This window comes from Astatotilapia calliptera, chromosome 2 (assembly GCF_964374335.1).
Source record: "Astatotilapia calliptera chromosome 2, fAstCal68.1, whole genome shotgun sequence".
Classification (NCBI taxonomy): domain Eukaryota; kingdom Metazoa; phylum Chordata; class Actinopteri; order Cichliformes; family Cichlidae; genus Astatotilapia; species Astatotilapia calliptera.
The window spans coordinates 5,174,102-5,750,817 of record NC_137423.1 but is presented as its reverse complement, the minus strand read 5'-3'; the positions used below and the strand labels follow the sequence as shown (position 1 = coordinate 5,750,817).

Genomic DNA, 576,716 nt, shown 5'->3' with positions numbered 1-576,716 from the left:
ATCTGTATTTGGAATCAGAGCCATAGACCAAAGAATTTATCTTTAAATTGCCAATACTGAACTGAATTGAGCTGTATGTTTATCTATTTCTATACTGAATGCTTTTCTCTTACAGCAAAAATCCCATCAGACCATTCGAGGTTTTACCCAGATTTTCTTGCGTTGCTGCAAGCTTCTTAAAGGGTTGCTTAGAGGTTATGTTTGCCAAGTAAATTGTAAGTTTATTTTTTGGGAATTCAAGGCAGATGTTGTGTTTAGATAATCATTGCTTAGTAGCTGCAATGCTCTTAGTTTTTACATTACAGTGATCACTGGGAGTTCTCTGTTACTTGGATTTTTCTGATTTAAGATAAGATTAAAGTAATGGGACAAGGGAGGAAGATGTGTGAAGACAAACTCATTGAGTGTCTGACTTTGGCTGCTCTCCAAGTTGCAACCTAAGCTTTCCTGACATTCCAGAACATACTTGTGTGGTCCCAGAACAATTTAGAAATCATTAGTTGAAAACATTATTGACCTCCTGTAAGCCCTGCATTGTTGATTTGAATGTTTCTATCTCAGGGGAGAGCTCCAGGGAGCTCCAAGGTGGGTTATGGTCAGGTCTCAAATCTCTCAGCTATGTTCATTGCAAAATCTGGATCTTTGATCAGTCTTAATAGCAGTGTCTGGATCTGGTAAAGCAAAGCTGTCTTCCAATCTGGCTCGTCACAGATCAAACTGTAATTTTCTCCAAATATCCAGCTGTCCAGCACACAGATGTGACTACAAAGCAGCCTGAAGCTGCCATCCACAGCTGTGAAACAAAGTTTAAAAAAGACCTAATTCATCTGTCATTGCCTTTTTTTCTTCTTCTTCTTTAGCCAGAAGGGGACGGTACTTCTGTCTCCTAGTGTTTCACATTGCACAGCTCTGCTTTGTTTTCTTTCTTTTTTCAACTATCAGTCCATCCTCTTTACAATAATTAGCTTTGATATTAATTATGTGCGTGACAGCTAACAAGGAAATTCAGGTTGATGAGGGGCATCGTTGTATAATGCAGCACATGACAGCAATTTTAAGACAGAGAGAAGCTTGTACACTGTTGTAACTTGTGCAAAACTAGAATGATTTAGAAATTGTCTGTTTGAATTAGGCAACAGTGAGTAACTACAGACTTCATAAATGATAAAGAACAATAATGAGGTTGAGTGAATTTATTCTTCACTTAATGGCTGATTTTTATGCTGATATCATGTCTAAATCCAGGCTCAGACACAGAATTCCAGAGGGTCAGAAACACTGACACTCAATCTTTCTTTTTCTAAATGCCAAACACAAGTGCGTGCACTAATTAGAGGCTCCAAGAAATCATTGAGGGGTGTGGAAGCATTGTAATCTGAGGAGAGGCCGTTGTGTGGTGGCTAGTGCTAGATGGGACCAAAGCCTGAGGGGTTGAAAGACTTCAGTTTAGGTTTGGTGTGTCTGCCAGTGGTGTGCAGTCATAACATGAGCTTGCACACTCCTGTGCATTCACTGTCATTAACAGCCTGCAGCTGTGGCTTTGGAAAAACTTATCACGATTTGTAATCATTTCTCAGATAACACTGTGCATTGCGCTAAGGATATCTTTCACAGCCATCGGTGGCTTGAGGACTTAATAATATAACTTTAGTGTTTTTTAGCATAGGCTATTTTTATGCATTCTGAGAGATACTACTTTGTATAATAATTGTTATCTACCAACTATAGTCTCACAGTAATGCTAATTTTAACTCTTAAAGTTGATGTGTTTTACTTTTCCAGAAAATCAGAACTGTGAATTTTCCTTTTCATCTTAATGAAAAAAATCGAGGCGATCGTGGCTCAAGAGTTGGCAGTTCGTCTTGTAATCGGAAGGTTGCCGGTTCTAGCCCCCAGCTCTGACAGTCTCGGTCGTGTGTCCTTGGGCAAGACACTTCCCCTGTTGCCTACTGGTGGCGCCAGTGTCCGGCAGCCTCGCCTCTGTGGCTACAATGTAGCTTGCCATCACCAGTGTGTGAATGTGTGGATGACTGAATGTAGTGTAAAGCGCTTTGGGGTCCACAGGGACTAAGTAAAGCGCTATATATATATATACACAAATACAGGCCATTTACCATTTACTACCGTAAAGCTTACATTTTAATTGTTCATTTTTGCAGTGCACTGCTTTTAGCAAATCATATACCAGTAATTTATAGCAACACATGCTTTGTATCATTTACTTAAAATAATACAAGGAAAACAACATGAACCAAATTTTACTTTTAATTGTAGTAAATGAAAATTTAAATATCCTTTCTATTTAGGGTTTTAGGTAGACACAGACCTGGTATGAAATGGGCCATCTGATATAATCTTTAAATGTTCTACAGCAGGTGTGAGCAGATGTTGTTCATCTCCTCTTAGTCAAGTTGATCTTGTGGCTAAAGGAGGACCACCATTCATTCAAATCTAGAAGGTAAATGCTCTGAGGTCATCAACCATGACTTTTCTGACTTCCATGTAGGTAGTTTCATGAAAAAGGAACGTTTCAATGCAGGGGATCAACAGTATCACATTAATACATTAACGCTCAAGAAAACCATGTGGTTCAGGCCTTTAGTGCAAGGACTGATTCCATATCTTTTGACCTATAACTCCCTCACTTAAAATGTTTTTACAGGTAGTAGTTTTCCCCTAATGATAGAACTGGATGCTTAAAAGGTTTGAAAAGTGAAACGGACGCGAGCATATGTTTGGCAAATCCTTTCCTCCCTTTGTTGGTGTAAAAACATTGAAAGGAAAAAGATTTTCTGAGTAGCATGTTATAAGTTTCCCAAATTAATCATTGCAAGTCCAATAAACTGTCTTATCCTCTTGTGTCCTTTGGGATCAGCGTGTAAATTACACCTGGAATCACACAGACTGCCCTTTTCAGCATACTAACCCATAGTCTTTTGTACGTTTCTAGGTAGATCCAAAGGGGATTTTGTTTTGTCTTTTTTCTCAGATATTATTAAAAAATGATAAAAATTATCAATTAAGTATCTGCAGTGGGATCTATTCTAAGGACTTATAGATGTGCTTATTCAGTCTAGTTAGGCTGTCAGTCAAACTTGCATTAACTTGACATCCATGTCAGCTAAAAATATAAATAACATCAATGATATTTATAGATGATATCTACAATTGTATATATCAAACAATGATAAGCTGAGTAAATGCAAAATGCAGTTTTAAAATGATTTTAAAATGATCCAAACCTACTTGGCCCCATTTGAAAAAGTAATTGCCCCCCAAACCAAATAACTAGTTGTACCAAGCTCGGCAGCAAGTTCTTGGATTTCTTGAGATGTTGTTTTGATTCTTTTGTTACCTCGTGGATGAGTCGTTGATGAACTCCTCGAGTAATTTGGGTGGGCTGGCCACTATTTGGCCACTATTACACTGAGTTTTCTCAATTTGTAGATGATGACTCTCACTGTGGTCCCAAAGCCTTAAAAATGTCTTTGTACACCTTTCCAGACTGACATCTTTTCTCAAGTTTCTTTAAATTGTGGGATTATGATTTTTTGGGGGGTTTTTTGTGAAATTGAACTCAGATTTGCAAAAAATGTGGTTAGTCACAGATAATTCATGATTTGAAAGGCAGGGGGCAAATACTTTTTTACACAGGAGCAGAAACTTTAAATTAGCTTTTTTCCCTTAATTAATGAAATCTGTTTTTGTTTTGTTTGTTTTTCTTTTTGGTTTCTTTTATGTTTTACACTTATATAAATTGTTGAGGTGACTTTTAATAACACATTTAAAACTTTGTATGATATATGATGACATATCCAAAAGATCAAAGGTCAGAGTTATTGTGACTTCAATTCAATTCAATTCAATTCAATTTTATTTATATAACATCACAACAAAAGTCGCCTCAAGGCGCTTCATATGCATCCTACTCTTGTAAACATGACATACCTGGAAGATATTTCCCTATATTGAGCCACAGCCAGCTTCTTGGGAGAAACCTGTCCGAGTATATCAGGGGTCAAAATGTCATATAAAAAAAGAAAGCTTTCACTTGACACATTATCTCATATCTTTGTGGAGAAATTTGGGCCCACTCTTCTTTATAATGTTGCTTTACTTCAGTGAGGTTTTCGTCTAAGCAAAGTTCCCTTAAGTTCCCAAATCTTGAAGCGATTCTGTTTCTATTAGTGAAAAAAAAAACAAGTCTAAATGATCACCCCTGCACCATTGTGCTTTACAGTTGGGATCAGGTGTTTATGTAAAAATGTTGTGTGAATGCTCCAAATCAGCAAACTACTAAAAACTCTGAATTTATAGAGGTGGTCATACTTACTGATGATCAGTTAATCACGTGCATTTGATCAGCAGCACATTTATGCTACTTACCCTCTTAATTCACATCAAATACCTGTGAGCGATACTTTTTGATTTGCAAAGTAATGCATTGAACCCTGTGCAAAACTGCCCTTTTCACAAAACTAAAATGTTATTTTATCTGAAGAACAAAAATGGGAATCCAAACATGCTTCATATTTAGCAGAACACTAGATAATGACACAAATCTTAAAGCTGTTCAAACTTTTTAGATCACGTTTCAGCTTCCAGGTTTTAGAAATTGTTGCTTTTGTTAATTCTAGATTTACAAATGTGGTTTTAAAAATGTTTTGTTTTTACACAAAAGGTGCAACTGCAAGTTTCTTCAACTTTTGCGGTATTCTTTTCAAACCTGCTATGCTTCCTCTTCTGCCCAACATGCAGAAGCTATGTCTGGCAGATTAAAGGGTTCCGCAGAGCCAAATTATTTTTTAATGGTATGAAAGTTTCTCGTGGCATGTTTCAGCTCCTTTTTTCTGGCTGGCTGACTGTAAACCCAAATGCAATAAATATCTTAAGCAGGTCGGGAATTTACTGCACCTGTAGTAACCACTGCACTAATTTAATAAGCAACAGATGTTGGACTGATTGCACTGAAGCTGGAACACATGCAGTAAAAGAAGGGAATTCTTTGTTAGGTACAGTTTCATCAAAAATGCTGCAGCTCTGTTGCACAGAGGCTCCTCATTCATTTTGATCAATAAGTAACAGAGCTGAAATTTGGATTTAGTATCATAGTGACTCAGCTGTCGATTACCAGGCAGGAAATAGCTGTTGTGAGTGGTTATCTGTGATCTATGCGAGGCTGAGAAAGTATTGGGCCAATCTTTTACCAGCTTTGGTCAAAATTATAAAATCATTTAATTAAGGTGCTGAAAATACATTCATACTGATTTATTGTGAATTTATTCAGTTAATTTATCAACTGTTAAAACAGCAAAAAAAACCACAGTATTTCCTTTAAAACTGTTTATGTAAAACCCCACATGAGAAACACATGTATTGCTTTCTCAGGTTTGAATAGCGGCTTGCTAGGCCAAAATTATGTCTGCTACTGTACTATAAGCAATACTACTGCCAGATAAACTCCTAAGCTAAGGATTAATTTAATGAGATACAGTAATTTTAGAATGTGAAGAAAGATGAATTTAGTGAACCTAACAAAAGCCAGGATGAATGATTTTCATTCTTCCATCTGGTTGTTTATGAGAAACATGCAGCAGCTTGGACAAAGGAGCCATTATCATTAGTTAATCTTAGCTTAAAGCTATATTTCATTTAATAAAGCATCTGGGTTTAAATGCAAGTGTGTGCTTGTATATGGGTGCATATGTGTGTGCATGGAGCTTTTGAGCACTTTTACTGTATAACTGTTACGGCCCCATTATTTGTTAAGATGTGTGTTATAAATCCTGTTATAAGAGTAGTATATATCTCACTATTTTCATATTTCTTTCCTTGTGTCTACTAATCTAAGTGTTCACACAATCATCGTTTTCTGTATGGGCATTTTAGTTTTCCTTTGGCAGGGGAAAGGTTAATGTTTAGCAGCATGAATGGTTCACCCACTAATGTGTGAACAAAGCACAATGGCTGCAGTGTATAGGCTCCTATTTATTCAGAGTCACTTCCTCCCTTAATAGTTGACTCTACTTTACTCACAGAGAAAAAAGTAGGTCAAGGAAAAGTCATGTTTGAGGTAATTCACTCTAGGGGACCACATCTCTGATCATTAGATGACATTGGTTAACCCTGAGTGTGAGGTCATTTTCAAGTCAAAGTTACACCCAGAACATGGCCTGAGTGTTAGCGTGTCTGTGCATATTACAGTGCACTGAGGATAAATTACAGAGGGAGGCTATCAATGAGAAGGCTGAAAAGGAAAAAGCATGAAAAGACAGTGTTTATATGAAAGAAGGAGGTTGTTTTTTTACCATGTGGATTCGACTTTAATCAGATGTTGGTTCTCAGGTGATGTACTCTCACTTTTAAGGACTCTCTGCTTTGATGCAAGTGCATAAAAGATCCACAAAGAAGAATCACTCTGATAATTCATTCTTCAGCTTCACGGTAAAATACCTGAACCAAAGAGGAATGCGAACACATTGTTCATCCACCTTCTGCAGTTACTTGTGATGGGTGTATAGGGATGAGAGAGGATGTTTGCAGACGTTCTGGATTAACTATGATTTCATCCATGAAGATGTCTGGAATACCTATGATAACATATTTCATCATTTTTAGGAAAGAGTACCTAGAAAAATTATTTTCTCTGTTAACAATTTTTCAATTTTTTGCATTTTTGCACTTAAATTACCAGATCATCAAATTTTAACGTTAGACAAGTGGGGCCTGTTAGTGTGTAGATGTTGTTTTGGCTTCTTTTGTGGCCTCCTGGATAAGTTGTTGATGTGCTCTTGGTTTAATTTAGCCACACTAACCACAATAGGGATGGGAATCTCAATAGTTCAGTAGTTCAGTCCCTTGGAACTGTTAGTCAGCTTGGTTCCACTTGCACTTATGCTACAATCAACTGATTTCAGTTCATTTGTTGGAGGAGGAAAATAAACGCTGTCTACAGCGTGGATATGGACATTACTTTTGTTTTTATTGCACAAAAGGAGAAGAGCAAAATGGTAAATTGGAAACAGATCTGGACAGAAGCAATTACATTATGTCAACTCTTTGCAAACAGTTGCATAGATAGCATGCTAACACTAAGCTAGCCCCAGCCCAACAGCCAGACCCTAAACTTCAACAGGTAACAAACAGAGCGGTCAGGCTGCAGCCTTTGTTTCTACTTGTTCATGTTTCTAAAGTAAAATCACAGGGCTGATTGCTTTTAAAGTCCCTTTGTGCTGGTTTTCATCTTTTCTTTGTATTGTCGAGTTTGTGTTTATACTTGCATACTTAGATAAAGATCATATTTGTCTTCATTAGGACAGGGATTTGTGTTGGTGTGTGGGACGATAGCCTATAGGTTCATATCATTAAATGGTAATCATGAGACAATGCGTTTCAGGTCTTTTTACAGAGAAATGTGAGGAATGTAACGAGTAGTGTAACAAATTAATTTCTCCTGGGAGTAATTAAGTAACGTGCTTCATTTAAGAAATCTTTTCTGTGTAATGTGTAATACATTACTTTTTTGAGTCATGACCACAACATTGATCACAACAAAGAGGGGAAACACCTCCAAAATATATAAACATTTGACCACGCAATTTATTTGCATGACTGTAATGTCTTTGGTATGCTGCTTTGGCGATGGTGGTGATTCAAAGTGAAGCCAATGATACCCACTGAGAATTGATATTGATCGATTTGAAATGATAAATAATATCAATAATAGAAACAGAATCACTAAATCGCTTATCCATTCCCCTCGCTATTTACCACTATTCCAATTTGTGGGTAATGGCTTCCACTCTGCTTCACTGGAGTCTTCCTTGTAATGCTTTCCAGACTAATGTCAATGATTGTTTCTCAGCTGTTTTCTTAGATTATAGCATTTATGTTGCTTTTTGAGATCGTTTAGCCTACTTCACTTTATAAGACAGGTTCCATTTAAGTATTTTCTTGATTCAGCATGTCTGGCAATAATCCGATTTGGGTGTGGCAAGTGAAATTGAACTCAACTATCCAAATGTGCTGCTTAATCACAGTTAATTTTATGATTTCACAAGGAGAAGCAATTACTTTTTTAGTCAGGGCCAGATAGAGTTGGGTTGTTTTTCGTCTATAATACATAAAATTAATAATTAAAAATACCAAATGGACAAAATGAACCTCACTGTAATGGGGATGTAATTAAAAGATGTCATTATGATGGCAAACAAAGCTTTAATAGCATGAAAGCTATCTCCTTATTTCCTCTTGACTCAGCAAGTGGATAGAAAAAGAATCAATCTCACACAATGTGATAAATAAACCATAGTCTAAAAATTAAAGATTGAATTATTTATTTTGAAGCTTGTTGTTAATAAACATGTGTAGTCCTGATGCAGGAGATAAGACTTTTATTTCAATAATGCTTGTTGAAATGCCTGCTTTTGCAAGAACTGCATGTGCAGTTTTGCAAGGAGTAGGATCAACCCTGAAAGTTGGCCCTGGTTGGATGAGACAATTTGTACTTGAGGGTATACTCTTCACATAGTTATGAAAGAGCCTGTTCATTGAGAATTCATGCCTGGGCTTTGTTTTTCTTTGCATCTGGCATATAGTCATTCAGTTTTTCCCACCTGGCACACAATCAAACCGAAATGAAGACATCAAAGTGGTAATTGCAATGTGAAGTAATTTTTTTTTCCCTAAAAGTGTCTTTTTTTTCTTTTCTAATATGCATATTCTGTCTGATAAATGGAATCAGAGCAGATGCAAGTGGAGAAGAACAAAATGTAATCAAGTTATACCTAATAAATAGATAAATACATTCAGGACTGTGTGCCTTTCTTCACCAATCAGAACCCTTTTCTTTTGTAATGCCCATGTTGCTTTATAAACGTGAGCCAAGCAAGCTATAATACATGACAAAGATGCACACATCTAGTATATACAAATCAAGTCCGAGTCAGTGAGTGTCTCTAAACTTTATGTGTACTGTATGTTAAAACAGCCAATTCAGCTAGCAGACTAGCTTCTAAACTTCTCATTGTAAATCACGTATAAAACTTGACATGAAGAGCAACAAGGGCGTGAACACTATGTTTGCTTAAAGTTACTGACTTTAAATTTTCAAAATTGAAACTGCTTGTTAAGAAGTCACAGCTGAATTTGGTTTCTCTTACCTACTTTCAGTGACCACTCCTTCAAAGAGATTTATTATCCTTGGAACCATTCAGAGAAACTCAGTTGCTGTGGAGCTGTTTTTTGACATTATACAGGGTGTTACACCCCGGCCTAGGCAACCGGAGTGCAACACGAAAAAAGTAAAAATAAAGAAAGAAAAACACACAAAAAAACCCCCACTAAAGCTCACCACCAAAATCCCAAAACGAAAGTATCGACAAATCTATTTACAGCTATTTACAACAGACTATTTATTTACAACAAAACACCAAACTATTTACAACACGGGGGAGATCGCGACCATGACACACTGAAACACAGGGTTTAAATACCTAGAGGGAGCAATCAGGAAAATGGACAACAAGAGGGAAACACAGCTGGGGCAACTCAGAACTGACGAGACAGGGAAACGTAAACTAAAAAGACTAAGATAACACAGACTTTCAAAGTAACACAGGAAACACATAACAGTCACGCCAAAAACAACACACTGACAACACCGAAACGTAACAGTTCCCCCCACCCAAAAATCAAACATTTAACACCAAGTGAAAAGTTTGATCCAGACAGACGAAGCCGACGAAGGCTGGAGCGGTCCCACGGACCCTCCAGCGAAGGCGGATGAAGGCTGGAGCGGTCCCACGGACCCTCCAGCGACGACAAAGGCTGGGGCGGTCCCACGGACCCTCCCCTCAGCGAAGGCAGACGAAGCTGATGAAGGCTGGAGCGGTCCCACTGACCCTCCAGCAGACGACGAAGGCTGGAGCGGTCCCTCGGACCCTCCAGCGAAGGCGGATGAAGGCTGGAGCGGTCCCACGGACCCTCCAGCGACGACAAAGGCTGGGGCGGTCCCCAGACCCCCCAGCGAAGGCAATCCCGGACGAGCCCCCATATGTTACACCCCGGCCTAGGCAACCGGAGTGCAACACGAAAAAAGTAAAAATAAAGAAAGAAAAACACACAAAAAAACCCCCACTAAAGCTCACCACCAAAATCCCAAAACGAAAGTATCGACAAATCTATTTACAGCTATTTACAACAGACTATTTATTTACAACAAAACACCAAACTATTTACAACACGGGGGAGATCGCGACCATGACACACTGAAACACAGGGTTTAAATACCTAGAGGGAGCAATCAGGAAAATGGACAACAAGAGGGAAACACAGCTGGGGCAACTCAGAACTGACGAGACAGGGAAACGTAAACTAAAAAGACTAAGATAACACAGACTTTCAAAGTAACACAGGAAACACATAACAGTCACGCCAAAAACAACACACTGACAACACCGAAACGTAACAAGGGTGAAAACATGGCATAAACCTAGCCTGTCTATGTTTTTGTAATGCAAATAACCTCACAATGAATCAGGCAACTGAGTATGAATCACATCCTTAGTCAAATTTATGGCAAAATAAAGAGTAGTCAAGCTTTAAACATAAAATTGTTCGTATTGCACGGGGGAAATGGTTACTCATCCATTTAATGGACTACCAAGCATCCAGCAGCACACTCCTTCTCCTGAACACATTACGCCCCTGCTGCTTCATCTGATGGTTAAATGCATTGGATTGTTTTATGAATACTGAATGTTCATCAGTGGTACAAAAATAAATACCATGCTGGGGATGGTATCAATTTATCATTGTAAACTTTGACAGAAAGTCATCAAAATTTCAGCACAGCACGTTAATGCTAATTGGAATACACCGAGTGAGTGTTTATTTTAGTAAATTGTTCTGCTGACAATTTATGTAATGCAAAACAAAATATTTCAGTGTTGACACAAGCTTAAACCTTTATCATAGAAAATGGGGCTTTGCTTAAAGGAACCTTTTTCCTGAAGCCAGATTATATGTTGTTCACTTAAATATAGCTACAGCATTACAGTGTTTTGTGCCAATTTCAATAGCGTCTCTGCATTCAATGAATGCGCCTGGGGAAAACAGCTAAAAAGTGCATTTCCCTCAGAGAGAAGCAGACTAAAAGATTGTGTATGTGTGATTTTACAGCAAAGACAAAACAATCATCCTCTTTTAATACCTTTGACATACTTTAACATTGGTTAAAGTTGTTGTTTTTCAGTTATAATTAATACTTAGGTATTTTAGTAAGTGTAATGAGTAATAAACAGTATAAATAAGCATATAAATTATATACAGATATAATTATTAATACTACACTAGTAGACATATATAATGTAAAATATATATATTATATTAATTTTAATGTGTTTAATTGTGCAGATGGCTTCTCGTGTATTTATGTTATTTATATTTAATTATATTTTACTAAATGGCTTTAAAATGGCCCTGCAGTCAGCATGGTTTCAGGGTGTTGTCTTGCAATGATTGTGAGGCTCAGGTGGAAGCATCTTGGCAATTTTTCATGTCAAGGTGACAGGATCTGTGCAGTCTGGGTCTGAGTGACAAGCATAGTCATTGTGTTGTCATTGTCATTAAAACCCTGTAGCCACTAGTTCCAGTTGGATTATTGGGTTTGGTCAAAACAGTTTCTTGAATTCTACAAAGAATCATAACAATACAATTAAATCCAATTACATGCACTCACAAATGATAATAAAAAATAAAAGAGTATGATTGTATGATTGATTGAATTTTTCTTTGGAGACTGCTTTTGTGTTTACTCCAGTATCAGATAAATCTGTCAGTTAAATTTTTAACTTCTTTGATTGGTTACCTTCATGTTATCTCATTTCCTACTTTTTTTTTTAAAATCTCAAACTCAATATTTAATCCATGCAACCAGGTAACTTGGTCTGGGTTGCAGAGGGCAGGGCTGGCTCTACACAACTTAATCAGCTCTTCCACAGGAACACTTTGGGAATGCCTGTTCCCAAGCCAGCTGAGAGATGTGATCTCTTCAGTATGTCCTGGGTCTTTCACAGGGGCGCCTTCCAGGGGAACATCCAAATCACCTTAAATATCAGGAGTTCATGAGGCATCAGTTAGATGCCTAACCACCTCAACTGGTTCCTTTCAATGTGGAGGACTAGTGGCTCCCAAATGACCAATTTCCTCTGCCTATCTCTAAGGCTGAGCCCAGACACTCTTTGGAGGAAATGTTCATTTCCACTGCTTGTATTTGCAGTCTCACTGTTTCAGTCACTAACTAAAGTTCATTACCAGGTGAGGGTAGGAACACCAAGAGACCAGTTTACCCTGGGGTGGGTGCTTGAGGGCCCACCAACCGTAGGAGGACAATCACATAATGATTTGCCTGACGAAACAGTGAGCGCTTATTTTGTCTCACTTCTTGTGGTAAACACCTCACTATTTTAAACTACATAATAATCTTTAATTGTGGCAGACATGTTCATGTTTTAGTTTATAACCTTAAGTCTTTTTCAAACCAAGCTCTTGTCAATTAAAATGCAATAAAATGAGTATCCCTATTGGTAGTCAAGGACCAGTTAGGCATTATAATCTGATTTACATATTAAGCTATTACATGGTCTGTGCATTCTTTTTTCTGTTTTAGGAGTGCAAGATTCTAACCAGGAGAAAGTTATAACAGTGTCTGGAGAGGGAATGATCCACAGCCCAGACTTCCCGCACACTTATCCGAGGAATACAGTGTTAGTCTGGAGACTAGTCGCCAGCAGCAACATGAGGATCCAGCTTACCTTTGATGAGAGATTTGGGCTAGAGGACCCTGAAGATGGAATATGCAAGTAAGGCCATGCATTTGAAAAAAATATACATATTAAAAAAATTAATGCAACATAAAATTATTTTGTTTCGTTGTGTTTTCTGACCTCACTTTATTTAACAAAGGGGCCATCCTCACAGAAAGTATTTTAATATTACTTCAATGAAATTTAATTACATAACAATTTTTTTTTCAAATAAGATATTGTATTATATTAGTCTTATAGAAAAATATAACCATCATCAGCACTTCTGAAGCCTCTGCATCAGAAGTAATATACATTGTCCTCTATAGAGCACTTTCTCTGCTTGCTTGTCTTAATGAGATCATATAGGAGCTTTCCCAGTTGACATGCTAGATACATGTTGGTCTGAAGTAAAGACATGTCCCATCTGTGTTTTAATCCATATTTGAAAATCAGTCAGAGTGTGGCCATTTGTAAAACTGCCTTTAGTCTGCCAGAGTGTGAATATTGAAAACCCAGTTATTTGTTACACCCAGGAAAGGCATGGATTAGCATTGCTTTTTAGTACATATATATTTGATGCGTGGATCAGCTCATAGAACAGCTTGAAAGATACATGCCACACCCTCTGCATAGCAGCACAGACACAAAAACACATGCAGTACATTCTATAATTTATTGAGCATTCGGCTTTCAATTACTACTTTGATTTTCCCGTGTTGCCATTCATTTTAAAATAGGATCCTAAGCCCCACCGATCGATTTACCCATTTACGCATTGCACTTTATGCTCAGTACCTTTCTGCCAATATATCACAACTGGCTGGTTAGCATGATGGAGCTCAATCTGGGGAAGATTCTGGGGGAGGGTAACTTCACTAGTCATTCCTGGAGAGCCCCCTAATGGATAAAAATGTGAATGACCGCTGTACTTCTCTACAGAGCTGACAAGGTGTAGATAGCATTGCGTAGCTGAAAAAGCAGGCTGTGGACATGAATGAGTAAACCCTGTTCCATGAACAGTTCCTTGAAATTCAACTCCATCAATTAATGAGGTGTTTGTGATGTTGGCTCTGATGTTGGTCTAGTGTTTATATATGTTGTTTCTAGCTAATTTAATTGTCTTAAGTGCTGTATAGTTTTGCCAGCCAGCATTTATGCTTCTGGTGCAAATAAAAAAATCTGTCTTTATGGGCAGCTGATTGAAAAACTAAAAATTCTGTGTGTGACTGGAGGTAATTTGAGCGCCTTAGCTCACCTGCCATGGACCAGGTGCCTGTTGACGAATGAGGTTAATGTTGCTGTCAAAACTCTGCGAGGGAAAGTTGCACAGTAGGGCAGGGTGCCGACTGACAACTTTTGTGCTGTACTGCCCTTACAAGACTGCACTAGTCAGCACCCTCAAAGAAAGGGGCAAAGACGATAAAAACATCCTTTTCCAGGGTCATGCAAGTCATTTTCACATCCACTGCTCCAGCTCTAGCATTTTTGTATCTTTGTCCAACCCTTCTCAAGCCCCCAACAAAGCCCAACAGGTTTTGCTCAGATCCCAAGATACATACTTTTGCCAGGGTTGGCAGACAGATGAGTGGTGCATGCAATCACACGCAGAATCCCAAACCTGCCTGCTTTTCTCTTACACTCACTCTCTTTTTTCCCCTCTATCAAACACAAACACTTTGTTCCCCCCACACACATACACACTCACACACACAAGCCTCTGGCCTAGTCTGCTACTTTATCTTTTATGTGTGTTTAAAAATTAATTCCCCAAAACTTCCTCTTAGACCTCCATTTCTCTGGTTGTTATAACAAAGAAAATCACATGCAATGCTGCCGATACTCTGTTATGTCACTGTGTAATGTGACGCAGATTAACAAGAGTCTAATCTCCTGTCCACTAATTCACATCAATGTGGCTAAAACAAACAACAGTGGGAGATGTGTTTGGCTCTGGTAACAACCCTGGAGTGAGAACTCTTTGCTATGATGAGAGGGAATAGCCGGGATGCTCATCTGTTATTCTGTTTTTTCTGTGGCACGATGAAAAGCATTCTTACCAAATCCACTGGAGGAGAGGCATATTGGAGAGGGATTGGTCTTGCTGCTGGTTGGCATGGCAGCAGATTCGTGCTTGACGACTCCCAGACAGGAGTGTTCTGAGAAAGGCATTTATGCTCTCTGTCTCCAGTCTGAAAAGAGCGGACTAAAAAGACAGTGTTTGTGTTGCTAATCTGCGTCATCTCTGTGGCAGATATTGTATCTATTAATAATGTACAAGAAGGAAAACTATGTAGCAAGAAAGCTTTGTGAATATTAAACACAGTTTCTTTGCTGGGTACTGAAAGGTTCTCCTTTCTCCACTGCAACATGTAAAAGGTCGCTTTTTTATTTTCATCCTGCTCACTGTGAGTATGTCGCCTTATTTGTAAATCTGAGAAACCACTGTTGAACATGGTGATTCTGAACACATGTCGACGTGTAATGATCAGGGTATTCTGCATTATTGATGAGCCATCTGTCAAAGCCCTGCAGCAGTCTATAAGATGACTTTTAGAGAAGAAAGCTTCTCGATTCACTGACCTCCAACGAGGACAACAGGGATGAGCTAAAGTGATGTTTTGTCCTTTTCCAAAATGATTTTTTGCTGTTACAAATTATCAAACATTAATGCATTTAAACTGGAAATATACAGTTTTGCCCTTCTCAATAAGTTCATTTTTGCAGATAACAAACTTCCTGTATACATTTCCACATCAAAGGTAACAGAGTTGGTAAATGTATTGACACTCCCACCCCTTTAGTTTATTTAACATCACAGAAAATCCATTTTTAGCATTGCCCATGTCACTCCATGTTGTTTTATTGAAACCAGCTTGAACTGAATCTGTCAAGCCTGTGCAAATGTAAACAATGTCCTTGAAATCCAAATATCCGAATTGGCAGCACTGAATGAGAGGTTAGCGTGCCTGTTGACGCAAATGGCAAAGTGATTAATCCCAGACTGTGAAGAGTCAGTGAAACAAGGCTTTATTCAATGCAGTGCAGCCACTAGTTAAACACAGGTATAAATAATAAAGGCTGAACTCCTGAACTACATGTCTTAAGTGCTGACATTGGTCAATATTTTCACTGGCACACCAAAGGAGTTTGGAGCATGGCCATATGTCTCTGCACTTCATAATGTTTACTGGTATTATGGATTGGCAGGGCGGTCAGAGGAGACAGACAGTCGTGTAATTACAGACAGACTCACAAGCCTGACAAGTCCACAAACGACATGATGCTTTTAGTCTTGTTTTTTCTCTCACACTAAAATTTATAGTTTATGTTGACTGTAGTTTTTTTCATTTTAAAATCCAGTAATATATATATTATAATATATTATAGTGTAATATATGTTATATTATACTATATTAATATATTACTGAAAATGTTCATTACTGACCATAATGGAAGTCAAAAATAAAAAATATAGATTTTTAAGAAACCAATATATATTTGTACTTTTCATTAAAAAATACTTAAAATCTTCAATCTGATGGAATGCACCACTAAAGACAACAATCCCAGAACTAGAGTATAAAACTGCATATAAAAGATGGATGTAGTCATCATGACATCACCCAAAGATCAGTTAAGACCTATCACGAGGGTACAAGTTGGATATTTGCAGTGTTGCACTCTAAGATATTTGTAATCAGAGATTGGCTGAATGTGTCAAATCTGACCAAGAAACCGAGGGACACTGTTCAACCATTTGCTAATCAGTTGTCAAGTCATAATTTTTAAGCTGGTATCCCTGTTTATCTGCCTTTATAACTCTATGAACATCATGACACATTAAAGGTGATTTTAAAATATCTAAAGAACTAATCATATTAATATGATGATCAGAAACTTAGTAAAGTCACACAACATGGGAGCAGAAGGACATTTTGCAGGGTTTTTTTGCAACTACAGGAGTCACTCAGCTTAAAGACCCGAAGTGCCATTTGAGGAGTGATTGGGATACTGAAACAGTACTTGTGTGCTTACCAATCATTTTGTAACTGATAAGTCAAAAATCTAAAAGTCATTCTTAGGTTGTACTAAGTAAATCTATAAGCAATATGCCACAAGACTTCTGTGAGATCTCTCTACAAAGAAAACTCAAATGACGACAAGGAAACAGTGCTTTTGATCAAGTGATACATTCTTTAGTCACACATACATTCAAAGAGAAAAAAACAGATAACATCAGGTAGGATATGCATGTCAATAAAGCAAAATGTTACAGTTACAGATTACAAGAGGTGATAAAAGTGGTTTAATGTTAGATTTGAAAGAAATATAATGGCAAGCAGGGAAGTAATAGACAGACAGACAGACAGCGGACATACTAGGATAGGTGGATAATTCAGAAAGCTATGAGAAGCATATGTCTGTGGTGCCTTTGCTAACTATAGCTAGCAAGAAGCAGCATTGTCTTTCTAGTGACTTAACAGGTGTGGAGTGTAAAACAATCCTTTGACAAAGTGGAAATCTAATATTTAATAAAGCTAAGGGCCTTATATCAGAATTTAACCCCAGGTTGTATTTTTTAGGGCTGACAGTTTTTTCCTCTGCTTGGCAAGGTTGTGGTTTTCTCCACAAGATGCTATCTCCAATACAACAAAACAATGTGAAAGTAAAGTTTTTACTTTGCTACTGGAAATTTGTTTTGGAGTACAATTAAAGAGGCCTGGGTCTCTTGTGCAGTCAACAATGTTTAATTAAAAACTATATTTCAATGACATGTGGTGTAATAGGCCTGTCAAAAGACCGCATCATTGGTCATTAATCGCCAAAAGTAACAGCTGCTTATGCTGCACTATCCTTAGATTCTTCAACTTGAGATTTGACCGCAATGCACTAGTGATTTCCAGTTTATTTTTATCCATTTAACTCGGGCTGTAAATAATAGAGATCTCATCTCATGCAGCTACCCTGCTGTTACAGATATTTATTTTTGTATTCTTTTTTTAAATGAGGTTAAATCTTTATTGCCCTTGCAGCTTTATTAACAATCTCACCTTCAGAACGACCGTGCCAATGGGAGTCTTAAAGGAGCTGACAGACTAATAATGAGGCAAGAACACAATTAAAGATAACAGGCTCAACTCTAAGTTCAGATTTCCAGCTACAGCACCAGCAATAGCTGGATTGGTTCTATTAACAAATCATATCTAAGACACCAAAAACATGTCCTGCCCTTTCTCTGTTCACTGTGCCAGGTACGACTTTGTGGAAATAGAAGATCCGACTGAGAAGACAATCCTGGGTCGCTGGTGTGGGTCACAATCACTCCCAGGTGGTCACATTTCCAAGGGAAGCCAGATCACTATTCGCTTCATCTCCGATGAGTATTTTCCCTCTGAGCCGGGATTCTGCATCCGCTACTCCCTGCTGCCTGTGGTACGTGCATGATTAACTGCTAAAATAAAATGTGCATTGTGAGTAGGTAAACACTTAGCTGTCAGCGTTTCTTTCCTGCCATCTTCATCTTGGGAATTTACATGGCAGTGAGCAGTGCCTCTCCATGTAAGCACAATTAAAATAATTTGCTTGTTACATAACACGGGGTCTTAATTTGCAATCATCCATTCCTGCTTATGTGTACCCAAGGTTTTAAGCATCACTGGGGAGAAATTATGCTTAGGCACACTGGAACATCTGGCACCTGTACTGTCATTTATTTTAGTTATGAAGATACACTGAAGACAGAATAGCACATACACTTTTACAAAAGCAAAAACAATGTATAGCTGCAATGTATAGCTGCAAAGGCGTAAGTCCAGTGAAGTTCATTCATGAATACCAAAACCACTAAAATATCTTAATTTACATTAACAAAAAAAGGATAAATCTTATATCATGGATCCTGAAATACTGAAGTATGCAATGCCAAAATAGAAATAATTGAACTTCAATTTTATTTTATGTTTTTTACTCTTCCATACGAAGCCAAATGTGTTCTAAACCCGTGATATATCCATGTAGTCACTTCAGTCTGACATAGGAGGTGTTGCAGTGTCACTAAAGATTGCATTCAAAATTTGTCCACTGACCCTTTTTGGGGGGAATTGGATATTCTGAGTATTTCTGAATTTTCCAACTGTGTTTCTGTTTATATTGTTACATCATGTATTATTCAAATGAAGTGTTTCTTTATTGGTTTGTACAAATACAGTACTGTGCCTTTGCACAGTTTTAGGCAGGTGAGGAAAAAGTGACGTAAGCAAAGAATGCTTTAAAAAATGTTCGTCTTTTTTTTCACTAATCAACAAAATGCAGTGAATAAACAAAAGAGAAATCTAAATCAAATCAGTGTTTGGTGTGACCACCCTTTGGCTTTAAAACAGTATCAATTCTTCAAGGTTGCACTTGCACACAGTTTCTGAAGGAACTCGGCTGGTTGGTTGTTTCAAACATCTTGGAGAACTAACCACAGATCTTCTGTGGATGTAGGCTTCCTCACATCCTTCTGTCTCTTCATGTAATCCCAGACACACTCAATGATGTTAAGATCAGGGCTCTGTGGGGGCCGCACCATCACTTCCTGTACTTCTTGCTCTTCTTTACACTGAAAATAGTTCTTAATGACTTTGGCTGCATGATTGGGGTCATTGTCCTGCTGCAGAATACATTTGGGGCCAATAAACAATCATTTATATTTCTGAAAGCATTCTTTGCTTACAGCATTTTTTCCACACCTGCCTAAAACTTTTGCACAGTACTGTATATATACCAGAAATATGTATTTGATTCAAAGATACCCAAACACTGTTTTGTTCTGCTGTTTTCTATTGTTCCTCTTGCCTGTAACAGATACTATAATCACTAGTTCCAGTCTTACCTAATCTTTGTTTCCATTCACCTTTTAAACTTCTGGCAGACATTTATCCACTGTAATTTACAGTGTGTGCATAAGCCAGAACTCATAATGAATAAGGGCTCCAGCAACAGTACCCATGAGGTTTGCATGTGATCATGTATAAAAACACACTGTGGAAAAGATACAGTACAAGCTAAATATCAATCAGTCGAATGGTAGGATAATTCTAGTTTGCTGTCCATGAGTTTTTCTGTCTTGGCTCTATGGCGATGATTCAAGGGAAATTTCTACAGCGTGGGTGGAATGGTCATAAATTCAGTGTTGCGATTGTTTAAATGCCATTTACCCAAAAGAAAACTACAAGAATCTGGTTGAAAGAAGTAACTAAGCCAAGTTTTTTGGGGGTTCCGGTCCACCCCAACCATCTCTCTACATTAGCTCTATAGTCTCAGGTTGGTGTTCCCATCATAACTGCTCACCTACTAAAGGCTGATTAAGGAATGAAACAGAAAGGGCTATAATAAACTTCTGACCTTGTGTAGCTCATGTGGTGTGATTAAATTTAAATTTAAGTAATTAAGTGACCGTTTTAATTCTTTAAAATGATGAGCAATGTAATGCAGAAGTTTAAAAACCAGCAAGATTAGCCAGTTATATTCTTGCCAGAAGGTCACTGGCCACTAGAGCATTTCTGATATCAATAATATCTGAAAAATTATTAGTACATACTTTTGTGTCTCTGTATAGCTACTCTTCTATGTCTTCGTCTGTCCTCTTCCCATTAGACATTCTCTTGCTCCTTCTTTTTTTTTGGTCTTGACATGTAGACCACACACAAACACAGAAAATCCATTTGTCCCAGATCCCACACTGACAAAAGCCTCAAGATAAACTAAAGAGATGACTGCCATGTTTTAACCTGTCATGTTTTAGTTCTGTTCAAGCTAGTTTAAGTCAAAAGTTTTACTCTTCATTAATCCCTGATGGCCTGTAGCACAAATATGCGACGGAGGTTTCTGAAATGGCTTTATATTCACTGTTTTAATTTCTTTGTGCTTCAGAGTTGTTGGTCTTTTGGTCTTAATTCACAATATTATTGCATTCTTTCATCACCATTAAAGCCCAGAATAGCATTGCTGATAGCAGCATGAACCACCAAATGATTTACCGTCACTCTGAACACATGCAGAGTGTCATGCAAACCTCAAAGCTGTATCACAAAAACAGTTAAACAGATAAGTTAGAAGATGAAAGGTATTCATTACTTATATATTATCTTCCAGTGTTAGAGTCAGTAAATCAAATTACTGTTTTTGTATCAGTAGACTGCAGCAGGGCCACAAGCAAGGTCAGGCTTTAACCGATATGAACCCAATGAGATGCTATTATAAGGAAAGATTTAATGAAAAAATGTTTGCAGCAGAAGGAAGTATGAAGTAAATGTGTTTTGTATTACTTTCTTATTTGAACAAGAGAATGAGTACTGTGAGGTTTTTTTTGTTTTTGTTTTGTTTGTTTTTGTTTTGTTTGGGGGGTTTTTTGGGGGGGGGGGGGTATTGAACTATATCTCTTTATGAATAATCTGTGAATATCTATATGCAAGGAATGAGATTTTTGTTACTAGAAGCTTTTCAGTTTTTGCTTCCAAGTTCCCATGCTGTATTTCAAGAAGTACTGATGAATCACATGCAAGTAGGCTTTGGCTGCATGCAGTTAAACAGTACTGTATGTGTGGATTGCAGAAATGAAATGTTGAACTATTACATGTCGTCAATTCAATGCTTTATTGTCTTTTTACAATTGCATTTGTTATTTTTAGTCAGACAAAAAAGTTGACTGATACACAGGCTAGGACGCTTTGCAAAGATATCCATTAGCCTGATAGCCAAATGCTAAAAGCCACAAAATATTGGAAACTGAGTCATTAGATGCTGAGCGATGTAGTCCAAGAATAGAGTCTCTAATGTCTGTTTGAGCTCATAATTACAAATTGTAGTATAACACACGGTCTATGCAGGCACACACAATATTTCAAATAGTGTCTGACAATAAAGTAGAAACCACCAAGAAGTGAAACAGGGAAGGTATTTAACTTGCAGGAGAAACTGGCAAATAAAGCTTCCTTTGCCTGCATCCTTATTTGAAAGGGGTTACCACAACGGAGACACATGTTTGATTTGGCATAGCTTTTTATGCTGGATGCCCTTCTTGACACAAACCTCCCAGGGATTTGTGTCTCCTCCTAGTCTTATGCTGGGGATCCTCCACGTGTTAGGCAAATGTGTTAAATACTACACTATGGAGTCAATCAGAGTATTATAATCAAACATTATACTGTTAAATAAACAAATTACACATATTTACAAAGTATATGCACCTAGAAAGAGGTAGGGCAAGTTCCAGAAAATAACAAAATATTATCATTAATTTTTAATTTTTAAATAAAACTAATAAACAGTAAATTTTGATATTACAGCTGGTGTTGCAGGTGGACTGGTTCTCTACATGACTGATTGTCTTGTCTAAAAATATTCAAAACAATGCAGCTGAGGTGTAGCTGTTATATGAAGCATCTAATCCCTCTGTTTTTTTATTTCTCCATGAATTCTGTCGATATATTATAACCTTGGCTTTTAGACGAAAATAAATCATTGAAGTGTATCAATGTTAATGGGAATTATTATTAAAATAATGCTTTATTTGAATCTTTAAGAAGTTATCCTTGCCATCTGTAATAAACCCTTTAGAGCACATTGCATTTGGCATCTATCAAAAAGAGGATTTTTTTGTACTGTAGTGTACTCTAGTTAATACAACAACAACATAATCATGAGCAGAATCCTTGCCATGCAGGCTGAACATCTGAACCAAAAAAGAACAGTCATTATCATTATCACAGAAGCTTAACTTACTATGAAGCACAGTCACTGTATCCTGCTGGTTTCAATGTTCTTCCTTGATTACCCCTGACCCTTTCCTCTTGTTCTCATTCCTCTTGTACTCCACATTAACAAGGATACAACAGAAATTCCCAAAGACCTGCTGTTTCGCAGTGTAACCACTCAGAGAGATTTAGATTTATCTCTCCAAACAATTTTACCTTTCAACAAGTGGAAGGCCAAAAGTAATGGTGGACATACATCAGTGGAATTTAAAGGCTTGGTGCTTTGATTCATCTGAGTTCATCTATAATTCTCGTAAAAAATTGTATCATGTTCAGATGTTGACTTTTGCCTTTCTTTATCATCCATCATTTCCTCTCTGTTTTTACATAAAACTTGCTCAACATCTTTCATTACATCTTTCATTCAAGTGTTAAGGAAGGTTTTCACCGATTTAAGCAAAGCACTCTCTGATTTATGGGTCAGTCATAGCAGAATGTCACAGTTTTGCAGCGACAGTGTTAAAGTTGCTATTTTCAGACACATTTTTACATTGTGGCACCTAAACTGGATCTCCTTCATCAGCCATGTTGAAGCCATACCTATTTTAGCATTAGATTTATTTACCTATTTGTTTTCTCTAATATTATTAACATGCATTTATGCATCTATACACAGAAGTTAAAAGTGAAGAATGAGCAGTTCATAGTTGAGATAACCATCCTAAATAAAGCATAAATAACAGTTAAGAGCAACACAACGCCTAAATATATGTGACATTTCATAAAACATTTTAATTGGAAAAGAAAGAGTACTTCACGAAACAGCAGGTATTTGAGAAGTTTGAACTTAAACTTAATCCCTTAATAGCAGATTGACATTATTCTCCGGTGTTCAGTTCCTTTCCATAAACTGTTTGATGAAACAGAGACCAAGTTTTTCCTTCATGTTCCAACTCTAGAAGGTGCGGAAACCATGATGGGGAAAAGGAAGTTTGGCCTCCGCACGTTCGGTCTGCCTTCCCTTTGAACCTTCCTCTGACAGAGGAGGAGCACACAAGAACAGCAGCACTCTGTTTCCTCTGTGGTCAACCAGCAGCTACTGGAACCTCATGCCATGCAGGGGCCAGTACTTTAGTATATATTTAAACAAGCAATAATTCCTCCCCACCACTTCCATGGAATGAAAGGGGGAAAAAATAAGACCCAGCCTGTAATTCACAGGAAGAAATTTTAGAAAAAGCAAAAAGGCTGAGGCAAAGAGGTTGTTAAAACACAGAAGGAGAAGGAGGCTGTTGAATAGGGCATAAGCGGTGTTGAGTGGTGTGCACTGCGGGTTACAGGGACAAACAAAACATACATCATTGTGTCTGTGAGGTCTCAGTCCCCAATTAAACTGCACTGTTACTTTGAAAGGAAACATCATCCTACCACCTTTGTTTATTTAAATGGATTGAAAAGAGTTTTACACACTCAGGATCTATGTGCCTTATGCTTGTCTGAATAGCAGCAAACTACACTAATCATATAAAACTGTCTAATTGTAAACATGAAGACTTGAATAGAAGCTAATGGAGCAGGTAAAGAATGCAAGTCTTTCCTAAAGAGAATGAAAATGACTGGCAAAGTCATACAGGAGCTTTACCGTTGGCATGATGAAACTAAGGTTTGTTTTTACGGCAACCTCAATTGCAGTGTGTGGCATATAGTGCGAGCAAAAAACACTTTTTTCACGCACAACAAACCAAGTTGCTTACTCAAAGTCCTCTTGTGCAAGGAAGTGGTTTTCAAATCCATGTGAATGAGAAGATATTGTTTTTCAGAGCTATTTCAAAAAGCTATTTCAGAATTGTCATCTCAACATAGTTAGTTGAACCTGTCATTTTAGATACCAGAAATAAGAACGTGTGGTTGTGCTTTATGAGAACAAAGAGACTCCGAAACGAGGAAATCACTGCTTGAGAACAAAGTTCTTCTTCGGGGTAAGGGGGTTTAGAGGCTTTGGTAGTGATAAGAAGCACTTTAAAATCTTCTGAATAAACAGTTTCAGCCTTTCAAAAGCAAGTGATATTTTTTGAAACATGCACTCAGCTCACTGCCCAAGTGGCCTTGACTGCAAGTTGGGCAGTACCATTTTAGGATGCTGTCTCTGTGTGCTTCAACTTATATAAGATTCGAAATTGCATGTACTTCAGTTTGGTTTGAGGACAGAAGACTCCACAATGTCTGTGCTTAATATGCAGAATTGTCTAGTGTGCCTTGGGCTGCTGGCTCAGCATTTATTATTTATTTATTTCATAAAAGATATAAATGGAAGATAATAAGAGTTGCTAAGGTAGACAAAACAAAATCATAGATACCAGTCTGGTCTATTAAAAACACTTAATAAAAGTTAAAAATTGTGATTTTAGCCAAATGTTTAGTCATTCTGTCGTGTCACCGCAAAGTGTCTTACAGTTTAATATTTATGTCTTGTGCTTTCTATTACTAAGTCAGTCAATTCAGTTTTGTCTATATAGCCCTAATTCATAATAACAGGCCATCAAGGGCCTTTATATTGTAAAGTAAACACAGGGACAAAAGTTTAAAAAATAGCAAATCCTAACATTCAGACTGTCCCCTGTGAATAAGCGCTTGGTGACACTGAGAAGGAGGAACTTCCTCTTAACAGGAAGGCTCATAGAGGGGCAGCCATCTGCTGTGACCAGTTGATAGGGTGAGGGCAAAGACAAGAGTCTAGACAAGGACAAGACACAATCTATTAAAGACATTCAGTAGTGGCATAAAAATGCTTGGAGTATGAAAAGAGTTGAGTGGAGAAGAATGCACAGTACATCGTGGGAAGTCCCCCAGCAGCCTGTCTACATAACCAACAGATGATTCACACTGAGCCCTAACTATAAACTTTATGAAAAGGAAGGTTTTGGAAAGAGGGAAAAAACGAGCTCAAAGCCTTTGCTGAATACTGCTTTACTCACTTTGTTTTAGCCATTTGTGTTTTAGATGTTCATTTATCACAAAATGACAACTAATGAAGACCTTGTGAAGCAACTGGTTATTTTTTTTACACAGAAAGTTAAAACTCTTACATGATAAATCTTAATTATACATTAGCTACAACTACTAAAACGCCCTTGAGGAACTTCATCTAATATGGAACATGTGTGCATTGTTTCTATAGTTAATTAGTTTATTTGACCCTGAAAAAGCGTTACAGAATATATCATAACTGTTCATACATCTATGTCTTACACCTGACACACAGACACTGCTCTGAATTCAGTTTTGGTGGTCCATGTAAGGACTTTGTTCCTGAATTCCCTTAAATTGGCTCCCTCATCTGCTACTTATAGCTTTATTCACACCATCTTGATGTGTCTCTGAAGGATTGCTTGGCTTCTCTATCTGACGCTGAGCTTGCAGAGTGTTGCTAATTGGGGGAGTGTTGCACCATCGACATTCACAAGCTGTTAATGGCTTCCAGTCCATACAGTTAGCCACTGCCAAGGCTCAACTAATAAGAATCACAGATTCTCTCTGTTGTCTGGAAATACAGCTGCATCACTCATACGTATGGTGCTATATGACCATTTTTTTTCCTATAAATAATTCTTTCACATTTGTGATTGTGTATCTCAGTTGGTGCCAAATAAACCAAAGATATGCTCAGTGGTTATAAAGGAAACCTCATTAGCATGAGTCATATCTGTGGCGTGAACACAGCTGTGCATCAGCTGTATTTTTCCAGCCTGTGGTGCAGCCATGTCAAACCACTGGCATCTCATTTTAAAGTCATTGCCAGGGGGCTTGGATTTTGAGCACACTTACGATGCCAATAAATCTTATTAGTGTTGTTGGCGTTCTACCTTTTCATTCACTATGAAGATCTTTCTATATTTTTTTAAACTTTTAATTACCTTTGTGTCTAGTCCAATTTACAGAAGTATGCATCTTAATCCTGCTGTCTTCGTATGCTTCAGCAGTCAGCTGACGCGCATTATAGTTACTCTACATACATGTATTCATATTATCAGCTAGGTAAAACATTTATTTTACAATGTTTATCTTTACAATGTTAGTACCAATGAGAAAAACTGCCACTCTTCATTCAGTCCTCTCATTTATTCCCTTAAAACACAGCTGCCAAAAGGCAACATTTTTAGTGTTTTCAAGCTTTTTTTATGTTGCTGTTGTTGTGTCACAATGTTTCCTTCTACCTGTCAGTCACGTAAGATTAGAGAGACCAGTGAGCTGACATGTTGCACCATCACAAGACTAAAAGGTCTAACAGATTAGCTCCTTCTCTCGTGGGAAGAGTAACACACCAGGTATCAATCTTCTCTGTGACTGCTTGCTGTATCTCACTAGAGAGTTCAGAGCTTGAAACAAATAATACTGTTGCCAACCAAATCTACAGAGATAAATGTTGGAATGGAAAGTGATCAAAGGAGGTGGCAAAGATGCGATCTCATTTGGCAGCTTAAAAAATGTCTCTCATTAATTCCGATTTGTTTGTTTTTTTGCATCGGCGAGGGGGACTAATATAAAAAAATGTGTATTATTTTTAAATAATTAAATTATAATTATACTATTGCATTACTCATTGCATGGTCAGTTTTTTAAATGTTGAATTTGTTATCACGTTTGTCATGTATGACAAATTCTCATTTTCATTTTTATTTACAGACTGAAATTTCAGTCTTCAGTATGTTTCTGTCAAATGTAAGCGAATGCCTTCCAGTTTGGCCCAGTGTGGAAATCCCTGCATGTGTCTGTGATCCTCAGAGACTGTAGTCACTGCTAATCGAAATATTAGTTTGAGCCCCTGCTACAGTACGATGTTATGATTTTCAGCTTAACTCAAGTCCAGTTCACCATATCGTTTAATGACCTGTAACTCAAATTAAACTTTATATTTTATCATGATGTAAAATGTACAATAGCAGAGTAAGGTCATTTTTAACATCCTGTCACCAATGACAAAATTCCTCCTTCACTATAATTATCCTGTTTTAATATTTATAACCTAAAGTACACTTCCAACTTTTAAATGTCACACAAAGTGGCTGAGGTTTAAGTATCCTTGAGGCAGTTTATGTAATGAGGTAATTATTTGACCTTATTATGTATGGCACATTTCATCTTATTGAGAGAGTTGTGTATTTATTATGAAAGCTTGTTTAAAGACTTTTTCCATCAAAACCCAAAGCTATGCAAGTTGGACTCTTTACATTAAAAAAAACACTTTTTTTCAGTTAGTATGCAAATGACCCATCTGTTCCATCTCTCTTCATTTGATTTGTTGGTTTTCCCACAGAGTGTACCAGAGCCCAACGCCCATGCAGTTCTCCCTCCATCCCTGCAGGATATTGAGGAGCTGTCAGAGGCTGTGACGGAGCTGAGCACTGTAGAGGAGGTCATGAAGTACCTGGAACCAGAACGATGGCAGATGGATATGGAAGAGTTGTACAAACCTACATGGCATGTGCTGGGGAAATCATTCATCCACAGTAAGAAGGCCCGAGGTAGGACATTATTAACATGTTTGTTTTCATGAATTAAATGTAAATTTAGTCCAAGAGCCACTACTGAAATGATTAATATTAAAAGAATATGTTTTGGTGAAATGTTGTGTTGAAATAATCACATCTGATGCATTTGAGGTGGAGCTGATCTTAATCTTCTGAGGGAAGAAGTTCAACTCTACAGCTGCACGCCACGTAATTTCTCGGTATCCCTGCGTGAAGAGCTGAAAAGGACAGATGTCATTTTCTGGCCCAGCTGCCTCCTGGTGAAGCGCTGTGGTGGAAACTGTTCCTGCTGCTCTCACCGCTGCTACGACTGTCAGTGTATTCCTGCCAGAGTCACAAAGAAATATCATGAGGTAAATATCAATTTGATCATGGCATGATGAAATCCATTTGATGTTTATTTTGTTAGTTTTTATCTGAACACATAATAATATGAAAAACACCTGCAATATGAGGTAGAAAAAAATAGTTTTAATTATGGAATACATGAATATTACTGCAGTTTTATTCAGATTTATATTGATTTTTTTAAACCTGGTTTTGTGCTATTCTGTTTTCTAAAGTTATTTTGGTCATCATCTTGGTAGAATCCTTTGTTATTTGCCTTTTACTTATCATTTTGATACAAATATGGATTCTACTTTCTCTCCTAATAGCGTGTGGAAGTAATATAGGTTGTTTAGAAAAACCACCACATTGTTTATGGATCTTGTAGTGAAACAGTGCAAAGACAGTTAAAATCAGATTGCCATTTCTTATTTTGTGAATTTTAACATTCTAATTTTTTTTAACCTTCCAAAATTTGCTACTTGCATACCATGTTACTTAAAAAGTGTTTGCATTTCAATCAAAAATGGAGGATTTTTTGAAACCCAAACCTGATTTATGTACATTTTAACATGCATTTTTCAAAACAAAACAAAACAAAATGAACAATGAACATAGAATTTTAACACATCTGGGGTTTGTTTTTTTTTTACCATTACATGCAACATGTCTTACACATGTCAAAGCAAAATATTATTGGTTGGACTGGTTTGATATTTACAATGTACTTCACAAAGATTTTTTTTGTTATACCAAAATCACACAAACATTTCCACCCATCATCCGTGGTTCCACTTTGCAAAGCAGCAGTTAAAGGTCTAAATAACCTATCCACTCAACATGCTTTAAAAACACTGCTTCTGGCCTCTTTTGTAAACAGGTTCTACTGTTGAAACATCGAAGTGGTGTACGAGGTCTCCAGAAGTCCATGACAGATGTGCCCTTGGAACACCATGAAGAGTGTGCCTGCGTGTGTAAAGATGATTCTGACTGACCTCAGACATGTGTAACAGCTGCCAACGGAAGCATGCGGATGTTAGAAATGAACCTCTGCCGCTGTTCCTATCTCATCCACTACCACTGGAAGCTAACAAGATTCTCCTTTTATCCTGATGTCCTTTTACTAATTGGATGAAGCAGAACGGACTGGAATCTAATAAATCTTCCAAATGGATTTGACTGCTGTGGAATACCAATAGAGTGCTCTGAGTCCATTTTAGAAAGGCCAAAAAAAAAATCACTGGAGCAGATCTGGACCATTACCTATGAGCTCTGAAGACTATTTTCTTCCATTCTTCTGAGATAAGAACACTGAGGCATTTGCGCCATTTCTTCCTGAGGTCTTTTTTAAAGTTCAGTCAGTGTGGGCTGATACTGTCATGAAAAATGGGAGCTTCTTTGTTCAAGTACTTTTTTATATCTATAAGTGAGCTGGCTCCAGCTGCCTTGCCTTGCTCCCTTGGCTCCTCTATTATTACCATCAAGGCAAAGAAAGGTGGTTTTTAGCCGTTTCCTTTTGCTCCCCTCTTGTTTTACCACAGTTTGTCTGTGGCAGTGTACAAACACAGTATAGTTGAAATGTAACACTAATGAGACTGCATTACGTGTAAATATTTTGTTTACATTTCTTTTCTTTATTAGTGTGCATTTTCTGCCAAAGTTTTTCAAAGATAAGATCAAAGTTGCACATTCAGAATCAGTTAGAACTCCTTTTTTAAGTCTTCATTTGATCCATCTCAGCAATATTAAATCTGCTTGCTCAAGACATGCCTGGCGTCAAACCATTTTTTTTTTCAACATTTGAGATTGTTCACAATAAGTATTTATTTGTTTAAGGAAAGGGAATTTAGGTCCAAGATGACTTGTGTGCTACATATTTCCTGTTTACTAGCCTCCTCTCTGTTTGTAATTTTTACATTTTGATTTTCTTGTGGATGTTTTTTTTTTTTTCATTTTTCTGTATGCCAATATTATTTATCTCTACTTTTGCTACAACTGTTTGTGTATTTTATAGTATTGGAAAGCAAAAATAAATTCTTCCATTTCTAACAGAATATGTAGTACTTGGGATTGGAAACTTTGATCCAACCACTGATATGAATATAGTACAAAACTCCGAAAAACAAAGGCACACATACTTATGAAAATCATCATCCACTGATATTATTGTAACCATGAAAGTAAATGTTTAGTTTCTAAAATGTTTTCACAAAAAATAAAAAATGAACAATTTTGCCCCACTAAAGTGGGGATGGGTTAATTGGAAACTCTAAAGTGCCCATAGGTGTGAATATGAGTGCGAATGGTTGTCTGTATATATGTGTTAGCCCTGCAACAGACTGACGACCTGTCTAGTGTGTACCCTGACTCTGGCCCTAAGACATCTGGGATAGCCTCCAGCGCCCCCTGCAACCCTGAAAAGGATAAGCGGAAGTGAATGGATGGATGAACAATTTTGCCACATAATGTAAACAGCGAGTCCCATTTATGAAATAGAAAAGTGTGACGTATTATATTATTCAGTGAATTTTTCTCAGCACAAACTTTGGTTTACTTCTGATGCACATCAAGGTTAATAATAATGCCAGGCAATCCACTAAATGTTTTGGTAACCCAATATGAAGCATTATATTTATTCACGTCCAAATTTCAGTTAACATTCCACTAAATTTAGGGTCAGATATACATGTTGTGCCAGTTCAAACTGGGTTTGAAGTACTCTTGGTATTTACAATGAGAGCACAGTGACAGTATTGCACGTAACAGGTGGGAACTCAGACATGTTTGCGATTGGCCCAGGTGCATATGTGTTTCTGGGAGTTCTTTTCTCAAGTCAAAAAAGATAGAGAGAGGAAAATATTAAAACTAAGTGTGATTTACTAATGCTTGTAACACGCAATTTACTGCTAACTGTGCCAGGAAAAAAAAGCATGTCTCATTTTTTGTGCCAGATACTGAATTGAATTGCCTGTGTTTAAAAAACATTACATGTAAAACGAACCACACCTATGCGGGGATCGTGTGCACATGCTATTTTGTCCTATTTAGTAAATCTGGCCTTTACCCATCGATGGATAAGTGTAAAGAATATCCCAAAGCCTATTTAGAAAACCAGTTCCTGTTGAAATCTTATAATGGAATATAAACTGATGCATTTAAACCCTGAATTTATTAAATAATAATTTATATGGAAGTCTAGATAAAGTCTGCTAAATCAAACACTTTACCGTGGTTTACTATAATATCTTGTGACTATTGGCAATAGTCGTGCAAATATTGTATACAAATGAGTAAATAGTAGGTTGGAATTACACTGTAGAGAATGATTTAGAGAACATGATTTGCCAAATTTCTCACTAATCATGATTGTGTATGAGTATACTTTTTAATCCAATAACACAAAGTTGGCAGGATGAATGTATGTTTTCCTGAAGAAGTGTGTTTTTCACTCCACAAGCTCTTTATCACACTATGAGCAGTATTGTTCATTCTCCCCTTGGCCATCAGGTCACCCAGGAGGAGGTTCTCATTTGTCCATCTCACACTGCTGTCCTGGCCAATTACTCTGATCTAATGTGCACCCTGGCAGGCATCTGCGGTGACGCCAGATGCTACTGCACAAACCCGCCAGCTCCCAGTGTGGCTTTTATAATATTAAACAGATTGTCTTTCTTTGTTGATGCAGTGCTTCTTTGCAAAGGAAACCTCATTGCACTGGCACGAGATCTGATATAGTACGAGGAGTAGGTTTGTTGTGTTTATATGAGTGAGTGGATGTGTACAGTTTAAATCTAGCACTTCCGCCCTTCACCTACGTGCCTTTCTGCCTTTTGCCATATTTTTATGAAATCAAAGCAGCCTGAGTCAGGCTAGACCTCATCATCATAGCATAATATTTTTTGGGCAGTTAACCAATTGTAAAACAAACGCTTATTCTGTGTTCCAATTTAGGACTTTTTAAATATTCTGTAGCTTAAAAAGTAAAAACCTTGGAAAGTATTGTGCTGTAACTGCAGACACTCTGCGGTCCACAGAAAATTCAACATCAGTGATTCATGGCAATAAAGGTGATAATAGTATATGATTCTGCAGAAGCTTTTGGAATTACTCAGACCAAAGGTTGAAGCACAAGGACATTCTCTTTCTGCCTGTAAATGAATGCTCTTTGCAACACAAGACATTCAGCTCAAATATTTCAAAGACGTATTTGAAAAATCCTGTTAACCTCTAATAAACTGCAGTTTTGACCTTGCCTATGCATGCCTCAATAGATGAAAAGATTAAACCTCGTACACATTCCTCCAAATAAGCACAGGAACATAATAAACTATCCCTCAATTAATTTCTTCACAGATGTCCCTAATAATTGTGTGAAGAGTTTCTATAACCCATCAGGTTCTACTGCTCACATCATCAATCATGTTTTGGTTGGAGACATAAAACATATATATTCATCCATCCAATCATTTTCTTCCACGTATCAAATTCTGTGCCCCAGTACGGCTGGAGCCTATCCCAGCTGTCACAGGGCGAGAGGCAGAATACACCCTGTGCAAGATGTCATTCTATCATAGGACTAACACAGAGACAGACAAACATTCACACTTACATTCACAATTAAAGCAAATTTAGAATCAGCAACTAACCAAAGATGCGTGTCTTTGAATTGTGGGAGGAGTCTGGAGTCCTGGAAAAGACCCCATGCAGACATGGGGGCTATGGCGGTAGGGAAATCTGGCCAGGATCCTTCTTGGACACCTCCTACAGTAGGTGAGGTGTTTCACGAGATTTCAGGACAGACCAAGGATAGAAAGAAGATTGTGTTTCTGGGCTGGCTAGTTATTTATTTCAGTTATTTTATATTGGGGTCAAAATTACACTAATTAGTTTTGTCATATAAACACAATATAAATCATGTTTACTTGAAATGACTGAAAACTAAGGGATTAAGAGTTAAAAGATGGTCGATTAGCTATTAAGTAAAAGTGGATTGTTTTTTTGGATAAAAACTACAAGTTGCATTAAAGAAAAAAAGCATTTTTGTAACTTGCCGAATTAATAATAATAATCTATTTTTTGTCCTTACATGACAGATATTATATAACTAATGGTGCTGCAAGAAAAAAAAAGGTTTTACTATTTTCCTTTTACAATAAACTGTTTTTGGGGTCCTCAGCGACGCTATGTTAAATATGGTGGTAGAATGAAGGTATAATAAAAGAACTCAAACAAGCAGCGGCTGGTGTAATCTTTAAAGTTATTCATGTAGAAAAAAGCGCATTAGTTGGAAAACAACTGCAGCAATGTGTGCGGTCCAGCAACCAAGCAAAACTAAGTGTTCAGTAACTGAGCTCCAAGAATGAACTTAGTTCTATGACCTAAACCAAACTTCTCAGGCGTTGCAAGTGTGCCTGCTGCACGTCCCAGCTCCAGTCCAATCTGTAAAGAAGGCAGCCACACAAATAGGTAGACACAGAAGCTGGGTGGCTTTGCACAAAGAATGAAAATGCTGCAAATACAACTAGTATTGTATCTTTATAGTTTACTAATTAAACTAATTGACATTGAAAAACTAGTTCATGCATTTATTACTTCTAGGCTGGACTGGCTCCCTTCAGTGGCTTCCTGTTAAATCCAGAATTCAAAATCCTGCTCCTCACATAAAAGTCTTAAATAATCAGGCCCCATCTTATCTTAATGACCTTGTAGTACCATATCAGCCTATTAGAGCACTTCGCTCTTGCACGGCAGGCTTACTTGTTGTTCCTAGAGTATTTAAAAGTAGAATGAGAGGCAGAGCCTTCAGTTTTCAGGCCCCTCTTCTGTGGAACCAGCTTCCAGTTTGGATTCGGGAGACAGACACTATCTCTACTTTTAAGATTAGGCTTAAAACTTTCCTTTTTGCTAAAGCATATAGTTAGGGCTGGACCAGGTGACCCTGAATCCTCCCTTAGTTATGCTGCAATAGGCATAGCCTGCTGGGGGATTCCCATGATGGGTTGAGTTTTTCCTTTTCAGTCACTTTTTTCACTCATTATGTGTTAATAGACCTCTCTGCATTGAATTGTACTTGTTATTAATCTCTGTCTCTCTTCCACAGCATGTCTTTTATCCTGTTTTCCTTCTCTCACCCCAACCGGTCACAGCAGATGGCCCCGCCCCTCCCTGAGCCTGGTTCTGCTGGAGGGTTCTTCCTGTTAAAAGGCAGTTTTTCCTTCCCACTCTCACCAAAGTGCTTGCTCATAGGGGGTCATATGATTGTTGGGTTTTTCTCTGTATCAATTATTGTACGATCTACTGTACAATATAAAGCGAAGCACCTTGAGGCGACTGTTGTTGTGATTTGGCGCGTGTGTAAAGATGATTCTAATATATTATATATAAATAAATATTTATATAAACAAAAATTAAATAAACTGAATTGAATTGAATTAAATGCATTCTGGGCTTTACTGCATCGATGACAAGTTACTGAACTGATTTCTAATGGATGCAAGCACAGCAAAATGCCTTTAGGTTTAGGTTTCCGTGTTTTCTCATTTAATTTCTTTCTGCTCATTTTGAATACTTTGGTTTTTTTTAAACTGTCACCCCCTGCCTGTACCCAAAAGCTTGAAAATCCTCTGGCATTGTCTCAGATATCAACCACCAGCACTTTAGCCAATGGCAACCACAGCAGAGGTCTGGCGCTGTCATTTTCCATCACTCCTGACTAAATTATACTGTCCAAAAGTTTGACATCAACCCAACAAACAACAAAGGGCTGTTACAGCATTTTTTGGAATATAAATTTATTTATCTGCTCTTCTTGATTCCCGTAGTGATTTGCAGGTCTTGTTATCATGTCCTCCAATGAACCTTTGGTTACATCTTCTCCGAGACCAAACACGAGCTCAGCAAGTACTTTTAGGAGCAATTAAAATGGTATGCATACAATTTTCTTTTCAAAAACCTGACAGATGTCTTGTGAAAACAGAATCTGCTGTACATTCCAAATGTATTTTAAGTATCGTTGCAGTGCTGTTGCACACAAAATATGAGTTGCCATTCTGCTGAACTACTTTATGTTTTTATCAAGTTCTCCTATTTTATTTCCAAAATAATTCACTACAGCTTTCAGAGCGTTAACATTAATAAACATCCATCTCCTGTAACTGGCAGCTGACTCTAGATTTCAACATGCAGTCTGTGAATTGATCTTAGCTTGAGGTTGTTTATAACTGTGTTGGAGCACTGCCTGATAGAGGAAATTTGGCAGCCCGTTCAGATGATATCTCCAGCATCCCTAATTGGTTCACAGTACATGGATGGAAAGGCCAAATTGACGGGTGCATGTTACGTTTCTGATAATTATAGGGTGTTTCAGTGGTGGTTTTCAGAGAACAAGCTGTTGTTTCTGGGAATGTAAGGTCCTTGAATTTAGGTAGAATTAATCATGGGTCAAAGCATCATTTACAAAGCAACCCAACAGAGGAGAGCTCTGTGTTGAACATACTTTAGGTTAAGTCATTTGACAGATGTCTCCCTTTTCAGCTTTCATCTCCTCATTACATCCAACATTTAACCACTCCACCTTACCACACCAAGATGAAAGGTTATTACATTTACCCTGTACTCTATAATACACTATACATTAAACATCCTGCTGTAAATCAAATATATAGGCCTATGAAACCCTAGTCACCAAATGTAAATTGTATCCAAGTTGTCATAACTTCTAATATATGGTGTGCTTTTAAAATAACATAGCAAATGGATATTGAATAAGTGCTTTGCATCACCCTCAGCTAGTTCTGTGTGAACTACATAAAGGTTGTATGTGCCCTGTAATATATGCAGGATGTGCTGGCGGTGATGCAGGCATTTTGCTGGGGTGGGACTGATTAATTCTGACAAGAGAGCTCCCACTATTATTTATTAACCTTAAACACAGATGGCCATAAGGGAGCTGCATCCTTACTAGCAAGTCAAAGGTCACCGATTCTTAACAGGCAGTGATTTGCTAACCCTGGAAGTCCACCTTCTTGGTTTCTAATGATCATTCAAGCTTTGGAAAATCAGATTTGGGGTGTGGTGTCGGGGGGTAGGACTTTATTTTCCTATTTTAATATTCAAAAGTGCAAAGGTTAAAGTATTAAAGACGTGTCAAGAGAAATGAAGAGTCTTCTTTATTTTCTTTTAAAAAGGTTAAAAAAGCAGATACTTGGCAGAAATATTTCACTTTAAGGAAACCATGTTACACAGACCTTTTGTTTTGAGAAGTGTGTGAAAAGAAATATTACCAGTAGTTGCAGCCACTGTGAAGTGGATGATGACAGTGGTGATTAAGTTATTGTATAAAGCTATAAAAAAAAAAGATATGGTAGTATCGGTGTAACAGTTATCCAAATGCTATGCCTTCTGTTTGCTTCCCTTTAGTAAAGAGAATAAATGGGCAGCTTATGCCGTGTTACAGTGATATCTGTCTCCAGCTAAAATTTACTAGTATGTGAGTCAGGCTAGAGTAAAACACTGCAGTGTTTTTAACTTTTAAATAGCACTAAATTAAATATTAAGTCTTAACTTAATTTATATTTACATTAGGTGTAAAGTCAGAAAAAAAGACCTATGCTTTTCAATGCTGTGTCTCATTCAAGTGACAAAATGTAACTTTGAAAGCCCAAAGTGGTAAAGTTTGATGTTAAATTAGGCCAGGTCATGTGATGTATGCTGTCTCATTACTGGGACACATAAGTGCAACAGAGTGAATGCTAATATTACACCCGTGAATTTTCCACCCATGGAAAAGGCTTATTGCAGGGTTTCCTATAGCCATAATTCTGACTATGAATCACAGAAATAAATAACATATCAGATTCAAGATGGCAGGTGAGTGATGTGCTGTGGCTACATATCAAGGTGACAGATGTGTGCTCCATATGGCCCTAGAACACAAAGGTCATATAATCCCCAAGGAGAGTTAGATTACCACTAGGAGTGTCGTGTGACTGCCAGGACCTAGATCTTCATACCCCTCTTAGAGAGCTAATGTGTCGCAAAGACTGATTTTCTTTTAAAAAATCCAAAACATAAAGCCACTAGTTAGAGGTTATATTTTTTTATATGTATGTCGTAAAATCTACAGCGTGAATGTGATTGTACATATTTTATTGGAAGTATATAACTGACTTTTACAATAACACATGCTCTTCTTTTTGCTGAAATTATTTGATTTCATTTAGGACAATTAGGTTTAAGTTCAAGAAAGACACTTCAAAGAATAGACGCTTTGCTTTTGTATGACTTTATGTTTTGAGAGGCTTGAGTAAGGGGGGCAAACTAACCTACAACTAAATTGTTATCATCACCTTAATTCTAGATTAATCATAGAGCAGAAAACTGATCTTCACAATTTTACCTAGGCTTTCACTTTAAATTCATATTTAGAAACTCCAGCAACAAAGCAGAAAATTTTGCTGTTACCTGTTTTCATCCCTTACAAATTTAATTGTGTGGAGCAAATGTCACATATACCAGATGTATCCCAACCTTTAAAGTCATCAGAGTCTCCTGACTTAGCCTTTGGGGGCAGCATTTGAATATTGCTTCAAAGCTAAAACTGTCATGAAACCAAGCTAGACTAAAGGAAGACACATCACTTTTATTTCCTACTCTGTTGGATTTTTTTTTGTTTATCAGATGTGATATATAAATAAAAGTGACTTGATATGTTAAATCAAGGATAACCGTCTCTAATTCAGTTGCACAGTTGTAGTGTTAACACCAAAAAAAGGAAAATCAATTCTACCAAAAAATGCAATACTCAAAAACCTTGTTCTCTTTTAAATGGTGGTTTCATAGCAAGAAGGGGAAATGACTAAAGGGAAGCGTGTAAGCCAGGGGTAGAAAGTTTGTTTTACAGCTTTAAAGCGCTGCACATTAGATCATAGACTGAACACAGCAGGCACAAGAGTCTTTGACCATCAATGAATTATTTTCTTTTCTACAAGCCCGGACTTGCCCCAGCGCTTCACTTTGAGTCACACGCACAAATGGGCCAAGTCAAATGGTTTATGCATCCTGTTTCCTTTTTTCAACAGTGTTTGAAAGGAGGGGTCACAGACCACATGTGAGGCACAACACAGGTCCCAGTCAGCAGTCCACTAAATGTCCCATTCATGTCGAGGCGCTGCTGAGCCAGGGCTTAAAATCTACTTGACTGATGTGGTCACTGGGAAAAAAAACTGTAATGCATGGGGTCGGTTTACCCTGAAGCAACGCAAGGGCACAAATTTAGGAAACTGGCCAAGTCACATGGAGCATTTTCTTTTCCAATCATTCAGTTTCTGGATATTGTTCTTAATTATCTAAGGCACTGATATCAGTGCATTCAGCACAACTTCAAGCTCAACTTAAAAAGCCTGATTCAGTTGATGAGGAGCACACTGAAGCAGAGCTCCAAGGAAGTTAACATTTCTAACTTTCCCCCCTGTTATCAATGTAGACATGTATTCCAAATTAAGTCCTGAGTTTTAAACTAAAATAAACTCATCATGTGACCTTATAAACAAAGTCCAGCCAGTGTCCTTTTAAGGAAGAAGAACAATGTTTGAACATACCACAATTTCTGAGCCATAATGGTGGGAACCATGTACTTTGAAGAGAGACCAAAGACAACACCAGATATCATGTATCTGCCTGTGCTGCCACAGACACTGAATCTTAGTGTATTTTGATTTTATTTTAGTTCAGTTGACATTATTTTATCTCAGTACTTCTACTGCATTTTTCTTGCTTGGTCACATTTTCCCTTTTCAGTTTATGCTCTCTGGTAGCACTTTTCCCCACCAGTGCCCAGTTTGGTCTCTAGGGGACCATTTGACTGTAATCACCAGCTGTGTACCTCTTAGAAGTTGTTGGGGGAGAAACTGCAGGTGTTGGTACGTTCTGTTGAGATGATCTCACATTTGTGAGTGTCTGGGTTAAACTCATTTACCTCCCATTTTTCATACGTTTTTTTTTCCCTGATAGATTAAACTGTGAAAATCTTTGAATAATAAATATTATATAAATGCTAACAGAGTGTCCAAAAAATGTTTTTGTGCTGTCAGTGAAGTTCATTTTGAGACCAGTGTAAAGCACAAAGACCTTCCTTAACTTGCACCCCCTCATTAGAAAAGGTGTTCTGATCTCTAGTAGTTAAATTAAAGAAATAAATTAAGAAATAAGGTCCTTTTTTGTGAATTAGAGTGGGGGTTTTTTTTTAGACATAAGGGCTATGATGTCAATCAACCACACACAAAAAAAAATCCTTCTTATATGTTTAATTCTACTGTATCAGTAAGTCACCCCAAGCCATCAACTCTGTTTTAAGACCAAAATTCTTGGATTTATGTGACCTTACTTAAAAATGAGCTGATATATCAAGATGGTACATAGTAAACAATTACTTTAAATTTCTCAATCACCATTTAGAACTTTGTTTTATTAGCTGTGTGCTCCAAATTAATGCAAAAACAGACTGCATCGAACAGGACAGACCATTCTGAGTTGTCAAGACCTATTTGGTCTAGAAATGAAGACTTTGGGAAGGCAAATCCCTGAACGGGGACACTGCTGTTGTCTAAGTGCTCATTTTTTCCATCAGATATACACTTGAGAGCATGTTCTACTTAAAATCTCCAAACGCACCCTGATCCAGCAGAAAATATCTTTGGGGCCAACTTGCTTTTAACCTGCTAATTAAATATTAATTTAGAGTCTTTTCTTGTCATCTCATATTTCTCTGGAAACTGTTTTTTAGGGTCCTACAATATAAATTGAATGAAAGTGAAATTTACACACATTTACAGCAATTCATGCTGCAATTACTGCAAGACTTGCATCATGGTTTTGTCAGTAATGCAGTAGATGAGCATTTCAGCAAATTAAAGTAACCCTTTGTTGCGGGTTGATTTCTCATTGTCCAGTGAAAGAATTTGTCACAATCATTTACAAGATTTGCATTCAAGATGTGATGTAATACAATAACCTTTGATCACATAACAAAAAAACTATCTAAAACTTTGCCTTCGGTTTTCAGCTCCTACTTGCTCTGAGACTGTATGGCAGTTAGTGTGTAGCATGGCTTTTCATATAACACTAACTGCTAAAGTTTTTCTGACGAAAATGTCTTTGAAGTTGCCCTCTGATAAGATCAAACACTAATATAAATCTGTTACAGAATTATTAAATACAGAAAGTACACAACAAGCAAAAAAAAATAAAAAAATCCACTTGCTTTGCTCTCTGACAAGGCATCAAAGCCTTCTCAATCCCCCAGGTATTGGCTTGAATAGGTTAAAGCAGCACGACAGGACTTGTAGATCAACGATGGGCCATTGCTCTTTGATAAATACTACGTACTGCCAACAAGTAAGCACTTTGCAACTGAGCTTTTTTAGTGATAGCAGTACAATTTTGAAATTACTAACTACTTTAAAGAGCGTTTGTTAACAGAGATCACAAAAACAAAATGACAACCCAGTGAAAGAAAAATAAAGCCACTTTTTTTTCCTTTAATTTATTGAAAAAAAACATCATTTCTCATGCACTGAGACATCAGTCACAGGTACATTCATCAAGAAGTCAACAAGGTCATCAAGCTCTGGTTTTGGTGGCATGGAAAATAAAAGACTTTTCTTGCATCATACCCTTTATGGCCTTTTAAAAGTGAGTTAACTGTGAAATAGATTCTTAGAGAGATAAGTGGTTTGGCGCTAGCTCACTGTAATTCTTTAAGCTGTGTTTAGGCCTGCAGTAATTTATGCTGGCTGCTCAAAGAACAAGTACTGACTTAACTGTACATCTAACTACGTTTTTTGCCCAGCTTGCACACTGTACATTCACAGCAGTACATGAAGTTGACAGGGCGTAGAGACTGTTTTCATCTGAAAGCACACTGTGCCAAGTAACTGCGCCTTAAATGAGGCTGTTTTTATTGGCTCCTTAGCGCTTGGCTCATGGTGAGTATAGCTTGAGCAGGCACAGCCTGTAGTGTTAATAGCTTGTAAGGTCCTGACTATGCTTTCAACTTCAGCGGTGAGTGAGGCAGTTTGTAATTATTTTACCCACAAACAATTATGCATATTTCATCTAACTGATAAAAGTTTCACCTCCACATGTGTTCGCTTTCTTTACAACATGCCATTATGCATGACGTACTAGTAGCTCATACCTATGAACTCCAGTATTAGAGCTCCTTGATATTACTGTGGAAAATGTAATGGGCATTTTCCCATTACATTACCTAATTTACAACTTGGTGCATGTTAGTCTGGATTTATTAAGGAAATAACTCCACGGTAGGGAAAGTCAGGTCCTGTTGTTTTACAAGCAAATGAAGCAAACAGTGCATTTAACCATTCAGCCTCAAAGGAGAGCTCTCGAAAACATTTCTGACACCTTCCCATCTTTTAAAGTACATTTGATGATTATTAAGATTACATTTTGACAAGGTCTGAGAAATACAGTACAGTCTTTTCCTAAAGTGTAGTTTTAGTCTTTTATGAAATGCACTGTGTTGTCATGAAATGTAAACTTCAAAATGACAAAATAACCATGTTGAAATAAAATTGAATGCTGCTGTATGAAGCAAGAAAAAGTTGAAATACAGAATTATTATTATTTTATTTGTTTGTTTATTTATTTATTGGAAGAAGAAGGCATATTATATAACAGAAAGCAAAATGTGCTGTATGGACAAGAAAGCAAGAAGCAAAACTTAGCATGTGAATAAAAATATCCAGGAAATGATGAGGGAAAACATATGAGTGCATCTCAAAAAATTGCTAATAATTTCCCCACAAAAACAAATAAATCTATTTTAAAACGTGTCTGTTCAATCTAGTGGAGAGACAGTCAAACTGCATGTAGGAACATCAGCAGAGGGCAATGCCAGACAGGCCACAGTTAATTGCCAGGTGACTGAGCGTTACTTGGGTCAAAAGTGCACCAGGGAGATCTATGTGGAGCTAAGTATCATACACTTAAATATAAATGTTTACTTTATTTGTGGTTACCAGTTGGAGCTACTCCCAGATTTATCCACAAATGTGACTGTGAAATGATTAAAAACCTTGCTTACTGTATGAGTCTAAGGTGAAAGTCGCTCTGATTATCAGCTACTAGGATCAAAGCGATGCTGCAGTTTCCCCTAAATATATCTACTGCTGGGTTGTTTGGTTTATTACTTAAACATTTCAAAAGAGAATCCCGTATGTGGTGAAAAGAAAGATTGATGATAGAGGAGAGTTGATATAAAAATGAACTCTGTGGGAGGAAGTACGCATGCATTGGTGGTCTGCCACTGCTGGCACCAACTGTGAGTGTTTCCGCTGGAGATGCCAAATGGCTCCAGGTTGTGCCAAGAGAGAGATGGATCAAGGCGACGGGCCGAGCCGTGGTATTCCCATGTCTCTGATCACAGAAGGTAGACTCTACAGGAAAACCTGGGAAAATCTGGAGGTGGGAAAAGGTTCTGATTTGCTCTCTGAGTAGAGCTCTGACTCGCCTGTGCTGCAAACCTCTGTGGTGAGTTTTCATTTAGATCAAAGGGCCCAACCCCATTTCCAAGCATGCAAACAGAGAGAAACATCTGCAGCAGAATCCATGATATTTCCCGTGAGGGTTTTCAGAGAGGGCTTACTAAAACAAACTCCTCCATGCTGTTGACCACACCCCTGACCACTGGAGCTCTGACCACTCCATGTCTACATCTGTGCTGGTATGAAAGGAAAATGACCAAGAATGGTCTTGCTAATCGTTAGAAAATTAATACAGTACTCTGTAGTTTGTTTGTTTGTTTGTTGATTTAATTCAAATTTGAAATGTAGTTTATTGTATATTTACTGAAATGGCATGATGAGAAAAGCCATTTCTTCCATTGAACTTTAAAACACTTGATTCTCATGATCAAGTGAGTTTTTCCACAAAGTTCAGGGATGATCTATACTATGAGGGTATGTGACAAAATGTGAAACAGACTTGAAAAACGCTTAAGCTATATACAAAACATCTGTAATGGTCTCATCTTTGGGGCACATTTCATTGTATGCTGAAGGAAAATGAAAACTTAATTTGAGACCATTTTGTAGCAAGATTACACCACTCCAACAATGCGTTCTAGGACCCAACCTATTTTGTGTTTATTCACCAAATGATGATAGCTTATTTGGCTAACTACCAATACATTACAGAATGTGGGAAGAATGTGGACTGAGGGTATAGGGTGGTAGAAGGGCACTTGGGCCCCCTAATTTCAACATTCTTTACTCATTACTCATTGATCAGAGCAGATCTATGAAATGTAACTTTCATTTATTTAAAAGTGAGACTATGAAAGAGACAATGTACTCAAAGAGAGTACTGAACATGAATCTGTGGGAGAATTCATTATCACCAAAGACTATCACACAAAGAGCCAGTTAACAGTGGGGCCGGCAGGGGAACATTGGAGCCAGATCTTGTTCCACTGATATAAGACATTTGAAGTTCAGAGCATTTGAAGCTACTAAATCCACTAATTTTATATTAAATATTTAGCAAAGTGATTTTATAAGCATTTGGCCCCACTCACCCCACACACCCCATTTTTCAAGTAACCCATATTTGACAGGAGCATAATAAAAATGGAAATTCTGTTTTTGGTGTGCCACTCCAATATTTATAATGGCCACCCTATTGAAAATAATCTGGAGGCACCCCTGTCTGGATTATACCACAAATACCTGTATCTCTGTCATGGTCCTGGATTACTTGACCTAGTGTTTTTGAGTTGTGGACTTTTTAGTTCCCTTTTTTTATTTATTGTCTGCTAATTTTTGCTTACTGAAATAATGGTTCATTATTTGTTTATTAACTAATTCTCAATAGTCTGCATTTGGGTAATTAATCCCTTATGACAAACCTATGGGGAAAAAAGAATAATAATAAGACTTAAATTCAACAACACTTTCAGATCGTTTTTAGCTCATTTGACTGATTTTTATGTTCTGCTGTCTGTCTATTCCGATAGGAGCTTGTTCCTGTAGTCCAAATGCAATAACTTGCCAAGGTAGCTGTCAAGCAAAAACACCTTCCAGAAACACATTTGCTCATCTACACACTTCTGAGGTTTTGTGTCTTGCATGTATACAACACTACAGCCATGACAAAATCTGTCCACAAACATATAAAAAACATTTAGTTTTCTTTTTTCTTTTTCTATTTATTTATTTATATTCCTATTTTTTGCTTTGTATAACCCACCATCTCACTTGAACTCACCAATTCACTTTCAAAGGAAGAATCTCACACCTGTAATTTTCATAGCAAATGAGCACTCCACATACTCAGTACAACCCCAGAGACATTACGCTCTGGTGTAAATATCATATAGCACTGTGCCTTGCTTAAGTGCATTTATGATCAATAAAGAGACTTTTCTTTTTGTCATTGATCAGGCACATCTGCAAACGAATGGCAAAACAACCTCCTTCTCTGTTCAAAGCACCACTCCAGCTTGGTTGGGGATTGCGTTACTATGGTAATAAGCATCCTGGCTAGTACACAAGGGAGACGACCCCTAAAAGAACAGTTACCCTATGCAGCACATAAATGAGAGGGAAAAGCTGTCTGAGGGAGCCTGGTTGAAAAGGCATCATACTGCTTTCATACATGGTAGGATTAACTTGCGAGTGGTAGATGGCATTAATAAATAGGAGCCTACTTCATATCTCACATTCACACGCCCACAGACACATGCAAATGAAGCAGAGCTTCAAGTTTGCCTAGCTCCTTCTTTAAATGTTTCACAGAGTCTTGTCATGTTGAGGCAGTATCATGAAGCACTTTGAATAAATAAAGACTCAGATTTTATTTTTCATAAGCCTTGCCTTTCAGTGCCCCTACCGACAATATAAATGTCTTGTATGTATGAGGACAACAAAAACCAAACACACTGATAATGGAGAAAGCATTACTTGAAGACAATGTAGTGTGGTAACTAAAATACATTGTTTGAACATCTATGAATAGTCAAAACTATGTTGTATGAAAACCTTGAGATTTTTATACAAATGCCAACAGGAAGAGATTGGATGACAGTGACTACATCAGGGTCTACACCTTAATAACCATGTGACTATTTTTTGGAGTTCTGTGCTCAAAATGTTAAAAGTGATTGCAATGTAAAAAATGCATTATTTTATTATTAAGCAATCCCTTCAGGATTTAAGCCACATTCTGAGCAAATGCAGGTGTTATCACGTTGCTTAAATGGAACTGAAGGTGATTATAATCCTTTCTGAACTCTGGTTGAGAAAGCTTAAAGCTAACTGTCACACACAGTGATATTTTATGCAAAAAGGAAAATTAATGAATGCTTTGACATATAAATTGTGCATGAAATGGGAAAACATTACATTTGTGTACAGGAGTACATGATGTTATTCAGTTGTGATATAACAAATCAGTCTCAGAGAGGGGAGACACAATATGCATGCATAATATAGCTAAACAGCACCAAAAGCACATGAATGAGTATTTAAGGAAGGAAAAAGGTTAGATGCCAAATGTAGTGTAAAACGAGCATAAAGGGGTTACTGTTGCCGAGTAAAGTGCCAATTAATGTTCGCCATTTTTTTACAGTTTGATTGTAACTCATAAGATATGAATGTTGCATGCTCCATTTTTCCATGTAAGCTCCATGGGATCACGTAGAATGACAACGTATACATCTTCAGGGACATTTGAATGCAGTTTGGCAGAGAGGAACTCCCAGCTTGGTATTTTAAAAAAGAGTGGGCTTATATTTTTGAGCTTGCAGCTTGCAGACTGTATGAATGGTTACCAGGCAACAGCACCGAGAGCTGCTGGAATTGAAGTGTCTTCAACTAAAACTTCCTGCAAAGCAAATTTCAAATGGAAGCCATCCAAACACAGTCAGACACTCAATTTAAACAACTCAAATGAACATGGTGTTAGCAGACACACAAATACACATTCAGCAATTCAAATGTTGCTACTACATTATCTTTGACATAAACAGCACATATGATTTTGCATGTTATCCTTCTTACAAATAAATGTGTTGACTCAATCAGGGTAATAGGGACAATGCACAATATTAAGGATCTAAAGAATCAATCAATTCTCAGCCTTTCTTCTCCTCCTCCTCTTCCTTTCTCTCTGAGAAACATTATTTGAAGGCACTTGCACAGCATAGTTCATGTATGTGTGGTGCTGCACTAACTTGAACATGCAAAGCTGAAACACAGACATGGAAGACAGTCTATTAAATGAACTGTTGAATTCTTTGATTAGATTAAATAAATCTATCTGAGGCAATAAAAACCAACAACAAGCATGCAGGTGCATTAAGGGTGGCTTGGTACCAGCAAGATGTATAAAACCATATTTTTATATGTTTTTTAATAGTAATAATATCAAACATTAATCTTTCTGGCTGGTTCAAGTCAGGAGGTATTTGTGGAACAAATAATGTATCTGCTGTGCATTTCTGCTGCATGTCAGATTTCACAAAACAGTCCACTTTACTGCCCCAGTTCATTTGCTCCATGTCTCTGACCTCCAGTTTCCCCTTAATTTATCAAAGGACCTTTTCTGCTGTTGCTGATATAAGGCGTGCTCAGCTATACTGACATTATATGGCATTTTTCATTGTCGTTGTTAGTTTTTATTTCTCCTGCATTTGGCTCCAACAATATGCACTGTTGTGAGTGAGTGTGGGTGACTGCTGAGATTTGGAAGATCTACTCATTAAAATTCCCGAAGACGTTTCTGGCCTCGTTAAAGACTGGCTGTCTGGTCAGGAGATAAATTCCACCCACACCTTTTTTCTTGCCTCTGTTTTTCTCTTCTGCTCTTTGTAATCATGCTCTCTCAAAGGCTTCAATATGAAAGGGAATTGATGGCTCAAAGGGCCCCAGGATGCTGCATAATGTTTCAGTGACTCCTTGTAAGCAGACTTTAGTCATCCAAGAAGCTTGCAGCAGTTTGCATCCCTTTTCCTTGTCTTTTTTAAAGAAAACTTAATTTAAGAGTAGACAACATTTTAACTCTAATCTATATTGAACCAAAGCCCAAAGCATATGTGTTACCAAAAATAAGGTAAAAGCTAAGATAGTGTTAACGTAAATGTGGAAGCTACTATAGAATGTGATTTTGACAATAACTTCATCAATAAAAGTAGATATGTAACATGTAATACTGGGAAAAATGCACAGGTATAAAAAGAATAATTAATTAATTTAAAAAATGCTTTTCAAGCAGTTAGCTAACATGAAATCTGATCACAAATGTCATGTAAATACAGTGTAGGACTAAAGCAGGAACTTAATTTCTCTAAACAACAGTGTGTTCCCCTGTTTTTCTCTGCATTTCTTTCTCAACAACAGATGAAGGAACTAACATACAAGGTAAAGGTGGTGAGGAACCAAACACATAAAGAGCTTTCATGTTCATTTCTGTACCATCAAACACATTTTCTGGATAGATATTTTAAGATCACAATGACTAATGTGTCATTTGCATTTACTGTATTGTATTATTAAAATGCTGTTGCCAGAAAGGGAGTGTTTCCTCTATTGTGGGCATTTTGTGTCATTTCAGAATCTGTCAAATTGAAGCTTTTCTCTAATGTTTGTATTAACGAGTCAAATTTCGACTGTTATTATCGAGGTGAGCCTGTGCAAAATGTAGCCTCAGTTTCCTGCTCTGAGCTGTCTTTCACTGTTGTAGCCCATTAGCTTCACGGTTCAACATATTGTGCTTTCAGCGATGCTCTTTTGCATATCTTGGTTGAGAGGAGTGGTTATTTTAGTTACCCTGCTTTCCTATCAACTCTGAGCAGTCTTGCCATCTCCTCTGGATATTTTTACTCACTGAACTGCCTCTCACTGGATATCATATACCTTTTTTTAGATGGTTCACTGAGACAATCCCATTTGGTACCAACAACCACACCTCATTGAAAGTCCATTTTATCACCTTTCTTTCTGCCATTAAATTGCTGCCATGTGACTGGCTGATTGGATATTTGCAATAACACGCAGCTGGAACACCTAAAAAATTGGGCAGTATATACTCTTGTGTGATGAAAAATTGTAGATATGTGACTAATACTGTATAGGAATAAATCATTTGAATGAAGAGATGGGAAAGAGAGGAAGTAATAATGCTATAGATGTAAAAAGACAATTGCAAAATGGTGTGGAACCGCACTGCTGCATTCCAGCAATAAAAAGAACAAAAACCAAATGACTGTGGAAGGAAGATTATGATGAAGTTCCTCCATCTGTGTTGGTGGCTTAAGTCGCACTGGGAAAGCACCTGTGTGAGACAGAGCCCATTACAGAGCCGTTACAAGGCCATCTCCACAGAGGACAGACCACAAGTGGCCAATTAAATAATTAGAGCATCCCTTTTCTCCATGTTCTCCCTCTGCTTCTCCTTTATCTCTAGCTCAGAACTGAAATTCTAAGCTCAAGCATAAAAAACACGTAACCCTCACTCCTGTAGGCCCAGCTGATACACGAAGGGGAAATATCACCATTAAAGGAAGGAGAGAGAATATGTCATTCGTCTTTGTCGCCACACAACAGGACTTGCTTACTCTATTTACCCAAGTCATTACTACTGCAGACTGTGGAAAATAATTATGTCTAAAAGCATCTGAATTGAAGCATGGACTCGTTTCTTTAACATTGTCTTTCTGGCTTATTTCTGTTTTTGTAGAACTTCTTAGTGTATTTACAGTATGTTTAGATGCACAAACAAACCTGGATTTAGTATGATTTTGGTGTGGAGAACAGGCTTTGGTTAAACAGCGTTTAAGGTTCATGAGCATCTTTTGTTAGTGTGGGAAGAAGCTGAAGAGACACACCACAGACATGCGAAAAACCAGGTACTATCTTCATAAAGTGTGACTTTACTGTTAGAAACTTGCATGTTTATTTATTATTAATTCTATAAAAAACAAAGCATAAAAGCAAAAACGTGTTGTTTTACTGCTTCTTGTCAGTGAACAGTTGCCAGGCAACCAACAAGAGAAGGCACTGTCCCCAGCCAAGAAATAGTCACATAATCCACTGTAAAGTGCATTGTTGCTTTAAAACTTTACGGGGGGATAAATCCAACATAATGTGTTAATTTGTTAAGTTTTAGTGGTGGTGGGAGGCAAATTTTGTTATTATTGGGCAGAGCCAAGATTGCTCTGCAAGATGTTTGCCCTAGTTTCAGTTTTTCCTATATCAAACAGCTGACTGGAGCCTCATGTTTAGTAGACAGATGCAGCATGTTAGTGTTTTAAATGTTGTCAAATAGTATGCCACACAACTGTATTTCAATGAATTATTAAGAACTGGGTGACACACAAAAACAAAATTCACACACAAACGTGATTCACTCTGTAAGACACTAATAATTGTGGGTCTTAGGAACTTAGGAAAGCCATAATAACAGTGGAGCAGGCTAAATGGCAACAGTGGGACAAATTAATTATCCATTCAGTCAACTGTCTTTGGAGGAACTCTTGTTCAGTTTGTCTCAGGACTATTGTATTGCATCCATTTACTGTATGTATTTCAGGTAATACACTGTATCACACAATAATAACACCTTAAAGACTATATTAACTGTATTGCTGAAACATGAAAGCATCACTCAGACCTTTTTTATCCTTAAATTTCAGGCACAGTGAGATCAAAACAATCGATGATCGCACATAAAATACTGCCAAAGCAATAACCCTTACTGAAACAGACCAATTAAAATGTACACTAAGCACACTAATACTTCTTCCTGGGTTCTTTTTTGTTTGTTTGTTTGTTTGTTTTTTATTGTTTTTTTTGAGGAAGTGTACCAAGAAGAAGACAAACCTTGTTTTCACTCGTCTACCCTTCCCTGCATGACACTTGGTGATAAATAATAGAACTCAAATGCAGCCTTGGGATGCTGAGAACAGAGCAGCTCCCTAAAAATCAAGGCTCGAGATCAAAGGATTAGCTGTGCACCAGACAAAATAATGGCCGTGCATTTTTGGTGTATGCATGTGTAGGTGTGTGATTATCCCAGTAAAGTTAGAGTTAAAGAGACAGATCGTATTACAACATGGCAGGTGTACCTGTCACACCAATTGGTTGTATTGTATCTTAGCTTTCAGCATATAATCATATAATATTCATGCTAATAATATATATTGCATGACAATTCTGTACATACTAGGATGTAGTTTGTCTGTATTGGTAATGGGGTAGACATACTGTAAAAGAATACGGCTCTCTCTCACAGTATCTCTTCTGTCCTGTCTCCCTCTCCTCACAGCCAAGCGGTCATGGCAGATGGCTACACCTCCCTTTGCCAGGTTCTGCTAAAGGGTTCTTCCTGTTAAAAGGGTTTTTTTCCTTCCCACTGTTGCCAACTGCTCCCACATAGCAGATTTGGAGTTTCTAACATACAATTACATTCAATTTAGAATCACGGAATCAAATAATCATAAAATGTTCTCGCTAAGGTCTCTCATCTCTTAGTAAAAAGAGATTCCAAAAGATCGAAAATCACTGGTCATGAACATCTGTGGGTACTGTTGTGCAAAGTTATTTTAGTAAATAGAAACAAAAATGCATAATTAAAGTATATTTTTTGGATTGTTTTATGTAATGCATAAGCTTTACTGCTCATGATTGACAATAGCTGTACAAATTTTATAATTACAGACAGTATAAAAATTACCAAGTGCTGTTCACAAGAGCGATATAGTCAGTGGGTAGTCAGACATCAGGACATACTTGTTAAATTCAATATGCATTTATTAAAGATACATTAGTGTTTCAAGCATGTTGGGCCAATATGAAGTAAAAACAAAATAAACATTTTTGCTGTATCAACATCAATTTGATTCCCTTGTTTCCAAACCAAAAATAGTCTAAATATTCTCTTGGTGTTGATTGGTGAACATATCTGTTTATCACTTGGGTTCAAAATCTCTCAAAATGAGTTGAGATATAATGACTGTAAAGGTCAGATCAAACAATTTACATCATTTTCACATTTATCAAACCATTTTTCAATCCTGTGATTTCATGGATGGCGGACTGTCACCCCTTTGACCAGAATAGACACGTCATCATATAGAATAAATGTGAACAGCTTTGCATTACTCTGGCAAAGTAGTGAACTAGTTGGTCTCACAGCACAAGCAAAAAACATCTGGGTATAAATCTGCAGGTCAGCTGTCGCCTTCCATGTTCCCATTATCTTCCTTCTAAGGGAACACCTGGGTCCAAACCATGCCAGCCAAATGCCTCATGCAGCAAATAAACATTTTCCTGCTTGAAAAACTCTAAAGAGCACTGGAATCATAAATGAGGCATTTCATTACAAGCTTAAATGTGGTCTGAGGACCGACAGTTAATTTGTCACTTTGTTCTATCAGTCTATAGAAGAAGTTAAGTGTTTCAGGTTTTCCGTTTTGTCACCCTTACTTTAGGTTAGAAAGAAAAACAAGACAAAAACACAATTAGCAGGGCTGTGTTTACCAGCACCCCGTGATTTTCCCTGAATAATGCAGTATGGTATTTCAGTGTCAACTCAAGTGGAAGTTTTTCTGTTTTTCTTTTTTTTTCCTTTTGTTTTTTTACTTAGGAGGTTTCAAGACTTGCAGATACAATGAAAATTAAAAAAAAGGTATAACCAGTCTAAGAGTTTCAGCTGTAAGTAGTTTCCTGTGAGCTGTGGTGGCAAAACTGAACTGAAGTCTAACAGGCAGCTATTCGGCTTGACCTGCTGAAACAGCTACGGTTTGCAGGCAGGTTTGAGTTATATCATGAAGAGGAGAAAAAGTCAGATTCAGAATTAATGTCAGCCACACTTGAAATATGAACTAAACTCATCTGAACATTTCTTTTGTACTATCTGCTTCAAAAGACATATTTCAAAGAATACGTGGGCACCACATATTCCATTAATTAAAGATGCATTGCACAATTCATCACTGCTAACCTTGGAAAACATCAAATATGCACATATAATCAAATCTGTATTAAGTACTAAGAAAAAAACATTTTATTGATAGTTGGGCAAAAACAGCTCATATTTTCTGATGGAATATTATTATATATACTATAATAAAACAACTGGCCTAAGCTAGGCCATCATTCATTTATTTATTTATTATCCATTTCACCCTGTTCCTAGCATTCTCCTTGTCACACCAACCCTCTCCGTCTCCTATTTTACTACAGCCACGACTCTTCTCTGTGGTCTTCTTCTTTTCCTCTTGTCTGGCAGCTCTATCGTCAAGATCCTCTGTACATCTCAATTTGGTCTCTCTAACTTTCCCTCCAAAACGCTCAACCTCAGCTGTCTCTCTGATGTACTCATTTCTAATCTTGTCAATCCTGGTCACTCCAAATGAAAAATTAACATCTTCAACTCTGCAACCTCCAGCTCAGTCTCCAGTATTTTTTGTCATTTTGCCACCATCTCCAAACCATACATCATAGCAGATCTCACTACCATCTTGTAAACCTTCCCTTTCAGTCTTCTGGTGATCCTTCAGTCACAAAACACACTGACACTCGTCTCCACCCACTCCACCTTGCCCACACTCTGTTCTTCATTTCTCTTATCCACTGTCTGTTGTTTTGGATCATTGACACCAGGTATTAAAACTCATAACACTTGAAAATCTGTATTAGTTATTTATGGACATTTGGTAATTTAAAGCCTGAGTCACACTATTTCTGTATGCTAGTACATGTAAATAAGTAGCTTTTGTGTTTTATGTATATCTGCAAATACAGAAGCTGCAGTTCTGATGTACACTGGAAACACATAGAACAAACAGAGATTTAAGGGTTAAAAATGTTGCCAGCTTAAGACATATTTTAAGCTGTAAACACTGCATTTTGCTACATTGCCTCGATACTTCTCCACACATACAAAAGATAGCTATTTGACTGTATGCAATAATACTGTTAGAAAGCAATTAGGATATATTTAGTGAAATTACACTGATGTAAAACCAGCTGTTTCTTAGACGAGACAGACACATGGATTGGGATGTGTAATAATGATGTTAGGGATTAGAAACAGATTTTAAAAACTGCTTTACACTGGTAGATTTTTTTTTATGTCAGTGTATAATGATCACTGATCTGTCCCGTGGATTAAAATTGATTTTTTTCTTTCTTTCTTTTTCTGTTCTTTTTTTATTTATTAAACAAGGACCTCCATGAAATTATCTGCAACAAAAAACATGTTTTGTTTTGTTTTCCCTAGTTCTAAAGAACATGTTGGGAATTGAGTTAAAGTCAAAATGAGTGTGCTGTATTCTGTTTTGACTATTTTAAGCTTGATTTTAGGCATATTTTATGATTTTTTGTAACCGCTATGCAAGGAGATATAATCTTTGTACTTTCTATACTTGTCTTTCTTTTATTTATTCATCTTATTTTGATTGTGCACTGTGCTAATAAACCTATTACAGAATCTTCTTTTCGTAAACTTATTTCCTTAAATAGTGCATTAAATAAAAACACTTAGAGCTCTCTTTATGACAATGGCAGGGGATAAAGAGAGATATCACAGAGACCATTCACTTGCTGAATCCTTACAGCCCATAGACCACTTACTAACCCAAATTCTTAAGGAAAATTAAAACCTCATTTGGCATCACGTAGTGAAGTCAGAGAGGCCACAATGTCTGTGTATATGTCTGGGTCATCCTTACATCATTGTGGAACTGGGAGTCAGATTTTAGAGTATAAATTGTCTCTCAAAGCTTCTTCACAGGTCACCAGTCAGAGACAGCCACAGAACAAAACCTCCTGGTTTTTATTTTGCTTAGGAGCACATCATCTGTGAGGTTTAGAACCCTAAAGTTGATCTGTAAACATATTTGTAGTCGTGTTTTCTGTCATCAGGGGTCATCATTTACATTTAATTAAAAATGCCATTTTCAAATTAGTGCAACAATTGGCTATGCTTTATACAGGGGTAATGGAGATTACAGTAGTGATGTCAACTGGCAATTAAGTTTCCCTTCTTATACAGCAGCAGTGACATTTTCATTTAAACTAATGCAGTTATAGTCCATTAGTTATCCAGCGACAATTAATAGGTGATTCCAGGGATGGAGATGAGAAGTGTGGGTATATCCAGTTTCTCCCAGCTTGTCCTTCTGGTTAAGAAGGAAGCACTGCCACCTAGAGGAGGAATGCATCATTATGGGGCTGTACTTGTTTTTTTCTTGCAGCCATTTTGTTGTGAATAAAACACCTTTCAAAAGTCCCACCTAACTCGGCCTTTGTGTCTTCTATTGACATCACATCAGGGTGTCTCTAGCTGCTGATTTAGTCACCACTTTACTTTTTCCTGAGTGTTTCTGTGCTGGGTTTGTTTTTTGTTTTGGGTTTTTTGTTTTTTTTGTTTTTTTTTTTGGGGGGGGGGGTTGTTGTTTTTTGCCGGATAACAGGTTTTCTTTTTCCTGATGTTGTCGGACCCCCCTTTTTTTTAGTCCAATCCCAGTCCATAGCTGGCTCAGTGCATGACTTCACAGGCTTGGCCTGCTTTCTCAGCAGACCTCTCTATCACCCAGTAGGTCTCCAACACTGAAAGATGGCATGTGTGAATGAAATACTAGGTTGCAGTTTTTGGGTTCTGTAGGAAGCATCTCACTCCAAAATACATCCCTTTTATGTTAAAAATAATTTTACATGAATTTATACTATCAAGACATTCACAGCAAAGTCAATGCTGCATGGCACACATTAAAACTAGACAGGTTATTTCTTGCCTCTCAAGTTCATTTGCTTGATATTGAACAAACACAATAAATCTAAGACTAAGTTTGAGACATTTTTTTTAATGCAGAGAGAAGATTAATATTTGTCATGAATGAAAGGCAGCTATCCAGGATGGTTCCAGTTGTGAGCACCAAACAAAAAGGACTTTGTTCCAAAGGCATCAGGGGAACATATGTGTGTGGATGTGTTTAAAGAGAACTGGTGGAGAGTCACAGCAGATTTTTCCCTTCTTAGTGTATGCCACTTTAAAAAAAAAAAAAAAACCTTTGCCAGTAAAAAGAGACAGAACAACAGTAAAAATATTTCGGGAACGATGACACATTGAATAAATTATTACATTAATGCACTATATAGATTAAGGAGTATGGCCTATATATACGTATTTGACAAATAAAAATAGAAGAAAATATTTCGGCACTTTGTAAAACGATTTTTAATAATAACAGAATGTCATGATTTTTTTGTAGTTTCCATCACATTCTATGATTGATTCTATTATATACTTTATCTGGTAACAGCATTTAATTATCCTTTAAATCTCAGATTGTCCATATTAGATGCACATACACTGCATTATACACTGTGATAATGCATTACTGAGAAGTGACAAAGGTGATCTAAAACAGAAGAAGCAATATTTCCTGTATAATATATGAAAAAAAAAAAACATTGTTACCACAGCATATTGCTATAAATTCAAATTTGGATGATTTCAAGTCAGACGCTTTCAAAATAGCATTATTAGCAGTCCTCGGTTCCTGCCAGGCAGGAGGAGACAGACACTGAAATGTGACCCTGGTGCTGCAAGTACAGTTGCATAGCAACCCATCTCCATCTGCAGTTAAGCTTCTCTCCGCCAAAGAAACAACTGTCATTTTTGCTTCACATGCAGTTTCATACAATGAAACTTTTTAAAGAAAAAATATAAACACCACTGAGTCTTAAGAGCCTATTTTCTCCATTCTTTACTCTGACATAATACATACACATACTTCTCTGTAGCTACAGGTAGGTCCATAACTTGTTGGACAAAGACACCGTTTTTGTAGTTTTTCACCATTTAGTTGTACACCACCTCAGTCGATTTTAAATCAATCAAGATGTGATTGGATTTCGGCTTTAATCCAAGGGGTTTTACAAAAGATTTGTATTGGCTGTTTAGCAATCAATTTTTAGACGTGGTCCCTATTTTTAGAATTTCATCATTAATTGGGAAATTGACTGGAAATGTAATTTCATGTTCAGGTGAGACCTATTTCCTTCTTATTTCTTGACAAATGAAGCAGGTTTGGGCCTTGTAGCTTTTCAATGTAAATCTAAAACGAAGCCCACAGAGATGTCAGTGCAAGTGAGGGAGGCCATCGTTCAGCTGAAAAAATGAATCTGTCAGAGAGAGCGGTTGCCAAAGAGAAAAGCATTGACAAGGAGAGAAACACCTCAAAGCATACCATATTATCTGTCAAGGTGGAGACAATATTGTAGCATGGGCACGTATGGCTGCCAGTTTATTGAGGTTGTGACTGCAACAGGACAAATTCTGAGGTGCACAGGTGTAGGGATGGGTATCGTTTAGGTTTTATCCGATACCGGTGCCAAATCGGTACTTTTGAAACGGTGCCGGTGCTTAAACGGTGCTCAAACCGGTGCTTAAAGAATGGAGAACACAAACTTTGTCCAAAAACCTCTCATGTTCAGCTGTTGTTTTTTTTTTGTAAAAAGATAACAATGTTAGCCTTTTCTGCAGCTATGGGGCATATATGGTATCACTCTTGGCTGGAAGCAGTGCTTAAACAATGGAAAAAACACAAACTTTGTCCAAAAACCTCTCGTGTTTAGCTGTTTCCCACTTTTTCTTTGGTCATTTTAGCCTTTTTGTCCAGGGTGAAGGGAGTATCTGCCATCAAACAAGAGGACAGCCGCATGTAGCTATGATGGTGTTTGCTAGTTCACCTTACATGCATTAATGTAATAACGTGGTTAGCCTACTCAACGTAAATTACACACGGACAACATTAAGCGACTCACGCAGAGAAGAACGGCTGCTGCTGCATCATCATCATCATCATTTCTGCTACACTGGCAGGGCTAGGGGCCAGGACTCTATTCTTCGGGTTTTTGGGGGATGTTGCTCCGGTCCGATAACTGGCAACCCACCCAACGTGCTCGGTGTGAGGTCTCGCAGCAAGCTATCAAATACGGCGCATTTCTCGGCTTTTAAAAAAAACGCTATGCGTCGCCAGGTGTTTCATCGGATTTGAGGTGTTACCTCCTTTGACAGTATCACAGTATCAGCTTAAAGCACTTGTTGCTGCTGAGTTTGCATCTTTTACTGTGAAGTACAGCCAGACTTTTGACCGCTTCGCCTTGGACATTTTTAATCGGTAGCTCTGCTCTAACTGAACGTACGTACCTGGCCCCGCCTACTATCCTGGGAAACGTAAAATGATTGGCTAGAAGTGTATCACAGCTCAGGGGGGAAAAAAGCACCGAAATAAAGCACCGAAATGTGCGCTGCTTTTCGGTCTGGTTACTACCGTTTATGTCAGAACCGGTGCCATCATGGCACCGGACACCGGTACCCATCCCTACACAGGTGTGTATTCTCTGCTCAGCTTGAGCCAAATTCTACAAAACAGATCAGACAGTGTTTCATAGTGCAAAAAAAAAAAGCATATCGCACAAGTGATCATAGAGCTTCTAAAGGTAAAGAAATGAAAAATGTTTCATTTGCCAAGTCAGTACCCTGATCTCAACCCAACAGAGCTTGTTTTTCAGTTATTAATCACAAACTGAATGCAGAAAGACTCATAAGAAAACAGCAGCAGAAGGTGGCTGCAATAAAGGCATGCATCTCAAGGGAAAAATGATGTCCAATTAATTCTGAGATTTAGAGAATGGGGGGAATATGTAATAAAATGGCTATACATGGCAAAATAAATCCTTTGAATTAAAGCTGAGAATCTGCACTTCAATCTGCACTTCACACCACTACAGAAAAAACACATGTCTTTGTCCAAACAACTTATGGACCAAACTTTATCTTTCAAACAGAAACAGATGTTTTTCAGTGAGGCTGTATTAACTAGATGGCAGATTTGCACTTTGAAATAATATTTATTTTCTTTAAGTAAACAGTCTTTAAAATGTCAAAAGCTCAAAATAAAGTAAGTATTTCTTCAGTGCACACCTGTAAGTACATAGTTTATTTAACATGTTGAACACGTTGGACTGCAGCTCAGTAGACAGGTCATTTTTATAAAACTTTATCATTCATTTTTCACTAGTTAAATGGGTTCTGGATTCTACTTTTATGAAGTGAAACTTGTTTCAGCTTAGACCTTGTTGCCATCTAGAAACACAAGCAGGTAGGTTGATATTTGTTTCAACATCCTTAATAAATCCCAGGTATATGCACAAACAGCTTATGAATGCAAGCAGACATAGGAAATATATATTCAAGCAAATCTATGAGAAAGTAAAAAACGTGTGCACAGACTGACACATAAAATGGCACACACATACACATTATGAGCACATTATAAAGAGAAGAGCAGCTGCACAGTAAACACAATCCACAAATTTTGTTTAAAAATCAGGAGACTCATTAAGGCCATTAAGAAGAGACTATTAAGGGTATGAGATGATTTTTGCATGCCACAATATAATTTGCTTCTTCCATTAGGAGCATTATACTGGTTTAATGAAGTTTGGAATGCTGAGCAAGCATGTCATGGTTGCACTGATTTCATCTTACACCTGTGCATACAAGTAATCCTCTAAAACAAACAAAAGACATCAGAGTTATAGTTTTTGGACAAGAAATATCATGTGGTCTTCATCTCCAGGCTATGTGGAATTATTCCAAAATCAGATTTTCTGAGAGCACTTCAATATTTTACCTAAAAATTAAGTTAAATGGGAAAGTAACTCAAGAGCACTGTTTCTGTTTGCACATACAAGCAATTATTTGTTGGACCTCAGTTAAGTGATCCTGTGGAGCCTATAAAATGATGTGCTGGCATATCACTTCATGTTTACGGTGATGTACATTTGTGACAGACATTGTAGAGAACTAATGATATAAAATGTGACAAAATAAGTTAAATGATGTGTCTCTCTATATTAGTATAAAGATATAACATAAGAGAGCTGGCCCAAAGTACCAGGTGTGGAATTCTGTACTCATCCATCAGCACACATGCAAGGACACACAAAAATGTGCACATATGTGCACACTTGTTCAAATACACACCTGTGTTGCACACACATAACGCAAAGTTTTGTGAAGCTCTCCTTTGGTTCAGAGCCTGACGCATTTATCTTGGCACACCTTGACATTTTTGCAACGGTGGTAATCAGATTTGTGGCCATGCTCCCGTTATCATCTAGGTCCTGGAATATTGTACTTCTGTTGATGTATGTTGCTGTACTAAGGGGCTACAGTGTTTGTTTATTTTCTTGTTGTTTTTCTTTTTCTCATTGTAGTCAGAGCAGATGTTACTCACTTGATGTCATGAAAGAAAAAAAAGAAAAATGTAATTGCCTTGACATGTTTCAAAGGTCATCGCTTTGACAGACAGTTAGGCAAAAGAAACGGCACAAAGGGAAAGAGAACAATATAAATGTAAAAGGACAATTCAGTATTCGTGCATTGGTGACAACTGGAAGTATAACAGACAGTGTAGATGCCTTTCAAATATATGTCGGTTGCAGATAATATGATAACTATGATAACTGTTTTGTTTTTGTTTGTTTGTCTTTTTATGATGTAGTTAAAGGCAGTGAGTGAAAAATAATACAATTATTTACTGTCTGACTTGGATGGCAATATAATCCATCCATCCATCCATCCATCCATCCATCTTCATCCGCTTTGTCCGGGGCCGGTTCGCGGGGGCAGCAGCCTAAGCAAAGAGGCCCAGACCTCCCTCTCCCCAGCCACCTCCTCCAGCTTGTCCGGGGGAATACCAAGGCGTTCCCAGGCCAGCCGAGAGATATAATCTCTCCAGCGTGTCCTGGGTCTGCCCCGGGGCCTCCTCCCGGTGGGACATGCCTGGAACACCTCACCCAGGAGGCACCCAGGGGGCATCCTTGTCAGATGCCCGAACCACCTCAGCTGGCTCCTTTCGATGTGGAACTGCTAATTTATATTGGATGGCAATATAAATTAGCAGTAAATTATTTAAGTTATGTCACTAGAGATGGAAAAACAGTATTACTTTAAAGGTGTAAAATTACAGTTACAAAACAAGATGGTGTCTGTTCATCGAGATGATTTGTTGAAGTTCAAACCAGCATCAGAAAGGGGGAAAAAGGGAGATATAAGTGGCCAAGCTGACTGGCCACATTCAAAATGTGAGTATTTCACAAACTGCTGATCTACTATGATTTTCCCACACAACCGTCTCTACCAAGTCTGAAAGGAAGGCAAAATATCCAGCGAGCTACATCTTTCTGGGCATAAACACCTCATTTATGCCAGAGATCAGGTGAGAATGGCCAAACTGCCTCAAGCTGATAGGAAGGCAACAGCAACTCAAACATGAAGCTGATGGTCTAATGCAGCAGAAGAACGAACCAGGTGCCAAACCTGTTAGCTAATCTCAGGAAAGTAGGGATAGATTTCATAAAGGGTCACCAAAATTTAGATGGTAGGGTCATAGTTCGGTCTAAACAACTTGATGGAGTGGATTCATTCTGTTATCTTTAATAGTTCAGGCTGAAGAAGTGGTTTAACTGTCTGGTTGATATTTTCTTACCACACTTTGATCTCCTTATTATGAAATGGGCATCACTGAAACGCCACAGCCCACCTGAGTATTGTTGTTAACCATGTCCATCCCTTTATGATCACAGTGTATCCATTTTCTCATAACTCCTTTTCCAGCAGATAATACACCAGTTTCTGGTTTCTTGAACACGACATTGAGTTCACTGTGATCAAATGGCCTCTACAGTCACCAGATCTCTATCCAGCAGAGCATCTTTGGGATTCACCGGAATATTCATCAAAAGATTCAGTGATGTGAGCCAACAAACCTGCAGCCCAGTTCCAAAGGTAGAAGGGCCCAAACCAGTACTATCAGCTTTAACTTTCAACATAAATTTTTATATAATGTAATAAAAAATCTAAATCTGGACAATAACTCGGTAAAAAAGATAATATTAACTTGTTGCTCTGTAATCTTTAATATATTTCACTCTGTGGGAGCACAAATCTCTGCAGATACATGTTGCTTTTATAGATCCTGAGGAAAGAGAGAGGATAAGAGGCTGAGAGCTTCACATACTCTGCATCCCTTGGAGCCAATGTGCAAGAACAGCTACAGATTTTAATACACATTATTGCTGAGTGCTGCTTTTTTTAAAGGACGGCATGTCTGTACACTTGGCTGGAGAGCGTGGAGTCTATCTATTTTTATCTGGGCCCACAGAAGGGTTTCTGGGTGGTAAAACTGCCGCGCAAACAAGTTGGTGCAATTATGAAAGCAAGCCATGCAGAAAATCGTTTGACAATATTGGAAATTGTTGTTGAAATTCAGCCAGATCAGACACCTTCGATGAACAGAGTAAAGCTGCAGGTAAGCCACTTAACCCACAAATGGCAGTGAGATTTAACCTGGGCAGAGAGTACAGCATCATGCATGTGCAAGGAGACAAGCAATTTAATGCAAAATTTGTCAAATTATAATATAGTATTCTTTTTCTCCTATTTGCAACAGATTTTTTATTATTATTCAACTTTACAACAAACAGGCTGAATGAAAATTCAAACAATGAAAATTTCTCTGGATCAATTAAATTCAGCTGAACAATTAGTATCTTTTAGCGTATCTCAGTAAACGTTAAATTAAAGCCTGCAGCCCAGAAACATGTCCTTGTGTTTGTGCAGGCGCAACAACGGTACGCTGCCGCCCTCAAGTGAAAAATAAAAGAAATCGCTCTTTCTATGAATGTGCAATACATATAGTGCACTGCCAGAAACACGTTACTGTTTGTGTTCCGTGTCCTTTTTTAATTTATGCACGACGATTTATTACGTTTGAAATTGTCCCATAGGAGAATATGAGACTTTAAAAATCTCCTAATCTCTTCTGCAGTTTCACCACAATTTCTTGTTTACAATAGCAATGTTTTTATATTTATATATTCATTTATTCATTTTTAGAAAAAAGAATCAGTATATTATTACCGTTTATGCGAAGTATTTGAAATATTATAAGGTAGGGAACAGGTGCAGAAGCTGTATAACTGATAGTCCACAAGTTATATAATAAGAATTTTAAAAAGTACCTAAAAAGTACCAAAAGTAGCCATAATTATTATTTAGAAGAGCCATATACAGATAAATTTGGATGGTAATTATTGATACACTGATGTGCATGCATCTCGTTAACGTTTTAGCTGTTTCTGATTTTAATAAGCCTGCTTACTGCATATATTTCTGGGTACCAATGAATGCACAGCTACTCCACAGAGTGTTTCTTTACTTTATCTACTCATGTTTGGTTTATTTATTTGTTTCTATTCTTATTCACGCCCTTTAATATATGCATAGACATCGCAGGGCTGGGAGGAAGAGCATATTAAGAATTTATTCACTAAAAGGAAAAAAATAGCAAACCTCTTCAAGGGATGACGATAGAGTGGGAAGGAATTAATTATAAAGCAAATACATACTTACATAATCCCCTAATATATATTCATGTCTATGTACATGTTTTCATAAAGAAGGACACTGCTATGAAAAATAGGTTAATGTACCTTTAATGCATCAAGTTCCGGGTACAAGCCGTGCCGCACATGCGCAAAATTGAATGTTGTGGCGGGGAACGATCACGACAGCAAAACTTTTGGACTGTTGACGCACAGTTTGACTTTATATCTTGAAATAGAAAATGGTTGAAGGGCCGGGATGCACATTAAACGGAGAGAAAATCCGCTTAAAAGTCCAGAAAGGACAGAAAGTAAAAGCGATCAGAGGCAGTCTGACAACATCAGCCGTAAGTAACCTTGTGAGACTGTATGTCACGGTGGAACAAGTTATGTAGTAAATTTGGCGTGTAGGCTAGCCACCTAGCTGTTATTAAAGAAGATCAGACAGCCTTCGTCTGTGCTTTTTTTCTGCTAACTGGCTTATATCCCTGTACAGAAAAACAGCTCCGAGACAAACGCCTTCCCCTGTTTTTATGGTTGTCAGTACAGCGGAGTGGAAACCCTGGGAAAGGAGCTCTTCATGTACTTTGGTCTACGTGCTTTAAGGTAAGCGAACAACTTTTCTTTTCTTTTCTTTTCTTCTGCTTTCTGTTTGTATAAATGTCTAGACATTTTCTGTCATTATCAACCGACTGTATGTGCACCGGAGTCTGGAGGGATGTCACCAATGAATGCTGCATTCAGTGTTTTTGAAAACTGTGACATCTGGGATTTTCTTTTCAAAGTGAAGCACATTTTTCTGAATAAGCCGATTAGCTTGCTGCTCTTTGATTCAATATTTGAGTCATCCCACTGTAAGCAAAATGTGTATAATTTGCAATATGAATCTATTTATATGATCATGCACTACTCTCATAAACAGTTTAAAAGATGGACATAGCTACTGTGCTGTCACCTAAGGTTTCTGAAGATCGTATCAAGATGAGTGTTTGTGCTGTCACGATCTTGGTGTTTTGAAACCCAATATGATGCGTGAGTGGGGCGGGTCTGATTGTGAAACCCCACGTTCACTGGCTAACAACTTGTCAATCATAAATCGTTAGCCAAAATACACATAGTGTGACCAAAAGTTACAAAGTAGGCTTATTATTAATTAATTAATTTATTTGTTTTAATTTAATATGATCCAAACAGAGCGACTGAGCCTGTGAACTAAGCAGGAAAGTGTTTACAGTGGTCATATTCTAGATGTCAATAGGACTGGAGTTATTTTTGCAACTACCAGAGCCACCCCCAGGTGGCTATTAAAAAAAACAAAAAACAAGTGCAGGTTTAAGGCACTCCAGCAATGGTTTCATTTTTTTCAAACCCAGAAGCTATGTCCATCTTTTCCTATCTGAGTTTCTAAAAAGAGCAGTCATAAAGTCTACAATTCTAATCAGTTCGTAGGAGGCTCGGGTTAACTTACAGCTTTTATAAGTACTACAAAAATGTATTTTTTTTTGTGGCAGTAAAAGCTAAGCTATTTGTTCCCTTGTATTAAAGCCAGTTATTGGTTGGTTTATGTGTTTTGTGTTTGTACACAGCACAGTGTTCAAATCTTCAGTTGTGTTTTTACCTTTTGCCAATAATGGTGATAAGGAGAAATAGTCAATATGGATAATTTTGTTAAGTATGTTTGTATGTATTTATTTATTTAATCAAAAAAAAAACTAGAACCAAGTGGTTTTTGGTTATTTAGTGAATAGAATAGAATAGAATAGAAAAACATCCAGATTTTCAATCAGACCAATGCAAAAAACGACAGTGGTTGCAGTAGTGTAATTTGGAGAGATAGCAACTACAACAGATATTACTGCATCTACAGGAACATATTCATTCATATAATGCCACCCTAACTGTGCTCATATTATTTTTTTTTTAATGAAAATGTTATTTTGAATAATCATCATTGGACAGATAGATTCATATCTATGTAAATGAACTAGTGAGCTTTGTTGTGCAAGGCAATGACACCTTGCACGATAAGTTTCCAAGGGTAGAGTTTCCATCCACAAGACCATGATCCTGTGATCGAGTGTCGAGTGTAAAATGAATCGAGACATGCTGTCTTTAAATGAAGTTTGCCTTTTTTTTTTCTTTGTCTTCCTTGCTTTCATCCTCTAGAGTTCACTTTGGTATGAATGGATCAATGCGTATAAACCCTGCTGAGAGGAGGGATAGGAAGGACTCCACTCCTGTGCTGGAAATACACCTTACTGACGACACTGTGTGCTTCTTTGACAGCACAGTGGAAATAAGGTAACAGGGACACCAGCCCAGCCTAGATAGATTGAGGTGACAGGAGTTCACCTTGGGCTATGAGTCTCATTGAGTGAGTATGTCCTACATTAGGCTGTGTCTGAAGACAGTGGCCGTTGTTGCATGAAAAACGCAGCCTTTTTGGCTCAGCATTTGTCCCGACCATTGTCTGTAAGGTCCTGTTGTAATGCTCAGCAGTCAGACCCACATTTTTTTTTGTTCTGTGTGAAGGTTTCACCTATGTTACTCCATCCCATAACAAACACACCTTACAGAATATATGAAAGAAACAATTTTGAAAAGTGTAACCTTGAGAGCGCCAGTTGACCCCGTGGCACACTTCCAATAACTGTCGCTATATATTTTCTGCCTTTTTCCATTACTACAACTGTGTATTTGCAGGTTAACAGAAGACTGTGAGCAGAGGGTTAGGGCCATGGAGAGTCTGGATGTATGCTCCTCCAAGTTCAGCTTCTCCCACTCAGAGGAAGCAGTGAGGAGCCAGAGTAGCAGGATGCTTTGCGACGTTCTCCTTGACCAAGCCGTCATGCCGGGAGTCGGCAACATCATTAAAAACGAAGCCCTGTTTGACTCTGGCCTCCACCCAGCCGTGAAGGTATGGAAAAGATGATGGATTGTGTTCAGCAGAGGAATACAAAACTCTCACAGAAAAAGTTTAAGCCCTTGTATTATTGAGTGATGTATTGCAATGAGGTGGGTAAAATAGGGAAAAGACAAACAAGCACATTGCAGCACAGATATGCCTTTCCCTCTGTGCCTTTTGAAAATGGAAATATTTTTTACTTTCATGAATGTACATGGTCCTTATTGCAACCCGAGCCGGCTTTTCTCGATGATTTATAGCATATATTTATCCTAAAACATGAATAAAATATTTTCTAATCCTGATCTGGAAATGATATCACATGAACTGTGAAGGATTCAATACGTCACATGGCTCTTTGGGAATATTTTTTTGGTAGGCAAACTATACAAGAAAGGTGTAATTTTTGAGTGGCCTATTTATTGCAGGTAAAAGAACTTCATAGGATGAATACTTCTATTACTCAAACATTACTAGGGGCTCCAATCTGAAATGAATTTTTGCCCTCCTTAGAAAGTTTTAGATAGGATATGAGAATATAGCACACTGAAGCAAAACATTAATCTAGGACTTTTGGCCCCTTCTTCTTCTGGGACCACTGAATCTTTATGAGCTTCTCCTCTATTACCAAGCCCCTAGGAGTCCTGAAAGATCAACAAGTACTGTTTTTATACACTGTCTGAGCCAGAGACAGCTTCTTGGTGGCTGGCTATTTTTCCCATTACATCAATTTAAAACAGTCTTTCTCATTCCCATCTGGTGCTTTATTGTTTATGTGCTTGTAGTATTGATTTTGATTGTGAAGTGCTATTTGTCTCTGTTTTAAAATGAAAGGCTACACAAATAAGGTTTTGTCTCCTTTTTGTGAACTGTAACTAAATGTGCTCTGTCATTTTTAGGTTCAGCAGCTGACAGATGAACAGATTCACCATTTGGTGAAAATGACTCGTGATTTTACTCTTCTGTTTTACAAGGTTAGGCATAAATCACAAGTTGGTCTTTTGGATCTGAATGGGATCTGTATGGGTTTATGTTGATCTGCGCACATTTAAATTGGGTATTTAGCTGCTACCTCATTTAGAGTCACTTGCGAGAATAGATTAACTAAAAATCCTGTTTTGCCAGGAAAGGAGAGCAAAAGCCAAAGCCCCACTACCTAGAGAACAGAAAAAACAAATATTGCTTTCTATACATAACAGAGAAGTGAGGAAGGGTAATCTTTTTCTGTTTTCTTTATCCTCATACTTTTATTTCTTCTTGTGTGCCCTCCTCATCTCTGTCAGTGTCGCAAATCTGGCTCTCCCCTCTACAAACATTACAAAGTCTACAAGCGTTCCCAGTGCGGCCAGTGTTTTCATGTCATCACAGTCTGTCGGCTTGGAGATAACGGAAGGATGACTTACTTCTGCGAGCATTGTCAAGAAGGAGATCCCAGCAGAGTGAACATAAGGTACAAACCCTTGTAGACCTTTATGACTGAGCAGGTATTATTCTTCTACAGGCTGCTCCTTTGAAGGCTGTAAAAATATCCGCCACCAATTATGTTTTAACTAAGATGGAGATTAAAAATGTACCTTGTTTTTTCTCAACAATGCAGTGCATCCTTCTTATCAGTGATATCCATACAGGGATTAGTACCCATTTACACAAGGGATCACCACAGTGGATTATCTGCCTCCATCTCACCCTGTCCCTAGCATCCTCCTCTGTCACCCCAAACCTCTTTATGTCTTCCTTCACTACATCCCTGAATCTTATAAGTTGTCTTCCTGTTTCCATCCTGTCTGGCAGCTCCATATTCAATATCCTTTAACAAATATTTTCACTGTCCCTCCTTTACACATGTTCAAACCATCTCAGCCTTGCCTTTCTGGTTTGGTCACCAGTACACTCAACCTGAGCTTTTTCTAAACCTGTCCAGTCGGGCTGTGCGATATGACCAAAATCTCATATCCCGATATATGAATTCTATCGTCCGATAACGATATAAATCACAAAAATGTAACATTTTCTGTAAATTCTGTGAATCTCGGGCAGCTCGTCTTGCGGGAAGTGTTTCCAGCTGGGCGTCATGTAGCTGGAGTCGAGTGTTTTAACAGATGCATGAAATGATACATTTTTAGACATAAGTTGTAACAGCCGCCGTTTTCTTTGTGAGTATTTATTACACGGCGTGCTGCGGGGAAAAGCCTGTTCTAACGTTTGAGTCTAAGGTTTATTTTTTAGCACCTGGCGGCTCTTTGTTAATTCTCATCCGTAAATAATCTGCTCTTTCACGTGATTCAGTTTATTTTGGAAAGTCTCAACAGGATCTTGAGCTTTATTGTGAAAGGTTTATGTGGAACATAAACAAGCAGACACGCGATGCTGTTACCGTTGTTGTTGCTAACGACAACGCATAAAAACAGGTGCTTGTCCGTTCGTAGTGTGGTTATATAAAATATAAGAGAAAGAGAGAACTTTAAGAAATTAATATAGCCACTTCAGTGACCATCAAAATGATGAAAAAATATTGCTGTAAACAGTTTATTTTGCGACACCACGAAACAAACAATAGTGTAAAATGAAACGATAGACGTTTTTATATCGTCATCCGATATATATCGTTATATCAAACAGCCCTACTGTCCAGTCTGGTCATCCCCAGTGAAGATCTTCAGTGTTTTTGTTACCACCTCTCTCCAAATCAGACATAATAGCAAAGCATAGCTTTTTAAATTCTGTTACACATCACTGATTTGCCACTAAAACTCATCTGCATCCACCTGCACTCTCTTCTTCACCTCCATTGTTTTGCACGGTTGACCTCATATATTTAAACTCATTCACCTTCACAATTTCATCTCATTACACATGCATCCTGTCTTGCTTCAAATGACATTCATTTCTCTTCTCTCTAGAGCATACCTCCACCTCTGCAGGTTCTTTTCCACCTGCTTTTTACTCTCGCTACAGATCACAATGTCATCTACGAACATCATAGTCCACAGAGACTCCTGCCTAGCCTCATATGTCAACCTTTCCATCACTATTACAAACAAGAAGGGACTTGGAGATGATCCCTGATGTATTCCCACCCCCACCTTAAGCCCATCTGTCACTCCCACGGCACACCACACAACTGTCTATCTGCCCTCATACATGTTTGTCACCACCCTCAGATGCTTATCTGCTACTCCCGACTACCTCCCTGCACTACCACAGTCCCTCTCTTGACACCCTATGGAATGCTTTAATTCCACAAAGACATCGTGCAACTCTGACCTTCTCTTCACTTCAATGGCATCAACACTCTCAAAGCAAACATTACACCTGTTGTTGTCTTTCTTAGCATGAAGCCTTACTGCTGCTCATTGATTATCACCTTTTACTAACCTAGCTTGAACAAATTATTTTCATATCTTTGTAGAATGGCCTGTCAACTTTATTCCTCTGTAGTTACTACAGCTCTGCACAGCATACTACCTTCATTAAGCTGCACATTTCCATCATCTTTACTTACATATAAGATGAACTTAATTCTATTCTCTGTTCTGTGAGGCTCACCACAACAGTCCCAGTTTTTCTTGCCCACTCCTGCAAAAAGACTTCTAGTCTTATAGAATTCTCTGGGAAAACCTAATTTTAGGACATACTGGGGAAAAGAAATCAATAAAAATCTTTTGTATAAATGTTGGTTATATTATGTTTGAAAATGTAGGACTATCTGTCTTTCGAAAGAGCATCCTCATCGCCTTTTGGAATAACGATCGAAAAACATGGTGTGGCCACTAAACACTAAATAGCCGCTGAATAGATTTACAACAAAAAGCGCTGGACTAATGAATGGAATAATAAGCAAACAGTGAAATATACTGAACTACATAAAAAGTTCACAGATAAATGGCTGTTTAAACACATTCGACTACAGGTGGTTTTGATGAATGGGATACTTGAGTCCGTTGGATAGGTTTTTGGTGGTGCATCGGATGAAAAAGGTTTGGAACTTGGGAGTCTAAGAACTATGAGTGGAAATATTCCAGTGATAGAATAAAGCGACAATTCCTCTTCTGTTACAAAATATGTACCTTTTGTATTTAAAATGCTAACACACTAACTTATTAAACATATATGGGCAGTAAAGAAACCAACATAGTAAAGCTAGGTGTCATTTTTCAGTCTTTTCATAAAGTTCCAAAGCTCTTTAGATAATATGTTCAAATTTAGAGAGGCCATCTTTGCAGGCAGATGGGCTTGGCAGGGAGTGGGAAGTGTTATGAGGGAAATTAATGCGCATATAAGGCTGTGTTTGCCAGACAGGGCACAGGCTCAACACCTCCTGGGCTGTGTTTGAGCAAAGCTTTGCGAGGGGTTAGAGTCTAAAGCCCTTACAACGCATTACACAGCTGATGAAGCAATCTGTGAGAAGTTTCCTGAAAGCCGCCGCTACTTTGCTCCTCCATGACTGTTGGCGCTGCAGATTTACCCTCTTGTCAAACATAGTCTAGCTTCATGTCAGAGCACTATCATGTACGCTTGGAGCAATTATATAAAACACATTTCATTCTTGCCTGTTTTCTCCTCTGCTTGAACTGTAATTATTTGCCTAGGTAAAAGTTTCATAGGTGTCTACATGGTTTATATCTTAATATATTACAACTGCTGTTGTAATTGGGTGACTACATTTCTGAACAGAATTGATCAGAATCGTGTTTATTTGTGCAGACAATCCCAAAAAATATGATAATTTAGGAATTATTTTACTGCTGAAAAGTTACATATATCTAAATAAAGTGACACTTACTTTTGAAAGTATAATATAGCTACGCTGGCATTTTATGGCCAATTATACATGAAATCATAATGCACCTTCATATCAAGTGTTAGTCATTTCCATCCCACAAAGTTAAAGGGGAAAAAAAGACTGTCACATATTTATCCAAGAACCTTTTCAAAAAAGTCAAACAAAAACCAGGAAACTAGGTACATAAGTATATCATTATCATCATCATTAACATCATTATCTCCCACTCATGACTGATACAGGGGTCTCTTTTGACCTCCCATTATTTCTTAAATAAGAAGCTAATTGAAATTGCTCTTTCAAGCAACCATTTTAGATTGTTATTGTCTCAATAATGTTCATTATGTCATTAAACAAAAGATGCTAGAGTCTCCAGGATACAGGACAATAAGGAAACAAAATGGGCTGATTCTGAATTCCACCTTAAATCTTATAATGACTGAAGGTGACTTTCTGCTTTAAAAAAACAAACTAAAAAAAACGTTCCCCCATGAGCCATTGTGATAACACATAATGGCTATCATTTGATCCAAAAATCTTTTCTTTATTAAATTAAATGAGCTACCCAGTCTAAAACCTTTCTGAAACTCATGAAGAACTCATCTTCATACTCATTTCACATTTAACTTCATAATGTACAGTGCTTAACAAATGTATTAATAAACCCTTCATAATAACCCACATTTAAGAAATCGATCATGTCAAAATCTCTGAGAAGTCAGAAATTAATCAAGAATAACATTCAACCATTAAAACTATTTTTTCTGTTCAGGGATGCAATTAAATAATTGTAATCTAAACTATAATAATTTTCCCCCACTTTTTAGTAAAACAGTAAATTTGACAATTCATGGATAATAAATTTTTTTTATTTGAAATAAAAATTTATTTTCATTAAAAATGTTGCACATACATGGCCTAACCATTACAGAAGCATTAAAAAAAGGGGGGGATTACCAATACTGCTAATTTAAAGTAGCTGTAGCATAAATCTTACACTGGGTGGTGATCTAATAAATGTCATAAGCAAATGGTAAATGGTAAATGGCCTGCATTTGTATAGCGCTTTTCTAGTCCATAGGACCCCAAAGCGCTTTACACTACATTCAGTCATCCACCCATTCACACACACATTCACACACTGGCGATAGCAAGCTACATTGTAGCCACAGTTGCCCTGGGGCGCACTGACAGAGGCGAGGCTGCCGGACACAGGCGCCACCGGGCCCTCTGACCACCACCACAAGCACAACGTATATAGACTATAAAATAGAAACTAACAGAACAGTAGGATATTATCACAATGCTGATACAGTATAATTGCTATTCTTAACATTTTGGAATATAATGAATGTTGCAATGAATTTTTTAACTGCTAATTGTGTCCCCAAAGTTAAACTGTCAGTATCTGTTTTGGGGTTAACTTGGCATTTACGTATTTCTGATAATATAGCAATTAACAAGGACAAATCATTGAAAATTAAACATCAAGCAACTGTTGCTGTCTACATAAAAGAAATTCCCATTTAACAGAAATTTACATTTAACCATTACATTTGCATTCAACAACCCTGCTGTTTTTAACTGAATAATAGCTTAAACAGTAATATCTTCACCAATCTGTCTAAGAGTGATTGCAGTCAGTCCAAGTCAGACTGTGACAGGTTTGTTTTTGTTTTTTTACATTTTTTTGTAGATACAAGGAGGTTATTTTCCTGTTTTTATTGGTGCGACTGGTCCATTATTTTGCTCTGAATTAGGAGGTAGCTTTGTCAAACTAAGTGTGTCCAGTGTTAATGTTTTTTTTCAGTTATACAATATATGGCAATGCTATGCTGCATCTATCCCACCCCTATTCTAAACTATATACAACACAATATATTTACTTATTAATTTTTAACCACTTTAGAGAGCTAATAATTCCAATTATTCTCAACATGTGGAACAGTAACATTAATAATACAAATGTGACTCACATTTAGTAATGTAGTAAATGTATGTCTGTGGAAACGCCACATTTTTGCACAATAAAATTCGCAGCAGCAGAAGTACATTATAATCATCACCGTTGCCCTGCTTTGTTTATTTAGTAAGCTTCCAGTCCGAAACAGCCTGATTGGTTGGGCCTGCAACAGAACCAGTGATAATGTGGCTAAGAAAGAGGAAGAGGACTGGGCCTGTCAGCTCTGCACACTCATCAACCAGCCAGCAGCAACAGCGTGTGATGCCTGCCTCACTCCAAGACCCAAGGGTAAGTGAAATGTTCTGTCTTCATAGTCACTCAATTGGAGCGAATAAAATGTCTTTGCTAACAAGAGATAAAACAGTAGCTATAGTTTTGCTGTTTAGCTGAATGATATCTTGTACAGTTAGACAGCGATGCTTAAGCACTTTTCAGAAAAAGATGGAAAATGGCAGAGTGACACTGCAGCGAGGCGACGCAGCTTCTCTGTGTGTGTTTGTATGTTGCAGTACGGATAATGAGCATGTCTGTCAGTTGGCCATTTAGTGTCTGCAAGAAATGTCCTTGTAGTGTCACTGTTGCTGCATAAAGCTACAGTTGAAGGGTTTAAGGGTTAGTTTGTATTTTGTATACAGTCCAGTTTTCTTAATTAATAGCTGATTGAACAACTGAATAGCTGTTAACCCGAGGTTGTGCTGAGCTTCAAGGACATGGACACGTTGCTATGATGGCTTCACTGTGTACCCTTAAATTGTTTTCCTTTTTTGTAATATTTTATTTGAATTAAGACTACCGAGTCTTTTTATGTTAATCATTACCAGAACAAACCCCTTTAGTCCAGTGGTATTAGATAGTAAAATATTTCCCATTTTGGGAGGATGGGAGTGGGATTTGAATCCTTAAGTCCAATATAATCATCTGAGTTTTAACAAGGTTTAAAGGCTACGTCACATATGTCAGCGTCCATCTGGACTGTTTAAAAGATGCGTGTGAGTAAGTGAGAATAGTGGTGACATTTTGAGGTTGATTTAAATGAATAACAGACACTTATTTCTCCATGGAAAGCTGACTGAGCACACTCGCTCTTTCAGTAATACCCTGATTTGCATATGTACAGTTATACATTTGCAACGGACCCCTGTGCATATCCTCTGAATCAGTTGGGGGTTAAGGGCTTTGCTCATGGCCACTTTAATGGTAGCTTTTGAGGGACTGGAGAGTGATATTTATTCACAGTTCCTTGTTAATGACTGTTATGTCAGGCTCCATAGTCCATTACTGAAAACATTTTTAAAGCTTTTGATACGGTGGTTCATTTTGCATGAGGGCATTTTCAGCACCACATATTGTGTGACATTTCATTTGACTACACAGCACGGCAATATACTGCCCACTGATAAATGATACGGCAAGCTAACCACTTAAAACTAACAACAACCTGCATTTTATGGGTGCAGTCGGTGCATCAGAATGAGCTGCAGCTGCTGAACATGAATTGAGTTTCTCTCTGTGGCTCCATCTCCCCAGTCCACACAGATGACATTAGCGTTGAAGCATCACCCTTCACTGCTGATTTGATTAAATACCCCTGCACTGCCTTCAAGAAACCACAAGAGGAGCTCAAAGTCAACTGGAGGTCTGCATTTGGGACTTCCACCCTTGTTTTCTCTGACTTAAGCAAGAAGGCAAAGCCTGCAAAAGTCCCGCTTGCCCAAGCCGGGAGTCATTTGAATTCCTTGGCGGCAGAAGGAGGTTTATATAAATACAGTGTTTGCCAAGGGACAACAAGCCCCAATTATGCCTCTGGTGGCTGGCAGAAGCAAAGAGCCGAGCTGTCCGATGGGGAATCACTGGCCTCCTACAGTCACACATCCAAGAAAATGAGAATTGATCACAGCCCCTTTCCCAGTAACAGTGCTCAAAATGGAACCTCAAACTCAAGGTGAGTGAATCTCTTACTTGGATATTCATGGGTAAGTTTTTAATAAGAGAAGGTTTTGCAACTTCAGGGAAATGAGTGAGATTTAAGAAGGGAACCCCCAAAATTTAGTATTTTAATACAAAACACACACACAGTCATGGTATGATACTAAACATACTTTTTTTTTTTCCAAAAACACACATCAAGACAAAATGGTTAGTTTGCTAATTAGTGTTCATGTGACAGCTTTGGCTGTGTTATATTTTCAGTGCATTTCAAACTGATGACACTATCTCTATACTCCTGTCAGTACCCACAAAATGGAAGCGACAAGCCGTGCAACCTCCATTCCTCTCAGTCGCAGTGCCCCTCGCTGTGCATCCCATCGTCGCCCAGCTGTCCTCAGAGTGGTCCACAAGGAGGGGGAGAATAAGGGACGACAGTTCTACTCCTGCTCGCTACCCAGAGACACCAAGTGTAACTTCTTTGAGGTGAAAGTGGAAGGCAGCTTATCTGTTTTCGATTTGCTTCTCTTGTTTTCTAGCCTTTGCACAGTCTGTTAGCAGTCTGTTCACTAAACACTTAAATAACTGAAATAAAAGTTTACAACTGTACGTCCAAGCTAACCAAACTTTATTTTCACTGTTGCAGTGGGCAGACTTGCACTTTCCTTCTTGTCACCACGGGAAGCGCTGTTTAATGAGGACTGTTCTGAAACTAGGACCCAACAACGGCAGGAATTTTTACACCTGCGGCTTTCAAAAGGGGAAACAGTGTGACTTTTTCCAGTGGGCCGAGAATGGACCAGGGGTTTCCATCCTACCTGGTTGCTAATGTCATATATTGCTCCCAAGTGAAACCCTGAATCCTCAATGTTTATAAAAACAACTTGATATAGAAATGGGGTGGATGACTGGATGACAAGTATCAAATATATCAAATATACCCTTGCTCTATATTCCCGTCCATTTAAGCTTCTGACCTTCAAATCATGGCCAACTTTGTTCGTACCAGCTGTAATAAATCTCTAATAAAGTCTGTTTCAAATTATTTGGTATTATGAGTTTACCTTTAATTAAGACATGTAGATAAATCCAAAAATGCAAAACCATCAACAGTTAAAACAGATTTTATTTAGCAAATAAATGATCATAAAATTTGCATGTATAGTATTAATTCTAAAGATATCCATACAGTTATAAATGATTTAAAAGCAATCAACAGATTTTAGGACTGGTGCGTTTGTCTCGGAGTTTGCTACCATGAAGTGGAACTTGTCTAAGCCGGGGACTTTGTTACAAGCTGCACCTGCAGAGATGAAGAGGAAATTGAAGTACTGCAGGAACACAAACCTTTATAACCCTCTCTCATTAAGACCCCATTTAGTTGTGACATGAAATTCGACTTTTAAATGCATATGCTGTTTGACAATGAGAATTCTTATAACCTGTTAACATCTGTTTATCCAGGTGTCTCATTCAGACCTCATTTTCTCTGGTGCCAAAGTAAGAAGCAGGTGGTAACGAAAACATTGTGGATGTAGGGTAAATGGATACATTACTTAAAGATGAAAAGGTTGTCTTATTTGAACAAGAAGAGATGAAGGGTGTGCCGCTTTGGCTGACACTCTAATTTCAGACTTTGTGGTGGTTGACCTGAGAACAAAATAACTTCTAGGGTAGAACAAATTTTGTTGGAGCTGATGAGTAAAGGTAAAAGAAACAGAAGTGAAGACAGCTTCATTTAACTTTAATGTTGCTGTGATCTAGTTAAACCCTTGTACAAAAGATTGCTACAGCAATGCCTGAACTTCATTAAGGCTGCTATTTCTCAGTCCCAGAAAGCATTTGCTTGAAAAGTATGTATGCATCAAGTATGCTTTTCAGCATACTTAATGTTACTGTTTGTTAATGATATTATAGCAGTAAAATATTGTTTTAAAGCCACTGGATTATGGTTACATTTTTAATCTTTAAATTTTGAATTGTATCTGTTCAGTTCAGGTCTAATTTACAAAGGACTGCCTTGTTATCATCTCCCTCTCAAACATGTTTATGATAAAATTTTAAGTGAGTATTACTTTAAAGAAATATGTATACATTTGTCAGTTTTTGTGCCAGTACTCTGGGCAAGGAACTGTACGATTTGTAAACTCCAACACTCACCATAATGCCCTGTTGTGTTAGCACATATGATAGCTCCAAAGAACTCAGAGTAATGCCTCTTGATTCTGGAAATGGCCGACTTGCAGGCTGCTGAGGGATCCACCCCGGCCCTCATCAACTCCACGGCCAAGTAGCTGTTGGCAGGATTACACGGAGCACACATGAGGCAAACTAACAAGTGCTGTCAGGGCCTCCAACCAGGATCATGACAGTGATGCGCTTGAAGTCATAACATGGGATAAAATAACGCAACAACCTGAATAATTACTTAATGGGGAAAAAGAAGGATTCCTGCCTCACTCTATGGTATACAAGAACATAATGCACAAAGTGTACAAAAATTAACATGAGGAGCATTTGTATTAATGTACCATTACTTTTAAATTATTTGCTCCATCCAGACACTGCTGGTGTCATTAACTCCATTAGCCTTAGGTCAATTGTACAAAACAATGAGTGACACACTGCAAATTTTCTATAATTGACCTCGGTGAAAGTATGGGGGGGTTTTAAATGGAAAATTTCCAAGAGCCTTGTTCCTCAGTGAATTATTCTGACAGGACAAGTACAATCCTGCATGCTGTTTTCCAGACTGCATTGCAAGAAAATTAGTTTGTGTTAACACATAAATATATATATATAGTGCATCCAACATAGGAAATCATCTCATAGTCACTTAAACATTTAGAATTCATGGATAAGCAGTTTAAGAATGATTCCAACACAGAAGGCAACCGTTTCTAAAATGGCCTGGTGCTGCTGCAATTTGACAGCATAGTCCTTGGGCAGAGTTGTAATCAGACATACCAGGTATAGAAACCTGGGCTTTGAAAAGGGCTTTCTTTCACTAGTAACACGGTTCTCTAACCACCCAGCAGTTCCTGGAAGTGAATAATAATCTGATTGAAAATGGGGACCCTTCAGGTTGTGTTGTGCATGCGTGTAGCTGAATGTTAAGCTGGATTCAGCTCAGTATGTGTGCACGCTAAACTATCCTAGATAAATAAAGCTTAAAAAAAAATAACCCTTCTGAGACAAATATATTCTCACAGCCTGGAAACAAACAGTCGCTTTAGTGAAATCTCACTTCAGCTGTGGAATGTACAAATGACAGTTTTGGGGCAACATAGTCACACCTCCACTCTTTATAATACTATTTTTGCACTTGCAGCTTGGGGCTCAAGCCCAAAGTTGGCTGTTTAAAATCAACACACGTCCCATATGTCGATATTCTCTTTGAAAAAATAAATAAATAAATCTGTCAAGGAAAAAGCCACCCAACAGTCCTTTTATTTAAACGGTAGCTGGGAAAAAAGTCACAAAGAAGTTTCAAACCACACGAGATGTCCTAAAGAATTATAAGTACAACAACAGAGTAACTTCACATTGTTTTCTGGAATAAATATAACACCTATTTTGATTTACTGAAATAATCTATAGAGTGAAAGTAAATCTCTTCCCACCCCCTTAGTTACACTTAAGAATAAACCCCTCTAACATGAGTTATGTTGCTAAGTAGATTATTTTTTTCCTGACACAAAAGACAAAAAGTGTATTTATTATTTATTTAATAATAAAATGGTTGAGGTACCTTGGTAGAAAGCGCATCATGACATCTCCATCTCCAGTGGCAGCAGCACCACCAGCTAAGCTGTCTACGTAGGCACCTGCACCCACTATAGGAGAGTCCCCGACACGACTGCAGGACAGGAAACATGAGCATGTAAACACAGTAGAGTGCCTCATAAAAAGTACACAAAAAAATATGCATCTGGAGCTAACCCTGAGCTACAACCCTGTATGTAATCTTATATATGGATAAAAAAAAACATTATAATGTACATACCCTGGAACCTTGTGAGTTAATCCATTGGTTGATGTACCAGCAGCCGCATGGCCATCACGATCAAGAGCGATCATCCCTGGTGCAAAAAATAATTGATTCTGAAACACCAGCCACCTCTTCATAGGTTTAAAAAAAAAAAAAAAAAGGGGGGGGGGGGGGCTAGACAAAGTAATTACAAGCTCCCGTGTGAGCTAGTGTCGACACTGATTAAATTTTTCGAACACACCATGAAATATCCCAGTAGTTCCAAGCACACTGATCAGTAATATATAACTCTAGCTCCAACCCATTAAACTGGGAATTCATGTAGAAGCAATAAGGAATATTTATTTTTGAGTAGTATTTTTGGACAGAAATACAAATTCAAACTCTAGAAACTCTACAGAAAGCCTTCTTTATGTGGCCCATTATACAACTAAACATATTTTCATACCTGTCTGGTTTCAATGAGGTAGTTAAATACTAAATTATAACATGCCTAAGGAAAGCCGACTCTGTGTCAGCTGGTAAAAACCTACCTATGGTGTCATGGGCATGGATATTAGCATGCCGTGCCCTCTTGCTCTGTTTCCACGTTGCCTTCGGCCTGTATGGTCCACAGGATTTGGAAGGCTCTGGACTGACATTCTTTCAACAGAAGACAAAACTGCATCACTGTTTGCATAATGCTATTATCCCGAGACTCAATTACTGTAATGGCACACAAGCTAGACATGCTGATCTGCGAGCACTCTGATTTGCCATGATTTAATTACATAAAACCATCAGCGCTATTGTCACCAAGTGGTTTGGTATTTAATAACATACAGTAGGGAGTCTTCCCTGTCTTTCAGTAGTCAAACATGTCATGGTGAGACACAGACAACCTTTTGGACCACCTCAATCTTCTGGATAGTGTGTCAGCACAGAGAACAAGATGTGGATATCTGTCAGAGCATGGGGGTAGTTTAAGAAAGGGCTCCCTGCCTCTAACTCAAGGAGTCTTGTCTGCTGATATGAGTGAGTCAACTGACTGCATAGAGTGGTGTGAAAAGTTCAGTGTGCTCCTTTGAAGTTACAGGTAAGTGGAATCCCTTTGAGTTGGGTGAACAGCTGTAAAACCTGTGACTTTTGAAAACCCCTAACAACATTTGTGCTTTGGGTGCAGGTTAAATTTAACACGTGGACTAAAAAGGTCTTTTAATACAGAATGTTTAACAGAAGCAACTTTACTTCTTTACACTTTGTTCATCATGCCAAAGCTCGAATGTGTTCTCAAATTGCCTGTGCATTAGTAACAAAGCAAAGTGCTATATTCTATTCCAATAAGGTGAATTTAAAACCCTTTAAAACATCCAAGGACCCTTTAGGGTAAGAGCAAGTGATCAGTGTTATCTATTCCTCCACTACTGTGAAGATGAACTTTGAACAGGCACTTCTTGTACTGGGCTGTATAGCTAGTTTAAATTTAATCAGTTGAGCACTGGATACTCTGTAGACAGATAACAGCTGATTTAGTTTGGAAATTTGGGGAAGTTATTGGCGAAATTAACAGGAGCATTCTATAGAAAAGCAACAACCCACTGCTGTAGGGCATCACCTCTACCACAAAAGCTGGCTCTTTTATGAACTACTTTAGTATGCTTGTCAATTGTCCTGTTTAATATCAATCTTTTAGAAGCAGCACGCCTGTAGCCAACACAAGTGAGAAAAACACACAGCCTAAAACACACACACACACACACACACACACACACACGCACCTTTCGATAATTAGGTTGGCAGCTGCCCTTCAGCCACTCTGAGAAAATATTCACAGATTTGTTGGTAGTCAAGTCTTCTGCAATGAAGCCCATGTTTTCAGCAAACACTGAAGCTATAAAAAGAGAAGTAATACTTTCAGGTCAAGTTAGACATTCTGGACCACTCTGACCTTGGGTTATAACAAAAAACAAAGGGTCACAAACAAAGGAGGGACTTGAGGCAATTCCATCTCATTTAAACTTGTCGCCTTGGTTTTTGAAGGTGGACAAGAGGCCAATGTTCTGAATGCAAGTGACCTTACTACTTCCTGAAGAATAAAGGTTCAATAAGGATTCGCTGGATTGTTAGGATTTCTCGACATATGAGCTATGTTATTTGATTTACAAATACTTTACATTGGGGAAGAAAAAAGATTCAACACTGGCCTCCAGATTCCTTTAAATGACTTGCATACCAGTGTGCAGTTCTCACAATGTGCTAATTTAGTGGAAAAGGAAAAATAAAAACTCTTGTGGTTTGGAATTCTCTTTATGCTCAAGACTTTTTACTGCAGGTCACGAGGTCTACAGATTAAAGATTAAACAGTGTCTGAAATTCTTTGGCTCTAATAAAACTGTATGATATTGAACAAATAACAAGAATGTGAAAACAATTCCTGCCGACGTAAACCATAATAATACCTGATTCTCCCACTAGCAATGTGTGTTCAGTGTGCTCCATCACAGCTCTTGCAACTCCAATGGCATTCTTGATTCTTCTCAGGTCTGCAACTGCTCCCACCTCCATTGTATCACTGCTCACAGAGAATCCGCAGAAAATAAACATCATTTCTGGTTTACTGGGCACAAACAGTATCTGCAAGTCATATATATCAGTCATAAACTAGTGTTAGGAATGAGTGCACGCTCCAACAATAGGTGCATGCATCACACACTGCCCTCACACTGCTAACCCCCTGTACCCCTCATAAATAGTTGCCCAGAGATGAACACAATGTTTTTCAGCAGTAAGGGAGTGTATGCACTGACACACCTGGCTTACTTAGCGGTGACTGTAACACACCATTCTTCAGCTAAATCCAAATAGAGAAATGCCTGGAATTTTCTCTGAGAGTGTGAGTGAATGGAAGCTAATTTTTAAGGGCTGCCCTTTGCGGTGGTAGTGTAATAGGCTACATTATACTGAAATGTGTTTCTAATATTTATCAAAAGAAACTAAAGCCTCTAGAATTTCCACAGAGCTAACTCCTCCCTGACACAGTATCAGAAATTCAACAATTTTGCAGAGCTGATATTTATTGCCAGACTGGTCTGCTGGATTACATTAAATTTTATGGTTTAGATTCCAGCACTCAGAGGCTACAATACATCTGCTGGTGATACCTACTGGATTTCTTATGCAGCTATATTGGATTGTGTGGAGGAGACTATCCTATCCTCGCAATGTATTCATGACTTTGTAGCCAAAAAATGTCAATTTCCCTGCAAAATAAAAGAAGCACTGTTCCACAGAGAAATAACAAACAGCTTGCCGCTTGGTTTTGTTGCAAGATTACATTTACTTCCCATAAAAACTTCTGAGTGGGTAAATGTAATATTTTAGGACATAATAATTGTTAAATGTTCAGATCCTACTGAGACTGTTTTATTGAAGAACAAGTTACAGGAAAGAACCAGTTAAGGCTCGTAAAAGCCTTAACTAAACTGTAGGAGCTTAATTAGCATGGTCAAGATCTAAGAAACTCTCTTTTAAATATATGTAATTTCCAGTTTTAAAAAATGCAATCAATCCTATACTCATTTAGGCTCAGGCATTCATTACATACTATTAAATCATAAGATTTGGGGGGAAAGCTAGACAAATAGGAGCTAGAGAAAAACGTAACAGTTTTTAACTGCATTATCAATCTTTATTGCTTAACTGTGCTGTTATAGAAGTGGCTTTTTTTTTTTTTTACCCCATGTTAGATTTTTACTAATAATAAAAGCACAGGACATGTCCACGGTTTACCCATTCATGATCAATGCATCCAGCGTGGTCTCCCCAGACTCATCTGGGCTCCCGCCATAGCCTACACTGCCATCACACTGCTCCATTTCACAGCGGGCACAGCCTCTCTCCACTGCATCCAACACTGAGCCACCAGACTGCAGGGCACTCCATGCTGCAGACACAATGAATCAATCAGCATGCAATATACTGTACAATGAAACAAATGCTGTCCCCATGACAGGAAGCCTCTGCCAGTCACATTTTGCAAGGGTAGGATGGAATCCCTCTGTCTAGCAAATCTGTTTGACAGAATTTTGACAAAGACACTGCTGACAAAGCCTTGAGAGATATCTTGTACATTTGGTAGTCAACCAGTGTAGCATTTGGCTGCAAAATTTTACAGAAACACTTGTCAAACGAGTGTTTTGTTTGGTTATCTTTTGTTGTAGGGTATAGAACTGAATTGATGGCATCTGCTTGTCAAATTTAAAAATCTATGAGCTAAAGTTTGTCTTAGATGACCAGTACAAAACAGAGGTATTAAACAGAAAACACACTAGCATTTGGTCACTGATCCCCCAAGTGCCCATGGGGGATCAAAATACCAACTGGTAGCCTGCCACCAGCTTGCTTCTAAATTCATTGTGTTCAGCACCACACATATTCTCCCTCTTATCATTTATGACTTATCTCTCTTGAAATTCTATTCTCAAGTTAGTGCTCTTGTCTTGAGATATAATTCTTTTTTTCTTCATATCAAACTCTGCATTACATCCTTTTCTTTTAGAAAATGCTGCTGAATGGAAGAGATTAGCCTGCTATTGTCATCTGCTTCTGTAAGCCCCCAAAGGAAAGGAGGCCTGCATGGGCGGATCAATAGCCGTGGCTCACAGACTACACCTTTAAATATCTCGCCGCAAAACAGATAGCTGGGTACATTTTTCATTTTCATATCCTCCTTGGGGAAAAGAGGTGATATGCATCTGATAAATGAAAGGGCATCCATCTATCAAATAGTGAGATTTTTAGTTAACTTTAATCATCTACAGGTCTGAGCTGTTGCTCAAAATATGTTGAATACCATTTCTATCATTTTTCATTTTGAGCTGTGCACCTGGTGAAAATCCACTTGACGGATAAGTCCCAAGCAATGCTGAAATATTTTCAGTTTCAATTTGAACATGTCCAATGTATCATCCAGAAGGAAATCAAATTGAGTATGGGCAGACGTGGCAATGGCAGCTAAGAAGCCTAGCAGGTTCTGTCCATTTCGCAGTCCCATCTAAGCCGCTAATGGCCTTACATACTGTATGGATAAGCTCCATGTGAGCCACATGAATACAGCAAACAAACAAAAAAAACAGTTCTCCTCTTGGAGAATTTTGTATGCATTTTCTTGCATTATAATGCAACAAAATCATAATGAACACAATGATTCTTGCAAGTGATGACTAATATGTACCCATAGAAAAGCCTACAGTCCTACAGAGCAACAGCAACCAGCAAACCTTTGCATTTGAGAACCAATGGCTGTGATTGTCACCAAGTACCACGATGCCTGCTAATTAATACAACATGACTCTACTGACTTTAACAATAAATTCTGCAGCTAAATAGAATTATAGACAGTTATTTTTATTTATAATTTATGTGTCATTTCTGAAAACCAAACTAATACTCTGAGAAAACTGTCATATTAGACTCAACAGGAGTGCAGCTGCTAAATCCAATTTGTCCTTCTATTCTGAAGATCATGAATTACCTTATGTTTTGTTTGTTTATTTTTATTTTTTTGTCTGCAAACCTACATAGCTGTAACTTTAGTGAAATATTGCACTAAAACCCACAAACTCTCTCTCCCTCTTTCTGTCTGTTTGCTCACAAACTTCTCCTTTAAGTGATCAGGAGTTGAGCAACCAAAACTGGTGCACAAGTACATCTTGTATCCCTGAAGGTTCCAATCGATAATAGATATTATGCATCATGTCGCTTTGCAACCGTACTAATAGGCTATTTTATATTATTTAAATTTCAGGACAAGATCTGATTTACTAAATATTGAATATTTCCAAAGAGTGATGTTTACACTATCAATATAGCATTACATCATTTGACACATTAACTTATGAAGTTAAGTTTACTGTATTAAGGAACTTGCAAGTATGCCATTATGAACTGAATGGGGTTGGCAGCTGGCTAATGAGTGTAGTAGTAGGCTTATTTTTATCTAATTTTTTTTTTTTAAATAATTAGACAGTTGACGTGGCCCCTTAATCATACATATGAACACATTTCGCCGTAGATGAATATTTAATAGCTCATATTTATCATCTGTTATTCATATAAACACCATCTACCCACCTTACCTTTTCTTACTTTTCTCAACATGATTAAGTATATCAGTTTGCCAACAGTATAACAGACCAAACAATACAACAGCATGGATATACACTAGTATGTAAATTATACGTTAGGACACTTACAAGTTGGATCTCAATTTGAAAGCGGAAGTATAAAACAGAGCGCAACAGTGGTATAAATTCAGTGGGCTGCAAAACCCCTCGTGACAAATCGCCCACTGATTGTTAAAGCTCAGCCAGAAAACAATCGATCAGTACATATAGATTTATTTTTTTTATTTTGGTGTGTGTGGATTCTGTTTAACTGCAATTTTAGACCACAGTGTCACGTGACTGGGCTCCAGCCTGAATGAATCTTTCTTTTTTTTTGTCTAACACAATTCATAGTCGTGTAAAAGATTGGCCTACCTGCAGCCGCTGCATTCTTGAATGGCCAAGTATTGATCACAAGAGGTAGCGATGCATGTCCAAGAGTTAAAAGCGACGTTAAAGTGCAAATCAGTAGAAATGTAAACATTTTGTCCTGTCGATGCATGGATATTACTACAACACTTTTATCACTTCATTGCTATATTCGCGCGGTTACCATTTACAGCCCCATAAGACGTTAGAAAAACAAACACACAAGAGCTGCTTGAAAAACACAACTCGTGTGTTTAATTAATCTCGCATTTAAACTTCCTTGTTGGGTCACATGCTGAGTGGGTGGGTTTTTTCCATTAAAGGAACAGTCATGAAAAGCTCACGTGAACTGTGTTATCTTATGAATAATTTTATTTTTTGTCTTTTTTTATTTAAATACTTCGAAGGGGGACAAATATTAACTATAGAAGTAATATTGGCTTCAAACATGAAAGAGAACTTGTAAACCTCTTTTGCGACAGCTTTCACTTGTTAGAAAAACCAGCATATAGGAAATAGTTTGGAAAGTACTGTTGTAAATTTACAGTTTTCTAATATTTAACAAGCTAATGTGCTGCTTACTAGCACAATATTGATTCAGACTGATTAACTTTGTATGCGAGGAAAGCTAACGCCTGCTATCGTGCTAATTTGCTAGACTAATAACATCCAGTTGTATTCTTGCAGCCACCTGACCTTTTTATTGGCTCTACTCATTACTTGCACCAGTGCGTTCAGACTTGACCGCTTGAAGAGTGTGTCTAAGTATTTGCTGCTTGTGCTTTCAGCCATTGTTGTTGTTTGTGTTAGAAGGTTTAATCTCAGGACAGTCTGTTTGTGCTTGGCAAATTTCAGCAAGTTGACAAAGCTGCCCCATAGAGCTCCCCTTGTTGCTGGCTATTTTCTCAGGCTATTTTCAGCTTTGCCTGCTGTGTTGCTGCAGTTATCTTGACACATATTCAGTTTGTTAGACGTAGGGTATACAATATACATTTGTTGCAGGACTTCTATGGTTGTCTCTCAGTTTGCTCATTGTTGGTGTTAGATAGCCTTCTGTTATCTTTATCAAGCTGCTGCATCTGCCCATGTACAGTTTTTTCCACACATGCAGAAAAGGTGTCTCTTGGGGTTCAATTTGATGCTTGTTGCCATCATACTATTGATCTCTGTATTATACCCTAAAAAACTAACAAGATTGTGTGGCTGAAGATATGCACTCTGGTGACACTTTCATTGCAGGCTCTGCTCTCATTACACCTCTCCTGTCAGGAGAGGAAATAACTGAAGTTATACAAAATAAGAAGCTGTACACACTAAGTATTACAAGATAAAATGCCAACGACATCAAGTCAGCTCAACTACAAGACTAATAAAAATGTCCAGAAAGTGTCCAGACCTTTTTTTTTTTTTACAGTCCTGCTATTGTTGTAGACCTGTAATTACAAATAGATAAAAACGAGAGAAGTGAGAACCTCCAGGAACATCAGCCATATCAACAGCACACTATCAAGAACTTTTTTTCATGGGGCTGAAGCTTATCTCAGCTGTCATCTGTCCTAGGGTGAGAAGCGGGGTACATCCTGAAAGGGTTGCAAATTGCAGAGCTGACACAGAGAGACAGACAAGCATTCATGCTCACATTCTGACCTACTGCCAATTTTGAATCACTAATTAACCTAAAATGCTTGTCTTTGCACTGTTGGAGGAAGTGGGAGTACCTGGAGAGAACACACATAAACTGGGGAGAAAGCTGAGAGCTGGCTGGTGAATTCGAATCTAGGACGTTCTTGCTTTGAGGCATATCATTATGGTGTTACAAAGTTAATCATATATGTACTTGACTCACCCTGTGGGCAGTCTTTGTTTGTCCTTCAAGCTCAGGAACTTGAGGGTCCTATGCAGCAACGTATCTGTTTCTAGAACTGCCCTCATCTGGACAGAGATCAAAGATGTCATTTCTGAAATCTGCTGGAGCCATTGGTCCAGTTTGGGGGTCACATACCCAAATGTTACAGTTACTACAGGGACCACTGTTGCCTTTACCTTCCACATCTTCTGTTGCTCTTCTCTCAGTCCTTGGTATTTCTCAAGCTTTCATCCTGATGTTGTTGTTATCACTTGATGTACCTACATCTACCACTATGACCTTTTTTCTCTGCTTGTCCACCATTAACGGGGCGATCGTGGCTCAAGAATTGGCAGTCCATCTTGTAATCGGAAGGTTGCCGGTTCGAGCCCCGGCTCGGACAGTCTCGGTCGTTGTGTCCTTGGGCAAGACACTTCACCTGCTGCCTACTGGTGTTGGCCAGAGGGGCCAATGGGGTGATATGGCAGTCTGCCCAAGGGCAGCTGTGGCTACAACTGTAGCTTGCCTCCACCAGTGTGTGAATGTGAGAGTGAATAAATAGTGGAATTGTAAAGTGCTTTGAGAGTCTCAAAAAGCGCTATATAAATGCAATCCATTAGTATTATCATTATTATTAGTAGTAGTATATAGTTGGTTAGCGATCACAAATTTATCCACCTTTATCTGGAAGTGCCGCAGGATTTTAGCTTCATCATTCATGATTGTATCCCATTTTGACCTTGGGTCTCCAGGCCATACTTGGCAGAGATGCTCCTGTTTACTATGCCAGACATTATGGCATCCCATGTATGGCTTGCCTGGTACCATCAGGTACCTCAGGCACATCTCTAAACAGCCTGCATATGGGGTCTTGAATGGTGTGATGGACCTCAACCTATGTTGATCTTGTACTTGTTCCTGTGCTGCCTTGATTAGTGCCTCTGTGCTTTATTTCAGCCTAGTTATATATTCTCTAGTGCAGACACATAAAAAAGAGGTGATTTCCTTTATTAGTTATAAGAACTTTGAAAAGTTCCTGCTGTCTGAATATAAAGTGACTACACGGGAACTACTCTATGGGTATATTGGATTCGGGAACTCGGAGCTTGCCAAACAACATTTTAAGGAGCATGTACAAAAATGAGGATGACAAAAGATAATATGGTTAAAAAGTCCAGCAACATCCTCCAGCAATAGGCACTGCTCATCAGCTGAATAATAATACTATCGTGAAACATGGTGGTGACAGCCTAATTCAATGGAGCTGATTCAGTGGAGACAGGGAGACTCATCAGAACAGATGGAGGGATTCAGAAAAAGACCTTTAGTGGCCGAGTACTCCCAGACTCATATCATATAGAATATTCTGTCGGGAGTCCCAGGGATGCCAGTTCATGGATGTATCCTGTCCACTCTGACAGAGCTTGAAAGGATCAGCCTGAAAGAATAGATAAACTTCCCAAATCCAGGTGTGGAAAGACTTTCCAAAGGATACTCAAACCTTATCCTTCCAAAAGGGGTGCTGACAAAGTACTGAACTTTGAAACGAAAAAATAAATAGATTAAAAAAGAATAATAATTTTCAAAATAATTTAAAATACACACAAAAAACTGCAATGGGTTACTGCAATGGTTTATATCCATTTGTCACTTTAAAGTGAAGAGTCACTGAATTTTAAAGCGAAGGTTTTCTTTTTTTTTTTTCTTTTTTTTTTTTTTGTGTCCCGTTTGGATCTTTAGCCATCAGAATTGTTGTCTTAAGGCCAAGAAAGATGCCAGGCGGATTTATTTTACCAAGTGGATCATCATGGCCTTGCCATATTGGTCCATTTGATTGACCTTTATTATAATTATGAATTTATTTTATTTTCAGTTGCTACAAACGGGACAGACATGACTGGGGGATAGGACAGGGAGAAAGAATGAAAGAAAGAGAGGGAGAGAAAGAAAACCAAAGGGGAGAAGAGACGGTGAGAAGGGGGGAAGAAAGAAAAAAAAACAAAAAAACACCTGGATCACCTGTATGGAGAAAAAAATACAGAAGAGAAAGCAAACAACAAAGAGCAACATAATAAAAAAAACGGCACCATCACAATAAACTAGCTAGCAGTAAATATCAGTAGATACTAAGTAATAAACAATATTGTGCAGCACGCAAGATAGACAGCGTACAATGTGCTTTGAGGCAGCAGCCAAGAAAGCTGTAGTCCGCGTCTGTGAATACCCGTGTGTACACCTGTGAGCATACCTGTGTGGATCAGCATGCTTGCATTCCAAAGGTTTCTCCATGTAACGATCTGCTAGGGAGTGTGGGGAGCCACAGCCCCGTCCTCCAGGGTATGAAGCAGGTATGGAGGAGATCAAAACTCCAGACATCCAGAGGCCCCCAGAACACAAGAGACCAAGGAAGACCAACAGAGGGGCAGCCGCGCCACTGTCCCAGTAAGAGCTGAGGAGAGTCCCAGATGAGGGCTCACTCAGCAGCCACGGAGCAGAAGCCAGGGGGAGTTGCAGTGACGCGCCCGTGAGCTCGTCCGGCTGTGCCTGAGTGACCGAGCCCCAGGCCGAGAGGCCGGGGGCACCCCACCTCCGAAGTGGCCCGAGCGAGCCCCAGGCTCCAGGCCCCGATAAGTGGCCGCCAAGGAGTGAGCCGGTGTGTACCCGGACACCCACCCCCAGACACAAAGAACCACCAACGCACCGACACCTGAGGGAGTCCGCCACTGGCAGGGGAAGTGGTGGTGGGTGGAGATAGGCCTCCAAACCTTGGAGGGCCTGAGATGTCCCCAGAGAGGTGGCGTCTGATACCCAACCTGACATATAGACAAAGACATAGAGGCACACACAGACACAAACATCCATTCCCACCCTCGTGCTCTCATATGCACTTAAAAAGCAAAGGTTTTCTGAGTGATCACTTTTATCATATGATAAAGCATTATCATTTTAATGTGACCCCTGTCTAAGTGTCCTAGGGAACTGGGGATACTGAATGATTCAATGACTATGCAAATCATATGAATTACATGTTGTGGACTTTATGGTGAGAGCTTTGGAGTTCTGGACATTTTTAGAATCAGTGCTAGCATTTATAACAGCTCTACTGGTAGCATCTAATCACCCAAAACTTAAAACAAACAACAGAATTAGAATGAAAACAACAGAATTTGAATGAAAACAACGGAATTAGAATGTATAGAACAGAGTTTGAATGAAGGAAACAGAATTCTAAAACAAACAATAGAATTTGAATAAAAAGAGTGGAATTAGAATGAAAACAACAGCAATTCAATGAAAACAACAGAATCTCAATGAAATGAACAGAATTAGAATGAAATGACTAGAATTTGAATGAAAACAACTGAATTGGAATGAACAGACCAGAATTTGAATGAAAACAATGGAAACAGAATGAAAAGAACAGAATTTGAATGAAAACAATGGAAGTTTAAAACAAACAACAGAATTTGAACGAAAACAACGGAATTAGAATGAAAACAACGGAATTTGAAAACAAACAACGGAATTTGAATGAAAACAACGGAATTAGAGTGTACAGAACAGAGTTTGAATGAAAGCAACAGAATTCTAAAACAAACAATAGATTTTTTTTCAAAAAGAGTAGAATTAGAATGAAAACAACAGCATTTGAATGAAAACAACAGAATCTCAAAGAAATGAACGGAATTACAATGAAATGACTAGAATTTGAATGAAAACAACAGAATTGGAATGAACAGACCAGAATTTGAATGAAAACAACGGAATTAGAATGAAAACAACGGAATTTGAAAACAAACAACGGAATTTGAATGAAAACAACGGAATTAGAGTGTACAGAACAGGGCCCTGTTTCAGGAAGCCGGTTTGGAAAACTCAGAGTGAAAAACGACACTCACGGTTGAGTAACCCCGAACTGTCCAACTCGGAATATTCGGTTTCAGAAAGGCTGATAACAATTAGTTCAGTCAACGCGGAGTTGCTTTAACCCCAAGTGAAGCGCGCGGACGAGGATACATAAAGCCCTGATAAGCGGAGCACAGATTAAGCGAGTCACCATGGAGACGGAGGGAAAGAAGGCGCGGTCAATGTATTTTACAGCGCTTGAGGCCGAAATTCTGATGGCAGCATATGCCGATAACATGCAAATTCCGCGGAAAAAAGTAACACAGCCACAGCTGCAAAAGAAAGGGAGCATGCATGGCAAAACATAGCCGACAGAGTCAATGCGTGAGTGTTAATTTAAACATTGATCTAGGGATTTCCACCCATTTAACACGTTATTTTATCATATGTTATTTTATTTGTTATTTTATACATTTTATTTTTTGATGTGACGTGAGCGCAGGTGCAACCCAACAGGCCCCAAACGTTCCTGGCAGCAAGTAAAAATGAAATATAAAAATATAGTCCAAACAGGTAAGGTGTAATTGTATTATGAGCCATAGTGCTTGGTCTGTTTGTCCCATGTAAATCAATTGCAGTTAGAGGCTACATTAATTTTCTTTCTGTAAGCACTTATTGAAATTATCTGAGCACATTACAAGTACATATTTGCTTACTCTGTATGCTCAAATGTGGCCCGTTATAGCCAACAGAAAAAAAGCGGAGGCCCGAAAAACAGGTGGGGGTCCTCCACCACCACCACCACTCACAGAGGCTGAGCAGTTGGCCCTCAGCCAAAACAGTGGGCGCCCTGTGGCCGAAGGCATCTCTGCGGGGACATCCTCTGAGTCAATAACCCCGCAAGACACAAGTGCCTACATAAGGGGTAAATCCAAAATAATAAATGATGTGCATACATCCTTTCTCCACAGTCACCTTTGCAGTGCTACTCATTCATTTGATAAACTCTTTACCATAATGAATTATTTTGTAGTGAAGTTATTTTCCTACTGATTTTGCCTTCCCTCAGCCTTGGTTGTCTTTGAGAGCATAATGACAATGAAGTGTAAGGTGATTGGTATGTTTGTTAATTGCCATTTGGTCCCTTGTAAGTTATAAGTGACCTGTATGAACCTCATATTCTATCAGTTGATGGTGGTGGTGTACTGCATCTGGTGCAGCCTCCTGTTGAGCCAGACCAACATGCAGTTGTGAGTAATACTCCACAGATTATATGAGTTTACAGTAGAACAGCAATGTTGTTTATTTCTTTACTACAGGAAAATAATGAAGAAACATTGACAGCTGTTACAGAGGAGGAAGCAACAGAGACACTTTATGAGGTTTACATCTTTTAATACTTTGTGTACAGGAAACACAGGCGACCAATGAAGCCAGTTGAACAAAAAATCTGTTTATTCCTCTTTCAACATGTTGAGGTGATGGGTCAAAAGAAATGATTGTGACATATGGTGTCTCTGACTGCGCTTCCATCTTGTATGTCCGTGGGAGGGTCAGGATGTTCATGGTTTGGATCACTGCTGATGTTTGGTTCAGAAGGACAGTGTTCTCCTCTAATTGTGGCAATGTTGTGAAGAATCACACATGCCACAATAATGTCACATGCCCTTTCTGGGGTGACCCTGAGTCTTTGCAGGCACTGGAACCGGGCCTTAAGCATTCCGATAGTCATTTCAATTCTGGCTCTTGTCCTGCAATTAGCCAGATTATATCGCTGCTGTGGGCCCGGTTCAGGGTCAGGGTAAGGGGTAAGCAAATAGGGTAAACATGGATACCCCCTATCACCAAGCAAGTAGCCAGTGAACTCTCCTAAGACAGAAGGATACACTTCAGTTCAAATGTCCCTGAAGCAATTGGTCTTTATATATTTTAAAGTATTCTCAACTCACCATGTCCAAATTTTGTGCTCAGTGTACATTCACGGAATATTTGTGAGTCATGGACAGAGCCTGGCCACTTGGCTTCCACATTTGTGATAATGTTGGCAGCATCACATATGATCTTCACAGTGCAGAGAACACAAATTAGCATCCATTACTATAATGAAATAATTTGTTAGTTTGACATGCTACAGGGAACTATGTACCTGTACTTTAATGCTGTGGAAAGACTTCCTGTTCACATAGTCTCCTTCATTTACTGAAGGAGCAATGATTGGAATGTGGGTGCCATCTGTACAGCCAATCACGCCTGGGAACCGTGAGAATAAATGTGAAATTTAAGTAGTAGTTCAAGTATCACCACATCATAAATTAAGTTTTGGTCATCCTGATACCTGCAATTTTGTGGCATCCCTCTTTGATAAATCTTGTGGGTCTATGACCGGGGAACACCACAGACGAGTACAGGAGACGTTTCAGTGCAACTGTAACAACCTGACTGCCCGACAGACAGTAGCCTTGGAAACGTGCTCAGCGTCACCAATATTATACAGAAAGCTCCCGTTTGCAAGAAACCGAAGTGCGATACAAATAATATGCAATGAACTGAGAGCATGTCCGCGATGTGTCACATGCGTAATATATGGCCTGAGGATGTTATCCAAATAAATTATAGATTGTGCTGAGAAACAGTAACGTTCACACAGAAAATCATCAGGAAATGATAAAATGTCCAAACGCGCTCTGATCACTCTCTCCCGGCGGAGAGCTCTGCGGAGAATTTGGGCTTCACGATCTACTGGCTCTTCAAGGAAGGGGCACGCCATGTCCGACACTTCCTACTGTCAGGTTTCCGACAAAGGGGCGGAGACAGTCAGGGTTAGTTGTAGTAAACCTGCTAGGGGGCAGGTTAGCTTCACGGAGTGTGTCGTCATAGTGACTCACTCAGGCTGCAGCTGAACTCGCTTTGTGAAACCGAAAACCCAGAGTTTTCGTTAACTCAGGGTATACTTACTCAGTTTTTCCACTAAACCGGCTTCCTGAAACAGGGCCCAGAGTTTGAATGAAAGCAACAGAATTCTAAAACAAACAATAGAATTTTTTTTCAAAAAGAGTAGAATTAGAATGAAAACAACAGAATCTCAAAGAAATGAATGGAATTACAATGAAATGACTAGAATTTGAATGAAAACAACAGAATTGGAATGAAAACAACGAAATTAGAATGAAAACAACGGAATTTGAAAACAAACAACGGAATTTAAATGAAAACAACGGAATTAGAATGTACAGAACAGAGTTTGAATGAAAGCAACAGAATTCTAAAACAAACAATAGAATTTAAAAAAAAGAGTAGAATTAGAATGAAAACAACAGCATTTGAATGAAAACAACAGAATCTCAATGAAATGAACGAAATTAGAATGAAATGACTAGAATTTGAATGAAAGCAACGGAATTAGAATGAACAGACCAGAATTTGAATGAAAACGATGGAAATAGAACGAAAAGAACAGAATTTGAATGAAAACAACAGAATTTGAATGAAAACAACAGAATTTGAACGAAAACAACAGAATTTGAACGAAAACAACAGAATTAGAAATAAAACAACGGAATTAGAATGAAAACAACGGAATTAGAATGTACAGAACAGAGTTTGAATGAAAGCAACAGAATTCTAAAACAAACAATAGATTTTTTTTTAAAAAGAGTAGAATTAGAATGAAAACAACAGCATTTGAATGAAAACAACAGAATCTCAAAGAAATGAACAGAATTAGAATGAAATGACTAGAATTTGAATGAAACCAACATAATTTGAATGAAAACAACGAAATTAGAATGAAAACAACGGAATTTGAAAACAAACAACGGAATTTAAATGAAAACAACGGAATTAGAATGTACAGAACAGAGTTTGAATGAAAGCAACAGAATTCTAAAACAAACAATAGAATTTAAAAAAAGAGTAGAATTAGAATGAAAACAATACCATTTGAATGAAAAACACAGAATCTCAATGAAATGAACAGAATTAGAATGAAATGACTAGAATTTGAATGAAAGCAACGGAATTACAATGAACAGACCAGAATTTGAATGAAAACGATGGAAATAGAATGAAAAGAACAGAATTTGAATGAAAACAACAGAATTTGAATGAAAAAAACGGAATTAGAATGTACAGAACAGAGTTTGAATGAAAGCAACAGAATTCTAAAACAAACAATAGAATTTTTTTTAAAAAGAGTAGAATTAGAATGAAAACAACAGCATTTGAATGAAAACAACAGAATCTCAATGAAATGAACGGAATTAGAATGAAATGAATAGAATTTCAATGAAAACAATGGAATTGGAATGAACAGACCAGAATTTGAATCAAAACAATGGAATTAGAATGAAAAGAACAGAATTTGAATGAAAACAGAATTTGAATGAAAACAACAGAATTTGATCAAAAACAACGGAATTTGAATGAAAACAATGGAAGTTTAAAACAAACAACAGAATTAGAATGAAAAACACAGAATTAAAATGAAAAGAACAGAATTTGAATGAAAACAACAGAATTTGAACAAAAACAACGGAATTAGAATGTATAGAACAGAGTTTGAATGAAAGCAACAGAATTCTAAAACAAACAATAGAATTTGAAGAAAAAGAGTAGAATTAGAATGAAAACAACAGCATTTGAATGAAAACAACGGAATTACAATGAAGAGAACAAAATTTGAATCAAAACAATGAAATTTGAATGAAAACAACAGAATTTGAATGAAAACAGTGGAAGTTTAACTAAGGCACCTAGCATAACCTAGTTTCTTTCAATTTGCCAACCTTGTTTGTATTTTCACTTTGATGTATGTATGTTTGATTTAAGTATGGACTGATGGGAAAATAGGCATTCTATGAATGTAAAATTAAATCAAGGCCAAAACAGTGGGCATAAAACATCAACGTGTGAATACTTCAGAATCCACTGTAGCTGTTTTGCGGTTCAGTGGCTGGATGCTTCAAAGCATGCACTCGGTCTTTCAGACATGAAATACACTCTAAGCCTGCACTTTTTTTAAACTTTTTTTTCCCAAAACAAAATAATAATAATAATGAATTGGATTTATATAGCGCTTTTCAAAGCACCCAAAGCGCTTTACAATACCACTATTCATTCACACACTGGTGGAGGCAGCTACAGTTGTAGCCACAGCTGCCCTGGGGCAGACTGACAGAAGCGAGGCTGCCATATCGCACCATCGGCCCCTCTGACCAACACCAGTAGGAGGTAGGGTAAAGTGTCTTGCCCAAGGACACAATGACCAGGACATTCACCCAATCCCTAAAAAAATGAACAAATATGTAATTGTTGAGAAAAACATTTACTGTTCTTCCACAATCAATGTCATGCCTCGCTGTTAGTGTTTTTGATTTTGCCTAAGACAGACATAAATCATCTTGCTAGAACATAAACATATTTTTCTGAAAGTACTGAAACACACATTTTTTGTATTACAGAAAAAAAAATCTCATGTAAGATTGTAAAATCCTTGTAATCCCTGGACGATACTGTTCATAAAAATCAATGAAAAGATTGTTTCACACAGCTCACTCATGCCTGCTGCTCAATGGAGACATTATTGGCCTATTGCAGAAAAACCAAATGATGAATGTAAACCTTTGGATTTTCATTACAAGTCACTCATCAAACTAAAATTCCCTTGGAGAATACGCTTGGCATTAAGTCATCAGATGAGTATTATCTTCAGTCATTTTAGCATATAAATCTATCTTAGTGTTCCATTAGTTTTTTCCTCTTCTTCATCAATTTACCTCCTGGTAAGAAGCATTTGATTGTGACAGAGTGAAGGAAACTGTCTGTGGTGAGAAGTTTTGGCATACTCTTCAAGTCATACCATATGGTACTACTTTGACACTACGTGCCTCATGCTGGGATTTTCTTTGAAGTTCCTTGAATAACATATCCCTGCAGAGGAGGCAAAGTGTCCCTCAAAACAGCAAACTTGATAGAATTGGATCCTCTCATTTTGAATCAAACAAGAACAAAGCATGGGCCAGGCGAAGAAACTAACAATGTAGTCTAACCTTGAGACGTGGACGCCAACAGCATGCCCTCTTTTACATTATTCATATGAAAAATACAATTTCCACTTATATTTTATTCATTGGTTTTCCTTAAACAATCAGAAGTCCTAGTGTGATTTGACAGGAATCTTATGGAGAGAAAATGGATAAGAGAGAAAGAGTATTATTACTTCCACCTGTGTTATTGATCCAAATTAAACAACAGTACCTATAAGAATCTCTTTTGACTAATAACTTCATCAATCACCTATGTCTTTTCAACTTGTTGCTTAATGTTCTTTATAACAGTCTCAGAGGGCATAAACTATGTCAGAATAGGTAAGTGCAATCTTAAAAGCTGCATATATGTATAACCAAGACACTGCAGTGTTGTAACGCATGACGAACCACATCTGCTATAACCGACAGTTGCTGACAGTCTTTAGTAGTGATATGCAGAAGGTGTTTTAGAATAGAGCGCAGGTGATACTGATTTGAAGGCAATATCAAATACAGTACACTTTGCTATAAATTTTACTTTCATGAAACACCTTTCAGTTTTTGACAGGGATAAAATGGTGATGATTCCACTTCATTATCTAAGAATTTAGTGCATGGTTGCTGTTTATAGGACTGTATTGAATTGAAAAATGTTCCTAATATTTTACAAAACTCCACTTTCTCTTTCATAAACAGTTTTCTGGTCGGCAAGACATGTAAAAGAAATAGTTAATTATTGAACATAAACATTAAAAAAACATAAATTTTGAATCTCTGTGCTGCAGCGTCTCGTGAAATAGCAAAAAACAGAGATTCCTTTAGGCTGTATTTTAATAATGGATTGGAATTATATAGCGCTTTTCAAGGCACCCAAAGTGCTTTACAATGCCATTATTCATTCACTCTCACATTCACACACTGGTGGAGGCAGCTACAGTTGTAGCCACAGCTGCCCTGGGGCAGACTGACAGAAGCGAGGCTGCCATATTCCACCATCGGCAGCTCTGGCCAACACCAGTAGGCGGCAGGGTAAGGTGTCTTGCCCAAGGACACAACGACCAGGACAGAGAGCCCGGGGATCGAACCGGTGACCTTCCGGTTACAGATACGCTTCCCAACCCCCCTGAGCCACGGTCGCTCAAGGGGTTGCAACCGTCATCTCTAAGACCAGAGATGAAGCAGACTGGTTAGATTATCAAAAATTGGTATCTGTAAATCAAAGATAGCAAAGTGCTATCTGTAATAAAGTGGTGCCCTTTAAATGTGCATATCCTAATTGGATATGTTGATTCTGAAGAATGCCCAGTAACCATGTTCACTTGAGGGATTATCATCCTGGTTAAATTATTCTTGTCAGATTTTCTAGAAAAACAAGAATAAACAATTTTTTTTCATCCTGTAACTCATACAATGCCAAACAAAAGAAGCCGACTGAAATAAAGGTTGTTTGTTTTTCTTCGTCGTGAATGACAGCTTAGGTTACAAGTTCTTTTTTAGGGTGTCCTGAACAAACGCTTTGAAGATTTGTCCAAAACCCTGCCTTTGTAACACAGTTGCCAATGGAAAAGTTCTGATCGTAGAATTGCCAGTTTTGTTAAAAGATAAGTTGTCTTTCAAAGGGCTAAAATGGGGTAAAATGCCAGTAAGGTAAGCTGCGATACCAGCTGCCAAACACAAAAACAAATATATATATATATATATTCCACGGCTGGCACAGGACGCAGGATGGGCTATTCCTTTGAACAGATCTGTCTTCAGAGAAAACACAACCTAAGTCTCTCATCCAACATCAGTTAAAATACTTCTGCCATAAAAGTTTTTTTTTCATTAAGTTACAAAAAAAGTTAGGAGGTTTATCCAGCTTTTGCACCTTAAAGCATAGCCAAGAAATTCCAATTACCCAGCTAAGCTAGCTGCAAATTTATTTGACACATACCCTCTTTGTTAAGTTTGGTGACCACCTGCTATGCTTTGAACAACTGTTGGGATTACTGCTACTTATAACCTCTGAATGAAATGTGGACAAAAAATAAATAAATAATGATAACAATAATAATAAAGCGTATAAATTCATAATTAAAATGTTTAATTAAATCATTAATATACAGTATTTTAGTTGCATATGGCATATACTACATACATTTTATATACTATTGTAAACACGCATAATTTTTACATTTTCTTTTTAATTTTTTGTCATAAAAAATAACATTTATTAAAAATAAAGCTGAACCTACATGACTACATAAATGCAAATTTCAAACAAAGAAAGAAATTTAGCCAAAACAGCTACTGAAAATCAACGATTTTTAATTCTCAGAGTACAAAAGTCAATGTCCGAAACCATATTTTACCATATCTCTGAACTGAAATGTGCAACGAAAGAGCCCCCCACCCCCCAGCTCTTACTTTGTCATTCCTCCCATGTTTTCATGCAGCTTTAAAAAATAAATAATACAAACATTTACATTGCGCTTTACTGTACGTCAATTCCCTCATGTCAATGCACTATAGAGGTTTAAATATTATGCACATATGTTAAGAAAAGCCAATGTCATTCAATAACAAGCCCTCATTTGCATAATTTTTTTATTTTATTTTATTTTTTTACTTTGAGTCATGTCAGCTCTTCAGATCATGTTAGCAAATCTGCATAGTCAGTCAGCCATCTACAGAAGCTTCAGGAGCTTAGATACAGCTGTATTATTTGTGATTGAATGTTTGAATCTTGTGCAAACTAGGATCTGAGGCCATTCAATGTTTGCTTTTTCATTCAGCTGAAGCTTGCTGAACAGACTGTCAGACATGCCAGATTAAAGATACCGTAAATCCATGCATGCACTTCTAACTAACAGATGGAAGCAGGAAGACAGTGCCCAGTTAGGTGTCATGTATACTGTCCTGTTTCTCCAGTGGGAATATAAGGAAGCTTCATTGTGAAGAATCCAATGTGGACCGCTTATATTATTCCAGTTTTTCCTCAGCTCAAGACATCGCTTCTCTTCCCTGCATTTTAGACATAATTTTGTTAACATTTAGTCCTCAAAAAATAGTCCAGCCTTACTTTTTCTCCTAAATCTATTCATGGACAAATGACTAATTGATGTTTTATTTTCTATCGATGTCTCAAGGCAATATAAAAAAAAAAAAAGTATTTTCCAGAAGTTCCACCTGGTCAGTATGTATAAGCATCTTGCAGTGCAGTCTAGTATATGTAATAAAGCATAACATACTCCCTTTGGTGTGCTGCAGTTTTATGATAAATGATACAATAAGTTGCAGTTTGTTTGCTGAATTTATGAGAGATAGCAACAGGAAGTTAAGCATTACTCTCATTTATTTCTCATTTTGCTTAAAGGACATTCATCTCTCAGGAGTCCATTTGAGTAAAGTTGAACAAGGATGCCCCCCAAGTACATCAATGTAAAAAATTGAACTCTGGGATAAAGTTAGAAAAAATACATTAAAAGTAGCTTGCAATGTTACATCTGGGACAAGGCTCCTTAATTTTGTTACGTAGATTTCTGTGCTGCTATTTCCATTTATTGAAATCACTCTTCACTTCTTCTTTTGTAGTCAACAGTGATATATTCTTAAACACCTGAGTAATGGTTTTAGATTCATTGCACATACTGCACATTTGTTAAAGTCACTCTGCTGGGAAAGGAAATTGCTGTTTAGACAAAGGAAAGTGGCAGAGCAGTGCTCATCAGTAGCTTTAGTGATCCAGCTAAGTCAATCACAATGTAATTGTGCCTGTGATCCAGTGGATGGGGCTGAAGCATTAACCACACAGTGCAATTCTGCTATTCTGTTTATGACACAGTATGTGTAATAATAAAGCTTCAGTGTTGCACTCGCATGATGAGGCCGAAAACCACTTTAAATCTGATTCACAAGTGGCTAAGGTCTAGTTGACAGCCCACTGATGTGTCTGAATTGTTTGAATGAAACTAAAACATCTGTAAATACATATTACAAAAAGAAAATGAGGTGGATGTGGGACTGTTCCCCTGAAAATAGTGTTGCCACATAGAAAATCCTGAGGTTTTTCCAGTACATTGGATCCAAATGCTGCATAAACCTGATCCCTAAACATCTTCCAAAGTTGTTTTAAAGAGGGTTTGTGATGTCTTTAGTGGAAAAATGTCTCGGTAAATGTATCACAAAACCACAGGTATTACTCTGGAGATTTAAATTCCTGTTCACGCATAAGAGAGCAAGAAGAGGCACTTTTTCCAGCACTGGAAGGGGCTCATCTATGTTTTCTTCCCCTCTCTCTCTCTGTCTCTCTATTCCCTGCTGCCTGAAACATCCTGATAAGACACACTAGTATCTGGGGAGGAGTAACCTTATCACACTGAGGTGGGATTCAAATTGTTTGATCGAATGACTGATTTACGTTTTTATTTTTATTTATCTATTTTACTTTTTAGCTTCCTGATGTTGCCATGGGTCACCCAGTCTTCAAAGTGGTGAAGTTGCTGCAGTTACACATTTTCTGCCAGGGTACTGGGGAAATGATTGAAGTACAACAGTTCATAATAAAATAAGAGAACCTAAACTGTTGCCAGCAACCAGTGTAAATGCCACACATATTCATAAATTAGACTCATTTGCATTGTTGTTGTTGTTATTGGTGTATTTTGAAAGGAAAATTCTTTTTTTTATATATTTATTAGTACCTCAAAGAGTAGTAACTTGAGTGACCTGCTGTGTGTGTGTTAGGTTCTCAGGGGATATTCTATATTATTCTATTACTGTCACTGGGGAGAAATAACATAAACCTTTTAACACATTTTTAATTGAAATGATCTGAGATGGAACTACTCCTATGAAATTGTCCCCAGCAAAGCAACATCCATTATTTGACAAACAGACAGTACACTTTACATTTTTTACAAAGCAGCTAAACTTTGTGGTTTTAGTCAGGGACTATTTTAAGTAACACTTCTGATTAGCTTAATGAAAGTAAACAAAATACACTGCAAAGGGAACACATGGCTTTACAGATGCTAGCTTTATTTATAGCACATTAGAGAAACTTTCTGTGGCCTGTTAGTTTTGCTTTGCATAATACAGAATACGGATGGAATACTTTCACCTGAGATAGTATTACAAGAATTTCAAGTGTGTAATCTTCACATGCTTGAGTTAAAGGGAAGGGTGAATGCTTATTCACCAGTGGGATATTACCATTTCCCGGCCTCGCATTCTGACAATAAACTCTTGCAGTCTGCTTGCAGTCTTTTAAATAACCCTTTTTGATGGAGAAACTCGAAAAGAGCAATGTATCCATTATTTTCTTTATGTTTGATGAGTTTGGGGTCAAGGGCCTTTGTCAGTCACTTTCTATCTGTGTTGTTCTGAACTAAAGAAGTAACACTTGGAAGCCCTCAGTCACTGGCTCACACAGGGAATACAACCTCCCGCCAGGGATTGAGCAGACTACCTTATTAATTAGCCTTTGCAGCTTTAGGCCAACCTGCTAACCCATTTAATGAGTAAATAATTGCTTCTTAGGTCTTATGTCATCATGTCTTTTATTAATATGGGAAGTTATCTCAAAATTACTCTTGAACCCTCGGAGTGCCAAAACAAATTTGGAGCAGAGGAGAATTTGGCCCAAAGATCCATCTTTAGGCTATAAATCTTGGAGGATTTGTCCCAAAATAAGATAAATTCCTATTTGATTCCTTAAGGATTTTAGGAATTGTCTAAAGACTTCTTGACAGGGGATTGTTATCAAATAATTGGAAAAGTACATCCAATTTAAATATCTTTCTAGAACTTGTACAAACAGACAAATGAAACTTTGGGTTCCCTTACACTAGTTCACTGTTATTCCTTTTGCCTTACCATGTTTTGCATTATCTGTGTAGAAGGCTTAGCGGTATTTTGCTAAGCTATTCCTGTGTGATTTGCAAATCAATAACTTGTCTTGGCCTCTTGGTCTACAGCTGACTTGTCATTGATATGTTGTGAATCATTTAAGATTTTTACGATGTCGACATCTTTAGAAGTCTTTCGTCTAACGTGTGCTTGTTTATGTCTCCCCACCAGTTCATCCTGGAGTCTATGAGCTGTCCTTCAGTGTCAATATATCAATATATCAGGACAGTGTAGTTTTTACTTCTAAGAAAATATAAAATCAATTTTGTTCAGAATGACTAAAATGAGTAACTACCAACAGCTTTCCTATAGTATGAGCAGTACGATTAAAATTACTGCGTAACAAGGGGTAGTAACACATATTATGAGTCTTACTAATTGTGCACAATAAGCAAACAAATATAGTAAACACCAGTTAATCCGCAGATAAAAATAGAAATTGGACTTTGCTTCTACTCTGCTGCTCTGATTACGTGACCTCTTTGCTCTAAATAAAAAATGGGTAAAAGGCCTGGGCATCAATCAGTTTCAGTCTCTTCCTGCTGTATAAAATCTTTACTTCATTTAGCTGGTAAAGTAATGACCGTCAGTGGGTTTGTAAATAACCTACTTAGAGAAAATTATACTAGAAAATGAGCTAATTAGCAAGAACAATGCTTGCACTGGCAGTTTAAAACCATCTAATCCTTGTCCTCTATAGCTTTAATGTCCGTCTTTTAGTACTTCAGGGTGCAGTTTCTAACACTGTAAAGGTTAAGGAATCATTCTTTCGCTGTTTGTGCTTGACTAGGGATGCAAAAACGTATGCGTATGTTCATCGCACACAGCTGTTTACATTTACTAACAATGCTAGATAAAAAAAAGCAAACAATTCTGTGCATGTCACACATGAGCAGACAATAGGCAACATCATCTGCTCGTGTTATTTAGTTTGATGAGTTTCAGATGTTTCTAGTGATTAACAAAGAAAGCTTCCTACCAGTAGAAGAATCTTGTAATATGTAAAAGATAATAAATCTTATACATAGATTTATTGTAATAAATAAGCACTGAGTGTTTTAGATTTTGGAATTTTGTCAAAACATCTGGCAAAATATTGATGTCCCTAGTCAAATGCATTTGCTGATTGTTGCATGGTAAAGTGACAGTGCCTTTTTATAGCTTGTTGTCATTTTGGACTAAAAGAAAGCACTTTATGCATAACAGCAATTTAGGTGAAGAAGTTTTTTTTCCAGTGCACAAAAATGTACTTTTTATGCAGTTCTATATTTTGATCTCCATAGAGATTGCACAAGTAGCAACGGCAATTCAATATGAAGGCTTTCCTTAAGCTGCAGTGTGTGTAGAAACATTTTTTTACTACTATTCACACTGATGGCTAACAGGGATGACAACAGCTCCTTTTTAACTGGCTGGTTATGAAGCACTTTGTCAAGACTGTTGACAACTTAGACTAGAAATTGTGCAACAGAGGAATGCAAGTGTCAATCTAGCTGCTGGAATGTAGACAAGCAGCACTGAGTCAAGATGTGCTCCTAAAGAGTGAATATCTGACCTGTCCCAACAAGTGTGCGTACAAAATAGTATGTGTGTTTTCCATTTTCTGCACATATTTACAACTGTCTTGATGCTTATGTAATTAATTTTATGCATTAATTTATGTTTTTTTATCAAGCACCTCTAATCCAGTCCTCACCTGACTGTTTCTCTGTTGTCAAGCATATTTATCCCATTTTATCACTGATTATTGCTTTCATCATTATTATTATTATTATTATTATTATTATTATTATTATTATTATTATTATTATTATTATTATTATTATTAATTAACATAATCAGTTGAATGTTGCTACTTCTTTATATAAAGTCAGTGTCATTTATCAATGTTGATAAATGTATAAAGATATATAGGAAAATTCAGTCAAGTAGAGGGACCAGTAATATGAAAATAGCATACCTGGTTCTACTCAACAGTGACAAAATCAACACAGGCAAACTTTTAAATGTCCCCAACAAATACATGTATACATTTTCTTTTGTGACATGAGCGTGACTTCTCACTTCATAAAAATATATATACTGGGATGGGGGTTTTTTTGTTAACAAATTATGCTCTAGAATAAAATGAATGAAACATTATCCATCATTTGCGGTCCTTGTATGTACTTTATATATAGTACCTGGAGGTGAATTATCAAGGTCAGTTATTGTGTAATTCTCCTCTTTTAGTTCCAGAAGTGGTTACTTTAAATAAACACTTAACTGAAAATTATTCAAATCAACAACCTTCAGCTTAAAATGCTCCACATTAAGTATAACGTCACTATGACAATTCCCTGAGGTCAGAAAGTAGAGAAAACTGCCCTTTGCTGTAGTGAGTTCAGCCTTTTGGACATTTTGCTGAGCAGATTATGTTATCTTCTTAGGTAACATAATGGCTCAAATGTTGTGTTTCTGGGTATTTTGCACTTCATGGTGTTTTTTAATACACTTGAGATGTAAAATTATTTAGGGCCAAGTAATCAAATCAGTCTTCTGACCACTCACCACTGTTTCCGCTGGTTCCTAAGAGCACATTTCAATTGAACTTAATTAGAATGAATGTAGTAGGAATTATTTGGACAATTGAAACAAATAACCAATCCTGGCACCACAATTGAATTGTTTTGTTGGCAATAGAGCTTCCAATCAGGGTTGAACACCTCTCCTCTCCCTGCTGACTTCAGATACCAAAAGACAATGTTCACTCATTTACTTAGTAAAGATTTTTTTTTTTTAGCCATGCTGATTTCCAAATTCAATTTAAGGGCAATTTCTTGCCAAGCAAAAGAAAAGGTCCTCTGGAGTACTGAAAGTATTGTAGTCCCCCATTTTGATCATTGTTTTCTTTCGGCTTGGAGAGAGAATTATTGATTTGGATTCAAATGAAGCTGTTGTGAAGGTGAGAGGTCCATTTGTCGAAACTCGCTGGTGTGCGTCTCTGCAAATAATGAGGAAGCATAATGAAGCATGTTAACTCTGTGTTCTGTCGTCATCAAAATTGTCAGCGGCAGCACTTTGATTGGCACCTGTCGCAGAATCAATGGAATTGACTAACATTTATGCCGCGCCATCTGTTTCATTGTCGTGCAGTATGGGTTTTTGAATCAGTGGGAACAAGCAATGATAATTCCTTTCCTCTGACAGTTTCATGGCATATTTTGCAATGGAGGGTTGTGCCCTTTTCAGATCCACACAGAGGAAATAATGCATAATGTCACGTTGTTGAGATCGCAGGAAATCACATGGGTATTTCATATCTTCTTGTGTGCTGTATTCACACACTCAGCAGGCGTGCTCTCCCATCCACATGCCAAATGTAGAATCTGTGGTTAAATCACAATGAATTTAGTTAGGCTAATGAGCCTTGGCTTACTGTATAGGTATAACAGGAGGTATAAATGAGAAAGATGTGGTATACGAATGAAATAGCCGAGTTTTTCCTCCCATGTGGGCACGTCCCTTAGATCTTTAATTAGGGCAAGTAAAGACAGAAAAATGTAATCAATCCTCTCACCTCTGGGGTTTCCGTAGTGGGATTATCCAATAATGTATATCCACAAGGGACAGTATTTTCATCAATATTCTATTTAACAAAGACATGTTTTATCAAAGACACGAATAAAGGTCTAAATAAATAACAGTTCTAGACAACATCAGAACTAAAAGTTTGTAAAATGTAATCACAATGCTAACATATTTAATGGCTGTGGAAAAGATTCTTTTATTACATGATATGGATCAACCGAAGTTAATTTGGATTTGTGATTTTTGGGAAGCAACGCTGAAATTGTTAGAAAACCACTTGCTGTGTATAAGGATACAGCAAGGTTGTGTTATAGTCCTAATTAATGCGTGCAGAGGTTTGAAGCTTCAATTTATGCCACAAGACATTTGGGATAACTTTAATTTATGGAGTACAGAGAGAACTTGTGCTCTGACACAAGCAGCAGGGGGTCTTTGAAAGCAGGCGGCATTTTGCTGTGAAAGGGCTTTGAACATCACTCCCTAAAGCAGGACAGGAATCAAAAGCAAAGGCTAATCTGCACCACAGTGTTCCAGATCCAAAATTGTCTCAAACTCTTCATTATTTAATACAAATCCTTGTTGGGTTAGGTGCATGTCTGACATATTAACAGACAGCTTGTCAGGGTTTTCCAGTCCTCTCGATTTGCACGACTTTGGCGGCAAACCTAAATTTAGCTGTTACGCTGGAATGTGTTGCTGTTGTGCTGTTTATAGCTCGGTGCTGTTTGACCCTCTGCTACCCCCTGCAGAGCAACAAAGATGTTGTTGTTCTTGTCAGATGCGCACAGCAGCTAATTAGAGAGATACTAAGTTTGGAGAGAACCAATACCACTGCCATAGGTAGTTTAATGGGGGGAAAATGTGTTCGCTTTCACTAGACATCTAAGCAATATGCACTTCATAGAATTTTCACAAATGTAAACCAAAGAAACTGATATGTGAGTCAAAGCATGTGTGACAGAACTCCCCGTGAAGTTAAAGTAACTTCACTGAGATCAAGCATGTGATGCTGAGCTATTGATGTCAATGCTAATGAGAGCTCCCATCGTAGGAGAAACATCTCAAAGGAAGAACATTTGGTTTACACATGTAAATGCTTGCTTAACTCAACAGTTAGACTACATCTCCAGTGATTGTATGGAAACAAGATGTCACATAGCACACATACATTACATGTGGATGTTTAATTTTGACACCACAGGGATTTCGCAGTGTTATTGATGTTGGCGAATCCTGATCAGATGCCTAGGAACCTATTATTTAGATGGAATAACAAGATCTCATGATACAAAGCCCCAGTCTTTTTTTTTTAATCTCTTGATCCTGCTCCGCCATTTTGCAAACTGCTGTGTAGGATGTTCTACTTCTTTTGGTATTAAGGTGAAGTGGTCATCTAACCCTCCAAACAGAGTGTAGAAGGGCTTTTAGAGGGCTAGTTCACTCAACATTCTCCAAGAACAGGATGTCCTACCATAGTGTAGAAAACCCAGGAGCAGGGCAGATTACAGGGCCAAGGGGCAGAATTAGGTCAAAGACACAGTTTGACAGTGAAAAAGAAAACTTCTGATGGCATCTACTATTATCCCCCTGGTTTGTAATGGGGAGAAACAAAGTCAATAGCAGTGGAAATAAAACTGCAGGAAAAACCTATGATCTGTGAAATTCCAAATGTAGCCTTCTGAGGTGCAGATGGTAACTGTTTTTATCTTGATGAGCCTGAGGAGTTAAATAACCTTCAGTAAGCCTTTTTCACATCTACCAGAGCTGAATACAACTCAAAGTTACTCACACTGCACTTTCTCCCGCAATAAAATCAGTTCCTTACCTAAAAGAAAACATCCTGTAGTTCGTATTAGTGCATTTCAGTTCTGTCTGGATGGGTTGAAAATACATTTGGATGAAATTAGTATAAAATTGGCCACCTCCAGTGTCTGGCAACCCTGTCTTTAGTGTTCATTGTCTTTTGATTTGTATTGTTTGACGAAAACAAAGAAACCGCACACGTATAGTCTGCAGTCTAATGTATGCATATGAAGTCATTTAAGGTCTAAGTATTATTATTAATCAGACCAGATTATTATTCAAATTCTTGAACTTAAATAGCAATTTAATCATATGTATCATTTATAGGACACTGGTGAGCAGGTAATTTTGCCACTAAGTTACTTAATGTGTTCTTTTTTTTGTTCTTGCTAATAGTAGATTCATATCGTATTTTACAATTTAAATGTTTTTCTACACAAATTAGAGAGTTATACTGGTTAATCTTTCACTGAAATTAAATGCTAAGAGCTGGCACATTTGCATGCAAAATGTGGGCTGGTAATTATATAGTAACACCAGGAACTACAGCCTTATTCCTTGACATCTAAAACACAGAGTGTTTAAGTGTTAAGAAAGAATAAACTTAACCAAGATAATCTGCGTTGGTGTAAAGTAAAAAGTGACATTTCAAGGTAAAATGCAAATGTTTTCCCTATGAATCATTTATGTGTACTGCTTTTAATGAATGTATTATAATTTATTTTAATAATATAGGATAAATAACTTGCAATTGTTTTATTTCTTGTAGTTTTTAAACCAGCAGGATCCTTCTAAATTTTGGAAGAATGTAACACAAACTATATTCACACTATATTTCATATGAAGGTAGCATATCTCCGGTTTTCTATTTCTTTTCTGCCCACAGTCAAAAAAGGTGGTTCCTAGTTAGTTATCCTGGAGAATGGAAGGAACCTTCAAAATGACATAATGCACTGGTGTCTGCCTTTCGGCTAAAGTATTTCATGTTGACAGAAATAACTTCAGCTCTTTTTTGCTGTAGAAGTAATGTGCATATATAAATCAAGCACAGGTTCCTTATCAAGAAAAAAAAATTCTACAATTATACAAGTTTCACATCGTAACATATAAGATAGACACCACACCCCTCCAGCTTCTATGAGGACTTTGAGTGTTTTTATCTGAATGCAGCTCTCGGGGGGTGAGAGAGAGAGAGAGAGACTGTCGAACGCCCACGCAGCCTTGCTGACAGCCTTCAAACTAAGCAGCAGCACTAAAGCCAAGGCGCACTACCACTGTTTATGTCATTGCAACATGCCTACTTTGACGGTCTTATGGCAAATGGATCTCCAACGCACGCATACAGATACAAGCAGCACACACAGGCTGCACGGCATCAAATTCTGATGGTGTGCATGCAACCAAAAACTGCTGAAAAGTGACCCTGGATGTGCCCTTGTCACCAACTCAGGGTAACAAGTGAATGGAAATTGGTTTTACCTGAGTCAGGTAATCATTACTAAATGAATTTGCTCCTGAGCCAAGGGTATAAGTGGGATAAATATATATCTCTGAGATGAATACAAATTTCACTTATGTAATGAAAGACAGGCCGGTTATTGATTTTGGAGGTTACACTCTGCATGCCTTTCAACACTGGCTGTTCTACATTAGAATGATGGGTTTTCAATTTGGCAGGTGTTTACATGGAACTGTCAACAATTACAGCTACAGTAAGTTTAATGTTTTGTTATTTTTTTCTCCGGACCTGCAGGTCCTTCCGTCCAGTGCCAATATGCAAATCATTTTCATTTCATGCATGCATAATGAACATAAATGTGAGTGTTGATTTTTCCAAACCGTGCTTTTGTGCACCATCATCATCATCATCGTAGCAGGCACACATCACCTTCATTATCACCCTCATCTCCACTGTCATCATCTGCATTCTAATCATCATTCTAATCACAAATATTATAATTATTACTATTGCAACTATACGGATGGCACAATGATTGCTAATGTCGTTCCCTAATAAAGTGGCAGTGATTCATTTCTCCATGGCTATGACTGCGTTCATTACGCCTCAATAACAGATGGATCCTGTTAACTGCACACGTCTGACGACTGCCGAAGTGTCGGCTTCAGCACATGGAGCAGCTGGGAGGACATGGCCTGTGTTTCTGAGCTGGTCCATGCTCTTCAATAATTCAACCCTTCCAGCTGTCTCATATCAGGCCCAAAGCTCCATGGCCTCCAAGCTCACATCAGAGCTACACCAAGGCACTGTTGTGTACAGCTATAAATGGGCCCTTGCATCATTGTTGTTACCTAAGAAAATCAATGTCTCTCACTAAAAAGGGTGCTATATGAAGTCTCATGCAGAAAAGATGTGACCTTTCATTTAATTTTTCAAAGAAATATATCACAGGACACTATTCAGTTTAACTAATTTTCTTTAAGAATTAAAGATATTAGCCATTTTAGATTTTTTTTCTCCCACTCAATGCAGGCTTTTTTGTGAGAAAAGATATATTCAATTATTGATTCGTGCCCTGAAGGATAATAGTTAAAGACTTGAATGTATTTCTTTCTCCTATAGGCTTCCTGGAAGAGAATGGATCTATGGATGTGGCATCCTGGTGAGATGAAAGTCTAATTATCTCTCAAGAAAACGAGTGGAAAGGCTTTTTAATTAGGACCCAACCGAATCTGTGCACTGAGAATTTTGTACATTGTGATGGATGGTGTGTGCATCTCCTTAGTGACTGCAGACAGAATAATAATCTGGTGAAGGGGAGTGGACTGTGCAAAGCAGGGTGGCCAGTGAATAAGAAACCAAGGGGAGGAAAGTGTTCAGTGGAGCAGGTGGGGTTGCGAATGAAATTGGAGGGGTGTGCTCGATAGTATAGAGGTTAGAGTGAGACTAAAAGAGGTGAGCGACGCCCAATCACATGATTCAGGAGGCAGACAACAGCGAAAAAGAACAGGGTGAGAAGTGGAGTGAAAGATCATTTAGGAAGAGAAAAGTAAATAAGATCGAGATGTAAGAAAAAAGGGAGAATTACAGATAAAGAGGGAGCAACAGAGCCCCAAGCAGTTGCCATGATTGGTCCTGTTCCCAGCACACAGCCGATTGGTTAGACTTCTCCACACTCCCCTCTCCTTGGCTCTTACCTCCCCTCTCATCTCAGCAGGGGGTACCACAGTCGCCAAGCCCCTTAATGCTCCCCTCCACTCTTCACTCTTATGCTGCGTGGCTGGCATGTAGAATGTATAATCACTATATAATCATGATCAATGTCTGTGCATGTGTAGGAGTATAATAGTGGCAAGATTGAAACAGTTCTCATGTTTTTTTTTTCTTTCTTTAACATATTTCAGTAAGCAACAAAATTGGCATACTGTACAGTATATGAAACACACCTATCCTAAAAACAGCCTTGCATGTAAATTTACCAGGAAAAATGAACACATGATAACGTGATTAGGTCTGCGCTAACTTGATTATAGGCCTGAAAGAGTGAATGTGAGCTGTTGGTACATTAGTGTGCCTCAGAATGAGAATGCTTTGGGAAGATAGCATCCTGTTTATGTATTCAGAACAGCAAAGAAAAAGAATTGATATTCATCTATTCAAAAATAAACATGCAGGTTCTCTGTTAAAAACCAGCATCTTACTGATTTTGCTTCTGTAGGTTCAGAAACTCTCAAAAATGGTCTCTTCTTTATCCTCCTGATCTCTCTCATATGTAAGTTTGTCATCATGATTGACTGACAATTGTGAAACTTGAATTAACAGATAAAACAAACTGGTACTTAAGGACTGCACTTAAACGAGCTAGACCGGGCAGTCGATTGACACAAATGGTTATTTTGACATCATCTTGATTTACCGTTGCAGGTGGGAAAGCAAACAGACGCCAACGATTTTGGAAAAAAAGTCAGGAATTAACTTCCACATAATACCAGGCAGCAGGTTTAGGGCTGAAACCTCAAAAGAATGGGAGGTTGCTTGGTCCTTGGGGTCTAAATATGATAAGTAGAACATAAAACCTTGTGTAATCTAATCGAGACATTTTTTTGCATCTAATTGTTCAGCTGATTCACATTTTTAGGTTGAACTAATGAACGTTGTTCAGCCTCTGGGCTTCCTTTGATAAGTAATTAAAACAGCCTGAAACTGATTAAAAAAAGACCTTATGTTACAGTGTAAGGATATATCTATGGCATATTTCTTCAGTCTAAACCTAAAAGAAACGGGAGTCTCACAGGCTAACTATCAAGTAACCTGGAAGGAAAGGCAACAATAGAAACACGAGTTCCTTTACATCCTAATATTCACAGCACATTCACTCTGCTTTAAATCCCGGGTGAGGACACAGTGACCTCCATATAGCTGTACAACTCGTCTGAACTGTTGTGAAGATGGATTAGTAGGATTTGGTCTGTTAGGGCTTTCTTTTGATGAGCAGTAACAAGATGGTCTTGCCTCAGTGTCTGTTGACTGAAACAGACTACTATGCTGTCTCTATTCAGACATTGCACGGTATTGGTTAATAAATGGGCAATTTATCACTAGTATTTTTTTCCCTTTTCAAGGCTTTATTAACTCTGATGTCTCAAGAGTGCGTCCTTGAACAAAACATTTGACCTCACAGCTGCTCAGTGTGACTGTGCAGTAATTAAGAAGTAGCACCTCATGAATGTGTTTTAATGATGCTTTTCTTAGTTTTGTTTTGCTCAGAAAACCAGTTACACAAATGTCTCTGAAGCCTGTTTTTCTCTGTTTGTGCCATTGCAATTGAGTGGCATTGCAGCCATCAGGTACACTATGCCTTGCTGATTGTTCTGAATTTATGCTACTCCCTTCTACAGAAAGCTAAATGTCAGAGACTTTTTTGTACAGTTTTAACACATCAGCGCCTTACTGAGAACAATATTCTTTAATGCTACAAAACTTCCAAAGACTCTTCAGTACTTTTACATCACATCTTCATGCACTAGTTGCAAAGTTGCAGAGTATGCAAACGGGAGTGCGAGATAAACTTCTACTGTATGAGTGAGAGTTTATTTTTTAAGTCTTTAATTGATTGCGATTGTGATCAATATCCAAGTAAAATGCACAGCTATAGTACATTGGCTGACCAATCACATGGTTCACTGCCGTTCAAAAGTGAAATTCTGTTAACAGTGTGGTCAGAAGGTTTTCACTTCATCTGCTCTTAAAGGCTTGGAAACCAGTGTCTGTTATCTGGCCAAGACATTCCTCTCAGAGGCTATTCCATATTCGGACAGCAGTTTGGATTAAAGCTTTGTCCAAGGAGTGTGCTCATGGGTGGAAGAAGAGATACGCTGCTATGGTATGGTGAATGGTGAAATACCTGACATATGGAGGAGGGAGCAGAGGGCAGTTGTAGGTGGGCAGTTAGAGGTGTCCAGCTTGTACAAGACAGCAGCAACCTGATGTCTGATGCTGAGGACAGTTACTGCTAATTAACAACCGGCAGGACACCTCATCCACTCCAATTAAAGCCTCTATCTGGCCAAGATGGGTCGGGTGAGCACTCATCCATCTAAGTGAAGCTTACTGTATGACACCGATGACCTGTGCTTCACGGTCAGCGTGACTCTTTTTCTTCAGCTTAGAACTCAAAGCTGTAGTTGAAAGAAGCCAACAGTATCTAAAAAAACATACCGGCTATGACTTAAAATATCTAAGTTCAAGTGAAGACCATATTCATACAAGACCCAATTTTTCTCTTCTTCAAATTTACGGCACATGGTGAATTGCATGGTATGCACTACACTCTTCTGGTTGCCAAGCAACTAAATTGGGGGAAATGTTGAAAATAAAAATAGGAAAAAGAAAGTATAGTTCTTTGCTTGCACTTTAATCAGAGAGTGAAGTCGTGATTTAATACAGTGTTAGTATTAGTCAGAAGGTGATGTTACCCATCAGCAGTTATATTCCTCCGGCTCATTTTATTGCCACCCAGGTGAAGACAAGTACATTGACAGAAATATCTGCTAATTAAAACTAAAAGCATTAAGCTTAATTAATGAGATCATTGGCATAACAGGTCGTTTTCAGCCACATTACCATAACTACCCACAGTTAATGTATCATGGTGATTAATGCAGTACTTAATGAAGCGCTTTTTGCTTCCCTTGGAATGTCTGACACATAGTTCAGTGACCAGTGCTGAGAAAAATAAAGCGTTAATTGTTTGTCTTATAGAAACACATTTTATCATTTTCATCATTTTTTAAAAGGTTAAGCATCTTCGTTAAAGTGTGATGAGAGCTGCACAAGACATCTGCTGACCAACCTCTGCAATGCATCAGTGTTCTCGTGTATTTGGCTGCAACTGTTCAGGTTGTCAGTCTAACTAGCAAAGCGTGCAAAATACATATGTTACATGTTTTTAGGGATCCAGTTTAAAAAAACAAAACAAAAAAAAACATGTATATATATTTTTTCTTGTGCTTTAGTGTAGTATGAAGACCTCAAAGTACCATGAGTACATTTACCTGTGCTTCATAGCGTTTCCAAAAGTAGAACAGCTGCTGGAGCCTTCAGCTATCCGACCTCCCTCCTATGAAACCAACTCCCATGTTGGGTTGAGGAGATGGTTAAGCTTTAAAGTTTCCATTTTGATTAGTTAAAGTTGAATCAGGTGACCTTCATCCATCCATGCTATGATAGACTCGGGCTGTTTGTGGCCCTCCCATGATGCAACAAACACTTCTTCTCCTCCACTCCATTCTTTGTCATTGCAGATGCATTTATATTCCATTACTGCATGACATATGTTTTGGTTTCTTTCTCCCATTGATTATATTTCCTCTTTGTTGTTGTTTGTATTACTGTGCTTTCTTTTGTGCTTTTCCCCAACATCCCAAAGTGCTTTGTCACTGGTGATTGTTGAATAAAGGGTGTTCTTAATCCAGTATTTTGGGGTCTTTACCATAAAATATAATGCTCCATGAGATAATTCTTGCTAGGAACTTTCTAGATCTAGTTAATCTATGTGATTGAATCTTAACTGAATTATGTACATAAGTAGAAATGTACAGAAAATATGGAATAATCAGCAACAAAAATACAACACATCTTATCAAAGCATATTAAACAGGTTGGTTGATGACTGTTCAATGACAAAATATGATGCTTTCTAAAATAATAGAAAGGAAATCCCTTTGCCTTAACTCTGAATACCATCTGCCAGCTCCATGTCAAACAAACATTGTTTGTTTTCCTCTGAATGCTTAGCACAGTTCTTGAGCAAATGCACCTTCTTCTATTCTTAACATGGCTGTGAAATATTCTAGGATTTAGCAAAAACTGGCCCCCAAGCAAGAACATTTCCTTCCCTGCTGCCACAAACACACACGCAAGCACATACAAATCCAAAATGACCATTCAGAGGAAGTTTACACTGACTTTAGCTGGAAATAGCTTTAAACAAACTTGAATTCCCCCAGTCTAAGACATGGCTAGGTAAGCATGGCTTATCTCTGGTATAATGTACACCCAGTCCAAAAGAGTCATCCATTTCACGGCCTATTTCTTACTCTCTGCAAAGTGAAATGGTCACATTCTGCTTCGTCATTGTGCAACAACTCATAGCTCAGTAGGCCTCCAGACAAATTAACCCGCGCCCCAAGAGTCACTCAGCCTTGTCACTACCATGAATTTATCATGAGAAATGTCAGTCAGTCGAGCAACAAACTCAGCAATATAGCTTCCACTTTCTTCCTACTGTTTACCTTCTCCTTGGAGCACAAAAACTTTTGCATCTAACATCACACAACAAGTACAACTTTGAGACAGCTGCAGATCTTCTCTGACTAATCATCTGTGTCTGTGCACAACAGAAAAAAGCATCGCTGGTTTTCATTTTCAAATTAACTTCCAATAATTGATGTTTTCGTCCTCTCAAAGGCATTAAACAACCTTTAAATATCTTATAAAGTTCGAATGGTAAATCTAATAGTAAGCTATTGCTCATTTTCACATCAACCAGGCACTGAACAACATTTGAATTAATTTGGAGTTGTGCTTGTGTCAACCTGACAAAATTCAATATTCCCTCTCCTTTTAGCTCAGCTTATCTTACTACAACTCCTGAAAGAAAATATCTGACTCATAATGCATAATCCACCATGTTTTTCTTTAACTAGCAGCAAACTTCTGCGGTCTGTTTACCAGTGGCGTAGTGCAAGAAAAACAGAGAAAGCTTTTACAGCTTTTCTTGGGCAATAATTGTATGTGTCTGCTAGAAACAACAGCAAAGCAGGAGGGAATTTAAACAGTATTGTTGCTGGTCATTAAACCAAAAGCAACAAAGTGAAAAATTACAAAGTGTTCCAAAGCACATGAAAATCACAGAGTGCATACAAAAATATGTGGGTTTTATAACCTACTTGCTTTACTTTTCAATTGTATTTATTTACTAACATAAAGGGGAAAAGTCATAATAAACAGTGTGGAAATATTTATATGACTTTAGCTACTTTAAAGAAGACAACGAGGAATTTGCAATTTGCCATTGTTTAGAAACATGCTGCCTATCAGTAACTACACTTGCTAGCTCTAACTGATAACTTCGACCTCTTGTCCGAGGTATCAAAAGACCTCTCGTATGTATAAAAGAAGAGAAAAAACAAAATTCTAAAACCGAGAGTTAAAAATGGGTCTTCTCAAGCCACTGGCACAGTGAATGTTTCCATCTCTATATATGTCTACAGCTGGAGTTGACTTTAAAAAATTTAGTATGAGATTAATGAGTTTAACTGAAGGAGTTTTACCAAAACAAGTTGGCATTAAGTGGTTAGGACTTATAGCTATTTCTATACAGAGGCTCAATGTTAATTGGACAAACTAACCTAACTTTAAATATAAAGATTATTTTTAACAGTTCTGCAAATCCTTTGCAGACAATAACTGTCTGAAGTCTTGAACCCATGGACATTACCAAATGCTGTGTTTCCTCCCTTGAGATGCTCTGCCAGCCCTGTACCACCCAAGCTGCTGCGTGTTAGTGTGTCTTTCTGCATTCACTTTTCTATTTAATAACAGAAAAGGATGCTCTGTCGGGCTGAAATCAGATGACTGACTTGGCAATTGAGGAATACCCTATCTCTTTGCCTTTAGAAATTCTTGGGTTGTTTTTGCAGTATCCTCTGGGTCATTATTCATTTGCACTGTGAAACTGTGCTGGATCAGTTTTGCCAAATTTGGCTGAATCTGAGGAGGGAGTAGCCATGTACACTTCAGAATTTCTAAATCCATGAGCAGTTATTAGCTTTAAAAAACACTAATGGCCTGGGTCCACTCGTAGCCATACATGCCTTAATTATAATCCTGCCTTCACTATGTTTGAAAGACAATGAGATATAAATTCTTGGTTTCATCTGTCCAAAGTTAGTTTTTTCCCAGAACTGTGCAGACTCTAATGTGGTGTTCTTGTTTTTGAGTGTAACCAAACCTCGAGTTAAACCCTCTGTATTTCCAATCATGAAGGCATTTCTTGATCGGAGACCTTAACAATGGCACATGTTCTGCCTGAGGAGTGTTCTTGACTTGGTTAGATGTTGTGAAGTTGCTTTTCCTCAACAATGAAAACAATTTTGTCAACATGGTCTTTAGATGGCCTCTGTGTTCTTTCAGGCTTTTTAGACAGTGCATTCCTTTTTCTTAAAAGAATGCACCACATTAATGTTTCAGCTACACTTTTATCATCTCTCTGATTAGGTTTACACATGATGTGGAGAAAAGCACAGGCGACTCCTGTTTGCGTCCGTGGGGTCTATGTCACGACAGTTGAGGGTCACAAATGCCTCGCTGTTCATGTTGACTATAAAAAGCCAAAGCCATGCCTTTTTTTCTGAGCAGACTGAGGTCCTTTAACATCTGCTGGATGATGCTCAGGGTGTTTTATGAGTCTGTGGTGACCAGTGCCGTCCTCTATGCTGTGGTATGCTGGGGCAGCATACAGAGGGTAGCGGATAACAACAGATTCAATAAACTGATCCGCAAGGCCAGTAATATTGTGGGTGTGGAGCTTGACTCTCTGAGAGATTTTTCAGAAAGGAGCACGCTGTCCAAGTTACAGTCAATATTGGACAAGGTGTCACACCCTCTCCATCTCGTGTTAGACAGCCACAGCAAATGACTCCTTTAACCATAGTGCACCACAGAACTCCTCGGGAAAGCTTTCCTGCCTGTGCCCATAAAACTTTATAACTTCTCAATGTGACACTTGGAATATTTTCACTTGTAATATATTGTCCATACAGTACACAGTACTGTTTTAACTTTTGAATGTTTAATCAGAATGCTGATTCTGATTATTTTGTTTTTTCAGGCTAATGATGGGCACTTGCACTAACTTCCTGTTTAAAATTATAGTGAAAATCTATAAAATACAAATTCAACATTTGGAATCAATTTCGGATACTCTATCTGCTTCATTTGCCATGAAGCAACAAGGGAACAGGCATCACCAGACCATGAAACTCCTTGTCAGTCAATTGTCCAATTAAATTTTATCCTCTAAAAATGGTGGACCGTGTATAAAAATGATTATAATTTCTAAACAGGTCATGAAAAATTATAGTTAAATCCCTTGAATTATAGCTGAAAGTCTGCACTTCCAACACGTATTGATTGCTTGATTTAAAGTCCACTGTGGTGGTGTGCAGAGGCAAAATTACAGGATTTTTCTCTAACAAGCTATGGCTTTCATTGTATATAATAATAATATAATATTGTGCATCTGTCATTCCACTTTATCTTTTGATGCATTTGCTTATAAAGGCAGAAATTAATGTGATATTCACCAAAAGTATATATCAGAAATTAGTTTCTGTTAAAAACACTAAAAAAAAAAAGACTCTAAAGCATTTAATCAGTCTTAGAGGTATATTATATTGAAATAAAATCTGCTTGCTGCTGCATTACTTTCTCCTGAAACCAACCTTATAATAGCTGGAGTTAAACTGGCTAAAATGTTTCCAATGGATTATGAGTTCCCTGCAACCGCATTGTTATTCTTATGTAAGATTCCAGGTCACAATAACATACCACAAACTACAATAACACAGCAAGGTGTCTTGATATGGACAGAATTTTGAATCATGTATTTACATAATCATGACATCACCGAGTGACTCCCAGAATGCAGTGATCATAAGAAGCTCATAATGATGATGTGACATTGCTATAGAAGCTGGCTTATTAATCCTTTGAAGCCCGATTATGAAATTTACCACGGTGACGATGGCTTTATTTTAGTCGGACAGTACTGTCATTCAAGATAACCTCAGTACAATGACTGAAAATAGCTTGTAGCCTTGGAATTTGTTCACGTTTTAACTGTATTGGAAACACTTCTGTCAAAATCCTTTCAGTCTTGATGATTACTGAGCCAAACAACATGCCAGGACATTTGATTTTGAAAAGCGGTTGAGGAGCTTATCTCAGGGTTTTAACGGTTCCATTTGTCGGTCAAACCTATGCTTTTACTTTAATACAAAACAGAAAGAGATCGGGACCTTTATTTAGAAAGCTCATCTCCTCTCTCCTTTTAAAATCCTCTGTATCTTTGGAGACACCAGTGGAACCCCTGCAGGCTTCACTTTCTGCTCTCCCACATGCAAATATTGATCCAAAAGAGATGCATGAGAAATTGATTATTCTATTCAAACACTGGTTCAGATCAGGAAATATAAGCAAGTTTGTTTTTCTGCTGCACATAAGAACATTAGGCTTGCATCGGTGTAACACACAGACTGATTTACAACACCGTAAACAGAACTGCATATATCGTATACCTTTCCGTACATGTCTAAAATAGCATCCATTCATTTTTTTCTTCTCTAAATTCATACAAACTAAATGTGAGACCTAAATTCAAAGAGTTCAATTTTTAAATGTTACACAAAAAAGTTGTTGACATGGCTCTATCAGATAATTTTCAAAGCATTAGTGTCTGTCCTGTGTCTAGCCGATAAACCATCTCGTTATCCCTTAAGGCAAGAATTATGTCTTCTATCAAAGACTTGATGGTAGGCAACCTAATAGATGGGCCTCTTTTCAACCTCTTTTCAAGAGAAGGAATGAGAGAGATGATCGCCCAATCACTGCAGAGCATTAGATTGAACAAAGTATCATTGCCATGGGAGACCAATTTCAGCTCAATTATATCCACTCCCTGCTGCTTGTGCCCTCTGTAGTGCTCAGCCAAGCTGCTGTGAAAGTTCTTCTCATCTTGGAAAGATGTTGAGATAATTATTTTTCTTAATCGCAAACTTAAGTTCCTGTTGCTCTGCGATTTTTTTAATGGCAACGCTGACGCATCAGCTGCTCTGAAATGGCTCCTGTGCTGTCCACCATTTCCCAAAACTTGTCCATCATCACTGAATCTGATCCTGGCTTTCTATTCCTGAGAAATTTCTATTGACAGTTTGTCTTGGGATTTGGAGAGAGAAATCAATGGCATGTCTGTCAAGTGCTGATGTGGATGCTTGAGCCTTAGGGAAAGATACTACATACATGCACTCACTCACAGCTGAATACTAAGTCACTGAAAGCAGAAAGATGTGGAAAGTCATAAGGCTTCTGTTGGGGTTAGGAATAGTTAACTACTACTGTATGGTTTGAATTTCAGGAGTTTGGTTAATTTATACTTCTGCGGTGTAAATTCAAATAAAAATCCTGGTGTTACGGAAGATGTCTAGAGCAAAATCCAAACTGTTTGAAGGAGATGAACCTAAAGCTCTAACAGTAATTTAACTCGAATTCTTCCTGTTATTCTGTGTTTCAAATTATCTTACTTGAAGAGATGCTGCACTTGAACTTCAACCGAACAACAAAATAGGAGCAGGCAGGAGCAAAAAAAAAGCTAGCTGTGTGTGGAGTTTTATTTTGAGGTCCCGCATGACATCCTTACACGAGTGGAGTGTTTTCTCTGCACAATAATGCTTCAGCAACTATTTTGACAACAATGAAAACAACCCCTTTTTCCTGGTTGATACTTCAGTGTTATTCACTTCCAGCTTTTCACTTTTAAAATATGTGTCATTTTTTCTTTATGGTCTTACGTGAAAATTAGAGCTTTGTACTGATGGCTGAATAAAACAAGACATATGAATATACTGACCTTCGTTAACCTGCCATCCTTTCATATATTTTGTCATTATTAATTTTCTGTAATTAATATTTAAATGTAGTTTTGTAAAACTGTAATATAAGATCATATCGACATAATGCGATTCCAAGAGCTAATACAGAAATATTACCCACCCCCGTCCTTGTTAGTGCCACGCTATAGAGTTGACCTTTTGTTGCTGTGAAAACAGAATTGTTTTCCACCTCTTGTGTCTTACCCACAAAGACAAATGTCAGCCTGTGAATAGGTATGAAAAAGATGCAGCTACTATACAAACTACTCTCTTTGACCAGCCATGCAATTATGAAAACTCATAAAAAAAACAAAAACATTTGAGATAAGGAAAGCATTCACATCTTGCAGTGGCTCAGTTAATCTCAAATTAATCTAAGCATCTCAGTTAGATTTCCCATTATGACAAGGTGGATGTAACCAGGTTATTCTGCTACAGTGAAATGAAATATTTTGGGGGTTTTGCGGCATTTCTGATTTTAGTGTTTTATCATTATGGATTTTGTTCATATAGGGAAAATAAAAGGTAAAACAGCAGTGGTGTTCGGTTTATTTGATGTCCAGTCTCTTGCAGTCCTGGAAAACCATTTGAATGAAAGCGCGTGTTATCGTCAGCCTGACATACTGCAGGATAGAAGAGCAGATGAGTGCAGTGCTGTTCTGAGCAGAAGTGAATGCTACATTTTGGAAAATTCACAGATCTTGGATACCGCCTCTGTGAATGGAGCTGTTATTTTTGTCAAGGTGTGCTTATGCAGTCTGCAGTGATATGCAACATATATGGGCGATGAAATTAATCGTGAATGGCTGCGTCTGTAATTGAATCACAGCACTCTTCTCACACTGCGATCGTTCCTCAATAATGACAAATAATTGTCAAAGAGGAACTATGTCATTAATGACTGAAGGGGGGGAAAAGGAGGCGAGAAATGTGATAATGATGAATCTCAATGTGTTCCAGAGAGCCAGGAAGCAGCAGCCTCTTTTTTTCCCCTCTGGTTCAGAAACAGTGCCAGAGCTAAACTGTAATGGCCTCCTGTTTGTCTGTCACTAGAGGGGAGAGAGGAAGTTGAATGAGTGGAATTAGATTGCATTTCCCATCCCCTTCATTGTTATTTTTGGTCAAATAACACATTGCTCTTCCACTCACAAGCAGGAGCAAAATGTAGTTGGTTTGTAATCAATCCTTTTTGAAGGGAACCGACGAGGAGCGGGGTGCTCGCTCCTTTGCCTGCCGCTGTGCACAAAATGGAATAAATGTGACATTAGGGGTGCGGGTATCATTACCTTGATGAATTACGAAAGGTATAACGATTATGGAAATTGTCATCGACTGATCATTCATCTCAATTTATTGCTGCTCTGTGCCACTGCGACCCAGCAGACAGAAATGTTATCATGTCAATACTTCTAAGGGCTGTTATCAATGCTTGCTTTGCTCTTACAATGGCGAAGCGCTGTAGGTCTGTCGTACGCCATCCATCGCAATCCAGAGCTCAGCAGCAGACCCCCTTGATAGTTTATAAGGTGAAACGGGAAGCTAATTGAAAAATTGACCGGACGCAGTCCTGGAATGGTCATGGACTGGGAGAAAGATGTAAAGCCATTAATGAAGAGGTCCGTGTTGCTTTTTCTTTTTTTTGTAAAGGAATAGTCTTATTCTTACTGCTGTCAATGATGAATTAAAACAGCACTAATATCTATCTGATAGTGATAAAACTATCCGGACAAAACAGCGCAGTGCCGCTTTGTTTTCTTTTGTTTCCAAAAGTGGTATTTCTGATGGCATTTCCCTGTTTGACAGTTTGTAATCGCAACTGTTCATCCTGCATCGAAAAAAATAAATGAAAAATCAATCACAGTGTCAATACCAAGCAACAAATTACACACACAACATTAACAATAGTGTTAGTGTAATTATGTCTTTGAAGACAGTCGTAATATAGCTGCATGCCGCAACACACTGAAGACAGTCCCAAAGTGATTCGTAGAAAGATATTGCTCTGTGCTCACCGTCAACAATATCAGGTCACCTCAGGGAGCTTGTTAGAGCTCTGTATGTTTGCAAGTATTATCATAACACACCTACCATAAACGAAAGAGACATTTAGCCTCTTTTACTCACATGACACATCATATTCCCCTTGTTGAGAATATATATGAATATGATTAAACCCTTGACATTCATAATTTGCAGTGCACTGGTGAAATTGGTAAGCCTCTGAGAAAATAAATCATGGTTATGTCAAATGTGCTCATTAGACTTCAATTTATGAAAATTGTGCAGGATATGAAGATTTGCAAAGGTCCGGACTCAATGAAAGCCTGTGATAGAGCCCCTCTGGAGAGTTTTCTAATCGCTGCAGCAGGAATATCGCTGCGTAATGGAGGACATATCTCTTCATTAGCCCTGTGTTGGAGTACAGTAGCGTTCACTCAGGCTTTGATAAACGCAGTGCATTTTTCCTACCCTGGCACTTTTAGCACACAAAAGTTGCCTACATTTAACCAACCCTCTTGGAGAAAATGTTATTGCTTCCTGCATAAAGGCAATAACTAGCTCGGGAGAGCATAATGGTGTACTTAGCTAACATTAGCTCACAATCACTTTTACTAGGACAGCACAAAGAATTTAGCAGTGCAGCTGCTGGTGGGGTAAAGAAAGGCTTTATTGGAACTTGTTCTTGTGCATATTTGAACTTGAATTTGTGTTGTCTTAAAATCAGCTTCACTTCTCTGCTGAATTCCAAATCGTTTCAAGGATTTACTAGAACGTGGTCTATTTCTGGGAGGACAGGGCGAAGGTCTTTAGTGACTGCATGTTTTCTAGGGGGAAGTGTGCCATTTGTCACTATATTGTTGACCTTAGAAAAGAATTTGCTGCTGCTGCTGCCTTCTGGGTCTTACAGTCCAGTTAAAATGTTGGATTTGGACTGCTCTTCAGAACCACAGCTAAGAATTTGCATACTTTTTATGGGCATTTTTAAAATTTTAGAATAGAATAGAATAGAATAGAATAGAATAGAATAGCCCTTTATTGTCATTGTACATGTGCAATGAAATTGTGGATGCTAAACAAAAAACTGTGCTGGAATAAAATATAAATAGTAGACAGATAAGTATATTTGGATTTATTTTTGATTAATACATTATTAATTATTACTAAGCTACAACCCTCATTTCAAGCCATCACCTACAACAAAATAACTTGGACACCAGTAAATAACCATAATAATCATATTTTAAGTAAACTCATAAAGTAGAAAAATAACCATTGTGGAAGCAAAGAGGTTCTTTAATTGTCAATTTTTCTTTAAAGAACTAGAGGGATCCATTTAATAATGCGATTTTTTTTCTGAGGGCACGTCTCTCGTTAGCAAGAGGATTTTCAAGTGTATTATTTAGTTTTTCAGCTTCCTTCATAAAGTGTGAATGTGTGATGCCTTGACATCAATACACATACACACACACACACACACACACACACACACACACACACACACACATACATATATATATATATATATATATATATATATATATATATATATATATATATATATATATAGAGAGAGAGAGAGAGAGAGAGAGAGAGAGAGAGAGAGAGAGAGACCAGCAAGGTAAGACACTATTCTACAACAGTCTGACAAACATCAGCTGCTAAAAACACTGCAGTACTAATTATGCCTCCCCTGCAGTGTTCAAATCAGCTGGTCATGTTATTATATGTAAGCAGGAGTGATAGGAATTTATTATTTCTTTTACATTAAGGTGGTTTCACAGAGGAGTGCAAAAGTGTGTTTGTAAAGGGTGTCAGAAAAAAATATTTTAACCTCATCAAATATTGTATCCAACAGATAAATAGCTGCAGCAGCACATAGGAAGCTAGTTAAGATAGTTGAAATCAAATTAATCTCATGCATGTTTTTAAACCCCCATCTCTGTGGTTGATGTGGTGATATCAGACTGTGTCAATCAGCAATCAGCAATAGCAATCAGAAATTAGGAGACAAAACTAGAAACTGGCAAGGAAATATCACGGGTGGAGGAGAGCCATGTGTTGTGAAAGGAGAAACATAAAGCTGTAACGTGTTACTGAATCCCCAGTCTTCTATGGTATCATTACCATAGCAAACCTGACAGATGCGAGTTGTTGCTACACAGATGAAAAACAAACCAGGGTTTTCTTTTGTGGGAAAGTGTGTCTTCAAACTTAGAACCAATTAAAAGGTGGCCTCTGGTTCCATGAGGTCTTGTTAGCCGATATTTTTGATAAGATTTTCCACACGCTCGAGACGGAGGTGTGACTATTGTGCGATTATTTAGAGAGCATCCTGCTTCCTTGTTGTGAGATATCTCTTGTTGGAATCAGGGGTGTGTCTGGATCTCTTTGAATTGGAGGTATTGAGCACAGACTCAAGGGAGAAGCAAACAAACATAAAAGAAACAAACAGCAGTGTTACGTAAGTAGTAAGCCTCACGCTGTTATGGCTGGGAGAGTTATAGGAAAAATACCTTTCTGCGGGAGACTGGCTTGCATGTTGGTGTATCACTGGGGAAACTTTGAAAAGCAAATCTCAAAGTAGTTAAAATGATTCATTTGACCATTAGTTAGAAAAACATACTGGATAGAAATGGAAGAAAACAGCCAAGCGCAAATATTTGGGCTGAGCTTTAATATCAAGATGCAGTACTAAAAAAATACCCTGTAGTGTCTTTTCCAAAAATGTAATAAGTGAAGTAGCAACATTTATTTCTTCCCAAATAAATAAGCTTAATAATCCAGTCTGGAAAAAACATTTCCAATGACCAATGATCTGAAAATTAATACTATTTTTTTTTTAATTGATTCAACCACAACTCACTTCTGCAACTTTTAATAATTTTGTTCTTTTTTGTTCTTATTTGTCATTAACATAAAACCATTTTGAACAGATAGAAAAAGCTATTTTGCTATTTTGTAGCAGCAGTAAATGTCACTCTGAAGAGAAAGAGAAAAAGACTATAGTGGTGATGATAGTCTGATGAGTGGACCAGTAATCATAATGCCAGACAAAAGCATTTGTGTAATGTCTTGTAAATGTCTGTACTTTACAAACTGACAGCTGGAGGATATGTATTCTTAGTCCTTAAACATTATCCTTCCCTGTTTTATATATTTTTCATATGCGTGCCATTTTAACATTTTAACCTTCTTATTTTTTCCACAACAACCTTCACTACAGTAGCAGATTTGCTTTTATTGCAGGAAAGGCTGAGTAGGACTTTGTAAACACAACTCTTAAGACATAAAAAATCATGTTCAGACTACTGTTACATAACTATTGGGTTGTTTTAAACAAAGATAATTTTAACTTTTCATGCACACAAAAGTGATCAATCTTTATCAAAAAATTGTATTTCAGAGTGCAAGGTACATTTGTTGCCTTTTTTCCATCAGTGAGTTATTAGTGTAGAAAGATGAGTTCTGCATTTAGCTCATCTTTACAGGGCTATACTGAAGATAAGAAAATGTCATTTTCAAGTCAATCGTGGAATAATTTAGAAATTTTATTCCAGTGGTAGACTACTTTTTATTCTTTTATAAGCCCTGATATTTCTGTGCACGTTTTCCTGGGTTGTACTGTGTAGACCATCTACCAATTGTAAGCCGAAAAACTAAATAAAAATATGAAACTGTGATGGAGACGAAGTTCAATGCAGCGTCCTGATGAGTAACCAGAATGTTTTCAGCCTGTCTTTTTTTTAGGTTACACAGATATGTATTCATATGATACTCAAAGAAAATATAACAGCCTCATGTCTATTCTTCAAATGTCTGCCTCCTACCCAGAAAAAAAAGGTGTCTTTTATCCTTTTATCTCTCGAGGCTGCCCTCCTTGCTTACCAGTTAATCTTTTTAAATTAAATGAATGCAGCCCACAAGGTCTTCCACCAGCAGCTTTGAGTTGCCACAGGTCTATTGCCTTTGAGGTTGTCCATCCATCTAAAAAATTCTGAATGACACTGAGCCTGTCTGATATTTCAAAAGGTGTTCTTTTTTACTGTATGTCCATTTTCAGCCAAACTGAACTTCTGTTTACTCAAAATTTAAGTAGTTGGTGGATTTAATTAAAAATTGATTAAAATTTATAAATTGATTTGTTTTTTCCTTCTGTGATATTTTTTTAACCCCAAAGTCCAAAAGCTGATTATTAAAGACAACATAAACAAAAACAAACCCAGACGTGTTTAACATAATTAACCTTGAGCTAAGGTTTATATTATGTTGTCTCATAAGGTAAGGCAAGGAAAAGCTGTGATTTTTTTTTTATATTTATGTCTTTTATTTCACTAATTTTCTTCTGACTGTGTGGCATTTTCCTAACATGACTTGGTGATACTGAAGGGACCCACCATAATCAATAGACGTGCTCAGAGAATAGCCTCAGAAGAACACCAAAGCCCTCCCAAACACTCCCACTCTAGGTGACTGAGAGATGTCACACCTCTGAATAAATATTAGATTCATTTGCACAGCCTGACACTTCCTTTTGATTTTAACACTATATTGAAAAACAACATTGATATTATGTGACATAAATTTGTGTTTGTGTATTAAAATCCTTCTTTTTTTCATTTTCCTTCTCCTCAGATAGAAAAAGGTGCTTCCCCAAAGTCCTCATGGTATAACCAAGGGTGAAAGCTGTTTTGTCCCTTTGGAAGTGATTCATTTCCACATGAAAAGAGAAGTTCTGTCCAATCCCTTTATACATGTCCGTTTAGTTTGTGGAACACAATACTGGACTAACAAAAGGCAATAGCCTTTACAGTGTGAATATAATGTACCGCGCACATATAGGGAACACATCCATTGTTACTTTTGCTTTTTAAAACACATTGGACAAGACAAGACACAGTTTCTAACACATCAGCTTCACTGTCTAACCCCTTGGGGACAAATTCCTGCATACATAGGATGGGTAAGGGAGTGTATGCATAATTTGTCAATGTTGCTTTTTATTATGTCCACAAGTCTCTCTGTCCCCGTGGTGTGGCCCATCTGTTTTCTCTGCTGATTCTGTACATATGTAAAACATACAGGGCTCAAGAAAGATATGGTGTTTTATTCTTTAATGTATGCTGTGCTCTTGGGCTTCAATAGTGATGTTTCTGGTTCATGTTTTGTATATTCCGGCACACATCCTGCAAGCCTTACGTAGCCTCGGAAGCAAATGCAGCAAATAACAATGCTGCACGTGTCTACTACATTCCTGCAATTTGTGGACTAATATTGACTTTTATCTATCATTCTAAAAAAGACACTGGCACTTCATGTTCATACTGATAAAACGGTATCCTATTTAGAAGCTACTGATCTATAACATGTGTGCATGTAATTTATTTGTTTGCTATCAAGCACTTTCTTTGATTGAGTTTTTCATCCTATTCAAGTGCTGTTCCAGATTTGATTAATGCTCTTTTCATCATGTAAAACGCTTGTGCATTTGTGTTTGGATTTGGATGTTGAAAGTGACTGGCCTCCAATAGAGGGCACAGTTGACTGCACTGACACGCACTGTGTGTGACTAGGAGAAAATAAAGCTTTGTCTAAGGTATGGGAAATCTCAGTTAAGGATGTAAAGTTGATTCAAGTCGTAGTAAAAGAACATTTTTGTGAAACTGAATGAGCTATTTTCTTTGGTTCAAAAAACCAAAGGACTTTTAATCTATCATTAACCTTCTGGTGTACTGAACTTAAGAGAACCTTCATGTTGATGAAATGTGTGAATATGTTGCTTAGTAACTAACTTCCACGTACAGTTTCTCTGAAAAGCCCCCAAGAATATTACAGAAGCGGGAAAAAAGTAGTTTGACTTGAAGCAGGGAAAAGAAGGAGGGGTACTGGCTTCAGCAGCCCTTACAAGAATTCCTCTCCTTTTTTGTGTCCTTTCTTTCCTCTTTTTTTTTTGTGCATGCCCTTGACTGAAGATAGAATGGCAGAGTGGGAGATAGATTGTTGGGCAGTTGCCTTTCATGCAGATAATGCCATTTGATGGAGGCAAGTTTTTGATGTGCTCCCGGGTATAATAGAAGAATCAAGCATCGAAGGCTAGAGCTGATTTTGCTTGGAGAAAAGCTGTCCTCAGTGATAACTTCATCACTGCATGTGGTCAGACGTGGGGTAAATTCAGGAAGGGGATTAAAAAAAATGCCCAGTCAGAGCTGCAGTAGTGGGCCCCCTATTGAGCTGTGGGGCCTGCAGACCATAGTTTGAAGGTCTGTGATCTACCATTGGTATTGTTTGTCTTTCTCTCTTCTCTCTCCCTCAGAACCAAAACGACTCAGCCTCAAAATGCCTTTCTAGTGGGATTAGTGGGCATTGCTTTTGTAATTAATGAAACTCTGCTTTCCGTGGTATATCCTCTAAATGCTACCATTTGAAGGCTATCAGATAGCGTCTTATATGTTTTCATACATCACAAAGCTAATTCAAAGTAAATGTGGTTTTGGTTTTAGCAGGATGGAGAATGGCTGGGAGGCAAGTGTACTTATCTCTGTAATTGGAGCTCATCAAGATGAAGTTTTCACACTTACAAAGCAGTGAAGGACTTCAATTCTTTCTATAAGATCCGCAACTGACGCTCTATCTAAGCATGCACAAAGCATGCTCGTATTTTATTGAAGGTTCATATGAAAGATGGGGAGACAAAATTCATTAGAATAACCTTTCTTAGTGTTGGTTTAGGTTGACTGAACTCAAATTGTGCATATTTATTGCATATCTCTGCAGCAGTTGATCAATTCCACCACAGATGGTGGATGGAGCAAAACAATATGAATCAATCTTTATTCGACAGCCAGACTAACAGCAACATTTTAATTTCAACACCAAGCGTCGTCGTTGTGGCCTTCTTGTTTACCCAACAGTTTAACAGCTTGAATAACCCTTAGCTGCTAGTCTTCTGTGAGAAATATCGCATTTATTTACATCACTCTGCCTTTCCCTTTGTCAGTCACACTGAAGGTGAGAAATTGAGATTTGTGAGTTAGCCAATTATGTGGCAGCGCGCGTGCGGCCATAGGTAAGCTTAATGAACAGCTTCTCAATACAAAAGAGAAGAGAGGAGCGAGCAGGCTGAAGGAAAACAGGCAGGTGGGCTGACTGGAAGCTGTGGCTCTGAGTAAATCCGCCTCTGCGCTTTCACAATCAAATTGAGGAATATATATAATTCTAGCTTGCATGCAAACTGGAACTTATTTAAGTGGCAGCAACAAACGCGTAGCAGTGTATCAAAGGTAGTTTTGGTTATTACAGTGTCGTTGGAGGTAAACGCGCTCTTTGTCTAATAATGGGACTCGTTTTCTTCACAGGTGCAGCTGTGTGCTTGTTGCTGCTCACCCGTGTGGTTGACCCCTACGGCCTAACCCGTTCCTGATAGGCAGACCAGAGGCGAGGCTGAGGGAAGCGACGGGATGCGCAGTTTATCAGCTGACAAGTGCATATCGGACAACGGAGTAGCAGAGCGGCTGGCGAGACTCCGCATCCTCACCGAGTGAGTTTTCTGCTTTTAAACATCCAGCGCAAGTGCTTGGCGACTGGAAAAAATATATATAACGGTGTTACCTCAGAGAGGGGACAACTGCATTGTCGGAAGTATTGCTTGAGCTCAGCCACCGGGACTACTGGGAAGATTTCTACGCTGAAACACGTTTCTCGCGCGGAGCTGCCAGCTGAAGCTCCTTGCTCCGTCACCAAGCAGCAGCACAACGTTCACGCACAAGTCGGCTGTTCCGAGCTTCAGCCTCTAATCAAGCCGAGAGATTTCCGGGGAGTAGTGAAAGAGGTCTCTCTGAAGAATCCACACTGTGCTGAATTGCAAACGCGGTCATTGTAAGAAACGTATCGCGTCGCGCTCAGCTCCCCGCTTCCTGCAAGTTTGGACTAAAGCGCACCGTTGGAAGTTTATGTGCCGCTGCTTCGGACAGGCTCGAAGACGCTTCATGCAGGTCAGTGTGTAGTTAGATTTCCCCCATTTGCATTGACTCTAAATAGACTCCATCCGCGTAATTTAAATAAGCCACAGGATCGTTATCCCCTGGTCAGTAATGGTGTCTAATTTGGTCTGCATGCTGTATTGAGTCTTTTGATAAGATGCGAACCCGAAACCCACCTGGCGCCCAGCCCCTCTTCTCCACTACCTTGAAACAAATGAGTTGGGTAATATTTGGATTATGCGTTATAGCCTATATGTTTAACAAATGCATTGCTGCAGTGGGCAGGCTACAGATGCAAGATGTATCAATTTCTTGATATTCCGTTCAGAGTGGTGGGGGGTTATTGTATTCCAGTTTTAAGTGATGAAAAAGATGAGTTTCCAAAACTCACCTGATGTCCTTTAACGAGTGCTATATATCGTGCTATATATATATATATATATATATATATATATATATATATATATATATATATATATATATATATATATATATATATATATATGTATGTGTGTGAGTGTGTGTTTATAAGGATTTTGCTGTCATAGATCTTTGAGAATTCTAGGAAAAATATATAAAAAGTATTTTATTTATTCTTTTGACATTATTAAACTCTTATTTTTCAGTAATGATAACAGTAATAACATAATTATCTCCAATCTAATCACAGTCACATCTAAACTTACACTCCATAAGGGGTCTTGAGGGATGGTCTGGATACAAAAAAATAATTTTTCTAAAAATATATTGCTACAAAAACACCCAGGAGCCTAATATAAGCGGTATGCCAACCACAGAAATGGTCTGCTTAATCTAATAATAATGTTAAAGGTTTTGAAATACATTAACTTGTACCACATTTGTGGTTTAAGCTTCAGGAGCAGAAGATGGAGAAAGTTCATCAGAAGAACCTTTTGTTTGCCTCAAAACAGGCCTCTAGAAAGGTCGGGTATTACGCAGTTGTTCAGAACCTCCAAGCATGTTGGTACAGACAAATGCCAGCAGAAATCACAACCTTCTACATGCGTTTTGGGGGTTAGGAGGAAGGGGCTGTTGCCTGGCAAAAATCATATGGAACGTGCAATTTGTAAATTGATTTTGGTTTTCAGGATTAGCAGGATTTCAAAACCGGCAAGAAGTTATTTTAATTAAATACAACAGTTTAGACATCAGATGGTTTAATTTCAACTTTCCATGTGGCTCAGCAATGTGGAATTATGACTTGTCTTAGCACTTAGCATGAGGCAGAGAGAAACGTTGATCTGATTTCGCTCTGGCAGGGATCAGACTAAACGCAATCTGCAAAAACATGCATCTGGGTCCATATGATAGCCCAGAAGGACAAGAATATCTGTCCAGCTAAAGTGATTTATTGCTATTGTCCTGAGTGCTATTGAGGAACTGCAGCAGTTGAGGCCATTTGCTGTCAAGGACTGGAACAGTAAAGCAGTGTAGATCTTCACCACTTCAGGCCTGAGTGGTGAACTGTTCCCGCTGTTCTTGTAAATCATAAGAAATACTTCTATGAAAATTTAAATAATATGAAACAGAAATAAAACAGCAAGATTAGATATTAGATAGGTAGTCAGAGGCGTATTACTTAAAAATATGTATATAAGCGATCAATATATTTCTAATCTTTAGCTTTTGGCTTTGCATCGGGTCACATAGCAACAAAGAAAGGCTTCAAACAGCAGAGACACAGTCTGTGTTTCTTGTGTAAGCCTGTAAATGCATTACAGTGACACTTATTGGGTGATATTGAACATGTGTTTTTGTAGCAGGGCCCCAGAACATGAGTGCAGCTTGTATTATCTTTTTTCAAGGCACTGGTAATAATTGAAATTGACTTTTCTGAATAAGACATAACAATCTATATGACTAATGTTCTGGTGACTGCAGCAGCATCCTGATAAATGAAGTGTGTTGTGTTTACAGTCTTCAGAAACACACCTGGAGTCAGAACAGACCTGGTGAATATTAGGCTGTCGACATATTTTACACAGCTCTGCAGAGAAAAGCAATAACCCACTGTAGTTGTCTAGTACACGCTTTGCCATAATGTGGCAGGTGATTACGCATCTGGAACTGGGATATTTAGGCTTTTCTGCTGTGACCCCTCTTATTCAGGCTTTAGCCAAATACCTCAGCTTTAAACTTCATTGCTGCTTCAAGCCCAGTAATCAAAGCAGGTGACTACAGTTTCTGATGCGGCAGAGTCCTTGAAATTCTGATTTTATTTATTTATTTATTTTCTTTTCTACGCTTGGAGCTCAAAATGATCTAATTAATTCAGAAATATTAGAAGAACTGTGTACATAACACTGCCACTCTGTGTTCCTATCCTTAAGTAATTTCCCCTTTCATTATTCCTGTGGAGAATTTAATATTCTGTGTGATGAGAACTGCCTCCTTTAGGGATAATGCCGCTTGAATACTGCCCCTAAACAGTTTTATAGATTGTTAAGGGGCAATCGAAATGACTGCTCTCCATCTGTAAAAATTACTCCTCTAAGATATGAGAGATATGGAAGGAGAGTCGATGCACAGGCCTGCGCTTATAATATTTCATCATATTACTTGTAGATGCTGACAGTGGCTCGGAAGATGACCTTAGGAATTATAACATTTGATATGGCAAACAGCATGGCCGAGTCGCCTGTTTCAACACATCAGAGCAAACACGTGAAGGTTAATGCAGCCTGACAAACTACCCACAGTTCCCTGGGCTCAACGGATCGGTTCCATGTCATATTTACTTTACATAATTGCTGCCCTCTAATCTGTTACTATTAACACACAGCCTGTCTGGCTATTGTCTGCTGTAGTCTCTTTCACCTGTTTTCTCTCTGAGTACATTTTCCCTTTCCTCCCATGAGAATAGCCAGACATCATGATGAATAGTTGGCGTGAAAGTAAAGCATGCCACGGTGCATTCTTCAGGCCTTTAGAAAGTTAAAGAAACCAAGCGTCGCGATGGCAAAACCTCCATTGACGGACCGATTTGCATATGTGCTTTAATGACCTCACCTCAGAGGATTACTGTCAGGGATGTGACTCCTGCAGCAAAGTTTACCATTTAAAGAAAAGTTGTTTGTGGTCTGCGCAAGTTGCCAAATTATTGCTGAAAGTCACCCTAGCATTTGGGAGGGAAGAGATTGCACGCTCTTGAAATGTGCTTAGAGTAGGGATATTTAGTGACAGCACTTGATGCATTACCACTGTGGTCCTTAACTACATTGTATGCTGCGTGAGAGAGGGGGTTGGGGGGGAAACATGGCATAAATGTAAGCTGTTTCAGGGGTATACGGTATATGCTTTTTTTTCTTTATATAACACCATTTTATTCTACAATTCATAACCAAGTTTTATTAAATTAAAATATGGATATCGGGAAGGGCTTGAAACAGTCGGGAATATAAATGGCATTTTATATCAGCACTAAAGATGGATTTAATTAGTATTTTTCATCTTGAATATCTGCTTAGTATAATGTGAATCCTGCCATTGCATTCTGATTGGAGAGGAGAGAGGAATGTTCTCAAAGGAACAGTTATTTTACCCAGCTCATGGCTATTGTAGGCTGACTGCATGACCTAATGTGTTGTGCGTAACACAAACTGAATTCTGGATCTCATTGCACACATGCATGCAAATACATTGGTGGTGATGTTGTGCGTAGGCGTTCAGACAAAGCAGCCAAGCTGGTAATTGTTTGTGATGAAGTGAAAGCCGTTCCCTTGGCTTTGTATGGATTACTTAAAATCAAGAAAAAGGACTATTCAAGCATGACACCTCTTGGTTTTGTTTTGAGGTTTTTGGCCGAAACAGGCTGAGATGAAAGCCACCTGCGATTAGCCACAGGATGCTGTCCTGCTGGTCCAGCTCTGGGGGCAGCACCACTTCACACTGTTGTAACCTACAGATTAACATTTATGGCTCAGCATGCTCCGTTGGACTTTCTGGGTCAAGACCAAGTGGCAAGATTGAGGAGTGGGCTTGACTTTGTAACAGTGCAACTCTCGCTGCATGCTCCAGGCTGAGGCTGGTGGGGAGAGCCAAACAGAAATGTGCTTAGTTGTGTCACAGGGAGAATAAAATAGAAATGCATTGTGCTCTCTGCTTGTGAAAATTGCTCTGAGCGAATACCTCTGCGGTGTCTAGGTTCGGCTTTCATGAACTACAGACATTATATTCGAAGGATCTGAATACGATGTCAGGAATTGTTACATTTTTAAAGGATGTTATAGCTTATTAGAGTCATACTTGTGTATTGTCCAGCTCACATTAAAATATTGATGAAACCGATTCATTATTTAAATTGAAGAATTTTTTATCTTCCCCTCGCAGTGGTCCATGTTGCCAAAATTCTAAAGAAAAACGACTTTTGCTGTTTTGCTATACTTGCATTAAGAAATACCGATCCTGGAAAAGGTTTCCCAGAATAGCTTCCATCTGCCAAGGGCCTTAGGTCTGGTCTTTTGTGGCCCCTGGACAGCCCAGTGGGAAGTTGGGCGTCAGCTACGGTTGTCGATGGAGCCGGTTGATGGCCTCAATAATTCAGTTGACGTGACCTCTCTGATGCTGAAAGCCTCAGGTCTGGTGGGTGACGAAGAGCGATGATTGGGACAAGGCAAAGGTGCTAGTTCATGTGGGAAGCCAGTCAGTAACACATTTCTGTCTCCTTATTGTCAGCAGGGTGAAGGAGAAAATATTGAATATCAGAGCATTGAAGAGTGTAAAACTGGTGCATCTGATTTGGTGTAATGGTATACAGGTCAGCAATCTTTGACTTCCAGCGGAGAGCAGTGTGCATTCAGAATTCAGGCTTGGCCGATCATTACAGGCCAGATTCTACAAGTTTCACCCCTGGAAGTAGAAAAACCAGTGTGATGTGGTGAATTTTCAGATTGATGTTTCTTTTATAAGGCCTGCAGTCTCTCAGTAGTCTGATCGTGTGCCATCATGACCTACATACGCCTTAAAAAGCTGACAACAAGAGAATAAAACCCTCCAGTTTCTTTATGTATTGTAGGGTTTATGTGGCACAACTGGTCTAAAGAAGAAACGCTCTCTACCTATTATTCTCTGTAAATTGTTTTCATTGTGTGCTTTAAAATTTCTTCTAATTCGGTAGTATTGGCGTAGGTACATTGATTTATTTTGTAACGCCTATGAAGACTAACCGCTACTGCACTATGTCTGTGTTTGGTCAGATTTGATGTTTTCCAGCAGTTGCAGCAGCTCTTGAGTATTGCGCTCCCATTGCAGTATTCTCCATTGAAGCTTTCCCTTATACTCTTCGGTTGTCTAGCGCTGTTATGTGACTGCTGCGTATATTCCATCTCCTCCTGCACATCCTAAAAGAGGGAGGTTTAGTTTGTGGTACAATCGTGTGAGATGCATTTGAATGACACCCAATGTCAGCACTTTAGAATATCTCTGCGCATTTGAATTTTTATCTGGTTGCCAGGTTTGTATGCTTGCAGAATTTAAAATATAGTTTGAGTAATGATTTTCATCCACTCTCTGAGTGCTTGTTGATTGGCTACAGTAGTTCTACAGATGTCCAGATTAGACTGTCAGGCAAGACTGATGTTGGATTTATAATCTGTAATTAAACAATGCACTCCAGTCTAAATAAATAAGATGTCTACAATGAAGTTTTTATTCTTGTCAGCGTCATTTTTGTTGTTACCCATTATGTTTTGTTTACAAGTTTACTGTTGTGGACAGATACGGCTTCTTTCAGCCCTCCTCAATTGTTTTTTGATTTCTCTGTTGCATCGTTACTCTGCAGCTGCATCGCTACAATTTAATTTTATTTCCGTAACAGCGGCTCGATCATGGATTTCTCTTTAAATTGCTGCAGGACGGTAGAAGTCTGTCAGCAATGGAGTCAATTCATTTTGTGCGAGTATTAGATGATAATTGTTGACAGTGTCTTGCAAGATTCTCAATTAAGTGAATGACCATGGACATCATTACTTCTTTAGATCCGCCATTTGAAATAACACTGCAGTGATACCAATTTGAGAGAAAAGCAAACTGTGGCTCATTGAATTAAGACTGTCTCGTGTAATTGGGTGTGTGATATGGAAGGGAGCACCTATTTTGATAAGAACTGGCTTCAATAATTGTAGCCTTGGATACAGATAAATGCTGTAGCCTGTGTGTGCGAATTCACTGAATAACCCGTTATTACCATTTGAGATACAAGGAGATAGTGCAAAAAAACATTATAAAGCTCTGGGTTTTTATATTCCAATTGTCCACACCTAGCAATTACATTTTAAAAAATGAATCTGGCTGTGCTTGCAATTTCCCCACTAAAGATTCAATGAATATATAACTCACATGAGTCACAGGTGAAGGATTATTTGAGGGATTTGTAAACATCCACGCTCAGCTTATTGTGTTGTATCCTGGGACTGGCACATGCTTTTTTTATTATTTAATTCACACACACACACACACACACACACACACACACACACACACACACACACACACACACACACACACACACATATAACACACAAAAGGCGAACAATAAAATGGTTAAGATTAGACGTTGACCGCTGTGATTTAGAGACAGGCAGGAAAAATAAGAAAACAAAACGCTTTGAGTTCAGCTCAGCTTTTTTTGATTTATTTTTCATAGTCACAGTACCTCTGTTTGTCTTTTAAATGCGCTGCAACTATGAGGGATGAAGCTTAAAGCTCCATGTGCCTGGAATAATGTGAAGTGACTGTACCAGAGATTTGCATCACTTTACTCTACTTGTGAATATGCATCATACACCGAGACGAGAGACCTAGCATGGAGTAGGATTTTATCGTGTTTCCTAAGAGTCGCACCGAGGGTGGTAAGCTCATCCGTCACCATGTATACTAAGGATATAGCTGCAGCTAAAATTTAATTGCTGGTAAATGCTGTCATGATTTTGTTTGCTGTCTTTTCTCCACTTCCTAACTGCCTTTCTCTCTCTGAAGCTGTACATTTATAAAGACTGAATTATACCAAAATGTCGTTGTGGCATATCAGCACTATTTGGTCAGATTCCCCACGATTCACGTCAGCACTTAAAGAAAAAAAAAAAATCACAATTTTGATGCTGATCTGGGTATTTTTAGGTAATAGTTCTACAGTTCTTGTTGCAGTGAGGAATTTAGGCATTGAGCCTCAATAAAAAACGAACACAATCTGGTTCAGATGGCATCCAGAATTCAGAGTTTGGGCATCACGCTGCAGACAAACACTTCTGTGTCTCCAAAATCACTAGTGTCAGGGGGAAACAGGCAGCATCTGATGGAACACTGCCCTGGTTCTCCCTCGCCCCTTCTCCAAGCGCTGGGAGGCACAAAAAAGCAGAAGAACTGAAGAGAAACTGAAAGAGGAGAGGCAGAGAGGAGCGTCGAAGAGGAAAGAGAGAGAGACTCGACAAGATGAATTATGCAAAGCTGTCAGAGGCGGCTATTGTTGGAGGTGCTGGCTGTGTTGAAGAGAGCCAGCCCTGATCTCCACAAGCTCCATCTACTGCTCTCACCACTCCCCGTGGCTGAGAGCCGTCTGATCTGTGCTCCGGCAAACGGCCAACAACAAGATGAGGGGGTTTGGGGGGAGTTGAGGGGCCAGCCAGGCCACTTGGTGACAGGTGAATTGTCTTGGAGGGACACACTAGGAACGACAAGTACGCTCTTTATTATCATTATTTACAGAGGTCACCAACAGGGAGATCTGAGCTGATACGTACAGCCGCCCTGCGGAAATATAATTACCGGACAAAGGCTTGGTGAATAGTTGCCACTTCAGCACTCTGGTCAGCAGTGGCTACTCTTGTTTTGCTTTGTGTGCTGAAGTAACCAGTGTCTGCCAGCTCAATTTAAGCTGGTGTAGGTGTTCATTAATCTAATTTTGCATGCTTATCAGTTCTGAGATATCTTAGAAAAGGAGCGCACTTTCGTCTTCTTAATATTTCTGTCTATTCCTGCTAAAGTTGGAACAGCTTTAGTTATTTCACCTGAGATTTATTTATTTACCGGAGTTATTTATTTATTTTATTTCGTTTTTATTTTATCTTTTGCATTTGCCTTGGCTTTGTTGGCACTCACATGCAATAATCAGAATTTAGTAACATTTGGATTGAAATGCGGTGACAGATGTTGGTTGGTCAGGTCGCTGTCAATCAAAACACACAGTCAGATGCAGATTAAAAGGAGGATGATTCTGCATTCTGCTAGAACCAAAGATTAAATCAAATCGGTTTTTGAAGAAAGAAAAAAAATACTGGTTATTTTTTGTCATTTCAATAATTAGTTATGTAATATTTGAGATCAGTGATTCAGTGGCGTCTAGAAAGTCACTGATCCACCTTAGCAATCCTTGTTTGAAGTATCAGAAAGTATCCTTTTATGTTTTTGATGATTAATGTACCGATAACATTTTTCTCATTCATTTAATTCATTATAAACCATCTTATTTAACCAATCTTAAAAGGTTTCTCTCCTCTTTGGTCATCTCTTCTGAATCCCAGCCCTGATCTGTTGGTAACATAAGACATCCCCTCTGTCATCTTTGATGAATAAAGTACTAAACGGGAGACGTGGAAAAAGTAAATCTCAATTAGAAACCTCTTCAACTGCCCTGAAGAACCAGTTGACTTGGACACGTGTCTTCACACCTTATTATACAGATGGTTTATGGTTTATGCTTCAAAAAAGTGCAGAGGTGTAGGACAGTACTAGGCGTCGGGGGGACCGTACTCAACTGGCACGGGAGTCGTTCGGACGTGTGTGGAGCTGAGCTGCGTACATCATGAACTATCTTTTTCCGTGCCTCACTGGCTTGCAAGAGGACCTCTGTGTGACACTAATTTTGCAGTGTCGACTGTTCCACCGAGTGGTCATGGGTGACTAACTGTCCTGATTCAACTGCATGATCAAAGGTAAAAGGGAATGTAGAAGTGAATGATACAGAAAAGTTTTTTTTTTTTAGGGCGGGGAATGTACCGAGGATTTTTGATTCATAATGAACCCTAAAGGTTCTCCTCATTTAATCAAACAGAGCTGGTGTACACTAGTATGTACTCTCAGTAGGGTAGCCAGAGGCAGATTTTATGTAGTAAATGCATACTACATAGTCTAGTTTATACTGCACTATACTTAAAACCTCTGAAACTTAAAGTGTGTAAGAAAAACAGAATTCTCTTAAGAGCCTCTGTGACTTCTTGTACATATTTTAAACTGTAACGAATGAACCGTTAGTGTCCCCGTGTGCTGTGAGGAAACAAAGCGAAGCAGGACACTAGGATGAGCTGTGAAGAAGATGGCATCTTTGAGTCCTCAGAGTAATAGAGGAATGTTTATGGGGACATGCCTGGTCACTTAAGGGCTTGTAGGCTGATTAGGACACAAATCTAATTCCTCCTATAGTGGTCGCTTGTGGCTCAGTGGGTAAGACTTGTGGCATTAGCTGTTTTTCAGATACCGAATCTTCTTACAAGTCCATAAAGAAGGGGGAGTTTGCAATCAAGGAGGCTTCTGGGCGTGTCCGCTTGGACGCATCCTGTGCATTAATCTGCCAATCTGGACGGGTGTGTACAATTTCCTGAAAGTGATGAGATGTGATTGAGATGGCCTGTGGCATCGTAAAACAAGTGCGTGGGGGGGAGTGTTGAGTGTTGAGTGTCAGCCTTACAAGAGAGTGTGTCACTGATTGCATCTCAGCCCATCGGGGGAACAGAGCGATATGAAGCAACTCAGGGAGAAGGGGGGAAAAATAAGTTTAAGAGGCCTAGAACAGCTCACAGTTTTCATTATCCCTGCATCCTGTACTCCACCCGCAACTGCTTCAGTTTTTGGAACGTCTCTCTGGGGCTGGTGCTATCTCGCCGTGCGACGGTACGCTATCCTGGCTTCATTGGAAGGTTTTGATGCTTGATGTGAAACGAAGTAGATCTCATTTGGGGAAAGAAGGAGTCTGATACTCAAGTCTTACAGCTCAGCCAAGAGAGAAATGAAATTGTGGTGTGTGGCATGTGTGACTCTGCGCCGTGTGTGTGTCTCAGGAAGCAGTGGAAAATGGCTGGTAATAAACACTTCTGACACACCACGGCTCCCATCCACATTCCACTCAAGGGTTTTTTGTGGATTAGTCACATTCTCATCCCCCTTGTCCACATTTAGAGCAGAGTGAGAGTGTCTTCTCTGAATTTCTAACAAGTTAGGATTTTTAACACCAATTTATCTAATGTTTCTGTGGCCAGAGACAAACTGCATGTATAGCTAGTGCAGTGTTTGTAGTTGTCAAATATTACAGTGAGAGTTTGGGAAACAAAGCTGGTTCAAAGTCTTTGTATGAAATTAGAGTCTTTTACTGTCTGCCCTGGATGGTAAATAGAGAAAGGTAGTCTTTTTGCTATTTTAGGCATGAAATTAAACACTGGTTTAAAATATGCAAATGAATATCTGTCAAATATAAAGACTTGATCACCTTGCAGTCTCTTGACACTGTGTCTGGATTTTTTTTTAAATCTCTGAGATCAAAAACAAAACAAAGAAAAAAAAACGCTTTCATTTTTGGAAGAGCTTTCATTGCTGCTAATTTAAACCGATTAAATGGTTCTTGTGATAGCTGCTTCTTGCCCACTTGTGGACTATTCAAAGTAACAAAGGCACTGTTCTGGGAAAAAAAAGATTTCTGTTATGATTTTTTTAGTACCTCAAATGAAGTTCAGTTTACCTTCACTTTATTGTTGTGGGTGCAGAAATTATGTGGAGCTTAAGAAATGGTAAATTGAAATGATCTGTGTGTATGTGGAAATACAGTATAAAAGTATAAAACGTCAACATTGATAAAAAAGCACAGTTTTATTTTCCTCTCTCTCTCTATATATATATATATATGCTATCCAGCATATATATATCTATATATATGAATTTTGATAGAAATATTTAATCTTGTCATTGTTCTTCTGTGCATTTATAGTAACACTTATTGAATGTTCATATAAAGGCTTGGCATTCTAATTTTATCAATTAAATAAAAGTCTTTTTAAAGTGATAATGAAAGTAAAAGCTTTCCTAGTCATGTCAACCTGTTGATTTATCCTTCATTTAAGCAGAATTTTGCATTCGGAGAATGTGAACTTTGGAGCATTGTCAGTGGAAAATTGCAAAGTTTTAAACTTTCAAGTTAAAAAAAGAAGAAACTGTTTTTTTAATCTTTTTTTTTTTACAGAGTGCTTACTGAAATTACTGGAATTGAACGTTTTTGAAGGACAATATTTAGAGTTAACACACTGAAGATAAACATGACTGCAAATGCAACACAGAGGTGATCTTTTAAGAGGCGAAGTCAACTTAAGGAGGTATATATCAGTTCACGGGTGAGGTTTCAGGGGTGTGGGGGTAGAGTCGGGGGTGGGGCCATGAGAAGGGGATAAGTGTGTGCTTTAGAAGATGAAGCAGATGGATTAGTGTTATCTGAGCTCCTTACTTCCTTTCCTCATCTCTCTTTTCCAGGTAGAGTGGCTGGAAGGCTGAATGGACTGAAGAAGTGGGCGACAGAGGTTCAGAAGTGGGGAGGAGGGTTTGGGGGGAAATCGGTTACAGGACGAGAATCAAAGCCACAGGAGGAAGAGGAGAGGGGGTAAAGCAGTGAAATAATCCAGTGGTGAGTGTCTCAGGAGAGTGCCGGTGGTGAAGGGGAGCGGAGTTGGATACCCAGCATGCAGGCAGCATGGAAAGGGTGAGGGAGCAGCGGCCTTTCTGCTCGCTGTCCAAGAGCCAGAGAGACCGAGAGAGACACTGTGAGAGAGACAAGGATCGAGAGCGCCGTTACACCGCCTCCTCATCAGACCGGGACGAGGGAGCCTGCCGCGTGCCCACTCAGAAATCCTACAGCTCCAGTGAGACGCTCCAGGCCTTTGACCATGACCCTTCACGAATGCTCTTTGGAGGAAGAGTCAAGGAGATGGTCCATAAGGAAACTGCAGAGTACACAAGGCCAGGTTAGCAAGAACAAATGTTGTCCTTCTGTGGGATTTTTCAGGATTTGTTAGATGAATGTACAAAATGTAAGCTCAGAGAGGTGCGGATTGCCTGTCATTTTTTAACGTCATGGCCAGTGTCATCAGAGTTTATCATTTAAAAGGCACCGGGTACAAAAAAATGATTGTAGCAAAAAGTCTTCCATCTTATAGTGGCATTTTTCTAAATCGAACAAGAAGCTCTTAGATTTCAGTTGTTGTTAGACTTTAGTAAATACCACAAAGAACAAAATCCTTATATCCATGTTCATTTGCTGATGTCTAACAGTGTGAAACCTCATTAGTAAATGAATGCTCATGCAAGGATTTTTTTGCTTGTTTGTTTAATAAATGTTATCCCACAGTTTTATCTCCCACTTTATCTCTGCAAGCTTGACAAGAAATAACAATATGGCGCCAGTATGCTAGACAGTAGTAAACACAATTAAAGGATGTCAAACAAAAGCATAAATTAGATTTATATTTCTAAACTTTTACAGAGAATTCCTATTGAGTGTGATGTAGTGGCCTACTCTGACCTCATAAAATGCTCATGCCCTGCAGGACTATGTTAAAATAATAAGATAAAATGTACAATAAGTAACCCTCTTCTTTAATTGGCTGTTAGAAACTGCTGTAATTTCTGTAATTAAAAACTTTGGGCAGTTTATTCTATTTTATGGCACTCCTTTGGCTCGTAAGATTGCAATCACAAAAACTATCCATTACACTTTTACATTTTCATGGTGCTAATTGGTGTCCATTTTAGAATAAATGGATTTATGATGAAGTTGTGGGAAGAAGAGTAGTTTCCTTTATTTCTTTTTAAAATCCAGGCATTTAGCCTTAACGAGTGTTTCTTACATCATCACAGTAAAAGTCAGATTTAATGTTGATGATGGAAAAAGAACATGTTCTTGTTAATTAGTTGCTCTTTATGTGTTGTGCGTATAGCACAATAGCATAAGAATCCTGGTACATTTTAAAATGGCTTATATGACAAAAATCGAGCTGTGTGAATTTCACTAAAATTTTAAAAAACATTTTAAATACATCAGAGGCTGATGAAAATGTCTCATTTTGAAATGGTAAAATATACTGGAGATAAAATACATTATAGCTATGATGATTTCTACATTAAATATTAATAATGAGCTATAGCAGTTTCTGGATGAACACACATATATATTTGAGCCTGACTACAAGCATCTACTAAGCAAATACAGCTCATTTCATGGTTAAAATCAAATATGCAATGAATGAAACTGAAATATGAACTTTTTAATTCAAGGACTTTGAGGTGAACTAAGATGTTTTTGTGTTTTTTTGGCAGCATGCCTGCATCATTTAAAACCAATTGAAAACATGCTGCAGACTCTTTTAAAGGCATTGCAGGTTAATTTTTATTTTCAGAAATAAGCAAACCCTTAAGCAATGTGAAATGGAGACAAAACTAATTTAGAGCATTGCTGTGATTTATTGTTAAACAGTCTCTTAAACAGTTTCGAAAAAACTATCATAATAATTAGGTGATTAGCATCTTTACTTTTTTTTTTATCTGTAATTTAATCCAAGGATATTGATTTCAGACTATTTGTCTAATGGAACTTGGTAATCTTAAACATAGCAATTATTATAATTTTAATTAGACTATTTGTGTGATTTGAGTCAAAGAAATGCAGTTGTAGATCTTGATAAGTTGATGAGTGTTAAGTAGCTTTGGAGGAACTTGTTAAGGCTTTAATTTAGCAATTACCCCCTGCCTTGTCGCCATGCTCTTAGATTAACAGTTTTGTTGTTGTTTTTTTTCTCTTTAAATAGCCCTGCTCATGGCTATTAAATACGGTGTTGCTTGGTTTGTTAACTTTACTACTTCTGTCATTGACAGGGCAGACATTTTCGCTAAGGCAACTCGGGATTTGTGAGCCACCGGCTCGCAGAGGCTTGGCTCTCTGCCCCGAGACTGGCCTCTCCCACCCACTCAGCAGCTATTCCAGAGGACCCGTCGTTACCGAAAACCATGAACCTGTATCACCAGAACGTACCATTACTCTTTGGGGGACAGGGGCAAAATCGGGGCAGAATTCATGCCTTTCCAGCCGCTCTAACTCGGCGCTCACACTCACTGACACCGAAATGGACAATAAATCGGACAATGAGATGGGTGAGTGAGGCACACGTTTCATTATTTTACCTTAAAATGCTTATTTGTTTGTAGCCCATACCCTCATTGCTTTTCAAAGGGGGAGAAATCACTCTGTATAAAGAGCAGCAGTAGGTTGGATTATGGTGGGTGCTGGAGACAAGGCTCTGATTGGTGGAACAATGTGAAAACGCGATTGGTGGGGCTGGTATCTTGAGAGGCATTTGCAGCTGTCTTTGTTTGGATCAAAGGCGTGATTCCTTGCCGCATGCGGAAAGGAATCGGGCCTTCAGATTGAGTAGTTGCTAGTCACCTGGTCCTGCTCCACAGGAAGCAAAGGAGTTTGATAAAGTTTCCCCATGGGCTAGCGTTAAATCAAAGATAGCTTTGTGTGCCTCAGTCTGAGATTTTGCTTAGAAATTCTGCAGTGGTTGACTGGGCATGCATAATGGCTGATTAAATGGGCACAATGGTTTGAAGTGCAAATTTGATCATGCTGGAAACCTGAGATGGAGGATTGAGGTTCTGTGTTTGAAGAGGGCAAATCTTTGTTGCGTCAAATGGAGGCAATACATGTAAGATGGCTATATTGCTGTGTTGTTGTTAAACTCATTTATGTCGATCCACTCTTTTCAAATTTTACTGTTGTTATGCTTGTTTTTTATTATTGCTCACTGAAAGGTTAGTTTGCACTTCGGAACATCATTTTGATCAAATCTGTTGCAAAATGACATCCAGTGCTTTTTTCACCAGTTTTTCTTCTTCCGTCATCCATCATTTTCTTTTATTGAAATGCATTGCGTCTCTTCTGTCTACGCTCAAAGTCAGCCTGTCATTAACTTTATCATCTCAGCAGCATATGTTTTGGTGTAGAGCTTCAAAATTTTCCTTCTGAAGTTGATGACTGAAAGTGCTCATGACATTGCACATCATTCATCACCATTAAAGTGTGAGCCATCGCCATTATAACACATGCAATGTAAAACTCTAATTATTTTAAGAAACCAGTGGTCTCAAAGAGTGGCAGGCAGTTTAAATAATTAGAGTTGATTACACTTTACTGGCAAGAACATTAAAGAGAGGGTAGAAAGGAAAATGTCTTGTGTTCATGTGCTATCAATTTTTATCTAAAAACATTGGCTACAGTCTGACATTTGAGACAAGTCATTTTCTTAATGGCAGTATTCATCATAGAAAGCTTGTCTCCGGGGGAGGGGGCTGAGTAAGTATTTTACCTTTTCAAAATACCATCAGAATTCAAGTCCGTGTGTTTGTTCCTGAATCTGGCCTTTACTTTGGCCCAATACGCTGCATGCATTTATGAGTCACTAAAAGCTCCGCTCTAACCACAGAGGTGCCTGTAAACATGGCCTTCACCTCCTTAGTGCTCGATTCCAGTCATATTTGATGGTGAATACGCCAAGAGTGAAACTATATCAACAGTCATTTCTTCAATATGCTCTCTGTCTAGCTTTGATTGCACCTGGCCTCCACCATTTTAACTGTGCGAACACACACACACACACACACTTATACAAACGCCGCGGTACGCCCCTTTGGCATACCTCCTCTGGAGTTTCTTTTGGAAACTCCTCAAGAAGCTGCTGCTGATTGGCTCTAGCACAACACCCCACTGAGACTTAAACTCACTATTGTCTCAATTAGTTTCGCAGGGAAAATAAACACTTTATCTCTTTATCTGCTTTGCCATACATTTTTTCAAAAAATGTTACAAAACTCAAAATCACCTAAGAACATAATTTAATGGTATTATTGAAAAATCTACCCCCTGTTTGTTCAAATAAGCTACACACACATGCACACACACATGCACACACACACACACACACACACACACACACACACACACGCACACACACACACACACACACACACACACTCACTATCATTATCTAGGGTTTGAACCAGAGCAAAGGAAAACCTGGCCAGTGTTCCATCTCTGTAGATCTTGGTCCTTTTTTCGTCAGGAGCATTGCACTTTTGACTTTCACTATTTAATGAAGCAGCTAAGAGAAATGACCCATCCAAAGGTTTCCATCAACTGAATATGCATGCTGAAGCTCCGACAAGGGGCCGTTCAGCCCCACTTATTCATAAATGAACTCAATATTTCATTCTAATTCGCTCTGTTCTATAGAGTGTTCGACACAGACAAGTACCGAGCCCTCAGCACATTCACAGAGAGCGTCATCTGCAAATGTTAACCTCTACGAGAAAGAGCTCCACCTTTCAAAGATGGACCAAAAGTGGTCATAAGTGGACAGTGTACAGCTTTCGATGGTCAACTGGAGACCACAGACTGAATAAGAGCAGTTGTTTTGTGAAGTGATGCATTTGCATTTTTGCAAATAAAAATGACCTTTGCTGAACTTTATTTTTCAAAAGAGACGACTGAGACTGTGAATCATCTGAGTTCAAGTCTGTTGACATTATGCTCATGATTATCCATTTTTATAATCATCTCCTTTTAATAATATCAACGTACAGCTTTTATTACATTTTCTTGTCTAATTCTTTCATGCGAAGCCCCTAATTGTATTATAACTGTTCATTGGTGGAATTTTATTGAAAAGAAAGAGGGGGAAAGAGGGGAAAACTGTTAAATAGCTTGCATTGATTTTACACTTAAGATAATCCAGAGCAACTGATAGAATCCCTGGAAAACAAAACTGATTGATTAAAGTGTTTGTCTTATTGGTCTTGTAGCTGTATGAATAGCCATGTGATAATGAGCCATCCTTACATTTCCTAATGGATTGCACCATTGTTTTGTCCTCTATATGAATGGTATGCGCCATATCATGCTTTTTACACATAACATGGCATTGGAAAAAATGTAATTAAAATAAAAGCAACAATAATCAATAACACTTTGGCTTTTTAAATATTTGCAAGCCTACAGTGATACTCTCTAAATATATGCTCCCTCTCATCATGCAGAAATTATTTACTATCATCCCCTATATGTGACAGTGATAAGTTTGCTATGGATAAATACACATCATATATTTGCACACACATATAAACACGCAGACACACACTTACTTAGTTGCTCACTTACTGTCTCATGTAACATTAGTGCTGTGACATCTACCAGCCATGAAGAGTTAGGAATCCATGTCTGTGGGGAGTGTACCGGCGCTCCGAGTGGCAAATGGATATTAAAAGAAATGTTTGAAAGAATTCTGATTTTATTTATTTATCTATTTATTTTTAGTTTCTACAAATAGGAGATTACAGTCAAATTTTCTACAGCAACAATGCTGCATGGAAATAAAAAATAATTTCTCTTGAATAATGTCAAATGCATTCAGAGACAGAACAATTATTGGAATAAAGTGAGAAGAGTTGCGTTAAATTTTTATATAATTTAACTCAGATTAATAGTCAGGTATAATGACGCTGTATTTTCTAAGCTTCTTTTTCAAACACTAAATGCACATGAAAAAATATCAGAAAGATTGTTTTATTTGGTGTCGTCTTTATATGCTAAGGTGCCACCTTTCCTGGAATGTATTCATTTATAGGATATAGAAACTCTGTTTGCATGGCCCAGAATGTGGGTCACTTCATATCCTGGGGTTTTTCAATCCCACTCAAGCACTTTTCACTGAAGTGGGAGGAATTTGTTTAAATAACTTTAAGAAATGAAAATAGATATTTGGACTAACTATGCATTTTTTTCTGTTAATGTCAGGTTTTCTTTACAGAATTAAAAAAAAAAATGAATGTAATTTTATAAGCCATTAAGCTTTGAGATTAATTAAATTTCACACCTCAAAAATGAACAAGCAGCCATTTTTGCTCCACTGCTTTCCTGCCAGTTTTAGTAACACACATTTAGAACAACACATATTATTAAAAAATATACAGAAAATATTCCCATTTCAATAAATGAACAAATTTGTAAACAAAGCTGAAGTTTTCTTCAAAGCTGACTAGACACTGTTCTTATTGGGGCACTTGCTACTACTTTACGGTAATGCATTTTTTATGTTTAATATGAAATTGTAATAGTATAGTTTAACTGCTGCTGTGATGTAAATAGTTAAATTTATTTAGGACCATTACATCAATATACAGCTACTGAGTAAAAAATGAAAACAACCATGGAGAGTGTTTTTTTTTCACCTTAATGTTGAAGTGCAGGCTTCAAAATCAATATTGTACCCCTCATAAAACATGAATGACTGCCTGAAACAGAAACGGCATGGCCCAGTTGAGTTGTATTCCTAATAGGGTGTGAAAAAGCTCGCACTTACTTGTTAGGTACTGCAGCTACAGAACTGCAGTACCTCATGACAGCTCTCCTGGCTGTATAAACTCTTACACATAGGGTTTATTGTTAAGTAGGAGGGGCTTAATGCCTGCTGACCCCTGCTTAGGAAAAAGCAACTTCCACTGTGATGCCTGTCACTGCTGGTTAAAGGAGCATCTTTTGCTCTGACCTCAACCTTCTGTCCAGAGTAGTTTTCATGGAAAAGTGTTTTGCTTTGATGCTTTCATGGAGGATGGACACTGTGAATGTTCCATTCCCTTGTATGTCTTTTCAGACATCTGTTATCAAGGACTGTTTACTAGTGGATGTAGCAGAAAAGAATTTCAATTTGTCCAAGTCACAGGTCCACATTGCAGTCATACACATTTTACAGTTGAATGTAGCTCACAAATTTATTGTGTGAACAGTGCCAGCAAAAGGTTAATTAAATCAGTAGAGGAGTCACTGCAAAGTGTGCTGTAGCACAGCAAGCACCAAAGGCTTTTTGGGTGGGAGTATGAAAGCGTATCAGACATCCTCTAACATGCTTCCCTGTGTGCATGTATTCATGTTCTCTCACTCTGCGCCTCTTCCTCTCCTGTCTCGTGCACGCGCGTGCACGCACGCACACTCGAATATCTCACTTTGTTTCTCACACTTTATCTCTAAGATTAGAAAAATCAAGCAAGAGTGCAGACATTTGCACACACACGCACACAAACCTGCATGCACGCAGGGCGTCACGCTGACGAAGGTGACACGCCATCTGTCAAACTCCTGTCTCAGATATGCGCCTTGTATTGTGACAGCAGAATCAGCCTATTGATCGTAGCATGAAGAAAACCTCCCTCACCACTTTCATAATTCAGTGTGGCACAAGCCGAATACAAAAAGAATAAATAACATCAGAGTTTGTTTTGGGTTTCTTTCTCTCATTTTGGGGGGGGCGAGTGGTGGGGAGTGGGCGGGTCAAAAGGCCTGGCCATCTGTGATAGTTTTGAAAAACACTCCAAAGCTGGCAGAGAAAACAGTTTCATCACTTGTTAATGGGGCTAGGAAGGTGTCTGAGCTTTATCTCGTGCCTCGTCAAAGGAGGAGACATGCTTTGATTGCCATCATTTATTGTCATCACTTCCGTGCTCGCCGGCACTGTCACCAGTTAAGTGCTCACATTGTTAGTGCTTGGGGTGACAGGGGAAGTGGGATTCAGTGATGACACGCCAAGGTGTCATAGCAGGGGTTGTGCTCATCAGTCATGTGAAAAGATTCTAGATTCTATTTTTGAGAAGATTGGAAAGTCTAGGAGAGGTCACTGCTGCGGCGCAGAGGTCATCGCCATTTGAACCTTTGTCCGAGCGAACGACAAACTGACTGCAAATAATTTCAATTTAGTCTTCAACACCACGGCTCAATCTCGAGCTCCGCACTAAGTCCTAATCACTAAACCCTCAAAGACTTCATTTACGTCACAGTTTTATGACTTAAAGCCAACATGTTTGACGGTTGCTGCTGTAAGACTTCTTTTTTTTTTATGTCTGTTGGTTGCTCCTTGTTTGTGACATTACAGTGTATATACATTTAAAAAAATCATAAAACCCATAAACCTTTTGCTATATCTATTGCCTGCAATCGTGCATTAAATAACCACAACAAGAAGTCACCAGCTGCTGTCACAGATAAACCTTCCAGCACATTTCAACCTATCACGGCTATTACAATACCTAAGAGTCCGTGATAGGTAAACATCACTGATATCTCGGTGGGGTTCAAATATAGACTTTAAAAAAGGGCACATAATGCTGTCAAACAGTGGGCACAAGAGCCTTTATGCATGTGAAGATTTGGCAGTGGAACATCCACAAGCTCTCCTTCACGTAGTGGAAGCGTCTGTGAGTCCGTCCATGAGTGTGGAGACTGGAATCGGTCCCATGCCTCAACACCACGATACGCCGTGTGTGAGACTGTCCTTTTGTCGTGTCAGTGTAGTTTTGTGTGAAGACACTTTCTGGTGAACACATTAATACAACAGCAACACATGGTGAAAAAAAACTTGTATTCACACCCCAACATCCCCCCACAGAGAAGATGATCTGATTAGACTTTGGAGTGCCTTGTTGTATAAATTTGCATATTAATAAGGAAAAGCAGATTTTCTTGAAACCACTCTCTCCCTATAATACTTCAAAGATATTTTCCACCAACATCATCGATACGAAGACGAATGTATTATTTATATTACTTAAAAATAACCATTCCTAAAAATGTGAACAATGGTTTGGCAAAAGGGATTTTTTATTTTCTTTAGTTACTTTGGTTACTGTGTGATGTCAATGTGACAAAATGTACAAAAAGTCTCTCTTCAAAGTCCAGAATTATGATTTAATAGTTAATTTATGTAACAAAATCAAAAAAGTGTGATTTTTTTTTCAAATATTTTATCCAAATAACAGTCAGATACAGATTTATTTATTTTTTTCACAGACTTAAAAAACAAGCTCAAATGCTGGACGTAACTATGCCAACTCCGACTGTGGATTTTTTTGGGAGCAACTGTACACTTTGCTTTTATTCTCATTGTTGATGTCAGAGTTAGCCACTATTTCACCACTAAGACATTTTAGATTTTCGAGTGGAGCTCTTATCTGCAAAATTGTTAGGCAGACAGTATTTGGCTTGATCTTTGATCACACTATAGCATTACATGGCCTGTGAAGATGTGTTTGCAACTTAAAAAGCTATTTACTTGGTCCAACATCTATTTTCTGTCACACAGTCTCCGAATAACAGCACTTGCTTCTTTGACTTCCGTCTCCTCAATTTAGCCGAGCATCACAGACGACACTGTTTTAACCCATGCTTGCCTCGATCTAATTACTTGCATGTGTTAGACTACAGGACATATTATTAAGATTAGGAATTACTCCGCAGTTGTCAATTACAAGGACCACTATTTACTGTCCTCGAGAGAAAACGGCTCATTTCATTTCATCACACAACCTAATTGAGTGATTGCATTACAGTGTAATACGGAAATAGCCAGGAAACCAATTTAGACTCTGTGAATATCACTGTAAGAAACTGGGATTAGTGCGTTGATCCATTTGTCTTGTTTTGTAGCTTCATGTATGTTTGGTATGTCTCCTGCAATTGGAGACCATCAATGTGTTTTTGTGTGAATCCATCGATCTATCTTTGCTCTCCTAAGAAGTGAAGAAAATAGACCTATAGGTAAACACTTGCTACTGATTGTTTGTAAAGTATGTAATCAAGAAGAATGTTATTTTCCAATTTGTTGCTGGCAAATTAAAGCCACCACAATGTAAAGATGTACAAAAGAAAGAAAAATAACTTCAAAAGCAAACCTTGAGGACAGTCAGGTCTCTGGGTTTATTTTTTTTCTTCATATGGGCTAAAATGGATTTTCTTCCTTCTCCTGGATCAACACAGGGTGTTCAAAAGTTGTCCCTTGGCTAGATCAACCTGCCAATTTATTTGGTCTCATGTCTTCCTTATTTTATGATCTCCTTTTTCTCCCCTATCTTGGGACACAGGAATATTTGTTATATTTATTGTCATGGTGCAGTGGTTTTATGTCCTTTATCATCCAATACTGAGGCGCACAGTCAAAAAGTTGAAAGTCTTATTATTCTCCTGTTGTAGTTGTTTTACTGGAATATAAAAATGCCTCTGCTTTGCAGGTGTCACGCTGAATATATATATATTTCTAATTGCTTAGAACATATCCTCCAAGCACATAACCTGCTGTTATGGAGCATTTCTTTAGGCTAAAGGCTGCAGTGGTGTTAATAATCTCAGGAGTGTAGCAAAATTAAAAGGGAAACCACGCTTATCTAGTCCAATTAAGTGACCAAGTAACAAAAAAATGCAGAAATGTTTTGTGCTAATTGTGTTGGGCGGCACTAATTTTATTTTTGACACATGCAATTAAAAGCACATTTTTACTCCAAATTATACCGCTGGATCTTTTCATTGGTTGTGGAAATGTGTTTGAGTCTATTATACACATGAATAAATGTTTCATTAAAAGACTTTGACTTCAGTCAGGATTTCAGGGAGTTTTCATCATGTGAGTGTTTCATCTAGCTCAAACAATGCGCAAATCAAAGGGTTTCAATCTCAATTTACCTTTACTATATCAAACAGTCTGTAATATTTGCCTGAGTTAATAATCTAAATTTTTTGATGGAAACTTGTACACAGACCATAGCCTGCTGTGCGCTGTTTCTTGTGCACAGAAGAATTTTAAATATATAAATATAGAGGGTTTCCAGGCAGGGGGCGAATGTTACAAACCTTATTCTTTGTGGTCTTTTGTGTTATTAAAACTGCTTTGCACACTGTCCTCTTGTGGTCCAACCACATTTTTAAAAAAGAAATGAGCTGATAAAAATGTTGATATGCTTGTCTGAGTTGCCTTAAATTATTGCTGTGCGCTCACAAATATTTTATGCCCTGGGTTTTGCCACTTAGGCTATATACTAGCCCTGCGCACCCTCAGAGAAATACCTGTAGTAGTACTCGGTGCTGAGACGAAAAAAATAATAAATAAAACCGAGACAAAACTTTTATATTATAGAACTTTTTAGTACTTTTTAGTTTATTATACGCTTCCTTAATTTTTATGGGGCCCAATTTGCAAAAATATGCCTCTGAATTTTGTTTTTTCCTTATTATTTATTTACAGTTAAATGTACAAATCTTGTAAAATGATTCCAGAAAAAATACCAGTAGCAGTATGAAATGTTCGCATTTTACAATCTGAATCTAAAACCTTTTCTTGACGGTTTACTCACATCAGTTACTGTATAACATTTTCCCAATTGAAGCAGTGTATTGATTAGGTTTTTTATGCTGTCTTAAAGACATTAAAGACACTGTGTACATCTGTGGTGCAGATAAAATGACAATTAAAAGTGGCATAAAAACGGCTATAAAATCTGGTCTAGACCCCTTATTGCTGACAAGGGACATTTGTGGCTAAAGCATAATGAGACGCGTTTGATAGTTATTATTTAATCTTGATGATTTATATAAGCGGATATGCAGCACATACAGAATTAGAAACACAAGTGCAGAATATATAGAAAGTAAAGTACTAATGAAATGTCCTGATGGCTAATCTGGGAGATGAGGGCAGAAGGCAGGGTCACCTATCTCTCCATGTTCACAGCTCTCTCCACACATCATTCCCTTTTCTGTCACTTGTTATGAGAACTGAGCCATTAGAGAATCGGCCTAAAATAATCTCAGTCGTTGATATTTGCATAAAACGTTGGCAGTTGTGCTTACTGGAGTAACAGCATCAATCACCTTGTAAGCTGTTCAGGTGGTAGGATTTTTAATATATAAGCCTGATGTCACTTCCCTAACATTTCCAAGTGTGTTATCCCTGCCCAAAATAGTTCTGATGACAGCATTAACGAGACCAGCATTCTCTCAGTAGTGCATTTTTTTCAGGGCATGTTTGCTTTTTGCGGGAAAAAGGACTCTCTGCTAAAGGACATTCTAATGGATATGTAGGACTTAAAGGGCTGATTGGAAAGAAGGTGATGGCACACTCAAACCGAGAGCAACACACACATGCACGCTATAACACATTCACACACTTGCTTTCCTTAAGGTAGAAAGGTCAGTATCCAGAGGAGGAAATGGTGAGCCATTGTTATGATTGATCACACGGCAAGGTCCAAAGAGGACACAGTGTCACTTTCATTGTCAAACTCATTATACCACAGAGGAAGATTCCCCACCCCGGCTCTCAGAAATCCTTCCACTGCACGCAGAGATGAGGATAGGTATGTCGGCTTGGAGAGCTGAGTGAAATGTGCTGAACAGACAATAGTTTCACACCATACTATAGTGGGAAAAAGTATAATTTTGCAACTGGACGAAAAGGAGAGAAAAATAGGAAATATTCAAATGAGTAGTGCGATAGTTCTCACTTGGAATATTAGCAATAGTAACAGTCAACTTACACTATAAACAATAAGGAGGACTGCCAAATCAATTAAAACATAACAAAATTGAAGTCGCGCAGCCAAAGGCAGCTTGCAGAGGTTTGGAAGGATATTCTGGTCCTGATTAAAAATGAATGGTATCAGAATACATAAAGCTTTCTGGCCAAGCGCCCAGAGCAAAGCATCCTGAAACTGTGGTCACTTCAGAGGCAGGGAAAAGGCATTAGGTATCCGAGCTATGAAGGATACTCAAGTAACAGACTGTTCTCGGTTCAATTCATCTAATCACCAATGCAAACCTAAGCACTTTGCAGATATAGATTTGAGGCCAACGATTGATACTGTATACCATGTAAACTGATTCATGCTCAAAGAAAGAAAACATATTCTCATGTAAAAGGCTCTCTTCTTCATATCTTGCCTTGAACATCCAAGCTGGGCCTTTTATCTAGGTTAAACACAACCCAACACCAACAAACAGAACATGAAACAGAATCCTTAATTTAGCCGACGAAATCTCATTTCCCCTCAAAATGAACTTCACAATATACCAATCCTGGCCCTGAACTAGGTGTGATTGATATTTGTATAATTAAATTAGTCGTGATTCAATATAAAGCTAGCTTTTTTGTGTGTTGATCTTGTTTTACATTAGCCATTTGAATTTGAGAACACATTATTGAATTAGGGCAGACTTTTAGGTGAAATACAACTCCATCATGGCATTATTTACATTGTTTCAAGGACTTTTCTTTAGATATTGGAGTTGTTGTTGGTTTTGTTATCACCACAAAAGAGATACGGCAAGGTAGAAAGAGACTGATAATACAGAGAAATGATCAAATGCTAGTCTTTGATCTTAAGCACATAATCCAGGTTCATAAAAAGCCAATGAGCTGTTGAGTCCCAACTTCTAGACGCTCATTGTTTTGGATTGTTTTGCGTCTGTGCTATTGATCCTGCTGAAGGCTTCCAAAAGAGGTGAGGCCCGTCTCTGCCAAGAGTAGAGGTCACTCAGATAAATTGGCCAGGTTGGCTTTTAGCAGCTTCAGGGTCAAAGCCCATTCATCTTATTAGACCGATGTATCCTTTTAGAGGCTTCAGCAGAAGGATTAGACAATAGAACAGCACCAGGGCATTAGATGACAGACCATTTGGCAAATAGGTTAGAGCATTTTCCACCTATTGTCTTTTTCTATATTACCTGAAGGAGCTGTCTGGAGAGTTTTGCATGGCAGCTCTAAAGGAAAATCATTGCAGATAGGAACAGTCTGGGTGATTGTTTAAAGAGTGATTTTTACAAAGGAAATATGTCAAAATATATTGCAACATGCTCAGTCCTGATTGTTGCCAAAGCTGATATACTGCTGTGTATTCAGTCATTCAGGTCTCGTTTAACTTTTTTATTTATTTAATATGCTTACATTTAAGTAAATTAACCCATGCTAGGCTTTTTGTGTTTGTTTTTATACATTACTACATTTTTCCTATTTTTTAAACTACAGATGTGAGCCTTAGATATAACAAATACATAAAAAATATAAAAATTCTGGAAACTAAATCCTAAATTAACACAGTTAGTCACATAAAACGGTGCACATCAGTGAAAGCATAACATAAAGCCTACCATCACCTCCAATAAAAATTAAGCAACCCTAATCTACACCCAAAGGCACTGATATTATCAGAAGTAACTTTATTAAATTAACAAATTTTGATCCATGTCAGAACATTTTGTCAGACGCTATCCCACCATAGAGGCGACAACTGGATTTTCTTTTGCCACAAAATGTACTACCCACTAGTACATTTTCACTGGTACATTTTCAACAATAAACCGAGTTTATATCCAGAGCAGGCTTGACCGTGCTAAGGGTGGGTGACCTGGCCAAAAGAATGTCAAAATCTTTTTAGATCAAATCACTGTGACTCATGGCTAAAACCTCACTTAAAAACTATGTTTCAGAACATCCTGTTTTCACTGCAAGGCCATAATTACAAATGTCACCAGAATAATAGTTATGACATTTGATACTAAAATTCGATGCGATTGTTCTTTGATTTTTTTGTTTTGTTTTGTTTTTTTGTTACTATCATAACCAGTACTGTGCCTACCAGTATTCTCCTCTATCCTTACATGCTGAAAAGAAGGGTGCCCTAAAGCATACCAAATGGAAAGTACATAGAAAATGCTGACTAGTGCAGTTATTGTCTAAGTGTGTGTCACTTTATTGATAAGAATGACAGTAGGAGTCGGGTATGGGAGTATACCCCCTCACCCCCAGCCAGTTGCAGAAGATGGCCGTCCCTCCCTGAGCCTGGTTCTGAAAGGAAGTTTTTCTTCCCACTGTCACCAAAGCGCTTGCTCAGATGAGGTCATCTGATTGTTGTTGTTTTCTCAGTTTTCCTGTGTTATTGTAGGGTCTTTACCTTACACTATAAAGCACCTTGAGGCAACTGTTATTGTGATTTGGAGCTATATATAAAGTACACTGAATTGAATTGATAAGTAATCTGCAAAGGCAATGTGCCAATGATGTCCTCGTGCTTTCAGACCAAGGGAGGAAATACTTTCAATTTAGCAAAAACCCTAAAAGATTGGTGCTGTGATCTGTTCAAAAAGTTTAAGATGAGTGAATTTAACTTCATACTAACTGTGAAGTTAGTTAATTATGCTATATATATACTATTATATATGCTGTTTATGTATACTGACCCAAACACAATGCAACTAACACTATAGGAATCATCTAGAAATATTGTTTAAATAGAGCTGTTATGTATATCCATCCATCCATCCATTCTCTTCCACTTATCCAATTTAGGGTTACAGGGGGGTGGAGCCTATCCCAGATGTCTTAGGGCAAGAACCAGCGAACACCCTGTACATGTCGCCAGTCTCTCGCAGGACTAAATCATTGAGACAGACAACCATTCGCACTCACATTCACACCTATGGACAATTTAGAATCATCAGTTAACCAAAACCCTCTAATTGCATGTCTTTGGATCGTGGGAGGAGGCTAGAGAGAACCCATGCTAACACGGGGAGAACATGCAAACTCCACAGAGACCCTGGCCTGATGGTGGGATTGGACTCAGGACCTTCTAGGTCTGAGGACAGTGCTTTGACTGCATCTGTCAATAGCGGCCCTAGCATGCAATGGCATGAGCCATTGTCTGAAACACTGAGCTTGGAGGTTCTCCATGGGCTGAGAGCCTCATTGGAAAAACAGTTGAATGACATCAGGACAAACATTTTGAAAACATTTACCTAAACACTATATAGCACCTTTTAATGATATAATCGATATGATTTCTCTGAAAAAGCGATTGCATGCCAAATTGAGATTACCCATGATCTAAAATTGTCACATCGCCCACACTTTTGGTAGACGGGCCAAACTGGCAAACTTGAGTTTACTGTTTACAATTCATTTACATGATTTTTGTGTCCAGTTTGCAGTAATTGCCATTCGGAGCTGCCAACATGCAAAGTTGCCCAGTGCAGATTAAACAAGTCGAACTGATACTGCCACTTGTTTTTTATCAACTTTTTTTTCAACTCATAGAAGAAAGCACCTTGAAATATTGAAGAAACACTTCAGCCGAAAAATGCTTAGTCAAGTGGAATAGCATCTTAACATAGATGAAACATCCTTTCACATTAGTGTGTTGTTTCAGCTTAATTTTAAACTGCACAGTACAAACAGTGACTAAATGCAGGATGACATAAGTTGTCAAAATAAACAGTGACACCGTATTAGTTTGTTTATGCGAAAATGCTCAGTCTTTCAATCATTACTGCAGCGTAGCCTTTATGTCTGGTACATTTAATACATTGGCGAAGAAACCGAAGCGTGGTGTCAAAATGACACACACAGTATTCCAGTAATTGGCTGTCCACCCTCCTCTTCTCCTCCGTATTGTTGAGAAAAAATGTGTTGGTTCTAATTCAAACTCGGCTTCTGACGCGCTTCCCTTCCACTTACCAAAATCACTAAATTACACTGACATTTTTCTCTCTAATGTTACGCTGAAATCCCTTGTTCTTGTAGTCTTTTTGTAAAGATGTAGCAGTAATGGGTAATTTCAAATGAATCATAAAATGGTGATTATTAAAGTAATTTTTGGCACAGGATTGGCAAAACCGTTCTATCATTTAACTAGTTTTGTATGATGAAAGAGATTTGTAGACATCCCTAATCACAGCACGCTGCCGCCTCCACAATTCATACAATGTCTTCAGTCATAAAGGTTGTAATAGTCCAAACCACCAGTTTACTGCCCATCTCTTACTCTTTTCTGTGGAGCAGTTGTTGTTTTTTTGTTTTTTCTTGTACTTCTTAGACTGCCTTTCACAATAGTGACTTGTTTTCAAATCACTCGAAAATGCACTGAGGGACAGTCAGGCTTCAAGAGGAGTTTCTTGGAGTTTGCTCTTGAAAGAAGTATGAGGATGACATTTGGGACTTCATTAAAACAGCTTGAGAGCGAATTTTTCTTCCACCCTCTGCTGCATGACACAATATATTTACCATGGCAAAAGAATATTACTCACAAATAATCCAGTGCCACAGTGTGCCTCATGCAGAAGCCATTTTGCATCTTAGATAAAGTGGTGGCTGTGTGACTGATGACTCGCTGTGTAACATTAAATCATCATGTCATTCTGTCTGGGTCTATCACATTTCCACAGAACGCAACAGTTTTTTATCATTTATGTCCTAAGTAATGTTATGTGGTTAGATTACACGGAAAATGCTTTGATAATTGCTTTGAGGAATTTGATAAGGGCTTCTGTGGTCAGGACTAGAGATAAAGAAAAAAATGTACATAGGAGTTCAAACAAATGATAACTCATTTCCTCCTTTAATATTTCATACCACAGTTTATTTTGGGTGGTGACTCAGTTCCAAGGCTGTTACAGCATTCGCTGGAGATGAAGCGCTATCTCCATTGCGTGTGGTGCCTGCCTACAGTTCTTGAGGGTAGCTTTTCCACAGACCCTGTGCTTAATTTTGCCCATCCATGCAAGTCTCAGAGGTAGCTAAGTGCCAAATGAAAGTATAGTATTAGCTACAAAATTGAACATTATGCTAATATGTCCTGGGCGACAACTTCAGTTGTGCGGGTGAAGAGCCCTTAGATTATCTAGTAGCAGTACTTTTACTCTCCATTATACTTCATGAACAACATTCATTTCACCACTGGCTGCCTACCAGGGTGGGCTATATTCTTTCCATCATTTAGTTTGTAGATGTTAGTGTTATATGCACCAGGTGTGGGCTGACAACTACATGAATAATGTGTCTAGTAGAGGGGAAACTCAGTCAGGGGAAGCCCATTCCCTGGACTCTCCATTAATATCACAGTCCACTCTTTCAGGGGATACTGCTGACATTTTGCTCTCTGTGTAATAGAGACCTAACCTTTAAGCATTGTAAGGAAGAAGCCATTTTTCATAATCCACTGTTCATTTTAGAGAATTCCCCTACTACTGCCTTCTATGCATCTGTCCTCATTTTCCTCCCATTGTCTTATACTTTTTTTTTCCTGTTAGGGATATGCAGCAGTCATCATTTGTTTTCAGGCTACAATGTTTAAAATAAAACTCCCTCAACTGAATCTGCAGCACTGTTACACTTTCCCCAAAAATACAGTATCTGTTGAATTTTGTGTAATTCATGAGGCAGATTTTGCAGTGGGAGCCAGGCCATAGTTGATGACTTGGTTGGATGATCAGAGTGCACATTTTGTTGTGTCCAAGTCTGCCCTAATTCCTTAAATCCCAACTTAAGTGTTAAGCCACCATAAGAAAAACTGGCAGGTCCCTTGTGCCCTTCTTGAAGCTGAGTGGGCTGAAGGAAAGTCATTGTTTCAGCAGTCGGTAATGATGATTAGCCACAATCTGGAGGATCGACTGCACATCGGTCAAATGCGTCGACATCCTCAAAGGGAGAGATGGCCTGCTGTCCTAGCCTCGCATACTGAGCAGATTGATTGTATTTCCTGCAGAGATTTAGGGGAAATCTTTGATGTGTGCATGGTAATAATGTGGACGGCCTCTGAATTAAAGGGCCGAAGCTTTTTTAACATATTCTGATAAAATCTTAATATAAAGGATAATTTAGCTTTTTGATACAATGCAAGAATAAAATACACAAACCGTGTGCCATTTCATCTCTGCTTACTAGAATATCTCAGTATCAAAATGCTCCTTTAAAAGTTCTTGACCCATTTTATAATATGACAAGTGTTAATTTGAATGAATATTTCCTGTCACCCAGTAGTTTACTGATAACACTGTCTGCATTGTGCCTTTTCAGTCTGCGTCCCTTGCTGTCTAACAATGCAAAAATAGCTGACAGCATTGTGTAAGCAGGCTCAGAAACAGTCGCAAACTTAAAGTAATAAAGAATTCATAAACAAAAAAGTTTGGGAGCTTGAATTCTCCACTCAATACTGGTGAGCTGCTAGTGTTTAACTTTGTCGGTGCATGTTTTTTTTTAACAGCGGCTGCATGTGATCATAATGTGGTAATTGGATACCTCATTTATTTCACTTAGGTCTAACTGGAGGTCTCCATGCTGAAATTAATTTTGCATGGTAACCTACCTTGACATGATTGATGATTCACACAAATGTTTCAGGTTTTGCTGTGTATATTAGGGCAAGTGCATTCCCCATTTCAATGCAAAAGATCTTTCGTTTTTGTAATGGTATAACACTGGGCATGATTTGTGTAATTAAAGCCAATTCTGAAAGGTCCCAGTGACTAGAAGCACCCACTGGCACCATGCTTGGAAATATTGTGCTCATTTGTTCTGACTTTACTGGAAATAGCCTTTATTATAGAAACAATGATAGAATCCAGTAAATCAGGGAAAAGTATATGGTGTAGTGTTGCCATCAATAATAGATTGGAAACAAGTCGGCACTGATGGAACCTGAGGCCTTTCCTTTGTGGAGGTCTTAGTGCCGTAGCAATGCATGTGAATAATGCATGGTCCCAGATAGACTCCAGCTCCCTCTCTAGCCCTTCCACTCACTGGCTTCCTAGCTTGAAGGCTGGTGCGGCACTTTTCCCCAGCAGTGATTGGCTGTGCCTTGAGGGCAGTGGAGGAGATGGGAAATCACCTGCCCCATTTAGCCATGCTGTGCTAGCTGCCTTGGCGCCCCACTGTTCAGACCTTTGTGTCTGCTGCTGGCACTCGACATTAGGACCTCTGGTTAACTTTAGTTGGGATGCGGTGGCACAGAGCTGTCATTTGGATACTTATTATCGCCCCAGACTTTTTTGAAAGGTAAATCTACTGCACTGCACTCCCAAGGTTCTTCTTCTATTTTTTCCCCACCCCTTTTTTCTCCTCGCAGAGCAGGCATTGTGATTGGCAGTAATGCAGTGTCGCAGTTCTGCCACAATAACAGTTGTTGCTTCTGCTTCTTCCTCGATGTTTCTCACTCCAGTCACCCTCCCCCATCATTCTCCCCGCCATCTTCCTTTTCACTGTCATTTTTTTCCTTCTTTTTCCTTCTTTTTCTTTTCTTTTCTTTTTTTTCGAGTTTTCTGTCACACTGACGTATGGTGCTGGTGTGGGAAGCAACCGCCACGTTCTCAACGATCCAGCCTTGAGAACCGAGAGGGCTTTCAGCGTCCTCTCACCCAGGGGTCTCGGTGGGGAGTCCGCTGAAGCTGGGCACCCTGTCCAGCCCCCCATGGAGCGAGAGCCAGGCCACGGCACCACATAATCCATATTCTAAAGGCCAGCTGGACTGAAACCATAGTGCTCTAGGAGAGCAAAGAGATCTACCACCCCCGCCCACATCCCACTCCCCAGTAACTGAGTACCTCAGACAGCTTTAGCATGTCAAAATTGAAACTGGGCTGAATAGCTGCCATTTAGCACCAGCTCTTTAGTAGAAATAAGAGTCCGTTTTCCCCCTTAAGCTGCAGAATTAAGCATATTATGTGAAGAAAATCCTGGCCCGTTTCCCATATTGTTTACTTGGGTAAAATTTACTGCAGCATCTTTGTGTGACTGCTTTTTCGCCCCTGCTTCTCCTGCCCCCTTTTGTTTGCACATGGTGCTGTAGTGGAAATGAGCTGCTTGGCTGGAGATGGTTTGGTATCAAGGGGGCTTTTAGGGTCAACTTGCTTTGACAGCAGGAGGATACATTTTGATGGCTGAGTGTCAAAAAAGGTAGGTATTCGAACAGACTGATATTTATTTCTTGTCCAAATGAACCCTCGTGTTCTTTTGGCCATTACCAGCAACACGGTAAAACAAATATTACACAATGTATTGGTTGTATTGTGGGCTATCTTTAAAAATAGACTTTCAATCTGATAATTGAACATTTTTCTTGCAATGGGATAAGGCTTTAACTCACCCACGTGACTGTGTCTAGTTTTAATTCTACCCTCCGCCTAAGACATATCCTGTGGGAATTATAATGAGGTTTGTTATTCCCCAAAGAATGGAAATTGACATCATATCCAAGGTATTCTAAAGTGACTAATGTAAAAATGTTTCCTTCCTAAAATAGTCTGTCCTACACTAGGTCTCAAATACCTTTTCTTCAGGATGAAGGATGAATATAATATGGGCCACTCAATATGAATTTCACTCAAGCCGTACTGAACTGGGGCACTCGTTGATTACTAGAGCTGGAGACCAAACTCCAAACAGATTTCCCTACTTGAGCCCACAGGCGTGACCAAATTCTTTGAGTCAATGTGTGGTTGCAGTGGGAAAATGTCAAATAAGCTCTCCCTTGTTCTCAACCCCAGAGGCATCACTTTTGATGTCCACCTTCAAAGAAGTCTTATCAGTTCTTTGCTGTTTTAGTTGTTGATCATAAAGTGGATTATTACAGACGGCTGCGTCCACATGATAATTTAAAAAAACATGAAATGCCAAATTGATTGTGCAAGAAGATATGATGCACTTCAGCACTGTGTGACCTATTAGACTCCTATCAGAAGAAGTAGTTTTCTAAGTAGAAAAGGCAACAGCATTTTTTACAAATGCATTGCACATTATTTAGTTAAACAAGTATGTTTTATAGAGATTTAAAACAGAGGCTTTGGTATTAAAAACAGATACATATACAGGAGGGAGGGCAAGTAGAATTAGAAAGACCACAGACCCTTTTACAAAAGGTAAATGGCTTTTTGATCTGAATGCGAGTCCAAGTGCTTTAAAGATGCATTCTTCTCACTGTTCAACAGGGGGCAACTTATCTGCTTGCAAAAAAGTCTAATTGCAAAGAAGTCTTTGGACAAAAAAACCCACTGCTTAATTTATCTATAACCACTTTTCTGATAAGTTTATGTTTTTAATCAGTCGTTTAAATTGCTACGTAATGCAACATGATTTTCATTTTGTAATTTATGTCCCCATGCAGAGAGAAACATGGTGTGATTTTGGGTGGGATGCGTTGTAACCACGTGAGCGGTGTCTTTTGTTTCATCCAAAAATGTAAAAAACTAAGTTGGAGACATCCAAAAGCTCAGATGAGCCATCAAATGGAACTTCATAAACCAGCAGCTGCATCCATCTCATACAGGCTATGATTAAAAAAAACAAAAAAACTGTAGGTACATGGAGGCAGGGGAAGGTTGAAAAATAATCTCATGGTTTTATATCTAGCATAATCTCTTGCATATGTGATGAGAATTGAACCTTTATGTAAATATGATGACTATAGTTTCTATTTCAGACACTGTTTTGCAAGCAGTGCCTATATATTAAAGTGGACACTAATACTGTTTAGTGAAAAAAATGTAATAACCCAAAAAAGGAAACAGCTGATTCCACCGTGTGTTTTACTGCAACCACATGCTGAATAAGGTGATCTCTGGATTGCATTCACCAGCAAGCCCACACCTTTAAGCCTAAAACACATGACTTTATATAAAATCTTCACATTTTCATAGTATCTGAACACATAATAATGAATTTGACAATTTACTGGCATTTTACTTTAGCTTTAAAGGTCACTATTTTCTGATGCTTCAAATGAAAGAAAGGTTGTTGTTTTTTTTGTTTTTTTGCAGATTGTGTTAAGGGTATCTTCAAAGCCAATACTGTATTAAACCATTTATTGATCCACATACACTGTAATTACATGGGCACTCACAGATTTTATCTATAGCTCTCAAAGATCTTTCCAGTGTTTTAAGAAATAACCCTAATGATGGCAGGCAGGCTGTTCTACTGTGGGCTTTAGAGCAAACACAAAGCCTGTTATGAGCTGAAGATGTGAAGTTTCTGAAGCTAACAAGACACCTTCTATTATTGGAAAGAGAGGTTTTTAGAACTTGAGACATACAATTGACTACGACTGATATTGTCTTGGCCTTTGCACACGTTGGCATTCTTTTTTTCAGCTCGTCTTCCTCTTGTTGCCTCAACAACTTTGAAGTGTAACACTGAATAGCTGTAATACCTGACTAGGTATTGTTATCACCAGGAAGCAAAGTCAAGTAAAGCTGACCATAGAATTCATTCTTATCCTGTCTGTTGATATTATTTCTGGACTTTTAAACTGAACTTAGCGTCTATAGCATCTCTCTTCTAGATGTTAGTTGGCTTTGGATAAAATTTAAAACTGAGAAATGTGTTAGGCTTTAGATAAACGATGTCTAGACAATTTCCTAAATTCCTAATAGGGGGCAGAGTTTGACGAAATATGCACGGTGGAAATATGAGTAATAAAAAAGCCACATTCTTGGGTGATATTATATAAATCACTATAGATTTGTGTCATTTGCCGGAGCAAATCAAATCAAAACCAGGATGCTAATCAACTCAAGTGCAAAAACAGAAAATCGTATAAAATTAGAAGTACAACATAACGACAATAAATATAGCAGCGTCTATCAAATGAACATAGTGATGTGTTTACTTGGGTTTACAGTTCGCTTTGTTAGATTACATTTGAAGAAAACAACTTAAGAAAGCTAATTAGAACAAAGCCATTTCCAGTTCACAGTGGACTATGGAAATAAACTGTTTTCTTTTGATAAGTACAGTTTTTGAAAGTATGTCTTATATCAGAACAAACACAGATTTCTTTTTCAACAGGCTGTCAAAAGTAAACGAACAACCCTGGTAACATAATGAATAGGAATGGGTCAAAACAAGACAGCTTCTCATCCCATTGTTGACAGATCGTATAAAAGTGTGGCATTAATGAATTCTTTTTGATTGTCAGTGTTGTAAACTACAAATTTCAGAGCACATAATATGAACATTTCCAATGGCAAATGCGGCTGTTGCTCCTGTCTGCAGCTGTAAGGATCACATTTATACCACTGTATATGCTATAATTAAGCATAAGATATCATAAAAGAATAAATTAATATGCCAGACAAAGGGTATCCAATATGTAGGTCAGCAAAGCGAAGATGAATCATAGCTCGTGTTAGAATGTGATAACCAAATGATGTCAAAGTGAAAGAGAGCCATTTAAAAGTGGCACTTTAAGGTCTGCATGCCGTACCTCAGCGGCACTCTCCCTCATGAATTCACATCCAGGTTTTCTGTCAAAGCCTGTCACTTAGCTCGATAATCTTTTCTGGAAACCGCTCCATTTTTTTTTCTTTCTTTTTTTTTTGTTTTAGGGTGGTATCCCACCTCTCCCTCCCGCTTCTCTTATGCCGCTGTTTTTTCGGAGGGGTAAACACACACGCAAAGCTCCTCAGCCTATCGTCTGTGACCGCCGCTACAGCCAGACAGCGTAACACGATCCATGATAGAGTGGTGCAAATCGCCCAGCGCTCTCGTCTACCATCTCGCATAAGGAGGGGGAGAAGCCCATGAGATAGGTTGAGTTTTAAAAAAAAAAAAAAAAAGGAAAAGAGAAGGGGGAGGTGGTGAAGAGCTGCTGGAGAGTGCGGCAGCGGTGGCTGGCAACTAGAACGATGCTGGTGTGACTTTCCGGTCCACTAGGTTTTAACCCTTTTGACATCGCTTGAGTGCCATCCATGTGTCAGTGTGATAGTGTTCTCGTGCAGTGTGTGGCTCGCTTAGCAGCAGTGGGAAGAGGAGAGATCCAGAGCGTTTGTAAATCCAATACAAGCAGCATCATCGCATCCTGAGAAGTGGACCTTGATACAGTAAAGCCTCAGTGGGAAATTGCTACAGAGATTCTTCAAGGTAACACAGCAAGTTCTTTTTATTGGAATAAACATATTCAAATAATCCAAAATCGAATCTGTTCTGCATTTCTGTTTCTTTTTACTGTATTTCATTATTGCTGTTTGTTCCTGGACATCTGTGCTGACAAATCTAGAGTTGAACATGAATTCCATCTGTCAACAACTTGGATGTGGCAAAATAATGTTTAATGCATTGCAAGGGCTGTGCAGAAGCAGATCTTTTCTTTGGATGGGCCTTATTGTTACTGTAGGAATCTACAGCCTATTGTATTCTTCTTTTTTTTCCCCAATCCCCTCATAGATCTTTTTCATGTGGGGGTGGCGTGTGTTTAAAATGGTACTGCATCCTAACACGTGTAAATTGATGATAGCACTCTGGTAAAAATCATGTCCACAGGCTTGGAAATATTTGCACTATAGAATAAGATAAGGCGCATTCAGCAGGTTCAGGTTGCTTCTTGGTAACCTGGAAGCATTTTTGTGGTGCATTGCTCTTTCGCATAAGCACATATGGTAAAGGGATTATTGTTTCTCTCAAGTCATTAGTACTAGCACTTTATTATGTGCAAGAAATGGGGGAAATGGAACCTTAATATTGTATGAAATGCAATATGAGAAAATATCGCCCTGAGCTTTATAAACAGTGTAAGAACAATTAGATATCATATGCTTTAAAAGAAACTGCTGGTCTCGTAATTCGTTTCCCATTCCGTATTCACATGATACCCATGAAGTATTATGGGTAATGTACGCAAACAGGGGACATAGGTGTTGCTTTTTGGGTGTTGACTTGCCTTTGATTAATCATTTCGGGTTGACGTCATGGCCTCGGAGACAGAGATGGATTGAAGTGCTTAGCAGACCAATAGCTACAAAGACAAAGAGTAATTGGTGTGTAGCGAGTGGTAGCCAATGTAAGCAGAGCAGATGCATCAACAGAGGAATAAGTCTGAGTACTGCAAAGGGTCATACAGTGGCAGTCCCACATACATTTACAGGTGACAGGGAAATGTGAGCAGGTAAATGCAATGAGGCTTTCCTCTGCAGGCAATGCATCTTATGAGGCATCACTACGAATTATTCTCTGGGCCATGAGGTGAGTTCTGGAGGAAGGTGAATACATATATATTGTTTAGCTGCTGGAATGAGTGAAAAATAATTGCTTGCATCCTTTTTTTTTTTGTGCTTATCTTAACATTCATTAGGTTTGTAATTTCGAAGCAGCAGTCTCTTGGTGATATTGTTTTTGCTATAGCTGGATTTCGGTCCTATTTGCCTGTGCAGCTGTGTGTTGGAGTAATTGAGGGGGTGGACATGGTGCTGAGGAGGTTGGTATATTGTGATACAGCCATCTTAATATATGTCAGTGGTAATTACATTGAAAGAGTGGAGAAGTGTCTCTGGAGAAGATGGAAAATTTACCTCTGCACACGCTGAGTCGGAAATGCTAAAAAAGGGGTAAAGTTTGAACGGCAGCATGCATGTGCTTTCAGAATATGAACGATAACTTTAGTATCAAATAATAGAGCACGGATGGACTATCAGTACTTCCTGCAGGCTTGCTTTTGATTCATGGTTGTTCTCAGTGGATGACAGCTGCTCGGCACTTGCATCAACAGTGAGGTCTGAGCAATTTTGTTTTAATTTTCTTATCTCATGTTTCACCAGTCAGCTCTGCCAGTCTCACTCTCCTCTTAGTCTTACTGGCAAACACACGTCAGGACGCTCAGGGCCAGTGAGAGCCTTAGCCAACAAAGGCTGTTGTGCATTATGGCGTGGTTTCTAGATGAACTGTTCTATAATTTATGCAATGAAAGGATGAACTGTTGTTTAATTTATGCAATATCTGAATGAGGACTTTGTTCTTGGACAGCGCACAATTTCTCCATGCCTATCTCTGAATTTATGTGTGGTTCACCTTAAAACCAGGGTGAAAACAGCATCACTTGCCTTAAACGTTAAACTAAGAATCGCTAAAAAATGTAACTTTTTATTTACTTACATTTGCTAAAGTCTTAATTTAGTCAGTGAATTATAGTGAGTTTATCAGAATCAGAATCAGAATCAGAATACTTTATTGATCCCTGGGGGAAATTATTTTTTGTTACAGTGCTCCATTTTAAACCAACATTAAGACAAGACACACAATACGCTAACTAAGAATAGTACAATATATACATATATATACATACATACATACATAAGTCACTTATAAATAAATATTTGGAAAAGAAACATGTGTAGCTGTAGCAGCAAACAGTGTGTTAAGTGGATGCGTTGTACAAGTTTACCTTTTTTACCTAAAACTAAAATAAACCTGACTTGTGTATTTAATCAAAATGATGCAAAAACTTATATTCCAGAGCATTTCTCTGGAATAAAGTAAAGTATGCATATTCCAATGGATATATGCTATATAAAGTACAGCTGTCCACTCTGCATATACATAGATTCGTTAGATTGTGAGGTAGGTTAATCAATTAAAAATTAGAACAGCACCTGGACCTGATTCCTCAAGAGACAAAGCTTTTTTGTCCCGTGCATTATCTTCATTTCCACATCTAAAATGATCTTAATAAGGTTTTTGGAAAGCATGTGAGTGTGAAATTGTTCAGAGTGGTGTCATGTGGGAGAGAGTGAACCCTTGTTTTTAATTAAAACTCAGTCAAATAATGTGGATGAGAAATCAGCACACCTGAAAGCTTTAGCCAGTGTCTGTTGGGAAATTTTAATTAAATTTTTAAATTTAATTGCAGTAACCTAAATGTTAAATTTAATATAGCATTTACAATAATAAGAAAATAAAGAGTCACTACTGAGTCTAATAATTTGAACACTGTCGTATTAACAGCGCTGAAATGTGCTGGTGAAAAACTAAACTTTGGATTAGATGATTGTTGTTCACTGTGTCAAACAGCCAGGCTGAACTCACACCGCCGCTCACATTCGATGACTGAAAAATGAAGTGAAAATAAATGTTCTGGCAGATGGAATTGCATTCATGGATCATACGGATTTGAAAATTAACATGCAGTAGGTGTTTAAATGCCAGTGTCAATAACAGAAACACAATAGACAACTTTAAGTTACAGACTTGAAATTTGGATCAAACACTGAATTCTGTTGTTAAGAAAGCTGCAGTATTTTCATGTGTGATATTATCTAAAAATGAACGTGTTCTTTTTTCAGTTTAATGCAGAAACTGTGTAATTAAAACTATATAACTAATATTAAAATGATCAAACGACATTATAAGTTTTGACGTGGCTGTTTTTAGTAAGTACAAATGAGGTTTTAACTATATGGAGTGCAACGAATAAAATGTGCATGTTCGCTGTTAAACAATGAAATGAATATTAAATTTAAGCTTCTGGTCTTGAGTCATGCTAAGAGTACCATAGTTGTAGCAGTCTGAGAAGTACAGTATAAAATGTCATAATATGGATACTCCGGTAAAGTAAGAAAGTAAGGAATTTGTGCAGTGCAAACTCTACAGTGTCAAGAAAATATGTCATGGTGGCAAAAAAAAGGCAGATAGTTCTCCCCCGTGTGTAAATTGTAGAGTTGAACTGACAGGTGGGCAAAACTACAGGGTTCTGACTGCCTGTGAAAGTGTTGTTTGTGTTTGGTATTCTTTATCTTCATATTTGACCTTTTTAAATTCTGTGAGTTTGCTCCAGTCTTATACACTTGGCAGGGTGCAGCCAACTTTCCTGGATAATAAAAGTTCAGCATGTTACGCTGTTATTGAATTTTACCACCATCTAGTCTGTGCTAATGAGTTGTTCATAACACCTATAAGCACATTTGTGGCTGTCTTGCTGTAGTGACCAGAATTCATAGGATAATGATGGTCCTTGCCTCATGTAATGGCGATGGGAAAAGTCTGGAGCCACAGTTCGTCAGCTGTTTACTGTGGACATTTACGGGTATCATTATCCACATGGTGATACCAGTGGGTGGCTACCAGAGCTGGAGGTGAAATAAGCTATTTAGCAGCTTTATGAGCGCATCCCTAGCCCGCGATGTTTTCACATCCAGGGTCAAAACTTGGCAGCCATCTAATCTCTCTCAGTCTCAGAGCTTTCATTAGCATGTCACTTGATCAATCAAGGCTGCTGCAAGTGCCAAAGTCAGACACATTTTTAGATAAAAGGAGCATAATCATAATACCTATTTAGATCATCACTATTCACTGTCATAGCCAATTTAAGTGTTAATTTTCATAATGATGCCTTGGGATATTGGGATATTTTGAGTGCCAATATATTTTGCCACTCGAACTAAATTTTTCTGACTTTTGTGCCAACGCACTTCCAATGGGAGTGAGAACGAGTAGTGAAAATATTGATTACAACAAGTGGTTGTTGTGTTTAATATTGATTTTGTGAGGATTCCTCAGGCTAGATATGATGTTATACAGAAACACTGATATTTTCTAGAATTCCTGCAACGGAATCGTCTCCTTTTAAGTGAAGATGACAGATAAAGGTTAGGTTGTCTCACCTGCCAAATGCCAGGCTGTTGTCACATCTGGATACAATAGGACATGTCAGAAATCCGTGGCCCCTCCTATTATCCGCCTTTACTTCTTTCTTAATCAGGGGCAGTGGATGGGAACAGAGGCAAAGAGTAGCTTTTTATCCCTTAATAAAAGGCCACTTAGGCAGATATTTCTCCCCAGACTCATCAGCTTTGGTCTCTTTTTTTTTCCTGGCACCACATGAAGGAGTTTGTGGAAGAGGGCAAACATTACATCTAATTAAGGATACTTTTCATATAAGCTCACCTCTCTCCCCAGTAATTTCTCTTTTCACCCGTTTCTCCTACCTCTCCCCGCCCTGCATCTCTCCTCTCTTCTCTGTCTTTTCTCTTTCTTATCATCCATCATAGGAAGCCCAAAGGTGCCCTTCACAGTTACTGTACCTTTCTGGTTAGCTCTTGATGCCTTTTGAAATCATTGGCTTACCCATGCTTTGATGTTGCCTTCAAATGGAGACTAAGCAAAACTTTGAAGTCACGACCTAGATGTGGCCAAGAATGTCGAATCACTGCAACAAAAGTTCACAAAATTTGTTGTTTGCGAATGTGCTGCGCATCATTAACATGCTGTACGTTTTGAGTGGTAGCATCTTGAAGGGGTTTTTCAGGAATCAGCAGTATTTGTTTTGAAAAGTGAAAGGGAGGGAATGAGTGCTCTGTCTGACTTTGTTCTATTTCTGGGAATGGCTGCTGGAGGATTACTGCAAGTGGCAGAGTGTTCATTATTTAGATGGCAGTAGTGGAGTTGGGAAAGGGTGGTTTTATAAACCACTTGACTATGACATGTGTGCTGCTATACTAGACGCAAAGTTTCACCTCCTTATTTTTTTCTTTTAGCCGGGGCACTTGTGGCAGCTCTCTGCCAGAGACAGTCGACACTAACTGGAATTGATGGAGCAAACTCAGATTGATGGAGTTAATGGATGAAATCGTTGCGAGTTCTCCAGGATTGCTCTCCATATAGGCTTTGAAAGTCATGAAGCGTTCATCCAGCTGTTTCATGGTGCATGTCAGATGTGGTATTATAGTTTTAAAATACAGCATCTTTCCTGCTTGTTATTACATTCAGTATGACTGAGCTGAATATCTACAGCAGGAAATCATTGTTGAGCCTGGCTGATTATGAAATGATGACCGTTTTGTCTCCCTGCCCGGCTCTGTATTTCTTCAAAAAGATGAGTGGCGATAGCAGAAGCGACATTTTGAGATGGCCTAAGAGAAAAATGTGAATCTGAAATGAGAAAGCTGTGACAGTTATGTGTTGCAAAGCAAAAGATGGCGTTCTCTGCCAATGTGTTGGGACACCAGCAAGGAATATTCTCCCAGTGTTACACTACCGTCTCTATTGGTTGAAGTGTTTACCCTGACAGTTTTCAGCTTGGACACAGAGAGGGTCCCGCCGCTGTGATTAATGCACTGCCATGCCGCCATGGTACAGGATGTCTCTCGGCGGTCTCCTTCCCCTGTCCAGTACTCCTCCCTGATATTTCACTAATGTGACTTGACAATAAAGAGATTGATAGTGATCATTATGCTGCTCTCAAAGAGTAATGTCACTTCCCAGCATGATCCAGCCAGTTTCTAATTCAACTACTGCTGTGGGTAGCATCTGAGCAGTGGTGTTGCATATATTTACTGTACATATACATAGCAACAACCGAGTTATGTTAAACCAGAAGCAGTGACATTTAAGAATTACCTCCCGCTGCTGTTATTTCAAAGTACTGAAGCACTGTTTGCATGTTTAGCTGTGAATACAGTGCCTCAGGATGGCTCTATCCAACTGAGGAACTTGACACTGCAAGTATCACCACAACACTTTGCGGGCTATATCACCATTTCCCCAGTAGTCTGTCTACAAATAAAGGTGTGAGGGTCATTCATTTGTTTCCCTTGCTGTAAGTCTTTATAGCTAAGTTGATTTGTTTATCTGTATGTGTTTAGCCCCTGGCCCCAATCTTCTGAGAGAGAAAGAGGTTTAGCATTTAAATTGGTTGATCCACCGCACGTTTGCTAAACCTGTTTTTAAAGCATTACATTGATGAAAAGCAGACACTAATCCCTGCGGGTGTGCGACCTTATCTGACTAAACACCTGACAATGAGATTCTATTGTCACTCCGGGAACACAAAGACTCTGGGTAAATGTGCCTTGCCATAGTTATTGACCTCTGAGGGCTACTGTAGCCGCAGGTGAACTCACTACAAGTATGATTTACAGCATGAAGTTTTGAGAGCAGAGGCTGTTGTTTTTGACGCTAGGCATTGCTGGAAAGCTTCTGATTCTTTCTAATTCATGCAGTAATAGTAGTTTGTCCGCTGTTATTATCTTCTCTGCCTAAACATTTGCTACAGTAAATCCTCAGTGTCCAGACCTGACTGAAGAGATTGGGATAGCATATTAGCTTTGAGAGGTAATCCCAGAATCTCCTGTATGCATTTCTCTTGTGCTTATATTCACACAAACTGATCCTCTAGTATCACACTTCCCATTGTGTATTTAGCCAGACAAGACATTTAGTCAATATTGCTGCTATGAATATGTAGGAGGAAAAAGGCCTTCACCTGAATGTGGCAGATTTGATTTTGAACTAAATCATAGGGATTACATTATTGACAGTGCCTTGAATAAACATCAGGATGAGGTCAAAATTCATTGTCTGACATTATTTGTGCATATCTGGAACACGTTGAGGTTTTAAATCAAGCAGAGATTGGATCTGATTTTTTTTTTTCCTCATTTATTGAATTGAAAATTTACTCTGTGTGATAAATTATCATAATGTGATGTTAAACGCCCCATCTTGACATGATTTTTGCACAGACAGTGAGAAAGGATCGTCTTGTGGGATTAAATGTGTTATCAGATGATGTCCAGCGTTACGGATTGGCAGTGAAGTGTATCTCTGGACTATGAGCGCTGCATGTTGAGTTGCTGCCTATGTTGTTGAACCTTTTCAAACTGCAGTATGCTTCTTGAACAAGAATTTTTCTTTCCATTAGAATGGATTCTACTGTCATGATATAGCATCATAATATGCTGCAGAGATCAAACAAGTTGAATAGAAAGGAAACAAATGGCAATTTGCAGCAGTCCATTGTGGATTATGGTTGAAACTTGATATATAAAACAAGTGAGTCCAGACTGTGGTGTAAACGATGCGCTTTCTAGTGTATCAATACACTACAGTACACTTCAGTCTGAACAAGAGTAAAGCACATACAGTATTATCATACAATATTATTTCTTGCAAGAATATTAACTAGCTGCTATATTTTTAATAGATTGACAACTTATGGTCATACTAAAGCATATGTTGCTGCTACTGCCGTTTCTCTGAGATTTCACTTCTCAGTTTCCATTGTCAGTCTTGTCTTGGCTTTTATGATCTTTATTCTGATGGATGTATTCCAGTGTGAAATGATTCAGCCGGGTGTGAATGTGGACCATCCTTTGCCTCCTACTGCTGCCATTTGGTGAGCGGGAGGAAAAGCACAGGGACCGTTGGAGGAGGCATGAGAAAGCTCGTGTGTTGATGGCGCACCTCCCTTATCTAATTGAGGCAAAGCAAACATGATTAAGCCTAATCTGAAGGACGATCTGTGTCTTCCACCACAGAGACGTTCCACAGTCATGCACGCTCTGGTGGATGAGCTGTTGCGAGGCAGGCCGGTGCAGTTTAAAGCTGATGTTTCAACAGAAACAATGGACTGCAGAGAGAAATTTATTTTTCCATCAACACCAATTCCAAAACTGTCTTTTACCTGAGCTACTGCATAGATTCAATTTAATCAATTTTACAGCATCACAACTGTTTTCAGATCTTTAGGCACTATATGATAGGGATATGGTTAAAGATAAGAAATTTATAGAAAGACCTTAATCTGTAAATGTGGTTTATTAAAGATGAGACATATAACTTTGATGAGTGCTACCATCTTGTGCATCCAAATATCAACTCAGATCTCCTTACAGCTTCCCACTTTGACACTTTTGGTTACTAGCTACTAAAACATACTCTGCGGTAAAATTTGACAAACCTAAAAAAAAATCACTATTGCTCAGTTTTCCCTGTCTATCAATAGGCTTGATCTTTTGAAGCCTTTGGAGGTATCTGATTTCAGCAAATTTTATTTTCCTTTTCAAAAGAGTTTTAACAACAGCAACAATTCGAGGATAATTATTGAATTTCAGTGCTGTGACAACTGTCCAAGAAAGGTTTGCTTTACTTGCCGTGCAATTTAAAAGAAATCCAGGTGCATCCCACACAAACTGTATTTTATTTCCTTACAATCATTTTGTTTCTTTTTTTCCCCACGCATAATTCAGCAATAGTGATGAATACCTTTTCAGTCTGCAATCATGAAGCACAATATCTGCTATTCAGTCTTGATTTAAAAGCCCAAGGTGAGCAATAAGCGAGCTCCCCAGTGTTGAACATTTCCTCCCTTTCAGTTGAGTCATGACAAATTCACATCATGTTCCAAGCAGCACACAACCAAATTTGATGCAGTTCAGATGGAGAGGCGTGAGAGAAGTGCTAATTGATGCCTGCTGTGGCATGAAACGCAAATTGCATAGTTTACAAGTACAGGAACCAAATTGAAGACATGCACAGCTCTGCGGAGTCGTTATGAAGGGGCTAAATAGAGAGTGTGCACAGGGAAGCATGGATGCTGTCGACACACCACTGCTACCTGCTCAGTGTTGCTCCGTTGCTCTCACCGTGTTAACATCATTTGCCCACTCACACACATTGTCACATTGAGAAACACAGATCACACATATGTGTCTGCGTGAACTTGTCTAAATATATCACAGCTATTATCGTTTAGGAAAAGATCCTTAAGCTGCAGATGCGGTTTCATTTTTGCAGTCAAAAGTTTTATCATTAGGTTTAGGGGTGTTCTATGCATACACTCATCAAAGCCGTTAAAGGGCAATGATTGCATTTGCCACCATTAGTCTAAATGATATGTTTTCCACTTATGCTGTTTGCTGCAGTAAAGTATACATTTTTCATATCAAACATTTAGTTGATGTTCTTCCAGAGTGAGTCACAATAAGGAGGCATAAAACAATTCAGCAACTTGCACAGCGAAAAGATTTAGCTGCTGCAGAAACTGAACTTCTGACCTTTTTGGAGAAGATTTCTAATATATAAATCAGTCAGCTGTAAGAAACATTTATCAGTCTGCTGTGCATCTGAATGAAGACGTTGTTCTTCCTGGTCTCTTTCATTTTCATAAATATTCAGAATATTTATCACATGCTTTTAAAAACAGAGCAGCTTTATGATGCATGCTGTTAGAGAGATTTAAGCAGGCTGAGAGATTCACAGCCAAACCTTAGTCGTGCCCTTTTAGAGAAAGACACTCTTACACTGTGTCATGATGGGGACTTCTGCTATACTACATCAAAATGTACATGAATGAACCTGGAAAGAAAAGAAGAATGGATTTTTGGGATTATTAAATCAGATTTACATCTTACTTCTTATTTATCTTTAGTGCAGAAGCAGTAGGTTTTTTTTTACTGGTAATAGACGTCATTTTTAACGCATACTCTGTTCCATAAATGTGAACCTTTTTACTAGGATGGTGACGCTTTTTCTGCAAAATAGTCATGCTTACATTGGTGTCTACTAGTCCAGTGCTTTCCAGAAACTGTTGAACAACATTTATATAATCATTTTTGATCCTAGGGGATGGCAACATGACTGTGGTGGCCTTGTCTTTTCTCATTTAATACCACAAAGGTTTTGACATTAATAGTTTTTGGTTTCACCCAAAACCTGCAACCAAGGCTGTCTCAACAACTAATAGATTCATTGTTTTATATTTCATTTGCCTTATAATATTTTTATTTTTTGTTTTTGCTCTCAAATTTAAAACACATGCCATTTTTATATTTTCGTGATAACATGCTAACCTAAGCTATGAACTTGTAAACATGGTAAATATTAAAATGGCCTAAAATTGCCCAAATAATGTCTAACTGCAATCAAATAAATATTCATATATTCATAATATTCAGAAAGCGCATAAACAGTATGAACGATTGACTTGTATTCTAATGGACTCAAACAAGCAGTGTATGTGCGTTCTAATTATTTTTAAGCATCAAAACAGCTAAATACTAACATATTATCATTGCCCCAGAATGCTAGCATGCTAAAATTAACCCAACATTCAATGTAAATACTTATAGACAGCCTCATCAGAGGTGTGTCATTCGCAAACATGTCACTTGCAGGAAATATACCCTCGCGTTTGTTTGTTAGAATGCCTCTTTAGATATGCATCTTTGAAGCTGCTTTCTTGTCAGTTGTACCCAGTGAGAGCCAGAAATGCATGCAAGAGGAGTGGCTAGAAAATAACTGTGAGTAAACTTATGCACCTCCAAGCAAACAAGTGTTTAATGAGACATGAAGGAGCTGATAGAGTGGTCAACCTTGTAAGTGAGTGGGTGAAATTTCCAGAGCTGACATGTAAGTTTTAGTTTGTGTATTATTTCCTCTGCATTTTTTGAAGCAGGGATGATGATTAAAAGTTGTAGACTTTGGTGAAATTCTCAGTAAATCTGGGCTATCTTAATTACTTTTGCTGTTTGTATTATTAATAAACTGCAGAAGGATGTTACCTTTAAGCTTGCTTCATAGATCATTTCTTATTGGTGCCAAATAATTCCTAAACGAAATATACTGTTGCTCTTTTAAAGCAGCTATTTGTTATAAGATTTTGACACTTAATGAATATAAAGTGTTGCTCAACTAGGCTGCAAATGTGTGTATTTGTGTGTGCGTGTAGAAAGTGGGATGGAGGCTGTGGTGAGATGGCAGTTGATAAATGGTGGTTATCTTGCTATCGTGGAAAACAATATTAACATGGATGGGGGACTGGTTACATCGACTGAAGTAGGTTCAAGGCATTTTAGTGACCAAATGTTTTGACTACTTCTGTTTTATGGTTGGGTTGTTTTTTTTTTGGCTGAATGAGTTGGCATGGAGAGCACGTAAAAAACCACAATGGGGCTGCACTTGTACATCTGATGTGCTTTGATACACATCAACAATCATTTTGGAACTCTATGTGTATTTGTAATATATACTTCAGTCTGGATTACTTGCTGCCAAGCCTATTACAGTACACGAACAACAAAAATAGGCTCTGAGAAATGCTGCTTTGATAAGCCTCGGCTTATCACCCACACATTTCATCCCTTCTAGTGTCCTTATTCAAGAAATTTGGCAATATTTTAGGCTACCTTGTAGTCATTTCCGTGAGCTTTCCTTTGTGTGTGTGTGTGTGCTCCTGCAGTTCCTTCTAAAGCAGCCTCTGGAGAGACAGCAGAGGAGGTATGTATGAGTTGGATGCCTCCTTGACAACACCTTGGAGGTAAAAATCAATGTCTGCCAAACAAAGTGAAATGTTAGGCTGCAGCCAATACATGACAGATGAGGCTTAGGGTGGTATTTTCTAAGGTGAATGAAGACTGGAACGCAGACAGCCCTGTCTGCTGATGTCAAGCAAAGGAGCATTAGAGAGATTTTGAAGGACAGTACATCTGACTTCCCTGATTACTTTTATTATTGATTAACAGGATGTGGACATGTGTGAGAGCCACTCTGAAATGGAAAGGGGATGAGGTTGAAAATTAAGAACGACCGCACGCCAGATTAAACTTTAAAGGCCAGTTTCACTAATGAATTGTGATGCTGGGCCACTCAAGAGACTTTGCCTCCAACTGGGGTTGTACCAAAGTAGCCGTCTTGATTAGATTGGATTAGTCCTCAGATCAGAGCAGCGTTCTGCTTCATAGGATGACCAAAATTGTTTGATAAGTCACATTATTTCACAGCCGAATGACTTGTGTTTTGTGTCTAACAAAAAACAAAACAAAAAAACTTGCACTTTCCATGTCAGTGCTCAGCACAAAGAGTTTTAGGAGGATCCCAGATTCCTCACGGTGGAGCTCAGACTATGCAGCTGAATTGGAGCTGTAGAAGCTGCATGTCTAGCCTGGCACATTAGTGGAGAAAACACTGTGTTGCTACCTTATGCATGATCAGTCTTCTCAACTCCAGCAGTGACCTCAGCGCAGAGCCGTGGGCCATATCATGTTGCTGATTGAGCATGCACCAAGTCTCAGAGGGTAAGCGGGTTACATCTTAGTTCCTCTTGCAGAGAGAAGCAGAGGGTGTTCTGAAGTAAAATTCCAAAACATCAGTAGTGCTAGAAGGCTTTTCTCAGTGGGCTTTAAAGTGTGTCTGCATGCCTGTGTGCGCACATGTGTATAGACTGTACTGCCTAACACATGCTAGCACACATAAAGTTTATCACCTATGCCCATGGAGGATATTGACATCTGTAACACGACCCTCCCCACCACTAGAAGGCACAAGTCTGTGAATACTATAAGAATAAACCACTGATTTGTCCTATTATTATTCTTGTCCCGCGCTCTGCTCTGTGGCCAAGAGTAATGCAACAGTGGGGTATCAATTCATAGCCTTGGCCTCAGGAAAGCTCTTTGGAAAGCAGAGGGATTTTCAGCCTTTCTGCTGTAGCTCCAGCTCTCAAGCCAGACACTGCAAGAAATGTTGGCCTAGTGAATTATATGTGGGATAGTTGGAAGGTGACAGGTAAGGGGGAGATATAAAAGCAAACATGTACTGTTTGTTCATTGTAGTGCATTTGATAAAGAGACTTGGTTGGCTCAAACATGCAGTTTGCTCTATTCCTAACCAGAAGGAACAGTTTCATCTTTATTTTATGCGGCCTCTTTTACATTTCATTGTATTCCACTGTTACAGTGTCATTTATAACACTTTATTCTTGTCTGGGCCTCCCCTGAATGCATATAGTTACTATCTTAATGGTAATGGTGTAAAATACCAAAATATTACAGAGCCCTGCTTGAAATTTTTGCTCACTATAAAATATCAACATCTAGAAAAGATCATCCTATTTGTTTATTCATTGTGGTGTGAAAGATACACATTATAAATCTCCTTCTTCTCAAATTTCCTCACAATGAAGATGAAAATTAGTCATCTCTTGCAAGTGGAGTGCATCCAATTGAGAACAATATGCCAACAATTAATCAGGAAAAGATAGGCTTTCTCATTTTTAGATGAATACTCTGTCCTTTGTCTTATTTCCCCACAAACTGAGCGATTTGCACAGGAAATGCAATTATAGCAACCATTGGAAATGACTGTGCCACTACAACCAAGAGTGGTTTGTTTTTTTTCCTGCAACCATTTTCTCAAGTGATTGGAGAAGCGAGCTGTAAATGAATGAGGAGGCACATGAATAGTTCTCAGAATACACGTCATATTTTATGACCCGTAAGATCATGCAGACAACTTTTTTTTCTGTAATTACTCATTCAGATCTATATTGCTTCATTCAGGGAAGTGAGTCACATTTCAGCAGAAATGGATAACATTGTTTTGTTGCTAATGCTGAGAAGCTTGGTGCAGTCGAAAAAAATATGTTGCTTAATGTTCTCCAGCAATCTTCTGAATGTTCAAAAGCTTTTCTGCGGTGCCTAGGACCACCCCAGCTAAAGTTTCATGTTGGCTCCGTCAGGCAGTCATTGCTGCCTCTTACTGAAGGCTCAAGCCATTCAACCCACCATGGTAATTTAGATAGAGTGAATCACTACTCTCAAGGCCAAACACTTATAGGGGAAACTCAGAAACTGGCAACTTCTTTTCAAAATAATTCCACAAGAACCTTTGAAAAAAGAGATTTCCAGCAAAAGCACTGGACTTAAACACATTCTGAGAAAAGCAAGTCTCTCCAGAGTCCTGATGTCTTACAAGCTGGTGATTTGTTTATATTGTACAGCTTGTTATATTGTAGTTAACTGTGCTCCCACTCTTCTTTCAAAATCAAACAGGAAGATGCAGTGATAGGAAATGACAGACTGCTGCAGTTACTGTCAATAGCATGTTAAAGATGTAAACAAACAGATCAAGAATTTGCGGCTATCGTGAGGGTTGCAAATTTATGCTGTATATTCGAGACTGGGAAATATGATCTTTAATGTCTGAATGTTTCGAGAAATCTAACTGACTGACTGATACTCTTAAAGCAAATGAATTGTTTTATATCAATAAATTAGATGATCATTTCTTGTGATTAATCCACAGAGAATTGCCGACTAGTAAACTTCAGACATTTTAAAGCATTCTAAAAATGGTTGTGAGATATGTGTAGACTTCCATCATCTCAGCTGATGACTCACTGCTTTATTTTGTCATGATGCTGCTACTAAAATTTGAATCCTAGTAACACTGATCATGTAATGTGTTACATTATATGTGTTTACATATAATCCCTTGTATCGATAGCTAGTTACCAAATAGTGCAGCTCCACTTTGGTTGATTATTAAAAGATTTATTTCTTCTTGTTTCAATTTCGAGTGCTTCTTTAGATCAAGTATAAATGTTAGAAAAGTGAGAACTGGCACACTTCCCTGTTGACTGTTCCTGGTTTCTTTAGGTGCAAGAAAACACAGTGGTGCGTGCAATGTCAGTGCTTAAAACTGTGCTGCCTGCGCTGAACTTAGAAACTGTAGCATTTTATCTAGGTGCGAACACGATCTCTCTGGACAAACAAGGAAGCCGAAGCTGTCCACACATGAATAAATACAACCAAGTGTTTTGTCAGCAGGCTAATTGTCAAAGCAGCTTTTGAGAAGGAGTGTAATTACTATGTAATCGGAGAGCTGTCAGAAAGAACTGCTAAGCAGTCATCATCTGTATGATGATCTGCCATCTGTAGCAATGTCTGCAGGAGAGAGAGGGAGAGAGAAGAGGAAAGATGGAAAAACAGTAATGTGAAGCTGCTCGCATTCACTGCTCTCCGATGGAATCAACTTTCTAAGTGTATTTACAAATCATACGTTAGAAATAAATGGCAGAGATTTTAAGCACAATGTGAGCTGATGAATGCCTATATGGCTGTGTAGGAGCACATTATGTGTGGGTAAATGGAATGTCTGTTTCTATAATGCAATAATTATGTAATCCCTGAAATATTGGTTACATCCCGATTCCCCTGCTAAGAAATGGCTTAAAAGAAATTTCTGTCTTTGATCAGACAGAAAGTCAGGAGAAGAGTGGGCAAGGCTGCAAAAGCACTGAAGGTACTCTGGCAGGAAATATGATGGAATTCACACAGCTGCTGCTGCTTCTTCTTCTTCTTCTTCTTCTTCTTCTTTTTTTTCCTCAAAACCCCCAGTCCCTGAAAATTGCCAACTCTCTTTGCAGAGTAAATCCCCAAAACTCACCTAGGGCAAGGTTGTTCTAATGGTTCCAAATTCCACTGGGTACTGCCCCCCAACCCCCCAGCCCCTCCCCATTACGAAACACCACCCTCACTCCACCTTCAGGGCTTCTCAGTGAAAAGCTGCTGTCTTTTTTCACTACTAAAGAATACTGCTGTCTTCAACAGCTGAGGTGAAAAGAAATGTAGCCATTGATGAGAAAGAATGTATTGATTTTGAACATCCTACCTAGTCTAGATGGCTTGTTTTATCATAGAGTCCATTTATTATTCATTTCACATAAAAGTCAATCTGGGATTTTTTTTAAGTGATCTCCCATTTTTAACAGTATGTTTTCTGAATTTCAATCAAGCAGAGTGAAGGTTCTGCATTTTATTTTCATGTCTCTCTTTTTTTCACTGTTTCTTTTTGCATTTTTTCTGTAATTGTAAATATTCCTCTGTGCGTATATAAAAAGTAAGCAGAATACCTTAAGCAGTAATAGGAAAGCTACGGCCTCCATAAGTTATCTGTGATCTGTTTTGATGGAATTCTTGTGATGCACACATACTGCAATTTTCCTATTGGAGAAGGGCGAGCCAGTCAAAGCAAATGCCCTTTCAATTCCATTAGCAGTTGCATCAGTCTCTTAATGGAGAGTAAAATGGCACAAGACCTTTTGCAGTACTTATACAATGAATATGAAAAGGCTTTCACTAAGGCTGCCAAGCTTAGTGGGTGCAAAACGGCTTTTAATTGTGTCCCAACTCAGTGTTGGAACATTATGCGCTGTATTCCAGGCTTGTCAATGCTTTAATCAAAAAAAAATATTTTCAAAGGATGAACATCATAGAAACCTAATTGGTCTAAATGCCCCAGTATCAAGAAGGAGTATGAAACAGATTCTAGAAAATGTAGTGATAGCTTAACTCAGCTTACTGACAGTGATAGCCTCTGTTACAGTTATTCAGAATGGACCAAATCTGTGAACAGACACATCTAAGCTGTTTTAGGTTGTCTGCTTACCGAGCAAAAAAGGTCTTCTATAAAAACTGTGTAGGGGTGTCGTCCTAGACTTTTCTGGTTCCCTAATACCACTCAGTGCACTTTTCTCTTGTAAACACATTGCAGTAGGAAAGTCTTCAGATCACAAACTTCTAAAAACAGAGTATTAAAAGAAATTAAAAACAAAGATCCACCCTCGTTGGTGTTTATGCAAATATGCAGGGGCTTCATAAATCTACATTTGATACCGCAAGCGTCATTAAGATGAGAATGAGTCTGTCATTTCAGCACTTGCATGCAGTATTAATCACAAAGGTCCTTTTAAACCATGTTGCTGATGGAGATGATGACAAGCTGAAGTTGAGGAATTATGCAAAGGAGGCATCCGTCTTGATCTGATTTCAAAGCAAAGCCCCATAAACCACACAGCTGTTTCATCTGCCTTTCTAGTCACTAAGTCTTCACATTAAAGGGCATCTTAATTCCCTCTGTGTCTTGATGGAAGACAATGCCAGGTTTCTTAAAGGGTCATTGTTTTAGTTTGCTTCTTCTTTTTTTTTTTAAACACACAGTCCAACATCTGCTAGGCCGTGGATAATGTAAATGAAATTGCTATGGCACCATAAGCCCATAATTTAGCATGGTTTGCTTTTCAAGCCTTCAAATCTGACAGTGAAGTTCACAGAGAATGTGCAGTGGACTGCTACTCTCCTGCTACCACTTTTTCCTCATTGGTTAACATGGAATCAGAAGGAGAGAGGGTGTCTCAGACCATGTCCTGAGTGAAATTGGATTCAAACTCACATCTCAAATTAGAGACCAGAAACCATTGCACCTCATACTACTCCGATATAAGAACACCTACTGTGTGCAGCGAAATTGATCACGTGAAAAAAAAAGTATGTGTTGTTATGACCTATACATACAGCCTAGGATTTCAGAATGTTCTGACTTGAAAGGCTCGATATATGAAATGTAGCATGCTATTAAAATGTTGATTCTTATAATAAAATACAGACAAGTCTCACTTAGAAGCTCACCATTTGATCTTAACCAGACAAAGATTAAGGGGATGACATATGTTGCATAATTAAAGTCCACACATAGTTGTGTTTCAGATATAAACACTTAAAAGAGGATAACGCTGTGATATATCTCAGTGCAATTCTTCAAAGAGTTAGGTGGTCAATAGGGTTACTCCCTAGATTTATACTGTGTATGTGCTGATATAGAGAGACGCCATTTCATCAAGCTTCCCAAGGCTGTCGCTTCTCCCTCGGTGTGACATCGAGAATCTGGTATATTTACCACATTTTGAGACAGTTTTTGGCACTTTCTGTTTAGGTAAACCATTGTTTTTTGTTCAGTGCCTGCTACATCTGTCTTTGTAACAGGCACCTCAGTGGATTGTGGCACAGCAGCCTTGTAGCAGTTTGTAAAGCACTGCATAGGATGCAGCTTAATGTAGTTCATGGGGTTTTATGTTCTCTTAGTTCATTGTGGGATTATACATTCAAATGCTGCATGACAAATCCTACTCCTTTGAAGGTTTGGGGAATTTTGTGTTTACTGAGCACTTTGCTTAGCATGTGCTCTGAGATTTAAAAATAAAAATGAAACAGCTTATTTTCATGTTATAGTTCAGGCATGCCTTTAACATGTTGAATCATCAGAAATTGATTCAGGAGTAATCAAACTGATGACAGAGGAAGTGTTCAGGCTCATCTTTTTGCTTACTGTGGTGGCACTGCTCCCAAAAACCATAATCCACCTGCGCTGCGTACCACATTTTTATGGGTTTGAAGTAAGTTCCATTTTCAAACTCTCAGGGTAAGTTGCAAAATAAACAAGAGTAATTAAGGCATTAAAATAAAGATTTGTTCAGATCTCCCATGTGCAGTATTTATGATGTGTAACGGTAGGACAGATTGTTTTTACGGACTGATTTTAGTGAAATATTTCATTTGATTGGTTGGAGATTATATTCAGCTTCGTTAAAATCCTTTTGTAGTCCCTATAAAGTAATGTGCCTACGTTTTGCTTTTTAAAATAATACTTTCTTGCTGTAAACATTTCACTTGCTTCCACGTTAGATACTTCCTTGTGTTATCGTCTTGATTGTCCCCTCAGCTGCATTCTCCTTTCCTGCTCATTGACATTTCACTGGTACACTGGTGCATGCTGATTACATGAAAGTGCTTCTGCTGGAAAGTGGAGCTCACGGGTGCTGCAGGCTCATACAGTGGAATTAGACCCAAAGGTGAAGTAAAACCAGCCAGTGTTGATAGATAATCCACATTTCTATTAGCCTACTTAGCACTTTTCTAATAGGGCCCATAGTCTAGCCTGGGAGATGAGTGGGCTGCTGTGTTTTTCGTTATTACTAAGTCATGTCAACCATATATTTTTTTAAATACTCATACTGTAGCTGATCTTAGGCAATTAGCGTTCAGAACTGACTTTGAATGTGGTGATGTCAGGTGATGAGAGGCTTGTGTTTGATTGGATTTGATAAAACTCTAATCATGGGCCACAAAAAGGAGAAAAAAACCAACCTTCATCTGCGTCTGATGATTTGCTTTTATGGACTTTACAGCCACATGCTGATGCTATGTAATTGCAGTCAGGAATTAATTAAATTTTGATTGGCCTTCTGAACCAGCATTGTGGACTCTTGTCACTACTGATTCTGCTCTGTCACGTCCATCTGTGTAACTTTGTGTCTAGCTGTCTATGTGAAGACCTATCTCCTCGTTTGTGTGTCTAAAGATGAAAGTGATGTTCTTGGAAATTATAATATTAAAAAGCCATGTGTATGTGTGTATGTAGGTGCACGTTGCTACTGCATGTAAAAAAAGCCCAACGTTTTTTTTTCCCTTTTTTTACTTACTTGAAGATTTTTCCTTGCTGTGAATGGCTTTCATGTTTCCTCTGAGCTATATGGAACTAAATGGCTCATTTGCCAGAACTGAATAGGTTGTTTTATGCATAGGGTTGCACACTGAAAAGTGAAAGCACATAGACAAGGATGCAAATTGCTTGGTCATTAAAGGATCCTTTCAAAATGATGACTTGAGTCCTTTCAATGAAGCTGTTCCTTGCAGCCAACAGCGCAGATTTTGATCCTTGTGTACATTGTTGAGTAAGCAAAGGTTAAATCATACACTGAAAATCAGTGTTCATGTGCTGTAAATTTAAACTCATAGGCTTCTAGGCTTCATAAAAAATCATGCTGTCAGTGCAAAAACAACAGGAGCTCCTAAAAAAAAACAAAAAACACAACTCCCGACTTTTTCAATATTCTTCAGGCTCTCTGTAAGGCAAGAAAGACGATACCCATTTGGGGCTCATTGGAGCAAATCAGAATTGTCAGCACTGTGGGTTTTTACCTTTTAAACAGGGAAGATGGATAGATAATCACCACATGCCATTCTGGGGGCCAATTACACAGCTTTGTGTGAAATTGGAAAACCTGTTCTCTCAGAGCTCTAATGGATGTTCTGGTCATTAGTTATTTGAGAGTCTTCTCTGGCTGTAATCAAACATGAAACATTGCGTTAAGCGCCCATAAAAGAACAGCTGCCTCTCTAAGTGACCTTCTGTTTAAGAGAACCCAACTGTCAGCCATGTGGCGTTTTGTGACAATTATTATGTGTATCGCCATAAAAGCACTTCTTATTTCCTGTTTTTTTGCAGTGGTTGCATCTCATTTTAATGTCTTGCTCTCGGTTGTATTTACCTTTCTGGGTCTGTTAAGTGGCACTGTGCTGTCATAGCTCGCATATAAGGCAAATGCATAATCTTACCCATCTGCTCTCTCTTCGCAGTCGCGTCGCTTCAGTCTGGGTGTAATTTTAATCAGCAAAATTAATTATTTATTATTTCGATTTTCCCACTATTAGGGATTCTTAAACTCCTATGCTGATGCCTGTTTTTCTCTCTCCTCCTCTCCAGGTGACCATCTGTCAAGTCAGCAAGCTCCACCTCCTCTGCCACCAGCTCCACCCCCACACAGGCAACACCCCTCCATCACTTCCCTGAGCCGCAGCTCACTGGCCAATCAAAGGAGCCCAAGTCCACCACCCACAGCCGGCCTGGCGGCTGACTTGCAGAGTACGGCGGAATGCGTCCAGCTGCAGGACAGCTGGGTCCTGGGCAGCAATGTGGCCCTGGAGAGCAGGTGAGTGAACCATGGTGACCTACAACAGAACTGAAAGATTCAGGTCCAGATGTTATACTTGATGTATTTTCACCACTTTACATGCTGCATTTTTCATTTGAAAAGTGAGGGAGGTGGAAGTTGGCATATCTGTGTGCTGCGTGTTGAATTTTAATGCCTTTTTTTTTGGTCACGTGTTTCATGTGTTCTAAATCTGGTGACCTGTCTCATTAATCCACTGGCCTGTTTGATGTGCTTTTAAGACATCAGCCCATATTTCTAAAACTTACAGTCAGAGTTACCAGTCACTCAGTCTGTCATTAATGAACCAGCAGTTTGTTTTTTGTTGCCAAAAATGAGCTTTATATTTGTGTTTTTATGCTTTCTGCACATCTTTGTGATCATTTTAATGATCTGCACGGACCCATATACAGGATCAGCGGTGGAAGAAGGCACTGAATACATGGCAGTCTTAGTAGATGATAGTCGTAGCTTGCAACTTCCCCAAGACAACAGCGGGGGACTCCAACAGCCAAGGCCGTGGAACACACTGAAAATTTCACAACACAGATTTTTAATAGCTGATGATTTTATCAATGTTTTGGTGCCATTCCTACAAACATGAGATGGTCACTCTATAATTTAAGGATTTCTCGACCAATTTTTAAAGTGATATTACACTGACACATGTTCATGACATAATATAGTTCCCTATATACCAGTTCATCACATTTCTACACTTTGTATGAATCTAAAGGGGTGATTGCTAAGTCGGAGAGACACAATGGGAAGGAAAATACATGATTAGGGAGAAGTATGTGAATATCTCTGAACTTGACAGTTATAATCAGAGAGGCCATAACTTAACAAGAAACTTGGTAAGCAGAGAGTGTGTTATACCAAAATCTGCTGCGCAAGACACTACTTTGTCATAAGAGCCACTGCCAAGTTTTCCCCCTGAAACATTAGTTACATCTTTCTTAATCAGTGAGCTCAAAATATCCTGGCTAATGAAGTGTGGTACATTGCGCTGTGACTCAGAAATGGCCTAGAGTAGATGATTGCATTCTAGCCTGATATTTCACTGGCACAGCGTCCCCTTTCTGAGGCTCAGATGAATGTAAACTTTGAATTTTGCGTGTGGCAGCATGGGGTAACAATCTCCTATGATCTGACTGAATCAATTGGGATACGTGGTGACAGTCTCACTTTCTTGGGAAGATGTGGTGATTGAATACTAACCGCTCAATGACCTTGAGCTGTCCTAGCTATATCGACAAAACAATATGTGCACACCTATCATCAGCTGAGGCATAAATCACTATCACCACAGTGGACTCTAAATCAAGTGCTTGTCAGTGGGTGGGAACAGGGGGTTGCCGAGAACCAACTGGGCCAAAAGGGAAGACCCGGTTCAGCACATAATTATAGATGTCAAGAAAACCACCAGGTTGGGAAATGTAAACAGAAGCTCAAGAAAGTATTCATTAGGCAGCCTTCAGGGGGTTTTGGGGCTGCAAAGTCCTGGCACAGCACATAAGAAGGTGGCCCAGAGTACCACAGGGATATGAATCTCTTTTGATTCCTCAACAGTGACTTGAATTTTATTTCCGATGGAGCGTAGTAGACGTGGCCATATGCGCAGACAATAAATAATTCTGTACAAGGCAGTTGATTAAAAAAGTGTCAAGTATAAATCATAATGTTATGATCTTGTTTAATATATTTCCTGTGACATCAAGACCTCCTTGAAAATAAAGCACTCATTTGACAGCATTAGCTACTTTTACAGCAATTAGCCATAATGAATTTTGTGTGTGTAACCTCCCATAAAAGTGTTGGGCTTCAAAGCACGAGTGCACTAATTTGACTCAATACCAACTAGCTTTCACAATGAATAGCTTTCAGTGTTCTTTAAAATGAGTGAAGTGCTGCACTCAGTAACTACTGCTGTAACTCCTGCTCATTATTATATGGTGAGCGAATATCACTGATCCCACTGTGATTATGCTGCCACAGCTGTGTTAAAAATCAGAGTTTGATTTTGCCTCATTTACTCCAGCAGTTTAAACATATGAAACATATACATTAAGCAGATAAAGAAAAATTAAAATGAAACAGTCATCAAATGTTTTACAACTTGAACCCAGCTATAATTTGTAAAGGAAAAATATTATCATATCCTTTTCAAATAACTGTATAAATGTATTCGAGGTGAACTTTTGTGCTAGGATCGTGTAATGTAAAGTGCTCAATTAGCTGACAAGTGCATGTTCAGCTTTATATTCGCTGTTATTCTGAAGAGCTAAGGAGACATTCAGATCCTTAAAAAAAGTGTGGAGTAGTTTTAATAAGCCCCCAGGTTTTCCTCTTACTCATGACTTGGCTTCACTTTTCTGTGTGATATTTTCAATTAGAAATATTCAATTGAATTTCATTGTAAAATGAACTGTCATGTCTCTTAAGAGACTGGTGTACATCTGGAGTAATTATTCTTGAGCAGTGCTTAATCATTTGGGTGATATGGTATCAGTAATGTTGATGCCTTTATGGTGTAAGCTATAAGCTCTGTGTGTGTTCCACTGTAGAAAAGACATGAAGGTGTCTGCTTTCCTAAATGGAAAGAGGAAGTTTCAACATTTTTAGCACTCCATTTCAATGAGATTCAAGTAGAAAAGTCGTTATGACATTTGAGGATGATTCCTTTGAAGGCCAGCATAGCCACACGTTGCAGTTATAAATGTACTGTCAATCCTCATTGGATTCATGCATCATGGGAGTCCTTTGGTGAAATGAAATTATGTCTCTGCTCTAAAATCATCATGTGTCCCTCAGATACTGCATTTTCCTCATGGAAAATGTACTAGAATTGTTCTCGGGGGTGAAAAAGAACTGCAGAAGTAATCCAAGAGGATTTGGTTTATGCGTGTGCGTGCAGAGTTGTTTGTGTGGGACGTACATGTAAATCATGACTCAGACGGTCATGCTTCAGATAACAAAGGAGAAAGGGAACTTTTCTTTGTTCTTGTACAACAGCCACTGTGTCATGATTGCACCAGAACTGATTAGTCATGTGTAAGACACCAGCCAACTAGCCTTTTGGAAGAGAAAGGAGCATGCAGCGATGGCTGGTTACCTGCCAAAATGGATGGTGGTGTAGACAAAGTGGTAATCCTCAAGACATTTTTTTCTTTTTCTGCATGTTTTGCTTTTTATTTATTTTGCCAACATCGTTGGTGCCAAGCACATTTCTGTGGTGTTTCCAGGTTTCTGCATTATTTCCCTCTAGCCTTTATTTTAGACTAGTCTATAAACAACTGCTGCTGGTGCTGCTGGTGGTTGTGCTGCTACTGTTGCTGGCAAAATGTAGTGCATCTTTTTTAAACATGAACAGTGTTACATTATAAGGAAAACTAGATTCATCTAAAAGACACATTATAAATGTAACCTTATTGGAAGGAACCACAAATATATCTCAAAACTGGGTTTCATGCAGACTGTCTCAGACATGCTGTTATGCTATAAAAAAAACACATCATTGTATACATAAACACTAAGCTATCAAACCTATTCAGATTCACTAAATACGATAAAATCCATGTGCATGTCTGGTGGAGTGACTCAAGATGGAACCATGCTGATCAATGGCACTAAAAGTGTGGTGACGCAAAAATACATTCACAGTGCAGAGCTAGCTCTAACAGATTAGCACTTGCTTGAACACCCACTGTTGAGAGGGCAGGTGCTAATCTGGAGGAGAGACCATAACTGCAGCAAGTGTGAAAACAAGTCACCGCAATGCCAACTCACATCTGTAGTCTTTTTTTGGCCGTATTTAAAGCAGCCTGATTATTCCAGCTCTCACCTTGAAATGCTAATGCTAATACTGAAAGCGGCTAATGGCCAGATTACATATTCGCAGGGCTTCGATTTACATTGTTTCTAGTGTGCTCTCTCACCCCGACAGCTGGAGGTTAGCCGTAGACAAATCCACCCACTCACTGTTTAGTCTTTTGTCCTCTATGAGGATTTTTTCAAATGTCATCATGATGACAAGCAATGTTGTGAGAGCAGAGGAGACCAGGCTGGCTGCTGCTTTTGTGTTTTCGGGCATCTCAATGGGACAGACAGGCGTGCACACAAACACACTGCGATCACACTGACACACAGCCATTCACTCGCTCTCTATCCCTTTCAGTCTCACACTCTCTTGATTGTCTCTTTTCCCTCTCGCTCACTCACAACACACCACACTGCTATCACTGGGGCTGGCTGGATTAGCATAGTAATGTGCCTTGTTGCATCACACTGGCTGTAATCAATTACAGCCGGTCATCCAGTGTCTATAGCTGCAGACATTTACACTAGTCTGCTGTTTGTTAATCATGTCCAACAGCATTTCATCTTTAGACCCCTTCAGTCTGCTCTTTAGAGAAAAGTGCGGGCAAACATGAAAACCATCAGCACTAGAATTACTGAAAACGCCAAGTTCAATAAACATCCCATATAAGAATTAGTCTTGGTAAGGCTGGTGCACACACTTTCAGACTGACCCTGCATTCTCAAGTACGAAGCAAAGAGGGATTTAACTGATGCAAGTATACCTGATTTTACAGTTTTAAACCACTAATGAATGTGCCGTATGTTCTTGGTAATTATACACTGATTAGCCTCAACACTAAAACCACTGACAGGTGAAGTGAATAACACTGATTATCTCCTTACAATGACATCTGTCAGGGGCTGGATATATTGGGCAGCGCGCGTACAGTTCGTCAAGCCGATGTGTTGGAAGGAGGAAAATGGGGCAAGTCTGAAGATCTCTGAATTTTGACAAGGGCTAATTTGTGATGCCAAGAAAACTGAGTCAGAGCATCTCAAAAACAGCAAGTCTTGTTAGGATTTCTGGCATGTAGTGGTTAGTAACTACCAAAGGTTGTCTATGGAGGCACACGTGGTGAAACTGCTCCAGGGAGCCCATAGTGATCGCACAAAAAAAAAGCTATTGTAGTACAAACTGCAGAAAATTGTAATGATGGCTATGATAGAAAGTTGTCAAAACACACAGTGTGTGTCTACTGTTGAAAGTACCTGCAGTTGGCACCGTGGAGTGTGCATGCCTGTTTTTTGCCTAGAGGAGAGATGGCCGCAAGGTTTGTACTGTGGAAAGAAGAGCCAGTGCTAGTATTCGTGTGGATGTTACTTGGACATTAAAAATGGATCTAAACATTGGTGCAGATGACATATATCCCTTCTTGGCAACAGTATTTACTGATGGCAGTGGCCATTATCAGCAGGATAATGCACTCTGTGACACGGTAAAAAATGTTCAGAAGCAGTTTGAGGAACATGACAGAGATTTTGAACTGTCATGTCGGCTCACATCGACTTGACCCGACCTTCAAATTCCCAAGATCTCAATCCGATCAGGCATCTGTGGGTTTTGTTGGAAAAACAAGTCAGATCTATGGAAGCCCCAACTTGCGACTTATAGGACTTAAAGGATCTGCAGCTAAGGTCTTGGTTCCAGTTACCACAAGACATCTTAAGAGGTCTTTTGGAGTCAATGCCTTGACGGATCAGCGGTGTTTTGGCAGCACTAAGGGGGCTTGCATACTGTTAGGCTGCTGGTTTTACTGGTGTAGCAGATCTGTGAAGGTAGATTTGCATTATTCAGTCAGTTAATCAACTAAACATTGTAAATATCTATACCATTTTGTTGGATTTGTCTAGTAGTTGCTAAAAATGATACTTTGTGTATTTGTTTTTAGTGTCTAGTAGTAGTAGTCTCTTTCCTGAGAATGAAAATATAATGTATTCATAGCATTGCCCAAATAAAGGACACACAGATTTACTGCATTTATTTAGAGGCAAAACTGTCTCCAGATCATCTGCCTAACTTGCATTCGGTGTTCACCTTCCTCAGATAGAGTACATAACCCTTTCAGCACACACATACACGTCCATGTCTCTTTCTGTCTACCTCATCAGATTGCATCCACTTACACTTAACTCCCCCGATAGCCGTGTCTGTTTGCCTGCGTGTCTGACTACACGTCTGCCGCCTCCAACGTTGTGCAATTTTTGACCTCAATTCATACCCAACTGCATATTATAGAGTCTGCCGCAGCTACAGTACAGATTGTTCCAGACTGAGTGGTCTGAACTTCTCTTGGTTGCAGATGCCCGGTGCATTGTCATTCCAACAGTGAAACCTCATAACCTTTAAATGGAATCCCTGTCTGATCACAATGGCACGTGTCAATTGAAGCATTGAGGAGCCAGACGATACAAATCTGACATTTGTTCTTTTAGTCAAGAATTGATCAGTGGAGGTTTTACCTCAGAGATATGCTCACAGGAGAAACAAGAAACCTGAAATATCAGCGGCACCGCTGAAATACAAGAACTGCATTGTGGTGATGATGATGTGTCCTCCTGTCACATGTGTAAAATCTGTACGCCACTAATCAACTTTACTTAGAGACTAATATTCAGTCTGGAAAAAGAAGAATGCAGCAAAAGATGAAAGAATAATTTTTAGGGGCATTCAGAGCTTCCCTGAACTATGTAGTCATGTGTTCATATTATATAATCAGCCAAAGTCTGATTATTATTAGTAAGTGTTACGACATGGATTTTCAGTCTTTAACTGCTCGACTTCAGATTTTTCGCTCAATTAGCCATTCTCAAGCTCTTTAGTACAGAATCACAGTCAGGATTAAAACAGCCTTTACAAAACTTACATTTGAGACTTCACAGATGCTGCACAAATAATTGATGAGCAAACACGGGTTTATCGGTTTACTGGTGTGTTTAAATTAGTGGTTACCGTGGCAACCAACTCCTCCAGGAGAATCTACATAACACATTAAACACGACTTGTGGAAAACATTGTGTAGGACTTTTAGCAGAATGTGAGAATAAGAAAGCAAATCGGTGCATTCTCTTGCCCTTGGTCTGTGAAATTTGACTAATTTAGCACATTTGTTCAAAGTGGTATTTAACTAACTTTTTTTTTGTCTTATGTAAGTCGTCGTTTGCCTGGGAGCCTGCATTTTATTACTATATCAGTTTAGATGTTTGTATTTAATGTATTGTTTTAGTGTTGTCCTCACCTTTTATGCAGTTTGTTTTTTTCTCATAATCTTACAGCACTTAAGCACAAGATGGCCGAGTTCCAGTTGATATTAGGTGGTACAATATGGCTATTTTCAGGTGTAATTTTGTGTGTTACAGGTGTGGGTGACTCATTCATGTATGAGTGAGTCAAGTGTTCATAAAGAGAAAAATCATAAATGAAGCTGTTAAGTATTTTCTGGAGTGCTAAACTACTTGGGGTGCCTTACATCTAGAGTTTACAATACTGGTGTGAAAAAAACATGTTATCAATTTTCTGACTGTATTCTTCTTTATTTTAACAAAAAACGGGCATTGCAATAAGATTATACAGTTGAGGATTGGAAGAACATTTTCAATGCATGGTCAATCTGTCCAATTTCCCTGGCTGTCCACATAAGCCTGAAGGCATTTAGGTATTAATCTCTAAGTAGTGGCAAGAGTGGCAACAAGGCTTAATTCATTTACTTAAGAGCTTTTCACGTGGGGTTTAAAAGTTAATAGGACGATCACTCCGTAGTGCATTTGATTAAACCCTCTTAATTACCCCAGGTATAATGGGCTATTAGCAAAGGCCCAGTTGTAAAAGGGCAAGTGGGAGATGATTGTTTTTATGAGGTACTTCTTGTTCACCTTTTCCAATGTCAGGATTATACAGGATAGTAGATTATAACCCAGTTCCTCCTGTGGTGTGAGCCATGGGGAGTTGTAGCATTGCTGGGTATATTGAATTTTGATGATTCTTTATGCGTTTAACTATGTAAGTTTAATTTTGGAACTGTATATGACTATTGGAGGCACACTGGACACAAAACCAGTAGCAATCTGGGGCCATTTTGTCAAAGATAACCACATGATAACTGTGTGAGGTAGAACCACTGACTTAATAATGCTTTTTTTTGTTTTTGTTTTTCTACAGGCACTTTCTTTTTAAAACGGGCACAGGGACGACACCTTTCTTTGGCGCAGCAGCCCCTGGGTACACCATGGCAACGGGGACTGTTTACTCCACACCTGCGCGTCCTTTGCCCAGAAACAGCCTGTCCAGGGGGGCTTTCAAGTTTAAGAAGTCCCCTAAACATTGCTCCTGGAAATGCACCGCCCTGATTGCTGTAGGCATAGCTGTGGTTCTGTCCATCATTCTCTGCTACTGCATAGGTAAGGCTAAGATAAACATAAATTGCAATGTAAAATCAGAAACAGTTTTTCATGATTAATCTCCAAATGCACAGCTCTGTTCACAACTTAATTAGCTTCTTTTTTTTTTGGTTTGTTAGGGTTTTTTTTGTCAAGAATGTACCTTTTTTCAACAAAAGTTATATATTGCTGTTTAGGTTGAGAATAGAGAGTATAAAAGAAGAAAGAATGAAGGGAAATATACAATTTTAACCCCAGACATGATGCCTTGATCACGATTCTTATATTTTTCCAGTTCAGCCTTAGCTTTAAAAATGCATCATGACTATGTGGCTAATTAAAATTTTAGTAAGGGATTATTACATATGTACCTTACCAAATCTATTTTACAATTTAAATGCATGCTTCTTAAAATATGTGTTAAACAGAATATAACTAAACTCTGCTCCTGTCTCTTCACAGACAGACCTTTAAATTGAACTATTTTGTTGTCTGTGTTTAATGTCTGAATTTTGACAGCATCTTTTCAGTGCCCTATTATGTCTCAATTAGTAATGTAATGATAGCTGATAGCTAGTCAGGTGGGAAGACAAAAATAGGAATATGGAACCGGGGCAGGAGATCGTGCACATTTGTATCACAGCTTTTGGTCTCATTTTCAGGAACCTTATTTAAAACTAATTGAAATTTTAAAAGCTAAAAGAGCCACATGGTATTGGTTTCAAGGAATTTAGTTCTGATGCCTGAACACCTGAACCCAGTTTAAGTGTTTCTTTATGTCACAATCATAGACACACCTCGTCTTAATTTCACAATGTATGTTCCCTATAAAATCTGCACGTCTTATCAGTTCAATACTTCTGCTATAGCAGCTTTTTAAATTCGCTTCTCTTCCAAACGTATCCTCCACACACTCGAGTACTCACAATGTTTTGCTGCTGATCCGTTTGGAAAGAGTTCAGCAGGTGAAAATGTAATCTTTAAATTGCTCATATTACCCACTACTCTTGGCTGAACATCTTCACTGAGGTCTAAAAACAAGATTTCCCCCTTGATTCTCTGAAATAGCAATTAAGAGCAGATTCAGCCTGAAAATCCTAGCATCCACTGACAATATTTTTTTGGAACCATATATTGTTTATCGTGCACATATTTACACTGTTAGATGCCAACTGTTCTCATATTTGTAAATTTAAAATTAACCAACCATCTAGCCAGACAAAATGAAGTTTACCCCAAGCTTTGGTTAAAAATATTGCCACTGCATAGTTTTTGTTATTGCCTGACATTGCATGTCACCTGATTACATGAAAAGCAATTGTTTTTGTGCCAAGAGCAATGTATGTCTTTCTATTGTAAGGAGAAAAAATATGACTCTGTCATCTTCATTGACATTTGACAACCTTCAGACAAGCCATTTGGTCAAATGGAACAAATGAGAGGCAAGCTGGCTAGTGTGAATGGAGATGGCATGCCTCTTAATCTCAATGAAGTTTGATCTCTGCCAGGAATATTGCTATTTCACTGCCTTCTCCTTTTTGCAGCAATTGCAGACGTCGCGATATGATTCAGTATCTGACTAAGCTCTCAGTCAGATATGCAGACATGCCATCAGTACACTTTCCAGCAAGACATTCATACTTGTTTCCCTTTGACAGGGGGGTGTGCATCACCCTCATGCTTCTGATCCCCATCTCACAGGCCGACAGGCCTTTCATATCTTTGGGGGTTTCTGTTAAAACGCAGGCATGGAGGGAGGTTCAAATGGCACAGATGGCAACGTCAGAATGGAACAAGTTTGGGAGCTAAACTCTTTTAACAAAGGAAGCAGTTCTAAACTCTTGAAATTTAACCTTGGTCCACAAAGCCTTTGTTGCACTACAACTAAAACTCGTTTATACTGTCAAACAGGAAATGCTTTTATCTCGGTCAGGAAGATAAACTAATGCTCATCTTTTAACCCTCCTTTGGGCAATATTTCCTTCAAGAAGGCTTTTGAATGCTCTGTTGTTGATGTTGTTGCTTTTTTTATTTATTTATTTTTTACAGCGTGTCAGAGCTGACTTCTAGCTAACCTTTATAATCTTGACCACAGCAATAAAGCCGTTACAGATTCATCTCTCCTCCTGCCCTCCCTTGTCATCCAAGCCCTTAATCTTTACACTGTGCCTTTCTCCCAGAGCGGATATATAAGTATTCATCCAGCTTGGAGGCAGGGGAAATGTGACACAGTTGTATAAGGAGAAATATGGCGATGTTGGGAAGATCCTATAACTAGTGTTTTATTGCTAAATAGAGAGGGAAGTGCTCTAGGAGGAGAGGTCATAAATGTGCTATATCAATATCAATATTCATAATCCCTTTATTGACTTAACTGTTTAGTTACTTGGTTGTGGTTCGTGATCTTGTATCATAAAATTAAAATGAATGTCTACATAAATATTTTACCTTTGCTCCTCCGTGGAAAGGAATCAGTTGCTATTTTTGTTTGTCTGTTTTAAGCTTGTGCTCATAACAGATCTGCAGAGTTTACTCAGGAAGAATGTGCAGAAACTGCCATTTGTTCAGCTGTTGTTACTAACAGTTCTAGCAGATTGGATTCATTTACAACATTTTCATCCCAACAATCACCAACTCGTTTAATTGTAGACCTGTCGAATGCTTGGTAATTGTATTTTTGGCCCGACTCCAGAGTGTGCGCCTCATCTCGCTCGGTGCAGAAATGCGAGCGAGCGAGGTGTGCACGCATGCGAGGGAGCGTGAGTTAAACAGATGCAGCCCTCTGCCACTTGCCTCAGGTGTCTCAGAGTGTTTCCACCACTTCCTCTCTCTTTCATCCACCGCCAATTTACCTGCCAGGTGCAATGACTCAAATAGCGACAATGTGCACTCATACTTTAATACTTTTCCGCTGTCAGTTCACACAGTCCCATTGGTACAAAGACAAGCTCAAAGACAAATGCAAGCACACCTTCATCTGCAGCATGTGAAATAGACCGTGTTTCCTGCACCATATTATTCAATGTCTTTTTTGTTCTGAAACCGAGGTTAAGATTTTATTAGCAATGATTTTTTTGGAAACAAGTATAGTTTAGATAAATTGTTTGGGTTATTTTTTTTTTTATTGAATACATTTGAAGACTTAAATCCTCACCAGCAGAACAGTAACAAAAATCAGACCCTGGCTGACCGACAACAGCAGCTCCTGCAATTCAAATGAGGCAAACCTGCTGAGGTGAAGCTTTCGTGTTCCAGCTCTGCAAACTGGCCTGATTGGAAGAATTTCAGCGATTGTTCAGATATAGGGAGGCCAATCAGGACCGAGTACAGGTTTAATGCTCTGATTGAATGCAGAGGGAGAAAACCGTGTGGATTTTAGGAATGGACTTAAAACTCAACTGCATAAACAAAGCATGTCCTCACTGATTATACTGTTGAAAGTAAATGAAGATAAAAGACTTCCCTTATTTTGCATTTGTGTTTCAATGTCAGAAAACTGTAGAAAATATATTAATAATGTCTAAAAACAAACCATCCACTGTTTTGTGGACCTTTTTGCCCCGTGAAAGTGCATCTTATAGATTTCTCATTTGGGATGAAAGTCATTCACTGAAACATTGTGCCACAAAAAAAGAAAAAATAATCAATTTTGCACTATTCATTTTATTTACTCAAAGGTTGCCTCATTAAGGTGCTGGCTATCACAACAATATACACATAGCAGGAACCTTTGGTTTTAACAAGGCTATAAAATCTACCAGGGCAGGTTCCTCCACCCATGCAAAAAGCTGAGTACTGTGTTGGAGAAACTTGATGTGCCAATCAAGTGCAGAAACTTCCCAAGACACTGAGCTTTCTTAAATTGCTACTGGACCAAAAAAGCAAACCTTGTGTTGGTTGATGTTGTGGTGGAGAAAATTGTTAAGCCATGTGAGTGTGATGGAGACACTATACCAGAGAACAGGAACATCTTAGGTGTACTCTAAGCTGTAGAGCTTATTTCACAGAATCCCCTGGGGAGATTTCTAGAAAGATGGTATGAAGCAGGTTCAACCATCAAACAGCTGTAACTCAATAATTTTGAGGCTGTTGAGTTACAAGTTGTTGCCGGGATTCTGTCACTCCAGATAAGCTCTCTTTCTCTCAGGTAAACTCACTAAAGATTTTTGGGGATATTAGGCATTAGAAAAGCTTCACCTGTTCTGACTGCTTTGTGAATCCTGTAAAACAGTAGTTTGCCTATTTTATTTATTTACCTATAAATCAGAAACATATTTCATTTGGCACTCTGTTTGTCTAGTAACAACACTAACAAGAATCGTGTGAACAAGGTGTGGGAATTTGCTCTGAGAGTAGCCAGGGGAGTATTGGATGTGTATATCAGAGCTCAAACAAACGTGTTGCCAACTCACAAATTCAGCCTCTTATTCATCGTCCATGTAGATGTTCCACAGGCCAAATTTTGACATCAGCGATTAAAGGCTAGCTTTTCCAGCTTCTTTCTCAGGAAGAGAATTTCTCATGGTTCCATAAATATTAATTGAATGGACCTAGGCTGCAGGAATAACTTATGCAAATTCATAAATTGAGGGCTATTCACCTCAAAGCAATTTGTTGATGAGGTAAGTAGGGATTCAGGCCCCAGTGCGCTAAGAGCAGAAACGAGGGAAGGGCTCTCTGTGATTCTGTGGTGCCTCGGACACACAAGTGCATACCGCCACACACAGTTTCCTTTCTGGTGGATGGCTGGTGATTCTGGACACAGGATTGCAGAGCAGATAGACTCTGCATCTACAATTAGGAGCCAACTGAGTCACACAGTTTTTTTTACAGAGGGAGAGATTTGTATAAAGATTTGCTTATTTGTTGTTTTTTCGGTAAGTGGGATTTTTGTTTGTGGCATGTCAGTTACTCTGTAGGGTCACCACTTTGCCCCAAACTACTGAATGGATTGTCTTGAAATTTGAAAGAGAAATGAATCATCCTCACAGGATTAATGGCTTTGGCAGACTTACGAGTGTTTGTATTTGTGGTTCTGAGTGAACCACATGCAATCGAATTTGCTGCATATATTCAGGATCCCTGAAGGACTTTGAATTCCACGGCTATTAATTGGACACTATTGCTAATGTTTCATTATGCTGATCCTTTTTATTTTCAAATCAACCATTTCTAACATTTTTTTAATCAGCCACTGTTGGTCCATAATGCAAAATAAATAAACAAGGTTTAGAAATTGTAATGGATTGTGTACCCAAAAATTTGTAACTGGTAGTTTAATAGGGACTGTATCTACACTGTATTTGTTAGTGCACACATGCCATTCAGTGTCTCGTTTGATGAAGCAAACAATCTTCTACCAGAGTAAGATTTCTTATTTTTTTCTTCTTGCAAATACAGCTTTAGAAAAAATATTAAAAGTTATGCAAACTTTTATTTTACCTGCTTTATTTTTGATGCAGCTAATCATTTTTCTAAGCTTATGTCCCACAATATTTGTTTCCTTTTTCTCTTTTTTTTCTAGGCGGAGGGTTTTTCATTTTAGGTTAATGCACCGTGTCCCCAGCTGAGCCTTGCAATTTGGGGCCCAGCTTAACAGACCGTGTTTCTTTTGGATTCTCCTCAGTAAAAGCCACCAATATGTTGTCCTAAAAACTGAAAATATGACCATGGAAGACTATACTGTGTTTGTATTTAACTTTGAGGATACATAAGACTGTTGTAGGGTGTTCAAAATATGTTACGTACATCCTATCTGATTGTTATATTTGAACTGAGACTTACTAGGATTCTAACACTGCCAAATATTCAGAAAAAGTTGAAATATTATATGTGGGAATCGGTAGAGAAAAAAGAAAGAATGAAAAAAAGAACAGGTGTGCTCAGATCGTACAGGATTTCACATCGGGAGGTGCTCCCTGTGAAAAGTCAGACTTGTCAAAATTATTGATGAACCAGTCAGAAACCATTTCTACAGGTGATGCTGCTGATTTGTTTCAGCAGCACCTGCAAGAAAAAAAGATTCTGACACTCAGCATGGTGTTACCTGAATGTGCTGGTAAACATTATCACTCAGTGCTATCCCCATTATTTCACTGAAATTCAAGCCACCAGTGCACCTGTTCATACGATCTACCAAGGACGAGTCCTGTGTGACTCAATTGATGCCAAGCATTTCCAACAGTAGCCTTTAAAAAACACACACACTCAATTGATTTCTTAACAAAGTATCTATTAATACATTGCACATACAGTTTTCCGTCTCTTCTTGGTCTCCTTCACATTTGATAGTCTCTCTGGCCCCACATCCACCTCTCAAGTTATTTGCTGCAGTCGACATCCATCTTCCCAGCAAGCGATGGGTGTTGGAGAAAAGTTCCTCCCGCAGATCAAATGGTCGGAAATCAAGATGCTTCCTCAGCATGTTTCCTGGCTGGTGACTTTGAAGGAGATTGGCCCTCTCGCTGTGCTCACAGAAGTACCTCAGTTTCCCAAAACAACAAGAAGAACAGTTTGATTGCACCCAATACTGCGACAATAAAGCAGGTTGTCTGAATGAAAGCCAGTCACAGTTTAGTTATGTAAGAGAACTAGAGTGTTGCAGCATCTTACCCTCTCACTTCCCTCTCCTGCTGTGAGTGTCTGTCTCAATACATGGTCTTACACTTTCATCAAACTCTCTGTGTGTCTCTCTCTTCCTCCATCTTCTTCTAACACATAAAGCTGCATCTGTGTCCTTCCTGCTTTGTATTAGTGTTGGAGAAGTTACGACTTTTCCAGTGTATCTTGTGTGCTTGTCTGAAGTGGAAGCTTTTCGCCAAAATAGAAATCCTGCCTGCTGCTTTCTTAAATACAGTAACGGTTTGTGTCCAGGCACTTTGGAGCATTAATGAACCGCGCTCCCCAAGGAAACATGCCACAGCAACGGGGTTGCTAACTATTGATTGAAATGACTCTGTCTGGCCTGTATCGGTGCTGTGTTTACATAAAAACCACCCATGGCAGCGTAGTCACTGAAAACAAAATTTAAACTGAAATATTGGAAGTTAAACTGTTGTTGTTTTCACCCTGCATCGGATTCAACTATTGTGCACTCCCACTGGTCTTTTGTGCTTAAGTGGCTTGATTGTTTCTGTGCCACTATTTGGTTATTTGTTTATCTATTTCTACAAGCCCACGCAGTTATTTTTTTTTTTGTGTATTTCACAGCAATGCACCTTTTCGGCCTCAATTGGCAGCTCCAAGAGTTGGACAACCAGCCGGCTTTTGAAAATGGAGGAGTTGGGAAAACAGGGCCCACTCAGTCGAGTGTAGGGACAGCTCTCTCTGCTGATGGTGAGGAAATAAGAATGACATGTAATGCACAATATTAATATTATTTATTCTTTTGTTGGCTTCACTGGATTTTAGTTTGGATTGTATATAAAATATATTGTGTGGGTTTTAAATATTCTGAATACTAAACAGTTTAAAGGAAAGGGGAGGTGTTGATTAGTTATTGGCCAATGAATGAAAAACTTTCATCTAAAATCAAGGGTTTCTTTAGTTGATGCATTTGAAATTTAATGTCAGAACAAAAAGCAGAGTGAGTTTTAACGACACACAAATTAATTAAATCAAGCAAAGGTCTAAATAGCAATAAAGACAAATTCCGGCTGCAAAACATTTGGCTTCCACATTCAGCTCAATGCCCAGACTTTCAAATTTATTGAGATCTTTCACCTTCTGAATATTAATTAACTGATTCCAGACAGCTTTCTACTCTCTAATCATAATCTCGGACCATTGTGTATTCATCAACAAGCAGGCGGGCCATTGCAGCTCACCTTTACAGCAAAAGCCACCAAATTAATCTCTAAGCGCACACATTATTTAGAATGCATAGCCATGAAAACAATAATTGAGTTGAGTAGGCCAGGCAAAAGCTCAGTTGTTTAAACTCAACTAGATTTAAATCCTCATAAGTACTGCTAATTAAGATAGCATGAGACAGGTTTTGGACTGTTTAAAGGCAATCAATAGTCAGCTATTATTCTCCCTGGAGGTAAACTTGGCTTCCAGTCTTCACTTTGACTGAAGCTAAAGTGACAGGCAATGGCCTCATTACACGCACAACACTGAGGCATGCAAATAACTGGGGTCTGCCACAAACAGATATAGCCACAGCTACAGTATATCTATGTCCACACTCTATAATGCGTAAGAACAGAAGAAGCAGTAAAGGTATGCAAGTGTATCATCCAGCTGCATTCCTTCCTCAGCAGAGCCTTAGATGGTAGGGGTTTAAAAATGCTTTACAGCTTTTTCTTCTTAACAATAAAATGCATTCTTATAATAGCACCTCGCAAGCTACAGTTTTTTAATTGAGTATGAGTTATATTTAAACCCACCATTTCTCCATCTTTGCCACTCGGAGGGCACAGTTTAAAGACATCGTTCTCCAAATTGTTTTGATTTGCTGTTATTGGTCTGGCAAGGTAGTGCTCAGTATATGTGACAGATTCCATTTAGACCTTATCTGATATGAAGGCTTAGTCTATGAGTCACCGGGACCAAAGTAAAAATGGAAGACTTGGCCTCTTAGTCTTATAAAAGGGCAATTATATCTGGTCATTTTGTTGTTGAGCAGTGCATCATGGACTACAGGGAACCATTACTTTTAATACTCCCTTGCTCAGTCACAATTCATTTGGAAAAGATATGACTATTATGCCCCTGTGCATGAATAAAACAATTCAATGCTGCAAAGCAAAAGATATATGAAAAATGAGAGGATAGCAAGATTCTGCGATGACTTATTTGCACTGTTGGTCAAATGGTTTAAAAAAAAAAAGTGTTTTTTCCAGTTGTTGTTGGAACTTGCACAATGTAACTTCTCAGTGTGTCCAGCCAATGCCAAACCAGCTCAATGGGGTTTAAATATGGGGACTCTGCTGCCCTTCCATCATTGTCCACTTTTCTTCTTCTGATATTTTGGCTCATTATCGTGCTCTAGGATGACCAACCAGTCGGTCTTCCTTTTTTCCACCATTTTGATAGCATTATGCTGTACTAGTTCCTGCAGTAGAGTGTAATAATCAGAAGGTGTAGTAACAAAGTCGGTTCTGATACGGGCTTTGCACAGAGACGAAGGCTGTGTGAGCGATCATTAAAAGTTGAGGCACCTATAGGAACTGTTTGCATTAACTTTCAGTACTTATTTCCATTGTTGTGAGAAAGCTGTTAATCCTTTTTCTTAATCCTTCAATATGTCTGCTTTTATTCATTTATTTATTTATATATTCATTCTTTGGGTAGTTTAGTTACTAGTTTTTGTATGATTTATTTGCTGGAATTCATACTTATTTTTGGAGTTCTTCTAAAACTTTTGGATGGTTGTGTTCAGTCAATATCACCTTAACTCTATGGTTTCGGGTTTGTTTCTCTCTTATAGGAAGGACTAGCGTGCTTCATCCGGAAAACAACTCCATCGATACTGGGCAGGTGGACATAGGGAAGCGAGTGGGTCAGAGCATTCCACCGGGTGTGTTCTGGCACTCTCAAATAAACATGGAGGAACCAGGCTTTCTTAAGTTCAACATTTCAGTACAGAAAAATGCACTGATTGGAGTCTATGGACGAAAGGGCCTCGCACCATCTCACACTCAGGTAAAGGCTTTGATGTAACTTCTTTAAAATTAGGATAGTGTGAAACTGAGTCAAGAAAACCAAAACACATCGTCTTATATTTGAAAAGTCCGATTGATAAGCGGTGAAAGCATATTGCTAGAGAATGTGCTTACTGGGGATAACTTGGATGGTTCTTTCTTTGTCACTAGTGTAACTAGATTTAGGACCCCAATATCTGGTCTCACCCTTGCTGCTCTGTTCAACTCTCAACAGATTTAATTACATTTAACGTCCTTCAATGGTGGATATGAACATAAAGTCAAAACAGTGAAGATATCCTGACGTTTCTGGAAATCCTTCCTTTTGCACTGCCTTTTTCTGTTGTTCTCAGTTTGTTTGCACATATAATACCCTGTATGTTTAATGTTTTGCATCAACAAAAATTATTGTACATCCAATTAAGGATGTAAAGATTTATTTTTTTAACCTTTTATCATTTATTTATTTGCACCTTTAGGGCACAACACAGTACTGACATATTAATCACCTTGTAAAGGCTTTTTAGCTGCTCAGTGCTCCATTATCAGGTTGTGTGCATTGGTTAATAGAGGCTTTTCACTAATGGGTGCCTGCTGTGTCTGGAAAAAAGGCAAACGGTGACACTGAACCAAAAACCGTAAAGTTTTACGAGCTACTGAAATCTCTCACCGAACACTTTTCTTAAGAATAATTACAGTAATTATCTGTGAGTTTATCACTACGAACAAGCCTTTTTTGCTTATATCTACTGAAGAGAGTTGTGGTGGCAGGATTTAGAAATTTGATTGCATTTTCTATTATCTGTGGAAGCCATTTCACTGTGTCCTAAAGAAGATGTGGGTGAAACTGACAGATTAAATTCAGATTACATAAGGGTTGTTTTTTTTTCCTTTGCTTTACTTCTATATGAATATGGGGGCTTTTGCAAATTAGAACTCGGTGTAGTTCAATTTTCTGCTCTCAGGTTTGATTTGCCCATGTGTGTGGGCATGCACAGCTTTCACTTCCACTAAATGGCTGCCATTTGCAAATTGAAGTGTTTCCAAAATGTCTGATGTGTCACTTGAATGGCATTTCTGGGTATCTGAATGTCCAGTGTCTAGTGATGGTGATGGAAGCACTCAGACAATGGCTATTTTCCACCACACTTGACAGCAAAAGCTCTTAGCTTCACCTTCTCGACATTCTCTCTTAGTAAAGATGGGCTTCACTCAAGTGAAGACAGTTAGGGCCACTCTTGATGGAAGAGAGTCCAATGCAAGTGACAATAGGTGAGCTGGATTGCACTTTCAAGGTGAAAAAAAGGTAGCCCAACAAAATCAAAGACCAAAGGGTACTAATTAACAAGACACTACTTTTATGTCTCGAGCAATTGTTGCACTGACACTCAAGCTTGTCAATGGTGGGCACTGTGTCCATTGTTCCAAATTACATTCTATTCAGGTACTGGGGGCACAAATCAATGCATTTACTTAACTGAGCATGAAAGACCCCAATGAGAGATATTGACTGTTCGTCGTATTCACAGCTTGGAAGACAAGACTGCATTTAAGTGCAACAGCCTTTCCACCTTTCTCAAATATAGAGTTCCTCCATCTGCTATTGAGTGTCTCTCTGTGCTGATACAAACCAGAAGTTGGGAGGAACAAACTTTCCTTTTTTCTTTTTTTCTTCTTAGCAATTTGTACTCTGTTGTACGACTACGGCTTGTCCACTCAATCTAAAGGCATTCACCGCCTCTGAGCATTCCTCCTCTGTCCATGGGGCATCCAGCAGTCTCTTCACGCTTGGTCTCTTGACTGTTACTCACCCGTATTGTTGGATTGAGATGAGTTGGGGAGGGGGCCTTTCACACAAGCTAATCGAGATGTATGCACTTGGCCGGGGAGTTTAGGGTTTCTGGGGTGAACTGTTTTATTACTTCTCCCTCAAGTCAACAACACAAAGAAGTCAACTTCCGCCAGGTTAATATCCCTACCCTGCCCCCCTGCTCTGCTCAGAACGCTTTAAATCACAGCATTGACTCTTCCTGCCCCTCGCTTAATGCTCTCTTCTCAGTCGTTTGCAAGTCAACTAAAAGGTCGCCTGGGCCTTTGAGTTTGTCACATTCCTGAGCACTAAATCCTGTTTTAATTCACCTTTTGTCCCCATTCTTAATCCATTTGGACATTTGTTGTGTTTCCGTGAGACAGAATATTCCATAGGTCCTCGATTATAAGTGTCTTTTTTTATCGCCCTTAATGTGGATTACAAAAGAATGTTAAAATTATTTGTAAATTCAGTTATTACTGAAATCAAATGATGAAGTGTTGACTTCCAGCTGAAATAAACGGAACATTTGTGGTCAAATTTTATAAACGTATGTGTCTGAATTTTCCCTTTAAAAGTGCTTCAGCTGTGGTGTCAGTCAGAAATCAATGGCTTAAACAGTTCATCAAAGCCCTCTGCAAACAGCCTCATCGCTGGATTTGAATTGGAGCTCTTTAAAAACAGCTACTGTGCCAATCTGTATGCATCCCACTCCTAAGAAATCCACAGACTCTGTTCCAGCCTGAGCCTTTCACTATAGGCTCAGTGCATCTGTGTCGCTAACAACTGCGTTAGCCAGGGGATCTGCTGTCTTCATCAGATGTACTCCTCTGCAGCCTGTAGCATGTTTGGGGATTTTTGTGTTACACTGTTTTCTGCTGCAGAGCTCTGTGTACCTTGCAGCTTCAGTCAAAATGAGGCTCAGGTGTCGAGCAGGTGCAGTGAGACCAGATGTACCAATTTACTCATTGGCAGGAATAACTCGTTACTCCTTGTTTACCCTTTAAATCAGTGTTTGTTTGGAGCTAATATATCGATATGCTGCTAAATTCCTCACATATAACAATAAAAAAGAAAACGCCTGAGGTCACCGTGTCTTTAAGTTGCATTTGTTCTCATTCACTAGCACAGTGCCTGTTCAGGGAGAGCCCAGGGCATTTTCTGTCCCTAAAATGTACACATTTTTCCTAAATGGCTGTTCGGGCAGTCTGCTGTTGTGAAAGCTAACAGATACATGTATCATGTTAAAAAAGGGAAGGAAAAAAGTTACTAAACACAGCACAAGAACATAAAATGAGATTAATGCCAATTAATGCACTTGCTAAATAATCAAACACAGACTCACCTTGCAAGAAAAAGCTACGTCAAATCAAATTATATGTGGTCATAAATGTTCATATTATAATCTCTTGCAGTCAGCGTTGGTTCTTTAGACATCTCACAGTAAAGTACTGTGTAACAAATATTTTAATCAAACTAATCACTCATCCAAATGATACCAAACTTGACAGTGCACAAGCATTGCAAAACGAATCATTGATTAGACTGATTCTTTTAATGATTTGCATCTACATTCTACTGTTTATGATATCCAATGCTGATTTGCATTCAGTACAGTGGATGGTTATTTCATGGGAATAATCTTGGAATCCATATGGTTATTTCTTAGCAATCTACAGATATCAAAAGAAAATTAGCAGGACCATTATCATCAATGATGTCGGTTTTCACTGCCTGCCAATCGAGTCTACTGACTTAAATTTGAAGAAACTGTGTAAAATGTGTATAGACGTGATTGAGAAACGTGGCATTTATTTATATTCTGGACAGGTGCTCCTGAACTGAATAAATGAGAATTTTTACTATCACCATTATTACATTATCAATGTTAATTTAGCAGATTGTAATAAACACATTGCCAGCCTGTCTGTAAATTCACTCCCACCCGACGTAACAATATATTTTTGGAACATTTCTGAGCATTTGCCCTAGAGCCATATCAGCTCTATCAGTATACAAACACCTCTCCAAACCACATCTATCAACTCCAAATAGCTTTCACTGAAAAATCAACATTTATTATACTCTGAATATTTGCTGTGTACACGAACCTGTTATGGCTGTCTTGCTTTACAACTAACTTTGAGTCCCTGTCAGACTGTGCATGCAAAGCATTCAATATTTAAAAAGATCAAAACTTTTTGAAAACTCTCTCTCTCTCCTTTACTGTCTGATTTAATTAGGCTGACATTAAAGGTCCATCTTTTGCATCTGCTGGAATCTGTTCTGGCTTTTGTTTTGCAGTATGACTTTGTCGAGCTACTGGACGGCAGTCGGCTTATCGCCAAAGAGCATCGGGCTCTGAGTGAACCGGACACAAGGGCCCGCTCAGACCCAGTTGCCGTCCACCAAGCCGGATTCATCCAGTACCTGGACTCAGGAGTGTGGCACTTTGCGTTTTATAATGACGGACGGAACGTGGAGACCGTGTCCTATAACACCATCATCCAAGGTATGAGGACACACATCTGCTATGAGAATGAGTGCAGTTGAAATAGTGCGTAATAACATGTTCAGAAGACTTTAATTTAGCTGTGCCTGCATGAACAAACACTTAGATATTTGGAAAATCTGGCTGCCACACAAACATGCTGAGCTTTTTAAACTTTGAGAAAGCAAGGAGGCAGATCTGGGCTTCCGTTGGAGGGTAGTGGATTATTGTGCTCAACACTATAATGCAAGACCATACACAGCATTGATCCTTCCCTCCTAACAACCTCTTCAGTGTTCTGAAGTCTGTGAAATTTCCTTGTGGGTTTTGCGGTAGGAAAAACACTGAGGTTGAGTTAACGTTTTTTTCTTTTTCTATTTCCTTCGGGGGTTCCATTGATCTGGCCCTACAAATATAAAGGTATTGACGTGTGAGGTCAAAATTGCCTGGGTCCGACGCTAGCTCAATGAACATCCAATACAAGCTAGAGTAATAACAAAAAAGTTTGCCCCCTTAACGCAGATCAAAATGAGGGTCCCAGTCTTTTGGGGGTGCCTTTTATGAGCGATGGTCTGTTGAATGAACACAAGATCTGTCTGTAGGATATGTCAGATTAACTTCAACTCGGAGAGGATTTGAGTTGTAAACACTCAGGAGATTGCATTGCTTGTGTGGGCATGATCAGTCATTCAAGGGTTTGGGGTGGTGGTGAAGCGTTAGAGGAAATAAGAAAAAGGAAATTGTGTCAAGGAAATACATTTGTTGTAATTTGAAATGCCTTTGTGGCTTTTACTTAACATGGCTTACATGGGAACAATTGGTCTGCAGAATAGTGTTATGGAGGCTTAGACCTTATTCAGACATGGACAAATAGCTGTAAATGTATGCCATGACTGATACAAGCACTGCAGATAAGAGATGCTTAGAAATTCTAAATTAATGCAGGGGGGATAAAAGAAAAATTGCTGGCTTGGCTGGCTTGCAGTATTTCACACATTTTTACAGTTGTCAAATGTTGTATTAAAGAGGAAATTTAGATTTGTTGTAATGTGACAATCTGATGAGTTATTAATTGTTGGAATTACATGCTGCTGTACCCACAGAATCGGTGACAGAGTGCACACACAACTGCTATGGGAACGGGGAGTGTATGGCAGGATCGTGTCACTGTTTCCCAGGATTCATAGGACCATATTGTTCCAGAGGTAATTGCTCAGCGTCTTTATTCATCTTAAAGGGTCAGTTCAGCTAAATTAAAAACAAACAAAGACAACTATATATATGTGTGCTTTAGAAAATTGGATTGCCATAATATAACTGAAGTAAATACACTTTTGTTTTTATAATGGTATGTTTGTCAGTTGGTAGGTTTCCAGCAGTCTCAAACTAGAAATACAGAATTTGCTGTTTAGACAGTTTAAAGAGACTCCAGTGGATATATTCATGCATTGCTTGTCCACCAGAAAGAACAGCTCAAATATAATATTTGCTTATGTATTGTACAGGCCTTTTCTGTGTGTAGGTCTATCTATCTAGCTATCTGTGACCTGCTCCTGTAAGACTGAGGTGCTTCCTGTTCTGATTCTTGATACGATTTGTGTTCTGGCTTTTGGTCATCACAGGCTATAACTGTACTTGCACTTAATTGTTGCAGTTTCACATTATTGACAACTAACTCCAGCATCTTCATGACTTTCCATTTGGAACCATGCAGATGTTCCTGCTTCCCAGATCAATTTGCTTAAAAAAAAAAAAAGTGATATATAGTTACGGACAGAAGGTCCTGAGTTCAATTCCACCACCTGCTTTCTGTGTGGATAGTGCTCTCCAGGTACTCCAGCTTCCCCCCACTGTCTAAAGTGCAAACAGCTGTCTGTCTCTAAAGATAAGAGGAAGAGACTGGATGGAGAAATAGATACATTTTTAACTATAAGTTCAGTTTAAAACAAGTGCACAATCGATACGTGAATACGAAGTTGTATCTGGGAACATAATTTGCCTACCAACCACTCTAAAGACTCGAGGAAGTTTTCATTCTCTTGGCTGTTTTTTTGGCAAGCTAAGCCTGCGGGCTTGCTTGCTTTACTTTTAAATTATAGACAAAAAAGGGTATCAGATTTCTCATGTAACTGCAAATCTACAGTATTTCTGATGTTTTTCCCATCTACATTAGATGAAAAACAAAAAGCAATACAGAATGATAAAAATGTACCTGATGTCTTTCTTCAGCCGCCTGTCCAGTGTTGTGCAGCGGTAACGGCCAGTACACCAGGGGGCGCTGTCAGTGCTACAGCGGCTGGAAAGGCACCGAGTGTGACGTTCCTGCGTCCCAGTGTATTGATCCTCAGTGCGGGGGACATGGGCTCTGTGTTGCTGGAAACTGTGCGTGCAACACAGGACACAAAGGAACCAACTGTGAACAAGGTAACCTGAAAATAAGAATTCATCCCTCCGGATTCAAAGCAGCAAGATGCAACATATTCCTGTGTGAAGCTCGGGGGGAATCGACACAGTCCATTGGTGAAACAATTGGTGTTTTCGACTCCACCAAGCAGATAATGCTTTGGATGTCGTTATTGATACGGGTTGTATGAATTAACTCCCTCTTAGTGTTTCGAACACATCAGGGTACAAGCTGGAACAGATTGAGCAGAGTCTATTGATGCAGTCACCTATTGGAAGGCTCCACAGATGAAGACACTTGTTAAAATCAATCAGTCAATGGCATCTGTTCCTCTGCTTACTAAGGAAGTGCTCCTTCTTCTCTCTTGTCAAGCTCTTTCACCTCCCCCGTTCACTTCAGTACTTCAGTGCATTCAACTTTATTGATCTCCATGCAGACAAAAAGCAATTATAAGCTCAGATTTACAGCTTACAGGAGCTTTTGACCTTACATGTAAAATGCTATTAAGTTCTTTAATGAATATACTGTGGTTTTCTTTGAAGTGAAACAATATGGGAAGGAAACATTTATGGGAGGAAGCTGCTTTTGTAGCTCCAAGTAAGGGCTCCAGTTTGACAAATTGGCAAATAATCATTATCAGCGTCCGAGTAGATATAGAAATGCACGGCGCAATCAGAAAAACGTTGCAGGAAATTATCCCTTGTTAGTAATGGGTTGATTATGTTGGTCATAATTGCCAATTATTAACCTAGATCAGCAAGTTGGTCTGCAAATTGTTAATAGTAATTGATTGTATCTGTCTAGACACTAATTGTGCTGCTTTTCCTATCGCCTGTAATGGAGCATAATTATGCTGCCAGTATGTTGGAAGCACCCTATAATATACCGTAGAGGAGCTGGTTGAACATAGGGTGGAAAATTACTACTGGCCACCACCAAACCCTGCAAAAAATTTCAGCTGCGCCTCACCAGCCATCATCTGGCACTCAAGTATTTCCACTCTAAAATGATTTTTGGCTGGTAGCAGACTCAAAGTGGCCAGGGTAAATAAGTAGGGTTATATCCAATCTAAAAGTGGTAAACTGACATTGCTGTCACACTTGCTGTGTGTCCTCAGTGGACTGTGTGGACCCGACGTGCTCTGGTCACGGAGCCTGTCATCATGGCGAGTGCCACTGTAACCCAGGCTGGGGAGGGATCAGTTGTGAGATCCTGAAGAGCACTTGTCCAGAGCAGTGCTCCAGTCACGGCACCTTCAACACCGACTCGGGAACCTGCATCTGCGAGGCGAACTGGACAGGTGCCGACTGCTCCATAGGTCAGAACGCTTTTTCGCTTTCTTTCCACCTCCTAAAGCTATCGTGTGTGGGGTTTATGATTTTAGGTTATGTAATAATTATTATTTTCAAAGTCATTAAAGAATAATTCTATTTAATAATTCATTTTAATTAATAGTTTGCTCAGTGAAACCTTAATGTGATGAAAAACGGTGACACACACATACCTTAAGGTCAAGAAGAAATCTGTGAATTGGAGCTAAATATGAAATGAATAAAAACGTATCACACTGGATCTCAGCAAGACCATTTACCTTGAAAGGTGACACACTATTTAATACCGTTCTATTTCGTTCCTTTGCTTTCCTGTCAACCGACTAATTGAGCTTCAGCTTTAACTTGATTTTCATTAATATAATGACAGAAGTTTGCCTAGTTTGTGTCGCAGCTCTGCTTTTGGTCTTTTTCATATTTTAGGCACCTTTTCAAATTCTACACATTTGCCAAAATAGAATTAAAGCAAGTTGGTGTTAAATCTGTAGTCTTTTATTGTATTTGTCTGTCGCATTGCTGATTAGTGCAGGGTTAGATCCACAAACAAGTCAATGCAGACAGTGCAGCGAGATCTATAGTATTTTTTTTTTCACTTTTTTGTGGAAGAAGTTTCTCTAACGAGTAATTGGTACCACATTTCTCTGCGTGTATTCCAAATAAACTCCCCCTCTTGCTGTGCACAGACACCGGGTATCGTAAACAGCAGATGTATAAGCCTTTATTACCGGTTTTAAGTTGAAATAAAAGCTGTCTCACACAGTGCGGTGCATCTACTTCTGGTTATCTTATTAAGAAACCTAAGCAACAATTATTTAAATTTTGAATAGAAATTAAAAAAAGGAATTAGAAGAGAAATTTGTGTGATTTATGATTTGATCTTTAATAATTTACAAAAAAAAAAAAAAAAACGACACAATTTGAGGTAATTTATCACTGATGTTTTTGAAATATCATTAAAAGAACATTGAAGAACAATTTGTTTTCCTAAATGAATATGCCACGTTTTGGAATGAACATTTTAAATCAGTCATAAATCAGTGTTTCTCAGCTTTCTCACACATAAAGCACAAAGGAAACAAAATTATTCATTTGTTGAGTTCCACTGAATCATAGCCTGGGACTGCACCAACAGATAATGATGAATAGGAGTTTGGCTGACTGACATTTCTCATCTGAAGAGCCATGAATACATGTTGCTTTGGTGTTTTATGAGCACTGCTGTTGGTTACACCTTTTTTATACCACCCCGTTTCTTGTTTATTTTCACAATACAACATTTTCAACTAAAGACAGTATGTTTTATGATGAGGAAGCGTTCCCAAATGGGCAAATGGGAATAACAATACCAAATGTCTGTTTACATGACACAAGCACTCTAAAATATCTGAAAAAAAACCCCCAAATCTCAGCTGTTTACCAAGTGAAAGTAAGAAAGTAATTTCACCTGACTCCAGGAAACAAACTCGACACAAAGGCTTTGTTGGATATAAGGAGACAAATAATGACATGAGTCACTCATGTTTGGACATAAGTCTAGACTGAAATCTGTCCTAGTTCTGCTAAGTTCATGCTTTGCTTTTCTTCCTAAACTTTCTTTGTTAAAAAACCTACAAAACCAGCATATGACTTTGCTTAAATTGGATTACCAGATCTGATGTTATGGGTTTTGATTTGCTTACCAGTTTGAACCTAAATGATTTTTTTTTTTTTTTTAAAAGGAAAAAAAGGCAACTGCCTCATTTTGTCACAGGCTGAATAACTCAAACTGCCGATGTGATCACGCCGTCAAAGTTGTGTAGTGAACACTTGTAGCATGTGCAGATTATAAACGCAGCATATGTTCAGAACAAAAGCGTCGACTCCACGCTACTTTTCCTTGACCTGGCATATGTTCTTCTTGAAGAACAACACAAATGTATTTTTAACATCATAAATGCAATGTAGTTTTGCTGCAGCTTTAGGTTTATTTTCGAGGAGATGAGAACAATTAGTATTCCCAGCTGCTCACAGCACACCCTTTTCATTTGTTACCAGGTTTGCATTCAGGCGGTTTATCTCTCGACACAGGTAGGTGACATGATAGTTCAAAGGCTGGCCCCTCCCATCTGTTATCTGTGCGTGAGATGTAGATGATTTATTTGCAGTTCCCTACACTATTTCTCTGTGCGTTAAAACCAGAGAAAAACACATGCTGAGTCAAACAATTAAAACCAGAAAGTTGGAGTTTGTTTCAGTCAGTATAAAAGGCTGTTGAATATATTACTTTTGGCTGAACTTCAAGCAGAAATGAAAGCATAAGAAGGCTGGATGGTACGTTTGAGATGCCTGTGCAGGCTTTTTGAAGCAGCATGTTGCCAGTTTGGTTGGCACTCAAGAAAAAAAAAAAAAGGAATTTTGTTGGTGAAGAAAATTTCTTCTTTTCTTTTGTGTCTCACTTTATTTTTTGTTTTTTGAAAGAGAAGTCATTTGTTATTCTATTAAACCTTTTGACATTTCAAACACAATCCTCTCACTCAGCAAGATATCTCAGGCTTGTCAATAGTGAGGGAGGCCTCAGTGCGGTCCACAACTTAGGGAGTTTACTCACCTGGGTGGGTGGAGAATTCCTTCGTAATTAATGCTGCGGTTCTTCTTTAATTAAATAAACTTTAATTAACAAGCGCATAGCATGAATCGACCGCCCACAACCTCTCAGTCAGGGGCATGTTAAAGGCAGATAAACACTTTTGGACTAATGAAAAATTGATTGCATAGATTCTATGGGAAGGAGGTATTCCTTTGGAATTGAATGACTCCTCTCCAGAGGCACACTTAATATTCTACAGTGTCGGCTCAGCTTAATCAGAACCATCCAAGGTCCGTCAATCGAAGAAAAACTCTATTCAGAATGCTGGAACAGAGAGTTAAAAGAGCCTCAGTAAAGGGGATGAACATAGGAAAAGCAGCAGGGGTGGATTGGTTTTAAAAACAAAAAAAACCATGAACATCTAAGACTTGTTACATTTTGGGCAGCAGAATGAAGCTGGCTAATTTGCTTTCACTGACAGCTATACCAAGTTTTAAAAAAGCACCTAACTTTTTCGTCATGCGGCTCTAAATTTTCTATAGCATTTATAGTCACTTAGAATTTGAGGACATACTTGAGCTTCTTTCGTCTCGCACACTGACGGCTATTGTCACAGCAGAAAGCTTTATGGCTCTTCTGTTCGAAAGCTTTGATAGAAGCTCTTAGTTCCAGGAAATCAACATTTCTTATTCCCAGACAAGAGCAGCCACAGATTGTTGAGCATTAGCTTTAGCCTCGTACAGACTGATTTACTTACCACCCATGGATTCAATCATTTGAATTTTGTAAAGATAACACAGATTTATAACAGCTGCTCAGTTTTTTTTCAGAACTCCATACTTGAAGACATGCTGATCTAACATTTTATAAGAACCCACTTAAATCCATAACCCTCGCCTCAGTCTGCCAAGACGCCATGCAAATGAGTGTTCGTAATATGTAAAACCTTAAAAGTGGTTGTTTTGGAAGTTTTTGGATACACAGTAATTGCAGTGTTTCATTGTTCAATGCTTTTATGGTGATGACAGGCTTTGTTTCATTTGATGGTAACCACACTTGTAAAAAAAAAACAGTTTGTGAAATAATTAGAATTTTAAAAAAATAGTTACAGGAGCTACAGCAAAAGCAAGAAATTAACTGTTGATTGTGCGCGTGCTGGAAAGAAATGTCCTTTTATTACGATACTGTCATGAACATTAGTTTTACTGAAAATGACCCTTCTGTTTTTCTTTTCCGTCCTCTTTCTTTCTCCCTTTCCTATCCCTCACTCGTGTCTGTTCCGTCTGTAACAACTGAAAATAAAATAAAATAAATAATAAGAACAAAGGTCGATCAAATGGACCAATACGGCAATGCCACGATGATCCATTTGGCAAAGTAAATCCATTGGGTATCCTTGTTGGTCTTCAGACAACAATTCTGATGGCTAAAGAACCAAATGGGACAGGCAAAAAAAATAAATAAATAAAGTTTTACTGAAAATGGGAGAAAGATGTTATTGAGAAATAAATTTCCTATCAGCTAGATGTCGAATGAGTCATACGTTATTAATAAGAAGACCAAGTGCTTATTTTTATATACCTATAAAGAGTCTATAAGTGATTATTTTATACACTTTGCTATCTAAAGAAGTAGCACAAGCAACTTCTCGGGTTAAGGGGAAGAAAAGAGAAAAGTCCAAGGTGCCCATTTCTTCCAAATGCAACTTGTTTTGGGCTCGGAAAGCAGATAAACCTTCATAGACTTCCGTGTTAAAAGGCCAAACTTGAGAGAAGAAGAAAAGCAGGTTTACAGCCTGGTACAAAAGAAAGAAGTTTATTTTATGGGATTATTTTTCTATGTATTATCCGCTGGTTAAGTCTGACGTCATTTCCAGGTCCAAAGACTCCTTTGGTTCCCAAAATCAAACACTCAGGGGCGGGTAAAAGTTAAAAACAGTCTGAATTCTTTCAGCTCCAACAAAATAATCAGTGTGGCTGTTCTCCCAGGTTTTTCAATAAAGTTTAACATCCAAGAAGCTATGAAAACAGGATTTACAAAGTTTAGTGGAGTTGGAACTTTGCAAGAAGTTAGCTCTTTAGTTTCCCGCTAAAGATGATAGAATATTTTCTGATTGAAGTATTTCGGGGAAAAAACAACAACAAAAATGGCTTTTCTATCATTATGGACATAAACAGAAATGCAAAAATAAATAACAACGACATTTGAAGAGTTAGTAAAGGTGGGTTACCTGACTTAGAATCAAATGATAAATAATATATAATAAATTTTTTCCCTTAGTAAAAGGTTTTGTTGAGGGTAAACGGGCAAAGCCAAACATGAAGCAAGAAAAATGCTGAAAACAGAGAAAAAACCTCAAAAAACCGTTAATAGAACGTCTAAGATCACATCCACAACACGAGGATGGTTTTGAATATATTGATGTGTTGTTTGAATTACTGTGGAAAAAGTCATGATCCAAAGCTTAATATCAACGGTGAAGCGCAGGATAGTCGAAGAGCACCTGCTATGGTTGACTTTTGACAGCAGTACAGTATGTCAAACATTCACACAACCAATAGAAACACAGAATGACCAGAGCAGGCTCTGTAATAGACAGAAATTCCATATTACAGGCATAGCGCAGCAGCCAGTGCAACCATAATTTCCGACTTGGTCAACCTAGCGGTCGGCGCACAGCATGTCGCTTTTTGTGTGAAACGGCCCTGATTTTTTTCTGAAGCATCCACATAGTCATAGAAAATGATTCTTTCTATTAAATAAAACAGCATTACGACACGTTAAAAAGACTGCAGCCTCTGTGGATGCAGCAGGATCTTGGACCACGAAACATGATTGATACAGCACTGCTTAACAAGCGAGAGGGGCTTCTCTGAAAGACAGGTGGTGGTTTGACAGACTGCTAATTTGAGTCACTGAACTGGAGCTATCCTCCATGTTTGTAGTGTTTGATCCTTTTAGCACATTTTAAATTTAATTATGTTACAAATTTTACGTTTTTTGTGGACAGTTATTTAAGATCGTGCTAGAGCTCTCGCTGTTTTTTTTCTCTTCGTATTTCTTTGTTTTTTTTGTCAATCAGTGAATTTCTAGCATTATTTATCCATCCATCCACTTGCTTCCACTCGCCCTTACGACAGATGGCATGTTATTATTTATGTTGGTGCTAATTAGCAGGTACTTATCTGTGAGATGCATCCATATAGTGTATGAATGCACCCTGCTAGCCTTAGCTGATAACTTGGCACTCTACCCTTTCGTCTGGCTCCAGACTACAACATGGCAACTCCCCAAATACCGAACTCAGAGATTCAAAATGGTGCAAACAAATGGCTGAATCTTATGTTTTCAGAGCTTTTTCTTTGTTTCTTTGTTTCTTTGTTTGTCTGCACCTTGCTGAGAGGCGAAAGGAATGTGGGAGGTGTGGCCAACACGAGTGCTCCAATGGGACATACAGAATATTTGAATGTTATAACCTTTAATTTTTCATTTCTTCAGTGTGCATTTGAACTAGTTTCAGTACACCCCGTGCATATTGCAGTGTCGTTTAAAGGCTACATGGGAAACATAGGATTTTCACCTGGATCCATAAAAGTGATCATGTCATATGTCAAGATTAATATGATAAATTGTAGATGAAGAAATATTATTTTTTCTTACCACTCAGTCTGCATTTTGGTAAAGTAGCAGCAGGATAAAACTTAAAAGGACATTTTTTCTATGCAAATTATTCTTTTTTTTATGTCTGTCGTGCATTCCAGTCTACACTCTTTTTAAAAAGAATTGTTTCCACAACAAGTCCACTGAGATCCATATCGCACAAGAAAGCAGCAAAGGCCTGACATTTCCCGTGTATAACGATGCGTCTTAAACATTCTTTTAACAGATAGCAGTAATTTTGACTCTTTAGATGAAATAGTGTCAGACATTGAAGTAGTTGCCTTGCAGTGTCGGGATTTTTCTTGCATGGTTTTTATGTCTTGTTTACAGTTAAACTTATTGGCCCACTTTAACTGAGGAAGCTCACACTTAGCAAACATCAGAGCGTTTTTTTTCTGCGTTGGCAGATGCATCTATTCAGCATACAAAAATACACGAGTCTAGAAGGGAGGGGGAAAAAGGACTTTTCAAGGAACAGAAGCTACATGTCTCCATGGCTCTTTGTTTTGCGACAGAGGTGTGTGTGGTGGACTGTGGCCCCCACGGCTCCTGCATAAGTGGTGTGTGTCACTGCGAGGAAGGCTGGACAGGACCAGAATGTGAGCAGAGGGACTGTCACCCACGCTGCATCGACCACGGAGTCTGCCGAGAGGGCAAGTGTGACTGCCACCAGGGCTGGACGGGTGAACACTGCACCATCGGTGAGCCATGGTGACACATACAGTAACGTACACCTACACACCCTTGACAGAAGGGCACAAACTGCAGAGGAAATTCATTTATGGGCAGATTTAAAAGGGCAGCTCTGGAGTGTGAATGTCAGTATTTTCAGCGCAGCTTCAAGCATCAGGCACAGATTGTGGTACTGCTGTCGCTGCTTACCTTTTCAATACAACTACCTTAGCATGGCAAGTGATGAGTAGTTTTTGATGATATTCACAGAGCTTAGAGGTAAACAACTGCGTCTTGCAATCCAATTTTCAGAGATCACTGAACCAAACACTGTATCCATGATCTTTATCCTTATCTTCCTTTTGTTTTAATGTTTATTTATATATTTATATATCTTCTAAACATTTCTGTGTCTTATAACATTTCTTCTAAATGTCTGTCAGACACAGTCAGCGTTGGAGGGTAACTCAAAAAGATTTACTCTGCTACATGTTTATTACGGATTTTTAACATCAGTTTATCAAACCTGTCGCATTTTTGAAACTATATAAGACCTTTTTGTCTCAATAACTAACCAGATGCAATAACAAAGCACTTCTCGTGTAAATATTTAGGTGCTGGAGAATAATCCAAATTTTATGGTATAAACACTTTTACAATAATTACTGAGCATTTTAGTGTCAGATTTTCCTTCAGAGTGACTCTATTTACACGGTCTTGCTGCTTTTTCAGTAAAAGCTTTGAGTGCTTCCACCCCCACTAGCTTCGGTGACTATACTGAACATAATAGCACCATTTTTCAATGTATTCATTCCGTTCATTGTTATTAATTTGATGAATTTTATTATTTATTTTAAAAAAAAATTTGTTGGCTGCTGATCCTTTTGGCCACCAGCTTCTGTTCAACAAATCTATTTGTCTTTTACCTGCTGTCAAATATTGTGGTGAGTATAAATGTACTGGAGGTGGATTAAAACTAGAATTAAACCTTGGAAACAGAGAGAAACTTGACAAAATGAATTTCTGTTACAAGGTTGCCAGTTTTGCTTTTAAATCAAGATGTAACGAAACATTTTCCAAGTTTAAAAAAAGAAGCGCCGGGATCTTACGCACAGATGTTATCTCGTCTCTTTAGAGAGAAGAAAAAAAATCTTCTTGCGACGCCGTATTACAATTAACTTTGTAATTTAGAGCATCGGTTTAGATATTCAACCTTTCGCCTGCTGAAGTGATGCCTCTTTTAGTGAGTCAAGGGCAGGTATTTAGGGAGCCAAAAAGCCACGGGTAGGCCTCTTTGGAATATCATTTTCCTGAAATGGCAGTGCTTCACCTGGCATTAATGAGGATAATGAGTTCTGAGATGTCACTTCCTATTGACCTTTAACTCAAGCTTCCTTCACACCTTACCCTTTGTCAAAGGTCCTGTAGTTAAACCTTGACCCGCCGCTTCAAGCAGCATTCCCCCAAGTGTAATTTCCAACCTCTCAATGCCGACACATTCTCTCTGAAACAAAGATCTAGCACTCCAAACTCTTGAACCCTAATTATGTATTTACAAGTTCTCTCATCAGCAATCCCGCTGTCCACAGCGCATATCCATCTCCAAGGGGAGACGAGATTGCAGTGAGGGAGTTGTTGGAGGGGTCACATTCCTGATCTTATTAATCTTTCCCTCCTAAGCGCCGACTGTGCATCATCCATTTTCGCTTTCTTTCCTTCCTTCTGTTTAAGGTTCCCAGCAGGAAAGTAACTCCTTGCTTTGGATGCAGGGTCAATGAATAGGCAGTGCGTTACCTTTTCTTGGACGACTGGGAGCCTATTTTGTCTTTCAAACCCTGAATAACTGCCATTTGCACAAAGCGTCTTTTAATCACATTACATGGTCAGAGTCTGAATAGAGGACTTCCTTGGCCATTGTATTGTCACATGGATCTAGATCCTGTTTCATATGCAAGGCTTAACCCATTGTCGCTGCTTTCTCAGTACTGCAGTTTTCCGCTAAGGTGTTTTTGATTTGTCTTTGTGTGCTGCTGGTTCGTTGGCACGCTGTTGTTAAAATCGCTGAAGGAGAGATGATGGGGGAAAAAAAGTATAGTATTCTGCTTCATGATGCATTCATATTGGAATGAGGCCGAGCCTATACTCCTGACAAGCAGACAGTAAAATGTTTTGAAGCAGACCCAGATGAAACTGGCTCATACACTCTGACAACAAAGAGTGTTATAACACACAGATATAAAGAGAAACAGTGCGCTCGCCGTTATTTTAGACCATCTTTCTATGGCAAAGTAAATCAGCTGGAGAGTTTTAAAGTGAATATTTCACTGGGAACATATTGCCGAATTCTTTTATGTTGCTTCCTGTAGACAGAATACAAATCATTATCGGCATCTATAATTCTGATTAATCACTTAGTGCTTTAATTAACATCTACACTCACTTTTTAAATGCTAGATGTTTCCTCTTGATGTAGCAAAACTGTGGATCCATCCCTCTAAATATGCTGCTTCTCTTTCTTCTTCTTCTCTTACATAAATGTCCTACTTGTCAGTTTTCCCCCCTATTTACATATCTTTAACTAACTTTTTCTTATGTCCATTCTCTTTTCTATTTTATGTTTGTGTGCCTGCCTGTCTGTCTCTTTGCAACTCCGTCTTGGCTTACATGTATTAGCCCTGGATTCAAGAGTATCAGGTAACAAAACAAAAAAAAAACACTTTACACTTGAAAATGATACACTTCACTCTAGACATTTTTTTCTGAGCCAGCTGAACACCTTTATTTTGCTTAAAAATGTGAACTGTGTTAGCAATGGGTGAGCTCACTGCTTCCCTCTCTTTCAGTAATATCAATAACATCCTGTCACTCATGCTTAATATTAGCTATTCGGCTCAATCACCATAACCACTGTGATACATTCAGAGGAGAGAGATTGAAATTAGAGCAGCAGCTAACACGTGGGGAGGACAGCAATAATCTTCGGGAAAACTACCTGCAAAGCTTCTTTTCCAAATATTTAAACCAAGTTGGCAGGTACATCAGCTTTATGCCAACCACGGTTTCCACTTTTTGTACTCCCTGTAAGTTACAATAAGTAAATGTGTTTGTCAGTCTTAGCTCTCTGCCACCACAGCGATAAGTAATTTTCTTTTCCAAATGTTTCCCTTTCCTCGGTTGTGTAATAGGAGCAGTCAAGATAGGATATAAAGGTAAATTGAACCACTACCCCCCCAAGGGAGATTGTCACGAACAATCCCTCCCTGCTCTTTGTCTTTCCTAGCACGGCGTATATACACCTGTTTTATGTCCAAGTCGATCATAATGTTTCTGCTGTGATCCTGCTCCCCTCGATATGTCCCCTCATTTCCTGTCCGTCCTTACCAGTCTCACACCAGACTCCACGGTCCCTTCTCCTCCCTGTCTTAATTCCCTGTGTCTGCCAGATTAAACGCCCTGAACTGGTGTGGTTTAGTCATGTTTGGGCTCCCTGTCTTCACCCTCCACTAAAAGGAATGCGATCTGGCAGCAAGTGCACTGTTTTCTGTAAATGTGGAGACTCTAGACCCTCCCTCCTCTTCTCACTCTTCTCCCTGCTATTTACATACACTTCCTCTTCCCTTTGATGTTGCTGTTACTTCACATGAGTGCTTCAAACATCTGCAATGTACTACTCCTGCTTTAATTATATTCAGGCAAAAAAAAAAGAAAAAGCAATGAACTTCCAAGACAGTGTTTCGAGCTTCTTAAATGGGATTTGTGCAACTTTTAACTAAAATAAAAGAAGAAGAAGAGCAAGATCCTTGAAATTCTGATTCACATATAAACAAGAAAATTGTTGGGGAATTGACATTAAGAGACTGCAGTTCATTTAAAAATCACAGTGTGAGGATCCATGTAACCTTAAAAGATGCTACTTCAAAAAGAGCCATCCAGACTTTGATTTAAACACAAAATCACTGCTGTGAGCATTTGACTCAACAAGCATTCGCAGCATCTCCCACTGGCTTTTCAACAGTAAGTAAACAACTGAGATGGTTTGTTGTCCTTTTATCCCATGCATTTCCCTTTACGCTGTGGTTGCACATTATAGTAAAACTCATGTGAAACGACCGTAACGCCTCACAACTCCCCACCTCCCCTGCCCCCCATCCCCAGTCCTGTTGGAGGTGTATTGTACCGTACGTTCACTTATTACTGTCTTTTTTCTTCTTTTTTTTAATCATTTTTGTCCCTCCTTCTCCTCCGTCCACTCTAAAAGCCCCTTTCGCTCTTGTCTTCTCACCCCTTCCTCGCCTTCTCATCCTAATTTCCTCGTCCTGATGCGTTTGGCTGTTTGACATATACGTGATGTGTTGACAGACGGCTGCCCCGGGCTGTGCAACAACAATGGGAGGTGCGTCCTGGATCAAAACGTCTGGCACTGCATCTGCCAGTCAGGATGGAGAGGGCTGGGATGCGATGTAGCGACCGAAACGCTCTGTTCAGATGGCAAGGATAACGAGGGAGGTAGGAAGAAGTAAAAGCTTCATACAAATTGTCTTTTTAGCCTTGGAAAAAAAAACTGGTGCGTATCTCTTATTGCACCAGACAGAAAACTGGCTTTGATGTGGCTCCTCGGTGACATTGCAAACAAACAAAACAAATCAATCATACATAAAACATCACTGGAAAGAATATGCTAATGTAGAGGCAGAGCAGATTGTTAAACAGCATGCTTTAAAATATACAGTAGATCAATTATAAAGACTTGTTGGCACTATATATTAAAACTCTGCAAGCTGGATTTCTAATGAACTTCTCCTTGGCCTAATCAACACCCCAGAACTTTTGAGGTTCGCGTGTGGCGACAGACACTTCACACTCTGTGTCAGTGCAGGATCTCTGTCGGTGCTTTAATGAACTTAAGTTCATGTAAGAAGTCATCTTTGTGTATCAGAGGTGAACACAGTAATAGAGATGCTTATGTTTTCCTTCGTCAAACCCAAACATATCCAGGTCAACCGAGCTTTTCCTCCCTGTCTTGATCGCCCCTCCTGTTTTCCAGACGGGCTCATCGACTGCATGGATCCAGACTGCTGCACTCAGATTGCCTGCCAGGGTCAGACCTACTGTCGTGGCTCACCTGACCCAGCTGCCATCGCAAGCCAGAGCCAGAGTTCAGTCGCCCAGTCTTCTTCTAAGAGCTTTTATGAACGCGTCAGTTTTTTGATCGGCCCCAGTGGCAGTCACGTGATACCCAGGGATAACCCTTTCAACAGCAGGTAAGCAGCTTAATGAGTTACTGACAGCTTTTTAATTATTTGGATCCAGTTAGCTGTTTGCTGTCTCATTACCGGTAGAGAGGCACACCTGTGCAGCCCCTCGAAAATGTCGTAGGATCTCACATCTTTGTCTTTGCAGTCAAAGTGACAAGCCTGTTTACAGTCGCTTGGTTGCCACACGGTTTTATTTATTTATTCTACAAGTTGGGATTAAGTGGTTCAGGAATAAGCTTGCTCCCTGTTAAAATCAGCCCTTATGACTATAAAAACATAAGGATTAGACTGCTTAAACCCAGATAACAGGACCATGTGATTTTCCAAATTGAAAAAGGAAAGTACAGCATAATTTAATTTTTGCATCAGTGAGCTGCCCGTCACACACAGTTTGTATAACAGAGACCTGATAGAACGCTTTCTCATTTAAATCTGTTCTTCCATCAAAAAACATCAAACACGGATAATTTTGTCAAGTTATTACTGACTGAAAAAATTAGAAAAATCCTGTTGTTGCAATGTTGTACATGATGACCACTTTGATGACAATGAGTCACTTCTTTAGCTCATAACTCATAAAGGTGACATTTCTGTTTTATAAGAAGGTACAGGATTGCAGAAAGTTTCCTGTAATTATTAGCCACGGTGAAAGGCAGATTTGTCAGTTGTTTGGCTGCTCACTGCTACCAACTATGATACACTGTCATGAAATTCTGTGCAGGCAGTCATTTTAACCTGGAGAATGTAAAATGGACATCACTTTGACCCTGAAAAACAGCATCACAGTTATACCCGTTTTCTACATTCTCCTCTGCTTATCCACTTCATGGTCATGGGGGCGGGGCTAGAGCCTAGCCCATCTGTCATACGGTGAGAGGCATGGTACTCCCTGGACAGACAATCAGTGTGTTAATTGGGTAATCACCAATTAACCAAACACTGCTCAGGTCTCTGGACGCACAGAAACAAAAACTGCACACAGAAATGTTTAGTGTAACCTCGCAAAGCTGCTCAAAAACTATTCTTTTGTTTTATTATTATTTTTTTTTTTTCCTCACATTCCTCAATAAGTTTAGTCTTTTGGATTTCGACTCTTTGACATGCACCACTAGATATATTTACCCCACATTCTACCCACACAGATTTATTGTGCTTCTGAGACATTTTGACACTGATGGGCATAAAAGCTGAAACTTTTTGTGTTTCTCAGGACTCCTTTTATTCATTGTGACACCTTGCACTATGCCTACGTCTTTTTCTTGAGCTCGTTGCATGAATTTGATTTTTAGTGGTTTTTGTATGACTGAAAAGTTTGATGTAAAGAGCAACAAGACCTTACCTCATGATTAAAGTACTGTACAATATCTCTGTGCAAACTGAAGAGACTGTTATATTTTTCATGTAAACTTCGGTGCATTCCCACATCTGTTCAGAATCACAAGAAGAGTTTGTTTTGTGACTGATGGAGAGGAAAATGATTGCCAAACTGTGTGCAGAAGGCTTTGGGAATATTTCCGCCAATAGTTTAAAGTAATCCTTATGTAAATAGCATGCTTTACTGAAAATATAGAATGAGGCAATTCCCCACAGCCGGGTTCTCAGTAATCCTCATCCTCATTGTCTTCAGCTTAATGTCGATTTCATGTCTGGCAGTGGCATTAGCTCTCTTGCTCAAAATATTCATTTGCCTTTTTATCTCCTCATAGAAGTTAGTTTTATAGTCAAAAACAGTGTTTTAGGAGCTCTGCAAACATGCGTAGTCCTAAATTTTACAAAATTAATTACCTTTTTTTAAATCTTATCGCTACATGGCAAATACTGCATACATGAAGTACATTTTGAAAGAGTCATATAATGAAGTAGAATTTAGTAGTGACAGGGTTTGTTTGGAGACCCCTTTTTGTTTTTTAATTCATTTGAGGTTATAGCGTGAATAATTTATCCACTGCCTTTGCAGAGTATACATTATGAGAGTCTCTGAAGCACTGGAACAATGCCAGAAGAGAAGACTTTCAGCGACGGTAGTGACTGTTATGCCAAGCCGTAGAGTATCTGATGTTTAAAGGTAGAGAAATGAGACACAGCTAGAGGTCATTCATGTCCTTCTATTTTTAAGAAGCCATTGTGTTAGCCCAGAGAAAGGCAGCCGATTTCAGTGTGTGGTCAGGTTTCAGAACTCAGCAGTAAAGTTGTCCCTCGTATAGCACAGAGAATAAAACATGTGTTGTGGTGTAGTGCCCCCCCCCATCCCCCCAACCCTCTCCCCTGCACAATAGTTCCCCAGCCATATCACATGTCCCCACACAAGTCTCCCGCTGGGTTTTGAGACGTTGTTTTTCTACCGCCAGTCTGGCACAATGACAGATAAGAATGCATGAATTATATGATTCATTTCTGGGGTTTCAGCAGGTGGTGCGACTTTGCGTTTGTTTGGTGGTTCAGTTCTTGTATCATCCGTCTGCCTCTCAAAAGATTAATAGAGTCACAGGGAAGGAAGAGGGAACCTTCGCTGTGGCTCTTAAGTGGCCTTGTTCTTTGAGCCAGTAAATAAACGATGGGAGATGGTTGTACCAGACATGAAGCGAGAGGGAAATGAGAGGCTAAAGCTGTTGATCATCTTTCTTTCTCGCTCTCTCTCGCACACACGCTCTCACTCTCATATACGTAATGACCCGGAGATAAAGTGGCAAAATAGAACATTTTTTGCCCACCGGTGAAAAATGCAGAGGGAACGCTTTTAAAATTCTGCTCCACGGCTGAGAAATTGGAACAGCTAAATGTTGATGGAGAAATATAGTTTTGTCTTTCCCTTTAACTGTACCTTCAAACAGAGGACTACCTTAACAAATCGCTTCGCACTTAAGAATATAAAAATAAAGATTAGTGTTTGACAAGTTCTACCTGCAGGCCCAGCAGTCGTGATGAATAATGGCAGAGGATGAGGATATCTGATGCTTTAAATTATGTATGAATATTCCGTGTTTGTGATTTACAAAGCAGAAATGCGCAAGAAAATGCCTTTTTTTTAGGGGAAAACAGGGAATGAACTGCTAGAGGTGCTGAACCTATTGACCAGAAGCAAATCCATTTACCAGCAGGGAAAATCTGAGTTGGGGAAACTAAATGAGTAATGCTCCCCCATGCCAGACTAACTACCACAGAGGTACCCTAAAGTGAAGCATTTAACCCCCCATCCCCACCCAACACTATAACCACCACTGCCGCTGCCATTTGCTCCAGTAACATTACAGTTTGACCAGCGGTAGAGGGTGAACTACATAAATTATAAATCTGCCACCATATGTGAACATCTGGTGACAGATTTATGTTTCCAACACATTGTTGTGTTGGAAACATAGACATAGTGTGTTCAAAAATTCTCTTTTCTTCTTTTTGAACCAAACGTATACACACATTGTTGCCCACAGACTTTAAATGAGCAAAAGCCTCCGCTTTTGACTCGTCACTGCCTAACACTGTATGTGTTCTGTATTCCAACTGCATTTTTCCTTTCACATCTAGAGTACTTATGGCTTCACCTTATAAAAAATCGCTGTGGCGATTCTGTTGTGTTGTAGAACTGCTTTTCTTTTTCAAAACCCTTCATTTTTTTCCATTTGTGACAGTTTGCCTCGAGCATTGAATTTTGTTGTTCTGAATTCCTATAAAGTGCCTTTTGACACGTCACTTGCCTGGCTTTGCAACTTCTCACATCAAGAGGATGTCTGTAACTGAGCTGAAGAGCTCATTCCAACACAATTCTTGTTGATATATTATCTTTCATCACAAGTATTACTACAGACATTTATCACGCTAGCGAACGCAAGACTTCAGTATGACACTGACAAAAGGCTCTTTTTCAGAAGCAACAGCACTTGCTGGAATAATCACACTTGGATCACACCCTCTTCAAATACAATTTAGGGGAAATTCCAAATTCAGCAAGGTCAGATAACAATACTGTGAATATTTCACTCGTGAATCTCATTTGATAGCCTCACTGCTGGGTGTATTGTACACTTCATTTACCGAGTTGACTTTACTGAGGAGACTGATAATTTAACTGTGAATGTTGTTGGCTAGAGAAGATGCTGTGTGTTTACACTTTATTCCCACAGTTTTCTGCAATGGCCTCACAAATTGAAATGCCCTTACAGCTATACGTAGTGTGTTCAGTTGTGTCTTGTCATAACAGCACCTATTTTTATATTGCGCATTAAATGCATGAAAAAAATCTATATTTGCATTCTTGTGGAATATAAATGCTGCAATACGAGTGCAAGACGCTGCAAAATCTTAACAAGAAGCCCTCAACCGACTGATTTATGGGTCCTTAAAAGCAGTAAACAGACACAGAGAGTGGCTCTGTTAGGTGCCGTTTTCATGAGTAACGACCACTGACGTGTGTGTGTTCTTAACAATCAGTAAGTCATACCTCTTAGCTCATGCCTCGGGCAAGGGGATGACAGTTGTGAGCAGTGCTGATGCGGTGGATGCTTGTTGACACCGGCTGGCATTGTTTGTTTACTCAGCTCTTTCTGTGTTTGTTTGCCCTCACAGCCTGGCATCAGTCATCCGGGGTCAGGTCCTAACGGGAGATGGGACACCGCTGATTGGAGTCAACGTGTCTTTTCTGCACTACTCAGAGTACGGCTATACTATCACACGGCAAGATGGCATGTAAGTTAGTTTCCCCTGCTCACGTGCATCATTAGGGGCATACAACGGAAAACACAGTCATCTTTACACAACGATCAACAAGTGTACAAGCAGACACCCAGCCAGCTCAGTCTTGGGTTTTAACCTTTGCCCTGGCGAAAATATATTTGTAGCATGTCCTGCTGTCCCCAGACTCGTGTGGAAAAATCCAAGAAAAAAAGGCTGTCCAGCAGAGGAGGAATTGTCCTGGCAGTTATCCAAAATGTGCTCAAAACAAATCGAAACAGCAGCACATTGTGCCCTAGAACAATTCCTCATGCAAATGTCACAGTGGTGGAGGCCATTTTGAACCAGGCTGTTTAAAATGCATTGAATCAGCAAGGGTAGAATCAATCTGCCCGCAGTGTAGTAAAACATGGGATTACTGCCTGACCTTCTCGTGCTATTACCACAGACTGGCTATTAATAATGGGAGTGCAAATACATACAAGACAAACGTATGTCACACATTTTACAGCGAGCGTTCAGCTCAGGTAGGAGCTTCATTTCGCACATGGTCGTCAGAGATTATGAACCGAGCCTTCGTTCGAATTCAACAGATAGAAACCATATTTATGTGCTGCCAATGTGGAATAAAAGGCTTATTGAGTGGCAGAGAATTGTACAGCTGTTGTTATGAATCACAATCCTTGGGTCCCCAGATAGCCGAGGATTAGCTGATTTCTTCAGATATTCCGCCCTGTAACTCTTCTGACAAGGAGCGTGATAAATGGTCGGGGATAATCACACTTGGTTAGCCAACAGATCCGCTCAGTGTGTTAAGAAGGGGGGGGGGGGGCAGCATCAAAGCCCGGCCTCTTGCAGCTGTGAGCTCCCCACTGCCCAAAGTGGAAAGAGCTTGAGAAGGAAGCTGTTTTAGGTCAGCTGCACAGCTTGGTTGTCGCTGCGTGTGCGTGTGCACGGGTCCGGGTGCGTACATGAGATGTGCGAGTATTCAAATCTCCGTGTGTGTGTGTGTGTGTGCCTTTGTGGATGTGGATACATACAATGTCACTACGCAGATGCTTTACCCCCTGGGTAGTGGAGCACGCTGAATATATAGAGCAGCACTTCAAAGACTCGCCCTTCATTTCCAAACCAGTAACTTTTCCCTGAGTAATGTTGTACTAATTAAACCAGTTCACCAGTGAAAACTCCCAGAACTCTGAACCAAATTCAACCATAAAGTGTCTTCTAACACCACGCTGAGTGAACAGAAGTCATAAATTAGATTCAGTGAATAATAATATTATATGGAGACTGAACAGAGGGATCACTTTGATAGGGAAAACTGCCTTTGAAAAAGGGATTATCAGCCTTAACATAAATATTTACTTTGCTACTTTGAACTTGAGGAGACATTTCAAAATTATATCAGTCTAAGTTTTCGCCATCATTAGTCATTAATAAAAAACAAATCCAAGGCGATGGTGGTGATTAAATCTGGAAATGTGCTAATGCTGCTAATGAAAGGTCAGTTACTTAGTCTCGATTCCTTTGGTAAAATAACTGATTATTGCAAATATTCTTTTGGCTTTACATAAAAAATAAAGGTGTTTGGATGTTATGATGAAGTATTTGACTTGTTTTCAACGTATCATGTTTAATGGTTGTCTTTTTGACAGCTAAGAAACATGTATAGTATATAGTTCTATTGTAACGAATGGAAATGAGAGTCAAAATAATGAAAATTAAGTTCAAAGATGTAAAAGAAACCTCTAAAGATTTTACTGCAGAAGATGATTTCAGTATTTTTACATAATAAGTGCAGGTTATTCAGTTGCTGTTTCTATTTAAGCATTAAAATTCGTACGCTTCTATTTCCTTCCAACATTCGAAGGTTTGACCTCTTGGCCAACGGTGGAGCATCACTGACGCTGAGCTACGAACGAGCTCCCTTCCCCACATTGCACCGAACAGTGTGGCTGCCCTGGAACGTCTTTCATGTGATGGACACGGTGGTGATGAAGCGGGAAGAGAACGACATCCCCAGCTGTTACCTGACGGGCCTAGTCAGGCCCAACCCCATCATCCTGGCCACACCCCTTTCCACTCTTTACAAGACCTCCCCAGAGGACAGTCCTATCATCCCAGAAACCCAGGTGAGATCCATGTCATAGAGGGGCATTGGATGGTGGTCAGTCCTAGATTTATTGGTATGACGCATTGTTTTGAATGACCTGTGTTTGAGTCCAGTATTACAGACAGCAATGCTGAAAATACACAAGCACAGAGTAACAATAATGCTGTTATCTTCCTTTCACCATGGCTTTCTTCTCTTTTTTAAACTGCGTTTTTTAAACTCTTTTTTTAAAACAGATTTGCCTTACACGATGCCTTTGGGCTTTGATTGAACCGAGGCATCTCCACTAAGCCATAAATTGTCTCATAGCAACACTGATAAATTCTAAGGGTACATTGCATGGAGGTTACATGCCTCAGGATTTGGTTTGTTTCCATTTGGCCCAAATCTATGTTGTAAATCCCTAAATTTAGAAGTTGACTTTGCAGCTTTTGCTGTTTTTACTGTTTGGAACAAATTCTGTCTGTGTTACATCAGAGGGATGAAATCAAAATCATTGGACATGCTTCAACATAAGTATAGTGTCGGTATGTGAGGCAACCAGGACGAAAACGAAAAAAATAAGAATGACTTCTGTCAATTATTAGTTGAGATGTTCAAATATTTTTTTTTCCCTGAGACTTTTAATAATGAAGAATTCATTTACTGCCTGTGGAGCTCAATTTGCATTTAGAAGATTGCAGTTTGTGGCTGGCATAAGTAAAAACTCTTCTTTAAATAGTTTGGCTTCCTAAAAAGTTCATAATGTTTGACTGCTTAGAATAAAATGTATGTATTTCTAGCAACAAACAAGGTTTTTCTGAGATGAAATTCGTTTTAATGTGACCTGGATAATAAATTGTATGTATGTTATCCTGCATTTGAACTTATTGTCATTAAATACATACGTTTGTTGCTCCTATTAACTCTGTTACTTAAGTCTACTCCATGCTGTGGCTTTGGCACTGGTCTGACTGCTAATTAAATCTTAGGTCCTTCATGAGCAAGTGGCCATACCAGGCAGTGACCTCAACCTGGTCTACCTGAGCTCCAGGGCAGCTGGCTACAAGCCCATCCTCAAGGTGCTCCTGACCCAGGACCGTCTCCCCTTTGGCCTGATGAAAGTCCACCTGATGGTGGCCATCATGGGCCGTCAGTTCCAGAAGTCTTTTCCTGCCTTCCCCGACCTTTCTTACACTTTCATCTGGGATAAAACAGACGCCTACAATCAGAAGGTCTTTGGCCTGGCGGAGGCTGTGGGTGAGTTCCTGCTGTGAAGCTGCCTACTGAAGATGTTGTGTAAGCATAAGTTCACCGCCAGATACTTGTGCTACCTTCAGGCAGTGAACCTTAGTTGAACTTTTAAAGATTGATTTTACTTTTTTTAAATTGAGGGTTATTTAGCTGGGGACTGCTTTTGTTATCATGTGCAATAAAGATTTAGCAGGTGGTGTGAAATCCTGAAATCCCCCTGTGCTGCATTTTTGAAGGCCATTGCTCTTTTGCTGACTTCTTTGTTTTGCATGTATGATATTTCAGCAGCTGTGCACTTACTGAAATATTGCCTCTGAGGCAGAGGCCTGGAAAAAAAGGGGGAAAAACAGCCAAGGGTCAATAGTCAGAAATACTGATGAAAAAATAAAGTGACAGAATCTTTTCATGCAGAATATTTTGATTATTTTATATTATAACTGGTTAACTGAACATACTTATTTATATACTGGTGGGGTACAGACTTACATCTAGTAGCACTTGCATCATCGCAGTTTACTGATAAAATTTTCAAAGCTCAACATGAACTGAGAGTTCAGAGAATTTTGCAGCATTTGTGATTTTTCCTAAAATGTGCTCCATCTGAACTTTGATCATTTCAATATTTCTTGCCACCTTATATTTTGATTATTTGGAATTGTGGTTTATTTGCATTTACACAAGATAAAACAGACAAATGAGAGGAGAATACATAAACTCCAAACAGTGCAGGCAAGACACAGAAACCCCATGGGCCTTCTAAACTCATCCCAGCTGGAGAAAATTAAACAGCCAAAGAGAAGGCAGAACCAGGAAATACAAGAAATGGCGACGACATGTACTGAATGTCTTATAAGCTACAAGCCTCATTGCTGCTATAAGTATCTTATAAGGAGGTTGTAACCTTGCTCACCACAGGCGTCTGCTGTCATTACTTTCAGTGTCAGTGGGATATGAATACGAGTCCTGTCTTGATGTGGTGCTCTGGGAAAAGAGGACAGCGGTGTTACAAGGCTATGAACTGGATGCCTCCAACATGGGCGGGTGGATGTTAGACAAACACCACATATTGGACATTCAGAATGGTAAGAAATAAACATGTATACAATATGCATGTGTGTCTGCAGAGATAGGTAGCCTCTTTGGGTTACAGGCAGGTGGTCTTTACCCCGAATCACCGCAATAAATACTTGAATCAAAATGAAAGATGGTTCGTCATCCCATCTGCAGATAATAGAGGAGAGTTTTGAAGGGCCGATCATTCACAGTAATGACTGAATAAATCAGCGAGTAAGCCACCAGGGTGCAAGGCTTGCAACGATTCTACACCACTCAGCTATTTTAGGAAGAAGACGGCCTTTTGGCGCTCACGAAGGCTTACACTTTTGATGAACAGGCGTCATGTTTAATTCTCGCATTAATTCAATAAACTTAATTAATTTCTTGCTCTGTCATCAATCAGATTCTCTTTAATCGGCAAGTACAATAAATGGACATGAGTTTGTCTTTGTCGAGCTGCTGCACAGTTATGAGAAAGGGGAAACATACATAATGAAACTATCAAATATACCTACAGCAAAGTCACTGCTGGGTTACAGTACCAGGAGGTCACACTCTATAATCTGGAGATTTCAGCCAGCACACTATTAAGGGGTTTCAGTATGTTACTACTGTGGAGGCAGTAATATGACTGCAATTATAGGAAGTGTGCCTCAGGGCCTCGGGCTAGTGAGTGCATTGTCAGTTTGCCAGACTGCTGTTTTGACATTAAACCCACTTCGGCTCACAACCGTTGTTCCAGTTGTCCAACACAATTTGTGTCCTTTTCATCTCGAAAATAGTCGAGGTCAGTCCGTAGTCTCACACTGTCAGAGTGGAGTTGGTGAATACATATTTTGTTTTCATTCGAATAGGTTTTATATTTTTGTTTGGTTTTTTTGGCATAGAAAGCTGATCTTGGCTCATTTGGAAGTAAAATGAAGCATTTTTAAAATCCCTTGAAAAATGGATCTTTATAGTTAACAGAGCACAAACTCATATAAGATTCCTTTGTTTTGCCACGAGCAACAAGTGCATCTCAGAAAGGAAGTTACAGATTTGGTAAAGGTTTTATCACTTTCTTTTACCTAAACTAAACAGAATTGCTTTGAGGAAATGAATTGCACTTTTGCAGTAAAATGTACATTCTTTTGGTGCAGAACAGGGTTGTTTTTTTTATTATATATGCTCATCAGCTAGGTGGGTGAAACTAATCAGTATTAATCCCTTCAAAACATCAGTAAGCACGTACTGTGCTAGTGATGGGTACCACTCTACAAACATCGCCCACTCAGAGGTCAGACTCTGCACTAGCAGGTGTAAGTATTGAACTTTTATGATGAATTGTTCTTTACAGAGCTTTGTTTGAGCAGAACGAAAATTAATAACAGCGTAGAAAAACTTTTAGCCCTTTTTTTAGCTTTTTTCAGGCCACTTGTTGGTTTTCAGATATATCATAGAGTTCCATCATGTTGAAAGAATGTCAGTAATGGCTGTCACTGATGCTTTAGATCATGTGCATTAGACTGAGTGTTTTTACAATGAAAATGTATTATCGTCCATCACATGCAAAGCTTTACATTCAATATTCTTCAAAGGCTTGGATCCTAAGAGCCACGACCTCTATTTTAAAATAATATGAATTTGTCAATATGATAAAAAATGTGTATAAGACACTCTGAGTAGCTCTATAGTGAGGCTGAACCTATAAATTATGATCATAGATTTAACAGCACACAGTTAAAAGATCTGTGTGGCTGTTTGGGAATTAAAAGAAACAGTTGTTTTTATGAGTGTCTGTGATTTTAATGCTAAATTTGAAAATGTAAAAATGCAGCATGTGCTGAACAGTTACATTTCTTAAGGTCTCTGTATCGCCACAGCTTTGATGTGTTGTGTAAGGAGGTTCACATGAGTTTTGGAGCCCCCTTACAAAGCCTCTGCAACCACCCAGCACTAAAGTATAAATCTGGTTCTTTCTTGTGCCGTTTTATCCAGATCCATCAAACTTTTAAGTGAACCACTCAGATTATTTTTGTGACCAGATATTTTGGCTACCAGAGGAGGGCTTTCTGTAAGGTGAAATGTTTGTGAACTCGTTTCTGCCTCCACAACTGGCAGGTACAGAACTATTCATCCCACAGCTACTCAGTGGGTTTGCACAGTAATATCATCCATGTGTTCTTCATATATATATAACAGGCGACTCAGAAGTCAGAGATTGCGAATGTGTGTTTTGTCAGAAATGTTTGTGGAAAACATGTCAGAGAAGCAGTTTCTTTGTTCAATCCTTGATGGTACTTTGTCCTGCTTCTTTGTTGAACATTAAAAGAACAGACATAGAAACCCAATCTGTCAAGCCACCCGGAACCTGAAGTTTGTGAAGTGTGCAAAAGAACACTGAAATATGCTTCTAGCTCGACTGCTGCTGGTGCAATGCGTTTCATCCCACCTGTCTCAAACTATAGCACACCCATCTCCAAAGCCTTCAGAGTGGCAGCATCACAGTTGGAGTTGTTGTGAGATGCATTTGTGATAACAGATAAGTGCAGCATGTGTGATATGCTAATGTATGCGGCATCCTTTATTAGATTGAGCTGTACCGTGTGTCTGGATTTATCAGAAAATCAAACGTTACTGTGCATGAAAAATCATCATGTGCGGGCTTGTTTTTGTACATGGAAACAGTGATGACAGAAATAAAACAAGAACCAGATGGTGTTGAGTGTTTTCTTATGCAGTAAATGCTGCAGCCTCCCCGAGGCTTTTTCACACTTTTCACTTGTCCTTTTACAACGGCGCCCTGAAAATATTTAAACTGACTAAATTTAAAAGATTCAAAAATAGCAAACTCGTGTTGTTTTGTCTCATTGATTCCTGTCTGACAGGAGCAATCAATTTGCCGAAAGGGTTTCATGCTCCAATCCTATTAGCTCACCCCAAAGACGGTGTGCTTGGTAAGCCTGTGAATTGTTTTTGTTAGCGACTTTGGCATGCTAGTTTATGCAGGGTTCACATCAAAGTGTCAAAAGCCAATCTGTAAACATATCTATGTTTGCGCTCACATTAATTGTTTTTACAGAGGTAGTGAGTCGGCACCTAGTTCTGCCTTGAATTCCCTTAAATTTTCTCAGTACAAACTGAATTATTCAGTCTCGCATTCAGCTACTTTTTGACATTTGAGATTTATAGCTCATGTGGGTTTTTGGGCAAGGAATGCAGTTCGATATCCTCGGTCAGCATGAAGATGAATCCAAATATCACTGTTTGCCTTCATTGCTGCTCCAGTATTGATTCTTTAATGCTGTAAACCTTGACTAATGTCCTCACCCAACATGCTAGCAAGCGGTGGTCCTCTGCAGCCGCACAGCGGTTTAGCTCCAGACATTTGCTATCGGTCTTTGTTGTGACTCTTGCTTCATTTTTGCACTACTTCTAACATCTGAGCACTTTTTATCACATCGTTTGTGTCAAAAGACCCAAGCAAAAAGCCCTCTCCGTCTCTGCCTCCACTCCAGTGCCTGTCAAACTAGATAAGGCAAATTGCTGGTGTCTGTGCTTTAGTCATGTCCTCCTGCCCCTCCTTTCTTCGTTACAAGTGGATAGCCCTTCCTCTCAATCTGCAGTTTGTCTCTATCTAGGGTAACATAGCTGATTCTTATTGGACACAGCCAGGGTTCAGCAATTCAGTATCTCTGAGTATACTTACTGTACAGCTCACGCACATGCTGCATTTGAAGCACCGAGATGTTTCCTGCCCACTTTTAGCCTCAATCAGGATCAGTGGGAGCCTCGGTGCTATCTCTGAGAATGACACTGTGCAAAGGAGAGTAGAAAAGGACAGGGTGCAATTAAGACGCACTCCCTCGCTTCCCCTACGAATCTCTGTACTCTCTATGTGTCACCAAGGTGACATTGCTAAGGGCGCTCCAATTTTTTTTCTTTTTTTTCCTTTTCTTTTTTCTTTCAGGTACAGAGGCTTGGCCTCACATTTGTACCATTAATCATCTCGAAAGCTGTGATGTTGACATTAAAGAATTTTTTTTTACCACTACATGCCTCAAATGAGCCTTTTATCAAACAAATTATTACCTTCTATAATGAGTCCAAAGAAAGAATCAATTCAGTTTGTAGGTGGAACAGTATTGTGTGTAGAGAAGAATTATAATTTCTATATACGGGCAGAAGGCAAAGTTTGTAAAGATGACATTCTGGTCCTTGCTCAAATATTCCTGTAATAACTCCTCTTCTTCTTCTGCTTATTTTTCCACTTTATTTTCTGTAAGAGAACATAGCCTTCATGGTTTCTCCACTTTTCATTCACTATAATTTATCATTATACACATTCATAGTTTTGATTGTTTTCTCTGTTTCTGCTATTATTTGGGAAATTCTGTGTTAATCCTGGAGTCTAACTGTGTCTGACTGTTTAGTAATGTGGTAAATGCTGCGTGACATGCGGTTACATTACATTATGGTTATTTGCTTGTTGGATGGAAGAGTGTTGGAGTGATCTTGGAGCAAGAGAGATAACAGACTCTCAGACTTTATAAAAAAAAATTAAAAAAGCTTTTTTTTTTTGTCCCATTTTGCCAAGTGAAACAGTGATTTCTCTTTCACCAGCTTCTATCCAGAATTTGAAACACGCCTCCACATATTCGTTTACTAATCAGTGAGCAGACACAATCCTAACGGCTGAGCCGTTCTGCTGCCATACTTATATTTTGAGTCTCCTCTGCAAAATCTGTCGAGGGAGCGCTTTTCGTCTTTACACTTCAGCAAAGTTTTCTTGCTGCAGAAACTGTATACTCTCCTTGTCTCAGGAGCGGGAACTTATTTCTAAGAAAGTTTTTATTTACAGTATTTCTTCCAAACTCAGAGCACAGTAGAGTAAAAGCATGAAATATTTATGGACATATGCTTATGAACTCTAAAGCCATTTTAGTCTGGACACTGTAGGAGTCCCCTTATTCGGCCTGGGGCAGTAGACAGTCAGAAGCCAAATTCCCATCAGTGCAGCTCTCCAGCTGAGACTTCACAAGCTTGATCCTTGCAACAATCATCAGCAGTAATGTGTCATGACCAAGTGCCCTTGAGGGAGGAAAGCTGCACCTTAATCTGCTCTTAAGTTAGAGGCAGACATTGTGTATGTGAGAAAATCATAGCAAAAGGATATACGATGGTATGTGAAGTGATAGTTTGGGGGGTAGCGGATGATTGATAAGTATATTTAATCCATTCCATTACACTGACTTATAGCTTATGGTAAGAGTTATGTATACAGTAATGTGTGATGGAAGTGTAAATAAGAGAGGACCACAGTGGCGTGCCAAAACGACCTTAGCATTCTTCTTTTTCTTTACTTATTTATTTATTTTTGGCTCAATAGCTGTACCGCTGCAGCTGATCTACGTCCTACACACTGCGGTACATCTTAGATATTAAAAATGTCTTTGTCTTTTCTGGGAATGTTAGGAAGTTATTACACAAACAGACATTAAAATTCTAGTCAGATTACATAGTTTATTTGTTATTTGTGGCTCTGATTCGGGGTGCAGCCAAAACCTTTCAGTTCACTGAGTGTTTTCATCACACTGTGTGCTTTATTCAGTGAGCAGACGCATGGATCACAGTTCAATTAAAGTCCCAAGGTCGTTTGATGGCGTCACACGTAAAGCCTTCCCACGGACCTATTTGTCTTTGTTAGAGGCTCATGTATAATGCTTTCGGATACAAAAGACAGATTGGTCAGATCGTCCTGTCAGAGTCTCGCCAGACCGTGCCTTCATTTGAATTTGTCCTTCAATCAATTAAATCAATGAAAGGAACTAATCAGAGAAGGGACAAGCAGCGTGGCTGCATACTTGATTTCCCATACATCCAGGGTTACGATGGCTTATGGTACAGCGCTGTGGGAGAACGACATCATGCGACCATTCAGAGGTGTCATAGATCCACTAATTAGGACAGAGGCAGTGTGAATTCACACAAGTTGCTGGATGTGAATAATTAAGTGCTTCCAGCATGCACTTCTTCCCTTTGATGTTTTTTTCCCCTTTGAAGAGAGTCCCACTATATCAGCACCCTTTAAAAAGCCAGTTATAGCTGCCTCTTGTTAAAATATTAATCTTTAGTGACTCACCAAATACGGTGAGTCCTTAGTGAAATGCACTATTATTAGGGGGTGGTGCACTGCACTGTATTTATGTCTACCGCCTCTTTGTGACTAGAGGAGAGCAGGATCCCTGTTAAGTTAAAAGAAAATTATTTTACATAATGTATACTTCAGCTTTGCGGAGAGTTTCAAGGAACCCACTAAAACAGCTGTAGAGCATTTCCCAGCATTGAAGTATTAGGTTATATCAGTTAAAACAATGATTAAGGCTAGTTCCCCGTGTGCTGCCTTGACTCCCTGAACTATTTAAATCAGATTGCCTGAGTTTTATGCAGTATAAAATAAACCAGTCATTTGGACTATAATTTGTTACCTCTCATTTAAAAATAAACAGCAGTTTGTTCTGAAACATAATTTTCTGATGGCTTATGCAGAGTACTTTAGATCATGAATTTGAAAATTATCTTTGCACATTCTCTTTATGTTTATACCGTTATGAAATGTGCGGTGTTTGTTAGGTCTAGTGAGCTTAGCAAAGATGCTGCAAGCTGAAGTAACAAAAACACACAGTGCCACCACTGTTCTTTCTCTTTATTAATTAGACATAATATTAAAAGTTAATTTAAAGTAAGTGTGAGTCTTTATGTCAAGCTAATTGCCTCTTAGTTCCAGCTCTGTAGTTAACACCAAGCATGTTACCTAGAATGGTGAACAGTTCCTTTAAATACATTGTTTTAGCAGATTTGAACTACTTTATATTTCTGTTTTATCTGGATTTGTCTGGCTAAATTTTCAATCCTGTAAATTAGTGTTGTTGGGTTTTTTTGTTCTTTTTTTCCCCTTCAGGCATACTTTACAAAGGGAGTGGGGAGAACCAGTTTATCTCTCTCCAGCCCCCTGTGATTTCCACTGTTATGGGGAATGGACGGCGTCGAAGCATCTCGTGCCCCAGCTGTAATGGGCAGGCCCAAGGCAACAAGCTCTTGGCACCGGTGGCTCTGGCATGGGGTATTGATGGAAGCCTGTATGTGGGAGATTTCAACTACATCCGCCGTATCTACCCATCTGGCAATGTCACAAGTATCATGGAGCTGAGGTGAGGCTCATTTGTATGGGTTTTGTAATGCGCTAGACAGTTTACAAAGTATGTCATGTATTATGCAACAACATATTAATTTCAAGATTTAACTGTTAACCCTTGAATTTATTAAACATAACTAAACTTGAATCTTCATTTACGCAAACGGATAAATAAAAAACTGCATATGCATCGTCCACATTTTTATAAGAAGAAGCCACATACTGTACCCGACCCCAAAAGTGTGAACGAGAATATGAATCCCACATTTGTTCGGCGTGGAGAGGGAGACTGAAAGGGCATGGTGGACAGATTTTCAGTCACACAAATCTTTCCCCTGGCCGTAGAAATTTGAAATCTTTTACCAATCCATCTCCATAATTAGGAAAGACATCCTGTCTTCAGCGTGTAATTGGGATGATTTACGCCCTCATGCCAAGTTGGCTTTTCACAGCAATGACTCTGATTCGGCCAGTTGGCCTATTTCAGAGTAGCAGATGTTGATTAAATGTACATTGGACCGTCACCCTCCATGAGACACATACATGACAAACATATGAAAACTGCCTTAAGAGGACCAAGGTCACCACACTGTTGGCAGGTGGTGTTCATGCACTGATTTGGGAGTTAATATTAGGGTTACAAGGGTGAATGATTCTTTAAAATCTAAAATGAGCAAGTGGTTTGGGCGAAAAAAGAAAAAAAAGCCACCAGAAATGAGTCAATATACCTGCACAGGTATAGTTTAAGACAGCATAGCTGTTGTGTTGGAAAGTATAAAATAATATAGATGGGGAAAACGTGTAATGCAGTAAACAAGCATGCATGCTCAGTAGCCCGTCACTAGATAAATAATACTTTAAGAAATGGTTTATGACTCTAAGCAACTATTTTACTCTGTTTACGGGAAGAGGAGCATAAAACACTACACTGAAGACTTGTGTTAGCCTTATTAAATTTAGTCTGACATAAGGAAAAGCAATGTCTCTGTTCACAATAGATGGCAGTTGCAATACATAAACCGCATAAACCAGTGCAGCAGGTGAAAGTCCATGTTTCTTTGCCTAATGTGTGGTATCATTCATAGCTTGGAGAAACAGAAGCGGCTGAGTTCGCTTATTTAGAATTTGCTGTTCTCTCTCAAACATTCAAAAACCAAAGTGGGTTGAGTTTCCGCTACGTGTCATGCAAGTTTCCTTGGTAACAGTACAAAAGTTATTCCCTCAACCTTTTTAAGTAAAGTGCAACATCTGTGTTGAGATTCTGCCTTCAGTGTTCAGCAAAGGGACAGAATCAATATTTCAATATGTGAGGTTAAAATTGAGAAATCCAGTGGTAATGGAGGATGATCGCAAGAGTGCACGCTTTCCTCTCTGCATCTACTTTCTGCCAAACTGTCACTGACTTTCTCTAGTGGCTTTGTTGACTTCAATGAGACTACTTTGCACTCCTGTTTGTTTGTCTTTCTTCCTTTAATAGACTGTGTGAAGAAAAATGCTATTTTTAAGCTTGTTTTAGTGCAAATCTTGCTTTTAATTAGCAATAAAATAGTCAAGCCTGATTCATTCCTATGATTAAGTAACAAAAAAAGAAAGAATAATTGAGTAAAAACTTGAAAATCAAACTATCCCTTCAAGATATACCAGTTTCATTGTCTTTTTCCTCTTTTTCTGCTTCCTTTGCATCCTATCATAGAAATAAAGACTTTAGACACAGGTAGGTGTATTGTCTTAGTGCATGTTTTGTTGTTTTCTTTCTGCATGTCATCATCCTTGTAAATATATGAATAACCTTCCCCTTTACAGTCGTCTTTAGCAGCAGTGATTATCATGTATAATTGTAACAGAACAATTATAGCTTGATTACATCTCAGCAAGATAAAGAGTGCACCGACTGTCAGAATTAGTGATTATTGACATAGTGTAAAACATTCAACTTTCATGCAAGTAATCACTACGTGTGACGCAGTCCAACTCAGAGCGCTGCAATAAACAGTATCATTGTGAAGCTTATGATTACATTTCCATCTGACAGATGTTCTCTTGTAGAGGGACTTACACAACTGCTTTGTATTCCTGATTAAGACAACAGCACTCTATCAAGCGAAGCTACGGAACACATTTCATACATTCCACTGGTGTAAGAGCAGGATTATGGAAAATGCGTGTGTGACTTTTTATATGAATTTAAGATTAATTTGCTTAACTCACCTGGTGGGCTTTAATTCTGTTTTACTTCTTGAATTCAGATTCGCTGTATTTCTCATTTCAAACACTTGGCAGAGAGAAGGAGGGATATGTGGAATGGCATTTACAGATAAACCTAAAAAAAAGAAGAGAGAGACAAGAGTCGGTTATAAATAAGGTAAAACAAAAAGGCAGTGAAGGGAGCATAGAGGCAGAGTGACGTGAAAGTCTTGACACCACAAGAGCTGCTGAATACTGGATCAGTCAGACAAATCAGATTGCCTGCAGAACAATGCCAGCTACCAAGAGTTTGTGATAGTTTCATCAGAGGATGACTACCACCTGCGCTTGCACCTGGGACAGGTACGGTGAAACTTTTGAGCTACAGGGGAAGATGAATAATTTGAGAACAGACACAGTCACTGGTTAATCCTATAGTCAAGCAGCAGCTTTTTTATCATTGATGGCCTTGGCACAAATGATACAATTTTATCACAAACACATGGCAAATCCTTCACAACTTACATTTTTAAAGGAAATGACCAAATAAGCTTCACACAGGTAATATTTATTATATGACCGTTTGATTGGACTGTATAACACCATACTGGTGTCTCCGTTATTACGCCCACCCCCTGAAGATTGACTGTAAAAGAAAGGGTTACTAATGTTTAACTTGTTGAATTCTTTATGGAACTTTGATAGCAGCCACCTATTTAGGGCATTTACTTTGACTCATAATAGCTGTCAAATTTTACGACTCCATCTTCATCATTTTACAAAGATGTTTCATTGCCACATTTATTTTGCCGTCACATTATCCACTTCCATTGCCGGTCAGCATTGAGAAAGGTACCATTAAGATGGAGTACAAGCAGAGAAGCCATGTTTACGACTGCGCTGTAAAGCACTCGCTTTTTCATGTTAACTGCCTCTGTTGTATGTATCCATCCTGCCTTAACTGTAGTTCTTAAATATGTCGAGTTTTTTAAAAATGTGACAGTAAATCACAGTTTTGATAGCTTCTTTTTAAAAGTATAAATACCAGTTGATAGTGTGTTGTAAATTCGTTTGATTCTTTGTCCCATTATGTGACAATTGAATGCAAATAGAAACAAGAATTCATTAGTAGTTGCATGTTGTTAACATAAGCCAGTCATTTCTGTATTTCCAAAGGCTTCTTCCCACAGGGGAGTGATAGGAAATGAAATGATCTGCTGCACAAGTTGTCAATTTGTGCTTTGTACACCGAAACCCCACTGCAGTGGTATCCTGTTGAATTTTGTTTGACTCCCATCTATTCAACCTTCTCTCTGTTTCCACTCTTTCATCCTCAAAGGCTCTGCTCTTCTTTCACTGTTATGGAAATTTCTCACAGTTTCTTGCAAAATTCAGAATAAACATTGTTTCTTGCTACCATTTACTTTACATGCACATGACAATTTTTGCTATCTGGGTCTTAAGGTTTGTAATTTATGCAACAACTGGACCGAACAACGTTACACTTAATTAGGAAATGAACACTCTGTATCACTGGTACTAATTAATGCCACTACACTTAAGATATATACTTTAATGTACTGCCTCTTGGATGTTCTGAAAGTACTTTCTACCTATACTGCATATACACCTATGCATACAGATGAAACGACTTGAGAAATTCACTGTGCTCTTCATATTACTCTTAACTCTTAATGGGGAGGGATTTTCAGAGAGAAAAATCTGGCTAAATTTCATCAGGGTTAGCTGAAGTTTAGAGGTAGATTGAGGTATTTCAGATATTAAGGCATCGATCACGTTTTAGGAGCAAATTGTTGCCATTAAAGTACAATCTGGCTGGACTGTTAGAAAAAGGCTTTTAAAGAAAAAACCTTTCTCCAATTACAGTATATAACTGAGTTATCATCTTGAATGCAGTAACAACCCAGCACACCGGTACTACCTGGTGACTGATCCAGTGAGCGGCCAGCTGTATGTGTCGGACACAAACTCCCGGAGGATCTACCGACCCAGAACTTTGGCTGGAAGCAAGGATCTGCCGTCAAACGCAGAGGTGGTAGCGGGAACCGGCGAACACTGTCTGGCATTTGATGAGGACCACTGTGGCGATGGCGGCAAAGCTCCAGAGGCCTCTCTCATTGGACCCAAAGGTATAATTTAAAACTAATGAAGATACTGTATTCAAATGAAGGGGCTGAACACATTGATGAGTTTCTCATTCAGGAGTGGCATCTGCTAGATTTAAACTTGTGCTTTGGGCTCTGTGCCAAGAACCGGCTCACTGATTTTAATGAATGAAATTTGGTTGCGATTCATGTGTTATCAATTCAGATTACTTCCATACAACTAAGAAAAACAGAGATGCTTTGTTAATTAAGGCTCTGCACTGCTGCTCCCAATCAAAAAAGTTGTTGCAGAACTGGTTTTGAATATTTGTATATTGCTTTTAAAATCCTTAGAATTATTACTTTGTTTCTTAAAGAGGCTTTTTTTTCTCCCACAAAAAGCTCCTGCTGTCAGAAACCCACTCTACACAACCTGTTGTCCACATTCAAATATCACATGGTCATTAGTGGCGTGATTGCTCACTTTTCCATAAATTCTTCTGGAAGAAAAGGCAAGGATGAATTGTTGTGCGCACTAGTTGTTGCCCGCTCTGAATGCCAACTGCAATAGCTCAGCTTCAGCTGGGTGATAAAGGCTTGAGCGGAGGCAATCTGAGGGAGCGACTCTAATGATGGAGTGGGTGGAAGCCGGGACCATAGAAGAAACAGCAGATGGCTCCTTTTTTTCTCCTCTCAGACATGTGCTGAACTCTGCTCAAATGTGACACTTTTCATCTGTCTGAGAATCTCAGACTGTCAAATAGCCAGCTCCCTAGGATTCACCGTGGGCTCCCTCGGCTCATCAATGTTTTAGCAGAAAGCAATCTTGTGCAGACCTAGCCACAGGTCAAACCAAATCACTCACCTTCCATAGAAGCTTTTAAAGACTTCATTGAAAAAGAAATAATACTCTGGAGGTAGAAGTGAAGTTATAGTATGTTCAGACCGGTAGAAGTCCTTCAGAAAACTATAGATCATGCTAATTACAACATCCTGAAATCTCAGAAATTAAATTTAAATTGTAAATAGAAAAGCGCAGAACATTTAAATCTCTGAATGTGAGGTATGGCCGAGGTCTCATATTAAACAGCACAGTGGCATGGAAAGTGATGTGGAGGCTTGCATAGTCTGTTAATGTATTTTCCCAGTTTGGGACAAATGGTTATTGCAACTCCACACTGGCTTGGCTCCAGCTTACGACTCTGAGCTGACTCTCAATCACCGAGACAATTTAGTCCACAGTTGTCACCGAGGCAACTGCCTGTCTTTCACCTCTTTCATCCAAAACTGTCTAAAGCTGTCATTTTCATTCCCCTGCTTATTTATTTCTCAAATGGTGTGCAGATTGTTGATGATTGCCGACGTAAAAAAAAAATCTCCACAAAGCACCACTCATTGACATCCCTACCTCCCGAGGTCTCTTTTGGACAGGAGGGTTACGAGACAAGGCAAAGTGCATATATACCATATGAATACAGCCTTTCCCACTTCTGCCTGTGAAATTATTTAATAGCAGAAAAGCAGACTGTGAATTATTGATGGCTTTGCTTTTTGCAGTGACCTGAATAATGGGAAGGCAAGCTTGACACATGTATCCATCGTGTTCTGTCCACTGAGTCATGCAGGCATAGATGCAGCGTATCTAACATGTTTTTTTTTTTTTCCTGTTATCACAAGCTTTTTCCTTTGCACTTCTCTTCTCCATTCTCTCCCTCTCACCTGTTTTCAACAGGCATTGCAGTGGACAAGAATGGGCTGATTTATTTTGTTGATGGCACCACAATCAGAAAAGTGGACCAAAACGGCATCATCTCCACTTTCCTCGGTTCGAATGACCTGACATCGGCTCGCCCGCTGACCTGTGACAATAGCATGGACATCAATCAGGTGACTTAAACACAGAAGTGCCAGCCGGTTCTTAGTATGACCAGTATGGTGCACCCATCATTGTACCCCTTCAGTATGGTTACTGACATGTGTTGTTTGACTGCTCTGTATGATATGCTGTATAACTGCATACTGTACATGCACTATGACTACTGGTTTTCAAGAGAGCGCTCCGTACAAAGCCATGTTTCCTTTGCCAAGGGCAATTCTTTGTGTGTGTCAGTAAGCAGGACTAAGCAAAAATTATGAAGCCGTATTTCATGAAAACGTGTTGTAGAGGTGGAGAATAAGAAAAGGACACATTAAATTTTTGTGGAATAAAATGTGAAATAGGGTATTAGCCTTGGCACTGTCCTTCTTTTTTTTTTTTCTTTTTTTTTTAACCTCAGCATCTATATTATTATCAAGAATCCTCCAAACTCTTAGGTAAAATAGCTTTTTTACATGCAGCTCGCTCTTCCTGGAACCTTTTGCAATTAAATTTGAAATTGCAAAAACTGCTCTCTTTCAGGGAATGGAAATCATTGCTGTGGAAAGTGTATGCACTCTTCTGGCTGCTAATATTTGGTAGTATATTAGAATCTGGATGTTTTAGCATAATTCATTTATTATTTGATGGCATTAAATCAGTCTTATTTGTGCTGGTGGTTTTAGATTGCCACTTAGGCTGTGTCTGTTTTTCACAGATGTAATCTTTAAAATTATTCTTACTGGGAACTTTCTTCATGGTTTAATAATTCTGTTTTTGTTTTATTCTGCAGTTTTGAGTTATTTTGTGTCACCTGCTCTGTGATGTGGTTCTGTAATATTTCAATTACAGCATCTTGGTCAGGAGACTTGGATAAAGAGGAGACTTTAAATATATGTACAGTTCCCGTTTATACAGCCGTAAAGAAAAAAAAAAGAAAAAAAAAAGCAGTCAAATCAAAACAGTAAGATCAGTGGAATAAATTTACATTCCTAGAACACCAACATTATGAGGTGCTTGCTGAAGAAAGAAAGAGAAGAAGAAAATGCTCCTGTTTTCTGGCTCTCTCTCGCGCTCTTTGCACTCAATCCAACACGAGCAGAGCATTTTCTCTGAAAGCACAGGAGGAAAATGTGTGCTAGGAGGAGGATGGGATTTTGCAGGAAGTGGAAACATGAAGTGTTTATTGAAGAGATGAGTTTTCAGGTCACGGCAGAAGATATGGAGGGAAGAATAATTACTCAGTTTGGGGGGCTTGTTTTGATGTGGCTGGAGCTGAATTAGTGTTTAGTGTTCCACTAGAAATTCTCAGCATTGAGGACACTTACACCGCACATGATAATGAAGCAGCACTCGGTAGCAGGCTCGCTGCACATAAAACCTTTTCTTTGGCAGTACCTGAGGAGGGCCGGCTTTGTCCGACAAAATTTACTGCCTACCCGGGGTGACATAAAACCAGCACCCTGTCCCTACGCAATAGGTTAAAGAATTACAATACCATGACACCTCTTGTGCAGATTCCCTTGCTTAAACATTAATATCTTTTCTCATCTGGCTCCTTTATTTATGAAGAAAAATAAAAACCCCAAAAAAGCCTTTTATCATATGAAAATACAGGCATTCACATCCTCTTCTATACCCTGCTTCTGCAGAAAGTGAATTCTGAAGCGAACTACATAAGCAGCCCGAGATGTGAATAGAAGAGTTTTTAGAGAACCAGTAAGCAGCAGATTGGCAAAGCTAATGGTTCAGGAAACAACTTTGTGGGTCCATGACACTGTCCATAATAGAGTCCTTTGAATTTGACCTGTCTACTGTTAGTGGTTTCTTGCAAGCCAGCCCAAAGTGTTTTCTTCTTGTTCCTTTTAACTAACCAGATTTACATTTTGATTAGATTCCTAATGTTTTAATCTAGACCGGCTTACAAAAAGGCAGAGTACAAGGCTACAAACCAAACATGGCAATGGAAATTATCTACATTCACAACCAAAATAACTCCAAGAACAGATATCGCAAGTGGTGTCCTATTAAGAGGTTAGATAATAAGAGAAACACATTTGAGTTTGGGAGAAAATAAAATGGCGTTTAAGGCAACTTAAGAACATTTTTAACATAAACAGAAGAGAAAGCAATCAGTGTTTGTGTACACGCGTGGGTGGTGAACATGAAGCGGGTGAACATAAAAGAACATGGGGACAAAGGATTAAGCTTGTCACTTTTTGCTAATTAACCAAGTCATTTGGTGTAAGCCAGTAAAAACATGGTTTTGGCGAGACTGTGTGATCTTCAGGCATCCAAGCTAGAGAAGTGGCTCAGTGCAGTTTTACTTCAGGCAGCCTCAAAGGCATCATGTTTTATTATTAATCACCCTGTGGAAAAGCACAATTCAGGAGTGTTTTGACAGTTTTAATGACACAGTTATGTATTTGAAGGCCAGACCAGTCATTTGTGCTGTTATAAATAAGCTTTTTATTCAATGACACATTTCTGACAAGGAGACTGTAATGGCTGGCTGTGGTTTTACAGTAGTTTTTGGATCATTATATATACCTATTATTATTGCAAGACATGGTTAATAATGATGTCACTTTAAATGTATGAATTATTTTTTAATTTTATTTATATTTAATCTGCTATATTAAATTCATTACCCAGTCCCAGGTTGAAGAGCTCAGAGCTAATGTTATATCCCTTAGGTATTCATTCTCCTGGCCCATTAATATCATATGGTTTGTTCCAAGTTTGGGGGGAAAAAAATAATAGAATGAGAGCTAATCCTTCCTGCATCAGCGATATATCTTAAAATCATCACCAAAAAGCTGATTAAAAAAGTATATTTCAGCTGTGTAGATCTAAAACCCTTTATGGGAAAACGAGGTGATGTCACTGTGTGCTGAATGCAAAGGGGTGTCACATAACTACAGAATTGCACAAATGTATTTTCTGCTAGGACATCATTCTTTTTGGACAATACCAACCATGTAAACTTAAAATTCGTTTTACAGAACAGTACTTAATGTCCACATGTAACTCAGTTTAAGAGGCTCATCAGATTTGCTTGACAGATGGTCAAATATTTTCAGAAATGCCCTTCCCCTACATCTTTTCACCATCGATTTATGCACTGCTGTGTCTGTGCAACTTTCTGAGACTGACAATCCGCTGTTCAAAGCTAACTGTTTGAAGGTCAGAAAGAGGTCGGGGCTTCAACTCCTTTTTATCTAAGTCTTCATTCTTGGTACAACTTCTGCTCCTAATTAGAACAGACTCGAGAACTTTTTTATTTAGTGTGTGTGTGTTGGCATACCAAGAATTCTTTGTGGCTTCAATCTGCTCCTGACACATACTGTGAAAAACACACATCATAAAGTGCATTCTTATATACAAAAGAAATATAATTACTATGGTAAGAGCAAGGAAGTAACACTATAAATGTCAATGGAGAGAAATTGTCTGAAAATGTATACTGATGTACTGACGGGTAACATTGTCATTAAATGGGCTAATCTACTGATACCTGTATTTCAGGTGATTTTGGAGTGGCCCACAGACCTAGCAGTTAGCCCAATGGACAACTCGCTGTATGTTCTGGACAACAATATAGTGCTGCGCATTTCAGAAAATGGTCAAGTCAGCATTGCAGCTGGCCGACCTAACCACTGCCCATTGGCTGGACTGGAGCGGGGAGTGGCTGGTGGTCAGAGGGCACAATTAACCCCTCTAGAATCCGCTGTTTCCATTGCCATATCTTACCATGGTACCATCTACGTAGCAGAGACAGATGAGCGAAAGATGAGCAGGATCCGGAAGGTTTCTGTGGATGGTGAGATAACTCATTTGGCCGGGGCTCCCTCCGACTGCGATTGCAAAAATGATGCCAACTGCGACTGTTACCAGACAGGGGATGGTTATGCCAAAGATGCAAGGCTCAATGCTCCATCTTCTTTAGTGGCAGCTCCAGATGGAACACTCTACGTGGCAGACCTGGGCAACATCCGCATCCGGGCCATCTCTAGAAACGGGCCAACTTCCAGTGCCAATACATACGAAGTGGCTTCCCCTGATGCCCAGGAGCTGTATGTGTTTGACAGCAATGGTACCCACCAACACACTGCAAGCTTGCTGACTGGTGACTTGAAATATACTTTCAGCTACAGCACAGAGAATGACATCACAGCTGTTACTGACAGCAGTGGCAACACTCTGAGAATTCGTAGGGATCCCAATCGCATGCCGGTGCGTATCGTCGCACCTGATAACCAGGTGATCTGGATGACCATGAGCACCAACGGTGGATTGAAGACACTCACAGCACAGGGTCAGGAGCTGGTACTTCTTACGTACCATGGCAATAATGGGCTGCTGGCTACAAAGACATCAGAGATTGGCTGGACAACATTCTACGAGTACGTATGATAGCAATTGGCAAGAACATTTTGTGGAAACCTTTCTGTGATTGCTATATTGAGTTGGGTTGCTTTTAATTAAGCTTTCAGAATATGGAAACAGCCCATAATTATGATTACACACAGTTGTGCAGTACATCATGAGGTAAAAGACAAGTATGTTTGCCACATATGTTCTTGAATGTGTGTAATGCTGTGCATGGTCTCTCTCGTCTCACAGCTTAGTACAACTTTACTCTATAATTGGGAACCACAGTTACCTGCGAACTGCTTTAGGGTGCACATTTAATTGAAATCTAATTATAAAATTTGCCTCAGATAGCAAAATAGCCTAGTTTGACTTCAGTATCTCATTGCAAATTAAGTGTTTTATTCTTTTACTGAACCGTGTTTAATGATGTTGTAGGTGACAGTAGTGATGGTGACATTAGTGTGTTGGGTTAACAGGCACACTTTAAAAGCAAAATGACCTGCACTGTATTTCATTATTTATTATTCCATAATGACCGGGCTTTGTTTTGGTAGCATGGGCTACCAGAGATTGATTTTCTTTCTCCCTTGTCTAATTTGCTGTCATGTCACATTATGCCATGAATGATATCCTCACTACAACTAAAAAAGCAGAATTCAGTTAAGATTATAATGGCACATCAATCATCCAAATAATTGAATTCATTACAAGTCTCTGTAATTTTTTTTATATGAACGTGATAGCTGATGAGATGTGTCACTCTCCCATATTAAATATTTGGATTTTGCCTAGGGTTTATACAGACATGCCTCCACTTATGCTCAGGAAATTGAACATGTGACATTTTAATTACAAGAAAGTCGATGGTTTTACTCAACGAGTATAAAAGAGCTGATAATTGAATGCACTGTGGCACTATGAGAGCCCTCATACATATCAATGCTTTGTCATTCGATGTTCTTTTTGTCAACCAGCTATGACAGTGAAGGACGCCTAATGAATGTGACGTTTCCCACTGGAATGGTGAATAACTTGTACACGGACCTATACAGCGCTTTGACGGTGGATATTGAAAGCTCCATGACAGAGGAGGAAATCAGCATCACAACAAATACCTCAATTGTCCGTGCCTTCTACACTTTGGCTCAGGGTAAGGCCTCGAATCGCATCATCCCAGCTCAGTTGGCTATTTTGTAAGTTGTTATTTGTCATTGTTCCAGGGGTCGGCGGGGCCATGTTGAGTAAGCTGAAGTCGTGTATCATTACGAAAGCCTGACAGACGACAGTGTAAATGATTACTCTCTCAGTGTGTGGGTTTGGGTGTCAGGGAGATGTATCAACCTTGTAACTAAGTGGTTTCTGCGCTCCGCCTGAGCCAGATGGCCCAGTTATTTTAGCACGTCATCCATGATCGTTCTTCATTTTAAAATGTACTAATTTGAAATGCTAAGAACTTGTAGCATCTTCACAGACAACCATTGATCAACCCAGAAGACTGTTAGCATCAGTTCCAGTGTGTAACTGCCTCAAAAGTTTCACTTTTTGTCTACTATCAACAGACCAGTGTAGAAGTAGCTACCAAGTGGGGTATGACAATTCGCTCAGGATTACCTATGCCAACGGGATGGACACCCACTACCAGACAGAGCCCCACATCCTGGCAGGCGCTGCCAACCCGACTGTAGCCAGACGCAACATGAGCTTGCCAGGGGAGAGTGGGCAAAACTTGGTAGAGTGGCGCTTCCGCAAAGAACAAGCCAGAGGGAAAGTTATCGTGTTTGGACGCAAGCTGAGGGTATGTTAAGGTTTTTCTTTAACTTTTTTTTCCCTTGTAGCACATTTAGATAATCCAACCAACTTACTTATGCAAAATCCAGATCAAACTGTCCAAATTCATATTGGTGGCTGTCTCTGTCCTTATTATAACCTTGGAAAATATTTCTGCACTCTTTTCCTTCAATAGAGATTTATCAGTCACAACATTTACCCTGATGTAGAGGGTTATCAATATTCTAGTACTGTACATGACTCCTCCTTTTCTTACTCCTGCTTCCTAGAATCTGACACGGGTCTTATGATTTAAGGCACTTCATGAACTTAACTTGGGTGGTTACTTTGGCTCACGGTAATTTTTTGTCTCCACTGAATTTAGGAGGTTGTGATTTAAGTGTACCTGAACGATCGCCAAAGTGTCTCTCAGTTTAATGAGCCTCGTGAAGGAGGTGTTAATCTCTGTGACAACTGTAGTAAAAAAAAAAATCTATGAATACAGTTTAAAGAGCCATCCTGACAAAGACCAGTGATATCAAATCAAAGTATTTGTTCTTAAATTTGTAATGTTGTATAATCAGTCCTCATTTGTTATTTTCAAGCATCAAAACTATATTATCACTAGTTTTAGGAGAAGTTTTATTTATTTTGAATTTTTTTGGTCTAACCCAATTTTAACTAGATTTTTTTTTCACCCCCACAGGTGAACGGACGGAACATTCTTTCCGTTGATTATGATCGCACCCTAAGGACAGAGAAAATTTATGATGACCACAGGAAGTTCCTCTTAAAGATTATTTATGACACCGCAGGACATCCAGTTCTCTGGGTACCCAGCAGTAAGCTGCTGCCAGTTAATGTCAGTCGCACAAGCAGTGGGCAGATCAGTGCCCTGCAGAGAGGTCCTACCACTGAGAGGCTTGAGTATGATAGCCAAGGCCGCCTGATTTCCAGGGTGTTTGCTGATGGGAAGATATGGAGCTACACCTACCTAGAGCAGGTAAGAAAATAACATGACTAGAAGAAGCAATATGTAAGATGCATTGTACAGCAGGCTCATCTGCATATATCACTACAGGGCGAGTCAAGCCCCTAACATAACATTATTTTACAAGAAAAATCAGCTACAATTTGCCAAGTACCAGAGCTTATTATAGAGGGACTAGGCAATGACTTTGTCGTTTATAAGCTTTAGAATTAAAAATGTCCAGTTGGTTTCCCTGCACAGGACAATCTGGCATGTCCATCTGTAACTACCATCCTATAACTCAACCCAGTCATCAAAATTCTGGGAGCAAAAAGACATGAAATGACTTAGTGATACTGCATTCTGGATACAGTCAATATGCAATAAAACAGTATACTCTTTAAATTGCTGTCTGTCTTACCGAGGTTCCACCAGTGAAAAAAATGCTGGGAGGCAATATTTATGTTTAATATTGTCCACAGTCTCTACAGTAGCAGTAACAAAATATGTACACTATTCCAAGGCCAGTGCTCAATTTTGCAATGTTAAAGAAGTTATCTAGAAATCACTGGATTCATCAATTGGGCAAATACCTTTAAGGAATTCAGCTTAATAGAATTTGTGTGATCTTGCTAAATAACAGACAGCAATTACATACCTCTAATAGCTGAAACCTTCTAAAACTCTACACCTCACCATCTGACTCCGTCTCCACTTGCTAAAATTACAGCTGGGTTACCAAAAACAAGTTGAATTCTTGTAAGAGTGTATTTATCACATATTAATTGGCAACATCTAAATAATGCATACACTGCGTTCTAATGGTTTATTAATATGTTCGGTTAAAGCAAACCTGAACACTCAGGTTGCTGTGGTGTTTAAATTCTAAGAATGTGCTTCATTGATCAATACCAATACATTATGAGCAAACTCCATCTTAAAGAGTGTAATTTTGCATATGTATATTATGAAAAATTTACTGCAAGAATTTAAAATCTAACCTTTCAAGTGGTGCATGTCAAACAGGAAAGAGCAACTCGGTGCTATATCGTTCTCTCCCTTTTTTCCACATAAATATTCTTTAGTTGTTTTGCAGTGTTTTTAAAATTGCAGAGGGACGCTCTGCTACAAACATATGCAGAGATTTTTCTTAGCAGTCACAGGCTGCATCCTTGTGTTGCGTGACCTGGAGCGGCCATGTCAACACTCTGACACAAGTAACACAGGAGGCTCAGGGAGCACAGGAAACCTCAGTGTAGCAACGGATGACTGGGCTTGACAATTTAACAGAAAAAAAGTGGTAAATGCTTGGAAGGCAGGCCAAACTCCTAACTGCATCTACTGTAAATTAGCTAAAATAAGACTTCCTGGCTAAGATGAGTTAAAAATAAATATTACTTCTATTTGCACAGTGAGTCATTAGCATGGAACTAGTTAAGGAGTCGATTTTTATTCATTTATGTATTTTACACTGTAAACATAAAGATTGTCACAGAGGTCTATGTAGTATTTTTATTACCTTTTTCAATAATTAGACAATAGGCAGTACAACTAAAAACAGTAATACTACTCAGTCTATATTTCATATATCTTACTACACCCTGCTTGCACTCAGGATGTCTTGCATTTCAGAAATATTATCCAACTTAAGGAAATATTCCCTATTTTCTCTTTTCCTTTTAGTCCATGGTTCTCCTGCTTCACAGCCAGCGACAGTATATATTCGATTTTGACTCTCTCGACCGTCTATCTGCTGTCACCATGCCAAGTGTGGCCCGCTACACCATGCAGACCATTCGTTCAGTGGGTTACTACAGGAACCTTTATCACCCGCCAGAGAGCAATGCCTCAGTAGCGGTGGACTACAGTGAAGATGGCCTCCTGCTGAGAATAGGTCACTTTGGCACAGGCCGGAGAGTCCTGTACAGGTACCGCAGGCAGAATAAACTGTCAGAGATCCTGTATGACAGCACAAGGGTCAGCTTCACCTATGATGAAACAGCAGGTGTGCTGAAGACTGTCAACCTGCAAAATGAAGGTTTCATCTGCTCTATTCGCTACCGGCAAGTGGGTCCCCTGGTCGACCGGCAGATTTTCCGCTTCAGTGAGGATGGCATGGTCAATGCACGCTTTGATTATACTTATGACAGCAGCCTGCGTGTCACCAGTGTACAAGGCGTCATAAACGAAACGCCACTTCCCATCGACTTATACCAGTTTGATGACATCTCAGGAAAGGTTGAGCAGTTTGGAAAGTTTGGGGTGATCTACTATGATATAAATCAGATCATATCCACTGCAGTCATGACATATACCAAACACTTTGATGCACATGGACGCATCAAGGAAATCCAGTATGAGATATTTCGGTCACTCATGTACTGGATTACTTTCCAATATGACGATGTGGGCAGAGTCACCAAGCGAGAGATCAAGATTGGTCCTTTTGCTAATACCACCAAGTACAGCTATGAGTATGATGTGGATGGCCAGCTCCAGACTGTATTCTTAAACGACAAAGTGATGTGGCGCTATACTTATGACCTTAATGGAAATCTGCACCTGCTGAATGCAGGAAACAGTGCCAGACTTTTACCTCTGCGTTACGACCTGCGAGACCGCATCACCCGGCTCGGGGACATCCAGTATAGAATGGATGAAGATGGTTTTCTTCGTCAGAGGGGAGCAGAAATCTTTGAGTACAACTCTAAAGGCCTTTTGGTACGGGTTTATAGCAAGAGCAGCGGCTGGACAATTCAGTATCGTTATGATGGACTTGGCCGAAGAGTATCCACAAAGAGCAGCCTGGGCCAGCACCTGCAGTACTTTTATGCAGATCTGAGCTATCCGGCTCGAATAACACACGTATACAACCACTCAAGTTCAGAGATCACCTCACTCTACTATGACCTACAAGGCCACGTGTTTGCTATGGAGATCAGCAGTGGAGAGGAGTTCTATATTGCTTGTGATAACACCGGCACACCTCTGGCTGTCTTCACAAGCAACGGCCTCCTGGTCAAACAGCTTCTATACACAGCATATGGTGAGGTCTACTTGGACTCTAACCCAGATTTCCAGCTTGTGCTCGGCTTTCACGGGGGCCTTTATGATCCTCTGACTAAACTGTTGCACTTTGGGGAGAAGGATTATGATATAATGTCTGGAAGGTGGACCATTCCAGATGTTTCTGCTTGGAAAAAAATTGGCAAAGAGCCAGTCCCTTTTAATCTGTACATGTTCAGAAATAACAACCCCATCAGCAAAGTCCATGAAGTTAAAGAATACGTTGCAGGTAAGATGTGCACCTGAAGCTGCTCGTGCTATTGCAACAATTGCTATTATTTTCATGATTGATTTTTCTGCCAAGCATTTTTTTTCTGTTTATCAAGAAGCAGCAAGAAAAAGCAAATACTTGGCAGCTTTTCCTGAAAACATTGAATTGCCAGTTAATTTTAAATCTAATCCATAATCTGCTAAACAGCTGTGATGATTGTCATTGATCTGATGATCCAATTTAGCTTTATTAACATCTGAATATTGCATGTATATTCATATAAGCTATTAATTTATTCAATATGCAGTTTTCAAAAGCATCAAATTAGCGTTAAACATGTACTAAAGTGAGTACTCAAGAAATTCGCTCTCGCTAAAGATCAGTCTGAGATGGAATCACAGCAGCCATGACACCAATATGCTATCTCACCATATTAATTGTGGAAAATATCACATTTCTTAACCAGATTCAATTCAATTCGATTTTCAATTCAATTTTATTTATACAGTGCCAAATCACAACAGTTGCCTCAAGGCGCAGCTGATGATAAGTCTCACAGGGAGTTACAAATATCCTCTAGAATATTTTTCCCCAGGACCACATTTTGGCATCATGAAACACACACGCACTGTCACTGTGTCAGCACATTTAAACTATACCAGCCATACTCTTGCAGCTAGTTCATTTTCAAATCTTTAACTATAGTTAGAACTTTACATTTTAACCTCAATTCATTTCCTTTTTTCAGATGTTAACACCTGGCTAGTAACTTTTGGTTTCCATCTTCACAACACCATTCCTGGTTTTCCAGTCCCAAAGTTTGACTTGAGCATGCCATCGTATGAACTGAGGAAGAGTCAGCTGTGGGATGATCTGCCGGTGGGTAAAATTAATGTCTCTCAGACAAAACTGAACCCAAAATAAACTGAAGAGCGACTGAGACAAAACCTTTGCTTCTACAGATGACCAGATTACAAAAAAGGTGTTAGTTTTTTTCCCCTCCCATTGTTTTCCTTTTACCTCTGTATTTTGAAGCTGCCATTTCCTAATTGGACTGCATTGCTTTTCATAGAAGATCTGTTTTAATTGGGCCATATTTGCATAATAATAAACAGAAAATAAGGAAAAGTTTTCTTTGCGCTGTCTGAGTTTAGTTACGAGCTGAACATATTTTAAAGCTGTCTAATTTTCTAAATAATATTCTGGTGTCGCTACTGTTAAAACTACTTTTTGATGCTTGGCTCCTTTGGTCTAAGGCCTTAACACAAAAAAGTGTTGCAGTAAAATTGTCATGGGGGATTTATCTACTTTTGGCTTGAGAACACAGCTTGAAAACACCATTATCTTGGATGGGGATGAAAAACTCTCTGAAGCAGAGCAGTAGCTGGTTCTAAATGGCCTGGAGAGTCAGGTTCTGCCATGTTCAGGCATTAACGTTTCACTGCACTTTTCCTACAGTCTATCTCTGGGGTCCAGCAGGAAGTAACCAGACAAGCACACTCTCTCTTGTCATTCGAGCGGCTGCCAGAGGTCCATCTCAATAGAGGTCGGAGAGGTGAAAAGTCTTGGCTGTGGTTCTCAGCTGCAATGTCTCCCATCGGAAGGGCTGTTATGTTTGCCATCTACAAGGGCAGTGTCCACACTCACACACTCAACGTGGCCAGTGAGGACTGTATCAAGGTTGCATCAATCCTCAACAATGCTTTCTATCTAGAAGACCTCCACTTTACCATAGAAGGGCGAGACACCCACTACTTTGTCAAGCCAGGCCTTCCAGATGCTGACCTTGCTGCGTTACACCTCACTAGTGGACACAAGACTCTTGAGAATGGTGTCAATGTGACTGTTTCCCAGTCCACCACAGTCATGGACAGTCGAACTCGGCGATTTGCTGATGTGGAGATTCGTGCTGGAGCTCTGGCTTTTCATATCCGCTACGGATCCACAGTGGATGAGGAGAAAGCGCGAGTTATCGAGCTTGCACGTCAGCGTGCCCTGGCAGGCGCATGGGCCAAAGAGCAGCAGCGAGTGAGGGACGGTGAGGAAGGGGTTCGCCCCTGGACAGAAGGGGAGAAGAGGCAGCTTCTGAGTAGTGGCAAAGTTTTGGGATATGATGGGTACTATGTGCTTTCCATCGAGCAGTACCCAGAACTAGCAGACAGCACTAATAACATCCACTTTCTCCGGCAAAGTGAAATTGGGAAGAGGTAACAATACCAGGTGTACTTTCTGCCAAAGAGACTTTGTTTTGGTGGAGACTCTCCAGTCGACAGAAATGAAAAGCAACTTTAATTAATAGTTGCTGGTGAGTGCCCTGAGTGTTATTGTGTTTTTGTATAAAAATAGAAAAAAAAAGGAACAAAGAAAAAAGAAAAACAAAAGAGGAGAGAAACAGAAGTAGTTAAAAACAATGCTGTGCATTGTGACCTGGACACTACAGAGTAAATGTTCAACTACGCTACGCCTTAACATGGCAGTTACAGGTCAGTTCCTCTGTAGCACAAGCCTTCTGGACTCTGAAACAGAGGAATAGTGGTGTCTTTAAGGAATCAGTGAGCTAATTTAGGTGTTTGGGTTTTTTGGTTTTTTTGTTGTTTTCATCAAGGAAAGTTGGGTCAACAAATTATTGTAAGAGCAGAGGAAATGTTTACATTATGCATATCTGCACTTCTCTAGAAGTACCAGGCTCGTGGGTGCAGTCCCAGAGCAAGCAGTGTCCTTGAGTATTTGTTTTGTTCTGTTTTGAAATCAGAGACTTCTGATTATAGAAATATTCTCACCAAACAACCACTATGTATACCAGATTTAGCACTGTAAACATCAAAATGTCTTATTCTTGTTGAGATAATTTTAAACAGAAAAAAAAGAAACGTGTTTAAATGCGGTACCTGATATTCATTGTGAGAAAAAAAACAACAAAAAGAAAAAAAAAACAACAACAAAAGGACAGCAAAGGTATGAAGAACTTTGCCCGGTGGGACAAAGCACAGCTTTGTCTTGGATAGCACAGGGACACCACGTTTTGTAAATTATGCAAGAGTTTTATGGCATTTTTTTAAGAAACTGAATAAATGTCTGTACTAGTCATCTTAACAGTAATTTATGTTGTGTTTATACATAAATAAAGTCCAGCTGATTTTTATTTTCGTTCTTTTAGTTTTATGTGAGACATTGATTCACAGAAAAAATGATATATATATATCTATATATATAGATATATAGATATATATTTATTTAATTATTTATTTATTTTTGTCATTCTTTCAAATATCGCTAATTTGGGGCTTCTTCACAATGCTCTGTTTAAGTAAGTAACAGAAACCTGTGCATGTGGTGACAAGTATTTAGAAGTGGTGATGTATCTATAACTTGCAGTCAACTATTACTTCCACTAAATTTAATGTTTATTGGGCATAATGCCTTTTGACTTGGCTTTCCTGTCCAATGAATAATTCATCAACACAAATATTTCATGAACCCATCTCACATAAACAACAACAGTGGATACAAATATAGATCACATCCATGTTCTCGGTAGGTATCATTTTTTTGAATGTTAAATGCACTAATTAAAATGATATTGGGGTTCTTTCGGGTGTGTTGTTTTTTAGATTTCTGAAGTGAGACTTTTTTGATATTAAGGGTGTTCATTAGCAGTGTTAGGGCCAAGCTTTATCAAGGCGAGTTTGTTATTGACTTTTTTTGTCCGACAGTGTTTTAGTTCTAATTATTAAAAATGTCAAAAAACATGTGAATCTACAAGAATCACTGTGCAGATATAGGTGAAAATGAAACTGCAACACATAATCAGACTACTACTAATCGGATGCTGATTTTGATTGATCTTCAGAAGCATTCCCAAATGGCAACATATATAAAGCACTAGTATTCCAAAATAAAATAAAAGCAGTGCCAAAACCCCATCAAATTCTCAAATTAGATTAATGATTTAAAATAAATCTTCTGAGCTACAAAGCCCTAGAAGACAAATGAAGCATTACTTTGAAGTCAGCTGCTCGAAGGCATTCTGAAGTATGTAAATTGATGAAGAAATTTGAAGTTTAATTAAGCTGAAGTATAGACAGTTGACTAAAAGTCTAGTCAGTCAGCGTCATTATCACAAAGGATAAATTTGCGTGTGAACATAAAAAGCTTATTTTCTCAAAATTACATTTAGGCTGTGATCACCTTTTCCGGTGTTTTTCATCAAAGCGCAGAAGAGTTTGGATGTTGGAATGTATAAGTCTGAAAATAACCCTTTCATATGAAAGTGATTTCTTTTTCGTGGTAAACTTCAAACAGCATTTCAAACCAAATGGGAGCCGAATATTCTTTGCTCAAAAGTTGTTTTACACTGTTGTTTTTGTCCTCCTCTCAGCTTCTCTGCTTCCCCCAGTTTCTTTATATGTTGTTGGGGGTTTTGTTTCTCCATTTAAAATATTTTATGACACACAGCCCAACAAAGGTGCATCTCTTTTAATGTTTCTCAGCACAAAATCTGAAATACATGCCTTCAAAGTTTTCATCAGAATCCCTTTGGGTATATCACACCCATTCACTGCCAACTTTTAATGAAATGTTTTATTAAAGTTCCCCTGTGAGCCATCGTCTGTTGTTCTTCACGTTGAAATTATAGTGAACTTATACGAATCCCCATTTGTTTTGATATATCCATACAAAGCATTTCAAACCCCTGCTGGAAAAAAAAAAAAAGCGGAATTCTAATGCAAACTTGACTATGCCAAATATGAAGTATTCAAATCTTTCATTCTCTTAAAAGCCCTCTGATGCTCCCTAGTGGTACAAAGCACATAGTTCAGAAAGTCATCCGGCTGACCTGCTTTATCGCAGCACACTTGTTATAACAGCAATTATTACTGTTCCTTCATAAGGGTCAGAAATATTGTTTCTTTGAGATCCAACTTCAAATAATTTGGTGAAATTCTAGTGATTACTAAGCCAGATGTTGGGAGGGAAAAGACTCCAGGTTAATTTAAAGAGACATCAAATGGAATAGTTAAACTAGTAATATTAAAATGAACGCCAGTACTGCTGCAGTATCACACTGTGACCACACTGCCAGAGCAACAGTGCAGCATATCACTATGCAGTGCAACTAGCTCTACTTCAAAGGCTTACATAAAAGAGATGGCAGAACTTTGCAAGAACATCAAAGAACCAAAAGCATTGTGCAATAACCACATCAGAGCAACAGAGGAAAAAAATCAAGCATGTTTCATAATTCTTTTTTTCAGATGGAGGTAGCGGTATGAGATCACACCATCAAACATGAAATTATTTCACACTCTACATGTCCCCCTCTTGGATACCTGAAGATGAAACCAAAGATCATATGACACTTCAGTTTGACGTCAACGGGCTTGATTTATTTAGGTGGTTGATTTTGACTTTCAAGTGGCTCGGGGACTTTATATCAAAATAGCTGTTACAGTACTGAAGAAATATCTGCAAGTATAAATTCTGATTCAAGTCTAGAGATGTAGGGAATTGAAGCAAGCTTTGACAAAAATCTCCTCTCCTCAGATTCATATAAAATCATCTGACAAAAAGCTGAGACTAAAGACAGCTGCAGTAATTTAAAGCGAAGGTGAATTTACAGTAACAAAGCGGCGAACGTCGATGCGATGTTAAATATGTGCAATCATGTTCATCAACCGAGCTTATTAGATAATTATGAGCACATTAATAATCAACAGACGGAGACAACGCACATTTTAATTCTTAAATGTCCAGGGGGAAGTTAAATTTAAACATGTAGTCCGTGACTCATAAAAGATCTGTTTTTTCCCTTCTGCCAACAAACAAGCACACAAGCAAATGCAGTCTCATTATTGTTTTTACTCACTTTGAGCTGACAACTCGTCGAGCTTCCGTTTGATGAAAAATCAACAGGACCTGTAGAGATAAAATCAGATTGATGTGTAAAAGTATTTTTGGCAGGATTTCCAAATGCAGGAAATTTGACTAAACTTAAATAGTAGCAACTTAAAAAAGGATCAAACAGGTGCAATTTTTCTAAAGGAAAATGTTTGAACTAACAACAGAAACAGAAGGTAAAATATTAGAGTGTATAAATATTTTCTTTATGATGTTTGCCACTTAGAGGATGCCGCAGCAAAAAGAATTTTCTGGCACAACTTCACCTGCTTCCAAGGTGCATGGAAAGGATAAAAGAATTCGCGTTTCGGCTTGTGGCCTTCATCAGGGACCCTGATGAAGGCCACAAGCCGAAACGCGTTGGTCTATAATTAAAGTTGTTCATCTTCCCTCAAGTGTTGCTGGAGTTCCCACTTAGAGGATGCCTACAGCAAAAAGAACAGTTATTACTTAATCTGTTTGCTACATTTTGTAATACATTTGTTGCTACATTTAAATTATAAATGCACTGATTGTGTTTAACTGTGAGGATAAAGAGTCCAGTGATTTATATATGAAGGCCGAGCTGAAGACAAAGATGACATTGATTTATTCCAGGACTTTATACCTGTTAAAGGACAGGGAGAAGAGAGGGGGTGGATAGAGATGGTTAACTTTCATTTCACATGGCAGTGAGAACAAGAAAATGATTTATCCCTGCCTTTTTTAATTAGTAACTCAGTCTCAGTCTGACTCAGTAAGGCATGTCATAATACATGTCGTATTTGTGAGACTTGCAAATGTACCGTAATAGGTCTCGTGTCTTCACAAACATCTCATCCACTGTAGCCGTTTCTCCACCAGCATCCCATTCATCCCAACTAAATGAGAACAAGAACAAAGGATTTTTGGGGTTCTTGCTGCTCTTCTTGCTCAGCGTGAAGCCTTATAATGCTAGGCTTGTACCATGTCCCAATTCAGAAATAGCTGCTTGTTATCATTCCTCTGATCTTCTGAGAACTGTTGCGCACGCTGATGGGACTACTTGGTAAGAGTGTTGGAAAAAAAAAAAAACAGAGAGAGCTAATGATCTCAGGGACGATTTAGAGAGAGTGGACTGTGGATTCTTAGTTTCACGCGGATGAAACGGAGTTCACTGTTGTTCAAAAGCACTGTGTGTGTGTTGTGATGTGGCTCGGGTAGTGGGGAGCAACAGAACTATTTTTACACAGACCATGTGGATTGTGAGAACAACAAATATTTCCCATGTGCATGGCAGCTATTACAGTGTGACATGAATGACATTTTCAGCTTCCAACAAGCAGTGGACAAAAACACTCCGTCTCTTCAAGGTATGTATATTGCTGAACCTCATTTATAAGAAGAAATACTTAGAAAAGTACTTAAAGGAGTACTATAAGGAAACATCATGTGCACTCAGTAACTTTAAAACCACGCATTTCCAATCTCCACCAACATAAATCGAATATTAACCAAACTGCAAATGTTTACAGCTGAGTTCAATGACATACAAACGGTCATCAGGGATTTCTCGTGACTTCCACACTAATACAGAAGGTCCTGAAAAATCTAATATAAAAACACTTGCTATAACACCATAGTAAACAAATTATTTCACAACAAGAAAAAACAATCTTATGATGCAAAAAAAAAAAAAAATACAACGGAGACTATATATATACACTTTACATTCTCTGTCTGTGATGCAGCAATGAGATTGTGAGTGTGTTTTAAGCAGTTGGGTAAAGCAACTTCTGAACTACCTGTTTTTCTTTTTTTTGCTGGGTTCAAATAATCCAATAAAAATGAACTGTATGAACCAGTGCTAAAAGCTGGGGGGGGGGGGGGGGGGGGGGGGGGGGGAACTGTAACTTTAATATTTCTAAGATAGAGAAATTGTTTTAAGGACCTTGTTGAAATGAGATTTCCATTTTTAAATTAAAGCAAAATCACTCCTATGTTTTTAATCAGTGGCTAAACCTGTTACAGCTAAAACCACCAAATACTAAAAGCAGTATTTCTCTTCCTTCTTTGGGCTGCATCTACAGAGTCCCCGTAACATTTCAGAAGCAAAAACAGATGAAGCCCATATTTGTCTTCGCAGCAAGGACAGGTGTTGTCTATCTTATCTTTATAAGTTCAGTTTTTTCATAGAGTATAAACAGAGTATCCCTGAGTGTAAACACTGAAGCCCAGTGACTAAGACAGCCACGTCTAAATCAAAACCCTCAAGCAATGCATTGCAAATTCAAAACCTTATAATGTGGAGGTCATTTGATATTCCTGATAGCTTCGTAAATGCAGAAAAATAATATGCCCATATTTTACTATTTTTGGTCTGCGTGACCCTTCTTTTAGCAGGTCAAACAAAGTCCAGACGTCAGTCCTGAGTAAAGATAAACAGCAGCTCCAAGGGAAAAATAGAGGCGGGCCGGATGGTAACTGTATACTTGTGACTGATTGGACAAGATAAGTCTTTAAAAACTCGGATTGTGTTGAAATCTCTTTTAGTAAATATTAGTCAATGAACAAGGATACATCTTTGCTGCCACCGATTTGAATAAGTCATGAGTGGATGTCCGTACTTTGAGAAGAAGCATTTGTGCGTTCATATTTTTAATCACACTTACACTCTTGGATTTTTATCCCCTTTTTTCACATACATTAAATAGAAAAATGTTACCTACATTTCTAATCTTGTTGATGGGAAAACAAGTAACCAGAGGTGTTCTCTTTGTACTCCAGGTTATTCAAAAATAAACCTCCCAAAACTGAAGAAGATGAGGATGACTCCCAGGCAGGGGTCAACAAGGCCAGTAGAGGAGGAATTATCTATGGAGACTACCTGCAGGTACAAATCTATATTTGTACTGAAATTTGCATTTGTTGTTCAATCAAAGTTTTTATATCAATTGATTTCTCTCTTTCCAACCCTCAGCTCGACAAAATACTCACAGCTCAGGTTCTGCAAAGTGAACTAAAAGCCGATAAGATCCATGATGAGCACCTCTTCATTGTCACCCATCAAGGTAAGTTGAGCTTCATTTTGTTTGAAATTATTTTTTTCTCATTTTCTCAAGAAAGCAAAATTGAATCCAGTCATGAACTTTACTTAAATGTTGATTTGATTGTAAATCATTCACCTTGTTTACAGACAGTTAGAGACAGGTGAAAAATGAAAATCAATTTTAAATTAAAGGGAGACTCTTTCACCCCTATAGTGAAGGATATGGAGGTTTTTGGTTGCATCCACTTAGTGTGAGAAGCCGCTGCACACTAATAGAAATAGTTCAACCTTTTTTTCCTTCATTTCTCTCTTTCTCCACCAGTGAATAGAAAAATGTAAAAGCCTTGACTGCTTACTGACCTTTGTCCTTACCTCAAAATAAAATACTTATATATATTTATGACGCTTAAAGATCTTTTTTTTATTATTATTTTAGCCTATGAACTTTGGTTCAAACAGATTTTGTTTGAACTGGACTCTGTGCGAGAGATCTTCATCAGCGGTCATGTAAGTTATATTTCTGCAATTGTAAATTCATAATTAAAACAGAGAAAAATGAAATGTATCTTGCACTGCTGCTACTATTTTTAGATGCACACTGCAAATGTTAAAGATTGAGTGCTAATAAGAAAAATGAAGTCAATAAGATGAAGGATTTAAAATGCATTTTAAAGAAAACCATCAGTGGAGAACACCGTCACAATCACTCAGTGCCTCTGTTTAAAAAATTACATTCACTAGTCATACTAAAGTTTGTGATCAGGTATTTACAGACTAATAGCAGAACAGCAGTTGTAATTTAATATCTTGCTTAGGTAGAAATATACATTATATGTTATACTTGTAAAAAATATTGTTGGAAATACAAAAAGAACTAGTTATTTAATTAGACTGTTTCCTGACCTGCAAGCTTAAATATGATCAGCAATAATTCCCCTAACATTTGCTCTTCCTCTGAAGGTCCGAGACGAACGTAACATGCTCAAAGTCAACACTCGCATCCACAGGGTTGTGATGATCTTCAGACTGTTGGTTGACCAGTTTGCAGTTTTGGAAACAATGACAGCCTTGGACTTTTTTGACTTTAGGTAAACTCCTCTCCAAAAAGCAATATAACATGCACTCCTCCACAACGTTGCACTCTGGCTTAACTGTGTACATGCATGCTTATTTGTGTATACAGGGAATACCTGTCTCCGGCCTCTGGCTTCCAAAGCCTCCAGTTTCGGCTCTTGGAGAACAAAATTGGAGTTCCAGACAACCTGAGGGTTCCATACAACAGACGCCATTACAGGGACAACTTTAAAGGTCATGACAGTGAGATGCTGCTCTCCACTGAGCAGGAACCAACACTTTTAAAGTTAGTTGAGGTATGTTTTACAGCCACATACATGTGGAAGGGCTACCATTTTTGATTTAGTTAGTAAGTAATGAAAACACATGAATTTGTTGTTCTTTGTCCTGTTGGAGGACTGGTGGGCAATTAATTTTGCCAAGGTGCCACATGACAAACTGGGACTTTTGTAAAGGGCCAAACCAATAAACTGAACCCATTTCTGCTCAATATTAATTTTGTCTCTCTATAAGCTCCATGGTGTAGCCCTCTACGACAGTCCCAATTTCTCATGTGACCCTTTGGCGAAATTAATTGCTCACCCCTGTGCTAGAGCATACATGTGAGTATAAACCCTGGGCTGTTCTTTCAGGAGTGGCTGGAGAGAACTCCTGGATTGGAGGTGGATGGCTTCAATTTCTGGCAAAGGCTGGAAATCAATATACTTGATGGGTTAAATCAGGAGAAGGAGAAAATTGAGGTAAGAGATGGCTCCAGCTTTCAGAACAAACTTTTTTTCTTTTTCTTTTTTTGCTGTCCCTGGAGTACACCGATGACTGACAGAGACGGCTGTTTTTTTCCTCCCATATTTTCTTTTAAAGAAAATGCCTGATTCTGAAGAGAAAGAGGAACTGATGGCAGAGATGGTCAGACAGAGGGAGCTTTTCACATCTCTGTTTGACGAAAAGCGCCACGATCACCTTGTCAGCAAGGGTAAGTGTTTAATCAGATGCCATAATCACCGAGGCTTTATCATGTTTATTTACAGCCTCTATTTAACACAAAGTGAAGCTTATCTTGTGCAAGGTGTGGACTTTAAAATTGAAACTCTAGTTTACAAAAGGATGTAAACACCAACATTTCTTGTTACCTTGAAAATAAAAAATTTCCCTTTCGTTAACAAGGTGAGAGGAGACTCTCTTACAAGGCTCTGCAAGGTGCTCTGATGATATACTTCTACAGGTATGTTTAGTTTGTTTTAGAAGGTTTCCTCACCTTTAATGGTCTAGTGGTGACACTGTATGTTATATTTGCTTCCTATTCATCGTTTTAAGTTGTTAACACCTGGAGGCTGCAAACAGCTTCAGTGGAAAGTCTTGCACAAGAACGCCTCAGTGCTAGTCCCTGAGGCAAGGGTACTCATTTGTTCTTCCCACATAAATTTTCCATATCACAGGCCCCTTTGTGAAACCTGCCTGAAAATGTAAGCTTTATTAAAAGGTGTGGTAACCAGCTTTTTTTTTCTTTCAAATGGTTGCGGTAAGGACACATTGTCACTTGAGATTTACTGAGTCTATGCAAAAGTCAACAGAGGTAACTGAAGTTAGTGGAAGGTAACAGATGCTAAATTTAATACGGTAACTTACTGGTGGTAGTGAACAGGTGATAGTTGTGCTCATGTTATAGCTGATATGTAGAGAAAATAGTTGTTGTTTTTTACATTATAATCTGTGAAACATAAAATCTTCTTCTTTTTTTTACCTTTAAGGGAGGAGCCAAGGTTCCAGGTTCCCTTCCAGCTGCTCACATCCCTCATGGATATCGACACCCTCATGACGAAATGGAGATGTAAGTACCGAGGCATCACCATTGCTTGCTACGTGTAAACAGAGTAAGAAAGTTTGAGGGGAAAGGAAAGTATATTTGTTTTCTACAGTGTGTTGTTTTTGCCCAAGGGCAGAACTGGACTAACAAAGAAGCCTACAAAGTTACTAAACTTTAAAGTTAGATTTGAACCCAAGAGGCAGAAGAACCTTATAACATCCTCCATGCCCGCTGATCAATACAACCTATCGCCAATGGACAAAATAACAATGGCTATTCCTGGATGTTTTCTCCCCTACTTTTTTGTAGACAATCATGTGTGCATGGTTCACCGGATGATTGGCAGCAAAGCTGGCACAGGGGGGTCGTCTGGCTACCACTATCTTAGATCAACTGTCAGGTATTGTATGATGTAAAATAATGTTATGATTAGACATTTATTTTCACACAGCAAGTATCCGAAACACTTCAGAGTTAATTTAGATAAAGACAGCACAGTGCTACTCTGCTTATCTTAATTAATTGTCATGTAGCAGCTCCTTCTGTAATGCACAGTGACAATATATTTAAAGTTCAAAGAAACAACACAAGAGTAAAATAAAATGTGAACCGCAGTTTATTTTTTGCTTCTCAGAAGACGAAATTCAGCACATACTAAATAAATCATTCTATATTTGATCTTTTTAATTAGTGACCGATACAAAGTTTTTGTGGACCTTTTCAACCTGGCAACATTCCTGGTGCCTCGCCACTGGGTACCCAAGCTGAATCCCAACATTCACACTTTTTTGTACACGGCTGAGTGCTGCGACAGCTCCTACTGCAGCAGTGACGACTCGGATTAGAGTGCATCTCACTCGTCTGTCCAGGCTTTTTCACTTAAACAGATCTCCCAGCAGCGGATTATTTAGTTCAATGAGAGGTGAAAATCAGGTCAAAGAAATACATTTTGTTGATGTTCATGAGAAACAATGCATGGCATCTTGTCAGTGTACCTTTAAAGAACTCATACACTGAAATATGAAGTGTATGTGTTTTCATGAATGGAGGCAATTCAACATATGGCCAGTTTTATCAAACACTATATATTATTAAGAAGGATTTCAAATCTAGGTGAGATGAAATTCGAGGTCATGTGGTATTTTAATTTGACATTAGGTGAACTGGATGTTGGCGTGAAGAATAACGCAGACGGGTTGATTTGAAGGCGTGATGTCCTTACATCACACATAAATGCATATAAAATAACTACGTTTGTACATATTAATGCTTAGCAAACAAGAGAAAATCAAGATAAATTATGCTGCAGGCTTATGATGCAATGTCTGACAGATAATAAATCAAATATTTAAACAGCCAAATTAAGACTATTTTACTTTAATCTTGACAGTGAGCCACAAAGTACTGCAGATGGCTCCTTGATAAGAGGTGCTCAGATGTTTCCTCAATAAATTTATGTAAATTGGCTGAGATTGACCTGAAAGCAAACAGATCAGTGAGAGCAGTGATCAAACTGTGAGTGCAAGGACAACGCTGGTGGCGATGATGAGTTTTTACAAAAATGGATCATCTTTCATCTCAGCACAGTGATGGTGTCATGGAGGGAGCCATTTCAGACTACTCAGATGTGTCTTGAGTGCATAAAGGTGTACAGCAAATGATGAACCAATGAACCAAACACATCAATGTCTAAAACAAAACCATTTGCACAGAATAAATATGAACCATAAAATTGTACATAATGTTGTTGTTGTTTTTGTAAAGTTTTAAATTAATTTTGTCATGTATTTATGCACTCATTAATGAAATATCTTTATAGCCAAATGTATGACTCATAACCTATGACATATATCTGTATGTATTTAATAAGATGTGTTTTATATGATGGAACAATTCATGTTATTGTATTTTTGCAGTGATGTGTTTTATTGTTCTATTAAAATTCAACACTTGCCAACAGTATGAAGTATTTTATTTGGTACTTTATTAATAAAGTATTTTATAAAAGTATTTTATTTTATTTTAAAGTGGTACTCGAAAGCAAACAGATGAATGATTTGAATTTTGGCACTGGTATACACACACACACACACACACACACACACACACACACACACACACGCGCACACGCGCACACACACACACACACACACACACACACACACACACACACACACACACACACACGTCAAAGAAAAACAGCTGCCACTGAATCTGCAATGCCTGCAAAAAGAAAAAGAAAATAGAGAAATACTGTTATTCCCCAAGGAGATTCTGGACACTTCAGTGCACCCATCTTAAGCTGAAAGATCATATAAACATAAAATGTCAAGATCAAAGGTCAAACTCACCACAAACGTTACCACCTATTTTTATATAAACATAGCCCTCATTTCCCCATCTTGTTCCCCAGGAGTTCTGCACAATCCAGTACGGAATGTCCCCTGAAAGACAACATGCATTTAAGACTGAATTATTTACTAGGTAAAGAAGATCTACTTGTGTTTAGTATGTGTGCTGCACCCACATTAGACTGTTGCATAATCACTCCAATGCTTGCGTAATACCTAGAAAACAGAAGTGTTTGAAATAATTGATGTTAATAAATGTAAAGTATTTTTGTCTAAACTATGCCCATAAATAAAGTATGAGATAGCTGCTACCACACAGCTGTAACCAAACTAGTGTTTAGCCTCTAATATTCATAAGTGTCCACTTTCTGGATCCCAAAAGAAGTAGATAAACATCGAACTGGTACATCACGTCAACATGAGTACACAAATTGTTAATGATTACAATTTCAGCTAACCTTTGATCACTGTATGCTAAGAGAACAGGGCATTAGGGTACAAGGTGAAATAGCAAAATACTTAATGATACACTGTAAATAAGGCAATTTTAAAAAGAAAACTCATACTCTGCTTTAATCTCGTAAATTACTTGCAACTAGACAAGCAGGAGTTGTAAAAGAGTTGAGATGAAATAAGGAACTTTGGTTCTTAGGACCTTGAGAAATTAAAACATTTTAATTTTATTTAGTCTTCAGATCTGACATGTAAAACTTTTTCCTCCTGCTGGCTCATATTTCTCTTGAAAGAAAAAATGTATTTTTAAGGATTCGAAATAAGCTAAAAACTCTGATCAAATGCAGGTTTAAACTACTTTCACAGTGGATTACAAACCTCTAAAAATCGAAAATTGTGTTAGCTCAAATAAATTATAAAGTCATATTTTTTAAACTATTCAAAATACTTTGTCTCACTTAAATGTGACATGTGGTAGTATTTACCGGTAGTGTCATAGCCGACAATCAGAATAGCATGGGTGGACCATTGGCTGGAGCAGTGGTATTGGATGATGCCTCCCAGGTAATCTTGCCAGCTTACAGCATCCACAATAGCAACCAAAGGGCCATATTGTACTAGCTGACCCATCATTGCCTTCTCTTGACCACTGGGAAAAAAAAAAAAAAAAAAAAAAAAAAACACAGCACAACGTGTTCTTATAATTACGTTACTACTCTAATGTAAAGTCAGGCAGTTAAATGTTGTACAAGAATATTTAACTAATCAACTTCAATTATCAGTACATCAGTTTTGTTTGATTTTTACTAAATGTGGTGCATTTTCTCCCGTCAGTTTGTTGCTCAAAAACTGGCCTCTTCAGTTACACTCTCTGTCCTTCCACAAGATGATTCCCGCTGGGGTTATGTCACGCTGTACTCTGCCAGCCTTACTACATATGGTGCTCGAAGCCCCTGTTTGTGCCAAATCTATACCGAAGAAAGTCAGAATAAAGTCATTTGGGTTTATGGTGAGGTTGTGTTAAAACTTTATGGTGTTTTGCAGCAGTAAAAATCTGGTTTAACCATGAGATTAGCCGTCTCTGTGACCTCCCCAAGTCTCCACCCTGCAGAAACATCCAATTCCAGCAGCTTGATAAACTCCGTGACCTAACGTTGAGACCCCTCAGAAGACACAAACAGGTCTAAGGAAAATGTTTAGACTGGATCAGTGAATTGTGGATGAGAGAACATGAGGAATTTAAGTAACATTGTGTTGATATGCAATAAATCTCAATATCAGCACTTCACTTTCAAGTTCTGTTTAGGAAGGCAAAGTGGCTTTATTTACATGGCACACTTCAAACAGAGGGAAGTTAAACTGCTTTACACGGACAAAGGGAAGCATCAAAACTGTCATTCAAAAACAGTGAGCCACAATAAACTATAAATATAAGAGCACGGAATGACAGGTAAGTATGCAAAAGGAAATAAAATGCATCCAAAGAAAATAAAATATGAACATAACAGTCCGCTATGAATAAATCTACATTGCAGTTATGCCATTAGAAGCTGACCTGAAAACAACAACTATAAAACACAGAAACCAATCCATCACAAACAAGGGAGAACAAGTGAGTTTTTGGGTTAAATCTGAAAGTGGCTAGATTGGCGTGCATGATATATCATCAGGAAGGAAGTTGTTTCCATCTGTATGCAGCACACTAGCAGAAGGCAGCCTAACCTAGTTTGATTCTAAGTGATTTATAAACCAGCAACAGAACTTGAAAGTGTCCGATTTAAGAATATCACCTTAAATTCTAACCTCTTGTTACAATTCTGGCAGCAGCGACTGAGAGGCCCGAGGCTGTCTGACAGGCTTTGGTGAAAACAAGAAATATTTATGATATAGAAATGAAGTATCACTGAGTTTCTGCAAACCTTTGTGAATTCCAAACCTTGGTAGTCAGTATACAGAGTGAGAATCTCCTGGCTATGGCATTCATCATGTATTTAACTTTTGTCAGGTAGCAGCTGGGGTGGCTGACTGTTTTACTTTTGACTCGTTAACACAAATTTCAACTCCACTAAAAAAGATGAATGTAAAAAAGATGTTTGTTGTTGTTTGTTTTTTAAAGCACTTCATGGAGTGTGCATGTAGTTGAAATAATCAGTTGAGTTTATGAACTTCTCTGATAAATACCTCCATATTAAAGTAGAATGAACAACATGTTGGTAAAATCCCATTACAAAAATGCTGATTGTTTTATTTGTTTCCAAAATGGATTTGGTCCATGTGTACATTTTTCATAGCTGGGTGTCCAACCCGATTACTGAGTTTAGAAAAGCAGTATATTTTTGAATCGCTCTTGAGTTAAAGAAGCAAAATCAACCACATTCAGAGTCTGAGGTCTAGTTGCTATTTCTCCCTGTAGTCTTTTACTTCCATTACTACTTTAAGTCCTTAAACTGCTGTGTGAAGATAAGAGGTTATCTAGGCCATCTCACAGAGATCCAGGGTCCTGCAGCAGCAGTACAAATCTATTCTCAAGTTTAACTCTCCTTTCTCCAGCTTCCCATGGCTGTATCCTACAAAGCACAGGTTGATGAGGCACTCTGCCTCCATGGTATTGAAGGCCAGTTGATGGTACTGCAGATCTCAGCTCACTTGTCCCCCCATTTCCCTGACAAGTGATTTGTAGTTCTTTTACTTTGCACCAAGAGAGTTGCTACTACTTGCAGAATTATTGCCAGGCAGACAGTACTCCTGTTTCTTACTAGTCGTGGTTGTGATAATTTGCTGTGTTTTAGCACAGTAAATTATCACTACCAAGACTCTTTTCCAGTATATGGAGTCTATGATAAATGAGGTTTGTACCATTCAAGGTCATGGTTGCATACTGACACTGTAATAAAAATATTAGAAGAAACATGGCAGCCCTCCATGTTTTTAACAAATTCATTCATGTTTGGCAGAAAAACATCACGAAAACAACAGTTTCAACAATTAAACAATTAAAATGTATACTATTGTTTAAAAGATTGCACATAAATAAATAATAATAAACAATAAACATCATCTTAGGTTACTTGGATGCTCAGTTAAATCTGCTCTAACAGTGGGTTCAGAGCCTAGCTATGAAAGTGTCAGAGTATTTTTGCTTTTAAAGGTTTTATTATTCATATAATAATCAGCTAAGAGTGTTTATATTTCTGTTCTGTACTCAACCAGCTGCATATTTTAATTGCTGGCTCCCTACTTTATAACGGAAACTGCTTGCCTTCACATTATCAGTCTTTGCCTTCACATTGTCACTGTTTGCCTTCACACTAGCAGGAAACCGCCACCCACGAGTAAGAAACAACCTTGTAGAGAACACGAAGTTTTTTGATAAACCACACCTGTTTTCTTGACAAGATAAGGATGATATTTCCTTTTTTGTATGCTTCATGATGTGTATAAATAAAGCCAGACTGCACCAAGGAGGTGTGTGAGTCTCTCCCTGAGTCTCTCACCCGTGCACGTTTAAAACTGCTCTAAGTGTCTGAGTGATATTTCATTGCATCTGAGTACTTTGATAATAGAATATCTTTAACAGAAAGTATTATACTGAGAAGGCAAAATAACAATAACAACAGAAGGCATTACATATGCACGAAGCAAAGTCCCTGTTCTGTTCAATTTTAAGTAAAAACAATCAGATTCACCTTTGGGCCAAAAGAACTGACCCGGAGTTAAGAACCTCTGTGCTAGTGAGTTATCGATGTCTGTGTTGACAGAGTAAACACTGTGATTGCACAGAACCAATCCCACGCCCATTTCTCCGTCCTTGGTACTTTATGAAACCCACATTAAAGTTGCATGTTATTCTCCTTAAATTTATGAAGTTAATATTTTATTCCTTGTAGAAAACTTGATAAAAAAAATAAAGTCTCACCTGAAGTCATGTGTTGTAAAGTTCTTTACGGCAACACCGCCATGTGACTGGGAGAAAAAATGGCAGATATCTGTTTTGGCCTTATAGGGATACTCAGACTGACTCACCAACTTCATTCTGGTCTGCAAAGCAAATATTGAACATTAGTACACAGCATTTCTGTTTTATTTCATTTTTCTTAATGTGTATGTCTAAACAATGTTACACAGATTTTATAGATGCTAAAGTTTTAAATCGTGTGATTCTACAGTGATGTGCAAAGGTTTTAAGCCACCCACTCATTTCCTTAAATTTTGCTAGGAAAATTGGGAAGCAGGTGCAGCAATTTACTGAAACATGCAAAGATATATGGGAATATAGTATATATATGCTCTGTCAAGGTGACCCCTTGACAGAGGCTCTCTGGAGGCCAGCCCATTGACTGATAGTGTTTTGACAAGATCCCCAACACCAGTGGCTGAAATGCAGCCCCAAACCACGACAGAGCCTCCACCATGTTTTACTAATCACTGTGGTACCTCTCCTCACTTCCTCCAAACCAAATATGTCACATCTGAATTCATCACTCCACCTGTTGCCACAGATTTTCAGTCCAGTTCTTGTTTAAGCTGACATACTTCAGTCTTTTCTCACCATCTCACTCTCTTCCTTTCTTAAAAATGGCTTCTTGACAGCCACCTATCCACTGAGAACATTTCCCATGAGGCTTCAGTGAACAGCAGAAGGATCATCTGAAGTGCAGGTGCATCTCTCAGGTCCTCTGTCAGCTTTTTGCTCGATTTTTACCCATTTTTTAAGGACATGACTTTCAGATAATGTTCATTTGCTGTAGATAGATTTTTTAAGGACTGTCATTTCTTCTTTTGTACTCCATATGTCCAGTTTACTCACTTTTTTGGTTTTTGGCTAAATTTTCTTTATAAATCACCTTGGTGCAAAAATATATTGTATGCCTGTAAAACTTATCATTGGCATTTTTCATATATTCAACTAAACAGGAAACAGGAACAAAGTATTGTTGAATTACTGTTCAAGACACTTACAAAATATTAGAAAGTTTGGCACCTTGAAAGCAAAGAACAGAAAAATGAGAGGTGGCCTCGGACTTTTAGACAGTACCATATTTTCAATTTCTCCTGTGGCCTTAGTGATACAGAAATGTTAATTGCAACCTTGGTCATTTCAGGTATTATAAGCTAAGATTCTGGAAGCATCTTTTATAAGACCTAAAAATCTGTTAACGTTGTGTGACTATCAGCATACCTGTTTTAACCAGTTCAGAGCCCGAGTTGTGGAGCCTCCATTACAGCCTGCGTTTTGGTAGGAGCAGTCAACAACCTGCTGCACACTGAGCTGCTCCAGCTGTGAGCCTCCTATGGCATGGACAGACTGTATGGCACCAACCACACTAAAAGCCCAACAGCTCCCACACTGTGAAGGTAAAATTACAGAAATGAGACAAAAGAGAAAAGAAAAAAATCTCGCAAGCATTATTTAGATCCAGCTCCTGACCTAGAATCTATTCACACTGTACCATCCTAAGGAGCTATTTCTTATTTATTTCTGGAAATGAACTACCTATGCATATCTGTCTATATAATCCTACTATAATAATCATCTAAAAAGCCCTCTGCCAGTGTTATAAGACTGACACAAGATTTTAGACGGTTTAATCAAGTATCTTCAGTTTCTAAATGCTCTTCGCGGTACGTGATAATGTGACTGTGACCGATTGTTTTCTGCTGCCATCTGCTGACAGAAAAACCACAGGTATGCACACGCTTCAGAAAAATGTGAATATCTGCTTCAGTTAAAGGTCTTAATTCAAGGTTTTATGTCTATGGCTTATTTATTGTATTCAGACTGCAAAATAATTTCTCATATTTTATATCTGATATAGATTAAAAAATGCTTTCCTGAAACCAGTATTGCTTTTTTTGCTGGTACATACACTAGTTCATCATGTGAGGGATTCTTCTGTGTGTTTTGTTTTTTTGCTTAATATTTGCACAAGCAAATATTATTCTCCAAACGGCATCCTAATATTGCATGCTCAGTTCACTTACTTGGCATAAATGTATTCCCATAGATGTAATGAAAAACTGAGCTCTCTGTTAAAATCCAATTTTTGCTGCTCAATATGGTTTCACGGCTTAAAATCAATGCTGAAAGCAAAATCAGTCAATATTGCCTGGTCTCAACATAAGTATGTGCTGAGTATACACAATATTAGGGCTATCTGCTTTTAAAGTGATCAAATGTTCTCAAGACACAAACATGGAATCAAGAAAGGTAAAAAAAAAAAAATGGATCAAGAAGCATTAACAAGATGTGAGTGGTTTGATATATCGGGTCTGTGTGCATCCTACAGCAGTTTATATTCTGTCTCACCATCTATGTACTATAAAAACTCAGCAGGTCCACAGGCAGAGCTAGAGAAAAAAAAAATCTGACCGGTAAAACCGCAGCAGAGGAGAGTGGTAGGTGAGAGTGGTCATTTAGTGCATCTCCCTGGAGTGCGAAACTTTACCTGAATAGAGCAAAGTAAAATATATGATCATGATGGCGTTCAGCTGAACCGGTTATGTCTCTCCCTTAGGACAACAGTTTTACAGCAATATCATCATCCCCTATGGCAAATTGACTGAGTAAAGAGATAAAGGACAAAAAGAGCAAAAAGTGTATCTTCAGCAGGGACAAGCAACAACTCCGTCTCACTAACCCTCTCCCTTCTGTACCCCCAGGTCCATTCTGCTCCCTGAGCAACAGCTCCAGAGGTTTAGCTTGTCATTGCTCCTTTGCTCTTCCACTACCATTACCGAGGTCGCCTTTGAGTCAAATATGCCTTTTCCTCTCTGGTACTTCATATTAAATGCTTCATATTTGAAGAGCGTTCCCAATGTACTCATCTGGGAAAAAAAGTCTCTTTCCACTCACCTTAATTCTCACTTTGAGACATGTGACAACAAGAATGTTAGACTTTTTTTTAAATGAAAAAAAAATGTCTGCATAAATTCTTAAATATTCTATATTTCAAAGCTACCACATTTCAGCTTGGATGATTAGGCATTCGAGATTACTAAAAAGAGTTTCAAGTTTTGATTGTCCAGAACACGGGAAAGAGTTTGGTGCCGAGAGAAGGCAAAAGAGTTTCTGGGTCTTGTTTACATACGCTTTCTCTATAGATGAAAAATAATTTTTAACTTGAATCTGTTGATGAAGGGATACACTGGGTTCAGTGACAACGATTTTCAGAGTCCTCTCTGAGCCCATGCAATGATCTTCAGTACAAAATCTCAGTTGTCCCTCACATAGATGTATATGATGAAATCCCTACATTCTTTTTCTGTTAAGAAATGTTATTCTTACACTTACAATACCAGCCACACATTCTCATGTCAACATTTGATGCGTTTTGTCTTCTCTGTGTTATTTTCAATTAGATGCTTTTAAATTCAATTCAATTCGATTTTATTTATATAGCATCAAATCACAACAACAGTTGCCTCAAGGTGCTTATGATCAACTAAAACCACTTAAAATTGCTTTTATTTTACAATTTTCACATCTTTTTTCACTTTGGTGGGGAGAAAAATAATAAATTACAATAAAAAATGTTTAAAAAGTGTTAAATGTATATTCACCCTTAAAACTGAAGCACTGAAGTCTCTTGCACAGGGCATCATAAATTTTCACCTACTTAAAAGTGAAAAGCAAAGAATCACCTGACAAGTGTCTACATCATAATTTTGACTGTGTTACTGGTGAAGACTTGCATTCATTATCAAAGCCTGTGTAGTATTTGGTATTCTGTACCTGTTTGTTGATTGATTGCTTTATTCATAAATAATGAAAAGGCATGACTTTATATGTCCAATTATGTCTCTGCATCTAAAGCATCTCCAGCTAACCTCCCACATGTACAGTATACCTACAGTATCATGTGTAAAACTTACTGCTTGCTGGTCCTGGACTGGTGCCACGGCTGCCTTGTCCCTCCAGTCAAATTTGTCTGGGAGCTCCTTTACACTCAGTCCAGAGAAGAGAGGAGCTCTCTCATAGACTGCTCCCAGGTACAGATCTGTGGATAAAAGATACAGTTCAAAGTCATTCTTTTTTTATACAAACACAAGTGTAAACTATGATTCTGCAGACTCAGCCTAGTTTAACAAAAGGCAGGACAGAAATATAAATTAATAAAATGTCCAAAGGATTCACTAAACATACCTCTATGTCAAAATATCAACCTACCTCTGAATTCCTCCTGTGAAAGGTCAGAGAATTGGTTGATACCATACTTGGCAGACTGTGTTTCTGTGGAAAATGAGTTCAGATAGGTGTGCCGTATTGTAGCTCTCTGCAATTACACAAATGAAACGGTACAATGATATTAAATGAGAGGGGGGGAAAGGAAAGAAAAACATAACAGTAAACTCTGGTCTTTAAAATAAGTTGTTCATGTAGATATTCAATACTTTTGATAGAAAGGGAAATTAAAATAATCTACATTTATGTATTTGAAACCTCTCAAAACTTTTCTTATCCAACTCTGACTAAGAAAACACACAATTGTTAATATAAAAGCCAAAAAAAACTCTAAGCATGTTATGCTGACAGATGTTAAAACATATTAAGCAGCTTATAAAAGATACCATCCATTAATACCATCCGGCCCTGTATGCTTCAGGAAAAACTGAACAGGATGGAGGTGGACCCCTGCCTGGTGGCTTGGATCTCTGACTACCTCACCGACAGACCACAGTACGTCAGGCTGAAGGACATCACGTCTGACACAGTGGTCAGCAGCACAGGAGCACCACAGGGAACTGTGCTGTCCCCTCTTCTCTTCACCCTGTACACCTCTGACTTCTGCTACAACTCTGAATTATGCCATATTCAGAAGTTTGCAGATGACACAGCCATCATGGGGTGTATCTGGGATGATCAGGAAGAGGAGTACAGAAGTCTGGTGAGGAACTTTGTCGCATGGAGTCACACAAACCACCTGCAACTCAACACCTCAAAGACTAAGGAACTGGTTGTGGACTTCGGGAGGTCCAGAGAAGGTCCACTGCCGGTTCAGATAGAGGGGGAGGAGGTGGAGGTGGTCAACAAGTACAAGTACCTCGGGCTGTGGGTGGACAATAAACTGGACTGGTCATGCAACACAGAGCACCTGTATAAAAAAGCCCAAAGCCGACTGTACTTCCTCAGGAGGCTGAGGTCTTTTAACATCTGCAGGAAGCTCCTGAGGATGTTTTACCAGTCGGTGGTTGCTGGAGTACTTTTCTATGCTGTGGTGTGCTGGGGGAGCAGCACAGCAAAGAAGGACTCATCCAGGCTGGAGAAACTGATCAGGAGGGCTAGCTCTGTGGTCGGCATGAAGCTGGACACTCTGGTGACAGTGGCAGAGAAAAGGACATTAAAGAAACTGCTGGACATTATGGACAATGCTGGGCATCCTCTGCACACGGCCATAAACAATCAGAAGAGTCTGTTCAGTGACAGGTTGCTTCTCCCCAAGACAAGAACTAACAGACTTAAAAACTCCTTTGTCCCACACGCCATCAAACTGTTTAACTCCTCTCTGGAGGGGAGAGGGAGGGGAAACAGGAGGACAAAGGAGGGGGGAACAACTAAGCTGTAGTGCCTCTTCACCTCACTGTACAATACCTTGTGCAATACTTTTTGTAAATAGTCAACAGTGCAATAGACTCAATACTTGAAATGTGCAATTCACTTGTATTTTTATTTTTTATTCCTATTTATTCTATTTATCCCCTTTGTATATTTTATTTATATTTGTCTCTGTATTTATATGTGTGTGTGTGTGTGTGTGTGTGTGTGTGTGTGTGTGTGTGTGTGTGTGTGTGTGTGTGTGTGTGTGTGTATATAACAATTCTGTAACTGTAACTTCGGTCGTTGCTGTGCTTTTTTTGGAAGTCGAATTTCCCAGAGGAACCCACCCGAGGGATTAATAAAGTTCTATCTTATCTCTTATCTTATCTTATATCAATATACACAGCATAAAACTGTGGCGACCAGTTGGGAAATAAGGAAGCAGGTAAGAGTGAAAGACTAAATTAAATGTTCTTGATCGCACAGCTGCTTTTATTTCATACGACTTCAGCTATTAAGCTGCAACTTTATGTTCACCTCCCTCATGTTACTCGGAACACCAGTGTTAACTATTGTTCCAATGTTGTAGTACAATTTTCACTTAATCTCAGTTTATGCCAGTATTTGTATGCTTTTTATATTTATATCTATATTTAATGTAACATCCACCAAAATTTCCAAAATTATTTTCGGTATTTCCTTCTTCTACGTGAGTGGGCGTGGTCTAACAAGAAGTACTCCCCCAGTTTGTTTTCAGTTTTCTGTCTGAGCACTTCACACTTGCTAAGTGTGGCACTTGAGAATTCTTCTACGCCTCCCTCACTTTACATACCTGAAAACTGAGATGACGGCGACTAAATTCCTCGCTGCTTACTTCATACGTGCGGTGAAACTGCTTTTTGTATGCCCCGAAATCAGCGGCAGAGCCGTTTAACTGAGTCCCAATTTCACTTGAGTTCACATTTTGGCAAAACACAGGAGAGACAATTAATCCGAGAGCGACCACAGCGGGTATGAACACCTGACAAGCCCTCATTTGACGAACAAATGTCAGCTGAGAAAACATCCACACGGGGAAGCACAAGCGTTTTGATGTTCGCGGAAAAGGGTGAAGATTTGTCGCGCATGCGTTGTAATCAAGAGGCGTTCCCTTGGAAACGAAAGAAAGTTTACTACGACGAGCGCTGGTTGATAAAAAAATTTGCATGCAAAAAATGTAAACTATTTAAAACGCACATAAAGTATTTTAGGTGTGTGTGTGTGTGTGTGTGTGTGTGTGTGTGTGTGTGTGTGCTGAAATGAAGTTTAATTATTCACATCAGTTTTATCTAGATTCAAATGATCGTTTATTCAACTGACTGCAAGACAATTAAACACATGTTCAGTCAAACTAAACCAGAATTTAAGCCCCTATATTTAGTTCAACTCATGCAAAAAGACATTTTAATGAAAAATATGAATTAAATGCTGCCATGACTTACATTTTTTGGGGAAATTACATCACCTCTGCAATTAAAACAAGTTTGTAAGTTTGAAATTTATATAACTTGAGCCCACCCACATCCAAACATAGTGTACACTTACATTTCAGTTGTTGCAATCAGGCACAGTAGCAGCTGCAGAGAATTTTTTCCAGCCCGTGCTTTGTCAGGACCAGCCAACTAGTCAGTGTACTGGGAGGAAAAAGCAGGCTACTCTTATGCTTTTTGTAGTGGCATCTGATCCTGCGTTCATCATAACCAAAGCTCTTCTGTATCGTGCCAGAGGAAATGTCAGACCATACAGAGGAATTCACCAACAAGCCCTTCGCAGCCCAGTTGTCCAATGTTTACCTCAGCATCTTGGCACTGTTCTGCTTTAAGCTTTTTGTTAAGATCTCTCTTAACTTGCTGACATACTTCTACATTGTCCGTGGGAATCGCAAAGAGGCTGCCAGGATATCAGCAGAGTTCTATGATTATGGTCAACAACACAGTGAGTACTCTGAGACAGGTCGTTTTAAAAAGCACTAACACTTGATTTGTTATTAATTTGGTTACTTTGTTTAATAAAATATATCTGTACGATGATGGCAAACACATCTTAAATGTAACCACAATATAAATAAATTATGGTTACAAACACCCTGCAATGCATTTAACCCCAACTGTAAAAGGTCAGAGGTCAAATGTAAATGTTTTCTTTAGAATCCTACAGAAGCCTTCCATGCACACAGACACACACACACAATTTCAGTGTTTACAAATGAGCTATAAATACTGCATTGCTAATCCAATGAGTATAAAAGCCATTAATTGTGTTCACATTAATACATACTAGAAATATCATTGATAGCCCACTTTTCTTTCATTAGCTTAAAAGCTACTTAGAAATCCTGAACTGTACATTCAATATTAAATGAAGACACTGTTGGCCCGGCAGCTCTTTCTCTCTAATGTATTAATAGAACGCAGTCATGATATCCCCTCCCCCAGCCGCATCCTGCCCTAGTTTCCATTCCCAGCTATGCAGTGCACACTTTCACACAGCCACCAAAACAACACTCCACATTCTCAGGAACAGGCGGTTCGAAGGCACATTCTGAGGGAAGACAGACACGACAACAACATAATCTGTACTATCATCCAAAGGGCTGTTTAATCTAAAGTGTACCCACTCCATGGAATACTAATTGACCAAGCTCAGGGTATTTGTCACGGTCCCGTAGAGATGGTCTTTCTTGTTCTGAGAAATCTGTTTGATGTCTCTAGCTGGTCCTGTCTGTATTTCAGATTTTAATGTCAGTCAGGGAAAATAAGGTGCATGAATAAAAAAGCATGATTTAATAGAAAACATTGGGTGGATTATTGTATAATTTATAAAGAATATGGATGAAAGGATGGATGAAGATGATGACGATGAGAACGTGTGGAATGCATCAGCTGTTATTCTGGACATTGACTCAGGTGTGCCTGAAGACATTTCTTCTTTTTTCTGGAGTTCCTTCTTTTTTATTAAAAGGGCACAGCCAGTTTGGCAGGTTTACTTTCATTTGTCATGTGAATGGAGTGTGATAGTGCAGAGTTTAATGCATCAGGAATTTTCAAGCGCTGTTAAGTCACATAACCATATGCTGCTGGGTGCATTAACTCTTGGAAGATGAAAGGTAAAACGTGACTTGAGAGGTTAAAACACCTACTTGCTATGTTTAGATGTGTGGCAGGAGAATGCATATTTGAAGCTTTCTCTGTACTGTTGATTTTATTTTTATTTCTCTGGATGAGAGAATTAAGTAAATAATAATACATTTAAGTGTTCAATACTGAATTGAATACTGAATTCATATTCCTGTCACAGGATCTTGGGCAGACCGCTCACCCCTCCACGATGCTGCCAGTCAGGGCCGCCTCCTGGCCTTGAGGACCCTCATTTTACAGGTGAAGAAAAACACAATTCCCTTGGAGGCAGGCGGGTAATGTGTAACCTCTCATCTGCAAACATGAATCCTGTTGTAACCATCTCTTCCACAAGCCAGTTTGGTTCAGTAACTTTGTAGATTTATCCACACCTTGATAAAGAGATCAAGGTATGGATAAAACTCTGGAGACTGCTATAAAGTTATCTGTATGACTTGTATAAAATTATTACCTGGGTCAAGATTACAATATAGCATATGCTTGGTATGCTTGTAGCAGCAATATTTTTTAATGAGAATAACACAGTATACACCTACCAGATAAATTATTGATAACTATTTCCATATTTCACTACGTAGTTCTAGCTTTCCATGCGGCATAAAAATGCTAATAATGTTAGTGATCCAACAGGGAAGATACTGTTTCACGCTATCTGTCAATTATAAGAGTTGATGTATCAGTGCATATTAAAAAAATATATATATAAGATATAAAGCTGTTCCTTACACGGCAGCACAGTGGTGCAATAGTAGGCATTGTTTCCTCAAAGCAAGAAGGTCCAAATCCCCTGACCAGCTGGGACTTTTCTGAGTGGAATTTGTATGTTATCTCTTTTGCCTGTGGTTCTCTATGGGCACTCTGGCTTCCTCCCATAGTCCAAAGACATGCGTGATAGGTTAAGTGGTAATTCTAAATTGGCTATAAGTGTGGATGTGAGCATGAGTGTTTGTCTGGCTCACTGGGTGAGCCCTGATACAGACTGGTCACCTGTCCAGTTTTACCCTTCAAGCTTAAGACCAGTGGGATTATCTCCAGCCCCATCACGACCCTGAACTAAATAAGCCGATAAAAATGGATGCATGGTTCTGAACAGCTCCACAAATCTTGTAAATACCACCTAAAACGAATTAAAAAAAACACGACATAACACACACTCTGTCATTATTTTCATGATAAAAAATTGAGCCAAAGTGCAGAAACAATTATGTACACCCTAAATGCATTAGGGTAAAAGCATCTGAGTAACTGATCATCAGCAAGTGTAACCACTGATATAAGAGCAGACATTTTGGCACTTGCTGGTCTGGAGCGTGCAGGTGTGTGTCAATGTTTAGCACATTGCCAACGAATAAGGAAAAACTAGGCGATTATCTTAAAGAAGCAATTGTTGCTGCTGATCTGTTTGGGAAGACCAAATCATTCTACAGTGAGAAAGATTATTCACAAGTGGAAAACATTCAAGACAGTTGCCAAATTCATCTCTGCAATGCCAAGAGACACTGCCAAAAACCCAAAAGCTACATCTCATTATAGTACAATTAGGAAAAGACTGAACTAATATGGTTTGTTTGGAAGGGTTGCCAGTAGAAAGCCTGTTCTCTCTAAAACGAACATGGCAGCACCTGGAACCAATGTCCTAAGTGGAGATGTTTGGCCATTATTCACAGTGCCACATCTGGCAAAACAGAAACACAACATATCAGCACAATCGCTTCATAGTGACAGTAATTGTTCATAGTAACTGTCAAGCTCAGTGGTGGAGGGGTGATGATTTGAGCTTCTTCTGCAATCACACATCCTGGGCCCCTAGCAGTCACTGAGCTAACCATGAACACCGTTCAACACCATTCTACAGTTAAAGATGAGGCTATCTGTTAGAGCTTAGCTGAAATTTGGTCACAGACTAGAACATCACCACAAGAGCAAACCTACAACAGAATGGCTGAAAAAGAAAAGACCCAAGGTGTTGCAGTGGGACAGTCAAAGTCCAGATCAACCTCTTAGCTAAAATGCTGTGGTGAGACCTTGAGGAAGCTGTGGATAAATCCCCACAAACCCTGTTCTAAAGAACAATGTCAGAGTAAAGTTTGTTCTACAAGCTATTGAATCATGGAGTGTACTTAATTTTTCACATAGTGCTAGGATTTTGGCCTAGTTTTTGGAAAATAAACAATGGCATGGTTTGATATATCATGTATTGTACAGTAGTTCAAAGGCCTTATTTACCCAAAGATTTTCTTTTTAATTCATGGCCCAAACCCCTGGAATTGTAAGAGATTGTACTTTCTATTCACTGCCCTATTTAACACTTTAAACCTGTACATACTTAACAACAGTTCATAAGTTTCAATATACAGGCTAGCTAAATGCCAACAACACAAAATGTAAATACTCAAACTTGTACTATGGGTTACAATAACCACATGGTTTTAAAATTAATGTGATTTTTGTAGTTTTTATGGCATATACATGCCCCTTATGTATAGTGTGTGAGGGGAGTTTGACCATGGAACTATTATTTGAGCATATGCTAAGGAAAGAATAATCACAAACAAAAACAAGTACAATACTAATACAAATGCATTAAAAGTGAAATCTCCACTTGCATTTCCAGCTGCTCACAGAGTGTGCTACAAAAAAGCCTGTGACTTCAGCTACAGAGGAAACAATGCTTTGCTCTAGTCAGACAAATTCATAACAAAGTAGGACAATTATTACAGGACTTCAGATGGTAATTTATTAGCTCTTTACTGGCTTTAAGTTGGATTTAATTGGTTTAATTAGCAGGCTTGTTAATCTCTGCTGTTGAAATCATCACAGTTTGAAAATCGCTAAGAACCCTGACTGAAGAGAATGTCTGTGTTTTGTAAGAGGAGATAAACTTTATTAATGTTCTTGTTCATTTATGAGTTAATGTCCCATAAATATCCATGCCCACTAAATATTTGTGGCTATTTGATTCTGTTTCCAGGGTCACAATGTAAATGTTCTGACTATAGACCATGTAACACCCCTGCATGAGGCCTGTCTTGGAGACCATGTTGCCTGTGCCAGAGCACTCATTGATGCAGGAGCAAATGTAAGTCCTATAGTGGCCTGGTGACTCTTTAATGTTGCCATGTTGCACAGGTCAAATTAAATTTCCATGGCTGGGAAAATCTGGGTAAGGGTAACAAATGAGCAATGTCCTGTTTCAGTCACTGCAGAGCTATTAAGTTGTTGTTGTTCCCTTTCAACTGTACCCCCAGGCTGTTGCTATTAGTCAACTTGCATGATTAAATAAGGCCTAAATATAAGAATAAAAGGAAAATGTGTTCACAGGTCAATGCTTCTACAATTGATGGAGTCACCGCTCTGTTCAATGCCTGTACAGTGGGCAGTGTGGCATGCACGGAAATCCTTCTGGAAAATGGAGCAAAACCCCAAAGTCTTGTATATCAACCTTCTCCGATACACGAAGCAACCAGCAAAGGTGACCAACGATTTTACAAAAATTCACAAACTGATTATTTTCAGTATTTTTTGTGATTCAAGTTAGTGTTACATGATTATGCATGTCATACTGTGTGGGTGTATGTGAAACACAAGGGAAAGGTATTCCCTTGCAAAAAGAGACTATTCTACATGGACCATTTACTTCAAAGTGAGCCAGTGTTAGAGGACCAGTCCTAAGAGACTTAAGCTTGTGAGAGCCAGCTTTTGCTGATGAGAGTCATTATTTTTGACTAACGGTATAATCAGAGCACTATAATCAGAAAATAACCCAACATTATCGCAGTTCCCCTCACTGCAGATTACGCTTGACTTTCGACCTGATTTTGTGTCCTTTACTGTGCTATAAGCACGTTCTTACATGCACTATGATAAACAGCTTTAGCTATAAATCCAACAGGGCCTGAGCAGACAGCTTGGAGAATTATTTTGCATTGTCACTTACTGATTACTGACTTCACGCTTCATTACTTCCAGGTCATTACGGTTGTGTAGAGGCTCTGGTGACTTGGGGGGCAGATGTGGACATGGACATTCCTCACCTGGGCACAGCACTATATACAGCCTGCGTCTGCCAAGAGCTCGAATGTGCCAGGAAACTCCTGAGGGAAGGTCAGTTCGTAGAACTGTGTCGATGTTTACAGAAAAGTCCTATGTGAACATATGGACTTAAGCGCATTAGAAACACAAAAACAAACTGATATATAATAAATATATGCATGCTCAGAGGATTTTAGAGGCCTCTGGGGGGGGGGGGGGATAAAAACATTTAAACGACAATATGATAAATTCTGTGCTAGGAATATGACAAACAATGAGACTGCAAATTGTCAAGTGCAAAAGGTGTAACAAAGAGCTAATGAGAGCTCTATCACATAAGAAACAGACAAACTAATTGTTTTATTAGCAGCAGCCTTAGTAAACAAGAACTTAATACAAGCACAGCACACATTGCAATTTCAATAAGAAGTGGGACCACATTTATACCCAACAAGTGACTGATTACATATACAAGTGATTAGTGTGCCCATTTGTGTCTCACTGCAGTCTTTGAAATAAGGTACTAATTTAGGCAAGTAAAGAAAAGGTAAATTAAAAATATAATCACAAATTAACCAAAGCTACTTGTACTTAACAATACAGGTATCTGATATTGGAGTTTTCTGATTGGACTATGGATAATTATAGTCTCCTCCATGTAGGTGCAAATGTACAGAAAGGTAAATCCCTGGATTCACCTTTACATGCAGCTGCAGAAAAAGACTGCACAGCTGTAGTGAAGTTGCTGCTGGACTTTGGCGCAGACATTAATGCCAGGAACACAGAGTTTCAGAGGCCAGTGGATGTGGCTCCACCCAGCAGTCTTACAGAAGGCTTTCTACTGCTTTATGAAGGTATGAGTTTACTTTTTGCTTGGTTTCGTTCGCAATCATTGATCCCTTCCTGACCTTGCTTTGATCTGTTTCTGTCTTTTTTTTAACCACCAATTAACAGTGATAAATAATGTTTTCCTGTCTCCTTTTCATAGCTACACCACGGTTGCTTAGCCAGTTGTGTCGTCAGTGCATCAGAAACTGCGTTGGACGCGACAGACTCCACCTTCTTTCCCATCTTCCTCTGCCTAACAGGATCAAGAGCTACCTGCAGTACCAATGACAACAGACTATGAAACTGTCTGCCTAAATGGGACTTGCAGGAAGAAGCCTTGGACACCAAAAAATTATATCAACTCCACACTCCTCTTAACTTTAATTTTAGCTTCCAGTCAATCCAGTAAAAGCAATTAATTTGAATTAGCTACACGGCCGAGTAGCTGACTGTAGCAGCTGTGTTGAGCTGGCCTGATTCCCATGTGAGGATGTGTGGACCTGGATAAATGTAAAGCAGGATGCCACTAAAACAAACTTCCAGGATTAGTTTTCCCTAGGTTAATTTTGTTTGAATAACATTAATAATAAATATTTTGTTTTCTGTTCTGCAGTGTTTAGAAAATGCCTTACTAGTTGCCAGTGAGTGCTGCACTTTATATTTAAACCCCCCCATAAAAGATTCGAATATCGTGTAAATGCACACTATATGCTGTATGTTAATGAATGTTCATTGTTTCGCATTTAACATTAGATTATTAAAAATCTGTTTTGAAACCTGTTGCATTCAAATATGTCTTTCCCAGCAGCCACATGGTGGATTTGTTACTGATGTTTGTCTCAGTGGTGGAACCAGTTATTCAAAAAGTTGACAAGTTTAAGCTTGGATTACTGACCGCTGACAACTGCTCAGATGGAAATGTGTGTAGCTGAATGGAACTTTCATGCTCTAACATATTATTAACAAGATATTCATGTGCCATTTGATAATATTTTGGCCGTATTTTGATTTTTTATTTCATATATCTGAGTTTAGCTTCAGTATTTCTAATGAATTATTTCAGTTTCATTGTTATATTACATGCAGTTGTGTATGCTCTAGTATTATTTATTGGGTAGCACTATTATTTAAAAGCTTTATACAAATGTTAACCAAATAAATAAATAACTGAAGAAACAGACCGCTCATCCTCTAGAGGGCAGCACGCCGCTACCGACACGGTTTAGCACCGCAGAGTGCCGTTGTCATAGAAATCTCAACAAAACAGGCCAGGAGCTCGTCAATTAGCCCTCCCTTAAAAAAAAGCAGATCTCGGCTTGATTTATGGAGGTGACTGGTAACAGCGATAGAAAAGTCACTGGTGTGTAGATTTCATGGCTCGGAGCAGCATATGTTTCGCAGAATGTCCCAAGAAAACAGGACTACCAAGAGAAGTAGTCAAGTGGCTGCAAACTCTGGACTTGGCATTTTATCCCAAAAATGTGCGCAGGTACAGAACCTATTTTGTGAATCACAAATACGAATAAAAGAAAAGAAGAAGAATATTTAAAAGAGGATATGTGTAATTTAAAAAATATATATATATCTATTTTTACACGTCTATTTTCCTGCATATTGTTAGAAAAGTATTATGTTGTGTTTTTACTAACCTACTGTTAGCTAGCTAAATTGAATGTAGATACCATTTTTAGATACCATTTAATCTTTTTTCTAACTTAAAAAAACATGTAACTGCAGAATAAAAAAAAAGAAAAAAAAATCACATAAAACTAGGGTGACCAAGTGTCACGCTGTATCTAAGCCTGCACATTTTATATATGCACACGATGTCGCACTTTTTATTAGCTCCTGGACTCTTGTGACTGAAAAAAGGAGATCTGTGGATAACCTCTGAATCCCGAAGATCAGAACAGCAGCTGAACTGTTAGTTCAGCAGAAAAGAGGAATAGAGGAATAAATGAATGCACAATACATACATTCATGATATATATAAATCCACACACACACATACAGTACCCATTACGGCATTGATGTACCCCCTTAGCTGAATTCTACTGATACACATGAACTGGAAGTTAAATTCATACAGTTTGGTAAAGATAGGTTGTTGCAGTGCAATCTTAATTTCATTAGTTGGCTAACAGTGGTTTAGTGCTTCTGCAGCAATCATGGTAACCAGCATGAATGAGAAGGAAACTGAGTGGATGGGACTGTGCAGGCCAGACCTTATGAAGAAAAATGTCTCTTTGAAATTAAAAGGAGGTCATTCATCAGCTTGTAAGTTTTAAAGCATGAGGCTGTTTGAAAATTGTGTAAAAGAGCTGGCTTTGTCAAGCTAAGTGTGTCCAGTGTTGGATGGGCTTAGAGTTGAGCCAATTTAATTGAAGTTTGTCTGGCTATCATTATCTCAGGATTGTGGTGCGTGAGGTGAGTCCTCATAGTAATTCCAGAATATTTTAATTTGTTTAAAATTAAATTAAAGTGATATTTGGTGTCCCTGTATCAATACAATATCACCACACAAAATCTACCTCAATCTACCTCCCCCTCACACCCACCCACCCAATTTCCAGCACACTGTAAACTGTGTTTGTATCAATTTCCTAATTTATATACAGCATATCCAAATTCTGAACTACCATGTGGCCCATTTTCTTCCGTTTCCTCATTTAAACACAAACTTACAATGCATAAAATATGAAGCGAATAACCAAATTAAAAGGAGCAGGATTATGTGAGGTTGATTAAAAAAGAAGGAAAACGCAAGGATAACAATAAATCTGCTATGACAAGGAATAACCAAGTGCTAAGGCAAATTCCACTGGTAGAGCCAGTAAGTGCATATTGTTATTTCTGTATTTCATTTCCAGAGATTTTTCCAGCGGCTACCTTGTGGCACAGATATTTTCTCATTATTACCCCCGAGACTTTTCATTGCACTCATACGACAGAGGAACATCGCTTTCTGCCAAACAGTGGAACTGGAGCCAGATAGAGCGGGTGAGCAGAGCAAAATATTCAAAAATATAATGAGCCACGAAGAAATGCTTTTTTTATTCACTGCAGTTGGCATGTCACTGAAATGCATCTTCCAGCTACAGTTTGGTGTTTAAATAATACAAGTTCAAGTTTCTCTTACTTGTTGCAGGCTACTGCTACTGCAAGTGTCATAAATAAATGTTTTGGTTAATCTGCAATACACCAGGGGCACAGACACACAGACAGCATGGAGCTTTAAATGCATATGTTGAAGCAGGGCTGGACGTGGACTTAAATAGTTGGTACAGTTAAAAGCTAAACTTCAGCTATTAGCAATGGCTCGTGGTCAAAGTTCCTTCTTTATTATGTCCCTTCGTCTATTTTCTCACCACGTCAATTTCATCTACCTCCATCTCCCCCTCACTTCTCCACAGCAGGCACTTGCAGCAACAGCGTGCTGTAACTGAAGATTGGTTACTAATTGTTCCCGGTTCATGGTGGAGCAGCAGCCCCGACAGCTAACATGTTGGTTGTTCTTAATTTCTTTTTATTGTTTTCTTTCAGCTTTTCAGCTTCACCTTTTCACCACTTCTTCCACACAGCAAAGGGGATGGGCTGGTCACATTAAGAGATTGATTGGGCAATCCAGTGTCAGTATTGAAAATAAATGAATGGGCTGTTGTCAGTGCTTGTACAGCTGGTGCACAAAATGCCCAGTATGCCAGATTTACCAGTCCAACCCTGTGTTGAGGTCCCGCTGGGATGTGACATTTTCACTACCCACAGTGCCTGTGTTAACTGAATCGTAAAGTGGTTTCCTTCTCCATTCAAGTGTTTAAATATAATCTACAAAGTTTATTGATTCAGTCTTTAGAGAAGCGGAATCTGTACTTGAAGAAGGAGGCCATTGATGGAACAATCCATTGTAAACCAGGAGCAGCTGAGCTGTTGGTGCTGGAAGTTTACACTATTTTAACTAAAGGGAGGTATGTTGGCAGCTTTATATCTGATGTAATATTCATCTTTAAAAAGAAATGTTTGCCTTTTTTGTATATGGAACTACAAATATGTGACGACACGTGCAACTATTAATGCTAATGATGATGAAAAGATCCAGAACAATACTATTGCAACTCTCACAAATATTTGTTTAGCAGTCAAAGCGATGTGACAAAGAATCATAACATATATTGTGTTTCCCTTTTAAGAGTCAGTGATGTAGAGGGCCCAGAGCCAGACTTCACCGATGAAGAATACCAGAACCTACTTCCCAGCCTGGCTCGCTCCACAGCTTCAAAAGCCATCAAGAACAACCTGACAGCAACAGAAATCAAGGCTGCGCCTGATATAAGCACAAACCAGAGGAAGGCACAAAACATCCTCCGCAGGCACCACGAGCACAAAGCTGCAGAGAGAATTCTCAACCCTGGTAGGTCATCCATGATTAAGTGGCATTGTATCTCATATTAAGATTCATAAATACAAAGAGCTAAATAGATTATCAGGAGGTGACATATTTCTCGCATATTGCAGTAGGGAAATGCTAATAACTGCATGATTTTCAGTACGGCCAGTTAAGAGTTTACAATCATTACTTTTTTTGTGTTGGAGACAAAATAAGAGAGCAGGGTCAAAACACATGCAAAGGGGAATAAATCAAATTTATTTGTGTAGAAATTTGCTTTTTTTGACAATGCCCTGTTTTGAGTACAGGACGTTTTAAAGTGAAGCCTAAGCGAAGTCCTTAGCTCCCCACAATCTTGTTCCACAAAGCCAGATGGATAAGTGCTCTGACACCTGTTCACCTGAAGGCAATGCCTTAAGTATGCACAAACTCTCTACTTTTGTTTATTTGTTTGTTTATTTTTGCAAAAGTGAGCTGAAGAGAAAATTGATTTTGTAAGAATGTTGAATGCACCAGTTGGCTGCAGTAAATTTGGGAGGTAAATATTGACACATGTCCTTCAGTGGTGGAATAGCTGGGTCTTGGTTGCTTGCAGTGGAAATGTATACCAGGAAACTGTTACATCCAGCTGTTGCCTGCACAGCAGCTGCTTTAAAAACACTGCTTATATACAAGTAGCTATTAAAGTTAATGGTTTTTTTTAAATTTAAGTATTTCTTTCTGTGATGCTGAATAACCTAATGCACAAAACAGAACTAATACACCAGTGTAATTGTAGCTGCACTTTTGACGGATGTGTTTCTGCTGTTCTAGAGCTGTGGTCTTCACCAGCATGGAGCAGAGCTTCTGTTTCCTTTAAGGAAATAAAGGTCCGTCAGCCAGCCAAACATTCATTGGTTAATTATTAAAGATACCGACTGAATAACTGCGCTGTCACTGTTTTATGTGTGAAATGATGAACTCATTTATTTTCAGTTATTCAAAACAAAGTCCTTCTCAAACTATTATACCTCACCAGTATTTACCTGACTGTAATTTGATGTGATTTGATTTGGATGATGCATGACGTAATTTCTTGTTATCGCTTATATAATGGTAAAAGGTCTCTACCATGATATATGCTGTGTCTGTTTCTGCCAGTAGGCGGCAGCATTACATCATACCATTATTTCTTAATGGCCTGTGCAGAGGAGCTGAAGGTGTACCATTTGCATTTTATAAATTTATGCAGTGGTTATACTGAGCTTATAGTGAGCTGCCTTACTGTTCACCATTGTGTTTCACCAGCATAACGAAATGTTATTTTAAAAATAACAGTTGATAATGAATGTTAGATATTACTGAATATTCGCATATTACAAAATTTTCAGACATCACAGCCTCACTGTCTCTCAATCAGTCTCTCATTTTGGGAGAAACCTGAAAAATGCTGATAAAATCTACTCTATGAAGAAATTAGCAGATTCCTTAATTGGTTTGCTAAACACCCAGTCACTGTGGCAGGAAGACATGAAAGCTTTTCCCTTTCATTTTTTTTAAATAAAAATAAATGCTCTTGGTTACAAAGCGTGTTTCAGCATTTTTATTGACTGGAGATTTCAATTTTAGAAATACAACGAGCTGAATCACTGTTTTTTCTTTCTTTCTTTTTTTTTTTTATAAAAACTGCTGTTAACTAAAGACCAAAGATGCTTTGGTCTTTTTTTTCCCCTCAATGTCAAAAAAAACCTCTGCCCATAGCAACATAAGTTGAATGTGCTGACACATCTTCATTTAGAGCTGCAACAAAACAAGCTGAACAGTCATGATTGTGCCTAGAAAATAAACACCATATGTTCAGTGTAATGACTCTATGTACCAGTACTCCCTGTATGCAAAAACTTGTCTAAAAGAACACTCTACTATACTGCTATGTTAATGACTTAATATTTCTACCATTACATGCACATTCCTATATTTTCAGTCATAAAGTATCATTTTGCTCAGGGATCTCCCAACAGCATCATACAGTCTATGCAAAATTCATTAACTTAATTCCATGGATAATGATTTTAATAGTCAAGCTTAAACTGGAGATAGAATAATATAATGTGAAATGTTTTCTCCACCCACCCAATATTAAATGCCCTATTATATCAATAGCTGGTGTTTCATTCTATACTTTTTCCCTTTTAAATAAGTTCCTTCATTTTGTGCACGTTATTGAGCGGTTTTGGTTTGTCATATTACATTTTTATTGAACTATTCTGTTTTATTTAAGCTGTTTTGTTATTGGTTTCCTTGAGTGTTTTTATCTGCTATAATTCAAGGATTTTCCAACCCTTGGGATGAATAAAGCTAAACTTGTGCTCACTCATTTGTGCTCACTACCGAATGACTGCTTTTTAATTTTTTATTTAAGTGGCTTTCCTGCCAGACAATGTAAAATTAAACACTGTCATTTCCTACACGTTGTACAGTGCTTAACAAATATATTAGACTTTGTCATAGAAAGAGAAAAAATAATGTTGTTAGGCAAATAGCAAACTGAATTCGTGATTTTTGTTTTTACCCAAATTTGACCCGGACTGCACTGAGAAGTCAGAAATTAATGAAGCATAATATTCAGTCACCAAAACAAATTTTTCGGTTCATGAATACAATTAAATAACTGTAATTTGGCATTTTAATGATAATGTATTAATCTGCTTCCCTTTTTTAAAATAAAAGAGTTAATTTGAAAATTCACAGATAACAGCAATAATTATATTGTAGCAAAATCTAATTTTGATTAAAGATTTTGCACATGTTGGTGGATTAACTATTACATAAAAATAAACAAAGATTTGGGTAATTACCAATAATGCTGTTTTAGGGCACTTGTGGCATAAACGTTAGATTGGGTGGTGGTTTTATAAATCTGAGTATTTGATATGTAAAATACCCAATGTACAGTACTTACAAGAGAGATCATTGGCATTAACTTCAACATTTAGCCATACTAGTCCTAAACAGAGAGTAACGCGTTTCTGTAATCTGATTACTTTTTTCAAGTAACGAGTAAAGTAAGGGATTACTATTGCAAAAACGGTAATTAGATTACCGTTACTTTCCCGTAGGAACGCTGCGTTACTGCGTTACTAAAACCGTGATTTTTTGCGAGAATGTCTCACGACCGTGATGTAAGCGAGTGCGCCGTTCGTGACAACAGCTGTGTGCAGATCAACAATGGATCACATATCGATTGTGGGAGAGAGCATGAGCGTGCAGCGTTTAAAGCATGGAAGTACTGACCTTACTTTAAGTTTGATTCCATAAAAAGTGACAAAAACATTAGCGTCCATCGTGCGTGGGAAGAAAACTTCTTTTTACAGCGAAAAAAACCCCCCTAAACTTCCAAGCAAGCACCGAGTGCGCAATGACGTAATGGGAAACTCACAGAGAAAGTCGTGGAGCACACCTGCACCAGGGTAAACCTCCGCCTACCGTAGTCCTACTTTACAGGTGAAAATAGAGCAACAGGACCGCTGAGTCTTTGACTTTATTTATTTTCTGCTGTGTTTTACTTGCATCTATTTGAAAGACTGAGTGTAAACACAAAAAATATTTTATTTTATGTGCTGGAATGTGTAGAAAATAGGTTTAAATGTTAAACTAATTTATTCAAGTCAGAGAATGTTGCATATCATTAAATTTTTGCTTGATGCATAAAGTTAAAAGATTAAAACTGATAAAACAAGTTAAAAAAAAGATACTTTTCCATTTGATTACATTTTGTATGATGGATTATGTAGAAAAAGTAGAATTGGGCTGAAAGATCTATCGCTTTATCACCTCTTCAGGTTGTAAATCGTGTTTTTAAAAAGTAACTAAGTAATTAATTACTTTTGAAAATAAGTAATCAGTAAAGTAACGGGATTACTTTTTTGGGGAAGTAATCAGTAATTATTTACTGATTACTTTTTTCAAGTAACTTGACCAACACTGGTCCTAAATACTTTGTTTTTCCTCTTAGTATATTATAACCAGTCTAAGTTTTTAGTTATAAGTAATACATCCATGACATGGTTGCTGCTGTCGAAGCACGCCGGCTTCACCCGATTCTTTAGATGGCAAGAAGTCAGTCGGAGACGTGAAGTCCAACTTCAACTCTTTATTCAGCAAAGCATATGCATATGGAGATCACACACATCAAACTCTAAGCTGCACAGAGTATGTTCTAAAGTATGATTTAGAGAATGATTTGATGTATGATCTAAGGCATTTCTTCAATAAAGCTATTTTATACCTTTTCATTACACCCCTCCTTGCCAACAGGGAGCAGTCCCCCAGTCAGCCAATCACAACATGTTTATCACTGTCATCCCACCCACATGGCAGTGGAAATTCAGTTGTGCCCTGCACCCTAGTTCTTAACCTTTATTTTTCAACACGTCTCATTTGCTTTATGGTTTTTATCTTTAATTTTAACACTTGTTTCGTGCTCTTCTGTTTCCACTGGCCTACACATAGTTTCACATCCCCAATGTCTAGCAGTTTTTAACTTTTGAGCAACAACATCTATCTTGCACCATGATTGACAAAATAAACCCTTTCCACTGCCCAAACATCATCCACTCCTCCAGAGGATTGTTCACCCCTGAATGTTCATGCATTTCCTTGGATAATGTTCTCAGTCCCTCTCTGGTCACAGGGGCCGTGTTGTCTGGAATGAATGTGCAGCACATGTCTCCAAACATCCCACAGACACCCCCTTTTTCAGCCAACAGCATATCAAGGGCCATCCTATTTTGTACAGCCATCAGAGAGCTAGGAGCCACCTGCTCAGCTAATCCCTCAATTGCATCCGTAGTCAAATTGGCAAGCCTTAACATTAACATCGTAATGGACATAGTTAATCTTATCCACATTTTTAGTTGGTGTGGCTGTAAAGAAAGCTGAAAGGACTGGTATGTTTTCAAAACCTGATGCTACCTGGTATTTATTAGGGACCCCTCTGGGCCCTCCTAAAGCGTCTATATAAGTGGCTGACCCTAAAGTTGGGTCTAAATTCCCCAATGACCTACATGCTAGCACATGGTGTCTACGCCTCTGCGTCAGCGTACCAGCATTAGTGGTCCCCACCTTAACCAGTCTATCCTAGTTAAGGTGAGAAACTGGTGTAATAACACATTACACTAGTTTCTCACTGTGATCTTTGCATTGTCAACAACACGATGTCATAATAACACACTGCTAGTACATACACACAGAAAAGTGGCAACTAAAAGATCTGCATGGGTCAGAAGCTCATGCGAAACTAGGATGTCGCCTTCATCCTCTCCTCCTCCTGTAAAAACATAGATCCCTCCTTTCCACCCTGGCTGGGTGGAGTAAATAGCCTGTATTTGCATCGCACTTTACTTAGTCCCTAAGGACCCCAAAACGCTTTACACTACATCCAGTCATCCACCCATTCACACACTGGTGATGGCAAGCTACATTGTAGCCACAGCTGCCCTGGGGCGCACTGACAGAGGCGAGGCTCCCGGACACTGACACCACTGGGCCCTCTGACCACCAACAGTAGGCAACGGGTGAAGTGTCTTGCCCAAGGACACAACGACTGAGACTGTCTGAGCCGGGGCTCGAACCAGCAACCTTCCGATTACAAAACAAACTGCCAACTCTTGAGCCACAATCGCGAGTAGGTGCAATCTTGGGTGTCAGTGGCAAGTCAGTCAAACTTTTGTCCCCATTGTCAGTCCAGTCAGTCCCCTCATGTTCATTGCTTTTGCTGAGAGTGGAGCCTCCCGCTCCACATACTTAAATCTCCAGTGCCAGCAATATGTCGTCATTTCAAAAAAAGAAATAAGAATTCTTTATGATTTTGGCATGGATTAATTTACTGAATCCTTTTAGACAGAAGGACTTATTGTCTGAATATGTCCCTCATAGGTGACTTTTGATGTCTGATCTAAAGGAGTTCCTCAATAAAGCTATTTTATACCTTTTCACTGCTCAGAAAATATATGAACCTTAGCAAAACACTGTTTTTTGTGTTTATTTTTTATCACGAATGTTATTTTTTCTGGTGCCAAATCTATTCAGATTCACACAGATTAAGATCGCTTTGATGGTCCCAAATCGCCAAGCTCTCAGAGATGCTCACTGTGAAGTACAGCTGAGCTGTAAAGCTAGTGAAAAATAGATGACAGGATGATAACTGTTTCTGGCTGACTGCCTAGCTTCTCATGTTGTCCAAGAGCCTAGGCTTTTAATAGAGATAGGACAATGGTGTACTGATAGGATCTCCATAGCCTCAACAGACCATTAGCTGCAGATGACCATTAGATTTCTTTTTGCTGTAACAATACATGTGATTTTAATCAGACTGCTGAGCAGCATGGGTCAAGTGCAGTAACAGTTCAAAACAAAGAAACAAAATAATCTATTAAACTGTTTAGGAGCGTTCTGGTGGATGAGTTCTGTAACTTTCTGCTGCTGAGCTGATCTAAATGGGGACTTCATAAGGAACAGAGAACCTTTGAGCTCAGAAAATCTGACTGTGCCTCCACAAAAGATGTGATAATGAATGTTTGCTGTGTTTAGACTACAATGTCCCAAAAATGAACTACTACATGTGCATGGGCGGGGGGCACTGAAGCTAACATTTAAATCATCTATGCCACTTCAGCTTGATGATGGTGTATGATTATGGATCATGTCATTTTTTACTTTCATAAAGGATGATCCAGTGTCCTATGTTAAAGGAGGTATTAAAGGAAGCACTGGAGCGCCATTTCTTAATATTTACAGAATTCGATGAGCTTGTTATCACTGCAGAGCAGATACTACTGGAACATGAAATCTAGCAAGAGCGAAGTTCACTGGAAATGGGAGAAGCCTGAAACAAACTTTAAAGATAAAAAATTACAGCATGAAAACTATAGACATAGTCCATGAGTGTCTGCGGACTACCTTTGAGCTACACCCACTCAAAGCATAAAACAAGCATCAGTCAAAGCTCAGATTTGAGAAAGATAAAGGAGGCTTTTATCTAATGGTTGCAAAACACCAGACCATCCATTCAGCCCTTTCACTGGTTCTTAAGCAAACGTACTTTGTAAACACAGAAAAGGCATATACTGTATCCCTTGGGATGCCCTTTGAGAGGTGCATTGCTGCTATGGGCCACCAGATCCCTGTAAGTGTTTGACTCTGCCAGTTAATGTGGACTGTACCACTGATTATGTCCATAACGTTTATGGACACAATCTGTAGGTTCAGCCAGGGTTTGGGAGATGAGTTGTTGTCTCATTAGGAGGAGATCAAGCATCTTGGAGTTGTATTCAAAAGTGTGGGAAGAACGCAGTCTACGGTGATAAAATAAATATACCAGTGTGTTGTGGCAAAAACAGAGAGCTGAGCCAAAAGGCAAAGGTGAGGATTTAACCTGTGGGTAGTGAACATACGAATGAGACTGCAGATGCAAATGGCAGAAATTGTCAGGAGCCAATTAAGGTAGTCTAGGGATCAACATTATGTTGTCTTTGTTTGCTTGGAATACCTCAGGGACGCTTTGGAAGAGCTTGCAGAGCCAGGGAGTGGAAGGTCTGCACAACTCTACTCCTGTTCCCACTGCTTGGAAGAAAATAAATGCTTGGATGGATGAGTGAAAATATGACATTTAAGCGAACTCCACATCTATGATAGTACGTATCATTGTCTGCAATTGTTCAACCTCTTTCTGTAACTGTTAATGGTTGGTAGAGCCTCCATCCCTTCCTCACTCAGTAGAGCTGAAAGAATGACCTCCTTAATTTTTCAGTGTCTTTTGATTTTCCTCAGCTTGACTAGGCGTGAACACACATCAGCACTTAAGATGGAGAGCACTGTCGCCTGTTGATTTCTGCAGACACTGGCAGACAACCACTGAAATTTAGATTTTCAGTCAGAGCCTCACATTCAGAGGCATTTGTTTATATTAAAAGATCTAAAGTACTAGATACGACTGGTGATATAATATAAATGCCAAATAATAATCGTACTTTAACTACAGGTATTTTCCTTTTTAAAGTTAGATAGGCTACTTTACATTTAAAAGAAAAAAACACCAGCCAGGGTTACAGGGTAATATGTGAATTCTACATCGACTTCTACATCCAGCTTCTCCTACTCAACAATATCTAAGGCCTGGTTGCTATGGCAACTAGCAAGCCCATTCTGGAGAACAACCAGGATGCATTAATAAGCTTAGAGTGAGATTCTTTTCCTCCTTCTGTTGGTCATAAGTGCATGCAGGGGATTTAAAGACTTTTCTGCATGTGTAAAATATGTAAGAAAACAAAATTAGGATAACATACTTTTGAATTCAAATACAAAATGCATTGCATCTGTGACTGGAATCAAAGATGTCAGATAAATAATCTTACAAAGCATTTCTCCTTAAAATGCCCTAAGAAAGTGTTTCACCATCTGCTGATTTTTCCTATCAGCGTTATGGCACCCAGTGTGAAGGAATCTCTTGTGCCGACGGGATGCAGCGGGAGGAGGGAGGTCAGCGCCTCAGGGGGGCTCCACTAACCAGTGGAGATTTATAAGCTACGGATTTCCCCAGAAAAAAGCCCTCCCCCACAGCAAATCTCCCACCCTTAGCCACAGTAGGTTAGTGTGTGGCTATGTTATCCAGGCCAAGGGTGGGGCATTTTGTGTGTCTGTATGCTGGAATGGACACCAATGTGTTAAAAAATTAATTTAAAAAAATTTAGTATATTTTTGTTCTTACAGTATTAATTGTATTTGTATGGCTCAAATGCTATTCAAATGTTTTTATGGACTTTCAGTTTAACCATGTATTAGTCACTGAAGTTCCTGACTTCACAAAACCAGGAGACAAAACTCAAGTTCAACATAGACATACTTTCTATGCAAAGTGCAAACAATATCTCTTAAATGTTCAAATATTTTTCATTAAACTGGAATGCAAATCACTTTAAAGCTCTTCAAATAACATGAACAACCAATATTTATAAGCAGGCATTATACAAAGTTAAGAGCTGGATTAAAAAAATGTTGAGTGGTTGAAAAACCGTGCTCAGAGTATATACGCAATGACCTGATTCAGAAAAGCAAACACATTTCAGCAACTTCCCCTTGTTGAGCTAAGCAGATAATAGTGGTGCTTACATTTAGGATTAGTAAGTGTGGGAAGAAACTAGTGAGAATGCACAATGACATGTTTGTCTTTGACTGTGTTGGACACATACTGAGAATGTACATATTATATCTAGTGCTTAAACCTCTGTAAAAGCTATTTACTTAATTAGAGATTCTAAACTCCTTAATAAGGACAATGTCCAATGTTCAAATCCACCGGGGCCTCTCTATGTGGACTTCCATGTTCTCCCTGTGCCTCTGTGGGTTTTCTCCAAGTAATCCAGCTTCCTCCCAAAGAAATGCATGAAGGTTAACTGGTGATTCTAAATAAGCTGTAGGTGTTAATGGTTCTCTTTCCCTTTGTGTTAGCCCCAATAGTCTGGCAACCTATCCACGGTGCACCCTGCCTCTTTCCCTGTGACATCTGGGATGGGCTCCAACCCCTCCCTATGGCCCTGAATTGGATAAGCAGAAGAAAATGGATGAATGGATATTCACCAGATACAAATGACTATTTAAGACTATATCGTGTGCACAAAATAAAAAAAAGGGAGCAGCCCCTAAGGAGATGGAAAAGGGAGAAAGTGGTTGAAATTGTCTCTTGATCTCATGATAAAGCAAGATGTTTAGAATCTACATATGCACAGCAGAGCTTTAAACAATATGCTACTGAGCATTCACCTGATAATATAAGCAGGCAAGCAAGCAATTTTACGAGCCCTGTGTAGACATAACAGGAATTCTTGGGCCATATATCCATATCTGCTATCTGGACATTCTGGAATTTCTGCACAATATTTCAAAATAATGCATCTGACACTTATTGAGGTATTAAAAGTCTGGACTGAAAGGTTGGATTCTTACTACAGACATCACCATCCGTTGATCCATGCTGCCAGAAAAGCTAATAAACATTTAATGCTAATTTGAATTACAAAGCGGTACTCAGTGGTATGGTAATTTTTGACACACCAGTTGGTTAGACAACAAACTAAAGTAGGCTAATTGAATAATTCAATGAATGTTACATTAAGCAATGAAACATTAATAAAGCATTATATAGAATCATTAATAAATGATCACATACACATCACATTACCATAATTACCATAAAAACTTTATCTTGCTTTTCTTCTGAAAGGCCTATGAGTGAAGCTTTTGGCATTCCTGGTATTACAGCAGGCACAAATAAGATAACGGATGACTAAAAGTGATTTCTAGCAAGTTAATTTGCTGAACTTCCATCCGATTAATATTTTGCAGTCTATTTAAGCTAGCGTGCTTACTTGAATCACTCTTACAACCCTCACTTGCCTCCTTCGCTATTGCCTCTCAGGTCTTGGCTGCAGCAGAAGCTTCCTTTCCCCATAGGGATCATTAAAGTTTCATCTAATCCACCTGTCTGATCATCCATCCATTCACCCATCTGTCCATACTTTGTCAAGTCAGGTTTTATTTATACAGCATATTTCACTCAACAGCAGTTTAAAATACCAATTTCCAATTCCAATTACCTTGTGTCCTGTCCATGATCTAGGTATGTATTTGCATAATTATTTAGCAGTTTTCATCAGTGTGTGAGCTGTTTGTCTGCAGCTCTAGACATATAGTGCCATTTAGAATTCAAGAATCCAATGACAACGCCTTGGTGATTGTATAACTTAATCTGTAAGACTAATAAGATTAGGAGAATCCCATTTCGAAATCAGATGTACCCCCTCACTTATTTAATGAGAGGTTGTGCTAATATAGAGCAGCCGCAGCCTCGCATGGGAAGGGGGGTTGGTGGGTGATGGGCTTAACCATTCTGTCTGAGAGGGGGTGTTGTTTAGGGAGGGTGAGACAAGGAATAGTCACCAACACTCATGAACACAACTGTCTAGACAACACAGTGAAAAGATCTTGATTCTGGCTTAGGTTCTACCACCGTTGCTGCTTTTAGTGTTTTAATCCAACATTTTCCACACACCTCCCTTTTTCAAATGCATGGCTCTTTGTCACACATGCGCTTTCCTTCAAACCACAGAGACCACCCTCAGCTCAAGCCAGCCCTGCTACTCCTCTCCTCCTCCTCCTCCTCCTCCACCAGGGACCAAGGAGGCGTTCTGCACTTGCCACAGCGGTTTGCAATGGACAGTACTACAAAGGCTAAGTGATCCTTTGCATCGCCCAGTCACTTGACAGAAACCACACCTGACAGCCAATCTAAGTGTTCAGAGAGAGAGAGAGAGAAAGAGAGAGAGAGAAAGTGAGTATAGAGAAAGAAAGGGGAACTGATGTGTGGATTACTCCTTAAATAAATACGATCTTAAACCTACACAGGACATTTATTTACTAATCGATAGCTACTTAAAAAAGAAGAAAAAGCAAAATGGAAGAAGACATGGATGAGGGGCAGACCCAGAAAGGTAAGAAAGTAAATCTTTGCATGTTCTGATGAATTCATTTATGTATGTTTGCTTTTGTCAGTGTCAGTAGTGTCTTTGCAGAGACAACTGCACAAATGTAAGCCATACCCTCTTTGAATAAAAGAGCATCTGTTTGTGGGAATTCTTTTGTCCACTGAGTATCAGCACTCCACTGAAAAGTGCACGTCTGTATGTGCTGTCTGGGTAGTCACAGGGGTGTGAACTGCTACAGCAAGGGCTGGACTGCCTTTGTTTGCTTGATGTGTCTTTCATGCTTGTCGTGATGACAGAGAGAAACACGAAGAGCATGGAACCAAACTGAACTACCATTATTACTAGTCTTTAAACCAGCAGCTTTCAGGTTCTGTCCTTTGTGTCGGAAAAACCGAGGTGCTGTATGATGCAGCAGTGCTTTGCAATATTCACTGTGCATTTGTTGCAGGAGGAGTTTTTAGGGGTTCTTTTTTCATTCACTTAGGAGGGGCAGTGTATGCTTTGTGCAGAGCTGAATTGCTATTTATACTTCACACCTCCGCATCTTGTTTCTCTGCATGAATGATTCAGTATATGGTTGCAACAGTATAAAGCAAGTGTATTTTCTCATCAGTGGATTGGAAAAAGATATTTTTTGTTAAAGAATGACACAATACCAAAGGTAAAGAGGATGCTGTTCTCATGTAGAAAACACGTTTTTATTTCACCTCCCTTGCCTCCTTCTCTCTCAGATTTATTGTGTCAGGCATATGTTTGTGTTGCCTCCTGTCGCTCTTCCCTGCAACTTAGCACTACTTACAGGCACACACACGAACTGAAACAGTTGCCATGGCGCTGGCAAAGTCATTATCTACTCCCTCTTCACCCACTCCTGTTGATGACATTTCAGAAGCACAGGAATAGTTTGCTGTGTCTAAGAATGTGGGAGGAAGAGAGACAAGAAGAGGCGCATATGTAGAGTCAGAAATGATTGCAGCACAGAGTGAAAAAGAAAATGAGAAGCTTGGGAGAATATAGTGAGCTTAATCAAACTGCTTGACTAAGCAGCGTAGTAGGAGAAGTTCTAGAAAACCTATAGATTTTGATCAAACAACCTTTAGTGGCGTCCCTTTAAGGGCAATTTTTGGATGACAGTTCGATAATAAAGCCATCTGTCAGATCCATTAATTTGGGCAGAATATTAATGTAATTATTTAGCACGTACTCATATAAAGCAAGCTCTGCAAGCTCATTTTTCTTGAACAAAAGCTTATTAAAACCAAATTGACTGTTAATAACCTGTTACAGCAGAGGCTCTGCTTTGACATATGCAACCTGCTTCTCACACTAGGGTGCTTTTATGAATCACTGCCCATGTGTCAACACAAGCAAGCATTTGATTTCTCCCCTTGAACTTGAAAAAAAACTAAAATCATCACGTGAATATGAGGAAATAAGCCGTGTGTTGTTTTATACAGTAAACTAAAGGCTGAAGCTCTTGGAAAGTGACCAATACACACCAACCAGCTAACCAGCTAATGTTTGTTTTTAGCCCGACGCCTTCTATCATAAGTCCGCTCTAGACAACACTGAGAACTACTGAACTGGTTTCCACAGTAGTTAAGATTGCGCAGCTTCTCCAGCATATCATCAGGCAGTTTGGTTGTTGGAATAATTTCCATGTTGTACCTTCCAATGACAAAACTGAACAATTATTCTGTAGACCATGTGTAGCAGAAATCATAGAAATTTGTGCATAAAAAGACACTGCCTGGGATCCTGAGTGGCTCGATGTCGAAACATACAGCCTTTTTCGTAAATCATAGGCTATTATTATTTAACCATTAAAAAACAAATAACACAAGAAAATACACCCTGGTCCTGTTAGTTAGTATTGTGTTTGAAAGGTTATAGCTTAGACTTTCCTTTTGAATGAAAAATCAATAGTGTCACTATTTTAAGTATTTCAAGTCACGTTTATCACCATGCGCCAAGATGGTGGTTCTGGAGACCAAGTATTATGCAACGCAATTTACATATGTTGGTTACCTAAATTATTGTATCGTTTATTAAATTATTGATTTGACAGCCCCTCTATAGTTTGTGAAGACAAAAGATAATTGCAATGACTCCTCTGATGATGGTCATGTTTTCGCCCATGTCACTTTGATTTTTCTGGAGAAATATGTAATAGTTTGTAATAATCATTGATCAGTTTTGACCAAAAACTCACAATCTAACCTTAATTGCAAAAAGTGGGATAAATCATAGAAAAGATTAAATACATACAGTTTACACTGTTAAGGAAAACACAATAACTTGACAGGCCTCTGTCTACAGCAAGCTTCTACCCAATAAATGTGCAGAAATTGGTAAGACTGGACATCTAGAAACACCAACATTTTAAAAGCTTCTCATTTTGCGTAACGCTGATGTAGAAGCAGAGCCCCCACAGTTGGTGATGTGCATTTTATCATCGTTTACATATGTATATTAAAGCACAATTCTTTATCATTTTGCTGATGAAGACATCATCCAAGCTAGCAAACGGACTGTAGATAAATTGGTACTTCCAGCTCAAAGGGGTGCAGGTGTCACTGAGTGCACTCACAGCATCCTAATGCCCTTCTGTCTTCCTCTTCTGAGGTTGCAAATCTCAGATTATGAGTCAGATGCACCAGGTGGGCACTGTTCACTTCAGCTGCTAGCCAAATGTATGAGCGCACTCTATGTACCAAAGTGGCCATTAGCAGCAGGGAGCAGTCCAGCGCCCTTCTGTTGAAAAAGCAGGTTTAGACCAGTAGGAACACACGGCTAAATATGCTAAAAGTTCTGGAAATGACCATATGGTGGGCAATACTGTGGATAAATAAACCAAACATGATTCTGCAGGTCATTTACACTTGATGTACTAACTGTTGCTGAATGGAAAAACTGAGAAAGGCACACCTGTTAGCATTTCCTGAGCCAAGAATCTACTCTGCAAGGTAGCGTTTGTCCTTCTGTTTGATTAGCATGTGGTTGCATGTTGAGCATCTCATTTTTGTCCGTCTACAATCATGTCAGTAACATCGTGTGACCGTAATACACAATGGAAAACTTGTGTTGTAGTTTTAAAGGTTCACCGAGTTTCATGCACTTTGAATTTGCAGTTGACTTGATAAATGCCAAATCGGCATTAAGCTAAAGGCAAGGAGATGCTGCTTTGAACATAGTTGCTGTGGTCAGACAAATGGTTTTCCACTACATAAAAACCACATTTGTTTGGGTTTTCTTGTTTATTTTTACCAAATATGATAAGAAATAAATTATTTAGAAGATATTATTCACTTGCAGCACATTCATGAATATATTACTTCATGTATAAGTAGCAGCCTATCTAAGAGCTCCTATGTCCTCTACTGCCCCTTATTGTTTTGAAGCCTGCCCCAGCCCAGGTCAAGAGAGTTCCACCAATTGTTCTAGTAATTATTTCTGGAGAAGCTAAAAACCTTATGTGGGGTCTCTTATTGTTTTGAGCAATGACACAATGGTATAGATATAGGCATAGGGAAAGAGGTGTTGAAAATTACTTGCATTGAGATTGATGATAAACACTAGCTCACTGTAATGATAATATCTTAAAATGATAATATGATATTGTTGTCACTCAACATGATTGTGTCTTGTGAGTTGTGTTAGCTTATATAATTTAAATGTTACTTAAAATTTCGGTCATTCAGGGTAAAGTGTGTCGGGAAACTGTTATTGAGTAAAAATTGAAGTACTAATATGCAGTATGAAGTACTCCACTGTTGTTGGACTCTGCAGACATGCTCTCATTATGGTCTATTGTTTTGGAGCTGTGCTTCAAATCCCTGCATTCTTTGGTTTTGGCTGCTTATAAGGTTGGCAATCAGGAAAATTAAACTCATTCCACCCTGTGAAATGGAAATACCTGCATGGTTAAAATGCATAAACCTAAAGTCAAAAACCTTGTTTCTTTTGCTGTGTTTTTGACTTTTGCCCCCTAGTTCCTGGAGTGAACTTGGCTTAGACAAAAGACACGTCTACAGTCACGCAGTCCTGTTTAGACTCTTCCATCTCTCTGTGAAAAAGGAAGAGAGGAAATCAGTAGCTGAGCTTTCAGGCCTGGTGTGGAACAACCTTTTAGCCCTGAAGGGGTTTTATGTGTAATGTGTCTCGTTCACTATTGTCCCACTGAATTTGTTGACATACAGTAAGTGGGTCACGGCTCTCAAGTACCCGGTCTATTCTCAGATTTTGCGCTGTGGTTGTTATGGCAACCATGCTGGTTGATTAAACATGCGCAGAGGAGATGGGGGCACACAGGAGCTGAAAAAAAACCTGCTCACTGCAGGGGAAGGGGGGTGGGGTGCATTAAAGGAACAAGGAAAGCAACGAGACGCATGCACGCCCATTACACTCAGGCTGACACAGGCACACCATCCCCCCACTGAGATCTCGCTCTCTCTTCTCTCTCTGTCTGACCAGGCTCACCACCACCCCGTCCCCACACAAAACCCCTAATAAATGCTAGCTGTATGTGGGAAAATTGATCTCTCTTATTGGATCTCTCGTGTTAGAAATGAATGCACAGACACAGAATTAGATTGTCTTTCCTTTTTCTGTCATCGTCTTTAATGAATTTTGTTCATTTAATACTCTAATGCAGCATGCCATTTATTTTCTCAGATGCTAAAACTGCATCAAAAGCAAAGCCTCATATCTCTATATGACTTCAAAAGGAAGAAATCCTTTTTAATTAGGAATGAACCAACATAAGCAACCATCCATCTATCCATTAATTTTCTTCCACTCATCCAATTCAGGGTTGCATAAACACACATTTGAGTAAAAATCATCTTTGAAAGCAAGTATTTGGAATCTGCCCAATATTACTTTTATGTCTGATATTTCACTAGGTATGGAACTATTTTGGTTAAGAAATATTTGTGTCAATAGCGAAAAAATGTCTTAAAGGTAATCTAGCCTTAAATAGAAATTATTTTTCCAGTTTAACAGGACCACTACACGTCAAATACTGACCTATGGATGAACTAAGCAAATTTCATAATGTGGAAATGTCTGAGAAACATCACAACACTGTAATTCGCAGAATTCATCCAATTCATCATCCACCCCGTTACTCCATAAATTAACCCTGCACTGATCTGATATGGACAACATTATCTCATCCCTCATGCAAAAGTTGACTAGGTCAGAGAGAATGTGTGTATGTGTGTATCCCTTTTGCCTGTCAGCTATGGCACTGACAGATGGAGGAGAAGTGGGAGGTGGGAGAGGCCCTGGGAGGGGGTCATCCTTTCTCTTTGTATTAGGGAGACGCCTTCTGTTGATTGGGCCGCGGTGTTTGGGCTCTCACAGGCCTCAATTTCACCCCCTCCCTTTCCTCCCTTGAAAAAAACATGTGGCTTTGTTCTAGGAAAATAAAATATTTAAAACAGTGCCATCTTCTAAATCTGTCTCTTTGTTCAAAACTGAATAGCATTAATCCTGGTTTTGCTAGAGTTAAGATTTGCACCGATGAAATTTGTATTTAATCAACACGCTGAGGCAAGAAAATCCTTAAATGCTTTTTACTGATTGGAAAATAGGTTATTCTGAGTAAAAGATGTTTTGTAGACTAAGCTTACCTCAAACATTTGGGGGTGTACTCCAGTTCAAAATAAGGCAAAACAAAAACATCACATATATTCATTCAAGTACACAGATGGTCCTTGTCACTGCAATTCTAGTCCATTTTAAATCTGCTTGGTTGCACCAAACTTGACAGTCATTGTTTCCTATACGACACAGCCATTCAAATACCCATGACCCCTAAAGCAGGCCATCTTTTATTTTTATCACAGGTGATGTGGGGCTAAGCAGAAAGCATGAAAAATGAATGTGGGAGACTTGTGTGCCTCCGCACTGTGCCACTTCTAAATTATTGATCAAGCATCCTCTAACTCTTAGAATCGTCCGTTTGCCATTTTTCACCCACTCAGAGTCTCAAATTCATTTAGGATCAATGAAGGTTTACAGAGAGCAAATGATAGCATGCACTGGTATTTTTTAATGGGGTGAGGAAGACAGATAACATATGAGATCATAAACACATTGCTGGTGATCTTTTATCACTGCAGTTTCAAAAACAGGAAGGAACATAGTAAATGTGAAGAAGGGCAGCTAGGCTAAGAAGACATTACGTTGTAAATTCAGCTGTTTCTACTCACGTGAGTACATTTTTTCTCTCAGACAAAGATGGAAGCCTTGTTAGTTTTTACGTTTTAACCTACATTTACAACTTTATCACTGAATCTGGTCCTTTTCTAACACACCTCTCTTTACTGGGTGTGATGAGTTTCCCTTCCACAGAATTAAGAGCAGACGATCAATAAAACATTAGTCTGTTACGTCCACTCAGTAATGCTTTTATCCTGCCTTCTAACTTCATCTTCAACTGTTTCCATGGAAACTCTTTAAGTCAAGTCACATATAGACAAATATTATCTGTGTTGTACTCTGTAGTTACATTTACAATACAATGTACAAACATACTAGTAGCCAATTCTGTTTACTGCTTGGTGGAAAAGTAGTCCGTGTAAATTCGCAGCTGCTTTATGCTGTGTGCAGAAAAGCAAGGAAATAAGCCTTGATTGAAGCCATCACTTAAATCATTGATATTACCGCTTGTCTCTCTTCATGTTAAATACAGGCTCCGCTCAATTACTGCACAAAATCAGCACCAGCATATCTCAAAGGCCGCTGCGTTCCTGTGTTTAAGATTCAAAATGCAAGAGAAAATTTTTTATATCTATTCTATCTATTTCTGATGGCTGAAAAAACTTATTTTTCCATACAAGCGACATAGTTTGGAAATAAATAAAAAATTAACTGGGAACATTGCAGTAATTTGTATCCCATCAGTACTACATACAAATCCATGTGTTTGTAGTACTTGACTCAACAGTTGACTCTAACTCTGGCTCATAAATGGGCACTGTGGCCAAGAGGATAAGTGTTTCTGAACTCTCTGCCTCACTCTCATCTTGTCAGTAATCACAGCTACATCAATAAATTCTGTCAGTGCCTGTTTCCTGAAGTGATAAGGCAACTCAACATAATGAATCTGGGGTAAGAGGTAGTGACAGACAGACAGAGGGTACTCAAGCAAAGAACAAAAATAGCTACATTCACGAGACCTTGGGAAATGAATGAGTGAATCTGATAAAGTCCAGTTTATGTAACAGATCCTTGATTTCTAAGGCATTCCAGACATTATACTGCAAAGTTATCAGGATTGTGTGTTAACATGTATTTGGTTGGTCTCAGAACCTTGGCACTGGTGCATCTGGAGACCTTTTCATGCATAAGTTGCCAGAAAAAGACAAGCTGACACCTTTAAATAATGATAACAGAAAAATTTGCTATCCAAAATATTGTAGCTGCAGAATGGAATCGTGTTAAAAACACATGCTTACACATAACTTTGCATAGTTTTATGCAAATCTAACCACACTCTTACTGCTTCCATAGGAATTAAATGTGGCGTGATTGGAAGGGTTGCATTTGAACAAACCTCAGGACTTCTGGAAAGTACTTTGCACAGTCAAAACCAAAGTGGAGATGTTTGACTATCGTCACATTTGGCAAAAATCAATCGCACCATCAGCACAAGCAACTGTCAAACACAGTTCCTGTGGATCTTGCAGTTACTAAGTTGATCGTGACCTTGAACTCGTGGACTTGTGAAAAGAATCAAAGTGTCGCATCAGCTGAGTCAAAGTCAACTGATTGAAATTCTGTGGTGGGAAGAGTGCTGAGAATATACAAATGCCCACAAACCTCAATGAACTAAGGCAATTTTGCAACATGAACTTTGGACTTTGTTCCAATGTTCCTCCACAACAATGTCACAAACTGATAAAGCCCTGCAGAAAAGAATTACAAACTGATTCTACAAACTGTTGACTCATAGGGTGTACTTAGTTTTCCACAGGACTGAATTGAGTTCTTTAAAACTGTGCTTTTTTCATTATTGTATTAGGATGCAGGTTTCCAAATAAAAACAGCTCTACTCAAAGTGAGACTATACAAAGTGATTTATATAAATTCATTTTTGATTACAATGACTAAACCAACACCTCCACTATGGGAGCTTCCCTCAAAGTATTCCTGAAATGAACTAAAACGGCAGAATTTAAGCAGCATCTGTTTAAGGCTTGGATCCAGAGGGAGTCCAGGCCATTTAAATCTACTGCAGGTTCTCAGAGTCACATGACAGAAGGTGTGAATTAGCATGAAAACACCTAGGAGTGCATGTCACGTGGCATTGTAAGTACCTGATAGTTACCAAGAGGCACTAAAGGTGAAGTATTCCCTGAATTTGATGTCTCTTCCTAGGTGAATCACTGGGAATGTTGGAGAATTACTAAGGCAGTGATGATAAAGGCAGACAAATGGCACTGCAGTCCCTCTATTCAATGGGGGAATCACCAGTTTGAGATATAATACATACTATAATCTTTCCTCTAAACAACAAAAGGCTTGGAAGACAATATATATGTGTACCTCATCTTTAAAGCTTAGATCTAAGCATACACTGTATGAGCTGAGAATACTTAAACAGAGACTAAAATCAGAAGCTTATTAACAGGCACAGCAGAGTTGTTTGGACTGTGTAGTGTGACGTGTGAAAAGCTGCATGGATTGTTTTAGGATACAACATTCAGCAAACACGGATATGGACAGAAACATGTTTAAAATATAGCACATAAGCTGAATAGACATTCCACAGTCTAGCAGTGGATAACATCAGTAAGGAGGTAGATAATCTAGGAAACCCTGGGTGAAGGTTGTAACTGCACCAAGCGTTTGAGTGCTCAGCACAGCCCAGCGGGCGGACCAGCTACTTGGTATTCCACTCATGTCTGGATCAGAGTCACACGAAGAGAGTTGAGGAGGAGGAATATTGGGCTGACTGCTGCTTTGAAACAAAAGTGAAGATGACTAGACAACCTTTAAAAGAATGGAGCTGAAAACATCCTGAAATCTTATCATCTTTGCAACTGACAACAGAGTCACTGCATCTCTTCTGAATGAGCACAGCAAAACCAATGCAGATGAATTTAATCATGGGCCATGATCATCTTACATCTGATCAAGAGTAACGCCGTGCTGGTCATAAAAGCACATATACCACATTTGTATACTGACTTCAACTTTAATCATTTAGGATACTTATGAAGCAGCTCTCCGATTTTAATACAGGTCTAGCTGTTTCAGACTAGTCTGGCTTTGTGAAAAATGTATCTGTCTGGATACTATACAGCAAAACACTGCAATACTGGATTTGTTTCACACTTACACAGGAAATACCTCTGTACCTCTGTTGTAGTTACTGGGAAATGACTGACTCAGTAGCACAAAACACACACACGAGATGGAGACTCATAAATCAAAGCAATTCATAAAGGCAAACCTGGGTACAATATTTACAGACGTGGCTTCTTTGTGAGCAGTCTGTGTCACAGGAGATTGAAGATGAACCTGAGCAGTGATTTGTCACCTTAAGAACCCCCTGGCACAGGAAGCTGAGGAAAGTAGAATGGGGTTAAAGGTCATAGTTACTATGTGAAACTAAGGCTGAGTTTATATTGCTGAATAAAATGTCAGCATTATCCGTAGGGCTATAGAGCTGACAGAACGAATAACACAGTTGTTTGAAAGGGTTTTGTTGTTGTTTTTTTAACATAAGGGAAAGGAGTACTGCAGTCAAACTAGCTTGCAGTGTTACATGCATAGCTGCCTCCCAGCTGGTTTAATTGCTGGAAAATATTAAATGGAAATGGAAATACAGTGCATGCAGATGCATTTGCTCAATGCTAATGTATTGATAAATAATTTAAAATGCAGCAAATGCAGCAAAAACGTCTCTGTTACTTTGTGCCACGTCTGGTGTTTTTTCTCTCAGAATTTTAACAGTCTTTGTTGGCTAATCTCGTTCTCCGCTTTAGGATGCCTTGAATGCTGCATCAAATGCCTGGGTGGGATTCCATACCCATCCCTCATAGCCACCATCTTGCTGTATGCTGGTGTGGCCCTCTTCTGTGGCTGTGGACATGAAGCCCTGACTGGCACTGTCACCATCCTCCAGGACTACTTTGAGGTTGTGAGGAGCCCTGTGGATTCACTGGATGTCTTTACAATGTAAGTAACAAAGATTCTAAACAGCCCTGCTGATCAGCAAGAAAACATAGTTTGCATACTTCCACAGTATAAAATACACAATTATATGTGCTTTGACACATCCCAGAGATCCACCGCACAATCACAACAAGCGTAGCCAATTTAAGACAGATATGTTGATTACTTCTGTTTAACAGGCAAATGTCATGACCTGCAATTATCTATATAATTTTCCTGTGAGTATTTTTGTATGAAAATTCTTGCTAACATCTTAAAAAGAAAGGGTAACTTCTTATTTTTATAAACTGCATTTCTGTTGTTCTGTATTCCTTCTCCAGGATTGACATTATTAAGTATGTGATTTACGGCATTGCATCGGCTTTCTTCGTCTATGGCATCCTGCTAATGGTGGAGGGATTCTTCACAAGTGGTGCCATTAAAGATCTGTACGGGGACTTCAAGATCACAACATGTGGACGTTGTGTCAGTGCCTGGGTAGGGCTACTATTTTACTTCATACTAACTATAAAATGTATGTCTATTACTCTATATAAGCTTTTGCTCTTGTCGGGAATCACCTAGTAAATGTCAGGTCATTTCCCAGGAACTTTCCCTTGAAGGCTGAGTAGATTTCAATAGCTGACATTTTTTTTTTGTGGCCAATGTGACACTACTCGTGCTCTCCCAAGCTCTATATGTAATAGATTCTTTTTTAGAGTTGACCCCTGTATTTGGTGAGGTTTCACTATTTTGAAAAGGCTGAAAAGGGTCAGCCACAATAGAGCCTTTATGAGTACTATAACTCAACTATCTTTATTTTCCCCTATAAAAGAAAGTATAAATAGCACTGCATTTTTCCCCAAGGAAAGAAGACATTGAAGGGAGATATACAAACCTAATGTAATCTGGGGTCATTCACATGTCTGCTCATCTCTTCTGTTTGATATATAGTACTTTCTCATAATCAATATATCAAAATCTTAGATTTCCCAAGTTCCTCTGCTAAAGAAATCTGTCTACACAGAGGAAAGTTGATCTTATCACCTTTTCTTTAGCTTCTCTTGAAGCTGTTTTTATTTAACAGGAAGAATCGAAAATGATAATGATTTGTTCTTTTAACTAACTTTTCTTGACAAGCTAATATCCTATGTAGTACTTACAGTACTCAACCAGCAAAGGACATTATAAGGTTTATTTCTGATCAGTGTTCAATATGGTAATACTGCTGAAACAAGAACAAAACAAATTATTAGCACACATCCAGAACATACAAAAGAGCATGCAGCAATCCTATAAAATAACTTGGAGGATATAAAAATATTAACTACAACAAAAACTAATCTCAGAAGACCTTGCCGTCAACATCTAGACATAGACGAGTCAACGTCTAAATGATCAGTTTTACACCAGCCACAGTGCCTTGGAAGGTGTTAATATTACAAATAAATACGGTTCCACTTCAGTAATCCATCTGTACTGTTTCCCCTTTCAGTTCATCATGCTGACATACATCTTCATGCTGGCTTGGCTTGGAGTGACTGCATTTACCTCCATTCCAGTTTTCATATATTTCAACATCTGGAATATTTGCCAAAATACTACTGTCCTGGAGGGAGCCACCCTATGCCTTGACCCACGCCAGTATGGTAAGCATGAATATTCTCCAGTCCGTCCGTCCACCCCTTTTGAAATAACTCGGTGACAGAAATTTATGCTGTATTTAAATTGCTACTTCTTTTTTACTTTTTAGAACAACTACCTGTACTGTAGCCTCCATATAGTTTTCTTTTAAATGGATTAATCATCACTTTAGGATATGGCTAAATAATAAAAATTATATTATTTTTTTTAAGTATAGCACAATGAGACTGTATGGAAATGATAAACACCATATAAAAATTCACACTAGATGTGAAAATTTGGCATAAAGAACATAAAAACACGGATACATCTTGCCTTGGGTCACATTAAACCACCGCCTGTGGCTGATTATCTACTTGGATTTCTCCACACAGCTGTTTCTAGGGTTTACAGAGAATGGTTTAAAAAAGTGGAAATATACAGTGAGAGGCAGTTCTCTGAGTGAAAATGCCTTGGTGATGCCAGAGGTGAGATGAAAATAGCCAGACTGATTAAAGCTACTACGAAGGCAACAGTAACTCAAATAACCATTTGTAACAACCAAGGTATGCAGAAGAGCAACTCTGAACACACATCACATCAAACCTTGAACCAGATAGGCTGCAGAAGCAGAAGACCACACTGACTGCTCCTCCTGTCAGTGAAAAACAGGAAGCTGAGGGTGCAATAAGTTCAGAAAAATAGCCAACAAAAGCTTGGAAAATATTGCGTGGTCTGATGAGTCTTGATGTTTGCATTTCTGCATCCTCACATTTGTGAAAGAATGGGGTGCTCTCAGGAGCTCAGTCAATTCCAGTTTGGTATCATGATAGGATGCCACCTGTGCAACAAGTCCAGTCGGGAAATTTCCTCACTACTAAATATTCCACAGTCAACTGTTAGTGGTAGTGCAACAAAGTGGAAGAGTTTGGGAACAAGAGCAAATTAGCCACAGCCACATGAAAAATCACAGAGCAGTGGCTTGTGACGCACATAGTGCACAGTGCTCACCAATTTTCTGCAGAACCAATCGTTACAGACCTCCAAACTTCATGTGGACTTCAGATTAATGCAAAAACAGTGGGCAGATAGCCTTCTGGAATATATTTCTATGGGCGAGCAGCTGGATCCAAGCCTTAAATCGCCAAACCCAATGTAAAGCACAGTATGCAGTGGTGTAAAGCACACTGCCACTGTACTCCACTGAGTGGAGCCATGTTCTCTGGAGTGATAAATCAAATTTCCATCTTGCAATCTGCTGGACGAGTCTGGGTGGTAGCCAAGAGAACAGTACTTATATGATGGCATTGTGCTGTATAAAGTTGTTGGAGGGGGGGTTATGGTGTAGGGTTGTTTTTCAGGAGTTGGACCCAGCTCCTTAGTTCCAGTGAAAAGAACTCTTAGGGCTTTAGCATACCATATAATTTTTGACAATTTCATGCTCCCAACTTTGTGGGAACAGTTTTGGGATGGCATGTGCAGAACATTACTTTATGACTGTGCATCATTTTGAGGAACGCCAATAAAGACATGGATAGGCAAGTTTGGTGTGGAAGAAGTTGACTGTCCCCTAGTCCTGACCTTACAGACAGCACACCTTTGGGATGAATAAGAGCGGAGATTATGAGCCAGGCTTTCTCATCCAGCATCAGTCAATGGTCAATGGTAACTTTATTGTCCCTGATGGGAAATTGATTCGCAGTATGTCAAAACAAACAACAAACATACAACCAACACATTACGTACACTCATTAAAAAATACTATAATATAATATAAGCCTGATAAAACAACCTAGATTTTCCATCGAAAAAAATGCAATGTGCAATGGCAACAACACTTACAATTTAGTGTTGTTAATTAAGATAATAGCACTAGGTACAAACGACAATTTGTGTCGCTTTGTCTTCACTGCAGTCATTTTATAACGATGACCTGATGGAAGCAGTTGAAAATTGTTAAAGAGAGGATGATCTGAACACAACAGGACAGAAGTTGCCTTCCTCAGCACCTGCCTGTTATAAAAGTCCACAAGCTGGACCTGAGACCTCCCTGAAATCTTGCCCGCCACTTTAACCAGATTGTTAAGTCTGGTCTTATTATCCATGGACATACTACCGTACCATGCAATGATACAGAAAGTTAAAACAGATTCAATAAAACTTTTATAAAAGAGAGACATCATTTCAGATGAAACATTAAAACCTCTCAACCTCCTTAAAAAGTACAGTCTTTGTTGGGCCTTTTTCACTGTAGCAGCAAGATGTGACTCAAAGGACAGGGTCTTATCAAGAACAACCCCCAAGTACTTGTAACTATCCACCATTTCAATGGCTGCACCATTTACCACTGTAAGCGCAGGATGAGGGGATGACTTCCTGAAATCAATAACCATGTCCTTGGTTTTCAAGGTGTTAATCATTAAGAAGGACTGATCACACCATGAAACAAACTCATCCACAACAGGCCCATGGGAATCCTCTTCACCATGAAGGAGGCTTACAATGACTGTGTCATCTGCGTATTTGATGAAATGCCTATTGGCCTGTGTGCTGCGACAGTCATTAGTGTACAAAATATACAAAAGAGGAGAGAGACAACAACCTTGTGGTGAGCCAGTGGAAGAGTTCAGCTGTTTGGAAAAACAGCCGTTTATTCTCACACACTGTGATCTATCAGTTAAGAAGTCCAGTGGTTGACCTTACAAATGCGCTTCTGGAAGGATGGTCAAAAATTCCTATAAATACACTCCTAAGCCTTGTAGAAAGCCTCCCCAGAAGATTTTAAGCTGTTATAGATGCGGAGGGTAGGCCAGCATTATAATAACCCATATGAATTAAGAATGGAATTTCATTTTAGGAATATAATTTATTTTAATGTAACTATGGATCAAAATTACTGAGGGACATTTACAGTACCTTGCTGAATCTGCACTAGAAAAAATTACAGCAGTTCTGAAGGCAAAATGGGCTAGGGCTGTGCGATATGACCAAAATCTCATATCCCGATATAATAATTATATCGTCCGATAACGATATAAATCACAAAAATGTAACATTTTCTGTAAATTCTGTGAATCTCGGGCAGCTCGACTTGTGTGAAGTGTTTCCAGCTGGGCGTCGTGTACCTGGAGTCAAGTGTTTTAACCGATGCATGAAACTATACATTTTTAGACATAAGTTGTAACGGCCGCTGTTTTCTTTGTGAGTATTTATTACACGGCGTGCTGCAGGGAAAAGCCTGTTCTAACGTTTGAGTCTAAGGTTTATTTTTTAGCACCTGGCAGCTTTTTTTTGCTTCTCATCCATAAACAATATGCATACTCTTTCACGTAATTCAGTTTATTTTGAAAAGTCTCAACAGGATCTTGAGCTTTATTGTGAAAGGTTTATGTGGAAAATAAACAAGCGGACACGCTACTGTCATTGTTGCCTAACGACAACGCATAAAACAGTAGCTTGTCCATCTGTAGTGTGGTTATATACAATATAAGAGAAAGAGAGAACTTTAAGAAATGAATATAGCCACTACAGTGACCATCAAAACGATGAAAAAGTATTGCTGTAAACAGTTTATTTTGCGACACCACAAAACAAACGATAACGTAAAATGAAACGATAGACGTTTTTATATCGTCATCCGATATATATCGTTATATGAACAGCCTTAAAATGGGCTCCATTCGACAGTAGCAAGGTGCGACTAATGAAGTGACAGGTGAGTGTATATGTCACCTGTGGGACTATGTGAACAGAAAAAAATGTAATATAATACTCTGATACATGTATGTAATTTCAGGTATTGTGCCAATTGCGGAGGCCAGAACTATGTGCACTGGATCTGAGAAGTTCTACAGGATGTGTGAATCCAATGAGGTAAGGTAACTTTTGAGTACTGAATAATGTCTAATGTTGTCATGCTGTAAAATGAATTACACATGGGTTTCAAACATAAGACAAATCATTACTTAATATAGTGAAGACATCACTGTGAATAGCTTTTCCAACAGTGGCATTCCTTGCAGGTATTCTTCTAAATGTTACTTTTAAATGAAAAATAATTAACAGAACCTGCATCAACTGCAAAAAAAACACCAGTTAGTCCTCATTACAGCAATAATATTGTCAGATTTGTCAGATTCACACATTCTACACCACAAAGGCAAAAGAATACAGTGCACCTATACTACGGAGCAGGAAAATCAAAAACTGACAGTATGACAGCATGCCTGAACTGACAGCATTGCAAGGTATGAACGCCATTCAAATTATTTGACTTAATAGTCAAAGTTTGACAGAAAACTCAGACTATGACCCCAAACTCACATGTTAGACAGTTGACAAAAGTATTTTTTAACACTGAAATTGCAATTTTTCTGATGAGAAACTTGAGCATTTACATACTGATGGTAAATGTGTCACAGATATCAAATGTGAATTTATGGATTTTATTCTAAGAATAGAGTCAATGGATTTTGATTGCCAAATATATCTGCTAACCCCTGAGGATTAATATGTCCTGCGGTTTGTTTTTGATCCAGCTGGACATGACATTCCACCTGTTCATCTGCGCCCTTGCTGGAGCAGGAGCTGCTGTTATTGCTATGGTAAGCCACCGATAAGAAAATGAAAACAAACTGAAACCGGTTTAAGTTTTATTTATTCATTTATTTTAAGTAATGCAGTATTTTTTTTCATGAAGATCAGATTAAGCTTTGCTGCTGTTGCAGCAAACACTGTGCAGTGGTAAGACAATTTTTGAAAATGAAGGCAGGTGAGAGGAAATGCTGTAGCGGGATCAGTAGCTTCTGTTATATTTACCTGTGAGAGAATAGCTGTAGATAGGAGAGAAGGCATTTTGGCGCAGTGAAAAAGACAGTTTGTCTCCCTCCCTCTTTCGGAGGAGCCAGGCATGTCATGCCGTTGTCATGGAAACAGGGAGAAGAAAGGCTCTGAGATTGTTGCAAACATCACTCAGTAATCAGCAATTTGCAAGGAGCCATTTTCTGAGAAACAGAAAGTGTTTGCTACTCGAGATGATGATGCAAATTGTGGGCTGAACTAGTTTACTCACATCGCAGTTTTTTTGCTGTGATTAATCCCTCCAAACTTAGCTGGAAAACAACAGAAGCACTGGTGCACCTCAATACTGAAGTAAAAAAAATCACATAAATTAATGAATAATGTTCATAAGAAATAGAAAAACAACACGTGCAATAACAACATGAACAATAATAATAACAATTATTATTATTAGTAGTAGTAGTATAGCTTCTGTATTTTAATCTCAGTCAAATGGTCCTACTGCATATTTGCAAAGCAAATATAAAACTGTCAGTCCCTGTGAAAAGAAAAGCTGTGTAACAGTCTCAGTCATTAAACCACAATACATTCATTATAACCACTGCTGCCATGGTAACACAAGTCCAACACTACAGTTAGAATTATGCTGCCACCTGCTGGACGATTGTTGTCCTTAATCCAAGGGTTCAGATCAGCTTTTAAAGTCTATTCAGTATTAAAAATGAATACATTTAAGAAATCAATAATGATAATGCCTAGATTATGAAATACAGCCCATCGTGTGTGATTTGCTAAATGGGAATGATAATTTTCTTACAGATCCACTACTTGATGGTGCTATCTGCCAACTGGGCCTACGTGAAGGACGCCTGCCGGATGCAGAAGTATGAAGACATCAAGTCAAAGGAGGAGCAGGAGCTTCACGACATCCATTCCACTCGCTCCAAGGAGCGTCTCAACGCCTACACATAAAAACCAGCGTGAGGCCTGGCCCTGCCACTCCGGCCTCTCTCACTCTCTCTCTCTTCTTGCTTTCTATCTGTCTCTCTCTACCATCCCCTCCCGAGGGGGGGCGGATGGCGCCTAGGGCCCTCGCCACTGCTGATGTCACTGGTGCGTCATATGACAAATGTGGTCTCGGGGTGGGGGAACGTCACATAAACCTCCCCAGTCACAAACAGCATTTCAGATGAAAAAAAAAAAAGCCCCTTTACCTCTCTCATGGATGGTGTTATCATTTTGGCAGTTGTGTTATTGAACAAGTTGAATAAGAGTTATTTAGTGCTGACAGTAGTTTTTGTGTAGTTTTTAGAGTCAGAAGTAGCAGTAGTATTTATGTTTTTTTTTAATAGTGTACAATTGTTTTACTTTTCTTAAACTTTATTTTATACCAAGTGTCATTTTGCTTTCATGGATAATTTATTTTATAATGATTTCCTGAGGGGGTCAACAGGGGCTTCAAAGGGTTTTCAAGCACATTTCTCATGTCGTGTGTCTGAAGATTTCATGTTCAAGAACTGTGTACTGTATGTGAGTGGATGGTTAGTTTTAAAAATATTTTAAATTTCACAATACAACTATGAAGCATTGTAAGCCTTTGCCATACCAGTATTCCCAGGGATTAAAACCACTTTCACATGAAAGCAATTTAATCTGTTTTTCTATGTGAAACATAATTTTAAAAAAAAATAGCAAGACAACGCAAAAATACCAAATCAGAGTAAAATAATATTTGCTAGATGTGCCAAGCCTGTTAAACAGGAAATACTGACTTTGATAGATAGGATTAGTGAATTGAAGATAAATTGTGGGTTATTTTATGATATATTTGCCATTTAGATATATTTTCGGACTCGCACAAATGCACATGCAAACATGCTTTCATATTCTCTTTTTTAATTTCTAAAGTTGAACTTTATAAATACTAATCTCCTGCTTTGCAGTACTCTGCACTGTATATACTGATACATATACTGATAAGTATACCTATATGTTAAGCACTGACATTTAAAGACATCTCTTGTGACAGTAAGAAGAAATCAGTCCTACCTGCATCTATCAGCCCCAACCTGAAAAGAAGTTGTCTGTGTAATGGCACTCCTTGGTGGAATTTTCAGATGTGAGAAAAGTGTGCGTCACCGTAATTTTGTTCATTACAGTAACTGTAACTTGCCTATAAATCCACATACAGAGGTGGCCTGTCAGTTCATTGCCTGGCGATTTTTTTCTTTCTGTCAGTATTTCTCAAAGCTAGTTTCATGCACTTCTTTGACCATTTCTGTGCTCTCTCTAGATGTAAGCGCATTGATGTTCAACTCAAAGTTGGATAACTGTACTGTTAGTAAAGACTGTGAATTTAGATGTTTCTCGTGGCATGGACATGCATCAATATAGTCTTTTTGACTCATAAGTTACTTTATTTCACCTCTTTATTTTTACACTATTGACTGTCTTGCTGGATAAACCTTTTGTTTATATGTGCAGTACTAAACCTCCCACGCTTACTGCGTTATGCTCCTAATATTAGCGACTGTAGCCTTTGAGTTGTGTCTATTTAGTTTGTGATGAGGTTTAAACCATGTCTTAAAGCTAATACTTGTACCAACATTGCATACTCTGTAATGATCTGAAAAAACGCTTTCAGCTTTCTCCTCGTATTAGTCTTTTGTACTTTCACTACAGATGCTTAGTAGCAGGCTTTAAATCTAATCTGTTTTGTATATTCATGTGCCAACAGCTTGAAGTGGCTTATTTGACCTGTATGATCAAATTTGCTTGCATAAATAAAATTCACTTGTGTACTTGTTAATAAATACCATTGGTTTCTTGTGTCCAGTTTGTTTTGATATGAACCAACTATACAGGTAGTAGCACAGGATTTTAAAGAGTTACAATATGAGACAAAAATATAAACTCTTAGCTTTACAGTGAATCTGTAAGTACAGCCAAGAGGATTCATTTATAGACAGATTAACTAAAATGATCAAAGAGTAAAGAACACTAATAAAGGTAAGAAGAAAATCAACTCAGCAATTACATTATACCACTAGATGTCATGCTTTATTCTTAATCACTTCAAATAAAAAATGAATAACAACCTAAACGGATTGTTAAGCTACTAAACACTGACCATGGAATCATACTAGCATAAAAAAGACACCTAACTCAGAGGATGTACTGGTGTTTTGTTTACACATAACAGACAATGTAGGAAAGAACTAATTTTAAATTGAATCTTTAAACACTTGGTTACTAGCAGAAACATAATTTGTTTCATTTCTTTAGGTTAATCTACAAAAATACCAAAGACAACAAAGTTTGACAAGTGTAAAATTGTATTTTTGCACTGACAAGGTGATTCCTAAAGAGCTATTACCCCAAATCTTTTAATCAAAAACGTATCATACCTTGGCATGGGGGGCAGAGAGTCCTTAAAGGAATGTGATAAAACCAGAAAAATGTAGGACAAAAGAAAAAGCGGCACACCTACAGCATAATGAACAGAATGCGAAAATCATGTCCTTCAGAAATTGGAAACAATCCAGCAAAGACTTGACACACGACCTGAGAGATTTATCTGGCACATCTTCAGTTGATCCATCTACTGTTCACTGAAGCCTAATGAGAAATGGTTTCAGTGGAAGGGTGGCTACCTAGAAGCCATTCTTAAGGGAAAAAAACAGGGAGAAAAGGCTGATGTATGCCAAATTACACAAGAATTGTACAGAATATCAGTGGATAAAAGGTCTCCTTGAGTGATGAACCCAAATCTGAAATTGGTTGGAATCACACTCGAAATGTATGGAGGAGGTCAGGAGAGAGGTACAGCAGAAAAAACAGAAAGTACTGTGAGATTTTGATCCGTCATGCAATACCACCTGGAAAACACCTGACTGACAAAGGTTTCATTTTTCACCATGATAGCGATTCCAAACCCACTGCCAATGGAGTAAAAGTGTACTTGGACAGAAAAAGCATACACAATGGCACACCATCAGTCACTACATGGTCTCCCCAGAGTGTGCACCTCAGCATTACTGAAGCGGCGTGGGATCATCTTGACAAAGAATAGAACAAAAGGCAGCCAACATCCAAAGTGGAGCTTTGGGTGTCCTTCAAGACACCTGGACACTACTTAAAGAAATGACAAGAAAGCTTGCCTAAAAGAGTTCTGGCTGTGTTAAGAATAAAGGTGGTCATACCAAGTATTGACTTTGAAGCTAGTTAGAATTGTACACACAGTTTTTTCAACTATATTTCCATGTATGTTTAATAAATCACTGTACCTATTTCAGGTTTACCTGGCAAAATGTAAAGAGATGAGAGGTGGCTCAAGCCACCGCTCAAGCCCTTTGCATAGTATTATATCAGCATAATGACTACCAGAAAATGTATGTCTTAGAATAACATACAAAAACATTAAAAGCAACCCTTGATTAACAGACCACTAGCAAATACTGTCTGAAAATATGAAAGCTTGCATTACTTCAAACATATCTTCAGCAGACAGGTTGAATTTGGCCACTACCTAAAGCTACTGATCCTCCCAGTGAGGCAATAAATCATATCCAAGATTACATTTTACACCCTGGTGCCAGACAGAATTCCCTCAGTCTAAAATATGGCCTCCAGCTAAATGACATATTAGTATTTGAGGAATCTCTTCAGTTAAAGGAGTTTGCATCAGATTTCATGAACATATCCACAGTGTTATCTTAGACACAGGCTGACAACAGAGGGACAAATCAAACTGCCTTATAAGGTGAACATCTTTCCAGAACTGGCTAGCGTGCCACATTGGTTAGCTTCCGTGACCCTGTCAAGCCTAAGAAATCCTTCACTAATCCCACCCCTCCTTCCCATCCCCCCGGTCAATCTGACAGGTCACCTGTATTAGATCCTCAGCCTACCGCTGCCTCTTATGTACTTTTAAAGCTCTTTTAATTTGTTTCTATTTGTTTTTTTTGGAGTGGGAAGAATAATCCTTTAGTCTCTCAAGGCATCCGAATGTCTTTTTTCCTGAGATCCCCTCGATGTGAGCATTTTGGGTGCATTCAGTGACATCATGCGACGACTTCTGTGCCTGCATGCATTCCTATGCTGCCTCACTATGGCTCATCCGTTCTGTCCATCCCAGTGTACCTGTGTTTTTCATGGACGCACCGATGGAACAGGAACCAGGTAAATAATACTTTGTGGATACATAAACTGTACGTGGCACATTTTGAAAATCTAAAAATGAAGGACAATTTTTCAATTTATGAAGAGTTTACGTAGCCTGCGAGTGTCCCTAATTAGGTCATCTTGTGAAAGGATAGTACTTTTTACTTGTAAGAACTTAACTTAACTATATGCCACCTTCAGTGCTCTTATTCTAAATAAGTAAATGTATAGCAGAAAGTTATATGTTCATGGGGATCATTTACATGCGTACTTATGGTATATGTAAAAACCGCCCCCAAAAAATCCTAACTGGATAACCAGCAACCAAAAAAGATAAAGTCTTATATTTACTATGCGCTAAGAAAAGCAACTGTTTCTCAAGCATTTAATTTAATTAACTCTTCGCAGTGCAAAATGTGCAGGCCGTATTGATCCGTAATAACATAATGTATGTTACCTGGCATAGCACCGAACTATTTATAGGGCTACCTGAGAAAGACCTAATGACCCCCAGCATAATTAGTCCTATTAGTACTATACCAATAGTAGATAAAAAAAAGTTAATTGTGGAAGAATCACTTTGTATATACGGATAGATGACAAAAATCAGATATTAGTCAACCTCATGCTTCCCAAACTATTGAAATGCACCTTACTACTGATTTTACAAGTCTCTCAAACTCCACTGAAGTTATGGAACATCATTCCTCTAAAATATATTGCCTCAGATATAGTTTGGTGCTTTGTTTAATTAGGTCAAGAATTGATGACTAGAAAGGCCATGCACTGCACAATTCCCATCAATTCATTGACTGATGCATGTGAGGAAGTCAAGCTCACAGGACAAATCATAGAATGACTGCTAAAAGAAGGCTATAATAAGAAACAGCTATGTATTCATTTGTCATAACAACTCCTTCTAAGGGAGGCTAGTACAGGATAACACAGCCAAAAGATCCTCTCACTGTACAGACCAAGAGTTATGTCACCTGTCCTTATATCCATGACTACAATTGATTGCAAGATTTCCACCAAGTTTACCAAGTCTCCTTGGTAACTACAATTATGTCAATTAAAGCATCATACATTGTGATATAGTGTAGATTGTTAGAACTGGTGTATGTATGAACGAATCAAGGGATGTATACCAGTGTTACACCTATTTGAAAGATCAGTGTTTCCTTAAAACATCTGTATCTGTATTACTCTTCTTAAAACAGGCATTAGCTGTTAATAGGAGGAGATCATAGAGATGAGATAAATCTCACATGAGATAAATTTCTGTCTTTGATTTTCAGATCTGTACTGTGCAATGACCCAGACATGTCTGACATCCCCGTCAATGTCCCCGTGGACACAGTCAAACTTCGTATTGAAAAAACTGCAGTACGGCGAGTCCCAACAGAAGCTTTTTACTACTTGGTGGATCTACGATACCTCTGGATTACCTATAATTCCATAACCTCAGTGGATACTGGAAGTTTCTACAACCTAAAAGTGCTCCACGAGCTGAGACTGGATGGAAATATGATCTCAATGTTTCCATGGGAATCTCTCAAAGAGATGCCAATGCTGAAGACACTGGATCTTCACAACAACAGAATTAATAATGTTCCCACCGAGGCAATTCCTTACCTCCGCAACATTACCTACTTGGATCTATCCAGCAACAAATTAACCACCCTGCCCTCTGAGCTCATGGACATATGGCCACCATTTAATGGTCTACCTGTATCTTCTAATGCCTCCCAGAAAGTAGTATTAGGTAAGAATAAAATGCTCTGTCTGACTTGGTTTGTAGGACACTTTTCGGGTTATTTGTAATTACTCCAGGAACTTCTTTCTATCACCTGTTAATCTAGCCAGATTTGTTCTCACTGAGCAGTAGTGTCTGCCAGGAAAAAGTCAAATGAGCTTAATCTAAGCAGTGGCAGAGCTTACATTAAATGTACATTATTGCCTGATTAACTGCAAAATAATTAACACAATACAAGTGCATGTGTGTAGAAAGAATCAAAGAGAGAAAAGAAAAGAAAGAAAGAAAAACAAAGTAAGAAAGTTGAATTAATTTGATCACTCTATGGAAAAAAAGCTACTTGTAGTATAATCTGTGATGCATATCAAGTTGTTACAGATAGACTAAAGCCAAACCCCTTAATGTGTTTATGGGCTGTTTCCCTGCCTTTAGCGGTGCTGTAGTTTACTTGTCAGGAACAAGTTTAGACCTGTGTTGTCTGGGTCAAAGCCCAGAGTTCAGATTAATAATCCAGTGGCCTTGTTTTAACTGTGGTTAAGTCTGAACCGTTTGTCTTCTAGAAACCACCCGTGTCAGAGCTTTAACCTGAAGATTCACATTCACAAGTTCAGACACAGTGCACACAAGGCTTAACTGAAGTTTTAAACTTCAGGTTTCAGGTTTATATTCAACAAAAAGTTTAGAAATATTGGAATAACATAAATAATTTCAGACCGTTTTAATGTATGTTATTTGAAATAAATGTTGGATCAATTTACTTACTTACACTAGAAAAACTGGCTACTGACAGAAAAAAATAACCCCACATGAAATTGGAAAACAGACAGTCCAACCTGGTATGACTGCACACAAATGCCAAATATCAAAAGACATGAAACTAACAACGTAACACTATGAAAGTACGTAAACACAAATTCAACTGAGCCATCAGATATGTGGCAGTGCTAATAATTGTGCAAAATCACACGCTGTTTATTTTTTATTTAGTCTTTTCTTCTTTTGTATGCAAGTGAATGAATGTCTCTTGTACCTTCGGAGCACTGACAGTCTGAGGTTAGGGCCAGAAAGTTTATCCATGCCAGAAGAGCCCCTGTATACCTGAAGGAAATACAGGATTAAGTGACAGGAAAAAATGGGCCATGCACAGGAGGAGAACTTCTTTAGTGTATCATAAAAGTACTTTCTGTTAATATTAAATAGGAGCTATGCTAAACTTTATTATTTTGAATTAAATGCCAACTACACACAGACTTTCAGAATGTCATTAATGATGAATTGTTATCAACAACTTTATTTTCAACATGCAATAAATGTGCAATTTACACAAAAGTCTGTAGTTCTCTTAAGCTGGATTACAACTATGTTTTTAGTGATTGCTCGATATTTGTGCTAACACACCAAGCTAATGGAAAAAGTACGCTACCACAAACTGGAGGAAGGGCAAGCACAGCTTAGGTACTTTGCCACTGTTAAGACAAACTAATCTGCTTAATGGGCTTTAGTATCCATTGGTACATGTGCTCACCTATTGTGTGCACCAGGTGTTTACAGTGAGCTGTAAAGTAAACTTCATTACTCGCTTATGAAAGGCTTCCTTCCACAGTTCAATTATTATGCCTAAATTAAGACTTTAAAGCCAAAAAGAGAACTAAAAATACAAACGCATTGTACGCTGATGAATAGCATCAGTGTAATTTGTAGTTTTCTTTATAACACCATACTCGCTGCAGCTCTTTGAAAAGTATTGCTAGAGCTCAATGTGGACTTCTAAAAACTTCTCATAAATGTGACTTTATTATCTTTTGCCCTTTCACTGCTAGAATACCATCTCCACTTTTCTTAATGTTGAATCATATGTATCCTTTTTTCTTTTCTTCTTAAGGCCTCCAGGATAATCCATGGTTCTGTGACTGTAAAATCTCCAAGATGATTGAGATTTCCAAAATGGCTGAGACACCAGTAATTTTGATGGATCTATTTTTGACCTGTGCTGGACCAGAAAATCTTTCAGGTGTTCTTTTTCAGCATGCTGAACTTGAAAACTGCGTAAAACCATCAGTGATGACATCTGCAACCAAGATCACATCTCCTTTGGGCAGCAATGTTCTCCTACGATGTGATGCTTCAGGCTTTCCAACACCAACACTTTACTGGGCTAAATCTGATGGCTCACCAGTCAGTAACACAGGTAAATATTAAAGCTCTAGGAAATCATAATTTATCCTGTTTTTACGGTTTGGGCATTTTAGCTGCCTTGAGCCTCATTCAAAGCTTCACAGTGATATATGACATATAGCTATTTCTGCTTTTGTTCCACTCTACAGTCCAGGAGTCACCTGGAGATGGCATCAGATGGTCCATCATGAGCTTGCATGGGATACTGTACAAGGATGCTGGTAACTACAGCTGCAAAGCTAAGAATGTCGCCGGCAGTGTGGAAGCCACCATTTCTCTCACTGTTGCTGGTACCATTGGCACTACTGTCCCCCCACAAAGACCTGGCATTGACACTGGGCCAAGCAGTGTAGGCACAACAATAGTTCCACCAACATTCATTCCTGACTCATTTATGTCGACAGTTCTCCCAAGAGCATCAACAATTGCTTTTTATAGAAAGTTAAAGCCTACCCCTAGCAATGGTTTACAAAAATCTAAAGTTAAGCAATCAAAAAATGAGCAAGGAAGCAACGTGACAAAGCTTGCAGCCGATGAAAAAAGCAAGAAAAGCGATACATCAAAGTCTATTAGGGACCTAAAGATTGTTGAGGAAACAGCTGACAGTGCAGTGTTGCTCTGGACTGCAGATGGGTTACCAAATGATGCTCCACTTACAGTGGTATATTCACCCTATGGTGAGGATGACACTAAAAGGACAGTGGAGACTAATGCTGGCAGTGGAAAAGTACTCCTAGATGGACTGTCGTCTGGGATGAGGTATTCAGTTTGCCTTGTAGCAAAAGGTGCTGCTGCTGGAAAAGATCCCTGTATTGATTTTTACACACTGGACAATGTCGAGGATGGTGGGCAAAACCAACTTTTCATCATCGTAAGTGGCATTGCCTGTGCTTTGGTTTTACCTCTTATTATCCTGCTGCTCTACAAGATTCTCGCTCTTTATTGCAAGGGACGCAACACCGGATTGAATGAAGAGGACCTTGAAAAAGAAAGCTATGTCAAGTTTGAGACAATATCAATGAAACAAAGAAATCTGAACTCTCACCCAACTGAGCTTTGGGCAAGGAGACCAACTAATGAATCAGAGCGAATGCTGCTGTGTTCCAGATCAAGCATAGACTCCCAAATGAGCTATAAAAGTGAGAGTTCTCGGTCTGAATATCTCTGCTAAAGCAGGAAGCCATGGTAAATGTTCACGCACCATGGTAGTACCACATTATATGAGATACTCTTTACACGCCTTTTGTGACATTGATAAAAATTATCAGCTATATAATTGTTCATAAATATATATTCATTTAATTACATCTGCTCTGGATCAGAGAATTAAAACACCACCATAAGAAAAGTCTTACTACTTGGTAGTCAGGTAACTTTCCATTGCAGTTATTTTGTGCTAACAAGACCAGCTCCCAAGTTAAACTAGTTAAACTAGTTAAACTAATGGGAAAGAAAAAAAATTGCATGAATCATTGCATGTATATTTTAACAATTTAAAAGTTTGGTAACTGCCCTAAAACTACATTGTTTTTCTCAAAGATAAACCTTCAAGTGAACTTTCCCGAATCTCAATTGTACAGTTGCATGGACTGACTTGATTTTAAGTGGTTCGGCTCTTGTAAAGTAGATTATTTGGGGGCAGGATATGTGCCAAACAAACATTTTTTTGCCATTACTATTTAAATTCAGGATTTTTTAAGTGGTCTGTCACTCCTTTGTAACAGCTCTGGTTATGAATTTATTTTGAAAGGCTTTAGCATAGTTAAAGAACCTTCCCCAGACAATATATTTATGATTTCCTTATTTTTAAAGCCTTATATAACAAAATAAATTAAATGTCACTACAGCACAACACATGGTTATAAATGATATCATACAAGTAATTAGCTGTATATGATCTTTGATGTCTTTTTTGATGCCAAAGTTGCAAAGTGTCAGGTATGAATATTGTGATAGTGTCAGAGAAAAGCCCAGATTTTTCCATAACATTTCCATGATCATGTTGGCTTTAAACATTAAGCCAAACGTTGCCTTTATAGAAAAGTACTGTCAGTGTGTTTGTACATAACGGACTCATTAATATTGCCACTTTATATGACATGATGTATGTATCTAATTGTCTATAAATGCACTGTGCATTTGTTTTTAATAAACAGAACAACTGTGGAATTATAAGTTGGACATATTACTACACTATATGATCTGCGTAGATAGGTGTAAAATTTTCACATGAAGAACGCATCTCAAAGCAATTTTCCAAAACCTAACAAACTGGTTAAAGAAAAGAAAAGTTGTTGATGGATTTTAATACATTTGCTTTAAATTACTATATGTAACAATATATGTCTGTATGGTATGCTTAGTGCACATTTTTAAAAAGTTTAGAAAGACATTTTAAATGTGATAATTCAATTATCAACAGGCCGAGGTAGATTTCTTTGACAAAATCAACAGGTCACAGCTGCCATTTACTCTGATCTGAACAGTCACTGGATTAAATCCTGTTTTTCTACGATACTTCTACGTTACCAGAAATAGGAGGTTGCAGAATTATAGCCTGTTGACTGCAGATGTACTGCAAATGTCAGCACTATGTCCAGGCATATTATACTCATGAATAGGCTTTTTGTGTAGGTGTGTAAAAATTATTATATGTGTTGTGGGGTCTGGTAAACGTAGAGGCATACAACGAGTGGCACCTGAACACACAATATCCTGCACCGGCTGCATGAATGTCTTCAGAAAATCAGGATGTCTTCTTGAATCAATGATTCAGAGATTAAATCCTTTGCAACTCCATCCTTACCTGGCACAGGTGATAAGGCAACATCAGGTAAGCTGGCAATTGATTTGCCTTCACCACTGGAAAAGCAGGTTTTACCACTGGACTGTTAAAACTGATGTATAGCATAAGCACTAACTTCAGGGCATTCACACTCCTCAGCCACACTGAAGAAGAGAGTCCACCTGTTAGTAACTTCTGATAAGGGAGAAATAAAATTATTTTGGCCCATAGATAACTGAATCAGCTCTTTACCCTCTCAGAGATGTGTGAAGGTGCATGGGTGTTTGCCCAACCACTCTACATGTGCTTTATGAACTTAAAGAAGGGATATGACTATGTGCAGAGTGGGTGGGGTGTCCTGGGGTGGGTATTTTTGGTGTATGAGCTATTTGTTGCATTGTTATGGACTACTACAACAGTTTCTGTACCATTTTAGTGAGAGTATGGTTTTTCTTTTCCAGTACAAGTCAAATCTGTTCCTGGTGGGAGTTGGAATCTGCCAGGGCTACACTTTGTCACAGATTCTTTTCATAACATTTATGAACTTTTACAGAATATCTAGGAGTAGCCAAATTATGGATGCATTTCTCTTTGGCGGCCTTGGGATAACCTATTTGCTTTTTGCGGAAGGTTTGGTTCTTTGGTTCATAAATCTTATGGACAGAATTTTTAGGCACAGCCAAGTAGTGGAAGATATCTAGTGTGTGGCCTCAGGATCAACTCTTTGCTTTTTGGAGAGGATGTGATCCTGATGGATTTATCAAACAGTGAACTGTAGCTCATACTGGGGTTGCTTGCAGTCTAGCACGAAGGAGCAGGGAAGAGAATTAGTACCTCGAGGAAAAGGCTGAAATACCCATTTGGGTTGAAGTTACTGCCCCAAGTGGGAAAACACCACAAAACTCCCATTTGTTTAAAGAGGATTCAATTCTAGAATCATTTAAAGAGTCTTGGAGCATGGCTCCAGTGTTCTGCCAGTAATTTGCTTTATAGACACAATGTTTGATAGTGTGTCTTCTCCTAGTACAGTGTCTCACAATGTATTAGACTAGGGTTTGATAAAGGGGCAATATATGCTGATAAAATGTGGCTAATATTGTAACTGTAGCCAATAACCAACTCTAGATTTACATTTTCTGTCAGATTTAAACCAAAAAAAAAGAAGTAATATCTCCCAGTTCTTGAGTCCCAATATATCTTCTAAACTTAGTGTGTTACAAAAGACTGTCATTATGATAATTACTCCTTGAGGGTTTTGTTTTCAGCTCTTAGTGAAGATGCTTGCTTTTGTAAAGTTTTTAGTAACTTTGGAGGTTGAAATCCAAATTAGCAGTTGCAATAAGTGTTCATTAGGCTACATTAGGCTAATGCAAGGAAGAATTTTCTCGCCAAGAACAATGGACACATTACATCTAACTGTACAGTAAGGCCAGAAGAAAGAGGATTGCCATATTGTTGTTCATTTTTTTTGGGGGGGGGGAAGAAGATTTTGGTTCCTATTTTGCAGTTATGTTATTATTAACATGATTATGCTAGTATGGAAGCAAACACAAGCATCTGAGCTTTTGTTTAGCTCCCTACATCATGTACTTCTAGAGGTTTCACTGCAGTATTTTTATAACTTTTTGTCAGATGTAAAACTTCCAGTCACTCCCATTTGTTTTTTTTTTTGTTTTTTTTTTAATATTTTATATTTTATATTTATTTTTACTTTTTATTTCTTTCTTTATGTATGTAATAGAGCTGCCCTTATGAAGGCCATGCTTTTGCATGCAATACACAAACTACTTCACCACCAGATTGATCCTGTGTAACTGACACAGAATTACCAAAAAACAAAACACGAGCAGATGCAGCAGCGATGTTAACATGTAGTAACACACTATAGTTCTCTTTTTCTGGCAACATAAATATGTATTGCAGCAAGGGAATTGGAATTTTCTGGAACACTACTATGGTGTGGATGTAACCAGCATAATCTGTGATGTCAGCTGTGCTTCTGTCATTGACATAGCTTGTTTTTTTTTTTTCACAAGCAAAATGAATACATGGTTGACTAGAACAGGCAAAGGTTTTAATGACAGCTGTCAGAGTAAGGCAAAAAGGCTGAGAGCACACAGCTGAAAAAACAGACAAAACAAAAAGATGAATCAAGAGATCAATAAAGACGTGACATCGGGGACGTCTTTAGTTTCGTTATAGGTGCTATTTACCTGAGGTGCTTGAAAAAACAACAACATTGAGACAGACCAACTGAATGTGACATGCACAAAAATACTGAAAATTGTTGACAAGGTTTCCTGATGGCTCAGGTGAACAGGAATAAATCAGACCGTGGAAACAAATAAGCCAATAATAAGGGTGCCAAAAAGGGCCGTGTTATGGTGAAGGAATATTTATAAGATCCAGGACATCTGCTACTCCCCTTTCCATCAGGAGGAAAATGCTAAATATGGTGCAGGAGTACAAATAGGAAAGGACTAGGCCAAACTACCTGCAGCCCTCTTCCGGAGGCAACTGTATTTCCTGTGGAAGCACCACTCCTTTAAAGTATGTGACAGTAATAAACTTATTCAGGGCAGCTCACTGAGGGTGGTGTTAGGCCATCTACATGCTGTGACTCAGAAGAGGCTGTTGCAAATCTTCCAATATCTCCCAACATCTACACAGTGTTCTGGCCACCCAATTAGCCATAGACTAAGAATGAATAAATCTTTTATTGAATGTCACAAGAGATGCTTCCTCACTGTGTCCATGGAGTTACTTAATCACACTTAATCAATTCTTTTTTCATTGCATTATGACTGAAACTAAAATGGTATGTTTTTTAATGTTTTTAGTTTTACAATTTACAAAAGAATCTCCCTGTGGGAATAAAAAAATCATTTTATTCTCGTCTTCAGAACTGGCAACATTTATCTTACAGAAGCAGGAGTTAGTTTTTAATACAGCTATAATAGCCACACTCTCACCGTGTCCCAGATACTGTTTCTACTTGATGATTCATAGCTATGTGTCACTGTCATCCAGCACACTGTCACCTGAAGAGTAATTATGAACATTAGACTTTTATTCTTACCTCCCAGGGTGAAATTGTGGGAAAAGGTCAGTGCCCTTCAGTGTGTTTGTCTGGGGACAAGGCAACTTTCTCAGCATTATAAATCATACTGCTGCTCTTTAGTGAGGACGTTGTTCCTGACAATGTCCTAGTCATGCTGGGTATGAATAGAGGTTGTAGTTCCTGGCCTCTGTTAATTGTCATGCTGGGCAAGAGGAGGACAAACAATTTAAGGATAATCTGCTCTCTTCCACCGTTCTCTATAAATGACTCATTCTGCTCATTCCTTCTGGGAGCCAGAAGAACTTCGAGAGATGACAGTATAACACACTGACTCTTCATTCACACACACAGGACACAAAACAGAGGACCTACTGTGTATGCGGCATGTGTAAATTGCACTCGTACTGTATGTATGCCATTTAAGAATGACTCAAAAATACCAAAGGTTGATTTAGTTCCTTAATAAATGACAAATTCAGTATTGTAAGATTCTGTCTGACAACTTTCCATGCAACATCTGTCTCCTTGTCTCTGCCTACCTCCATCTTAAACAGATATCTATCTACATTCACAAAGCACACATGTAAGGGGGTGGGGAGAAAGCTAATAAGTTGTTATCATGTGGGACCTTTTTTCGTCCCTGCCTCATTTCTTGAATATCCCACATTCTGTTGGAGCACTGAACTGCAAATTCTAGAAGATCTTGCACCATTGCTGGACTTGCATGTGCAAAATTTACCATGGGGGTGTTAGGAATTTCAATCTTTGCTTCCAAAACAGACTGGCAGCCCAGGGGCCCAAAGTAGGGACTGAGCAGGATCCAAACATTTTTTTTCTGGGTTCAACACTGCACTGACAGCATTACCCCCTTATTCTCTATCTCAGTAGGGTTTTGCATTCCCTTTAGTGTGACATCCACGGGTATGTAAAGCTCCACTCTCTTACTAGCTTTAAAGCATTAGACAAAGGATGCTAAGAGTCCACAAACCTACAGTACGTAATCCTGGAGAATTTTTGTGGGCCAGTGCTGATAGTGGGAATGCTTGAGAAAGAGTGAAGAAGACCAGCAGGGACAAAGTGCAGGATTATGCCCGAGGCAATGATAACAGTAATATTGATCTATTTTATGATGCAAACCGCTGGAGCCTTGCTGCTCGGTACGACATGTTGGGATGAGTACCTATTGCAAGCAGGGAGCAACAGCAGCTGTACGGGTGAGTATGAAACCTCTCCTAACCAACAGTCCCAACTGACCGTACTGGAAGAAGTAATGTTGAAGTGTACTGCTGTCTGTGTGGTCTTTTCACTTCAAAACAAAGATTTCTAAAATACATATCATGATAGAAAATGAACTAGCTTAGATTTAAAGACAGATATTACAAATACATATTTATTTAATATTAAAAAGTGTGATTGTTCACTGTATAACACTTTGTGTCCTAAAAATTAGTGAAATTAGTGTCTTGGGTTGTAATTTCAGTTACACAAGTTCTTCTGTACTCCACATGGATATAAAGCATTCATGCAACAGCTGCTATTCAGTACTGGAATGATGCTTAGTTTAAAAAAAAATGTAATCAAGTAGAACCAAACATGTTGCTTGCATTAAACATGCTACAGTAAGCGGTACAGCAAAGTGAACTTGGCAGACTTGGCACTGTACTAAGCCAGACTGTGTTTGTGTGGGTGTATCTCAGGTTGAGTTTTTGTGGAGTACCACAGAGACGTTACTTCAAAAATACAAATGGTGATGACCAAAAAAACCACATCTCAGCAGGACATAAAATATTAAGTGCAGTACCGTGATTTTCATCCAAAAAATAATAACACTCCTGTCTACCAAACAGAAGTCAGCTACAGAACATCATGCGCTGATCTGGCAGCACAGATTTTTAGGAATACACGTGCAAAGCAGAGTCATAACAGGACCTTTTCACCTGAGCTACATAAATCTGTTGCCCAAACACTGTGCATGAAACTAGAAACTATGTTCTACTACACTACATATTCCTTAAATATCATCACTGTTTTCAGCGTGTATTTGGGGACGCTAATAGAGGTATGTGATATGGCTGCAATCGTTTAAATGGTAACTTTAATTTATTTTGTGTGGTAAAACAAAATGTATGGCATGACCTTCAAGCAATAATATAATAGTATTATTATTATAGCATTTTTTTAGTTAATATAATTAATTAATTAATAATTAAATACCTAGTCATTATTGATTCAACAGGACTGCAAATCCAGTGCTACCATATAATACTAGCACCTCAGCTAAAATCAAATATGTGACAAGATCTTTCAACAATTTCATGTTATAGTGTATATTGTTATTTAGCCCAATCATTTTAGTTACTGTATAGTGATGTTTATTGCAGAGTTAACAATTCTTTTTTTCATATTCTTGCATTTCTTTGTTTTTATAGGTAACTAGTCTGTAACTATGTGAACTGAATTATCATCTGAAATGCCATTAAATACATGTTACATCAATGCAAAATAGTAAATCAATGAAGAATTGATGAATTGTAGTATATTTTGTGTTAGAGTTCACAAATAAGTCCAAGTGACAAAGCTGAGTCAAGAATCATACTGACCTTCCAGTGAACTTGTCCATCAGTGATTCAGCAGGATGCATCCTAGCAACTCATTAGCAATGGCAGACATTTCATTATGTTGTTTGTCTGGTTTTGCTCATTGTTTTCTTCATTCCACAGAGTTAAGAGCGGCGTCTATGGTTGCATATGACAGTGTCATTACCTTGCCAATGTCATTGCTCACTCCAAGAGTAAAAAAAGAAAGTTTAGTTCTAGGACAGCTACATTTATCTGACAACAAATGCACAGCAATCATCCAATATACAAAATCAGAATATGTAGAAATATCATTGTTGATCATAACTTCCCAGCAGAATCCCAGAGTGATGTTGTGACCTGAATCAAAAACCTTTTAGAGGACACTAACTGCCTTCCCCTTCATTCATTGCAGAGTATTGTCAGAGTCAAAGGAAAAGGCAAAAGCTATTTGTTGCTAAGGGATGAGGTTTTACACAGAGGCAGCTGTGGTTGCCTTGAACTTCCCATTGCAGGGATGAATAGGTTTTTTAAATCAAATAATGTGCCAAATTGAACGACAACAGCAGCGACACAAAGAGGGGGGCAGGAGCTATTGAAACGTCAAATGCTGCCATAGTTACCTATATATACTGTGGATTTATTTGGTTAAGATAAGAAAGTAAATATGCTCATTCACTGTGAAAATGATAAAAAATTTAAAATGTGGCGTGATTTGTGACTTTTTTGTGAATTTCCTATTAATTAAAAATGCTAAATGTTTGCAATTATATAATTTTTATATTTTATATAATGGCATTTTAGTCTGTTATTGTAAACCTCACAGAATCATTAGTCACTAAATCTAAATATTGTTGAGTCATTATACAACTGTGTTTACTTAAGATATTATTTTTACAGAAGTAAGGCGTTCAAATGATCTTCACTGTAAATTTTTAACTTTAATAACGTGTGTAATGATTTGCTAAGCTTCACAGCCTTTCCTGATATTTGGCCATGGTAAAGCTATTCATCGGATGGGCCTTAATGGCAAGAATCACAGAAGGCTTGTGCCTGGCGTCGGAAGCTCTATCCTGCTTGACTTTCATTTCAAAGAACAGAGAGTTTACTGGGTTGACAGGCACACTGGGGTCATCTACAAAGCATCTGTGAAAGGAGCACACAAACAGGTGATTATGTAACTGCGCCCAAGTGTAAGTGGACTTTTTCTCTGTTTGATTGTTTTCCTGTGTGTGTAACTTATTAGTGAAAGCCTTTTTATTTCCATGCTAGACTAAAAGGGTGTGCACCATTTTATTACAAATTGCTGAATTATAAAATGACAGGTTATTTTGCAAGTTTTAAAACATTTTACGTACTACTACTTAGTATATCCTTTGGATGACAACACAAGAAAATTTGATATTTAAAGTATTTTTGTGTTTTGTCTTAATTTACAAGTAGATTCCATAACAATGTTAAGATACAAAACTACCAAATATTTGCATAAAACTACTTATAATGTGCTCACAGTCTGACCAACGTTTCACACACTTTAGAAAAGTCACTCTAAAAATCCCAACAAACACATTTTTTAAACCAGTAAAATAAACAACAGCAGACCTATTTTCCTTAATTTTTGCAAGTATAATGGAAGTAACGTGATCTGCTTTATATGTGCTTTTCTGAATCATTTTTGATCTTCTAACAAAGAAACTTCCAAGGTCCCCAATAGTGTGAAATGTCAAAGTATGGAATACACCGCTAATAAGACTTAATACCCCCAAAGCTAACCAGCAGCTTAGGATCACTTTTAATGATTTAGGAATTTTTAATAACCTAATTAGTACAGCATCTAATTTGGAGGCTTTTAAAAGATCTTTCAGAAACTGTAATTACCATAATTAAATTGTTTAATGTTAATGTTATCCTGCATTGTTCTGGAAACTTTCAGAGCCGCAGATTTAAAATGATTAATTATGAATGCTTCTTTTGCAGAAACTGTATTCATATGACAAACACATCTCTGGCCTCGCAGTGGACTGGATTTGGAACAGCGTATACTGGACAAGTGGAGAAAAGGGGGAAGTAAAGAGAATCGATATAAATGGGAAGAAACAGAGGACTCTTTTAAGACACTTGACCCAGCCCAATTCTATAAGCGTTGACCCCTCTAATAGGTAATCTATGCAGATGTCATAATGACAGCAGTTTTTTGTTTTGTTTGCTGTTTTTCATTTGATCCTTCCGATACTATATGGAAGGATCAAATGATATAAAAATTGACTGACTGACTCTCATATACCTCTGATCAAGGACAGCAGTAGGAATTTACTTCCCTTCAGTTTGGCCTGATGGATAAGCAACACTGAATAATTTCATTTAAAAACATTTTTCATGATTAAAAAGTGCCAAGAGCATATTTAAATTGCTTTTTACATAACTTATTATCGTACACTTCTCTCAGGCTTTAATTCAATTGGGCTACAGTTTATTAAGCATTACCAAAAATGAGTTTGAGGCAAAAGAATTATGAGTCTCCTGATTTGGCAGGCTTAACATATGAGGAAATGTCTAAGCAGTGCCCTTACTGGAAGCAACTAAGTTTCCATATTTCATAACAGATGCAAAGCTAACTTCAGAAAAAAATATTTTGGAAAGGCTCATTGCAAAACCTTTTTTCCCCCAAAACATGCATATTGCAGGTTTCTGTTTTGGTTATCTGGGGGGATGTCTCCAAGTATCCAAAGGTCTGATGTCACAGGACAGATGAAAATTACACTAATTAAGATAACTGAACAACTGAGAGCACTGTCGATTGACCGAGTAGACAAAAGACTGTTCTGGGTTCAGTTTGGGCCACAAGGAGAAAGTGCCATTGCCTCTTGTGATTACAATGGGAACGCCCTACACACCATGAATCTTCCACTTCAGTGAGTATTTAGTAAAAATACAATTTGTTACTCATCCTTTAACTTTGTTAATAAAGAAAATGTAGATCAGAGTGTTGATGTAAATGATCAAATAAGCCAGTCGAAAGCCACTCATTATGTCTTCTTTTTTATCAGGTCTCATTCAGTTGGAATATCTGTTTTTCTGGAGCACATATACTACACCGATTCTGAGTCTCGGGTTATAAAACAAGTAAACAAGTACACTGGTGGAGAGCCACATGTTGTTAACATAAAACAAATGGGTAAACCTCCAGTTGATATCAAGATCGTGCATCCACTTAATCAGCCAACAGCAGACCCGCTATCACCATTTCCAGGTTACAGCTCAACATTATCATACATTTAAAGTTCTTCTTAGTTAAATGAATTGTGTTTATATTCTAGATAATGTATCAAGCAATCACTTCCAACAGGTTGTGATGACCAAGGTGGCAACTGTGTTAACGTCTGTTCCAGTTTGGCAGACCAAGGCGTTTGTCAGTGCAGTGAAGGTTTTGTTCTCAGTATGGAAGGCACTTACTGTAAAGGTTGGTATTAAAATAAGAAGGCAGTTACAAATACACCAGCAAAAACACATTTTTACTTTAGTCAGAATAACACTGGAAGCTACTTTAATCAGCTAAGAATAGGAAAAGAAGGATACTAGACACTGAACAGTAGAAGACTTCCTGATCTGATGACATTAGTAGGGTCAGAATTTGGGATAAATAACATGAAAGCCAACATAGAGTCATCCTGTCTTCTATCAGTGTTCAAGGCTGTGGATGGTGTAACAGCATTGGGGATATTTTCTTGGTGTTCTTTGGTCCTTAGTACCAACTTCATTGTTCAAACACCATTGACCATCTCTATTCCTGTATGACCACAATGTACCCAACTTCTGATGGCTGCTTCTAGCAAGATAATGTAACATGTCACAAAGCTCAAATCATCTCAAATCAGTTTCATAAACATTACCATTCAGTTCAGCTGAAAGCCCACTACAGTCACCAGTCTCAATTTAGAAGAGCACCTTTAGGATGTGGTGGATTGGGAGACTGGCATCGTGGATGTGCAGCCAACAGATCTGCAACATACTTAAGGCACGTCTGAAGCCCAAAGGGGCCAAACCTAGTACTAGCAGGGATCACTGTTACAGGGGACAGCCACAATTAAAAGGACTTATATATAAAGCACAGAAAACATAAATATTAGCATCTACTTGCAAAAAATATTACCATCTTTGTCTGTGTGTACCATAGATGTAAATGAATGTGCCCACTGGAATCATGGCTGCTCGCTTGGTTGTGAGAACATTCCTGGATCTTATTTCTGTACCTGTCCTAAAGGATATGCCCTCTTACCAGACAGGAAAACATGCCAAGGTAAAGTATAACTATGTTTATAATATCAATATAGCTTTGTCATGTGTTTTACAGTGAAAATAGAAAAAAAAAACAAGTAAAATGTATATTCAAGATCTGAACATGACTAAAGCTTGGGTTGCAGATCTTCTTTGTGCTGCTGTCAAAGGTGGCATTTATCTACCAGATACTACTTTGACCCTAGAAGGCTTGAGGGTCACAGGCCTCAAGACAGACTAGATATATGTGAGCTGACAATTGTGTGTTAGGTCACTTGGGTCAAAACAAAACACTGAAACTTTGTCCAACTTCTAAACATTTAAGAGCACTGAGACGATCAGGTAGAACAAAGGACATCACGATAACGCGATTATTTTTGGCTTTCAGCTAAAAGTTCATTTGTCAAGGTCATGTATAAGAAATAATTATTTAGTTAAATAAACTTGGATTTTATTTTATTAAATTTTATTTTTACTTGTATGTAATTTTGACTTAAATTTGATGATTTTTTGACATTTTTTCAAACATTTATAGTTTCTGTTTTTTTAATTTCAAGATATAGTAAAACTTTTTTAAAAAAGTATATTTTTATAGTCAGATCATAATCTCTTTTCTACTCTCACAGCAATATGCTCAAGACAACAGGAAAAGTTCACAGACAATGAGATTAGATGATGAGGTGACATTTGCAGTAGGGAACATATCTGGTCAGCAGCTTTGTCTTTCTAAGCTGCTTAGCTGACAACCTTTGCCAAGGTCCAGTATGAAACAAACATAGAGCCAAGCAGCAGGTTAGACAATGGAGATTACAACAGAGTTTACTTGGTTGCACAGACGACAGAAGAACTGTAGTTATTTACCTACTTGAAGTGCCATTTTTAATTGTTTTATATAAAGACAAAAAAATGAAAAAGCAGTAGTTTTACCACATGCACTGTTGACATGGAGCGTTTCTGGCCTAACTGAAAGGTTTAATGGAAGACTATAAAAAGATCTGAAATAAATTTAGCCATGATAAGAAGAATAAACTATCCTATTGTTTACTGTACAAAACCTATATATGAAATAAATGCAGAAAAAACAGCAATAAAATATCACATTATACAATAAATGATAATGTTCTCAGTAAGATAAAACTTAAATGACTTGTGTTATGATTCACTTATGATGATGGCCACTTGTGTCCTCTCATACATCTTTACACGATTCATACTTTATTCTTATAATTCTGCAGCATAAATAAAACGATAGACACTTGAGTAAATGAGTAAATCATGTGTCTTATAATATAATACATAGAAAACTTAAATGTCACATTTATCTACTGCTTTTTAGTACTGGTACATACTCACCTCAGGATCTCTGGTACAGGAGACCCCATGTGCCTTTTAACTAGCATTACATCACCCTCAGTGTTTGGGTTTGACTTTCTTATCACACTTTCCACTATTTTGATAGGATTAGAGCTGACTTCATCAAAGGATTTTACCAGAACAGGGGCTAAGAAGCTTGCTGTCCATCCGGCTGATCCACAGTCTACTGGCCCAAAAATAGACTCAAGTCTATTTTATTTACATGGAGCATCACGTTGCCTTTATTGGCACTATGAATGACTGTAAAAAAATGTAATTAACTCACATCAGTTTGGGTTGAAGTTCATGTAATCTTTATGTTAATCTACATGAATCAAATCCATTTGATTTTTTTTCTTTGATTTTTTTAATTGTTATTTTATCGTTAAAAATCAAAGATTTCTTGTTTTTATTTTTGATAGAACTGTCTTTTTTCTATTACAGAAATCATACCATGTGAAAGGAATATGACAAAGTGCGGCAATGGGTGCCTGTCAACAGGAAATGGTGCTGTCTGTGTTTGCCCTGAGGGATCTATACTACAGGAGGATGGACAAACATGTACTGGTATGGCCAGTATTACACCACTTTGCCCCATGTTCCAATACTAAAATCTACCTTTTATTAAAAAATTATATAAATACACTTAGTAAAAAAAAATGTAGCGTTAATATTATTCTCATTTACAACACTAACCTTATAGTATATGGCTAACATACAGAGTATACACATACTGGATTCAGTTTCCCATTACGTTTACATTTTAACTATAGCATCGTAGTAAAAGAAAAGGAACAATAGCATGAATCTATCAACTGACTGAATGACAGTTTAATGGAACATATTGGTTGCTCATTTCCAAAAAACTAAGCAGCAGATACAGTGCCTACTTTGTGATTTGGAGCCAAGACTGTATAAATATTTCATGAATAAGAGTTGAGTTGATGTGGTCAAACTGAGGATAGATGGATCAAAGAGATGAATGTGCAACAGTGTAGTAACTGTTGTAATACTTTCAGTTTATTGTGGGCCAATATCTTGCATCAGTTTAGAATATAATAATTAAAATGATTAACTTTTTTATGCATATGATTTATTTTGCAATGGATAAACTGGATTACAGTGAAATCTGATGCCAGAACCAGTGTTGACACAACATAATTTTGTGTTAAGAGTAAATACTGCAACTAAGCAAAGGTCTGTTGAATTTTAACAAATTCATAAGCTTAGCTGTGCCCACATTGTTTTTCATGGTTCCAGGCTGTTCATCTGCAGATAGAGGAGGATGCAGTCAGCTCTGCAACCCTGTCACCCCTGTAAGCTGGGAGTGTGGCTGTCTGCCTGGCTACCAGCTCCACCAAGATGGCAAGCACTGCATTGCAACTGGTGAGTCAAACAATGGCATAGCAGATAGCTGAGCTACATGTGCCCACAAAGACACACACACCGTCTACCTTTTTGCATCTGTTTCCAATGCAAAAGTCAAAAAACACAAGGTGAAAGCTGCAGTGCATTTGACCACGAAACACTGTATTTTCTTATATTTTTCTTCAGGACCTCCATCTTATCTACTAGTTGCTAATCTAGTAGATGTCCGGAGAATTAACCCTGATGGCACTGTGGATCAAATCTTGGCAGAGGAGCCCAGAGGAATAATCGTAGCTTTAGACTATGACCCTGTCCAGAACAATGTAAGATGGAAAGCGTTCCAAGAGTATGAGTATAAGGTCGAATGACTCATTGTAATAGAATTGAGTTAAATCAGGAAATGATTTTGCTATGGATCTGCAGTGTCACCCAGTGGACAAGCACTGTAATGCATGCCCCTTACTATTACCTCATTATGCTTGTTTGGACAATGATCCACATGTTTTCCTTCCAGTTTATATTATATAATTATTCATATTTATATTATAAATGCAAGTATTCATAAATGATATATTTTGCATTTAAAGGTGTACTTTGCAAGTACAAGCCAGAAAACAATTGAGCGAGTTGACATAAAAGGTGGCCCAAGAAACATTCTCATCTCTGATGGTTTGGATTCACCAGAGGGGCTTGCAGTTGACTGGGTTCATCGCAAGATGTACTGGACGGATAAAAGGTGTGCAGTGTGTGTAAGAATTACACAATGAAAACAGTTTCTTCATACAGTGCTGGTCATTTGCTGTTAGTAGATGTTTGCTTTCTAGTTCTATTCAATTGTCTATCTAAAGTTTATCGTTTAGGTCACACCCAGCTTTCTTAATCTCTTTTAATCTGAATGAACTTCATCAGGAAATAACTGACACTGGGGAAATTAAACTTCTGCATGCACATATTTTGCCCCTCAGGCGGTCAACTGTTGATTGCAGTACTTTGGATGGACTTCACAGGGAAACTATTGTGAGAAAAGGTCTGGAAAAGCCAAGAGGAATCGCAGTTCATCCTCTTGCAAAGTGAGTATAGCCATATGCATCACTCTTTCACCAATACAATTGACTAAAGACTAATCAATAAACAACAAATACCACATTAATAATTACCAAGCAGTTTGATTAACTTTGACTAACACTCACCAGAGTCAGTTCATTAGGTACACCTTGCTATTGCCAGTTTGAACCCGATTTTTTACCCCCATTTGTCTTTAGAACTGCCTTGCCTCCTCATGGCACAGTTTTACCAAGCTGGAAGCACTAACCACAGATTTTGGTTCATATTGTTACAGTATGTTAGCATCATACACTTGCTACAGATTTGAATCTCCAATTTCACCACATCCCTAAGATGCTGTACTGGATGGACCATAGAAGTCATTGAGTACAATGAACTCAGTGTGTCAGGGTTCCTGGGTCGTTGACCCAGTGTTTTCAGTTTAGTCATGTTCTCTGTTTAGTTTCCATATGTACACATGTCCTGTTTTATGATGTCAGCCCTTTGTCAGTCTCTGCGCATTATGTTCTAGTTCCGCTTCCTGTGTCATTAGTCGGATTATGTTCAGCTGTGTACTCACCGGTCTCCAATCGTCATCATCATCAGTCAGGGTATTTAAGTCCTCAGTTTCCTTCTGTTCACCGTCTTGTCATTGATGTTGTCTACTTCGCACGTGTGTCCAGTCCAGCCAGCCAGTTCAGTCATTTCAGTCTGCCAGTCATCTTATGCTCTGCTCATCCGTTCGTTATAATAAACTCCATCAACCCTCACCGTGAGTCCTGCGTTTGGTTCCCTTCCTCTCATCCACACACGAAGCCCCTGACACATGAAAACTAGCATTAGAAGATGAGTATGCTGTGGTCATATAAGGAGCCACATGGCTAACAGCAAAAGATGTTGACAACAATGCTGAGTTGGTCCCAAAGTGCACCAAGAAAATACTACCCCACACCATTACACGACAAGCAGCTTGAATTGTTGCTACAAGGCAGGATGGATTCATGCTTTCATGCTGCTTACACTAAATTCTGACCATTCATCTGGCTGTAGCTGCATAAACCAAGACACCAGGTACTGTTTTCCAGTCTTCAGTTGCCCATTTTGTGGAGTAAATTGCATCTTTAATTTCATTTTTCACCCCTAGAGATGTTTGTGTGGGGAAATCCCAGAAAATGAAGAGTTTCTGAAACAATAAATATTAAATATTTACATTAAAAATTGGTTAAAGAGATATACCTAACAAAATGGATAGTGAGTATATAATCTCACAGTGATCTGGCCAATAAAGGTCATGTTTTAATGACATTTTAAACAAAATATTTTGTAACAATGAATATCACAAAAAGATATAGATGATTTGTATATACAGTGCTTAACAAATTTATTAGACCACCACCAAACTTAAATTATTAAATTATATCTTCAAATTTACTGTTTTACAAAAAAAGCATACAATGCAGTAAAGCACATCATTATTTTTTGAATAAGATGCCAAATTACAGTTATTTATTTGCATGCCTGAAAATTAGTTCTAGAGGTTGACTGTTATGCTTGAACAACTGAAGACTTCTCAGAGTAGTCCAGTTTGGGTTTAAAGACATGAATTCGGTTCAGTTTTTTCAGATTTCTAAAATATTTGTATTTTTGTTTTCTTTTTATCACAGATGGTCTAATAGAATTTGTTAAGCACTGTAAACAGGTGGTTTAATAACTTTGTGTACCACTTGCTCTCTATTTCTTTCTTTTAACTTTTTGAGGAAGTTATTCTGGACTGACATAGGGACCCATCCTGTGGTGGAATGTTCCTCCCTGGAAGGGAGAGACCGTGCTGTCATTGCTAGGACCAACCTTGTGTCGCCCACTGGCCTGACAATTGACTTCACAGAGGACCGAGTATTCTGGTGTGATCAGAGGAAAGGCACAATAGAGACTGCCGCCCTGGATGGTTCAGATCGACGAGTCCTGTCAAAGAACCAAGTAGGTGAGGTTTATGTGAAATGTATATATCTAAAAAAGCAGATATAAATGCATGGGGAATAAGAATTTCATTGTTGTAAAATGAATATGTAAGTTAATATATGATAAGTTACTCTAGGATATATGACAGATAATTAATACTAAGTATAACTGATATAGTACAGCTGTCCTACTAATCTTGACTCAAATGGCAAAAGTATACCTCTTCTTAAGTTAACTTTCTCATTCATAGCATCATCCACAATTCAAATGTGAGAAAATCCAGTTTAACCAGTATCACTGCATTTACAGCTGAACACAAGCGCCTCTCACCTGGAATCACTGAGTCAACTCAGATTTTCTTGCCGTCTGCCCTAATTTGTTCCAGGCCAACCTTTTGATCTTGCACTATTTGAAGACAGGCTCTGGATCTCTGATCAGGAACGCCACCAGCTGACCAGTGTGCATAAGCGGACTGGGAAAACATTGCAATGGATCCAAGGGAGCATGGTGCAACCAGCATCTATTGTTGTAGTTCATCCCCTTGCTAAGCCAGGTACAGAGGAACAACCATGATTACAATGATCTAAAAAAACAAGTGCCATGCATATTTAGATACATGCAGATTGGACACATGTGCCAATAACAAAAACAAGTGGCACACAGCATCCATCAGTTCTAAAGAATTCCTGGGCTTATACTTCTGTCCTGTTTTTTAGGGGCAGATATGTGCCTTCACCTGAAGGGAGGTTGTTCCCAGGTGTGTGAAAGCAAGATGGGTTTTGCCCACTGCTCTTGTTTCTCACACTATATCCTATCAGCTGATGGAAAAACTTGCTTGACTGTTGACGCTTCAAATGGAACAGCAGGTGATGTATCCTGTGTTCTTTTCTACACAGTGTAATGTGATGATAAATTTGAATGTTTTCTTTATGTATTAATTTTATAGAATATGGAAACAGTGGATCAGTTGATTTAACACCTCTGAAAAACAAAACATTTAATACTGCGAGCTTGCCACTGACAACTGATGTAAGCAGCCAGCCAACTTTCTTCACCGACAAAATGATTTCAGGTAACAGTGCACCTTGAAAGGCGTTCTATCCACTCAATATCTTGCCCAGCCTAAATGTTACGTTTGCATATGCCCCCTCTCTGTCAGACCAGAATGAGTGCTACTCACTCCGCTGCGATGTGAATGCACAATGCCTGCTGAATTCTGGTCACCCAAACTGTTTATGTCAAGAAGGTTTCACAGGTGATGGACAGTTATGTGTGGGTGAGTATACCTTCAATTATACTGGGAATATGCATTAGAGAGATGAGGTAACAGACCCTGAAATAAGCTTACGGGATTACATTTGATACAAGTGAGCTTTTTTTTAATCTCACCTACAGTAGCAGGGATCTAGCAGAACTGAGTTTTGGATTTTGAAATAAAATTCAGAGGTAGGGTTGCTCTGAAAGTAAAGGTAATGGTATTATTCAAGATAAGCCTTAATGGAAAAAGTCAAAATGTTCAAAAAGTCCTAAAACCATCCAGTAATTCCTCCTATCGTTTCCTTGCAGACCAGTTGAAGTGTTTTGAGATTATCAGCTGAGTTTGTTTGCAAAGTAGGAAGCATCGAAAAGACATAGTGTGGCAACTTTGTTAAATTAATAAAAACTTAACTTTTTTCACTGTACCAGGCCAGGTTATGGAGGATTTAAAAAAAACAAACAGTAATTACATTTTATTTAGCTAGTAAATAATGTCACAACATTTTTTCGAAGCTTATGATTCTTCTTATTTGGTAAAATTTTAGGTTACAACTTACTGCTCCTATTTTTGTCCTAGATATTGATGAGTGTAACCTGGGAATCTACAACTGTGACAAAAATGAAGAATGTCAAAACACTGCAGGGAAATACTACTGCAAGTGCCTGGCTGGATACTACAGCGATGGGCAGACATGTCAAGGTGATCGTTTCCTTTTGTTAACATATCCTGGGCCGTATTGGCACATTCTCATCGTCTATCATTATCTTATCTGTGAAATCAGATAGTTAATTTAGATTGAATACAGTGTTTATATGAACCATCTCTTTTAAGCAGTAGAAAATGAATCTAAGTTAATGAACTTATATCTTCAATTCTCTCTAGAGTTGGAGTCCACATCACCATGGGTGACACCTGGTACCTCTGCTGATGTTACCACCAAACGCCACAACGGAAATGCAGAGAGTTGTCCTGCAACCTATGAGACCTACTGTCTGTACCATGGTGTTTGCTTCTACTTTCCTGAATTGGACTCTTATGCCTGCAAGTAAATAAACCCGCTTGTCCTTCTACTTGACCCATGACCCCATCCCACCCCTCATAACTGTTTGTTTTTCAAAGAAGGGCTCACGATATTCATATTAGGGCTGTGCGATACCACATCATGTACAATACTGCAATTATAAATTATTACATGATATAAGTGTCAAATCATAATACCATTGTATTGGAGCAAAACTCTTTAAAATCCCCTAGTGTGCACAACAGGGAAACAAGCCATGTCTTGTTTCCCACGGAGAGCAAGACTTAAACAACATCCAACAATACCTAGCAATTTGAAAAATATGAAATAAAACTGTTACAGTTTAAGGTGAAAACCAAAAAAGGTATCTTAAAAGAGGCAAAAACATACCATCAAGTATAACCTTACTACAAAGGAGTTGATATTAGCAACCTAAATGTAAACAAATGACTCAACCAATCTTTGCTGGTGCACTAACTAAGTGCACTCCATATGACAGGAAGAGCTGATGATGGATGGAAATAATGCAGTTACATGGTGGACATGCACGGCTTTAAGCAACTGGTTAAAAAGATCGACCCAAGACACAAAATACAACAAATATTCTTTGGTTTTATGCGACATTGTGCAGGGTGCTGAATAGTTACAAGGTTAAATTACTTTAATTATTGTTAAACTAAAGTGTTAAGCAGTGATTTTATAGTTTAACTTAAAATTTCCAAGCACCTCCATACTTGGCTACTTCTGTACTGTCGCTGCTATTTTACTATTATACTGCTGTTGGCGCCTTGCTTCAATAGGGTCTCTCTTTTTTTAAACAGAAATATGATTATGGCAAATTTTATTAAATATTGTAATATAAATATAATAATTATATAATCAAATATTTTCTCAAATATTCAGATATATTCATGCAGTCCCACTGTTAATTAAGACAAGAACACTTAGGTGAAAAGTATTTTATGACAGCTGACAAGCAGCAGGTGTCACTGTTGTTCCATGATTAAAGCCCACGCCTCACGAAAGTGTTTACAGCAGAGACAGTCTACTTCTGTCCATGAAGTATGCACTTCAAATCAGATCAACAAAAATGTAAATTATGAGTTCTAATGCACAGACTTAAAAATATTTCATAATTTCAGTGGAAAGCTGCAGATAATGTATACACATTTAATACAAATTATAATGAAAACGTATATTTAGCAACAAAAAAGAACAACTGCCTATGAGTGCCCAAACAGGTTGAAGAGTTGAAGAACCCCCAAGTGGTATCTGGTCTCTGAGATAGTGGGCAGAAATGTCAACCTGGCACTAGGTATGGATAAGATTGGCCCCAGGATGCTGACAGTTCTGCACACTTTTGGACCAGCTTGTCTGACCTTTTCAGTGATCTGTCGAGTTCTCGGGGGGTACCCTTGGCACACTGAGGGGGTAGCTGTTTTTTTTCCCCTCCAGTGTTTTCCAATGATTCTCAGGATTATGAAGATCATTTGAAAAACAAAATAACTGAATTATTACTGAAGCCAGTCAATTCCATTTTTTCACTAACCTTATGTCATATAACTCCAAAACCTGTGACTGTAATCTTCCCTGTGTATCTGTTCTATGAAATCCAATCCAGTCTTTCAAAAACGACATTTAATTTGCCAAGGGAGCCCAAACATTTAAACACAAAACTAAGCAGTTGCTTAAGCAGTAACCATTTTTGAATTATAAAGTAACTGGATGTGTTTTAAACAAGTTTGTCTTAAAATATAAATTGTTTGCAGTTAACCAAAAATGATTCCTGGATATGATTTTTTGTCATGCAGTTGTGTATCAGGCTACATGGGGGAACGATGTCAGTTCAGTGACCTGGAATGGTTGGAGCTTCAGCGGGCTGAAAAGGAGAAGAAGAGGAACGTGGTCATTACAGCGTGCATGGTGGTCCTCGTTTCCTTGCTCTCTATCACAGCCTGTGTCACCTACTGCTATGGGTAAGAGAAAAAAGGGAAAAGGAGAAAAAGGAGGCAGCAAAAAGTAAAAGGGGAGAAAAAGGAAGGGAAAAGAATAGACAATGGGTAAAAAAAGAATAAGGACAATGGAAAAAAATAAAAAAGGAAGAAAGTAGGGAAATCAAAATGATCAAGATATGCTATTCGCTGTGAAAGGATCAAAAGTGACTTCCTAAAAAGAAAAACAAAAAACATCTATGAATATTTAACTATTTCCTCACTAAACATACTAAATATACTATTCAATTTGTATGGGTTTTATTAGACTGGTAAAAATGAGAATCATGTCTTCATCTTAAGGGACTATCATGCTTTTTCTAACTGATGGTCAAAAAATAGACCAGGGAGGACCTGCTGCTGTAATGAATGAGCTGACAGCATTTAGAGATGTCTATCAAACCCAAGATGCATGAGGCGTGTAATGCCGGTTTCTCAGTACGACAGCAGGGGGTCAGGGAGCACATCACACGTGGAACAAATGACAGCATGCAACAGTGGTTAGCTGAGTGAAGAGCACGCATAAACTACACACTGTGGCCCCTCCTCCTTTTTATTTCCACCTGAGATGTTTCTAAGTAGCTGATTTGTTTTATGGTTGTTTCGCTGGCTTATGGACAAGGCTGTTTGGCATTCTACACTCTTTTGACTTACAAAGCACACTACCTACTACATCCTAACGTTTACACTCTTGGTTCCTCTGTGGAAGTGGCACGCTTTCAATTACATGGTTCGTTTAGCTTGTTCTACAGCAATTACACATAAAAATAGGTCATTTCTCAGCTACAAAATGGAGCCGGTGAGGTATGACCCCAAAGGAAACGCTACATGGCCGCCAATAGCTCTGCCTTAAATTGCCTTCTGCACTTGACTGCAGGTGCACTTGTGCGGTTTTTGAGTTTGGTAGTTTGGTTTCCCCTGTAATAAACACACAGAGAGTACAGAATCACACTGTACACAAAGATAGAGTCTAAAGAAACAACTGAAACTTATGAGCACGTAGAGTAAATGCACACACGGCCTCCGGCTTGGTCTATCACAACATTCAGATGTATTATCTTTGGTCAACATTCAGGGGGTGAGATATGCAGAAAGCTAAGAAACAAACATTAAATAAATCAAATGTGGTGAAATTATTATTTTATAATGCAGTGATAAATGATGCTGTGAAGGGCAGTACACAGCACAGACACTCATTTCTCATCACGATGAATTTGAGTACACAACTTCTGTTATAACCTATATAAATCTTATTTAGGTACCTGACCTTTTATATTTCTGTGAGATAAACTCTCCATGTGTATATTATTCTATACATAACTTGTGCAGATTTTATATTTACTTTTCAGAACGAGAAAACGCTTCCACAAACAGCCATCAGTGGATAATGTGAGTGAGACCAGCATGACGGATGAGAGCATGTCAGAGACAACCACTACCACTGTTCCTCGGGTAAGGCCATTATTACAAAGCTCGGTCATTAATACATACAGTTTTTATGTCATGCAGTAATATAATACATCAATGTAACAAAAAGGACAGTTAAAATTATGTTGTTAATTCCATTATGTGGGCTTTTCAATTATTTGCCAGATGGGGAGAAAGAAAGAAAAAACAGTCAAACATGCCTTGCATTCTCCTTGATGTTGGACTGAAAAGAAGAGCTTGCGAGTGTGTCCTCATTAGGATACATACTAGGGCTGTGCGATATGATAAAATATAGCGGATGACGAAATTAAAACATCTATCGTTTCATATTATACGCTATCATTTGTGTAGATTGGTCAAACAGAAGGACGAGTCAAAACAAATCGAGGACCTTATTCCTAAACGATGGGCTACCTCTGTAGCATGGACATGGTTTGATTATGAAAAGTCTGACACCTACCAGAAAACTGCACTCTGCAAATTATGCCGCAAACCGGTCCCCACCACAGACTGGTGGGGACAGAAAATGCCGGCCGTTGCAACTTATATCTAAAAATATAGTTTCATGCATCGGTCGAAACACTTGACTCCAGGTACATGATGCCCAGCTGAAAACACTTAACACAAGTCGAGCACTATTTTGTGATATATACTGTTATCGGGGTGAGAAATGTCCTATATCGAGATATGAGATTTTGGTCATATCACACAGCCTAATACATACTTATGTCAGTGTATGGGACTGTAGCCTAGGGTTTAATTGTAATTATTTTACAAAGCATCTCAGATCAATGTAAAAGTAATGGAATGAGTGGTGTAACAAATTACTTTTTACGCAGAGTAAATATGTAATGGCAGTTCCCAGCAGTCATAACATTTTTGTTCGCTTTGAAAGTAACATTAAAGACTGCAGTTTAAATCCCAATGTCTTATCAGAATTATATGAAATGTTTCTCTTTGCAAGAGCAATTCATGTCCATCACTCACTCTGGGAGTAGGTAGGTAGGCTGCCCCCCCCCCAAAGAAAAATGCATAAAACTTTTAATGTTTATAAAAACTCAAACGTCTTAATGTATAAATCTGCAGTTCTACATTGTGGCAGAAAATGGTGTTGAAGGGAAGGTAATTCCTGCCATGGGCTGTCCAAGGAGAGCTGTGTGTACATCCTGCTCTTCAGAAACAGGTACCTGAAACTTACATTATTCATATTATATATGTAAACAACTCCAGTGATTTTTCTAACTATAGTCTAAATTCATTCTTATACAAGTTTTTTTTTTACCAACTGCTTAATTCCGCATTTTTTCCAGGTGCCAATTCTGAAAGTGATGAGTCAGGAAAACTGTCCCAGCACAACAAAGGTTACGAGTGTTCCATGGTGTCTGCTGCTGCCACTGGAACAATGCAACCCACTGTGCACCTCTCAAGTCCATCACTGTAAAGCTGTACATCTTTTAAACCAACAACGTTACCCCAGACTTCGGGCCCAGAGTCATGGCTCAATGGAAACAGCGTACAATCAGCTGTTCAGCAATGAAACATTAAAAAAATAAAAGCTTTTAGAAATGTATACGTTTGTTTGAGAAGTCAAAAAATATCAAGCGCAAAGTTTAAAAACATAAAAATATCATCATTATAGTTTATGAGAAGAGTATGCCTCCTCAGATGAGTATGGCCGAGGCAGTTTAACAATAAAAAAATACTGACCATGTTTCTTAGCAAGGTGGTCCAGAACCAGCTTCAGTATTTCGGCACTGAGTCTCTGAGACTCTGCTGGAGGGATGGCATGTTGTTCCAACTGTAATATTGTTATCAGTGACATGTCGGTCTAAATAGTCCCCTTGGCATCAAATTAGGTTAAGACCTAGTGTCTATACAGGCCAAGGCATATAATTTTTACACTTGACTGATTCATCAAGCCATTCAGTGATCTGGGCGTTATAATTCTGAAAAAAGAATAACCCATACCGATCTGTGACACTTTCCTCTAAGGGGAAACGTGGATCTAAACCATGCTATTATTTTTTTTTCCACAACAAAACAAGAGCCACTGGATCCTCTCACTGCAAGTGTAAAGAGTTCAGGCATCATGCACTGAGATAAATCTTAGATAAAGAGCTACTCTTTTGTTTTTCTTTAGATATTACACCAGTACACAAGCATAAAGGTCATCAAATCTGAACTGTGAGCCACACCCTATTTACAGATGGCTTTCCCACTGATCTAAATGCAGTAATTACTTTGGTCGGTTCACACAGTAGTAAGTTCTGGAGTCTTTATGACCCTTTGCTGCAGATACTATGATTACAGCATTTCTGAATTACCCCAAATATTGTTTTGTGCATTAAGTTAAATGTTGAAACTTCAAAAAATAAATACATCTAATTGTTGTTCATCACATAGTATACAGGCTATGTGATAGATCAGAATAAACTCATCAGTGTCAGCTAACCAAAAGATCACTCATATTCTCCTTGCACTTGCAAAACTTTTGAGACTATTTCTATATTATCATGTTAATTTTAGTAAGTTCAGCGAGTTTTATATATTTTAGCTCTTTACATATTTTTGTGTTTGAAATGTTTAAGTCACTATAATTTGCTTTGCTCAGGCTCGCTGCTATGTAGAAAAGTTGTTTTTTCTTTTGTTCCTCCCATGTATCAACTGGTGTATATGCCTTTTTGCAGCCTTTTCATCAAATTATTAAATGTTTCATATAGGAGAGGGTTAAGGTTACTATTGCAGTTATATATGTGAACATTGTAAATTTCATTGACTTGAGGTAGTTATAGGAGAAATGAACAGTAACTGTTAGCTATTTTTTACAGTAAAAGGACAGTGCTGCATTTTTTCTTATAGAGTATTAGTGTATTTGAGGTTTTCCCATCAGTGTGTTGTATTTTGACATCCAGCTGTCTCAGTTTCAGTGCAGCAGGCTTCATGATCACATAATTTCAAGATTTAAGCAAAAAAACGGACATTGAGCTCCTTTTGATATAAATAACTAATGTGTCACAGTACAAAGAACTGCCATGTAACTGCCATGACACTGCACCACTAAACAACCCTTAATTGTGATCATTTTAAATATTTTATTTTGATTATTTTTACATTAAACTGTGGTTATTTTTGTCTAAATTTTATGATTCCATGATTTATATTCTAAGAAATAAGAGGGCAATAAACTCAAATGGGCTGAATGGTCAATAAATTAAAGTTGAATGTGGAAAGGGATGATATCTTATCTTCTTTACAGTTAGAGGCAACTCTCTTCTTTGCAGAGTTTATAATTAAAAACAGAGAAAAACACTGCTGAACGACTGACTGATATATACTGTGGTTTGGAAAGGGAAGGTATTTTAGGATTTATGTTCATTTTTTTAGATTCTAATTAGTATAAAAAAGAAAAAGAATAAAATGCAGTCATTATGTTAACAGACCAACATTCAACATTTTCATTAAAACTGTACCTAACTCGGATTGCATATTATTTTCAGCAGCTATGGGCTATAACTGGAATTAGAAATTTGCAAGATGAAACTTGCTTTTTTTTTTTTTTTTTATCAATAAAGGCATATTTAAATAAATGTACACTGTGTCAATAACTTCCTTTAGCACTGACATTTATTTGTATTTGTTTTTATAGCAAAACACACATGACATAATTTCCTCTCCACTGAAAGACTATTTTGGCCATTCTGTCTTTCTGTTACACCCCATCACTGTCATCATTCTTCTTTGAAGGCCTTCTGTGGTCCATTGATGGTGCTTTTCTATCCTCCACCAAATCTAATGCTCTAGTGATGTCGGCGCGAATGCCGCCACCCTTCACCATCCCTCCATCTGTCTATTTCTATTTCTACCTCTATCTCAGTCTGCAAGTCTGTCTCAAGGTTGACTGGGAATTGTTAATAGACGGACCCACAGCCTCTTTGTTTCAAGGCAATGGCAGAAAACAAAGCACTTCAACTCAAAAACCATCAGGGGCCACATCGATATTGATTTTCGTGGCAAGACACACTTATCTATATATTGGGCTCCATTAGGGCTGACAGATAGGTTAGGCCACCACTCTAAACAGCAGCAGATCAGTGTTCAAGTAAAGATGAAATTGGGCCGAGTGTCAATTTATCTTGTATTACTTCTGAATTGGGGCAACAGGGGGCAATCGAGTCACTGACACTGTAAGTAACAGAAGATGCAAGGGACTCGTTTTTGTATCGCTTTAGGAATAAACAATGCTTCACAATACATATAAATACATTTTTAATGATATTTCTTCATAGATTTGTATTTTTTCCTATCCAAAATAAAATGATTGTGAATTAATTGGAGTATGTTCCACAGGTTTGTACATCAAGTTAATGCAGTGGTGTATAGCAAAGGCAACAGCAACACAGTTTAGCTTACTGTAACAGAGAAAAAGCAGGCACCAATGTGAGCATAATAAGGGAAATGCTATACCAATGCTAACTACTTGCATAGGCTCCAAGGTGTCAGGCTACACCACAGCTGATTTACACCACCTTATAAATAAAATAGCATCTTGAGACTGTCATGTCATCAACAGGGATGTTGTAGTAATGGATAATTTATTAATTCTGTGGCAAATTTGTATTTCACCTACTACATTGCCTATGCAAGTGTCCAACACTGTTGCCAGCATTTATAATCAAGCTGGCTTTATTGACACCAAGTTGTAGTTACATTTCTAGGAAGGTCACTGCAGGTTAGAACATTAATACTGGGTCACAGAGAGGTATCCACCACACAATAATAACCCTAAAAAGACAATGATGCTGGAGACACCTATGCAAAAAAGGGTCCAAGACCCAAAAATGAGCAAACAGGTGAAACTCCCCAAATTTCAAAATCAATACCTGTTCCTCGTGGAAGTAGGATTAACTCCTTAGATTGCTAAAAGTGACAAAGCCCACCAAGCTGATGCACACGCTGTAGCAGTCTTATTCAGCAGCCTAGCCAAAGCTACTTGCACACTTCTAGCTTAACTCATCAATGGCAAAATTCAGAACTCAACACTCACACAACACAGAGATTTCAAACTGGAAACCTGAAGACACAATTATGTTGTTTAATCCATCAGAAAGCTACATTTCTCAAAAGAGAGGTCTTAAAGAAGAGAAAAAGTTACACTAATTTTACTTACTTAACTAGATACACTGCACTGTGTTATTCTCAAGTCATTAGCTGTGAACACTTTTAAGTTTCAAGTTTATGTTTTGTCCACACTTGTTAAGTAATGAAATGTCATCGATTGTATCCACTGATAGCCAATGACAAGAAGCCAAAAACCCCCCAAAACATCTGATGCTTACTTTACTTTTTTGAATTTAAAACCTGTTATCCAAAACCCCATATCTAATTAAAACTGTACAAATAGAACATAGCATTTGTTATCTTTGTACAGAAGAGAGTCCAGAAGCACTGTGTTACCTCATGTCTTCTTTAAGCAACTCCCTAAAAGCATTTTGTAACTCAGGAGATCAAGTTTTAAAAGCCAAAATGTTATCCTGTCCTTGCTCAATATAGGATTCCAGCTCTTTGGTTTATGGCCTCCTGGCCATATTTTTTATTTGATAAAATGTCAAATGTTTTTAACTGGCAACCGGTCAGGACTTTGGGAATGGTTTCTTACATTCTCTAATACACTGTGGTGGTGCTGTGCTGCAGAGTATGCTATCTCTTTGTTTTGCTGAAAAAGATACTGTCTGAATGGTAGCATGTGTTTCTCCAAAACCTGTAACATTTGGAAAGACTTGTGCAGATGTATGAAATGTGCACATTCAAAATACAAAAAGCAAACCAAAGCATTAAAATATAAAAATGTGAAAATATTTTCTTAAATAAAATATGGGGTTTAAATGATATTATTGTATTTTTTGTCTCAGATTTTAGGTTTTGCAGACCATCATAACTTTTTGTAACTGGGGTTATAGTTTCTGCCAGATGGGTCTAGCTTTGTCTTATCGCTCACGGTCCCATTCCTGCCCAGAGGACAGCTGATGAGGGCTAAAGCGGGAATTAGCCACCCACTCAAAGGCTTTGCCCTGATCCTTCAGGTCAGTATTTGGTCCCTTTAGCTCTTGAGCAGGATAGAGCAACACTGGTTTTCGAGGATTTGTCCAGAGTTAAAATCAGAAGGGGAGGGAAGGTCTAATGCATGTATTGGACATAGACACGTGAGCCAGAATGTATGATTTCACCATTGACAGGAGGGAAAGTCCCAAATCTGGCAAGCTGTCTTGGTAGTTTTGTCTCAGGGGAGAAATGAATAACATAACAACAATGAGCACAACTAATCACAGATACACCTTCACTTAAGTGGCACACAATCCCAACTTAATTTCAATTAGCCATTTTTCCCATTACATAAACTGAATAGGATAGTTCTTCATCACAACTATTTAACAATTAAAGAGAAATGCTCCACAGTACTATCATTAATGACCTAGAAATCAATCGTCAAGAAAAAAAAAAAGCCAGGTTGGCTTTTTTTCACTAGATGGCAGCAATGTTACAAAGAAATAAAATAGCTCACCGATGAGAAACTAATAGTAATAGGGATATATAAGGATACAACTGCAACCAATACAGAATAATCGGTTATTAAGTAACTCTGTTCTTATTCATTTTTCATATGTAGCAAATGCTAAATATAAACACAAAAACAAAAAAATGCTTCAGTGACCTCTCTTTACATCAAGATCGCAATAGCAGTTCGAACCTGCACTCATTATCATAATCTGCATTCAGTTCAGATAAAGAGCATTCCTGTTTGAGAGGGGCACCTGAGATTCAAGCCTTTTGTAGCACAGAGCAAATCATTTTATGGTTATGAATAAACTGAAATTAGATACAACTTCTAGACTGTAATCAATTCTGCAATAATTCAGGAAAAGCTGTCAAAATCGCAATCATTATTTTCTTGTAAGATAATATAAGAATAAAGTAGCCATTTTTTTTAAATACCTTCAGAAAACTCGGAATATTAATAGGAACCAAATTGGTATGGTCTAGTTGTCTCTCACTACTAGTGCATATTACTGAACATTTATACAAAGTATAGCTTCTGCTGTTAATTCAGGATATCATCAGTAGTTTTGTCACCGGTAAGTTTTGCCACTCCCATGACTTCTATACTAACATGCTCCATCACCCGCTAAGCCTGTAGGAGACATTTAACTGGAAAAAGACCTTTGCACGTTTCCATGATGTGTGTTCTGGAAATGGTCCATTAGGCTGCTTTGACGCTTTTATAATATAAATTGTATATATAATACATAATATAATATATAATTGTGATATATTACACATTCAAAACTGAATAATTAAACCATAAAAGTATTCAAGATTTGTGCTTGTGGGAATTTGTTTTTGAGTTTGTTAACACTTACCACAGTTTCAAAGCCCCTTCAGTTTCTTCAGCCTGAACAAAATATCAAACTTGTTGAACAAATTTTACTCCCCTCTTTTGTCGTGATAGCGTAGCATTTTATTTCGTTGGCTAACTCATTAGTTACCAAAGATGGTAGCCGGAAGTGACAGGAACGATAGGCGGCCACATCCTGCTGTTTTGTTTAACTTATTTAAAAATTATAATATGATGGGGCAACGTGTTCTTTTCCCTATAGAACATGTATATTGCATAAATTTACTATTTGTTATTCTTTTTATGGCTTATGGAATTGTGTCTGTACAACAAGAATAAAACGCAACCATCACTTCACAGGATTTGCTTTTTGGTCTTTCTTGATTTGCTTTAGTAGGTCTTTCCAACTAAATGATTAAGAATCCATGTTTATTATGTGATTAACTTTTCTCAGATGAAAACATTTTGATTCATGCCATGTTTGTCTCACTCCAACCTCAACTAAATGGAGCCTCAAACAACCTGTAATGTGACCTCTAGGGGGCGGTCAGCACGCTTTTTCAATACTGAACCAACAGTAATAGTGGATTACTATCATTATTTAGATGAAAAGCTGCTTAGCTTAACTACTCGTGCCATTTATGCCCACAACTACCGAAGTGCATCCAGCAATGATACAGATCAACTTTAGTGACTCAGCTAAAAGCAGAAGTGTAACACCTGATGTTGAGAGGTCAGGCATAAAACATGTTTGATTGCTGCTACACTTTGTCTTTCAGTTCTTGTAAAGAAAGACTGGATGTCTGGGAGTGATAATTAAACTCTGGTAATTCTTAATTTCAAATGCTTAGTAGTACTTTAGATGGCTTTTCAGGTTTAGCACTAAAATAGTTTCAATGGTGTGCAATACCAAGAGGAAAAAAACAAAACAAACACAGGCATGTCACATTTTTGCACTTTGTTCATATGTTAAGTTTGTCAGCAACATATTTTTTACATTGATACAGTGCAAATGCACAATAGCACAACAGACACCATTAAGGATACATACTATTTTTTCAATACAGCAGATTTTGACAATTTGCATGTTTGAATTTTTTTTCTTTTGCTAGACAGAAATATGCTCTTCCTCCATTTAAGCATTCATTGTCCAACAGACTGGTTTCGTCACTGGTAGGGACACTTTAACACAGCGAAGTGCTTGGAAGTCAATGGCAAGTAATTTTCCAAGTGTGGTCGGCAACTTCTGCAAGGTCATGACAAGTGGTGAAGCAGGGCACTGTCAGCATCTGTTTCCCATCACGGCCGGGAGCGGTGTGGTCAACAGTCAGTCCAATCAGCTCCATTCATACTTTTTTTTCTCAATTATGCAGACATTCTAGATGAAATTCAGCCATACTGTAAAGTGGTGCAGATGTTAAACATGTCTACTTTGTCTTGATATGCATATTATATTAAGAAAGAAATAACCTAAGACCTGAGAAAAATATCGCATTTTGCAATGTAAGACAGACGACACAGTGCCGTTCACCCCATCAGCTCACCTCAACCACCAACACTTCAGCTCCATGTACTCACCAGCGATCCAAACTTTTGCTTTGACAGATCTAACCAAAAAAAAACCACTGACGACAGACAGACACACAAACAAAAACATACTCAGATGGCCTGTGTTAATGTTAACTCCATCTTCATATGTACCTTCTTTTTTTCAATATACATATATATTTAAAAATATATATATATACTATATAAGTAAACTTATACTTGTGGTAGATGTAATTTGTTTTTAATCTGGTGATTTTGATCCTTTTGTTATCCTTTACATTTGGAAAAACTTTTAAATGTGAATTTAAAATGGGGGCTTTTAAACTTCAGGTGGACAGATTGTGATGGCTTCTGATCATGGTGGTGCTGTTTCTATAGCATCCCTCAAGGGAGACAGAACCTTCAATGTTTTTTTTTTGTTTTTTTGTTTTGTTTTTTTTAAAGACCTGCACATTAGTAATAATGCTCAAGCACAAACACCAACCATTTCATGACCCTCCCACTCCCACTAGACTTCGTGGGCTATATGCCACCTCTCTCACACCTAAACCCATTCATTTCTCAAGACACTGGTCCCTGCTCTCAATTTCAAACTCCCTTTTTACATTATCTTCCTTCTTTTCATACTTATGGCATTTATTTTTTACTCGCTTTTCTTTGTGGCAGCCATAGCCGATGATTTGGACTTGCCGATGTAGGCTTCAAAGAAGAACTGGACAAAGAGCACAAAGTAGCTGAGGTACATGAGGGAGGACCAAACAATGTTCTGCATGTGGGATGGACACTCCTGGCCCTGCTGCATCCACGAGTACACCAAGTAGTTGACTACGCAGCCCATCAACATCTGTGTGATTTGGGTCAGTGTGATGAACATGGCAAACTTGCGTGACAGCTTGAAACCAGCTGCACGCAGTGCGTAGTAAGAGTACATGACAGCATGGACCAAGTAGTTCATGGTCATGAACCACCCGCCGCCAGCCACCATGTCCTTGTAGGAGTACCAGGAGTAGAGCAGCACAGTAATGTGGTGGTACCAGTGGAGAAAGATGAGCTTCTGTTTCCTCAAGACAATGAACAGAGTGTCACCTGCGAATAGGAGAGTGGAAGTTAGGAGTGGATAAGACAGGACGGAGCAGCAGAAAAAGGAACATGGTTATTATTTGTCCAACAAAAAGTAACTGGCTGTGATACAAATCACTCTCAAATATGCAAAGCTGTGTAAAAACACAAAGCTTTAGGCACACACAGAGAAGCACTGAAATGTTTGACAACTTAGGACCCAATAAACTGATAAACACAAATACAAGTGGCAGCAAAAGCAGTTTTTATTATACCATTTATCACCCATAACAAGGCTAAGGCCGATAAGTACTCTACAATAAACAGTTGCGGTAACTGCAAAAGCTGAAAAAACAGAAAACATGCCCTATTACAACAAAGTACATAGTAAAGTACTGCTACAAATACAAAACACCATAATATGAATGCTTCATATCAGTGGTTTCCAGGTTACAAAATGTATTTTTCCTTATGAAAATTTGGGGCTTTTGTTTTCAAATTTATGTATAAATGTAAATGTACACTTACCTACATTTTTATTTTTTTACATCAGTCAAAAATATTGCAATATATATATTAGTGAATGTAGTGGCTGAATGACTTTAAATGCATGGAAAACTAATCCTGCAGTAATTGCAGTATGTTAAACAGTTGGGATTTTAACACAAAGCATGATTAACTCAAGCATAATAGAGACTTTTAATAACCAAGTAAGGTTCCACTAGTCACATATTTACCAAGGTCACACTGACACCGCCATGCTTACTGTCATGTAACCTTCAGACCCCAAGTTCCATTCTAAGCCAGGAAACCAGTCAGTGACAGCACAAAGTACTGTTTTGGTATTATATTTATACTGCTAGAATTTGCCCTATTATGCACATAATAGGGCATTTGTGGGAATTTCTCTTTTACAATGCAAAATTATGAATTACTTAATCATTCAAACATGATTATTATTTATATTGATTTATTAAGGCTTGCAGCAGCCAGTTTACTACAAATAAACCTGAGTTTACTGTTATAAATTTTATGTTATTTTCCACCTGATTTTATTGCAATAGTTGTAGTGTTAATTCACCTGGAATCACAGATGAAGATGTTGTCCATATGAGTGTGTATTGGCAAAAGTGGATGGCTAAAAGATGTGAGCACGGTGCCAAAAATTTGGCTTCTGACCTGTAGCTCTTAAATGAGTACTCAACTCAAATCCTTAAAGCCAAGCCATACATATTTTTGGTCCTGATAATAGTGGTATTTTGATGAAACAGAGCAGTACTTCATTGAACATAACTACTTATATGTGCCTTGTGTTCGTTTTTAGAATGTGCAATGGGATTGCAGTGTCTCGAATTTTTAGTGACATATCTAGAGAGACATCCACCCATGACAAAAAGGTCTCTGTCCACCTTCTTATGTTTCCCTAAGCCGCCTGCACCTTTCTGTACCTAGTAGATACAGAAACAACCAAGTCTCCAGTTTCCAGACTTCACAACATGATAGTTTGGACATTAGCCAGACAGAGAGAACATGGCATCTGCCACTCTTTATTCCTGCTGAGAGGAACAACTGCTCTAGGTTTAGGCTTGCAGATCTGACACTAGGAAGATAAAGATGAGCAAAAATAAAATTGTATTCACACAAAATCTTTAAAAAGAAGTGTACTGGTGGTGGCCAATTGTATCCATCAGCCTCCTAGCAGATACACCTATTGTATCAATTTCAAAATTGTAGGTGACTTTCTTCTTCAGTCATCACATTCAGACGATTTTCAGAAACTCTGACCCCTGACCTTAAGACTGAGGTTTCTGGGATTTAAACTCGTCCAAGATTATTAGTAAATACACTTTTAGTATTAGTTTGAAGGCCGTATGCCGCTTGGTTCTTAAGTTATCAAATTCACAAACTTGGGTGACCATGTTGACCACCTGCTTGACGGGGTGATGACATCATCAGCCTTTTACAGTATTTGCAGTATTGTAGAAAAAAATATGCAAAAGATACTTAACATAAATAAATAAATAAATGAAATGGACTTACCCAGCTCTGGTGCTTTACTGAGTACAAAAGCATATGCCCAGAATTTGCTGACAGGCCCGTTGTAGAAGCTCTGGTCACAAACTGACTGTTTTAGCCCTTTCGTCATCAGGATGTACATCATGTAACTCCCAGTACGGATGGCACCAAAAATACTACATGGGGGTGAGGAGGACATACATATACAGACAATAATTTGTGTTAAAAGTGTGAAAGCGCTTCCCACATTATAGCTAAAATGTTTGTATTTCTAGCACTTTCTACAAGGCTGAGGTTTTCTTACTGTGCACATTGCTACTGTTTCTAGTTGTTGTGAAACGCTGCTACGTTTGACAACTGAAGTCAGTTTACATTAAATAATCATTAAACAAATGTTAACCCTCTTACCTGAATACAGCGAGGGTGAGTGACCACAGCACCAATGGTTTCCTCAACTCAAACTTCTCCCTTTGTTTCATGACATGGCGGCCCCCGAGGATACAGGCAGCATAGAGTGCAGAGAAGAGAAAGGACTTCTTCCTGCAAGCAACAAAAAGAGAAAGCATGACTTACTATACACAGGAAAATATACTGATAGACTGATGTTCAATGCAACAAATTAGGAATGAAGGTTATAAAGTAGAGATGGCACGATACCACTTTTTTATGTCCGATACCGATACCGATATCATAAATTTGGATATCTGCCGATACCGATATGAATCCGATATAGTGTTTTTTTAATCAACAAAACTGTTTTTTAAAATATCTTGCTGCATTTTGCAAGTCTGCAAGTTCATACTCAAGTTTAAAACAACAACTACACTAAAGCTATTCTGTTATACCTGTATACAAAAAAAATATTTCATAGTTCAGCAATACTGATCAATCTAATAAACTTAGACCTACACCATCCTCCCTATTCTGGTATTTTAAAGAGTACTTAGCGTAAATATTAAGCAACCTAACTAATAGGGTTCCAACTCCCAGCAACAACAAACATAAATAAATAAAAAATAAGGAACCACCCCTCACGCGCCACCTCATGATGCTTAATCGACGTAATCAACCTTAATTTGATGCAGTGTGAAAAAAAATGCACAGAAATCAATTATTTTTCAAGAAATATTAAATAGATTCAACATCTTTCTTCAACAAAATTGCAGACTGCACAGATGGTACCTTCCCAAAGTAAAAAGTACTATAGCTTACTAGGATATATATTAGACTTAATAGTTACTATATACAGTAATGGACTTCTATTCATTTTACATCAAATTAAAACTTTGGGTGTCAGATAATTATTTATTAAAAGCTCGACATTTTAAATGAGAATAAGAAAGAAAAGTACGTCTTTGTGCCCCCTTTTCCCTGTTCATGCCCTATCGGCCCCCCTGGCTAAACTTTGCTAGATCCGCCCCTGCACAGTTACCAGCGTCAGCTACGTAGAAAAAGATCCTGGTGTAGAAAGAAATATTAAATAAATTCTAACAACAGCTTATCAAGCTTAAACGTGCTGCTGTTGTTCAGCCGCTGGTTTCCTCTTTCTGGTGCAAAGTGGGCCAAAAACAAACAAGAGAGACGGACTCGCGACAGAAAAGCCGATCAGCTGATCATTTAAGCAGTTTCACGATTGAAGTAGCAGCCGGAGAGCGAGAGGCAGTCGCTTGTTAAGCTTAACGTGGGAATGCTTTACAAACATTCAGAGATGGACTTACACACTTGCTTTACTTCTCTCGGGGATAACTTTGTCGGAGATGAAATGCCAGGTTGCTAGCGAAGCTCCACATGCTATCCAGACCACCAACAGGTCCGGCATGCCACAGCCGCTCTATCACGTGATGCATACTGCTCCGACTGCTAACGTTCTGAGGTGAGTTACGGTGTGTTGCAAGTTTTGCGAGGTGCTTTCATGATATTTAATGGATCGGATTACATTTTTTATTTTTCTCCGATATCCGATCCAGTAATTTAGGTCAGTATCGGACCGATACCGATACGTAATATCGGATCGGTCCATCTCTATTATAAAGTATCACTAAAGTGACTAAAATAGCCGAACGTTAAGTCTTGAAACACCCATCAGTTCTTTATATTTTGCTCCCAAAGACGTCAGACGTTCTTGTAAAGCGATCTTGAGCAAAAGGTTTCAGAACTTTCTGACAATCTTTCAAAGTTTTTCTTAGGACACTGGTTCCTTTTCACTCATTTTCAGTCCACTACTTGTACCTCACTTTTTTTAGATGAATGCTTTTAAAGTCACTTTAGACTAACTTATGAATCATTCAAGCATAAAACGGTACCTAACTAAGGATTGGCCGCTGTTTTGTCTACACAAAACAGACAGACAATTTAGCATAGAACCTTTTTTAAATTGTATCTTTAGGCACTTTGTTACTAGCAGCCTGCTGTAAAAAACTTAATCTGTTCCCATTTCTTTAGCTGAACTCATGGAAAAAAGCCAAAGATAACACCGTTTGACAGTAGTGTTTTTGCACCCACAAGGCAATTCCTTGTTGACCGTAACCAGAGTTATTAGCCACACATTTGGCATAGAGAGCTGTATCTCCCTTAACGATTTTAAAAAGCTAGATAGGTGGAGAAAGAAGTGGCAGGCCTAAAAAGCTATATACAGCAGATGGACAGTATCTCAAAGTCATATCCTTGAGAAATAGGAAAGAAATACAGCAAAGATGTGACAGCCTTCAGTTGATCCATCTACTCTTTGGTGAAAACCCATCAGAAATGGAAGGATGGCTGTCAAAAAGCAACTCTTAAGAAAAGGAAACAGGAAGAAGAGGCTGAGGTCAACGCTAGATTCTGATGCACCATATATATGATTGGCAACAGCAATCCAGTGAAAGCATATCTTGACTGTATTCCACTGTATGTTTTTCTATCAATCACGGATTGGCTTTCCCAGAGTCTGGGCCTCAACATTCTTCAGATGTAGAACCATCTTGACAGAGAGCAGAAGAAAAGGCAGCCAACATCCAAAGAAGAGCTTTGGAATGTCCATCAAGAAGCTTGGACACTATTTGAAGAAATTCCAAAAAGCTTGCCTACGAGAGCTCTGGCTTTATTCCACCTTTTATTCCTCAATAAAGGTTTACACAACATATTGACTTTCAAGCTTCTTTTTTTAATATATACACTATATTTTCATGTACGATTGGATTTCAATAAATTGCTCCATTCACTGCTTAAGACTTGCACTCTACTGTAATCCATCAAAGAAGAAACAAACATTTTCAAGCTTCATCCTTAGATACTATGAGGGGAAAAAAACTGACATTTTAAATGAAAGCAGCATTTATTTGCAATTTATTCCCACCATAAAGTAATCATTTCTAACAATGTAATTTTTGTATGCACAGAAGTTCTTCTTCCAGCACTGCTTCATAATGTACACAAGACATGTTTTACATAATAAAGTGACTTCACATGCAATGCCTGAAGCAATGATTTAATGATCAGAGTCCAGTTCCAACTGCCATTTAATACTTTGCTGCAAGTTAATTGCTATTGCCGGGATTCAGTTTCAGCTCCTCCCATCCTGTGATCTAAATTTGTGTTAATTGACTTGTCAGTGAAACACCACCTGGCTCAACTGAATCTAAAGAAAAGTATTTGCCAGTGCTCAGCACAATTACAAGGTGCAGGTAATCTGACTTGACAGACTGGATGCTGAATAGGGCTGAAAAACACTAAACCAGCATTGTCGAAAAACGATCTGCTCTATTGGACAGAGAGCAGAGTAACTGCTTCGAGCAGCATAGCCAAGAAAATAACCCCCCAGGAAACCTTCAGGAAAATAAACCTTATGAGAGTAAGTTAGTAGGTTCCAGGTTAGTCAGGCATCAGACCTACAGCAGGGTAGCCAGAAGTAGATATATGTATGTAACAGCAGGGTGATACTGGAAAAAAGAAATATCAGCAGCAGCAACCTTGGAAACATTAAAAAAAACAAAAAAACATTGTGTTTGCTGTCAAGAGGACAGTGCACAGCAACTAGGAATGAGGCATTCTTGGAGCTCGACCAACAGCTCTGGGATTAATTAGCTGAGTAAAAGTAGCCCAAGGAGTGATGTTCCACTTCAGTGAGGTTTGTGTTGTTATTTAGAGGTTATACAAAGACAACAACGTGATTTTAAGCCCTAGGTATTTAGTGCTTTATTATACAAAATTAAAATAAGGCCTCTAAACAGAATTGCCAATTGAATTGTGATATATGGTATATAAGCACAGGAGTACTACATCAGGCATTTTTTGCAGCTTATTCTTTAAAAGCATATCATGCAATTTATTTCAGTTTTCCATGGGATGGGGGTTCACACTGATGTAGACGTCCCAAAAACGCGTGTTTTAAACATGATATAGTTGGCTTTAAAGGGTTAAGACTTACATTGCTAACACTGCTGAACATTTCTCACAGAGCCCACACATGTGCAACCTTGTACACAGTGAACAAACCTGTTCTGCTTCCTTAGCAGATGACACTCTCGACAACAGCGCTAAAATTTGCTGATCAAGAATGTAGCCACACAAAAAAGGCGTAATTTATTTTCTTTTAAAAAAAAAAAAATGTAAAAGGCTATGTGACAATAATCAGTTAAATCTTTAATTCCATGACATCAGTTTCTCAAAAATGAACTTCAAGAATGAACTTGATGCTAACTTTAGGATCCCACTTTGTAATTTCAATACAGGAGGGTTGTGTAAGACGGTCAGTCAGGTTAAGGTGTATGTCAGTAGATGGTTATGGGTCAACCAATGCTAGAAGATAAAAAAGTAGTGCTGCTGATGCCCTTTCTCTTTTCAAACTGAATAAATGAATACTTTTACCATCACATAGTGTATCAACTCTTTATTTTCCATCTTTCAACAAAGGATATAGGATGTCACCTAACTGTTCTTGCAGGAGACCATAAAATGCTTGAGACCACCTCTGAAGAACAAAGGACAAACCTGTCAAAGTCAAATTCAGCTGCATTTACAGAATGTCAACAGGGTTGGACTGCAGAATGACATCACTGTTTTTCAACTACACAGGAAGGAGGGGGGAACGGAGCAACACACAATACAGTGCCCTATATAATGTGGAGTGGCTGGAGGGGATTGCAAAGGAGAAACAATCTCAGCATTACCCTTTGGTTTACTGTCATTCAAGGTTAAAGGTCAAAGGGTAGCACGATGAACATAGTCTAAGCTGTGATTTCAAAGGGGTGGCCGTGGCTCAGGTGGTAGAGCAGATCAGCTACTGATCGGAAGGTCGGTGGTTCGATCCTTGGCTTCCCCAGTCTGCATGTCAAGTATCCTTGGGCAAGATACTAACCCCAAATTAATGTGTGTGAATGCAGGTTAGTTTGCACTTGTGTATAGAAGTGCTTGTATGAGTGGGTGTGAATGGGTGAATGAGGCATGTTGTATAGAGCGCTTTGAGTACTTCGGGAGAGTAGAAAAGCGCTATATAAGAATCAGTCCATTTGCCATATATAGAACTCCTTATGAGTACAATGAAATCATCTAAAGATGGGGCAAAATAAATTTACCCTTTAGTGTCCAAGCCTCGCTTATTCTGTTAGGGCCATTAGTTTTTGAAGGTTATCAAATTAGATGTCATGTTATAAAGGAATTTATTGAGTTAAAGTAATGTGCCTTGAGCTACCCCTCATTTTTTTTTTAATATTGTACTTCCTAGAAGCCAGGCTTTCTGGTATTTTTTTAAGCACTCGAGCACTAATTCGCTAGGTTCTCTGGAGCCCTTTTTCTGTAAACACTGGCTTATTATTCACAACTTCTCAGTCCTTATCCCTGAGCATTTTCTTAAAAAACATTGATAACGGATGAACACTATGTAAAAGTCATGTCCTTTAGAAATACAAAAATGAGTAAGTAAACAAATAAATAAAGATACATCAGATGCATCTGGCTTTTCAGTTGTTCCATCTACTATTTGTTGAAGGCTTATTGGAAATAGTCTTGGTGAAAGGGTGGCTGTCAAGGAGCCTTACAGAAGGGAAATGGGGAGGAAAGGTGAAAAATCAGCAGCGTATGGAGTGATTACTGCACATTTGAAATTTTTGGTTTCAAAGACTATTGAATTTTCAAAAAACAAACAAAAATATTGTTATGATGTACAGAGAAGCTTAGGAGAGAGGTACAAAAGTGAGTTTCTACAACCACATGGAAGAAGATGGTGGAGATTCTGTCATAATTTGGGGGCTGCATTTCAGCTAGTGGTGTCAGAATCTGGCATGCATCATCATCTGGAAAGCATCTCATCACTTTTCAGTGTCACACTGATAACAAACACACTGCCTATTTTCCTAGCATTATACAAAGAAACAAGGAGTGGCTCACGGCTGGCATAGTACTGCAGTTTGCTTGTGCTACTGATACAAATTATTTTTTACATTTATTTGTAATTACCATGTCTATCATCAGTGGTCACAGTTTGGCAAAGGTTACACAGATTTTATTTTAAATAGTCTTTTGTCATCTATTAAGTAAAAAGTCCATTAAAAATAGTAATTTAAAAGCATTAAAACACAAAGCACTTGACATTATGTGACATTTTAATTACCGTAATTGTCGGGCTATAAGCCGCTACTTTTTGCACAAGCTTTGAACCCTGTGGCTTTTAGTCAGGTTCATTTTCAGTTTATTCTCTCATAAATTTTGATTACTCCAGAGACTCGATTCTGTTTGCTTGCTGGAGATTAGGGGTGGGCGATATAAACGATATACGATAGAAACGATATAAATTTGGCCAACGATAGAGATTTTGACTGTACCGCTCTATCGCGATAGCGCATGTTGATGATGTCATCAAACTGCGCCTGTTTTGGTCGAAAGCATCGCAGCGGCTACAACCATTATCATCTGCAAATTATGCCAGGCGACAGTCATAGCAAAGAGATGAAGCACTTTTGAAATATGGGGAAAGCCAAAAACTGCGCTTCCTCCACTTCCGTAACATTGAGTCATTAATGTTGCCCCGTGTATAGCATCCTGCTATGACATTTCATTTGTCCCTGACCACCAGAATCCCTCACGTGAATTTTTATTAGGGCTGGGCGATATATCGAGTTTTTTAAAAATATCGATATATTTTTATACGAGATATAATATGTGACCATATCCTTTATATCGATATATACGTTATAATTATAGTTGTGGAGCCACAAGTTTGCCTCTCTTTCGTCCACTTTTGTCTTTACGCAACGTTACTCCGCCTCGCCTCTCCTTCACTGAACACAACTCCCCCTCCTCCCTCATAGCTTCACCTGCAGGCAGCGACAAGATGAACACGGCAAAATTCCGTTAACGAGTTACTGCGCATTGCTCCATGCGTGGGGCTGGACGGCGTCAACATGCTAACGAGCTAACCACGCTAACGCCATGCAGCCCACTGGGCTGCACAGCCTAAAATCCTTTCATTTTCTCAAAAGTTGACAGCGCGCCTTATGTATGAATTCTGGTTGTGCTTGATGACCGCGAACCGATTTTATGTGGAACACGGCGCTCAGCAATCTGTCAAAAAATGTTTTAGTACGACTTTGGTAAGCTACGGGGCTGCACCGCTTGATGGACTGTCGGAGCGGCTACCGAGGAGGCTCGCGTAGTAATACGCACTGTGCTTCAACGTAATATTACCGTATTGTGTGTGTGTATAAGGACCATAAATGGCACCTGAAGCGGATTTCAAACTCCAGGCTGTCAGTCACGCAGTAGAAGTTGGGAACAGAGCAGCTGTGAAATCTGCCTATGTTATTATGCTCAACGTCTTTTAGTTTACATTTTGACTGCACAATTGTGAGCTTTTTGTTATGGACAAAAACAACATACTTTTCTTTTATTTATAGAGCATTATTTTTAATAAATGCTCATAATTTATTTTTGAGTAGTTTTTTTCATGTACATCTATGCTTTATGTTAATAAAAGTGCCTGTGTGACATCTGGGACACAGCTTTGACTAAGAACTCTCTCTTTGTTCTTACTTTATGGCTTTAAAAAAATATCGAGATATATATCTTATATCGCCATCCAGCTAAAAAATATCGAGATATGAATTTTGGGTCATATCGCCCAGCCCTAATTTTTATCGAGTGGAAGAAAAGTTGGCGTTCATCCTCCAGCTTTACTGTGCATCAAAACATTTTTTAACAGATTTCTGCACACCCAAATCGGTTCGAGGTCAGTAAGCACAACCAGAATTCATACATAAGGCACACTCGATTTTTGAGAAAATTAAAAGATTTTAAGTTTGCCTTATAGTGTGGAAAATACGTTATACAGAAGAAAAGAATATATCGCGATATATATCGTTACCGCACATGCTTCAAATTATATCGCGATATGGATTTTAGGCCATATCGCCCAGCCCTACTGGACATATCGTTTTCAGGGGAAGAAATGTTTGACTCTTATCATCCCCACAGACACAGCGGCCAGGGAATCAGAATGACATCATTACAAAAAGGCCATGAGTAAGTGTGGTTATCCCAGCTGGACATTTGTCAAAGCTGGGAAAGCACCTACAGAATGCTCCAGGCGATCCAGGAGAGAAGAAAGACAACTGCTGCCTAAATGAAAACCTTTAACAGAACAGCTGAGACGCATTTTGTCAAAACACGGTGTCTGTAGCTTTCAAACCCCACGACACACTATGCCAACAATTGGTCCACCTGACGGATCGGATCCTCTTGCACAAACAGAATAATATAGTGTACGTGGTGAAATGCCAGGAAGATTGCTGTGAATTACACATCGGGGAAACCAAACCACCTCTGGATAAGCAGATAGCACAACACCGAAGAGCTACCTCATCATCACTCTTTCAATGACGATGGTATGCACATCCTGACAAAAAGCAACACTGGTTTGAGTGGGGAGTCAAGGAGGCCATTTACAACCATCTCTAAGGATATATGTTTCACCATCTTACAGTACTGTGATTACAGCCATTCCCCCAACTGTAATGGTAATGCACAGACATTTCCATTGATGAATGGTAATGAGAATTAGCACAATAATGATCATGACTAATTGCAAGGCCCATTGGTAGTCATTGGTGGTAGTTTTGGTTATTATTAAAAAATATTATTTATAAGGTTGGAAAAAGCTGCAGTCACGCATCCTGTCACTCCATTGATGGTTGCAAACATGTTTCAAAAGCAAAATGCAGATTTTCTTGGTTCATTAATGTTAAATGTGAAATGCAAAATTAAAGTTTTGAAAAGAGTGAGAACAAAGATTTAGTAATGATTCTTCCACCTAACCAAAACTCACTGCACTCTTTCTCTGTTCTTAGCGCTCTCTTTCAACCAGCAGGTGACAAATATAGCACTAGCATGCAACTTTTTCAGTAAGTTGCTTGCTAGTGCATGCTTGAATGAAGACATAAGGGATGCTTGGCAATGCTCACAATGCCATCTACATACCACCTAAATATAAAGTATTGAAATCCACACAACACAAATTTAAAACAGGATAATCACTTACTTAAACCAATGTGTACTTTGTTTTAATAACGTCAAGCCAACAAACAAGTTACATTTTGAAAATAAATTTAGAGCCTAAGGACCAACTATTGCAACAGATTACTTCATCATCAGCAAAGAATTTTACATTTTATCTATTTATTTTTAATAATTAATTAAATTAATATTTAGCTTATATTTGTTTTGGCTCAAACACCAGTATGATGACCAAGAAGTCTACTGCATAATAATTTAGTTTGTAAACACTAAAGAACAATTATACTCTGTGGGACAGACATGGGCTGCTGGAGACAACACAAGAAAGTAGTAGCCATAGTGTTAGATCTTCGAAATCTGACTGAAGTCCACCTTAAGGGTGCATGCACAGTTGGTGCTCTGGAGTCTCCACTAACACGTCCACACTGTCACAAATAGCGATCAGAGACAGTCAGGTGATGTTCACTCAGAGCCTCGCACTGATCATGTGATGATGAAACTTTCATAGAAACTACAGTAGCCTCATGATGATTGTCCACGTCCAGTACACTGGCAAACCGTAGGCACCCACTGAGAATCCATTTACAAGTAGATCGCATCTGTTGGAGGCAGTATTCAAAGCATGTGGTTCAACCTGTTTGTGGGCAACTCTTTCATCGTTTTTAGTCCTTCAGCCAGCTGCAAAGTCCTACATACAAAGACCCAGTATTACTAACAATCAAGTGTCCACTGCAGTCACCATTTGTGATTTTCATTTCTTAATCTTTGGAGTTATTATCTTTGCTGTCCCTTCTCTCTTGTCCAACAATCAGCATTCGACCTACACAGTGTCATCCACATTTGCATAGGCTGAAAACCCCTGTTCATAGGCTCTCCATAAGCAAATTCCTATGCAAATGATCACAACGGCAGTACCATAAAACAAGCCCAGCACTACCCTTGAGGAAGACTGTTTCCTCAACCCATTAGAGAATGCTCTACACTCAATTTGCTTAAGGCAAAGGTTAAAAACTGGTTATGGACAAATCAAGTGTGTGATCATGTATGAGTTGTATAGTTTTAATGTTTTATTTGGGAACAGAATGGTGTGTATGTGTAATTTTGGTGATGGAGTTTTTATTATGAATGAATGATGAATTTTTATGAATTATTATGTCTATTTTTTATGGTTAAGGACAACAGATGGAAATTAGCACTTGGCTATAATCTGGTATGTTTACATTCATGTAATTTTTTTTTTTTACATTTATGTTCATTAACATGCACTGTCCTAAATAAAATAAATAAAAAAAGATGGCCAAATGTTAGCTGAATAAGAAAATTCTTATTTTGCCAAAATGTAATTACTTGGTTGGCTGCAGGGAAAAAAAACCAAAATAAATAGCCTAATGTTAGCCATGTAGCACAGCTACTCACCCTCACATTAGAACCTGTCATGAGTGATTTGTTGCTGCTTTCGCTCATGTTTTTAAGACCTGACTCACGTTGTGCATGTGCACCGTATATATTTTAAGACTCCTTATTACAGTTTTCTGTTCAGTTCTCTCTTAAGTTTCCTCAGTCCTCGAAGTACGTCATAATGCCTCCCAAAATATAATTTAATAAATAAATTAAGATAGTAAACTGCACAAGGTAAAAACTACTTGTGCAATATATTAAAGGGTTGTGGCAAATGGCCTGACTCTGCTGTTTGCCAAAGTGGGCCGAGGCAGCACAAATAAAAAACTACAAAGTCAGAGCTCTTTTGGGAAGGATCAGCATGAAGCAGTAACAGAATCAGCAGAGATTTCTTTCTTGCAGCAAGGCTGGCAGCTGCATTCATCTAAATGAGCACAAGAAGCACTAGCTTAGAGGTAAAAAACATTAAAATAAGGTGAAATCTATGACTGCAGAGCCGGCTCTCTATGTAAAGTGTAGTCTACAAGAGCTGCTCAGTCAAATCAGGAAAGCATCACACTCCCTCTCCCTCTGGTGCGTAACCATTATTACAGCTTCAGACGCTGGGCGTTGGCTCATTTTTCACTGCTGCCAAATGATGAACAAAAGTTTAAAAAGGGAATTTAATTTTGAGAGAATACTGATGATGGAGCCAACAAAGCACAGCTCCAGAGATGTCCTCTGACACTACAGTCTCACAATATTATCACCACCATAAAGGTTCAATGAAAATGGTCTTTTAGCCTGTAAAAGTTGAGTAGTCTAACTTCAAACATGACAAACGGAGAGCCAAGCCATCCAGCCCAAATTACAGTTTTATAGCAAACAATTCGTTCTAGACATCAAGTTGAAGTATGCCAGCATATCCTACCACCTTATGGTTTTGGTTTTGTTGACTTATGTACTAACTTCTTTAGTACATTGCACATTATAATAAGAATGTTGATCCCATTGGCCATCCCCTCCCCCACTGACAGTGTCGTATAAAGCTGCTGGATAACCTGCTGTGAAACTTGGATCTGTATTAGCTTGTCCAGGAGATTTCATGTCTTATGTAATCCTGTGCTTGCAGTCTGAGGATGAGTCTGCATGCCTGTGACACTGAGCTGGTGTCTAACTGTGTGTGTGTGTATGCTATGTCACAAAGACATATACAACTATATACACACAGCAGAACTGTGTATCTGTGCGCACACTTCCAATATTTTAGTTTAGTTCAGGACAGTTAACTCCTTGGCAGTACTTTCTGTATCCTATAGAGAGTAAAAGGAGTAACTTTGTCAAAGAGCAGACAAGCAGAAAAAGAGAAAAAAAAGAAAAAATACCGCAAGTTGCAGTGAATATAATCTAACTATGTTACATAATAACCAGTCATCATCCAAGAATCACTGAGATGCACTTACAGGTCACTTAGCAGCATGTACAAAAGTCAAAGTTACTTTAAGAAGTTTGTGCATGAAGTATTAACATTTGTTGTGCAATAATTGACATTATCACACAACAATCACGCTGAAGCTGTGATTGTCATTACATAATTGACAAAAGTTGTAGGATTTATAAATTAATTAATTAATTATTAAGTAGCACTGATTTGTTCTTTTTAAAGAAAGGATGGCTTTAAAACCTTTAGTCTGAGAATTGCATCACCAGTATGTTATCTATGTGCCCAAACTTTGTTTTCATTGGAACGCACATCATCAAGTACAACGTGAAAAAGACACACACTCTTGTAACTACAGTGAGAAGAAATGTAGTCCAACTGCATTCATTCCATATTGACTCATGTATGTAACTACTCAAGAAAAACTGCAATTCACCAGAGGAAATGGGGAAACAAAAAGTCCACCAACTAAAAACAAATGTAAGTGCCGTTTTGAAAAGATTTTCCAAACGATTGTAAAAAGTAAAAAACTGAAAATTCTGTAGAAATATATTTTTGTGTTAGTGGTTTATAATTTGGGCTTAATGTGTTATTTCCTAAATGTACATTTTAACCAAAGGTATCCATTATAAGGACAAAAAGCACTGGGCCACCTACATATTACACCTACAGAAGCTGGTGATTTACATGGCCACACTAACAGAGGGTCTGTTGAAGAAATGACAAGGCAGTCAGTTGGGTTGATCTCACCCATACCAATGTTCAGTCTTTGCATTTCTAGCTTGAACAAAATAAGGTAATAAACACAGGCTTGCAAAGTCACACATACACACTAACACAAAATAGCTGTAATATGAACTGCTTTTGCTTGCATTAAAGATTTTTACTGGCAGCCCAATAAAAACTGAAAGTGTAACAAAACTGCAGCAACACCGCAGGCAGACATCAGTTCCCGAGGAGTCAGCGCATGTCTCTACCTCGCCTCACCAGTGGTGAGAAGAAAACAGGCCGAACAAACATCAAGCCTGAAGCATATTCTTGGTTAACATGGTCAAGAAAGATTAGCATCACCATGTGCTGCTCTTGTTACAAAGGCAGCAGCATCCATTTACTTATAGCTACGGATCCAATTCAGGAAATCATCTAAAAAACACAACAAAGTGTCTCTAATACCTAAAAATAATTTCTTGGATAAAAATACTCAATATTCAAAAAGGATCTCTCTAACGTCGTCTGCGCTGCTTTGAATCATGAATTTTTTTTAAAAGTTGCATAAGAGAATGCACACAAATGCATATATTATTTTTCAAGAGAAAAATGAAAACAAGCTAGTTAACATTTCAAGCACTTTAACTTTAGTTTTTGAGGTGGTTGCCCAAGTACAATTGCTAAATCATTTTTGAATTTTTATTATTATTTTCACAGATTTCCAGAATAATAAATGAACTTTTTAGTGTAGTCCCTTGCTCATATTTTAAAGGTTGACTCACTACTAATCCCAGATCTTTCTCCTCATTTTGGTCGGACCAAACAACTTGCGAGTCATAGTAATATTTTTTCAAAAGAGCATCTCATCCTATCAAACATTGTCCAACTGCACCTTCTTGGACTGTAGTTGCTCAAGCATATGTGCATACTCTACTCAATACAAGTAAAAGTTTAAATCTATGGGAAATGCCACTATGCACTAACCACTGATGCAACATAATTTTTTAATCCAGTCCATCTACTGGTCTCATCTGTACAATAACAGGGCATGAGAACTCCGAAACAATGGAGAAGGCTGCACTTGGACTGAATAAGTAATATGAAACTGTGATGGAAGACAGCTATCTCCCCAACTTATCGAGTTCCAGAAACATGATCTTCAAGATTAGTCAGTGAGCCAGGATACTTCTGAATTGAAAGGCAAATGGTTAGCTAAAAAGAAGCAATGCTACTGTTAAAAGTAATATTCATAAACATTTCATGAAGGCAGAGTCTAAACATTATTATTTTACTCTAAAAATACGTTTATAAAGCAACAGCAAATGAAGCAAATTTTAGAAGAAACATTAACAGTCAGACCACACTCAAAATTTTCATTATTCATTCCCTGCAGTATTCTACGACTGTGCAGCCCGTGTTATCAATCCAAAGCAAAATCACCAGAGATCCATCAAAAGAGCAGAGACCCATGGGGATGCTATCCACACAAGGGGATTTTCAAAAAACAGAACATAAGGTTCTAAACAATCTGCATGCTAATGAGAAATGATGACGTTTGTGGAAGTGCAGACTGAGTCAGCAGGTTGAAGGTGAGTGTATAACACTGAATAATAACAAAGTGTCTTTTATGGATAGTAAGGAACACTGCAATCTTAACATACATCAGGCAATATTGAAATGGAGCAGGTTTTATCCATTGCACTGGATCACATCTGAGGTTTTAATATATTTAGGAAGATAAGTGTTTTCATTTGAAGTGATGACAAACCAGTTCAGTCACACAGTCACACCAGATGTAATAACCAAAGACTGCAGTCCAGATATTACCACATTAGACTGGACATGCTATCGCCTATCAAAATGAGAGAAGTGCTTGTTTATTCATTTCTTCCCAAAATTTGAGCTGCAACAACAAATACAGAAACCCATGCATGTGTTTTTAAACAGACTTTATTCAAAACAGTAACATGATGCACATGTTATGCTAAACAATTTTATATCAAAGACAAGTTTGCAAAGTTATGTTAATAAATGCACTATATGTGCAATTACAGTCAGGCATTGCATAAGGTTTACTGTGTGTTAAGTGATTAAGTGTTGAAATGGGTTGTGAAGGGCCAAGGAACTGAGATGAAGAAAAAAATGATCTTATATTAATATGATCTAGCTGACGAGTGCATCTGACTTCAACTGACTCAGGTCCCAGGAGAAACATGCTGCTGAGACTTCCGAGGTAAATGGAAGTCGTTATCTTGGGGTTTTTTAAATTTTAAACTGGTTTTCCAATTTCCTAGTGTGACTTAATCACAATTAAATTTGGGTTGTGCACCACAATTTCCTTACCAAAGTCAAATCAGACAATCTTTTGCCACAAGATTGAAGTGGAGAAAAAATGAAAACACCCTGCCCCTATAATATTTAGGTTTATATTGTACTGAATACATTTTGTTGTCAAAAAGGCAAGATGCTGATGTTATCACACAGTATTTAGTTCTTCCTCCTCTTCTTAGTTCTTCAACCGACTCTTTGACCTTTCTTATACAATACTGAGCTGTCTCCTGTCAGTGTCCAACAAAGACATTAGATCAGGGCACCAGTCTCCATTCATCCCTGCAGAACAATGACATACACACAGTATATAACAATGTACACTTATGTCTTGTCCTGTTTTAAACAGAGGGGTTACTTTAGCTGGGACTTGGCTGAACATGAAACAAGAAAAATAAACTTGTGCATATTTAACATCAAATAATACAAACTGAAACAGGCAACACTGACCACACTAGAAATAATACATAATATCTGACAGCCAAAGAACAGGATTCATGGTTCAGTTAACATACATTTTGCTTGAAATGTAAATGACCGTCATGACTAAAGCTGATGCTTTCCTATATTCAACAATGAGAATACAGTACATGGAAATATTAGGAGAAAAATGTAACAACAGTGTAACAAATATTCTGATTAAAGATATCTTTGCTTTTGACTAATAGAATAGTTTTAGAGCTGTTTGTTTTTCCAGCTTATCATCATCAACACTATTACATAACTATGTTCAACAGTCACAGTCTAATGGTGTTAACTTCAGGGCCAATTTCATGCTTTATCAATGACTCCTCTGTCATGCACACAAGCTTTTATATAACTCACGCGTCTACTCAATAGCCAGTTAAATGCAATGCAAAATAAACATTTATTGTGATTTCCAAAGATAAATATCAGATACATATGTTATATGATAAATATATGATCTGCCTTACCTTCAGAGTCTGAATTATTCCCTGGCACATCCATCAAAAGGGATCCTCCTGTTCTTCTAGTCAAACAAGACTGAAAACAGCCAAGCCAGAGATCTGTATGCAATTCTTGACATTTGCTTTTGCAAATATGAACTGAAATCAGTTCATATTTGCACTTGGCCTTGTTAATGGTTTGCAGGATAAATACACAAAATAAATACATAAACGCAAACTGTGCAAATTAGATTAAAGTTATTGTGTGGTGGTTTAAGTACTGCACTGAGCTAACCATTAAACAGAGGCATTTTTTTTTTCTAAGGCACATGCTTTCATAAGAGCTCCTTATGTCTCACCCTTAAACCATAAAAACATGTCACCCTTTATTACATTCCTAATGTCAACTCATAAACTTATACAGTCCCTCTTTCCATAGTTGTTGTCTCTATTAGCCATGTGCACTGGCCCTGTCTGACATCTTCCACTACAGGAATAGCAGAGAGAGGTCATCACAGATCAGCTGCAACCTGATTGGCTAATTCTCTGTCAGCAGACATCAGAAGATGAACGTTATTGGTTGGTTGTCAGTACTAGGGTATGGACAGCTCCTACACATTACTCCCATGTGGTCTCTCACTCACTCTCTCTCTCGCTCGGTCTCTTTCTCTCTCTCACACTCACACACAGGTTTAATTTTACTGAATAAGACTGAAACTGTTCTATAACTCATTCCAAGCACTCAAGGAAAATATGCTTTAAAAATAATCTGCCTTTTATCAGGCAGTTGAAACAGATGAAGCTAGACAAATACCTCTTACTTTCTGTGTGCTGCCTTCTAAAAACCCACTACCAGTGAATGAAGCTCATACTAACTTTACCCATGAATCATTTTGTTTTGCTTGGAACCATTTCTTGCTCAACCTGGCGTGGACCTGGACAAAAATAACCCTCTATTAATTCATGCAAAAGATGGGTGGACAGACCAGTACATGACCCACGATTGCAATGCATGACTGCACACAATCATGAAGAATATTTACTCATCCGTTAGTAGCAACAGGGAAATTTCAGCCTGGAGTAATGTTACAGATTGTGCAAAGCATAGCAGACACCACCCTAAGTAAACAATGAGACATTTTAAATATTGACGCTTCTTATCAATGAACAACGATGCCAGAAGGTGACTTCAGCTTTAATTTGCAGCATCTTGTACTAGTACAGGGTATTTTGAGGACAAGCCACCTCACTCTTATTTTGAAGAAGAAAACAAGAATATTCAGCTGCCTTCCACGAAAGGATCTCATCCTGCTTTCTCATATATACTCCATCCACACCACCTTGGACAGCTGTTGGGAGAATAGTCCTTCTGTTCTGTAGATCAGCTGCAACTTGAAAGGCCACTCTAACAGAATCTGCAGCATGTGGAGAACTGCTAATCCAGTTTCTTAACATCACTCAGATTTTTGTTTTGCTTTGTTTTTCCTCCCCCTAACAAGATACTTAAAAATGAAATGTCTGTAAAAGGTCAACTTATACACTCTATTGTAAAAAAAAAGCTGTTTAAAAAAAATGCATGTTTACGGCTAGAGGAAGAACACACAATTGATTTGTGGGAAGCTGTGATTCATCAGTTACTCCAATTAGTATGGTTAAAAAAGGCTTTTGCTGCAAGTTAGTCTCTTATATTTTGTGTAGCAATTAATCTTTAGGTTAATTGGGATTTCATATTCTTTCATTTGGAAAGGCGTCTTATTTAGAGCTAACAGAACTGGGTTATTACTCAATCAATAAAATATCAACAATTTTGATAGGTTAATAATAGTTCCAGCCATTTTGTTTAAAGTAGAGCTCCAAACACTTTCTCTTTTCATTTACATAGGAAATGTATTGGACCAAGCACGCTATTAGACCCCTTAGAGTCTGGGGTTTGTGATGACAGTTTTTAATCATTTTATACTCCATTGATTGAAAACAATCAATATATGACTCATAATGAAAAATAAACTGTTTTAAAACACAGAACAAATAATTCCTAAATTAATAACAAATATCTTTATTTTAAAGGACAAAAATAAACCATGACTGGTGCCCACTCTTGACCATGGAAAATCAGTCAATCAGTGGATAAAAACATACTGGATGAGTGGTGCGTGGATCCAGTGAGTGGATGGCGGTGCGACAGCTGGAGGAATGGATGACCTTTATAATACTATCGCGGCAGTGATGCCGGGAGAATAAATCACAGGAATTCAAGGACAAATCCTTCTCATGAAAGATGCACAATGCAACAGTGGAAAAGCATGTAGCATCCAATGAGAGCAGACAGACTGAAATGTGGCAGAGCGGCGTTTTCGCACGCGGCTGAAGGCCTGCATGAATTTGTTCATTTTATGAAGCAGTCAGAAATTCGCGGATGATGACAAAGAGGCTGATGTAAGAGGATACGGCTAGGTTTAATCCCGGTAAACGAGGTGGATGTATGTTCCACGCGACAGGCTCCAACACACATTTAGCACGAGCACGGCGCGTTGAATGTGCTGTAGAAAAACCGTTCATTGCTATATATGGGATTATAAACGGGGCGCTAAGATTACAGTGTAGCCTTACCAGTTCTCCTGCATCCATCGGATAGCTTCGTCCTCGTTGAACTGTCTCTCGAATTCATACTCTTGCAAAGCTAGCACCGACATGCTCACTGCACTGTGTTTCTTTTCACACCGCTGAAACAAGACGATACCCGGCTGAGGTGTTTCTCTCTAGTCTGTTTCCTCGCAGCCCCTGACTCGCATCGCTCGCGCCAATGTCCTGACCTCGCGGTTGTACGCGTCACTGCGCGAGCAGCTCGCCAGTCACAGCACCTTCCTCCTCCACCGGCTACCGAGCCGACGCCCTCTTCCTGAAGAAGGGTGACGTTAGGGTCCTAAAGCCGTCATATTACTCCCTTGAAAGTTCAATTTGATGCCTTCATATTTTATTCTATGGTCATTGTCAATAAATAAGAACACAGAACATGTGGGTAATATTGAAGCCCAGTTTATAGGATTATATTGTGTCTTGTGTAAGCAGTCTGTTTAACCAACATTAAACAATGGTTGAACAATAACTGCTTACAGCTAAACCTGCCAAAACAGAAACTGGGTGACTTAGGTTCCTCACAGAAACATAACCTTAGAAACTTGGGTGTCATTTTTGATGAAGCTTTTTCTTTGGAGGGACATTTAAATCAGACAGTAAGAACCTGTTTTTTTCACTTGAGGAACATTTCTAAACTTAGATCCATCGTGTCAACAAGTGAACTCGAGATGATAATGCATGCTTTTATCTCTGCAAGACTTGACCACTGTAACAGCCTGTTTACTTGTCTAAACATGAAAGGGCTAGCCCGCCTACAGGTTGTTCAAAACTCTGCAGCGAGGCTACTGACCCGCTCAAACAAGGGTGCTCATATGACCCCTGTTTTAAAGTCGCTGCACTGGCTACCAATCAGATTCAGGTTCCATTTTAAAATTCTAGTTTTAACTTTTAGAGCATTACAGAGACGCCTCCCCCCCCCCCCCCCCCCCCCCTACATTGCTGATCTGATTCATACACATACCTCCACTCGTAACCTGAGGTCAGCAAACCAAAACCTTTTAGTGGTCCCCCACAGTCGTTTTAAAATCCGAGGGGACCGATCTTTCCAAGCCGTTGCACCCAAATTGTGGAATGCACTTCCCCTATTTCTACGGGGTTTGGAGACCTTCAAAAAGCAGCTAAAGACATTTTTATTTCAAAAAGCTTTTAATTAGACCAGGGTTTTCATGGTGTATTTTATGACTGTATTATGTTTTTACCTTGTAAAGCACTTTGTGACATATGTCTGTGAAAGGTGCTATATAAATAAACTTTACTTTACTTTACCTACAGTCTCGTACTTCTTTTCGTCAAATTTTTGTCATAGCAAACATTTTCATTTTGTTTAAAATTAAACATTATTTTATATTCAATGAAATTTTTATTACTTTAGCATGAATGACGTGTCACTTTATTCTGCAATCACTAGGCCAGTAGCTGTTTCCCAACATTTAGAAAGGCTTTTGTAATAGCTGCCTTATCTGCTTATCCAGGTACAAGCAATTTCTATATCTGGTAATGTAAATAGGTGGGGTGATGGGGTGAACTATCTTAGTAGTAGAACTCTCACCTATAAACAACAAAGCTGATACTTTCTCATGGAAGTTATAGAATTTCATCACTGATATGCAAACTGTGCTCTTTCACAGGCTTTAGATAGTGTGCTGATGATATTGCAGTTTTACTTGGACTTTTAGCACATTCATCCATGGTCCCATAGAGAAGATGGCAAATTCCCCACTACTTATGAAACATTTTTAAGTTACTGGGGAATTTGCAATTGAACTGCTTCTTTCTGGTGAGATTGGCCAATTTATAATCATCTTGTTCAAGAAAATGATTTGGTTGAAAGTTTATTTTAAAAAAGTTTACCATTTGTTCTTTCACGAATACAAACAATTCTGTAAGAATTTTTGAATTGTGTGGAAGAAAAATTGTACTAAAGGTTTTGTACAGACAAATTCAGCAAGTTGAATGTGATTCCTTGTTTTCTAAAAGCAGTGCATCACATCAAACATATAATTTTACATTTACATCAAACGTTGTTTCACCAGACTTAGACATCACAACACCCACAATGCAGGTGTAAGAGTTACTTGTACTTGTAACAAGTTGTTTTCCTGAAAAACGGAAAACAACTTGTTACAAGTAATGTGGCAGAATTGATGACCATAAAGCTGCTGAATGCATGAAAATCAGAATCAGAATACTTTATTAATCCCTAAGGAAATTATGTGGATTAAAAACTATCCACTATCCACTACCCCTTATGATAGTAACTCACATACCTAAGGGCTTGGAAACTGCCAAGCAAAGACTTTCAGCCTAAACCTGCCAATTGAACCTGAGAAATTGAAGCTAGGAAAATAAACCAGATGTTCTCCAATAAATCATCTAAGGTGTACTCTCAGCAGTAGGTGAACAACATGAGAACAAGTACCTAAACAGGATCCTGTAACTATCATAGTGGTAGACATTTAAGACACAGTCTTAAGTATGAAGAGTTGGATGGCATCAGGCCCTGACATGATTCCGCCTACTGGTTAGAGAAAGTAACTGCACTCTGGCACCACAAATGAACTAGCTGCTCATGGATGAAATACAACCAGAATGGCTAACTGAAGGCCGGACAATCCTGTCCCCAAGAATCCCCAGAAGGAGCGAGTCCCATCTAACTACTGGCCAATAAAGTGCCTCAGTACCACACAGAAGCTTCTGTCAGTCATAGCAGACAAGATTTAAAGATTGTATGATAATAAAAACAAAACAGAGAAAAACATAATTGACCCCATACGAGTAAGTGCTTTGGTGACCGTGGGAAGGAAAAACTTCTTTTTAACAGGAAGAAACCCCTAGCAGAACCAGGCTCAGGGAGGGGCAGCAATCTGCCACAACTGGTTGGGGTTAGGGAAGGAAGACAGGACAAAGACACGCTGTGGAAGAGAGCCAGAGATTAATAATAACTAATAATTAAATGCAGAGATGTTTATAAACACTTAATGAGAGAAAAGGGTGAAAAACAGTGCATCATGGAAATCCCACAGCAGCCTAGACCTATTGCAGCATAACTAAGGGAGGATTCAGGGTCAACCTGATCCAGCCCTAACTATATGCTTTATCAAAAAGTTTTAAGAATACTGGCACATGGCTCAATACATGAGTGGGGCTCAGAAATAAATTGTCATGAACACAACATGGAAAAAACTCCAGCTCCTGGTAGGTAGGGCAGTCACTTCAAGCCAGTTGCAAAAGTCAACATCAAGTGCAGGATTCACCAAGGAGATGCTCTGTCCCCACTGCCGTTGTACGTAGACCTCAATCCCCTCACCATATCAAGCCATATCATTGACAAGGCTTGGTATGGATACTGACTATGGAATGGAGAAATGGTCAGCCACCTCCTCTACATGGATGACATCAAGCTGTATGCCAAGAGTTAGCAAGACATCAACTCAGTAGTCCACACCTCTAGGATCCAAGTGTAGTCAGATGGAAAGAAAGGGAAAGTAGTTAGAACTGAGGAAACTGCACTACCAGAAGGCAGCAATGCAGACATCGAGAATAGCTACAAGTACCTGGGGATCCCACAGGGAAACAGGAACTGTTAAGAGGAGCCTAGGAAAACCGCAACCACCAAATACATGCAGATAGTAAGGCAAGTCCTGAAGAATCTGCTGAATTTGAAGAACAAGATCCAGGCAAAAACACCTGGGCCCTTCTCATTGTCAGATAGCCTGCTAGGATAATCAGTTGGCCAAAGAAAGAGAAGCCACTGACATCAAGACAAGGAAACTCCTTGCCATGCGTGGAAGGTTTCAACCCAAGTCCAGTACTGTGAGACTGTATGCTAAGTGGAAGGAAGGTAGCCAAGGATTAGTGAGTGCCAGAACCACTGTCCAGGATGAAACAAAGATCCATGGGTACATCAGGAAGATAGCCTCAACTGATAGTGTGTTTCATGAATACCTCAAGCAACAGAAACATAGCTGGAAGAGGAATAAGAAGAGGAACCATCATGGAAGGAAAGGCTGCTGCATGGGATGTACCACTGGCAGATAGATGAAGTGGCTTATATTGAAAAATCCTACCAGTGGCTTGACCAAGCTTGCCTAAAAGACAGCACAGAGGCACTAAGCATGGCAGCACACGAATACACCCGAAGTACAAGATCCACACCAGGTGGTAGACCTGATGCACTTGTGCATCTTTGCACAGGTGCAGGCTGTGCAAAGAGGCCCATAAGACAATCCAGCACATAGCGAGCTAAGATTCTGTGGGACTTCCAGATACAGAAAGACAAACAGGTGATGAACATAGTAGTGGTGGATAAGCAGAGGAAGGCAGTCGTAGTGGCAGATGTAGCTATCCTGAGTGATAGCAACATCAAGAAAAAGAAACACGAGAAGCCAGAGAAATAGCAAAGGCTGACAGAGGAGCTTAAGAAGCTGTGGAAGGTGAGGATATCAGCAGTCCCCGTGGTAATTGGAGCACTCAGGGCAGTAACCCCCAAACTGGGTTAGTGGCTCCAGCAGATCCCAACAACATTTCGAGATGTCCATCCAGCAGAGTGTAGTCCCAGGAAAAGCAAAGATATTGCCCAGGACCTTCAAGTTAACAGGCCTCTGGTAGTGGGCTTGAGCTTGAAGGATAAGGGGTGAGTTGGAAATTTACATAGCAATGTTGATGTTAGTGTGGCGAATAACAGCTGAGAATGTTAATAAAACATGTAATCTGTCATTTAACAGTTTCACATGAAGCAAACAGGAACATGACTATTTCATTATTTTTATTAATGTTTGAAAGAGATAATCATGAAAATGTTATTTTAATGTGATTGATTAAAATCTTAATATTAAAGTCTGACTTGTACTTTTCAAATATATCTTAAAATGAAATTTTCCAGAAATGTGTATACAGTTGCACTCATTTAGAGTTCAGGTAAGTGTCCTACTTTTGCAGACAAGCTGTCCTATTAAACCCAAAAAACCTCACTGAAATAGGAGGCAGCTGGATCTTTTTCAAACCTTTACACAAGCATGTTGACAAAGGTTAACCCATATCAGAAACAGCTAATTGTGTAAGTGAATTTGGAAATGATGTTAAAATTTTACCAGATTATTATACCATATGAATTCACACTAATATTATAGCAATATTGGTAGAAATATAAAAAATGACTTAAGTTAGTCTTTTTCTTTTTTATTGTGTATTTTTTGTCTTTTTCTGTCAAATTAAATATACTACAAAAGTGTATAGAGAGTTGGAGAGAATGTGTGAATCCTTAGCTGTGAAAAGCATTGGTCTGAGTACTGTTAAGCTTATTTATATAGCATATTTAAACACAACAGCTGTTGACCAAAATGATGCACAATAAACAATAAACCAAGTACAATCAGTAAAGGAATAGAAAAAGAAAACTAAAATGCAAAACAATGACTATGCTTGAGTGTGGGCACTCGGCACAATTCTCCGTGGTTTTCAGGGTTTTCCATTAAGTCATAGTACCCGGTACCAAGTACGTTTTTTGTTCCTGCTCAGCCAGGGTTCCAAGCAATCTGAGCAGGTACTAAAATGTGACATCGTCAGACTGCATGCCACTGATTGGCTGGTCAGTAGCGTCACTCGATGATTCATGAGAACATCTTGAAAATCAAGGCCACCATTCATGAAACCCAGCAATGGGGGAAATGGCTACGAAAAACAACACTGTGGTCCCAGAGTCTGACGAAGCAGCAGGTATATTCTTGCCTTGACATACACCTTTGTTGTAGCGCTTGTGTCGCATATTAATTATGTCACGGACGCTCTGACACCTTTGGCAACCCGCAAAGTAAAAACTTCATTGCTCTGCCTAACCATTTGTGTTTTGCCGCGTACATGACAATAAACTTCTTGAATCTTTAAACTTGACAACAACCACACACATAACCCCTTTATCTTGCATAAATAGGTTGCTGATTTTCTTTCCTCGTTTCAGGTATTACCAGCAAAATAGTTGCATGTTTAATCATCTGGGAATTTACCCAGATTTATTTATTTATTTAGACAGAGATCTTGACCCCCCCCCCCCCCAATGTTCAGCACAAAGTTACGCCGATGTTAAAGATAACGTTTTTTCTGAAGGTCTTTATAGAAACACCAAAAGATGAAACGCATAGAAAAAAAATCCTTTCGATGTTTTTTCTTTTTCTTTTTTAAGTTGCAGAGGTACATTCGCTACAACGTGACTCGGATTGACTGACTTTCCATTATAATCCAGTAATGTGCATGGTTATTGTCATAGCACAGGAGTGGGTAACTCCAGGACTCGAGGGCTGGTATCCTGCAGGTTTTAGATGTGTCCTTGATCCAACACAGCTGATATAATGGCTAAATTACCTCCTCAACATGTCTTGAAGTTCTCCAGAGGCCTGGTAATGACCTAATCATTTGATTCAGGTGTGCTGACCCAGGGTGAGATCTAAAACCTGCAGGACACTGGCCCTCGAGGCCTGGAGTTGCCCACACCTGTCATAGCAACACTGCCGAGCTTCCCGTAAAGTAATTAGTTTGGAAAATGTGAACGAGGGCATACATTTTTGGATTATTCATTGTATTTTAATACGTTTTTGCAGCTGCTGAAAAAGAATATGTGGCCCACCATGTAAAATGAATTTGACTTCCCTGGTCCACATGGACTTACACTCATCAGAGACTTTTTTAGGTACAGCTGTTCAGTTGCTTGTCAATGCAAATAAAGTCCCAATCAAAAGTTTAAGACCACTTGAAAAATGGCAAACAATCATATTTTGTGTGGTTGGATCTTAACAAGGTTCCAAGTAGAGCTTCAACATCCAACAAGAAGAAATGGGAGTGAGACAAAATATTTTTTGAGCATGCAATTTATTGAGAAAAACGCTTCAACTGAAACAGGATGTTTTACAGCTGCTCAAAAGTTTAGGACCACATTGTCATTTTCTGTCAGGTAGTCACACTGCCATGACATTCTGATGGCAAAGGCAACAAACTTTCAGTTTTTTAACATGGTCAGGTTGTTGAACAGCATAAGCAGGGTCTCTCACACCATCACTGTTGAGGTGGGACATAGTAAGACAGTCACTTGGAATTTCTTAAATGATCCTGAGGGTTATGGAACGAAAAAGTCAATTGGAAGACCCAAAAAGATTTAATCAGCACTGAGCTGGGGAATCCACTTGGCTGTCCATCGAGACACCCAACGACCCAAATTAAGGCCGTTACTGGTGCCGACTGCAGCCCCATAACCATCAGACGGCATCTGGGACTGAAGGGCTTCAAAAACAAGAAATGTCTTTAAAGGCCTCGTCTCCTGTAATGCCATAGAACTGACCATTTGGACTTTGCAATAGAGCACCAAACATAAGACATTGAAAGGTGGAAGAAAAGTTTATTCTCTGATGAGAAAAGAATTTAACCTTGATGGTTCTGATGGTTTCCAACGTTACTGGCATGACAAGCAGATCCCACCTGAGATGTTTTCCATGTGCCACAGCGGAAGAGGGCGCCATAATGGTCTTGGGTGCTTTTTCCTTCAGTGGAACAATGGAGCTTCAGGAGGTGCAGGGACAGAACACATTTAACCTTAAAGCAGATGGGCCACAGCTGCACAAATCAGACAGACAGTCCAACATGTTCATCTAGCATCTCCTTGTCTTACAGGATTGCAGCACTGTGTTCATTCCATGAAGTCCTTAATGCAAATTAAGTAATTTGTAATGAAACAATTTGTTTTACTTGATTTCCAGTTGATTAGAATCATTCTCTTAACTGACTGAAACTCCACTACCATCAAATGCAGTTCTTTTTTGCAGCCTGGGCATTTTCAAACCTGGACAAAATTTGATATCTATAATAAGAATACTGACCAAAACTGCTTAACAAGAGGGCTTTACAACAGCAAATGCAGGTGAGGTGTCCTTAATGTCACAACCATGCCGCAGCAGTTTTGATGAAGTATCATCATTAATGTGCAGGGTGTGATACAAAGCCATGTATACTATTCTTAACTGAAGTATATTGTATTGATTTTGTTCCACTTTGTTTGTCATTATCATTTTAATCTCAGTGTTGTAGTTTATGTTCCTATTAAACTCAGCCAGCCTTATCTTATATCTATTCTAGCTGTCTGATGATAGTTGGAGCACACAGCATTTGTAGATTTTCTGCTCTTCTCATCTGAATGTGAAGTGAACAGTTATTAGCTGCATTGCTGCCATATTTGGGCACATATTATATAGACTGTTAGGCTTAAATGTAATAATTTCTGTTATGCTTTCTGCTTCTCTTCAGGTTTGCTGGGAAAGGGCCAATAGAAATAGGTAGCATCAACTCACAAATGATATGTTTCCTCTTGGTTGGCACCATACTCTATAACCTAGTTTTTTTCTGTCTAAATTGGGAATATCTAAGCTTGTGTGGAGTGGATAGAAGGCTAGAAGCCAAATATCTCTGTATTCGTATAAATAAATCTATCCCCCTGAGCCAGCTGACTGAACTGCACTTATGTTTCCTCACCTTTTCACTGGCACTGTTCTTCTCCCTTGTTACTTATTTACACTTCCTAAAATATCCAGCTTTTGGTTTTCGTCATTAGTTTCTCACTGATCTCTTTTGTTTTTAGTCAAGCTATAAACATGGAAAGTGTGACTTCTCACCTGTCTAAGTGTGTCATCATCAAGTCTCCCGGCAGAGCATGAGGACAGGTGTGATACAACATCAGTTCATTTCTGTTCACAGTTCATTCTCTCCTTATCAAACAGCTGTAAAGTGTTGCTGCAGAAACGTGTGGGGTGTAAAGATTTCAGCTCATGGATGAAAACGTTTCAATATTTTACAGTTTCACAATAACAAAAGGAAAAAAAAGGATCTAAGGGAAAATTTGGAATCCAGAGATGGTCATGAGTAGTCACACCCTCTTTTATCGAGTGTTAAAACTTGTGAAGAATTCTTGCAACCAGGTAAGAGTCTGATCATTCTTGCTCGGGAGACTTTCACCCATTATTCATGCAAATAATTCCTGGAATAGATTCTGCAAGTTTTGTATCGTTGTGTATACTCTGCACTTCTGATGTCCATTCATGGATTTTCAAAGCTGACAGGCCACTGTGATGGCCATAGGCCTTCAGGTAGGGTTTGATAGGTTGTTTCAATACCCTGGACCCTGCAGTTGTCATGGAAGAGGCATGTGGCAGGCAAAAGGTGGACCCAGATGCAGGACTTATCAAATGGAAGTTTAACTAAAAAACACAGCTTTTATCTGCAGGTAAAAGCTTGGAACACAGCTGGAACAAATCAGGGGTAATGAGACAAAGGAAGTTTAACAGAACACAATACACACCAGATGAGAGGCTATGAAAATAAAAAAGGAAGTAATGAACACACAGACTCAGACTAAGAGACGCAAACTTGACACAGACAGAAGCCAAAAACATGGAGACAAGACTGAGGGAACAGGATGGGAATACAAAAGGGAATAATCAGCACCATAACATAAAGCCTGAATTACAACAATACAATATACAGAACTATAATATGACAATAAACAAAACCCCTAAATATTCCCCAAACTCAAAACTCTGGGTCAACGACCCAAGGGATCATGACAGCCTGCTCAAACAAGCGAGCTATATTGGTGCCACATGGTGCAATGTTTGCCAAATGTCCTTTTTTTTTTGAACATTGAGCATTTATTTTGGACATGGAAGAACAGAGAGGGAGCAGGGTAAAAAACAAGAAAGGAACTGGCCCAGGGCAGGATGGAACATGGGCTACAGGAATAGGATTTCAGACTTGTCAGCTCAGCCTGCTGAGCCATACTGGCACCCACATGGTGCTGTTTTCTATTTTTTCTACTCCTAAACTGTGGGAAAAAAATATTCCCCTGATCTGTGTTTCATTTTAACTTTATGAGTTTGGGAGATCGGCTCATCTAACCACTTTGATATTCATAGTAACAGAGATGTTGGCAGGTGCATTAGAGTACTTGCTTACTCGTGTGCTGGTTATGTTTTGTAAGTTCCTGAGTACACCTGTGTAGTTGGTGTCCCCTCAGGGGGGAAGGTTTTACAGGGATTCCATGTTCCTGGAAAAAAGCTTAGTTGACCTGGACTTCAACAAAAAGTTAATGAGTTTTTTCATTGCAATGATAATAATAATAATAATAATAATAATAATAATAATGTTTTGATGTAGAGATGAAATCATCTAACTCTACTCCAGTTTTTTCAGTTCATCTATTTACATAATTAAATGCTAACATTTTGATTTAGGGGCTAATGTGGCATTTTGTTTTGCATTTTATTAATTTATTTAACATTCACATTTTTTTTAAATGTTAATCTTCAAAAAGACCATAAAAGCCATAATTTAACAAAATAATCCTCACTTTTTTGGTAATAATATAAACATGGCATCCCCAGAGACTTCAATAAGTAACATGAGTTAGGCAAATAACAAACTCCGACGCATGCAGCACTTTTATTAATGTGCTAGGTAATAGTGGTATGGTGTCCCTTCTTCATGCAATAATGTATCTTTTGTGATATAATAATTTAGTGTAGTTTGTTGCCAATGATTGGAATATGATCTGTATCCAGGTTTGTTCAAACAGTGACCATATTATGCTTGACTGTTATCCATCCATATTTCATTTTAGTACAGAATCACCAAACATGAGCTTCTGTCGTTAACTGTTACTTTAGATCAGGAGCACAACGTCACAGATAAGATGAAATACCAGTTACAGTAATCTCACTAGATAGCGTATGACCATGAAATGACCTTTGATTGTTTTGTGCATTGTGTTGTAATTTTGTGATGTTTATCTGTGCACAATTGTGGTTAGGAGCATGCTTTTTCCCCTTCCTTAATGTGTTATGTAATGTTTTTCCTCTAAAACAGACATCTATTTTCCCATGACCCCCACACACATTGCACCATACATCATTATGACACACAGTCTCTTCTAATACCCTCACCCTGTGACTTTGTAGATTCAGCATTTCCTACCTATACATAACGCCTTGTCCTGCTCTTTTGCGTTGTGTGCTTTGAATACAAAATGTCCTTGAGGAATAAAAAATCTGTCCTGAAACAAAAGTTTATTAATACATTTCACAGGCCATCTGGATCCCCTGCAGCAATCACACTGTGATTTACGACCTCACAGAAACTCCAGCTTCTTAAATGTGACACATTGCTACATTTGTCTGTTATGCTTTTGAATTGTAAATGGAATATTTTGAGCTAACTCACTTCTTTTATAGTCTGTATTTCTTAAAGAAATGACTGGATAAACAACATTTCAGCCATAACTTTTTTTTTCTTTGATAAACTGTAAATGTTATGTACGACTCCATAATTTTGGTAATAACCTCCAAAGCCACCTATAAATCCACACGGCTAGACCACATATTGTAATCCAAATAAAATAAAATTCCAAATACAGTAAAATCAAATAAAAATGTATGTTTCCTTTTGTGGCAGTACTACTGAGGTCAATAAGATCATTTTGAGGCTGTATTTTGTATTTTAGTGAGTTTTTTAAAAATATTATTCTTATATATTTTTTATCTTTCAGTTTATTTTTTCTCTTCCATGTAATTGACATACAGGGTAGAGTCAAAATAGCAAGAACATTTAATATAATAAGGTATAAACAGATTCTGGTGTTTCACTTATGTCCTGATTTGCTTGCCTAAGTGTTACCTTGACTTCATAGTCACCGACATGTTGCCATCTAGTGGTCTCTTTGTGAATTTCAGCCCAGCAAAGCTATCTTCCACTCCAAATACCCGATCTCACCCAAACAAATTGGATTCATAATGTATGGCTTACATTACACGCTGTTTATATCATATCTGAGGCTGTAGACGAGCCCTGGCAGTAAATCTATTCAGTAATATCTCCCAGTCCTCTGTGTGACATTGCCAATAAGATGGAGAATTTGTGATGTGATGTATGAGTGGCCAAGGTGAATGTATTGTTTTAACCAAAAGGGCACCAGCTGCATTCACAGAGTTGTGGCGTGGAAAGTGGAAATCTGACCTATTGGTTTAGAGCAGATAACAACACATTCCCCCTGACCTTTCCGCTTCATTACTTGCCATGATACCTAATAAATTGAGAAGAATACAGCGCTGCTGTCACACCAGAAGAAAGCAGGTAGTATTTTTTCCTTCTATGATCTGAAAGTCGGACAGTCAGTTATTTTTGTCATTTCTGAACCTGAAGGTCAGTGATACATGTTAAATTACCAAAATGTCTGAAAAGACAAGTCGTGATCAAATAAAGAGGAATAAAAATAAACAGTTTAATGATGTTCAGTGATATAACCACTGCTGGTGTAAAATGTACGATCACTTTACTACAGAAGAGTAAAACATAATTGATGATATTATAACCGCAATAGACTTGTTGATTGGTATAATCCACAAATATGAACCCTTTTAACAAGTGTTGCAAAGATGCAGTGCAATTTGGGGAACACTCAACTGAAACTGTCCACTGTAATTAAATACAAGTGGAATATTTTCAAAATCACAATGATTCTGAGTTAGATTTAAAAATAAGACCTCCGCACTTTTAATAAATTAAATTATATTTGGCGACCTCTGCTGGCCAATATTGATTAAAGTACAAGGCTAAAGTTTGTTGGTGATGCAGTTACAAAATTACCACCTTGGAAAATCAAAGGTTCATTGTCGTTACACTGAAGGGAACGAGTGAGAGTGTGCGGTGATGCATTTGTTGTCACCGTTCCCTGACATCAAGACGGTTCTTGGTTCAAGCCTGGCCTTTGTCGGTGGAGTTTACAAGAGAGTACAAGTTGTGTTCTTGCATACACAACACATAAAAATGCTGAAATACTAGTATGAGTGACACAACAAATGCAGTGATTAACGTAAGATGCATGAAGCTGAACCTGATATGGGATTTAGAATTGATCAGGTAGATTTAGGTAGGCAGCAACAGCATATGTCACTACCAAACCAGTTTTTAACCTATCCTATGAATAAGTTTCCAATAAAAATATTTTTAGTATTTAGTATTTAATATTTTAAAAACAAATAAGAACAACCCATCCCTATAACGTGTTTCAGAGGATAAATCTAACATCCCCTGCAGAGAACTATAAACCTATATCCATAGTCTACAATATGCTGTTACAACACACCAGTCATGGCTGGAGATGTATACAGGTCTATGTGCATGGATGGGTTTAGTTTCAGTAATGGCGGTATGGTGACGCCTTCCAGCAGGGATTACCACACTGTGTGCTCTGGCTCACCCACTGTGCACGGTAATGAAGGAGCGCTGCGGAGACTGGAGGCACTGGCGGCAGGTCGCTTTACACGGCAGACGATAATTCTGGACGTGACTGTATTACCAGAGATTAAAACTGTCTGAGAGAGACATATATATATATGGAGAGAGAAACGAGGGGAGGGAGATGTGTGGCTTTATGCACTTTTTCCCCCTTCAACCTGTTTGTACAATTTAACAGCAGATCACTGGCTAACAGTCCAGGAAATCAAAGGAAAACTATGTCAAAAATGTCTGTTTTTTAAGTGCCACAGCCCTTGATGAATGCAAGCTTGGACCAAAAGCTAAACAATGAAATTGGTTTGACAAGCAGATACATACCTTAAAATTCAAGTCTTCATCATTTAAATGGGAGCACAAAATGTTAGAGGATACTTGTTGAGAAACACAGCTTTTCAGTTTTTGTGGGATCCAAACTGAAACTTTAATTTGGTCCCTAAGCTTACTTCACAACATATGACAAGTACTGACACTCATTACCATGCAATATAAGCACTGATCACAGAGATGAATAAAGGTGTGTGGGATGTAGGTGGAGCGCTGTAGGCATTGTTGCTTTGACATGTAACAGGTAATGTTTTGTCTGGTTGCAGAATGCCTTGCATTTTACAAAGAAATCCCAGTTAGGTCATGTGTAACTTTATCATCAAGGAGTAATCTGCAAGGTTATTGTTTTTCTTGTTGGAGACATCTTTGACGCAAACCGATTATTACTGCTGTGGTTTTGAAGTTAATCTACCCAGAGATGAGTTGGCAAGCAAACAGTGAGTCAACAGTGAGTTTGGATTTTCTGTTGCCACAGTTTGAGTTGTTCTAGACATCATTCTTTTCTTTCGCTCTCTGCAGACATTTTTTCTTGTGCTGCTCTCGGTTCTGCCTCAAGTTATTTCAAATCACTGTGAAATGCAACATGCATTGTCCTCATAGGATGGTGAGATTTGTATCTGGAACATTATTTATGTTGCACAGCATTACCTCACCTTTAACTGTTAAAGGTAAAGTGAGATTTCAGCAACTCTGCTCCCCTCTCAGGTCTCTGCAGAGAGTGAGATCCTGTGGAGATCAGGCAGAGAGAGCAGATCTTAGAAAGATCAATACTCCTTAGTGGATTTCCTATATCAACCACACTGAAATCCTACCATCTGTGACATATAGGTTGAGAGTATAAGTCACTGCTGGGTGGAATCCAATCCCATAAGTCGTTCTTCACACCGTCTGTTCTTGTAGGGCTGGAAATGCTGGAAGCTGGCAGAGGTGGAAGAGTGGAGGTAACTTCACCAGGTGGAGTGGTTACTCTTTTTCATCAGTTCAGTGTTTGTTTTACTTTTCAGTTTCTTTAGATGGTGGTTACTGGTATCCTTACTTGGCAAATATACTGATAATGAAGCACACACATTTAACATGACCCGAACTATCTATCTATCTATCTATCTATCTATCTATCTATCTATCTATCTATCTATCTATCTATCTATCTATCTATCTATCTATCTATCTATCTATCTATCTATCTATCTATCTATCTATCTACCTACCTACCTACCTACCTACCTACCTATCTATCTGGTAGCGAAAGTAAAGGCTGGCTATTTTGTGCTTGTAAAATGGAAATTTAGCTAAAAGTAATATTTAAAAACAACAAACAGCTAGATTGAATCTGTCCATCGACTGCTCACTAACTTGTAATTATTATTTTTGACTTATATCATTGTCATTGCTGTGACATTTCCAGGAAGGCAATGGCTCCTGGCTCCAGGAAGATATTACAGTCTTTTATTTAACCATTTCACATGCATTTAACGTGTTTTACTGCACAGACAGAAGCGAACGACAAGATTAATTTTAGTAGTGCATGACAAGATTAATTGTGTCCCCCTGGCTGAGGTGCAGTATTAGTTAACTACTTACTTTCGTTTATAGGGTTTTTTAAATTTTACTTATTTATTATTTTACTTATGTTATTGAAAAAAAGTAAATGGGTCATGAAAAGTTTATGGAAAGACAAATGGTTTCTTTTCAAATGTATTTATTCAGGTCCTTTAGCCACCAAAGGTGAGTGCCATCTGGTACCATTACACTTAGGAGAAGCGAAACATCTGTACAGCTGGTATCTCCAGAACTGGACAACTCATAACCAAAACAATCTCTGTGCACTGCACTACAAGACAGAGGAGAAACAGGGTGAACTGTCCCTTTAACTTGAGTTATTTCTTCTAGAAAATTAGTTTAAAAATAAAATGTCATTCCCGATATACACAATAATATTGATTAACATTTTAATATATATAGCAAAGTAATGTTTACCCCATTTCTGCACTATATCAAAAATCTTTAAAAATGACACACTACATAGATACATATACATATATTGCAATAAAACAATAAATAGAAACCCCCCCCCAAATAAAAGATGCATCCTAAATGTGCAATGAAAACAAAAAATTAGCAGTATCACATAGAGAAATCAAGAAATCAATCAACATTTATGTCATTATCTTAAAAATATTTTTTGTTTTTTATGATTTACATCTTTCCGCAAAGTTATTGCATTTAGAAACCTGCATATGCTGGACTGTTGACCACTGCTGTGTAGAGATGGGAAAAATCAATGCCAGACATAAATACATATTGAAAAAAGCATGTTCACACCAGGGAAAATTGGAGCTTGAAACATCTGGTTTTAATAAAAGAGGAAGCCAAATAAATGTTTTTACAAGGAGTAAACATTTTACACAGCCAACACTACAGAGACTTACAGAGACTTGCATGTGTGAGTGAGCTTCATGTTTTGCAGCTGATGTGCTCGCCATTATGAGGGATGGCCCGCTGTACGACGGTAACACACAGCAACAGACGCTGGAAGGAGTGGAGAAAATCATATTTATCTGGGCAGTGAAATACACAATTAATAAAAGTTATTAATCGACTGTTTCTGGGTGATGAAAACAAATTCGGTCATTTATTTGTCTGTGGGTGTGGTTCAAATTTTGTCCTTACATGCAACCCTGTAAAGACAGCTCACTACTAAAGCCATCAGCCTGGAAACAAGCATGTTGATATATTGTATCACACTGTCATTGTGTGCAGAGAAAAAAAAGCCACCAAGTGTAGAATACAGAAGATTTATACTGCTTTCAAAGAGAAGTAATGCATGAGTCACTGTAATGAAGGTTTCTAGAGTTAAGATCAAATGTGCGATGTTACAATCTATCTTATTGTTTGGCTAAAAGTTTGTAGTTATTAGTAACTGTGTCTCCAGCATGCAACAAAGCAGAAGGATGATAGAAGTCATAAATATTTGGTTGCCCAAAAAGAAAAAAAGAAGCTAAATTTGTAGTTTAATTATTGCTTCTGACGTTTCAGTTTGTTTAAAAGAAAGCAAGCCCCAAATAACAGGTGTAAAAATAGGATGGTTAAGGGTTAAGATGTCAATTTGGTCACTGTTTGTTTTTGTTCTTCAGTGCTTTGAAAATGTTATAACACCAAAAAGACGACGGTCCCCGTTTTCATTTTGGTGACTCATGTTAGTATCTAAAAATATATGTGCATTCAGTTCTTTTTATTTGGATGTGTGCTGCTATAATGCCATAGGATATTATGGAAAATAAATCTGAATTTGAATTTATAAGGTTTTATTCTGTTTTAAACACAAAATCTGTAGGTGTGCTTGGTTTTCTTCAATTTGCTTATTTATAGCCACCAGTAACAAACAAAAGTCTCATAGCTGAAGAAAGTGCTGTGGGTTAAAATGATCATCAGGTAAATGCAAATAAGACTGAGCTACGGCTGTGGCAGAAAGTTATCCACGGTATCACGGCATTAATGTTTAACATTTTTCTAAAAATTCATCTTTGGTTAATCATCATCACACAAGCAAGTATTTATGAAAAGCACTGGGACATACCTCTAAGAGGGTGAATATTTTTGGTATTTATGTAAGAGATGGAGCTCACAATAGTTAATTGAAGTCATGTGGGTATCCATATTTCTTCCTTATTCTTCCAAACAGCACCATATGAAAGCCCAGAGGTTTTATTTAGGAAACACGCTAACCACCAGCTTTGGACTTAACAAGGCATTAGATGAATAAAAGATGATATAAAGCATCTCCCTGAGTGAGTCTCTCAATAATATTTTGCGTTTTATGCCCAAAGATGCCATGTTTGTACAGCTGGAAAGTCAAATCAGCCTGTGGAGTGTGACATTAAAACTGCAGGAATTCTGGCTTTTATTTCCACCAGAGCGCTCTTGTATTGTTGTGCATATAAATTTCCATATAATTCTGTATATTGGTCTTTATGTCCTAACTGGAATATTTAACCTTACCCAGGTGGAGTGGTTGGGATTTTTCCACCCCCAAGTCTTAATGCATGCATTTGATAGCTTGTGGAAAAGTTTTCATCAGACACATTTGAATACCAGAATGAACTGTTATTAACCAGTCTTTTGATTTCTATACAATAAAGATTTGGGACATAAAACACAAAGTACTGGATAAGAGAGAATAAGAGTAGAAAACCTCTCCTCACAATTTCCACACTATTTCTTAAGTCACGCTGCATGTGAGGATTGTACTGTACAAAATGAAAGAAAGACTAAAACAAACAAATGTTCTCAGGTGTAATTTTCTATCTGAAGTTGGAGCCTGGGAAACTGTTCTGCCAGGTTGCTCTTCAGACAGAGACTCTGGGTGGCTGACAGCAGCAAACTGAGGTAAACGTCAATTAAGACGTTACAGTAGATGACAGGCCTAAAGAAAACAGTGCTGAGATATGCCATCTGGGGCAGACTGTGTAAACTGAAGGTGTCTGAACATGACGCTTCAGATCAGGCTAAAATGTTAGCAGCTTTAGACTTGTCAGGTTAACATGAAAAGGCATGAGGAAGACTTCAGGTAGCTGGTGTGCCTGGAGGATGTGTATTTATAAATTAGTCTCTTTTTCTCGCACATCTGATAGATGTTTCTCTTTTGTCACTATTATTATTTTTATTGAAAAAGAGAATTTTGCAAATAATATGATATAATTCTAGAAGTATTTCATGAGCCCAGTATTTACGGCCCTGCTGTTGTTTCAAGCAGCTTCACAGTGTATCTGTAGTTAACCTTATTACGATTACATTTGTATGCAGAAGCGTTTAAGCAGGCATGCTTCTTGTCTGCTGCGGACATGCACAAACACATCACAGAACTCCAGCAGCAACATTACTAAATGGATAAAAAGTTAAAAGTTTCAGATACTCTTGCCAGTTGCTCTTCTGACTTTCACGTTATTCATAAAACTCAGCTCTTCATATGATAAAACCTGCAGACAAACTACCCATGTCTTCATTCTTAAAGATTTTTTTAAAACCAAAATCGGGCACTCACTCTGTCAGATAAATTCACAAGTCTCTGATGATGGATCACATTTTCCTCCACTACTCTGAGTTTTATGGGAGCCATTGCTGCTGATCTTTTTCCAGCATGTTTAATGTGTAGAAATTGATTTGGAGAGAAAACATCTCAGATGTGTGTTTTGTTTTCATCCTTCTTTAACACAACTTCAGAGAGCAGGAAGTGTGTGCGTCAGGAAATTTGCCCTGGTTATCTGCTTTCACACGCTCTGGCCAGCCGCCTGCCCTCAAACTGCACCAAGCTCCCACCGTGAGAGGCTGATGCACAACTTATCTACGCACTCGTATACATACGTGTAGATTCACACAGAAGATGCTTATATATTCCAAACAGACATGCAGATTACGCTGTGAGTATTCAGCTCTGTGTGCACCTACTCCTAAGAATACTGGCTTAAATAAAATATATGCACTGTTACATAAAGCCTTTGGCAGCATGCATGTGTTTTTTTCAATTTGCAATATGTAAACATGCATTGATGTTGCAGTGAATGTAAAGCAAAAATCTACAATTGATTTTGGATAAGCTTGCTAAAAAAAACCAAACAGACAAACAAAAAAAACACAACTCCACTTTGAAGTTGTCATGAGTTTTTTTTTTTTTGTTTTTTTTGCAGTCGAGCTGAGCAGCAATGCTTCTTGTTATGGGGAACTTCTTCTCAAGCCTTAGGTGAGGGTGAGAATGTGTGAGGTCACTCCATGTGACCTTTAGCTGAAGCCGCTTGGCCGTCATTGGTCGAGAGCCATAACCCTCCTCCCCCCAGATACACAGCAGCCCCTCTCTCCTGCAAAGTGCTGAAGCTAGTTGTGTGTTGGCACCACCTATTATCTGCGTGGCCTTTATGCTACAAGTCTTCTGGAGCAGTTTTTTTGTAGCCTCCTGCTCCAGAAGAATACAGAATGACTTTTGTATATGTCGATGTGTTGCAGCAACATCACATGTGCACGTGTGAGGACAAGTTTGAATCTATGCATGGATACAAAAAAAGGTGTGCATGTGTAATTTTGCATTTTTTTCCTGAGACATAAACATGCGCAGATTGCGAAAGGCCAGTTTTCTCCCTAAGGAAAACTCTCTGTACGGCCTAACTTATGGGCAAATTTGGCTTTAGCAACAAGAATATTGCTGTCCATTTAAACCACTGCCGTGATTTACTTTGGAAGTCTTGCACCATTGCAACCCTAAAAATGAAATATTGGACAGCATTTTCTATGTTTATCTTAACCCATATCCCCCATCTGACATATCTCCTGCTTCATCTTAACATATATTAAAATGCGCAACTAAAAAAATAGATTCATTGGTAAGGAGAGCAGAACGAGCTAAATGTTCCGTTTTAATAATTATATACATTAAAAAAATATGGATGGAATCTCAGATTATTTTTACTGCAAATAGCAGGAATTAGTGTCTTGATATGAACATTAATCCAGACACATTTTCAGTTGAAATATTATGCCATAAACGCCCCGTAGTTCCAAAAATATTATAAAAGTTGAAAAGCAAGCCTCGTTAGGGTGTAATTAAAAAAAAAAACATGCTGCACATTTCGACATAGCATGCAGCATTAGGCTGTTACCAAACCGTGTCATGTCTCCTGCAAACCCGTCGCTGTATGAATATTGAGAGCCTGTTAATTATTTAGATTGGCGCTGTAACGATACATGTTTGGATATTTGCACTTCTTCGCTTTTTATTTGAATTCCCAGTGGAGACGAGGTGAAAGCTGTCGACTAGCAGTGTCTCATCACGTTGGATTTTTTTTAATCAGATGGCGGAACAAATCTCGCATCAAGATGTACCGGTGTGTTTTAGGAGTCCTAAAAACGAGGCAAGAGAAGCAAGAACTTGCTATTTTTTATTTTTTTTATTTTTTTTTTACAGAGAAAAGGAATTGCTTACTAGATTAAATATGAACTACACGTTAATAGAGGTCATATATGTATGTTTCTGTGTTTCCCTGGTGTCATTAAGCGTAGTTATGTCCAGAACATTGTTTTCCGCTTTACACAGCCTTATTTTGATGCATAAATGATGCACTCCCTGAATTTAGAATCTTTATTTCACTTAAATATGAGCAGATTCAGTCACGATGCAAACAAAGGGTTTTTTAATGTAATCTTGTAGAAAATGTATAAAATAACACGTCAGAAAAAGCGCAGACACAGCAGCTTAAAGTCACATATGTTGCATTCATTAAACTTTAATAAGCTCTTACCTTGCAGAGGCTCACAGAAGAGAAGAGGGAAGCACTCCTGAGCGCCGTGTCAGCCAAATGAACAATTTCCCACTCAAGCCTCTTCTCTTCAGGTCACCCTCTGTTCACATGTTGATTGTGTGGTTGTGTATTGAGGCTGCAGACTTGTGTATTCGCCTAGGCTTATCCCCTGTCAGCTGATTATTGCTCCGCGTTACCAACTCCATCAAAAGGTGACACTTGCAGCTTTTGAGAGGAAAATTTAATTGCGGAGGGTGTGGAGTTCAAGCCGCTGGACGGCCACTTCAACTCAAAATGTAAAAATAGAAGAACACTTATCTCGTGTTTGTTATTTGGCGCTTTTGCAAAAACACCCCAAATTTGGACCGTGATTGATTTTTCCTCATAATAGTTAACACCCTCTCATAAAAGATGACTTGAGTCATCATCCAACTTGACATTACGCTTTTTCAACCTACATTTCTTTTGTTCTTTTAACACACTGTTTAATTTTTATTGTGAAACAGTGTCATATCGGCCCATTTATATAATGATTTTTTAAATACTGCTATCAATTTTTATGGGCGACACTAGGAATAAATACAGGCTGCCCGGACTCGGATAATTTATTTGGCTTGTTGTGTGTGGAAGTGTCGCGGTGTTTCCTCCCCGGTGTCTCCGCTCTGGTTGCAGCCATGAAGTTGCACACATCCCCCGCCTCCTCCAGGCAGCACCGGCCCACATACCTCTGTATCTCTGTGTGCTCTTGTTTGCTTAAGCTTGCGAATCACGGTTTGTTTTGCTTCGTCGCGTTTGCACAACGGAAAGCATACCTCAAAAAAGCGCAATGTTACAAAAGCAAATACTAGAAAGGCAAATATATACACGTATAAATCAGGTGGGATGCACAATTAGAAAGGATTAGTTATGGGGGCAGAAAAAAGATGTGAGGCTGGATTTAGAATATGTAACTCTAAACATGATTTTGTTAAACATTGCTGATTGATAAGTTACTAGGTGATAAATTCAAACATATCGTAAAATCCATATTAAAGAATGATGTGAATCAGATCGCGGGCTGTACTTCAAGTTTTCTAATAAGCCACTTCAGAAAACTACCGTCTCTTCTGAGATCAAAGACGGGGAGCAAAAAACAACCTCTAATGGACTGTTATCATTGTTGTGTGGTCCAATGCCTTTTTGTGGATTCCCGTGTTATTTCAAGCACCAGTGACCAGCCGAAGCTCTTGGCTGGGCAGGCAGACATGTATTCAGCAGTTAATCTGACGGAGCATCTCGGAGTTATGTGTATTGGAGCAGCCCATTGTTTTCCTCTATAGATTAGCCGCACAAGTACCTCACATAATCGAAAGGCTATAGACAGACTGTCATTGCTTTACACTCCACTATCAGACAACTAGCACAAAGATTCAATAAAAGTCCCCCAGCATGATGTTTTTGAACAATATATTTACTTCCATTAAATAAAACACAATAGTTTTTGAATGCTGGAAAAAAAACATAGTTCCGTACCAAATAGTATACACAGAGCAAAAAACCAAATAATTTGTCGCAGGAACATTTTGATTTGAACTTTTTTTTTTTAATCCAGAATTGCTATTCTAAATCGATATTCACACAGACATTAATAATAAATTTATAATATGTTAGAAACACACAACTGGTGCGTTTTAGTATGTACATTCCCTTTTGTTTGCAAGCAAAACATGATTCCTTTTTAGAGATTTTTTTCCACATGCGTTGATAAATTGAACCTGGAGAGGACGTGGGGTTATAGCGCATTCGCCTCGACAAACAGGAGATGATAATTCAAATATATATACAACCTTTTCAGTCAATAGGTACCGTCCAAAAATCCACCAGAAAACCCTTATGAGGAGTTGTGAAAAATAAAACAGGCCTTTTTTTCTTTTCTTTTTTTTCTCCGTTTATTTCTTTTTTTCTTTTCCGCTGAGGCGCAGTGTGAAGCAGGCCTGAACTCATCAAAAGGGGAACAAACCTAAGAAGTCCCATTTCAGTTTGACTCCGACCTGTAGTTGAGCTTGTTTCAGTGGTTCAGTCTTCTAGTGCCCTTTTTGAAAAATGAAAAAGTACTTGTAGTAGTCTCTTGTTCCTGTGGCCGGCTGTTTGTGATTACCCTCACACTGCAAAAAATGACCACCATAGCAAGCTATCTGGGATTGTAATCACCCTCAAATCACATTTGCCCCTTCAAAAGAAAGAAAATGAATGTGATGCGATGGGATAATCCCACATGTTTCCTATAAGATTTTAGATTTTTACCGGAGCAAGTGGCAGTGTATTAAGGAAAAGGGTCGGAATACTGCAAGTAACATTCCAACTGGCAAAGGTCGCCAAAAAATTAAAAAACAAAATCTTGATACACGCAAAAAAGTCTATAACAATCGCACCACCAGAGATGCCCACTGTCTTTAGAGAAAAATGTAACTGTAAGCGTCCCTACTAGCCTCTTATATCTTGCTAAGATGATTATTTTTTGCAGTGCAGGTAGGTATTAGACTGGCCTGTCCACGGCATATTGGCAAGCACTCAGATTAGTGGCCGGATTCTGCACACTGGCGTATCCAAAACTCGAGTGCTGCTTGGCTTTCAGTCTCAGGCTGGCCAGGCTGGAGTTACAAGTGTCCCTGTACACATAAGGAGGGGTCGGAGGGGCGTAGGGACACGCCGGCGTGGGCACCCCCGAGTTGAGAGACGGGTTACTGAGGTTATTCAAGTTATTGAGGCTGTTGAGACTGGAGCCCGGTACGCCGGTGACCGCCGATGGCACCATGCTGGAAGTCATAGAGGATATGGAGTTGGGCGGTGAGAACATGGTTTGCGAGGATAAGGGGTTGACATTCATGGAGTTGAAGAAGGGGAAGCTTTTTGTGGATAAAGAGGCAGATGTGAGGCCCTTGGCAGCCCAGTTGTTGTATGTGTAGCTAGGGTACATGTCATCGTAGGGCTGCATGAGTCCATTGAACTGCGGCCCGAAGCCGTTTTTGCAAAGCTCTGCTTGCTGGTTTCTTTCCCTCTTCCTCCACTTGGCTCGCCGATTCTTGAACCACACCTAGAGCAAATGAAATGCAGAGGTTTAGACATAGTATATTGTTAGGCAACAGTATCGTTATCAGTATGATATATGTATATGGCTCCGTGATAATATGTGAGCTTTACAAGTTAATAAAATTAATTTAATTTGTAATTGTTCAAATAAAATGACTCCCGTCTCCTACTGTTTTAACACTTCATTAAAACTGTAAAAACTCCGTGTTTATCTGAGCAGAATACACACTGCGGTCTCTCTGCATTATCTTAATGCGCAGAGGATGTGTATTCCTCTGCATGCTTCCATAAACACGCTGACCTTAATCACACAAGCACAGGGCGACAATCGCAAAATACAAGCTTTGCACCTCTTTCACACGAACAGCAGAACACGACTGGTATCTGTCACCGACTAATGTCGAGCCCCTCAACTGCTAACAACATTGTAAGTGTTTAATTACACTTCATTTGGAAACGGGGATGAGTCATTTTTGGGCTCTTTTAAATAAAATTATGCGCCAGATTAAAATATGCCGAGAACTGTGACTTGTGCTAAAACTGATTATTTTTTCATTGTGTACAAGGGGTTCAAATTCCATTTGGCTTAATATAAACATATAGCCTAACGCTCTAATTAAATTGAGTTTTCACCAGAAGTATATTTAAACAAGACTCCGGTTATTTGTTTTTCATTTTAAAATTATGTTGTACATTATTTAAATCAAATTCCAATCGTGCGTAAAATTTTCAGTGCGTGCGTAATTATGTTAAAGTATCGGATATTTATGGGACAACCGGAAAATTGGCGCAAATTACTTGAATTTATACACACTAGTTGCTTTTGTTTACACCCAAGGGAATACTCACCCTGACTCGGGCCTCCGTAAGGTTGGTCCACACGGCTATCTCCTCCCTTGTGCTCATGTCCGGATAGCGATTCCGCTGGAAAGTGGCCTCCAGCTCCTGCAGCTGCTGGCTGGTGAAGTGAGTCCTCTGCCGCCGCTGTCGCTTCTTTTTGGAAGGGTCATCTGAAGAGTCTTCATTTTTATTTTGTATCTTCTCCTTTTCTGTGAAGAGGGAATGAAGTACTTAAGTCATCACCCAGATTATGGCCTGAACAATGCGAGGAGAAAAAAAAAACGATCCGAGGCTCCCGTGGGAACACTATCACTTAAAGGATTTATAAAAATAAATCTTTTGTTTACTTCATGTTTTGGGTTCTGAATTTCCGTTGACTTCTAGGGTTTTAGTTAACCTTTTTTATTTAACGCAATTACTGAGAATATCAGAAAAAGTCGGGCCAATTTTAATTGGCAACACAAGCTGTTTTCATTTACATAACTGAAACTTTTTCACTCAGCGCCGCACACAGACAGATGATATTTTAGTAAATGACAGCTGTAATCGCCTATTTGCATGCATGTAAAGCTCCCTTTACTTTGACTGATGAGAGCCATCTATTGTTTGAAATCAAGATGACATCTGCGGCGTCTTGCAGAGAACATCTGCACTCCGGGCGGTTCTTACCGACAGACTCCGGACTTGATGTGTCCGACACAGTGTGCACTTCTAACCGGTGTTTAGAGTCCACAGACCGCTGCAGTGGCTGCAAACTAGAGGCCATCGCCAGAGCCGTGTGGTGTGTGGAGGCAAGTTTATTCCCTGTTAGGTGATGATGGTCTATGTTTAATGGATCCCTCATAGAGTTCATCGGTAAAAGATCGCACAACCTTTAGTACTGGAAGGGTAGGCGGAAAGTCCGACTGCGGAATGTGCTCAGCTCTCCAAAAAACGCACAACCTCGCGGATCCTCTTGCGGTTGAGATAAAGCCTTCTTTGTGTTTAAATTGGAAAACGCTTTAAAATAGGCCATTGAGTTTTGCCATAGCATCGGTGAAAAACAGCGGCTACCTCGCCTGACTATCAGAGTGACAAGGACAGGTAGGTGATATTAGATCCAGAGGCATACACACACTACACCACTCACTGTTCATTTCAGCTGTTGCCTGAGCACTGTCTATCCAACTGCGCCTCTCTCCAGACCTCCACGTCACCATGTTGCGCCCGCCCATATTTTCTCTGACAGGCACATCCATGTGAATATGACGGCGTGCCCAACCAACCAGAGCTTGCAGAAACAAGATATGTCTGCCAGTGTGTTTATGCCGGCGCTGGCGCTTATTTCTCTCTTCCAAATAAAAGCATGTAAAGAGAGATGGGACGCACGGTGTACCCGCGGCGCTCCAAAACGCCGTTGCGCAGCAGCCCGAGACCAAATAAAAATGAAAATAACACAGTTTGGTCTCATTTTATGAGATGGGTCCAGTGGCCCAGTAAAACGATGTAGTTCTATTGATAACCAAGTTGAGCTTCAGGCTGGTAGGCTCTGTCAGTGCAGTTTACTCTGGGACTCCGTGTGAATAAAGCCAGCCACTGCGCGGATTGTTTTGAAACCACAAAAAAAAAAAAAAGAAAAAGAAAAAAAAAGCGCAGTGAATATCAAACACAAGCACCTCCTGGACCACAAAGAACCCGTGAAAGAACAAACAACAAATGTAACTAAGGACTGTGCCAACTTGACCCCAAATTGTCTGTGAGCACTTGTCAACTGATGCTAATTGCCAGGCGCGCGCATTACCTTAAAAAAGAGCACATGTGCACATTGTGCTTTCATATGGACACGAAAATGCTTAATTTTAAGTAGCATGTTTTAACTCAGTGCTAGTGCTCAAATTACATAAAGGTAACCGGCAACACACTGAATGTATGCATTTTGCGCCTTCAGTTTTATTGTGCATTTACATCACGGTCCAAAAACGTGACCAAGCTGACTTTAACTGGTTTGCTATTCCCTGAATCCCGTATCCATCCCACATCCATCCTGGAAAAGCATTTTCAGTCATACTAGTTTTCAAATGAGGCGACTCTCTTGACCTTCCCAGACTTGAGGTTCACATATTCATTAAATCAACTGACTGGAGCTTTGTACCACGCAGTCTCAGTTTGTTGATGACAGATTACTTTATCTGGGTGCTTAACTGGATCTCTCCTCACTTTGTGTTTGGAGTCCATAGCCGTTGTCAGCGAACCCCCCCCCCCCAAGTGTTCTTTTTGGCAGAAAACCTAATAAGACTCTTAATTTGACTAATTATTTCTAATGGAGCACTTTTAAAGAGTTTGAGCTGATATGCGAGACATTTTTTTAAGATCTAATTCCTAAAAGATTGTGCCGCATTAAGGCAAAGCAAACATGTCTAATCAAACAAATGCGACTTTGATTTTCATAGGCGGGTGAAGAAACGTCAGCTGGGTAACAAACAGGTGGCTGAAGTGATGGAGCGACCATAAAGAGATAGGCAACATCCGCGCCAGTTAGTGCGATCAGGAGTGCAAGTGAAAACATACATCTAAATATAGAGACACTCTAGTCACATTTCATCATAATCATCATCAAGATCATCATCATCAAAATCACACTTCCACCCTCCACGTGGCCAGACTAAAGCCCATTCAGCCAGCACATTTGGGACTTGGCGCTGTTAAGAAGTTATTGGGCTAATCCCGTGAAAGCCCCTCATATATAAATACCAGCAGACCGTAGACTGCATGCAACACACACTCGCATACACTCAGACACACACTCACACGAACAGCCTCTAATGTAGAGCAATAAAACCTTGATCATAATTCAATTACAATCCATTAACATTAAACTGTAATGATGGTTTTATTTATCATTGCAATAACAAAACTTTATAAAGGGTAAAAACCAGTAAGCCAAATTTCATGTAGATCAACAACAACAACAACAACAACAATAATAATATTAATATTTATAATAATATGTATTACCTTTATATTGTTAAAAAATAGCAAATAAAATATTATTTAGTGCCTTATTTTCCGTTAAATAACGGACGGTCTGTTGCTCCTTTTTTCTTCCAGGCGCATTGTAATACTAAACTTGAAGTGGATTATCGGTTTCCTCTTCATTTCTACCTTCTGAATGCTTTATCTCTCTTCTGCGGATTACTGCGTGCAATAGGCCTCCACCATAGAGGGCCATTAATTAGCAATTCAGTCAATATAAGGGGAGACGACAAGGCTTTTTACATAGGATTAAGCAGACATCAGATTCCTCCATTAGGATATTCCTCCTCACGAATTGGCTTTCATTATACATGTAGTTTTCCCCGGAGTCAATCCAACAAGCACTGCATATATTATAGCAAAACAGTTGACGCTGGTGTGTCTATATTTGCCGGCATCTCTCTCGATCACCCATTTTGATTTTACTTATCTTATTACTCTTAATCAGTGGTGGTTCACGGCGAGCAGCTAAGAAGCTACAATACGCGACCGTCACACATACCCAGCAATGTCGACTAAATGAAACACAATACGACTTATTGGTTATTCGTCAAAGACACTAACAAGACCTGATGTAATTTCCGTGTCACATGAGAGAATAATTAATAATCCCATCCTTTTGTCGTTCAGGATTGCAGCTTTAAATTAGTCTGATATCGGTTTTAAGGGATTTTGGAGACTACCATTTATATGAAAGGCTCTCAGCATATTACAGGAGAACTGACGATTAAAAAAATCTGTGAAAACTGCCTTCCTGTGTTAAATGTCATTAAAAGTAAAATTAACAACACGGTGTAATTTGTCATACATTAGCATATTTTTAAATTAACTAATTAACTTTGCTATGCGAAGCGGCCATCCTTTTCAAATCCCGGATGATCAGAGTTGTCTGTGCTCTCCTTTTTCTGCTCTGGTGCCGTGCTGATCCGCATTCGACCACCAGGTGTCCCTCTAACATAGCGAACCAACTCGGCTGTCTCACAACTTCTCCATATTGAGGAGTAAAAGGGCCGAAATACAGGCATATAAAAAAGGCTACACCAATATAATGAAATAAAAGAAAACATCAAAATACCACATATGCGCACAAAGCAACTTTTAAAACACGAATAAACAGATATGGGCGAAGCCGTGAAGATAAAATGTAGGAAATCAATGATATTTCTCTGAAAAATTAATCTGGTCTTCTGATCAGAAACGGCACAAACGAAGAAGTTGGGCTCGCTGGTAAACCTGTTGCCTAACATGTAAATATCTGTTTGTTAATATTGACATGTAAGTATCAATATAATCTGTGGTACTTCCAAAAAAGTGCATTAATAATTGTATATTATTGTGTTTTACGTTTTAAGATTTTGGGGACATTTAAGATATCTAAACGTTGACAAATATAAAAAATATTCACCTTTTTCATATTGTTACTAGGTTTGTAAAGCATTTTCTTAAGATTTGGAAAGTAACACACTCTTTTTCGTTATGTCACTAAATGATTTTCTTTTAATTTAGGTGAAGTGAAAAATTGTATCAACCTGTGTAAACTAATACACATTTTTGCAAAAGCTTTTTATTTCTATTAGAATGAGAACATTTGAAATTGTTACTCACCTATTTGTGCGCAGGTGGTGACCAGTTTACGGCAATGGGAGTCCATTCTGATAATTCAAAGAAACAGCTTCTGTAAAAAGAAACAAAAAAGCCACAATTGGCCACAATTTGAGACTGCGAAAAAGTCCTCTGAGTCGTTTATTATCATCAAACTCTAACTGTGCAGTCAATAATTCGGGAGCCTACGTGAGGACTTTGATGTGGTCAAGGGGCAATCCTTTGATTGTAACAAGAAAGAAAAAGAAAAAGAATTCCTTTTGAAAACTCTTATTTTTGAGTGAATGGCAAATGATGATAATGGGACAAACATAAAAGCAAAAATATATAAGAGCATGGTGGGATTTCAGCGGCGGTGCATGATGATGACACTATTGCAAAATGTGGATCTTGATGAGATTTTTTAATTTTTACTTTTTTAATTTTTTTTTTTAGTTTGAATGTGCCATTTTTGAAAGAATTTTGAGTTTAACTTCCGGTGTGCACGAAACAAGGAATATATCGCAATAATCAAGTGAATAATCTCTTAGTTTTGAAGGTATTTTTTTACTTAATTCTGATAAATTACAGTTCAAAACTCATCGTGATTTTACGTTATGTGTTTTTTTCTTATTTTTGCACGGTGTGGAAAACCCTTCATGTGTTTTGCTCGAGCCGGATTCTGTGTTTTGGTGCTGCCTGGTGCAGTTGGGAGTGGAGTGATTCCGTAGTAAAATCATGGGATTAGAGTCTGATTGAGATGTCTGTCGGTGGGATATTACAAAATTCATTATCGCAGCCCTCATACTACCTCGATATGAAGTTACACAGATGGGATTTTATTAGTCCAGGCTCACAATGTTTGCTTATGATAATTCAAGTCGGGGGAAATTTGCATCCAGTCATGCTGTTAACCATTTTCCTCAGTTCTTCTCTTCACCTGCTCTACATCATCTGCGAGTTTTTTTCTTTCTCTTTTTTTCACCCTTTAATTCAAAAGATGCAGATATTGGAGGTTAAGTTTTACATGCTGTGTACCTGCACAACCGTTCTTCGCATCCCTCCTCTATATCCCCGCTGCAAAATGAAATAGTGGGGGTCACGCTGTAAGGTGTAAGGTTATTGCATGCGGCTCGGTGTTACCTAATCAGTGAAATTTAATGAGAGGTTCGTCCAATATTTCAGTCTGTCGTGCTGCTCCACAGTCTCTGAAGTTACACACATTTTTTTTTTAAATTTATTGTTATTAATTTTGTTTTATTGTGTGAAAATTTAACTGCAATTTCAGCTTTGAATTAACGACTTGAGCATTTTTTTTTCTTTTGTTGTCTGTATTTTGTTCAGGACGCTTCAGATTTCGAAGAGTGCCTTTTCCTTTAAAGTTAGAGAGGAAAAGCATTTTTGTTTTAAATCGGAAGTTGCTCATTTAAGACGAACATCACCTTAGTATGATCTTTAAACTGCCTCATTCATTAAGTCAAATTTGAAAAGACATATGTGGGCAACTGTAATAATAATAATAATAATAATAATAATAATAATAATAATAATAATGCAAAATATTTCTAACGGCAATTGAACCTGACAACACGTATTTATTTAGATTTTGCAGCAGTTACCCCATAGGAGCGGTTTTAAAATAGTATGAGTATTATGATAACTTATATTAATCTCGTTCATCCATTCATTCTCACTTCATGGACTCTCTCTTCTTTCATCATCAACAGTTGATATGAATCAGTGACTCACATGGCATCAGGCCCAGTGCAGACAGCAAACTGGCATTGCCTCTCACTGGCTTTACTTCTGAAATTAACACAGTAGGCTAGAGCATGAGACTGCAGCCTTTACCGGGAGATGAATCGACTAACCTCCACCATATGGTCCTGTATTAATTAAAGGCGTGAGACCGTGAACGTCGCCTCTTTTACCCCCGTTACTTCTTTCTCTCAGTTTCGAAAACAGACTCGGAGGAGGGTGAATGACATCTAAACTCTTTTTGGACACTTTCTGTTAAAATTGTTATTTGCAGCTTGATTATTTCTCAGTTTCCACACTGTTTGTCAGCTTTTTTACTCACAGTTTATTCATTATCTTTGAAAATGCATTTTCAGCTCTGGTCTGAAGCTAAAAATCAAAATAAAACGTATAATTCTGAAATCAGCTTTAATGGCTTATGTGATATATTTTATTACAACCCTCGCCGGCTGAACATTGATTTATCTCGCTCTTCTCCTTTTTTTTATTTCCCCACACTCCATCACTTCTAACGATACATCATTATCATCCACTGACCTGTAAGGCAAACTCTGCCCTCACATCACTTCATGCTCCTTTATATTGCAACCATGGCTTTTAAATTTACATCGGAAAGGCACAGAGCGCACAAAGCGCGAGGTGGAACAAATTCCTTCACTCGCATTAACTCACATCTCACTTTTTTAAGCGCCTCCACTCTTCTACTGTACTTACCAGTTGTAGACACCGGTGGGGAGGTTGCTTTTCCCGGCCGTCGGCGTTTTATTCTACAGAGATGAGATAAATTCCACCGTCCAAACGCACTGAGACACCAGTAGTTCTGTCTACAGCGACAAACCGAGCAACTTCAAGATCCAGTAGCACTGAAGTTTACGTTTCTGTCCGGGGAAAACCAGAGCGTAGCATGTGCTCTCCCACTATGTATCCAAAAAGAGACGCACCACTACCTTTAGGATTGTTTCATTTATGCGCATAAATAACCATCTATTTACAGTGAGGAGAAACTGCGAAGGAGGCGCTTTCATTCGAGTCTCCTCTTGGTTCGTCCTCTTCTGTCTTCCTCAACTTTTTCCCCCTTGAAAGACGCTCCAAGAGTGGCGCAATTTTTCCTGCTTTTGAGCTTAGAGAGGGACCCCGTGTGCGTATGCGTGTGTGTGTTTACGCGCGCGCTTTTAAAGGGGTGTGTTTGTGTACGCTCATGTGCCTGTGTAGTCTAGCAGAGGGCAACTCGGAGCGTCTCAGCTTTCAACAATAATCAAACACACACACAAAAATTCAGTGTCATCTTTAAAAAGAGCGTGTTAAAAAAATAAAACACGGAGATTCCTGATAGGCCATCCCGACAGGCATGCAAAACACAGAGCAGTTCAATTTGCTTAAACCCAACCTATTTACAACCAGCCACTTAACCGCTTATTATATAAACTCTGCCCGTGCAAAAATAAACAGCGAGCATGGCTGCAGATTCCTTATTTAACCAGCTCACTGGCCTTTATTTTAAATAAAATGCTTTTTAAGGCATTTAGTGATTTTTAAAATTTCTTTTTATAATCCAATCAGCAAAATGAGTCCATTTTACACAAGCTGGTTGTTGTGTCATTGTGGATTTATAATTTAACTAATTTACACAACGCAATATTTTGAATATTTGGAACTGCAAAGTATTTAAATTGATGCATTAGGCTCCTTCGGGGCCAGATAGCGCTATCGTGTTGCGGATTTATGTGCAGATGAAGTGAACAGCTGGCTCGGATGCAAATGTTCTTTATAGATCCGTTTCGTTAGATACAGGCTGATTTTCCATTCGCATCTTAAGTGAGGCAAGCCGACCGGACGTAGGCCTGCATTCCCCGCGCCTAATCCTTGTTTTACATTTTTAGTCATACTCCCATTAAACAAGTAATTAATGCACCCATCCACATGGGAATTTCTAGGCAAATGGGGACACTGAAGCAAGTGCGCATCATCTACACGCCATCCTCGATCAAAATTTGTTGAGTAAAGGATGGCTTGATTTCTGGGATCCAAGCACATTTCTGATAAATACCTTATATAGATAGATGTAATGGAAAAATAATAAGAGCCACCATAATGTAATTTTTTATAGCTTATTTGGTCTTCTTATGTAAGAGTAAAGACATCAAATTAAGCTGGGCTTTAGTCAAGAGAAATCCCTCTTAGTCTTCCACAAAGGCCCGAGAAAACCATATTTTATTAATTTTCCTCTCGCCAAACACACATGCACACTGAGCACAATGGGTCAAATGCGAACCAATATGGGGAAAAAATAAATAAAATAAGCATATTTGCCAAAACAGCTCGCTCTTTCAAATTTTGACCTCTGTGCTTTAATATTAGTTGTTGTATTATGGGACAGTCATGCACAAACACTCCAACACACATGCACCATCGCATAAAATGTGAGTAAAAGGACCCAGAAGCCAGAAGAGAAAACATCAGCCCTGCATGTGCACATCTTCAAATCACGCCCCGCCTGCACGGAGAGATAAAGAGGGTGAGTAGCGTCTGGAGAGGCATGATGGTTCGGTTATATTCTCCTCTTACCTTCTTATACAAAGAGAAAAAAAATCAGTCAAGAGCCTCCTCTTTCTCACGCAGAAAGGTGCAGAGGAATGCCTGAAGTTCAGAGAAGGCTGGCGGGTATGAAATCTTTCGCCTCGGGGGCAAACCGACGGCTTCTTTTCATTTCAAGCGCTTATCGATTCGCCGTTGTCATCTTTGGCGACGCAGAAGGACACTTGAAAGAATTTCTGATGGGGCTGTGATGTGAGAAACAGGGTGACCTGCTCCGCTGATGCTCTCTCCTGATTCTTAACGAGCACATCAGCGCGCCAGTGTCAGTGTAGTTGGACATTTCAACTTTTCCTCCTCCTGCATACTGGAGAGGATTTTAAAACACTCTTTCCGGCTTTTATGTATATCAGCACGCATCCCAGCCTCCACTTTAAAGACGAGAGTTGATAGACTTCCCGGCCTGTCAGCCACAACAACCACACACAGTCTGAAACCAGAGCCGTACTAGTTTGACTCAGTTTAAGTTTTATTTTGAAGGAGTTGTGTTTTTCTTCTTTTACTCAAACTTTCACAAGGACTTAGTGCAGCCCCAGAGTGTTTGCTATTGCTGACTTCACTGTGTGCGTGACACCAGACAGGAAACGCAATATATTTCACATTTGAACCAATATTTAGATGTCTAAGGCCTGACAGCAACAACACCATTTAAAGTCGCTATATGCAGATTTTGTAAATATGCGCAAGCCTTATAACCAAATATGCCACAGCCCCACATTTCTGCACAAATAAAATCTTTTTCACATTCACGTGAACCCTCTGCTTTACCAAACTGCACTGTGACACAATAGTTGTGCTGTGAAATTAGGTACACCTTAATTTCCACAAGATGCAAACACTAATTATCTTGGTACAAAAGATACCTTTTTCCACAAACGAGCCTTTTGTATCCTGTCCATTGCACGAGGAATAAACAAAATTAGTGTCAAATGATAAAAAACATGTCTCTGACTTCTGCTGCTTTTATACCGTTGTTAAAAAGCTAAAATAATCCTCTTTCCCATAACATTCAGTGATGTATATGACTGTCATCATGGCATTGGGAAGCTTGAGTAATGCAAATGTGAGGTGGTTTCATTATGCAAGGGTTTCTTTGCCTGAGAAACCAGGCTCATTTTCGCTCTATTTTTTCAAATTTTGCCTCAAACCACATGTGATTGTCGCCTTGAGTTCTGTCTGGCCAACACTCTGTGGCCACATAATAAAATTTTAAGTCAAATTGGTGTTTCCAAAGCCACAAATCTTTAAACAAATCAGTTTATGTGCTGCTAATATGCTAGAAATAAAGTACTGGCCAGGAACTTTGTTTTATTGAAGGTTGTGACTTCTATACAATTGCAGGGGAGATAAATATGAAGAAAAACGCACGAGTCAAAGATGAAAATAGAAGAAAGAGAGGAGAAAGAAACAAAATGAAAGGCAAAACATTAGATGAGGCATTCTCCACTGAGACAGAAATATCCTGTATGTATTTCCATTTGTCAAGTATCACTCCAAGAACGTTATTAGTGAAAAAGCTGCCTGTAAATTAACCAAATTAAAAGGGTGGCTTTTTGATAGCTCTTGAGCTTGTTGAGCGGCTTTATGCCTGATCCTTACTATTCCAGCGCTGTCACAGTACCAAAGGGAGATGAGCTACACCAACGCTAAGCACTCCAACTCAGCAACATGGCTTGTGGTTTAGGACGTAATATGCAAGGCCAGTAAATGACTTACATGTTAGGCTACCCTCACTTCTCCCGACATGCCCAACTAACAGGGTGTATATTTAAAAAGTACTCAGCTCTTCGTCTTTGTCTTCTTCTGTAATTATCCTATCCTCGGCTTCCAAAGAAAATGCTTAGCTGATGTCATTGTGGTTTTGGCCCCCCGACTGCTCTAATATTAATCCCATGCATGAAGCAGCTTAAAATGAGTAAGGACTACTTTGAATTAAACTCTCGGTCGATGTTTTTATGTGAACATATTAACTCCTGTCATTGTGGGTCAGTCAGACAAGGCTGTCTCTATTCCTCTTGACTTTGGACATGACATGGCTGTGGTCAAGCATGATTAAAAATGTCCCTGAGACCGGGACAGCATTCATTACGCTGACAGTCACAGACAGACAGCAAAGCAGCACTTTATGGCACACGGCTGATCTCGGGGATAGTAATAGCCGGTGTATGCATAAACACATGTGGCCTCAGCCTTAATCACAGGTGCGAGTGGGCCAATAAATTGCTCAAGCAGGTCTCTGATCAATTACATGAAAAATCAATGGGAAGCTGCCATTAACCTGCCTAAGGGGAAATCGGCCAAGAATGAAATTGGTGTGATAAAATGACTATGATGCCTCGCACCCCGTCGATAACATGTAAAACAGTTCAGCTACACGCTAACTCGCCTGTCAAAAGACTTGAGGTGGAACTAAAGGTCACAACTGGAATCAGATTAGTCTTAATTGGTCTACTGTGATACGAGGAATGGATGCAAAAAAACTGCACTGAGCAGAGGATAGAGAAAATGTGTAGAACATGCCCTTAAGATCTATATGAAAGACAAGCTGTACAGGTTCATAAAACAGAACTGTGCAAGTCAAAATAACGGCACAATCATGGTGCTTAACAAAAGGTCAGAGGATCATTAAAACGGTTTCAATTCATCCTCAGGAAAATATAGATATCTGCATCGTATTTCACGACACTATTTTTTCAACAGTTAAGACATTTTACTCCAATCCACCAAAGCTAAATTCACTCCAAATTCCCAGGTACTGACGATGCCACTAGCTCTCTGTCAGGCTTCAGTTTAGCTGATTGGAGATACTGAACTGGAGACCGTTCTTGAGGTGCTGCTATTTTTTTAAACATCTTAATTTGCTTGTACCACTTTTTGTGAGTGAAATTTTAGTCTGTATCAGTTTTTTCTTTAGCACTGATTAATAGGCATCTCAGCTGTCTGTCTGTCCTTTTCACCTGACACCTTAGTACCTTACTCCACCTTGGTGTTCAAATATGGTCATTTCTGGCACAAAAACAAACAACAGCCAAACTGGGCCAAACTAGAGCTCAATGCAGCGATGTCCATCTTAGCTCAAGACCAGCTGGTGCTGTTGTTGTGAGAAAGCTTTTGATGATGCTAATACATAACCATGTCATCTCAGCAGCCTGATTATCCTGTAATCGCATGACCAACTTGCTATGTTGCTCAGTGTCCCAAATTTTAACTACAGGTTTGTTTAAGATCCCCAAATCTCCTCTTTGGAAAGTTATGCTGTTCATCGCTGTTGAGAACTGAGAGAACAGAATTTGTAGACAAATCTGAAAGCCACAAAAATGTTTGCCTTAAAAAATATAACCTATGTAGCTTTACGGGTAGCTGCAGGTTGACTTGGGTTAGGGATTGGGAACCTAAAAAAATATTATCATGTAAATTGGATGTGCTGGGCTTGAATTGATGTGAATAGTAGCAATGGCAGAAACAAGAGATAGTTATGAAAAGATTTCAGTTAAAAATTAGCACATTTTCTTTAGGGAGATTTTAATGATACAGATCAAAAGAACAACTCTACGTAGCAGACAAAGGCTGACAAAGATAAAAGATATAAAGACAGAGTGAAAAATAGAGAGCAGGAGGGAGGGTGGATAGGATACGGCTAATCTAAAATCAGGATGCTAGTCCCGTGTCATGTGTTCTGATTAGTTCCAGTGTTTCATGCTCGTCTCTCCTTTTCATGGAGCCGCATCGCTTGGCTGCACAGTACACGAGTGCACCGCAACACAAGGACCAAACCCACTATGTAGTGATCGCATGGGGGAGAAGTTTAAAGATGATGCATCTCAGTGTCATACCCCAAGCATCACAAACCGTAACTGTGTAAACTGATTTATAAGAAAGAGCATTGCAACTATTAATCTTTAGAGAACTGTGGATGGTTTCACATATAGACCTCAGCAGCTCCTTGGCCTTTTCCTTCAGATCTGTACTTGAGATTCACTAATCCGTTGTGGGGAAACATCATAGAGAAAGCGACGGAGGGAGGTAGACGTGTGTATACTCATAACCCTACATGCTGGATGCAAGATTTGCTGTGCGACTCTGTAAGTGTGTCTGTGTGTGCAGGGGTTTCTGTGCAAGTGGCGTGGAGGAGAGAAAAGGAAAAGAGAGGGGGGACGAGGCTGTGCGTGAATGAGGAGGGTGAGGTGGGGGTGTCTAATCCAGTCCCAGTGTGAAACTGTTGACATTTGTTCTTTTTTTCCCTTCATTATGTGACTGGGGCTGTTTTGCGCTGGATTAGCTACAAATCTCCCATGCAGCACATTCAGCATGCCACTAGTAGTTTAACTTCATTAATAATGGATGAAGAGATTGTAATCCAGGAGTAAGAGAGCATGCAAGCATACCATGTGCAGGGAGAGACAGACAGGGAGAGAGGGCACCCCTCTTGTAAAATCCGATTTTTTTTTCTTTTCCTGAGACAGTCCTGTGCTGGTGATAACATTACTGATTACTGCAACCTACAGGTAGTATTGCATCAATACTTTTGTCTCAGGTTGTAATTTGCTCGAAGCCCCTCAGTGGTAGAGGTGTGTAATCGAATACGTGGAGGGATGAATAAAAGGAAGGGGGGAGACTTCGGAAGTCTCTGTGGTGCATATGCTAGTGTCTTCCATTGATTGTGTTTACTCAAGCTTCTCATTGCAGACTATTATAGTAGACCAGGGGACACACCCTGGCCTAACAGCAGGATAAGGGGGATTAAAGGTATACATATTCACAATTTCTGTCTCCACTGCCACTTTTGATTTCTGCCACAACAATGGAGATATGGCCTGAACAACAAGGGCCAGCGATTGGAAGTTTTGCCGATGCAGTAGAAAAACAACTGTTGACAACGATAGTTAATTATCTATCGTGGTATATTAATTTAATTATTTCTATTTTAATCATCTATTGCCACTTGATTTGTCCTCGTGAGCCTGAATCAGATAAGTGAAAGAAACAGGATGGGTGGATGGACTTTTTTATTTCCATATATGCTCGAATACTTTGCAGTATTATAATTTTGCATTTTCTTTCAACATTTCTCTAAATTCTGGTTAATATTTAGCACAGGTACTGACAGAAAGTAGAGAGCTTTTTACAGTCACAGGTATCCATCAATTCATTGTGCCTAATGACAGATCAGAGACCATGAACCATTTGACCTCTGCTTATTAGACAGAAGCTTGTAATCCTTATGAGAGTCCACCACTGCCAGTTTGTTAATTATGTGACACTTTGCTATAGTGGAATTATTCAGGTCAAAGAAAGATAAAAGGACAGAAGATCAACATAGAAAAGAGAAAGCCTTTGATCCTACTGCTATGTATCCCAGGCAGATGGCCAGTTATATAGGAGAAGGTGCCGTGTTTTACTTTGCTCTGTTGTATATTAATTTAAAATGAACTGGATCCATGTTATTTTGGCTACATTTGATGACGATTCTAAGAATGACAAAATTGACTTTAAATTTGCATTTTGCTACCCTCCACCAAGCAGCAGTAGTTCAGTATACAGATACAAAATGACTATAACGTGATGCAACATGATGTATCACTAAAACAACGGTGAGAACAGTGAGAAAAGCACCCTTCCCTTACAACTATTTCAGGTGTAACAACACCCATATTTTACAGTTTCACCGGACAGCTCTTAAATGTGGGCTCTGTGTAACTGATATGTTTTGCTGAAAAGCGATGTGATGCTAAAGACATTTTTCTGATCTTGTCATTTAGGGACGTGTTGGGTACCCGGAAGCGTAATATGTTGACGATTTGTCACCTAGAGTAAAATATTATGCTTTGGGAGTGAGAACGTGTTGAAAGACAAGGTGTCTTTACTGTCTTTTGTAGCTTGTGGACATCCCTATCAATATTTGAAAGTCTGATTGCTTTTCCTGAAGTAAAACAAATGAAACTGCTCACCACAGCCACAAAACCTGCACAATGTCGTATATTTGCAGCTTGAACCCCTTTAATGAGACAAGTGGACATGCTTTAACTTGATGGTACTTTAACTTGTACTTTAATTTGTTCATTACTGCTCTTGCTATTTTAGCACATAATTTTCTCTGGTATTAATAAAGTATCGTGATTCTGATTCATTTTGGCGTGAGTAGTAAAAACCTGAAGTGCTTCTGAAAGCCACCTGTTTGAGAACTTCCTGTTTTAGCTGAGCAGAAATCTTGTTTGTTCTTGTTGTGGAACAGTGTTGCTCCAGGCTAACTTTCCTTCCTGCTTGAAAGTGACAAGTAGTCAAAATCAAAGCTTTTGCCTATTTATATTTGAAGATCAAAGTAGCAGTATAATTAGATGATTGAACTGTATTAATCCCACAGGGCAAATTTCAGTATTGAAATGCGAAAATGTGATGTAAGCATGTTTTGTCCTAAAAGGAAATTACAGCGATTGTATCGCCACTCCTTGTTACATTGACTGAATAGGAATTGGAGGACCAAAGTTCTCCTTTTAAAATGTCTTTGTCGGACATTCAATAAGATTATTTTTTATTTCCTGTCAATTCTATTTAATCTTTTGAAAAAACATAAAATCATAATAGTGTCAGACTTGCCCTAGATGTGGTTGACATCTACTAAATACTAATTGTTGGCCAATGAGCAGCTACTGGGTTGTGTGGGTTTAACACTTTGCTCAAGGGCACAGCAGCTGTTGCTGTTGTTGAGGTAGCGGTGAGCCACCTCAACAACATCGAGCACCCAGCAGCGTGCATCCAGTCACAACCCTCCTTGGGTAACCATCAGATCATGTAATTAGCTACAGGCAGTTGGAGGCGCAGGGAATACCGGGCGGACAGCTTTGATCTGTGAGGTGCCACATTGCTGCAAATCAATGCTTAATGGGCTAAGCTTAGGTGATGTCATAGTTCATTGTAATGGCAGTTGCCATCTCATAAATAATACTTAAGATTGTTTCCAAGTACATCTTTTGACTGACATGCTGGTTTGCTTCAGGCTGGCGCTGCTGACCCCTGGCATGTTGTGAATGTCACACAACAGTTTCCATTGTAATGAACGGAACAGACACACACAATGTAAGAGATGACTTTCATTGCTAAATGAATTTTCCAACATAAGACACTCTGACAGATGGCACAAATTTATAACAGCGGCCGTTTGTCCTTGCAAGAATAATGTCACATTTATAGTTTTGAGATGCATGAATATAAAAGACATCAAATTCCTTCTGATGTAGACACTCAACAGTTGTGACAAACACAGATACATATTACACACGATAACTGTTGTGAGAGTATGTAAAAAAAATCCAGCCTGGCCTAAACCCTCACACATGGGTACACGGAAAGAAAGAAAGTTTTCAAGTCAAGAAGAAAACGTATTCCCCCTTTAGGTAAAAGCTTTTAACTGATTACTTTTAAAACACTACAATTAAAATAAACTGAAACCACATCATGACATAAATAAAGCTGGGATAATTCGCCCTGAAGATGTCCCCTGTAAGGATACGATGTGTGAGAGTGATTAATAATTTTCCAGAAAGGTTGATATGCTGAATCTGTTTTTTGTTATCAGGAATTGATCAATGATTATAAAAAAAAGGGACATAAAATAGTGAAATTTGCCTATCACAGTTAAAGGATGAGCTTCCAATTGTATTTGACAAATGCTTAAAAAAAGTTCAGTTTATTGTCATAAAAGATTGAAAACAGCAGCAAATCCTTGACTTTAAGAAGCTGAAGTCAGCAAAAGCTGAAGTTTGAGTGTTTTGCTGGTGCATTTGACAGTATAATAAGTCATCATTTTAAGTGCGTATTGAACAAAGTGAATGCATTCCACAGGTTGATTTTCTTGCTAGAGGACACATGAGCAGTGGTTGAGATAGCACATGCTGCCACTCCCTACTCGGTTCTTACTTTCCAAAAGCCCCTTATCCTCATGTAACACACGAATAAATCATATGAGCGCCAGAAACTAGATGTCACCATTTTGGTTCTTTTATGTTTAACACTTTCAAAATAATACACAGCAGGGCAATAGCCTCATCACGAAAGGGACATTTACTTGATACATGTGCTAATGCTGAGTACAAAGTTACATCTGGTTCCCCCTGACTGGGAGAAAAGCTAGCCTGCTGACACTGAGGCTAGGCTAAGCTGCCGCTGGACAGCTCAGGCTTTCCGTGTCTTTTGGGGGCTGCAGTGCATGTGACTCGTCAGCCAAGGCCACATGAGCCCAAGAGCATTCCTTGCTCTCTCTAATGTTTCAATTAATTTCAGGGCTGTCACGAACTGTGTTTAGCTAACAGGAAACACATTGGCATTGACGTGAGCTCACCGATTGTTGATAGATGTAATTAGAACAGCTAAATCTCGCTCCACATTGTTTCACACAATCGGGCCCCTTCACTATTCCTAAGTCCGACAATCTTCATGTTTTTAAGTTATAGCGCTACTAAAAATATTGATTACACATCATTTTAATGACACTTTTGTGCCAAAAACAGGTCCTCAAATGTGGAGTCTAATTGTTTATTTATATATATATTAATTCTGGAGATATTTAAAAGTAAGACCTAATTAAAGAGTGTTAAAAATGTCCTGAGCAGCTGCACCAAAGCCAAGTAGTGACATGGCACGCAGTGGAAGTTGTGACATACTCATACAGTTTTCCCTTCCAAGTTTTCCTTGCAAATCTGGCAGATTTCAAAAACTGTAACCTACTGATCACAAGAAAAAAATCTTTCACCTTCAGGCTAGTCCAGCATTGGAATACTTTTGTAATGAAAAAGGGATGAGATAGTTTATTATTTGGAGGAAAAATCTGAGGAGTGTGAGAGAAAATAAAGCATGGGAGTGGAACCAAAGCCTTCATTATATGACTGATAATGCCTGATGTGACGGATCACGCAAACACTGTGCATCCCTGGTGGTGCACATTACTTCATTTTGCATGTGTGGCGAGACAAACATTCACTCGAGGCAATTTCATCGCTTTCTCCTCGCTTTTGCTTCACATGTTACTTTAATAAATACAGCACAAGGAAAATCTGATTATCATAATTAATCAGTATGTTACTGGATCCAATTTCATTTCTCTGATATTCAGCCACAAATGACCCTTTGAACTCGCCTTGTATCCTGACAGAATTATCTGAAATTGACAGTCAAGGATAAAGTGTGAATATTTAGGCCAAACACCAAGAGGTTATGCAGCTGATGAATAGGACCTGAGAGGCTTCTTAGAAAAATCACTGTGTGAAACCTGAAATGTGCATAAAACAAACAGCGTGCAGCGGTGGTGGCTATGAATCAGATATGTTAGGTGTAGTTAAACAAATATCTTGCCTCTTAGTGAAGATGATGAAACAGATTAATCAGAGGAATGTGATTAGGAACCGTATTGATTTTCAGACCAGAAAGAAAGCCAACACTAATGAAGCAAAATTTGCTTTGTTTCCTTTTCCTGTTACATTACTTCAACACTTCATCAAAGCAGCGTTATAATGTTCAAAGAAATTAATGTTGCTGTTAAGGCACAGATCTAAGTTCTGCTTCAAGTTATACAAGTAGACTTTTTTATGTGAGACTTCTAACATCCACTCACCCATCCATCTACTTCCCATCCCAGCACACTTTGAGGGAGAGGTGGGATACACCCTGGGCAGGTTGCCAGTCCGTCACATGGCTTGCAAAGGACATAGATCTTTTTTTCAGTGCAGGTAAATTACTGACCAGTTGCTGTAAATGCACATAAATACTTTCAACAGTACTCCACTTTCAGTTTTATTGCTGAACAGAGCGAATAGGAACATATATGTTTTAATCACTATAAAGAACGGAATCTTTAAAATTTAGAAGTGTGTTGGCTGTGAAAACACACTGAAAGAAGATTTTTTTAAAGGATAGCCAATGTTTGCTGACAGATAAAATGTTTACAGAATTTGCTGCAATTGAATGGTGGGCTTCAGGTAGTGATTGATTGATATTTTCCACTGGGCAGTGAGACATGAATTCAGCAGAGGTTGACAGGTTGCAGGTCCATGATCCTTGCAAAGAGAACTGCAGATGCCCGAGTATGTTGAAGGCTTGGCCCTTGTAGACCACCAACTGAGTCTTAACCCCTTCTATGGTGCTCATGGTTATAACACAGTGCATTCTGATCACCGGACCTGAAGGGCAGTTCAAATACCGTCAGGTCACCGGGGGCACATATTAACAGAAGCAAGGCTTTGTCACCAATCCCACTCAACTTCAAGGATCTTTAAGGGAAGCAAATCGATCAATTCCTGACTCCATAACTGTTCTATGGGCACAGAGAAGAAAAACACTTTGAAGAACATTTGGGCTCAAGAACTCAACTTTACCTGCACCTCAAAAGAAAAAAGAAAATATAAAATCTGTTAAATGAAGGATCACAGTGCCATAAAAATAACTACTTTGAAATAAACTGGCAACAAATTAGTAGAAAGCATGAAAACTATGTCATAATTTTCACTTTTTGCCAGCTGACATAAAAAAGACCAGGAAAGAAGATGTCTCTGTTTCACTAATAAACAAAAGAAGATTTGTAGGTTGAACATCTGCTCCGTTCTCTCCTGACGCTCAATTAGGTATCCATCCGATTACCTCAACATACAAACCACAGATCACTTTACCTTTTGAAGCAACTGAGCCAAATCAAATGATTAGTTGGAATAAAATCAGATTCTCCATCTTCAATAACATCTACTGGCTACACCACATAAAAGTCATTTGCAGAGGTTGTAGAATCACTGACACAGGCAGAAATGTCAGGCCCAGTAAATAAAGGCTGCAGTGAAGGGAGTCAGGTATATCTCTTTTGTGTTGCGCTGACCCTTTGGTTTTAATATGGAGTCCACTTGTCTTCATTTAAATCTCTCTGCTTTGTCTTCTTCCGCTCATTAAATGCCTGAAAAAGTATTTCACTCTTTATGTTGCTATTTTTTTTATCAAGTCATGAATTAAATGAAACAATGGGAGGAGTTACTGAACTACTGAAAGAGTGAGGCAGTACATTCAGGCTCATGCTAGATTATTGTTCAACTTTAACAGCCATATGATATTGTAGGTATAAGATCCATTCTTTTTTCCTTCTGTGCTGATGCAATATATATAGGAACACAGAAGTGCTGTAAAGGGCAGATAGCTATTGGTGTCTCAGAAGGTCACAGATAAGGCTTTTATGTCCTCCCATACTCTGGCGGCATGCTGTCCTGTTTCCTCCCTGCTGGGACACGAAGTAACTTTGTCCTGGCCACAAAGCAGGAACTCAGAAAGCGAGGGTGTTAGATATGCAGCTCCCAGCAGGACCAGTGGAGCTAGCAGTGGGGTAGCAGGGTCGAGGAACAAGGGTGCCACCTGTTCACTTCAGCTAAACATTCAACCCTGGGCAAAGGAGAGAGCGGGTATTTCTGTTTAAGATCAATGTGTACAATACCATTCAAAAGCTTGGACACACCTTCTCATTTAATGGTTTTTCCTTTATTTTTACTACTTTCTACACTGTAGATACAAACTGAAGACATCAAACATATGAAGCAAGATATATGGAATTATGTGGCAAAGAAAAAAATGATAAATTACTTTCAATTTGTCGTATATTTTAGTTTCCTTAAAGTAGTCACACTTTGCTTTGTTGACAGCGCTGCAAACCCATGGCTTTCTCTCAATGAGCCTCATGATGTAGTCATCTGAAATGGTTTTCACTTCACAGGTGTGCCTTGTCAGGGTTCATTTGTGGAATTTCTTGCCTTCTTAGTGGGGTTGGGACCATCAGTGGCGTTGTGCAGAAGTCGAGTGGTACACAGTTGACAGCCCTATTTGAAAACTGTTACAATTATATTATAGCAAGAACCAATCAGCCAAGTAAAGAGAAACGACAGTCCATCATTACTTTAAGAACTGAAGGTCAGTCAGTCTGGAAAATTGGTAAAACTTTGAATGTGTCCTCAAGTGCAGTCACAAAAACCTTCAAGCACTACAACTGGCTCACATGAGGACCGCTGCAGGAAAGAAAGCCGAGGAGTCACCTGTGCTGCTGAGGATAAATTCATCCCAGTCACCAACGTCTGAAATTGAAAGTTAACAGCACCTCAGATTAGAGCCCAGATAAATGCCACATAGTGTCCCATTACCAGACACATCTCTATATCAACTGCTCAGTGGAGACTGCGCAAATCAGGCCTTTATGATCAAACAGCTGCTAAGAAACTACTATTAAGGAGGAGCAGCAAGAAGAAAAGATTTGTTTGGGCCAAAAAACCCCCACAAGGAATGGACATTAGACCAGTGAAAATCTATGCTTTAGTCCAAATTTGAGATCTTTGGTTCCAACTCTCGTGTCTTTGTGCAACGCAGAAAAGGTGAACGGATGGTCTCTACATGCATGGGTCCCACCAGGAAGCATGGAGGAGCAGGTGTGATGGTGTGGGGGTGCTTTGCTGGTGACGGTGTTAAGGACTTATTCAAAATTGAAGGCACACTGAACCAGCATGGCTACCACAGCATCCTGCAGTGACATGTCATCCCATCCGGTTTGAGTTTAGTTGGACCATCATTTATTTTTTAACAGGACAATGACCCCAAACACACCTCCGGGCTGTGTAAGGTCTATTTGACCAAGAAGGAGAGTTATGGAGTGCTGCGGCAGATGGTCTGGCCTCCACAGTCACCTGACCTAAACCCAGTCGAAATGATTTGGGATGTGATGGACCAAAGAGTGAAGGCAAAAGGGCCAACAAGTGCTCAGCATCTCTGGGAACTCCTTCAAGACTGTTTGAAAACCATTTCAGGTGACTACCTCATGTATCGCATGACAGAACCGACCACATATCAACGCTTTTTAGCATACACTTTTCTTTATTGGGGTTGCTATTCACAACAATACACATGTCGGCAGCTTTCCAGCTCACAGCAGGTCATACACCACCAACAACAGTCAGGACCCAGTTCAATCTGTTTTAAGCTGTCGAGGCCTGATTGCAGATGCCGCTCATAGTTTTGATGCCTTCAGCGAGAATCTACAATGTGAATAGTCATGAAAATAAAGAAAAAACATTAAATAAGATGGTGTCCAAACCTTTGACTGGTAGTGTATGTGTTATCTAATTTATTACTCACCATAGCAATGATCTATTAATTTATTCATTACTAAAATTTGAATTAAATAAAAGAAAACAAAACATTAAAACCTACCCTGTTGTGCTTTTTTAAAGTCTTGATTCTGTAAGTAGTTCTGACTCAAACTAAATTCTGTAGCAAATACAAATTTTGGTAACAGCTAAATACAGGTAAGACACACTGAACATCACACATGAAACAAATGCAACATGAGCTGAACATAATATACATATATCAACATCAAAAGAATTGGGATATATAAGAAAATAATTAAAAAATGCTAAACATTGCTGTGTGTGATGATGTTTGTGAAAGGTTTAGCTAAGATAGGCTCACCAATTAAGGAGGATATAGGATGCATACAGGCATAGTATTATGATCAGCTGCCATATTGTGTTGGTCCCCCTTTAGCTATCAAAACAGCCCTGAACCACTGAGACATGGCCTCCACTTGATCTCTGAAGGTGTCTTGTGGTATCTTATACCAAGATGTTAGCAACAGATACTTTAAGTCCTGTAAGTTGCGAAGGCAGCACCCAAGGTCTCCCAGCAGAACATTGCCCAAAGCCTCACACTGCCTCCACTAGTTCGCCTTCATCCCACAGTGCATCCAGGTGCCAAGTATTCCCCAGGTAAGCAACGTACACACACCCAGGCATCCATGTGATGTAAAACAGAATGTGATTAATCACACCAGTCCACCTTCTTCCATTACTCCATGGTCCAGTTCTGATGCTCATGTGCTCATTGTTGAAACTTTTGAAGGGGGACAGCGATCAGCATGGGCATTCTGACTGGTCTGTGACAATGCAGCTCCATAGGCAACAAACTGCGATGCACAGCGTATTCTGACAACTTTCTATCCAAACCACCACTTTTTCAGCAATTTTAGCCACAGCAGGTCATGTGTTGGTTCAGGCCATATGGGCCAGCCTTCGCTCCCCACGTGCATCAGTGAGCCTTGGCTACTCATGGCACCATCGCTCGGTCACCACTGTTCCTTCCTTGGACTAGATACTGACCACTGCAGATTGGGATCACCCACAAGAGCTACAGTTTGGCGATGCTCTGAGCTAGTTCTTTAGTAATGATATTTTGATCCTTGTCAAACTTGCTCAAATCTTTATGCTTGCCCATTTTTCCTGCTTCTAACACATCAGCTTTGATAATATATATCGTACCAACTAACAGATGCCATGGTCAAGAGATAGTCAGTGTTATTCGCTTCACCTATCAGTGGTCACAATGTTATGGGTGGTGTATATACATACTTTCTGCAGTTATTATAGTAAGATATCACATTGAGTAGATGATATGGTCCTGGTTTGGAAAACAACAAAAGCATTTTAGAAAACAAAAATTAACAAACAATATTTCATAGGAATGTCAACTTAAGAACATGATGTGGCCATTTCACTGAAAGCAAAGAGCCATTTTTGTGGTAGTATAAACACGAGTGTTATTGTCACCTTTGTGGCTGATTTTTATTTGGAGCTCAGTTTAGTGTTTTGGGAGGTTAACATTTATAAAATGGTGCTATACACACATTACTTTTGATTGCCACGGTAGTTAACCAATTTTAATTTTAACCTACCATTAAAACTCAGACGTTCTGAAAAGTTAACACAGGTGACTTTGTGTCACCAACAACATTTGCAGCAATTTCATCTAAAACTATAAATGTCAATCTCACCATGACGCCAAAGGAAAATATTCTCATGGGGGAAGAAGGATGTGTATTTGTGAATGGCATATTTACTTTTTGAAACAAAATTGCAAAACAGTACCTGCTGAATGTCTTTAAAGGTTACAATAATTATACTTTCCTAATAATGATTTTAGGGACAAAACATAAAATACTGAGCAGCGCTGTTATGTTGCCATTTAGTTTTGATGCATGAGTTGCTGGTGCTACATTTGCCTTAGCATTGCAGTCGAAAAAGTTACCAACATTCTGACTCCGTTAACCCTCTCAGGCTCAAATTAAGTTTTTGTTGCTAATGCACAAAAGAATACATGCAGTGGTACTTCTGAGTAAAAAAACCTCATAAAATATGTATGTGGGGTAATCAGGTTGTTAGTTTTTACTTGTTGCAAATCTGCAACGCCTGCTTTGAGAGGGTTAATGTAGTGATATCATCAAAACATTGCAAAAGTTGTTTACCTACAGCAGCTGTTTGGTCAGAATATGTCATCATCAAGAACTGTCCTGTTTATCCATTGAAGTTTCACCACTCAGTTACTTTTCACACTTAACATCCTCTTCTTTCAGATCTATGCCTTCTTTCATCTCAAAGCTCTTTTACAAGGTGAGAAGTGCCAGACCCAACAACAATCGAAAGCAGAGCTGGCGAATCAGCTGTAGCCATCAATCATACTTCGATCAATCACTGTCGCCTGGTCCCACGCCAACCTCACACCAGTTTCTCCGCCACACCCTCAGCATGCAGGCCTCAGGAATGCTGGGTAATGAGGGATGGCAAAGGGGCATCTAGGCATCCGATTACAACCCATGTTGGGAAGAAAGAAAAGATGTGAGGGCGTGGAAGCCTGTTTACATTTACATCTGAGGTATTTAGCTTCTGCTTTCATCCAGAGGACCAGTGGAATGAGCTTCATGCATTGCAAACATTGCAAGCAACTTTGAAAGTAGATGAAATGTCACAGCAAGAAGGTGATGCAAGTTAAGAAGTTTGTGATGAAACAGGGATTATTGTTAACATGTAAGGTGATAAGCAGTCATCGCTCACTTCTTAAACATGTGATCACCTGTTAATCCCTTAGTGTATTGGCCTTTTATTTTGATTTTCTATCAGTAGTGTGACTTTTTAAATGCGCAAGGGATGTATTTGTCTATTAACGCTAACGCTAATAAGTCCTCCAATCACACATTGCTAAACAAAATTTCCACTTTTTTTTTTTTTTTAAAGAAGACGAGGTTTCCAAACACACTCAACTATTAACTTGGAGACCGTTTCCTCTCACTAGCTCTTTGCTTTTGTTGTATACTTTTGGATACAACTTTGTACTAACATAGAGTTGAACAATAGTTTTCTCTCTAACCCGCTGATACCCCAACTTTCACTTTCTAAGCATATATTTACACAGCTGGAGGAATAATGTATCTTCTCTCTCAATTAATGTTACTGTCAAAGCCAACACATCCTGTATCCAATCACTGGACCAAAGGTTTCAAAACCAGTTTTGCATTGGTCAGATTCAGGTCAGAGTGAATGAGTTGACCCACACTTGGGCAGTTTAACCTAGTGATCTGAAACTCATTACTGTAATTTACTGTAATTTTAACACAGGCAGGTGTGGAAAACAAAGACAATTAAAACTTTGACCTGACAAATAACAACTGCTTTCAGTACCAGTATTTGTTGATATTTGGTTACAATTTTAAAGGAAGTAAAATCTATGGGAGTCATCAGCAATGTGCCACTCCCATTAACAAAAGCTGCATGAAAGCTGAATAGTCTACAAGCTTTGCTGTGTAATGTTCAATTAACAGCAACCCTTTTGCTGTATTATATGGAATATAATTATAATATATACTATAATAATAATAATAGTCAAATATTGATAATGCCACTAAAATATTTGGTCCTTGCACTGCTACCTCCTCATTTAATCTTCTGCAAGCAAGCAGACAGACTTATAAAGACATATTTGGACCTAAGATATTTACTTGCTGTGATTAAAGTTTTGCTTTCTGGGGATAACTTCTTCAATTCTGTCTGGACATGGAAGGTTTGTGTCCTCAGACTAATGAGTAACTTCTAAATGGCAACAAATATCACATCGTGACATGGAAGAAATGGAGATCTCCCCATTAACCTGCGCTACAAACAGCAGCTGTTGGAGGGGGCATCGTGAGGTATTAAGTATAAATCTTCTTTCCTGAAAATTGTTCACAGAGCAAATGGAAATTCCATCAGAAAATTCAGACTCATTTATTATTCATCATCGCCCCTTTGCCAATTCCACACCAGAGGTGATAAAAAAAACGATGGCGGATACGTAAGTATATCATGTGGAACTCTAATATATTGCTATCAAAACCAGTGAACTGGAAAAGACAGGATTTAATATGGTATCTCATCCTAAGTCCTTACTAATTCAATAACATTATGCCAAAGATTTATTAGGCATCCCATTTCCCATGAACACATCTGTGTGCTTGAGTTTTCTTGCAGGCTGTGCTGCAATATGTAATGCATTTCAGAGCTATTTACTGAGGAACAGAGTGAAGCTGATTGTTCTGAATACACCCTTAAAGAAAAACCCCAAAAACCTTTCACTACACAGTTTTTCTTTGCTTCCTTTTGACCACTTATAACATATATCATGTTAACAATACTGTAGATATGCAGTTAAATACTTAAAACCTTTATACTCAACATATGCAGCTTTATAGGTACCGATTTTTTCAACATATGGAAGTGAAGCATCATTTTAAGATTTTCAGCCCCTTGATCTCCTTTGATTTATATATAGTAAATGATTTTCCCTTCCGAAACGGCCACATTATTTCGAAGAAGGCTACAGTTGAATGGAGAAGTGATCTGTCAAATCTGTAGTGGAAGAGTTCCAGTTCAGCAAAGTGCAGATGTTGCCTCCTTCCCTTATAAAACTAGCTGCAATTTCATAAATAAGAATCTTTATGACATAACTCACATTGTCAGATGTTTGAAAATGTTGTTTTGAAATAAACAAAACAAAATGAAAGATATCACTCTGGGACTGTTACCAGTTTCTTGCAGAGACGGTCATTCACCTATCAGACCATAACTAACCTCATTACTGAGGAATGTCTTACTTACAGTGAAGCTGCCTGCTCGCTGCAGTATATCTCCGTGGCAGGATGTGCTACCTTAAGATTAAGAAAAAAATGTGAATCTTGGGTGGAAAGTAACACGGGACTGTCTTTCTGAGGCACACATGTGATAGTCAAGAGTCATCGTTTCTGGAACCCATTAATAAAAGTATAAAATGCCTTCCTACCAGTTTGATTTGTAGCTAGTGGGTTAACCCCTTAAATGTCTGTCTGTGGTTCTTGAGAATTTGAAACCCCAGTACTGAGTGATTGTTTCAATGTAAATGGGGCATGAAAGCCCCTCTATAACTTTTCGTTTGGGTCATGTCATGCTTGATTATACATCCTGTAAGTGACTCTTGGTCTTCAAGTGGCCATTTTACAGTTTGAAAGTTAAACAATACTTTTGATTCATCAAATATACTTTTCTGAAGAGGTAAAATAACATTTTAAACCACTGATACAAATGGTGGTAAAAGGAGTGGGTCCCTATGTCAACATATCTGCTTGTTGTGACAGTGGGGTTGCTTTGTGCACAAACACATGGCTGAGTCGGGAGGTATAACTGAGGCCAGCACAGTGTTGACACCTCCAGCTGTCTCCAGGACTGGAATAAAGATCTGACACCCGCAGTGGTCCAGCACAGACACCAGCTGGGCCTACAGCCAGAGAAAATGTCTTTCACCTCCTCTTTCAACACCACTATTCACTCTGCTTCACAGCCCCAAGTCTTACTCGTTCACTTTTTTTCACTCCCTTAAACTTTTCTTTTATCTCTGTATTTCACTTTATTCATCCAGCATTTTTTCCTCACTCTTTTTTTAGTCTCTCCAAAGCATCCCTCTTCCTCTGCAGCCCAAGTTGCTCTCTCAACCCCTCCCCACTTCCCCTCCTTCTTCCTCCTCCCACTTGCAAATCCTTTCCAGTGACACAACTCTGATTTTCTGCCAACTTTTCTTCCCTCCTTGAACACATCAGTCTCTGTGGCACAGTAGCTCTTGACTCTTGTGATGACTTCATACTGCCTCTCTTGGCTTCGGTGGCGGTCAACTCAAGCGGAGAATGAGGACTCTTGAGAGTCGCGAGTGCTGTCTGCTACAAGTAGTCCAGAAGATGCATCTGTGGGATAACATTATCAGGCATTTCTAGTACATTTAAATGTAAAGACCCTGTATTTTCGATTTACCGTATTTTCACGACCATAAGGCGCACTGTGCTAAAAGGCGCAGTCTCAGTTATGTGTGCCCTTACTGTATTTAACACACACATAAGGCGCACTGGACCATAGGGCGCATACAAGTACCGTATGCGTATTTAAAAATAAAGCGGGAGCAAACCTGAGTTCGGTACCTTACTCACATTTTTATTACCAGTAATCGTCATCATCAACAACACACAAGCATACAAGTGTGCATATTTAACAATAAAGCAGGAGCAAAACAAAGTTTGGTACTCACATTTTTATCATCAATCAAACCCATCGAAGTCCTCATCCTCTGTGTCTGAATTGAACAGCTGCGCTAAATCTCCATCAAACATGCCAGGTTCACTTTCTTCACTGTCAGAGTCACTTTCCGTGCCGTGCGGCTCCTCGGAAATGATGCCGGCTTTTGCGAAAGCTCGAACAACAGTGCCAGCAGACATGTTAGCCCAAGCATCTACAATCCATTCGCAAATTGTGGCGTAACTCGCCCGGCGCTGCCTTCCACTCTTAGTGAAACTGTGGTCTCCATCGGTCATCCATCGCTCCCAGGCCGCTCGCAGCCTTACTTTGAACGGGCGGTTCACACCGATGTCCAGCGGTTGGAGTTCCTTTGTCAGGCCTCCCGGAATGACAGCAAGCTCACAGTTCATTTGTTTCATTAGTTTTTTCACATCGGCTGTGAGATGGGCACGCATAGAGTCACAGATTAAGAGCGATGGTGATGCGTGGAAAAAACCACCTGGTCTCCTTACATACACCTCCCTCAGCCACTCTTTCATCATTTCCTCATCCATCCAGCCCTTTTCATTTGCCTTAATGATGATTCCTGCTGGAAACTTCTCTTTAGGCAAAGTCTTTCTCTTAAAAATCACCATAGGCGGCAGCTTCTGTCCATTAGCATGGCAGTCAAGCACAACAGTAAAAGAAGACTTTTCGTGCCCCGTTGTGCGTATCGCTAGCGTGCTGGTCCCCTTCTTCTCCACAGTGTGACTCACCGGGATGTCAAAAGTGAGCGGGACCTCGTCCATGTTTGTGATGTGGCTGGGCTGGATGTTTTTGTCGCCGATGTGTTTGCTGCAGTAGGAGCGGAAGATGGCCAGCTTTTCCTTATAATCCGCTGGAAGTTGCTGCGCTACCGTAGTCCTGGTCCGGATGGAAAAATGGCACCGTTTCATAAAAAGTGAAAGTGAAACTGCTTTTAGCCGAATGGTGACCGTCGAAACGCTTCTCCCGCTCGTTCTTTGCTCGATGATCCACCGCTCGGGCCACCTCGCCTTATGTCCGCGGAAACTCAGCGGAAACTCAGCTGCGTTTTCTTGACCTGCCGGAGCTTGTTTTCCAGCTTCCTCCATTTGCGAACCATCGATTCGTTAATCTTAAATTCTCTCGCCGCTGCTCGATTTCCATGTTCCTCCGCGTAGCTGATGGCCTTCAGTTTAAACTGTGCTTCATAAGCGTGTCTCTTTGCCATTTTCAGGGTTGCGCCCACACTTCACCCTTTAGCGTTCTCATGGTGTTCTCTACTACGTCCTCCTTACAACACACAGGGCGCACTGCGCTATAGGGCGCGCCGTACTTTTTGAAGAAAATCTAAGACTTTTAAGTGCGCCTTATGGTCGTGAAAATACGGTACTTGGAAATGACTACATGGCTGCACTGACCCTAGAATGTACACAAATGATCTGTTTATTGTACAGAACTTTCATTCTGTTGCTTGCAACACATGGCAACATCCAAAGCTGAAAAATAAAGCTGTCACAGATGTGCCCAAATCTGCATTTTCTGGAGTGGCCACTTGGGGCTGGCTCAAAAAAACAAGTCAGTCCCATTAGACCCCTGTGCGAAGTAGCCAAACCTCCATGAATTATTTCACCCCATATAACTGGGTTGTTTTGACGCAATTTTAAGATTTGGAGTTTGAAGTCTTAAAATTATGCAGCTGTAGCTGGAAGCTGTAGCCATCACCTCAACTCACTGAACTGATCTTCCCAACTGTGTTGGTGATGCTGGTAATTTTTCTGACAAATAATGTGGCTTGCTGTGAGGCACAGACAGTCCAATAATAAATGTACTGTCAGTAAAATTCCAGTACCTTATTAGTCTGTTACATACAAATATGTGTGTCTGTTCTTTGTATCTGCATAATTTACGGAGACAGTCTAAATATGGTCACTTTTGATTCCAAAAAACCCAACATCGTGGTGGGAAATTTCCTAACACTGAAGTTTGAAAAGCCCTTCCATAAAGTCCAGAAAGCAATAGCCCATGTCCATCTTTTATTTACAGTCTATGACTTGAAGTTGTTGAAAAAAAGGGCATTAATCAGAACAGTTAAATGATAATCTTGACACATCAAGCGGGTAGCACATTTTTAATCAGTATAAATATAAGCTCATGTTAAGCCGATGACAAAATGGGATTCCTGACTAGAAGAACCCAAAATGGTATCATTGCTTTTTAGCTAGACTCTTATAATGCTTATCTAATGAAGTATGAACTACCTCATTATAGAGTAATGGTTCTCAGGGTGTTAAAGCCAGGTTGAAGTGCTGATGTAACTGACCAGCTATGTTACATATTAGTTTGACTGAAACAGTATTTCAGGAACTAAGCCTCCAAGTAGCCCATATATCAGCAAGCTTGTAACATATCCTATTTATGTGAACAAACGGTGCTTTGCATTTTGTGGTTACAGATGGTCTGTTAGCCAGCTCTGTCTGGAAACCATCCTCAATGGAAAATGTTACTGAGCTATAGTACAATAGACTGTCCTTGCTTGAAATTATGTACATTCTACTTTCATGTGAATATATATATAAGTAGAATGTACATAACTTACATACCATGAAGAACCTGGACAGAGTGTGAGACTCTAAACTGGCTAAAAACATGGGCGACATTGTCATTCAGTTTTCATAGGAGGGCATATTGTCTCAAGTTATAGTATAGACTGTGACTTTAATCTTTCTGAACATTTCAGAAATTGCACAAGTTGCACTTTGAAGACAGCTTGAGATGGCTACACCATTATTTAAACTTAATATGTCAATCATTTCAGCCCGGAGTAGTTCTGTGGGAAAAGTTCTGTAACCACAAGATATCAACTCCTGCCATTGCATATTTACACTGTGTTCCAGCTTAGAAATTCTCTCAGTGTGTACAACCCCAAGAACATTACTGTAGACATTGTACTCATGCTTGGAGTAAAACTAAATTAAAATAAATTCTATATCAGTGCAGGATATATGGGTAACCAACAAATCATTAAAATGACCAGTCTTTTTCAAAATATTTTATCAAATCACACATTTAATTTAATCAAGGCAAGACCCAATGTGGATCCTGAGGTAGTTATGTTGAATCACTGACTCATGATAGAGACTGCTAACTGTACTCTGAAGAGAAAAAGCTCCAAATAAAGTAACAACAATTGCAAATATCAGTTGGTGAGGTAAAGAGAGACGTATTCTGTATGACTTTAGCTCTGAAAAAGGTGTGGAAAGGAAAAGGAATGCCTTCAGATTTCATTAGAAGTGAAAAATGCTGATGTAGTGGTAAATGAATGCAGACGAAAAGCTGGCGAAAGGAGTGAAATAATGATCACAGTCTTGACGTGGTTCTCAGACAGATTTTTGTGGTCACCCGGCAGTGTTACAAAAGCAATTCCCAGTTTCGACTCCTTTCCCCAAATGTTTTCCTATTGCCGCTCTTACACTTGCATTTTATGGGTCTCGGATTCTATAGCTGAGCGTGGTGTTTAAAACGTTAAATAAGGCTGATGTAGAGGAACTTGAACTGAAATTAACTGAGTCTAAGTTGGTTAGAATTTAGAGTTCCACGTGTTAGCGTTTCAAGAAAATGATTTCAGTAAATCCACAAAGAAGCTATTAGCAGCTTTGAATTTTATGGTTGTTGCACTGCACTGATTGTAACAATGGTAAAAGTTGTCATCTAAGGAAATTAGACCTTGGAGAGTATTACAACTCAGTCTAAATAGTGGCTTACAGTCATAAAGTCAGTACCTCACTGGTTATACAAATCATTTTAAAACCTTTTGACCTGCTTGGCTTTTATACGAATGGAGGGAGATTCTTTGGTTTAAGCCTCTTAGTGACAGAAACTCTGGGCCTTTGGCCAGCAGTTATGACTGATGGAGAGGGTTGTCTCCTCAGCTGCCCATGTACCCACTGAGAGAACAAGCTAAAGATGTAGAGGCCAAATATAGAAGGCTATTTGTCACCCTGAGTTGATGGATTACACTAAAGCCAAACTATGTACAGTGTCCAAAGAGGTAACAATGTAACATATTCATAGGATGGGTATCTGTTATCACACACGGTAACTGAACCTTTTTTCACCTTTTCATTTTATGTTGACCCGGTGCATGTAATACGTTTCTTTTGCACTTTACCACTGTACTACACACAGCTCTGGAACTGAATAAGACCTCGAGCAAATTATGAGAGAAGCCAACTAAGTTGGTGGCGTTTGCTTTGAAGGCTGTCTGCTCCCAACTTATGCAGTCTCCTTAGCTACGTTTTTGTTCTTTGGAGCTGAGTCCAACCAGATGTTTCTCTTCCAGGCACTGAAACTGATAGCTCATGATGCAGTGTCATTTTTCACTGCTGTATCTCCCAGCTCCACTCAACACCCACATAATGCTTCATTTCAGCAAGTGGAATCAATACCTATTTTAAACTATTATTCTCTGAGAACAATTTTTGGCGCATAGCTGGTATCTTCGAACTGTCAGAAAGTGATCTTTCAAGAGCAAAGCCTGTGTGGGAGGAATTGGCTATGAGTGGGGGGATACGAATCAAAAGAGGCAGAGATCAATATGATTTTGAATCAAACAACACAACAGTAGTTCCCGCTGTCTGTTTGCACCAAACTCAAAACTGAATGACTTGTGTGTGTGTGTTTGTGTGTGTGCGTGCACACCACAGCAGACAATATGATTACAAAGATGGGCTTATTCAGTTTGTAGTAACGATTGACCTTGTTAATTTAATGAGAACGGCTACTATGCATGGCATTGAACTATTAAAGATTTCACACAAAGTTACAGAGTAAACCACAAAAATCAATACTCAGCCGGGAGGAAGATCAAAAATTGCTTGATGAAATGCTTTTGCTTAGTTTTCTATTCATGACTTCCCACTCCCACTGCTCAGTGGCTCCTCTGGTATGTTTATATCTTTTCAAAAGTATTGATTTATAGATACCTCAGCATTGTAAATCATCTAGAAATCAAGCACCCACATGCTCAGTATCTACCTCTATGGCCAAAAATACTTCAGCTTTTTCCAGGAAACGTTGCTCCTTTGTGTTAAATCAAGACGATTGTCTGGTCAGACAAAAGTTCAAAGCTTGCCACAACAACACAAGAGTATAAGGTCCAGTCAGATGCTACACCTCTTCTAAGCAACAACCCAAAAAAAAAGACAGCAGTGACCTGTGTATCTACAAAATTAGGACATTTTTTAAAGTTTGACGTAGCTGTTTACATGCAGGGTGTTTCATTCATCCATCAATACCTGCCAAGTCAAGTTTCCTACAGCAGAAGACAGCAGTGGAATTAGATTTTATTAGAACATCCTATAAAACATAATATAATAGTAAAACAGCAGCCACAACAAAAGAGCTTAAACTGAATCTAATCTATTACAGTATCTAAAGATAATGACATTCATGACTTTTCCACTATGAGTCTTGACATTTTCAGTGTCAAGGCACTGCAAATGGTACATCATGGTACATCCCTTGTACTTTTCCTGACTAGGTCAAGTTCGTGCACCACAGCTTGCTCGTTGCACCAAGCTCTCTGTTTTGAAATGTCAAGGTCAAATCTGTGTGTAGGTCACACCAAGAATTTTAGAAGACATTATTTTTAGGAAACTGATGCCAGTAATGCTGGCAGCAGATGTTAAAGGGCCCAAACACACAAAACCAACAAAAATTCACTTGTCATACTGGGTTAGCTTTACTGAAACAGTATCAGATTGTATAAAAACTATGTGTTGTTATATAATGAAAGAAAATGAAGATAAGTAAACCTCACAGTTTGTGTTTTTGTCATCATAAAACAATAACTTGATGGGTAGTTTTATTCTTTCAGCATTTCCCTTAAACGACCTCCCTCAACCTCAACTGCTACCCAAACTCACAGGAATAAAATATTTGTAACAATTATAATACAAGTGGGTGCTTGTACTTTTAAATGCATTATTTTAAGACTTTATATTTAGCCCAGTATCATAATCCCTGACATTGTTCTGTTGGGAGCAATGCTAGATATGCGTTTGGACACACAGCACCCACAGTTTCAATGTGGAATCAAGTCCAGGCCAAGTTTACCTAGTACAATGTGTCATCTGCCTGACACAGAGATGACTCACTGCACAACTGGAATTGAGGAGCCTGTGGTGTCGGGTGTCCCATATGCTCAAGAATAACCAGTCAATGTCAAGAAACAAAGGAAAGCACAAATGGCCCGGCACAACTGTACATTGGATATCTGTCTATATAGAGTTGCATTTCCTGAGTTAAAAGCGTTTCAGAAAAAAGATGTGTGGATGCTTGAGACCTAATGTGGATTTTTTTCACCACTTCAAAATTAATTTGTAATTTTCTTTGCCTACATTGATGGAAAAACTTTATTGAGAATTCCATCACAGCACTGTGGTGTTGCTCACGGAAACCCCTTAAAAGACTAGGCATGTCCGCTTCATTCTCCTAAAACTATAAAGAGTTAAATTACATTTGTTTTCACACATGTTAATCCCAGCTTGTAAAACTTACACAAGCCCAAAGAGGTGTGCTCATGCAAAAATTCCTCAGTGGGTTTGTCAGGCGGTGAGTGCGTGGCTGGAGTGAGTGAAATTAATGAAGTCTGTAATGGGTTATCAAAGAGCGTAACTTGATATCTGTGGCAGAGAACCCCACCTGTTTATGGGGAGTGGTGCACTCGGTTGACACACGTACACATACATACACACATCACAGTCTACCAGACCAGTGAATTGCAGGTGGGGTTCAAAATGGCCCCCACCCCCCCAACCAATGCCAGAACAACAGGTGGATAGGCATTTTTTTTATGATGTCTGCGGTCTCCATGTGTACGTTTCAAGGCGAGCAACATGAGACATCAGAATTTCCTGCTAGAAATAATGACAGAGAGCCTGCAACTATATACTTTCTAGTGCGTGAAATACTGACTAAGTTCTACTTGATCAAGAAATGCTGAATATCTCATTTGACATTTGAAAAATCCTGATACAGATATGATTTGACAAAACCAAAAACACATCAACAACACCAGTCACCATCAATAGCCACCAAAAGCTAGTCATGATACTTCCACAATAATGAGGAGAATCTTCAGGCAATTCTTCCTTAAAAAAAGGCTGTTTGAGTTTATCAGGTGTCTGAAGAAAGCTTGATTGAACAGTCCCATTCAAGTCACGCTATATCATTTCCACTGGGTTAAGGTCAGGACTGAATTGGAAAGAAATTTATTGCTTTTGTATATGCTATATTTTATAATATCTCTTTTAATGAGGGCACCACAGCAAACACTTCCACAACATTTACCAAGTCCAGAGGCAAGGATTGAGTCCAAGAAGCAGAGAGAAAAGAACCAGGGTGGAGAGAGACTATAAAACACCCTCAAGGAAAGAGGGCGCTACGTGAATAAGGTCACCAATGCCATACTGTAGCACTCACACTCACATATCCGAGGCAATTTGTATGAAGAATACTTTGGGGAAAGTACAATGGTTCAAGTGTTGACCAGGGAGGAAAAGACTGACTGTGAATGAAATTGAGGAACTGGATACGAGATTGTGGTAGTTTTAAAAAGAGTGGAGAAAGCTAATACAAAGAAGAAAGGAAGGCCAAAGTTGCTGTGAAAAGGCACAAAGAAGAACCTAGAAGAGTCCACTGAAGGCAAAGTACATCAGAAGGAAGACAGATGAAAAAAAAGGAATAAACTTGTAACCATGCAAATAAACTACTAGAGACATAGAGAGGTTAGATACCAGCTAGATAGAAAAAGAGCTAAAGTTCAGCAACACATCATTGCACAGTAAAGGTTCTCCAATTTACAGCTCACGCTCCTCCTCCAGCCTTTCTAAACAACACCTTTCTTCCCAAGCTAGAAAGGTAGAAATGTATACAAGCATTATTAAGCAGGTATCCTAAAAATCCCGTGGAAGTTTGCAAGGTGCATCAAAGAAACAAACCATCCTGGATTTCTTTTTCCAACTATTACAACATTAGAAACTCGGTAGCCCATTACAGTGAGGACCACCAAGTAAGCTATGTCCATCTGGTCTTCTTTACAAGTTGGCAAAAGTTAGAAGTAGGCATCAGGGTAGGACAGATATTTGGAGTAAAACTGCCATCAAAGCAAAGACCACTGCATGGACAGCGTCACTGTCATACTCCAGCTAGAACAACAAGACTGCTGAAGAGGATTGCCAAGTTTATGCATGGGCATGGATTGAGATCAAACCCTGAAACTTATAGTGTGTTAGTTTAGGACAGGACCAGAAGCAAAGAAAGATTTGTTGGCAGAGTCCAAGGAGGTGGAGCAGACCTCAAATGGAGCAAATCTTTCTAATCTGGTCAAAGGCCAACCATGGTAGAAAGGTCGTGGTGGTAGTAGAAGTGACAAGTGCTAAGCAGGAATGCTAGCAGGCCAAAGTTGCCTACCAAGACCAGCAGGTTTGATAGACAACATTTTATGTTATGGTCTTTGATGCATTACTCAAGGAAATCTTAGCATGTGGGGCATGACTGAGGAAGTTTTTGGAGTTGATTAAGGGATACAGGGCAGATGCAAACAATCCTTCCTTTCCAGCCAAACATTTTGTCCAGGTTACTAGGTCTGGAGAGCACATTAAAGCCTCCCGACTAAAAGAAAGAACAAAACTTCTCTCACCAGACATGAGTAGAGCATAAGAATTGACCTTGGGAAGCAGCTTCAGTTCCTACTGCAGACTACTGCAACATCGCTCTGGTCTGACCTTGTAATTTGTTTCTTCTCCATTCTACTTGTTGAGCTCATTGCCCCAGGGGGAAAAGGGCTGGCACAGCTGCCCATGAGCAGAAGCAAATAAATTATTACGACCTGGCTGCTGAGTCCAGAGAAGATGGTTGGAGGACTGTTATGTATCCTGCAGAAGTGGAATCCTGGGAATTCGTGATTGAGCACAGTATCGAAAGGTTGTGAAAGAGCTAGCTGAGGAGGCAAATTCTAGTTGCGGTTGAAGAAGAAATGCAAGAGTTAGGAATTGAACTACATTTAGAGCATTGGCAGGGGTAATAGTAGTAAATTTATGTCATTGTTGCAGGGCTGGAATAGAGGAGTAAAACACAGTGATCCCTAATTACTGACCAGAGTTATGGACGAGTGGAGAGACACTAAATCGTTTACTTTGTAGCTGGAAATTGGTCACTAGTGGACAGTCTAAGACCTGGCCTCATAGGTATTCTCAAATATTCTGATTTACATCATATCAACAATCAGCCAACAACAACCATTGCATCCATTGGTAGTCTTAAACACGTTGCCTCAAAGTTTATCTCAAGTCTATAAAAATATGTCATAGCCAAATGGTTATGATACCAAGTACTTCACTGTGCAGCTACACAACAGCCCTCTGAAACCACTTAAAAAGCCCTTTAAAATAACAGACCGCTGTACACCTTGCTACATAGGCAAAGTTCCCCAGCTAATATGTCTAAAGTGACTGTTAATCTGTAGAATATCAAAGAGTTATTTGCACTACTTGTAATGTCAGTTCTTCATCTACTGTGACAGTTCTTAATCTCAGGATACAGATCCATGTTACTTAATCCTTGAAGCTTACATGTTGAATTTTCTCCTTCTTCTGTGTCATCAAAACAAGTCTCATAAATACATGCGATGCAGATTATGTTGCACAAATTAGGATAATGTTAAGAATATCCGACTCTTGAGTGGTGACTACTCAAACAAGACATGATGCTTTTAAAATAGATCTTTGCTCCATATCTGAAGCCAAACATCGAAGAGTCAGACATGAAATACAAGACGATATCGGAAGGTATGACACTCAGCACAGGTCACAGAATCAAATGAAGGATATTTCTCTACCCACATTTGAGGATGTATTTAATTCTAAATTTATCTATATACTAGATTAAGAAAACACATGGATGGGTGGATAGATGGATTTGAATTGCTCTCTAGTTACGGTACTACTATTGTTCCATGTGTATAAATATCATATTCCTTAAACACTGGCGAGTATGGTGAACAGGAACAGAAAACTGCTCATTCAGAATAGCTGAACAGGAATGTTAAATTGTAAGAGGTAATATTACATCTACAGAGAGTGATGTTGTCCGTAACCCAGAAAGAGGGCCAATGCAAACTTTAACACTGGAACCTAAAGGAAAATTAAACTCACCCTTGTAACATGGTACAGCGCACACTGTAGTTACATGTCTTTAAAAACCTGAATTTCTGGAAACCTAATAGTTCTTATAGTTTAATACTTGACACCTGCAGCATTGCACACAAATTTTCTTTCTACAGTTTAAATATATTCGGGTGATTTGCTCTCTAGAACTCTAACATCCCTTTTTGTTTGTTTTCTTCTTTTGTGCTATTTTTCATTCAGTTTTGATTAAATACTTTGCTTTTAACACCACAATGTATTCTGTTTACCGCATGGTGAAATGAGAGGTCCTCTAAACAACCGTGAAATGTTAAATTCTGGAAACAATGGTGACAATTACATTTTTTTTTCAAGTTCAATATTTTGGTCCTGATATATGAACCCAACCTTCTCAGTAAATCCTGACCATCTCCAAGGTCATCAGTCAGTTGTGTCTGTTGTAACTTTATTTCCAAATGAAGCTTTCCGTCAGTTTTCCATCACCCCCACTGCTCCACATTTTCCATCCCACGGAAACACGGAGCATCCACTAATGCTCTGGCCTCTTTATGTCTTTTAAGTTCAGCTATATACAGTATGTCCTAAATCACTATACAGAAGTGCTAATCATTTTCAGTGCACAAGGGCCAGTGTATTGTAAGATCAAAGTTAAGCTCAGTCATAGTAGGAATGTGTTACCCTCTGCGCTATTTTAGGTTCTCCTTGCTAACTATCTGCCTTTTGGACTTGATTGGAGATTAGCGCCATTTTCATTCTGGCGATGAGTAAACATCCCTTACTTTATTTCGAACCTCTGAATCCCCCCACCATGGCTAACTGGTTGGACACCTGCTATTTTTGGGAGAATATGGGGCGGGTTATTCTAAAGAGAGAAGGGCTGGTTTTACACCCTTATCAGGGACTATAAATAATATCTATGTGTGGGGGGTAGTGAGGGGGTCTGAGCAAAGTATATGGGTGATGATATGTGTGTATGTACATGCTGTGTGAATGGGTGTGTATTTGTGTATATCTGTGAGGGACAGAAACTGAGACCAACTCAAGTGAGTGTTGAAATATAACAGCATATACAGTTTCTTCTCGGTGTAGTGTCAGTTTGGTGAGGGAGGAGTTGTTGATTGATTTTCCAGGTCTTTAGCTGCCATTCCATGTAGCTCACACAAACAAGCAAACAAACCAACAAATAAAAAATGTAACGATAAACCCAATTTATTGTCAAGTAAGCATTATTTGTACCTTTCATATTTCAAAAGCCATTTTTCCTCAACAAACAAGTTTCTTCATGAATTGCTGTGATTTTTTTTCTTCTGTAAAATAAACAAAAACAAAAACTGCTGCTGTACTGGAGAAGCAGTGATGTCACAGCAAGTGTTTTCCATCAGCTGCTGAAATCAAAAGACTGGTTGTGACATCTGTAGTTGGGTGTGGCCACAAGTCCAAGATGCTTGATAGTTTGAACCGATAAAACTGTTGCATAAGTTGTGGCTTCCTGTTCTTTAAATATGGTTAAAATATGCATTTAGTTTTCATATTTATCTGGCAAAAACAAAATAACAAAACCAAACATAACAAACAAAAACAAGAAAGGCACATGAAGAGCATGCTGAGCAAAATATCCTGTATTACAATTGTAAAAAAAAAGTGCTCCAGACTCAGCTTTGTAGCTTTGTTTTTTCTTGGGTTCCTTCAGAGTGACAAATATCATGAAAGTTGTCAGTGCAGTTTGCTACACTAATAGTTCAGTCACATGACACTAAACATGGGATCCTCGTGACTAGTAACATCAGTGGCATTTTTTGCTTTTGCTTTACCAATTGTGGAACCATTTTCAATCATAAGGCACTTGCACAGGTGCCGTGGTTTGAGGCAACCTGTCTCCAAACTGTTGCAGTCTGATTTGTACTAACTGAAATCACTCTCAGACACATTTAGTTAAGCAAATAATCACAGTATAATACTATATAATTTGACAAACCTAGATTGTCAGCTTGCTGCAATCAACTGAAGTCAGTGTGCATAACGTGTCTCAGTACTTCTTTTTGGAATAGTGGACTTACTTCAACTGGTTGCCACTTGGTTTCTATTCCTGTTATTCCTATATAAATTGCAGTCATTTTGCAGTTAAACTCTCATCCTGCCAAAACTATGACACTATTTGTGGAAGAATGTCAGAATTTTGTTTCAAATCTATAAAATAAAAAAATCCCCCAGAAAAATGTTTCTCTAAAATGTTATATTAAAAAATGTTACCCGAAGTGTTTATAGTATAGAAGGCAAACACAGGCCGGCCAGCTGGTCAGTTTCATGACTTTGAGGCGTACGTTCACAGTGACTGGTTTTGAGCACACCATCCACCCATTCGACATGGCTCCAAGACCCCTGCTTAGAACTTCAGACAGCTGGACCTTGGTTCTGGTTTCACCACTAGTTTGGAGACTACAACTACAGACTACCACTCTCTGTTACCACTGTCACATATTCATATGTCTCTATTTCCACACAGTCTCACCATACTATAATTCTGTCTATGATACGAACACTTGTTGCACATAAAAACAGATTTTCTGTAAGCAGATATTCTAAAGAATTGAGACGCCAAGAGGAAAACCTTCTCCCTCAGACTTCTCTTTTATGAGTTCTGTCGTTTTTCAAACTGCCCTTCCCCCTCCTCTCTCCTCCCTCCTTCCTGCTCCTTTCTCCCCTGCTTTCTCTTGCCTCTTCGCGCCAGCTGTGGTCTGCACAAAAAATGATTTTCAGAGTGTTAACCACCATGTTCTTCAAACCGACGGCAGGATTTCATTTGCAGAGCACAGGGGGCCAATATCTAGGGTAATTCCTGGGGTTTAGTGCCACTGATCTCTTCCCAGCTCACCTTGGGAAGAAAAATTAAAGCAGCGATAAGGCCTTACTCAGCCCAGCACTGTGTTCACCCTGTGCTGCCCGCTGCCTGGCTGATGTTAGCTACTGGTGAGTCACACCTGGTCAGTTCCATGTTCGTGTGTGTGCGCTTACTTAAATCAGGACGCTTTCAGGAAGAACTTTCAGTAAAAAAACTGAATTTAGGTAAATGCAAAGGTCTATGTAGGCCTTTTATTAGTCTTATCTGTCTTATCTTCTTACAGGCACATAAGTCAGTGTCTTCAAGAAATATAGACATTCTATGCATGCTTTTTCATTTCCTCAGCTACAATGTCATAAACACATTGGAAACAAATACAATGATTACATTTGGCAAATGCTTTGAAACTGGTATTTGTGATTTCAAATGAGCGTTAACTGGGAAAAACGAGAAAGTTTCACATTATTGTCATTCTTTCAAAATTTCAGAGCCTTAATACCTCCATGATGGGAGTAAAAAAAAAAAGTCTACTAAGTAGACTTGTATGTTTCTATCTTCCCAGTTGCAAATTACTTTTCTAGTGTTTAATGAAATTCTTGTCCATGACCATTTTTAGGACTTGGATAAATGTCATTCCCTGTGAATATGACATCTGCAGAAATCCTAATTTAATTTGAAATATGTTCAAAGTGACAGTATTACATTTAGAGGAGGGAGAAACACATTAACAAATGAAATGTCAAAAGCTTGAGTCACAGTTTTACAATTCAATCAAGTGGGGAGATTTCCATACATGGAATAGAAAATTGGTTGGAGGGGATACATATGAGAAAATTAAAAAAGAAATAAAGTTTTTTTTTCAGGTTTTAGGTTTCATGGCCCATTCAAGGACGTTTCTTGCCTTTACTCTGGCAGTACACCTCAACTATGTGATGGGAACAATTAATGGCACAACCTCGTTAACCAAGTTCTCAGGCTGAGCACAGGGGAAGTGGAAATAAATAGGCACAGAAAACACACGTTTTACAGTATCTTTTATCCACTTGTATAAACATCTGCCATTTATTTTTGGTTATTTTTTTCCTCCACGCCTCTAAGAGCAAAAGATAGAAGCAGAAAAAAAAAAAAAAAATCCTCTGACACTTTTTGAAAGCTAATTATTTTTTAAACTATCTTTGAAACAGCCACACACACAGCACTTTATTCTTTCTCAGCAGGAGTGGGGGGTCCATCAAATAGTCTACTTCTGCACATCAGTGGGGCTTCTGGATTTAAGTGAAACCAAATGAGTTGATGTCTCCTTTATTAAATGCATAAGATATTCTTTCTTTTTTTTTTTAAAGAGCATCATATAATTCTCTCCCTGTCTTATACATGACATGACTGTTGGTTTGACATTTTCACCATGCAGAGTGCGCTGCAATGTGTTTCCAATCGGTGAGAGATGTGAAACCCACGATGGGACATGCACGCTGCCCTTTGAAATGATGCACCAGGGGGAAAACATAAACAAATGTTTGCCACCAAGCACGTTCAAATCACCCCTCCTCCGTTCATTGCTCGCCCACCCCCGCTCTCGAAAAAGCCACAGCCTCACATGTGACACATTACCAGCAAAGCAGAAAACATGTTTTTGGAATTAAACTATTACGAGGCTTCCAAACAAGATAAATTTCCTAATTGGCTCCTTTCACAACATTTACATATTGCCCTTTTTTTTCCAAGGAGGTGGGTGCCATTGGTTTGCTGGGTGTGATGTAGAAGTGTCCCGTGGAGGTAAAGTTTATGAGAAACGGTCTGATGGCGAATCACTGCGGGACAGAACCACACTGGGAGAAAAAGAGTGGCCGTGTCGACATGCGAAGCAAAACAAACAGTCTTACTTCTAAGCCTTGGCAGACCCTGCTGACGGGTCTCTCGGTTTCTCAGCTTTCCTCCCAGATGCCTTTTAAGCCTTTTATTCTGTTTTTTTTACAGGGACTCTTTTTTTTTTTTCTTTTTGCTGCTTTGGGTGTGTGTGTCTTTAATCTCAAGGCGAAAAGCGAGAATGGGAGAAAGACTCAAAAGGGGTACAAGGTCCACTGTGAAAGAGGTGTACGTTAGTTTCAATTAGCCTTCTATAGCATTTGATTTATAGACACATTCACACCCACACGCTTGCAAATAATCCTGCAACAATACACGTAGCCTATGTGAAACAATAACGTCAAAAAGGCCAAATCTTGCTGAACCAAAAATAGCTTCACACCGCACTTTAACAGCTCCTCACTTTCGCTGTCAAGTTGAGCAAACACAGACGTCACAACTATCAGAGGAGTCTTCCTTCTCCCTCTCCCCTACCCACTTCTGAAAAGCTGCTGCTGCTGAGAAACTCAATCTATTGTTTGATGTGAACAGACAGATTGTCTTCCAAAGACTGTCAAATACTTTGTGTAAACAACCCCCATTTTAACCTTCCCCGAAGTGTGACTTAATAAAGATGAAAATGTGAGGTGTCCGTTTCCCCTGTGCTCGGGCAGCAGAATGAAAACCACATGCGTAAATACAGCCCGGTGTGTGGCGTTAAGTGCGCACATGAGAGAAGAAACAGTAATCAGATTGGTTTCCTGTGACAAACAATAACATTTATTCTAAACCAGCGGCATTTTTCTCAGGGAGAGGCAGTAGCTCCGATGCTAATCAGAGCCAGACTTGTGCTGGCTCCAGAACGGAGGGATGTTGCTACCTTTGTACTAGCATGGCAAGTGGGAGGTCATGTTAGCACTGGTGTGAGACAAGATGGTACCGCTGTTTAGGAATTGCTTTTGTTTGGAAGAGGATTCAGAGGAAAGCAATCATGGATCATTACTTAAATGCAGCCCTTAAAGGTTTTATTAGGAAGGCTTTTACTGGGATTTTCCACTTTGTAAAGAACCTCGACTTATTAGCTTATTAACTCCTGGCCTGTAGTGGTGCAGACAAATGCATCAAGACTTACCTTTTGAAGTAATATGCTGCATACATTTATTAAATGTCCTCACATATGGTCAGGGCAGTAATTTTATCATGGAATTGACCGCTGTGATGTGTAGTGTATTTAGTTATTGGTAGATACATTAGTAACAAGGTATATATGGACCCGAATGGCCCATTAGACATGATATGTTAGACTATAAAATATCCATTTTGTTGATAGAATGCGATTTTATAATTTAAAGGAAATACTTTTTGTTAGCCTGTTGTTAGCATTTCCCTAGATCTCACTTTAAAGAAATTACTGTACTGGAAAGCTGCGATAAGGAAATTATTTTTTTTTAAATTCTAAGATATTTTGCTTTGTACAAATATTGTTCAGCATTCTGATTTTTTTTTTAAGAATCACTTTTACATACCAAAAATATTTTTCATGCTTTTAAATTGAAATATGGAAAATATCAGTATCTATATTGCAATCGGCATGTAGTATTGGCCAGGCTGTACTGAAATTCAAACATTTTATCATGATCATATTTAACCTTTTGAAATAATATCTTGTAGCTCTATTTTATACACTCGAATGAAATTATCTAATACCTTACATTTCATACTGTGGCATAGAACCACTGAAATATATATAAATCTACATACAAAAGGCACTGTAAGGCATTACTTTCAGCCATATTGCAAAAGTAAAGTGACATGACGAATATATAACACACCTGGTCTTTTTTTTAGTGTATTTGGATAAAATATTATATCAATTGAGATTAAAGGGATATTTTATGGGGATAATATTTACTTCTTAAACTGGTCCCTACTATAAGGATTTCTGCTAATCATTTAATGTGGACGCTTATCTCAGGTTCCGTCCATTTTCATAATGAGTGATAGCTTTGGTACCCCATGTTGCTCAGCTTAACTGTGATCAAGTTGAGGCATGTGGGAGCTCCCAGCATGCTTACAGTCCCTAACAGACAAACGTGCCGGCAATGACGGATCACACGGTTTTCATCACAAACTCATAGGAGTGTGAGCTTTCCTCAACTTAAGGCTTCTGACCTAAGATCTCTCCCCCGTTGGGGTGATTTTAGTCGGACAAATTTCCCCTCCTACAGGGTCGCCGGCTGCGAAGGGAGCGGCTACAAGACTCATCTGCCTCCTATTAAGTTCCTAAATTGAATGCACACACAGTGGATGTGTTAATGGACAGAAATGTGGTATAAGGACATGGCGTACAGGGCTGGTAAAGAGAAACTTCTCTCATAGCTTGATGCACTGCAAGGGTAGCCAGAACTCTCAGTTTATCTCTGCTATTATTTCTAGTGTTATGTTACATGGTAGAGGTTGGAAAGTCTGATATTTCTGTGTTATTTATTTATGCACTGCACATGTGAGCATTTTCCTTAGAGACAACTTAAAAACTTCAGAAATGTACAATATTTTCCTTCTTATTTTCACTTTTGCGGCCTGCCAATATGACCTAGAATTACATGCCAAATGCTAATGTTGACTTATGTAGACACCAAAGTCACTTCCCAGCTGCTGTTGTGTATCAGCACAACCTTTACCGAGTTGCAAAAAAGGCATTTGCTGAAAAGAATATCACCACCATCCTCATAAGTTGCATGCTCGCTAAAACATTAAACACTAAAATGAAGACTTAAAAGATAGAGGTGAATTTTTTTTGGTACTGGCAATTACAAAGGAATACTTCACCGGGTAAAAAAACTAATTTTATATTTTAATAATACAATAGAGGACAACGTCAAGAGTGGATGTCCACTAGCTGATCTGACGAGTGGATGAAAAAACTTGTTTCACACATTGCACATAAGTGTGTGAGGATTACTTGGCGAGGGCTGTTAGCGGCGCGCTGTGCAAGTGAAGTGTGTTCAGTGTGGAGAAAATCTCATGGCAACAGTCAGCACCAGTTGTTTGATACTGTAGCTCAGCCTGAGCTTTGGCATGATGGGTGCCTTGCTGAGCCCACAATGGATCATGCATGACCACAGCACTTAAAAATAGAAGTGGAGAAAGCAAAACTGCAGATATTCTAGCAGCTGCCTTGTGGCATAAATATTGTGATATGAGCCATTTATAATCAATCTGAAAACAAATATATTTTCTTTGAATGTATTACAGTGACACAAAGTGACACTCTTACGTATAAGAAAATGTGTGTTAGCGTTATTGCGTTTGAAGGTTTTTCTTTTTCTGTTCTTTTTTTTTATAGAAAAGATGCATACCAAGCTTGGGGAATAGAGACTGACAGCATGTGTCCAGCAGACAAGTAAATGGTAAGATAATGAACTCTGCTCAGTTGTGTCTTTTTGAACTTGTATGTTTCAAACTTGCATTAGGGCAAGTAGTATCCTTTGAAGCTTTTAGACATTTGTCAGCTTGTTGCTTCTACATTTGCCTTTACAATAAAGTACATAATGCAGTAGGATCTTTATTTATTATGTTGTTTTTTTAGATCTTATGCTAAAACATAAAAGCTGTTCTTTCAGCTATTTTTTTTCACTTAAAAGTCATAAAGGAAACTCTGACATTAGACTAAACAAATCAGTACTTTACAATGATGAATGCCTTATTCTCACAGTCCCTTCACTCTGAATATGAACACAAAGTTAATTTAGTTATTTATTTATTTTTACAGTCGGTACTTATTTAAGTCACTGTAAGCTTAGCAAGAATGCTACTTACTGTATAGGCAAAGCTATCAATAGCATTCAATAGCAGTAGTAAATAGCATTAGAAGTAGCAATGTTACTCAGTATTTGCTAGATGTGTGAATAGGCTCATAATTGCTAACATCTTTACTATATCAATTCCTATGGGATAATAGATCAGCGCTATGTTATGCTGCCTTATCTAGGTCAGGTTTTTGTTATGCACCACCCACTGAGAATATTAAATTTGGGCATTGTAGGCCTAACACTTATTACTATGCTTGCGATACCAGTCACTGGGTCACATACAAAGACAGTTCTGATACATATGAACTGTTAAAGTTCCTAACCTATCAATGATGGAGTAAATCTGCAGTTAATGAGATGCTGAGATACATTTAACAGTTTTCTTTTCTAACATTTGCAACAGGTGTGCCAAACTTCACCATCTTTTGCTATTAAAAGACAAACAGCAAATGTTTTGGTATTCAGATCATGGAGACAAAAATTGAAAGAGGATTAGGAACAGCTTGGAGTGCAATTTGAATTAGCCCTTTGGAGATGACTTGTGTAGGAAAATGAAATGTCATCCTCTCCCAGCAAGAAATGCAAAACATGTGAACACGTGGAGAGAATCTTTTACTTTTTTCTTTTCCTCTAATGTATACTGACTCTTTGTGCTGCACAGTAAGATGTGTCAGGAGCAAGTCATCACACCGAGGATGAGAAACCACTGCCTGCAGCTCCTCGAAACGCTATAACACTCTTGCTATAGGGTGAGCGGTACAGCTGTTTTCAAATTGTGCGTCACAACTTCAAACCTTGGACTAATTACCTCCTGCGGCGCTGCATCTCCCACCAACAAAAAAGACAGTTCAAGATTGATTTATCATTTAGAAATGATTAATGCAAACCACAACTCCTCTGTGTTTTTTGAAAAGAAAAATGCTGAAGTTTTAAAACAGGAGCATTTCTGTTCTTTAATATATTTGTAAGTGGTCTGGGAATCTGCACTGAAATGCAAAGTGCTATTTATTCCATCAAGTCAAATAATCATTACTTCTTTGCAAATGATGCTTGCTTTGGAGTAATAATCCACCATTAAATCTGAAAGTCAAACTAAAGGGTGCTTTAGTGAGCTGAAGCTCAAGTAAGCAGCTTGTAGAAAAAGTGATCAGGTTTCACTTTAGGCACGAGCTATTCCATCAGTATTTTTATGGACATAGAATCTCAACGTTCAGAAGGATTCTTTTTTTTTTATCCTAGGAGAAAAAGTTATGTGCAGCTCCTTTTTGCTGGTTTTGACGTTGATATTCAAGACTTATATAAGATATGATATGATGGGAGCAGAAGTGAGGGAGTCGGATGGTTTCTTTGCTCCCTTGCATTCTGCAGTTAAGGTTGCGGTTGTGTCGCTGAAACAGGCTTAAACACTGGATATGTTTCCCAAAAACTGTTTTTGGTGAGAACACAAATGCTCGAGTCATAACAACATGATCACATTACACGTTTCTTTGTATTATTGTATTGCTCATGTAATGAGGGCATCAAAGGAGCGCAAATGTGCATTCCATTGAATTTCTTTTTGCTCTGATTTGGTTAGAGGCAATAGGATGACAGATTTAAAAGAGCATCTCAAACCACGTAAAACATGCTGAAAATATAACCAGCCGTTCTGTAAAGCTCCATAAGGATCTGATTTTTTTTCTGCCTGTCACTGTTTTTCATCTCTTCATTGATGCAAGGTTTACTGGATGTTAGTCACACACTCTTGTCAGTCATATATTATTTGAATTTCATTACTCCTTTTTGCTTTGTTGCATTTTTCCTTTAATTAATAATAAATAATTTCCTTATTGGCTTTGCATATAATTATTATTATTCATCATAAAAATGTGTCTAAAATATTGTTTGCCAGCATATGACAGTCACTTATGGTTAGCAGTGACTTTTGCTTTGATCATTTTAATAAATATCTAGTTTGTAGTTACACCCTGTCTTTTAATATTAATTTTTCTTGACCTGCTGGAAGCTATAAAGAGGTCACACATGTCAGATGATGCATTCATTAGCTGGAAAGACGTACTGGTAACTGATCATAACACTACATATTAGTCAATTGCTATGATCTGCTGAATAAAATGCAAATTACTTCATACTGCCATTTTGATACAAATCTGGAGCATTAAATGTGAATAAAGATTGTTTGCCGTGTCCATTAAAAACAACTTGCACATGTTACACAAATGTGCTGTTTTTAAGTTGTGTTACAGGGGTGAGGTTATGTTTCCACAGCATTTACCAGCCCTCTTTATGAGTGTTGACTTTTCATGACTCATTCCTTTTTGGTCATGGATTTTGATACCCTTTCCATAAAGACTAATTCTATGTTTTTAATAATTTGATGATAAATGAGATGCAGTTAATGTGATGTCACTTACTTTCTCTTCCCTGATTCTGTATCTTGAGCATGCTCAGTGTGTGCGGGTGGGTGGGGGGTACTTTACTACAGATACAAGGCACATGCTGTATGGTGATGACGGGTCTGAAACTAGGTTATCCATCACCGACCTTCCTCAGTCCATGGGCCCCTGTCCAATACCACATCCATTATCAAGTTGTGGGGATGCAATAGGGAAAATAAAAGGGCATTTTCCCAACAGGAGACTACATTAAAATCGTATGGACAGATCTGAGAGCCGGCAGATCTACTACACTCTTTAGTCTGGAAAGACTGAAGTTCAGGAATGTCTGCTCATAAATGATAAAATAGTCTGAAGATGTATGACTTTTAATGATCCAATTTAGAAACACATTATGTGCTGTTTAAAATGAGTATAAAAAATCTAAAATGTAAATAACAAAATAAAAAATAAATTGTAATAATTTACTCTTTATACAAAGCTTTATTTGTGCATATATGGATATAATGTGTTTTACTATAGACATTTAGATGCAGTAGTAGAAACTACAGTGCGGAGAAAAGCAATTTTCTTTTCTCTGTGAGATGAGGCAGAAGAGAAGAAAAATCCCACTACGACTTGGCCAACACAGCTTTTTTATATTGTAAATTAAGGAGAAGACTGAGAAGACTGTGGCTTTCTAAGCAAACCATTATGATAGTTAACATAGAACCACTTAAAAGGCCAGCTGCAGGAGTGACGTGAATAATAGTGTTTAATTTGTCTAATCTTAGCTGGAGCAGTGGGTGGCGGGGATGGGGGGTTGCACTGGTACCCTGCTGGCACTTGAAGAGAACTTCTTCCACCACAATGTGGTGCAAATGCCCTAAATTATCATTTGGCTGTGTTGCTGTTGTTTTTTGTGCTTTTACCCTTTCATTTGTAGTTTGTTGTTAACATGTGTGTACAACGGACAGACATGGCGGGACTACTGTGGAAAAGTTCAAGAGTGGCACACGCCAAGAAGCTGATTGAGGAGATGATTTTCAGTTGCCTTTTTCAAGGGCACTGTAATTTACCCAGGCACTATGAAATCCCTATAAATAAATAATTTAAGAACTTTATTGAGGTAGTTTGGAAAGTATTTACAAGGGTAAGTTCCTCTGACCCCTTTTGCTGCAAGAGAGACGCTCACTTGCCCACATTTTAACGTTACATGTATGGTGAGCCTTATTTAAAATGTCAATAAAATTGTCTCCTTTTGGAAACATATTTGAAAGTGGCAGCTCTCAGTGTGAGTGGTTAAAAATACAAAATAATGCAGATATCAACAGTTTTGTGAGTATTCATCATCTCAGAGTTGTGGTTTATACTGAGCTACATTTCCTTTATTTTATTTTCCTAGCTGAATTCAGCACTGCCTCCTGTGTTGGCCAGCACTAGCTTTGCAGTGGAAAATTTACTGCTGATTTTTATGCTGCTTGTTTTCAATTTGACTCAGTTTTACTTTCCTGTAAAAGACTGTCGAAGTTGAGACATCTCCTGCAATTCTCCTCCCAGCCCTGCTCAGCGCTGGTTTGTGTTGGAACCAAAGATGTTGTTATATGCTACAAGCAGCTAGACAGTCTCATACTATTTATTGTGATAATCCCTTAGCACACATTATAATTATGTGACAGAGCTAATACGTACTGCGCTGAAATGTAAACTAATGACATCAAATACATGTATAAGATTTCAGGATTGCTACTAGAAACAGGAGGAAATATCTTTTAAGTGTTAAATTATAAACATTAATGGCTTCTGCGGATGTAACAAAAACAAATTATGCTCCAAAACAGCCAACGTAAAGGGATGAAGGCAATATACTGTGAAGGAATACTGTGTGTCTGTGTGTGTGAGTGTAGATCTCACCTAAATTAAACCATGTGGTCACCAAAAGCCCCCAGCCCTTGCCCACCCCCCACCTCAATCCCCTCGTCCCTTCAATCCAGGCCTCTCATTGACCTTCCAGGCGCTCATTGTCCCAAAGTGAGACTTGATTACTGGCCTAAGCCCTGTGAAGGTTCGCCTCAGTGGCCACAGCTGATCTTTTATACTAATTTCGGATTAATGCGGGGTCTGCAACACTGCGTAAACACAGCCACTGAGAAGGCCCCTGCCACACAGAGCTAAACATTAATCCTCCTTAATGCTGAGAGTCAACTTCCAGTCCTTATCAGAATTTGTCTTAATCTCTGCCTAGGCTGTACAAAACTCCACTGCTCAATAAGTAAAATGTACACCATCAAACAACAAATGAGCCAATGAACTGTGCTGGACTTGCACTTAAACAACACGATGAATTGAAATGAAATCAGTCTTACCTTAGAGATCCCTCAAACCTGTTGCTCTAGCCTGCAGATTCAAATGAAGAAAAGGGATAATAGCAGTAGCTGCATTTCTTTTTCTCGTAATTTAAAACATTCATGAGTTAATTCATAGCTATGCTGTGTACAAATTTTAGCCTTCTCTTCCTTGATTTCAGTCTGAGCCACAAGCACGTTTCGCTACTCCCCTACTCTCTTTCGTATTTTGGTCTCTCGTGCCGTTATGGATCCACTGATGTGTGGGTTTTGACCATGTGGGTCCGAGTCCCTGTCTAGTCTAGCGCCCGTCCCTAGAGTGAGAGTGCTTCTCTGTAATTTTCTCAATATGAGATATGTGATATATTATTTCAGCAAATATCTGGGCTTGGTTCAGCAGCATTTGGGATACTTTGATTTATGTGTGGATGTTTTTGTATCGGAAGCACTGGCAAATTTACAGTATGGTAGGTAAAATATTTCCTTTCTTCTTAAAATAGATGGAGAGGATTTGTCTTTTCTGGGTGCACATGTTCTACATGTAGATTTTCTTTTTCTTGAAGAAAAGAAACAAAGAAAAGAGTGGCAACAAAGTTTCTGTTTTAAAATATTCTTTTACGTTACTTCAGACTTTGGGACAAACAGATATGTAGTGTGCCAGATGGGAAATCCCTGTATTCCACACTGTCTACTATATTTCAGTTTAATCCAATGTGGTTTTATTTAGAGAGTGTCAAATCAGCTCATGCTTTATATATGATGCTCTATATTGTTCACGCATCATGAGTTCAAAAATATAAATATTAACCCACAATATTAATTTTATAATATTAAAGAGTTCTTTGTTTGCCATGTGATTAGTCATTCATTCATTTAAAAATCTTGAATTATTTACTGAAGTTACTAATGTTTCAGTTCATTGACAATGTAATATAAACTATTGTATGCTAGAAATTGATATGTTCACACATATTTAATTACATTTCACCAGACTTTGCAAAGGAAAAGTAGCAGCTCATTACAAAATAATAGTGATTATTTTGGTCCTATTGGAAAATGAACAGACAAGCCCTTTGGGTGAGGAAGATTATACTGAGGCACCAGAGGGAACGAGGCGACTAATCTCTCTGTAGCCCAGTCCAACAAACACTGCTGCAGAACGACATGTGGACCGTGGAAGAGCTGCGTGTGTGGACTGGACTGTGTGCATGCTAAGCTGGCAAATGTAAACACAGTCGGCTGGGGAAAAAAGGGAGGCCACATAATTATAAAGATTTAAAGTAAATGCCAAAGCGAAGTGTAAGCGCTCATAAAACAGAGAAGCATGGAAAGAAGAAGCGGGGAATGCCGTGTACTCACCTACATAGATACGAAGGCCTTAGCCGAGTTGCTGTTTTAAACTGATTTTTAGCTCTTACACACCACAGCCTGGGTGAGACTCTGTTGACTTTTGCAGTCTCTTTTTGGCCACACTCTACTTTGCAAAACAAAATTATCCCATTCTGAGGTTTTGGGAAAGAGCTTTTAATTTAATGGTTGCATTTGGCAAGAATCCTCATCACTCTGAAAATTCATCACTCTAAATTTTCTATTTTCTTCCACATGAAGATTTATCTTGCTGCCCTGTAATTATGCTGGTCAATGAGCTGGGAGGCTTTCCCTCCAAACTTGGGTCAATAACTTTAGTATTCTTTAAGAAAGCTCTGCGCTGCTTCTAGCCACTCTACATTATTCAGTTTTTACAGAGGTTAGCACTAGTCTTTTATGAGCTGTGAACTGACCACAAATGTACGGACTAGTCCGTCCCAAAGTACATCCCTTACTCTTCTTCCCATCTTCTCTCAGCTACACTTCTTAAATCTATGGGAAAGGGCAAAAAGATGGAACAGCTTTAAAGCAGAAAAATCCTTTAATGCAATTCCTACCTTATCTAAAACACCTACATATCTGTCTCCAGTCTGCGGCCTTTGAAAGGATATTTCAGGCCTGGGATTGAGGGAGGAAAATCTCCCGTCAGAAGCAGGACTAGGGATGAGTTATAGGCATCTAAGAGGCTGGAAATCTCTGGGGCCTGACCATGGCTTTAGCATACAGCTTCAACCACGGCCAGGGTCTAGAGCAGAAGCAACCCCACTGGCCCTCGTCAAAGGAATAAATACAGAGAAGCATAAGAAGGTAGCAATGATATAAAGAATTAGGAGCCAGGTTTCGGTTTAATGCTGTTTTTGATTCACACATGTTGGAATGAAACATTGCATTCTGCCATAATATTGGCTCCAGTGGAAACAATTCACACTGCTGTCAGAAGGTTAAACAAATGCAACACAACATGATATCATTTACTAATTGTTGTTAATGCAGACTTTCAAATTTAAAACATTTTATTATACACACAGTTCATGTTTGCATTCCAAATTAGTTGTGATGCCCCCATATCCTGTTCGCACATGCACATTGTTAAAAATAGATGTTTGAGAGAAGTGCTTGTACTGTATTTTACAGACTTTGAGGGCTAAGATGTACTGTCCTGCCCACTCTCTCAGTTGTCTTTTCCCCTCTATTAGTCTGACTTTAACGCACTACTCTGGTCAAAGCCAATAAATTTTCGAGCAGAGGATAAAGTTCAAGACGATAAAATCAAACAGATGTCAGTGTGAGGGTGAGTCTTAGTGACTTATAAAAGTGCTCTCATCAAAGAGCTGAATCATTTGTTTTGAATTATTACGTTGTTAACAAAAGGGTCGGCAACAGCCTGTTTGAGGAGGAATCTGATCTGTTTGTCTAAAAACACGAACAGACATACTCTAGTCCAGAGGAACCATGGGAAAATAGTCATAGCTGACATGCGAAGGCAGCTGTGGATGGGTTTGACTGACAGCCATCAGCTATCTTTACACTTAATGTTTACTTTTGTTTTGTAAAGGCAATTGTTAACTGCGTGGTGCGCTGCGCCGCAGTTTTTCCCAAACTTCCACTTCAACCAAATAAACAAGTTCAAAAGAAATGTTGTGTTGTGAATTTTTTAGTATGTACGACATGCAGACAGTGCACGTTTCCTCTGTTGTAAATTTGATTAAGTTTCAGTAATGAAACTTGTGATAAGATCAAACGCAAACTAAGATTTTGGACAGATAAGTTCAATAAATGTTTATTCTTTTTGAATTATTTGGCACACATTGGACTTATTTAGTCTTACATGAGAGGAAGATCATACCGCTCAGGGTCATGTGTTCATGCAAAGTTCATGTTGGGGTGAAATTTTTAGCTTATCTCTTAAATCTTGTTTCAGCTGATGTAAAAAGGTTAAGTCCTGGACAGTAAAAAGTTTCTTTTAGAGCTGCCTTGTGGTACATACATACTAAAAAATGACATTTTTTTACATATATACTTAGACTGTTAACAACTTTTGTTCTGATTCAGGACTGGACAAATTCACACTGTCTGAGTGTTGTCTTGGGATGAAGCCAGGAACAAACAACACAGGAAATTTGAGGTCACACACAGAGAGCGGGGGTGGGATAATTAACTTCCAGTAAATGCACACGTGAACCATGTAGTTTTATTTGATTACTTTTATGTCTTTTAAATTTATACTTGCCTTATCTTGCATTAAGAGAGTTAATGCAAAATATAACAAATTAGAGTATTAATTTTCCCATTCAGATTTCCTATGGACCTGCGAGAGTAACATTTCTTATAATATACTAGTTTCACTGTTAGACAAAGCTTTAAAACATTTTCTAAAGTTTCTTGTTGCACTGGCCAAGAGTTACTGTGTCTCCTGCAATGCCTCGCTGACAGGATGAACCACAAGGGCCTAGCTAGCTGAGATCACAGGAAGACGTTTGATAAGCAGGCCCCAGAGTGCTTTTGCTCCCAGCACGCTATTCTCACATTCGCAGTGCGGGGGCGGCATGCCAGTAGCCAGATTACACACCAAAGCAGTCAATGCAGTTTCTGCAGCCTTCTCGTAGTCTATGCAGCATTAGCACAAGCTCATACCTTATGGGCCAAGAGCCAGCAGTCTGATTACAAATACCCTGAGTCATGTGATGTACTTCAGTTAAAGTCTGCAACATGCTCTTTGTTGAATGAACATTAAGCAAAACCAGTCCAAATATGAACCTTAATTGGGAGGGCTACACAAAATGTGTTGAGAAGTAAATTTATTTAGCAGCAAGTGAAAACAATCCAAACATTTTTGAGAATTTAAACAGTTTACTGGCACATCAGTGATGTGACATTACAATGCAGATCTGTAAAGATGAGTTGAATGTGTCAGTGCTGATCACTGGCTGCTTCAAGCAACAGTAAAATTCAAATTCTTCAATGCAGGTAGCTCTAAATGTTACAGAACTTTCTGGGACAATCAAAACACTAATATTGGGTGTGTGTTCTGGTACCTGAATGGGCAAAAAGTAAATCACATAACTGTGATATCTTGCTTTGTTGATGCCTTTCTTGGTGTGTTGCCTCTGTCTTATAAATACCTAGATGTTCACAAAATAGCCAGAAGTTTAAAGAGAGTCAGTCGTCAACTGCTTGTTCACTACTTTGCAGAGTGGTATTAAGTTTTTTTTTGTTTTTTTTTCTGCCATGTGGTTGTAAAATGTACTCAGCTTACCTCACTTAACAACTGATTCGGTATACAGCAAACCCTTGTCTTTCCTTTCTTTGACACTCCTGACACTCTTTTCTGTTTCAAGCGGATATTGTCATATCAAACATGGTAAAATTCTTTAAACAACACACTTTCTCAGATAACACCTCATCATCGGTGAAATTCTTGTGTTAAACAGAAGCATTTTCTTGCTTTTTACTCGCAAAACCTTTAGTGCTGTAACTCCAGAAAAGTACGTCTAAAACTGTACAAGTAAGTTTACTGATATATATCTGAATGAGCGCTAACGTCAGTTCTCACCAGATAATTAAAAGTCTTCAGAAAGTTCATGTGCAAACTTGTGCATCAGAAGCCTCTAACCCCAGCAGAAGCACTCTCGCATGCTGATTTGATATTTCACGCTGACATTTAACAATAATCTGTGTTTCTCTGCTGAGAGACGAGCTGTCAACAACAGCAAACCTTCTCATCTGCCGGAGGCGACACAGACTTGTAATGAATTGCTGACGTTTGCTTCTGGACCCCTCCATCTCCCAGTTATTGATACAGTTGGGTGGGAAGATAGCTCTATTTTCGGCAGAGGTGAATGATGAGTGTGGCACATTTACACACTGTATTTTCCAGTGTTTGCCCTGAGGAAAGAAGCCTTGGTGGAATTTCTTATTGACTCTACAAATGTTTAATGAGCGAGCAGCAACAGCAGCTGGTTGCCCGGTGCTGATGACGTGATGACACAAGACACACGTGTGTTCCCTTGCACTGCAGCAACTGGGAATGTTTAGTACAAAGAGCAGGGTGTATTTTTATTTATTTATTTATGTGTTTTAAAATTCCATTTAAAGTGAAACCTCTTAAGAACTTTGAAAAAACTGCTAGGCCATTTTTAATAGTAATCTTTGGCACATATTTTTTTACCTACAATAAACAAAACATTGAAACACTGTCCCAATGAAATATTCTTCACAGAAAGCAAATTCCATAATTTTGAAATATAAAAAGGAAATAAAAAAAGGAAAAAAGAAGTGTAAATAGATTACACTTTTCAGACACGAATGGCTTCTCCACCTCAAATGCTGCAGAATAGTCAAATAGCAGAAACACTGTGGCACCAGGCATCATGACGATCTTTAAGAGAGCGTGGGCAGCTACAGTCCACAAAGCTAACCCTGTCATCTGGCAGCAGATTTGCAAGAGAGATAAACTGAGATCCTACAGGGGATCAAACTCAGCCTCTTTCTCTAACAGAGGATTTAGCCAGCAGAGACTAAAGGGGCTAGAGCAGAATTACTGTGTATGGAACCTGAATGAGTCGTTGCATTTACCCTGCAAGTTGACCGCTTTTGTACTTGGATACTGTTTAGCAGGATAATATAAAATATAAAAATGCATTTTTACCTAGGGTTAAAGGTTAACACAGGAGTGTGTTTTAAAGGAGGTGTAATTTTGACAACAACACTTTAGGGTGAAAATTAAAGAAATAATAATATTGGGAAGTGAGGAGTGACAACCAGGAAGTAACCTCAAACCAGGTTATTTGGTGAGGATTCAGAAAAAACAAAATATCTGCATAAAACATCCAACAATATCAGACTACTGAATACAATACATTTTTGGCTGTTTCTATAAATGTTTATATGAATATATATATACATATATGCAGTATAATTCATATGGGTAGATTTTATGTACACAGGAAATCTGTTTCTTTTTTTTTTATTTTAAATCCTGCCATGACCTTTTTCTGTGAACATTATGATCGTTATGATCATTTGGTTCTAGTGAAAACCTCATGGCTTTTTATAAGGTCCATACTTATTAATGCTATTATTAGACATTTGAATAAGGGGTGAGTGGAGTTGGGTACTGTCAGCTGAGTATTTTAATTTGTTGACTAACTTAAGTAAAGGCCAATCAAAACAAAGATCACTCTCCTGCAGGAGGTTTTGAAATGTCACAAGTCCCAAGTTAACAAAAACATGTCAATAGATGCGTAAAGGCCAGTTGCACTTTGAGTAAATGATGTGAAATACTATCGAGCTGTCAAAATGAATTGCGTTCTTTATACATTGAGCATAGCATCTTAATATTATGAAAACCCCTTATGAAGTAAAAAGGTAACTTGCACCACTGAAACTACTAAGAAGCAACATTCTAGTCCGCTAGTCTCTGCAGTTTGACACTCCCAAAAAACCCTTTGTCTTCAACAGTCACCCCCACAAAGTCAGGCCCGCTATTTATAGAACAGTGAACTCAAACCAGCTCATTGTTTCCTACTATTTTAACAGAAAGCAATGGAAAAGTGACGTGAACAAGACTGTGGTGAAGCTGTAAAAATATCATGATGCAGAGGAATGAAACTACAATCCATGGGGTCGATGGATGGTGTACAGCACATCTTGACAGCGATAGTGGTGTCCATGTTTATTTTCCTCCTTTTTTTTTTTTGTAAAAATATCTCACGAATTCACTCTGGGATCATGTCATCATCACTACAATGCTGAATTCTATAGTATATCTATTGTCCATGGAGATTGCATGTTATCCATTACTAAAAAAAGCTCCATGCCCAGAGGACGACAGTAGATGCTGATTTTGTAAATCAAGACATTGGACATGCTTTAAAACAGTTTCACATTGGAATGATGGAACTCTTACGACTGAAGATTAAACATGCAAACAGATTCCAAAGTATTTCTTATGATACAATATCAATGACTTTTTTTCTTTTTATAGCAGTTAGTAAGAAAAGTAAATTAAATAAGATCCCCTCATTCCCTTTAAAAGACACATTCCTCTCATTACAATATATCAGCAGTTTTGCTATGCAATCAATTCATATGAAGGCAGTGTACAATGTAGTATATCATGCAGTAATAGTACAATAAATATATATAAATGTATGCCTTCTAGAGTTTTTAAAAAAAAAAAAGAATCTTGGCCTTCAGTAGGTAGAAAAGGCTTTATTCAATTTAATATTAAGATTTTTTTTATTATTATTTTATGTTCATTTTTTTATTTACCTTGCTTTAGCAATGCCAACTCCTAATTTTGCTTTGTTAAAATGTAGCTTAAAGTTTTGTGTCAACTTATGGTATCATTTAATTGCGCCACTCAATTTATGACAGTGTTTTTAATTAAACAGTCGTTTCTTTTTTGGCATTGCAACCAGTATCCACACACCCCTTTTTGTCTGTCTCTAATTATTATTGAGTGACTGTAATGAGGAGGTACATTGGGATGTAAGTAATAGAGTTTTCAAGAGTATGAAAAATTTTATAGATTAAGAAAAAAAGATGACAGATGAGTTGTACAGATTGTGCTGAATTTATAATATTGCCCATAAACTTCAAAATAGTATCGTAGTAAAGTAGTTTTTCTGTTATTTTGTAAGTGGTTGTATTTTAAATAGCAAAACAATCTTTAAACATAGAAATTATTTTTAAATTCTCAGCTAACACATAAACATTAAATGAATAGAATAATCGTAAGGATTGTTCCCATCTTTGTTTCCCATCTTTGATTGATGTACAGTTGTAGACTTGAATTATTAAAGGGGAAAAGATGGGAATAAAAAAGGATTGCAAAATTAGCATTCTCGATTGTCTATGTACACTGGAGGCCAGAGTTGCAGTGCAAGCTATTAGCCCACTGCCCAACCCCTGTTGCACAGTCCTACTTCTTATTACTACAATGGTGGTTTCACCTTTTCAGTTTAATCATTCCAGTAGATATTAAACTCTCCCAGCAGGCTGGGAGCTATATAGTGTAGGGATTTACTGAGGGATTTGCATCCTTCTTTCTGCTAGTTCAAATCTCTGTGTTCTCAGATCAAATTATCATAACCATCATCGGGCACAACTCCACCATGAAAATACAGAGCAGGAAAAACACTGTCAGCGATTCCATGTGCCTATTTCTCAGAAATATGAAATATGGTTATTGTGCATTGCTATGCGGTAAAATTGGAGCGTTATCCCATGGTACCAGGGCCATTGTGGAAAACATGAGTTATTGTCAAACAGCATTCACATAAAAGAACTCTCCTTTGTTGGAATAAGTTTGTTTTTTCTGTCATATTAAATCATAAATCATATAATACAAAGTAAGATTGCTTGTAATCAGATTGTACATAAACAGCATGTGAATTGCTGATTAATTATACCCCTCACTCTAAACTAGAACTGTTTTGATGAGGTTAACATTGACGCAGTAAAGTATTTTTATGAAGACAAATTCATATCTTTGTTTTGAAAACTATCATTTTTAGTGCAGATATCTATGCCTGAGAACTGGAAGCTCTTCAACAAATACAGCTGAATGACTCAAACACAACTGGATAGTGAGAACTTTCATATGGGTGAACTTTCCTGTTATAGCACATTATATATCCAACTTAATACATCATCAAGGGGGTTAACACACCATCGCGTGACTAGCTTTGATACCATAAGACTGAAAGTAAATTAACGTTACGCGGTAGACTCTGGGACTCTTGATAAACGTGGAAATCGTTATTATTATTTATCTAATTTTGGGTGTGTAAGCTGAGAGCAGACGGGGCGCGGGTCGGCACAATGTCCGGATTGTTCCACACTGCACGCACCTACATACTCAGAGAGACGGCGGCTTCTACCTATAGGGGCACTGCTTCACTTTCTAATCTGTAGACCTGAATATGGCTTGTGTGGGAAAAAGTGAGTTTTTTTCCTTTCTGCCTCTGACTGCAAGGGAACAGGTCAAATCCTCTGCCAGGTGCCCCAGGCTATTTTTCCTTTCCTCTTTTTTTTTCTGAACACCTCCACACCAAGAGAGCAAAATCTCTGTCAGAAGGAGGAGGGGAGAGGGATGCAGAAACGCTCTTCTGTTTTCACTTTGTGAGTGTTGAACCCTCTGGGGCCAAAATAATTAAGATCAATATATATGAAAGTTCAAGATACTTTTGGTTCATTTCAAGGTAATTAGTGTTATATGGATCTCATAAGTTTGTGCAGCCTCGCTGACATACTGTATTGCCAGATTTATGAGCCATATATTTTCAGCATGTGCTAATTACTCATACTCTACCCTTGTGCCTTGTTTCAAATTGTGTTTGGTCCAACTGTTAAAAGGAGTATACACAGATTTTATGTCTTTAACTCTAATTTGTTTACTTTTACAGAACCTCAGTTGCATAATTGCTTGCATAATTTCGTGTTTGCATAAATTTCTCATGTAAATGTGTGTCCGCATAAAGTTTACAATGCATTGTTTTTTAATCCACAATTTAAAAGTGGAGAAAATGATTTCTTTATACATTTTTAAAATGTGCATTCCTATAATTTTTTTGTAATTGTTCTTCTAATATTGTACACATGAATACAATTGTACTGCAGCTTGTCTTTGTGACAGTGCAGCTTGATAAAAATACATAAATTGAGTTTAAACATGAAGCAAAATGTTTGGGGTGTGTTTGTGGAATAGAAATATTTTTCCCTCTCTTTAATCATTGATTCCCATGAATGTTTGATCTAACTCAATTGACTTTTAAGAGCTAAAGGTCATGAATTTCACATAAATACATACAGCAAAATGCCCATGTTAACTTTCAATTCCAGCAATGAGAAGATAAAAAAAATAACAAAAATAAATTGTGTGTGTGTGTGTGTGTGTGTGTGTGTGTGTGTGTGTGTGTGTGTGTGTGTGTGTGTGTGTGTGTGTGTGTGTGTGTGTGTGTGTGTGTGTGTGTGTGTGTGTTGGAAGTGGGGGTAGTTTTTACCTCCCAGCTTTAATATGTTATCATTACTTTCCTGAGCATCTCTGGCCAGAGTGACACCAGTCCATTACACCATCAAAGCCCTCAACTCTTCCCCCACCACACTTCAGAGGTCACCTTGGGGAGGATTCCACTATCCAGCGAGCCCACCAAACAACACCCTTCCCATCATACCATTGTTCAACCCAATTCCACCTGGGATAGATACAAGAGGATTGCAGAGCGGCTGTGAGGAAATGTGTGCATGGCTGTGTGCTTGTTGCAGTGACACAGTGTATGTGTTTGTGTGGACAGCCAGCTGTCCCAGGGTTGTCGGTGGAAGGCTGCAGCTGTTTAGGAAGCTTTATGCTGATAACGGCTGGATGACTCTTTAGTTGACGCTATGAAGGCTGTAATACAGAGAGACAGAAATGTGGACACAGAAATACATTTCTACTTGGAGTACTATTTATTTCTTCACTGAGCACCTATAGAATAGAAATAATTAGGAACCCTGAGTCATAAATAGATGAGGGAAAAAGATTTCAGTTCAATACCTGATTGATACTCTTAAAATGAGATTATGCATGATTCTGCTAAACAACTTTCATGTTACAGTAGCTTGTACACTCTAAAATGCACACAGGCTTGTTCCTAAGACTGTAAAATACAAAAACTGATATCACCTCAAAGAAACTCAAAATGCTGCAAAGTTGAAGCGCATGTGCAAAATCCACTGATGGTAAAATTTCATTTTAAGCTACTGCCAATAGGGTTAGCCCCTAAGGCAGCAAATTTGACATCAAATAAACACTTCAGTCAAATAAACAACAGCAACAGTACTAAGTCTACTTCTACTATTACTACTACTAATGCTAACTACTTCAGCATTCCATTCATCAGCTTAATAAGTAAAGCAAGACACTAGCACTGAGAGGACTCTCATTTCCTTTTTGGACGCTAGTATTAATGTGTCCAACATTTCTAAATCGATTTGCTGCGGGGTCAGCCGTACAAATGTACATACTTGTGGCATCTGCAAATTGGGGTACAGTATGAATTACATAAATGGTGTTTGAGCACCTAAGTCACAGGGATTAATGTGTCCTGCTGTGTCCTCTGCATGCCTTGCCTCGGATTAACCAAAGCTGGCACAGCGGGGGGTCACTGTGTGCCACCTAATTTACAGCTGACATCCCATGTCTCCTACTGTGGACACTTGGATGGCATGATGTGAGACACAGATGCCTGCAAAGGCCTGGCATCATGATAAATTTGGAAACAATACTTGTTGCAGTTCAGATACAGGATGATTAATTGCAAGTGTTCCTAACCTTTTATGGTGAAGCTCAGTGAGGCACTGAATTTACTTACAGCTGAGGCTGCTTGTCAAAATGATAATTTATGTTAGTAGCAGTAAGAGAGATTACATTTGTCATATTCCCAATATTTAATTTTCTTACAGTTTATTTCTTAAAGGTTATTACTGCATAACTTTTACTCATTAAAATAGTTATTACATTTACAAAGAAAAGTTTGGGGAATCTCAACACATCGCACGATTAAAATTGTTGTGCGTAGGCAAAACCATGATTCTTACACATTAAAGTGCTTTGGCACCTCTCCTCACATTATGTAGCTTATTTATATTGTGAAAAATATCAGCATGGGTGATCAGTGATAAAATTATGCCACCCCCCCCCCCCCCCCCCAAAAAAAAAAAACAACACAACAACAACAAAAAAACAAAAACAAAAACAGGACATTTACATTTTAATACTCATTCTAGATAAAGAAACCAGTGCTGGAATTTAACCTTAATGCTTCCCACTTTTTAAAATGATCTGAATGCAGTAGTAGAAATGTACATATTTTCTCATTTAAGCAGCAGGTTAAGTATATATAAGCCCCTTTGACTCTACTGCCATGTGACATCAAGCTAAAGGTTTAAAAGTTTGAAATTAAATCCTTTTTTCTCCAATGTACTCAGCAACAGTAAAGGTTATAGGAAATTACCCTAGTTCAAATGGTGATAGCATTTCAAATGTAAGATAACACAGTGTGAGCAGGCTGCTTTGTATAGCAAAGATGCAACATCATTTCATTCTGACATACCAGTAACAACAGTATCCAGAAACTATCCACACTCGTAGTGAATGTGATAATGCCATTAAAAAAAGAAAATAAATATCTACAGCAGGTCAGTGGTGTGCCAAAATAAAGAAATAGCATTCCCAGAAGCTTTGTGACGGATTCGTGGAAGTCTTTGGAGTTAGATGCAAGGTTATACAGAGGGCAGCCAGAACGGGTGTTTAGTTTGGGAGATCGAGTCAAACAACAGCAGCAGAATCGAGAAGACAGAAGAACTAAATTCACCTTGCATCCGGAAAAACACAGACTGGGAAAAAAGGCTGGAACGCAATGGTTCAATAAACAAGTGAAAAGTGATAGTGAAATAAAATACGGAATCATGGGATAAAGACATCCGCTTTTAACAAAAAAAATCTAAATTTTATAAAAAAAAAATTTCTTCAATCTGAGAGTACTGGGAATAATTTGATTTGAAGGTGGTTCACCTGGGAGAGCTGGCTGGTCTGACTACTGGAGGATTTGTGAACTGGCTCCAAGGCAAGTTCAACAGAACACACAAGCTCTTATTAAACTTCCTGTTTTCACCAAGTGAGACCAATATCACACACACATGCACACACACACACACACTTGGCATTTAACCAGACTTTATGATGTCGTATATGTTAACAGTCTGGGAAACAAATTGTGTTTTATGAAAGAAAATAGAAAGAATAACTAATATTTGACTTAATGTTCTTATGTATTGTTGAAGCCATAAATTGGAATTATTCTTATAAGACACCGATCATTGGGTGGCTATAACACAAAAGCTGTTGCTCTACATCTCTGTCAATACTTCAAGGTCAAACGAGGCAACCAGGAATATCAACCACACAGAAGTCGAGATGCTGTGTTTTGGGTCACACTGGGATTCTATTGTAAATGCACTGACGAGTTCCCCATTGCATCCTTTTCTCTCTCTGCTTCACTGTTTTACTCATTTTAAATCTAAATTTTAATTAAAAAAGCAACATAGCAGTAATAGATCCAAAACCTGCCGTCCAGTCAAGTCAAACTCCATCTTCATCACAACTGGCCGTCCTTATGTTAAAACAAAATAAAGCAAAGGTAAGTAAAAGTAAATGGGTTTTCCTATTGAATGTTATTGCTTTAGGAATGGGTGCAGATAGCTATTGATCTCCCTCATCCTTGGCCATTACCATTGGGATAGCAATCAGGGAGGCCAGTTGGCTTCCTGGTAAACAAGCATTTTCTCCCCTCATGGCAGAGCGGAGCAGAGATTGAGTGCAGTAAAAGGCTTGGAATAACATTTCTCCTGGTGTCCCCAGTGCTGCGACAGGACACTTAAAAACTATCTTTCATTCATAGGCATCCCAATCATGATTGCTTCTCTTCTCACTGTGGCCCATGAGAACAAATCCATGCACGGGGGAATAACAGGACATTTACAAGAACAAACATTGTTGTAGAATGCATGGAAAGGGAGCATTTTTGTTGATGTCTTTAATTGTTTTTGCATCTTAAACACATTTATTCTCCCCAAATGAAGTAGGCATAATTGCCTTAAATACATTTTCTGTCTTGTTGCACTGAGACTAGCAGAGAAAAAAAGAGAAATATAAAGATTAAAAGCAGCAGCATTTGGTAATTTCTTTACAGCCTCAAGTTAACATTATTCCACAAGGGAACAGGATTTAGTGGAAATTCAGAATCTGAAAAGTGTTTTTATTGTTTTTTGCACATGATGCTGTCACTCAAACACTATTGCAATAGCTCTGATGTAGGCTTTGTCCAAGTCAACAAGAGCTTCCTTTAGTATGCAGGACAAATAAATACAAAAGATCCCTAAAATAGAGATGCTTTGTTGAGAAATACTACATTTTGGCTCATGTTAAAATCAAACTGATCGCATCAAATTAGTCAAAAAACAAACACTTTAAAAAAACCAAAATTAGTATGTGCATTCTTTGAAACACAAATTCTTGCCCTTTCCTCCAGCGGTAAATGCTCACACGGAATAAAGAACTAAGCCGTATGTTTTCACTAAAACTATTCTTTCTGAATCCATTGAGTGATGAGTCAGGTGTGCGTCTCGAGTCTCTCGCTGCTCTAAATGCCATTCCAAACTCATTACCTCTGTCTCGCGTCTGGCCAGCTACCCATCATGTTCTGACCTTGAGAAAATGATAGAAAGGTGACAACTAAGTACCCAGTTCTATAAAGAAGAAGAAGGTAAGAATGCAACTGCAGAACTGCGTCTATATGAGGTGCTTAACTGTGATTTCTAAATTTTGAATGAGAAGGTCTGTAGTAAATTATCTCTTTGGTATATGTTGTTGTACTGTGAGATGTATTATTTTATGGAGGATATTAATCATATCATGGCACAAACTGTCTGTTGTGTCTTGTCATATATCAAAAATATAGTAAGACTGCAGGAATATGAATACAGGTACAACATTAGATTTGTCTGGGAAAAACATAAATGATCTAATTTTGTTTCCATGCTGTATAAGTGACTCTTACACAAATGTTTGTAGGTGAAGTTATTTCTCGTGTCATATGTTCAATTTCGTTCATTACTTTTCTTTTGAAGGATTACCACAGTAGTACTTACCTACAAAATCACACCCGGCCACAATATATTCCTTTAACTTTTACAAGTTTGAGAGTCTAGGCAATCAGATCTGTCGGTAAGAAGGATTTCTGTCACGACTTACGACACACTTCCACTGCTTTATATTACTGTGTCTTATTTTTCTTGCATAAAAAGGCAAATCTGCACCTGAAGTAATTTCCCTTGTGTTCAGACAGATCAGGCCCCTTATATTGACTGTTTTATGAAAATCATTGAAATGGCTTGATTTGCAATAGAAATAGCTAAAACCTTTCACGTTCTGCTATCTACTCAGAAAATAAAGGGAGTTTAATGATGAGGTTTTGATTATACAACTGGGTTTATATAGTCACATATCTTTTGTTGATGTTTACCTGATGAACCAATAAAAAATGAATATCCCTTGTCATTTTTTACCATATTGAACAATAATACTATTGTAGATCAGCAATAATATTGTACACCAATGAACACCTTTAATATTCCTGTGACAAAACATATGAATCCATGCATGAACTCCAATCAATCATAATTTTGTTTCAGTGACATTACCAGGGGTTGCTTAGCAACAGGATTTAAATCTCACTGGCTTAATACGATAACTTCAAAGCAGCCATTCCCTACCTATTCTTTTTCCTAATTTCCACCAGATAGCTATATTACTAGTACAAGTATGGTGCACTGGCTGAATGTACATGTGAGGTGTAGTGATTCAATCAAATTCTTAATGTGTCCATTAAGAATTTGATTGAAGTTAAGACCTCGCCTTGTTAGACGCTTTTGTGTGCATGTGTGTGTGTGTGTGAGAGAGAGATAGAAATTCACAGAAGTCCTGTACACCTTGATTAAACCATGTTTCTGGCTCATCTTTGAACTGAAGAAATCAGCTGGAATCCTCAATATGGAGATGTCATTTAGAGTCAAATAGAATGCAAATTACTTGTACAATTGAAATGTCAACTTAAACATGCAGCGTGCCTGACCCAAAGAAGTCATTTAAAGTCATTTCGTTGATTCAGAGTTCCACTAATCCTTTTTCATTTCCTTATAGTCTTGAGGTTACAGGAATAACTGGGAGGAGGGTTGTGGTGGGGGTCTGACACATCTGGGAATCAGGTTGATTTCTTCCTTCATCTAGCTGGTCAAATGAAGTTTATTATGACAGGGTGCGCTTATATTTTGGTCAAAACACAAAAGGGCGGCTGGCCTTTATTACCATGGCTGAGTGATAATATAGGTTATTAGGGCAAGATGTTGTAAGGAATTGTATTTTTTTCATTTCCCATATAATACCAATGTGCAGTTAAAAATCTATCTATCTATCTATCTATCTATCTATCTATCTATCTATCTATCTATCTATCTATCTATCTATCTATCTATCTATCTATCTATCTATCTATCTATCTATCTATCTATCTATCTATCTATCTATCTATCTATCTATCTATCTATCTATCTATCTATCTATCTACACATCTATCTACACATCTATCTACACATCTATCTACACCCAGGTTAAATTCCCCAGTGACTGTCACAATGAATCTGATTAGTAATGCTACATCCATCATTGGGTTCGATCACATGTGAAAGGATCCATTCCAGTGTCACGTCATATATTCATATCCAATGAAATGTACAAATTGTAATTGCTTAATAAAATAGGTAGAATCACTCCAGAGGGGTCTTAAACAGTGGCAGTGTGTGAAATATTCATGATTTACACATAGACAGTAAGCGGTCCAGTGTAAACTACAGCGATGTAAGTGCACAAACATCTACCCTGGGACATTTACCTTTCGCCCTCATTGTCTCTATCTCATTGACACGTGGCCATCAATTTCTACTGCATCTCACACTAGACTGTCCTTAAGGTCGATTTGATCTGTCCAAGCAGTGGCCTGATGCACTGTCGCCCTCTCTCCCCCTTCAAATTGCCTACCCCAGGGGAGTGCTTGTGTTTGCTAGTAAGCGCATGGCCATGCTGTTAATTTATAAGAGCGCTGAAATGTTTTCTTGATTTGTCTGCAGCACACTGTATGCTCTTACGGCGCTCTGTGATGAAATGGAAAGTCCAGTTTTAAATGAAATATTTTCAGAAATAATTTCCTTTATTTTGTAGTTGAGAATTAAATAAGAACATTTGTGCCACTCTTTTCATTTTGTGTACTGAAATTGTTAAGCTACATCCAAAAGTAATTAGCCTTGTGCTGTGTTAATCTGTTACTCTTGCACAGTGAGTAGAAAGAACAGCTGTATCAATCTGTCACAATGTGAACATCTTTCAAAGTACTGAATTACTCTTTACAGTTTTTCTCAGTCGCTTTGGTGCGTTTCTCAGAACACCATTAACATTTGCACAGCAGTTAGTGCATTTCCCAAAACAATTAGTGCAAACTGCAAAACCTAGTGGATAGCCTGCAAAAGCACGTCACATGCACAGAATTGATTATCCATACCTCAAAAGCAAGTATCCATGTCAATGAAACTGTCAGTGCCATCAAAATGAAAAGTCTTGACACCATCTTTATGAACAAGATAGTCAAATGGCATTGTCATGTTTCCACTATGACAGTTTATAATTTCAGTGTTTCCCATTGCAAAAACAATTGGTGACACCTGAAAATGCTGACGACAGCACTATGGCCTACCTGTACAGCCATCTGAAATGTGCATTAAAGTCACTGTAGATGTTATGGGAGTCTTGGGAGTAACTAAGACACTGAATACGTACGTTTCACATTTCCATTGTGTAGAAGTGTTTGTAATCCTACAGAATTGTGCAAAAGAAAAATATGCTACAGTCACTTGTTCACTGTAGAATACATGTAAACATAAAATCACCAATTTGGTAGAGCCTCCTCATGAGTGACAGCTGTAATTCACCTGAGATCAATTGTTCAATTTCGGAGACATTTCCAAGAACAATGATACAGAAAGGTCTAGGATTTGCTTGACAGATGGCCAATATTTGGCATGTGATAACTAGTTCAACAATTTTGTGTGTGATGACTTAAGCAATGGATGTATGACTATTAGTTTTATTGGGAATGACTATTCAGCATCCATAGGTATGATTACTTTTGACTGACATGACATAAGCAAATGGAAATGTCAGAAAGCAGCAGGGAAATGTATGGAAGCAACTAATTCAAGTCCAAAATCATTTGCAGTTTGTTCAGAGAGAGGAGAAATTGCTACTATGATGTGCACAAATGACTGAGTGTTGTGGAGGTTGAACTAATAGTTATGAGAATTTCAATTCTGATCTGAGAAACGCACCAAAGCGACTGAGAAAAACTGTAAAAAGATCATCCCTGTAAAGTGTATCCCTGCAAAATTTTTAAACACAACTATCTTTTATAAAATTTGACATCTTTTTTAAAACACAGCACTTGTTATCCCAAGTACTGCAGTCTATTTAATATATTTTATCTTTTAAAATAAACAGCACAAAGCCTTTCTCTCACCTGATGTAGGATTCTGTTAAATATATCACATTCACTACTAGTTTTGATATATAAAACATCCTAAATAACACATTTTTAAGCATTTTTCTTTTAAGATATAATAAATGTCTATCATATGACAGCAAAAATAAATTGCTTTGTTTAAAGCGTTTTCAGCAACTTGTGTTATGTTGATAGGTGATAAACTGCTAGCTTTATTTGTTTTTGTGAGCAAAAGTATTGTCGTGATACTCACTGATGTCCCTCCGCATCATGCCTTGACCTCTGGCAGCTACTGGAAGTTTGTTGCATTCCCTTCAACAAGAGTTAGACAGCTGCTTTTTCAGGATGGACTTTTCTATTACATTCATGTTAGGCTTCTGAAAAGCCCTGCCACCTCATTGTAGTTCATAAGTGTTACATCTTCAGGGAGCCATTGGTGCTCTCAGTTGCCAAATAGCAGCAGGAGAAGCCATTTATCTTGGCCTGCTCATCTTTAGCAGAGCAGACCCAAACAGCCTCTGTACAGCTTGGAAAAGGAAAGAAAGGCATTGATTGGAAATAAGGCAGTCCTGTAAAAATTTGATTGCTTTCGCAGGGACAGAATATGACAAATTTAACCTTTTATTTATGTCTAACTTGAAAATTTATAAAGGCGTGGGCAGTTTTTGCAGCATATGCTTTCAGTTTGGCAACAAGCTGTCATATGGGATGTATTAAACTTCTGATGTGTTAATGTTATGATCTTAGACGTGTTTGAGGGACAAATGTTATTTATTGGTTGCATTTGCTGTGTTTGTATCTTTGTTTGCTGTTTTGCATTCATTGCAAATTGACTGAACATAGCAAAATTATTACATTGTTTTTACTCCAACAACAGTTACATTTCATTATTTTCTTTTTTAATTGCAATTGTGTCAGTATATAAAACACAACTTCTTGGCCTTGCATAGCCAACTACCCATTTATAACCTTTTGTAATTTCAGGAATACACCAGCAATAAAAAGATCATCACCAGCTAATCTGTTTTTATATAATTAATCAGTCTATCATATCCAAAACAAACTGAGCTGTCAAACTCAATGGCCATCCGTTCCTCTCTTCCTCAACCTGACCTTTTCTTTTTCCTGCTGAACCATCAGAGGTAATAAAAGCTTCAAAGTCAGATGCTAAATGTGTTTAGATTTTAATTATTAGACTGATCCTCTTGGCAAATAACAGTACCGATCAATATAGGCTACTGGGAAATATTCCATTGTGAATGCATAGTGAGGATTATCGTCATCTCCATCATTGTCATCGTCAATTGAAAAATCAAATTACTGTTGATGATGAGTGGATCAAGCTGTGGTAGATGTGACAGATGGATTTGGATGTGAGAAAATGTGGATTGTAATTCTTTAACATCTTTAACTTTGTGATTAAATGTTTGTTCTTTGTTCTACCTTTATATTCAGTGTTAAAGGTGGAAAGAATTTTCTGTTACTCAGGATTGAAACACTTCCTGGTTTGAGGAATTATTCATTAATTATTTATTAATTATTTTTTTGTTTTTATGTTAAAATCACTTTTGTTCTGTTGTGCTAGAATGTGTTAAGTAAACCCAACAAAATCAGACGGAAAGAATATTGATATCAGCCTGAAGCACCACCCCACATCACTGATGACAACATGTATCCAGCTTTACATATCCTTTTCTACCCTATATTTGTCATTTGCTTGTTTGGCAGGTCCAACTGCAGCTTTATCAGCACTGCTCTGTCCAGCAGTAGATTCCCTGCCGTTAGCAGGAGACAATTTGCACTACGACCAGACTGGAAGCTGAACAAGACAAGTGCAGTTGTGAATAACAGCAAGAGGCAAACACAGACTGAGCTGATATACACACACGAATTAGGTAATTAACAGAGATAAAATATATTATTAATATATTATTTTCCTTTGGTTGCTTGGGGAGTTGTGTTGTTCCTAAGAAGCACAGTAGAGGAAGCGATGAAGATATTCTTGCAGTGTCCACTTATGCGCAGTTGTACTATCAGAGATGATGGATTTTTAAGTGTGTGGTAAATGGTCCCTCTCATTCTTTGCATGCTACAGCTTTTAATTGCATCAAGCAATAAACTGTGTCCAATGACAATAGTTATAAAGAGTTTTAAGAGTCTGTGCAGTAATATTCCCTGCAATATCCTCACTGTTTTTCATGCAGTGATACCAGAAAGCAATGGATTATCCAATAAACTTATTCACAGTTCCATCCAATTTGATCTTGTCCTTGCATGCAACTATTCGTCCAGATGATATTGTATACTGTAGATGATGAAATTCCCTAGATTTTTGCAAATTTTTCTTGAGAAGCATCTTTTGGATCTTTTTTTAAAAATCGATTTTATCTAGTTGTTTGACTGAATTGTGACTATATTAATTATGAATATAAATTCTAAATACCAGGACCGGAAAAAAAAAATTCAGAATACCAACTGTGATTCTTAATTTTCATTCATTTTTGTCTGATTTCTATGCCAATAGACTGTGGGTAAGATGCAGTGAACAAACATACAGACAGCTAAATTTACATTGTTTTTTCTCGAATCAGTTAACCTTAAATTTCTAAGAACCAGAGAATAAACACTTACATAATATGCAAAAGGAGTTTTACAATGGGTTGTATGAGGAAGCATCACAAAGTTTTATTTTAACCATAAAAGGTACTGCATCCATATGATTATCACTTAAGCAATGCAGCTTTAATATCAGAAATCCAGGACAGAAAAAAAATTGAGAATACCTGCCAACTGTGATTCTCTCCTCACTCAATGGTAGTACAATACTAAGTCGATGAAGTATACTTGTTCGTTGTTTCATAGATTAATGTCGCTTCTTTTGTTATAAATGCTCACTGTTGTGTTGCTGCAGAGCAAAAAAATATCAGCACATTTGTCACAGTGTACTGTATGTTCATGTAGGTGCCACAGGTCTGTTGACTGTGATAATTTGCCAAAGCTGGTTTAATCTCCTTGTCTTATATAGTGTTGATCATGAAGAAACCAGCTGTGGTCAATAAAGTCTCAAAAATAACTTTGAGGGGTAAACCAACTTTTAATGTGCTTCTCCAAACATCAGCCTCTTGCTGACCTTTTGCCTCTGCGACAAGAGACTAAGTAAACTGCACTTATGCTCTTAAGAAAGTTTATAAATGTTGCATGTGCACCGAATGTTGCCTTTGCTAATCAAGCCCAGTCATAGAAAACAAACTGCCTTTAATTTCAGCTTGTGACTTGTGACTTGTGAGAGGTTACCTCTGTAGTTCACCAAAAAGGACACATTCCAGCAACCAAACCAGCAGCTAAATAAGACAGTCTGTTTGCAATTTGTCCTCTCACTCTTGAACTTTGGAAAAGACTCACAACAGATTCCCCAACAGTGTCTGCCTCTTATACAGTAATAGTGAGTTCTTCTGTAAGGTAAAATCACACAAAGCCACAAGCCGCTGTGGACATTTTAGATTTTTAAAAAAAAATTTTTATCTGCTATTAAAGCTTCATGTTGGATGTTCTAGGGGTCAGTTCCTACTATCAGTACAGCAGTACTTCTCTGCGTATTTGATACATGTTGAAATAAACTGGTTCTGTGCTAAACCTAAACCTTTTTCACTCCTTTGTCACTTGTTGTGCAGCATAAGCATACCAAACGTACCCGCCCTTCATATATACTACAGGTAATTATGGGACAGTAACCTAGGTGAAGGCACAAAATATACATGTAGGTTAGAGGAATTCAAGCTTTGTATTCACAGACGTACTCACCAAGCCCAACAAAGGAGCAAAAAGATTTTTCTTTCCTGACTGAGTAATGCATTATTTTTTAATTCCCTTCTTGCATTGCCCAGTGGCATGTCTAGCTGCTTTTACCTCCAACAGAGCTTTGGGAAAACACTAAACTCACCTTCTCATGCTGCCTTCGCCTTGAGCAACAGTCTGAGGGTTCTCATTTTAGGTAGATTTTATTACTATTTGAAAAAAAAGTGTGTACAAGCAAACCAGGAAAGGAGAAGGTGGCGAAAGGTTGCAGGCAGTGCAACCATAAACGTCATCTGTGTAGTGAATGATATATCAAATTCAGTATCTAAAGGTAATTCTTGATAAAAAAATTTTTGGGATAATGGGAACTAATTTTGATTTTTTCTTAGTGTAAAACTCAAACACACACACATGCACACTGAAAAAAAATGTATTCACCACTTAAAGCTCTATCTACATGCACAGACAGCGTGTTACTGATAGCTTCTTGGATGCTCTCATGTAAGTTCAGGTTATGCTTCATTCTGAATAAATCCGCTCCAGTGCTTTTTTGAATGAGAAACATATCTAAATTACACAATAATGGCTATAACTCATACTTTTACACTGTTATAGAGTGCCTCTAAGGGTTTCACTGCTTAAATGAAACCCAGAGCAGAATCTAACAAAAAAGGACATCTGACTGCTCAGAAGATGAGTGATCACAGAGTTCCTGAAAAGTTAAAGAAGCCACATTTTTCATAATTTTACATGATACTTGTGCTATGGGCTAAGAGTATTGTGTGTGTTGTGGCTTCATGTGCGCTAGCTTTGGGTTTTCATCTCTCCCTGACCCGAAACGTTTTGTCCACATCAAAGCCTCGGCACATCTGGTTCTAAGTAAAGGCAGAGGGCAGGTGGACACGAGAGGTCTTCATTTTAGCAGCAGGGGGATGTCAGAGGATAGCGAGGGTTTAATAGCGACACAGAAATTTTCACCACACTTCAGTGGAATTAATCAGAGTTGAGGAGAACAGGATTGTCATTTCCTGTTGAGTGTTAGAGAATTAGCTGGACAATAAATCGTCGTAGTTTTAGGTATCTTGTTCTGTTTTTTTTTTTTTTTTTTGGTACATACTGTTTAAGGTAACTACAACCATGTGACAGCTGCATCATACAGCACCAGGGCCCACTCCAGTTTAAATAAAGATCATGGTGTGTTTGTATCACCATTACAGGTGATACAAACCCACCATGATCAACATCCATCATGCTGATGTCAGTTAAAAACCAGTAAAACGCAAAAATGCTTTTGTGGTTTTAGGAACTTTAAAAGGTATTTATATATACCATCATGGCATTGAATTAACAACATGCTAAAAATATTTCTCATTTCCGTATTGACATGATAACATCAAGCAGTTGCTGTTGATTTGTTCCACCACATCCCACATCCTTGCACGGCATCTGCAATCATGCCTCGCCGGCTTTGAAATCTGTACCGAGAGTCCTGAGAGTGGTTGTTGTTGTTGGTGTGTGCGGCTGACGCCTGCACAGCTGCAGCCGACCGTGTGTACAGCAACCGAGTAAGAAACAAAAGTGTGAATAAAGATTATGATGAAAAGCATGAAACTGTGGACAAGTCTGCCGTGTGATTGCTACAGTACAGTAAATTCATCCTGACATTCAAGAAACCATTTGAAGATGATTTAAGCTTTATGACATGGCATGTTATCCTGGTGGCAGTAGCCATCAAAACATGGACATGTTGTGGTCAAAAAGGGATAGACAAGGTCATCAATAATAATGTTTAATAGACAGTCAGTTAGTACTACTGAGCCCAAAGTGTACCAGGAAAATATCCCCCGCACCATCATCACCTGGCAGGATGGATCCATGCTTTTTTGTTGTTTATTTAAAAAACTGACCATACCTTGTGAATGGTAGAGTCATGACACCAGGAAATGGTTTTTTTTTAAATCTTCTATAATCCTATTTTGGAGAGCCAGTGTAAATTCTAGCCTCAGTTTCCTGTTCTTAGCTGACAAGAGTGGTACTTTGTCTTATCTTCTGCTGCGACCCAACTGCTACAAGGTTTGATGTGCTGTGCAGTCACAGATGCTTCTCTGCTTACCTTGGTTGTAACGAGTGGTAATTTGGGTTATTATGAACTTGATACAATCTGGTCATTCTCCTGTGACCTCAACAAGGCATTTTCACCCAGAGAACTGACACACACTAGTCTCTTTTTCAAGCCATTCTCTTCGAACCCTAGATATATCTGCGTGGGAATGCATGAACTTGTTGTGATTGGCTGATTAATCATTTGCATTAACAAGCAGCTGAGCAGGTGTACCTAACAAAGAGACCAGTGAATGTATATAATAACCCAAATATGATGTGAGAAATTTGATGCTTAAATAAAGTCAAAGAATAGTACTTTTCAAGAGTGATAAACCTCCGGACTGAAAATTAAAGGCAATGAGGTAATGCCAAAAACTGCAGTTCCCTCATTGGCCACTTGAGGCTCACTAAAAAAGAGAATCGATCCCTAAAGACTTCATGTTAAAATGCTCATCTTAAATATAAAATGAACATGTTTGCCACCTGATCATGTTGTCAGCTAAAATGTTAACGCTCATTTAAATATAAGCATCTATGGCTTCAAAACGTAACATAAATACACTAATAAAGTGTGTTTTTGTATTCATCTGTATTGACGGTGAGAATGGAAAAAGGGAGAGGGAGAGACAGGAAACACTTAGGTTAAAAAGAGAGAAAGCAAGAAAGTGTGTGTGTGTGTTTTTTTGTATGTATGTGTGCGTGTGAGGTTATAGGCTGATGCATATAACCCCTGCAACCATGGCCAAGTCATCCTGTGGAAGATTGCTGGCAGGCCTGGGGTCAGGGGTCGCCTCTCTGAGGGAATTGTCCCTTTAAAAGGTTATCTGGGACTCGGTTTGGTGCTATGATGTGATTTCAGTTTGTAATTGTGTATGATTGAAATAATATATAATATCAAACAAGCTCTGAAGGTCATATTTTTCCCATGGTCCCACATTTTCTCAGCTCTTGAGACAAATTCTCCAAATGTGTGACTTGTCTGGCAAATCCATTTGCAACCAGATTTATTTATTTTTTTAAGGAAGCAACTCCAGGAATCCAAGACATACAAAGGAGTATGATGTCTTGCTGTACTACAAAAGACACAACATACAATTACTGTAAATTTCATCTCTTTTATCTGAAATGTAAATATACTTATGACAAGCCTTTATTTGTACAGTTTTTCCTTGGATGTGTAAATCCACTTCTTTTAAATAAAAAAAAGGACATTCATCTCTTTGCCTTTTCTTCCATTGCCTGTTTGTTGGTTATTCCTGATTAGAAAGGATCTCCATCTGCCTGTCTGGAGCTTGTAAGCCTGCTCAGATCTCTGCATCTTGTTGGGCGAAAGCTCAGCTAAATCCGTGGAAGCCTAATGTTTATCCGATGTGAAAATAATTACTCAAAAGTGTTTTTCCTAATCCTGATAATTAGAGCACGAAAAGAAAGATCAGTGTCACTGTATATCATGGGGGCCTGGCGATTGACTTCCTGGTCGCTGTAAGTTTCAGGTGAAGATGGGAGCGGATAAAGGTTAGATTAGGTCTAATCCAGAGCAGCAGCAGCCCTTAATCTGTTATGATACAAGGATGATCACTTAAAAAGGTCTGGATCCAGGGCTCTGCCTCCTGGTTGGGGGAGAGAAGGCTCGACTGGGACCCATCTTAAAACCTGCTTAGCGGCACGGTGGCGCCAGCAGCTGTGAGCACTTGTGGACAGCCTTGGAGAAGAGAAAGAAATACAGAGGGAGAAAGAGACAGAGGAAGACATCTCAATATCATCCCACGCTTGGGTTTCCCCATCTAGGATGGACAGGGCTTAGAGGGGAAACCTGTTGTCGACCAGTAATCTCAAGATCAACAAGCAGGTTTGAGTCCAGGGCTATGATATCACCGTGGCACATCAGAGATCTGCAAAATGAAGCCCAGAGTGGCATTAACAGCCCAAATGGAAGACAGCTCATCTTGTTAGAGCCAGAGACGCAAGAGACTAGCGACCTGGTGATATTGGACTGATTGAGAATTCAGTCATCTCTCCAGATCGTATTACCAAACTCCAGCGGGATGGGGACGTGAGCAAAGGGGGGATTAGATGAGAAAATCTGTGTGGCTTCATGAATTAGGGTTGGAAAAGATGGCAGGATGGCATGTTGTGCGGTTGGCATCTTCAAATTGCTGAATGAGTTAGTGTGGATTCCTGCTGATGCACATGCCAAATAGGGCAGTGATCTGCATATAGTGACACCTACAGTCTTAAGATTTTTAGATTTCTTTTTAGATTTTTAAGTTACATGATATATTAATAAATCCTTTAGGGGAACACATATTTTGTAAAATAATTTCTTTTATTTTGGAATAAGAAACCAAAGCAACAATATTCAATATTACCACAGATATTCTACATAAACCCGTGAATATTTTGGAGTCTTTTTAATTATAGAAATGAGTTTGGTTTAAACATTAAAAGAAAAACTAAAGAGAACAGAAAAAACTAATAAAGACAAACAGTTTTCCCATATTTACAATTTTTAAAAAATCTATGAATGCAGTGAATTTGGCAAACTAAACATCAATTTTACAGGTTATTTGAAACTGAAGTGTCACCGGTAATTAGTTGCATATTTACCAGGTTGTTTTATATGATAATAAGCAGATAGAATCAATTTACGCATATGTTTATTGACTTTTTTAAAACCGTGTCCATTGATTGAAACTGTAATAACTTGACATCCAGTTGCCTACAAGAGCTTCATTATCTCCTTTGATGTGTTTTAACAACGTGACAGTTGAAATGCCATTTTGTTTTACTACTCATGACTGTCACACATCAACAACACACAAATATTTATTTTGTTGTCTCCAAACTGAACTAGTAGTTAGTAGCTATTGATTATTGGTGATGGAGATGCGTCATTGTGAGATTGATATTCACAAGCAGATGAATTTGCTAACTTAAGCACCATATTTATATTTATTAATATGACTTCTCATTTCCTCCTGCTTGTTATTGCTGTCACGCCATACTGAATGTATAGCCTGCAATAAGACATATGCAGGCTACACATATAAGTCATTTTCTTATACCAGGGATCTGAATCTCATCAACGCAGTTACTTCCAAAATAATTTACCTTGTATTGCTATGTGGACTGTAAAATACTTAGAGCTAAAGCAATGTGAAAACCTCATAATTGCCATGTATGTCATGTAATTGGAATATGAAAGCAACAAAGAAAGAAAAGTTTTGACTACAAGAACTTAAATCTTTCTTTTTAAAAAGAGGAAAATAGTTTTCATTATTCTTTATATAAAGATCTATATTAATTTAATTAATTGACAAGGTAGAAATTCAATTCGACATATATTAATATTGCTGTTTGTTTAGAGCATTTAAAAACTGCTCATCTTTAATTCTTTTTTTTTTGTCAAAACTACAACAGCAAGCATTGATATGTAATTCAAGCAATGATCATAAATAATTAAAGAATAACAATAAAAATCTACTATATGACAAAGCATAAATACATTAGCTATATAATTCTAAGTTTGTAGCAAAAGGTTAATCACTGAATGAGGAGTTTTGTAGCTGATAAAGTACCCATGTGATTCAAGCATCAATGCCTTTCTGTTCATTAGATGACATCTGATGATAAAATGGATAAATGCCACCATTTCACAAAACCACATGCACTGTTGCAAACATTTGGAAGTACAAGACTGCACACAACTTGTGTTTGCAGCCTATGCCCAAGTGATCATAATCAAGGAATTAAGTCCCTCAATATCTTCTTATTTCCTGGAGGACGTAGATATAGTTTTTGTGCCACCATGGTAATTTCCTGTAATTAAGAATCTAATCAAAGCATATGCTAAACCACGCTTTTAATAAACACATGAGCTGTTGCTGACAGAGGACAGGGAGCTAAATGTTATTGGATTCCTGCATGTATTAAAAAAGGGCAAGAAGATCAAGATGAAGATGAAGGTGTAAGATGAACCTTGCAGTTCTACTGTAATCAGTCCAGCAGTTTGTGCTAGAGGAGGTATGTTTAAAATCTGTGAAAATAGCTTGTGAATAAAAGTCCAACCAAGATGTAAAAATTAAGCTACCTGGAAATAACTTTCAATAATAATTGTGACTGAAAACAAAAAAAAAGTTTTTTTTTTATTAGGATAAGCAGTTATCAAATCCTTTAGATGGAAACTCTGACAGTTAAATAAAATGTCAGATGCTGAAAATATGCAAAGGTTAGGCAGGCACTTGCACATTGTTTATTGCAAAAGATTAATCTCAAGCTTTTTTTAAACAGTCTTCATAATGGATCTAATTATATTTGGGCTACTTTTGCTGATTTACCAGGTGACTCCAGTAAGCACAGGAGGGCATGTGCAATCTCTTTTGTCTGGATATAAAAGAATAAATATCCTGCTAAATCCAGAGTGCTTGCAGGGCCGGGCTAAAGCTGCCGCTCAGTATTCACCACTGTGTCTCTATTTGCTCTTTGGTTCCACCATCCTGGAACTTTACTCCTTTTTGTCTCTCTCGCAGGAGATGGAGCAAGGGAGGGGGTGCGAGGCAGAGGGGAAAGGACAGCGAGGGAGGGAGAAAAATGAATTGGGGCTGGCGTTTGATGTGCTGATTGGAAGAGAACTGAGGACAGCAGCTGCACTCACAACCATCCCTGGAGAGAGCAGGTTTGATAGCTAAATGAAGACCTCTAGTGCTTTCTTGTTAGCCACGATGGATCCTGCACCCAGATGAAGCACAATTAGTCAGTGGTGGTGGCTTTGAGTGTCCACCAATCACAAGGCAAAAGTCAGTGCTTCTCATTGGCAGTTAGTGCCCCGGGCTGTGTCCTAGCCCTGCTGGCCTTTTCAGGCCTCTTTAACACTACAGAGGAGAGAACATAAATCCCAAGCTGAGAGGGGCTGCTGGTATCGTGAAATGATCCCTCTGGCATTTCAGATACAGCTGTGCACATCTGATTAGTGCTAGTCGCGCATGGTCCAGTTTGGCTAAGAAGTGCTTTCTCTTAGATCTTGGCGGCTTTCTCATCTGACACATAAAAAAGGAAAAATTCTCAATAGAGTTGCAGTTTGCCTATCAGTCAGCTATTAAATCCCTCATGTCTGTGCAAGCCCACTGGCATACTGACAAGAGAGAACTGATTGCTGCTCTAGCTTATGTTTAAGAGAAGCTGAATTTGTACTTTGTATCAAGTCACTTGGAAATAAAGCTTCTTTGGCCGTCAAAGTACTACTTCTTGTTGCTATTCAGCATCGTGTTTTTATTGCAATTGTTCTTGCCTCACAGACAAAACAAACTAGACTGGCCGTTTGAAACTATAGCAAAACATATTTGCTTTTTATCTGTATTTTACTGGTGCTCTTTCCTCTCAGCATGTCCTCCTATCTGCTGCTGCTACTAATGCCACTGGAGCAATGCAACATGGGGAAGTTTGTGCCACTGCATGATGAACCGTTCTATTTATATTAAAATGAGTGTGCTCCTCTGGGAGATATAGAGGGGAATGGAACAACAAACATGGAGCTTTGGAGATGAAGGGAACTGTGGAGGGACCGGTGACAGCAAAATGGCAACTCCTCCATACAAAGTGGCCCTAAGGACCTTAGGAAGAGTAATAATATGAACGGTGGCATCTAGAAGGGCCTTGTGGGCGTAGTGCACACACTGCACTTTGCCATAAAACAACACCCACGGTAATAAAGTAAACCCCTTAAAGCCACACACAGCACCAAACTATTCCCTTAAATTGTTCATACTTGGTGTGTGTGTGGGGGGTTTGTTTTTTTGTTTTTTACTGTTATTGACCAATGGTGTTGTAGCTTTGGCTGACCTGTGATGGATTGTTGAGGCATTGTGTTTGTTGTAGTACTTGTCAAAGCTTGTATTTGTAAGAATATTGAGTGGTGTGTCATTCATGTTTCCCAGAAAGACAAATGACACCCCAAAGGATTGTGTGGAGGGACTAAACTACTCTCAGGATAATTGCTATTGTACCGTGAGACTACTTGTTTGTGAGTCATTTTGTATCGTATAAAACACATTATACAAACTGATTTTCACAATTAGATAGATAGATAGATAGATAGATAGATAGATAGATAGATAGATAGATAGATAGATAGATAGATAGATAGATAGATAGATAGATAGATAGATAGATAGATAGATAGATAGATAGATAGATAGATAGATAGATAGATAGATAGGCTAGTTTTACTGCACATTGGTATTATATGGGCTCATGAAAAAAATACAATTCCTTACAACATCTTGCCCTAATAACCTATATTATCACTCAGCCATGGTAATAAAGGCCAGTGGGCAATAACAGCTGGGTTTTCCTCTTTTTCTCCAAGAGCCCGGCAAGAGTGGAGGAGAATGGACCCTGGCCCTGCAGTCTGTCTAGTTAATTAAGCTCAGGGGTGAAGGCGTTATTTGTGGGAAAGAATCCAATTATTTTGCCTCTCCACTCCCGAAGAAGAGAGGGGTTTGTGTGGTGATGATGATGATGATGATACCACTCAGAGGCAAGACAGCCACTTCACGACTTAAGAGTTCATTCTTGTACCTTGCTTTCCCCTTTTCCTTCCCCAGATTAGCCAATTCCCATATGTAACCCCTTGCCTTTTAACAGAAACTGTGATATTTCTTTTGATGAAGTGCAAATGTGATTGTCACTGCTTCAGAAAACACACTGGCACATATGCAAGCACACAAGAAAAGAAAACCCCAAATTGTATATATTTTTTGTGGCTCTAATGTTGCTGGTGGGAAATTCTTGAGATGAGTAAAAGTGGTAGCTCTGTTAATTGTTGCTTCAAAGGCAAAGGGGCTTATTTGAAACAAAAGAACCAATTAAAATTTCTGAAACCTTAATTACTTCTTTAACATCTAAAAACAGACTGCTATATCCTGGTCTCAGTCTCAGTGTAATAGATGGCCTTGTTTGAACACTGAGTTTTTGCATGCAATTAGTAGCCCTAGGAAGAGATCAGTGAACCCTGCTCTCAAAGAACCATCTTAAACAAATGTAGGTGTTTTTTAATTTTTTTAAAGAAATGTCTTACTTAAGGAGTAGCCTCAAACTCTGCTTCAAAGCACTAATTACACATATTCTCTCGTTGAGATCAGATCCACATCTGTCTTTCATTCTGACTGCCTGACAATTTTTTCACACATGCATTAAAGTTGTATAATAAGACATTTTTGTGCCATTTATTATTGAATAGATTTATTTGCTAAACAGTCACTGATCTACTGATTTTTCTTGCAACAATCCTGGAATAAAAAACAAAAACAGTTTTTTACAAGAATTTATTTTGCTGTAGTTCATCATTTGTGCACTTTTTTATTAACCTTCTCCAGGACTTAAACGGTGCCATTTCTTCTCAGTTTAGCTACAGAAAAAGTAAAAACTACTCACTCTGGTTAACCTGCCTTTGCAATATTTTTCATGCTCTTAGCTGATTGAGTAGTTTTTCTGATGTGAACTCTGCTTTGCGGTGGAGAAATTAGGCTAATTAATTAAGCTAGCTTAATATGTATCTTTAAGATTTGTTAGCATAAAGTTAGCATAAATCCGGGCAACGAGACTGAGTGAAAAGTGCGCATGGCTGATACAAAGCAGTGATAATGTATATATGAACATTAACTAAGTAGTAGATCAGAAAAGAAAAACGTGACAAAATTAAGATCAGTGTTCATGCAGAAAATAATTTAATCTACTAAAAAAACCAAAGAACTGCAATTATTTCATTTATCCCCTTATTCATTTATTCCCATATTATTGTGTTAATATGAAAATGTCACTTACCTTTTTGTGTTTTTTCTGTTTTTCTTCATAATATCAGTACACTACTATCTACCTGTCACATGTGACACATTCCCCTAATTGGAGTTTTGTTTTAACAAATCTGAACCGTTTGATGTGACTGTTTGTGTGTGTACAAAGACACATCATATCATTTTGCACTTTCATGTGTCCACTGGGAAAGTCAAGGCCCCCTAATCTGTGCCCAGGAGAGCTCACCCTGCTTCTCCCCTCCTGAACTTTGTCCCAGTGTGGGTCACCTCGGCGGGGCCACGAGGGAGAGACTGCCTCAGCGAAGCCCTAATCCTGGGGAGTCGATAGATGCTAGCATGGCTGCAGGCCTCAGCTTTCGCACAAGTGCCCCAGGGAGAGCTGCTCATTTCAATAAATGTAAAGTGATACTGTCCACAAGCAAACATAGAGCCACACACACGTTATTATACATGCACACGCATACCCACACATGTGAACCAGAGCTCATATGTGATGGAGAATTGCTTGTCCTCGGGGCAAAATATGGGAGAGTGATCCAGTGATGTAGTTAAATGACAGGCAAGCGAGTGGAACATTTGCTTGCTTGATGCTGTCGATGCATCGCTGCTGCCCCGATAAGACCTTATTTACATTTGTCAGGGTAGAATTGATTTCTTTTTTGCCCTTTACAGACTGCTCAAATTGCAGAGTGGATGGGAGCAGTGTCACACACCTCAGATAAAGCTGAGAATGTCTGTCAAAAGTCTTAGGCATAAAACCCTGACAACTTTTGAAAAATAAACAAACAGAAAATTAAAGAAAAATCTGGATATTTGATATTTTGCATACATATACTCACGTTTGTGCATATGCAACCTTACATCATTCACCTTTGGCTGTGTTACTTGGACATATGTTGATGTTAGCACCCTGTGGTGCAAAGACTGGTGCAATATCTGTTTTTGTGGATGTAAACCTTTGTATATGTGTGCGTATGCATCGTGCTCATAGGTTCGTGTTCCTGTGCATCTCCTGTCTATGTATTTGTTCACTGTGTGCGTGTGGTTTTAGGGGAGGACACAATGAAATGGGTGGCTGAGCGGGCCCCTCCCACAATTAAAGAACTAAATGGGCAGCCGAAGGTCCCAGTGAGAGTGTGAATGAGGAGAGTTCTCCTGGGAGGTTAAGGTCAGCCAGTTTCTGATGGGACTGTATGATTAAGGTCAGACCTAGCTACTAATGTGACTGTGTGTAGCGCTGAGATGGATACCAAACTCTTAAGGGCTGGGTTCATTATTTTTTTTCTAATGGGCCAAGGTTAAGATCACACTCCATAAAAGAAAACAGATTAGAAAAGAAATAGTGTCAAATAGTGTAAAAAAAAAAAGATCCAGTTTCATTGCAAGTGTTTGGAAGTTTCAAGATCTGCCCGGTTCTGTTCTTCACAGTCGATAGCACTTTATCTTACCTCATGTTGCTGTTTTCCTTTCACACAGTGCAGCAATGTTACTGGTATTTCTGATTGGTCTTTACATTTAACATAGTGTGTCCAAACTGCAAAACTGGAATAACAACCCTGTTTCTACTGTTTACTGAATGGTTCATGTTTTGAAAATCATAAAGGGTTCCATATATACTAAAGATTAAAGTCTGATTTGGGCCTTTGTAAATAAAGCCTTGACCTAAGTTTATAAGTTGATGCCAGAAAAAAAGTAATACCAAAGGTATTTAAAAAATTCGTTATTTAAGAGGTATTTTTATTTAAGCGCTAAGCAGTATAAGCCAGATATCTGAGTACCTATATTCAATTTTACATTTCCAAATAAGCCTTCAGTATCTGTAGTACATACTAAAAATAAAAATTTATTTTATTTCACATTGTGATTTACTAGAATCCAGTGATGACAGAGTAACAGTGCGTGTCTCTTGGAAATGTACCACAGAGAAAGATGAAAAATGTCACTTCTAGGCTGGGCTAACAACATCGGGTTGTTAGCAGCATGGGGTGCTGCTGCACTTCATAAAATTTTAATACAATCTAAACAATGCAATGATTTTTGACAGATCTGCGAGGGCCACTTCCAGTGTTACAATGATATCAATAAAACATCATCACGGGGATAATGACATTGCCCACGATCTTTACCTGCAGCCAGTCCCGTGTTACCGTCGAGCTGGACTGACTGACAGACGCACAAGGAAAATAAATAAATCTGACCTCTAGTACTAAGGGTATTTCACTTATAGCTGCCAGACGGTCCCCATGCCAAAAAGTGTTTATTAACAAGCCACCCCCTCCCCAGTCCCTCAAAAAAATAAATTAGAGGTGGCCCTCCTTCCCTATCGCCTTAAAATGAAACGCCGAAAGATTATTCCAAATAATTATACTAAAGGGCAATTGGTTGATATGTGGCAGGGTCGGAGGTCGTGGCCTGGTATAAGCAATCTTTAGGCTTTGGTTGGCAAGCGGTAATACGCAACCAGGCGTCAGCCTCTAACCCTATTCCCCAGGCTGATTGCTACCTGTCACCGCCCTTCAGCTCATGTAAATTGTGTCTGCTTTTTGCAGGAGGGGGGTGGGTGGTGTAAGGATGGGAATATGTGGATTTCCAGTGTTGTATGTGCGTATGCATTTGTGAATACATGCCTGCTTCCGTGTGTGTATGAGTTGGAGCATGTGTCCAGTCTTCACCGGCACCATCCTGCTGCTGTTGAGCAGTAATGGTTTCTTGGGGCAATCAGAAGCAGGACACTTTCTTGACTCATCTCCTTTAATGGCGTGTCCTCCTCAGGCTAAAATTGAACAGTCCTGACATGTCCTAAGGCAACCGATGAAAATTCAATAATGCGGCTCAGTCAAGATCTTGTCATTTTTTGGGAGATGCCGAGTGTAATTACACTGCACTAACATGATGTCTAGATGGGGCTGTGTGTGTGAGTTTGAGTGCGATGGTGGCTTGAAAGTTCCCAAGTGACACTATAGTTTGGATGTCACCTTGAGGCACCTGTCTCTCTGATACCAGGGCCTTATGAACCTGATAAAATCATAACAATGATGTAATAGAAAAAAAAACAAAAAAAAAAACAAGAGCAGTTGTCCAGTATTAGAAACCTGGTTTATTTTCACTTTATCAACAAAAACAACACTTCTGCAAGGTGTTGGTCAGTTTGATGTGATGAAAAATAAAATTGTTTTGGAATGATAAAAAAAACACATTAACTGCTTAGGTAACTTGCAGTATAAAGAAGGATAATTTTAAAGGATAAAGGAGAAATATTCTCTAAATAATAAAAAAAAGCCTATGATTCTTCTGTCTCAGAACCTATGAACAAAACAAAACTGATAACTGATTTGAAAGAACCTTGAATTTTATTTTGTAATATGCATGTTTTAATTGTAAGTAGTTTGTAATTAGCCTAGTGTAAAATAAAATTGTTTAAAAGATAGTTTAATGCAGAATAAATGTTGTTTATAATGGTTCAGTTTATGTTGTTGTTTCATATATATATATATATATGGACAAAAAGATTTCTCACAAAATAATGAAGTGTGCAATGTGTATGGTTTATAAATTCATATTGATTTTTTTCTTCAATGTCAAACACAAATATTTCATTTTCTAAGATAAAAAGGAGAGATAGAGCGAATACATTTCAAATGGAGAATGGCTGTGACAGGGCCATCCCAGTGGTGGTGGGCTGAGGCTTAGATGAATTGGGGGGCCCTATTTGGCTCTGTCAGTTTTTATATGACATTATTATTCTGTGGGTAATAAATTCTGGCATGTTAAGATCTTCGACAACAGCGACATAAAATTCAATCAATGACGCCTCTTTTCCCCACCTCGACTCTCAGCTCAGCAGCTCGGCCCGCTGATAGTTCCTAAATCAAAGCCAATGGGATTCTGCATAATTGTGCAGCAGCAGTGGCCGTGTGTTGGGTCGCGAGTGGTGGCTCCATGGCTTTATGGAGTTAATGTGAATGACGGTATAAAACACAGCTTCATAAAACATTACAGCACTGACATGTTGCCAAGTAGAGTGCAGATTTATTTATAACTGCTGCTGCTTGCATGGAGGTTGGGGTACATCACACTGCTCCTGTTGGACCAAAGATAATTATCTGCATAGAGTGCATGTTGTTTTGCTGCTTGAGGCTTTGCATCGGGTTTGTGTGAGCACTGCCAACAAAACACAAAAAACTTCCACTTAGAGGATTTTTTTGCAAGTCAATACTTGAATCACAACATAATGTATAAGTTTTGTATTTCAGTGCTTGTTCTTACTGAGATGCATCTCTTTTCCATCTGTATGCTGCTGCTTGTCTGCCTGCTGATTGCTTTGATTGATCATTATCTGATGGCCTCTTAATTAGAATGCTAATGAGGAGGAGGTTTTCTTCGCTCTTCCGTGCCTTGTCTCTGAAATGAGGCGTAATGGAAATGCAGTAATGGAAATGACATGGGCGATGTGGGATGGATGATCCCCCAGTTAATAATTCCAATCTGTTAATCAATGGCCTGGTCGATTGGCTGCCACGCAGAGCAGCAACACAAAACTACAAAAACATTTGGTGTCAGCACCCTGGGTGAAAGGGATTGTGGGAGGCTGATTTGAGGATGTGGCTCATTGATTATAATGGCCAGTGACTGTGTTTTCCACAGTAAGACACACAATTATTAAATTCTGCAGCTTTAACATCTGTAAATAGCGGAGATGAAAAAATGGATCTGCCATGTACATTTTTAATTACTGTATGTGGAAATAATTAACAATTTTTTCTCCCTTATATATTAGGGTCTTTGCAGCTCTGTTCACAAGGTTAGAGGAACATAGAAATAAATCCCTTTTTTCAGGCGGTGGTTGTGGGGCACTGGGGGTGGGTTTGTTTGAGATCAGTGTGTGGAACGAAAACGTATTAACAGCATAATAACAAAAGATTATGTTCATCTGGGGCGAGGCCCTCCGTTTTCTCGCCAGGCGCTGACTGTGAAGTCTTTATTCTGTGAGTCGGCAGCATGCTGCACCCTTAAAAAGGTTATTATGTTCCCTCACCGTGGCAGCACCAGCCCACGGAGCTCCGGTATTGTGACGGGGGTCGCCTGTACCACATTAGAGCCAATAAATGTGCGTTGGCACTTCCTCAATTTAAAGTAAAGCCCCCTTTCCCTTCTACCTCCCTTCTTCATTCCTAATAGGGTATTCCAGCAACGCATCTAATAAGTTGTGGGATATCTGCTGTGGGATAGGGCTGAATATTTCTATTCTCTCTATCTGCAGTTGTTGCAGTGGGAATTTGTCATCTGGTGGCTGTTACTTTGTATGGACTGCATATTTTTAATATATTCACTGTAATTTCACTTATTTTCATGAAAAAGGTTACTTCTTTGCAGTTTTAATTCATGGCCTCCAAAAATTAGCTCATACTCTACTCCAGCTGTGTTTCTGAAGCAATATCACGCTGTGAGCATATTTTTAGTTTTAAAAAAACTCCAGTCCAGTCCAGTGTGCTTTCTGTGGCTTTTAAAAGAGTTAAGGTTGGTGAATCTGAACACATTCTAAGCTGGGTTATTCTTTGATGCCTATCATGGGAGCTAATATCAACCTCTGGGATCATCCAAAGCCCACTGGGTCCACAGAAGACTCCAAATTCATGAAGATGATAAGTGTGTGTGTGTGCATGTGTGCGCGTAGATGCATTTGAAAAGAACAGAAATAGAAATCTGATGATATTCTGATCATCTGTGGACACTAACAACAATATCTCCGGTTTTAACTTGTTTCTAAAAAGCTGCAAAAGTGAGAGCTGAAGGCCATGAATAATTACCACACACACACACACAGACTTGCCTTCATCCTCACATCCATTGCCACACTGAAAGTCTGTAAGTAATGAAGAACATCCTCCAATGGCAGGACAAGCACTTTCAGCGACTGATTGGTGATTGATTGCCTGCAGAGCACCTCCCTAACGGTCACTATGTGAGGGTTTTTCTTTTCATCTTTTTCATCCTTACAGAGAAAAGGGTGAGGGAGAAGCAGAGGGAGGGTTGAGGGAGCATGAATTCATTAAATGTGCCAAACCCTTGCCTCTAAAATTGATCTCTCCTCTTTTTTTGAGCCATTGCCCGATCTCATCTGTATTCCAGATCCATTCCCAGATGATACCACCTCGATCAAGAGGCAAATGCAATAGAATCATAAATCTCCTTTAAAATATCCTGCTTTAGAACATGTGCATGTTCTATGGGTTGTCAGAATTTAATTAAATAAGCCTCCTTTAATAGTTTCCTCAAAGGCTTATTTTTGCTGCTTATAAATGCTGCTTATAAATGTAGGTTTCAAGTGTTAAAAAGAGGCAAAATTTCAATGTATGTTTAAAAAAAAAGATTAGTTTTTGTTTAGCTTGTCTCTTTACAGTAATCAAGGGATTTTAAGGGTCAAGTAAAGACTAAGCATCTGCTCTCTTTCTCCTACAATTAACATTAATGATAGTTTAAATAGCTCAGCTGAAAGGCTTCAAATTTACTCCCCTGTCTGAGTCAATTAACCAAATGATATTTCCCACCTTCTCCAATTGCCACTTCACAGCAAGAGTGATGTGGCACTTCTTAATTTAACTATTCAGTAGCACAATCCAGCAGTCTTTTGCTGGCATGGTGTGTCGTGTTTAAACACGCATTGATTTGAGGAGTCGCCACATTAAACATTAACAGGGGAGGCCCAGCCTCAGCTTGTCATGAACACTGGGGGCAATTAATAGAGCAGTAATGGTGGGGTGGGGGGGACACATCGCTCAGACAAAGCTGAGCGATGACCGGGCTGTTACCACCTGTTTAGTGTGGAGGGAAATGAAGTCAAACCTTGGCACCCCGCTGTGGGACGCTGATTGAAATTTACAAGGCTACACGCACGCCACTGACAGCCATGTCAGATTGGACACTTTGAGGTGGGCCAGAAGTGTCACAAGTAAAGAATGCTTTGTGCTAAGACCTACAGGCATGGGAAGGGCTGTTGAGTACTCGAGAAGCACAGAAATAATTTACTAGCAATGCAGAGAGTGGCCAGACAAAAGTGACACAAAAATGTAAAAATCCAGGTGAGTGAATAGAATACAGTGAAATGTAGTTTTGATTGTACAGGAAATACAGGAAATACAATTGTACAGGAAAAAAAAAAAAAAAAAAAAAAAAAAAAAAATATATATATATATATATATATATATATATATATATATATATATATATATATATATATATATGTAAAACCACAAGACCTCAATTTGCTATAATAACAAAGCATAAAAACAGTGTGTTGCTCTTTATGTATTTCCTTCTTTTGTCATTTGCTCCCTCTAACAAGGCTTGACAAGTCTAAAGTGGCCCTGTTTGTTCTCCTTTATCAGGCAGGCAGCTCCTGGCCTCTTGTATTCAACACACACTACAGTGGAACCAGATGTCCTTTTGCCAGCGGCACAACTTTCAAGTTGACAAGGTCCCCCTGGAGAATGGGGGATGGATCGGTGGCAGGCAGAATTTGTGACTAATAGCCAGTTTGATGTGACAGGGCCCCACTGTCTGGGGAAATTGAAGCGCTCTGTGTGTCGATACCTTTTGTGTCTCGCTCAGTTGTAGGTTATTGTTGGCCTGGCCTTAGGGACCAAGGGGCCGGGCAGTTTACTCTGCAGACTGTACATGGTCAGCACCAACTTTTTTATTGTGGCTATTGATTGGTCCTCGCTGCCCCGCTGTGGCTAATTCGCTTGTTAACATAAATTTGTCAGACAGTGAGGCACAAGGTGGGGTGGGAGTTTTGCAGCATCCATTTTGTCCCACTCGACTCCTTTATCTCCACAGATTGTCAGCCCAGACACTTAGTTCAAACCATCTTTTTTTTTCCTTTTTTTTTTGGCTCCTCTAGTCCAATAGACGAGGCATATTTATTAAACAACTAGTTGTTAAGCTGTCATTTAATCAATACCGCTTCTCTTCACTCGCTGCCTTGAATTAAACACAAGTTAAACACAAACCAGACATAATGACCTTTATATGGGACCCACTCATCCAATTAAATTAACACCAGAGACTGTCCATTTATGCCTATAAGCCTGTGTAAGTCATTAACTTCAGAAAATATCGTTTTAAATGACAACACATGGCAGTCAGCAGGGCCACACACTTTCTGCTCCCACCCTCACTTTCATATGTTGAGTCTGTCAGTGCGCGGAGGAATGCCGCGGCTTTCTAACTAACAACAGACTGCATATATCTGTGAGGGAGAAAAAGAGAGAAAGCATGAATTTTATATTAAATTCCTTTGGCTAATCCAGCTTGCTGTTCAGTCCAGACTGAGTTTAGGCAAAATATTAATAATGCATTGAAAGGAGCTTATATTCTTCCTGCTGGAAAGGGTTTAGGGGACTAGTACTTCCTCAAGTTATGCATCTTGGTTATTTGTAAGCACCCAATAACTAAGCAGGTGACAGTTCATTTTATGAGATCTTAAGCCTTCCAAAGCCTGAGAACGCCCCTGGTTGGATTTCCTAATACAACAGAGAGATGGTATGAAACGCAGATAATGAATTGGTGGAATATTTTTGTCCTTTGTTTCTTTGCATCCTTTGAAACTGCAGTTGAGGCCTTTCCTTAACCTTTTACAAGCCATTTTGCATTTCAATAAACAGCAGCTTCCTTTTAGTGTTACCTGCAGTAATCATAGCAACAAACTCAGATTTTCTCACTTTATTATATATCTTAGATTCTACTTAAAATTCATCAAAAATTTTACTTTTGCTATGATCTGTCACATATTGTTGGCAGTCTTTCTGCTCGGGAAAGAACTAAATGGATTTGTCTGGCACAGGTACACATGAAACATGATAAACACTACTTAGTGTCACAGCCATTCTCACATGCCCAACAGTGTTTTGGACTGTTCCTCATTCTGACTGCACAAGTCTTAGCTGTCTTTGCCTCATCTCTGGGAAGTACAATTTTGGTTTTGGGAGCCGCTACTATCCTGTGGTAGGGGTACATGGCAGGGAAGCTTTCTGATATGATGCACTGTCTATGCCCCCCAGCATGACACATGTGCACAGACACATCCCATGTCCCTCATTTTTCCATCTTTCAGCGGTGTAAGGTTACCCAGCAATCTGTAGCTCCTGCAAACATGTATGGAGTAACCAGAGTAGGAAACATCAGAAACAACTGGTATAAGATATTATCATTATTATTATTTTAAAAAATAGCAGTTTTAAAAAAGTATATAAATGTATTCTTGTGTTTCAGGAGCGCAAAACCTTATTTCTAGTAGCTGTGTGTTAGATTATATCTCTAACTGGACACAGAGGTAAACCCTGACCACTTAAATGCTACCCTAAGGGAGTAGCATACTTTGACCTCACCGTGACCCCAACCTGGCCATAACCCTGACCTTCATCTGACCTTCAACCTCTAAATTTAACCCTAACACCAAGTCAGCTTGGCTTGCACCCTTCAACCTGATGGCCCATGCCTCAGAGGCACATCTGCTCCAGGATCCAGGCTCTGAGCAAGGAAGAGAAAGACAGCGAAATTTGACTCCCAGATGAAACAGACTCAATTTCTCAGTGATCCGCTACCGTGAGACAAATGTTGATCTTTCGTCACTGAAGCAAAAACAGCAGCGTGGCTGGCAGTGGCCCCACCCAGAACGCATCATGTGCCAGTTAGTGTCCTTTGTGCTTTCTTGATTTACTGGTTGCTGTTTAATGCTTTCATAGAAAACTTGCCAGGCATTAATAACCGATTGGTGTATTTGTTAATAAGACAGAAATGATTTTGATTGTGGAAGTCTTACAAAATTCGTTTTTAAAATGAACCCTATTTTAAGTATCGGTGAATAATATTTTGGAAAAAACAAATGATGTGGATTTCCACTTCACCAATTTTATGTGTTGACTGCATGTCAAAAGTGAAATTAGTGGAAAAACACTGTGAAATACACACTGCCTCCAAAATGTCCATTACTGTTTTAGTGTCCCAATGTTAAGGCACTAAATCAGTTACAGCATTTAGAGACATTTAGCATTTTATGAAATTCTGTTTTGTTACCTTTTTAAACTTGCCTTCATATTTGTCATATTGGCAAACCCGTGTTGCGTATTCTACCATGGATTGGCCCACATGCCTCACCTCAAACGCGGTGGTCTTTTTGATACATGGGCCTGTGGACTGGCCCAGAAGCAAGAGAACAGGAATAAATTTCCCCTCACAACCCCTCCCTCCCTCTTCCTTTCCATGTGTCCCCGTGACTCCCAAGCTGAAGATGTACTTTTCATCCCAACCTTGAAAATACTCCCCTGCAGCCTTTGGCTGCAACTCCTTATGGCCTAAATCCCCAGACCCTGAGCTAGCACTGGCCCTGGTTTCAGTGGATGTTCACCAGTAGAGTTGGAGACTTTCAAAGAATACACTTTTTAATAGAGCAAAAAAAGAATACTGCTGCATTAAGGAGACATCCTGTTAAAATAAAATAAAAAAACCTCCCCTTTGAATGCAGATGCTCATATTGCATTTGACAGTTGTTGAGCGGTAAAGTTCAGGCTTTAAAGCAACTGGCTTTCTGTTTCTGTTTTCGGCTTTAGCCTCCTACACTGTAATGAAAGCAAAACAGTAGAAAATTCCCACATTATTAAATAAAACATTTTGGTGGCCAGGGGCCAAACATTGTCACGCTAAGAGGGGAAGAACACACAGCGATATTGTGCTCCGATCTAAATGACTGAGAATGTGTAAAATATTAAAAGTAATTGAGTGCATGGAGATGTAAATGTAAATAAAACATCCTGTTGTATTCCATTTTATTTTATTTCTTGCACTGTTGGTATAAAAATCAAGAACAGACATGAAAATCATTATCATTAATACCACTTTCCGCTTTCAGAAGTGAGATCTGCTCTCGTTCTACATTTCACTTCCCTGTTAAAACCAGAACGCTAATCCATGTTTGCACTTGACCGGTGTGGCCTGGGTCATCCAGGGGTCACTATTACAGCTTCCTCTGAACTTAATGCTTTATAAATGAGACAGCTTTACGTCTGATGCATGTTTGATGATCCCACGGGATGGATCAAGGTAAAAAAGTTCTACTGACCTGTGAAGAGATAATTATCTGGCACTCTTCAGCCTTCTTCACATCATGAAATCAAGTCAAAGGTGAGTTTTCATTAATTATTTGCTTTTAGTCAAAAAAGAAAATATGCAAATCTGAGTAAATGTTTCACATATTCACATAAAAAAGATTTATATAATATTAAGTAGATATTTTTGCCTTCATCTGATGTTGCACAGAGAGAATTTGAAACATCTGACATCATGAAAAAAATCAACCTTTTTTTAAAAAACAATGAAAGTTTGCTGACAACAAGTAAACAAAAACAAACAAACAAAGCAAAATAAGTAACAACCAGACCTCTCACTTCTCACTGGTTGTCCCATGGTTGGCAAAAACCATCTACCTCTAATGAGCACTGATGTCTCTACAGTATCCAGCAGGAAACTCCATATCAGCAGTGTTATTCAGCCTAAAGTTGCAGATGCACTTGTTTATGTATGAAAAACAATGCCTTTTTGTCTTTTGTGTATAATTTACTTCCATGAAATGAAATGTTGTATCCTGACCCCCATCCCATCATGCATCAGTGTGCGCCAACTCATTCCTGACTCTCCTTTTCTTCCTCTCTCTCGCTCTCCACTCCTGCTGGCCTTATCATAGGAATCCCATCCATAATAGAATCCAGATGGGAAGAGATGAGCAAACACAAGATATGGCAGAGATAGAGACATTCATTACCTTTTAGAAATAGCACATTTTCCAATACTTAACTAAATGAAGTGGAAATGGAAATATTCACTCATCTCACCCATACACTCTTGGGTAAAAAAAATGTTGCTATTTTTAAAGTGATGCTTTATTATTCCTCTGTCTCTGAATGAGGCAGGTCTAGGTGTAATAAGCGCATATAAAAGGATAAATGGTGACATCATAAATGTCTTTTAGTTGTTGTAAATGATATTAAATAAATATGATGATAAATACATTTAGGTAATCTGACTCCAGTCAAAGACACTGTCAATTTAATTTCCGAGTAATAATATAGTTGATATATTTGGGAAAACATGGATTTGAAAGAGAAAACTAAGTCATAGATCATCAGAAAACACAGCTTAAAAAGCACAGAAACTACACTATTCTTGTTTGAAATTCACAGTAATGCAAGGGGGGAAAAGAATATACCATTGTGGCCATATGAGAGGGGAAAAAATATGATCAACCCCCCTAGTTCCCTCTCTTAGTGTCTGCCTTCTGCTGGTATCCTCAACACCTTTCTTTGGGATTTACTTGGAATATGAAAGGATTGAAGATACACCTGGCTTGACAGACACTCTGCTACTTTATTAAACCTCATGCACAAAGTATGGAACCGTATTAAAATTGAAAGAGAGGCAGTGAGAACCTGATTCCTCTGAATAGACAGTGTAAAATCCTTGGTCAGAGCACCTGTCTCTTCTCACACCCAGCTCTGTGTGAAGCAACAAGAGGCCCTATTGATATTTAGATGATGCTGTCGTAGGTAGGATGGGCATTTTTTTTAAAGATATTGATTTTAAATTGCACATTAGGCCTATTCCATGCCTCTCACTATATTTTAAAGATGGGCCACTTCTCCTTTCCCCAGGCACTAGCTTGCGTGTGGGAATTTGTATGGATTTTTTGGGGCTTGTTTGCAGTGATGGGGGAGCGAATGCAATAAGTGCTCCATTACTTACACAATCTGTGAGTGCTCAGAAAATTAGTCACCAGTGACCTTTTGGCCTCCCTCTTATACTCATCCGCAGTCAAAAGACCTGATGGGAATAAGAATAAAGGCAAACTAATGGGATGTTGCTGCGGCAGCCACCGCAGAAGCAGCCTGCTGAAAAATATGAGACTGCTCTTTGTTCCTTTATATAAGCAAAGAGAGGACCTATGTAGGTAAATAACAATGATGTAAGAACACATGTGCTTCCTTTACATCGTGTGATTAGCACTAACTCCAGAGACTGAGCTAGTTTACATTTACGTGTCGGCAAACATCACTAAAAGTTTCTAAATTTAAATTCTTTTTTGCTTGACAAACTTGTGAAGCAAATCTGTATGATGAGTTTACACCTGCAGAATGTGCGGGATATATTTGACATACAAGTCATATTTAATTCTGAAAAGATAGGACAGCAGAATTTTTTCACTTCCCTTGAGTGAATGCCAACACTACTATATATTACTGGACATGTCCAAGGGCTGTACAGAGCTGACACAGACCAGTGGGACACCACACACAACTGTGTTAATGGGTTTTGATCTTACATTTAACCTTCAAGTAGTCATTAACATTTGAGTAGTCTTCAGGAATAGTTTTCCAGGCTTTCTGAAGAAACTTCAAAGATCTTCTTTGGCTCTTGGCTGCCTTTTGCTTTGTCTCCTGTCAAGAATATTAATTAATAATTAATAATAATATTTTTTTGTTCTGTGACTTATAGTACATCCTTTGCTTGAAATGCAGCCTTAAACAACGACAGAAGCCCCTCCATGTTTTATAGATGGTTGTAGACACTCACTTTTTTTTACTTCTCTCCTCTGTCTGACAAAGACTTGAAAAAAAGTGCAATTTGTTTTTTAGACAATAAGAACTTTCCACTGATTTTCAGTCCAGTTTTTGTGCAATTCAGTTTACATCAGTCTTTTCTCTCTGTTTCCTCAGTTAATAAATTCTCTGTGAGAGCCACCTTTCATTAAGAGACCATTTCTGATGAGGGGGTCATATACATGTCTTCGGGTGAATTCTTTGAACTTGTATGATTCATCCAACAGGTCAGTATTAACTGGCTTAACAAACACACAAAATAAGTCTGAAAACGGTCAGAGTGGACTGAAAATTACTGATAAACCAGCCAATGTCCAAAGAAAAACTTTAGAAAGCTGGCATAACTGTTGTCCTAGACCACTTAACAAAAAAAAGAAAGAAAAAGAAAAACAATTTAGCTTCTTGCTAGCAAAATATTAATAAATTGGGGATAGTTCAAAAGTTTTGCACAGCACTGCATGTGCAGACTGCAACCACAACTACACAGATTTGTCTTGAGGTCAGACTGTGGGAACTGAGACTAGAGAGACTTAGCAGCCTTCATGCCCATAATGTGATCAGCTCTTGTTTTCATTAGATCGCCTTTGCTGTTTTCTGTTATTCTGCATTTCTCCTTTAATTTCTGTTTGTTTAAGGTGCTTGTACCATTTTGCCAGAAGTACCATCAGACTACTCGAATGTTGTCTTATTATGTTTCCCCATAACCTTAGTTCATTGAAACATTCACCTTATACAACGTGTATTGGACAGAGACATCACACGTATGATTCCTGGGGTCGAAAATAGGTTTGACAGTGTTAGGCAGTATAGTGGGAAAAAAAGAGGGTTGTGGTTTATAACAAAGTTTCTTGCATCGGGAACAAAAGATCACTGTGGCTGTTTATTCCCAGACAGTGTGGTTTTCATTTATGCTTCCTCTTCATGCTAAAAGTAATAAAAATAAATAGAACTAGTAAATGATAAATATATCATTTATAAATAAATTCTTAGAAAGAACAACAAATATTCTGTGTGGTTTTGATGAGACTCATAATCACACATTAGCAGCCAAAGCCATGATATAAACTAAGCAAGAGACTTCAACCAGTAACAACTGGCATAAAATTGTCATCTAATTATTTAAAACTGTTTTATAAAAGCTTAAATTTAAAAACAACTTATGGATGAGAAGAGCAAGATCTCTTCTTCTTAGAAACACAGATTCTGTGTCTGTAACCACCTTTTAATGTAATGTATCTATCTTTCTTTTTTTCAAGAAGAAACTTTGATACTGCAGCTTTAATGAAAATTCATGCTCCACAACAGAAAAGGCGAGGGCAGGTATTGTAAAACCTGGAAAACGTCCTACATGTTATTTTTTAATGAAAATAAAGTGGGATCAGCACAAATCGAACAAATGATGAGAAACGACCTGGCAAAAGGTTGTTTTCTCCCTCTGAGGTGATACTGAGGGAGGAGAAGAAGAGCAAGAGGCCCTTCAGTCCCCTCCCTTTTCCTGTCTCTGTCTCTTTCCCTCTTTTTCCTCTCACTCCATCATTATCTCCCTTTTTCTCCACATCCCTCTCTCTCAGTTCCTTCTTTCTCTGCCTCTCTCACACCCCTACATCTTTCTCCCTCCCTTTTCGCTTTCTCAAAATATGAAAAGTTTCATGTCTTCCCAGCCTGAGCTCAAAAAAAGAAAGAAAAGAAAAAACTTCTTGTCAAATAACAGTGATGCATTACTTAATTTAATAAATGAAGCTTGAGAAACCTGATCGTACAACACACTTGTCTCCATAAAGGAGCACAAGGGGGACTGACTATTGCCAGATGCCGCTGGATGTCTCTGAACAAAGAGGACACACACATGTAATCCCTTTGGGTTTGGGGCGACACTGTCTGTTCAGTGGGTGCCAACAGAGCTCTCACTCTCTATGACTGACTGTACTTTGACATCACAGGGAGTGGAGGAAAGATACTCCCTCTTTATGAAGAGTAAGATGGAAAATCCATTTACCCAAGCTGACTCATAACCAAAAAAGAAATACTTGTTTTAGCTTTCAAAGTGAATTCACGATGAAACTGCACTCTATGTATGGAAATGTGGAGGCCTAGTCATCTAGTGGGGGGGGGGGGGGGGGGGGGGGGGGGGGGGGAATCAGTCAGAAATCTGTAGGGCTCCCAACTTGTCTGAGTTAGTGACAACAAAGAAACTAGTTACAAGAAGCCAGCAAATAAAATGTTTCAAAGTTCTGCTCTTAGTATATAGTGGAGTCATAGGAGGTGGACGGCTTGACTTTTTGTTTAGCATATTGAGTAAGACTAGCTGTCATTAGGCTTGAAATGTAATTTTTACTTACCTGGATACACCTGGCTTGATGTTCATCAAGAGACATGGATTACTTTTCTGCCGTGACAATCGGATGTTAGGGTCAGAATTTTGAATAACATGAAAGAATGAAATGGTTTGGGGGATGTTGCCTCATTTTAGGCCCCTTTGTATCAAGAGACTATCCTTTAATCATCACAGCCTACTCGAGTATTGCTCCTGATCATGTCCATTCCTTTTTGACCACTGTGTACCCATCTTCCAATGAGTTCTTCGACCAGGATAACATGCTGGTTTCTGGTTTCTTGAACATGACTTGTTCACAGTACTCAAATGGCCTCCACAGTCACCAGATCACAGTCTAACAGAGCACCTTTGGGATGTAGTGAAATGGGAGATTCATGGAGGTACAGCTGACAAAATTAGCAGCTGCTGCTATCATGTCAGTGCACCAAAGCTTCAAGAGGAATGTTTCAAATACCTTATTGAATCTATACCATGTGCATGGGCGTAACTTTATGTTGTGTGTCATTTTTAATCATCTGATAAATTCCCAGATGATTAAACGAACTGAAATGACTAAAGAAAATCAACAGCCTATTTATGCAAGATAACTCATAAATAGGTTGGGGGGGGGGGGGGGGGGTTATATTGGCTGGTACTGATTATTGGGGGGGGGGGGGGGCATAACCCCCTAAACCCCCCCTGGAAATTACACCCCTGACCATGTGGAATAAAGGCAGTTTTAAGGGCATCAACTGGCCCAACCCAGTACAAGCAAAATACAGCTGCCAATAAGTGTATGTTAATATAGTCAGTATATGTCAGTGAGCACCCTCATATTTTATTACTAGGCCTATGATAGTTTCATAAGGTTCATCAGTGAATTTTGTCATGCTTTGCTCATCCCCATATGCATTTTCTGCACTTGGGTACGCAGGTTTAGTCTTTTCACTTCAGTCAGAGGCACTGCTAAACCTCCTAAGCAATGACTGGATGGGTTTGGGCCTTCACTTTAGCACCATGGCTTCTCTAAAAAATGATCATATCTGTTATAAATTTTACACTGATATCACATATCTGTTAAATGTGGCCATACTTTCTTGTTGCCTATTTAAAATGTACATTTCTAGAATTACAGTACTACTGCTCCACATCCTGTTAAACTCTCCCTGAAACAATGGCACCAGATAATCCATGGACAAATACATTACAAGTTCACTTAATCTGTAGGATCGCAGACAAGGATAGCTGGCATTAATAACACGCCATAAAAACAACATCTAACCTGTGTGGGAGTGTGTCTACACTGTTTGTATGGGAAAACAGTTTCATGGTAACAGCAATAAACAGGAAATTTTAACATAAAAAGTTCAAAGTATTTGTACTTTTAGTCTCTATGTATATTCACTTACATTTTCTATTGCATCCGACCAGTTTATATTATACAATTCTCATGCCATAACAGCTTGAGGAGACATTTTGCACTCTATATGAAAAAAACTATATTTTACCCCCTTGCTTTTTTTAATAAAGTATGTATGCCTTGACTGAAAACAAAGATCTGATGAGATTCCATTGTCATGGGTGAAGAAAGATGATTATTTATGGTGTTGTTTTCGCTTATGTATTCGCCTAATTAAAACATATTGGCTTCCAAAAGCAATATAAGAAACAAATTGCTTTGGCATGGCTGTGGCAGTTGGAGGACAGACTCTGCATATTGGCAGATCAAATGAGATGGGATTTGGAGTCTTTGAAACTACATTTGTGCTTCAGTCTATGGTAATGAGGCCTAGCAGAATGATATCACCATCCCCAAATATTTAGTTTGTCATTTTGTGGTAACAGGCCCCTCTGCGTTCATGTGTGCATCATTCATTGCAGTGAGAATTTGTGGAATAGCTTCAAGGGGGGTGGGTGAACATCTGCAGATTACCTTTACAGATTACAGATGAATTTACCTGTTTCATTATGGAAACCATTTTTGGGGATTAATAGTGCTTACCATTTAGATAATACAACGTGTATATGACACTTTCACTTGATTTTGAAATAATATGAATTTCAAATAACCTTCATTCCGGTGCACCGGTTAAGTCACTTAGACTAATTATCTGACACGTAACTCGTTGCTGTCTTTCTACGTGTATAGCATGTGTAAAAATGTGTGTGTGTCCTGTGCAAATGCGTGTATGCACCAGAGGAACGTGGTTTCAATTGTCTGTGACAGTTTCAGCTGGGACCCGGAGGAGACCACGAAAAAACTCCTCCTCAAACAACAGCAAGGGGTGGCGATACACTGCAGAGATAATAGCCGTCCCCTCCTGTATTTTGGAGGGAACATATGTTTGCCTGTCTCTACTTCTGTCAACAGTCTCCACTACAGTGGCAGAGACCAAAGAGAACTCCGCTCCTCGTGTGCCGAGGGGAGGAGAGCTTCCCCGTCAGGCATGGCTGATGTGACGACTCATTTCACAGCAATGCACTGGTGTGGTTTCTCTGTAAACATGGCTATGAAAAATGCTTTTTGGGAGGAAGACACTTGCGGTGAAGACAAAATTATGACATAAGCCATTCCAAAAAAGAGTTGCTTTATCTGAATTGGTAAAAGAGTCTGTCGGGTAAACCAAATTCTACCCCTCGACCTCTCTCTACCCCCAACTATGAGTCTACTTCTAAGAGTGAATATTGAAAGCAGATGTTTTTTTAACAGATAACAAATGTCAAAGCCAATAGCTGTCAGTACACCTGGTACAGTACAGACAGGGTGACAGGCTCAGGTCATGTGAATAGTTTGACTCTCCCCACACTTTCCCAGTAGATTTTTTTTTTTTTTTTTTGCAACCCCAACTATTGATTAAACAGCGAGCATTCAGTGTGGTTTCATCACTGTGTCATAACACAAAACAGATGTTTACTGTAAATGGTTAAATCATTGCAATAGCAATGATTTTCAAATAAGCAAACATCAAGAGCTGACAAATTATATGTTTTTTTTTTCTTTTTTGTTGAACCACAACTTTTCATTTAATGCCACCATTAGACCAAAATGATGAAAATATTTTTCCTCCATTTTGCATAACTGAGAATATTAATTTCAGTCTTGGATGGAGTTATGGTGATTAGCAAAGCTCAGCAAGCTAATATGCTCAACTAAAACATCCTCTAAATGTGTCACTATAAGCTGTTAGTTTGACTGTGAGTTGAATTACTTACAAAAAATAAACAAACCCCAAAAAGAAAAAAAAAATGCAAATATTCCAGCACATATAAACTGAATGTCTCGTACAAACATGGCATTAATGCTATCCCAGTACTATTTCTTCTGTTATGAGGTAGTGGTTCTCATCTTTGGTTGTTTTTTTTTAGGACTGACATCATTTGAATTGTGTATAATAATCCTCCCATACTGATCGGGGCTCGTTAAGTCTTTTGAGCCAACACAGAGACTGAAGGGTGGTCTGGTCCCCCAGTGTCTGATGATTGATGACGCTTCTTGTGACACTGACAGAGAGGGATCAGCAAAACAACCAACAACTTCTGCATAACTCCGCTTGAGCCAGACGCCAGCCATGCTATTGTGTCATCAACACTGGCGCACACACACTGAGACACTAGTAAACACATCCGCCCATCAGCTCACACACACACATACTGAGTAACTCAAAAAGATGCGGTTGATTTATTACTGCTAAAACATACTTTCTCATACATTGTAAACGAGTGCTGGACATGTTTTCACCCTAATACTGTCTTATAAAAAATATCTCATATTCTGTATGGATTAGATTACTTCTACACCTGTGCTCCCAAGCTCTCAATTTTTGTCATCTCTCCAAAATCAGCTTCTGGCCACCTGTTAAAATGACTGTAAGGGTCTCTGGGAACAGAGATTATCCACTGCAAGAAATAACCCGTAACCCTCTGACCATCAAGATTATAAGTCAAAAACTACTCTTAAATAGAACTTACATTCTATTCTTATTTCCAATGTTTTGTAAGATATATAAATTTAAGACATAAATGATAATGAGGCTGCATTCACAAAGTTAATTGCTGAGATATGGAAATGTGGCGTCAGCGTGATGCCGCTGTTATTCAAATAGAAAGATTATCTAACAGTCAGAAATAATTAATGTCGTAATGAAAAAACGATTTGAGGTGCAGGAAAAGCGGTATGGGACAATTATAGACATTTGCTGTTTTTCCAGTTTTCAACATCAAAATCATCAGCCACTCTGATGCACTAATAGAATCAAACTGGAAAAATAACAGCTACTTACCAAAATTTTATTTTAAAAAATCCTTGATATTGACTTTTTATATGCATCTCTTACAGATTTGAGTACAGAGACAGACTGACTGCTGAATACGAACACTTTTTCCAGTGCGCCTCCTCTTAAATCATCATTTTTCAGCTTCACTCTTGCAGCTGCCCAGATGTATGATTTACAGCATTAATGTGTCAGTCCCTTTCATTTTACTGAGTTATTAATTTCCCGACATAAAGAACTCTAACAAACTCCTGTGAAAACTCTCAGCACATGTTGACATTTAAAGAGCCGGCCATTAACAATATATCTGGTTGCAGTCAAAATGGACCATTTTATTGCTGACTGCATATCAAATAATGGCGTCTGTTGGCACACCGATGTGAGCATGACACTCCAATATCTCCCCAGCAGCAAGTCAGCCACATAGACCGGCTTGTAGTCACTCCTATTTGGCGCCAGCCACACAAAGCCAGAATTCCTCACTTCATAAAAGATATTCAGGCCCATTCACAGTGTCTCGTAATCAATACTACCGGCACAGCTGTCACACTGTAAAACGGCCCTTAATTTGAAGACATCCCCTTCCTCCCCGTCAGTTAGCTTTGGTCTGTTGTAAGACATTAGCGTTAGCTCACTTAGATAAGCTAATGATGACAATGTTAAGGCCAACATTTGCTGAGGATGACTCTGGTTTTCATTTTCATTTCTCCAATGTATCATCGAGCAATATGACTGCATTAAGCCACCTATGCACAGCAAGTATGACTGTATGGCTGAGGTAAGTGGCGTATTATGCCACATTCTATGTATAATAATATAGTAAAGTAATTCTTCTCAAAATTCAGTTAAATGGTGTGTTCTTTAAAGTGTGCGCTTTTCTGGCAAGTGTTATATTCGGCAGTGAAATAGCCAAACGGTGCAATCTGATATGTTTTAGATGAGACCTTGAAGAAGGCCAGAACCACATCTATCAGTGACTAAATCTGTCCTTGCATTCTCCAGGAAGGCTCTCAAGGATGAAGCAAGTCTTCAAAAGCATCTCTCCCTTTTGATGTAAACTTCTGTAACTGGTAGGGTGCCTCTTCAGCCCTGCTGTCTTTTAATTGATTATGTGAGGCAGAGGGCACTGTATTGTAAATGAGGTGGTAGACAAAGACCGCAATGCTCAGTAGCTTCACCCTCTGTAATTTTCCCCTACAGTAGCGGTTAACAGTAAAGAAAATCTCAATGTGTTATTCAAGAAAGAGGTCATGGGAATATTCAGTTCTATAAGGAAGTAATAAAAGACCATGTTGTTCAGAAAATGTACTGATGTGCTTGGAAAATATGAAGCTTTATCCAAAAATTACATTTTTTTATGTGATAATATTACTGATTAATGAACCTGCCTTCATTGTCAGTTATACATATGCATCACAAGAGACTTTGAAGTGAATTGAAGTGAATTGAATTGTGTGCATACTCATTGGTTAGTACACACACACACACACACACATACATACCCATGGCATCATCCTGGGGCGAAACGTTGTTGCTAATAGACTGCAGCAGTGGAAATAAAATAAATCTTTAGTCTCCACCCGCAGCTCAAGGTACCGTGACATTTGACAGTCTTTTATGGTGCAGAATGAGGCATGTTTGGGAGTTGAAAAATTCAATTGTGGCGTATTGATTCCCAGTCGCCTGTCATTATTCCCAGGTTGATTGACAGGTGGAAATTGGTTACGTTAAGTATTTCATATGTTATAGGGGCTGACATATGTTTGTCTGCTCCCTAAGTCAATATTGTGGAAGAGATCTGTAGCTTTATGAGATAGCATTATACACTGGCTTTGGCTTTTGTGTGATGTTCCAATGTTTTTCCTGACATAATTTAAGATATATTAAAAACCAGCCAAATCTTGAGGTGTTTAATGCCAATATTATTGTCTTCCTCCAGGGGATCATGTATGTTCATAGTCGGTGGCAGCCCTGTGCATGCATGCATGAATATGTGAGCATCATGATGCATAACTGCATACATACACACAAACACACACATTCGTGCACATGAAACACACATAACAATTTAATTTCAGGTATTGAACATGGCAATGACAGCCAAGTGCAGCTATTTTTGCCTATACTTTGTCACCAATTAGCATAACAAAGGAGGACAATGACCTTAGCTTGCTGGCAGCTGGCTTACCTGGTCCTGCTTTAACTATAGTATTTGATCCATGAATCCATTTGCACAGGCATGTCTCTATTTTTAAAAAATAAAGTCAACATGAATGGACATCCAGTTGGCTAAGGATTTACAATTCTGAGCCAAATATGCTGTCCGTCCAATGTATTGTACACCTTGAGATAGTCTCTGGTAATCATCAGGTTGTTCCTTTAGTTACCAGACTCCACTCACATTTATTCTCTTTGAAAGCAACTTCTCATATTTAATCTTAATTAGATTTATATTAAATTTAAGTTTAGTTTGTTGGCTGCCAGAATAATTCAAGACAAGAATTTTACTCATTTTTTACATTTTCTCAGAACAATCTTTCTAGTGAAATGCAGGCGTTTCCCATCCTTTTTCATATTTAGAAGTACACAAGAGCTCCATGATCACACAAAATGTAATTACCACAAGACTGGCGCAACCTCAAAACCTTCACTGTGTGAAATCTGCTCTGGGTATGTGTGACACTATTATCCGTGGCCAGTTTATTAGTATGACATTGTGTTTCTGTTTGGAAAGCTTGAAAACACAGACACACCTTGCTTGGAACACCAGTATCCAGCATTGTAGCATTCAGTTGTGCCCTCTGTATTGGCTGTTTCTGGGTTATTCTTTGTTGGTCAAACCTAAAAGCAAATATTTAGATTTAACTGCCCATCCTTTTTGCCACACTAACATAAGCACTGTCCATATAGATCTCCTGCCCTGGGTCAACATTAGCTCTTAGCTGGTGAGGTCAGTGGATCAATGAGACCATCTCACCATTTGTGTATATGTTATTTTATAGTTTTCTCAGCGTAAAACATTGATTTGAAAATATTACATATAAAAGGGAAATCTATTAATTACATATAATTATTGATATGAAATTGGTCCCTAATTTCTCCTTAAATTGTACTGTGCCTAAAAACAAATGTGAAACATAAACATAGATAAAAAAATAAATAAAATAAAGATCTCCAGAGAATTGTCTACCCAGCTGAACCTAATTTTCTTTTTCTTTTTGCAGAGCCTCATCCTTAGCCTGGAGCCACAGTTCCTGGCTTAAGTATTAACCTGTTTTCCTCTACTGTTTGACGGACATCACCAGGTGTTTGAGTGGCTCAAGGGTGTGGAGGTCTCTTCAGTACAGTCTGTTTCATTGTCGTTTTCTAGTTGAAAACATTGCTTTGTAAGTACCTGATAACAGGCCTGAGGCCGGAACAATCACACTTTGGTGATTTCCCCGTGTGAAATCACCCCATGAATATTTCCCCAGTTTTTGTCCTAAGTGATGTGGCTTAAACTATATAAACACATGCTAACCTATATAAGAGCACTATTGACTCTTGTTGCTAAAAAATTAAATTCGATGTGTGCTCATGGATCAAAATATATTGGCTACATGAAGAAAAACAAGGACAAAGTTTTGAAAATCTACCAATATTAGGTTTTTTTTGTTTGTTTTTTTGTTCTTTTTTACCATCATCAGGATTTACAGCAACAAAATTTTGGGAAAAAAATAGTAAATAAGAAAAAGTAGTAGAAAGCAGATCATTTTAAAAGCTCTAAGTTTCACTTTGAACAGAAAATGTTTCCAGTTTGCATCTCACTCGTCACAGTTTCACAACTACTTAGGAAGTAGTGAGTGAGAGCAGACAAATGGGTATTTAATACAAATGGGTGACCACTGCAATCTGCTGGCAGCCAAGACAGTCAAGTACGTTTTCACTTCAGCACCACATAACTCTTTACCTAAAGTAAGCAACCTCCTGCAACTACTCCCCAATTGTTTGGGGAAAACACATTTTTTTTCATAGCAAACGAGGGTTAATCGGGGATCACTGATCAGTGTCTAGACAGGTGTGACTGGTAAGCAACCTCCAACAGCCACTTGTAACTAGTTACATTAAACACACTCATCTTGAAATGTTTAATGTAACAAGCTAGATATCAGCAAGGAAAAAGGTGTATGCACTGTAAGTATCAGTCTTCATCTTAAGTTTAATTAAAACAGATTAGAGCAGGTCCACACATGTCTGACTCTTATTCAGAAATACAGACAATAAAGTGCTCTACTCAGATTAGAGAGACCAGTCTCAAAGGCATCTGGTTTATTTTGACTTTTACAACAGAAATCAGCTACTACAGTGATCACTCGTGACTGGACATCATGTGTGTTCTCACCCCAGGCACATTAAAGATTCATGCGTGAGATAGAGAAGACTGGGAGCTGTTTTGTTGTTAGCCCTTCTACTCTGTGAATTCTGGGAAACCTTAAGTAGGGTAAATGTAGATAATGTAATCCCTGGATTAGCATGAAGCCAGCTAATGGCCAGGAATGGACATTCTCCTTTCAGTTTTTGTGCCCCCTTAACCTGAGGCAACATGATGTGTGGACTGGTTAGGCCAAGGAAGGACTTAGACCACCAGCTGCTGGAGGCTTTAATGGAGGAGGTAGGCAACATCTTCAAGCTGTGACTTGTTTCTCGTATACACAGTGGTATTGTTTACTGCAGTGGGATCCAAAACTAGGCAAACATTTAAAGAAATGTAGAAATTTGCTTTTTGATTTCTTGGCAAAAGTTAGAAGATTAGTATCACTGCCTGTCGGTATGGTAAATTTAAATTGGGGCAAGCATCTACTTAGCTAAAGCTTAGCATAAACACTACAAAGAGGTAAAGCAATAGTTTGACTTTGTGTAAGAAAATTACTCAAACGTTTCTATTTCTCAAAAGAATATGCAATACATTTGAACGATAAATTATTTTGTAGCTACCTTTTGCTTTACCAAGCTAGCTGCTAGCATTTGACTGGTATGACAGAACATGCACAACCCAGAAGGCTTTGAAACCTGGAAAAACCTGGAAAAACCTTCTTGCTGTGAGGCAGCACTGCCAACCACAGGATCACCATCCCACCCAGAACTTTATGTGACAGGTTAGGAGTGTGACCTGTCTTAAACAGGTGTGTCATGGGACCAGTGCTAAATGAAGTGTGTATATCTCCAGTCCAACATGTGATACCACAGGCTTTGACAAAATGGCAGTATTACTGTACATGGTAATGTACTGGAAATGAGAATATGCTAATGCATTGTGTCATAACTACAGCAACCAGACAACATATGCATGAATTATTACTTGAATTATATAATCTTTTCTTTCAAAAAAGGGCAATGGGATCACTAAAATAGGATGACCATGAAATTTTTTTTTTCTTGATTGATTTCTTTTTTCGGATAAAATGTGATTTTTTTTAATTTCTGAAAATTGAGGAAATTATAAAACTTTCTTATATAAAAATGCTCACTTTGCCTTCATTTGGTAAGAGGTGGTTGTTCGGACATTAAAAATACATGGAATGTTCTATTATGTCATGGCTAGCTTACACCAATGCTTTTAATTCACATTCATTTGGCTTTTCTGGGTATGCATTGCCTGATTTATATATTTGCCAGATGGTTTCTTTTAAATGTGTTTACATTTCTCATGCAACGCTGTTGATTGCAGTTAGTTTGTCTTATGTGCTCAAAAATATTTAGGCCCACTTAACAGGCTAATTTAACACAATTAGCCTAACCACGGGATCCCAGAGATAAAGAAAAAAACGAGTGACATTCTTTGCATATGTTCACATATATCATTATGTGTCTTGGTTTTTCGATAAAAAACAAAGACAGTCAGTATATCTGTGATTACACTAATTACACATTTCATACCAAAGTGTTAGGACAACTGGACTCAAGAAATTGTGGTCAAACTCTGCTGTGATCTGGCACTCCACAGTGCATAAAACTAAAATAAGCAGCCTCCTAAACTTTCTCACTTGAGTCGTCAAAAGTGCTTGAAAGGTTTTCATCACCAATCACCACACTGATCTCTTTGCATTCACACAAAAACCAACAGAAAAAAAGAAAATGACAGTTGGATCATAGCTGTCCACAAACGATGCCTCAAGGTTTGAAGTGTGAGTTCGACCAAGCATAAAATGTCTGACAGCGAGCTTCCAGGGAACGCTTGTTGGCAGGACAAAGTGGAAACCCAGCTTCATGTGAGGGGAAAGGGAGAGGAGGTTTGGTTTGTACTTTGCAGCTTGTGGATGGCTTTGTGTTCATCTCAAATGTCATCCAAGACAGTCTCGCAACACTTCAACCAGGAACAGAAGTTGTAGCCTATATTTTAGCTGGGTGATTATTTATGTACCTGCCATGAATTTTCTCTCAAGCTTGCCATGTACCAAAACCTCCCACATCTCCCCCAAAACCAGATGGAACAAGGCAGAGTAACCGCAAAAAGCAGCAGACTCAAGAGATTCCTCCTTTCGTGAGTTATGAATTCACCATATGCTGTGCAAAATTATACTTGTGAATCTAAAGGCTGAGTTTTGTTTGTGAGAAGCTCTATAAGAATAAACACTGCAATCCTACTTTAAGACCTCAATCAATTTTATCGGGTAGTAGGCTGGATTTGCATGATAAAAACAATCAAATTTGTGGTTTCGAGAGATGATTGCTCATGGTATCCGGCACCAACTGCTTTTCACAGCTAATGCTAATGCATTATCCACAACTGCAAGAGCAGCATCATACACTGGCTTCAGAATCCATTAATAGTATATTCCTATTGAAAAAGAAATCTCAAGCACCATAATGTTACTCCATCAGCTTATCTTGTTTCAGCAAAGCAACACTGTGCACTGAAAATACACCATCACTGACAGAGAGAGCCTAATCCAGTGATTGGTTTTACCTTATCACACAACTTAAGGAGTGTACACTTCTAAGCTGACGGATTGAACCTCTGTTCGATACAGGTTTGCAAAACTGAATCTGTTGAGCCTCCAAGATTTGATATGGGTATTTAAAGCTCTGCGCGGCATTAACCGCAGAGCACAACAAATAGCCTGCCTTTTAACAGGGCTAGGGAATCCCAGGGCCAGTTGGGATGCAAATTGAAATGATCCAAGAGTGGATTGAGAAGGTGAGGGTGGGCTTGGATGGGGCTGTGGAGGGTGGATGTGGGAGTGGTAAAAAAAACGAGGCCTTGAGGAATGTGGGAATGAGATGAGGGGGTATGAGGCTTGTGGTGAGGGATGGCAAGGTTCTGAGGAGTTTGCTGTGATTAGCCTCAAACACTGACTTATGACTTGAGTGACAACAGTTTAGTAACAAATAGCAGTGGAGAACGCTACGCCACCATGCTCCTTCCTACCTCCTCCCCTTCCCAAAGGGTGACAGTCATTTGGTCAGCAAACAGCGGATCACTGCTCAGCTCTCTTTTTCTCTGTGTTTGTGTTGTTATGTGCTCCAGTTTGGATGTTAGCAGTTCAAGAGGGCTGAAGCGGAAAAGCAGATTCTGTGCTTAATCTTCTAGTTACACATTCACCACGTGATAATTCATGGTTTTATCCCGAATAACATCATAATGATGTAAAATGAGCTTTGTTGATTGTGCAGCTGTGGGATTTTGCCCTGGGCCTTTCAGATACGACAATGTAGACATCATTTTTCAGAATTATCGCTGATCGTAAAATTGCAGTGGCAGAGGATATTCCTTTGCAGACAGGCAGACAGACTGAATTGAAAGCATGTTGGCAAATGCTGGGAAAGAGTTGCTGAGTTTAAATGATACGTGATAATCAAAACCATGCAAAGTTTTGGCCAGAAGGGACGCCAGCATTAGTGCAATGGAACTATGGTACAAGTTGTGCATGCTTACTTCATTAGGTACATAGTCTGCCTACCAGAACATCTGACACTGCTAGAACAAATGGGATTATTTTGATTCAAAATTGCCATCATGTTGGCACTCTATGCAACATCACTCCTGCCAAAACTCGCTGACTGTCTTTCAATGTAAACTTTCAGGCAGCCATTTTAATTGTTGATGCTATCATGCCAGCGTAAAGATGTGCCAGTAAAACCATCATAAGTGCACACTGTTCTACGTACCTGCAAAACCACACACAAACACACACACAGACGCACACACGCAAATTAGCTCATAGACTTTCTACCGGTAAACATCCACTGACAGATCATAAGAGACTGTGAGTTGCACACTTTTCATTATTGTTATTCCGGAGGGATAATATGACACAACGGACACAAAAAGAAGAATACTCCACCCGTTGACCCTATTAATCAAGGCTGGAATGATCAGCCTAACTGGGATTTAATTGCCTTCTGCTGTTTTCTTTCAGCAATAATTTGGTTTGCGTTGGCTATGCTGTGCCACTGAAGTAAGCCAAGCCCTGTTGGCCCATTAAAAGCTAAGGCACTCTGTTTTGGTGGGTGAGGGGGTAGACTGAAAAGGGATGCGGAGGGTTTGGTGGGTTGGGGGTAGGGGGGGAGGATGGCAGCATACACAGGGTGACTCATGATTGGGAGTCCATGGAAGTCAATGCAAGACTATAAAGAAAGCAGCTTCCCTCTCTAGGGTGTGGTGAGGTTTAAGGGCTTTCACATACAACTTTAAAGAGCCCAAGTTTTAAATCCTAGGATATACTGTTAAATCACATGGGAGGTTTATTGTTTTCAAGGCTTCACATATAAGCACCATTAACCCTCCAAATGCCATTGAAACTAGCTCGATGTATGCTCATTACAGACTATGAGCGATCATCGGACAGACAGGTGTGAAATGTGCCATTTTTAGCATACAGTTCATGTTGCTCTATATGTTTCCAAGTATCATCCAATATCATATTACATTCCCTTAAATAAGTGACTAGTACCTCACCGAGGTCTTCCCCCACTCATCTGTGTGTGCCCAAGTATGCTTGAGTGCACATTTGTATCATCACCAACCTGACATCGCTGCGTGCTTTTGCTGCATCTGCTAAACCATCCAGTAGGCCGGGATTAAATCCCTTTGATTAATCTGTCATCAGCAGTGACTGAGACTGTCTGAAATGCAATATTTTTGCTTTGTGCTGAGAACAAGGTGAGAAGAAATGAGTAAGAAACAGCATGTACTGAAAACTACACTTAAATATTATCTAAGTAAATTCTATAAAAAATATATAAATATCAGCAATTGTATATTGGAAGTCAAAATAATGATTTCACCTTCAGATAAATTTAACTTTTACTGTGCTGATACATCCAAGTGATTGTCTTATGTTTTGCATACATTTAAAGGATCTGGTTCAAATGAAACAATGCTTTATTTGAGCAGAAGTGGCTCTTCCAAATAGATAAATAAATAAATAAAACAAGCAAAGAAAAAAAAAAGCATCGACAGTAAGTGCAAAAACTTTATATCTGTGACCAAAAGCACAACTACACTACTAAACCCAGACTAAATCCTCAAGAAAGATTATTTTATTGTATTTTTAAAATAAAAAAAAATACACTTCAACCATCAAATCGTTATTTTCCTGCTTGTTTTCATTTAACCACCCACAGCTCATCCTCCCTAGTGTGGTCTGCTGCTCAGTGTCAAGAAGTAAGATATGATTGTATCATCAGATATCGATCCAAGCCCCAACCTGCTCCATTGCCTCATATTGATTCCTCAAGTTAGTGCAGGAGGCCTGAAATTGGTCCTTGCAGTGCATTTCACTGGTGTTTTTATTTGTCAAGAAAACATTCATGCACTGCTCAGCCATGTCAGTACTCCCTGTCTGTCTGATTATCTGTCTGCTGCTTTGTTCGTCCTTCTGAAGCTTTTGGAGTGGTTGTGTATATGTTTCTGTAAAACAACAATTTATCTGTAACTTCATATAAAATGCTACTTTTTTAATTTGTAAAGAGCAAAAACAACGTGAATCAGGAAGGTAAAATGAATGCTAATAATTAAATAATGTAGTTGAGCCCTTAAACAGTTTGATAATGTTAGCAGTAGCTACTGGAATTGTGAAAAACAACCAATAATAGTGAAAACAAAGAATTGCTAGGTTGCATTTATTACGAATTGTTCACAGATGGGTTACATCTATCAATCTATAGATGTATAAATATATATATATGTGTGTGTGTGTGTGTGTGTGTGTGTGTGTGTGTGTGTGTGTGTGTGTGTGTTCAGAACTGCTTTGTCTGATGAGTGAAATGCGTTGGATAAAAGCAATCTGCCGAATCCAAATCCAAGTGTGGCAGGGTATGCCTCTCAGTATATTTAATTTCTGTGGAAAATATGAGGCAGTAGAAGAAATCTATCCATCTAAAAACTCAAGCGCTGTAACATCGGTCAGTTAGTAAGTCAGTCATTCCAGCTGCAACTTGGAGCTCAACTCTTTTTGACTTTAATTTATTTTGAAATAAGATTATGTGGGAAGTTTTAGACCTTAATCTGTCAGATGTGAAGTTGGCTTGGCCGTGATTCCGATTCTGAAAAACCACTATGCTACATTTGATCTCAAGCTTGAATAAACATCAAAAAAATTATGAGCAGTTTGCAAGAACAATTATTACATACGAGGCTCGGTAATAGAAAACATTTAACAGGCATTCTGCTGTTTGAGCTTCTTTGCAGTAATTCATAGGTTGCAATATTTTCGGATGATTAAAAAACATTTCACCCACATTTTCATTATGCTTTTTTTCCACAAATTGGAATCAGCATTTTTTTTTCATAACAGTTTTATTCAAAAGTAAATTAATCTGAGGCATTTTTGTAGGATCATAATAATAGGGGGGAAAGGAAAACGCTGAATATCCAAATCCCATCAGTTTAACACAATCTTCCACACATTATCCTTCTGTAAAGTAGCATAGTTGTGATATAGCTCAGGGACTTTGACCACCGCGGATAATACCTATTCTAACGGACACCAGCTAAACAACATGACTCTGCACTGTCTAATGAAGTCAGTAATTTAATATTCCACTGTGCTTTGGTGGCAATAGATTCAAAATCTAATCTTGGCCAAACTGATTAGGCCTATTAAGTGGTAATGGAGCGAGGGGCACTTAGCATGCTTGGAGGTTAAGCATCTTTATCTAAGGCGTGGCTGCTCTTTTGTTGTCCTGCTGTTAAGCTTTGAACAGCTGTCTACTTGTGTGGTCTTCATTTTTGGTCAGATTCTCTAAAAGTGTTTATTTGTTTCTCAGATTTTCACTTATGCACATCTTTCAAAAAAAGAAATAAAGTGTCATTTTAAAAAGTTTGTCCACATAACCCAAAGACAAAATACACATGACATAAATAATGTGCTAGGTTTATCAATTTACCCCTCTATTTACATTTCTTGTGGGTTTGAACTCCTGTCTGTTCTGTAATCAGTAGATTTTTATTGTTAAGGATAATTCACAAAAATCTGTACAATCTCAGGATATCACATTAAAGTGTAACAAATGCTGGAAGGCGAAATATTTCAGTTGTTCATATGCCATTTTGACATATGACACTTTTAATCAGAGACACATTTAAAAATACATATTATCTAAATTAAACTGTAGTGAAGGCTCCAGTTTAATTAAGTGTCATTGTGAGACAGTGGCAATAGCTTTTTGTGTAATCCTTAAATAGTAGAATGAGCCTTCAATATCTTTTGAAGTGTGCGTGATCTGCAGACCAGCGCAACCATAAGGCATTCCTTACCCACAGAGCCGGCTGTGGATCCTCGCAGTCTGCCAGCTGAATGCTCACTGCCACGGCACGTTTTCTTGTCACTCCCAGAAGGCCTTGACACTTTTCTGGCATGTATGTGGGATGGATCACAAGGCATAAAAAAAGACAATGTCCTGCAGCACTGAAAATTTATGGTTGAACAACACTCACAAGCCCATATGTTAAGGAAGGGAGATGGGGCCATCCTTGAAGCAAAAATCAAATACATCTCAATTAAAAGTTTCTCCCAGTAATACTTGCTGTGATCTAATGGACATGCCAAACTGCAATATTGGAGAATTTTAAGACTTTTTGCACATTTTGTATTGGAGCTAGGACTCGTGTTAATTGTGTTTTTTAAAATTCATTTTCAGTAGAGGAGATTCTTTGAAATTCTAAATAATATAACAGTGCAAATAAGTGTTTTCAGGAAAACAGCATATCAACATTTCATTTTGCTCTGACTGTAATGAACTTTACTACAAAGTTATCTTTCACATGTTTATATTTCATTGAAGTATTTCTCTCCAGCAATCTAACTGCATCTTTAGTTTTGCAGGGAAGCTGACGGCGACAGTGGGACAGTGCACACATCTAAAGCAGGCATCAGATGCCATCTACTGGCAGCTCAAGCTACTTTCAACAGCATACTGTTCACATCCTTGCAGAGATTATTGCCTTAAAACGGTAAGTACTAAATACCTAAATGTCTGCTTAAACTTATCAAAATAAAAGCAGGACTATAAGGTAAAAAGGGACACTTGCAAAGGATGGAACACTTAGATGATGTGGTACATGTAAAAACCTTTGCAAAAATACTTGTACATATAGGTATATTTATTGATAAGTTAAGATGCTAAATAATTTGAATGGGTTTTTTTCCAAAACGGGCCAAAATCAGAACAATTCTCGGGGCTCAATCCCCAGCCGTTTCAGTGTAGACTCATAAGTTTTTGAGGCTGACAGCACAGACACGGAGCAGCTGAGCACCATCCTGTCTGTGACTCCACCATGTGACCCTGCGGCCTGTCTATCCAGATGGCCACTTTTTTTGTCTGTCTTTCTGTTTGCCTCTCTTCTTGTCTCCCTGTCGCAGCTCCACCCAGCTGAGCCGGTTGCTGAGTGGCATGGGACCTATTCCTCTGACAGCTCACCAAGTCTCACCAACCAGCGCCAAAATTTTAAGACTAGCTCAGGCTGAATGCAGTTCAGTGTGCAAAGGGTTAAGGCATGTGTATGCATTTGCACGGGTGTAGGTTTGCATGTGTTTTCACAAGGAGTTAAAGATCAGTGAGACAAATTCCAATACAGACTTCATAAAAAATGTGGATGTCTCATGACATTTAATACAGTAATGTTTAAAATGTGTTAAAATTTTCATGCCAGAAAAATGCCATTGAAATCTTTTATGAGCAAAATTGCTTTCAAAAAGTACTCAAACCAATGTGGGACATAATTGAAACTTGAAAACATAAAAATTTCTTCAAGATCTTTCCAACTGCTAATGGCAGGAAGCAATCGGAAGAAACGAGCTAACAACAGTCTAATAATGAATGCCTCAATGGTAGATGTTTGTCTAAAACCCTAGTGTGTCTGATCTGTTCCAAACAAAGAAAAATGATTGTTCGGAAAAAAATACACCAGAAGAAAAATATGTCCAGTGTGCAGGTGCATAGAACCATTTGTAGGTTATTTTTACAGATGCTATTTTCGATGACCCTGTGCTGTAAGATGACTCTGCCTCTTGCGAGCAGCACAGATGGCACATCTCAGGTGGGTGTCTTCCTTAGTTCGGATTGTACAGACCACGCCCCCGACATGGAGGATCTCCTTTGAGTTGTGTTTTTATCGTTTCTGGACTTAAGTGTAGGCCACTTAACTATCTAAGCTTTCGTAGTGATCATCCCATTTATCTGGGATTATTGCAGTGAATTTACTGTTTGGTCTTCTTCCAGGCCTAAAATGTCAAGTCCAAAGTCATGTATGCAGTAGCTTTATTCGGTAAGACCTTCGCAGATCCGTCCAAAGCTGGTAGCAGTTGATCTTTGGATAGAGCATGAAATAAATAAATCCTCTTTAGCAGATCAATATTCATCCTATTTAATGCTGGATGTGAAACTGCTGGATTTGAGGTGGTAATGCTGATGTACAGCTAATCGTTGCAAAATAAGCAGCAGGGCTTTGCAATTCTCCAGCAGATAGTTTAAACAGGAAGACGGATGAGTAAATGCCGATTGTCTAGGCAGTGAAAAACCTGATAGTGATTACTTGTAATTTATACCTTCCAATTAATAGGCAGAGCGTCTCTTCTGGAGTGGGGAGGGTGGTGGAGTGTAAGGACTCATGTTGATGAGTGTGTTATTGAAGAAGGAAAATGAGCTGGTGACACATTTCCTGCTGCAGGTTCACAGTAATGACATTGTACGCTAATGATATTAGTTGACACTGCTTGTATAAATAGAGAGAGGGGAAGTGAATTGATATAACAGGAGGATATGAGGTTTCGTTATTATTCTTACTCCCTGAGTATTTCGCTGTATAAAGAACAAGAGAGAGGACATGACCTCTGACTGGATTGGATTTTGGCATGAGGGATGAACCGTTTCTTCCTCCACACGTAAATTCACTCTGTAGTAACAGCACTAAAGCACCTGTGACAGAGTGTGACAGCGGAGATCCCTGTGGATTCTTGACAAGTTGTGACTGGTAAGTTTGCAGTGCACAATGTAAGGTCGGTTACCATAGCATAAGATACATTAAAGCACTGGGAACTTGTACAGAATAATTTGTGGCTGAACTTTTAGTTCTCTGTTTTGAAGTACCTCATCTTAAGAGACCCTCAGCCTATTTGGCTCAGTGATTTAGCGACTATGAAATGAGGCCTAAAGTCTATGTGCGGACTCTTTACAGACTTCTAGGGCCTTTTGGTCTCCTTTTTTTCATGTCGACAATATGTTTTTAAAGCCTTGCAGTATTTTAATATTCCAATAGACAAAGAAAAAAAGCTGAAAGCAAATACTGCTTTATGAGCTTTTTTTTGTTTTACACTTGCTACAAATCCTAAGGTGTTTTAAAAGGCCCAGACTATCATGCAGTGTTTGTATTAACCAAAAGACTTATCCATGTAGATTACCGTAAATCATGGAGACGTTCCAAGCAGCACTGTGACCTGATGATGATGACAGGTTCAACATTTATTTTTTCTAGTGGCTCTGTACCTGGCATGTGCACTTACAGTGAATCAGTGAATTTATAAAGTGTACACCCATAGCACCTGTTTTAACCTCCTAAGACCTGAACTCTTCCACAGCATGCATTTTTAATTTCTCTTTGATATTTGGGCTGATTGGGACCCGATCAATGTAAAAACAAAGAAACACCAGATTTCTTTTTTTGACCCGATTTTTGTTCCTAAGAAAAATGAGAGCCACGTATGAGGACATTCGTTTTAAAATTTGATGGAACAGTGGTAGTATAATGTCCTCGTAAGTGGATATCAGGCCCTTGTAGAGCAAAATTTAGTATTTTGGTCTAGACAACCCAAAACTTAATGCTTAGTTTTACAATCATCAACAATCTTATGGAAAATAATAACTGAGTTATTGTTCTGTAGTCATTCTTTCCAAGAGGATTAAAATGTATATAATTAAAGGAAGCTAGACATCAAATGTGATAGGAAATGCAAGTTCATGAAATAAAGTGAAAGATCATTACTAGGAATTAGTATTATGACAGTAAAACTGTGCTGGAAACCAAAGCTCCCAGTGCAAAGGGGGTACTCTGAGAGGTAGACCAGCTCAGTGCTACAAAGCTGCCGGGCCTGGATGTTTACCAAGGATTTTTGGCTCACCAAGCTGAAGGGCTACGAGAGAAAAGAAGAAAGGAAAGACTAAAGAGGAAGAAGATGAAAAAAAAGATATTTGGTATTTCTGACTTTTCCTCGACAAACACCCGAGGGTCTAAGAGTCTCATTTAAATAAACAAAACCAAGGGGGCAGGATCTATTTGTGGACAATAAGCTTTGCCTCGGGGCCCTGTGCTCTGACAAGCTTTGAAAGTGGCGCCGGACTGTGTCTCGCTGAGTCAGAGGTAGAAATCCCATCCTTCAACAAGCTGTTGTGAAGCAACCTTCACAGGCTTCACTGGTGGCCTCACCCATTTCTGCAAAACTTTGAAGTTAGCTGAGGCAGACGCAGGCTGCAAATAGGCAAATCTCCATGTACAAAATGGCTGCTTGCCACAAAGTGTGTAGGAGTGGTGAAAAAAGCAGCTCTTGGCTGTGAGAAGTTGAGCTTGGATGGAAACCACAGCTGGGACCAGATTTGGAGTTTAGGAAACTGGTTGGAGCACCTGCAGGCTTATTCAGCCATGTCTATGTCCCAGACTGCTCCAAAGGTCATGATCTATCTCCAGTGGTAAATTAGGAGGCTTCAGCATGTTTCTGTCTTTGACAGCGTTTATACTGTAAATCCAGGGTTCCTTTCTTTATAGTTACCATATGTAGCCAGCAGATGGCGACCATGACACAAAGAAATCCCACTAGAGCAGTTTCAGTGGTTTTAAAATATTAGTTATTATCTAAGTTATTATTCTGATAATAAAGTGAAAGTTGGGATTTTTTTTAAAAAAAATACATAAGAGATAAATGTTTGTGTTGCATAACACACTTATTCAGTGCTGAAACACTGATGTTTTGCTGTTACTACAGGAAGTGAAACTAAAAGCACACAAACCAACACAAAAACAGGATTTTCTTTGCTCGTTTGTTACAGGATGTATTTTACTGGAAAACTGAATCAAAGAGTGCTTATTTATATTCAAAGTAATACTGCATAATTGGATCAACATTTGTCATTGGATCTGTATAAATAGGCTCTCAGAGCGTAGAAAAATGACACGGTATGACATTCAAGATTTTTATTTAGTACAGCAGTGGGTGTCTATGAACTCTGGAAAAACCAGGGGCCAAGTGTGATGTGTCTGGTAGACCACTAGAGACTGAACTGCACCCACTAAAGAAGCTAAGTTAACTTTAAGTATAACTTAAAATGAAGACTTCATAAAGAAGTCAAATGGATGTAGTGAAAAAGTAACACCACACTGAGCTTTTTCACCTGTACTTTACTGTTGTTGTTTACATTGTTTATTCATGCATAATAGTACCATCTTTTATTAATCTAATACTATGCATATGTTATACATTGACGTTTAGCCATAGTTAGTTTGGTATTTTGAACCAACAGGGAATATGTGACCAGGGTGCAGTATGTTTTTAATCGAACAAATTCATCACAGTTCCACTTTATTTATTGACAAACCTGGACAAGCTTGTCGGCTTCTGTAAATCCACTTGTTGCAACTTAACAAAGGGCAATGTCAATGCAATTACAAGCTGTTTTTATTACAAACGTACACTAAATGTGCTGAACATTTTTACACATTTCTTTTATTATTTGTTGTAAAAATGCATTTGTTGTAGAAAGCTATAATATCAGTCAAGTTGCCAGTTAAAGTGTTAGCAAAGCACATTCTGTTAACATTTTAAAAGCATTTACTGCAGATTCAATCCTTTTTTTTCTAATTATAAACTTTTTATTAATAGTTGATAAAGATTAACTTTGGACCTGGATCCTTTTCAACTGATTTAACCTTCATCCAGAGGTCACATTTGGTAACTGGAATTCTGACACACTACTCCACACCCAATTCTCCAGATGTGCCCAAAAAAAGTTTGAGAGATAAAAATTAACTAGGGTGTGAAACAAAAGTGTGATACCAACAACAACTCTGACATTCAGATGTCATTTACACTAAAAATGCAGCTTCTTGCTAATCAGGGGAATTAAGTAAAGGCAGTACTCGTCAGCTTTGATTTGACAGTGAGAATACAGCAACAGATTCAGTGAGCGTGGTGGATTCACTGATTGTGGTGCAATCCTGAGAGAAGCCAGAGAAATAATATGTTCAAAGGCCTTGCACACAAAATTAAGTGAGTTATGTGAAAGACTGTTAATTACCAATTTAAGTTGAATTACTTTATTTGTAAGTGCGTGGGATTTCTCTCAGTTTGGTTATGAGTACTTGCTGATTAGGATGGGAGCATTTCAATAAGAAGGTAGAAATTGCTTCTTTAAAATTTACGAGCCACTTATAAACTTCCAAAGTGAACCTATGTTGACTTATTGTCCCATAGTAATTATGGTTATCTCCTCACTCTTGATTTAAGCAAATGCTTTAAAAAATGCCCAGATGTGTCTATTTCCCGCACCCCTATACTGCTGTTCGTGTCTGATATAAACACTTTCACAAGGGAGGTATCATTGTTCTTGAGATTGTATAACTGAAGGAATTGAGACTCTTAATTTCTTTGATCCCATGGCTTCCTGAAATTGCCGGCTTAAACATTGTTCTGCTGTTCTCTTTCTTCCCACAGGAGACTTTCCATCCCATCCCAGACACTGAACGAGCTAGTGTAAGCCTCACTAAGTCATTCTTAGCTCCACCGCCCCAGCATGTGCGAGCCAATTCATGCTGAATAAGATCATGTTAATCTGGGGTTTACAACGGGACTAAGTAACTTGATTTCTATCCTCTGTTAACCTGCAATTGCTGCGATAGCCAACTGGACTCATAGCTGAAGGGCTTTTGTTGTTACTGTTCTGAAGACCCAGTGCAAGTCACACAAACACACACGAGCGCATACACAGAAAAAGGCCTTCATGTCCACCAACTTTGATTCATTTCCTGCATTCATAAAAGTAAAAATGCATGTTCTCAGCATGTTGCGTTTGAATTCAGCAGTTTTCTAAGGGGACAACGAGCAACTTATCCATTTGTGCAGGATCAGTCCTGCTCTGTATATAGATTTAGCATTGTTTGCGTTTGCAAAACAAAAACTTATAAGTAATAAAGGAGAAATTAGCAACTGAAAAATAAAGAAAGTTGTTGTCTATAGATATGTGGCAACAGAACAGTGAATAAATACGTTAGCAAATGTTTTTCACTAATAGAACGAAGCTGTGAGGGTTTTTTTTCTTACACTTAGTTTGATGTGTAGTTTATTGCCCTTGACTGCAAAGCCATTCAGATTTATGCAGCAATAAAATGTTTAACAGTTTCCCAACCAAGTATAATAAAAATGACAGAAAATAAAAAGTAAATTTTAAACTCAGATCCATGTCACGCTTGTGATCTATCCCTTTTGCAAACAATACTGGTGTGTGTTGTCGATTTGGAAGGCCTGACAAGGAGTTTGAAGCCGATGAAAACTTGTCATCAGGAATCTTCAGATTCAATCCATATCGTGTTTGTTGCTGTGGGAGACTCGACTTATCAGCGACTGTCTACGCAATGTCATGCACATGGCAGGATTAGCCTCTAAGAGATAAACAAACTAAAAATGACCATGTCAATTGATGCCTATTTTTCAGTGAAAGAAATGTTACAATTTAATATTAACAGGGGATTACCCGCTGCTTCTATTTACCCAGCAAACGATCTTTGAGCTGCTGCAACACTAGAGTCCCAATAAAAGTGGTTCAAGAATCATTTAGCTTTCAGTTCAGCTATCCAGTTGCATGTATCAGCTCATAGATATGATTACAATTAACCTTACTATATGTCCCTTTTCCAAAATCTGAATTTAAAGCGTCAATCAAATTAAAAATGATAAGAATATTGATTAATTAATTGCCATAGTAAAAGCTCTTTATGTGTATTCAAGCAAAAATGAATCCACACAAAGTGTCTGTCGTTTCCCAAAGCATCTCCAAAAATGCTGTTATCGCAGGCCCCATGTGCGTGTAGAGTACAGTCAAAGAACACCCTGCTTTCTGCTTGTTATCTCTGCACTCTTTAGTGTGGGTGAGTGTTTGGCAGCAGGAGATGGGGAGGGAGATGAGAGGGGTCTTGGCTGTGTTGTGCACGGGCAGGGGAGCCTCTCATGACTGGACATTGTCAGGTGGGGTCAGCTAAGGGGCCAGCCTGCGAGCTCACCAGGAATGCAGTCGTCTTATCAGTTGTAAAGGAGCTCACCAACCTCCAAAAGAAAAGCAAACGTCTTTGTCTGAAAGACATTTTTCTTGTTCTACTTCGCACCGGTTGGCAGATTTAAAGCCGAGGTCCAGATACTAGATACTAAATATTCTGACTGTTGTGGAGGTAGTGATTTAAGATATGTTTACCCTTTTTATCCCTTTACCTCCCTTTCTTCTAATATTTCTATAGATTTATATCCCACACTGATAATAGTGACTGTTTATCCACCAGTACAGTAGCTAAAGGAGCTTAAGACCCCATTCTGTTATTCTGCAAAGAAACCTGAGGTTTAAAAATGTGTTTAACACATTCCAGTGCTAGACATAAATTTAGATTGTAATTGAGTTTAGGTTATGACCTTGAATATGAATAATTTGCTTAAATATGAAGCACAATTACCTTCCCAATGCACTGTAGGCAAAAAGTAGCATTTTTATGAAGGATTCAAAGGATTACTGATATAGTTGGAAGTTTGAGGTTAATTCTAAATTGCCCATGGGCATGAATATGGGCGTGCATGGTTGTCTATCTCTGTGGTAGTCCTGTGATGGACTGTCCAGGTTGTACCCTGCCTCTCACCCAATAATACAAGGGATGGATTTTCAAATTGCAGATATTTTTGGTTAATAGAAGGATAAACTCAAAATCTGTAAAATTGTAACATGTTAAAATCTGCGTTTGTGCATTTGTGCTTTACACAATAGGAGACAAAATGGTTACAACCACAAAGCATGAAGCCAAACTTCGAGAACAAAAGGTCAAAACAAATGACAGTGAGCTCAGTGCTGCAAAAGTTTTCTATTTTCTTGAAAAATTCAGGAGGATTTTCTATCAGCTGTGAAGCTGCTGAACTCATGCTGCTTTTTTCTCCTGGGTAATTTCTCATCCGATAATCCCTTACTTGTCTCCTCCTCTTCTTCTTGGCAAACTTGGCCAATCAAAAACCTTAAAAGGGTGAGATATAGGGACTCGGATGAACCAATTACTGCAGTGATCACTGAAGCTCCCCCTACAAACAGCCAAGTCACTAAGTCGCAGACTTGTTGCTCAGTGGAAAGCAAGCACAAGTGGATTACCACTGCAGCAAACAGACACAAGGGCCAACATGGCAGGGGTCTATGACTCCATGAGAGAGGGTAGTGACCCCTCCATGTGAACCTCATAAAAACATGCTATCAGAAGGTAAAGGAAGCCCCCTAGTGAGATGAGCAGCAGCTTTGCTTTGTAAGGACTGATTAAGGATTGCAGTTGGGTGGTCATGACCCCGTCTCCATGGTGCCCAGAGGTTGACAAACCAAAAGTAAATCCTCAAGCTCAAGGAGAGCAAACTTATATATAGATTCAGTCTGGTCCCTGCTTTAAAGTTTTGATCAGTTGAATGAAACTAGGCATGTGCGATCAAGCAATGAAGTTTTGCGAAGAAAAAATATATCTGTCCGTTACCAAAACTTTTTTTGGCTTTGAAGCCAAAAAAAGTCACTTCCCCATGATCTTAATAAGAAAAGGTAATGAGATTAATTTAATTACATTTTTTAACACTTCCAGTTTGCTGCTTTTAGCAACTACATTTCTATTACAATATTTAATTCACTGAATATAGTCTTATTTCAAAGTTTGTCTTTCTAGATATTCATGTAATCAGATATTTATTATATAATATAGCAAACAGAGGATGACGATGATAATAGATTAAACTACTGAAGAGTGTACCGCACTTTAAATAAGATTGACTTTATCAGTTATAATCTAAAGTGATGCAGACACATGAATAATAGACTGTATTTAAAAGTTGGACATAGCAACCATTGCTAAACTATACTGTAGTAACGTTTGAGATTGCTACAGGTGGATTGTACAGACAAAGTTAATGAAATGATTGCTAAGAATTTCATGAATCACTCTAATTAACGGGGTGAAGCTCATCAAGGAGGTAAAGGCTGTTAAAATGTCTTTAATTGTGTAGAAAGTCTTATGTAGAAAATTTAAATTCACATACACTGGCAATATTAGCTAAAGAAGCTAAATTGTGTTTGTCATAACATGACTATAAACATTTGTACTTCTCCTGTGAAGTTTGGCATTTTAAATTGGGTGTCTTCAAGGATATACTCACTGACAAAACCAACTTTAGATTTTTTAAAATCTAAATGTATCAACTTTGTTTAACTAAATGTTCCACTAGACACTCTACAGTTTTTCAGTTATTTAAAGTCTGTCAACAAGGTGTCTCTTGCTGCAGGAGGTCTAGTAATTGGCTTCTTCTTTGCTTGCACACCATGTAACAAAAATCCAAATCCAGTGTGCTAAGTCTAGCCTGTGACCTTTTTGATCTTGTTAGACTTCCAGTGGTATATTGCAGGAGTGGGGATTTCCCATATGTCACTGTCGTGCAGTGTAAGACTGAGTCCTGCTCTTTAGATAGCAATTTGATTTACAGCGAAGTGGGAGAAAGCTGGTATCGCTAGTTGGATTCTGACATGAGCCATCAATGGAAGTGGCCAGCGGCGTGTGAGATAGTTTACAGTTCTGAGAAGGGCTCCGTGGTGTAAAAGGTTGTGCATGCAGGTGACATTTTCTCCCAGTCTCATTTAGTCCTGGTCTACTGGCCTCTTGTGAATGGCAATGGCAATCCAAGCATCCAAGTGAGCATTAGCAGTTCGTCAATCGTGGCTCCTCCTGCCTCATAAATCAAAATTTCCAATGACCTAAGAGGTGCTGCATAGTTTTCTTGCAGGAGATCCTTATCAATGTAGACATGCACAAGATTAACTTGATGCTGCTAGAGACAGGGTTAAGGACGTTTAAATTTGGGTGTAGTTTGATACAGCCCTCATAACAGCGATCTTCTAATATCATGCTTTTTCCATTCCCTCACAATTAAAACCTGTAAGATATTCTAAATAACGGTGTGTACTGAACAGACAAACCAGCGTTTGAAAATAGATGAGGTTTTCAGACAAGGGAAAAAAGAAAGTGACCATATGGCACAATTGGTGAGGGCATTCACATCCACTTTTAGACCCCTGGTGACTTCTCACTAACAGCTGCTGTAAAACATGAATTCATAAGATAATCCCTCCAAAGCCCAGTGGTCAAGCCAAAGCATTCTCGGTCTTGAGTGCTCCCATAAATGAAATACCACCTGCACCAGCAATTTCAAACCTGCAATGGAGTAAAGTTATATTTAGGTAAGAACATGAAGGACCTTGATCCCTTAACAAAATAAAAGCTTGACAGCTAATCTCTTCTACAGAAGTCAATATTGTTGAAGTCTGATGATGTACAACAAGGGGTCATGAGGACTATGGCTAAGACAAGCAACTGTCAGTTGTATTTTTTTTTTTTTAACAAACAGTGGATAGTGGGGAATATCACAAGGATCAGTCCCTCTTTGGCAGATCCCCAATAGTCCTATGATGGGAACTATGCTTTTGTTACAATAGAAATGACCCTATTGTGTGTGGATCTGTGTGTTTTTTGTTTCTTTCTTTCACTTATAACTTTCTGAAATCCAGATTTAGGCCAGAACAACACATTTAGTTGATAAAATCCATTTGAGTGAGTTATTGCAAAGCATGTACACCCTCTTATTGACAAAAGATTGTATCAATTTAACCTTGTGGTAATTTATCTCTGCTGTAGCCATGGGAACACTTTGGTTTACCCAAGTAAGATATTCCTTTGTGGAAAACAGAAGTAATACCAGGGGCTGGTCAGAGATGTTACACGTGAGCCTCCAAGACACACTCGATACTCCTTCAAAGATTATGGTCAAGTGCCGTGAACCCACTTAGCACTTCATCTTCTGCTGTCTGTGCACAACCCTGTGCTTTCAAAATGCATACATGTGTGAAATGCATGAGTATCTGTGTGATCCACAATGTACCACCTCCTCCTGCTCTTTGAGGAGGAGCAGGAAGGAGGAGACCTGCTAGCACTCACTCCCTCAAGCTCTGCATTTCCTCAAGCATTGACCTCCGCCAGACTTTGTCCAGATTCCTCTGTACTTTAAACAAGACTCCCATTACAGTCCTCTTGAGTACAGTAACAGGTTTCCACAGTTTGCGCTGGGCAGTTGCATGGCATATGTGTGCTTGAACATGCCTCTATGTATATGTCTGCAGAACACAGGACTCAGAGCATGTCCATACGTGCCCTTGTGTATAAATCACTTGACCTAGACTTATTGTTGTCCATGGATTTATGCCAGCATGAGAGGGTCCTGATGACACTGTATCTACCTTAGCCTTAATGGATGGTACACAGAGCTCACTGTCATCCGGCAAATATGCTCTCCGACTGAATCTCAGAGAGGCAGCAGGCAACGGCTGTTGGAGAGATGGATGGTGTTCAACTCGGGGTGGAGCTGTCAGCCACAGATTCTCCCCAACAGTTTTTTGAAAACTCAAAATGTTGCTTGACTTAGATCAGCTATCAGCACCACAGTTGGTTGGATGGTCAGGCTGACTGATGCCCACTGTGCACTAAGCTCAGTGGTAGCGGCGTAAAAATAAGAAAAGGGAAATTCAATGCTCTGTGTTATTATATGTGAAAATGATGAATATCCTCACATGTGGTGAGGACCAAAAGAGGCCAGCAAGGAGCCGGTCAGGAAGCCAAAATGTGATGCAGCATTACATATATGTTCAATTCACAGCAGTATGCTCGGTTGGAAATCCACCACTTATATCATCTGTTGTTACTTTGATAATGTGTAGAATAATAGCATTAGCACTGTACGACATTTATCAAGAAAAATGAAAGCAGTTTTGTGAGGGATCAAATTAAAACCACATGTTTCAGAACTTGATACAATGTATGGGTTTCAACTGGTTCGAGGAGACAACTCCATGATTCTGCCAGACTATCACAAAGCATAACTTCTTCCAGACAAACTGGAGCTATCAGTGGGGGAGAGAGCTGAGAACCTTCCACAAACCACTGTGATGAAGTGTCCTATCACAAGGTTGTCTCCCAAAATCTATGGTCTCTACTCCACTTATAGACAGTCAGAAAGCACAGGCGAGGCATCTTATCTGTACAGTTTAAGTGTCTCTGTGTTGGTGATCTGTGTGTGTATTGTTTTCATTAATAGATGTCAGTATGAATACACTTGGATGTTGTTTTTAGCTGAATAATGGGAAATCCTTAAATGGTTTGATATGATCAAAGTCTGATTTTAATGTGTGAAAGTTTCAATATGAGCACAAAGATTCAATTTATTTTCAGTAATCCCAAAAAGGGGGGAAAGAAAAACGTTTTGATAATTATCACAATCTGTCAAAGCTGAAAGATCTATTAAAGCTGTTTCAAGCAGACTCTGTTACAGAGCAAAGAGCTACAGTGAACCTACACAGATGGGAAAAGCAAACCAGACAGAAGATACTTAGTGTCTGTGTTTGAAAATCCTAATTATACATCTTGCTTTGTATTGAAAGGCAAATTTTCTTCCAGTAGCACACTGAAAAAAAGGGACTGGCCATCTCTTGGATTTATGTAAGCATCTTGCATGTATTTAACACAATTGCCTCATGTTTTAAAGTTAAATGTAACTATATAGTGTAAAAACTACATGATATGCAGAAAGGGTGTATTAAATTGTTCATATCATGTTCAGGTGAAGTAAGTTAATAAGATAGCAACGTTAAATCTCGTGAAACCACGCGTGATTTCATCTCGCGGGCTTTGGATCGTGGTTTAAAAAAGGCATCCATCTCAGTCAAGTCGAGCAGCCAACTCTACGTTTTTGGTATGTCTTGATTTTTTGAATTAATTTTTACCATATTTCAGCTAAATGTAGTTAAACGTCTAGAGTGTCGCCATGTAACATGCTAAAAAAGAGCCGTTAGCTTATTTGCTGTTTTATCTGTTGTCAAAGAATTGGCGCTTTTTCATTTGAATTTGTCTTTGGCACACGTAATATCACATTAAACCTAATTACGAGGCACTCATAACATAATTTGGTTTTCTGTGTGAATAGATTTGACAACTGACTCTTCAGTTACATTGTGTATTTACTGCACCGTGGTGTTAGTGAGATTTTGGACATTGAACAGCTTTAGCTAATATCATCAGCGGCATTATGCTAGCTTACATCCCTACCCCTCCTGCCCTCACCTGCTGTCCTTTTCTTTTTGTTTTTGTTTTTTTTGCTGCACATTGAGAGACCACATCTATTCTGTATTTCACCAGGAGTCAGCTGATGGATTGTGGGTTCAAGGTGTTATGGTAAGAAAGTATATTCTATTTTCGTTTCTGTAACTTAATTATAATAGGTTTTTTATAATTATTAGGTGCATGCATACTCACCCTATTAATACAACTGAGAAATCCAAAATCTGCCATAGGTTTAACTTATACCTGTATGTATTGCCAGAAAGGTGATTACTGGACTCGCATTAATGCACACTTGAACTGAAATGAGGTTGTAACTTGTGGGTTGTTGGGTTGCAAATCAGAAACAAACATCTTTGGATTTTTTTAATCCCATAAGATCTGGAAACACAGTTTTTATTCAACAAAACATTACTGATTAACCAAGCACAGTGCCTGCTGTTATTTCAAAATAATTTTATGTCATTTCAGATGAAATGCAGCATTCCAGTGCATCCCAACCATGCATACAGTCAAGGTTTCTGACGGAGCTGAGTTTTTCTCTGACAGTCTGCTGAAAGTGTTTGCAAAGTGATCGGGGGAACAGGGCACAAAGCTAATGGATGTAGCTGCCATTATGACAGTAAGAACTTTAAAATTCTTTAACTACAAAGTGTATATGTATTGCATTAGGTCAGTAAAAGATTTTTATGCTACATCCATTGAAACCGTCAACTATTACCTGTGAGTACTGATTCCACTAAAAGGATGCCATAATTTTCGTCATGCATTTACTGGCCCACTGAGAAAAATTTATCTTTTTTAAAAAATAAATGTTCTGGAAACGATATATCCATAAAGTTGATGTCAAACAGGAACTTTTGATATTGCTTTGTAGATGCTGGTGTTGCATGTTGACTGGTTTAAAAAGTCAAGAGTTTTTGTCTGGGATCATTTTCTTCTGTGCTACTGAAAAGTTCACAAATCTCTGTTTTCTTTGTTATAATACTTTAGGATGACATTAATGCTCGGAGTCCCTCATCAAAGTGCTCCGCATCTGTGTGAAAGACAATTGCAACATCTTGGTGCAGGAGTTCATGGTGAGTGTTTTATGAGTAGATTGTGGCTTTGCAACATTTAAAAATGCATTTAGTTATCCACTTGATCCTCATTGGACTGGTTAGGACCAGTAGTCCTCTTTAATAATTTGAAGTTCACATGAGGCCTGGTAGTGAACTCGGCCGCCGGCCCTTGAGGCCCCACCCCCACCCCTGTATTAGGGGTCACATCAGTGTGAAAAAACTTTAAATTTGTCATTCTAGTGAACAAAGAAAAATCCCACCAGTATTTACATTAGCTTTTGTTTGAAAAAAAAAAAAAAGACCAACTGACCAACAGCTAACCAAATTGTGGGGCTGAAAGTCTAAATTCTAACATCTTCTGAGTGACAAAACCTGGATTTCTGATGGGCCGGTGTCTTTCTAACAAAAACTAATGTAAAGCATTTGAAATTATTATGTTTTTCACCCTCTCTTAGAAACTCTGTTAGACCATGAATGGCAGCATGGCAGGCCACTCTTTGGCTATAGCTATTTACTATGTTGCTTGCATTGGTTTAAATTACTCTAACATTAGAACTGGTAGATTCAAAAGAGATGAGTTTAAAAAGGAATCTTAAAGAAATGTTTTGTGTTTAACCAGGACTTGCCTGAGGCCACTGCACAGATTGAGAAAACCACAATGAACATCTGTCTCCAGAGATGCGCCAGGCAATGACTTTTCTGATGTTGTTCTTCAAGATCTGGATAACGTGACCTTTGCAGTAGCCATGCTGTTTGGACCTTTTTTATTCCTTCAACATGAGTTACCCATCACAACTCTGCTACACTTTTGAGGTGATTCAAAGGGTGGTAATGGAGTTGGATGCAACTCAGCTCTCAAGAAAAGCTCACAACTAAGACAAAACTGCTCCTGCAACGAAGCTCACTGTTATGCATGCAAGGTGATCAGCTCTAGGTGAGAGGACATTTAAATCTCACACTTGTTCTGCTGCATTTTTGAAGCTCAATTCCAGGAACGGATCGCAGGGTTCATTTTTATATACTCTGCAACTGCCATGAGGACAAGCCGTTTTTTTTGTTGTTTGTTTTTCCTTTTGCTCTGTACAAGTTCTGTTTGTCTGTTTGGCAGCATTTTTAAATTTGTCTTTGTATTTTTTCTTTCTTTTACTAGTGAAGAGATGTAGCGTGAACAGTTATACAGTCTAAATATCCCATATGGGTCGTGTGAAATGGTATTTTCAGTTTCATTCAGTTGAAGTAAAGAACGTTGAATATTTCTAAGTGTGCTGTTTTGAACCAAGATGTCACAGTATGATCAGTGCTGTAATTTTTGACAGTCACTGTATCAATGTTATTTTTGCATCTCTTGAATAAAGTTTTTGACCTGCAAGTGCTAATTTCTTTAGTTATTGGGGTAAAATGGGTAGTGTTAATAGGAAGGTGTTTGCCAATTCAGTAACCTAATTTAATGTTAATGGAAACTAACATTACCTCAAATTGTTTAGTTATAATTGTTGTTTAACTGAATCTTGATGTCAGAGGCCTTAAATAGAATGTTTTGATTTGTTCTTTCCCAACATTTTTCAAAAGAAACAGTCTAATTTCTTTACTGTGATTGATTCCAGAGAACACGGAAGAACTGACATTATTTAACTGTTGATTTATATAGATTCAGTGGAGGAGTAATGTCAGTTTAATTCTTTACCTACTGTCAATGCAGTGAAATTAGACATTTTGTTTTGAAAGGTTACTGGTGGATGCCAGCAACCATCTTGGAAGAGAACAATACAATCTGTTATAAGGCCTCCATTTGAAAATTGTGTATTTGATACTAGAATATAATAGCAAAATGTAATTTGAAGATAACATGTAGTATTTAAGTGACCAAGTAGTATTGGGTAAAAGTTATTGAATCGTGTTGGGATAACGTGAGAAAATTGTGAAGGATTAAAATATTCCAAGAGCTCAAATTACTTCATCAAAACATGTTTAAGTCACATTTTATCAACACAAATTGCACAGGTTTATTGAACATGAATAAATTGTGTTAATTTAACTCAATTGTTTAAGTTGCTGCCGAAGCAAAACATCTGTGTGCAACAAATGTCCACCATTGAATTAAGTAAATCCAACAACATATTTTTTTCAGTGCAATGGTGGATGTGCCTACCTTTTGCTGTTGTGACTACTATCACTGGTATATCTTTAGATGTGCAGTAGGAAACCTTCAGCAGTAGAAATGGAATTTTTTTATTCGTACCGAGTGCATGTATCAAACTAGTGTATACAGTTTTACAGTTTGGAGTTACTTTCACAGACCGGCCTTTAAGGTGTGGGGCGATTGTGGCTCAAGAGTTGGCAGTTCGTCTTGTAATCGGAAGGTTGCCGGTTCGAGCCCTGGCTCCGACAGTCTTGGTCGTTGTGTCCTTGGGCACCCGTTGCCTACTGGTGGTGGTCAGAGGGCCCGGTGGCGCCAGTGTCCACTCTGGAATTCATTCATTTTAACAACATCCCAACAAATTTCTAAAAATCAAGAACATCTGATTCTATTTTAAATTACTTTTCAAACATATTTAATACAAATAGCATGCAGGTGTTGCAGGTTGTAATGCACTTTTAAAGAACCCACAGTTTCTGTTCTTTGTTGGTGTTGCTGAGTATGAAGAAGTTCATTAACACAATAGAGTTTTGACCTTTTTCATACTACGACAGGTGACTGTGATTATTCAAACTTGAGCATGTGCATGATAGCATGTCACATTATTGTGCCTTTAGATTATTTTCAAAGTAAGTTGCATGGGTCAACCCTTCAGCTTTTATTTAGTGTATGGAGGGCACCAAGACATCAGTGAATGAGCACACACTCGCAGAAAGGGTCCCTCATAATTCTGTCCAAACATATGACTTTCAACGTAGGAAAAACCCAATACCCAGTGCACACAGACACACATACATCTGCACACACGCCCTCACACACTTTCTAATCCTCTCATTCACCCTTGTCTTTTACACTCCCTCCCTTGCTGCTGGCGACATCGCTCGTGAAGCACGGACGCTCGTAAATTCCCTTTCTTGATTTTGTTAACCTTTACTGCGACCCGGCACTTCTCTGCTTGGTGTTCTAGCACCCACTCAGTCACAGATGAGGCCCTACTTGCCTCTGCGGAGACGAGTCTTGGCGCTTCTACAGCTCATCGCTCAGACTTCTGGCTCATCATGATGCAAAATGCCAACACACCTCAGAATTATGAGACACTTTTGGACTAAATAATAAATGTTTAAATCAGAAGTTTATGTCTGTCATCATTGCCCAGCATTACACTTTCATTAAGGCTCTGGAATAACTCTGGAAAATTATCAGTCCAAGATTCAATCATTCAAAAATATAAGATCCAGTTTGTAAAAAGAACAAGAAAGGGACCTTAAAGGTTTGGGGTATTAATCATTTTAAAAGAGAGTATTTATTATATATTTTTCTATATTATAATCTATGTTGTAAAATATGGAAAAGCCATTGCATAAAGGCAAACCATTTCAAATATGTGTTAGCGTTAAGTAACTTTAGGTGAACTAATGCGATGCTCCCAGTGCTTTTTTACCTAAATTATACACATCAAAATAGAGAGGAGAGGAAACCATGAAAAACGAATTCAAGAGTAATGTGCAATGTATACAGTTGAAAAAGAAAGTACCATGGCTAGAACCATTCTCCCACTCATTACAACTGAGTAATTTCTTATGTCACAGGTTCAAGCAGCAAAAGTACTTTTCTTACATGAAGTTACTTTCCAGAGGTTTGAACTGCCTAATTCTTTGCATTTTAACCTATGCGTATAAAAGCTTGTATATAGTCACACTGATTTATCTTTCTAATGGTCATTAGACTGACAAAGAATGCATGTCTCTGTCTGTAATATACACATATCTCTGGCTGTTTAGATGTTCTGTCTCCTGATGTCAGCTAGATGGCAATTTGTTTAGTAATTCTGATAGGTATGTTGTCTGGTGTAATGTTGTCTGCATGTTGAGACCTGGACAGCTTGTAATTTGCAGTGTATACAAATGCAGTCACCCAGAAATCAACTTTTTTCAATTTTATCACTTCCTTGACCTTTTCAGATAACATGGATAAAAATATTAATGCATAAGAAAATCACTTTTTTATTCAAGTGACTAGAGACACGGGAGACATTGGCTTGCGTGTGCGTATACCTGACGAAAGACGAAAAAAAAAACAGATGGAAGTAATAACCATCTATATACACTGACAGAAGTGCCATTCTTTCCTGGCAGGAGCTCTGGTAAAAAAGTTTGCCTAGTCTCACCATCAACATCTCATCAAACTCTGTCAAACGAAATGTTAAATTGATGGATCCCACTGTGAATATATGGCTCATATTCAGTCATTTGTATGAAAACCATTCCAAAAAGATGTTTTAATATAAAGTATTATCTTACTTGACTCCAAGACCTTAATGTGTGCGGTTTGGCCCTTTTTGATATTTTTGTATCTAATTTATTCTGTTGTCTCTTTTCTCTCTCTCTCTTTGCTGCATTTATGCTTTTTTGTATCTAGTTATTTATAACAGAGACCGCCAAGAATTGTTTCAGGATGTCACAAGAATTTGTTAGATGATTGAAACAACATGCAAGAACATCTTATATTTTCTTTTGCTTTAATGGTTAACTCTGCCTCCTCTGATTTTAGAAGAGGTCAAAAAAAGTCAGTCTTTACAATAGTGCTACAATTGACACTGGGCCACATTACTTTTTGAATAGTCAACAGTTGATAAAATATAAACGTATTTGTAATGTTTTTATAAAGCTAAAACCACAAAATAAGAGCAGTATAGAACTGTCGTAAGTGCACTGAAAGTATTCGTATCAAATTATATTTCAATTTCAATTACAGAAGATGCAATATGGTCTTGAAATTTCTTGATAGGTAAATGTATTAGAACCCTTACTGAGCTGATGAATAAACTGAATGAAAACCATAAAAGTTCAGTACACTCATAGCCAATTTGTTTTAAGTTTTAAGTGAGTTGATGCTTTAAAGGCTGCCTCATGGCCTGATGAGGAACTGTGTTAGTTCAAAAGAAATATATCAGGAGCAGAGATGGGCAGACTGTAATCTGATTACTTTTTTCAAGTAACGAGTAAAGTAAGGGATTACTATTGCAAAAACGGTAATTAGATTACCGTTACTTTCCCGTAGGAACGCTGCGTTACTGCGTTACTAAAACCGTGATTTTTTTGTGAGAATGTCTCATGACAGTGACGTAAGCAAGTGCGACGTTCGTGGCAACAGCTGTGTGCAGATCAACAATGGATAATATATCGAGTGCGGGAGAGAGTATGAGCGTGCAGCGTTTAAAGCGTGGAAGTACTGACCTTACTTTGAGTTTGATTCCATAAAAAGTGACAAAAACATTAGCATCCGTTGTGCGTGGGAAGAAAACTTCTTTTTACACCAAAAAAACCCCCCTAAACAGGCACCGAGTGCGCTACGACGTGATGGGAAATTCACAGAGATTCAACTGACCGCTGCGGCACACCTGCACCAGAGCACACCTCCGCCTACCCCACTCCTGCTTTACACGTGAAAATAGAGCAAAAGGACCTCTAGTCTTTGACTTTATTAATTTTCTGCTCTGTTTTACTTGCATCTATTTGAAAGACTGAGTGTAAACACAAAAAATATTTTATTTTATGTGCTGGAATGTGCAGAAAATAGGTTTAAATGTTAAACTAATTTCTTCAAGTCAGAGAATGTTGCATATAATTTAAGTTTTGCTTAATGCATAAAGTTAAAAGATTAAAACTGATAAAACAAGTTTAAAAAAAAAGAGACTTTTCCATTTGATTACATTTTGTATGATGGATTATGTAGAAAAAGTAGAAATGGGCTGAAAGATCTATCACTTTATCACCTATTCAGGTTGTAAATCGTGTTTTTAAAAAGTAACTAAGTAACTAAGTAATTAATTACTTTTGAAAATAAGTAATCAGTAAAGTAATGGGATTACTTTTTAGGGAAAGTAATTAGTAATTAGTTACTGATTACCTTTTTCAAGTAACTTGACCAACATTGATCAGGAGTAGCCAATTTCCACGAATGTGACTTGCATACTTTAGGCCCTCTTGCTACTTCAATTAGTGCAGATGTTCAGTGCTACTGTACTTGTACTTGCTTTTTACCACAATGCAATGTGTGCATTTATAATTTCCATTTCCAAATTGAATTGCTTTTTTTTTAATTGCTGTAAAATTCAGCTTACCTTTTTGGACAAGCCTGTACCTCTGCAGTCCATTCGTCCATACAGATGCTGACAGTCGCATAGAAAAGGCAACACTGTAATTTCTAAAATTCTATAATAATCACTGCATTTGACATCTAAACAGTGCAGTTTACAAGAGATCATAGTGAGCCTTGGAACCGTTAGCCTTGAATTTAGTTGAGCTTTTGTTCATTCTATATTTAGAAAAGATTTTTCAAAGAAATTTTTAGTTTGTGCAGTCATAAATTTTGGTGACTGCTAAGTTATAAACAAGTGATATACGTTCAACATGAAACAAATGCAAATGAGAACATAACACTGCATTTGCAGGGTGAAGTGAAATTGACACTATATATATATATAGCAGCTGGATAGCGTAGTGGTTAAACTACACGCCTTTGGAACAGAGGATCGCAAGTTCGATTCCTGCCTGGGGGCGTCTGTATCCAGTAAGGGTCCTAAGGCTAGACCCCCTATGCTAAGCAAGCCTACCGCAGACATGAGCGAGACAGATAAATATGAAGGCATGCCGGCTCGGACGTCGCCCGGATCAACAAGGTCCGCGTCAGGTGTTGAGGAACCAGGGCACCCTGACGAAAAGTGGGCTACTGGAACAAGAAGGCATCGGTGGGCAAGGGACGAAAACAGGGCGTTGTTGGAATGCTACTACGCAAGTAACCCCGGCGGAAGGGGCTACATGAATAGGATGAGGGACCTATGGATTCTTCGATACCCAACATCCACAATGACGGCGAAACAACTAGTAGCTCAATACAATACGGCAGCAGTGATCAGTGAGATGCTTGGCTACAAGTTGAACAGCCACAAGGGGCAGTACCCTCCATGGAGAAGGAGGCTAGAGGGCAAGATCAAAGTAGCACGGAGGGAGGTTAGCCAACTAACGGAGTTGCAGAAAGGTGCGACAAATAAGGTGCCTAAGAAATACAGCAAGCTGTCCATACCTGAGGCCTTGGAAACTGCCAAGCAAAGACTCACAGCCTTGGCCAGCCGCTTGAGGAGGTACACCAGAGAGATAGAAGGCAGGAGAATAAACCAGCTGTTCTCCACAGAACCAGCAAAGGTGTACTCTCAGTGGCAAGGGAACAATAAGAGAACAGCACCACCAAGGCTGGAGACGGAGCAATACTGGAAGAGCATATGGGAGAAGGATGCAACCCATAACGGCAATGCTCAGTGGCTAGAGGATCTGAGGGCAGACCACAGCGACCTCCCTGAACAGGGTCCAGTAACCATCACAGTGGCAGATATCCAAGAAAGGGTCTCCAGTATGAAGAGTTGGACAGCACCAGGGCCCGACATGGTTCACGCCTACTGGCTGAAGAAGCTGACTGCACTCCACGAGCGTCTGGCAGCACAAATGAACCAGCTGCTAGTTAACGAAAGACACCCAGAATGGCTAACTGAAGGCCGGACGGTCCTGATCCCCAAGGACCCCAAGAAGGGACCGGTCCCCTCCAACTACCGACCAATAACCTGCCTCAGTACTACATGGAAGCTCCTGTCAGGCATCATATCGGCTAAGATGAACAGGCACATGGGTCAATACATGAGCGGGACACAGAAAGGAATTGGCAAGAATACCAGAGGTGCAAAACACCAGCTACTGGTAGACAGAACAATCAGCCGAGACTGCAAGACCAGACTGACCAACCTGTGCACTGCCTGGATTGATTACAAGAAGGCCTATGACTCAATGCCCCACAGCTGGATACTGGAATGCCTAGAATTGTACAAGATCAATGGGACCCTAAGAGCCTTCATCAGGAACTCAATGGGGATGTGGCGTACAACACTAGAGGCCAACTCCAAGCCCATAGCACAAGTTACCATCAAGTGCGGGATCTACCAAGGAGATGCTCTGTCCCCACTGCTGTTCTGCATAGGCCTGAACCCCCTCAGTGAGATCATTAACAAGACTGGCTACGGATACCGACTACGGAACGGAGCAGTTGTCAGCCACCTCCTGTACATGGATGACATCAAGCTGTATGCCAAGAGTGAACGAGACATCGATTCACTGATCCACACTACCAGGCTATACAGCAATGACATTGGAATGTCGTTCGGACTGGAGAAGTGTAGTCGGATGGTAACAAAGAGAGGGAAGGTAGTCAGAACTGAGGGGATTGAACTACCAGAAGGCAATCTTGCAGACATAGAGGACAGTTACAAGTACCTGGGGATCCCGCAGGCAAATGGGAACCATGAAGAGGCCGCTAGAAAGGCTGCAACCACCAAGTACCTGCAGAGGGTCAGGCAAGTCCTGAGGAGTCAGCTGAATGGTAAGAACAAGATCCGGGCCATCAACACATACGCCCTGCCCGTGATCAGGTACCCTGCTGGGGTAATAAGCTGGCCAAAGGAGGAGATAGAAGCCACTGACATACAGACAAGAAAGCTCCTGACCATGCATGGAGGGTTTCACCCCAAGTCCAGCACCCTGAGGCTGTACGCTAAGCGGAAGGAAGGGGGCCGGGGACTGGTGAGTGTCAGCACCACAGTCCAGGATGAGACAAGGAACATCCAAGAATACATTGGGAAGATGGCCCCAACTGACCGAGTGCTCAGTGAATACCTCAGGCAGCAGAAACCCAAGAAAGAGGAGGGAGACGAGGAACCATCATGGAAGGACAGGCCCCTGCACGGTATGTACCACCGGCAGATAGAGGAGGTGGCTGATATCCAGAAATCCTACCAGTGGCTGGACAAAGCTGGACTGAAAGACAGCACAGAGGCACTAATCATGGCAGCACAAGAACAAGCTCTGAGTACAAGATCCATAGAGGCTGGGGTCTATCACACCAGGCAAGACCCCAGGTGCAGGCTGTGTAAAGATGCCCCAGAAACAATCCAGCACATAACAGCAGGGTGCAAGATGCTAGCAGGCAAGGCATACATGGAACGCCATAACCAAGTGGCCGGCATAGTGTACAGGAACATCTGTGCCGAGTATAACCTGGAAGTCCCGAGGTCAAAATGGGAGATGCCCCCAAGGGTGGTGGAGAATGACCGAGCTAAGATCCTGTGGGACTTCCAGATACAGACGGACAAAATGGTGGTGGCTAACCAACCGGACATAGTGGTGGTAGACAAACAGAAGAAGACGGCCGTAGTGATCGATGTAGCGGTTCCGAATGACAGCAATATCAGGAAGAAGGAACACGAGAAGCTGGAGAAATACCAAGGGCTCAGAGAAGAGCTCGAGAGGATGTGGAGGGTGAAGGTAACGGTGGTCCCCGTGGTAATCGGAGCACTAGGTGCGGTGACTCCCAAGCTAGGCGAGTGGCTCCAGCAGATCCCGGGAACAACATCGGAGATCTCTGTCCAGAAGAGCGCAGTCCTGGGAACAGCTAAGATACTGCGCAGGACCCTCAAGCTCCCAGGCCTCTGGTAGAGGACCCGAGCTTGAAGGATAAACCGCCCGCAGGGGCGTGCTGGGTGTTTTTCATATATATATATATAACAATCAAGAGAATTTACAGTAATATATTATGTTGTATCATACAGAAATTGTTTGTTTTCAAAGTTAAACTCACCACCCACTGAACCTATTAGACACAGTCATTATGCAAACACAATTTCTCCAACATTTAACTATAAATGGACAGCCAGCAGCGCTACTTAAGCCCTCAGAATGTGGTTTTCATCCTGCAGAGTGATGTATCTGCAGCAGCTGTCCTCTATACTGTGCCGGCTTGGTACATGCAAACTCCTATCTTCTCAGTCATGTTCTCATGCACACACACACACACAACACACACACACACACACACACACATGAGGGAAATGTCCTCTGAGTAATGAGACATAGCTGGGCCTATGTTCAGTGTCCTGTCACTTAATGTGACATGAATCTCCTTTGCTATGTGTGATCGATCTATTTATTACCCTGTTTATGTAAAGCCAAGCAAAGTCTCCTGACACAGGATTTCATCAGGCTGAAATATCAATGGTCATCACTCACTTTTTATTGCCTTTTTCTTGTCCTTTCTGGTTTTGTGACATTTGTTCTGTGGTCTATTGAGACTAGCCTATAAGATATGGTATAACACTCAACAAATCTACAGGTATATGTGACTGCTTTCTTTTTCTTTTGAATCCTGAAGTATTTTCATAATTGGTTATTGGTATACACCAAATAAAAGATTTGGTAAAGAATAGCAAAAATATTGTGTTTACAATACAACAATTTTTATTTGTCACAGAAAAAAAAATAAGATACCTTGGTGGAACTGACCTTTGTGGAAATGCTTGGAGCAGACTAACCTGTGAGCTGGAGTGTTCTGGGACGTTATATTTTGTCTTTGAATGGCTGCAATCCAGGCCACCCGTCGCCTCTTTGTGACTTGGCTCGAACAATTTCTCTTCAACGATGTAATCCGATAACAACCGATCTCTTTACCCGTCGGCTTCCCGTGGCTGTCATGCGACCGGCTATTGCAGTTAATAATACAACAGCTTCTTGCCATTTTTTGTGTTTCTTTTTATCGCTGTGTAACTGATTTCAATTGAAAGCCTGCGTGCGCTAGTACCGCTTGCCACGAGTTCCCAGAATTCATTGCGGTTTTACCCCTGAATGACGTCACATTTTCAATCTCTATTCCAAGGCAAAAATCTGTATTGGCTGCTGTGGACATGATGGGTCCATGCATGACAAATATGTCTTAACATTAAAATATGTTGTTTACCATTTTATGGTTATTGCTGCCAAATGTGCCATCACCATCCCTGACACCCAGCCTCCACTATCTAATAGCAACCCTCATTAATCAAAATTAAGGTGAACGTAGAAGATGAATGTGGTTTGACCCATGAGTACTGAGTAGTCATTTAGAAACACATTAATGAGTAATAAGCCTGCTCATGGGTCACAACATCCACATGTCGATAGGCATCATCGCTTATGTAATGTCACTGCAAAGAGAAAGTTTCTGTACTAAGACACCAAGACCTCGTTGCTCCAACCTTTCCTACATGCTTTAAACTGTATGCTGGAAGAGTTTGGGGTAAACTGAAAGTCTTTTTATTTCGCTACAGGTATAGTGTACATGAATGTACCACCAAGGGCTGCTTACTGGACCTCATGTTAAATGTACTATGATTACCTTTTACATATACACACACAAGGGTGCCAGTTTCTAGGGTGTCACGCAAGAGATGAAGCTATTTTCTGGAAGTGTAGTGTGTGGAAGATATACCCACATGTGTGGACAAACAAGAAAAAGAAAGACAGTGTATATGCCTCTTGTCAACACAACACACAAACAATGTTGGCCTTCATGCATTATAATCACTGTGATCCATCTGTGTCATTTATTCTATCCATAAAACACTATGCATATTTTTTTCCAGTGTGTTCATGAAAACCATATTCTTTATCTTTACCGTGGAAGATACTGATTTTAACCCACACACATATTTCTGATTTTTCTTTCAACAAAAAAATCACATTTAAAATAAAAAAACAAATACCACTTAGACCAGGGATGGCCAACTACAGGCCTCGAGAGCTGGTGTCCTGCAGGTTTTCGATCTCACCCTGGGTCAGCACACCTGAATCAAATGATTAGTTCATTACCAGGCTTCTGGAGAACTTCAAGAAATGTTGAGAAGGTAATTTAGCCATTATATCAGCTGTGATGGATCAAGGGCACATCTAAAACCTCCAGGACACCGGCTCTCGAGGCCTGGAGTTGGCCACCCCTGACTTAGACTGATGTGGCTGAGCAGTATTTCATGTCAGTTAAACTATACAAGAAATCTATATATCTTGCAACTGAGATAATTTCAATATCTATTTGGCATTGTTAATTTTTATGGTTGCAATGTTTTAAAAACTCAGATAATGTTGTGAGACCATCACAGAGTTTAATATTGGATGATTGTCAAAAATGCAAACACCACAAACGGGTTAGGAAACAGGTTCCTTTGCTGAGTTCCTTGTAGAGATAGGAAACGAGAATCCGTCTTGTTCCCAGTATTCCTGTTCCTTGGAATTGTTAGTCAGCTTGTCTATCAGTCTCACTTATCAGTTCCAGTTGCACTTCAGCTAATTTCAGTTTGTGTATCAGAAGAGGAAAATATTAGAGCAGTCTACATCATGGATATGAACACTACTTTTATTTTTATTGCACAAAAGGACAAGACCACTGCATTCAGGACTTCAACTTCATTTTGCAGCTAACACAACTTTGGCTATTTAGAAGCATGTTACCAGTAAGCTTGCCAGACAACTGCTAACGATAAGTTAGCCACAGTTAACGCTAATACTAATGCTAAACTGGCGAAGAACCCAAAGTGATGTTAAAGCTGATTGAATGCTGGCCCCAGGCAACAGCCAGACACTGAACTTTAACAGGTAATACACTGATGAGGAGTCAGGCTGCTGCCTCCATTTTTACTTGTTCATGTTTCTACAGTAGAATCACTTTCATAGAGTCTTTGTGCTGGTTTTCATCTTTGCTTTGCGCTCTCGTCTTTGTGTTCATAGTGTGTTCATGCTAAGAGAAAGATAATATGTGTGTCCTCATTAGGATAAGGATTTCTTTTGGTATGTGGGCTCCAGCTATTTTACAGAGTAACATTAAGCCAATTTAACAAGCAGTATAAAGAATGACTTTTTCCTTGGAGCAATTGAATAATGTACTGCATTACTTTTAAGAAAAATGTTCTATGTAATATGTGTAATAATTACTTTTTTTTGCAACAACTCCAACACTGATCACAACAAACAGGGAAAATACCTCCGACATACAAAAACGTTTGATCTACAGCATGCAATTAACTTGCACAAATATAATGTCTTTGATATGCTTTTTAGTGATAGTGGTCTCTCTCAAAGCGGAGCCAATGAGAATCGATAATGAACTGAATCATAATATCGATAATCAGAATCACTAGATTCCTTTTAATTCCCATCCTTAGTTCCTTGTGACTAAATGGAGAACCAAGCATTTTGTTTTGTAGTGTTTACTTATTTGTGACGTTTTTTGTGAGGGTTTTTCTTTCTTAGTTAAAAGGCTTTTAAGTTTTCCTGCTTTGTCTAACACTTACAAGAACCAGTACACTATCTGTTCTTTTTACCAACAATCATCTTCAGAGGTGTGCTGGGGGGAACTTCTGTCCTAGCCACCTTCCAGACCTGTTGTGTGCTCAGTTGTGTGAGCGTCAGGGCTTTTGCTATCTTGCAGATGCCAGGCCTTCCTAAGAGGGCTTCTTGGGGCAATCCCAGTTACAAGCTCTGGTGTTAACCTGCTGGAGGACTCTTATCAGCTACATGTCATGTTCACATTTTCCCTGCAGGTCCACCAACCCTCTCACTGTCATCTCAACACTTCCCTAAGCTCCACCCTTGAAGGCCACTTTTATCTGGAGCTCTAAAGTGGCAAACATATTTGTCCAGAGCTTTCCCACAGTCTAGGCTTTTTGAAAGTGGACAAAGCAGCAGCACAGTAAAGCAGAACAAGAGTCAGTATGTCCACATGGAGCCCCCTGTTTTTACAGAGTCCATTTCAGATTAAATAATTATACTATGGTTGTAGTTACATCATCTAAATTGTCACTCCTTTCATTAATTTTATTATGGTAAAATGCAAACATTTTACACTTGCGTAAGATGGTTAATCTGTTATAGTGAACAAGCTGTTAGCTTGTTTTAAATGCAGTTATATTTTAGTAGCAATTATATCTTAAATGTATCATATATTTCAACAAATAACATCTTTTCGGGTGTGAAAATATTATTTTGATATGTGTACTGTAAAAAAATTTTCACAAAATTCCTTTTTTTGTGCCACACCAGAAACAAGTTCATGATTCAGCAACGCAGATTAGTGTCCAGGGACTTTACTGATTATACTTGATGGACATTGACAAAGTGGAATTCTAAATCCCCTGTTGACAGCCACAAACCATGATCCCCACCTACTGCAGCCTACTGAATTTGTTCATTATAGGGAACAATGAAAAAGAAGAACAGGTACAAGAAAACAAAACAAAGCATGAATGAAAAAACAGTTTAAAGCTTTATTGCTTGTGTGCACCTCAACTTTCTGAAACTTTCATTTTTGTTGATGGGGAGTTGGCTTAGTTTGACTTCATTTGGCTTTGACTTCTGTCAAGCCTTTTATGTTCTTACTGTGGATTTTGGGTCACTGTCAGGGAGACTGGAAGAGAATGTGAAGGAAATTCAAATGTGGCTCTGTAAAAGGGAGAGGAGAATACTGATTGGCCGGTTTACCATTTGGGGAAACGCAGCTGTGTCCTGAGCACTGGAGTTCAACCCAGCCTCTGGTGCCTAAGGAAACAATGTGAGTATATACTTTTATATCCATGTTAAGACCATAAATCATAAGTAACTGGTTGTTTTTCTTCCCACTTGCTAAATTTTAATTTTGTACTGTAATTTTGTATAGTACTACAGGGATACTTTGGTATTGCTATAAAAATATTTAGAGTCATTTTAGTGCAATAGCGTCCTTTCTCTATTTGTCAATATTTAAAGTAATTGGTGAAATCCTTTAGTTGGCCATTGATTGGGCACCCATCGCTGCCTTAAATTGGCACATTTCCCACCCCTTGGGGATTAAAATCTGTCAATGGACCCCACTGCTCCACATGCACACTCATACGCTTTCACATACACTGCAGTAGCATCTCAAATCTCTAGTTCTTAGAGTGCTCTGTATGATAGTGACTGGGCAAGCTTGGGGCTTGATTAGTGCAGTTAGCCCTTCTAAGGCTCTGGCTGTTTACAGTGGATTACAGGGAGGGAGGCAGGGGTTAAGTCTACCCAGGCACAATGCCCCCCCACCTGCCTCCACCCCACACCCCTACGGGAGCCACTGCAGCAGGGCTGGCAGCTCGTCTGGGCTCCACATCGCAAGGCCAGGCTGACAGGTAGTGGGATTTGGCAGAGCACTTTGCATGAGAGCCAACAAGAAAAACTGAACATGGCGGATTAGCTCGGGATTATGTTGTCAGAGTTAGCCTTGATGGACAAACTGCAGAGGAATAAATTGCAATCTGTTTGAGGAGAGGGCTGCCACGCAAACAGGAGAGGCGTGGGCTTGTTTCACAGCCTGTCCAAAATGACAGGGAGGGAAGAAAATCATTAATAATTTATAAACAAAGTCCACTGCCATTACTGACATCTTCCAACTCTGGCTGGACAAGACGTCTGGTTGTCTAACCTCTAACATCAGGAGCTGGTTCATGTTAAATCTTAAAACCAAAAGTGACATGGGCACGTATGAAGATAACAAAAGGTCATACCGAGACAGGCTTCTAAGATGAACTGGCTACCACTGTGATTTGAATACTATCATTGTTTCTGATAAGGAAGTATGTGAGCAGCAGACAGGGAGATGCACATTTACCCAATGCAGTCTCCAAGTTTAATATTCATTAGCTTACAATGACAGGTTCTGCCACCTGCCGTCTTAGAACAAAGTTTTGTCCAAGTAGCTTTCACGAAACCAGAAAAAGCTACTTGAAGCAAGCCCATTATTTACTTTCTCATCAGTTAATTATAAATGCATTTAGATCAATTTGATGGGTGGGTTTGGCATGCAGTCAAATATGGTCAAAGGCAACTTTTAGAGTGTTGTTTCTGAACTGGACAGTTCTGCCAATTGTTGCTTTATTATTTTATTTATTAATTGCATTCAGCGTTCCTTGGAGAGAAGAAATTTTAAGCATTTGTGAGATTTTCATGTCATATAAGACCTACAATGACACTAAATAGCAGCGCCATCTGGAAATTAAATTGTGTCTTGTTTCACACAATACCGGTAAATGTAACAAAATTTAAAAAAAGAAGGAAAAGTGACTTTTTAATTGTTAATGTTTCATGAGAAGACAAGACCAAACTTTGCAGTTGAGGAGGTAATGAGATGATAAATGAGAAACTATCGAAATATGAATTTTTTAAAAGTCCAAAATTTCCACTAAAAACGATGGCTTTATTTAATTTCTTTTTGTTTTCATCTCACACTGGAGAAGCTCTTTGCTGGGGAATTGAATTAGCTCAATTTGACGCTGTGCAGCACCCTTTTTGTGATGAGGACTGACTGGCATGGTAAAATGTATTAATGAGCTTTATTGTATTCCACTCTTCCCTACATCATTAGGAATGCATGTCTGTATGTTAAACATATGAATATGCATCGGCATAGAGCATTTGCTCTCAGAGTTAGCAGTGAGCCAGTGTTGTGCCTTGAATAATAATCTAGCTGGGAAATGAAATTTCTTTGCCTTTGCTTCCTAATTGAAAAAAAGATAATATCAACAATTTTTTATTTTTTATTCTTAATGTCAAATTACATTTTGATTAAGCAAACTGATAACTGTGTTTGTACTAATGTTTGCTCATATGATAAAAGTACATTTTACGTTTCATTTCAAGATTTAGCTTCATTCGTTTAACCAAACTGTATATTTGTGATCACGCTGTATCATGCAATACATTAGCAAACAAGTAGAGTGAATTACAATCTTTCACTGTGTTAATGGGAAATATAGCAAGTAACAATGTAACAAGTTAAACAGCAATATGTATTAGAGATGTTTCATTCCTGTCTGTTTTACTAAAAACATCCAGTGCAGCTTTTCTACACACACAGTCAGCCTGAGGGTGAATCTAAGGTCAGCAGAGATCACTGGATAAAGGTTAACAAATTACCACTATGCCTCTCACCACGCTTGATTGATGTTGAGGGGGGGAGATGTGTGTATAGAAGTTAGGTCAAGATAAGGTAAGTTTAAAGCAATGCCATAAAATGTGCTTTACAGAATACTTGAGGCAAAAGTAAACAAAAACAAGTAAAACTGGAAAAAAGGCCAAACTTTTATTATATATATATACATACTTACATACATACACATATATATATATATATATATATATATATATATATATATATATATATAATCATGGCAGCACAAGAACAAGCTCTGAGTACAAGATCCATAGAGGCTGGGGTCTATCACACCAGGCAAGACCCCAGGTGCAGGCTGTGTAAAGATGCCCCAGAGACTATCCAGCACATAACAGCAGGGTGCAAGATGCTAGCAGGCAAGGCATACATGGAACGCCATAACCAAGTGGCCGGCATAGTGTACAGGAACATCTGTGCCGAGTATAACCTGGAAGTCCCGAGGTCAAAATGGGAGATGCCCCCAAGGGTGGTGGAGAATGACCGAGCTAAGATCCTGTGGGACTTCCAGATACAGACGGACAAAATGGTGGTGGCTAACCAACCGGACATAGTGGTGGTAGACAAACAGAAGAAGATGGCCGTAGTGATCGATGTAGCGGTTCCCAATGACAGCAATATCAGGAAGAAGGAACACGAGAAGCTGGAGAAATACCAAGGGCTCAGAGAAGAGCTCGAGAGGATGTGGAGGGTGAAGGTAACGGTGGTCCCCGTGGTAATCGGAGCACTAGGTGCGGTGACTCCCAAGCTAGGCGAGTGGCTCCAGCAGATCCCGGGAAAAACATCGGAGATCTCTGTCCAGAAGAGCGCAGTCCTGGGAACAGCTAAGATACTGCGCAGGACCCTCAAGCTCCCAGGCCTCTGGTAGAGGACCCGAGCTTGAAGGATAAACCGCCCGCAGGGGCGTGCTGGGTGTTTATATATATATATATATAGATAGATAGATAGATAGATAGATAGATAGATAGATAGATAGATAGATAGATAGATAGATAGATAGATAGATAGATAGATAGATAGATAGATAGATAGATAGATAGATAGATAGATAGATAGATAGATATACACTATTGTGTATGCTCTTGCATTTAATTGCTTCATTATCTTTTTTTTTCAACAACAGGACACAAGAATTCAGCAGTGGTATGTGCTTACTCGACTAATCGATGGCAAATCATAACTCGCAGATGGAAAGAGGCAGATTTCTTTAGTCAAAGCTGTATTTAATTGATCCACTTGGAATGCTTTTATATCAACTCTGTGTTCCAATTTCTTTTCCAACTGTGCTCTCATCATTTTTGACCCAAATATGATGCGTGGACATCTGTACACATCAGGCAGCATGTCATAGGCATGGATGACATGAAGCAGTAAAGTGAGGGAGGAGCCAAAGTTACTAATTTACTGACAGGACAATTAGAAAGGACTAATCTCCTATCTGAGCAAACTATTCCAGATAGGATGGGCATGCAGCAGGGTGACGAACTCTCCAGGGATCCGAAGGTGGGGGTCTGTTACCCAGCGGGGCGCCACGGGAGTGTTTGTGTTGACTGATTTATCAGGGTAAAGGTGAAATTCGGATGCATCAGACTTCCTGCTGTCACAACTGAGCTGTTGTTTTGCTTATTGTGCTCATTATGACTCAAGCAATTAGACAAGATTTTGCTCCAAAAATAGCAACAGTCCTGAAAATCAGTCCAGATTTAAAATCCAGGAAGTTAAGACCCAGACATCGAAATAGTTTCCAAGATCGTCATAAACCATTCCAAAAGGAGACTAAAACAAAAGTAGCAAGTTAATCACACAGTATATGCTGCTCATCTTTTCCCAATCCCCATTGTAAATACATAGATTAGCTACATCTGTACATGCAGTTTCTGACCTGCGCTGACTTTATTCCTTGAACATTACAGATTTCATTTTCCTTTTCTTTCCTTTTTTTTCTTCCCTTTGATTTTCAAACATTATTATCTTTGCTCTCAAGTGCAAGAAGGGTAAACAGTAGCGGTGGAGAGTCATATGTCTCTTTAAATAAACCGTATTGTCTGATGATGTTTTAATGGGCAAACCTCGATCCCCTGGGCAGTGACCCTTCTGACTGTGTTTCTGCTATGTACTCTGCACAGGGTGCTGAGATGTAATTACTGTGTACATACCAGGCTTTTCTCTGGTTACTACACTGCAAAAAATATCCAACTCCTTTACTATTGCATTTTCACTTGTTTCAGGAAATTCCATTAAACCTTTAGACGCTTCATAACCACTTCTGGAATAAATCCAGAAAGATTCAAATTGGAGATAACATGAATAACCCCTACTCACTTGCAGGCCGGTTTCTTCATTTTCTCCCATAGATCATATTTTAGTTACTCACAACTGAAGTTTTGAAAATCACATCATTTATCATAACCATAACTGGATCCAAGAAAGCAGTGTTAGGATTCCTCCACTGTGTAATGCACTCAACAGATGTTAAAATAAATCAAAATTAACATGGTAGGAATAATAACAAACAAGATTATAGATAGATAGATATGTATAGATAGCCATGGAATATGAGCTTTGCAGTGTTGTGAAAGAACTTCCATCCAAATGGTACAAAAAGAGCTTGTGTAGTTTTGCAGTGTTTGTGTGATATATAGGACGTGTTCCAGTAGGCACACCACAATAGCAAAACATATGCACCAGATGCTGTTGTGGAAAACTTTTTAAGCATCTTCCAACCCATTAGCTTGGATTTGTTTTGTTTATTTATTGAATTATGTAATTATTATCTGGCTATCTGCATATAATGTGCGTCGCTTTTTAATACACACATGTAATTTGTGTCTTTTATTGTGAAGCACTATATGAAAGATGCTATTTAGTGTGAATAAACAAATATATTACCTAATTTTTACCTACTCCAAATGTCCAGGTTTGTTGTGCATCATGTCCTATCACTCTGGGACAATTCAGAATTTGACGTTAAATAGTTGAATCATTTTTTTCAAGGAAATTCTTTTTTGTAGTGTCTGCCTGTACAAAATGTTCCTCCCACCTTTACCCCCCTGAAGTCCCTTTCCAGTCAAAACAGACAGGGTGTCCACAGAACAGGCAACACATAACTTTGGCTGCTATTTTAGTGATGTTTTCTTGGGAAGAAGCAGAAACATGTGCAAGACTGAGGGCATGACAAAGAGGATGGGAAACTTGAATGAAGGAATGAGCAAGAGAGCAAACAATGAGACAAAGTACCTCAACTCATATGTGAACTATTCCCACATTTTCCTTTTTCAACTAGAACTAATGAATTTTTGCAGACACAGGAAATGCTTTGGGAATAGGTAAAATTTCATCAAACACCGGATGTGTGCTTTTGATTAGTCATTCAGACCAAAGCTAACTTTCATAAGACAATATTATAAGAGTGCTCGAGAAAATAGCTAATGAGCAGCTAAGCTAACTTTATCTTGTTCCAAAGCATACAGTCATCTAATTTTTTCAGCACTGAGACCTAATTGGATTGTGAAGAAGTGAATCAGACAAAGAACATTTGTCTTTCACAATTATCAGGAATTCATATCTTGCGCAAATTTGCTGGCTTGCATTAACATTCGATTAAATTAAGTATTGATGAGTAGCAGAAACCATTGTCACTCCAGTCTTCCAACCCTTAACACTCAAGAGATTATTCAAAATTTTCATATTACAGAAAACTTCAAAAATCCAATGAATTCAGGTCATCTTGTTACTTTTATCGGTAATTCACCAGCTTTTTGGCCTCTTGCCTCCTAGCGCCTGTCTTCTATTAGAGCTCAGTGACCACCTATTGACTCAGTGTACAGAGGAAGCAATACAGTGACGTGGTGGACAGTCTAGCGTAATTCACGAGCCGACACTGAGGAAGCAGCCTGATGAAGACGTAAAGTAATATCCCAGCCGCACATGAGGTCAGCGATCCCCCTTTTACAAGCAGCAGGGAAAGAGGTTCGAGCATCGGTCACGAGACAGGGCTGGGTCCTTTTGTTTCAACAAGAGTTCATCAGTTCAGATAATATAACAGGGTGAGGTGGCTGCTGCAGGCCATTTCTAATGTAATTAGATAATATCACATGCATGCACTAAAATTTGCAGACACAAACAATGTTCAAAAGAGAGTTACGTCATTCATTCCATGTGAACTATTTTCCTTTTTTTTAAATTATAACATAAAAAAAATTGTTCCACTTTGAAAGGAAAAGAGTTGCTAATCTGAGATTGGATGTTTCATTTATTTATTATTTTTTTACCTTTTTCTGATTTTTTTTTTTTATTTCTGCAAATAGCACTATAAGAAAAATACCAGCACGTCTCTCTTTTTAAATTATTTAATGATTATATATCTGTTGTCACCGTGAAATTTTGTCTAGGTGCAAAATAAAGAAAAAAACACAGTATAAATAACACTGTCTAGTCTGTACTGACATTGTCCATGCCAGGCCACCAGTTAACCTCAGATGGATGGAAATCGCCCACATATAAGGTGGTGTGAGGTGAATCACCATAACTTTGGTATTAGTCCCATAATGCAAGCTGACGGTGGGGATTTCAGAAGCAGAGGAGGCAAGGCCAGAGGGTGGGACTGGGGTCCAAAGGGTTTGTGATCATGGATCTTCTGTGAATCATGCAGCCTAGCGTGCGATCGGCACACTGCCCTCCTCTTGACTCCCTCATAAGCTCTGTTACAATAACACACTTGCCTTCACTCTGGTCCTACCCCCTCCTCCCACCACCACTAATACTCCACTTCCCTGAAAAACACGAGTGGAAGAAAAAAAAGAAACAGCCACGTACCTAAAGTTTCAAGATAAAAGCTTGATGGTATTTATTTCGGCCGCTGGCTGCCCTCTGAATTCCATACTGTTGTTAGCATAACTGTGATGACAAAGATAATCTTTGTTATTATTATTATTATTCCCCACTTTAATTAATTTCACCCTGGGGCTGAGAATGGTAATGAAGAGCAGACATTGACTGCTTCAGCACCACTTGACTTCCTTAACACTGAAAGCCCAACCAAGTATAAGTCAAGGTTAACAGTGCCACCTACAGTAGAGAGAAAAGTCCATCATGTGCTCTGATGACATGAAAGGAACAACCGTGGACAGATATGAAGTATCAGCTATCCTGTACTGAAAGGATTTTACCCATTTTAATTTAGGCTGGATTCAGGGAAAGTGGGCCTCTTTATTGCAAATAAATTGTTTAAACATGTTTAAAGGTTTTAGAGCCTTAAACTGTGAGAGGCCTCCCCTTTAGACATGAGTTGTAGGCTGAGAGGGACAAGTTGACAGCCTGTGGCTGTATATGTAGTAGTTTAAGTTAATTGTACTAAATTTCAGTCAATTATACTAATTTATACTAAAAGTAACTACTTGTCAGTAGTTTAAAACACTTTAATAAAAAAAAAAAACCTCTAACAAAAAGTATATTTGATGTTGAACCCTGAAACCTGGGGACTAAATACACACACAAAAAGATGTTGTGATTTGAGGCTAAATAAATAAAACTAAACTGAACATACAGAGCTGTATGATGAGCTTTAATGTTGATTTAGAATTCAGAAATTATGGTGTAATATATACAATATGTAATTGTACCACTTATGTAAGTTCACAGAATAAATCATTCATAATCAACGAATAAGATTTGCATTCTGTCTGTCTCTCACAGCTTTACCCTAATCTTTTGTCCAATATTGAATAAAAAATGCTTAATGCCAAAAATGCTACAACTGACACAGAGACTAAAACATCTGAAACAAGTGCTGAAAACAACAAGAAAAGCATGGCATTGTGCATTCTTGTTTTTGATTATGGTCAGTGATGGCTTTGGTTTTTATTAGCTTTTTTGTGTTTACTGTAGTTGTTCAATTTGTAGTTTGTAAAAGAATTGTGTTTTTAATCATCTGAACTGACTGCACTTTAGTGTCATCAAGCAAATATAAATTTGCCTCTCTTTAAATTTCCCTACAGTCATGATAATGTTGCAAAGATCTAAAAAAGACTGTGGTCCAAGTGTCTCATAAGACAAATTCATCTTGATAGAGAAACCCACTCTAAGTCATTGCCTACTTTGTTACAATTTATTATTTCACAGCTGACTAATTTAGTTCATCAGTTTAAGGGACTACCCGCAGGAATCCAGAGATTTAACCATTTGCCTTGGCAAGAGAAAGACAAAAAAGAGGCAGAAGACGAACCATTGATGTTTATCCTCAGCCTTATCACTGCTGGCGATAGGCTTGTAAATATTATCCTATTCTCTTTAATCCACTGCACGACGTCGTGCTCACCCACTTACCGGAAGCTCCGACATTTACCTCGGGATTTGCCGGGGCTTGGGTTAGAGTGGCTGTGAGTGGGAAAGTGCTAATCTACAAGGCCGATTCCGGATTAGTCTGGTGAGCCAGGTGACCTGAGGCCCTGAGATCTTATTGGTCACAGGAGATGCAAGCCTGTGGTTCATGGTCGGGGGGTGAATGGCTAAAGGAAAACTAAGAAAATGAGAAAGGGATCTCACTGACTCTAAAGTCTCTTTTTTTCCCCTTTTCTCTCACTCTTCTTTTTTTTTCCTCCTTTTTTCTCTCCTTGTCTCTCTTCCGCACTCTTTCTTGCTTACTCTGTCTCTCAAGGAGCCTTGATGAGAATTCCACTAATCAGCTGAGGATTAACAGGGACTCAGACAACACTACAACTAATTCCCCCTTCACCGCCACTGGGGCAGCATGAGGCCTCACAGAACACTGCTGTACATCAGCACACTAGTACAGAATAAATCATTATGCATGAATATGAATTTTTCTGCTAGGCTCAGATATAAGAGATATTCACCTGTTGATTTCAACATTGCTTTAAACACGAGCCTGGATTATGTTCAGCTACATCATTTTAGAAGAAAAAAACTGTTGAATTGTCAATGCGTTTAATAATACATTAATTAGCTGTTAAAATAACTAAACAATATGGAAAGTTATGTTTTATTGCTTAATAAACAACTTTTTTTTGTCATTTATTTTTGTTTCATTTTTGGGAAAATGCATTTCACATTTCTGGCCATTTTTTAATCCGCATAGCATTTTAAAAATTTGAAATGAGGATAATTAACTGCAATTTTAGAAGCCTTTAAGCTACGAAGTAGTAGTTCCTTCCTTAAAACTGTGCAGCTGCGCTTTTGTTGAGCACAAATATGATGAAATATTCAATAAAAACATTTAACAAAGGAAAGTAAAAAAAAAAAATGTTACTACATATATGACTCATCTTGTCTAAAATACCAAAATTGGCAATAATGTGTTGTACAAACACAGCACAGCTCGATGTTTTAATCGTAATGTTTTCTTATATCGTTCATATTTTCTCTAAGACAAGTGTGTAAGCCTGCATGACTGCTTTGAGGGTAATCCTGTAGGCTTGGATAGGAACACGATGGTCAGCTTGGGTTTTTCAAAGTGACACTGGCATCAGGAGCTCATTCATTTTAATGTCAAGACTCATTCAGTTGCTAGGTCATGCAGGCCCACCCACAAAGCAATTCTCATTACAAAAAAAGTGAAAATCAAAAGTGTAAAGTTTCACACCATAGATATGGTACATATTTTGTCACGATATTTTGAATTTGCTTAATTTTAGTAATGCAAACTGCAATTTGACCAGTCCAGAGTTCATGATAATAAATTAGAGGCACTGAAGGTAATTCGGTTGCATTTTCAGTCTGGTTAAGTACATTTTTGCAGCAGTTCCATGCTATCGCAGAGACAGGTTGGCTTCTCAGCCTCCCACAGTTTTGCAGTAATGAAGGAGCTGTCTTACCCAAACAAACAGGCTCTCTGGAGATGTACCTCAACTACCTCCTTAATCCAGGAAGTCTCCTTATCTCCCCACAAATGGCCCCGTAGTGAGCCACAGCACACTACAGTGTCATTCATCAGTTAAACCCCAGAGCGATGAGCAGGTACGATTGCTTGATGTTCGGAAAGTGAAAAGTGACCGTTCTGAATATGATAGCATAAATCAGGGCTTCACCATTAGTTTTGTCAATATCGCCTCAGCTTATTTGTCACTATATTGAATCCTTACCGAATGATGTGCTGTTACAGTTCACTGGCAGACTATTAACGATCATCTAACCAAAGTCTACCTGGTGTGATGGTGCTGTTGTGTTCTTTCTTTTCAAAACATCACATCTTGGGCAATGAAATTCATTTCAGGTTTTGCAGGTCTAATTCAGTTTAGTTAAAAAAAATTTAAAAATAAAATAAATTCATAATTATAATAAAGGTCAATCAAATGGACCAATATGAAAAAAAATTATAAAAAAAAAAAAATTAAATGAATAATAAATTAAATCAGTACATCCCTTTGTTCAGATCTTCTTAATGTTAAATGAAGAAACATACAACAACTGTTGGACTGGATTGATTTGTTGAACATATCAAGAAAAGCAGTATTTTTTAATAAAGGGCCTGTAGATACTAGAACATCATGAGCCTTACTGAAACACACAATATAGCTTAGCCTCACTCACTCCCATGCAATTATTTTCTTTGCTGGTTTTGAAAATAAATTAAACAAATGAACAAAAAAGGAAAAGAAAGGAAAGAAAGATCAGATTTCTGTAAGACTGCACAGAATATAACTTCTATCTTGATATATATGAGCAGTTTTGTTTACGAGTTCCAGAATTATGTTGAGACTTAAAAATATATGGTTTACAGCCCTTAAAAAGTTAAATGTTCAAATTTTACTTTTATGACAAGTTTATGACATCTGATAGAAATACACTGAAAGGGCTTGTGAAAAGAAAAAGGAGGGCCTGGAGGTGTTGACACGGAGAAAAAGGGGGCACAAAAACAGAGGAGGGAGGACTGGAAGCAGAGTAAAGTAATTTGTGGAGGAGTGGTGATACTTGGCGCCACTCATTAGACAGCTTCATAAAGAGTTAAAAGCTTTGCTTCTTGGACTGAATACACTCCCACACAAAGCTTAATGGACCATGTCAGAAACAGAGCTGTCAAATAACAAAAAAAGGAACTTAAAAATTTATATCTATACATAAATATGCAGTATTTTAAGAAGCATTAAGAATTTAAGAAAACAATAACATACGGAACTAAACTGACAAATTACAATCGATTGAAAATAAATATGGATGAATATGGCATGATGGTTTGGTAAGATTATAATTTCATATATTTATTCAGAAATGACACAAAATAAAAAAAAACCTTTTTTTAAGTTAAACTGCTTTTCTGTTACCAATAACAACACAGTTAAACAATTAAATGCTGAAAATAAGTAAAATATAAATAGACTAAAAATATAAAATTGGTTATGATTTAGCTAATTTGAATTCACTATAATGCCCCCAGGTTTGCTCTTTGTAATTTAGATGATTAAAAATGTCTGATTTTTGTTTTCTTTTAACAGCTGTCAAATTTACCTAGAAAGTTAAATCAATGTAATACGAGACTGACTGTTTTTATTTCAACTGACCTACATAAAAAGTAAGTATTAGGTTTAAGTCTAATCAGTCTTTTTGCTTTTGGTTTGCTAACAAGACTTTAAGGTTGCTTTGTTATTTTGTCATGTATTTACTGTATCTGCTGTATAATTTGTAAATCTTCTAATTTAATAAATTGTGCAGTTCTCTCTTATGATTGAATTGTTGTCTGTGTTAATATGTGTATGTGCTAAATAGCCGAGCAGTTTCCCATTAATATCAATTACTCTGAGGCAGGTTTTGAGCTAGTTGCCACTTGCCAGTTGCCAGAGCTTTCATCCAGCAGTGTTGATCGTTAATACTGATGTGTACATTTTTCCAACTAAAGCTCTTATAAAGAGCTAAGACCATAAGACGGTGTTTGCGAGTTTAGTAACTACGCCAACAAGGCAACAAGGAGCTGGAGAGAATTGGAAACCGAGTACGCAGCCGCTTCAGAAAGCTGAAAACAGCTGTGTTTTTACAACCGCTGAAATACAACGCTGGAAAGGATTTTTTTTTTTCCTCAGCTACCCATACTGCACCTGCCATTTCCATCACAGCCATGTGGTCACAAAGGGAGCAGTATATCTGTCAACAGGATCAAGTCCTCAATAGACCCCGCAAGCCACTCAATCCTTCAAGACACCCCCTCCACAGGCCTCAACAAAGCCTCAAAACCCCTCAACCTGGCCATGTTGGCCAAATTCATTCAGGATATCCTCCAGTTTTCTACAAGGAAGATACCTCCATCACCTGTCGAACTTGTCCAAACTACCTGGGGAGCTGTTTATTACCATTCCAGAGACCAGGTCAGAAGTTAGTAACCTGTTTCTGAGCTTACTTTGCGCAATTTTGCACACCAAAAATGTCTGTATTAGCAACATTATTTAGTGTAGGAAGAACAAGGACATGGAAAAATAAAAACTCACTAACCCTCATAAAGACACCTGTCATCGTGGCTCAGCTCTGAACTCTCCATAAGCATTAAATAGTATGGGTCCTGAGTTATCCCCACATCTGACCCAAGCGGTAGTGTGGGGTAGGCACCCTCTAGGTAAAGCCCAAAAGACGAAGAAAACGGGGATACTGGTTCAACCTGCCGGGGATTAGGAAGGGGTCACAGTGGATTGGCTGGGTTTTCCTCTCCCACCGAGGAGGGAAAACAAATATTAATCACCTCTAGCACTTCACACACAAAGGGCCCCAAGGCACAAGGGCAGGAGGGCTAGCTGAGAAGAAGACACAGGCCCCGACAACTAATGAAACTCCCTCCTTAGTGGCTTTGCCATGGTGGGTCTTGATCTCAAGACACCGTGGAGTGTAGAGTATGTGTGTTTGCAATGTTTGGAGGCAAATGTAGTTGTCCTTCTACATGCATGTGATTACTGTTATTACTGAGTTATTAACATAAAGGTAATAACTCAGTATTAAGTGCATGTTTACATCTATGACCTGTATATGTTTTACATATTCCGTGTACTTAGAAAAGTAACAGAGTGATCAAGACAGAGAAGGAAAATGAGCATGTGTGATAACATAGATAGCAGAAAATGTGTGTTTGTTTACTCTGTTCCTACTTGGCAACACGTTCCTCTTCCTCCCACACCTCCCAAAACTCCCCCGTCCTTCGTCCACAAGGCATCTCACAAGTGGTAACGACGAACCCCACCTGGCATACTGGTGATGGTGCCATCTGGTTGTGGCCAAAGCTCGCCATCGGGCCCGCAGTCAGTACCCACAAGCCAGTGTGGTGTTGTTTAATGAGCGCATATGAGCAAACATTTGACTGCCAGGTGGCGTTGCAGCCACGCCATGCAGACCAGGCGTGGTTCTGCCATTGCCGTTCAAACCCGGGGGCATCAAAGAGGGGCCTTGGATTTCTAAAGTAACTAAGACATAATCCACCCCCTTATTGGTCCCATTCATATTGAAATACATGATCAGAGGAGCTGCAGAGGCCTTAATCTTGCCAATGAGCGGTCCGGCACAGCTGCAGGGATAAAGTCAGAGTATGAGACTGCCAGTATATTAGAAAAACTCAGGCCTTGCTGATTGGATTAGGGGAGACGAAGAAGGGGGGGTGTCTCGGGGGTGAGGAAATGTCATCTTCCAGCGTTATGTGTGGCGTGGTGGTCTCAGTGTTGGCGACCAAGGATCAGGAGGTGGGGCAGACACACTTTGTCCCAGGGTTCAGTGACCCACAAAATAGAAATTGAAGGGGGTGAGATGAAGAATAACGACAAAATGGAAAGCAAAGGCAAAGGCTGAGTGTGTGTAGTCAGGCCTTGATAGCACCACCCAGCCACCCAGCGTGAGCTCGTCTGGTATTAAGTTGTAGCATGGCAGTTTTGAGGAGGAAAAGAAAAAGAGAGTCAGAAAGAGGGAGAGGACTAAACCGGGCATTAGCTGTCGACTTAAAGGTTTGTTCTGGTTCCTCTGGTAGGAAGAGCCGCCCCGTTTAAGTGTGATTGAGCATGGCTTAGATGGGGATCAATGGTTATCCTCTTGACTGTTTTGTTTTGAGGTTTCTTTTCTGTATTTACTGTGAGGAAAAGGAGAAGCCATTTTGTTTCACAGAGCATGAGCCAAATATTTCCATAGTTGTATGTCTGGCACTGACATTGTGATTTATTCATTTAAACTGGCAAATACTTCTCAAACACACGCTTCACTATTCATTACTGTTGCACACTTAACTCCTCCTTGATTATCAACCTAAACATTGTCTATAAAAACTGTGGACACTCATTTTTTCCTGGTGGTATTTTGAGAGTGCTTGTATATCACTTGAACATTCTGCTCGAGTTTATTTCTTGTTATTTGGTGAGAGTGGGCATTTGACCCTTGCCCTGTTCTGCAATCTCCTATGTAGAGATGGCTTTAATGTTTATCTAAAATAACACGCTGTATAGGCTCAGGTTTCTTTGCTTTTCTCTCTCTCTCTCTCTTTTTTCTTAGCCTCACTTTCTTTTTTTTCAGGTGCTAAAATCTCCAATCTCCTGAAATCTTTGATACAAACTTGCAAAAGTGGTCATTCTTACCCTATTTTCTAAAAAATAAAATATTAATTTGTTAATTATTCTCTCTTAAGCTTTTGGCTTGGTAAGCCTGCACAGGTTTTTATGTTCTTCTGTATTAAGCACATTTATTTAGCTGGTAATGAAATATGCTATTGACATTGTCATTGCCATTAAGCAACATGTTTACCGTGCCTTTTTCAGACTTCACAATTTAAATTCTATGACCTGCCTGCAAGCTATAATGTCTGTCATTTAAATGCAAATGATATAACATTATCAATATACATTCAGGGTTTAAAGCGCATTTAAAGCATACTTTGTATACATGTAATATACAAAATATAAGCTATAAGACAAACATACACAAAGACTCTACAGTATATATGCAAAAAAACAAAATCTTATGTAATATTTTTTTTCTGCCAGGACATTTATTGCTGTGGGTGATTAGACTGATTCAGCATCATTATCTCCTTCAGACACACAGTTGGGAGCAAAAGCATAGAGTAACACGGCCTATATGCACTGGGCTGATGATGGATTTTTGGCTCATGGTACACCTGCCCAAGATATTTACACTGGATTGACACTTAGCCTGCACTTAGGAAAGTATTGCAGAGAATTGCATGACTCTATTTCACATAAATTATTATTCTAATTTGAAGATTTGAACAATTTCATGATATGATCGAATAATAATGTTTCCTAACCCGATTGCAAAATAGTGCCAAATACACTTCTACAGAGAGAGAGAGATTTCAGGTTTAGGTCTTTTAATAAATAAAAATAAAATAAAATGTTGCACTACAATCTACATAACGGGGTCTCAATACTTTCTGAATCCCCTCTGAAATTGAATTCATATAAATCAAAGTGTACTTGCGCAAATCATTTCTTATTAGCGGACCATATATTATTTAAAATCCACCAGCAATTATTATTGGATATATGTGTGCCTCGACAGACATATATATGCACAAACATGCGCATGTGCATAACCAGACACACAGGTGGGACATCTAATCTCAGTCATTCTTTGAGTTTGTAGACAGCAGACTTTCATGGAATCCCTTTGCAAATTTAACCAGCCACACTGGAAAAACTTTACCACTTCGTGTTTTCACTGTGAGAATACTATGCCAAGCACATTTCTCCATAACATGTTAAAGATAAACTTTATATCCAGGACAACATTTTAATCTGAGAGACGTATACACAAATAGCAGCTTTCAATTAAGGTTCATTGTATTTTAGGATTGAGTTTAGATTCATTTTGAATCTTTCTCTAAACTGGAAGGTTGAAGTTTAAACTCTCATTTCCTTAAATTAGATCCACATGACCACTGATGTTTTTAATGATACTGCCCTGCCCCAATACATATCTACTATATCTATTATATCTACTATCTACTAGGCATGAATATTTTCCTACATTATTACTGAACAGTATTAAATATATGATTAAATATGACATTGTTGTCATATTATATAGTATAATGCACAATAGACATGAGAGGTGTGCAGTGCAAATCAGAATTACAGATTAGTACAAATGTTTGACCAAACCTCATAATACATTTAGAACAAATTTAACATTTACCTATAAAATACAGGTATAAATCATACATTTCTCAAAATGATGACATATTTCAGCAGTATTAATTCCTTTATATGTGCATTTTTTTCCTTTTTAAACTGTATTTATTCCATTTTGCTTAATTAAAAAAATTCACCGTGAATTACGTAATTCACTGTTATTTCTATTAAATACATGGCTGCACCGGGGTTTGATCCCACCCAGGATATTTACTTAAGCACTACATTGCTGCATGCTCTCTCAAAGAAGAGTTGATCATTGTATTTTGTATTACTATAATGTTCTCTCTGGAGGTTTGGAACCTTAAAAAACCTGTCTACCTCCGTTATCTATCATATGATGTCATACATCTGCACATGTACCGTTGGTCACTCGAGTCAAAAAGCAAATGTCTGCTTTGGTCCCTGTGGGCTAAATGAGCTAGCTCAACAATGCTATTGTTCCTTCGAGGGATCTACAGTTGATTAAGTACCCTGTTGAGAGAGTGGAGCTGTTGCCAAACAAATACTAAAATGTCCACAGCAACAATGGTTGGTCCAGTGCCAGAGATAATTATCCACTGTGTGGATTCACACACCAATGGCGGCAGAGCTGCCAAAGTGCTCGCCTGACATTGAGCATTTAGGGTTCGGTGCCTTACCCAAGAACACAAAGGGACCATGGATCAAAGTGCCAAACTACTCCTTATAATTAGGAGACAACCTGCTCTAAATACAAACTTCTTACCAAGTGTGAAATTATTTTACTTATTTCATTTATGTAGCATTGAAGTTCAGTCTTGTTTATGATAACACAGTGAAACACAATGATGTGATTCAGTTCATTAAAAGATTCTTAAACATAAAGATAGAAGTAATTAATTGACTGGCAGTTTTTTGTTTTTTGTTTGGGGGTTTTTGTAAGTAGTTAGCCGTCTTTTGGTATGACACACCACAAGTATACTGCTTCAAAAACTGAGTGTAAAGAACATGTTGATAGCCATTAACATCTACTTGTCTTATTTATAACTGCATATATATTTCCCTTCTAACGACTGCAATGGTGCCTATTCCTGCTGCTCAGGATAACAGTCTGTGCCAGTATGACAGACGGCAGCACGTAGCCCATGTGCGCCGTGGGAATTGACAGTTTGTGTCAGCTGTGTCTTCTACCTGTCGTCAATAAGCTGCCACTAACTCTCTTCCTCTTTCCCTGAGCAGGCTTGTTTTCCGTCCACTTGTATCTAAAGGCTCCTTGCTGGGTGACATACCTCTGT

The 576,716-nt window shown here is 38.6% G+C and overlaps 13 protein-coding genes and 4 long non-coding RNA genes across 31 annotated transcripts in view; 10 read left to right on the top strand and 7 right to left on the bottom strand.

Annotated features, from left to right (window-relative positions):
• Window positions 1-30,455, top strand: part of pdgfc (platelet derived growth factor c) — a 48,091-nt gene extending 17,636 nt beyond the window's left edge. The window contains exons 2-6 of the mRNA XM_026182670.2: window positions 12,671-12,863; window positions 18,062-18,242; window positions 27,861-28,068; window positions 28,207-28,427; window positions 29,282-30,455. Of these exons, the coding sequence (XP_026038455.2) occupies window positions 12,671-12,863; window positions 18,062-18,242; window positions 27,861-28,068; window positions 28,207-28,427; window positions 29,282-29,395 (917 nt within the window). The 3' untranslated portion in view covers window positions 29,396-30,455. The remainder of the gene's footprint in view (window positions 1-12,670; window positions 12,864-18,061; window positions 18,243-27,860; window positions 28,069-28,206; window positions 28,428-29,281) is intronic.
• A 32,566-nt stretch (window positions 30,456-63,021) lies between these two features.
• neil3 (nei-like DNA glycosylase 3) lies at window positions 63,022-75,504 on the top strand. The gene is made up of 10 exons (XM_026182644.2): window positions 63,022-63,229; window positions 63,379-63,488; window positions 65,049-65,183; window positions 65,586-65,799; window positions 66,687-66,761; window positions 67,071-67,237; window positions 72,661-72,821; window positions 74,061-74,475; window positions 74,765-74,945; window positions 75,106-75,504. The coding sequence occupies exons 1-10, from the start codon at window positions 63,125-63,127 to the stop codon at window positions 75,286-75,288; spliced, it is 1,746 nt and encodes a 581-aa protein (XP_026038429.1). The 5' UTR covers window positions 63,022-63,124; the 3' UTR covers window positions 75,289-75,504.
• Window positions 75,505-75,567: 63 nt separating this feature from the next.
• aga (aspartylglucosaminidase) lies at window positions 75,568-85,281 on the bottom strand. Its single transcript, XM_026182660.2, has 9 exons — window positions 84,969-85,281; window positions 82,219-82,372; window positions 80,889-81,001; window positions 80,208-80,320; window positions 78,984-79,092; window positions 78,466-78,541; window positions 78,211-78,318; window positions 76,620-76,753; window positions 75,568-75,762 (listed from the first exon to the last, which is right to left on the bottom strand). The coding sequence occupies exons 1-9, from the start codon at window positions 85,093-85,095 to the stop codon at window positions 75,662-75,664; spliced, it is 1,035 nt and encodes a 344-aa protein (XP_026038445.1). The 5' UTR covers window positions 85,096-85,281; the 3' UTR covers window positions 75,568-75,661.
• Window positions 85,282-92,385: 7,104 nt separating this feature from the next.
• LOC145430155 (uncharacterized) lies at window positions 92,386-93,039 on the bottom strand. Its single transcript, XR_013910590.1, has 3 exons — window positions 92,801-93,039; window positions 92,604-92,715; window positions 92,386-92,523 (listed from the first exon to the last, which is right to left on the bottom strand). It is a non-coding gene; the product is annotated as an uncharacterized LOC145430155 (long non-coding RNA).
• A 37,434-nt stretch (window positions 93,040-130,473) lies between these two features.
• Window positions 130,474-262,693, top strand: LOC113030834 (teneurin-3). 6 transcript variants are annotated; one of them, XM_026182580.2, is made up of 31 exons: window positions 130,474-131,104; window positions 142,619-143,106; window positions 145,013-145,288; window positions 188,476-188,701; window positions 196,719-196,957; window positions 204,146-204,271; window positions 206,370-206,584; window positions 210,698-210,905; window positions 211,988-212,089; window positions 213,114-213,308; window positions 214,406-214,606; window positions 221,361-221,546; window positions 224,191-224,211; window positions 224,703-224,726; window positions 225,877-226,023; window positions 226,562-226,778; window positions 231,333-231,452; window positions 233,311-233,572; window positions 234,525-234,792; window positions 235,725-235,868; window positions 242,783-243,032; window positions 244,710-244,730; window positions 247,118-247,350; window positions 249,038-249,192; window positions 252,689-253,566; window positions 254,512-254,687; window positions 255,097-255,332; window positions 256,011-256,307; window positions 257,958-259,569; window positions 260,300-260,430; window positions 261,010-262,693. In XM_026182580.2, exons 2-31 carry the CDS (start codon window positions 142,836-142,838, stop codon window positions 261,760-261,762), a joined length of 8,190 nt encoding a protein of 2,729 aa, XP_026038365.1. In that variant the 5' UTR covers window positions 130,474-131,104; window positions 142,619-142,835; the 3' UTR covers window positions 261,763-262,693. The 6 variants fall into 6 exon arrangements, with proteins under 6 accessions (XP_026038365.1, XP_026038416.1, XP_026038391.1 ...); XM_026182631.2 differs by lacking the exon at window positions 204,146-204,271; XM_026182606.2 differs by lacking the exon at window positions 244,710-244,730.
• Window positions 262,694-267,900: 5,207 nt separating this feature from the next.
• Window positions 267,901-273,296, top strand: tdo2a (tryptophan 2,3-dioxygenase a). Its single transcript, XM_026182559.2, has 12 exons — window positions 267,901-268,051; window positions 268,195-268,300; window positions 268,388-268,478; window positions 268,893-268,963; window positions 269,417-269,544; window positions 269,640-269,826; window positions 270,163-270,270; window positions 270,392-270,503; window positions 270,695-270,752; window positions 271,279-271,358; window positions 271,644-271,734; window positions 272,026-273,296. The coding sequence occupies exons 1-12, from the start codon at window positions 268,017-268,019 to the stop codon at window positions 272,177-272,179; spliced, it is 1,221 nt and encodes a 406-aa protein (XP_026038344.2). The 5' UTR covers window positions 267,901-268,016; the 3' UTR covers window positions 272,180-273,296.
• ctso (cathepsin O) lies at window positions 273,290-284,901 on the bottom strand. Of its 2 annotated transcripts, XR_013910561.1 has the most exons (9): window positions 284,506-284,901; window positions 282,306-282,411; window positions 282,011-282,135; window positions 279,318-279,485; window positions 278,055-278,176; window positions 274,624-274,787; window positions 273,862-273,901; window positions 273,686-273,778; window positions 273,290-273,557 (listed from the first exon to the last, which is right to left on the bottom strand). XR_013910561.1 is itself a non-coding variant. In XM_026182519.2 (8 exons), the coding sequence occupies exons 1-8, from the start codon at window positions 284,878-284,880 to the stop codon at window positions 273,523-273,525; spliced, it is 1,188 nt and encodes a 395-aa protein (XP_026038304.2). In that variant the 5' UTR covers window positions 284,881-284,901; the 3' UTR covers window positions 273,290-273,522. The 2 variants fall into 2 exon arrangements, 1 of the variants encoding a protein (XP_026038304.2); XM_026182519.2 differs by lacking the exon at window positions 273,862-273,901.
• A 378-nt stretch (window positions 284,902-285,279) lies between these two features.
• Window positions 285,280-292,485, top strand: asb5a (ankyrin repeat and SOCS box containing 5a). Of its 2 annotated transcripts, none has more exons than XM_026182529.2 (7): window positions 285,280-285,647; window positions 287,010-287,089; window positions 289,821-289,928; window positions 290,171-290,321; window positions 290,819-290,953; window positions 291,544-291,735; window positions 291,870-292,485. In XM_026182529.2, exons 1-7 carry the CDS (start codon window positions 285,443-285,445, stop codon window positions 291,995-291,997), a joined length of 999 nt encoding a protein of 332 aa, XP_026038314.1. In that variant the 5' UTR covers window positions 285,280-285,442; the 3' UTR covers window positions 291,998-292,485. The 2 variants fall into 2 exon arrangements, with proteins under 2 accessions (XP_026038314.1, XP_026038322.1); XM_026182537.2 differs by lacking the exon at window positions 285,280-285,647 and adding an exon at window positions 286,215-286,618.
• A 463-nt stretch (window positions 292,486-292,948) lies between these two features.
• On the top strand, window positions 292,949-303,774 carry spata4 (spermatogenesis associated 4). 2 transcript variants are annotated; one of them, XM_080304583.1, is made up of 5 exons: window positions 292,949-293,198; window positions 294,580-294,709; window positions 295,556-295,674; window positions 295,897-296,117; window positions 303,627-303,774. In XM_080304583.1, exons 1-5 carry the CDS (start codon window positions 293,083-293,085, stop codon window positions 303,728-303,730), a joined length of 690 nt encoding a protein of 229 aa, XP_080160709.1. In that variant the 5' UTR covers window positions 292,949-293,082; the 3' UTR covers window positions 303,731-303,774. The 2 variants fall into 2 exon arrangements, with proteins under 2 accessions (XP_080160709.1, XP_080160710.1); XM_080304584.1 differs by lacking the exon at window positions 303,627-303,774 and adding an exon at window positions 296,907-297,659.
• Window positions 303,775-307,040: 3,266 nt separating this feature from the next.
• gpm6aa (glycoprotein M6Aa) lies at window positions 307,041-327,018 on the top strand. Its single transcript, XM_026182509.2, has 7 exons — window positions 307,041-307,618; window positions 317,614-317,806; window positions 318,124-318,280; window positions 319,278-319,431; window positions 323,202-323,278; window positions 323,944-324,009; window positions 325,025-327,018. Exons 1-7 carry the CDS (start codon window positions 307,582-307,584, stop codon window positions 325,175-325,177), a joined length of 837 nt encoding a protein of 278 aa, XP_026038294.1. The 5' UTR covers window positions 307,041-307,581; the 3' UTR covers window positions 325,178-327,018.
• Window positions 327,019-329,059: 2,041 nt separating this feature from the next.
• On the top strand, window positions 329,060-335,474 carry lrit3a (info leucine-rich repeat, immunoglobulin-like and transmembrane domains 3a). Its single transcript, XM_026182499.2, has 4 exons — window positions 329,060-329,386; window positions 330,667-331,133; window positions 333,007-333,312; window positions 333,449-335,474. Exons 1-4 carry the CDS (start codon window positions 329,271-329,273, stop codon window positions 334,468-334,470), a joined length of 1,911 nt encoding a protein of 636 aa, XP_026038284.2. The 5' UTR covers window positions 329,060-329,270; the 3' UTR covers window positions 334,471-335,474.
• A 4,304-nt stretch (window positions 335,475-339,778) lies between these two features.
• egf (epidermal growth factor) lies at window positions 339,779-361,009 on the top strand. The gene is made up of 23 exons (XM_026182486.2): window positions 339,779-340,359; window positions 342,691-342,890; window positions 343,699-343,880; window positions 344,406-344,633; window positions 344,769-344,971; window positions 345,068-345,181; window positions 345,896-346,018; window positions 347,794-347,916; window positions 348,610-348,735; window positions 348,904-349,040; window positions 349,305-349,453; window positions 349,683-349,787; window positions 351,519-351,742; window positions 352,106-352,273; window positions 352,437-352,586; window positions 352,667-352,792; window positions 352,880-352,996; window positions 353,555-353,677; window positions 353,861-354,023; window positions 355,811-355,975; window positions 357,340-357,442; window positions 358,505-358,601; window positions 358,729-361,009. Exons 1-23 carry the CDS (start codon window positions 340,233-340,235, stop codon window positions 358,857-358,859), a joined length of 3,384 nt encoding a protein of 1,127 aa, XP_026038271.2. The 5' UTR covers window positions 339,779-340,232; the 3' UTR covers window positions 358,860-361,009.
• Window positions 361,010-365,751: 4,742 nt separating this feature from the next.
• elovl6 (ELOVL fatty acid elongase 6) lies at window positions 365,752-388,566 on the bottom strand. The gene is made up of 4 exons (XM_026182472.2): window positions 388,287-388,566; window positions 369,840-369,971; window positions 369,456-369,607; window positions 365,752-367,442 (listed from the first exon to the last, which is right to left on the bottom strand). The coding sequence occupies exons 1-4, from the start codon at window positions 388,367-388,369 to the stop codon at window positions 367,000-367,002; spliced, it is 810 nt and encodes a 269-aa protein (XP_026038257.1). The 5' UTR covers window positions 388,370-388,566; the 3' UTR covers window positions 365,752-366,999.
• On the bottom strand, window positions 384,373-388,250 carry LOC145430138 (uncharacterized). The gene is made up of 2 exons (XR_013910556.1): window positions 385,704-388,250; window positions 384,373-385,050 (listed from the first exon to the last, which is right to left on the bottom strand). It is a non-coding gene; the product is annotated as an uncharacterized LOC145430138 (long non-coding RNA).
• Window positions 388,567-403,642: 15,076 nt separating the features above from the next.
• Window positions 403,643-409,356, bottom strand: LOC145430133 (uncharacterized). Its single transcript, XR_013910551.1, has 2 exons — window positions 409,247-409,356; window positions 403,643-404,489 (listed from the first exon to the last, which is right to left on the bottom strand). It is a non-coding gene; the product is annotated as an uncharacterized LOC145430133 (long non-coding RNA).
• A 1,322-nt stretch (window positions 409,357-410,678) lies between these two features.
• pitx2 (paired-like homeodomain 2) lies at window positions 410,679-464,963 on the bottom strand. 5 transcript variants are annotated; one of them, XM_080304548.1, is made up of 4 exons: window positions 464,947-464,963; window positions 417,773-417,842; window positions 413,165-413,364; window positions 410,679-412,319 (listed from the first exon to the last, which is right to left on the bottom strand). In XM_080304548.1, exons 2-4 carry the CDS (start codon window positions 417,816-417,818, stop codon window positions 411,762-411,764), a joined length of 804 nt encoding a protein of 267 aa, XP_080160674.1. In that variant the 5' UTR covers window positions 417,819-417,842; window positions 464,947-464,963; the 3' UTR covers window positions 410,679-411,761. The 5 variants fall into 5 exon arrangements, with proteins under 5 accessions (XP_080160674.1, XP_080160679.1, XP_026038247.1 ...); XM_080304553.1 differs by lacking the exon at window positions 464,947-464,963 and adding an exon at window positions 422,072-422,293; XM_026182462.2 differs by lacking the exon at window positions 464,947-464,963 and adding an exon at window positions 420,221-420,617.
• Window positions 464,964-542,634: 77,671 nt separating this feature from the next.
• Window positions 542,635-546,477, top strand: LOC145430125 (uncharacterized). Of its 3 annotated transcripts, XR_013910544.1 has the most exons (4): window positions 542,635-542,918; window positions 543,362-543,397; window positions 543,755-544,362; window positions 544,964-546,477. It is a non-coding gene; the product is annotated as an uncharacterized LOC145430125 (long non-coding RNA). The 3 variants fall into 3 exon arrangements; XR_013910542.1 differs by lacking the exon at window positions 542,635-542,918 and having other exon boundaries at window positions 542,948-543,905; window positions 544,277-544,362; XR_013910541.1 differs by lacking the exon at window positions 542,635-542,918 and having other exon boundaries at window positions 542,930-544,362.
• Window positions 546,478-576,716: the final 30,239 nt, after the last annotated feature.

Excerpts from the sequence above, each read along its gene's own strand:
- elovl6 (XM_026182472.2), bottom strand. The coding sequence starts at position 388,369 with ATGTCGGTGCTAGCTTTGCAAGAGTATGAATTCGAGAGACAGTTCAAC. Across the intron at positions 369,608-369,839 it reads CTCACCCTCGCTGTATTCAG|TATTTTTGGTGCCATCCGTA; the intron begins GTAAGAGGGTTA and ends ACCCCCATGTAG. Across the intron at positions 367,443-369,455 it reads CAGTAAAGCACCAGAGCTGG|GTGACACTCTGTTCATTGTC; the intron begins GTAAGTCCATTT and ends TCCTATTCGCAG.
- aga (XM_026182660.2), bottom strand. The coding sequence starts at position 85,095 with ATGCATCGACAGGACAAAATGTTTACATTTCTACTGATTTGCACTTTA. Across the intron at positions 82,373-84,968 it reads CAAGAATGCAGCGGCTGCAG|CATGGAGTGCCCTGCAGTCT; the intron begins GTAGGCCAATCT and ends TTGTGTCTGCAG. Across the intron at positions 78,319-78,465 it reads TTAACTCACAAGGTTCCAGG|TCGTGTCGGGGACTCTCCTA; the intron begins GTATGTACATTA and ends CCTGTCCTGCAG.
- LOC113030834 (XM_026182580.2), top strand. The coding sequence starts at position 142,836 with ATGGAAAGGGTGAGGGAGCAGCGGCCTTTCTGCTCGCTGTCCAAGAGC. Across the intron at positions 226,779-231,332 it reads GATAACCCTTTCAACAGCAG|CCTGGCATCAGTCATCCGGG; the intron begins GTAAGCAGCTTA and ends TTGCCCTCACAG. Across the intron at positions 231,453-233,310 it reads ATCACACGGCAAGATGGCAT|GTTTGACCTCTTGGCCAACG; the intron begins GTAAGTTAGTTT and ends CAACATTCGAAG.
- tdo2a (XM_026182559.2), top strand. The coding sequence starts at position 268,017 with ATGAGTGGATGTCCGTACTTTGAGAAGAAGCATTT. Across the intron at positions 268,301-268,387 it reads TCTATGGAGACTACCTGCAG|CTCGACAAAATACTCACAGC; the intron begins GTACAAATCTAT and ends TCCAACCCTCAG. Across the intron at positions 271,735-272,025 it reads TATCTTAGATCAACTGTCAG|TGACCGATACAAAGTTTTTG; the intron begins GTATTGTATGAT and ends CTTTTTAATTAG.
- gpm6aa (XM_026182509.2), top strand. The coding sequence starts at position 307,582 with ATGGAAGAAGACATGGATGAGGGGCAGACCCAGAAAG. Across the intron at positions 319,432-323,201 it reads CCTTGACCCACGCCAGTATG|GTATTGTGCCAATTGCGGAG; the intron begins GTAAGCATGAAT and ends ATGTAATTTCAG. Across the intron at positions 323,279-323,943 it reads GGATGTGTGAATCCAATGAG|CTGGACATGACATTCCACCT; the intron begins GTAAGGTAACTT and ends TTTTTGATCCAG.
- spata4 (XM_080304583.1), top strand. The coding sequence starts at position 293,083 with ATGGCTCGGAGCAGCATATGTTTCGCAGAATGTCCCAAGAAAACAGGA. Across the intron at positions 293,199-294,579 it reads TATCCCAAAAATGTGCGCAG|AGATTTTTCCAGCGGCTACC; the intron begins GTACAGAACCTA and ends TTTCATTTCCAG. Across the intron at positions 296,118-303,626 it reads AGAGAGAATTCTCAACCCTG|GGACGCTTTGGAAGAGCTTG; the intron begins GTAGGTCATCCA and ends GGAATACCTCAG.
- neil3 (XM_026182644.2), top strand. The coding sequence starts at position 63,125 with ATGGTTGAAGGGCCGGGATGCACATTAAACGGAGAGAAAATCCGCTTA. Across the intron at positions 63,489-65,048 it reads TTTGGTCTACGTGCTTTAAG|AGTTCACTTTGGTATGAATG; the intron begins GTAAGCGAACAA and ends TTCATCCTCTAG. Across the intron at positions 72,822-74,060 it reads CCTCACTCCAAGACCCAAGG|TCCACACAGATGACATTAGC; the intron begins GTAAGTGAAATG and ends CCATCTCCCCAG.
- ctso (XM_026182519.2), bottom strand. The coding sequence starts at position 284,880 with ATGCAAATTTTTTTATCAACCAGCGCTCGTCGTAGTAAACTTTCTTTC. Across the intron at positions 278,177-279,317 it reads CTCTGAACTGGTTAAAACAG|ACCAGAATGAAGTTGGTGAG; the intron begins GTATGCTGATAG and ends TTTGCTTTGCAG. Across the intron at positions 273,558-273,685 it reads AATAGGTGGTAACGTTTGTG|GCATTGCAGATTCAGTGGCA; the intron begins GTGAGTTTGACC and ends TTCTTTTTGCAG.
- egf (XM_026182486.2), top strand. The coding sequence starts at position 340,233 with ATGCCCGAGGCAATGATAACAGTAATATTGATCTATTTTATGATGCAA. Across the intron at positions 349,454-349,682 it reads ATGTACTGGACGGATAAAAG|GCGGTCAACTGTTGATTGCA; the intron begins GTGTGCAGTGTG and ends TTTGCCCCTCAG. Across the intron at positions 354,024-355,810 it reads TTGGACTCTTATGCCTGCAA|TTGTGTATCAGGCTACATGG; the intron begins GTAAATAAACCC and ends TTTGTCATGCAG.
- pitx2 (XM_026182453.2), bottom strand. The coding sequence starts at position 414,008 with ATGAACTCTATGAGGGATCCATTAAACATAGACCATCATCACCTAACA. Across the intron at positions 413,365-413,824 it reads ATCAAGTCCGGAGTCTGTCG|AAAAGGAGAAGATACAAAAT; the intron begins GTAAGAACCGCC and ends CCCTCTTCACAG. Across the intron at positions 412,320-413,164 it reads TTACGGAGGCCCGAGTCAGG|GTGTGGTTCAAGAATCGGCG; the intron begins GTGAGTATTCCC and ends CATTTGCTCTAG.
- lrit3a (XM_026182499.2), top strand. The coding sequence starts at position 329,271 with ATGCGACGACTTCTGTGCCTGCATGCATTCCTATGCTGCCTCACTATG. Across the intron at positions 329,387-330,666 it reads ACCGATGGAACAGGAACCAG|ATCTGTACTGTGCAATGACC; the intron begins GTAAATAATACT and ends TTTGATTTTCAG. Across the intron at positions 331,134-333,006 it reads CTCCCAGAAAGTAGTATTAG|GCCTCCAGGATAATCCATGG; the intron begins GTAAGAATAAAA and ends TTTCTTCTTAAG.
- asb5a (XM_026182529.2), top strand. The coding sequence starts at position 285,443 with ATGTCAGACCATACAGAGGAATTCACCAACAAGCCCTTCGCAGCCCAG. Across the intron at positions 287,090-289,820 it reads TGAGGACCCTCATTTTACAG|GGTCACAATGTAAATGTTCT; the intron begins GTGAAGAAAAAC and ends TTCTGTTTCCAG. Across the intron at positions 289,929-290,170 it reads TCATTGATGCAGGAGCAAAT|GTCAATGCTTCTACAATTGA; the intron begins GTAAGTCCTATA and ends ATGTGTTCACAG.